Source organism: Homo sapiens, chromosome 5, assembly GCF_000001405.40.
Source record: "Homo sapiens chromosome 5, GRCh38.p14 Primary Assembly".
NCBI classification, from domain to species: domain Eukaryota; kingdom Metazoa; phylum Chordata; class Mammalia; order Primates; family Hominidae; genus Homo; species Homo sapiens.
In genome coordinates this window covers 128,628,537-129,136,478 of record NC_000005.10, presented here as the reverse complement: position 1 = coordinate 129,136,478, position 507,942 = coordinate 128,628,537, and the positions used below count along the sequence as shown (strand labels likewise).

At 37.2% G+C, this 507,942-nt stretch overlaps 2 protein-coding genes, 4 long non-coding RNA genes and 1 other non-coding gene across 10 annotated transcripts, besides 5 other annotated features; 2 read left to right on the top strand and 5 right to left on the bottom strand.

The window, feature by feature from the left end:
- Positions 1–22,450: 22,450 nt before the first annotated feature.
- ISOC1 (isochorismatase domain containing 1) lies at positions 22,451–41,730 on the bottom strand. The gene is made up of 5 exons (NM_016048.2): positions 41,404–41,730; positions 31,404–31,523; positions 31,091–31,294; positions 29,417–29,533; positions 22,451–23,624 (listed from the first exon to the last, which is right to left on the bottom strand). The coding sequence occupies exons 1-5, from the start codon at positions 41,710–41,712 to the stop codon at positions 23,478–23,480; spliced, it is 897 nt and encodes a 298-aa protein (NP_057132.2). The 5' UTR covers positions 41,713–41,730; the 3' UTR covers positions 22,451–23,477.
- Positions 38,713–38,791, bottom strand: MIR4633 (microRNA 4633). Its single transcript, NR_039776.1, has one exon. It is a non-coding gene; the product is annotated as a microRNA 4633 (primary transcript).
- On the top strand, positions 39,700–43,553 carry LOC124901060 (uncharacterized). The gene is made up of 2 exons (XR_007058926.1): positions 39,700–39,930; positions 41,080–43,553. It is a non-coding gene; the product is annotated as an uncharacterized LOC124901060 (long non-coding RNA).
- Positions 41,333–42,112: a silencer, noted in NCBI's record as "silent region_16298". NCBI's record gives its function as "represses an Ori minimal core promoter by ATAC-STARR-seq in GM12878 lymphoblastoid cells {active_cell/tissue: GM12878}" and the evidence as "EXISTENCE:reporter gene assay evidence [ECO:0000049][PMID:35858748]".
- A 4,887-nt stretch (positions 43,554–48,440) lies between the features above and the next one.
- LOC102723638 (uncharacterized) lies at positions 48,441–53,029 on the bottom strand. Its single transcript, XR_002956247.2, has 2 exons — positions 52,122–53,029; positions 48,441–49,215 (listed from the first exon to the last, which is right to left on the bottom strand). It is a non-coding gene; the product is annotated as an uncharacterized LOC102723638 (long non-coding RNA).
- Positions 53,030–102,843: 49,814 nt separating this feature from the next.
- On the bottom strand, positions 102,844–170,991 carry SLC27A6 (solute carrier family 27 member 6). Of its 3 annotated transcripts, none has more exons than NM_014031.5 (11): positions 170,727–170,991; positions 169,861–170,501; positions 151,143–151,346; positions 147,721–147,879; positions 146,015–146,139; positions 120,400–120,594; positions 112,769–112,859; positions 109,148–109,346; positions 108,037–108,134; positions 106,772–106,902; positions 102,844–103,373 (listed from the first exon to the last, which is right to left on the bottom strand). In NM_014031.5, exons 2-11 carry the CDS (start codon positions 170,339–170,341, stop codon positions 103,197–103,199), a joined length of 1,860 nt encoding a protein of 619 aa, NP_054750.1. In that variant the 5' UTR covers positions 170,342–170,501; positions 170,727–170,991; the 3' UTR covers positions 102,844–103,196. The 3 variants fall into 3 exon arrangements, with proteins under 3 accessions (NP_054750.1, NP_001304913.1, NP_001017372.1); NM_001317984.2 differs by having other exon boundaries at positions 169,861–170,605; positions 170,782–170,991; NM_001017372.3 differs by having other exon boundaries at positions 169,861–170,991.
- Positions 170,992–200,713: 29,722 nt separating this feature from the next.
- LOC105379168 (uncharacterized) lies at positions 200,714–474,622 on the bottom strand. The gene is made up of 7 exons (XR_001742460.1): positions 473,751–474,622; positions 472,433–472,502; positions 422,865–422,980; positions 407,904–408,025; positions 290,779–290,899; positions 282,420–282,505; positions 200,714–201,693 (listed from the first exon to the last, which is right to left on the bottom strand). It is a non-coding gene; the product is annotated as an uncharacterized LOC105379168 (long non-coding RNA).
- Positions 210,266–210,466: a silencer, noted in NCBI's record as "peak5459 fragment used in MPRA reporter construct". NCBI's record gives its function as "represses an SCP1 promoter by STARR-seq MPRAs in K562 erythroleukemia cells {active_cell/tissue: K562}" and the evidence as "EXISTENCE:reporter gene assay evidence [ECO:0000049][PMID:32103011]".
- Positions 266,007–266,561: an enhancer, noted in NCBI's record as "OCT4-NANOG hESC enhancer chr5:128205611-128206165 (GRCh37/hg19 assembly coordinates)". NCBI's record gives its function as "activates a minimal SCP1, AML or CMV promoter by ChIP-STARR-seq in naive H9 embryonic stem cells {active_cell/tissue: H9 hESC(naive)}" and the evidence as "EXISTENCE:reporter gene assay evidence [ECO:0000049][PMID:30033119]".
- Positions 361,686–361,765: a silencer, noted in NCBI's record as "silent region_16297". NCBI's record gives its function as "represses an Ori minimal core promoter by ATAC-STARR-seq in GM12878 lymphoblastoid cells {active_cell/tissue: GM12878}" and the evidence as "EXISTENCE:reporter gene assay evidence [ECO:0000049][PMID:35858748]".
- Positions 465,014–465,538: an enhancer, noted in NCBI's record as "NANOG hESC enhancer chr5:128006634-128007158 (GRCh37/hg19 assembly coordinates)". NCBI's record gives its function as "activates a minimal SCP1, AML or CMV promoter by ChIP-STARR-seq in naive H9 embryonic stem cells {active_cell/tissue: H9 hESC(naive)}" and the evidence as "EXISTENCE:reporter gene assay evidence [ECO:0000049][PMID:30033119]".
- Positions 474,623–477,302: 2,680 nt separating the features above from the next.
- LOC105379167 (uncharacterized) lies at positions 477,303–496,117 on the top strand. Of its 2 annotated transcripts, none has more exons than XR_948768.3 (3): positions 477,303–477,380; positions 489,433–489,556; positions 496,068–496,117. It is a non-coding gene; the product is annotated as an uncharacterized LOC105379167 (long non-coding RNA). The 2 variants fall into 2 exon arrangements; XR_948769.2 differs by lacking the exon at positions 477,303–477,380 and adding an exon at positions 480,123–480,369.
- The last annotated feature ends 11,825 nt before the right edge of the window (positions 496,118–507,942 follow it).

Here is a 507,942-nt window from a genome sequence, read left to right as displayed (position 1 = left end):
TAACCAGTTCTCTCAGCACCATTTATTGAATAGGGAATCCTTTCCCCATTGCTTGGTTTTGACAGGTTTGTCAAAGATCAGATGATTGTAAATGTGCGTTCTTATTTCTGAGTTCCATATTCTGTTCTATTGGTCTTTGTGTCTGTTTTTGTACCAGTATCATGCTGTTTTGGTTACTGTAGCCTTGTAGTATAGTTTGAAGTTGGGTAGCATGATGCATCCAGCTTTGTTCTTTTTGCTTAGGATTGTCTTGGCTATATGGGCTCTTTTCTGATTCCATATGAATTTTAAAATAGCTTTTTCTAATTCTGTAAAGAACTGTCTCTAAGTTTCAGAATGAGATGAAGTACATGTTATTTTCCAAAAGATTAAAAGGGAAACATCTTAAAGTACTTTCTGTTACTATAACTGAATACTTGGGTTGGGTAATATATGACGAAAAGAGGTTTATGTTGCTCATGATTCTGAAGGACAGAAAGGCCAAGAGCATGGCACTAGCATCTGCTTGGCTTCTGGTAAGGGTCATGTGCTGTGTCAAGACATGGAGAAGTAGAAAGGTGAGTAGGTGTGTATACAGGGCCAAACACAAGAAGCAACCTCACTTTATAAGTCATTGTGGTTGTGAAAACTAATTCACCCCTGTGAGAGGAAGAACTCACTCATTCCCACCAGATGGCACCAATCCATTTGTGAGGGATCTGTCCCCATGACCCAAACACCTCCCACTAGGTGTCACCTCCTAAACCTGCCACACAGGCAATTAAACATCAACATGAGTTTTGGTGAGGACAAGCCATATTTGCAGGAAATCTAAATATTTCCAAATATGGCAACCTTCACAATAGTTCAACTGACAGACTTAAAAGCATTGCTCACACAACAAGAGGGAATACCATAAAGAAGAAAGAGGAATGTGCTTATAATCCTACAAAGCATAGGTCCTTGAATGAGTCTAACTTCCTCAGTTTTCACATTGGTCAAATGGGGATGTTATTAAATTCCATCCACACATAGTTGAGGGCATACAACATGAGCTCAGAAGTATTAGAATTGTGTTGCACATTATAGAAATATAAAGGCAATAGTGAAAGCATACAATTAAGAGACGGGATGAGGATTTGTGGCAAAGTTTTACTTCTAATTACAGCAAGTTACCTGGCCCCTCTGGGCCTCAGATCCCTCATCTGTAAAAAGGGGGGCTATAATAGATAATATGTGATTTCTCTATCAACTATGAAATTTTGTGACTCAATAATTGCAAGCTGGACAATTGAATGATTGGGAGAATCTGGGTGAAATTACTGTCCTGCTCTCACATAGGGGCAGGACTTAATCCAGACTTAATCCAGTTCACTTTCCACTTGACCCTCTTCTATAGCTCGAAGATGCCTAATACTTCCTAAGCCAATCAACAGATATCTATTGAGGATACCTATATGCCAGGCAATAGGTTAAGCTTGGAATTTAAAACATTTATATCTAAAACGTATTAAGAGTGGCTTATCTCTTCTATTGCTCTTTCATAAAAAAAGTTCAAAATAAAACAAAAGCAAGCTATTTGAGGAATAAAATCACAAAGTACATTTAAGTGCACCAATGTCTGAGTTTCCAAACCAAATCTCTGGTGTTTCATTACTTAGTGCAGCCGTTTTCTCACTTTTTCATCCTAGTACAGTTTTTCAACATGACACATGCCTCTATTGTCTTATGTCTCCATGATATAACAAGCATAATTCTTATGCAACTATTTAAATTATGCTAATTAAATTATGCAATAATTTAAATAGTTCACGCAAAAATTACTTGAAAGTAATCTCAATTTTACAGCAATTTACAGAAAATATGGGAATATGTACACACTTTAACTTTCCATATAAATTCATATTTGTATGTTTAAGAAACTATAAGGGGAAAATAAAAATAAATGTATTTAGAGACAGATTTTCATGTCTATTATGGGCATTTTTTATGAATGCCATATCATCAAAATATTAAGGAATATTAAAAGTCAGGATTGGTTTCACAGGAAAAAGAATAGCCTCAGGGAGGTTGAGTTCAGAGGAAACCCCTAAAACCCCCACAAATGTTTTCTGAACTCATGCTAATATCTGACATTCCTTTTGAATAGAACAAAACCTTCCATCCACAAAATGTGCAACTCCCAGGAAAAAGTAAAGCATCTATTTCTAAGTTGCTGTTAGCAGCTAAGAAAGGCAGATTTGAAAGCAGTTAGCAAGCAGAAAGAACATCCATAGGACCTGGTGCCAAACAAAGAAAGATGGAAGGGGACACTTTATTAGATAGAGTAGAATCGGGAAGCAAGGTGTGAGTTAACATTTTCATAATTGTATCCAAGGTTAGGTCATGAACATTGAAGTAGATTTAAAATGGACCTTAACCTGACATCTCAGGATCCACAGGGATTTGTATACATTAATTTAGGGGTCCCTAAATGCTGAGAGTTTTTAATTTTCATCTTTTCATTTCAATGCTGAATACAAGGAAATTTGTTTTGCTAATTGAAAAGCCAAAAATTGTTTTTGTTTTGTTTTATTTTGCATTCTCTGAATTTATTTATTTTGCATTCTCTGAGAATGTCTTCCAATTGGAAATATCAGTTGCTCAGGTTAGTATTTGTCAAACGGGAGTGTTTGGAAATCAAATAGCCTGAAAGATTTTTTCCCTTGAGCACAGATTGCTCAAGTTTGAGAAAAGAGTAAATAGGAAAACCCTCAAAGAAAACAACTGCTAGAGGTGACCTAGTCATTTCCATTCAGTCTAAATCTATTAGACTCAGAAAAGGAGAGCCCAGAAAGGTGAAGCTCCCCAAGTGGACCTTCAAGAAAGGCTCAGCATATAATTGTGCAGAGGACTTAGAAACCCACTGCAGAAATGTGATATGTATCTGAAAGCTAGACTAAAGGGATTCGTTTCTTTAGAGATTAATTTCAAAACGATAATTTAATATCTTGAAGCTTACTGGGATATATGCTTCAAGACCCAAAGGTATTTATTCTCAGTGTTTTCTAATGTGTCCAATGTCATCAGAATCACCTTGATAAAAGTACATAGGCTTGGCCCAGCCACAGACCTCCTAAATCACAATTTCTTATGCAGGGTCATGAAAATCTTTTTAAAGTTAAGCTTTCTAGGTGATTCTGATACACACGAAATTAAGAACTTCCACTCAGGTTTTAACAGGTAATTATGCAACAATGTGCCATGTATCCCTGAATTACCCCATTTCTTCCTCCCCACCACCCCTACTTTCAGATGTAGCGTGTATTGAAGATGGTATAAATCTCAGGTAAAACTCAGGATTTTTTTATGATCCAGTGGCATCAGTGATGAGGAAAATAAATTTCTCCAGAAACTTTTTATGTGTTTTCTCATTCTCAAAATGCTTGTCAGAAAGAAATTGAAAAGGTTATTTCCTTTTAGAAAATCTATCTGCTAGATGAGATAATGCTGGTAATTAGAAAAATATTCAGTCATATTTTTGTATACAACTAGAGCCTTTGTGGCCCAATTCAATAAAATGTCAAAACACTAAAGGACCACAGCAGAGAATGGTTTATTTCAAATATTTCAGTATGACATCATAGACATTTAGATAGATCAAATGTTTATCTTTTTATTAGAATTAAGTAACCTGCATTTCTGGTAACGCAAGAAAGTTTATTCACTGGAAAAATTTGGAAAATAGCAAAAAGCATATGGAATGAAATAGACTACATTTCAGCTCCAACTGGAATGTAAGCTCTGTAAGGCAGGAATCATCTTGAGCACTGCTGCATCCACAGTATTTGACTAGTTCCCGGCCCACAGTTTGGCCAGTCAATAAATATTTGTTTAATGTGATTGAAAAATCTATAACCAATATTGATATTTTGGCAAATTTCCTTTAAAGCATTTATATTCAACCAGTCCTCCATCATAAAAAAAATCCATTTATATGAGTATTTCTTGATATTTCATTCCCTAAAAATTCATTGAACTAGAATTCAAAGAACATGAATTTTGTTTTTTCTTTAATCACCAACTGCTTTCTAGAACGCTTGTACCAATTTATATGCTACAATACTGTATCGAACTGCCTTTAGGTTTGCTTGTTTTTGCAAGTATTGTGAACAATGGCAGTTTTCTATTATATTTACATTTTTTGATGAATAACAACATTTTTTGATGCTATTATCATTTGCATTATTTTTGGTAAATGCCTAGTAATTTTCTGTGTCCTCATATTTTTGATGGAAAAAAATGCCATTTTTAAAATTGGTTACAAGTCTTTCAGTAAAAAAGAATATGTCCTTTTAAAGTAAATGTTGAAGAATAATTACAATCCTATATTGTACAAAAAGTCTGTAATTTTAAAATTACAGACTTTTTGTACAATATAGGATTGTAATTATTTTGTGTCCACATTTCTTAGTATTTTCTTATGTGACTTTTTTTTAAACCTCTGAGATAAGCCTACCTATTTACACATCATATATGGAAGATAATTATTTTAAATTAGAGCTCACTTTGAAGGTATCTTTATTCTGGAAAATGTGAGCTGAACTTGCAAAATTAAATCATGAATGAATACAGTTATTTTATAACTTCAAAATTATGAGAAATTTATCATTAATATATTTAGTGGGTTAATACATTTAATGAAAGAAATATGAGTAATAAATGAACATTTTGAATAATCTTTTAGTGTGGCCTTTAAATATCTAATATCTTATTATCATTCTTCCCGTCCTTAAGATTGGATAAGATAAGCTTAGAAATTAATCATTCATTATTTGGTCTCAGTGGCCATCTTTCCAAATCTGCCTTGTTGATGGATACTCTATTTCTGTCCTTCTGTCACTGTGAGTGAACTTTAAATCTAAGCCTAGTTGACTTTGTTAATTAAACTCTGAATGTGGTACCTTGAAAAATATAAATACTATATTTAGAGGCTCTAGACATGTTTGTATTTAATATTTCCCAGGTGTGGTGGCTCAGGCCTGTAATCCCAGCACTTCAGGAGGCTGAGACAAGCGGATCACTTGAGGTCAGGAGTTTGAGACCAGCCTACCCAACATGGCTAAACTCCATCCCAATAAAAAATACAGAAGTTAGCCAGGCATGGTAGTGCACACCTGTAATTCCAGCTACTCAGGAGGGTGAGGTGGGAGGATCACTTGAGCCTGCGAGGCGGAGGTTGCAGTTAGCCAAGGTCATACCACTGCACTCCAGCCTGGGTGACTGAGTAAGACCCTTTCTTAAAAGAAAAATTCAGCTATCTTGAGAATGCTGAGTTTTATAATTTGTTTTTGAAGAAAAAAAGAAATTGGCCCCTCCACACTTTGAAAATGACCTAGAAAGCAGGTCCAATACAAGATAAAGAAGAAAGGACAATCTGTTCAACAAATGATGCTGGGAAAACTGGATATATCCACATGCAGAAAAATGAAATTGTACCCATTATCTCATATCATATACAAAAATCCACTCAAAATAGATGAAAGACTTAAACATAAGGCCTGAAACTGTAAACAACTAGGATAAAACAGAGATACATTTCTATGACATTGGTCTGGGCAATGATTTTTGGAATATGACCCCAAAAACAAGGCCAAGAAAGGCAAAATAGACAAATGGTATTGCATCAAACTAAAAAGCATCTGCATTGCAAAGGAAACAATTGAGTGAAGAGACAACCTACAGAATGGGAGACTGTATTTGTAAAGCATATGTCTAATAATGAGTTAATATCCAAAATACATAAAGAACTCAATAGCAAGAAAATGCAAGTAAAAAAAACGGGCAAAGGACCTGAAGAGCTGTTTCTTGAAACAAGATATACTAATAGTCAACAGATATACGAAAAAAATGCTCAGCATCACTAATCAGGGGAATACAAATTAAAGCCACAATGAGATGTTACCTCATAGCTGCTAAAATGGCTGTTATTAAAAAGACAAAAGTGTTGAAGATGTAGAGAAAAGGGAATCCTTGCACACTATACTTTAGAATGCAAATTAGTAAGGCTTTATGGGAAATAGAATAGAGGTTCCTCAAAAAATTAAAAATAGATCTACTTTATGATCCAGCAATTCTACTACTGGGTATATATTCAAAGGAAATGAAACAGTGTGGGGAAAAGATATCTGCACTCTCATGTTCATTTCAACATCACTTGCAAAGAGCAAAGATATGAACTCAACCTAAGTGTCCATCAATGGATATGTGGATAAAGAAACTGTGATACAGATACACAATGGAATGCTATTCAGCCTCAAAAGAAGGAAAAAATGCTGTCATTGGGGAAAACATGGGTGAACCTGGAAGACAATTATGTTAAGTGAAATAAGCCAGGCATAGAAAAATGCCACGTTCTCCCAAATAAACAATATGGCCTCAAAGCTATGGGGAATCTGAAAGGCTTTGATGGAAACTGTTTAGTAAGACACTAAAGCCAAATGAACAGATCACTGGCTGAGAACTTAATTCTATATCTCAGCATCTCATCTGTAAACGAAATTGGATAACTTCTAAGCTTGCATTTGCTGTAAAACCCTTAGATTTCTAATTAAATATTCACAATATCTCAATATATCTCACCATCTAAGGTTTACTAAAAGAAACAAAAGATATATGCCTTCCTACAAACAAGAGAATTTAAAAACCAGGAGAAAAATTCCTAAGAGTCTATTATTAAAACAGATTTCAAACAGACTACTGAAAATATCTCAGAGTGGAGCTCCAATATTTTCATTTTCTTCAAATGGTTTCTAGGTTATCTGATCCACTTTTATAAAAGAAGAGTTGACGTATCACCAGAATGTAAGTTCCACAAAGGTAGGGAGTCTATTTTTCTACAAATGAAGATTTAGGTACAAGATAAATAATAAAACAGAAATGTTAAGCTGTTGTGGATAAAGCAGTATTTAGAGTTATTACCATGGCAGGCCCAGAGGGGACACCATAGAGTTTCTAGCATAGGTGTTCTGTGCATAGAAGTGCCTCTGGATATAGGTGTACTTGTATCCAGATATGGATCTTTTTGGGCAGCCAGAGTAACGAAGCATGTTGTCCATGCTAAATAAGCTTTAACTGTTTATTCCAAAGTACCCTTTGGAGATGTTAGCTTTTCTTTATTTCCACACACAAATAAGTGAGCCGGTTAAACTTGAGTAACAGGCATGACTTGCTGGCTACTTTGACCAAAGAACCTTACTATGAACTTCAAGGTCAGGCTCATCCACATAATTAGGTTTCCAGCATGCCCCATATAGCTGAATAAATTGAATTGCTTAGTTTACTGGGGGGGAAAGCACCTTAGTTTTCATCACAACTAGGATCATTTGACTTATTAGAGATTACTTCTGATTCTTGCATGTAAGCCATGCCATCTTCACAGGAAAAGGTAGTCACTTTTCTGTTTTATGATTGAAGGGCATGCAACATTAAATAAATTAACAAAACTGCTACATGTAGAAGTTGAAGACAGAAGAGCCAAGATCCTTGATTTATACTACTTAAAATGAATGTCTTCTGTCAGGAAAAAAACCTGCCCTGTTAAGTTAGGCTTTAAGTATTGAGGAGTTGACACTGTGCTAAGCACTTTATAAACACTGTATGAATTCTTCTTATAAAGAATAACACAAGAGGTGTTATCTCTTTTTATTTTTATTTTTTAACAGATGAAGAAATTGGAGTTCATGGGAGTAATTTGATATTTAATTTATTCCTGGTGGTCTCTAAGTTCCCTCAAGTAAGAGACCTGGTTGATTTAGCCATTCCTATAGCTCATTATGGGCCTACGTCATAAGGGACTGGAGCAGTGATTTTGCCCTTCACCCCATCACAATGATCTCTTGGGCTCTGTGAAAGTACTGTATATGTGGATACATCCTGTCATCCTTATTTTCTGAAAGAGTCCCTAGATGATTTTGTTGTGCAGAAGCCTTAAAAACCACAGAGAGGAAGACTACCTATTTTAAAACTAGGGCAGAAAAACCCCTTAACTCCAGCTTCAAGAGTGCTACCTGAAGACTTAATTAGAATAAATAATCAGAAAACATTCACGGCCAGATATAAGAGCTACCATAGCTTTGGTAGCAGGTACAACTCTCCCAGTGACTTTTTCTAATATGAATTATCAGATGACTATATAGTAAAAAGATTTATTGGGTGATGACAAGTTCATGTTACTGCAAAATGGGAAAAAATTGAACTAAGGCAATTAGTTGTTTTCAACCCTGGTGGCAGATTAGACTCATGTTGGTACGATTTTTAAAAACATTAATATCCAGGACTTACCATAGATCAATTAAATCAGAATCTCCTTGGCTAGACCCAGTAATGGTACATTTAAACTCTCTGGTGATTTTAATATGTAGCTATGGTTAATAATCACTGTCCAAAGGCTTAAAAGCGAGGTTCCATGAGTCACTTGATAATTATTAGGCAATGCTTCCTAAACATTTACCTTCATAGGAACCACCTGGGAATTTTGTTTAACTACAGGTCCCATCTCAGGAGTACTGAAATTGGGCTTAAGATTCTGCATTTGCCACAGGCATGATGATGCTGGTGTCATTTTGAGGTGCACACTGAGTAGCAAGGTCTGAGAGCGCTGTTTTTCAAACTTGACTTCACACTGGAATCACCTGGGGAGTTTTAAAAATAGATCAACAATATCTAGGTCCTACCTATAGAGATTCTGATTTCATTGGCAGGGAACATGACCTGGGTTTTGGATTTTTAAAAGCTCTTCAGCTGATTCTAATAGGTAGCAAATCTTGAGACCACTGCCTGAGAGTGCTTACATAGATTGAAATAGTGGTCAGACGTGGTCCCTCATGCCTGTAATCCCAGCACTTTGGGAGGCTGAAGCGGGTGGATCACCTGAGGTCAGGAGTTTGAGACCAGCCTGGCCAACATGGTGAAATCCCATTTCTACTAAAAATAAAAAAATCAGCCGGCCATGTTGGCAGACGCCTGTAATCCCAGCTACTTGGGAAGCTGAGGCACGAGAATTGCTTGAACCCGAGAAGGAGGAGCCAAGATTGCACCACTGTACTCCAGCCTGGGCAATGGAGCAAGACTCTGTCTCAAAAAAAAAAAAAAAAAAAAAAAAAGTCCAGGTGCGTTGGCTCACGCCTGTAATCCCAGCACTTTGGGAGGCTGAGGCAGGCGGATCACGACTTCAGGAGATCAAGACCATCCTGGCTAACATGGTGAAACCCTGTCTCTACTAAAAATACAAAAAATTTGCCGGGCGTAGTGGCGGGCGCCTGTAGTCCCAGCCGCTCCGGAGGCCGAGGCAGGAAAGTGGTGTGAACCCAGGAGGCGGAGCTTGCAGTGAGCTGAGATCGCGCCACTGTACTCCAGCCTGGGCAGCACAGGGAGACAAGGAAGGAAGGAAGGGAGGAAGGGAAGGAAGGAAGGAAGTAGGAAGGAAGGAGCAAAGATTCCTAAACTATGAATGAGGAAGAATGAGAAGAGTACCACTTGCAGTTGATGAGCTGCACCTCAGACTGGTCTCATGGCCTACAGACCAACATCTAAAAGTCAGGATTGTCATTTTCTTTAGAAGATTTGGAGTCTCTGTAACCACTGGGTCTGCATTTTCCTTTGGCAGCAACCAGGTGGCGCTGAGTAGAACTTGCCTGTTTAATATGTACATGCTTACTTTCCAGTGTGCCAGGCCCCACCTGTCTCATTTCATTTGTTTGGATTATCTGCCTTGCACCGTGGCCAATTGAGTTTGAGAGCTCTGGGTTAAGCAATGCCTACTGCACATTGACTCCAGGTCACTTGGCCTGACTAGAAACTCCCCAGCATAGTTATCTTTAATCAAGAGTGACTGTACATAAATCATTACCCTTCAACAGAAATTTTAGACATTGCCCTGGGACATGTATTAACAAGCCATCCTTCTTCATGGCTGATACTCAGTCGTTCTTAAGGCCACACAGCTAGTAGCAGAGCCCATAAAACAGTTCACATATGGCAACTCCTAGCCGGGTACTCTAGATACTTAACTTCTGTGTTCTGAACTATCTGAAAAAGTTCTGAGAATTAAATTAGATAACATAAGTCAAGCACTAGTCAAAGTGCCTGGCTCATAGTAAAGTGTTTGATCAATGCCAAGCTGCTTTTATTACCCATCTTGTATGCTCTTCACCTGTGCATAGGAGCTGCATAAACCGTGTATGTAGAACAGTTGTTTTTAGATAATTAGACTGTAAGCTCCTTCAAGAGATGATCAACTTGAAGGAAGATTTCCTATCCTGTTAAAGAAAAGGCCAGGAAATACTTTACACATTCAACTGATGAACCAAAACCAAAACCGAAAGAAAAAAAAAAAAAAGCTAAAGTGAAAAGGCTCTGGTCTGAAAAGCCCTAATCTATCTGAGAAGAATTTGTCATCTGACTTTCCGTAATTGTGTCCAGTTCCTCATCTTTGCACTAACCACCCTAGGTGGCCTTTATTTTATCTCTCTCATTAGACTTAGTTCCTTCAGAAACAGTAGCTCTCTCTTATCCAGACTGTCTCCAGCAGAGGGCTTCCCTTATGTAGGTAATCAATAATGCAGTACTGAAAGGATAAACAAATGAATCCATATACTCATTCTAGAGAACTCTTGGTAGCTAAAGTTTGCCTGCATTATGTTTTTTTGTGTACTAAAGTCCTTTAAAACTTCTGCCTCTACAGGCTATCGGTGACACAGCATCTTGTGCTGTTGGACAATTTTAATATAAATAAATCCCTATGCACCTGGAATTAAATATTTCTACATTCCAGTTAGCCAAAATAAGGCTTATTGGTGTGGAATCCAAATTTTATCAATAATGATAGCAGGCTTGATTTTTCCAGAACCATGCTTTGCGGTTTTGCAACTTAGTGTGCACTGAAATCATTTAACGTCCTCCCTTCCCAAGTATCTTTTTAAAATATCTTTATTGGATCTTTCAAGAGAGTAAATGTTTTCAACAGGTAAAGAGGAGATCTTGAACCTATTTTGAGAAGTGTTGACCAATCAAACTGATCTAAACATAGTACTATTTAGCAAATCCATATTTTCACAGAAATTATTTCAATATCAAAATAAAAATCTATAAAATATGCTTCAGAGAATAAGCTTTTCATTCATGAAAAATAAATTATTTCTAACATTTAAAAAATAAACATTCTAAAATAATTTTTAAAATGCTCACAACATTCTCATATCTTGTCCAGTCACTTGATTTGTTTTTTATTGAAAAGAAAATGAGGTAACATTTCTTAGTCATGCACTTACAATTGTGTTCACATTTTCTATATTAGTTCTTAAAATTATAAATGGTATCCTTCACTGAACAATTACAGTGATGAATTTTCTCTTCCAAAAATCCATTTAACACTTGTAGGCGATATTGTATTTATATTACTTGGTTATGTGAAAATTCTCTGTGGCTCAAGTTTTAGCCCCAAGCAAGCTGCAGGTTTTATTTTAAAGGAAGGTTTACAGAAGAGTATGACATTAATACTTATTCTTGAGATGAAAGGGTAGACATTTTTTGTCATTTCATGCAACTCTATTTTCTCTGTGAGAATGCTTAGAGATATCTCAGACAGACCTCTGGAAGGCTGCTAGCAAGAGCTACAAGAACCAGAACCCTGTCACAGACTCTGCCCTTTCCGCCACAGTACACTGCATCTGTCTGTTGGGAGACACTTCCCCTTGGGCTTCTTGTGGTCTTACCTATCTGGCTGGTGTGCCAAGGCTTCAAGGCCCTGAACACTTTTATCCAGGGCATTTTTATTTATGTTTATGTAGCTGATAACCTGGAGAGATGAAGTAACAGCTCCTTTTGGACAAAGAGCAGGCTTGCTTACTGCTTGCTACGAAAGCTCAGTATAAATCCACTGCATGAATGGCATCTGTCTGGCACGTACTCCCTCACCCCCATGGGACTTGGGGGGCAAGGGGAATCGATGCAAATATGCTAATGTTGATGCTGCTTGCTGTGCCATGGGTAACACAGTCCTGTTTCTGATCCTGAAATCTCATGTCTAGTGCCAGCATCCATGAAACAGTAATAGGCTAATTGATCAGCTTGTAAGAAGAGTAAAATCAAATCCAAGGCCTGAAACTGTCTGATTTTGGCTTGAAAATTCATGTTTAGAGCTCATTATCATAGCAGCTGATTTGATTATAAATACTCAAGACATAACAGATTGGTCAGTATGAAAACAGGGGCCCATATATATGTTCCCAATTCTCTGAATTCTAATAAACTCATACTAATTTACATCACAATCATTTATGTCACTGACGAATTTATATTTTACTAACCTTAATGCTAATTAACATACTCAGATACTTAGAAGAGTTAAAGATTTTTACTTTTAGATAAGTATGGAGGTATTTTCTCAGCAAAAATAAAATATGCAGAAAGTAATTTCTCAAAGTCAATGAGTATTCCCTGTAGATAAAATAAGCTATTTATCTCTGAAAGATTTGAATACATGGGTTGAGTGAGTCGACGAAAATATTTCTAAGAACATTGCATTTTTGAATGCAAATCTAAAGCAAATTAATGAAAGCTTAAAGGAAATTTTAAAAGAGCAAGATAGTTGGCATTCAGTGGAACTTCTATATTTCTTAATGAGCTCTCTAAAGAAAGAATTTAATGTAAAATCGAAGTCTTGAAAAAAACAAGTTATGTATAGCATATCTGAGATTATAGATGGTTGTCTACATATATCAAAAAGAAACTTAGAAATAAAAAGCTCCCAATATGCCACCTATGCTTCCTGCATCATCATGACTTTCTCAGAGGTTTCCCTAGTGCCTGGCAAGGTGTCTGGCTCACAGGATGGGAAAGAGTATAATACAACTGTTACAGGCACAGTTACTAAATTCTAGACTAAAATCTCAAGTTAAAATTTAAGCCTCTCCACTTCCAACCAAATGGATGATCTTGGGCTACTTATTTACTCTGTTCTTTAGCTAGATCGTAGGTTTATAAGGATTATTGAGTTAACAGATATAAAGCATTTAGGTACATGGCACATAGTAAATATCTAGTGAATAGTTCCTAATATGATGGGCACTCAAATGTTGAAATGAATTTTATTAAGTCAAAAAATCTGAAGCATAGAATTTAGAACTGCAATGAATCTTAGATATGATGAGTCTAATCTCTTTATCTTATAGATAAGAAATTTGCCCCAACTGTCAATGTTATTAAGAATGAGAGCGGGTCTGCCATTTCAATGCTTTCCATCATACAGGGCATCACATAACCACTGGCTCTTTCTCCAGCATAAAGAGGGAAATCTCCCATTTTTCTTATGTACTTTGCCAACTCCCTTCAGCAACCCCAACCATTTTTAAATTTGAAAAGGTATGTGTATATGTGTATATATATATATACAGCCATGCACTGCGTAATGACATTTCAGCCAACAAATATACCACATATATGACGATGGTCCCATAAGATCATAATGGGGCTCCTCTATACAGGTGTACCTTATCTTTTACCATATTTTTACTGTGCCTTTTCCATGTTTACATATGTTTAGATATATAAATATTTGCCATTGTGTTATATTTGCCTACAGTATTCAGTACAATAATATGCTGTACAGGTTTGTTGCCTAGAAGCCACAACACAGGCTAGGTGTGCAGTAGGGTACACTATCTTGTTTTGTGTTAAGTACACACTATAATGTTAGCACAATGACCAAGAATGAGATCATTTAATCATTCATTTCTCAGAATGTATCCCTGTCATTAGGTGTCATGACTGTATACATGTGTGTATGCAATGTTTGATGTAAACCATGCTGTCTACCTACAGAAATAAATTGCTGAATCCAATATTGACATCATGAGACACAGGTAAGTAAAACACATGTAAGTTTTGCTTGGCTGTGTGTGTCTTACTTACCTGTGTCTTATGATAAAGCACTTACTTATTGGCATACCAACAATAAAACCAAAGACATGCTAAAATTCGGGTGGTGACTAACAATTTATTCTTGAATTATTCATTCATGCTTCATTTATTCTTTCTAGAGTGTTCATTTCTTGCAAAAATACGAACATTTCAACATTATAATTTATAAAGCATTCCATATTTTTAGTTGGGGCTGCCAAACAGGCTATTTTAAAAGCACAATATGAATTTTCCAGAAGCCCAATTTAAAGCTACGTGTAATCAACATACATTAACAATGAGTGCCTATGTATTAACTATAGGTTCTGTGACAAATCACCTCTCATTTCTTGCATCTACTGTCTGAAGTGGAGGAATGATTTAACAAGGAAGCAGCTGCAAGAACAATGAACAAATCTGAATTCAAGTGACTTTTAGAGTTAAGCAGTAAAATATACTGTGCAACTAACAATTATATGAAGAAATTAAACTTCAGATATGACAGGTGTGTTCTAAGTTGACTATTTTCTGCAGTAATACAAAAAGCTAACCTTAAAAATGAAAAATGCCACATTATTTAACACAATGGACTACAGGATATACATTTTTCCTCTCTGCGTGATTTTTCTGGAAACAAATTCAGAACTAACCGGAATGTAAAAGACAGGCTCATTTTAGTCTCCTAATGGCATTCAGCTTCTTGTTTCCCTCCTCCTTTTCCTCATTATTAGAGATTGACCATAATGAAAGCCTCAGAACAACATTATTACATTCATAAGTCAATCTGCTTGGCTCTTCTGTGTCAACGATTCCATGAGTAACATGGTAGCCAGTCTTGCAATAATTGCATATGTTTGGCTATCAGACAACAAACTAAGAATGCATGGGTTTATTTAATAAATCTGAGTGGCATAAAAACCTAATACCACTATGGGGGAAATGCAGATCAAAGTATTGCTGGTGAAGAGTCATAAATATCACCTATTACTGAGTATGAGACATTTAGCACAAAAATATCTCTCCTCGTCTTCCCTATGACCTAATGGGTATTTAGGGAAAAAACCATAATTAGGTGAACTTCATTATTCAAAAACAAATTGAGTATTTTTAAATTTGTGAGATAAAACTTATAAGCCAAGAAGCAAGCAAGGTGTAAGAAGCTTCTTGAATCTTCCCATCCATTCAAAAATATTTACTGAGTGCAACTTCTGTGATAAATGCAAGTTCTAGGAGCTGAGGATATGGATAAACAGTGAAAAAACATACAAAAATCCTCATGCACATGAAACTTACTTGGGCTAGGCATGGAGGCTCATGCCTGTAATCCCAGCACTTTGGGAGGCCAAGGTGGGTGGATCACCTGAGGTCAGGAGTTCGAGACCAGCCTGACCACTGTGGTGAAAACTTGTATCTACTAAAGATACAAAAATTAGCCGGGTATGGTGGTGGGTGCCTGTTGTCCCAGCTACTCGGGAGGCTAAGGCAGGAGAATCGTTTAGAACCCGGGAGATGGAGGTTCCAGTGAGTCGAGATGACGCCACTGCACTCCAGCCTGGGCCACAGGGCAAGACTACATCATCTTAAAAAAAAAAAAAAAAAGAAAAAGAAAAAGAAAGAAACTTACTTGGAAAGAATCAAAATTTTTAAAACAAAATATACGTTAGATATCACCAAATGGGATGGAAAAAACAAAACAGAAAAGTGGGTAGGAACTACACATGTAGTGGTGGGAAGAAGGACCCTAATTTTAAATAGGGTAGTCTGCAAAGGTCCACTGAAATGATATTTGAGTAAAGATATGACAGTCGTAAGCATGGGGATATCTGGGAGAAGATAGGGTCAGGCAGGGAGTACAGCAAAAGCCAAGGTCCTAAGGCAGAGTGTACCCAAGATGTTCAAGAACAGTAAGAGGCTGGAGTGTGCCTTGGATAAGGTAAACAGGGAGCAAAGGATTAGAGATAAGGTCAATAAGGAGAATTACAGATGGCTGCAGATTTGCATCAAAGACTGGGGACTCCGGCTTTTCCCTTGGGTCTGGCTAGCTATGACTGCTGTGATCATTGGAGCGTGGGGACAATGACACCAATCCAGCTCCACACCTCCTCTTTAAGAGAACTGGCATCTTCTGCTGTGGTCTCCTGGAGCCCTCAGATACCATGTAAGAAAGTACAACTCCCCTGAAGGAGAGACAACGTGGGGAAGCCCTAAGACCACATGGAGAGAGATGGGGAAACCCAACTGAGCCCAGCCTTCCAGCCATCCCTGCCAAGGTATCAGGTGTGTAAGTAAAGCCAGCTCTGACCCTCCAGACCTGCCCAGCTATCAGCTGAACAGCTCAAGTTACTCAAATCAATACCATGTTGGAGGGTAGAAGAGTCAAAAAGCTCTAACCCAGTTCCTGACTCACAAAATCATGTTCTGTAAGTTCTTGCTTTAAGCTACTAGGTTTCACGATAATCTATTCCACAGCAATAGATAACAGAATCGGTCAAGCAGGTAGGGGAGGATGGACAGATGGCCTAAGGTCTATCACAATCAGAAGGCAACAAATACTATAAACAAGAAAGGTTATTATTTTGGAAACAAAAACTATGCAGGGGGATGTTACCAACTGGGAAGATGCTAGACATGGTCTCTCCTGCAGGGGAGTTGGAACTTCTTACATGATAGCTCAGGGCTCTAGGAGTTCACCCAGAGGCTGTCAGTCCTCTTAAAGACAAGGCCCGGAGCTTACATGGTGTCATTGCCCCCATACTCCAGTGGTCACAGCAGTCACAGCTAGCCAAGATTCACACAGTAGAAAATGACTTGTTAGACACAGGAATAGAAGCTAAGTTTTTCTGTCAAAATGCTTGCTGTGGTCTGAATATTTGTGCCTCCTTTCCCCCACCCAAATTCCTGTTGAATTCATATACCAATGTGATGGTATTAGGACATGGGTGGTCTTTAGGGGGTGATTAGATCATAAGGGCAGAATCCTCATGAATGGGATTAGCACCCTTATGATAGAGACTCCAAAGAGCTGTCTTGCCCTCTTCCACCCGTGAGAGGCAAGAACGCCCTGTGAACCAGAACTGGAGCCCTCACCAGACACAATCTGCTAGCATACGGGTCTTAGATCTCCCAGCCTTCAGAGTTGCAAGAAATAAATTTGTTGTTTATAAGCTGCCCAGTTTATGGTATTTTGTTATAGCAGTCTGAATGGACTGAGACAATGTCTTACTCTAAGTTCTCAGGCAGAGATTGCTATTGAATAATAATTCATTCAAGGGTCAGCTTTATGTGTCAACTTGGCAGGGCGCTAAGTTCTCAGCTATCCAAACACTAGTCTGGGTGTTATTGTGAGGTTATTTTGTGGATGTGACTGAAGTTCATGATCTTTAAGGAATAGCGATTATCCTTGATAATCTTAGTAGGCCTGATTTAGTCAGTTGGAAGCTCTTAAGAGCAGAACTGGGGTTTCCTAGAAGTTCCAACCTACAGACTGCAGTGTCAGCTTCTACCACAGAGTTCTATCCTGCCCTTCCTGATGACCTGCCATACTAATTCAGGCTTGTCTAGACAGCCCTCAAATTGGGTAAGCAAATTCCTTGCAATAAATTACTTTATATCTCCTACTGGTCTGTTTCTCTTATTCAACCCTGACTGATATGGTTTCTAATGAACAATTGGGGAAAGAGAGCAAGAGGAAACACCTGATAATGTAAAAAAGCTTAAGAGCCGATCCATACTTCAATTTTCATTAAAGCCCCTTGGAAGGGATGACCTGGCACAGAGCCCAGAGCATCCTTCCTTACACTTCTCCCCTCTCAGCTCCAGGCTGGTTCAGGAGATAATCCCAAATCTTCCCAAACTCCAAAGTTTGAATAAGGCTGAGAAAAGGCCAGAGGCCCTAGAGAAAATCTGTGGTTAACAAAAGGCAGAGTGAGCTGTAAAAATATGAAACTGGGGAGGCAAGGGGAATACACAATTCAAGCAGTATGACAGGGTCTGTAACCAGAAACCTGTGAAGACTGGACATTTGGAGAAAAGCCAAAGACCAAGGGCCAGTCAGCAAATAAGCCTCTGAAGAACAAAGCTATTTACCCCAAAAGAAACTCAATGAGATCTTGGAGTGATTATATTTAGCTATGTTTTCCACATCAGTAGAAACACAGGGCTAGAGAGTTCAGTTCAGTAAATACAGACGTTTGATTTTACACACCTCAGATAAGAATTATCCTTCTCTTTAGGGGAGGAGGTTTCTGCCCTTTCCTGTTCTGCAGTTATCACCTGTGCTGTGACATTTCTCTCACTCTCTGAATCCAGGACTTAAAGAATGCTGGAGAGGGGAGCGCATACCAGGAAACCAGTGATAAGGAGCCCGACTTGGGACCTGAACCTTCAGGGAGATTTCAGTTATTGTCTGTGGTAGGCAGATGGACAGTCCACAAAGATGTCCATGTCCAGGACAAGAAAGACAGGTCGATTCTACCAAATAACATAGATAGTACAACTGAAAATATAACTAAACTGCATGAATGATGATACATGCAGGAGGAGCAATGTGGAGATAAGATAATGTAAGTAAGCCAAAATCCTGATCTTCCAGGGGAAACAATTAGTAGACATTACCTAAAAGTTTAAATAACACCTTTCATAAGCATATTATTCAGTTATGAAGGCAGCTGGCAGAGGAAGACAAAAAGGCTGTTAGAGTGGTTTCTTCCAGGGAATAAGAATAAGGGTAGGGTAGCAAAGGGAAGGAATAGGAAACTCTTGCTTTTCACAATACAGTTCCACACTCTTGTTTTCTTAAAACACCCTTGCCTGTTATGCTATTAAAATTTTAAAAATCAATGAGTAAACCCAGTATTCTGGCAAGGACTAATTTCAAAAACAATGCTTTTATTTAATTGGGGAAAAAAGTTCATTTTATTACAAACACTAAGTGAGCCTGATAATATCCACCTGAAGTCCTGCGTGTTTAGTAAGACAGCTCTCTCCAAATAAAAATGATTGCCATTTTTTTAAAAAGCCAAATACAAAAGTATTCATTTTTTATTGCTGCATAGCAAATTACCACAAATTTATTAGCTTAAAACACAAATTGATTACCTCATGGTTCTGTAGGTCGGAAGTACAGGCACAGCATGGCGATTCTCTGCTCAGAGTCTTACAGGCGGAAATCAAGATGTCAGCCAGACCTCACTTCTATCTGGTGGCTCTGGGGAAGAATCTCTTTTTCAAGCTCCTTCACATTGTTTGCTGAATTAAGTGATGGTGGTTGTACGACTTAGGTCCCTGCTTCCTTGCTGGCAAAGGCCTGCTTCCAAATGATAGGATCCTCACATCTTTACCATGTGGTCTCTTACATCTTCAAAGTCAGCAAGGGAGAATCTCTCTCCTGCCGGAGACCTCTCACTCTTAGAATCTCTTTCGCCAGCTAGAGCCCAGTCCCTTTTAAAGGCTCAGCTGATTAGCTTAGGACTACCAAGCTAGTCTCCCTATTTTAAGGTAAACTGCTTTGAGACCTTAATTACCTCAGCAAAAACTCTCCACACCTGTTACCTAGGTACCTAGATTAGCATTTGATTGCATAATCGGGAGGAGGTGTGTGTATACCAGAGAAGTGGGACTCTTGGGGTCCATTTCAGAATTGTTTCCTATAGCAAGCAAATCAAGATTATAATCTCTCCAATAGGAATTAATAGGTTTACATACTGCAGGTCAAAAATCTTTAAGTATATAAATGCAATGCTGAATTTTTTTCCAGCATTACTGAGAAATAATTGACAAACACTGCAAATATTTAGGGTGTGTGCTGTTTTGATATATGATATATACTGTAAAATAATTGCCACAGCAAAGCTAATTAACATATCCATCATCTCACAGGTGTGTGTGTGTGTGTGTGTGTGTGTGTGTGTGTGTGCATGAACATTTAAGAACTACTCTCTTACCGTATATCAAGGAGCCTGTCTTCCAGAAATAAGGTTTCTTGATAAGATGGTCTACTGTTAAGGTACAGTAAGTAAAACTTAGGAACAACTTAAAGGAAAGCAATATGACATAAAAATTCTGAAAGCCAACTCCACATATTTAAAAAACTCAGTTCAATCATATCTAGGTAATTGATAAATCTCATTATGGTAGCTTAATGATTTTTAAAATATTTTAAATCAAAGTTTACATGGTGAAAGAATGCTCTATAGAGGACTAAGGAAGCACTAATCAATTTAATGATGTGGGAAAATTAATTCAAAATTAATAATGAAAATGACTAATTTTCATATATTTTAGCCATTTCCCCAAATTAGTTAGGAAATGTGCTTTAGAGAAAATCATCAAGGAAGAAATAAGACTAGATTTAAGGTTACAGCCAGGGAAAGTTATTAATTAGTAGCAAGAGTATATCCCATTAGCTTTGCCAATCAAAATTATTGTTACAGAAATTATAAAATGCATACTCTTTTGTATATATTTATTGTTCCTCTCTCTTTGATAATCCTTAGCATTATCACTTAATGTAAGAAAGAACAGGACAGGGAATTAAGTAACCTCAGTTCTCATCCTGCTGTGCAACTTTGGAAAAGTCATTTATTTCTGGGCCTCACTAACTGTGTCTGTAAAATAAAACCATTTTAGAATTTGGGAGCTGAAATGGACCTTTGAGATCATGATCTTTATAGTTCCACCCAGTTCTAAAGTCATATTTACACAAACATCAACTTTTAGAGAGGGAATATATTCCACGTTGAGAAATGTATTACTTTAACGGATGTAACAGGATATTTTGTTTCCTGATTGGAATAAGTTATCACTTTTAATTTTAGAATAAGTTTCTACAGATGTTTTAGCATTTCAATAAGTGAATCCTCTTGCTCCTGCTCCCATACCCTTGCAATTCAACACAATGACTACTCTTTTGCTTATGTAGTCAAGTTCTCTATTTACATCAGTTGAAAGAATTTCATTATCCTACAAAGTTACAGATGCTTCCAATTTTAAGGCATAATGTATTATAATCAATTTGGTTTTCTTGTAATAATAAAGCCTTGTCAGTGACCTGCTTGGCATGATGTACAAAAAAAGAGAGAAGGCAGAATTCACAGTTATTCTGAACTTTAGTATTATATTGACATTCCTGGACCTCTGATATAATTTAATTCAATTCACATTTACTGAGAATTGTATCTGATTTTGTGCCATAGCATAAGTTTCCTAGGGGCATCTTTTTATCCTAAGCACAAAGCACAATGTTTAGAACTTAGTGGGTTTTCAAAATGTTTCCAGAATGACTATATATAATTCACGGTCTCTGCTTCCAGAGAGCTTATAATATAGCAGGAAAGATGGAAATATGACAAATGACAAAATGAAATAAAATACTAAATCACATGGCGGTGTCTGTGTTATACAGAGTGGCCACCAGAGATGTTAATGTTGTAAACCCTGGAACCTGTGAATATGTTGTTACACAGCAAAAGAAAACTTAGGTTGCAGATGGAATAAGGTTCTGATCAGATGACCTTAAAGCACATGAGCTCTTAAGTCAGAATGAGAAAGACAGAAGAGTGAGTCAGACAGATGTGACATAAGAAAAAACAGATACACCTTCATTGGCTTAGAAGAGGTAGAAATGGGGTCAAAAAAGCCAAAAAAAAAACCAAAAAAAAAAAAAACAAAAAAAAAACATGGGTGAATGCTAGAAGCACAGAGCAGCAAGGAAACAGTTTCTTCCGTACAGCCTCCGGAAAAGAACACGGCCCTGCTGATACCTTGATCTTAGCCCACTAAGACTCATTTCAGAATTCTAACCTACAGAACTGCGAGAATACACTTGTGCCGTTGTTTTACGACACTGTTTGTGGTATAATAGTTTGTTATGGAAGGCAGGGGAAACGAAGCTGACGTCACAGAATTAGTTTCACCTGTGAAAAGGCTTCACTGTACTGGTATTTCACTGAGCCCTGAAAGGTTTGGGTGCAGTGGAGGAAAACAGTTGTCTGGAGTTAAATTCTCGCTATTTCAAATATGGTCCTTTCTGAACAGCACTGGTGGAAAATGCCCAATTTTTGGAAATGCGAAATGTCACCTTGGAAATGCAAAATGTCACCTCAGGCTGCACAACAGACCTACTGAGTCAGCATCAGCATTTTAACAAGATCCTCAAATAATTTGCATTCATATTAAAGTTTGAGAAGCACTAGGTTAAATTTAATAAAAACTTTTTAAAGGTGCAGAAATCTTTGATTCTTCTTTTTTGACACACAAATGGTTGGAAAAAAGTATTTAAACACACCAGGTTGCTATTTGTTACCACTGCCAATAGGAAAAATAAAAAAAATCTGCTCTTAATGAAGAAGGCCTTTCACCCTTTAGTAAAATCCATCTGCCCCTACGTACAAAGGATTTTCCTTCTTTGAAAACTCCCATGAGTTGAAAGATTATAAATGTCAAGATTTTATTACCTTAAATAAATATTAGAATCCCTGGAAGAATACTCATAGAGCCATCTTGTGGAGGACAAAATAATTTCAATCACAATACATTTTCTTTAATTACTTTAATATAAAAGACAGCAGTTTCACATTTCACATATTTGAAAAACATTTCAAAACCCTCTAACAAGTATTTAATGAAAATAAATTTATCGAAGAGAAACAATGACCACAAAATTAATACTACCAAATCATTACTGAGACTTTTTGCATTACAATATTTGGAGAGTAGGTGAAGAAAATATAGAACAGAACATGAACATTTTAAAATGATATTCCACCCAAGCTTTATCTTTTTGCTAAATCTTGTGGACACTAGAATATATATTCAAGATGTTGGTAAAGATATTCAGCAAGCCATACTTCAAAGATGTTAAAACAGCCCTCCACCAATAATATGGCATTGCAAACCCTTCTATCCCATCCCTTTTCAGTTAAAAGAGAGAATATTAACAGAGATTTAGTAATAGTGACCAAAATAAGAAATCAGTATAGTCAAGAAAGATATGTAATTATTCAACATCATTTGGTACGGATAGATCAATGCAACTCACTAAGTGGACAACATTGTGAGGGGAGTGGGTAACATGATTCAGAGTCCTGTGGGTAAATTCATATGCAATAATCTTATTCCAATCAATCTGTAAAGTAAAAGCACTACATCCACATTAACATTATAACATCTTACAGTAATATAAAAGCCAAATCATTGTTGGTACGTCATTTTCTTTAAAGTGAACAATTTAAGAAAACTTCACAAGAGTCTGCACTTTGGAAAGATACGATCAGAGTACACAGTAGAGACAAAACAGGCATCTTCATTGTAATTTTTTTTAATAAATAAAAGCACATTAACAAAAAAGGAAGGTAAGCAGCACCGGAAGCCTTTGACGTTTGTAACTAAATGCTGGTACTCAAATGGTCTAGCTGGTTAAGTTTCACTAGGAGGCGCAAAAAAGGAGCCGTTTTTGACTTAACATTTTAATTCTAGTAGAGATAAGAAGAGCTTGTGTGGGCTTACAGTCCTTCACCTGACTGTCCTTCACCAGTGAGTAGCATACCAGTTCTTCAAATGTCCTATACTTTGGAAAGCAGACCCGACTCTGGAGCACTCGCCTTAATTAGATTCTGAATTTCCTTGAATTTTGGATGGTCCTTATCAGCTACCAGCTGAAGCAGAACAGCCTCACTCGTGGTCACTATGATCCCGGTTCGAGCGAGACGCTTGAACAAAAAGATAAAGGCAAATCAAGAAATAAGCATGAGAATGAACACTATTTCAGAAGAGTAACACTATGCTGGGATGCAATAATTAGTGTCCTCTACTGAAACCGTGGTTCCCAGCCATACCATCAAGTTCAGTGATGGGGATGGATTTCAAGACCAGGCATACCACAAAGTCAATATGATTATTCTTAATATTAGTAAAATGGAGTAGAACGAGTAAAAGGGAACAGGTAGCCAAAGTTATGACATATATGTGCCCAGAACAGGAAAGTCATCAAGGCAAATGACTGTAAAACATGAGATGAGAGAGAGAAAAGGAATGGTTGTTACTACGTGCCCATCACTGAACATCTGGACATTTAGTTGCTGCTATTTCCTGAACACTCCTGGCAGGTTTGTGCTTCATGTCTTACTCATTCATTGACTCAAATGAGGGCTGCTTGTGACTTCTAAATTTATTAAACTTTTATTTCTATTTCTACTACTGAGATTTTTTAAAAGGTGCCTCTGTCCACTTTTCCCCCTCTGTAGTTTAACTGATAATACATGAGATCGTGATGCATATTAATACTTATGCCTGGCACCCCTGGCATTTTGTAGCTCTTCATGTTTTAAAAATCGAGGGGAGCGTAATATTTTAAAGCTCCATTAGCTGTACTACAGATATAATTGTAGCTGCTAGAACATTACATTAGTAATTTACTATCAAATTTCATATAAATTGTTTAATTGGATTAAAACTACTATAAGAATTAAAATGATGGTTCTTAATTTCTTTTTACTGCACCCAAACATCTGACCTATAGCATATGAGTCCTTCCTATAATTAACAGTTCCCTTGTCTAGAAATGACTGGTGCTAAAAGAGCTCTCTCTGTGTCAGGAGACTCCCTGGATGATAAGAGAACCACCACTACTGCTGCCATCATGAACATTTTAATACCACTAAACAAGAGTGTAAAATTCAAGGTTGTGTAAAGTTTCACTGACAGGTCAAAGAATATCCTTGCCAAACTGCCCCAGTGGAATCATAATACTAAGGACAGAAAGCTCAAGGAGGAAAAGAGAGACAGAAAGGAGAAGGCAAAGGGGAAAGAAGGGAAGGAAGAGAGCAAAGAACAGAAAGTCGGGGGTAAAGGGTAGAGAGAGGAAAGGAGGAAAATAGAAGAATTCTATAGCACAGATTCATTCTCTGGATTTATGTGTTATCAGAAATCCCAGGGAAAAAAAAGACACAAACTGTTATCACAAAAAGCATATATGTAAAAAGCATGAAAGAGGAAGTGGTTGGAAACAATTCCTAGGTAAGTCAGAGGCAAAAACCCAGGAAGCCCTTGCATAGCCAAAATATCCTTGCAGAGTGTAAGTCAGTCTTCCTTCAATGGCTGTACATCAGCAGACTGAACCTTTCCACTGGCAGACTCTTTATTTTTATCCGTAATGAAGTATAAGGGAGTATAAGCCATAACCTACTTGTCAGAAAGCAAGCTTGGACCTTAATGACCAGTACAGAAAAGGGTGCAGAGCAGCTAACCAGAACTTTGCAGCAATTTTTTAAAAAAAACAAAATAAAACAAAACAAAAACAGCAGCTATTTATGGGGGGGTTGGGGGCCTGGAGTAAGGCCATAAGCTCAGACACACACCAGGGGTGAGTTATCTCTGAGTATTTTTTTAAGACTTCTGGAAGCCCTAATTTCCTCCTCCTTGCTTTATAGTCAGCTGATTAATCATATCAAAACCATTCAAAAATATGAAAAGATCGTGTGCTTGCTTCAGACAGAAAGGCAGATAATAAATATGATAAGCTGCAGTCCAGTTGTGTGAAAACAGCACTGAATGTCAAGTCATTCATGTCCAGCTCTCCCCATCACCAGCTGCCTGCCCTGCTCAGCCCTGCCTTCCTTACTGCTCACTGTTGAATCAATGGACTTGCAATGATTCAGTCTGAATCAAGGACTAAATCACAGGCTTTCAATGTCTGTGAGAGTGCTTTACACTGTATACTCCAATGTGCCAATAAAGGTTAGTTCTCGATAATCTCCCCAGTTCCTTAGTGAGACAGGAAAGATAAATCTGTTCCCAGGTCTAAGGAAGGAATCTGGTGACGCTACAAGAAGCCTGTCTACAATGCCCAGCACTCCCTAGTGCTCTACTGACCTGAGCCTAACAAGCCTCAGTGATGCTGAGACTCAGGTGGCCATAGCAGGGGCAGAGTGGGAAGTGTACATCACAGAAATACATTTTAGGAAAGTGACACCCATACACTATCACTTTGCTTCAAGATTGAAATGTGGCCAACACTGACTGGGTTTTAAAATCATCTAGCCAGGAACCTGTGTTAGGGAAAGGTGTAGCTTAGCAAATGCAATGGTTTTCAATCTGGCTCTTAGCCATTCCCACAATGCCTGCCCTTTCCCAACCAAAGAACGTGCCTGAGCAGAGAAAGAACAGCAGGAGCTTTCCAGACATACCTAGCAAGTCCCTGCCCACCATCCTGACAATGCTGGTCCCAAGTCCACTTTCTCTCCTGGCTTAAAAAGGGGCAGTTAAAACTCCAGCCATTTAATGCACACAGGTACATGTGCATTAGACTTCTGAAGTTCTCCCCTTACACTTGCAAAACTAATCCAACTAGGCCAAAGGAAAAGAAGGATTGCTCTGACCCACAAACCTAAAAAATGCATGTGCACTAAGTCATGAAAGCCTCAGAGAGGGGGGAAAAAGACTAAACCCATTAGATTTCCAAGCAACACTAAAACTCCCCGGAAGTACAAGGACATCAAGGTCAAGAGAGGATTTTATTCTCTTATTCTTCATGCACTCTACAATTGTTAATTGAAAGGAGTAATGTCTTTCAGATGACAAATACCCAGAAAACATTTCTTGAATAAAGCACATGCCACAGACCCTGGTACAGTGAAGTTTCAATAATGCAAACTATGAATCTTAAAATAATCTTAACAGGCAATATAGCTAGTCTTGGGAATTATCTTCAGTAGTTATGTTCTACAGGAATAGAGAGGAAGGGGAGAGGACCACAATGGTATTTTAACTTTCACACTTATGGAAACAAACCAGAACACTTAACATTGCCCCCTTCCTCAAATTTAGGAACAAGGTATATCGCCTCCGTATCAAATCAAGACTAAAAGGAAAAAAATCTGCAATATGGCAGGTGTTCCCTATCAATCACCACCTGACTTATCTATGATCGGTTTTCCCTTTCAACCTCAACACTTTAACCCCAGGCAATGTTGGTGCTCCAGGCCCTTCCAAATCCACCCCAGACAACAGATTCTTTCCCTCCCTTCTCAGAACTTCCAAGAACTAGTCCCTTCTGGGTCTTAGAGGTTATATACTTACACATTTCTGGTGACTAACCACGTGAAGACAACAATCAGTAACAACAAAAAAAGCAGCAGCTAACATCTGAGTATTTACTATGTCATGCACTGTCCTAACTGCTATCAATATATTATCTCATTCCATTCTCACAAAAATCCTATGATCTTGTTGCTATTATCATTTCCATTTCACCAATGAGAAATCTGAGGCATAGAGATTACACAACTTGCTCAAAGTCACAAATTTACAAAACACCAGAACCTGCCTTCAAACCCACATTATCCCCACATTGTGTGGATTCCTAATCCGAGAGATTACAGATTGCCTCTAAAAAGAATGGTTCAGATGGGAATTGTTTTTAATCTTGAGTCTTGTGCAAAGACAGAATTGCCAATCAAAATTTTGTCATTAAGTTGCCATAACAAAGACATATCTAAGAAAATATGAATGTAGGAGAAAAGTCCTTGAAAAAAGTCCTTTTTTACAAGCAAGGAAGTTTGTTTTGTGTTTTTCATTTTTTATTTCCAAAGTTCTGGACCTCAGCATTACAATAAAGGTTTATCCACAGTGGCTGAAAGAGCTGCTGGCTGAGGTGGTGAGGACCTGACAATGAAGTATTTAAACTCAGGTTACCAGGAAAACCTGAAAAGTAGGAATTGATTAACTCATGACTATAAGAATAGATTAAAGGTCTGACCGGGCACAGTGGTTCACACCTGTAATCCCAGCACCTTGGGAGGCCGAGGCAAGTAAATCACCTGAGGTCAGGAGTTCGAGACCAGCCTGGCCAACATGGCAAAACCCCATCTCTACTAAAAATACAAAAATTAGCCGGGTGCAGTGGCAGGCACCTACAATCCCAGCTACTCGGGAGGCTGAGACAGGGAGAACTGCTTGAACCCAGGAAGTGGAGGTTGCAGATGAGCCAAGATTGTGCCACTGCACTTCCAGCCTGGGCGACAAAGCAAGACTCCATCTCTCAAAAAAAAAAAAAAGAAATGGATTAAAGGTCTTTGTTGAGATTGGAAGAAGCAGCAATACTTAGTACCTAACTACCAGATAATCTAATAGCCTAATGGACTTGAAAATAGCTAAACAAAATAAATAATTTCTATTTGTAATCTCAGTATAGGATTCTGCTTCAGCAATAACAGAGAAGGGAGAGCCAATAAGGACCCTAAAACACCTGCTGTGGCCAGCTACCTGCCTGCTTCCCACCACCCTGTGGCCCTGTACTCATCCCTTCTTTCCTCTGATAAGGCCCTCCCCTTTCTCATTTGCTCTACCTTACCACCCTGGGGAACACAGTAGGCTAAAGGGATGAGTTAGCATTCCTACTACAGACAAGGCAGTTCACAGGCCAGACTGTGCATAGAACACTGGAGGGTCTCAACAAAACAAACCCATGTATTTCCCATTCTCAATAAACAGTTAAAGAACTCAGCAATTAAATTCACATGCACATTGCTCTAAAATTATTACAAAATTAGAACTAAATATGAGAGAGAGAGAGATCAAACGACAATATGGAGTGAATATTTCCCAAGATTATGTGGTAGTTTGCTTTTTAACAGTCTTGAAAAAGAAAATGCTTGACATCCTACTGTTGGGCAATGTTGACAGAGAATTACAGACTCCCTGATTCCATGGGACATGGTGACATTCTAATGCCAAGACTACCATGAAACACTGGATGTGAGTGGTGTCCACAGTCAATGACACACCACTTAGTCCCAGAAATTCAAGTCTGAGGAAATCTAATAGTCATCTCTGGTTCCTGGATGCCACCCCACCCCATACCAAAATCCATGGATGCTCAAGTCCCTGATATAAAACAGCATAGTATTTGTATATAATCTATGCATATCCTATATACATTAAATCATCTCTATATTACTTATAATACCCAATACAATGTAAATGCTATGTAAATAGATGTTATTCTGCCCTATCATTCTATTTTTATTTTTATTGTTGTGATGTTATTTTTTATTGCTTTTTATTTCTGATATTTTCTATCTGTGGATACAGAAGGTCCACTATATATTAAACTGGGTTAGGCCTGCTCTGCTCTAGCTTTTGGCTAAATGAGTTAAACCCAACTGAGCTATTTTTAATTTGCAAACCTCTAAACAGTTTAGGTTAGGCTTCTTGGAATATCTCCTAGTTCACGTATAAAACTAGGGCAAACGTATGACGAAAGATGTAAAGGAGTTTGTGGCAACGCTAGAAACCTTGATCTAAGGAGGAAACGAGACATAAAATAGGATATGGTGGTGAAGCCTTAAGGGTCAGTCAGTGCACAGTTGAAATCAATTAGTCTGATATTGCCAGACCAACTCAAATTTAGGAGGTAAACCTTTCATTACTGTTAAATATCCAGTATTCTTCTCATTTATTTGGAAAACTTGACAAATGATCTATTCCCAAGCAGGACAATTACCTCGAGGGCAAACATCCTGTCCATCATGCTTCTTGATGAGGTGGCATCAGCAACAATGTGAACCTCGACTCCTCGGCCAACTAGCTCCAGGGCAGTTTGTTGGATGCACACATGAGTCTAGTAGGAAAGTACAAGAATCATATGTAATAACATAATAAACTAAAAGTAGTTTACAAATGTACAACAACATGATAAAGCAGACAGAGCACTACAGATCATCTAAGGACCTTGTTCTACATCTAGTTTTGCTTCTAATTAGCTAGATAATCTGGAGCATAAAACAGTATCTCTGGCTTTGGTTTATTCATTTGTAAAATCAGGAACTGAATTAGGCCAATGTTTCTGATACTAAGAACCTTAAACATATTCTTAGAGTTTTACAAGAATTTGTTAAAGATTTTGCTCCATGTGATCTGGATGACCTTCACATAGCTGATTTACTAGCACTCAGTTTTGGTGCGACTTTGAGTTTTTTTCTTCATTCACCCTAAGTGTCCAACATGAAGAATGAGTCTTCAGTCTTGCAGACTGAGAACTTAGTGGGAAAACTGAGTCATTATGAGGCACTCTGTAGTAAAGGTAGGCCAAGTGAAAAATAACTTATGACACGGGAAAAAAATACCCAGTTCATATCATCCGCAAATGTATTATACAGATTCCATCTTTGTAAGTACTAACTTGTGTCAATTCATTAACAGATACTATAGAGTGAAAACAGGCTGCAACAATGACTGAATCATGTATTACAACCAATGAAAGTACATTTCAATGATGCCACGTCAACTTTATCTTCACATGACAAGAGCGTTTTGGAGAATTATCAAATGACACCTCATTAAAATTAGCATTGAAGGACCACTCAAAGATAATTGTGATTGAGCATAAGGTCTAATGATGATGAACAAGCAAAAAAGGTGCAAAGCCAGCAACAGCACTTGGTACGACATATTTATACAAAACAGGCTTCTTCTTTACTGTGCCAAAATACAGAAATATTGAATATACATCTAAGCCTGAGGAAATATCTTTCTACTGTTAAAACCTACTACTATAAAAGTTACCTTCAAATTGTCATAATCACATTAAATTAATATTTTGATTTCATTGTTTTAGTGGTTTTTTCTTAATTTTTAAAATTTTAGTTTAATAGTTGTTTAAAAGCTAGGAATAAATCAATTGAAATCAGCAATAGGAATCCATTAGTATTTTTCCCCTGTAAAAAGATACATACATGATTTGAAGGACAATGAACTACATGACCTCCAAGGTTCTTCTAGCACAAAAATATGACCTAACTGAAATCCTACAACACATACATTAAAATAATGCCTTTGGTGAAAATGTATTCCAAAAGTAGTAGTTAAAAATACAGGACCAAGAATCAATCAGCTTACATACATTCAAGTCAGTTACACAACATCTCGGTATTTTAGTATCCTCTTTAATATGGGGAGACTACTGAGTATTTAGCTCTTACTTGGCTTAAGGGACTTAATAAATAAACAGCTATAAAATGTTCAGATCAGTGCCATGCAAATAGTGAACATAATACATGGTGGCTACCTTTCCTCATTATTACTGCCTACCTGGCATACCATATATGAAATTACATTCCACAAATATTGAGTTTTCTATAAATAATATTGTGCCTAAATGATAGTAACAGGTACTTACTTCTACTCCAAATAATACAACACTCCTGACTCCGGGAATCTCTGCTAATGCCGCTTCTACTTCTGGTAATACCATTGAAAACTTGGTCTTTGGAAGTACCAGTTTTACACCTGTTAAATCAATTTCTTGAACCGTGCTCCCAAGACCTTTAGGGTATTGTTCTGTTACAATAACAGGAATTCCTAAAATCCGGGCCCCTTGCAACTGAAAAAAAATAACCAAACACAAAAACAATTAGCTATATACATATATGTGTATATATGAGTGTATATGATGATTCAGCAAATATGACCAAATAAGTAAACAAGCATACCAATCTCTGTCCCACGCTAATAATATCCCCAAAATACTTGATGGCTGGTCTGAACCTTTCCTGCATATCACAGCAGAAAAACACAGTGCTTGAAGGTGTAAGATTTCCCAGGGTAGTGAGCTGAGGAAAAAAGAAAAAGAATGATTTAGCACTTGTTGTACAATGACATTTATTTTCAGTGGAGGTCAATAAAGGAAGAAAAATGGTCCTATTGTTTGAGCCAGTAAGTCAATTTCTACCGCTATTATCCAAAAAAAGTATCTGAATTACAGGAAAAAAAAAAACTCAAAAAGATGTTCTCTGAATTGCTTTTAATAGCGGAAATTAGAAATGAACCAGCCAACAATACAGATATGATATAACACATTTTAACACATTCACATGACAAAACATTTTTTAGCCAATTAAAAAACATATGTATATGTCTTCAAAGAATTCATACCATCCATGGAAAAATACTCATAATGTTAATTTTTAAAAAGTGCAGTTCAATAGTATTTCAATAATGTAAAAATATGAATAAAAGTAGTAGTACATTACAATATTAACAAGTGGTTATATAATTGGGGTGTTGGTAATTTCTTTTTTTATACCATTCCTATATTTTCCAAGTGTTATTTAAACACATTTCCTGAATGTTATTTAAAGAAATTTCTTTATAATCAGAAAAAGTGTTACAATAGAAAAAAAATCTGATGTTGCTGCTTGTAAGTATAAAAAGTAAAACTTAAAATATCTGTAGCAGGAACATAAAAACTAAAAACAAAAAACAGACAGAAGCAAATCCAGAATTACTGCTATCATCAAGACAGAAATATGAAAATGCTATTCTCAAGAATAATTTTTAGAGTTCAAACAAAATGCAACGAAATGATACCAAGCACACCACTGCTGTTAAATGAACTGTCGTTTACTTCACAAGGAAGAGACCTATATTTGACATCTCCATTCTTAAACTATAGTTATCACGATAAGGAAAGTCAATGAATTAAGATGAAAAGTGGATATTAGATTACCAAACCTCATATTAGCTGCTGTAGTTGGTCTATAACAATTTGGGCCCAATATGGATCCACCAAAAAGCAAAAATCACCATTAAATATGAGAATTTACTCTCACTGGATTCTTAAAAGTCTGAGGTGCTTTTCTTTCTTTTGCAAATTGCAGGAAGTACTGTAAAGGATGTGTTCTGGTCCTGAATGAACCATTATCAATACCCTTACTAGCCGCTCCCTTAAATCATCCCTCTAATTATCCTACTTTGTTTCCCCTAAAACCACCTACAGATAACTATTATTAATAATATTCTAAAGGAGTCTGTGTCTGGATTACATGGTGTGGCTTCACCACCAACACAGCCTTAGACTCTCCTTAGTATCTCTGCAGGGGTTGACTCTCTGGAAACAATTACTACATGAATTAAATTAACCATTAAGAAATCTTTAATCCTTAATGATATAACTGTTCTAATTGGTTTGCACTTTGTTTTATCTATGTCCTGGTCTGAAGTACCCTGGCACTTTAATCTCCCTCTGGTACTGACTCTATAGATGTGTATTAACTAGCTATGCACAATCCAATACCAAATTCATGTTAGAATGTGAGAGCCATCTGTAATTCTTACTCTATGTATAGGGTTTTCCTACTTTTCCAATAAAGCATGATTAAAATAAATTCTCAAGCATATTATATGTTCTAGCTTTGGCTGTTTCTTTGCTTAATTTTAAATGCAAGTATTATGCCTCTGCTTTGGTCATTTTCAAAAGCAGTGACTAGGATCTTATATACAAATATAAATGCATTGCTGGGAAGGCTAATTTTTGTGCATTTAGGATACTATTTTAAAAACCAATCACTAAATTCTCTGTAAACATCAAATATTGACTCAAAAGGCTCAATATCTACATTTTTATAAATTTGAATCATGGACTCGTAGGCATCCACAATGTGTTTAGGGCACACTACATAAAGCAGTTTGCCTGCAGCAGGCCTACTGAAATAACCATAATGCAAGTAAGCCAGTCTCACCGTTTCACAACAGGTGAGAACCAGCAAAAACAAAAAAAAATTTGAAAAATAAAATTCCTGGGCAGTTGCGTAAATGTGGTGGAGGCCATTCACTAACATGCTTAGAGCTTACACTTGCTTAGAATTCCAGCTCTCAGATCCTATTTTATACTGTATTGACTACCTCTGTATACATTCCTAACAAGTTTCATTGTCTGGATTCTAAATTAACAGAAGGCTATAAACAGCAAATCAGAAAGGAAACTGCTGGAGGCAGGCAAACTGATAGCAGCAAGAAATGATGGCTGACAGAGAAAAGATTCAAAATACAATAAAAACAGATCAAAACTCAAATAATGCTACAGTCTAGACCTCCAGTGGAAGAGTAAAAAGCTGTTCTAACTTATAAATTAGGAAAACATCATTCCAGCACACTCATTAAGAAAACTGTTAAATTATATATTTCAGAAGGACTACATTATAAAATGGTCAAGATATTTTTAAGTTGAGGTGTTTAAAAGAATAAATCCTTACCTACCCAGGAATCCTAATATCCAGAGTTGTGGTCTCCAGTTCTTGCTAGCTGGTGTTTCCTGCCCTTCATTTTAGCTATGGGTTCTGGACAGGGGACTGCATCAGATGTGTCATATTAGACACACATTGAGGAGGTCAAAAATACAGCCCTAAAATCCTCACTGCCCTGGGAAATCTCTCTAGTATAGGAACTTACCATCCACAAACTCAGTAAACAAAGAAACCATAGAGAATACAGTGGCAAGGCATGTTTTTAAAGCAGAGTACAGGTTACAATTTACTGAATAAAAAATACCCTACCTTTCATAGACATTCTCCACATGCTGTTGAATATGATGTGGAGAGTATCTATGTAAGGTGTTTAACTCCCAACATCCTCTTGAATGTGGCTGCACTTAGTACTCTGCTTCTTATGAGGAGAGTATAGAGGGGGAAGAGTAACTTTACAATGGAGAGACCTGACGACTGTGTCTCAGCCAGGTGATCAAGATTAATGTCATTAATGACATCATGTTAATAACATGTACCTTTGATATGATGTAATGAGAATGACCCTTGTGACCTTCCTCTTGAAATTTCACAACCCCGATCCAACAATGAGAAAAACATCAAATGAATCAAAATTGAGGGACATTCTACCAAAATATCTGACCAGTGCTCCTCAAAACTGTCAAGGTCATTAAAAACAAAGTTGAGAAACTGCTATAGACTAGAGGAGCCAAAGGAGACAAGACAACAAAATGTAATTGGTATCCTAGTTTGGATTTTGGAACAGAAAAAGGACATTAGGGAAAAGCTAGTGAAATATGAATAAAGTGTGGTTTAGTTAATAGTAACGTACCAATGTTGGTTCTTTGGTTGTGACAAATGTACTGCAGGAATATCAAATGTTAATGTTAGGGAATCCAGCTGGGCATGGTGGCTCATGCTGGTAATCCCAGCACTTCGGAGGCCAAGGTGGGAGGATCACTTAAGCCCAGGATTGCAAGAGCAGCCTAGGCAACACAGTGAGACCTTGTCTCTACAAAACATATTTTTTTGAGACAGAGTCTCACTCTGTCGCCCAGGCTGGAGTGCAGTGGCGTGATCTCGACTCATTGCAACCTCCACCTTCTGGTTCAAGCGATTCTTGTGCCTCAGCCTCCCAAGTAGCCGGGATTACAGGCGTGCACCACTGCACCCGGCTAATTTTGGTACTGCTAATAGAGATGGGGTTTCACCATGTTGCCCAGGCTGGTCTTGAATTCCTGGGCTCAAGGGATCTGCCTGCCTTGGCCTCCCAAAGTGCTGGGATTACAGGTGTGAACCACTACACCCAACCCAACCATATATATATATATATTTTTTTTTTTTTTTTTTTTTTTTTTTTTTTTGATTAGCTGAGCTTGGTGGCCCAGCTCCTCAGGAGGCTGAGGTGGGAAGATCCTCTGAGAACGGGAGGTCGAGGCTACAGTCCAGCCTGGGCAACAGAGCAAGACCCTGTCTCACAAACAAACAAACAAACAAACAAACAAAAACAATAGGGAATCTGGGTACAGGAATATAGGAACTCTCTGTACTATCTTTACAACTTTATTGTAAATCTAAAGCTATTCTAAAATAAAAAGTTAGTTTTTTTTTTTTAATGGCCTCCCTATGCTATGATATTTGGGGGAATAACGTCTATACCTTACAAACAGAAAGGAACTTTTGTGGCTACCAAAAACATACTGAAAAACTTTAATCATGTCCAACCAATCCTCCCAAATCCTCACCCCAAATCCACATGAATTCCAACAGGCTGTTAAAATCATACAACTCTCTAAATTTCGGAAATTTCTTACTTTGACTCATGAAGTTCTCTTAAACCAAAATCTTTAAGGTAATTAAAAAATATCGCCAGTAGCCAAACATTTACATGTTGCAACTGTAAGACAGCCAGTCCTGCCTCAGCAAATTAAAAGTGGACTGGACCAAATGTCACCAGGAGTAAAAGCATAGCAATTACAGATCTATGCATATTTAAGGAATATAAACAAATCACATATAAATATATGTATCCACACACCTTCGTATATCTATATGCCTACACATAGTCCTACACACACATTTGCACATGATACATATACAAATATATATATATTTAAATATAAAAAGTTGATCATAGCCAATGGCTTCCTCAAGCAAGAGTTTAAGAGATCAGATTCAAGTATAAATATTTTGTCTACTTTCTTAAGAATTGTCATAGCTGGGATTTGACCTTAGATTTCATACTCAAAAGACTTTTCACATCACCCAGCCCATAGCAAATTACTATAGGGATTTGGAATAATTAAAATTTGAAACTGTAAATGCGATGTTTAAAAAATTTGGTAGTCAATTAGAGTCACAAAATAGGCATGATCTGTTTGGGAGAAAGTCTGGAAGGGGACCTGGGGCATCGTTATTTCACTCCCAAGTGTTTCTGAGGAAATCCGATGACCACAGCTATAGTAAGGCCTGGCTCCAATGTCAACTCACTTACAACAGAGGTCTGTGATGTGACTCCCCCAGGTTACAAAGATCCCCTTTATAGCACAAGCCTCAGTAGGCATTAGAATCTGAGTGCAAATCTCAATTTCACTAATTTCGATTACATGAACTTAGGTAAATATCTCCATATGCAATTTCCTTATCTGTAACACAGCAAGAAAAATAGTATCTACATCATAGGGGTATTTCAAGGATTAAATGGGCTTCATATAATCAATCAATAAATGTATTAGGCTATTCTGATGTCCCTCATATATTAAACACTACACTCTAAAACTTAGCATATGTTAAAAAACTTACCCTCTAATGAGGATAAATATTTACAATTAAGATCCCTTTAGAAACCTATAAATATATTTATAGGAATGCTAACATTGCATAACTTGTTATGTTAACATAATATGCAGAATAAGGAAAGTGAATCATAAAGTGATTTATAAAGTAGATTTCCAGATGTTACCAAGACCTTACCAAATCACTAAGACAAGATTGTTCCTGGAAAAACAGATCAGGGACTTTTTAATTTAGGCTGTGAAATAATACTTATTGGCTCTTATTTTTACAACATATTCACCTATTGTGAACATTGATGTCACTGGCATAAGGTTACAACCCTAGCTTATCAGTTAAGGTATGAGTTTTCTAAATCCCCAAGGGACGCCAGCTGTCTCCACCCACCCCAGGGGTGAGGACTGAAGGATTTCTTAAGACTGTGCCTCAGACTGGGGTGAAGGTGAAGCTAGACAAGCCCAGGACCACAATGACATTTGAATCTACATTGGGATTCCCTTGGTTAGCTAAATGCAAGAAAAAAAATTCAAAATTCAGATCATAGCTCCTACTCTCAAACACAGTTTATTTATAGGTAGCTCTAATGTATTCAGAAGGAGCAAAAAAGGATACAATGCTTTAGGTATTATTCTGGAATGTTAATTTTTTTTTAAGTGACACACATCAAACCAATGGGGTAGAGACAATACAACCACCTCAGGATCCAGCTGTCTCCTCTCTGAGCATTAGCTCATCTACCCCCTCTTCCTGCCACGCTCCTGAGGCAAAGGTTTTGTAATCAAAAACCACTACCTTCAAACTATCAAGCCAAAGGCGAACAAGGTTCCTTTCCTCCTGCCTTCCCTCCCTTCCCACCATGAACCTGTCAGTCTCTTCTAGCTATAAAATGTTCATGCCCCTGTTTAAAATAATAATAATAGTAATAAACTTCCAAGAAAATGAAAGCTGGAGCAAAATGCCCTGCCAGTTAACCATCTTGGGAAAAGGTCAAAATAACCTTCCCTGGAACGCCCTTATCTTCTGGCCACAGAAAGCTGCCAAAGCCTTCCCTGCTATGTACAGAAGTAAAATCCCCTCACTGGCATCCTTCTTACACTGTCCATTTCCTCCTCTCTTCTCTGCAGGCTCTGTCTTTCCTGGCCACAGGCTGGAAAATGCACTGGTGGTAGCATGATACAACATTTATGTAAATTTCCATAGTTAAATGTTTCCTTTACCTAAAACTTACAAAATACCTTTTGAAAAATTAAAACTTTTAAGTCATAAAAATGACGTAAATCCCCACTACATAATCCTCTCATTTATATTCTTTCCCGTGTCTCAAAATTCATCAGATCTCAAGCATTTGGCAAAGCTGCAGACATACAAACCAAGCATGAAACATGAGCTATGCCTTCATCTACCTGAGCTGTCGGCAGACATTGTTACTTTGACAGAATATTTAAGAAAAGAAGTCACCAAAAACTTACCACAGCCTAATACTGGCAATGGGGGGTCTTAAAGATCAGTTCTCATAGAACCACTAACAAGCACGGGTGCAGTGTGGCAAAGGCAGCCACTGTGTTTCACAAGGTCATCAGCCACAGCTGTCAGAATAAGCACGAAGGCAACTCATACCACGGCGCAAATGAAGAATACATTCTAGACTAACAGTACGTGAGCCAGGGCCACAGAGGCTCCAGGGCCCAAGTGTGGAGAAATAATAAATCACTATTTACGCAATGAACTACATGTGGCCAAACTTGTGCTCTTTGTCCCTGCCTTCAAGAAGGGGCCAACCATCCCCAGTAACATGGACTCACCGATAGGCCACCTTGAGTCTTCCTAAGTGACAAGCATTTATTCCAAAGAACAAGGAGCAGCACCAAGACAAATGAACAAACAAGAGCTCAAGTTTGTGACTTGTTTTCCAGACTGCTCAATTCTCATTAAACATGCAAGCAGTAGTGCTGTGTTCGGCTGTAAGTGACGCTCTGCATATGCCTGGCTAGCTCCTCCACACGCATTTGTGGAGGAGCTAGCCAGGCATATGCGGAGACTTGCCATGTAACCTGCAGCAAGTTACTCACCTCCACCTCCCTATGTTCTTCTGCACTTCCTCAAAGTGAAAGTTCATTTATTAGGTAAGGAACAAGAATTGAATCCAAGTTTGCATTCACTGTGCCAGGCATTTAAAGCTGCCACTCACATGTTGTGGAATGAACTGTATGGTCTCTTACAGCCATAAAACATCCAAGTCTCTAGGATTATGCTGTTAGGTTCCAAAGAATATAGTGTACAGTAGTCATGAGAAATATCATGACTTTCTGAGATTATACACACATATGCATATATATGTATGTGTGTATATATATCTCTCTCTTCTCATATAGACATAAATCGGTATCAGAAGGTATATACGATACACAGTGTGTGCATATTTATGTATCTATCCCCTTCCTTTATCTACCTCTAAGCTAGGAGAGGCATCAGGCTGAAGAAGTCAAAGTATAACTACTAAAATGAGATAATATAGAAGAGAAAATATTTTTAAAGAATTAAAAATATAAAGCTATATAAATGCAAAAATATAACTAATGCTTAAGAATTATTAGACTAGTTGGCGGAAAAATTTCTTCTGAAGAGGGAGTAGAGTAATGCTATTGTTATTTTAAACCTCACCAAAAAAAAGTGAACTATACATAATCTCCTATACCAAGCAAAACACTGCAAAAGCTACAGGTGACCAGAATTATATAACGCCTTTTGAGAATGTACAAGCGTTTTCAGGTACATACATTTCATTAATTTCTAGAATGTTTTTAAGAGTTGCCAGACCAAGGCCCTGAAATTTTCAAATATAAAAATCCTATCTTGGAAGGCGGGGACTCTTACAGAGCTGGGGCCTAGTTTAGAATAGCATTATCTTAGATAAGAGCCCAGCCTCCCTCCAAGCCGTAACAGGAAATGCTTCATAAAGAAGTCTGCATCCTTAGTCCCAGACCTCCGCAGTTAGTATTTGGATTCTAGCCTTTATAAATGGACTTCTCAAAGGTGCATCCAACATCTGAGTATTCTGGCAGCAGTAACGTAAAAGGACTGACAAGGAAGGCTGCAGAGAGGTGTCAGACACGAAAACGCTTGAAGACATAAAAATGAGGAGTCTTAAGCACCTAAGAACTGCAATTCCCTATCTGAGCAGCAGGTAAGATTCTGGGGTATCAGATCACTGTATCCAGTTCCAGGTTCTCCACTGGCAGAGAGTGCAGTCTCTGACTTTGTCCTCTGAATGCAGGAACTTTATCGAAGCTAAAGTACCTGCTTTGGACACTTCTGGCACAGGTGTTGGGGTGACAGGAAACATCATCAATTCAGCTGCCAACTACAGCGGAAAAAAACTAGGGAATAATCCTCAGAAAATGGCACTGTTAATGGGTACAAAAAACACAGATAATAGGAATAAGCTCTAGTGTTCAGTAGCACAATAGCGTGACTATAGTTAACAATAATTTATTGTATATTTCAAAATAACTACAAAAATGAATTTGGAACAAAGAAATAAATGATAAATGTTTCAGGTAATGGATATTCCAATTACCCTGATTTGATCACTACACTGTATGCTTGAATCAAAATATCACGTCTCCTATAAATATGTACAACTATTATGTGCCCATAAAAACTAAAAACAAAAAAGAAAGAAAATGACACTTAAATATTAAAATACCTTTTATCCCCGAATCCCACATTTCAGTTTGGTCTTCTGAAAAAATGACTTATCAGTTTCTCAGCTAAAGAAATGATATCGACAGTGTACTACCTAAATTATACCTTATATTCTTTCCTTTCCAAAATATAAATTCGCCAGTGAACAATCTGATCCTAAAGAGGGCGGAAGATTAACCCGCCTAGCATGAGAGCACAGCTTAAAATAAATGCTGTTAAGTAGTCCTCAGGTAGAACAACTTTCCCAGCCAGCAGGCCCAGGAACTCAAGGTCTAGCTTAAGTTGGGTATTTGTATTCAAGAAGGAATTACAATCATGGAGTCAAATGACTTTTTCAATGCAGACGACAAAACGTAATCAAGTCAGTAGACACTTTACTAAGAGGAGGCTAAGCAAATGGTTATTTGCTTAAGGTTAGGGAACTCTTAAGCCCAAGGACCTGAGAGCCTGGGAAGGCGGGGGGGAATGGGTTTGACTCCCAAAGTTTGCGTTTCCGCAAGTGGTTAACACAACTCTAGGAACAAACCCTAAGACCAATACTCCCCACAATCTCATTTCCCCCCATTCTGCATCACCCATCACCCCAAAATAAAAACAGCTACTACAGCACAGCCCTTTGGTTACGCAGGAGGCTGGGACCTGATCCTGGCATAAAAAGCGGATGCGGGCGACCGAGGACCACACACGTGGGGGCGTTCGCGGGCGCTGAAACCAGCTACGAGGCCCACGCCCCCGCCGGGGACAGCTGGTGACCATCACCTTTGGACAGGGGCATTCCCCAGCCGGCCCCGGAACTTGCGAAAGACGCGCAGCCCTTCGGACTCAGCCACTCGCGCAGGGCCCGGGTCCCGGGCGGCTCGGGGCACCTGAGGAGCGCGGCGAAGGCGGGGACAGGGACGGGGACGGGGACGACTCGGGAACAGGGAAGCGCGCGGCCTCCCGCAGGACCCACCTGGATCTGCAACGGCACGAGGCGCACCTTGCAGCGCTCGCTCACCGCGAAGCCCTTGGGCAAGTCCACGTACTGGCCCCACTCCTCGGCGAACAGCTGCACCACGAATTTGCGGTGCATGTCGATCTGGTCGCCGTACAGGCTGAGGAACTTCTGGATGAGCAGCTCGTAGCCCGCCCCGTGTGGCACCGACGAGGGTCGCGCGAAGACTGAGAAACAGAAGAGCACCGGGACTGTGCCCGACGGCGCCCCCGCGCCCCCGGCGCCGCTGTTGGGGAGCGCAAGGACCGCCGGCTCCGCAGCCGCCATGTTCCCCCGAGCGTCTGCGAGCTCCGAGGCCGCCCAGTCGCACCCAGCCGGCTGCCGCGGCCCCGCCTCCCGGCGATGCCAGCCCGCCCGCCAGCTCGCGGAGGCGAAGGGGCGTGTCCTGACGACCGCTGCTCGCGCGCTCTCTTACCCGCCCCGGAGGGCGGGCCGCGGCGTAAGGGTGGGTGGTGGGGCCGGGGTGCGCGCGTGAGCCAGGGAGCGCCTGCGCTCGCCGGCCGGGTCCGCCCCCTCCAGCTTCCCGGGCCGCTGCGTTCCCGCAGTTCCCCGCTCGCGCCCTTTCTGCCGCGGTTCTGACTGCCGGCAGAACGCCTAGTGGTCTCGCAGACCCAAGACCCGCCTGGGCTGCCCGTTGTTCTTGCCCCGGTGCTGCAGCTCACACAAGGGTTTGTACCACCCTTCCCCTAACGCTGGCCCTCTTCGCGGCTTCGCTCGCCTTCGAATGAGCAGTGTTCTTGGCAGTCTAGGGTTGTGGTTGGGTACACAGAGCCGCCAGGACGAGTTACCTGTTGGCTCTGTGCAGAAGCATGCAGTCCTCCTCGAGATGGCAGTGGTATCTTACAACCAAAGGGACAGTCCGATAGATACCCTAAGAAGAGCAGCAGAATTTAATCCTTAGAGGGCCAGTCAAGGTTCAAGTTTTGTCTTTTTTCGGTCCCACAGAACACAATATCTCTAGGAATGGATTTGATATCTGGCCTCCCTTCATCTCAACCTATTTCTGGGAGGACTTGGATTTGGGAATATAAATACTATTAAAAGCAAAAATCTGAACTTTATATTGAAACTAAGGATATCTGTTTTTAAGTAAGTAAAAGGGATCACTTTCAAATAAAACAATCCTCTGCCTTCTGCACACTGTAAGGCGCTATAATTAACTGGAATTAGAAAGCATGCATTATGAACAGAATTTCCTTGGAATTGAGTCCTGCGAAGATAGGCATGGGCCTAAACATAAAATTAGATTTTAGGTATTAAAGCTGTCCTCTTCTAAGAAAATAACCTTTAAAGCAGGGTTTCCCAACTGACACTGTTGACTTCTGGAATGGACATTTCTCTTTCTTGGGGATGGGGCATCTTGTGCATTTGCAGGATATTTAGCAGCATCACCGGCTTCTACTCCCGCTAGATGCCTAGTGACCGCTCCTCCCTCTAGTTATGGCAATCAAAAATGTTTCCAGACATTGCCAAATATTCCCCAGAGGGCAAATATACCCCCTACTTGAGAACCACACTGCTTTAAAGTTATGAAAAGACCATCCTTTGGTGTTTCTTGCTCAATTGTACCGAAGCTACTAGAAATAGCCATTTTTTTCTGGTTCTCATCACACTTTGAGAGATCCCATTTAAAAGTGTTGTCTGAACCCGTCAGACCCAAAATGATATTTTTTTCCGGATACCACTCCATTGCAAGGTCTTCTATATGCAGATATGCTGATTTGTGCTAATAAGTGTACCCCCTCAAGACCTGATTACCAAAAGGTACCTACCTATTTTGGGTGGACTAATAAAAGTGTTCCTTCCACCCTGTAAAGCCTCCTAACACAGAGTAGGTTGGAGATTAGAGATTGGCCTAGACTTCAGACATCCTCAGCGAGGACCTTGGCATCTACACAGTCTTCTGCCGTGGCCCTCATGGCCGTGAGTCAACATACTTCATTTCCCTTTCATGTTTTTAAATTAGGTTTCTGACCCTTCAGTAAGGAAATCAACTTCCATATATATTGTGCTGTCTGAGATTGGTCCTTGACAACCTAGTTTAATGGTGCAATCATTGTGGTAATAGCATGTTAAATAACATTAATAAAATAGATATTTGATGGGCACATTTACCATTTATTGAATATCAACTGTGTATCAACCTCTGCATCACTGGGCTGCAAAAGGGAGGTGAATGCACATTTCAGTGATAAATTATTATCCTCAGAAATACAATTATTAAGATAATTTTTATAAATGTTACCAGAAAAAGTGAGTAAGACCCCATAAATGAATATTCAAATGACAAGTAGAAAATAACTGTTCTAATTGACAAGATCATATTATGGACCAAATGCCCAAAATTTTCTCATATAGGACTCTCAGTAGCTTTATTAGTTAATGTTAAATGCTTACTTTTAGAATCTAAATTCCAAGAAAATCAAGAAGGTATATTACACAGTATTGATTAATACATTAATATGCTACAGAAACAAACCCCAAAATCTCAATAGACTGATAAAACAAAGGCTTATTTCTCACCTTTCCCAGTTAACAGCAACATTTGACAAACCAATTACTCCCTTTATTTTGAACCATATTCACTTTGTCTTTGGGATACCACTCTCTCTTATTTCTCCTTCCACCTCACTTCAAGCTCGTTTCCTATGTTCCTCTCATTCCCCAAACCTCTATAAATACAAGTATACCAGAGCTCAGTCCTCACATCTATTATCCTAAGACTGTGGCTTTAAATATCACCCATATACCTTTGACTTCCAAATTTTTAACATCCAGGCCCTCACTCTGCACTCCATACTCATACACAAGTGCCTATTCGACATCTCCACTTGGATATTCAATAGATACCTCACATTTAAATGTACTAACAGAACTCTTAGTTTTCTTCTGTCCTCGAATATTTTCTCTCCCCTGTTGATATCTAGGCAAATGGCAACCCCGTTTTAGTAACTGAGTACAATAACCAGGGGTTTATCCTTTAATTTACTCCTCTTTCTGTCCTTGTCCAGTCTATCAGCAAGACCTGGTGGTCAGAACCAAATTCCTCTCATTCACACCAGTGCCACCACCTAAGACAAAACCACTGTCGTCTTCCATCTAACTGTAACTCATCATAAGTTGTGCCCAATATTTGACTTTTGTATCCCTATTTATCCATTTACCTCATTTACATAGACTTTTATACTCCATTTACCACACGGCTATTAGAGTGGCACTTTTTCAAAAACATAAATTTAGAGCGTGTCACTGCTGTGTTCAGAATCCTCCAGTATATAAAAATAGACCTCAAGACAATCTAGATGTTAGGATTAAGAGAAAAAGAACTTTAAAGAAGTTGTTACAAGTATATTCAAGGTCTTAAAAGAAAGGGTAGCCATAAGACTGAGCAGATAGGGAATACCAGCAGGGAGATGGAGATGACTGAAAACATAGCCAAATGTCACTTTTCAAGCTAAAAGTGCAATGTCTGGAGTGAAATGCTCACTGGGTAATCTAAACTTCAGATTATAGGTTCCAGAAGAAATGATTAGTGAAATTGCATGCAGAGTACTAGAAATTATCCAATGTGAAGAACAGGAAGAGATTGAAAAAAGTATGATGACAGTTTTAGTAACCTGGAGGGCAATATCAAATGATCTAATATGTAGTTGGAGTCCAAGAGGGAGAGATGAGACAAGAATGGAACAGAAAGAATATTGGAAGAAATAATAGCCAAAATAGCACTGTCTATTAAGTCTTCAGTGTGCTGATTTTTATCTCAGAGTCTGCTTTCCAGGGAAATCAACCTGTGACATTTGTTGCTAGGAAAGATGAAAGGAGGCCAATGTGGATGGATTTTGGAGCTGGGTCACCCACTGTTGGGCAGATAATGAATACCTAACCACTAATATCTGTGGAGCACAGATAGCCCCTGGCAGTTTTTTTAAACTTCCAGCAAGATGAACTAGAATCATATACTACTGGAAAGGAATGCCTTCACTGTAATTAAGAATTTGAAAAATATGGAGGAAATACTAATTATAAGAATAAAGGAATTGAATGACAGTTTCAAAGTTTGATTGATGCTCTAGAAAAAGACCAAAAAAAAGATAGTTGGCAACTAAAAGCTAAGTGTGAAGGCTGGAAGAACTTTTTGGCAGCATTGAGTCTCTCAGTTCCTGCAATAAGAAGAGAGAGAAAGCTGAGGACCAAGACTAGGACTGAAGGTAGCAGAGCTCCAAAGAAGGTTAAACTCTTAAAAAATGCATATTTTCTATGCCAAGGTCAGGACTCTGGTTGAGAAATGGGACCGTGACACATGGGATAAAGTTGATGACACTGAAAATTATGAGTCCTTCGATTCTTTTAATTGATCTGGTCTTTAGAAATGACTTACTCTTTTCTTAATGACTAGCATTCCCTCATTTCTTGAAGGCAATGCAAAGCCTTTTCTCTAGCAAGACATTAGCTTTCCCAGGCTCTTCCCTCTCCTTCCCTCCTGATACCTATATCCATAAGTAGGCTTAATTAACAGTAAAATCTGGCCACAGATATGTTGGGCCTGAAAAAGAAGGAATATATCCAAGAGCAGCTACAGAATCTAATAACCAGCATATACCATCAGGAGCAGAGAGATTATGCACAGCACTGGATTTGGAGGGTGTGTGATCGAGGATGTGGAACAAAAAAGTTTCTCGGTTAGGAAACACCATATTAGGATAGAGGATTTAACACCCTAGTAAGGTTCTTGGGAGATGGTCTGAACACAGTGCTTCTAAGGCTGCTCTTAAATGGGCCATAAATTTACAACCTTACCCCAAGGCTATGTTAACTGTCCTGCCGTCTATTACAATATACTCTGAAGAGATATAAGTTAGCTGGACATCCTGCAGAATATCACCTTCATTCACTGTATCAATAACATCATGCAGATTGAACAAGATGAACAAAAAGTGACTATTCATTGAAGGCCTTGGTAAGACACAAGTGTTCCAGAGGGGAGTGATAACCTCTAAATAGTTTCAAGGAACCACCACATTAGCAATGTTTTAGGGCCCAGTGTCCTAAGGCATTCTAAGACATCCCCTCCAAAGTACAGGACAAATTATTGCTTTTTACACTTGCACTTTCTACCATGAATACGGAAACACAATGTTTAGGAGACCTCTTTCGACAATGGAGGCACCATTGTGCCACAACTGAGAATAATGCTATGCTACACCTCATTCTCTGTAAGATGAAATGCTGCAAGGTTTTAGTGGGGCTGAGAGTAGTAGAAAGGATTTTGCAGTAGATCCAGGTAGTGGTGCAAGCAGCCGTGCCTCCTGGGCTGCATAATATGAAAGATCTTTTACTATTGGAAATACCAGTAACACAAGAAGATGCCATTAGATTTATGGAAAGCCCAAATGTGGGAATCATAATGCAGACACCATCAGTTCTGGAACAAAGTTATGCCATCTTCAGCAGAAATTTACACTGTTTTGAAAGGCCGTCAAGTGACCATGCAGATGGCACTGCCCATCCTGAGCTGTATACTGTCAGACCCACCAAGGCATAAGGTTGAGCAGGCCCAGAAGTAATCCATAAGAAGATAGAATTGGTACATGTGAGATCAAGCACAGGCAAGACTGTGCAGGACATGCAGTCTACATGATCAGATAGCCTAGACACCAATGTCATCTACTACTATTCTATCAGTGCCTCTCTCTCACATCGTGTGGAAGACCTGTTATCACCAGTTGATGGGGGAGAAAAAAGTCAGAGCTTGGTTCACAAATGGATTGGCTCAGTATCCCTTGATACTTGAAAGACAGGAATGAGAGGAAATTTCCAAGTGAGCAAAGTTTTGGGCAGTGACCTGGTCATCTTCTTTGTATGGAAAGAGAAGTTACCTGAGCCAAGCTTAGAAAATACATAAATTCATGGACAATGGCAAATGACTGAGCCAGCTACTTAGGCACCTGGAAGAAGAAAGATTGGAAGATCAGGAACAACGAAGTCTGAGATAGATGCATGAAAAGATGAATGGGAATAAGCACCAAGCATAACAATCCTCATATCCCATGACAATGCTCACCAGAGAAACCACCATAAGAGAGACACTATACCACCATGAAAACAACCAGAACAGATGAAGGACTCTTACTAATCAATAATAATAACAAGACAACTCAATTAAAATAGAGGAAAAGTCTCAAACAGACACTTTACAAAAGCAGATAAATATTGCCCAACAGGCACATGAGAAAGTGTTTAATATCACTTTCTCAGAAAGTGTTTAATATCACTTTCTCAGAAAGTGTTTAATTTTTTTGCAAATTAAATCTGCAAAAAAATTACTATTTCACACTCACTAAAACAGATAAACTAAAAGACAGTAACATCAACCGAAACTAGAACTTTTATACATTGCAGGGGTGCATAAAATGGCACACCATTTTGGAAAAACTGATATGGCAACATTTTACATAGTAAAATATGCACCTGTTCTTTAATCACAAAATCTCTGAAAATAAACATTCTGAAGCTAGACACAAAAGAGTACATATTGGCTAGGTGCGGTGGCTCATACCTGTAATCCCAGCACTTTGAGTGGCCGAGGTGGGCAGATCACCAGGTCAAGAGATTGAGACCATCCTTGCCAACATGGTGAAACCCCATCTCTACTAAAAATACAAAAATTAGCTGTGCGTGGCAGCATGCACCTGTAGTCTAAGCTACTCGGGAGGCTGAGGCAGGAGAATCACTTGAACCCAGGAGGTGGAGGTTGCAGTGAGCCAAGTTTGCACCACTGCACTCCAGCCTGGTGACAAAGCGAGACTCCATCTCAAAAAAAAAAAAAGAGTACATGTTGTATGATTCCATTCATATGGAGTTCAAAATAGATAAAATGAATCTATGGTGATTAAAAAAAAAAACAGAACAGTGGTCACCTGTGGGGCAATTAGATTAATTGGAAGGGGTCACAGGAGAATTTTGTAGGGTGATGGAAATATTCTACATTTTACTTGTGTACTTTAAGATATGTGCATTTTATTAAATGTAAATTTTTACCTTAAAAAGTACAATCCAATGTCTTATCTCTCTGATCCTAATTTCTGCCACCACTCTCTCTACTCCAGCCCCACTGTCTCCTTAATGTTCCTCATCCTTTGTACTTCCCATTCTTTCTGCCTGAAAACTCTCTTCTCCTAGATAGCCACACAGCTTCTGCTTCCTCATTTGTCTGTGCACAAATAGGTATCTCAAATCAAAAAGGTCCACCTTTACTGCCTTATATAAAATATCACTATAATCTCACTCTATGCCTATTTCCTGCCTCCTTTTTCTTCTCTTTCTTAATGCTTATTACCGTTTGTATACATTATGAAAGCAGAGACTTGTTTATTTTGTTCTCAACTGTGTCACAACTCCTAGAACACTGCCTGACACTATAAATATTTGTTGAAGAGCTGTTACACCAAATATATCTTCAGGATACTACATTGAAAAATCAAAGGTATATTCAGTCAAACGTGATATTTTTAGGTGAGTTGTCTATATTGTAAAATACTCCTGATTGATATTATTCAGTCAGAGGTGATATTTTTAGGTGAGTTATTTGTCTATATTTTAAATTAATCCTGAGGTCGCTATTATTAGAGGATTACTGGATTTACTCAGCCGACTCCAAATGAGATTATTTGACTCCATTTGTAGTTTCTCAAATGTGATAAAGCAGGCAAGGAAAGTCAAGTATCAAAACAGCTTTTGCAGTCTTCTCCATGGGGGAACTCTGAAAATATTCTGCAAAGGAAAGGAAGAAAATCAAGATGGAGTTTTATACATAGATGGAACGTGGTATGATCGAGAGATTTTTAAGAGCTACCAGATATATTTTAGAACCAGAAAAGACCTTATATATAATCTAGTAAAGACCTAACAGAAAATTATTAATAGGAATTTATTGTTTTTATATCATTTTATTATAACCAAATAAACTATAAGATCACCAAAGGTCTTACAGTTGATTGTTGGCACATCCAGCTGTGACTATCACCAATATTATTATTAAAACTCATGTTAATATTAAAGTGAATTACTTGACTTTTTCATCTATTAAATCAATAACTGTATACACTAAGAATTCTGTGGTGAACAAGAAAGATAATGCCCATGTTATTATAGAGTTTACAGTCTACTGGAGGTAGGTAGACAATAAACATGTAAACAAATAAATGAGATATTTCTAGTTAGTGATAAGGCTAGGAAGAAAATATGGCACTCTGCTGGAGTGATATAGGTTGCCTGTGATCTACTTTCTTTAGGAGGAAACATTTAAGCTGAGATCTGAATGGTAAGGAGGAGCATTCCAGACACATGGAAAAACAAGTACAGAGGCTGTTAGAAAGTAACAAGCCTACTATGTTTGAGGAATGATGTGGTTGGAACATGTTGAATTCTATGAGATGAGATCAGAGATGTGAGGAAAGGCTATATCATGTAGAGCCTTGAAGGCCACATAAAGAATTTGATTTTATTCTGAGTGAAATATTTTAATCAGGGAAATTACATAAACGGATTCATGATTTTAAAGGAATCATCTTATTACTACTTAGAAAATTGCATGTAGGAGGCCACAAGTAGAAGGGAGACCTATGGTTAACTATTACAGTAATCCAGGCAAGAGGTAATGGATGGCAGATTGCTGTAGAGAAGTGGTTCTCAGCCGGGGTAGTTTTAACCTATAGCATATTTGGCATTGTCTGGAGACATTTTTGGTTGTCACAATTGGGAAAAGGGGCGCTACTGGCATCTAATAGGGAGAGGCCAGGGATGGTGCTGAACCCCCAACATTGCACAGGACAGCTCCATACAACAAAAATGATTTGACCCAAAATGTCAATTGTGTCAAGGTTGAGGAATCCTGCTCTAGGCTATTAGTACTATAAATGGAAATGAATGGAGGAATGTGCTATCAAGAAGAGGACTTTTTATAGATTAGATGTGGAGAAGTCAGGAAAAGGCAGAAATCCAGAATGACTCCTAGCTTTTGTGCTTGAGTATCCAGCAATGCCATAGTGCCATTACTAAGATGAAGAAGACTAGGAGAGAAGCACATGGAGGTGAAAAAAAAAGAATTCTCTTTTGACCACATTAAGTTTGAGATGCTTATTGGGCACCGAAAGTAGATGATGGTTAGGTCGGCTGCATATATGAGTATGAATCTCATATTCATGGAGAGTAGATTTGAAATATAAGTGACATCTGCACGAAGAAGATATTTAAACCATGGGAATAGATGACACCACCTGGAGGGAGATCATACCTAGAATAGAAAATGGAACCTATGACAGAGAGTTAACATTGAATAAATGGGGTAGGAATGAGATTCATGCATTCGATACTGAAGTAGCAAAAAACCTGGACACTAGAGTAACGAAATTTAAGAAAAAAATATTACTATTAGATTGAGCCAAATAAAATTGCCCAAATAATTCTAGACCTACAAAAACATAAATTTCCTATATTTCAACTTAATAGAAAAAGTGGCCAACTATATCAAATGCTACTGAGAGATCAAGTATGATTTGAATGAGTGTGGAGATTATGGTGACACAAAGGCTCTTAGTGACTTTGACAGGAGCAGTTCCAGAGGAATAGAGGGGTGAAAAGCCTGGTTTTTTAAGTCAAAGAGAAAACTGCTAGTTAGAAAAGAATCAATCAGTTCTTTAGATTAAGAAGGATATAGGTTTAGAAAAAAATCTTTTTTTAGAGATGAGGTCTTGCTCTGTCACCAAGGCCAGAGTGCAGTGACACAATCATAGCTCACTGCAGTCTCAAACTCCTGGGCTCAAGGGATCATCCCATCTCAGCCTCCCAAGTAGCTGAAACTATAGGCACATGCCACCACACCTGGCTAGAAGTGTTTCTTTAAAGACAGAAAATGCTAGAAACATTCGATTATTGTTCAATGCTAGTAAGAATTAGCCAGAAGAAAAGGAACATATTTTTTGGTACATTAGGAGAGATGGTAACTGAAAGACTAGCAATTGAATGATGAAAAGGATGAATCCAGAGCACAGAGGGAAGTCTGGGCTTCTTGTAGGATCAGGGGCACTTGTCCCATTGGAAATGAAAGGCAGAAAATGTGAGTAAAGATACAACTAAGTTACTAACAATTTTTTTTTTTTTTTGAGACGGAGTCTCGCTCTGTCACCCAGTCTGGAGTGCAGTGGCGCAATCTTGGCTCACTGCAAGCTCTGCCTCCTGGGTTCACACCATTCTCCTGCCTCAGCATCCCCCAGTAGCTGGGACTACAGGCGCCTGCCACCACACCCGGCTAATTTTTTGTATTTTTAGAGATGGGGTTTCACCATGTAAGCCAGGATGGTCTTGATCTCCTGACCTCGTGATCCACCCGCCTCGGCCTCCCAAAGTGCTGGGATTACAGGCGTGAGCCACCGTGCCTGGCCATAATTTTTGAATAGAAAAGTGAAGTAGTTAACTGTCTAATTATATTTTCTTTTTGTTATGTATAACTCTGAATATTTTTATATGTCTGTTATCCTTATCTCTTGGTACAGTTTATGCATATTTTACTTTATTCAAGGCAGTCATAGTTTTAGCCTGGTCTGGTATTCCTAGCTCAGTCTTCTCTTTAAAGAATATACTTTTAGAGACACATTTCTATTTTAGTACATTCACCTCACCATGACCATCTTTCGTGGATAGAAAGATGTTTACAATTCATTATGTTTTGTATTTCAGAATTTTCATGTATCTCATCAGGAAGTTTCTGTCCAGGGCTGTGTCTGGTTCATTTTTAAATAAATGGACTCCTGGAGTGAAAGAAAAAAAAAACAAAATTATAAACTATTTCCCAAACCCACAACTCCCATTGTCTCAAAAATTTATCTTCAGATCTTGAAATCATACATCCTAAGACAGTTTAGCAATATCTACAGTGATCACATGTTGCCTGGCTTTAACTTCCCTAAGTTAATCAATGGCTTGTTTGGAGTTCTTGGTCACATTGTTGCTGGCCTCACTGCTGTGCTGCAGGTAGGCATGTCACCCTTGGCAAAGACAGCTTTATGATTTGTCATTCTTTGAGCCTTATAGGTCAGCACAGCAGTGAGCAATGACATCTTTCCTCAAGATAAGTTGAAGGAAGTCTCCTTACTCCCACCAAAGGCCCCACCTAGATTCTGGATACCATCCCTTAGAGGCTTCTGTTCTGCACTTATCCCCACCCCTCTCCTACATACACAATATATCTCTCTCTCTACTGGATCTTTCTCATTGGGCATGATATTATTTTTAAGTGAGGAGATGATAATATAACTCGTTTTCTACAAATATCATCCCATTTTTCTTCTCTCCATAGAAAAACATTTTGAAAAAGTCTACTCAACTTCTATTTACTTATAAACTCACCTCAGTATGGCCTCTCCCTCCTCTGTGCACTAAAACTGTTCTTGTCAAGGTCACCAATAATCTCCACATTACCCAATACATGACCCATGTGTCTGGCTAAGGACCATGTCTATGCACTCAATTACTACACTTTTCAAATATATTCAACACATCTCTGATCACTCTCTACTTTATGAAATCCTGTTATTACATCATATTCCCCTTTTCTCCTCACTCTTGTCCTCCTCTAGGCTTTTTTCTTTCTTTCTTTCTTTCTTTTTTTTTTTTTTTTTTTTTTTTTTTTTTTTTTTTTTTTTTTTTTTTTTTTGCTTACTGCAGCCTCAAACTCTGAGGCTCAAGCATTCCTCCCACCTCAGTAGCCTCCTGAGTAGCTGGGACTACAAACATGTGCCACCATGCATGTCCAGTTAATTTTTTTTTTTTTAATTTCTGTGGAGAGAAAGTCTTGCTATGTTGCCGAAGCTGGTCTCAAAATCCTAGCCTCAAGTGATCCAACCGCCTTGGCCTTCCAAGTAGTTGGGATTACATGCATGAGCCACTGCACCCCGTCACTTTTTTTTCCCTTTTGGTTCTTCTATTATCTCCCTTTTAAATGTTCATAGGCTGAAGTCCTGATTACTTTTTTCTTCTTCGTCTGTTACTTCACCTAATGATATGATCTAGTCCCAGAATTTACATGTGCTGACCTGTCCCTGAACCTCAGACTCATATCTCAAACTGCCTACTTGACCTCTCCACTTGTATATTCCAGTAATTCTAAAAAATAACATGGTCAAAGCAGAACACTTGATTTGTATCCTGTAAACATTTTTTCTTCAAAGTCTCCTTCCAAGTTAGAAATTGACAATACCTTGGGCCCAGTGACCAAGCTAGAAACCTGTGAGTTATTCTTAACTTATTGCCCTCACACACCACAACATTCATTTTATCGGCAAAGTCCATTGCTTCTACCAAACTATTCTTAGGTCATTGAAGTTTCTGTAATCCACTGGGGCCACCCTAGTTGAAGATTTTCCTGCTTTAACTCTTCCCCCCCAGTCCACGCTGTACACAGCAGAGTGAACTGTTGGAAACATAAATGAGAACATCTCACTTCTCTGCTTAAAATTTCTTGTTGGCTTATTGGCTTCCTACTACATTTAAAATGAGGTGAAATTCATTTCCTTATCTTGGCCTTCCAGACCTTGCAATATCTGCCTTTCTTCTCTTCTCTTCTCTCATCTATGTATTCTTAACTCTTACTGCTCCAACCACGATGGATTGTGTAAGATCTTTGCTGCTTCAAAGTCTTGTACTTACTCTGCTTGTAAGATTGTTTGCCAGAATTTTCCCATGCTGGCTCCTTCTCATCCTCTAGGTTTATCTAGAGTAGATTCCCTCAGTGGAACCCCATACTCTTATCATATTATTGTGTTTGTTTTTCTCTTAGCACTTACCATTCAGTAGTCATCTTTTTAAAAAGTTTATTTATAAAGTGTACACACTAAATGAAGGCAGAGACTCTGTCCAACTCTTATCAGAGTATTCCCAGCAGTATAGTTCCTGGGAATAATAGAAACACAATAATATGTGAGCGAATCAATGAACATCTAAACTAAGTTGAGTTTTTCTCCCTCACACTTTTAAAATCCTCTGGTTGAGTGATTTCAAGTCATTTCCCACCTTATCCCCAAAGATATTATAATATGCAGTTGACCCTTGAACAAGGTAAGGGTTAAGGGAATCAAGTCCCTGCTCAGTCAAAACCCTGTGTTTAACTTTTTGACTTCTCCAAATTTTAACTACTAATTACCTACTGGTGACCAGAAGCCTTACTGATAGATAACATAAACAGGAAATTATATGTATTATATAATTATAATATGTATTATATACTGTATTATATGTATTATATACTGTATTCTTAAAATAAAGTAAGAGAAAAGAAAATGTTACTAAGAAATTCATAAGAAAGAGAAAATCCTTTTACATTACTATATTTATTGATAGCTTAAGTTTACATTGTCTGTTTCCAAGATGAATTATCTGTCTGGAATGGTGGGCAACCGCAGCTGCAACCTCAATCTACAATACATATCATGCAATTTGACTTTTTCTTGTGTAGGTCATGGCTTTTCTCTGCTTCTTGGGAGCCCTTTCAGCATCGCTAGTGGTACTCTGTGTGGGTCCCATGGTGTCATTCAAGGTTTATGATATTGCACTAAACAGGATGAAAAATACAGGAGATCCACTAGAGATTACTTTTTACTGTGATATGCAATTTACTGAAGCCATAAATGGCTCACAGGGAGGTGACTGGTTTCACATGGCACTTTTTGTTTTTGTTTTTTTTTAAGACAAGAGTCTCTGTCACCCAGGCTGGAGTGCAGTGGCGTGATCCCAGCTCACTGCAACTTCTGCCTCCTGGGTTCAAGCAATTCTCCTGCCTCAGCCTTCCCAGTAGCTGGAATTACAGGCACGTGCCACCACGCCTGGCTAATTTTTTGTATTTTTAGTAGAGACGAAGTTTCATCATGTTGGCCAGGCTGGTTATGAACTCCTGACCTCAAGTGATTTGCCCGCCTCGGTATCCCAAAGTGCTGAGATTACAGGCGTGAGCCACCACGCCCTGCCTCACATGGCATTTTAAGCAGATAGAATACTTGAGTTCACAGAAGTAGCAACAGGAGGTTGCTAAAAAATTATTACAGTAGTACAGTATGTACTATAGTTAATTTTATGCAGTTATTTAATATTTCATCTTTACATTTGTTTACATTTCTCTTTGGTGCACTGTTCAGTCTGTGTGCGCATAAGTCTTGATAAATTTTAACTTTTTATAATAGACTTGTACATATTTTGTGGTAGTAAATGACAGACTAGTATATCCATGTATTTTATATATTCATGACATACCCAACTTTTTAATTTTTGTAATATTTCTATCTGTACAGTTTGTGAGTTTTCTCAAATTGTCTCAAATCTCCAGAACATTTTCTAATCTATCTACTTTAAAAATCAGCATAGAAGGGGCACAGTTCAAACTTATTTTTTTTCTTTTTTTTTTTTTGAGACGGAGTCTCGGCTCACTGCAACCTCCACCTCCCAGGTTCAAGCAATTCTCCTGCCTCAGCCTCCTGAGTAGCTGGGATTACAGGCACCTGCCACCATGCCCGGCTAATTTTTGTACTTTTTTTTTTTTAGTAGAGATGGGGTTTCACCATGTTGGTCAGGCTGGTCTCGAACTCCTGACCTCAGGTGATCCACCTGCCTCGGCCTCCCAAAATGCTTACAAGGGATTACAAGTGTGAGCCACCACGCCTGGCCCAAACTTGTGTTTTTCAAGGGCCAACTGTAGTTACATCTTTGTATGCTCCAGGGATCTTAAACCTAAATAATGTTTTGACAATTGAATTTATTTGTATATATCATATTTACAAATTATTTTACTTGAAAGAAACAGAATGCCTAAAATAATAATAGTTTATATTTTGCATATAATTAGAAGTCCATGGGAGGGTGATGACCATAGTGATGTCAGCAGCTGAGCAATGTGATACTCTAAGATTGCCATCTCTCAAATTCTACAAATCCTTCCTCTCACAGTCCTATGGTAGCCACTGCCATTCTAAGCATCACACAATTATATTCAGAGGCTGGAAGCAACAGCAGCACAAAGGAGAAAAACTCTCTGCTTCACTTGTTATTATTAAAAAGAAAATATCTTTTCCAGAAGCCCCTCTATAAACTTCTCCTAGCATGTTATTGGCCAGAAGTGGGTCATATGCCCACCCTGATACAAAAAAAGCAGGTATTTTGGTACTAAGGATAGAAGGAATGGCTTCTGTGTGGAAAACAAAGAGTAAGGGCTATATTCTACACAAGTTTAGCCTTATTTGGCATTCCCTCTTTGGCTTTGCTTAGTGAAGGCAGCACATCACACTTGCCCCAGTTTCCACTCCATTACTCTACCCACAATCTTGGCAGGTCTTTCAAAACATGAACATTGTGATTGAAGCAGACAGAGAGGCCTAGTGCTTTCTCTATTTAGGTAATATATGTCTGGCTTTTCTACATGGCCTCTGTGGCCAGTTTATATTGTCAATTCTGCACCTATATTAAATTTTAAAATCTAGCTATGAAGAGTTTAAGTGATTTCACATAACCTCCTTTCTGAAGACTAAACTTGGCAAAAATAGGATTTCTAAAGGATTGGAAAAATTAATATTGCTTTGATGCCAACATCTATTATCACAGGCCAGATTTTTTTTTACCAATTTATTAAAAAATTGATTGGAATATCTTGATCTCCTATAATTTTTCAGTAACAAACACTCCACCCCTAATATGCTACCCCCAAACACTGGTGCTACTGGATTTTTAAACTTTAGAGAGTAAAGAAAATAATCTTTGGGGCTACAACAGAGAATAAACTTAACGGGACTTTTTATGCACAAACTGTGTACTTTTTGTTAGCCTTCTAAGTCAATTGTCTACTTTCTAGGTTTCTGAATGAATTTGTGCTTTGCCTTCACCTTGTTGGAATACCCTTTATTGAATATTTAGTGCTAATAAGGCCCTAAATAAGCACTTTACATTCATTATTTAATTTGATACATATAGTAATCCAATGTGGCAAAGGTGTCTTCCCCTTCTTCCACCCTGGCTCCAGCAGTTTATGAAGAAGAATGAGGCTCAGAGAGGTGTAATGGCCTATTTGGGGCCATGTAACTTGTAACTGCAGTGTAAGGACTCAGTAGGAAGTCCGTTTATCTGATTCCAGAAGCCCTTACATCACTATAGTAGACCACGTTCTCTTGCACGAATTTCTTATCATTCTTTGGGAAGCAAATTTTACCTCCATGTACTGGTTAGGGCCCCTGTCTTCAAGGCTTTGACAAATACCTTGCACACACTTCCATATGATTCTGTTGCCTGGAATACAAATAAGACATCTTAATTAAGCAGAAGAAGGCTTTGGAGGTTGGCTGCCGTCCCCTCTAAGGCTATGCAGGCCTCTCTACCCTATTTCATCTGATTGAAGTCTACTGGTAGAAGGTGAACTGCCAAATGAAATATTATCTTTGCTTTCCTCATCAGAATAACCTATCCAAAACCAAGTTCTGTAATCAGACACAAGTTTCTTGGAAATACACAGTGAATGGTCCTCAAGCTGTTCTAGTTTGTGGCACCTCATAGTGTGAAATTTGGCCATTGTCTTGGAATACTAATAGCAAACAGTTTTATAATGCTTAGCGTCTGAGTATTTGTATTAGTTTTTCCTGTGGCTGCTGTAACATATTACCACCAACTGGGTGACTTAAAACAACAGAAATTTATTCTTTCACAGTTCTGGAGGCCAGAAGTCCAAAATAAATACCACTGGGCCAAAATTAAGATGCAGAGCTCTGCTTTCTTTGCAGTTTCTCAAAGATAATTCATTCCTTGCCTCTTCTGGCTTCTGGTGGCTACTGGCATTCCTTCATTTATGATCACAGCACTTTTTTTCTGAGTCCATCTTCACACCACCTTTGTCTATATCTGCCTGTTGTCAGATCTCCCTCTGTTTCCTCTTGTATGAATACATGTGATTGCACTTAGGGTCCACCCAAATAACCCCCCCATCTCAAGATCCATAACTTAATCATATCTGTAAAGACTCTTTTTTAACATACAAAGTAACATTTATAGTTTCAGGATCCAGGAATTAGGACCAGATATCTTCAGGAGCTATAATTCAGCCTACTATGGTATTTTATGCATGTAACTCAATCACACAGCAATTGAGTTATATATTGTGATTATTGTCATTTACTGATAAGAAAACTGGGGCAGACAGAGATTATACAACTTACGGAAGATCCACTAATCACTAAGCGGACTTGTCTAGATTTGAATCCAGTAAATTTCTGACCTTAAAAATTTGCTGCCACCAGAAGTAAGTGAAAAAATAATTCATATTGGAGAATTCCCCAGACAGAGTGTGCCAAGATAGAAGTCAAATGACAAGAGGTTTCTCCTTTAAAGGCAGTCCTCCTAGGTTATGGAATTTCCCCACTTTCTCATCTTTGGCAGGACTCCTTGTTTCATCGTGTACTTTATCATCTTATACATACACAATCAGTTTAAGTGCAGGGCTTTTAGAGTAATATGAGAAAAGTATGCTGTACAAACTGTATGCAGTTGAGATATTTTCTGAACTAATGGATTCTTAATCAATCTATCAAAATAATGCCATGTTTGAGTTGGAAATAAGCAGTACCCAAACCTTTCTAAATATTCCCTTTTTTTTTTTTTTTTTTTTTTTTTTTTTTTTTTTTTACTTTTAAACACAGACACTTCTAAAACAGCTTGCTAGACTCCTGTACTCTCAATAACCCAGCTATGTATAGCTTCTTCTGCTACTCCTAGATCTCAGGAAAGGATTTTGTAAACTAAACATCTGTGGACTCAAACTTGTCAAATTCCTAGCAGGCAACTCCATAAATTTTGGACTAAGGAGACATAAAGTCCCTGCCCCTTAATATATTTGATCTGCTTTTTGCTCAAGTCAAAGATATACTCACTTTGAGCTTTAATCCAGAAGCAATATCCATCATTACCCCTGGCCCACTGATGAAAACTCATCATACACCTACCTACGTGTAAGAGAGACTGGGAATGTAGTCTAGGTATATGTCCTAAAACAAGAGAAACTGAGCTTTTGCTGATTAACTAACAACCTCTCCCATGTAGAACCTTCAAAAGAAATATGCCTGAATATTATACCACAAACATGGTAGAGAGGTAATGTAGATCCAGTACTGAGACCACACAAGCTTCACGGACACACAGGTAGACTCAGATTTGAATGCTGTGTCTGGCCCTTACAAACTGAGGCTCCTAGCCAAGTTACAAATTGTCTCATCTTACAGTTCAGATAATTAACTCTCAAGGGCACTTGGTGAAGATTAAATAAAATGGTGTGTTTAAAGTACTTATTGAAGTACTCATTCGCAGTAATCATTTAATAAATAATTACTATTATTATTTCTATTTTAAAGTTTTATATACAACTATATCTATTACAGTTCTTCCTGTTGAACCAGAGTAACATAGATATATGAGTAAGTTAATCATGGTATATGCATTCAGTAGAATAGACTACAGGCATTTAAAAGTTATTATTGCAAAGGATACATAATACTACTGAAAAATGCTTATAAAATGTTTTACATTTTAAAAGTAGAAGACATTTGGAAAAATGATACATTTAACTAGGTTAAAAAATTTTTAGTCACTATAATGTATGATTTTTTTACTTTTGACTTTTTTATATTTTTGAGTTTTTAGTGACTATTTTACTATTGGGCTTTTTTGTTCTTTTACCTAAAACTTTAATAAAATATTACAGATATCGTTGAAATTCCTTTCACAATCCTAAATGATACTACTCATTAATTTCAGATAAAACCATTTCTTGAGTTTGCATGTATCTTTCCTGACTAGATATTTTACTGTTTATGCAAATATGTTTACATAAAATATAATATTTAGATTTTTTAAAATTACATGAATGGTATCCACTCTTGATTTGTTTTGTCCATGAAATATTATGTGTCTAATATATATCTGCATTGATTCTCTAGATCTAGCTTCTTTATTTTAACAGTTCTGTAGTAATTCGTTGAATGCATATAATACAGTCCATTCATTCATCACCATAGTTGGATGTTAAGAGGTTTCCAAGTTTTTGCTATCCCAAAGAAACATTGCAAGTAACATTCTTTTAAATATCTTCTTATGAACATATGTGATAGATTCCCTAGCATATATTATCAGAAGCAAAATTTCTAGGTCATAGGATATGGTAATACTGAGGTTTATTAAATATAGGCAAATCACTCTCTTACTGAATTTATATTCCTCTAGGAATATATAAGGTCCAATTTTCCATATCTTTTTGCCAATTCTTGTAAGTGCCCCCCACCTTTTCCTTCTGCCAATTCTATGTTTAATGATCTCTTTCTATGGTTTTACTTTTCCTTTCACTGATAAATTATGAGGTTAAACATTTTTCATATGTTTATTGGACATTTAGATTTCATATTCTCTTCACTGTTTAATTCTTTCTTATTTGTATTTAACTTTTACTCCGATTTGCAGGGTTCTGTGTGTTCTCAAAACTAAACTCACTTTAAGATATAAGTATCTCAAATGTCATTGTCTATATTGTGGCCTTGATAAATTGTTTAACAAATAAAGTTAAAAATTAAACGAATATTTGTTTACCCTGGTGGGAAATTATAATTATTTCCAACTTGTTTTTATTGTGATTAATACATGTGGTTCACTAAAGGCATTGCTGAGGGTGAATGTATATTCCACGCAAATCAAAGAAAGACAAGTGACAGAACTGCTTGCAGTTCACTTTTCTTGCAGCTAAAGACAACAGACTCTAAACATGCTGCCAACTGTCGAGCATTTTCATGCTGCTCATCCAGGCTTAAATATTTGCTAATTTAGATGATGGCTGCAGTCCATCAGTTAATAGTATTTACAACAAAAACATATGTCCAGTACTTGGAAGGATAGTCATTAGCTAATGTGAGTCATTTCCAGATGACATAGAGATAATTCATATTGTCAGTATGAATTCGTATTGAGTAATATGACATCTACCAGGGTTGACCTTAAGAATAGATATTGATGGCTATTTCTGTATTGACTGTTAAGGTGCTCTCCAAAAGTCAACTCACCCATCACCCCGTTATGAGGTACAGACTGAAACAAACACTACAGCTTGAAGGAAATAGTAGAGACATGAGAAAAAGAAGATGGAAAGAGTCAGAAAGGACTAGGAGGACAGAGACTGGGCAAATTAAAGTCTAGAGGTACTAGGTCATATTGCAGTAACAAATAATCCCTAATAATAATGGCTTAAACCCAACAAAAATGTTTTGTTTCTTATGTCATATGGTCTCTGCCCAATGTAGTTACTCAGGAGCTAGACACTACATGAATACCAGAACTTCCTCCTCAAATTGGTATACAGTTGACTCTCGAACAATGCAGAGGTTAGGAGCACCAACTCTTATGCAGTCAAAAAATTCAAGTATAACTTTTGACTCTCCCAAAAGTAAACTAATAGACTACTGTTGACCAGAATCCTTACTGTAATATAGTCAATTAATGCATATTTTGTATGCTACATATGTACGATCTACTATATTCTTACAATCAAGCCAGACAAAAGAAAATATTAAGAAAATCACAGAAGAGAAAATATATTTACTATTCATTAAGCAGAAGTGGATTATTATAAAACTCTTCCTCCTCGATGTCTTCACATTGAGTAGGCTGTGGAGGAAGAGGGAGGGTTGATCTTGCTGTCTCAGGGGTGTTAGAAGTCAAAGAAAATACATGTATAAATTGACTGGCACAGTTCAAATTTGTGTTGTTCAGGGTCAACTGTATATCATTTCTGATCACATTTGGTTGTCTAAAGCAAATCTCATGGCCACCGGAAACTTCAGGGAGAACTGATGTGCCTTCCATGATATTCCTGGAAAGAGGTGAACTGGAAATATTTGATAAACAGCATAGTGACTACCAGCGGCCACTATTCTGATTACCAGATATTGGTTCAATTGGTTCACACTCTGTTCCATACACAGAATATATCTATTCCCACCCCAAGAAGGCAACCCCAAAATCACAGTCATAGCTCAGTATTGTGGACCACTGTGTTCAATTCATCAGTCTCTGCCTCAAGTTTGGATGTGGCTACTTTTGATATGCAGACTTATCAACAACAAAAAAAGACAAATTAACTTCCAATACACACACACACACACACACACACACACACACACACACACACATACACACACGTTAGTATAGCAGAAAAAGACAACCATGATAAGGTGGGAAGCAGCAGGAGACCAGTTCAGGAAGTTAAAAACTGCTGCAAACTGCCAGTTCAGAGTTTTTTCTGTAAGCCTTCCCAATGAGCAGGATCAGGAGGCTACCTGGTACTTCATTCATCCTAAACTAGGCATAGGATGATACCTGCAAAAGACAGACACAAGGAGCTCCCCCACTCAGTACTTTGTCAAATTAACGCAACAAATTAAAAACCCTACTTAGCATGAAAAGGTAGATAGGCCCTAGAATATGACACAATTTACTTTTTAGCCTAGACTTGTCTTTCAGTTTCTCGATCTGCAAATTAAATTCCCTTGTGGGCTGACTAATTTATACTCCAAGACTCCTTTAGCAAATGTAGTTCCCATCTATTTTCTCCTCATTTTCTTCCTGCCTGTGCAATTGGCAGCCCGTGAGCTCATTTGGACTGAAGTCTAATATCTGTGTTTCTGGCATCTAGTTTGTTTTGTCCCAACAGAGCCTTCCCTTCCCTATTTTCTATTTCCCTGTAGAAAATAGATCTATAAAAACAAAGCGACTTTTTTTTTTAAGATGGAAAATGTTGGTTAAAGGAAAATACCTAATATCACAACTGTTTTCAATAACTGTGACACAACAGCTGAAAAATAAATTCTAAATGAGAGAGCACGGGGTATCTTTCAATATGTAGATTATACTGTTCTTCAACAGGAACAACATCAAGAAATGATGGGGCCATCTAAAGAGAAATACAGAATGCCACACACCAAAGGGAGCAGCCCTTGAAAAGAAAAGCATGGAGAACTTTTAAATCGAACCAAGTAAAGGAAGCTCCCCCTTGCTATCGAAGTGTAGTCTGTTCACCAGGAATGTGGGCATCATCTGAGGGTTTGGGAGAAAGCTGACTTTTGGGTCCTGAAACTTACAGAACCAGAGTATGTGTGTTAACAATATCATTTGCTGATTTGTCTGTGTTAATATTTGTATTTATCTAAATTGCAATTATTGAAAGTTAAAAAATAGAAAAATATAATTTGTTCAGATATTCTTGCACTCTGAAAGCATCACAGTCCTGACAAGTAATTAGTTTCAGTAACCAGTAATTATTAAAATCAAATAGCCTCTTTTGTACTGAAAATAATGTGGAATATTATTGCCAAGAAAAAGTTTATGTGAATGGCAAAGCATTTAATATAAAATTTGAAAAAACTAATTTAGCCAGGAAAATGCCTTGTCATTTATATTTACATATATCTGTACATGTACACAGATATAGAAAATGCAATATAAATAAAACTTGTAACCTTTGTCATATAAGCATCTTTATACAATAAAGGATATTTAGACACAGAGAAGTTATCCAAGGTTACAAAATTTGTTAAGTGGCAGAATATAGAATGGAACTTAGTTCCCCCAGCCATAATCTTACATTATATTTGAGACAAATATTTTTATTAAGATTGATTCCAACATATTCCATGATGAATTTTAAGTAAGAATTGTGTTACAGCTTGAATGGTATGAGTTTTATTCTCATGTTCTACAATTTTAAAATTAACAACAAATTTTCATCTTGCAATTAAATATTTTTCATAATTTATAATATATTCTAAATATTTTATGTGTTTTATCATTATGGACTTACCCTTCCACTTTCCAAACAAAATAGGAGCAAAATTAATTTAAATGTTAAGGCTTTAACTCAGAAAAAGTTTTATTTCACTGAAGGTTGTCACAAAGTTTAAAATGTGAAAGCTTTTCTCATATTTGATTTGTTTTAATCTATTCAGTTTTTGTAATGGAAACCATAAAACATATAAAGTGTTTAAAACTATTTTATTAAATAAATTTCTCATGTGTCATTCACTTGTCCCATACTTTTTTGTATTCATAAATGTGAAGCTATCTTTAGATATCATTTTTTCTTTTTCTTTAAAAGATTAATATATATTGGCTTCAAATATTTCTATAGGTAAATAATGTCTAATTGTTTAGATCTGTGAAGACTTTAAAAATAGAGAAAGTAGGAAACAAAAATATATCTGTTAAAAAATTCAAAATTGCATGAATATCATGATTATAATATTAAAACATTCATGCACAAAGGGTGAAATGCAAAAATAAAAAGGCTATTTTACTAATATAAGGTTATAACTTTTTGTCATTCTAGATATTCACTTAGGATTATGTATGTTTTTCAATAAAAAGTGAGCTGTCTCTGTCTCTTTTTAAACATATAATTATATGTATATATTTATACACACAGGACAAGTGCCTTCTAATAACATTCTGTGGCATGAATTTTCATCTTAATGATAACTTTAAAGAAATATAAAATCTTAATTTTAACTGAATTAGAGATATTAATCTTTTCCTTCATATTAATAGCCAGTGTTTGGTTTCTGTTTAAAATTTTTCATATCCTTAGTTCATAAAGATATCATTTAAGAACCTTATTGACCTTTACATTTAGATTTGCAATCAATTTGTAACTAACTTTTGCTTATGGCTTATGGTATTAAAACATATTTTTATTATTTTTCCATATGAATATTCAATTTTCCCAGCATAACATTTTGCAATCAATATCATTTCCTGAAGAAGCATTCTTCAGTGCTTCTTCTTTTTTCACAAATCAAATATCTGTATGTGCCCAGATATATTTCTGCGTTTCCAACCCTCATCATTGTTCTATTTTGCTCTCTTTACATCACTATGACAATATCCTAATTATTTTAGCTGTATAGTCTTGAATTATAGATTGAATTTACTCAATAGAAGAATATTTATGTTTACAATTTCTTTTTGTACCCATTTATGTAAGTTGTATTTTTCTAGAAATTCTAGCATCCATTTAACTGAAGTCCCAGAAGGAAAAAAAGAAAATGAGACAGAAAAATATTTGAAAAGATAACAGCAAAAACTTTGGCAAAACTAATGAAAGACTTCTTCATTCAGTCCATAGATTTAAGCAACTGAAACTTATTTCAAGGTAAAATTCATGTTAGAGGAAGATAAATGGGTAGAAGGTAAAAGAAGTCACAAAATTAAGAAAAAGAACAACAAAGAGGCAGGATATATAGAAAGCGAATACCAAGATTACAGGCTTTAACACAAACACTACTGATTTAGTTATAAACTCATACTAGTTACATTAAATGTAAGTGTACTAAGTGCTAGAACTGGGATTTCTTTTAGAAGTTCTCAGCTGACTTAAAGCTATTCTATAGACTCTGCAAGAGCTGATTCATTTCCAGTTTACCCTTCTTCCTAGAATGTAATCTTTTGAGCCCTAATCTAAAGCATTGTGGATTTACAAGGGTCCCCACCATTGATGGGCTGTGGAGTCCAACTTTTGTCTCATACGTCAAAAATTCTTCCAACAGTGCTGCTGAGCTTCCCTGGCACCACTTCTGGGGTGATCAAAGGGGCCTGGGCCAAAGCAGCCCCAGATGCCATTCCTGAATTTCTGCTTTCTCGTTCAGTAATTCGTTACTACCTTGTTAAGATGCTGATCATGTCGAGTAAATTTTTAAAGCATTTTATGCAGGTTTTCTAGGTTTTCTTTCAATGGGAAGATTGTCCTAATTATCTAGTTTGCTGCTATCAGTTAAGGGAATTCCTCTCTCTCTCTCTCTTTTTAACCTGGCATAAAGGCTATCATTTTACCTCTTTCAAACCAAATTAAAATGGTTTCTCGAATTCTTAAACTTCTTAAAAATAATAGTGTAAAAATCTCATTAAAGTGAGAGAATCTCTGAATTCAATCATTAGTATTATATTTAATATTTGCAGATTTTGACATTTTTGAGCACTTATTTTATTGACATATTTTGAGCACTGATTTTTAATATTTACAAGTCAAGAGTTTAGTGGATTTATTCTGTACATTCCCCAGGACCCAATTTCATCAATATTAAAATGGGCACATGTCTTATACAAGGATGTTTAATATCAGCTTCTTTTAACTTAGCTAACCCTAAGCAAAAATATAATAATAATGTTAGATAAAATATTAGCAATTTGCAGCAAGTGGACTCCAACTACTTATAATCTGAAAGGAGCACCAAGAAGCTGAAAGGAAGTGCGGAAGTGAAGGTGAATATGTACAGAAGACAAATTCCACTTTTTCTCAGTTTTCCTAAGATCTATTGTTGCTCTTTGGATCTGTTCTCAAATAGCTGGCAGTTTAGCTAGTATGCAAATAATGTTGAATTGTAGGCTCATTTGACTATTCCTCCCCATCTCAGTTTCATAAGTTGTTATGCTTGGTTATTCTTGATAATGAAAACAGAGCCAGATGGTAACAGGCTCTGTGAGACATATACCAGAACTTAAATGTTCTTAAGGGAGTTAGTTTTACATAATTCAAAGAATTTTAGTTGCTTCTCTTAGTGTGAATAAAAGATGTGCAGTCACAGACGAGAGGTACTCAGTTACTTTAATACCACAAGCTTTGCTTAATGTAGTTCTGTTTGGAAACTACAGAGTAGGAAAGATTTTCAGGCAAAAATCAAAGTCCCTGATGACTATTGAATAATGACTGTGAATTAGCAAGGTAGTGAATGATGCTGAGAAACAATAATCAATGAAGGAAGATAATTAAGAGATATATTTTAAGGTCTTATGTGAAAAGCAAAGGAACAGTTTCTGACTTGAATGATTAGGTGGATGGATAATGATGACATTTGCTATTATCAGAAATACAGTAGGCTGAAATCCTGAGATCTTTCAATCTTTAAGAAATGAATTGAAAAAGAGGGGTAAAGGCCTTTGAGATAAAACAGAGAACTGGAAGAAAGTTATTGTCGAGAAGTCAATTAGAGTTTCAAGAAAAATAAGTGCTCAAAATGTCAAATAAAGCCTGCAAATCTAAACAGAAAATACTGAAAAGCCATTGGATTTAACAATGTGTTTATCATTAAGAACTTCTAGAGAGCAATTTTAACATCACTATGGCATCAAAATATAAGATTTCAGTGAGTTAAGATGCAAAGGAAGTAAGGAAATGGAAGTAACAAGGGCATAAAAGACTTTGGTAGCTATAAAAGGATGCAATGTCAAGGGAGGGCTATTTTTTTTTCCCCAGAAGGAGCTAAATTTGGAGATGAAGGTAGACCTAGGGGACTGTTAAGATAAACATAATGGAAAAAGCTTATAATTGATAGAAAAAATACCAAGTGAGAAAGAGGACTCTTGATAGAAAGCAATGAGAAGTGGTTGGCCATAAAACCGTAGGATATTTTAACAACAGAAGATAGGCAAAAGTTGTTTAATGCAGGTACACATAAATATGTACAGAAGGTTAGCTGTGTACATGAGGCACTATCACACCCTGAACTACGCAAATACATTGATTAAGCCACACTTGGAAATATCAGTTGAGGCTGATTTTTAATATAAATGTTATAAATAAGAGAAATAAAATAATTTTAATAGTCATCCACATAATGAATACTCAAGATAAATTGTGAACAAATTCAACAAGATTTTAAGGAAAGAATCTATGCATGATTGAGCTTGAATTATGTTATGGGAAGAAAGGGAGTTGCTGAAGTTCCAGAAAGGCTATATTCTCATCAGTAAGACTGCCCTTAGACTTCAAGGACATCCAGTCTATCAACCAAAGCAAATGTTAGTGGTAATTATAGGGTGAATATGTGAGATGGCAGAGGTAAAAAAGGAGGGCATTCCCAAAAGTGTGATACAAAATAACAGCTGAGAAAAGGGGTTTTGAGGTATTAACTACAATTCATTGCATCAGGTAATCTCTAGTATTTACACTGGTCTTTGGAATTTAGATTAAAATCACACATCATTGTTTGCTTGGTTTACACATTATCACAGCATCCTGTCCCATTTAGCACTTGTCATATGGGGATCCTAGATTTTGGCATACCTGGATGAACCTTAAAACTAAGAAAGACAGTGCTAAAGTTGAGTAAATATGTTGAGTTAGAATAGCTAAGAAATTTTTGAATTAAAGTAACTATGTCCTTTGGTGTTCACTTTAAATCACTCCCAGCCAATGCATTTTGCCTTAATCTAATTTGACTTTGATGAACATACTTGGTATTATAATCTTAGCTGTTCAGACCATAGTAAATTAGCTAAGGCTGAACTATTGACCCATGATGAAAATGTAATCACAGGTAAGAGGCCTAGGAGGCTCATAAACCCCTAGAAGCTTTCTCACAGCCTCCTGATAGTCTCTAGGTTAGAAGACTATGGCCTAGAAATATATTTTTTTCAGCCACAAATGATCAGGAAAGGATTATATTTATAGTTTTTAAAGGAGAAAAAAAAAAGAAAAATCAAGTTAATCTCTCCTTTTTCCGTTAACTTGCTTTACCTTCGTTCTTTCCCCTTTCCATCTCCCTCCCACTTTGGGAAAATTAACCACTAATTTAACTATTGTTTTCTGAACATAGAAATCAATGCAATATGCTCTATTGGCAGATAGAGAGGTCAGTGGTCCTCAAACTTTGGAATTAGAAACACCAGAAGGGCTTGTTAAAATTCAAATTACTGAGCCCTGTCCCCAGAGTTTCTAGTTCCATAGGTAGGTCTGGAGTGGAGCCTGAGAACTGCATTTTAACAAGTTCCTAGGGGATGCTGATGCTGCTGGTGCAGAATCGCACCCGAGAAGTGCTTCCTAGCTCTAGGTAGCTGCTCAAAATACTCTTTCCCTTGCATGGTACTTGAGAAACTGATTCCTTCCCCCCACCACCTCACTGCTTCCTAGATTCAAAGAAAATTCAGGCTTGTATTAAAATCCCAGAGCCCTCCCAAATAGTTATGTGCCTCAGGAAATTCTCTGACCTTCAGGGAATCTTGTGGAAATTAAATAAGAACCTGTTAAGTTAAATGGCTACCAAGGTGCCTCACTGCAAATCCAGAAGTCCACTGGTTACTAACACAGTGCCAATAGGAGTCAGACAAATAGTCTAAACAAGAGCATCTCCCGTTGCTATGGGAGTTAAGTGTGTATCACTTAGACACCTGAGCAAGCCCGAAAAAACCTCATCTGTAGTCTGGAATTTGAAGGTCTTCAGTTTTTTACCTCTGGTTGTGTTATCTCCTCTCTATTTACTTACATTTGTCATTGAAATATCATTTCCTCATATGGTTGCAATTTTCCTGATAATCTGCAATTTTACAGATTACTTATATTTACATGTATTATTTATTTTGTTGTTGAAATATTTCCTCCTATTATTGCAATTTTAATGATAAACTCCAATTTTACAAATTACTTAATAAAATTAGATAAATCTGAATCAGAAATTAAATCAGAATTAGAATCCTTGTTATAATTGTGCAGTTCTTAATGGTTTTTTAAGCCCTGGACTTATTTTGGGAAGTTGTGGGAAGCTACAGATACTTTCCCCAGGTAAATGCACACAATTTGTTAGGGAAGCAGAGATCTCCTGAGGGATCTATTTTCCAAATTAAGAACCTCATGCTGTAGGTTCTTCATATTGCTTGCTTCCTAATGAGTGAGCCGTCTCACAATCCTATGATATGAAGTGCCACTTCCAAGAGGATTTAAGAAACATGGGGTAGGCCCCTACTAATCTGTCACAGAATTTAGCATCTATATTAGTTTTAACTGTTGTGGTGAATTCCCACAAATTAAGTGGCTTAAAAGCAGCACAAACTTATTGTCTTAGAGCTCTGAATGTCAGAAGTCCTAAGATCAGAGTGTCTGCAGAACTGCATTCCTTCTGCAGGCTCTAGCAGGAGAAGCTGTTCCTTGCCTTTTCTAGCTTCTAAGGGCCACTTGCATTGTTTGACACAGGGCACCTGCCTCCATCTTCATGGCCAACAGCCTAGCATCTTCTAATCTCTCTGCTTTTATCTTCATATCTCTAACCACCCTGCCTCCTTCTTTCCCTTACTAGATCCCCGATGATTACACTGGGCCCATCTGCCTAATCCAGGCTAATCTTCCCATCTCAATATTTTTAATTTAATCATACTTGCAAAATTCCTTTTGCATTTAAGGTAACATATTCACAAGTTCTGGGAATTAAGACGTAGACATCTTTTGGATGCTGGGGACACGTTATTCTATCTACCACAGTAACCATATTATAATATCTCTAACACATACTGGTTTTTGGTTAATTATCATTACTTTCTATGTAAGTCAAATAAAATTAACAGTAACTGTAAATGTCAGTTAAGCATTTTTAACTTACCTCTCATGCTTGGTAGGACATAGTGGTTTGAATAGCCACTCCATGTACTATGAAAAACTTTGTAAATTAGATACTTATACCCATAAGATATTGATGTTCTTTATTGTCTCTTTTAACCCTCTAATGTAAAATCTGTACACTATGACAACCTGGTCAAATTATCCTATATTTTGAGACTAACTGACAAGAGATTAAAAAAAAGAAGAAGAAAAATTAGCGGGCATCTTGATTTAAAAGTACATGTAGCCAGGCATGATGATGCTACCTGTAGTCCCATCTAGTTGGGAGGCTGAGGCTAGAGGATCACGTGAGCCCAGGCACTTGAGACTTGAGTCCAGTCTGGGCAACACAGGGAGCCTCCTTCACTAAAAAAAAAAAAAAAAAGAAGAAGAAAAAAGTACATGATATAATTAATCAAAAGTTTTTGTACTTAAGTGTAAAAAAATTATGAAAATGCAATGAGAAAAACATGATTTCACAGAAATATTGTCAAAAGTAAAGTGTTGTGGGTTTTTTTGACCCCATTCTCCCTATGAGTTTTTAAGATAATGCAATTTTAAATTGCATTAACATTAGTAACATAATATTTAGAAAAGGAAATAACATCGATTATTTCAAAAACCATTGTTTTAAAAATATCTATGTGCCAGGCACTATGCTAGGTAATAGAAATACACTCCGTTTTGTACTGTTGCTGTGTCATTTTAAAAAGAATTTTAGGTTTATATAACCTGAGGGATTAATCACATTACAATTACAGGAAAAGAACTAACTTTTAAAGTCAACAAAATCAGTGTACAATAATTTCTCTGAATTATTATATCTGCTTATACAAATGCATTAGCAAAAAATACATTATGGTAGTTTGTTTATTATCATCTAGGTGATGCATATTTAAGGCTATGACCCATCTGCTTTTCAAATATTCAAACATCACCATCAGCACATTTGAAAATAGTTTATTTTTTCTTTCAATTTTTTATGTTCTTTCCAAACATCTCTTACTCTGAACTATAATCACTTATAGAATTTATATTCTGTTATTTTTAAACAAACTTTTAGTATACTGCAATTTTAAACTGTAATAAGAGTGTTGTATTATTTAGTAAGTGAGGTGTTTTAAAAATTAATTTTTAAACCAATCCATATGCACATGATACTCCAAATTGACTCAATCTTTTCCACAAATCAGGTTCAAATCCCCTTTTCATTATTATATTTCAGATATACACATATTCTTAAAATTCTGAATTGACAAATAAGTAGGCAGACACTATTTGAGTTAAAAGTTTTATAACAAAGAAGTAATTAATTCCTGTCCTGCAGCAAAGTAAACATGGGAGAAGATGAGAAAACCTAAGCAGTCACTGGTGAGTGTATCAGGTCACAAAGGTGCATAGGAGATGAAATCAGTCCTGTTTACCATGATCACTTCATGCTGGCATCTGCTGAAATATACATCATCATATTATCCCATATCATTAGCAGGTATTAGCCTATATCACTTGCAGCTGTGTCTTTCTCCTCCCCAACCTTAAAGCTTTTTGTTCCGATTGTTTCATTACTGCAATGCCTCTCTAGAGAGCTTGGAAAAATACTCCATGGCTGTACTCCCAAGCCATACTGGCACAAAAATAATTCTCCCAGGCTTTCTCAGACCCTTTTTGCTCAGACCTGCCACAGGCAACTCCTGCCCACACTGTATATACCATGTTGGATGCAGGGGCCCTTGGGATCTTGCTGTTGCCCAAGTATTTACTTGAACTTCTGTTCAAAATCTCCATCCTCTAACTAGGGTTTCTATTCTTCTTTTCCCTGGCATTTGGCCTGAGATTTCAGCCAGGGAACAGAACCCTCTCTCTCTGGGAATCATGCCAACATCTAACCCTATTGTATCCACCCTCATACAGTCTGGCAAACTTGAATATTATCTGCTGAGACAGAAAACATTGGCTCTGACTGACTTTGCAGCTTAAGCTCCTGAAGCTCATAAACTAAGTACTTACTTTTTTCTGTGTTCTGCCATAATTAATAAGCCTACCTGGAGGAAATGGATACTTCTTGCTCTAGCTGGTTAAGGAGTGGTGAGGAGGGAAGGGAAGGGGGTCATTCCTGGGATAACTGGGAGAGAAATACAAGTGTGAAATCTTATTCTCAAATTCATATAGACAAGGAAAGGGCAAGGATAAGAGTGAATATATGTAGGGGAAACTCTTTAAATGATGTGGAATTCTTGAAATTAGGTGAATTGTGAAGTGAAAATGTCTCTACTTAAGAAAGAAATGACATAAACAATTCACAAGTTTTAATTTGTGAGTGATTCTAAGTAGCATGATGAAATCTCATGCTGTCCCGCTCTGTCCTGCTCTGGAAGTGAATCCTCCCTTTGTTCAGCATCTCTATGCTGTAGAAACCACTCACCTGTTAATCACTTAGTAGCCCTGTGGGTTATCAGATCAACTGTGGTGGTATATCAGTGGTTGGCTTCAGGTATTAGAGAACAAAAACATTCAGGTTAGAATGAAAACTTATCTGCACAGGTGAGAGAGAAATGTGAAAATTAACCAGTTATTTTGTGTATGTGTAATTTTATTGAATTTTTTTCTTGATGTAAGTTAAATTTTAGATTTTTAAAATATTATGAGGAATGAAATGTGCTGAGGCAGAAAATAATTCACACATTTACAGCTTGCTCTTTTCTAGTCACAGTGGTTGAAAGTTTATACCTCAGAAAAAAATGCACAAAAATAATTAAAAATGGATAACTCATCATCACCCTCTCCTTATTGAAGGCTTCAATCCTAAACCTCAGATGTTGCCAAATATTATGAGTGGAACTTCTCATTCTCTCTTTCATTAAATTTATATTTTTGAATTGTTGTTGAAGTAATAACACTGTTTTTGCTAGACAACTGTATTTTTCAAAGCACAATGTAAATATTATTCTATATGGTAATAGGAAAAGAATTCAGGCACCTGCCCATGAAGGTGTTATATTCTCCTGGTGTAAGTAATTAATACTGTGGAGAATTAAACTCTATGAGGGGAGCTGTATATTAACAAGGCAGGAGGCATGCAGTAGTCCCCTTTAGCCCTGGTTTTGCTTTCTGAGATTTCAGTAACCTGCAGTCAACTGTAGTCTGAATATCTTAAATGAAAAATTCCAGAAACAAGCAATTCACAAGTTTTAACTTGTGCATGATTCTAAGTAGCATGATGAAATCTCAGGCCATCCCACTGTGTCCTGCTCTGGATGTGAATGCCCCCTCTGTTCAGCATCTCCACGCTGTAGAAACCACCCCACCTGTTAGTCACTTAGCAGTTCTGTGTGTTACCAGATCAATTGTGGTGGTATCTGAGTGGTTGGCTTCAGGTGATCCTTAATTTACTTAAAAAGGCTCAAAGCCCAAGAGTAGTGATACTGGCAATTCAGATACGTCAAAGAGAAGTCATAAAATATCTTTTAAAAGCTGAAAATTCTCAATAAGGAAAGAAAAATATCATATGCTGAGGTTGCTAAAATCTATGGTAAGAGGGAGTCTCATTCATAACATTGCAAAGAAAGGGAAAAAATCATGCTAGTTTTGCTGTCACACCTCAAGCTCCAAATGTTATGGCCACAGTGCATGATAAGTGTTTAAATAAGATGAAAAAGGCATTAAATTTGTAGGTGGAAGACATGAACAGAAACGTGATGTTTGACTACATGTGTTGCACTAGAAAGCATTGAGCCTATAAGACTTAAGCAACAGATTCCCTTGAAATGAGTGAAGCAGGGCATTTACTGTAAGTAAAGGATACTTGAATTTAGGAATAGGTTTGGACTGAAAAATATAAAATTTACTGGAAAGGTGATATCTGCCAATGAAGAAACTGGCACTACATTTCCAGCAGAGTTGAAGAAACTGTGTAAGGGGAAAGGAAGCCATCCAAAGCAAGTTTCCAACTGCACTGAAACCACACTCTTCTGGAAGATGCCCAATAGAACCTAAATTCATAAAAGTGCAAAGGAGGCACCAGAGAATCACATGAAAGGACAGATCAACTCTGGTACTATGTGGAAACACCGTAGGACATATGATAAAATCATGCACAGTGTAGAAAGTGTTCTCAAAAACAAAAATTAATGGCCCCTGTTATGGCTAAATAATAAGAAAACGTGGGTAACAGCCATCTAGTTTATGAGATGGTTCTACCTCAGCTTCATCCCAGGAGTGAACAAATACTTGGAAGAGGAAAGGCTGACATTTAAAATCTTATTAATAATAGACAATTCACCTGGCCATCCTGAATCTCTTTGTGTTGAAAATGAAAATGTTGAGATTGCCTTTATACCTCTAAATAAAACCTAATTGCTCCAGCCTCTTAACCAAGGCATCATTTGGTTTGTCAAGGTCATATTCACCCACTGGTATTTGATCTTAATAGACCAGCAATTGATGCAGACCATAATCTGGACATAATTTAAGGCTGGATATCATTCACTATTTATGATGAAAAAACATTCATCAAAGTTACAATGGATGAATTAAAACCAGAAGCTGTAAATGCCTGCTGGAATGTTATGGAATGTTATAGAGTAACATCATAGTCATGAATGATTTCAAAGGTTTTCTGGGAATTTATGGAGAAATTAAGAAAATCATTCATGCAGCAGTTGTTTGAGCTGTATGTATATTCTGATTATTAATCCCTTGTCAGATGGATAGTTTTCAAATATTTTATCCCATTCTGTGGGTTGTCTATTCACTCTGTTGTTTCCTTTGCTGTTCAGAAGCTTTTTAACTTGATGTGATGCTATTTGTTCATTTTTGCTTTGGTAGCCTGAGCTTATAAGGTATTACTCAAGAAATATTTGCCCCATTGAATATCCTGGAAAGTTTCCCCAAAGTCTTCTTTTAGTAGTTTCATGGTTTCAGATGTTACATTTAATAAGTCTTTAATCCATTTTGATTTGATTTTTGTATATGGTGAGAGACAGGGGTCTAGTTCCATTTTCCTGCATATGGATATCCAGTTTTCCCAGCACCCTTTACTGAAGAGACTGTCCTTTCCCAAATGTATGTTCTTGGCACCTTTGTTAAAAATGAGTTCACTGTTGGTATATGGATTTGTTTCTGTGTTCTCTATTTTTTTCCATTGGTCTTTTTTTTATGCCAGTAGCATGCTGTTTTGGTTACTATAGCTCTGTAATACAATTTGAAGTCAGGTAATGTGATTCCTGTAGTTTCGTTCTTTTTGCTAAGGACGGCTTTGTCTATTCTGAATATTTTATGGTTCTATATAAGTTTTAGGATTTTTTTTCTATTTCTGTGAAGCACGTTGTTCGTATTTTGTTAGGGATTGCACTGAGTCTGTAGATTGCTTTGGGTGGTATGGACATTATAACAAAATTAATTCTTCCTGTATAAGAACTTGGAATGTTGTTCCATGTTTGCGTGTGTCCACTTCAGTTTCCTGCATCAATGTTTTATTGTTTTCGTTGTAGAGATCTTTCACCTCTTTGTTAAGCTTATTCCTTGGTATTTTATTTTATTTTTAGCTATCATAAATGGGTTACTTTCTTGATTTCTTTTTCAGGTTGTTCATTGCTGACATAAAAATGCTGCTCATTTTTGTATGTTGATATTGTATCCTGCAATTTTACTTAATTTGTTTATCAGTTATAATAGTTTTTGATGGAGTATTTAGGTTTATCCAATAAGATTACATAATCTATAAACAAGGATAATTTAACTTCTTCCTTTCCAATTTAGATGCCCTTTATTTGCTTTTTTTGGTCTGATTGCTGTAGCTAAGACGTCCAGTACTATGTTGAATAACAGTGATGAAAGTGAGTATCCTTGTCATGTTCCAGATCTAAGAGGAAAGGCTTTCAGTTTTTCCTCATCCAGTATGACACTAGATATGGGTCTGCATATATGGCTTTTATTGTGTTCCTTCTATATCCATGTTTTGAGGGTTTTTGTCATGAAGGGATGTTGAATTTTATGAAATGCTTTTCAGCATCACTTGAAATGATCATACAGTTTCTGTCCTTCATTCTATCAATATGATATGTCAAAATGATTGATTTGTGTATCTGGAACCATTCTTGCATCTCTGGGATAAATCTGACTTGGTCCTGATGAACGATCTTTTTAATGTAATGTTGAATTTGGTTTGCTAATATTTTGTTGAGAATTTTTACATCAATATTCATCAGGCATACTGGCCTGTAGTTTTCTTGTTTTGATATACCTTTGCCTGATTTTGGTATCAGGCTAATATTGACCTTGTAGAATGAGTTTGGAAGTATTCCCCCCTCCTTTATTTTTTAGAATAGTTTTGAGTAGACTTGGTATTAGTTCTTACTTAAGTCTTCAGTAAAATTCTACAGTGAAGCCATCAGTTCCCAGAACTTTCTTTGCTGAGAGACATTTTGTTAGGGCTTCAATCTTATTACTTGTTATTGATCTGTTCAGGTTTTGGGCTTCTTCATGGTTCAATCTTGGTAGGTTATGTGTGTCTAGGAATTTATTCATTTATTCTAGGTTTTCCAATCTATTGAGATATAGTTGCTCATAGTACCCTCTAATGATCTTTAAAATTTCTGTGGTATGAGTTGTAATGTCTCCTTTTTCTTCTCTGATTTTTTTTTTTTTGAAACAGAGTCTTGCTCTGTTGCCCAGGCTGGAGTGCAGTGGTGTGATCTCAGTTCACTGCAAGCTCCGCCTCCCAGGTTCACACCATTCTGCTGCCTCAGCCTCCTGAGTAGCTGGGACTATGGGCACCCGTCACCATGCCCAGCTAATTTTTTGTATGTTTAGTAGAGATGGGGTTTCACCATGTTAGCCAAGATGGTCTCGATCACCTGACCTCATGATCTGTCCACTGTGGCCTCCCAAAGTGCTGGGATTACAGGCATGAGCCACCGCACCTGGCCTTTCTTCTCTGATTTTATTTATTTCAGGCTTCTCTCTTTTTTACTTAGTCTGGCTATAGGCTTGTCAATTTGGTTTATTGTTTTTAAGAAACAATTTTTTATTTTGTGGATTATTTTGTCTTATTTTCATTTCAATTTTAATTCTGCTCTGATCTTTGTGATTTCTTTTCTTCCATTAATTTCAGGTTTGGTTTTCTCTTGCTTTTCCTTTTCTTTAAGATGCACTTCTAAGTTATTTATGTAACTTTTTTTTTCTATAGGTGCTTATAGGTATAAACTTCCCTTTTAGTAGTGCTTTCACTATATACCAAAGATTTTGATATGTTATGTTTCCATTATCATTTGTTTCAAGAAAATTTTTAATTTTCTTCTTAACTTTTTCATTGACCCACTGGGCATTTAGGAGCATATTGCTCAATTTCCATGTGTTTGTATAGTTTCCAAAATTCCTCGTTATTGATTCTAGTTTTATTCCATTATGGTCAGAGAAGATACTTCATATATTCTCAATTTTTTTGAATTTCTTAAGACTTGTTTTGTGTGCTACCATATGATCAATCCTTGAGAATGATCCATGTGCTGAGGGGAAGAATGTATATTTTGAAGCTGTTGGATTAAATGTTCTGTAAATATCTATTAGGTACATTTGATCTACAGTGCATATTAAGTCCAGTGTTTGTTGCTTTTGTGTCTGGAAGATCTGTCCAATACTGAAAGTAGGATGTTAAAGTAGCCAGCTATTATCTTCTTCTGATCCATCTCTCTTTAGCTGTAATAATATTTGCTTTATATATATGGGTTCTTCAGTGTTGGGTGAAGATATATTTACAATCGTTATATCCTCTTGCTGAATTGACCCCTTTATTATTATATAATGGCATTCTTTGTCTCTTTATCCAGTTTTTGTCTTGAAATATATTTTATCTTATGTAAGTATAGCTACTTTTTCTCTTTTTTAATTTCCATTTTCATGGAATATCTTTTTCCATCTCTTCATTTTCAGTCTGTGTGTGTCTTTATAGGTGAAATATGTTTCTTATAGGAACAGATCATTGGGTCTTTCTTTTTAATCCATTCAGCCATTTTGTGTCTTTTGATTGGAGAGTTTAGTCCATTTACATTTAATGTTATTATTGAAGAGTAAAAACTTACTCCTGGCTGGGCGTGGCGGCTCACACCTGTAATCTCAGCACTTATGAGGCTGAGGTAGGTGGATCTCAAGGTCAGGAGATCAAGACCATCCTGGCTAACACGGTGAAAATCCATCTCTACTAAAAATACAAAAAACTTGACAGGCATCATGGCATGTGCCTGTAGTCCCAGCTACTCAGGAGGCTGAGGCAGGAGAATCGCTTGAACCCAGGAGGTGGAGGTTGCAGTGAGCCGAGATCGCGCCACTGCACTCCAGCCTGGGCGATAGAGTAAGACTCTGTCACAAAAAACAAACAAACAAACAAAAAACCTACTCCTGCCATTTTGTTATTTGTTTTCTGCTTGTTTTATGGTCGTCTCTTCTTCTTCTTCTTTTTTTTTTTTACTTCCTTTCTTTTAGTGAAGGGGATTTTCTTATGTTTTAATTTCATGTTTTTTTATTTTTTCTGTATCTGTTGTATGTTTTTTATTTGAGGTAACCATGAGGCTTGCAAATAATATCTTATAACCCATTATATTAAACTAATGACAACACTGATTCCGTAAGCAAAAAACACGAAGAAAACTAATAAAAATTCTACACTTTAACTTTGTCTCCACACTTTTAATGTTTTATTCTTTCGGTTTACATCTTATTTTACTGTCTAAGGCTTGAAAATTTGTAGTTGTTATTTTTGATTAGTTCATTGTTTATCCTTCCTACTCAAGGAATGAGTAGTTTACACACCATTACTATAGTGCTATAATATTGTATGTTTTTCTGTGTCCTTACCATTACCAGTAAGTTTTGCACCTTTAGATTATTTCTTACTGCTCATTATTGTATTTTTCTTTCAGATTGAAGAACTCCCTTTAGCAATTTCTGGTAGTACAGGTCTGGTGTTAATGGATTCCCTCAGTTTTTGTTTGTCTAGAAAATCTTTATTTCTCCTTCATGTTTGACATGAAAGCCACAAGACAGAATCCTTTCCACTCTTCACTCCCCTTTCTGCAAGCAAGGAAGTCTCTCCCTATGGCCAACACAACCTCAAGCCCACAATTAATACTGCCTGGCTACTGCTGATGTTCACTCAAGGCCCAAGTGCTCTTCAGTCAGCTCATAGTGAATGCTGCCAGGCTTGGGACTCTCTACTCAGGGCAGTGGGGCTCCCCTCTGTGCTAGGACATGTCCAGAAATGCCATCCAAGAGACAAGGCCTGGAACTGGGGACCCCAAGAGTCTACTTTGTGCTCTACCCCAATGTGGTCAAGCTGGTATCTAAGCTATAAGACAAAGTAGCCTTTATTTTTTCCACTCCTTTTCTCAAGCAGGAGTTTCTCATAGCCACCACAGCTGGGAATTTTCTGGGTCATACCTGAAGCCAGCCCATCTCTGAGTCTCACCAAGACCCACAGCAAGTAGTGCCTGGCTACCACTACTCATTATTCACAGCCCAAGGGCTCTTTAATCAGCAGATGATGAATCCTGCCAGGACTAGGCCCTTCCCTTCAAGGCAGCAAGTTTCCTTCTGGTCAAGGGTGTGTCTAGAAATGTTATCTGAGAGGTAGGGCTTTGAATGTGGGTCTCAGGACTCTGTCCATTGTCCAATCCTACTGTGGCTGAGCTGGTATCCAAGTTACAAGAAAAAGTCCTCTTTACTCTTGCCTCTCTTCTCCTCAAGCATAGGGAAGGAGTCTCTCCTGGAGTTGCAAAGTTGCAAGCTGTGCTGCCTGGGGTTGAGGGAACAGTGGTGCAAGCACTCTCTCGACTGCCCCAGCTGACATCTCATTAGGTCACATGCCCCCCATGTTCACTAGCTCCAAGCCCAGCACCCCACCTGGACCTGGCCAGGAATTGCAGTCCCTGTGGCCTAGATTGCCTTTCAAGTTTATTCAGGGTCCCAGAGCACTTTAGCCCATGGTAGTGAGGCTTGCCGGAACTCAGGTTCCGACTGCTGGGATGGGCGATTCTACTCTGCCTAGGGCTAGCGTAAATAACTTCCTCCACCGGTGCTGGCTGAATTCTGCCTGGTGTTGCTTTCTGCTGTGATGGCGGAACTGAGTTCCAATGCAAAGTCTCACAATCACTGTGCTCTCCCTTCCCTAAATGCACAGATTCTCTCTCTGCCCTATGTGGCCACTGCCACATGGCGGAGGGGTGGCATCAACAATTGAAGACTGTCTTTCCTACCCCATTCAGTGCCTCTGTCAGTGGATATAAGTTAAAATCAGGTACTGTGACCACTCACCTGATTTTTGCTTCTTATGAAGGTGCTTTATTATGTAGATAGTTTTTCAATTTGGTGTTCCTGCAGGGAGGATGATCAGTGAATGGTTCTATTTGACCATCTTGCTCCACCTCCTCTTCTCATTTTCACTCTTAATAAGTCACTATTGAAGAGAATACCAAGACCAACAAGTTTTACCCTTCAAGCGAAGGTCAATTACACAAACTTTACTGTTCCTTATGAATGGAAGAGGGTAAAATCATCATTATCATTATCACTGCTACCACTTAAGATAGGCTTAGGAAATTAAACAAATTGGGTCTTCATTACGTTTTTTGTTTTGTTTTGTTTTTTTGGAGTTAGAGATTCTTACCCTGTATCTTGCCACTTACACTCCAGTGAACTATTCCATCAGCATGGCGCTTCAAGGAGTATTTTTCTAAATTTCTTTCTTTTTTTTTGAGTTTGCTCTTGTTGCCCAGGCTGGAGTGCAATGGCATGATCTCGGCTCACCGCAACCTCCACCTCCTAGGTTCAAGTGATTCTCCTGTCTCAACCTCCCCCGAGTAGCTGGGATTACAGGCATGCACCACCACACCCAGCTGATTTTGTATTTTTAGTAGAGACAGGGTTTCTCCATGTTGGTCAGGCTGGTCTCAAACTCCTGACCTCAGGTGATCCACCCGCCTCAGCCTCCCAAAGTGCTGGGATTACAGGCATGAGCCACTGCGCCCGGCCTCTAAATTTCTTATGTCCAACTCATTTCTTCTCATGTCCCTCCTTCAACCCTTTCCCAACTGAGCACATTCCCTCTCCCTGGAGTCTAAGTAAAAGTAAATAAATGTTATATATGCTATTCATTTCTGTATTAACTTGCTGATTATTTGATATATAATTTAGATAGGTTTGTGATGAACAATACTGAGGAATATAATTTGTTTTGTTAATTATGCTCATTGCTATAATATATTGATTAATAACATTTGGGAACTCATCCCTTCAGGAACGTTATTCTCCACTAAAATCACATTTTTATGGGAAAGCAAATGTATCTTTCATTATTTCTACTGCTATAAAGTCAATTATTGTCCAAATAAGTCAATGGCTGTAAATTTAAGTATTATTCTTCTAAATTAATGTGTCCATTGATTCATTCAATTGAAATGACATTGTACAATATAACCCTGAAATTAGAAAAATGGGCATCTCTGTTTTTGTAAAATGAAGGCTAAAAACAATTTTTATGTTCTGTAGATAAATGAAACAAACTTTTTTTGTTGAGCGTATTCAGGGCCTTTATATTTTTTGTTAATTTCATCTTTACAACATTTTTTAAGGTAGGTTTATAATCTGTATTTTACAAATGAAAAAAACAAGGCTCAGAGAGGTGACTTGCTAAGGTCACCCAGCTAGTAAAAAGGCAAAGCTGTGATGACACAGAACAGAGAAATCTTGACTCCAGTTTCACTTCATTTATGAAGTCTATGACTTGAAACAACTTATGAGTTTAAATAGGAACTCATAATTGCTAGACATCAGATAAAGTCAAGGTGCCAGTGAATCTAATTTTCAGAAATTATTAATTAAAGCAAATATTTGCTACAGTGTTAAACTTATGCACCTGCAATGTGGGCCAGTAGACAGATGGCACTGTTTGACCAGAAACATTTTTAAAAAGTAAAAAAAAAAAATCACTGTCAATAATAATCAAGAACAATTGCTATTATTTATTTTATTTAGTTTATAGAATATCTTCAAATGATATCTGTCCTACATGAAGACAATACATTTTCCAAAATTGCCCAATATATAAGTAGATAAAATTAAAATTCCAATTATAGAGATAAGCTTACTCAGTAACATATATTTTTTAAAAAAAGATCTAACTTTAGCCAATTTAATTTGTTTAATTTAGCCTCCTAGCCTTCATTTGGAGCTGATAACTTTAAATCAAAATCATATACATTGAACAAATACTTGAATATTGATATGCAGAACATTTATGCAGAATCACTAAATACTTACTATACCCTTGAACCATGGGGTGAGGATGACCAAGTAAAAGAACATCCATGGATTGAGAGGCTGCAGATATACAAAGACAGAAGGCTGGAATGACCCACAGGGTAATGATTTAGAGTTGGAGTCCTAAATATGAACTGATGTTTAGCTTAATATAAATATATATGATTACACAAAGAAATATTCATAGATATGTGTATATACATAGGTTAATATACCAGGTATATTTCCTTGTTCTGTCAGCCAGCTGTCAGGGCCTAGAAGCAACAAAACACCAGTAACAACCCAGTCCTTACATTCTTCTATTCTCCAATAAAAGGAAACAGGAATGGCTGATGGCTGGACTGGGGCAAGTAGTAAGCAAGGTGAGCCTAGAGTATCTCGTAGTGCCAGAAAGTAAACCTGAAAACCTTAGAGAAGGGGATTGATTTATTGAACTGTCATATAAACATTTATTAACTGTTCACCCTCTGAAATCATGTTCATACTACAGTACATGAAACAGATTTATAAGATTTTTTTTGGAGGTGGGGAATTTTTTAAAAATAAACTTTTTATTTTAGGATACTTTTATATTTACAGGAAAATTGGGCCATATAGAGAGCAGCCATATATATGTCCAACACCCATTTTCCCCTATTATTATGTCTTAAATTAGTGTGATATATTTGTTAAAATTAATGAGAAATATTAATATATTATTATTAACCAAGGTTCTTACTTTTATTCAATTTTCCTTAGTTTTTACCTAATGTCCTTTTCTGTTCCAGAACCATGTTCAGGACATCATATTACATTTAGTTATCATTTTTCATTTTTACTGACCTTGGTAGTTTTCAGGAGTGCTGGTCAGGTATTTTGTAGAATGTTCTCAATTTGGATTTGTCTGATGTTTTATCACAATAAGAGTTGGCTTATCTATGGGTTACGCACAGTCTTTTTTTAGTCCAGTGTCGATAAGTAACATTTTCTATAAAGCATGTAAGAAACCTGATTTATTACTTTGTTCTTTTATATAATATATATAGAACTTCCCCCCATTTTCTGGAAAACAGTTGATTTCTTTTAATGCAAACTCCATTTGATCCGAATGTCTTTTTATGCTTTCATATAGCACACAATTAGATCATAATAGCTTAAAATAATGTTCTCATTTTTTATTTAAATAGGCTGTGAAGGTAAGGAAATAGAAAAATCAGATACTTTGATGTTGATAAAAGGCATTTGATCATTTATAGACTTTCTTTATAAGTATAATAGTTTGGCTTGCTTATTAATCATCAAAATATTTGACTGATGCAAATTTATGAAAATAGGTTTCATCATTATCTTTTATTTAAGCCAGTTAGATCACATTTCTCCCTTACTGGGTTTCTGTGGTAACATCAAAAAAGAAGTGCCTTTTTGTTTACTAAACTCAGTCTAACAGGAATTTGTTCATTACACTTTGGCATTTTTGGCATAAGCTTACATGTATCATCTTTAATATTTTTAGCTTGTTTGAACAAGAATATAATATATGGTCTGAATACTGCAACTCTTAATATATTGATAATTTAATTTTCCACAATTTTTAAAACCTGTGTCTATAGAAAATGGCGTATTTTTGGCTCAGACATCCACTCATAAGTAATAGTACATTCAATAAATAGCGCAAAGTAGAGTCATGGTGAAAAAGATAGCACATGAACTCCCTGATTATTTGCATTCCCAATCTCTGTTAGCATAACATTATTATACGACCTGCCCTTCACTGGTATGTGTCCCGTGTTCTCATCCATCATGCACACTGTGGCTGATGAAATCTCTTGGCTGCTCCTCCCATTCCAGCCCTAATTTACACAGAGAAAGAGGCAAAATATCTGTCAATTCTAAGAGATCCACCTTGTGCATCACACTAGAAGTCCCAAGAAGTACAACTGATTGATAGATGATCCTCTGAGTATCTATGTGTAAAGATTCCTCTGGCAATTTTTCCTGTATGTTAAGAATTAAGCTACTCTCTAGGGAATTTAAATTTTACTTCTAACCACAATTAATCTAATTTCCCTTTTAAAAACCAAGAGAACAATACTTAATTTCAGGCAATTTTGGCCTCCTTTCTCCTACAATTTCCATGGGCATTAGGTCTAAGTTCTTGAGAGTGTACTAAAGACATTTGATGAAAGATAGCCTTGGGTTACCAGCCATGCAACAGTCTCTGAAACGGTCATTGTTTTATTTGGTTCCCAAAGATCCATGCAGTTAGCCACTGAAATGCTCCTCATTCCCAGCCTCCAGACCTCTTGAAGTCCAACGGCTTTCTCACTAATTTCCTGCCAACATTGGAGTCGTAGTATTCATTTTGTTTCTGAAATATTTTTATCACTTCTCACGTCTCTCCTTTGCTAAGGCCAGAAAAATTCTTCTCTAGATGGAAGTCCCATTCTTCTTGAACTCCTCTTTTCTACATTCTCCTAAGGATATTACTTATTTTAAAAATTAAAATTGGAAAGTCACCTTTCCCCTCTGTTTTTTGGTCCTGACAACTTAGATTTTGGCAGGAATTCCATTTCTCATATTCTCCTCCTCTCCCTCATCTTCACACTGCTTAAAGGAGCATTTGGGGAAGCCAACCAGTATTTCTTACTTTTGCTGCCGCCTCCCTTAAGAACTGCACAATAACCCCTTTTTGACTGAAGAGCCTGGGTCCCCATGAAGAAGGATCCTGTAATACTTGGTCAATTAAATAGAGTAGTAAATTCCTATTCTCCTCAGAGACCTATGGCCATTTACTTAGGGGAAAAGCATACCCAAAGCTTTTTAGGACTGTTGAATCAAAGGCTGATTTTAATGTACTGAGAACTGCAGTAAATCGTGGCCCATGTGTTGGAATAGGAGTAAGTAAGATTCAGCAGTTAAAGTGATTATTGACTTCCCAGTGGCTCAGATGGGTTCACAGACATACCCTGTGGTCATTTCCCCAGTTCTAAAACATACAATAGGAATGAATACACCAAGCAAGTGGCACAAACCATATAGTGCTTTCTTCACCTAAAGAGTAAGATCAATAGTAGCAGGAAAATACAAGTAGAAGCCCTTGAATTCTGTGTCTTCAGCCTAAGATAGACAACAAAATTAAAAATGACTTTTACATCCCTGGAGGAATGACGGAGGTTTGTACCACCCCTACAGACTTAAAGGTTGCAGAGGTAGTAGTCTCCATCACATCCCCAAACAATTTATCAGTTTGGTGCCTGCATAAAGTAGAGGGATCATAGTGGATGACAGTAGCTTACTTGTAGTTTTGATGTATGTATCATCCTACAGAATAATCCAAAAAAGTGTCAACTATGTTGGAAGCCTTGCTTCCATTTGTTACATTAACTTTAGAAGGTAGAAGTTTCAATCTTTATAGAAATTCTACAAAGATTCAAGGGCCTGACATATCAGTGAAGTTTTTAGAGGTACAGAAGCCCAGTTGTAAGGAATGTCCTATTGAGATATTCTCTCCAAAGTAAAGGACAAGTATTATTTCTTGTACCTCTTACCACTAAGAAAATAGTAAAACATGTGGGAAGTCTCCTAGGGTTTTGGGAGCAATTGCACAATTTCACACTGGTGAATATTGCTTTGACCTATTTATCAAGTAGTACAAAAGACTTTTGGGTTTTGTATGGGTCCTAGAGGAAAAAAAGGGTTTTGCAGCAGATGTAGGCCAAAGTCTGAGCAGCCGTAAAGCTGGCATCATATCCACAATATCTTATGATTCAACATATATCTTTAATGCCTGAAGTTTTCCATTTAACAATATATTTGGGAGATCCTTCCAAATTAATATACAGAGAGCTGCTTAATTTTTATTGCAGTTTTGATGCATGTATCATAATTTATTTAAGCAGCCACTATTAATGCACTCTTGGATTGTTTCCAAGATTGTGCTATTACACATCATGCTCGAATTAATGACCTTGTAAATATTTCTTCTTTTATAAATACAGATGCATCTGTTGAATACATTCCCAGAAATGAGAATGCTGGGTCAAAGACACATGGTATTATAGTGTTGATAGATATTGCTGAACTGACTTCCATACAGTTATATAATTTTATGTTCCCATGAGCAATATATGAGACCATCTGATTCCCCATTTCCTTGATAAGTGTAATTTCAATAAGTATTTCTCTTACAATAAATAAAGTTGGACTTTTTTACACCCCTAGGGATTCTTTTGTCTATGTTCATGTCTTTTGCCCATTTTTCTACAGTGTTACTTATCTTTTACTAAACAAGACCGAAGAGATTTCCATTTAAGCAATTACCCCTTATCTGTGATGTTAATTGCAGATATTTCCCCTAGTTTTTCATTTGTCATTTGACTTTATTTCTGTCATAGTTCCCATTTGGTTGTGTTGCTCTAGCGAGGTTAATGAGTGATCCAAAAAGCTGCTAGTCTTAAGTGGGTCCCAGAGCAAGAGAAGGCTCTGCAACAAGTCTAGGCTTCTGTGCAAGCTGCTCTGCCAGCAGATCATTGTGCCTTATGATCCAGTATGTCCAGTGATACTTGATTTATCAGGGGCATGTAGGGATGCTATTTGGAGCCTTTGGCAGGTCCCTATGGTTGAATTACAGGCCTGCTGCTAAGTGTTAGAAAATGCACACTTGATCATTGGCCACCAAGTTACAATGTGACCTGAGCTGCCTATCATGAACAAGGTGTTATCTGGCCCATCAAGCCATATGGGCAACCACAGCAGCACTCCGTCATTAAATAGAAGTAATATATAGGTTATCAGGCCCTTAGCAAACTCTGAACACACAAGTAATTTGTATGAATAAATAGCCTGAATGTACATGGTCCCGACTCCTGCTACACTGCCTTCTCTCTCCCACTCTGCACTCTCAGCTTCATGTATAGTTACCTATGATTAGTTGACAGAGGAAGTGAAAACGTCAGCCTGGCTTACAGATGGTTCGGCAAGTAATACCCAAAATTGGATATCTGCAATTTAGGGGCTGTACTCAATGGTTTTGCTCGATGGTCAAGGACTAAGAAATATTATTGGAAAATTGATGACAAAGAAATTTAAAAAGAGGTGTACAGATGGATCATTCTGAATGGTCAAGAAGCCATTCTGAATGGTCAATAAACATTCTGAATGGTCAAGATGTTTGTGTTCTATGTAAATGCTTATCAGGGGTAACTTCAGCAGAGGAGTATTTTTAATAATCAAATGGATATAATGACCTGATCTCTGGCCTACCAGTCATCCTCCTTCCCAGCCACTCATTCTCATAAACAAAGTGGCCATGGTTGCAGGGATAACAATTATGTATGGGATAAGCAATATAAACTTCTGTTTACTGAGGCCCACCTGGCTACAGCCACCACTGAGTGCCCAATCTGCCAGAAGCAGAGACCAACACTGAGGCCCAACATGGCACTATTCCCCAGGCTGATTAGCCAGCTACCTGGTCACAAGCTGATTACATTAGTTCACTTCTTTCAAGGAAGGGGTAGCATTTTGTCCTTACTGGAATAGATACTCTCAATACAGATTGTCTTCCCTACATGCAATGCTTCTGCCAAAATTACCATCTGTTTACTTATAGAATGCCTTATCTATCATCATGGTATTCCACAAAGTATTGCTTTGACCAAGAAACTCACTTCACAGACAAACAAGCATGGCAAAAGCCCTAGGCTCATGGAATTCACTGTTCTTATCATGTTCCTCACCATCCTGAAGCAGCTGGATTGATAGGACAGTGGAATATCCATTTGAAGGAATAGTGATAGTGCCAGCTAGGTGACAATACTTTGCAGGACTGGGGCAGAGTTCTCCAGAAAGTTGTATATTATCTAAGTCAGTGTACAATATCTTTCTCTCATAGCTGGGATTCATGAATCAGGAACCAACGAATGGAAATGAGAGTGGCACCACTCATCATTACCACAGTGACCTACTAGCAATTTTTTTGCTTCCTGTTCCCACAATTTTACGTTCTGCTGGCCAAGAGGTCTTAGCTCCAGAAGGAGTGCTTCCATCAGGAGGTATCACAATAATTGCATTAAACTGGAAGTTAAGACTGCTACCTGGCCACTTGGGCTCCTCATGCCTTTGAGTCAACAGACCAAGAAGGGAGTTATGGTGTTGGCTGAATACATGTTTTTTATTTTTGTGTGTGTGTATGTGTGTGTGTAATATCTTTTGTTTTCTTTCCTCTATTTTTCTCATATAATATATAAGATGTATTGACTTTATAAATATATATGTTTATATATATTAACATACATATGTTAATTATACAGTAATTAAATTATGGGAGATAATAAAGAGTAAATATCACTCAAATACTTTATCTTCTCTCCTGGGAAAGGGGTCTGTGCTTTTTCTGTTGTATGCAGGATAGCTACATCATGTCAAGTGGTACGATGACCTTGTTATTTTATTTACTTGAAAATTAGGTATGGGTTAAGGAGTGGGTTTAGGTGCCAAGTTAATAAAAGGTAAACTTGTGTTGGTTAATTTTACGTGTCAACTTGACTGGGCTAACGAATATCTAGATAACTGGCAAAACATTATAACTGGGTGTGCTATGATAATGTTTCTAGAAGAAATTAGCATTTGAATTAGTAGACAGAGTAAAGAGTATCAGCCCTCACTAATGAGGGTGGGCATCCATCAATCCATTGTGAGTCCAAGTAGAAAAAAAAGATGAAGGAAGGGCAAATTTCTCTCTTTCTTCTTGAGGCAGGACATCTGTTTTCTCCTTTTGTATATTATAGCTTCTGGTTCTGAAACCTTAGGATTCCTGGACTTAGAACAGCACCTCCAAACTCCCACTCCTGGAGTACTTAGGCCTTCAGCCTTGGACTGGGAGTTACAACATTGGCTCCTCTGGGTCTCAGGCTTTCTGAGTCAGGCTGAATTGCATCATTGGCTTTCCTTGTTCTCCACCTGGCAGATGGCATGCTGTGGGACTTTTCAGCCTCCATAATCACATGACCCCATTTCTATACTAAGTTTCCTATTTATCTGTTTCTCTCTCTCTCTCTCTCTCCCTCTCTCCCTCTCTCCTATTGGTTCCATTTCTCTGGAGAACCCTGATCAATACAATGTGATTTCAATCTTCTTAAATTGGCTAACACTTGTTTTGGGACATAACATGTGATCTATCCTGGAGAGTGTTTCATATACACTTGAGAAGAATGTATATTTTCCTGTTGAGTGAAAGATCTATGTATGTCTGTCAGGCCCATTTGGTTTCTATGTATGTCTGTCAGGCCCATTTGTAGTGTTGTTCTGCTGCTTCTTTGTTAATTGTTTCTCCTGGATGTTCTGTCCTTTGTTGAAAATGGGGTAACTGAAATATTCTATTATTGTATTGCTATCAATTTCTCCTTTTAGATCTGTTAGTATTTCTTTATATAGTTGGGTGTTCTGATGTTGGGTGCATAGATATTTACAATCGCTGTATTTTCCTGTTGAATTTACGCTTTTATCGTTATATAATGACATTGTTTGTCTCTAGGGACAGTTTCAACTTCAAATCTACTTGTCTGATAAACATATAGCCACTCCTGCATTCTTTTGGTTATCATTTGCATGGAATATCTTTTATTTCTTTACTTTCGTTTTGTCTTTCAATTTAAAGTGAATTTCTTGTAGAGAACATATAATTTGAACTTGCTTTTCATCCATTCAGCCACTCTATATCTTTTGATTGGGAAGTTTAATCCAATTACATTTAAAGTAATAAATGACAGGGAAGGATTTACTACTGGCATTTTGTGAACTCTTTTTGGTTTGTCTTGCAATTATTCAATTTGTTTTTTCTCTTATTGTCTTTGTGTTTTATTGCTTTTTTGTATTTATAAGTTTTAATTCTTCCTTTTCCCTTGTGTAATGTCTACAGTTTTTTTATGGTTAACATGGAGGTTACATGTGATATCTTTTAGTTATAACAGTCTAAGCAGATAACAGCTTCACCTGCATGCAGGAAGTGTACACTTTTACTTCTTCTGACCCCCAAAAATGCTATTGATATCACAATTTACATCCATTTATATTGTGCACCCATTAACATAATTTAGTTATATTTTTAATACTTGTTTTTAAACTTTTATACTAGAATTAAAAGCAATTTACCCACCATCATTATAGTAATATTATCTATATATTTATCTTTGCCAATGAGTTTCACACTTTCCTATGCTCTTGTGTTGCTGTTTAGTGTCCTTTCATTTCAACTTGAAGAACTTTGTTTAGTATTTCTTGTAAGGTAAGTCTAGTGGTGATAAACTTCCTCATCTTTTGTTTGTCTGCAAAAGTCTTTATCTCCTCATTTTTGAAGGACAGGTTTTCCACATATAGTATTCTTGGTTGGCAGTTTTCTTCCTTCAGTACTTTGAATATATTCTTCCACTCTCTTTTGGTCTGCAAAGTTTCTACTGGGAATAAAAAACCACTCATTGTTTTATTGGGGTTTCCTTGTACATAATAAGTCACTTTTCTTCTTGCTGCTTTCAGAATTCTTTGTTTTTAACTTTGAAAATTTGATTATAATGTGTCTTGGTGTGACGCTCTTTGGTGTCATCTTATTTCGTGTTTTGTCTCGGGTCTTCCTGGATATGGATGTTTATTTCTGTACCCAGTTTTGGGAGGTTTTCAGCCACTATTCATTTGAATGCACTTTTTCTCCTTTTCTTCATCTTCTTCTAAGAGTCTCATAATAAATATATTGTTTGGCTTGATCGTGTCCCATAAGTTCCTGAAGCTATCCTCACTTTTTTATTCTTTTTCTTTTTGCACCTATAACAGGATGATTTCTATGACCTGTATGTATTTGAGTTCACTGATCCTTTCTTCTGCTTGATATAGTAAGCTATTGAATCCTTCTATTAAAACTTTCAGTGCGGTTATATTTTTTAGCTCTATGATTTCTGTTTGGTATTTCTAAATATTTTCTACTTCTATCACCTGGAAAAGTTGTGGTGCTGGATGTGTGGCCCAGTTTTTTCTCTCCTGAGAGAGGAGCTGAAAGTGGGAGTTTATTGCTGGCTGGCTCTGCACTGAGCTGAGAAAGGGAGCTGTGACAAATGCCTGCATGCTCATTCAGATTGCATGCACTTTCAAAACGTTGCTTTGCTCTCTGTCTCCCCACCAGCATAGCAAATGCTGGGCCCTATCAGCTCACAAAGACAGGCAGATTAGAGGCCAGTCCCTCAGATAGCAGCCAGAAAAGTTGGGTGGGTGGTATAGATGTATGGTCCAACTATTTCCAGGGAGAAGCTGGAGGCTTGTTTTTATTGCTGAATGAAGCTAGAAAAGAGAAGCCAAGGAAGTGAGCACATGCCCAGTCAAGTGCCCAGAGGACTAGTGATTCCCTGCCCTCTCAGCTCCCAGATGAAAGTTAGAAGCCAGATGCTCAGACAGCATCTGGAAAAGTTGGAACTTTAGAGGTAGAGTCTACCTTTCCAGACAGGAGCTGAAAGCTGGGCTTTATTGCCTGCTAAGTCTGCACTGAGCTGGAGAAAGAGGTGTGGGAAGTGCTTGCACACCTGTTTGAAACTGCCATTTTGTTCTCTGTGGTCCTGGGGAGGTAGTGAATACTTGAGTGTTATTCACTCATTCCCCGTCAGCTTCCTGGGTTAGTCAAGTCAGGGGCTAGTACCTCAGGACCCTTCACTCCTCGGGGCAAAGCTGGGAAATGGGAGTTCCTTCCAGATTTTATGGCACTGTGTTAGGGGTAGGGTTAATGGTGAGACTATTTCAGTTTTTCTTACCCAATTTGATGTATTTTCTAAGTTGTCTAGTGTGCAGAAGTCCCTCAAGTAGTTGCTGGATCTTTCTTGGAGGGTATTGATCCAAGTGTAACTGTTTATTTGGTATATCTGTGGGTAGGGAGAGAGTCCTGAGCCTCATATTCTGCCATCCTGCTGACATTTAGAAATGACTCTTAAGAGGGGGAGAGGGCCGGGCGCGGTGGCTCACGCCTGTAATCCCAGCACTTTGGGAGGCCGAGGCGGGCGGATCACGAGGTCAGGAGATCGAGACCATCCCGGCTAAAACGGTGAAACCCTGTCTCTACTAAAACTACAAAAAATAGCCGGGCGTAGTGGCGGGCGCCTGTAGTCCTAGCTACTTGGGAGGCTGAGGCAGGAGAATGGCGTGAACCCGGGAGGCGGAGCTTGCAGTGAGCCGAGATCCCGCCACTGCACTCCAGCCTGGGCGACAGAGCGAGACTCCGTCTCAAAAAAAAAAAAAAAAAAAAGAGGGGGAGAGAAGATGAGTACTGAAACATAAATTATGAGCATGCCTTTTGATAACAAAAAGACATTCATTTCATGGCAAAAAGAATAAAGATAATTGGCATATATATGTAAGTTGTTTAGGATATTATGAAAATCATGGTGTCCCCATCTGATGACTTGTATATTCTCAATTAAGAACAAAGAGAGCCATCAGCTGAACATAGTGGGGTAGGTGGGAAATGAGATTGGAAAAGCATGGGAAAGTATGTTATAGTCAAAGTGGAAAAAACCTGAGATGATTAGATGGAGATTGGTATGGGCTGATGACATGAATTAGGGTGAGAAGAAAGCTGTAGACCCTTTGATGAGCTTGTCAGAAAATGAGGTGTAAGGACCAAGAGGCGAGTACGTTGCAGCAGAATGGCAGAGCACTCATAGGTGCAGAAAGCATAACAGTCTAGAAGGGACCATGAGGTACAAGGAACACACCACCTCTTGACAGCAATATATGGTGTATGAGTGTTAGAGCCCCCACTTTAGTGGACCAAAAGTTAAATGGTATCCTCCAGGGACAGCAAGGCTTCTCTTTTTTTTCTTTTTTTTTTTTTTTTGTTTTTGAGACCGAGTTTCAGTCTTGTTGCCCAGGCTGGATTGCAATGGCGTGATCCTGACTCATTGCAACTTCCTTCTCCTGGGTTCCAGTGATTCTCCTGCCTCAGCCTCCCAAGTAGCTGGGATTACAGGCAGCTGCTACCATGCCCGGCTAATTTTTTTTTGTTGTTGTTGTAGTTTTAGTAGAGACAGGGCTTCACCATGTTGGCCAGGCTGATCTCAAACGCCTGACCTCCAGTGATCTGCCTGCCTCAGCTTCCCAAAGTGCTGGGATTACAAGTGTGAGCCACCGTGCCCGGCCAGAAAGTTTTCTAATAAGACAAATAGTTGGAAGGATGGCTTTGGGAATACACGAAAGATTTATAAGGAATCTGATGTGCTTAGTTACGTCTGGGGTTGCAAGAGGGCCCAGAGGAAAATCTGGGAGGCAGAGACAGTTAGAGAATGAGAATAAAGAAGTAAAATATTACACATGACAAGAATTCAAAATCCTTGTTAAAAATACAAGTTCCCGAGGCTTACGCTCAGAGTTTCTGATTTAGTACATCTGGGTGACAATCAGGAATATGCATTTTTAAAAATATCACAAAAGTTTGGTTTTGCACTCTAGCCTTGAGAAACATTTATGTATTGTTGGATGCTGGGGAGAAAGGTAATAAAGACTTCATGATTTTTACGGGGGAGGAAGAGCTATCACTGTTTACAAGGTTAGGTGTGGTGAACTGAGAAACAGTTATTCATTCACATTTTCAACGCTTTCACCTCATTGTTGAAATGTGACATAGTACACAGATAGTAATCATGTCGATATGATTCTATCTCTAAAAGGACTACAGTCAAATAGTTTACGTAGATTAAATGTCAAGCTACATTAAATCAAGAAACCAATATTCTGAATAAGGAAAAGCACTGCAAGAAGTTCATAAAATAAACTCCACTCACAGTTTTAGTGCTGCATTTTAACTTTGATTTTAATTTACTGAAGACATTACTCCAAGTTTCTTTGTATAAAAGCCACAGTTCCAGTAATAAATCCCTTCACTAGTAAAACAGCAACAGATATAACAGGACCTCAAAGAAAGATCATCTTGGATGTGGTTCAAACTTGGCTTTTGTTATACATGTTAAAATTTACATACAAATTTACTGCAATTTGGGGAGAATTAATAGCTAGAGTATTTTTCCTCATAAATTAACTCTTATGTATAAGATTTGTTAAAAATATCAGATGTTTTCTACTCTCCTTTTTAATGGTCTTAAAATAATTCATCTAAGTATGTCAAAAAGTGGTGAAATCTGTAGTAAAATGAAATATAGCAACAGAAATAATATCAACCTAATATTTATTTCTACTGAGAAATGGTTGAGTATCTTAAATTCGCTCCTATTAATACCACTTAATCAATTTCTTGCTTTCTGCCTTATATTTTTCTTAAAGAAAGCAATTAACTTTTCTAATTGTCTTAAAAGAACACATAAGCAGAATACAGCAATTTTTAAATTCAAATAATACAAGTAGAGACTAAAAAGTAACAAGTCACCTACTCTCCAACTCCACACTTCTTAATTAATTAAAATTGTTTAAATTGTCTTTACAAATACTTCTAATTCTCAATGTAGTTTTAACAAATAAATAATAAGTACTCTGTACTCTTTTTTTCCCCCCTTAGGGATACAGCATGGGTATTCCAGGTCAGTATATGCTGAGATGTCAGTCACTCTTTGGAATCATTGCAGAGCATAACAAAGCATTGATTTCATCAATTTTTATTTATCTTTTTTTAGGTCGTCTCCAAATACTATTATTAATAAATGCTATCCTTAATTGAACATATTTTGACATAAATCCTGGCTCACTATTGAAAGTGATTTTTTTTTTCTTTACTCCTACAAATAGAATTGCTGGCTGGGTGCTGTGGCTCATGCCTATAACCCCAGCACTTTGAGAGTTCAAGGCAGGCAAGTCGCTTAAGGGCAGGAGTTCGAGACCAGCCTGGCCAACATGGCAAAACTCCATCTCTACTAAAAATACAAACATTAGCTGCTGTGATGGTGCATGCCTGTAATCCCAGCTACTAGGGTGGTTGAGACACAAGAATCACCTGAATCCGGGAGGTGGAGGTTGCAGTGAGCTGAGATGGGCCACTGCAATGCAGCCTAATTTCTGTCTCAAATAAAACACACAAAAAAACAAAAACCCTTTCAAATAGAATTGATAAGTCAAAGTTATCTGTGTTTTATATTCTCATAGATACTGTTTTCCAGAACATTTACACTCATTTACATTGCACCCATTTACATTCCATCAACAATCTGAGTCCTATTTTTTATATATTGCCAGATATAGATAGATATATCATCTTTATTTTAAATTGAAGTTTCCTAATTAGTCATGAGTTTTAAGATTTGTTTCCTGATGCTGAATAAGTATCTGTTATTTTCCACTGGCTTTACCATTCTTTATGCTTATGGTTGCCATTTGTATTTCATCTATAGTAAGTTTAAACCAAGAAGATAATGTTATAAATTTTGCTTTAAATAGTTATGTACTTTTGTTAAATTGAGAGAAATAAAATAATATTTTATATTTACCCACATATTTACCATTTCTAATAACTCTTTATCTCTTCCTGAAGAGATAGGTTTCCATCTGGTATTTGTTTAGTCTAAACAACCTCCTTTAGCATTTCTTTAGACAGGACTCCTAGCTATGAATTCTTCTAGATATCTTTTATCTGAAACTGCCTTTATTTTACCTTTATTGTTGAAGGATATTTTCATTGCCCGTAGAATTCTGCTTTGACAGTTTTTTGTTTATCTAGGATCTTAAAGATATTGTTCTGTTTTCTTCTGTCCATCCTACCTTTGATGAGAAGTCAGACATACTTCAAATTGTTATTCCATTATGTACTTTTTTTCTGACCCCTTTCAAGAATTTGCTCTATTCTTTATTTGCCAGCAGTTTGATTTTAATGCCTTAGGTATGGTTTTCTTTGCACTTTTTCAATTTTAGGTCTGCTGAGTATCTTCGTAAGTTTGGGCTTCTGTAACAAAATACCATAGACTGGGTGGCTTAAACAACAAATATTTAGTTTTCACTATTTCACCAAGTTTAAATGAAAAAGAATTTAAACTCTTACATCATATACTTTAGAAGTATTTTTATATTAAAAGTATTTATATCACCTGAATAACTTAAAATTTATTTCCTTCATCTTCCTTCCATTTCTTTACAACTCTCCACATTTCTCAATGCCTAAATACAACTTTCTTCACTAGAGATAAACACTGTTATTAGTATAATATTTTTCAGATACTTTTCCATGTATTTATACATGCATATATATAAAATAGTTTTGTAGAATGTTTACATGAATTTATCTTATTGTATGAATTGTTCAGCAATATGAATTTTTAAATTTATAGTATGGCTTTATGAATCAGTATATGTTAGCCCACCTTATTATTTTATGATCACATAATATTCTACCATATGACTATATTGACATTTATTCTTTCTTTTGATGTATAAGTACAAATTTTTTTTATTAAAAGAGATAAAGATTCATTAAGACTCTTTGTGCACATGTCTATAATGTATTAAAGGTATTCCATGTCCTCTAGAAGTAGAATGCCATGTTGAATGCTATATACCTTTAACATTTTAATAAGTACTGCCATATTGCTTTCCAGAATGACTGTACTTATTTATAACCTCAGTAGAAGTACTGGTAAGCTAAAATTTCCCCACATTGCCTGTTCTCACATTTTTCTCATTAAAATTATTTTGCCTTTATATTTGTAAGTGTTCTTTATATACTATAAATGTGACAACTATTCTCCCTAGTTTCTAGCTCTTTAAAAACTTTAATCTTTATTGTCTTGTCTTAAATAAGTTTTTAAATTAACGACTTATTATTTTTATGTCATGAATTATTTTGTCTGATGCTGGAAGTTTTCTATAAGTAAGAAAAAGGCAAGAAAATTCACGGTCTCAATTTTCTACAATTAAGTATCCTGATAATTAATAATTGGGATACTCTGTAATTACACAGATGCCCCATCTTTGTTTTTATATGTGTTTACTGTGTGGTTGGAGTTCTTTTTCCTTTGAAGTAGTTTTTCACTGTGCATAAGTTTGATGTTTTGTTTCCCCACTCTTCCCTCATGGTTTCTTTGCTAATCTAATCTCACCTGTTTTATATTTTTTAGTAATTTTTTTAAGAGAGTCTCGCTCTGTCACCCAGGCTGGGGTTCAGTGGTACAAACATAGATCACCACGGCATTGACCTCCTGGGGACAGCCTCCTGAGTAGCTGGTCCTACAGGCACTTGCAACCATGCTCAGCTTTATTTATTTATTTAGTAAAAACAGGGGTCTCACTATGTTACCCAAGCTGGTCTTAAGCTCCTGGGCTCATGCGATTCCATTTGACCTCCCTAAGGCCTGGGTTTACAGATGAGCCACCGTACCTAGCCCTAACTCTCCATTTTCAAATGGATTGTTCTCTCTATAACATTTTGTCTTTCATTGCAATGGATTTGGCAGGAGGAGGAGTTTACCCATATATCCAAGGGGGTGATATATGTATGCCTACTTCGCTGTCATGATCAAATCTCCAAAGTTTTTAAAGAGTAGGAAATAAGAAATGTGTTCACTCAGATTCATAGTACTTAAAGAACACTTACAAATTAAAACTATGTAAAGGCAAAATCATTTTTAGTTGGAAAGGCAAAAAACCAGCCAAATCACAGATATAAAAAAGTCTATTGATTCATTTATGTTTTAATAAAGGAAATTAATCCATTCTCATTTATATATTGGGATATGAGTATGCTTACATGTATTTTTTCTATTTACTATTTTTTTGTTTCTCTTTCAAAATTCCTTTTTACAAAATTATATTTCTCATAAAATTTGACATTTTATTTCTATGCTATTTGTGGTTAACCTTTACGTTTTAAAAAATGTTTTAACTTTATAACATGATTTCTGAGCATTTACAAAATTAAACTCTCTACAACTTCAGTTCCAACCAAAGCAATCTCTTTAGCATGTGAGAGACTGCATGAAGCAAGGAAAACTTTCCATTTGGTTGTACATGGAACTGGGTTTATGGGCACAGGGGCTTCTTGCTGGGCAGTCTTCCCCCTCTCAGTCCAGCTCCGCAATGCCCTCCTATAGAAGATACCTCATCTTATTAAGAGTCATTTCTGTGGTTCTAGCTTGAAGGAAATACTGGAGCCTGGTGCTTCCAACTTGAGATAAGTACAATTGTGCTCATTAGATTATCCTTATAATAAATTTCCCCATTAACTACTCACAAAACTGTCCAAACCTGTAGCCCTTTTTGTTTTTAATCTTGATGAAAATCCTATGGTTCTATTCTAGTCTACTTTTTCCCAGTATGATGAGTGGTTTAGACATATCTGTTGGATTTTATCATCAGGTTATCCCTTTTATATATCTTCCAAAAATTCCTAAGTGCTCTGAGCTTACCAGTTTTCCTGATCTGCTGTTTCATATTTTTATATTTCTATCATCTTAATGTGAGTTTAAGATAAAGAAGATATCACTGCCTGCATTTAGTCAGTCGGCTTTCTTTGATTGGAAGTATACAATTAAAAACACCAAAACAAAAACTGAAAACACATTTTTTTATTATTATACTTTAAGTTATGGGGTACATGTGAACAACGTGCAGTTTTGTTACATGGGTATACACGTGCCATGGTGGTTTGCAACACTCATTAGCCCATCACCTACATTAGGTATTTCTCCTAATGCTATCCCTCCCCTAGTCCCCCACCACGCGACAGGCCCCAGTGTGTGATGTTCCCCTCCCTGTGTCCATGTATTCTCATTGTTCACCTCCCACTCATGAGTGAGAACATGAGGTGTTTAGTTTTCTGTTCTTGTGTTAGTTTGCTGAGAATGATGGTTTCCAGTTTCATCCATGTCCCTGAAAAGGACATGAACTCATCATTTTTTATGGCTGCATAGTATTCCATGGTGTATATGTGCCACATTTTCTTTATCCAGTCTATCACTGATGGACAATTGGGTTGGTTCCAAGTCTTGCTATTGTGAATAGTGCCACAATAAACATACGTGTGCTTGTGTCTTTATAGCAGAATTATTTATAATCCTTTGGGTATATACCCAGTAATGGGATGGCTGGGTCAAATGGTATTTCTAGTTCTAGTTCCCTGAGGAATCGCCCACTGACTTCCACAATGGTTGAACTAGTTTACAGTCCCACCAACAGTGCAAAAGTGTTCCTATTTCTCCACATCCTCTCCAGCACCTGTTGTTTCCTGACTTTTTAATGATCGCCATTCTAACTGGTGTGAGATGGTATCTCATTGTGGTTTTGATATGCATTTCTCTAATGACCAGTGATGATGAGCTTTTTTTCATATGTTTGTTGGCTGCATAAATCTCTTCTTTTGAGAAGTGTCTCTTCATATCCTTCACCCACTTTTTGATGGTGTTGTTTTTGTATTGTAAATTTGTTTAAGTTCTTTGTAGATTATTATTATTTAGTAGCCTTTTGTCAGACGGATAGACTGCAAAACTTTTCTCCCATTCTGTAGATTGCCTGTTCACTCCGATGATAGTTTCTTTCGCTGCACAGAAACGCTTTAGTTTAATTAGATCCCATGTGTCAATTTTTGGCTTTTGTTGCCATTTCTTTTGGTGTTTTAGATATGAATTCTTTGTCCATGCCTATGTCCTGAATGGTATTGCCTAGGTATTCCTCTAGGATTTTTATTGTTTTAGGTCTTATGTTTAAATCTTTAATCCATCTTGACTTAATTTTTGTATAAGGTGTAAGGACGGGGTCCAGTTTCAGTTTTATGCATATAGCTAGCCAGTTTTCACAACAACATTTATTAAATAGAGAATCTTTTCCCCATTGCTTGTTTGTGTCAGGTTTGCCAAAGGTCAGATGTTTGTAGATGTGTGGTGTTATTTCTGAGGCCTCTGCTCTCTTCCATTGGTCTATATATCTGTTTTGGTACCAGTACTATGCTGTTTTGGTTACTATAGCCTTGTAGTATAGTTTGAAGAGCAAATAAATTCAAAAGCTAGCAGAAGCAAGAAATAACTAAGTTCAAAGCAGAACTGAAGGAGATAGAGACACGAAAAACCCTTCAAAAAATCAATGAATACAGGAGCTGGCTTTTTGAAAAAATCAACAAAATAGACTGCAAGCCAGACTAATGAAGAATTAAAGGGAGAAGAATCAAATAGACACAATAAAAACTGATAAAGGGGATATCATCACTGATCCCACAGAAATACAAACTACCAACATACTATAAACACCTCTATGCAAATAAACTAGAAAATCTAGAAGAAATGGATAAATTCCTTGACACATACACCCTCCCAAGCCTAAACCAGGAAGAAGTCCAATCTCTGAATAGACCAATAACAGGTTCCGAAATTGAAGGAGTAATTAATAGCCTACCTACCAAAAAAAGTCCAGGACCAGATGGATTCACAGCCAAATTTTATCGGAGGTAAGAGAGGAGCTGGTACCATTCCTTCTGAAACTATTCCAAACAATAGAAAAAGACGGAGTCCTTCCTAACTCATTTTATGGGGCCAGCATCATCCTGATACCAAAACCTGGCAGAGACACAACAAAAAAATAAAATTTCAGGCCAATATCCCTGATGAACATCAATGGAAAAATCCTCAATAAAATGCTGGCAAACTGAATCCAGCAACACATCAAAAAGCTTATTCACCATGATCAAGTTGGCTTCATACCTGGGATGCAAGGCTGGTTCAACATACACAAATCAATAAACGTAATCCATCACATAAACAGAACCAATGACAAAACCCACATGATTATCTCAATAGATGCAGAAAAGGCCTTCAACAAAATTCAACAGCCTTCATGCTAAAAACTCTCAATAAACTAGGTATTGATGGAACATATCTCACAATAATAAGAGATATTTATGACAAACCCACAGTCAATATCATACTGAATGGGCAAAAACTGGAAGCATTCCCTTCGAAAACCGGCACAAGGCAAGGATGCCCTCTCTCACCACTCCTATTCAACATAGTATTGGAAGTTTTGGCCAGGGCAATCAGGCAACAGAAAGGAATAAAGGGTATTCAGATAGGAAAAGAGGAAGTCAAATTGTCTCTGTTTGCAGATGACATGATTGTATATTTAGAAAACCCCACTGTCTTAGCCCAAAATCTTCTTAAGCTGATAAGCAACTTCAGCAGTCTCAGGACAAAAAATCAATGTGCAAAAATCACAAGCATTCCTATACACCAATAACAAACAGAGAGCCAAATCAGCAGTGAACTTTCATTCACAATTGGTACAAATAGAATAAAATACCTAAGAATACAACTTACAAGGGATTTGAAGGACCTCTTCAAGGAGAACTACAAACCACTGCGCAAGGAAAAAAATAGGACACAAATAAATGGAAAAACATTCCATGCTCATGGATAGAAAGAATCAATATCATGAAAATGTCCATATTGCCCATAGTAATTTATAGATTCAATGCTATCCCCATCAAGCTACCAATGACTTTCTTCACAGAATTGGAAAAATCTACTTTAAACTTCATATGGAACCAAAAAAGAGCCCGCATAACCAAGACAATCCTAAGCAAAAAGAACAAAGCTGGAGGTTTCATGCTACCTGACTTCAAACTATACTGAAAACACATTTTTAATGAAAATTATGTTATTGGGTTATAAGACAGGATACATAAAAATAAAATATTTCAGTAAAATTTAATCTTTTATTCAAAATTAGAAATTTTACTTATTAGAAAGTACATTTTTAGTGATTGTCCAAACCGCTAGCCACTATTTATTATTTAAAATCTTTAGTATTAAGGAAAATACTTAGTTATGCACTGAATCTCCAAATAGATAAAAAGAATAATCAACTACTGTTTATATCAATTAAAAGAAATTAAAATTCTTATGCAATTAAAAAATTATCTCTCATATTAAGGAAATATAGTACATGCATAATTAATGTTAGCTCCCTTTCCCCATTTCATAAAGAATCATATACCCCCCTCTCACTCTTCCTAAGAAAGCATATGAAAGTTCTAGATATAAAAATCTTAAAGTTTTATTTCCCCTAACATTATTTGATCATAAAGTTCCCTGGTCAGTAGAACATAAGACTTTTTCAAGTTATCCATGAAGTAAAGTGGTTCAGAAATTTTCAGTGGATTAAATCCATCTTCCACCAACTGATGCTTCAATAGTTTGAATGTTCCTGTTGCTTCCATTTTTTCCTGTAAAGCAATTACCAGGATGAGTAGAATCATTTAATAACTATAATATATACATATATAGTTAATACTATAGACTGTAATATTAAATTATGACACTTTATATCTAGTGATCTCTGTATTTTCTAATAATTTAACACTAGAAATAAAAAATGTATTTTAGAATATTAAAATCTTTAGTTTGATTTACCTGTAAACTTTACTTAAATATAAACTCATTCAATATATAAGAATTATGAACATAATAAACTGATTATAATTATGTCTAAAATACATAGGTTATCTCTTCAATTCAATGCCAATATAACATTATGTATAGAGAATGCCATAAGATGCTAAGGAGATAAAAGCCACAAAAGACAGCAATTTCTACTACAGGTACACACAAATCTATCATAAAAAGCAGAATACTATAAGAGCCAGACGGGGTGCAGAATGTTCTAAAACATGGCTTAAATATACCCAGAGGGGTTACTTGAATGGTCTAAAACTTGAGGTACCTCAGTGAATTTCCAAGGTCCTCACAGGATATCTTGTTTTCAAGAGAAACTCAGTGACATCTGTTAGTCACCAGTCACAAACTACTAGCTCAAGGTTCACAGTTTCAATAGTAATTTGTAATACATTCAATGATGTCATTATCTTTGCAAAATTGGGTTTTTGGTAGTTGCTGGGATAAAAAGCAAGTACAGCCAAAAATCATCATGGAACATGAAATCAGGCTCTCCCTGTCCAGTCCAATCTAATTCCAAGGTCTGAAGAACTGTGGCCCAACTTACATCTCCTTAGTGACTGATTGTGGTTATTTGAAAATGAAATGAAAGCATTTACTTATTTATATGGATTATTTTTCAGGTGGCTACTCATTTGTTAGACCTAAATACTTACCAATCTGTTTTTCCTTAACTAGTGAATAAACAAATGTTTAGGTATTTGTTTTGACCCAAGAGTGCTATGAGACATTAAAGATGCCATGAGTCTAGAAAGTTTAAGAATCTCTGTTTCAAGGTGTTTAAAGGAGATAAGAGTGTATCCCTTTGTGGGAATTTCAGGCATGGATAAACAGTCTGTTTAAGTGAGATGACATGTAGAGACCCTACAACATTCTATGAGTAGCTTGGCCATTTTTATTTATCCTTTTGGACTATTTGAGTCAACTTCACTTTGAACCCCCTTCCCTGATCTCCCTTCCCTCCTCCATCTCCCCTGATCCAACACTGTCATCACAGCCAGATATGGCTGTGCAAGCAAACATATCCTTTTACTCTTTTCTTAAAAATTAGCAGCTCACTGTATTTATACAATTTAGTGTTCTGCCATTTTTAAGCTTAATATTATACAAAGTATATTTTCCTGGGTCCTGTAATTTTCTTCAAAATTGAACTTAGAAAATTGTTTTATAAGGTCTCATTTAATTATCATATTTTAATTAACTTTGCCCTTATTCATGAACTTTTAGAGAATATCAAAATTTTTAACACTAGAAATAAAAAATGTGTTTTAGAATATTAAAATCTTTATACATCTTTGATTACTTCCTAAGATGCATTTTGACTAAGTCAAAATATATGCAAACTGTTAAGAGTCTGATCATATATTACCAAATTGTTTTCTAGAGAGGTTATAACAATTTATGGTTCCATGAGCAGAATGAAAGGACCAAGTTCGTTTTATCCCAGCCACACTGAATATTATATTTTTGTGAATTATTGGCAAAAAGGCTTCTTCCATTTTTTAATTTGTGCTAAATAGATTTGTAATACAATACTTGTTTGACTCATTTTGTCAGAAGTAACTTTTACTTTTGCATTTCTTTTATGAGATCATTTATTACTAACATTCATTTATTAAACAAATATTTGACTGCTGTCAGGCTTTATTTCTAACTATAGTGAATACTCTAATAAACATAACAGTCATGGTCCATGTTCTTTTTAGGTGCTTAAGGATCCTAAAATACTTTCTAAATTTGTGCAAGGCTGATCTAATCTTCTAAAGTAGTCTTGAGCTAAAACATTTTTTCTATTTAATGAAAGTGAATTTTATGTTGCCTTGGAAAAAAACTCTTAAAATATTATTTGTCCTGTCAACTTTCTACTCCATCAAAATATATTACTTATGGGGTTGGGTGAGGATGAGGAGGGACAAGAGGGAGCTCGCTATGGTTGTAAAAGGACAACATGGGGGAAAGATTTTGAAATTATTCATATCTTTACTATGGTCATGAATGCATGAAGTTGCACAGGTGATAAAACTGTATAGAAAATATACGCACACATATAAGTGTAAGTAAAGCAGAATTTTTAATAAGATGGGTAGATTATGTTAACATCCTGGTTGTAACAGATCTGCAAAATGTTATCCTTGGGGGAAACAAGGTGAAGGATATACAAGTTCTCTCTTATTATTTCTTATAAGTGCGTGTCAATCTACAACTATCTCAATAAAATTTCAATAAAAATATATTACTTCTTTTTTCATATTTACTTACCTTTAGTGTTTCAGAGGGTTGTTGTTAAAATAATCTGAGACAATGTAAAAACTCAAAATCAAAAAGAGAGATGAAATAGGTATTATGATAGTTCAGAGGATGTGTCCCATTGAATAAGCAGTGACTTGGCTGCAATGATTGCTTGGCAAATACTGAAACCTGAATATGACACAGGTTATTGCTCCTCTAGGAGTCTATTAGTGAAATAACAAATGTATTCAGAAAAAAAAATCTGTGTGGTTGGATGTTAAGAGATGATGAGTAATAATTTTGGGAAATTATATTTGAGGCAAAATATTAAATACATGAATGGTTGAATAAATGAGTAAGTAAAGTTACCCAGTAGTTAAGGAAATTTGTTTTCTTTTTACTGTACTTATACCAGTAAGCTAACAAGAGAAAGTCCTCATCTCAAAATAAATAAACTCAGAATTTCTCACATGGGGAAGGTCCAGGTGAGGGGGAATTTGGACAGAACAGCAATAAAAATTAAAAAGCAGGATTGCCTAAAGCCAGATGCCTTTAGGTTCTGCACACATCTTGCCATCTCTTTGATGTCTCCTTAATGGAACCCAATTCTAGGCACATAGCACCAAATGTCTTCGCAAGATAAAAGTAAGATGTGGTTTTGGATTGCCACCGTCACTGGGACCATCATTTTGCTCTGAGGTCCTGACTGAAGAGGAAGAGAGCAATTCTATAATTAGGACAAAGACAGGTACGTCCTAGCATTTCACCATGCCCCCTTTATAATTAGGCTTCAAACATGGCATCGATCTGCATCAACTCTACACGCCACGCCTCTCACATAACTCACATGTTATCTAAAGGATACAATATTATTTTGCAATTAAACTACTTCCTTGTTTACTGTCTTATATTTGATAGTAAACTCCGCCACTAAAATTACCTGAATTCTTAAAAATCGTGGACAAGCATAAGCTGGTAGAAATGTTACAACTTGTTCATAAACTTTTTCCAAATCTAAAGATGTATTTGGTTTTAAAATAATAGAAGCCATTCCTGCTCTTCCTTCATAACCTGAAAAAAAGTTTGAAATAGAGTCATTTTTAAGTACCAAATAAACTTTAAAAGATAATTCTGTACATGCTAATTGGCACACATGGAGACATTAAATCTATTTCAGTAATAATAAGACAACAGGAGCATAAACTAGTCTGTATCCTTCCCTGAACATATGATTTACCCCCTAGAAATCATTTAAGGACAGGGAAGGCCAGAGTCTATCTCTAATTGCCTATACTACAGAAATGAAATACATGGAATGGGAAACACTATAAATTACAATGAATTTGCATCCTACCATCACTAAAACAAATATTAAGAAAGAAAACATTTATTTAAAGGCAACTATATTCCAGCAGAAATACATATCCTAAGCTTTAATGTAAAATATGAAGGGCTTATTTTTTAAGTTAAGAAACTAGAAACTCGTATTTCCATAATTGATTCCAAAAATCATTTAATGCTTATCATGCCACCTGTGGATCTTTACAGGGGTCAGAATGTCCTGGAATCTTTCTTCAACACTCAGTGGCTATTTATTAAGTAATCATTCCCTTCTTCTGCTCTCCTATCCACACACTCACATCCCTGATCTCTCCTGCACCTAAAAGCATTTGCAGAAAAAATGGAGAATGGCTGTCTTATGACTTCAAATTGGTCACTTTTCTGTGGCATTTTCAACATCATGAGACAATCCTCATATGCATAACTATAAGGATAATGAGTCCAAATTTAAAAATAATTTTTATAAAGAGCCATCTTAACTAAAAGTCAGTATTTTTAAACATTTAAAATAGAACATGTTCTTGTTTAGTGGTATGTACAAACACCAGTCATAAAAAGAAAAATAATAGACTAATAAAAAGCTGTAACTAATTCCAAGCAGTGAGACATTGATCAGAGTTTTCAAGCTTTGCTAAAAAAAAAAAAAAATACACGCAGGCATTAAAATTCAGTTGGTACCTTTCCCCTGATGTGATCATGAACTTTGTTAGCTTGGTCAAGGGGCATTACTTGCCAAGACAATAATAAAATCTTTATCTTAATACACAAAAATTAAAATGTTGAATTAGCAAGACTGTTGCAAAACTAGAGAATAGTGGCAATTCTATTCTAAGAATCTTTCCAAAATCTGAAATATATTTATACCTGATATAGCCACACCATAGACGTTTGCTTCCTGTATGAAATCCAACATTCCAATAACATCAGCAACCTCAGTGGTTGCGACATTTTCTCCTTTCCATCTAAATGAAAAAAATCAAATTCCAGTTAGTGCACCTGTATTTGAAAAACTAGGTACCCAGTTTTAGTTTTAATGTCTTGCATTTGGCACTGTGCAAGCACCTACTGACCAACATAATTGTAGTTTTCAAGATGAAAGGCATTTCTAAGAAAGCACTTTGTTGGTATTTCAACAAAATCAGCATTGGTCTTTTAGTCAAAATTACTTTATATCTCATTGTATAAATTACCTTCTATGTTTTATAATATACATAAAAATAAAATAACTACAAGGATTATCATTACAAAAATATTATTTTGTAAAATAACAATGAAGTGTGAAACATTCCTTTTCTCTGGTGTTAAGAATTGAAAGCAAAGCTCTAGTTGTCTTTTAGGACACTGACCCACTTCAGTTTCTAGGTGTTAACCCCTTTGACTCTGACCCACTTAAATTTCTAGGTGTTAACCCCCTTTGACTCCTTTAATGCTTTTGAATGAATATTTTGTTTTAATTGAAATAATTTTATATAAAGTGAGCTTATAACATGGTACAAGAAGGCAAGGATGTAGGAAGTTACTTATTCATTCAAGTCATTGGACTAGTAAAGCAAAATAATTTCATAGGCCTAAAATAATCTTAGGGAATTAAAAAAGGAAATGTGAGAAAGGGGATTTTTGCTGCTTCAAAATTTTTATCATTAGGCCAAGAATTAGACTACAGTTGACCAAACTGGCTTTCTGTTTTAACCCTACCATTTATATTTTACATCTGTCTGCCAGTTTTATTTCCTTAAAAAGGAGCTCACTGATTTGTTCTAAACTGATTCACTAAAATAATCATAAAACTTTACATCAAAATTTAACTTGTGGTTCAGTCTAGAAACAGATGGCCAATAAATGTTTTAATGAGGAGACATGGAGATAAAAGGGCTCTGTCTGCCCTGAAAGCTAAAGCATATGTGGTCTCTGATGTTTCTATAGAAGCATGGTTCACAATTACAGAACAAGCTATGGATCCCATAACATTTCATACCTGAAAGTGTCTCCAGTACGGTCCCAAAAATAAAGGAAATTGTCCTGATCCTGGACTATTAAGTCTCCAGTATTAAGGTAAACATCTCCCTTCTTAAAAACATCACAAAGCAATTTGTCTTTTGTGTGCTTATAAGGCCCAGCATAGCCAAAGAAGGGATTTTTTGCATTCACTCGAGAAATGAGAAGTCCAGGTTCTCCTGCAAGAAAGAACGACATTTTTGCAGCCATCTGATTAAAACTATTGTTACACACACCATGAATGTATCTATATTATATCTGGCCAGCACAACCAATGCTGCTTATCTCAGCTTCCTCTGAACCTATTTCTGTATTTGACATCATTTACCCTTGGTGCCTATATCCAGCACATCCTTTCATAGATTACCACAAATACAAATTACTTTGGAAAAACTAATAAAAAGGGAATTGAATGGAAAGAAAAGCCTCATTAGATTTCTTATACTTCCCAGGTGGATAGACCAACGGCTATTTTTGTTTTGGATTATGTAGATGTTACCACAGATAATATTGACATTTGTTATATAAATAACAAATGTAGTGATAGTGTTAATAAAATAATGATAGCATTTTTTATTGGGCATTTACCATGAGCCCTTTGCAAATGCCACTTTGCTTATTCTGCATAGAAATCCTTTGATATAATCCCTATTTCACCAGCAAGGAACTAGGACCGAGAGGGGTAAAATAGTTGCCACGCTCAGAGAAATAAATGGACCTATAACTCAAATTCAAGTTTTTATGACTTTGTGTGGCAAGGTTTCTGTATAATACTATCTCTGATCCAACACACATGTTATTATAATAAAACAGTTTATTCCTCTGGGATGCTATTCTGGAAATTTTTGATGGGAAAGAGATGAGACATTGAAAAGGTTTCCTATTCTATGATACTTATTAGTTTCAGTTATGTTTAGACACATTATCTGAAATAATTTTCCAATCAAACTTATTCAAATTAATTAAGGTTTTTCTCAGCAATCTGCAAGGTAAAAGCTACTTCTAAGAGAAGACGAGAGGACAAAGGACAGCAGCAATCACTGCTCTGGAAGTCTTCAAGGCTATTGTCCACTTGCTATGCCTGCTGTAAAGTGATGCAGTGTTCATGCGGCTAGATGAAGTTGGAGTCCAGCAAACTATGATACAGAGTGATTTCTGTCTTTTTAATGCTCTTAAAAAAAATAACTCTCACTCTGTGACCCAGGCTGGAGTGAAGTGGCATGATCATGGTCCACCACAGCCTTGACTTCCCAGACTCAACCGATCCTCCCACCTCAACTTCCCAAGTAGCTGGGCTGCAGATGCATGCCACTAGGCCCAGCTAATTTTGTAATTTTTTTGTAGACACGAGGTCTCACCAGGTTGCCCAGCTGATCTAGAACTCTTGGGCTTAAGCCATCCTCCCACCTCAGCCTCCAAAAGTGTTGGGATTACTGGCGTGAGCCACCGCACCCAGCCAACAGTCTTTACTCGACTCCCATTTCTCCCACTCCTGGGCATTCTGGCTTTCAAGGGCACATAGGTCACTGGCCAAAGCAAATCTTCTCTGCCCCAGCAGTCTGATAGCATCATCATCATCATCATCATCATATCATCACCATCATATCATCATATCACCAACACCATCATATCATCATCATCACCATCATTATCATCACAATTATACCTATTGAGCACTTTTTGCATAATAGTCATGATTCTGAGTGTTTTACATATGTAATCCATTTAATTCTCATCACAAACCTATAAGAAAGGCCCAGATAATATCTTCATTTTAAGGTGAAAAAACTGAGGCGTAAAAAAAGGAATTTGCCCAATGTCATACAGCTGTCAAATGCAGGAGTCGGAGTATATATATATATATATCCAGGTACATCTGACTCCAAAGCCTTACCTCTGTGATATATTCTGTCAGTCTACATTCCCTGTATTTCAGAATTTTTCAAGACTCTTATATCTCCCTTAAAACTTACGTTTTTTTTTCTTTTTTAGGACACAGGTGACAGTTTCTTTTCTGACAAACTAATTGTTGCAAATGTTTAAATAGGTCACAGTGTATTCATATCTTTCCTGTCTGGGCATAATTTACATTGTGAAGACACAATGCCTTAATGGAAAAAATATTGAGTAGCTCATAATGAGAATTCCAAAATAGAAAAACAGATATTTGGGGTCAACCAGCTTTTTAAGAAACCCTGAGGTTACATAAGCACAGTTCTGGGATTCAAGTTTTAACATCAGATATTACTATAATTGTAAGAAATAGAACAGTAGAAAAGTGCACTTAAGTTCTTTGCACTCTGCTCAGAAATTATTTTCCCATGGGCAGTGTCTACAGATTAGAATTGGAGAAACATATTTGATAAATGCCAGTAGGCTTGAAATTCAGAGATTTGGGAGATTTGTTTTTTAATAGACAAAGTTTGCATTTTTTATTTTAGTCTTTCAGCTACCAGAAAATAAAAACAGGTTTGTCACCTTATCTTCACATTTGAAGAAAAGATTTAGGAAGCCACTTCTGAAATGCAGTTTCAACATATTTTAAGGCAATACAAATTAATTTTGGCTTGATTTATCCATACTGGATCTCTAAACAATTCTAAGTGCACATCTCTATATTTTATTTTCTAATTTGATTATATGCAGCAGCAAGTTAATTGAAGTACTTGCTTTCATGAAAATTTCTAACCTAAAATTGTAAGAAAGTCTACCTTGGTAGAGAAGGGAGGGGAGTGAGAGGGAGAAGCTGAGGAGAGGAAAGTAACAAGCCACATACCAGGTCCCCCAGGAATATATATACATCCCATTTAATCGTCCACAATAACCTCACTTAATAAACATTGTCACTTCTACTTTACATATGAAGAAAATAAGACTTAGGTTGAGTAATCTGTCTAAAGTTGCACCATTTCTAAGTGTCAGAGACCACGTTTAAATCCAAGTTGGCCTGACTTTACATTATATCTAGAGTGATAAATTAATTCACTAATTTCTATATTATAGTTTGGCAATATAGGACATTAGAAATTTGCCACTGTTCATACTACAAGTGGTGGATTAAGAATAGTATGAGCCAAATAGTTACCACTTTTGTATTTTAATAATTTACCATCTGAGTGATCCCTCTAGGGCTCTTAACATTTAATAGTAAAATTGTTCCACCTGCATTAAAATTCCAAAGTTAAATTATACAGTGGACCTAGTCATCCTCTCCTTTTTAAATTCACTAATAATCACAGTGGGCCCTCCATATCCATGGTTTCACATCTGTGGATTCAACCAACCTTGGATAGAAAATATTTGGTAAAAAAGATAAAATAATAATAAAACAATAAAAAATATAAATAAAAAATACCATACGACCCTATTTATGTAGCATTTACATTGTATTATGTATTATAAGCAACCTGTTTAAAGTATACAGGAGGATGTGCACACCTCATAGGCAAATACTGTATCATTTTATATAAGGAGCAAACATCCATGAATTTTGGTGTCTACCCGGGGTCCTGGAACCAATCCCCCAAGGATACCAAGGGATGTCTGTATACAGGAGATCAGAAACTTTGCTTGAGGAGATGTCTTCAAATAGAAGTCTTACCTTTTTTCACATGAATACACCAACCCTGCTCATTTCTCATGGGTTCATCTTTCTGAAAGTCATACTTTATTAAGTCAAAAGTGGAAAGAAGCTGCAAAAAAAAAAATCAAACAAATAGAAACAAGCATTTAGTTACTTGTGCATTTAGTTACTTGTACAAGCAATTTAGTCTACTGTAGTAGACTATGCTAATTGAAATAAATAATTGGAATATGGAGTTATTAAAACAACTTTTACTGAAGACAAATTAAATAAATATTTAAAAATCAAAACTAAAGGTATTAGTAAACAGCAGTCATTTACTGGCATTTACTTTCATTTCTTTTGTGGTACACTTTACTTAGCAAAACACTACTAATTTTAATCAAGATACTGAAACAATCCAGGCATTCAATTATATACTCTGTTAACTGCAGGCAAAAGGACCATTTTCTGCAGCCATTTATTTAAAATAGCCCTTGAAATGAAAAGTTTTAATAGAACTAAAATGGAAGCATATTAATTCAAAAATTGTGTTATTTTTTCCTCACAGTATCTAAAAAAAAAAGTCAAAACACATCAAATGCCTAAAAAGTATGTTTACTTGACAGCCACTTTGTCCTTTTCCCCTAAGCCTTTCCCCTGAGCCTTTCACTGTAACGCTCCTAAACTAACATTCAGTGCTTCTCCACACTCTTTTGGTGTGAGATGATAAATTTATTAGAAAACTCCCATCGCATCAAGAACCAAAAATTGGATGTCTCCTCTCATCCCTTCAGCTACTCTGCTCCTATCATGTCCATATTATCACATCATGCAGGCTCATTTGTCCCCTAAATTCTCACCCTGGAAGAGAACTGCAGACTGGTTTAGTCCAACCTCCTCCTATTTTGTTTTGTTTGTTTTTGAGACAGTGTCTCACTCTGTCACCCAGGCTACAGTGCAGTGATGAGAACTTGTTTCACTGCAACCTCTGCCTCCCAGGCTCAAGCAATCCTACCACCTTATCCCTCCATGCAGCTGGGCTTACAGGTGTGAGCCACTTCGCCCAACCCTCCTCATTTTTATTCTGTAAGAAAATTGAGGTTCTACTCAGCAATCAAACAAGCTCAGTTAGAAAATGGTAAACTAACATGAATGTAATAAAATGAAGTGAGATAAAATAATAATAAGGAAAGATGAATGGGGGGAAAGCAGGAGAAGAGAAATGAACAAATATAGAACAAATAAGTGGGAAAAGATAAGATGATTGAGATAGATGCAATAGTATTATTTATCATCAAAGATTAAATACAAATACCTCTGGTTCTTAGCATTAGGAAAATAAGCATGTAACTTGAATCACAACTCATTATTTGAATTAAAATATAAATGAGAGCAATTAATATTGATTGGGCACCAACTATATGCTGGACACTGTGCTAAGTGTTTAAGAGTTCTATTTAATGTAATCATCAAAACATCCTATGATGTAGAAATTAATATTATCCTATTTTAGGATTAGAGCCAATGAAAGAGGCAGCAAAGCAAATATATTGTTATTCTAGATATAAAGACTGTTTATTAAAATACGAACTTGCATCTTGTTGGTCTTTGTCTGTAATTGGGATAACAGGATATTGGCCACTTGCCTAATGGCTAGTAGAAAGAAAGAGTCCAGAAGTTCCGGGACTGCCTTTATCATCTTGGCCAAACAAAAACAGAGCCCTGTTCATTACTTATTCTTTTCTCTCCTGTTTTAACATGCTTTGTTTTTTGGAAAATTTGCCCAGTGACTTGTGATGTCAGCTTTAGTGTTATTTCTTTTAGATTAATTGGGCAACTGTGTGTGGGTGAGATTCATTCCACAGCAAATTACTGTTTACTGTGTCTGTTATCAGAAAAAGGGGACTTGATAGTCAGAAATTGAATAATTTTATAATTCAAACGCAATTAAATATATCACAGCATTTTCTAGAAGTACTCTGGAGCAGAGGATTAATGCTCAACTGGAAATATTTCCATTCTCCTTCCTGCCTTCAAGAGGTCCTCATGATATTACAAAAATGGCTGCATTATAATACAAATTTAAAAAATAGATGCCACACATTAAAATCTCCCAAATGTACATGTTTATGTATGTGTATATGTGTACATGTCTGGAGCACAGCTGCAGGGGGTCCCATTCAAAACATGGGGTCCCATTCATAGCAGAACTGTGCAATGCACACACACCTATGTGGCTCTATGCATTGGCCCTGGGAGATTTTATCCACACCCACGTATCTTTGCAGATTCAGATTTGTAAATTTATGAGTTGGAAAAGGAACGCAAAGTTAATTTCCTTGATTAATACATGAGGAAACTCTGAACTGAGAGAAAAGTAACTTGTCAAAGTCACGAAGTGAAATAGTAGTAGAGTCGGGAACAGAGTTATCATCAGTCCCTGTGTAGTAAAGAATTTAACCTTGCCCCCAAAAGAGGTCCTGGCTTCTGGGAGGTGATCTCTAAGTCCTTGGAATGTCATTCTTAATAGAGTAGTACATTTTTTTGTCTAAAACCTTTGGGCAACTAGATGGTAACACTATGATTTAGAAATGGGGTCTCTGAGGCACATGAACAATGTGAGGTAGGCCGGGGGCTTTGGATCACCCAGCTTGACCTCCCAAGGGGCAGGAGATGGAAGTAAGCTATGTGAGCAGTCAACCCGAATTACACAACCAAGCCCCCAGAAAGACTGGACATCAAGCCTCCTATGAGCGTCCCCATTTGGCACCAGTTCGTGCGTATTATTATACAATTCCAGGAAAGTAATGCTGTTCTGACTCCACAACACAGCATAACTGGAAGCTTCACCCTTGGTACCCTCCTGGATTCTGCCTTACATATGACATCCCTGGGCTGATTATAATCTAGATCCTTTAGCTGTAATAAGCTGAGTTTTGTGAGTCCTTTTAGCAAATTATCAAACCTGAGAGTGGTCTTTGGGACTCCTGAAATTGTGTCAGAAATGGGAGTGGTCTTGTGGGGACTGTTCTCTTATTTTGAAGTTGTCTAACTTTCCTCATCCCTAAAAGACACCTACTTTTAAGGCAATAAAACAGCTTATGAAAATGGTTAAAGAAATGAGCCATTTTATTAATCTCATATATTATTTTAAAATTTAAGTTTAGATGGTAAATTTTAAATTCTGTTGTTATCTATGGATTTGCCAATATGACAGGTAGGAGAATAACCATTTCTTCCTTTCCTCCCCCCCACTCCCATTTTTGTTAGTGTTATAATTATTTTTACATTGTCAGGTTTTATTCCATGTATAAACAATTCAGAGTTGTTCAATCTTCTACGTGTGAATTGATCCAATGTTCACCATCAGGCATTTTAACTGAAGGTGATTCTTTCATTTCTAAGTTATGGTTTATCTTCAAGTTGGCCATGATTTTTCATTCAGTGAATTTTACAAAGAAATATTGCATTCCTATAAATATGCAGGTATTATAGTTTCTGATTTCTTAAAACTTTGAGAAAACCTCTTTGTTGACTTGATACTTGAGAAGCAACTTAGCCAGAACAAAAATTCTTAAGTGAAGCCAATTCTTTCCTTTTTTTCTAGCCTTGAGTGTTTTATTTTGAGAATGCCTGAGATGTTTCCCACCCTCATCTGTGTTACATTTTGCTCATCCTTTGCTTTTGCTACCTCAAAATCTCCTTTTGGTTCTTTTTGTTTCATAATTTTACCAGGATATATTTTTCTGATAATTATTCTACCCCATATAGTGTACTCTTCTGCTAAAGATTCAAGTTTTTACCTTAAGGAAATTTTCCTCTATTAGGGTAGAAATAATTATTTTTTTCTTTGATCTGTTCTTTACTGCAGGAACACCAATTAAGGACACATCAGATCATTGTCTATGTTTTCAAAATCCTTTTTCTTAATTTTTAAATTATCATTTGCTTGCTCTTTTTATTGTGTTTGTGGGACTCCTTAATTCCACTCATCTTTCTCCCTAACAACGTTTACATTCCTTTTATTTTATGTGATGCTCATTTGTGTAATATTTACATTTTTTCCTCTATTTTTTTCTTTGAGCTGAGCGTGCTTACTTTTTAGTTCATTTTGTTTATTTATGTTTCTCCTTGATCCTTTTTCTTTTCTGGGCTCTTATTTTTAAAGAGAATATTATTGCAAGTTTTCAAGCCTGTGAGTAATTGTTTTTCTAAACATTTCCTGGTCGTTTTGGGGAACTTACTATTTTGATGTGCATTCATTTTTTTTTCCAGCTGCCTTTCATTTAGATTCATTTTCTCTTTTTTTTTCCGAGCTTTATTTCACCTATGTATAAAATGTGCATTCATTTTTTTCAGCTGCCTTTTATTTAGATTCATTTTCTCCCTTTTTTCAAGCTTTATCTATGTATTTTATGTTTGTCTCTTCCTAGTTACTTTCCCCAGGTGAAAATACTACAGAAAAAGAGAAAGCACTTCATAATTCTACTTGAGTTTGTCTCTCAAATATGTTGTCACTAAATTTTTTATATAGTTTGCCCTGGGAGAATATGTGGGACAATATCTCTTCAGTTTTATGCATTAAAATAGTAAGTGTAGCACATAAAGACAATGGGTTATAGGAACTCTGTGTTGCTGCCTTATCTTTCTCCTTCACTTGTAACATTTTATCTCTGGAGGCTGCTTCCCTCCCAGATAATAAGCATGAGCCTCCATTAGGTTAGCATTTTTGACAGACATTTATCAAATCTCCTCTCTTAATTATGAGATAATCATTGAACCAAATTTTTCTAATTACCTGCTATCTAACAAAACAACATGTGAATAAAATGATAAAAGACAGACTAGAAGTCATAAAGTATTAGGCACAACTTTGTTTTTTCATTTCCAAACTGAAAAAGAAAACTAAAATGAGTTGAAAATCAGAGGTTTTCCAAATAAATTGAAGACAATCATGACTTTTTATATGATTGACGTTATTACAGTTGACAGAAAATTTAAAGCATTAGAAAATTATAATAAAGTCAGTAATATAAAATACAAATCATCATACCCTTGTTGGTTGCTTTAGAATGGCTCAGCTTCACAAAGGGGCTCAATATCAATACCAAATTTGTAATGGAACCAGTGCAATTAACTGAGAAAATTAACTGCAAGGAACGTAAAACTCAGTAAAATCAGCACTTACTTTCCCCAAAATGCTTTCGTTCAGAATAAAGTGCATTTCTTAGATGTCAACTATACCCTCAAAGTTCTAAAAGAATGCATTATAAAAATAGTTTGCACCTTCTTTTGGTTTAGAGCATTACTGTGATTTACACCAGCTTTGAATGGGCAACTAGACTGAAAAAGTGAGCTGCTGTGGCATGAAAAACACATGTCTGCCGATTACTTCCAGATACTGAAAAAAATCACCATGGATTAGAAAAGCAAATACTTTGTTGCTTCCAGGTGTTCTTTGAGGTATGGCAGTTTATTATACAGAAAATTTCACCTAAAAAACTAAAGCAGTTAGGGATGAAAGTGACAAAAAAGCACCAAAGTTCGCATTATGGGATTCTTAAAGATCTCTTCAAAAGCAGTTCTAAATATGGCTTGAGTAGGGTGCTCTGGAAATGTCAAAAGCAATGCTATAGGATAGTGCTACTTTCAGAGAACAGGTGAGGCCACTAAGGAAACACACCTGAGGAGAGAGATTATCAACCAAAAGCTTTCCTCATACATGTATGTCTGTAGGAAGTACTTTCGTTCTTGCACTATTACGTCAGGTTTGGAGTCAAAAAATGAGTTGGGAAGTTTTTTCTCCTTCTGCATTATCTGGAAGAGTTCGTAACAGAGGAATTATTTGCTCTTTGAATATTCATTATCCTGAGTGGGAAAGCTATCTGAAATTAAGGGAAGATGTTGGAGTATGAATTTATTTCATTTAGTGTGATAAAATAATTCTTGAGTCAATACTAGTAAGTTGTACATTTCTAGAAATTTATCCAATTCATCTAATAATTTCAAGTTTATTGATATGAACTTATTCAACATATCCTCTTTTACTGTCTTAATGTCTAAAGTATCAGCAGCAATGTTCCCTTTTCCATTCCTGATATTATTTGTGCCTTCTATCAATCAGAATCGATTTACTTTTTAAAAATTATATTTCTATTTATTTTTGTATTCATCACCAAACATTTTTTCTATGTCATTAATTTCTGCTCTTTATTATTTCCTTCCTTTTATTTCCTTTGAGTTTATTTTAGTTGTCCTTTTAAAAATTAACTTATAGAGATAGTTACTGAGCTCCATCCAATTTTCAGCTATTCTTGGCTAAGGCACAAGTTTTTTAATGTAACATTTTCTTTATGATTTAGCTCATAGTATCTTCTAATTTCTATTATGATTTTTTCTTTGATGAATGGATATTTAGAAATGTTTTATTTCCAAATATATAGGAGGTTATCTAGTTGTCTTTTAAAAAAATTATTTCTACCAACAATTAAACTGTTTTCAGAGAGCATAATTTATATATATTCAATCCTTTGAAATTTGTTGGAATTACCTAACTGGCCCAGTAACTTTTGTAAACGTTTCAAAAGTGCTTGAATAAAATAGATATACAGCAGTAGTTAGATGCAGGGTCTTTCATATGTCGATTAGTGGTTTCTTATTATAGAAGGTTACTGAAGATTTATTTTCTCTTGCAGCTATACCAGTTTTGCTTTACAAAGGTTGAGACTGCTATCTTTATTTTTGCCTGCATTCTTAAAAAATTATTGTTGAGTATAAGTTCCAGTTTGACAGTTATTTTTTCCAAGCCAGTGGAAGGTAAATGTCTACTGTCTTTTGTGTTTTGTGGTTGCTACTGAGAAATCAGCTGTCAATCTTCTCCTCCTAAAAAGTTGGTTTATTTGGCTACTTTTAAGATTTTAGTGCTATCTTAATATAGTTTAAAAATTATTAAAAGCCTGTATAGAATTGAGTGGTATAAACGATGAAAGATAAATAGAAATAGTGGAATAAAAACACTCAAGGAAAATGGAAAGAGTCAAATTAATATATACGGAAAGAGTCAATATATATCAGGGCCTATGCTTGCTATTTATAAATTATATCATTAAATTTGGAAACAGAACAAGAAAAGGCATCATTATGGTGATATGAGAGAGAAAATACAGAAGATAACTGAGGTTCACATAACCTATAGCACTGTCTCTCACACTGAGGCCACTACTCTATTTCTAGAAATTCTCAACTTAAAAAAAAAAAAAGGTGATAATATTTACCACAATTTACAAGCATAGTATCTAGAAGAGTGCTGGCAGACCACAAGGTGCTCCTTTTTTTTTTTTTTTTTTTTTTTGAGACAGAGTCTCGCTCTGTCGCCCAGGCTGGAGTACAGTGGCGCAATCTCTGCTCACTGCAAGCTCCACCTCCTGGGTTCATGCCATTCTCCTGCCTCAGCCTCCCAACTAGTTGGGACTACAGGTGTCCGCCACTACACCCGTCTAATTTTGTTTTTGTATTTTTAGTAGAGACAGGGTTTCACTGTGTTGGCCAGGATGGTCTCGATCTCCTGACCTCATGATCTGCCCACCTCGGCGTCCCAAAGTGTTGGGATTACAGGTATGAGCCACCGCACCGATGTATTTCTTTAATAAGGAAAATGCTGTACTTACTTTGTAAAACAAATTTGTTCTCCCAATTGCTCCAATTCTCCCAGTGTAGTTCATGAAAGATATGCTTGATTCGGTAGCTGCATAAAGTTCACACACCTTTATATTTCCAAATCTGTCTAAAAATTCTCTCCATACATCACTCCGTATGCCATTTCCAATTGCCAAACGCACCTTATGATCCTTTTCTCCTTCTCTCTGTTAGAAGAAAATGTTTTACTTGTAATTAGTTCCAGTTTCTAATTCTTTCTTTATTATTATTTAAATGAAAAATATCATAGACGTAAACTGCATATGTGCAATAACAGAAGGGAAGTTAAAATATGTGTATAAGTCTATTGCAGAACTGTGTCCAAATCCTAATGAAAGTAACACTGGTCAAGAATAATACAGTTTGTGTTTTTCCATATCTGGGAACAGCTCATTCTAAATTGCAGATCACTAAAGGCTTTTTTTTTGGGTAAATGTCAGGTAAGGAAGAAAGCATTTTTCAGGAAGAAAAAAATCATTACTTTGATAACATGAAACATACTTAAGTTTGGATGTCCAGGCTTAGCAGTAATTAGCTATACAATTCTGAACAAGATGTTGACTCCTACCTCTGATTCTCAGTTTATTCATCTATTTTAAAAAAGATAATAATACCCATCTTCCTTATATACTGTAGTGTATAGTTAATACGCAGTGCTTAACATAGAGTAAACGACAATTTGAGGCCATAGAATCAAAGTAATATTTGACTTGTAAATATTATGGCAACTATATGTAATTATTGTTTTAGAATGTGCAATATTCTCACAGTTTTACTTTTCATTCATATTTTAGAATTAAAGGAAGATACAGGATTCTATTTTGTTCTATATCTAGTAAGTAATGTTTTAACTAACATGAACTTTTACACTCACCTAAAATTAGAGTAAAAATATATTATCAGTGTAGTCACAATAAATCCATTATTTGCTCTGATTACCTCCATCATCACCAAAAAATGCAAAATAACAAGATGTAATAATAAATCAGCAACAACAATAAAATAGAGAAACTGGCTTCTTTGGTACCCATAATTTAAAATGATTAATGGATCACATTATTTATTTCAGTTTCTCTAAACACCATTTAAATGGTTTTAAAGTGAAGATTTTAATCTACGAATTCTCAAGAATAGAGAGAAGTGAGTTGAGAGGTAATTTTGGAAACTGAAAAGTGAAGAGATAAAAGGACATGTGATTGAGCAGAATGGATAAGGCTGAAATCCAAGCCTGCAGGTTAGCACTCGACAAGGGTTCCTGAAAGTGTCAAGCAAGCATCAAAAAGAATGAGGAAAGCAGAAAGCTTGGCAGGAAATTTGTTTCAGAAGCAGTTGTATAACTGAATATCTACATACAGACAAAGCATCTGGGAGTTTGCCCTTCCTACACATTGGCCAAAGACTGGAAAGTAATCTCTGGAGATGTCTAGCCAGACAGACACCAGTTTGGGTTGAGGAACTTACTGTGAAAATTAATTTTACAAAATAGAGTCCTTCACGTCATACCAAACTAAAATGGATTTGGAGGCCATGAAGAAAGGCACCCAGGTCATGCATACCTGTTCCAGAAAATGTTTTTGTAATTCAAACACAAAAGCACAAAGACCTAACCATAACTTTAAGTCTTACCTGGTAACTGTTGACACTCAGAACTCGCCAGCTCCCATAAGACACTGCCATCACCAATGAAACTTCCTTCAAAACAGCTTACATAACTTTGTTCATTTTCCCAATAAAACCCCAGCCTTTCCTTTTGTTCTTCAGACACACCTAGAGGCTACGCTGGTCTATGTGTCCCGAATTGCAATTTTTTGTTTCCAAATAAGCTCTTTGCTTAGAGATGCATCTCTATTATGTAATTTTTATTTCAAGTTAACACTACTGAAAACAGGAGGGTTAAATGAAAGTCTACATACTAAAAGATGAGATCACTAAACTCTTTTCCTGCTCTAGTATCAGAATTCCGATACCCCAAATCATATACCAGAGCAGGAAACTGTTCAGTTACTATCAAGGAAACTGGTCAGTCCAAGAGAAAAGATACTGACTTCTGGAAGTATCTCAATAAAATGTCTGGATCCTCACTTAGTCACCCTAGAATCTGAGCCTTTTGTTGACAAATCCCAGCCATGTGCCATCAGGCATTTAGTGCCTCATTCTGAAATATGATGATTAAAGAATTAATTTTTTAAAGAATAAAAATATGTAAAAGGAAGTAAAAGACATATGAGACGCAAAGAACATGCCAAAAATACCTACAAGTGGAGCCCTATAGAATAATAAAATGAATGGAGAAGAGGCAATTCTGAAGAGATTTTAACTGAGAATTTTCCAAAAGTGATAGAAAGACATGAAGCCATGAAAAAATAAATAAATAAAACCTAAAACCTCAGACAGGTTAAATAGCAGGGAAATACAGTTGGACATTTTCTGGCAAAATTGCTAAGAAGAAAAAATATATAAAAATTAAAAAGAGAGGGAGAATTTTAAAAGCAGCCAGAAAGAAATAGAAACATCATTTCCAAAGGGGCAACATGAATATTTATGGCTGACATTTCAACAATGACCGTAAGCCTGGAAGACAATATAATATTTTAAAGCTAGTACAAGAAAATAATTGTCAACCTAGCATTCTATACTCAGCTAAAGAATTATTCAAAACTAAAGGAAAAACATGTTTTCACACAAATAAAAATGGAAAATTTTGTTTTTAGTAGAACGGTACAGATGGAACACTAAAGGCAGTTCTTAGCACCAAAGAAAACAATATTATACAGGAGCAAAGAAACAAAAAGCAGGAAGGAATGAAGAGGACCAGAAAAGAGAAGTGTTACAAAGTTCTTGCATTATAAAGAAGTGGAAAATATGCTATTTGAAGATAGAATGTGGTAAGTTAAGAATTAATCTTGTATCCTTCCAGGTAATTACTCAAAGAAAAATACTTAAATAAATAAAACAAATATAAAAGGATGTATAACTAAAGGGCTAATCACTGAAAACTAATAATAAAAATATTATTTCAAAAGAAGATTAAGGGGGAAAGGGAACAAATAACAGATGAGACAACAAGAAAAAATAGCAAGATAGAAGCTATAAAAGCAAATATATCATAAGTACATAAAATGTAAATGGACTAAATATGTAATCATGGAAAAAAAAACTTTTAGAATGCATAAAAATATAAAACTCAACTATATCCTGTTTATGAAAAATACATCTTAAATATTACATAAGCCCAAAATTGAAAGTAGTTGGATGGAAAAAGGTAAGCCATACAATCATCACCCAAGAGGAAGCTAGTATAACTATACTAATATCAGACAAAGTAGACCTTAAGTAAAGCAACATTTCTGGAGATAAAGAGGGATAGTTAATAATAATAAAGGGGTCAATTCACTGTATGGATAGCAACCTTAAATTTCTATTTACCTAACAACATAGTCAAATATATAAAGCAAAAATGGACAGAGCTAAAATAGACTGAGATATTTTTAACTTCTCTCTCTGGTACTGATAGAATAAGCGGGAAAAAAATCATAAGAACATGGAAGTTTAAAGAAAACTAACCAACTTGACCTAATTTATGTATACAGAACAGTGTAACAAGGTACTGAAGAGTACACATTTTTTTTCAAGTGGCCATGAAACATTTATCAAAATAGATCGATCATTTGTTGAGTCTTACAGCAAGTCTAAGCCAAATTCAAAGCATTAAGCTTCATTCAAACTATGTTCTCTGACCACAATAAAATTAAACCACAGATCAATTACAAAAAAGAAAACTAGAAAATCTCCAAATGTTTGCATAATAATAATACACCTTTAAACAACCCATGGGTAAAAGAAAAAAAAATTACAATGAAAATTTAAAAAGTATTTTGAACTGTATAAGAAAAATAAGACAGAATAAAAATTATGCTATGCAGCAAAAGCAATACAGTAAAAATACGTATTTTTATATTATAAAAGTATATATGTATAAATAGTTTGATATATATTTATATAATACACGTATGTATGTGCATATACTTACACCAAACTATAATATATGTATATTTATGTAACCATATATAGATATATCTATATCTATATGTATCTTTTCAAGGGTATTTGTGTGGCAAACAGGCTTGGAAGCTAGAGATGGTTTTTGGGTCACAGAGAAAATTTATTTACCTTCCATGATAGTAAAGTCTCCCTCCTCTTCCGGGAGAAAATTTGTTTACATACAAGAAGATTTACTTGCATATCTTTATTAACTCTTTCTCAGATATAAAGAAAGGGCAGGTTTATCAGTAGCCCCTTAAATGACTGGGAAGCTCCTAAGGGCCGTGTTCTCAGCTGAGGCACAGACCTATGCTACAGATGTAGCATCCACCTAGGCCCACCTCTGCATTCCCCATAGGATGTGTGGGGAGAGGGAACTGTTGTGGACATGAGATGTGAACAGAAGGTTATGATGCTTTTTGTGCTGCATAAATCTATTTAAGTTCATTCTTTCCTTACTAACCAGTTTTATGGAAATATGGTGAGCCAGTCAAGCAGCTATGGTGTTGCTTATGGACTGCTTGAATGACTGACAAAGTGTTGAGCAGGTACTTCTCAAAGAATACCTCCAAGCATCCAGTAAGTATATGAGAATATGCTCAACATCATTCATCATCAGAGAACTACAAATCAAAACACCATGAAGTAGCAACAAACATTTACAAACATTATGATTTCTTCTTTAGCATAGCACTATAAATTTTCCAACAAGTGTTGGCAAGGACATGGAACAAATGGGACTGTCATAGACCATGGGCAGGAGTGCCTATTACTGCTGCCACTTTGATTAGCAATATCTACTAATGCTGAAATATGCATAAAATACAACCTACCCATTCCACTCCTAATTATCTACCAAGATAAATACATAAATCTGCCAAAAGACACATATAAGAATGTTCCTAGCATCATTAATCATATTAAGTCTCAATTGAAAGCAATCCAAATCCATCAATAGTAAAATAGATATATTTTAAATGTTGTGTTATAGTAACATAATGGAATAGTCTTCTATTAGTTTTCTATTGCTGCCATACAAATTTCCATAAACCTAGGCCCTTCAAACAATGTCAAGTTACTATCTCACAGTGTCCGTAGGTCAAAAGTCCACATCAACTTAACTGGTTTGTGTGATTCAGGACTCACAAAACTGAAATGAAAGTGTTGACTGGCTAGGGTCTTATTGGGAGACTCTTGGAAGTATCTCCTTCCAAGCTCATGCAGGTTCTTGACAGAATCAAGTTTCTGGAGGGTGTAGGACTGAGACTCTTGGAAGTATCTGCTTCCAAGCTCATGCAGGTTCTTGACAGAATCAAGTTTCTGGAGGGTGTAGGACTAAGACTCTCTTTTCTTTGCTGGCTATCAGCTGGGGGCTGCTCTTAGATCATAGAGGCCTCTCTCCAGTTCTTCCACATAGGCCTCTATATATGAGAACAACAAATGACACATTGAGTTCCTGTCATTTTCCAAATCTCCAACTTCCCCTATGCTGAGTCTTCCTTGCTTGCAGCCAGAGAAAATCATCTGCTTTAAAGTCTGATACGATTATATTGTATCCACCAGGATAATCTTCCTATTTTAAGCTCTGTAACTGTAATCACATCTGCAAAATCCCTTTTGCCAATGTTTCTACTGCACACATATTCACGCATTCCAGGAATTAGGGCATGGACATATTTGAAGGGGCCATTTTTTAATTTTTAATTTGTAATTTGTATTTTTTTTGCCTACCATAACTCTAAAGTGATGAGAGAGAATGAACTACTGCTATACCTCAAAACAAAGATGAATCTCATTGACATAGTGCTGACTGAGTCAAAGAAGCAAGGTCAAAAGAATGCATATATATAATTTCATTTAGATTCTGTTTTTGGGAAACAAGCAAAACTAATTTATACTGGGAGAAATCAGAATCTTGTTCACATTTGGGAGGACAGTGACTCACTGATTCAGCACGTTAGCAGGGACGCCTTTAAAAAATACGATTTATTAAAAACACGTAACATGTTATTAAATCTTATTAAGAAATGTTAGCGCCAGGTGCAGTGGCTCATGCCTGTAATCCCAGTACTTTGGGAGGCTGAGGCGGGTGGATTGCCTGAGATCAGGAATTAGAGACCAGCCTGGGCAACAAGGTGAAACCCCATCTCTACTAAAAAATACAAAAAATTAGCCAGGCATGGCAGCGTGCACCTGTAGTCCCAGCTACTCAGGAGGCTGAGGCAGGAGAATTGCTTGAACCCAGGGGGTGGAGGTTGCAGTGAGCCGAGATCGCGCCACTGCACTCCAGCCGGGGCAACAGAGTGACACAGGCACACACACACACACACACACACACAAAGAAATGTTAGCTATGATGGGGAGTTTGAGATGGATTTGTGATAGACATTAGAAAGCTAAATTTAAAATATAAAAATGGGACAATTATTATTTATAAGGAATGAAAAGAGAAAAGTTGTAATGAAATAAATACAGTATGTCTCAGCTATGAATAAAATTTATATATTGTCACTTCTTTACAATACTTTAAAAACTGGTTATAAACATATTTTTAAACTATCATAATTTTATTGGTGTCACAGAGAGAGAAGATATGTGTGTGGATAGTGAGTATGTGAGTAGGAAGCCAGGTAGACGACAGTTAAAACTGAAAAATCAAGAAATAGTAGAATACATATTTTACTGAGAAATATGGAGATAAGTAATAACTAAAAATGTCCTAGAAGAATTAAAGATGCTTACTTCTAGAGATCAAGTACTGATAATGCAGAGATATTTCTTATCCTAAGAGTACTATTTCATTTTTATAACTGTGTAAAAGTACTGTTTTGATTTTTAAAAATTCAATTGAGGCTGGGCATGGTGGCTCACACCTCAGCACTTTGGGAGGCCAAGGCAGGCGGATGACCTGAGGTCAGGAGTATGAGACCAGCCTGGCCAATATGGAGAAACCCTGCCTCCACTAAAAATACAAAAATTAGTTGGGCGTGGTAGTGGGTACCTGTAGTCCCAGCTACTCAGGAGGCTGAGTCAGGAGAATTGCTTGAACCCGGGAGGAGGAGGTTGCAACGAGCCAAGATTGCACCACTGCACTCCAGCCTGGGTAACAGAGGGACTCTATCTCAAAAAAAAAAAAAAAAAAAAATCAATTGAAAATAATAAGATAGCCAAGATGTGGAATTATGTGAAACGCTCTCACTTGTTGATTTCCTTAGACCTACATAAATGAGGTTTAAGGTAATTATTCTGCAAATGGAGAAAAGACTCCATCTGCAGCTCCTTTCAAGACAGAGGGTTCTTTTCTCACAGTAAATATAACCCACAGCAGTTCTGTTCTAGTTCCCGCCTCCTATGGGCATGGCAGATTTTGCCTGCCTGGCATGGAACTAGCTCTTGGATTTTCCACTGCCATTTTCCTGCGTCAAACAGCAGCATTGCAAATCTTAGGACTTATTTTGCTTGAATAGAGAACAATCTTTTATATGGTATAATGCTTGGAAGCTTTTCAGGTATGAGATGAGTTTTAGCAAGTATCATCATTTATAAGATGCCTTGGCATTCTCTGAAATCCAATATGAAGGTGGTTTATAAACCAAATTCCACAGGCTTTAACTTGTGTGGGCTATAGCTATACAAGCTTACTAAATAAAAACAATCATCCTAAGAAATTCAGTTGATACAGAGAATCACATTTTCTAAACTAGGATCAAGACTTTTGTCCCAAAATATCAAATTCATTTCTCTAATGTCCAAGATCTCTTTTTAAAAAATTTTTCTTTCCTTTAAAGAAAACCCAGAAGACCATGCTTTGAAAGGTATGAGGAAACATCAATTGATCTATTGTTTAGTGTTATGTGGGAAAAGAAAATGTGTATTTCTTTTGATGTTGAAATATACACATATCATATCATACAACATTTAGAGAATACAGAAAAATAAAAAATGAAATAATATATAATCTCACTATATAAATATTATGTAACATATCTATATATACATTAAAAGTTATAATCACCATAATATGGCCATATATTCTAATTTATTAATAAATTCTGGACATTATTCCAAATTGTTATCATTCAAATATATGATGTTCCATGCTTTTGATTATCATATAATTATACCACAATTTACCCCTTCATCACCTGTTTTTGAACTGCTACATTGTTCTTAAATGTTCATCATTATAGATAGTAGAGTGAATATCTTATCTATAAATTTTTGCATCTCATTAGGACAGATCCCTGGAAGAAGCCAATAGTTGTAAATATTTTTATGGATATGTTACCAAATTGTTGGCTAAAAATTTATATCTTATTGAGGAGAGGGAGATGGATACCTCTTCAATGAAGAATTCTTAGAAATATGACATTTCATTTAATTTAAAATGACAATTTGATAAGAAAATATATTGTGTTTAATTTCTTTTTATTTTTAACCAAGTTGAATGCTTGTCATTTAATAGTGTATTAAGAAGATTAACACTTTTTAAAATAGTTACGAGCATTTGTTTCTTTTAATTTGATTTTTATTTTTAACATTATATTTTTTTTTTTTTTTTTTTTTTTAAGACTGAGTCTCGCTCTGTCGCCCAGGCTGGAGTGCAGTGGCATGATCTCAGCTCACTGCAACCTCCGCCTCCCGGGTTTAAGCAATTATCTGCTCCAGCCTCCCAAGTAGCTGAGATTACAGGTACGTGCCACCACACCTGGCTAATTTTTGTATTTTTAGTAGAGATGGGGTTTCACCATCTTGGCCAGGCTGGTCCTGAACTCCTGACCTTGTGATCCACCCGCCTCGGCCTCCCAAAGTGCTGGGATTACAGGTGGATTGTGCCCAGCCACATTCAATGTTTTTAATAATTAAATGGATCATTCTCTGCTCTTATTAATATTTCAAATTAATATGTGATTTAAAATTTTCTTTCCCATCCTATAAGCAAAAAAATCTATATATTATTTTCTTCTTATCTCTTTACATTTACCTATTACATTTATCTAGAATTAACTTTATGACAAGGATATAATATTTTTTGCTGTACATAATGATGGTCAATTCAGATTTCATGAAAGTTTAATTTTAAATCTATTCAACTGCACTTTAGATAAGATTTACAAATAAAAGGTCTTCAATTAATAAAAGTCTAAAATTTTACAAACATCTTTAAGCTGATTCAGTAAGCACACATACACAAAATACTTTAAAACAATTCTCTAAAATCTTGTTTTAAATGGTAACTAAGAATCTAAACATGACACTTACAAAAGAGTTAAACATAAATGACATAATTTACATAAAATACGTGATATAAATTACTGTTGTTATTTTACAGATTATTGAGATATTTCTTGAAAGTTACCAGTAACATGTTTCAGGTTTTGGTTTTCTTGATTCAAATTATGAGCATGGAATTTTATGTAAATGAAAATAATATGATTCCTTTATTTATTATAATAATGACAAATTATATGAAACCCTGTAGAAAGCCCAAAAGTTATATTTTTGGCACTCACACACAGACACACAACACACACACACACACACACACACACACACACACACACTCATGCATATATACATATATGAAAGGTGAGAGAGAAAAAAAGCTTTAAAAAACGAGTGGCTGGGCGCGGTGGCTCATGCCTGTAATCCCAGCACTTTGGGAGACCGAGGCGGGCAGATCACGAGGTCAGGAGATCGAGACCATCCTGGCTAACACGGTGAAACCCCGTCTCTACTAAAAATACAAAAAATTAGGCGGGCACGGCAGCTGGCGCGGCGGCTGGCGCCTGTAGTGCCAGCTACTCGGGAGGCTGAGGCGGGAGAATGGCGTGAACGGAGGAGGTGGAGCTTGCAGTGAGCCAAGATCACACAACTGCACTCCAGTCTGGGCAACACAGCGAGACTCCGTCTCAAAAAAAAAAAAAAAAAAAAAAAAACAGTGTGCACAGGAATGAAAATTTTACCTATATGGAATACATAATAAGATATTATCATAAAGTCTAAATTAGGTATTGGCAAACTACAGCCTGCAGGGGCCCAATCTGAGCCATGTCCCGTTTTTGCAAATAATGTTTTATTAAAACAAAACCAGACCTAGGCCGGCCACGGTGGCTCACGCCTGTAATCCTAGCACTTTGGGGGGCCGAGGCAGGCGGATCACGAGGTCAGGAGATCGAGACCATCCTGGCTAACACCGTGAAACCCCGTCTCCACTAAAAATAGGAAAAATTAGCCAGGCATGGTGGCAGGCGCCTGTAGTCCCAGCTACTCGGGAGGCTGAGGCAGGAGAATGGCGTGAACCCAGGAGGCGGAGCTTGCAGTGAGCCGAGATCAGGCCACTGCACTCCAGCCTGAGCGACAGAGCGAGACTCTGTCTCGCAAAAAAAAAAAAAAAAAAAATACAACCAGACCTATTTATGGATCATCTATGGCTGCTTTTGAGAAACATGGGTGGAATTAAATAGTTGTCAGAAAGACAGTATAACCCACAAAGCTTAAAATATTTACTAACTTGGTTGGTGCTTTACAGAAAAATCTTGCTGAACCCTTTCCTAAATGATACAAAGTCAAAATAGCAAAAACTTCTTAGTATTAAAACAAGTTAAGCATCGTCTGGTTAACTGGACAATACATTGGTGCTACAAATATTGGTTTATAAAGTTTCCTTATCCAGATTCCCATGTGTTTTCCTTTTATGTTTCCTTCTCAGGAAAGGGCTTTATCCCATTAGAAATAACTGGGAGTTAATATTTGTAGTGGAGAAAATCGCCTAGTCAGAGCATTCAAAAGCATGGCTTCCTATACACATTGGGCATAGTGGTAGGTGGGCAAAATATTGGTCAGGTGAGCCTTTAAAAAAAAACAGCTGTTTATGTTGTGAAACTCTATTGGTGAACCCTGGAAGAAAACTGGAAGCCAGTGGAGGGCATCAAGGAGAGAAAGATGATGGAACAATAACCTGCCCCCACCTGGCATGATGGATGGAAAGTTAGCGGGGCCAGGGATAGCACCTGAAGTAGTTCAGGCAAAAGATGATGTGGGTGATGATGATGAGAACCTAGATTGTAGTCAAGGAAATAGAATAGCAGGCTCAACAGAATGACAACCATTGAAGAAGAAAAATCATCAAGATCAGCAAAGAGAGCTTTAAAAAGTGACCCTGGACTATCTAGACATAGAGATGAGGGCCTGATGGTTGTTAATTATATTTGGTTTTATACTGGACAGTTTTGAGATACTGTGAAATTAGTGGTACGTCACCTAAGATACAACCAAATCTTGGTAATATCCATCTGTAATTTTTAAAACTCCACTTCTCAATCCATAAATCCCCTTATGGCTTCTTTAGAATAAATCTCTATTCCTTTTTATTCTTCTTGAGATATGAGATTGCTACCTAAATATCACCGAATATCTAAGCTATATTGGGATAGGAATGAGAGGACATGCATAAACATAATGAGCACAATTAAATAAATGAATACACAAAAACCTACCTACACACTCACACAAGTGAAAGATATGAAGTGACAAAGAGACAGAGAGAGCGTGAAAGACTGACGAAAAGCAGGAAAGACAGAGAGTGAAAGTGAGAGACTCAGAGAGAAAGAAAGCAAGAGAGACTCACAGAACAAGAGAAAAAGGTGAGAGACAGAGCCAGACAGAGTCAGAGCTAGGGAGCAAGGGGAGAAAGGGCAGGCAAGAGCAAGAATATGAATGAACAAAACAGAAAAAAAGACAGAGTCAAACTGACATTATAGAAACCTAAACACAGTAAGACACACACAGAGACAGAGGGACTCACACTGTGAGAGGAACATAGAGAGACACTCACACACATTCATGTACCGATCCAAATATGAACCTGAATGAGACAATTCCTCAAGATAAATCCTGAGTGGCTAACTGGGCCTAAACATAAAATAGAGCCAATGAGCTGTTTTTTGACTAGAGGTCAGACACGTTCTCTGAGTTCTCAGAAAGCTCACACACATCTGCTTAACTTTGAGTTTGAGGTTCTTTTTTTTTTTTTTTTTTTTTGAGACAGGGTCTCACTGTGTCACCCAGGCTGGAGTACAGTGGGGCAATCTCAGCTCACTGCAGCCTCAACCTCTCATGCTCAAGCAATCCTCCCACCTCACCTTCCCAAGTAGCTGAGACTACAGGCATGCACCACCACACCTAGCTAATTTTTTACTTTTGTAGAGATGAGGTCTCACTATGTTGCATAGGCTGGTCTTGAACCCCTGGGCTCAAGCAATCCTCCTGCCTCAGCCTCCCAAGTAACTGGGACTACAGACATGTGTCACCACGCCTACCTAATTTTTTACTTTTGTAGAGACAGGGCCTCACTATATTGCCCAGGCTGGTCTTGAACTCCTGAGCTCAAGTGATCCTCCCACCTTAAACTCCCAAAGTGCTGGGATTATCGGCATGAGCTACTGCACTGGCCTACTGCTAAGGCTTTCATAGCTGACTCTTCTTGTTCATTTTTCCTGAACCAACCAATAAGCTGTGGCTTGAATTGATCAAGCAGAACTCAGCTACATCAACCAATCAAAACTCAGCAAGTTTGAGTCTTTCATTTGCATAAATGGACCTGATTGGAAACCTGAGCAGGAACTGTTGCTATAAACACTCAACCTTCCCTTTGTTCTCTGGAATGTACCTAAGTTTCACAGCAAAGGCTGTATCTTACAGTTTGCAAACAGTTCACGGGAATAAAGTTGCTTTCTTTCAAATTCCTTTTCACAGAACTTTGATTTTAAAACTTAGACAAATTCACAGAGACAGAGAGAAACCCACACTGTAAGAGAGAAAAATGCAGAGACAGAGATGTATGCACACAGATTCTCTCTTGCTCTCTCTCTCTCTCGTGCACAGGCACACGCACACACACAGATCAAAAAAGAAAGACACAAACTAGACATACAGAGGCATATAAAAAGAAAGACACAGTGAGAGAGACACACATGCCAAAGCACACAAATAAGAAGACTCGGGTGCACATAGAAATAAAGGCACTGAGACCCACAGATACACTCAAAAACCAAAGTAGAGAAACAGCAAGAAAGAGGACAAATACAGAGAATGCAGGACAGCAGCAAAACCCATGTGGGCTGCCAGGTCAGGCGAAACAAAGAGAGAACATGCTTGAGCCCCCATATCAAAGTATTGTATTGTCTCATGTTAATCACCACAATAACCCTATAAAAGAAGAAGAATTATTCTCATTTTGCATATGGAGAAATGAAGTTCAGATCCAAGTTCACATAAGATACAGAGATAATTTGAACTCATTAAAATGTAAGCTCTATAAAGGCAGGGATTGTTGTCTGCTCTGTCCTCTGCTGTACCTCATTACCTAGAGCATGGCCTGCAATAGGACCTGGTGCATAAGAAGTGTTCACAACACATTTATGGAAGGAAGGAACGAAGGAACGAAGGAAGAAAGGAAGGGAGGGAGTGAGGGAGGGTGGGAGAGAGGGAGGGAACCAGGGAACGAGAGAGGGAAGGAACGAGAGAGGGAAGGAACAAGAGAGGGAAGGAACAAGAGAGGGAACAATGGAGGGAGTGGGGAGGAAACCAGCTTTACAAAGCCTCAAAAGCCCATGCTCTATTTACCGATCCTGTTCCCATGGTTTCAGTAATAGGAAGTCATCAAAACATGAGTTTCTAATTCAGTGGTTTTGTTCTTTACTCAATGAAGCTGAAAAAGTACTGGAATATTTCAGTTTTATTTGTCAGATGCTTATATGTTTGCATACACACATTGAGTAAGCCACATTCAAACATGTAGAAAATGCTCATTTCATCGTTAACTACTTAAAATTCCTTTTAAAATTTAAGAGAACTTGCTTAGTGGCCCAGAGCTTTTAATACAGACATCCCAAGGTCTTGGATTTCAATAGATATTTCCCTCTAGCTTTCAGGACCATTCATCAAATTGATGTGATGATACCAATAAAGTAGTCACATCAACTTGAACCAAAACTCTGGTTTCTTCAAAAGGTTATTTGAGAGATGTTTTCCCAGCAGTGTCTGCTGAGCTGCTGCACAGTAAGTTGAACTGTAGGTACCTCCTACAAGGTCAAGAATTTATTTATTCATTTCCCGAAATACTCAGGCCTCTAACAATGCCTTTCTAAAAACAAAGCCTCTTTCTTCCAAAACATGTGGTTATTCCTACTTAGAGAATCTCTAACATACTCAGGCTGAATAACCTCTTTATATGCCTAAGAAAAGTGAACCTCTCAAGCTCTGTTTAAATACAGGTAATTTTATATCAACCTTAATTTTTCATGAAACAAAAGAATGTTTGTTGATAGGTGGAGAGACACAAAAGAAACAAATTCATCATGAAAACAAAGAAGCAAATCATTTCTGCCTTCAGCTTTAGATAACTAACCATTTAATGCATAAAAGCATGATCTAACTCCTAAAAGATCACCTAAAATATAAACATATGTTAGGGATTATAAGACTTCTTTTTCCTAAAACCTGCTCACAATTATATATATACATGTGTCACACCAACACACCTTATGTAATAATAAGAAAGATAAAACATTCCAACAGTTTGCTTTCTTCACAGACACTCCAATATTATACACTGAAACAATATAGACACCAAGTCAAATGGCTATTGCAGAGCCAGTAAGAAGTAACACTAAATGCGAACAGGATGTCGGAGAACTGGGGCAGAAAAATAGGCATAAACTGGGGCAGAAGAACAGATTTTCTTTTACTGAAGCAGGAAAGGAGTGGTGTGGGGAGAGAGTATGCACTTCTTTTAAGAAAGGATTTGGTAGTATTTAAAATGAGTGGCCTACAAGGTCAAGACAGCACAGGTTCCAGCTGCCCCTGAAAATCTTTTCAATGTTGCCTTTAACTCAAGCCTGAGTTTGGGTGGGCCGTGGTTTCAGAGATGACAGCCATCAGTTTAACAAAGATTTTAAGGCACAAAAGATAGTTTGAAAAGACTTCTGTGATTTCAAGTGTTACAGCACAAAGTCGGCTTACTTCAAACTCATTTTCCAGACATAATAGTACAGGGATAGGAACTGCTACTTACAGACTACTTACTCTGAATAGCTGCTTTCTATCCTGCAGCACGTGGGAGAACAGTGGAGGGAAAGCAAATGCCTCAGACCCAGAACATTCAAAGGCACCTTGTAGAGAAAGACTAGCTCCAACGGTCTGCAAGACTTGGCTCTAACTTGAATAACTGTGTTAAATCACCTAAGAAAAGGATGCGTAGATGTGAAGGGAGGTTGATTTTTCCTAGAAACTCAGAAAAACTGTCACCTGAGCTACAACTACTAGCGCTCATTAATGAAACGTTCCAAAAAGTGCAGGGTCCCATTAGCAAGGTCATTTCTGCAGTGACCTGAATGCATCAGAGTCCCAACTCCCTGCCTGCAACGATAGAAACTTTGATTTATCCAAATTCCCTTGTTGGACTTTGTCCCCTCCAGAAACACCAACGTTCTGTAGAATTTAGCTTTCCTTGCAGGTCTGAGACTAGGGAAAGATTATGTTGGTCATGAGCACACAAGTATCCCAGCAACTGGACTTGTTCTATTTGCTACTCTCTTTTGTTTAAATATTAACAAATTTTGTTGAGGATCTACTATGTGTCAGGCACCATTCTAGGCACTAAGGATATAATAATACATAATGGAACTTATGCAATAGTGGAGGGAAGAAGATTAAGAGAGATAAAGAAAGAGGTTATATATAAAATATGTAATGGAATTATAAGCTCTAGGAAGAAACATAAAGCAGTGAAAGAAGACACTTTCATGAAGAAGACAGACCTCATAATCCAGTGTCCATCTCCATTCTTCATGCGTGACTGCTCACAGCTTTCACACCGCACCACTATCCTTTCCTCTTCAGCAAGCTGATGAGAATGCCCAGTGCTCTTTCTTTGGGCACCAGCTGTATGTTCAGATCAACATATACAGGCCTAAATGCCCAGGAACTTTCACCCTAGTGATGCTCCTTTATCAAATAAAAGTTGAACCAGTCTTTTCCCCTGCTCTCCAGCCATTTTTGGACATGCTTGGAACTCTTTGCTTCTCTCCTCAGAAGGGTCTGTCAGTAGTTAACCTTTTTGTATTCTCTTGATGCATGTATAACATCAGTCTACCCAAACTTTGGGTAGGGAGCCCATCAAGTTGGTAGTGTGAACACAACAGACATTAGTGGAGCTTGAGGTCAGAGAAGCCCACTCTGAGGAGGTATTTGATGGGTTAGGGAGTGAGCTATACAATATCCAGGGGGGGAACAGTCCAAGGGAGGAAAGTCCTGGTGTACTGAAGGAAAGGCAAGGAGGCAGATAGGCTGGAGTAAACAAGGAATAAACTAGCGGGGTGTAAAAAGTTGGACTTTGGCTATTTTTGAGGTAAGATGTCAGATTTCTAAGTGGACATGTCAGGTAGGAATCTAGATATAAAAAACTAGAAATCAAGGGAGAAGACAGGATTGGAGACACCAATTTGAGAGTTAAGTTGTAGACGGTATTTGCAACCAGGAGCCTATCCATGGAGTGACAATATAGCGTAAAGAGTAAAGGTTTGAGAGTGAGTCAGGGGCATGCCAACATTTAGTCAAGAAGATCAGGGAAGGTCCAGCAATGAAGAGACTTTGAAGCCATAAACTGGCATTCTTGAGCCTGGTTTATATGAGTCCAACCTAAAGACATGTACTGATAAATTGAGTTCTGGTCCTGGAAGGCTGAAGACTACATCTTCAGTTTTGGCATATTCAATATGATAATAAAAAAATCTTGTGAAGCTTCTTCCAGAGAGCACCCCGTGTTCTAGTCAACCTGTTTCTACTTGAGTTAACTCATTAATCATCCTATCACCTCTGGATATAATTGTTATTACATTCATTATATAGATGAAAGAACAAGAACTAGCCCAAGATCACAAAGCTCATAAGACATGGTTGTTGGTTAGGCTTAAATTTCAGGCTCCCCAACTCCAAGGGGCAAATAAATTAATTCAATGAATTGCCCTATGTCACATGGTAAATTAATAGAAAAGTTGTCATTAAATCCTTGATCTTAATTCATTGTGTTTTACCCCCGCTGGGAATAAAAATGATGTGATCATGGAGAATTCTAATAGTTTATCATTTGTTGAATATTCTTGTATTTCCTGATAAGCCCTCACTGCAGAACAAAGATTAACCATTTCTGACCTTCACTTTATGTGTTCATAGCAAGGAAGTTCAGGAATAGAAAATTTAAGGAATAGTCAATGTGAAAAATAGCAAATGAATACTCAAAGAAATAATCCTGGACATAAGTTTTTAAATGTTAAATTAATATCAAATGTGGGAAAATCTTACTAACACACCACATCTACAATAAGAATACATAATCTAAGAGGAGATATGCATAATATTTTTAGGGTTTCTGGTTTTTTATTTTTAGTCTTTTTGTGACAAGCCACTATAAAATTGTTAATATTTTATTATTAAAGTTTTATTTTAAAATGATCATGATCTATTTATATGGAATTTTACAATCAGTATTATGTAATTTTTATTAGTCAAAGACCAATTAGTTTTCAATACCTACAAAATTACTCTAATTTTATAAATACATTCTACAAAATTACTCTAATTTTATAAATACATTCTACAAAATTACTCTAATTTTATAAATACATTCATGTAAAATATTACTTTTTTTATTTTGAAACAAGGTCTTGCTCTGTCACCCAAGCTGTTGGAGGGCAGTGGTGAAATCATAGCTCACTGCAGCTTCAAACTCCTGGGTGCAAATGATCCTGCCACCTCAGCCTCCCCCATAGCATGGACTACTAATGGCATACATCACCACCCCTGGCTAATTTTTTTTTTTTTTTTTTTTTTGTAGAGATGGGACTGTCACTATGTTGCCTAAATTGATCTCAAATTTCTGGCCTCAAGCAATCCTCGTGCCTTGGTTTCCCAAAGTGCTGGGATTACAGGCATGAGTCACTGCATTCAACCTACATTTTGTTTAAAATCCTTCCATTTGTATTCGGCTTCCTTGTTTACAGTTTTTCACATATATCTCATAACTGGATTATGAGAATCAAGGGCCAATTAGAAGAAGTAGGTATTGTTACTTATTTTATATAAAGAGAAGAATTATGGCTTAAAGAAGTGAGCAACTGAAAGTCAAACAACAGGAGCTTGAAATTAAGCCTATGTCATTAGATTCCGTAGCCAATGCACTATCAGATGGTTTCCTACATAAAGCTAAATTTCTTGGGAAATTTTACAAAGACGGGATATATGTATCCTCAATGGAATTAGCATAAATGGCATAAAGGACAGATAGAAAAAGATGTGTATATTTTACATGCACTGCTACCTATGAAATGTGAATCATTAACTATTAAAATTAGCACTTATAAAAAGCCTTTAATATATACACATAGTTCTAAAACACTCCAAAATATTCACAAATTCCTGTGTAATTCCACTAGCATTCAGGCTGCTAACAGCTATTTATGTTAGCCCCTTGTATTTCTACATTTACAGTTTCTAAGCTGAAAAGAGTTTCTGGCAGCTTACCAACTTCTCTAAATGCTTTTATATCTATTATAACAATGTAAACATATCTTTGACTTATTTAAGGAAAACTGGGTTTTGAAAGAGAGATTACTTTCTCAACCATATAATATGCTTCAAATATTTGAGGAATACAAATAATAAAAAATATATAAATGTCTTTAACTAGATCTTACAGGCAAAATCAATTGTTTTGAAAGCTACAGAGAATTGTAATGAAACTATATCAGAATATCTTGATAACAATTAAAGTTTACATTAATTTTAAAATGCTATTTTTAAAAAGTTACTAAAATGTGGTGGGAAAAGTTTTCCAAAACTATGTACTTTGATTGATTACATCTTTTAAAGGACATGAAAAGGAGAAAACATGATAAAACACTTGAAGTTATGTAGAAACTAAGAACATGAAAATGTGATGAGAGAATATTTTTAATATGCCCATTTTCAATAAAGAAAAAAGAATAAATAGAATGCACTTAACCAGGTACAAAGTAAAGCCAAGATTTTAGCTTATGACCGTCTTTGGTCCCATTCAAAAAGTAACTGGCGAAACAAATGAACAAACAAACAAGTTCAAGATACGAAGATCAAGATAGCATCATTCGATCTCTCCTTATTGGAATTTTATTCTCTGGCACTACTGAATCTTCTTCATTTCCATATCATATCTAGATATGACAAAGAAAACTCTTGAAAGGAATGATACATTCTTTTGGAGAAAAGAAAGCAGGTTTCCTTTCTAATTGAACTCTTAAACACTCTCACACTGCCATAAATCACTTCTTGTGTTCCAAAATTTTCATCTTGTCAGCCTCAGAAAAACAAAACAAAATAATAAAAAAAAACCTGTAAACTCTTAGGGGCTCACTGCAGGATTGTCTAAGCATTACTAATGAAAAATTTAACACAATTTGTAAAGTTTAAAAATGAATAAAAATACTTAATGAATACACTGATACTTTAAAACACCTCTCTTTTTATAATGGGAGTCAAGTGTAAGACATTTTGTCAAATTTCAATATTCTTTACCAAAAGTATTCAGAATCATAAGGATGTTTTCTGGCTCCCAGGGAATTTCTTAGCTTTTAAGAAAACAAAATAAGGAAAGGGGATATAATTTTTAGAAAATGCATTCCTAATAAGTATAGACTATGCCTTGAGAATGTCAAAATGTGGGTGTTCTACATTGACATATATAGACAAATTATATAGCCTAAATGTCAAACTACAAATAGTAGCTTGAAAAATAAGCATCATACATGTATCACACTATAGGTCCTTGCTTTGTTAATTAGGTCCTGTCTTTTGTACTATTCGAGCTTCAGATTCCTACATCCAATTGCCTATTTAGCTTATTCATCTGGATGCCTAATATATCAAACTTAACAGATCAAAAAAATTAATTTTAATTCCTCGAATCTCAGTTTTCTTCATCTCAGCAAATAGTTCATAATTTGCCTACATGTTTGAACCAAAAACCTGGGACTTATCCTTGATTCTACCCATTCCTTCACTTCCTATCCTTGATCTAACAAGTCTTGTTAGCTTTCCTTCAAGATAGATCCCAAAGTGGTCTAATTTTTTCCAGTTTTTCCTTCATCTTTTTTCAACTACTCTGATGGGAATAAAATCCAAGTTTCTCCTCCAAGATTACAAAGATTCAAGCCCTACAAGATCTAGTCAATGGATGGCCCAGCATACCCTCCTTCTCTTCAAACATTCAGGTGGTGTTTTCTGTGGGGCTCTTCCTTTTGAGTTTCTTCTGTCATGACGGCAACCTCCCAGCTTTTCTGTGCCTGGATCCCACTTGTCATATCAGGTCCTCGGCTCATAGATTACTATTTCTGTGAAGCCATCCCTGACCACCAAATCTAATTAGCAATGTCCTACTCCCACAGTCCATCATTCTCCATCACCGCACCCTGTTTTGTTTCTTCATAACCTTTGTCATTGTCTGTAATTACTTTTCATCTGTGTTTGCTGGGTTTATTTTCTCTCCCCCTCATCAAAGAGAGTATAAATTCTAAGAGAGAAGCAGTCTGATTTGTCCTGTGTGTCCTGTATATCTAATCCTACAATATTACTTGAATGAATGAATGAATGAGGAAATGAATATGTTACATATATGGTCTATCCCTAGATATATCCCTAGATATGGCTAACTGTTGACTGTGTTAGGTGGAATTGCTTATATAAGACAAACTCTGCAGCAAGACTCCCCTAGAGGATCACTGATGTCTAGAGTTCCAACATATTCCTCACCAATCAATATTAAAGACAACATTAGTATTAAGAAAATATAGAACTAGACCCAATCAGATTGTATGATGGTGCTTTAGTGACATAGAAAACTTGGAAGATTAAAAGTGAGGGAGAGCTGCTTTCCTAGTCTCAGGGGAAGAGAAGAACAACTTCATCTCACCATGACTAACAGGAGTCAGTCTCTTTTTCTGAAAACAATGCTGCTGCCAGCAGTTTTAAAGAAGTACATCTAACGTTTATGCCAAAAGAACTTTTGTAACTGGAGTTTTGAAAAAGAGAAGCAGTGGGGAATAGGGTGCATGTTTGAGAGATGGGAAAGGATAAATGCTTCTGGCCATAGAAAGCCAACCCTAGGGAGTCTTTGTGCAACTACACATAAACATTCAACTCACATTCTGACTTCTGCCTGCAGGTAAATTTCCTTTGGAATATGCTACTTACCCTGAGATTGTCAACAAATCTGAATCTATTTTAAAACCACATGGTTTTGCTTTCTTTTAAATAACTGTCTGTGGGGCTTCAAACCATGGCTTATGAGACATTCAATTTTAATTCTTTGAAGGTAAGGACCTGGACCATGTCACGTGTTCATTCTCTGGCTCTACCTGAATCCACTGATGTACTGGCTGGGCAGCAGAAACTGCCCCTTCATTTCAAGGGAATGTCATTGAAAGGAATATTGGACAGCAAAAATGTAAGATCTCCTTGAAGGGAAAAGATGTCATAACAGAATGACTTTCTCCTTTTCCTAATTTGTAATGCCAAGAACAGCTTGTACTCATTTTGTGTGAGTTCAACAAAGGGTATTAGGTAGTACAATGCTTCTCTGCTTAAAAAAAAATTATTAAGTTTCCCTTTGGGTAAAGCTGTATTTATTTCCTTCTTTCCTCCTCAGTTTGCATTCAGGTAAGCATTTGCAGATTATTTGATAAACATCATTTTTTCTTTGAAGAGATTTAGTTAAAAATTAAAATTAAAAATTAAATTAATTTTTTTTTTGAGACAGAGTCTTGCTCTGTCACCCAGGCTGGAGTGCAGTGGCACAATCTCGGCTCACACAACCTCCACCTCACGGGGTTAAGCAATTCTCCTGCCTCAGCCTCCCGAGTAGCTGGGATTACAGGTGCTCGCCACCACGCCCGGCTAATTTTTGTATTTTTAGTACAGATCGTTTCCCCATGTTGTATTTTTGTATTTTACAAAAACATAATTTTGTATTTTTAGTAGAGATGGTTTCCCCATATTGATCAGGCTGACCTCAAACTCCTGACCTCAAGTGATCTGCCCACCTTGGCCTCCCAAAGTGCTGGGATTACAGGCGTGAACCACCATGCCCACCCCTAAAAATTAAATTAATTAAAAAGCAATCAGGCATTCTGTTTTCAATTCTCAGTTCTCTCAAATTCTCCGAAGCTATAATATTTCCTCCAAATCAGTGCAATACAGATTCAGAGAGTTAAAAAGAATATTTCATTTCTTTAAAAAATTTAAAGAAAAACACTGAGAAAAGATTTGTAATCAATATGAAAAACTATTAATACCTTTATTATATGAAGTGGGAGTTCAACTGGATAAGGTAAAACATTATGTACCAGACAAATAAATGAGTACAAGACACAAAAGAGACATTTTTAAAGGGAAATACAGCTGGAAAACTGTCCCACCTTGCCAGTAATCTTAACAGAGCACATTAATATATGTTTGTTTCTAGTCTATAAAATTATAAACAAAAGTAAATAATCGAATTTACTTTTTCTAATTAAAAACCACTGAGGCATCCTTTGTTCAAACAAAGCATTATTGAGGAGCTCAGGAAATTGGGTTTAATTCATGATATTTGAAAGGGTGGGCCTTGGAAATTGGCCTGCTTTTACTCTTACTCACCATGTTTCAAGGACTTTTGAGGGAGCTTAAAAGAGCTTCTAATTTTCCAAGAAGCACAACTGGAAAACCACTATTTTTAATAACACCCAGTACTGACAGACACTGTGCAACAGGCATACTCCTACAATGTGCATGAGCTTCTAAATCACTTCAACCATGTTGAACAGCAATTTAGAAATATTTTCTATAAATCGCAAAAGTATCCACATACTTTGGCTATTTACATTCACTTCTGAAAACCTACATTAGCTCAATTGCATGAAGATACTAAATGCAGCATTAAGTTGGTAAATTTTAGAAATAAGTAAATTCATGTATTCAACCATTCAATAAATATTTACTGAGCAATGACATTACACAAACTGATGTCACTATTAAAGGATGAGAGGAAACAGGAATGGTGGAGCACATGGTTTAGAAAGCAGATGAGCTTCACTAGGTAGCACCTACTGTGTTCTGTACTAAAGTCATGAAATCTCAACTGAAGGTGACCTTAATCTTACTGGAGGGCATTAATTCCCTAAATTAACCTAGTCCAGATATCACATTACCAAAAAGTACAATGAAAACTAGAAGATAAAATATGTGAGGTTGTGGCATTCTAAGTGTATTATTGGGGTTCTTTAGATTAAGACTACCTCCCTTACCTGAGGCAAGGTCTCCTTGAAGAGAAAAATATTTAAAAAATGTAAAACATTTATCTGGAACTCTTTGTCTTGGCTATGAATCTGTGGAATCTATAGTTATTTGAAGCACTCCAGGCAAAAAATGAGTAAGGATGGCTTCTGCCACAGGGAGGTGGGTCAGAAGCTCGACTGGAGGTTTCTCCTTGGTGAACTCCAAGCTCAAAATGAAAAAGTCTTATTTAAATGCCTCCAGCCTAGTGTCAGCTGTGCTCTGGGTAATTAATTGAAAAATTACATGGCCAGATTTTAGCCAAAGAGAAGAGAAGATATCCCAGCACACCATTCATGCCTTAAGCAGATGTGATGATGGCAGAGGTGATAAGTGAGAGATCCTCTAGTCAAGGAAAGGTGGGTCTCAAAGGCCAAGGTTCTGTTGCCCCACCCCACGTAGGGCAATATCCTACTCTATTGAGAGATCCTCTAGTCAAGGAAAGGTGGGTCTCAAAGGCCAAGGTTCTGTTGCCCCACCCCACGTAGGGCAATATCCTACTCTATTGTCATTCTTGAAGGGGCTGATGTGGATCTGATGTTTAAAATAATCAGATAATAAAAGATAAATAATTTATAATAATAAAATAATATAAAGAATTAAATAAATTTGATTAAAGAAAGTAACTTCTTTATAGTCTCAAGAATGTTTAGAAAATCATAAAGTTAAAGAAGAAGCATTTGGAGAGATAAACGAAAGCAGGAAAAAGAAAATAACTTCTGAGGGCAAAAAAACAAATGAACCAATAAAGATAAACTTCAGGCTATTGCAACTGTCTCTGCTTATCTGTTTTTCAGATGGTGGCAGTTGATCAAACGAATGTGGAAATGACTTCTTCAGTTAAGGAGACAAGTGCAAATCAAAGCAATGTGGGTTTTTTTTTTTAATTTAAAGTAAAACAAAAAGATATCCTAATATAATCACTTATTCAAAAGAAAAAATAGAAAATAAATTATAATCAGTGTCAGTGGTCAGTAGTTATTTTTTTAAAGAACAGCATTTTAAAAGATTATTTTAACCTTAGAATAATTGCTTTCTGTAAACATAGCATGAATCTAATTTCATAATCTGATGCGTGTTATGTTTATAGAAATTTTAATTTTAGTCTAAACACAGTCTTTGGGTCAGTCCTATCCTGCTACAGTACAAAGCACATTAGTACATTCTTGGATAGCTCTCTGTTTATTTTCTTTCACTTGTCTTATTTTATCTTGGGGTATTGCACGCATCTTTGTAAGTCAGCTAAATTATGTTCTGAAAGAAGGTGAGAGACAGGACTAGCTGGATTTCCTAGGCCGACTAAGAATTCCTAAGCCTAGCTGGGGAAGGTGACTGCACCTACCTTTAAACATGGGGCTTGTAACTCAGCTCACACCCGGCCAATCAGGTCATAAAGAGAGCTCACTAAAATACCAATTAGGCTAAAAGCAGGAGGTAAAGAAATAGTCAATCATCTATCACCTGAGAGCACAGGGGGAGGGACAAAGATCCAGATATAAACCCAGGCATTTGAGCCGGCAGTGGCAACCTGCTTTGGGTCGCCTCCCGTTGTATGAGAGTTCTGTTTTCACTCTATTAAATCTTGCAACTGCATACTCTTCTGGTCTGTGTTTATTCTGGCTCAAGCTGAGCTTTTGCTCACCGTCCACCACTGCTGATCTCCGCCATCGCAGACCCGCTGCTGACTTCCACCCCTCCAGATCCAGCAGGGTGTCTGCTCTGCTTCTGATCCAGCAAGGTGCCCATTGCCGCTCCCAATCGGGCTAGAGGCTCGCCATTGTTCCTGAATGGCTAAGTGCCCAGGTTCGTCCTAATCCAGCTGAACACTAGTCGCTGGGTTCCACGGTTCTCTTCCATGACCCATGGCTTCTAATAGAGCTATAACACTCACCGCATGGCCCAAGGTTCCATTCCTTGGAATCCGTGAGGCCAAGAACCCCAGATCAGAGAACACAAGGCTTGCCACCATCTTGGGAGCTGCCCGCCACCATCTAGGTAGCACCTGCCACTATCTTGGAAGCTCTAAGAACAAAGACCCGCCAGTAACAAAGGTAGAGTATAAACAAAGAAATAAAAATAACCTTTTCTATCTCAATACTTATTCTTTCTGACATATTTTTTTCTGATAATGATTACGCCTACCTTAGATTGTTTGCAAAGGTAGCGACAAAGTTCTCCAATATACTGAAACACAGTCACATCATACTTCTTGCAGTCACTCCAAAACTGGCTTGCTGAAAATTTCTTCTTTAACACACAAGTGGCACCTATAAGAAAAGACAAAAACAGGCACTAGGGAAAAAAATTCAAAGGCAGAATGAACATAAAACATGAATGATGTTTCTCTGTCTAGAACATGTTTGCTCATTTTAAAACTTTAATAACTCATCATCAATAATTTATATCAAACTCATTTGGAAACACTAATTTTTACCGTCCAAAAACTCTGTTAAAATATTGTAATTCTAAATTTTGACTGAAAATATGCTTTTTGCAATACACAGGAGAAAAGCAACAGTCAAAATAAGTAAAAGAGTTAAAGTATTAGAGCATGGCTATTGATAAGAGTCATCCTTCTTCATAGAAGCCAAGAATATTCACTTACTTGTGAACTGGAATATATACATATTATTCATTTTTAAACCTTAAAGCAGCCTCAACATATCTTTTTTTTTTTTTTTTTGAGACGGAGTCTCACCCTGTCATCCAGGCTGGAGTGCAGTGGCACGAACTCGGCTCACTGCAAGCTCTGCCTCCCAGGTTCATACTATTCTCCTGCCTCAGCCTCCCGAGTAGCTGGGACTACAGGTGCCTGCCACCACACCTGGCTAATTTTTTGTATTTTTAGTAGAGACAGGGTTTCACCGTGTTAGCCAGGATGGTCTCAATCTCCTGACCTCGTGATCCACCTGCCTCAGCCTCCCAAAGTGCTGGGATTACAGGCATGAGCCACTGCGCCCGGCCACCTCAACATATCTTGAGGTCAACTGTTAGTAAGGTTGAATTAGCAAGATAGTACTAACAAAAAAGTTCTTAAATGACTGCAGAACCTAATTTTGACAACAATGTATGTCCACTGAAGATTTTAATGTCTTTTAATATCTCATCTTCATTTATGGTGGATATTGATCATATTCTAAATATTCTATTCTAAAAATTACAGCATTTTAGACAAATACAAGTAGCAAATGATCTCCACTGTTTGTATATTATGTGAGGTCTAGAAACTGACACATAATCTTGCATGTTTATGAATGGAATCTACTGAGTCACAAGCTCTACCAACTAATTTATTGAGTGTCTATGGCAGACTGTTCGCAAAGATGGCCTCAGCAATTTCTTCAGGGCTCTTACTTTTGCAGTGTAAATTTGCTCCTTCTCCCTTCAAGAGGTGGCTTCTGTTTCTCCAGCCCTGGAATCTTGAATCTAGGCTGGCCCATGACTTACTTTGATCAATGGAATGAAGGTAAAATAACCTATGTGTCTTTCAAGACTAGGCCTTAAGATTTATGCAGCTTCCATACTCACTCCCTTGGAACATTTCTACTACATTTGAGGAATCTGGGGTAGTTTGTTTGAGGGTGAGTGACTACAAGGAGAGAGAAGCCCAGCCAATAGCCAGCTCCGACCACATGGCCAAATCCTCAGAAAACTGTTCTTTTCACCTCAGGAAAACACTGAATATGCCATAAAATTGTGTAGTTTTTTTAAAATAAATATTGTGTTATAATAAAATAATATGCATATAATCACTCTAAATTCTACCGATACAGCTTCAAATGTTAATAAATACTTGTTCTAATTATTAGACATTTTGAAAACTTATCAAAAAGAAAATAAAGCCTTACCCAACTCAACACATCCAGAAATTCCCAGGATAGCTGCTGAACTATGATACAGAGGAAGGGTTATATAAACAATGTCATGAGCAGTACAACCAAAAGCCCACAGGACAGCAGAACCCCTTAAAACCTGCAGCTGACTAATCACAGCTGCTTTTGGTAGACCTGGAAGAAAAGAAAAGAACAGGAAATATATATACACACATACATACATATACATATGCATACATATTCATATAACTAGAAAGGAAGTAACAGAAAGAAGATGATACTGATAACAACTACACTAGCAATTGACAGAAAATATATCAAAGTAGTCTATCTGCTTTGTAAAAGAGGCCATTCTGACTTTAGCAACGCTCCTTTGACAGGCTGCTAAGTAGGCCTGTATCTCAAACGCTATGTAATTTTATCGTTGGCCTTTCTGGATAGATCTAAGATTCTAGAAATTAATTACAGTGGTAGCACACATTTGGTTTCAGTAGCTATCTGATAAAGAGCATTTGGGAGGTAAGTTTTTGTCAGTCCTTATGTGCCTGAAAATGTCTTTTTTTGCCACCTATACACTTGAATGGCTGCTTGTAAAGAATTCTAGGTAAGTAGTCATTTTTACGCAGGACTTTGAAGGCATTGCTCTATAATCTTCTGACTTCCAGTATATATATTGAGCAATTATCAGTCTTTCTGATTTCTTATCCTTTGGATGCAACATGGTATTTCTATTTTTTTTCATTTTTGGAATCTTCTATTTGTTTTCAGTAGTCTGTAATATCATGATGACTTTTACTGGGACCAGTCTCATCTATCCATTTCGCTGGGAAATTTTTAGGCTTTTTCAGTCTAACAACTCAGGTCTTATAGTTCTAGATATTTTTGAATTTGAAAACAAAATAATTTTCACACCCCATTCTTCTCTTTCCTTCCTTATTTCTGTTCTTTTTGCCCATTGCTTTTTTCTGTTACATTTATTTGTGTGTTCATCCTTTCATTTTTAGAACTCTTGATTTTCTGAAGATCAGCCCTCCTGGACAGAATCACTGGTTTCCTAATGTTGCCTATCCTGTTTTCCTTCTCTTACCTTTTGCTTTACTTTTTGAGAGATTTTCCAACAATTATGTTCTCTGAATATTCCTCTTTTTGTAGTATGTTATTTTTATATTATTGACACTTTTTTGTCCCCATCTTTCAGAATATTAACAATAATAATTTTTTGAAAATTTCTCCTCTCTATCTTGTCAGTTTTCTCCAACATCCTTTTTATCTTTCGTTTGTATTGGTCTCAATCTAATCTAGAATATATTCAGGAGGATTTTTTTCAAATATCTGGAGACTACTGACTATCAGTTTATATTTAAAAGTGCAGACACAAAAACACAAAATAAACAAACAAAATATTAACTAGAATCTCTGTGTCTGAAGAATACTTATTTACTAGTTGGTTTCACTGTCCAGGACATTCTGTTGGGGGAATCCATCATGATCAGTGTCTTTCAATTTTTACATGTGGGCTATTCAGATTCCTCAGACAAGAATCTCAAAGATTAAAACAGTCAAGTATTAAAAGAAGTTATATATATTAAAGAGAACATATACATATATGTATATCTATCTATATACATATATACATATTTATAGGGAGGGAGACTTTCTTTTATATCCCCTACTTTTTAAACCTCTGTTCTTCCTGGTATTTTCAGAAGTTCATCTTTTCCAGAATTACGTCTCAGGACTTCTATCAGGGTGGAAGAAGCAATCCAGGACTATAGTTCCTTCTTAAACAAACTTCCCATAAAGTTTCCTGCTTATAGTTTCACATTTATTTTCTACTCTTTGAGGTACCTGGTACCCAATTTCTGAGCCTTTCTGGGGTTTGGTGGGGGCAAATGAATTTTCTTCAAGGCTTCACCATAAGCTTCAGCTTCTTGGGTCTGCGGTGTCTGCCACCACACTCAGTCATCACCTCCTTTTCTAAAATTTTGTAGCTGTCATCTCTAGTTCCATTCCTTTTGTCCTAAGGGACTGTGTATCTGTTCAATCTGCCAACTTCTAGACCTGTTATTATTCAATAGACCTGATTAGGTAGCCTGAACAATCTGAGAAAGAAGCTCCCTCAGTCTGGACAGAGTAGCCACACACATATTAGCACTTTTCAGTTCATTTATCAAAACTGTTCTAATCATGTAAAAAAAAATTATATTCTCCAGTCTAAAAGGGATTACAATTAGGAACTGAATAGATTTTTAAAATGTAAGAAAAATTTTACTATGCAATAGTTGCTCACAACCTATGCACAAGAAATGAGTAACAATACTCTTAATATGTCTAAGTCAAATCAACAATCATTTTCAAACTAATAATGAAAGCCTATTTAGGCTACCATTAATACCATTCAGTTTTTCCTAGAAATCAATTAAGTTTAACATTTCTTTTGAATTCTCTTTCTTTTCTTTCTTAAGACTGAGTCTCACTCTGTTGCCCAGGCTGGAGTGCAGAGGTGCAATCAGCTCACTATAACCCCGAACTTCTGGGATAGAATGATTCAACTGCCTCAGCCTCCTGAGTAGCTGGTACTACAGGTGCATGCCACCACATCTGGCTATTTTTTTTAATTTTTTTGTACATATGAGGTCTCACTGTGTTGCCTAGGCTGGTCTCAAACACTTGGCCTCAAGTAATCCTCCTGCCTTGGCCTCCAAAGTGTGTGATTACAGGTGTGAGTAGTCACTGTGCCAGGCCCTTCTTTTGAATTCTCAGGCAGTTTTATTATTGTTATTGCTGTTGTTTACTTAAAATAAAGCTTATTTACTTGATTTTATTTTGTATCTTAGTCCAAACCTGCAGTGCCTTCAAGAGTTCCTGTTTGTCACATGATTCAATTACCCTGACCAAAATCAGGAGAGCCAGCAACAGGTGCTTAAATTGCCGGTATACCTGGATTATGTTTAGGATTTAATAATTTACACAGGAATATAGAGAACTGTTTTCAAGTACATTAAAACACTTTTTAAATCCAAAAGAATCAGTAGAAACTATTTAAACTAATTTCTTCATTTTAGATATCAGAAATTTGAGGATCAGAGAAGCTAACAAAGATCTTGCCCAAAAAATCAAGTATCAAGTATCATACACTGAGCAATGAGACTGGATCAAGGTGTTTGGATACTCCCATGCCCTTTGTACTACCAAACTTTAAGAAAATCTTGTCAAATGAGACAAATGCCAAATGAACACAATGACTTTTCAAGTAAAAGTTAAGATAATTAACTTTCCATCCAAGTTGGAAAGTTCTAGCCTCTGAGATCCTTACATCTTCTTGCAAGCATGCATTCTCAGATGGTTGGTCACTACACATGGTAGAAATTTGCCCAACACTGTTGCTTTGCAAATTTCTCGCATTCATTTTAGCCTTCAAAAGAATTGGATCATACCTGTTGTTCCAGAGGTAAAAATGTAAAGACAAGTAGACTTGAGGAGTGAGACAACATGGTGGCTGCGTGGCACGGGCTCATCAGGTGAGGTGCTCAGTTTTTCTTTGAGTGAAATTACACCTTGTGGAACAGAATCTTTCATCCCCCAAACACTGATATTTTCTGAGAGGCTTGGAAGGATTTCTTCTACCGTTCCAAGCAAATCTAAAAGCCAAAGGGTTGGGAAGAGTTAAGCAAACCTTAAATCTCAAACAATTCACTTTGGAGTTGCTTTTGTGTATTGAAACAGGGATAAAATGTAAATAAAATGCTGATTTCCTTCTTATGTTGGATAAGTAATATCACAGTCATTTTATGGTTCCGTTTCAACAGGACCAACTGAAAGGGAAATTTAGTTATCACCTGACAGACCAATGCAAGCAGTCCAATTCAGACTGAATTTAAGAGACTCCATTATTCAAATTATGGGTTTCCCTCCACCAATTTTTAAATAAAACTATTTAAAACTCTGTCTGAATCTAAATTCAGGATACTGCACTAAACATTTTCCTTGAAGTACAACTCAGTAGCTAGTTATTCCAAAAGCTGTCTGCAGGTTACTCTTCAGTTCCACTGTAATGCAAAACATTTGGGAGAATCCCCGACTGCTCTGAAATCACAAGATCATTGTGGTTTAGAAATCATTCCAAAGCCAGAAGTTAAGTGAGTGGGGACTCCAAAATGGGGGAGGGTGGGAGAGAGAGGTGAAGACTGAGAAATTACCTATTGGGTACAATGTTTACAATTCACAGTTTGGGTGATTGGCAATTTAAGGTTCAGAAAGAAAAAGGGACAAGTTTCTTAGGAAGGATCTGCTACAAGGATAACAAAGGAGCAACTGGTGAGGTGAGACTATGTTGAGTTAATCTGTGAAACTTAACCAGACCTTCCTGATTTGCCCAGTAACCCAGGAAAAAAATATCATCTGTTCAAGAGAGGAGTAGTGGTGAAAACAAGAGAGACAGAAGGTGGGACTGGGTCCTTGATGAGGAAATAATTAAGCACTGAGGTAACCAACACTCTGTGGGATACAAAAGAAACAATGTCATCATTCCTATACAGTCTTTTGTGTAAGCAAGTGAAGCATCATTTTTTTCTCCAGAGTAGACAGGCATACAATTATTTATATTATTTAAATTCTTTTTAAATTCACCACTCCCTTACTTTAGCATGGATCTCTGACATGAAGTTCAACTTTTATATTCTACATGGCAACTCTGATTTTACTTCCTTATTTCTATAATATGCTATACATTTAGAAGGTTCAAGGGATTTCTGAGTGCTATATAGGTTATCTTAAAATCTATATTAACGTCCTTGGGGATATTAAACAATAGTACCCCACTGGCCTTTTGGAGTTAATGCAAGGGAAGTCCAACATTACTGGCAACTACCAGAAGCTAAGAGACAAGAAAAAATTCTTGGATCCTTCTGAGGGAGCATGGCTCTGCTGACAGCTTTATTTTGGATGTCTAGCCCCCAGAACTGTGAGAAAATAAATTTCGCTTGTTTTAAGCCACCAAGTTTGTGGTACTTCATTATAGCAGCCTTAGGAAACTCATACATCAAGCTCACAAGTTGGTGGATGGTAGAATTAGTAATCTAACCATAGACTAACTCTAAAACTATAAAATTACCTCATAAAAGAAATAAATGGCAAAAAAGAAAAAATAATGGTGCTAAATGTAAAATAGATACAGATTGGCCAGGCCCGGTGGCTCATGCCTGTAATTCCAGCACTTTGGGAGGCCGAAGCAGGTGGATCACCTGAGGTCAGGAGTTCGAGACCAGCCTGGCCAACATGGTGAAACCCCATCTCTACTAAGAATACAAAAAAAATAGCCAGGTATGGTGATGGGTGCCTGTAATCCCATCTACTCAGGAGGCTGAGGCAGGAGAATCGCTTGAACCCAGGAGGCGGAGGTGGCAGTGAGCCGAGATCACGCCATTGTACTCCAGCCTGGGCAAGAAGAGCAAAACTCTGTCTCAAAAAAAAAAAAAAAAAAAACCCGGATCAGAATGCTCAAGTTCTGTACATGAAAATGTGGACCTTTACACCTAAAGCAATTATATTTTTTCTAATTTTTTCAGGAAAAATTTTAAAATAATCACAAGATATATTCTGCTTTGAGTTTGAATTCAGAGTTCTGCATTAAACATTTCCCTGGAAACATAAATCAGTATCTGGTTCCCTCAAAAGGCCAACTATCAGTCATTGGGTTAGTTCTACTACAATGAAATACATTGGGGGAAAACTCTTGATTTACTTTCATGAAATCTATAACCCAGATTGATCACAAAGCAGCAGCAAGATAAATATGTCAAGTGGGACTAAGCAGTTTATAAATAAAACCTGTATGAAAATAGAAGGCAACACAGAAATTATAATGAAGTTGATATGCGGTGGAAAGTGGGGTTCATAGCCTTAAGATGTCTTATTAATTTTTATTTCTATAACAAATCTAAGTAAAATATAAGAATCCAGGGAAAATGCCTAGCTCTACTTAACACACACACATCATGCTGCTGTATATAGATTGCTTTGGCAAAATGTGAAAAATCACCAAGGATGATAGGAGGAGTGACAAGTTAGAAACATGAAAAACTGGATAAGCAAAGGATCTAGACTTTCTTTTTAATGTTTGTTCCAGATTTTGTTGTAATGACTCTTTCTCAGGTTTTGAACTTGTAAGTGCAAATCTCTGAACTGACTCATTACTTTAATTTCAAAATCTCTCATCTAGAATAAGAAATTCCCAGCACAAACTTTTATATGTTCTTAATGATATGTATGTCTAAATTGGGGAAATAAGTGCCAAGAAAGTTAAAATATGAATAAGTGTGGCTCCAAATCTTTGTTGGAATTCTAGAGCCCAAAGAAACTGAGTATTTACCAAGAGTGATAATTTTTACAGCAAGAAAAAAGAAAGTGAGAAGGTTCCTAGGAATCAGAGGAGATACAATGTCACTTCTTTCATAAGTTAAAATTAATTTTATTTAGGTGAGATGCTTAGAATTCTCAAATAGAATTTAGTGTAACAAAATTATTTCTTCAATAGTGGTAGGAAATGTGGGTGAGGATAGAGAAAGTTAAAATAAAAGAGTCATGTAGGGGATAAAGAAGAGTCATGCAGGGGATAAAGAATCATTATCACTGCCAGTCTTTCTTAATAAAATGAATCTTGGCCAGGCGTGGTGGCTCATGCCTGTAATCCCAGCACCTTAGGAGGCTGAAGCAAGTGGATCACCTGAGGTCAGGAGTTAAAGAAGAGCCTGGCCAACATGGTGAAACCCTGTCTCTACTAAAAATACAAAAATTAGCTGGGTGTGGTGGCAGGCACCTGTAATCCCAGCTACTCAGGAGACTGAGGCAGGTGAATCGCTTGAGCCTGGGAGGCGGAGGTTGCAGTGAGCCAAGATCACGCCACTGCACTCCAGCTTAGGGGACAGAGTGAGACTCCATCTTAACAAAAAAAAAAAGAAAAGAAAAGAAAGAAAAAAACTCTTTTCATGTCCTTTAACAGTAAATTCTGAATATTGTCTTGACACAAAATAGCATTTGTTTAAATACTTTAAGGAAATGACTTTATCTCATGAGGATTTATGCTTCACTGCATTACCATTGATACCTGTAGAATTATAAGCATCTCAAAAGAATGATGTGTGTTCTCCTCCATCCTTCTGCTCACTCTACCTGGCCGCATGCCATTAGGTGCTAGATAGATAACTGGTTACAGAAACTGAAATTTGTACCATTTTGATCGTAAACTACTGCAGGAAAATGAGACAACTGGATTTTTTTTTCTTTTTTTTTTTTGAGATGGAGTCTCACTCTGTCCTCCAAGCTAGAGTGCAGTGGCCCAAACTCGGCTCACTACAACCTCCGCCACCCAGGTTCAAGTGATTCTCCTACCTCAGCCTCCCAAGTAGCTGGGATTACAGATGCCCACCACCACACCTAACTAATTTTTGTATTTTTAGTAGAGACGGGGTTTTTACCATGTTGGCCAGGCTGGTCTCGAGCTCCTGACCTCAGGTGATCCACCCACCTTGGCCTCCCAAAGTGCTGGGATTATAGACATGAGCCACCACGCCCAGCCAGACAGCTGGATTTTCTATGACCTTTAACAAAGTCTACATTGTAGGCTTAATTTCTGTTTTCAAAGAAGCATGTTCATTCAAAAATTACATATTTTTTTCCTCCCACATGCAATGTACTTCATTAGGTGGGGTTGCAAGTACAAAAATGTTAATTATAATCCCTGCCTAAAATCCTTTAGCATTTATTTTACAAATTGATTTCTTGTTTCTTCATCAACATTAGATCTTATTCACATTTTTGAGACTGCAAAATATATGGGTAAAAATTTTATGTATCCCTCTAATATGCCATTAGTATGAGTTATATTATTTATGCTGCACTAAAAACTACATTATTCTACATAAAACAAGCTAATACTTTCAAAGATATGGCATGGGAATTGATTGATTATGGTTGTTAATACATTGGTAAGCATTTCAACTTTTAAATTTTATGCACTAATAAACCTAATATGGTATTCAGCTACAAATGGTTAACTTTAGCTTCCCATACTGCAAAGCAACATTAGAATTCAAAGTGAAATTAGAGATCTTGCCACATCCTTATAGTTACCATCCTACTATGTAGAGCAGTTCAACAGGCTTTTCACATAATGCACGGGTAGCTCTGGTTTCTAAGAAAATTGATGATTAAGTAGGCAAAATTATTGCCCAAGAATGGGTTCCAACATACACTGTGGACCCCACTGGCTTAAAAACAAAAAAATATGGTTTCAGCAAAACACTGGAATTCTGGATTGATTCCCTAGAGTATAGGATTTTCAGCCAGAGAATCTGGATTCAAACACTGCTTCTGACACTTGCTAGTTGTGTGACCTTGGACAAGTCACTTCATTTCTCTGAGTCTCCCTCTCCTCTTTTGAAAAGTGACTCCATACAACTTATACAGTTGTTGAGATAATTAAATGGTCTATATAAACCATTCATTGTGGTGCCTGACCCAGAATCAGTCCTCCTTAAATGGTGTCTGCTGTGGTGGTGGTTGTTATTACTACTACTGTTGGTTGTGATGATGATGATGATGATGAGGACATACAATGAGCTCAAGCTCATTAAATAGAAAGTTGAAGACTGAAAAGAGGAGATGATAGACCCTGGAAGGGAGAGCAACAGATTGGGAATCCAGGTCCTTACATGGGAGAAGTGCTTCTAGTGATTCTGGCCTGTTTTGTTTCCAAGTCAGACCATGCCCTTCCTCTTCCCACCCAAAAGGGCATAACCAGGCAGGGTGAGTTGAAGCTTCATTCCTCACTTAACATAGCAAAGTTCTCGAGGAGTGAAATACAAAACTCATGAATAACAGAAGCACAAGTCTTTCTATTGCAATAACATATTTTTTCCTGACATGATTTAACTGCCCTGAATATATGCACACAAGTTTCTAAGTGGGTTTATGTGTTTTCACTCTCAGTTGTTCCCACATTTTTGAGGTGAGCAGATTGAATATTATTATAATATAATAACACAATTTATACATTATATTATTATAACCAAAATTATACAAAAAAGAAAAAGTCGAACACTTCATTTGATGTTATTTCTAACACATCTCCTGTTGCCAATGAATAATTATTACTGAAATGGCACAAGAAGGCATGTTGCATCTGGCTTGCTATTTTTCAGTAAGAAAGTGGTGAAATTAGAAGAGTAAATGCAGACCAAAGCAATCTACAGACAGACTCATTAGTAAGTAAATGATATATATATTTTTAAAACGCAGTGAATACTAAGGTAGTATTTCTGCAAGACTCAGACCCCATCAGGGTTATCTCCCTCATGACCTCTTTGTTATTAACAGTAGAAGAACCTTCTTCTTTTTGGCCAGAGAAGAGCTAACGACCTCACTCCAAACTTGTGTCTGAGAGCATTCCAACCTTGGCCACTGAGGGTTGGGAAGTAGTTATGGATGTACTGCTACTGGAGAGGACAAGAAAGCTGTTTAAAGCCAACTCACTAAGGTTGTGTAACACACTACGTGGGTTTCCCTCCATACAACAAATCTCAAATGAAGAGACCTGAGCAAAAGTGACTTCTTACTATGGGTGGCTGTCTCTGCCATTATGCAGTTAAAAATAATGATTGCATCCATTTGTTGAATATACTTTATGATCCTGGTATTCTGTTGAGTTCTTTACATTTAATTCACACAAGACTGAATGATAATCATTGATCAAACCTAAGTGATATAGCCCACTACACACCTAGGCTGTATGATATATAGCCTATCGCTCCTAGGCTACAAACCTGTACACCATGTTACTGTACTGAAAACACTGCAGGCAATTCTAACACAGTAATATGTGTTTGTGTATTTAAATATATTTAAACTTAGAAAAGGTACAATAGAGTATTACAATCTTATGGGACCATCATCATGTATGCATTCTATTATTGGCTTTATAATGATTTTGCCTTCTATTTTTAAGTTATACCTCCTAGAACTATGTATTCAGGCATTTCCATGTAGCTTCAAATAATAGTGTGGTTTCTTTGAAATAGAACCTTAAACACATTGTTTTGGTACATTTTAGAAAAACTCTATTTTTCATAAGTTATACAGAAGCAATTCCAAACAGGTTTCATAGGCCACGCCAGATAATGTGCACTGTGATAGGTGAAGTTTCTATCATGGCTGGTATCTGATAACTGTCTTTAGGAATAAGCCAAAGGAAAAGATTTCAGCTAAACCACCAGGCAAATGTTACTCTTGTTATTGTCACTAACAAAAATAATGGTTGCCATGTACTCAAGGCTAACTAAAAGGCACTCTCAGCGGTTTTGGGAGACAGGTAAAGTGCTATATTTTAGAAACTGAAATGGTAAACTATTAAGTAACTTTTTTAAGGTAACACAGCTTAGTAGGTTGCAGAGCAGACTCAAAACATGGTCTCTATACTATATAGTCCAATGTTTCTGAGACTGTCAATTCCACTTTGATGTAACTGAAAAAATACACATTCAGGCTATACAAAATATGAAAATAAAAGTTACCAATATTAAGACACCAAGTTTTTTATACACAGATAAGAAAAATGTTAAAATTTTTATAATACTATTATTTCCTTCCCACACAGTCTGAAGACTCAAAAATACTTGCAGAAGTCTTATATCTGTGTATTTTTGGATTAGAACATATATCAAATGGCATCCCAAATTTCTCTGGGAAACTTATTGAAAATTAAAGTGTTTGAGATTAAACCTCAACCTTTCCCCCAATTTTTCATCTCTGATATTGCTAATATTATCTGCTGCCAAGATTACCATCTACTGATCTATGCTCTTCTCTTTACTTAAAACAAACAGAACAATGTTGGGGTGCTTTTATATCATTTAAAATTTGTATGCTATTATCTCTATATCCTTTGGCATGTTTAGTCATAATTATAATGCTGCTGATGATAAATAAGAATACTTGCCATTTTAAAGTACTTCATAGATTACAAAATGTTTTTATACATTATTTTTGGTGATCAACACTTACAGCCATGATAGGTAAATATTAACCTTATTTTAAGGACGAGGGAAGCCTGGTTATAGTGGGCAAATACTCTACTCAAGCTCATACATCTAGGCAAGGTGGCATGGGAACTAGAGTTCAGATTTTCTGATGCTAAATCATAAAAGCCTGAAGGGCTTACCTTTGTCTTTTTCCTCCTTTCTCCTCCTGCTCATTCCCTCATCTCCATCTTCTCCCTTTCCCTCTCCTTTTCTCCCTTGTTCCCCCACCCCTTTCCTTTTCTCTCTCACCTTTTCTCTATCCATCTACTTTGAGTACCTTTTCCACTGACCTCACCTGCCTCAGGTGCTCTATGTGTCTTTACAGTGACTCCCTCCAATCATAAAGCTCTCTTTGCCAATTCACAAATAGATGTTGATGCAGCCTCAAGGAATAGTTCAAGAACTAGGTTGTAAACTCTTGAACTGAGGAAATTTGTTTTGTTCACTGCTAAATTTTCAGGACTTAGCACAAAGGAGATATTCAACAAGTATTTATTATCTGGATGAATGAGTGAATGAATGGCATAATAAAAACTATGATACACATGAACACTTGCTAACTTTTAATTTACTTCGCATATTTTTGCAAAAAGTTGTCCACTCTCCACTGTTCATTTGGTAACTGGTTTTGAGGGTGGTGATATGGTTGGGATTTCCTGGTTGTGTTGATGTCAATGTTACTAATCATCACTCCCAAAAGGTACAAAGCACTTTAGACATAGTAGGCACCCACAAGGCTTCAGATTTACTTGCATATGGTATATATTTTATTCTCCATCCTTTCTTAATACACCACATATTAAATCATTATACTTATAAATAGAGACCTTTAAAAAACTATTCAATTACCCGGAACTCTTTCAATTTAGATTTGATAGTATTTTGCTGTTCAACATATTTTGAAGCATTTCAGATTTCTCTTCGTAAGAAGTAAAAATCCTGTGTCTTCTCTATAAACACAAAATAATGCATGCAGCCTTGCACTGTTAGTAAACTGTTACACTGAAATGGTGCATAGTTTGTAGTTATTGTTAACAAATGTTCTTGTTAACAATCAAGCCATTGTAATTCTCCAAATGACTTTCAACCATAAAGGCAATTGTTTTTTAAAGACTAAGAAAAAGAGTCAGAGGAAAAATAAATGCCCTTTTGGATTTTTTGTTTTGTTTTGTTTTGTTTTGTTTGAGACGGAGTTTCATTCTTGTTGCCTAGGCTGGAGTGCAATGGCACGATCTCAGCTCACTGCAAACTCCGCCTCCCAGGTTCAAGCGATTCTCCTGCCTCAGCCTCCTGAGTAGCTGGGATTATAGGCACGCACCACCAAACCTGGCTGATTTTGATTTTGTATTTTTAGTAGAGATGGGCTTTCACCATGTTGGTCAGACTGGTCTCGAACTCCTGACCTCAGGTGATCCACCTGCCTTGGCCTCTGAAAGTTCTGGGATTACAGGCATGAGCCACCGCGCTGGCCCCCTTTAAGTTTTATAGAAAGTGTTATGTATGCCGATAGATAAAATACATAGCTCATGTGAACTTTTATTATCTTACCTACATACTATGATATCCATACATGGTATCTGTTTTACTTTTCAGGACATTTCTAAATTTCTACTTGTATTTAGTAGAATAGACTGTTTGGCTTTTTGTTTTTTTTTTCTTTTTCATTCCTAGACTCAGCTAGATCAACAATTACTTCTGTTACAAAAGAAAATAATTGATTTTAATAGGAAGTTTAAATGGCTTCATGGTTCAGTAGCTAGAAAAGGCAGTGTTCTAAGCACTGATAATGCGTGGTTTCTTCTTTACTGGCCATGGAGGCACTGACTCTGGGGTTTTTATTTATAATATCTGTTGAACATGTATTTACTGAAAGGGAATGATGCTTGAATACTGTCAGGAGCAAAAATAATGTAAAGAAAGGATATGCCTCCTTACAGAAGGGGCAAGTCTGAATGTGAGAAATACACATCATGATATCAGGTAAACATGGGCTCAAATCCTAACTCTGTCATTAACTTACTGCTAACACATAGTAATGATAATGATATTTTGGTCAATGAGGGACTGCATATACAACAGTAGTCCCATAAGATCATACCACTATGTTTTTACTGTACCATTTCTGTTTTCACTTAAAAATACTTACCACCATTGTGTTCCAATTGCCTACGATATTCAGTACAGTAATATCCTGGTACAAGTTTGTAGCCTAGGAGCAATAACCCATACCACAGCGCCTAGGTGTGTAGTAAACTATGTCATCTAGGTTCGTGTAGGTACACTCTATGATGTTCACACAACAACAAAATCACCTAACACATTTCTTTTGTTTGTTTGTTTGCTTTTGTTTTTTGGAGTCTCACTCTATTCCCCAGACCGGAGTGTAGTTGCACGATCTCAGCTCACTGTAATCTCTGCCTCCTGTGTTCAAATGATTCTCCTGCCTCAGCTTCCCAAGTAGCTGGGATTACCAGTGTCTGCCACCACACTCGGCTAATTTTTGTATTTTTAGTAGAGACGGGGTTTTGCCATGTTGGCCAGGCTGGTCTCAAACTCCTGACCTCAGGTGATCTGCCTGCCTCAGCCTCCCAAAGTGCTGGGATTACAGGCGTGAGCCACCACGCCTGGCCCGTCTAACACATTTCTAAGAAAAGTATCCTTGTCATTAAGTGATTCATGACTGTATATACTAGCTAACATCAAATAAGGTTGTAGCTGCAAAATCCAAATGAGATCCCTTATTAAAAGCCCCAGGATTACTCTATAATCATAATAGCAATCATTTAAATACAATAAGATCTACTTAGTACATACCAGGCACTCAGCTAGCCACTTTACAAAAGATGTGTCATTTAATCCTCAGAATTATACTGTGAATCAGATGGTATCATCACCATTTTACAACTAAGTTCAGTGAGATCCAGGGTAACTGATGATATTATCTTTAACCATACAGCCAGGAAGTGGCAGACCATACATGGAATTTGGGTCTGTCTGGCTTACCTCCGTCTGAACCACATGATTCATCTTTCTACCTCAATATACTCTCCCTGGGGGTATAATGATTTAATAGTACACCATCAGAAACATCCAATGAGAATCCAAGAAATCTGAAATTTAATGTGCTAAAAAGAGTATGTTTATATTGTTCACAAATGAGACTCCAGATGCCAACAACACAGTATTTTAAGTATAAAAGTGACTATGATCTAAGCTACATCTTATTACAAAATCTGTTAATCAAAATAGAATTTTTCCATCTTTGGAAAACATATATCTCATTTATATTTGAAGGTATGCCAGAAAGAATGGGTGACTTCTCCAGTGACCTACTTACCGAGCCAATCAACTAAATAGTCTTGGCTTAAAACTTCAGTATCCCAAAGTGGCTTTTTTAAATACAAAAAACTGACTGTTGGTGTTAAAAACAAAAATAAGAAAACAATGCAATTAGTTATTGGCAAGCAAAGTAAAAGCTGGCACAAGTAAAACTGCAAAATTAATTGGTCCTAGTTAAACAACAATTCGGTCAACAGAAAAGCCTGAATGCTCTATCTTGAGAAGTAGCCAGTCCTATGTACTTTAAGACGAATCTCTCAGGAAACCGGCTTTGGAATGTCTCCATTTTTTCAGGGACACTGTGGCCCTCTTGGTTGGCCCTTGTAAACAGAACTTACGGCCTTATCAATTATTAGCAAAACTTGGAGTTTACATTTGCTCCTAGACCCTTTCCTCCCGTAATGAAAACAAGATTAAAATGAGTGCTCAGAAGTAAACCTTTGTGTTTTTATTGTTCCAAGATAGCTGAATAGGAACAGCACCAGTCTATAGCTCCTAGCGTGAGCGACGCAGAAGACAGGTGATTTCTGCATTTCCAACTGAGGTACCGGATTCATCTCATTTGGACTTGCTGGACAGTGGGTGCAACCCACAGAGTGTGAGCAAAGTAGGACAGGGCATCGCCTCACCTGGGAAACACAAGGGGTCAGGGAATTCCCTTTCCCAGCCAAGGGAAGCTGTGACAGACGGTACCTGGAAACTCGGGATACTCTCACTCTAATACTGCACTTTTCCAATGGTCTTAGCAAACAGCACACCAGGAAACTATATCCCGTGCCTGGCTTGGTGGGTCCCACACCCACGAAGCCTTGCTCACTGCTAGCACAGCAGTCCGAGATTGAACTGCGAGGTGGCAGCAAGGCTAGGGGAGGGGAGTCCACCACTGCTGAGGCTTCACTAGGTAAACAAAGCAGTGCGGAAGATCGAACTGGGTGGAGCCCACCACAGCTCAAACCGGGCTGTGTGCCTCTGTAGACTCTACCTCTGGGGGCAGGGCATAGCTGAATAAAAGGCAGCAGACACTTCTGCAGACTTAAACGTCCCCATCTGACAGCTCTGAAGAGAGCAGTGGTTCTCCCAGCAGGGAGTTTGAAATCTGAGAACCGACAGACTGCCTCCTCAAGTGGGTCCCTGACCCACGAGTAGCCTAACTGGGAGACATCTCCCAGTAGGGGCCAACTGACACTGCATACAAGCAGGTGCCCCTCTGAGACCAAGCTTCCAGAGGAAGGATCAGGCAGCAACATTTGCTGTTCTGCAGCCTCCGCTGGTGATACCCAGGCAAACGGGGTCTGGAGTGGACCTCCAGCAAACTACAACAGACCTGCAGCTGAGGGTCCTGACTGTTAGAAGGAAAACTAATAAACAGAAAGGAATAGCATCAACACCAACAAAAAGGACATCCACATGAAAACGCCATCTGTAGGTCACCATCATCAAAGACCAAGGGTAAATAAAACCACAAAGATAGGAAACCAGAGCAGAAAAGCTGAAAATTCTAAAAATCAGAGTGCCTCTTCTCCTTCAAAGGATCACAGCTACTTGCCAGCAATGGAACAAAACTGGATGGAGAATGAATTTGATGAGGTGACAGAAGCAGGCTTCAGAAGACCGGTAATAACAAACTTCTCCGAGCTAAAGGGGGATGTTCGAAACCATCACAAAGAAGCTAAAAACCTTGAAAAAAGATTAGATGAATGGCTAATTAGAATAAACAGCATAGAGAGGACTTTAAATGACATGATGGAGCTGAAAACCATGGCACGAGAACTGCATGATGCATGCATAAGCTTCAGTAGCCAATTTGATTAAGTGGAAGAAAGGGTATCAGTGATTGAAGATCAAATGAATGAAATGAAATGAAACGAGAAGAGAAGCTTAGAGAAAAAAGAGTAAAAAGAAAAAACAAAGCCTCGAAGAAATATGGGACTATGTGAAAAGACCAAATCTACGTTTGATTGGTGTACATGAAAGTGATGGGGAGAATGGAACCAAGTTGGAAAACACTTTTCAGGATATTATCCAGGAGAACTTACCCTACCTAGCAAGGCAGACCAACATTCAAATTCAGGAAATACAGACAACGCCACAAAGATACTCCACAAGAAGAGCAACCCCAAGACACATAATTGTCAGATTCACCAAAGTTGAAATGAAGGAAAAATGTTAAGGGCAGCCAGAGAGAAAGGTCGGGTTACCCACAAAGGGAAGCCCATCAGACTAACAGCTGATCTCTTGGCAGAAACTCTACAAGCCAGAAGAGAATGGGGGCCAATATTCAACATTCTTAAAGAAAACAATTTTCAACCCAGAATTTCATATCCAGCCAAACTAAGCTTCATAAGTGAAGGAGAAATAATATCCTTTACAAACAAGCAAATGCTGAGAGATTTTGTCACCACCAGGCCTGCCTTACAAGCGCTCCTAAAGGAAGCACTAAATGTGGAAAGGAACAACCAGTACCAGCCACTGCTAAAACATGCCAAATTGTAAAGACCATCGACGCTAGAAAGAAACTGCATCAACTAAAGAGCAAAATAACCAGCTAAAATCATAATGATAGGATCAGACTCACACATAACAATATTAGCATTAAATGTAAATGGACTAAATGTCCCAAAGAAAAGACACAGACTGGCAAATTGGATAAAGAGTCAAGACCCATCAGTGTGCTGTATTCAGGAGACCCATCTCACGTGCAGAGACACACTATAGGCTCAAAATAAAGGGATGCAGGAAGACCGACCAACCAAATGGAAAACAAAAAAACAAAAAGCAGGGGTTGCAATCCTAGTCTCTGATAAAAAAGACTTTAAACCAACAAAGATCAAGAGACAAAGAAGGCCCTTACATAATGGTAAAGGGATCAATTCAACAAGAAGAGCTAACTATCCTGAATATATATGCACCCAATACAGGAACACCCAGATTCATAAAGCAAGTCCTTAGAGAACTACAAAGAGACTTAGACCCCCAAACAATAATAATAGGAGACTTTAACACCCCACTGTCAATATTAGACAGATCAATGAGACCAAAAGTTAACAAGGATATAAAGGAATTGAACTCAGCTCTGCACCAAGCAGACCTAACAGACATCTACAGAACTCTCCACCCCAAATCAACAGAATATACATTCTTCTCAGCACCACATCACACTTATTCCAAAATTGACCACATAGTTGGAAGTAAAGCACTCCTCAGCAAATGTAAAAGAAAAGAAATTGTAGCAAACTGTCTCTCAGCCCATAGTGCAACCAAATTAGAAGTCAGGGTTAAGAAACTCACTCAAAACCGCACAACTACATGGAAACTGAACAACCTGCTCCTGAATGACTACTGGGTAAATAACGAAATGAAGGCAGAAATAAAGCTGTTCTTTGAAACCAATGAGAAAAAAGACACAACATATCAGAATCTCTGGAAAACATTTAAAGCAGTGTGTAGAGGGAAATTTATAGCACTAAATGCCCACAAGAGAAAGCAGGAAAGATCTAAAATTGACACCCTAACATCACAATTAAAAGAACTAGAGAAGCAAGAGAAAAACATTCAAAAGCTAGCAGAAGGCAAGAAATAACTAAGATCAGAGCAGAACTGAAGGAGATAGAGACATAAAAAACCCTTCAAAAAATCAAAGAATCCAGGAGCTGGTTTTCTGAAACGATCAACAAAATTGGTAGACTGCTAGCAAGACTAATAAAGAAGAAAAGAGAGAAGAGTCAAATAGACACAATAAAAAATGATAAAGGGGATACAACCACTGATCCCACGGAAATGCAAACGACCATCAGAGAATACTATAAACACCTCTACGCAAATAAACTAGAAAATCTAGAAAAAATGGATAAATTCCTGGACACATACACCGTCACAAGACTAAACCAGGAAGAAGTTGAATCTCTGAATAGACCAATAACAGGCTCTGAAATTGAGGCAATAATTAATAGCCTACCAACCAAAAAAAGTGCAGGACAAGATGGGTTCACAACGAATTCTACCAGAGGTACAAACAGGAATTGGTACCATTCCTTCTGAAACTATTCCAATCAATAGAAAAAGAGGGAATCCTCCCTAATTCATGAGGCCAACATCATCCTGATACCAAAGTCTGGCAGAGACACAACAAAAAAAGAGAATTTTAGACCAATATCCTTGATGAACACTGATGCAAAAATCCTCAATAAAATACTGGCAAACCAAATCCAGCAGAACATCAAAAAGCTTATCCACCATGATCAAGTGGGCTTCATCCCTGGGATGCAAGGCTTGTTCAGCACATGCAAATCAATAAACGTAATCCAGCATATAAACAGAACCAAAGACAAAAACCACATGATTATCTCAATAGATGCAGAAAAGGCCTCTGACAAAATTCAACAGCCCTTCATGCTAAAAACTCTCAATAAACTAGGTATTGATGGGATGTATCTCAAAATAATAAGAGCTATTTATGACAAATCCATAGCCAATATCATACTGAATGGGCAAAGACTGGAAGCATTCCCTTTGAAAACTGGCACAAGACAGGGATGCCCTCTCTCACCACTCCTATTCAACATAGTGTTGGAAATTCTGGCCAGGGCAATCAGGCAGGAGAAAGAAATAAAAGGTATTCAATTAGGAAAAGAGGAAGTCAAATTGTCCCTGTTTGCAGATGACATGATTGTATATTTAGAGAACCCCAGCATCTCAGCCCAAAATCTCCTTAAGCTGATAAGCAACTTCAGCAGTCTCAGGACAGAAAATCAATGTGCAAAAATCACAAGCATTCCTTTACACCAAAAACAGACAAACAGAGAGCCAAATCATGAGTGATCTCCCATTCACAATTGCTACAAAGAGAATAAAATACCTAGGAATCCAACTTACAAGGGATGTGAAGGACCTCTTCAAGGAGAACTACAAACCACTGCTCAACGAAATAAAAAGAGGACACAAACAAATGGAAGAACATTCCATGCCCATGGATAGGAAGAATCAATATCATGAAAATGGCCATACTGCCCAAGGTAACTTATAGATTCAATGCCATCCCCATCAAGCTACCAATGACTTTCTTCACAGAATTGGAAAAAACTACTTTAAAGTTCATACGGAACCAAAAAAGAGCCTGCATTGCCAAGACAATCCTAAGCAAAAAGAGCAAAGCTGGAGGCATCACGATACCTGACTTCAAACTATACTACAGGGCTACAGCAACCAAAACAGCATGGTACTAGTACCAAAACAGAGATATAGACCAACGGAGCAGAACAGAGCCCTCAGAAATAATACCACACATCTACAGCCATCTGATCTTTGACAAACCTGACAAAAACAAGAAATGGGGAAACGATTCCCTATTTAATAAATGGTGCTGGGAAAACTGGCTAGCCATATGTAGAAAGCTGAAACTGGATACCTTCCTTACACCTTATACAAAATTTAATTCAAGATGGATTAAAGACTTAAATGTTAGACCTAAAACCATTAGAACCATAGAAGAAAATCTAGGCAATACCATTCAGGACATAGGCATGGGCAAGGACTTCATGTCTAAAACACCAAAAGCAATGGCAACAAAAGCCAAAATTGACAAATGGGATCTAATTAAACTAAAGAGCTTCTGTACAGCAAAAGAAACTGCCATCAGAGTGAACAGGCAACCTATAGAATGGGAGAAAATTTTTACAATCTACCCATCTGACAAATGGCTAATATCTAGAATCTACAAAGAACTTAAAGAAATTTACAAGAAAAAAATCAAACAACCCCATCAAAAAGTGGGCAAAGGATATGAACAGACACTTCTCCAAAGAAGACATTTATGTAGCCAACAGACACATGAAAAAATGCTCATCATCACTGGCCATCAGAGAAATGCAAATCAAAACCACAATGAGATACCATCTCACACCAGTTAGAATGGCGATCATTAAAAAGTCAGGAAACAATAGGTGCGGGAGAGGATGTGGAGAAATAGGAACACTTTGACACTGTTGGTGGGAGTGTAAATTAGTTCAACCATTGTGGAAGACGGTGTGGTGATTCCTCAAGGATCTAGAACTAGAAATACCATTTGACCCAGCCATCCCATTACCGGGTATATACCCAAAGGATTCTAAATCATGCCTCTATAAAGACACACACACATGTATGTTTATTGCGGCACTTTTCTCAATAGCAAAGACTTGGAGCCAACCCAAATGTCCATCAATGATAGACTTGATTAAGAAAATGAGGCACATATGCACCATGGAATACCATGCAGCCATAAAAAAGGATGAGTTCATGTCCTTTGTAGGGACATGGATGAAGCTGGAAACCATCATTCTGAGCAAACTATCACAAGGACAGAAAACCAAACACCACATGTTCTCACTCATAGGTGGGAACTGAAAAATGAGAATACTTGGACACAGGGTGGGGAACATCACACACCAGGGCCTGTCGTGGGGTGGGGGGAGTGGGGAGGGATAGCATTAGGAGGAATACCTAATGTAAATGATGAGTTAATGGGTGCAGCACACTAACATGGCACATGTATACATACATAACAAACCTGCACTTTGTGCACATGTACTCTAGAACTTAAAGTATAATAATAAAAAATAATAATAAATAAGAAAAAGTATACATTTGCCACTTTATCAGACCACAAGTTGAACTGAAAAGAACTAGGAACAGTGATAGCCTTGAAGGGCTAGCCCATTTTCCATATACTGCCTAACTCACTTTGGTTTGATATACAAATATTATATCATAAAGGTTATTTGAAAAGTTCTATACCTTAGAGATCACCAGGGTATAAATATATTTTTCCATATTGTTCTGTGAGTTTAAAAACTTTATACAAGGTATTGGTATGTATCTATTAATCTAAAATACTTAAATATTTTCATTATGGTCCTTGCAATGGATCTTCCTCTTTCCGCACCTTCCTTCCCCATTGAAGAAGACTCTGCATAAACCATTTAGATTACACCAAATAAGTATCATTTTTCATATTTCACTTCTATTTCATTAAGCAACCCATCTTCCTAGCTTCTTTACTAATTAGCCACTAAACCCCAGGCTTTTCTTTACAGTTCAGTGAAAATACGTGTAGCCTAAGATGTCCTAACTCCAAGGCAGGGGGAGGAGGAAGGGTAGAACTTAGTCAAAAAAAGAAAAGGATGCATGGAAGGATAAGAAGAAGAAACAGAAAGGCTCCTAGAGTCTGCCAAGAGCCCACGTTCTGGCTCACAGGTGGGAGCGCAACCTTGCTAGGCAAGTCCTAGCTTGCAGACAGTATAAAATAAGAGCAGACATGAAGAAAGGAATTCAGGTACCTTCCTTTAAACATATCTCTTCTGCAAATGTAGTCATCCCTGATAAAGTACAATTAGAGGTAGGTAGACGTGTCACAATGAAGTCAGATAACTTTCCTATTCACCATTTTGTCAGAGCTGATAAAATTTAGAAGTGACCAAGTTCTCTGTGTGTTCTTGCACTCACTGAAGGAACCAATAGCAGTAAAACTGTCCCTGTCTCAAAATGGTAGGAAGCAGAGATTTCATAAAAGTTTTCTGAAACTACGTGCCTGAAGGGAGGAGACAGTTGTTAAACCAGCATAGAATCATAAAACTATTTTGTACTCTTAACATGCACACTTCACTCACCCAAAATATTAGTTACGAATTATCCTAAAGAAAAAAAAAAGGGTATGAAAGCAGGTGGGCTGCCATTCTGTATAGGCAGACCACACCCCATACTCTACCTGCGCCCACCACTAGGGCTCTGGGCCCACAGGCGCGGATGCAATTCAGGAGGGAGTTGGAGCGAATGTTGGTGTTGAGAAAGGCCACCACGCAGCCCAGCTTGGCGAGGCCGAACCACACGTGAACGAAGTCCGGCTCATTGCTCATCAGCAGAGCCACCGTGTCCCCCTTTTTCAGAGAGGAATGGTTCAGGAAGACATGGGCCACTCTGCTGCTCCTTTTGTCTACATCCTGATAGGTGTAGATGTCTCCCTCATAGATGATGAAAGGTTTCCGAGGTTGTCTTTTGGCATGACTCAAGAATTTATCCAGCACAGTCACCAGCTCCCCTCTCTTTTCATACTTCTTCAGCCGAATTATAATGAGCACCACCTTCAACACGAACCAGAAGTCATCCCAAAAGTAAGGGAACAGGAGTTTCTGCAAGAAGTGCAGGACGACCATTCCAGCCCCTAGAACTGTTAGCCATGACAGAAGCATGGGGGCAACTGGGCCAGAAGACAGCTCTGATCTCAGCCCCCACCAGCGTCCTTCTCTTCCAGGCACAGCTCTCCACGGAGACCGCAGATCCTCACTACTCAGGGCTTACACCTGAAGTTCTTGTCAGCTTTTCCGGGGCGAAGCGGGATGGGGAGGAATCCTGAGAAACAGAATCGTAGGTTTGCACCGAAAAGGTCGCCCCAAGTGGTGCTGAAGATTAAGCTTGGGTCACTGGGCGGCTGGAAAGCAGGGAGCCTCCGACTCCTGCGAGAAACCAACACAGCCACCCTCAGGGGTCTTGGAATCTACAACCCCAGCGCTGCGCCCTCGCCTCCCAACCGCGACAGCGGCCCGTGCCCTGCGAGTTCCCCAGGACTTTCCAGACCTCTTCTCTGTGAGGGCTGAGTCAGTCCTCCCTGCTTCTGCGACCCTAAACAAACCTCACCACCCTCAGAAGAAGGTCCAGGGACAGAAGCTTTTCTCCTCTCAGGTAGTCTTTCCCGCGAGCTTGAGTTGGAGGCTGAATTCGAGCCGGGAAAAGCTGGGATGATGATGACTGAGAAGCGCAGCGATTTACAGTCTCTACGCACCAGAAACCGCGCAGGGGCTCAGCACCACGTCTCGGTCCGTGGCCTCAGGGCCAGCGGGTTCCAGGGTTCCTGAGCGCCGCCCCCGTCCTGCCCCGCCCAGCCCCGCCCAGTCCCTCTGACGCAACGGGTCCCGGAGAACTGCTCCTTGGTGACCCACGCGCCCGCTGGAAAGGGGTGCCCCTACCCCAGCCGCAGCTCGCACTCCGAGTGTCGTTAGGCTAGCCTAGTGTATTCTCCTCCGAAACATGGTGGGAGTGTTGCCTGCCCACCTTCGGCCTCCAGGCTCAGGGCTAACCACATCCCCTGGCGTGCCGCAGCCGGAACAGCCTGGGCCCCGCCGCCAGCTCCTCCCTGGGCGCGCGTCCGGCCACCTAGAGAAGTGTGGCGCGCCGACCTGCTCACACCCCAGGGAGGAGGCCCCGCGACTGGCGTCTCCGGCGGGGAAGAATGTGACAGTCCCGTGGGGGGAAACCCAGGGATCTGGAAGGCTTGGGGTCACAGGAGAACCAGAGTTGCTGGGATTGGGCGGCGCGGGGGCCCTGGCGAGGCTGATAAGGTATAACAGTGTCGCACAAAGGTCATCCATTGAACCAATTAATAACTAGAAAATGGAAAGAAAAGAACAAACATCAAAAAAACTGCAGGGAGAGAGAGGCAGGGAGGGAGGAAGAGAGGGCAGGAATATTTATGAACTGGACAGATCCAATAATATTTTGTAAGAAAGAAAGGAATATTTGGACACCACAAAATTGTACTGTTCTTTACAAAAAGTATTTTTGAAAACATGTTGATAGGTTGGTTTTTACATTTATATTAGAACTCTATCGTTAGAGAGCTAAGACAGTGCGTTTTACAAAATTTGGCAACAATATTGATTGATTTGAGAGCTTCAGTCGATATTCGTATTTAAAAATAAAAACAAAGTTTATAATGCTATTTGCAGTCCTTAAAAGTAACAAGATCCCCCCTCCCTGAGACAGATCATTTAAAGAATTATGTCTTCAAACTAAGGATTCTAAAGGGAGTGGGGAGGTGGAGTGGAGAAGTAACAAGTTAGTGGAATGGTTAATAAAATTTTATACGAAGATGAAATTTTACTAAAGATCAAAAAACTAAAGAACATTTCATTACACTTTTTTTTTTTAGCAGACACCATCATCCCAGCTGTCTGCTTTTAAGTGAGTATAAATGGTTAATTGCTTGTGTTAAAATAGTTAAGGAAGGCCTCACCTTGTTAGGTGTTTCTCCCTTCTGCCTCATGTTCTGCAGATGGATTCTGGCTAACCTCAGATTCTGTAATAAAAGAAAAACTGATAATTCCAAAGACGAGCTCCAGTTTATTAATCTGAAAATGATTACTTTGAAGTCACAGTGAAGAGCTCTTAAAGCCAAAGGAACATAGGCTCTTAAAGCCCTTTTCTGTAAATGACAAAAAAATGCTTTCTAAATTTACTCAGAAGCTTTGATCTTTTCGATTCAGAAATATCTTTTTAATTAAGAAAATAGTATCAAGTAGTTTATAACTTAAAACATTAGTTTACAACTTGAAAAGCATCTTTGACATTCTATTGTTTTCTCTTCTAGCTTTAGTCTAATTAAGTCACCTCCAAATAACAACATTTAACGAACACAAAAGAATATGGAGCAGTTGGTCTCAGACTTTTGTAGTTTTAATGAGTAAAATCTGTCCTTCTCCAGTGGAAAAAATAATACAGAAAGATAGGCGTGGCATTTCTTTTATTTTGCTGCACTTATTTTTCTTATCATGGACATTCTAATACCATCCTAAGGCATGGAACTAAATTTTTAGCAACTACAGATACAATGAATCTAGAATATATTCAGCACCATAAATGTGAGCTTGTTTGACTTATTAGGAAGAACTACAAGTAAGCATATGTTGGGCCAGACTTTGTACTAACCCAAACCAATTTTATGCCTGAAATCTCACCATGGAAGACATAATCAATGAAAAATCTTGGGACAGTTAACAGTATTGTGTATATTCCTATATTAGCCCATGTACCTGTTTCTATTTTGTCCAGAAATTTTGCATTCACTTTCAAATGCTACCAAAGGCAGCTAAGTAAAATAGATACAATTTTTAGCTACAATAGTTTAAGAATTTTGAAATGGGAGAAATATAGCAAGAGTTAGTTGCAAGTGAGTAAATCTATCATTTAACTAAAATAAAGAGAAATAAACACATAGAAATAGTCTAGACATTCCTGCTAACATTACTTTTGACTAGGAATAGTGTAATATTTCTCTGCTTCTCCTTTAAAAAACATAAAGACTGTTTGTTTTTCTTTAATGTTATTTGAAAATAAAAATATTGTGACTAAATGAAAATCAATGCCCCAAAAAAGTTTATTTTTAATCTACATGTGGTCTCTTCAACCTCTTCTTCATTTCTGATTTGACTTTCCTCTTTAACCCACTACCAACCACCTTTGCACCCTCAGTTCTATAGAGGATGAATTGTTTAGTGAGTAGATCAAAGTAAGACTGAACAAATAGCAATATATGACAGACATGGAGCCTACAGGATTTTGCCACTGTAACCTAAGAATTCTGACTCTTTGCTGTCAAATCACTTGTCTTCATAAGTCTTCTGATGGAATTCTATAGCAGTCATCATTTGGATTATGGGAGGTTTGAGTGAAAACCAAGAAATTTAGAAAGATGCCAAACAATGCTGGGTTGGTGGCTAAACATCATGATGAGTGCTTGCAATGGGCCAAGAAGCTCTGACTATCTAGACGGCAGCCGGGGCTTGGGAAAGGGAATGGCAGTGAAGTGACTGAGGGAGTTGGATGGCTCTAAAAATGAATGGGAGAATGCTGGATGCAGGAGTCATCCACTTTACAATTCTACCTGGGAACAGGGTTTTTAATTATTGCTTTTAGGATCTGATAATAACTTCGGTTATCATGGGAAGCTTACTCTTCCTATAATCTAATGTTTATTTGTATTAATGAATAATCATTGCCCAGAATAGTATTCGACACAAGGACTCATGAAGCAAACCGAACATTAAAAATAAGAGGCGTGCACGGAGCCTCGCTTACTGATAACACAGCAGTCTGAGATCCAACTGCAAGGCAGCAGCGAGGCTGGGGGAGGGGCATCCTCCATTGCTGAGGCTTGAATAGGTAAACAAAGTGGCCAGGAAGCTCAAACTAGATGGAGCCCACCTCAGTTCAACCAGGCCTGCCTGCCTCTGTAGACTCCACCCCTGGGGGCAGGGCATAGCTGAACAAAAGGCAGCAGACACTTCTGCAGACTTAAATGTCCCCTTCTGACAGCTTTGAAGAGAGTAGTGGTTCTACCAGCACAGAGTTTGAGATCTGAGAATGGACAGACTGCCTCCTCAAATGGGTCCCTGACCCCGAGTAGCCTAACTGGGAGGCAACTCCCAGTAGGGGCCGACTGACACCTCATCCAGCCGGGTGCACCTCTGAGATGAAGTTTCCAGGGAAGGATCAGGCAGCAACAATGGCCATTCTGCAATATTTTCTGTTCAGCAGCCTCTGCTGGTGATACTCAGGCAAACAGGGTCTGGAGTGGACCTCCAGCAAACTCCAACAGACCTGCAGCTGAGGGTCCTGACTGTTAGAAGGAATACTAACAAACGGAAAGGACATCCACACCAAAACCCCATCTGTACATCACCATCATCAAAGACCGAAGGTAGATAAAACCACAAAGATGGGGGGAACCAGAGCAGAAAAGCTGAAAATTCTAAAAATCAGAGCGCCTCTTCTCCTCCAAAGGAACGCAGCTACTCACCAGCAATGGAACAAAGCTGGACGGGGAATGACTTTGACGAGTTGAGAGAAGAAGGCTTCAGATGATTGGTAATAAAAAACTTGTCTGAGCTAAAGGAAGATGTTCAAACCCATCACAAAGAAGCTAAAAACAGTGAAAAAAGATTAGACAAAAGGCTAACTAGAATAAACAGCATAGAGAAGACCTAAAATGACCTGATGGAGCTGAAAACCATGGCACAAGAACTACGTGACGTATGCTCAAGCTACAGTAGCTGATTCTATCAAGTGGAAGAAAGGGTATCAGTGATTGAAGATCAAGTTAATGAAATGAAGTGACAAGAGAAGTTTAGAGGAAAAAGAGTAAAAAGAAACGAACAAAGCCTCCAAGAAACATGGGACTATGTGAAAAGACCAAATCTACATTTGATTGGTGTACATGAAAGTGAAGGGGGAAAAAGGAACCAAGTTGGAAAACGCTCTGCAGGATATTATGCAGGAGAACTTCCCCAACCTAGCAAGGCATACCAACATTCAAATTTGGGAAATACAGAGAATGCTACAAAGATACTCCTCGAGAAGAGCAGCTCCAAGACACTTAATTGTCAGACTCACCAAGGTTGAAATGAAGGAAAAAATGTTTTGGGCAGCCAGAGAGAAAGGTCGGGTTACCCGCAAAGGGAAGCCCATCAGACTAACAGTGGATCTCTCGCCAGAAACTCTACAAGCCAGAAGAGATGAGGGCCAATATTCAACATTCTTAAAGAAAAGAATTTTCAACCCAGAATTTCATATCCAGCCAAACTAAGCTTCATAAGTGAAGGAGAAAGAAAATCCTTTACAAACAAGCAAACGCTGAGAGATTTTGTCACCACCAGGACTGCCTTATAAGAGCTCCTGAAGGAAGCACTAAACATGGAAAGGAACAACTGATACCAGCCACTGCAAAAACATACCAAATTGTAAAGACTATCAATGCTAGAAAGAAACTGCAACAACTAACGATCAAAATAACCAGGTAAAATCATAATGACAAGAACAAATTCACACATAACAATATTAACATCAAATGTAAATGGGCTAAATTCTCCAATTAAAAGACACAGATTAGCAAATTGGATAAAGAGTCAAGACCCGTCAGTGTGCTGTATTCAGGATACCCATCCCACATGCAGAGACACACATAGGCTCAAAATAAAGGGATGGAGGAAGATCTACCAACCAAATGGAAAACAAAAAAAAGGAGGGGTTGCAATCCTAGTCTCGGATAAAGTAGACTTTAAACCAACAAAGATCAAAAGAGAAAAGAAGGCTACTACATAATGGTGAAGGCATCAATTCAACAAGAAGAGCTCAGTATCCTAAATATATATCACCCAATACAGGAGCACCCAGATTCATAAAGCAAGTCCTTAGAGACCTACAAAGAGACTTAGACTCCCACACAATAATAATGGCAGACTTTAACACCCCACTGTCAACATTAGGCAGATCAATGAGACAGAAAGTTAACAAGGATATCCAGGAATTGAACTCTGCTCTGCACCAAGTGGACCTAATAGACATCTACAGAACTCTCCACCCCAAATCAACAGAATATACATTCTTCTCAGCACCACATCACACTTATTCCAATATTGACCACATAGTTGGAAGTAAAGCACTCCTCAACAAATGTAAAAGAACAGAAATTGTAGCAAACTGTCTCTCAGACCACAGTGCAATCAAACCAGAACTCAGGATTAAGAAACTCACTCAAAACTGCTCAACTACATGGAAACTGAACAACCTGCTCCTGAATGACTACTGGGTATATCATGAAATGAAGGAAGAAATAAGGATGTTCTTTCAAACCAATGAGAACAAAGACACGACATGCCAGAATCTCTAGGAAACATTTAAAGCAGTGTATAGAGGAAAATTTATATCAATAAATGCCCACAAGAGAAAACAGGAAAGATCTAAAATTGACACCCTAACATCACAATTAAAAGAACTAGAGAAGCAAGAGAAAAACACATTCAAAAGCTAGCCGAAGGCAAGAAATAACTAAGATCAGAGCAGAACTGAAGGAGATAGAGACACAAAACACCCTTCAAAAAATCAATGAATCCAGGAGCTGGTTTTTTGAAAACATCAACAAAATTGATAGACTGCTAGAAAGACTAATAAAGAAGGAAAGAGAGAAGAATCAGATAGATGCAATAAAAAATGATAAAGGGGATATCACCACCGATCCCACAAAGATACAAACCACCATCAGAGAATACTATAAACACCTCTACAAAAATAAACTATTAAATCTAGAAGAAATGGATAAATTCCTGGACACATACACCCTCCCAAGACTAAACCAGGAAGAAATTGAATCCCTGAATAGACCAATAACAGGCTATGAAATTGAGGCAATAATTAATAGCCTACCAACCAAAAAAAGTCCAGGATCAGATGGATTCACAGCTGAATTCTACCAGAGGTACAAACAGGAGTTGGTAACATTCCTTCTGAAACTATTCCAATCAACAGAAAAAGAGGGAATCCTCCCTAATTCATTTCATGAGGCCAGCATCATCCTGATACCAAAGCCTGGCAGAGACACAACAAAAAAAGAGAATTTTAGACCAATATCCCTGATGAACATCGATGCAAAAATCCTCAATAAAATACTGGCAAACCAAATCCAGCAGCACATCAAAAAGCTTATCCACCACGATCAACTTGGCTTCATCCCTGGGATGCAAGGCTTGTTCAGCACATGCAAATCAATAAACGTAATCCATCATATAAACAAAACCAAAGACAAAAACCACATGATTATCTCAATAGATGCAGAAATGGCCTCTGACAAAATTCAACAGCCCTTCATGCTAAAAACTCTCAATAAACTAGGTATTGACGGGATGTATCTCAAAATAATAAGAGCTATTTATGACAAACCCACAGCCAATATCATACTGAATGGGTAAAAACTGCAAGCATTCCCTTTGAAAACTGGCACAAGACAGGGATGCCCTCTCTCACCACTCCTATTCTACATAGTGTTGGAAGTTCTGGCCAGGGCAATCAGGCAGGAGAAAGAAATAAAGGGTATGCAATTAGGAAAAGAGGAATTCAAATTATCCCTGTTTGCAGATGACATGATTGTATATTTAGAAAACCCCATCATCTCAGCCCAAAATCTCCTTAAACTGATAAGCAACTTCAGTAAAGTCTCAGGATACAAAATCAATGTGCAAAAAATCACAAGCATTCCTATACACCAATAACAGACAAACAGAGAGCCAAATTATGAGTGATCTCCCATTCACAATTGCTGAATAAAGAGAATAAAATACCTAGGAATCCAACTTACAAGGGATGTGAAGGACATAGGAGAACTACAAACCACTGCTCAACGAAATAAATGAGGACACAAACAAATGGAAGAACATTCCATGCTCTAGGATAGGAAGAATCAATATCATGAAAATGACCATACTGCCCAAGGTAATATATAGATTCAATGCCATCCCCATCAAGCCACCAATGACTTTCTTCACAGAATTGGAAAGAACTACTTTAAAGTTCACATGGAACCAAAAAAGAGCCCACATTACCTGACAATCCTAAGCAAAAAGAACAAAGCTGGAGGCATCACCCTACCTGACTTCAAACTATACTACAGGGCTACAGTAACCAAAACAGCATGGTGCCATACCAAAACAGACATATAGACCAATGAAACATAACAGAGCCCTCAGAAATAATACCACACATCTACAACCATCTGATCTTTGACAAACCTGATGAAAACAAGAAATGGGGAAAGGATCCCCTATTTAATTAATGGTGCTAGGAAAACTGGCTAGCCCTAAGTAGAAAGCTGAAACCAGATGTCTTCCTTACACCTTATACAAAAATTAATTCAAGATGGATTAAAGACTTAAATGTTAGACCTAAAACCATAAAAACCCTAGAAGAAAACCTAGGCAATACCATTCAGGACAGAGGCATGGGCAAGGACTTCATGTCTAAAACACCAAAAGCAATGGCAACAAAAGCCAAAATTGACAAATGGGATCTAATTAAACTAAAGAGCTTCTGCACAGCAAAAGAAACTTCCATAAGAGTGAACAGGCAACCTACAGAATTGGAGAAAATTTTTACAATCTACCCATCTGACAAACGGCTAATATCTAGAATCTACAAAGAACTTAAAGAAATTTACAAGAAAAAAATCAAACAACCCCATCGACAAGTGGGCAAAGGATATGAACAGACACTTCTCCAAAGAAGACATTTATGCAGCCAAAAAACATATTAAAAAATGCTCATCATCACTGGCCATCAGAGAAATGCAAATCAAAACCACAATGAGATACCATCTCACACCAGTTAGAATGGCGATCATTAAAAAGTCAGGAAACAACTGGTGCTGGAGAGGATGTGGAGAAATAGGAATACTTTGACACTGTTGGTGGGACTGTAAACTAGTTCAACCATTGTGGAAGTCAGTGTGGCGATTCCTCAGGGATCTAGAACTAGAAATACCATTTGACCCAGCCATCCCATTACTGGGTATATACCCAAAGGATTATATATCATGCTGCTATAAAGACACATGCACGCGTATGTTTATTGTGGCACTATTCACAATAGCAAAGACTTGGAACCAACCCAAATGTCCAACAATGATAGACTGGATTAAGAAAATGTGGCACATATACACCATGGAATACTATGCAGCCATAAAAGAAGATGAGTTCATTTCCTTTGTAGGGACATGGATGATTGGAAACCATCATTCTTAGCAAACTATCGCAAGGACAGAAAACCAAACACCGCATGTTCTCACTCATAGGTGGGAGCTGAACAATGAGAACACTTGGACACAGGGTGGGGAACATCACACACTGGGGCCTGTAGTGGGGTGTGGGTGGGGGGAGGGATAGCATTAGGAAATATACCTAATGTAAGTGACGAGTTAATGGGTGCAGCACACCAACATGGCACATGTATACAGATGTAACAAACCTGCACATTGTGCACATGTACCCTAGAACTTAAAGTATAATTAAAAAAAAATAAGAGGTGTGCTGTTTGAGAATTGGGTGCTGTTTACTACATGTCAGACACATCAAACGCTTCTTAAAATATAAAAATTTTATAGCACCAAATAAATGGTCCTATAATGATAGAATTAAGAACAGTTTCCAAACAAATGAAATATTTAACTATCATTTCTACCACTTATTACAAACTATGCCTAGAAATTTATGGCACTCAGGACCCTGCCAAGAAGATATTTCACACGTTTTTTATTCGTGTTGTTTTTTTAAAAAAAACAGCTGTCTTATATCCACATACTTCTGGTTATTACAATTCTCCTTTCTCAGTGTTGACAAAATTTACTGTTTGGAAAAGATATTTATGTAAATAAATAATTGAGGACACTGAGTCCTCAAGCCAGCTTCCTTTCTATTTTATAAGCCACCTACATGGAGGAACTTCATTTCATCATTAGTGAGGTAAATCAAAGAAACTCTCTGGCAACTGTTGTTAGGAATTAACAATGCTCCAGTGTTGCAGTGAGTCTTTCCATGTGCTCCCACTCTTGCATGTCTCAGAAGGCCTAAGATTTAGTCTCGAAGGTGTATGAGGGGAGAGTGGGACTTCTGAGATGTACAGTGGAAATCCCATCTCAATATATTCTGAAATGTTACAACACAATTTTTTAAAAATGTTTTTTCAATGACTTGATTATAATAATTATCTTTCCCTGGGTAGGCAGGTGATTTGGTGATTTAGCGCTGGTGGCCCAGGGCTGGCACCGCTCTGCCAACTGGAGGTTTCTGCTTATAAATTCAAGGCAGCTGCTTCAGCTCTCGCTCTCTCCTGGCCATCAGGAAGGGAAAATGGGCCCAGGAAAGTCATAGCCAATTGCTGTTTCTTTGTTTCAATTTTAATTTTTAGTTTTTCGTTAAATAAAAAATTAGAAACATACATAATGGTAGAAAGAATAAAATTTTGACCCACCCCCTCAATATGCTCATCACACAGGTTTAATGATTGTTAGTATCATATTCAAATTCTTATCCGTTTATTTTTAGATATTTTAAATAAATTGTAGACGACATGGCATTTCTCCCCTGAATATCTCAGGGTGCATCTCTGACAAAAAGACATTTTCCTACCTAATCACAATACCATGATCAATCCTGATAAAATTAATAATTCTTTAATACCATCTAATATTTAGTCCACATTTAATTTTTTCATAATGTATTATAGAGTTTGTTTGTCTAAACTAGAATTGATTTCCTATCACAACCTCTTTATCTTTGTCAGAAATTTACTTGTTAGAACAGGCCACAGATCTTGTAGAGTGTCCCACCTTCTGCATTGGTCTGACTGCTTCTCCCTGCTCTCGTTTAATGTGTTCTTATGTCCCCTAATTGCCCCTAAAATATGCTGTCTAATTACCATGTTTAATTTCATGTAAACTGATAATTAGACTTAAAATCTTCATGAAACTCAGGTTAAACATTTTGGCAAGAATACTTCATAGGTGATGCTGTGTACTTTATGTCATGCTGTGTACTTTATGTCATATTACATCAGGATAAACCTAATACCTGCTTGTTGTGAATTGGACAACACATTGCTATTGATGATGAAACCTGACTACAGGTTTCAAGTGATCACGTTTGGTTGTTTTTCCTCTTTTGGTGTGCTACTGCACAAGTACCAGGAAGGGGTACTTGGACCCTGTGTGAATGTTCAGTTTTCTATCAATCTTTCACTCAATTATTTTAGTATCCATTAGTGATTGCCCATTGATTGCCTGTCAATTATTTCATAGAGTTGAAAAATGATCCTACTAGCTGACATTTTTCTCCAAAAAGAGCTTTATTTTATTAACAAGAACCATATGATTATTCTTATATACAGTTTATACAATAAACTGAGTTGAAGAGTCAATTCTTTCCTCAACAATCAACTTGCAAAGTGAAGACTTCCTGCAACATTTGTTTCTGTAATTGACAAGTGCTTTTTAATGTTGTTTTAAACTATGTATTATATTCTAAATATGTAAAACATTAAGTTATATATATATATATACTCAAAAAATTTGGCTTTCATCTTAACCCTTTCACCCTTATTGCCAGTGCATTTATAGTAGTAATTTTTGCTTTCAGTTCACTCTTCCAATATTTCTTTCTGCAAATACAAGAAATACATACATATTTACATTTTTCTCTTTTTTATTTTACAAAACATAGCTTGCTATATACAGTGATCTGCACCTTGCCTTTTTCACTTAATGGATCCTGATGATCACAACCTATCATTATGCAGACATCCTCTTCATTTTACATATGGTTGCATATACTTCACTGTGGGATAATATAATAACTTATTCAACTCCCTCCCTACTGATAGACATTTAGACTTGCTTCCATTTTTTTGCCATTACAAATAGTGTTACAATTAATGAGTTGGGACATGTTACATACTTTTCTAGCTGTAACTTTAAGATAGCTTCTTAGAAATGGGATTGCTGTTTCAAACGGTAAACGTATCTGTGAATTTTCTGGATTTGACAATTTCCCCTTTGTATTGGTTGTACTATTGGCATGTACTGCATCAGTGTATGAGGATATTGGGCAACTGAAAAAGAAGTCTCTAATAAGATTACTTTTCAATAAGGGAAAGTAGGAAATACTAGGAAATATATAAGATGTTCTCACAAATATGTACAAGTTAACTAAAGTTACCTATTGTAAAGGTTTTTGTTCTATATCCTAATGCCATTAAGTGTTTCATGCCTATAGAATGTAAATTTTGTTTTATTTGACATGAAATTATGTAATTCAAAATCCATATCAGTTTTATGCTCCTTGCAGTACTAAATTTCCTGTTTATATTAAATAGCAAATTAGGAAAACACATTTAAAACAAAAGCTAAACTAAACAAATAGAGTTTCTCAGAGATGAGAGATACGGTAGCAATGTGGCCTCAAAATCCAGGCCACATGCTTCAAAGATATGTTGTTCTCCAAACTGTTATAAAAATGTATGTCCTGACTTGCTTTACGAGGCACATACATTTTGGCTCATTAAATCAATAAGGTCCATAAGCTGCCTTATGTAATATCAAATGAAAACCTAATGGTTACACACAAGGAATGTCTGATGTTTTTCAACAAGAAAAACCTGTCAACTCTTTACAATTAACTTCTGAACTCACAGAAAGATTACAAAAGGCCTAATCTGGATTATTGTCTCTTTTTTAATTTTATTATTATGATACTTTAAGTTTTAGGGTACATGTGCACAATGTGCAGGTTTGTTACATATGTATACATGTGCCATGTTGGTGTGCTGCACCCATTAACTCGTCATTTAGCATTAGGTTTATCTCCTAATGCTATCCCTCCCCCCTCCCCCCTCCCCCACCCCACAACAGTCCCGGTGGGTGATGTTCCCCTTCCTGTGTCCATGTGTTCTCATTGTTCAATTCCCACCTATGAGTGAGAATATGCGGTGTTTGGTTTTTTGTCCTTGCGATATTTTGCTGAGAATGATGGTTTCCAGCTTCATCCATGTCCCTACAAAGGACATGAACTCATCATTTTTTATGGCTGCATAGTATTCCATGGTGTGTATGTGCCATTTTCTTAACCCAGTCTATCATTGTTTGACATTTGGGTTGGTTCCAAGTCTTTGCTATTGTGAATAGTGCCGCAATAAACATACGTGTGCATGTGTCTATATAGAGCAGGAGGGACAGCGCAGAGACAAGGGTAGATGGTGGAGCAGAAGATGTAGAAGGTAGGGAACTCATTTAGCAAAATAGAAACTTTCCAAATATCCCATTTTTCATCAGAGGCATGATGCTTCGCATATTTTCTCATGTTGAATTAGGAGAAGGGTGGGATAAGCTTACAGATTATGTAGACTCATTGTGGAGGTAGGATAAGAAAGGGATTGACAAGTCTTCACAAGGATTTTTTTTCCTCAAAACTTCTTAATTATTTAATAATGCATTTGAGGATTATTAGATGAGCTCAATAGGTTTTAGAAGATAGAACAAAGGGGTTGAAATGGACAAATTACTTCTTTACTATGATTTCTGATTTATTTAAAGCAACAGGCTTGAAGGTAATCCACCCACTTACTGTCTCACCTGCTTCAGTAGTTTATTTTCTGCTTTTAGCAAAGCTGGAAGATTGTTTTCTGATGTGCCCTCATCATTCAGTCACCCAGGCTGGAGTGCAGTGCCAAGATCTCAGCTCACTAGTACCTCTGCTTCCCTGGGCTCAGGTGATCCTCCTACCTCAGCCTCCTGAATAGCTGGGACTACAGGCGTGGGCCACCACACCTGGCTAGTTTTTGTATTTTTTGTATTTTTGTAGAGACAGGGTTTTACCATGCTGCCCAGGCTGGTCTTAAACTCCTGGACTTAAGAGATCCACCCACCTCGGCCTCACAAAGTGCTAGGATTACAAGCATGAGCCACTGCACCCAGCCCTGTGTGGCTTCTTTGCAGACCTGGATTACAGAAGATTTTGCAGAAAAATTTACACTTTTTTACTAGATCGAAAATAGAGATTCATCAACATACAGATACAGGAGTATCTACCACAGAAGCATTCACAGTAGTATACAGATTACTTTTATTTGTTTGTTTTAAATGTATGACAAGGTAAATAAATCAGAATTAGCATATATAGGCATGTATTTATATTTTAATATTTAATATCTAATAAGAAATATTATTACTAATAACATGTGTTCTTTATATTACTAAATTTCTTATAAATGTTCTGTTTTTTTAACAACTTTATTGAGATGTTTTACATATATTATAATAATATAAAAACTACACATATTGAAAGTGTATAGTTTAGTTTTGATATATGTACATGCATATGAACCAATCACCACAATCAAGATAATGGATGTATCCATCACCTCCTGAAGTTTCCTCACTTTAAAATCCCTCTCTGACACATCTGTTCCACCTTGTTACTAAGCAAATCCTGACAGTGCTTTCTGTCACTATAGATTAGTTTGCATGTTCTAGATTTCCATATAAATGAATCATATAATATGTACTCCTCCTTTTACTTGGTCTGGCTTCTTTGGCTCAGCATATTTATTTTTAGATTCATCTATGTTGTAACTGTAGAATGAGTTTATTTCTTTACATTGCTAAGTCATATTCCATTGAATGGATACACCATAATTTATCTATCGGTTCACGTTTCAATGGCATTTGAGTCATTTCCCAGTTTGCCTATTACACATAAAGTTGCTATGGACAGACGCGGTGCCTCATGCCTGTAATTCCAGCACTTTGGGAGGCCAAGGCGGGCAGATCACTTGAGGTCAGGAGTTTGAGACCAGCCTGACCAACATGGTAAAACACTGTCTCAATTAAAAATACAAAAATTAGTCGGGCATGGTGGTGGGTGCCTGTAATCCCAGCAACTTGGGAGGCTGAGGCATGAGGATTGCTTGAACGCGGGAGGCGGAAGTTGCAGTGAGCTGAGATTGAGCCACTGCACTCCAGCCTGGGTGACAAGAGTGAGACTCCATCTCAAAAATCAACAACAACCACAAAAAACAAATCAAGTTGCTATGAATATTACAGTACACATCTTTGCCTAGGCATGTGCGTTTGATTCTCTTGGATAAAAACTCTAGGGTAGAATGGCTGGGTTATAGGGTAAGGTTATATTTAACTTTTGAAGAAACTTCCAAAATGTTTTCCAAAGTATTCAGTTTTTCAGTCCCACCAGCAGTTCTAGTTGCTCTACTTCACCAACACTTGGAATGTTAATTCTTTTTCACTTGAGACATTCTAATATCTGGGTTGTAATATCTAATTGAGCTATCAATTTTTGTTTTCCTAATAAGTAATAATCTTGAGCTACTTTTAAAGTGCATATTTACTATCATATATCTTCCTTGGTGAATGTCTGCTTAAATCATTGATCTATTTTTGTATTGGGTTTTTATTGTTTTCTTATTGAGTTTTGAGAGTTTTTGAAAATATATTGGATAATAGTTGTTGGGGCTCAGAAAACAATACCCCAAAATGAAGCCCTCAAAAGCAGCCTCAGAAGGAAAGATTTTTCTTTGACCTTTCCCTTCCTTCCTGTCTCTCAGCTCCATTTCCCCCTAAGGCTAGCCATCGAAACTAGAATCCCTCTTCGTGAAGGCAGTTTATAGAAACCAGGACTCCTTTTCCTTACAGCCAGCCATAAAACCTAAAATTATTACTCTAATTTTCCCTTTATGTTTCTGTGTAAGATCTGGCCATAAAGAAATTACCTGACCTGTCTTGTTTGACTGTAGAGCCTAAGACCCCATTCCAGAGAAGGTCCTGCCCCATACCTGGAAGGAAGGAATGCTGCACAGAGAGGCCAAGAAAAATCTAGACAGACAGGATTGGCTGGGTTTCCTCACTCGGTCCATTAGCATTACATCATACCTGTTTTGTCTAATCATATTTCTACATGGTTGTTCATACTTTGTTCAATCTAAGAATAAAAATCAATGATTCTCCTGTATCTTTGGGCCTGCATTCTGAAGGCTCCTGTATACACACATTAAATAAATTTGTATGCCTTTTGTTTTTTTTTCCTTAAGAGATGGAGCCTCGCTCTTTTGCCCAGGCTGAAGTACAGTGGCACTATTATAACTCACTGCAGCCTCAATTTCCTGGGCTCAAGCCATGCTCTCGCCTCACCCTCCCCAGTAGCTGAGACTGCAGATGTGAATGACCATATCTGGTTCATATGCACCTGTTCTCCAGTTAGTCTGCCTTTTGCAAGTAGATTTTTCAGTGAATCTTCAGAGGGCCCTCCTTGGCCCCTAGAAAGTCAACATGTGATTTGCAAATATTTTCTCCAAGTCTGTGGCTTTTAAAAAAATATTCTCTTACGATTGTCTTTCAAAGGGCATAAGTTCTTCATTTTAATTGTTTTATTTATTAAGTATTTTTTCTTTTATGGCTCATGCTTTTTATATCCTATTTAAAAGGACTTTGTCTAATTGAAAGTCACAGGTTTTCTCTTATGCTTTTTTCTAGACGACTAATAGTTTTAGGTCTTAAATTTTTATCTAGGCTCCATTTTGAGTTAATTTTTATATGGTACAAGGTATGGATGTAAATTTTTTTACATATGGATATCTAATTATTTCAGCACCATTTTTTGCAAAGCTCTACATTCTACAAAGAATTTCTTTTGCAATTTTGTAAAAAATCAGTTGTTCTACATTTTTGGCTCTATCTTTGTGCTATTTTGTTCCATTGATCTGTCTGCCTGTACATCATTTTTTCAGTGTCCTCATTTCTCAAGCTTTCTAATAAGTTTTGAAGTTAGGTATCATTAGTCCTCCAATGTTAAATTTATTTTTTAAAGTTGTTTTTGTGTGTGTGTGTCCTTTGCATTTGCATTTTCTTTTTAGAATCATTTCGTCAATTTCTACCAAAAGAAAAAGAACCTAGGAAAATTTTTATTCAGAACTCATTTGATCTATAAATCAGTTAAGGAATAATTTACATCTTACCAATGTTAATCTTTCAATCCAGGAACACAATATATCTCTCCTTTATTCAGTTCTCTTTAATTTCTATCAATAATTTTTCTAGTTTTTAGTGTACCTCTGTTTTGTCCAGGTTTTGTCAAGGTGATATATAAGCATTTCATATTCCTGATACTAATATAAGTAATGTTTTAAAAAATTCAATATCTGATTTTTCTTTGCTAGTATAAAAAATAATTGATTTCTCTAAGTTGTTCTTGTATCCTAGAACAGTTGCTAACCTCACTTATTAACTATATTAACTTTTTGCACACTCCACAGGACTTTTTATGTATATGATCATGCCACTAATGAATAAGATTTACTTCTTCATTTCAAATTTGAATGCCTTTATTATTTCTGGTTTTTTTCTTAATGTGTTAGCAAAAACTTACAGTACAATGTTGAATAAAACTGGTGAGAGTGGGCCGGGCGCGGTGGCTCACGCCTGTAATCCCAGCACTTTGGGAGGCCGAGGCGGGTGGATCATGAGGTCAGGAGATCGAGACCATCCTGGCTAACAAGGTGAAACCCCGTCTCTACTAAAAATACAAAAAATTAGCCGGGCGCGGTGGCGGGCGCCTGTAGTCCCAGCTACTCGGGAGGCTGAGGCAGGAGAATGACGTGAACCCGGGAAGCGGAGCTTGCAGTGAGCCGAGATTGCGCCACTGCAGTCCGCAGTCCGGCCTGGGTGACAAAGCGAGACTCCGTCTCAAAAAAAAAAAAAAAAAAAAAAAAAACTGGTGAGAGTGGACACCCTTCCCTTATTCCTGATATTAGGGAGATAGCATTCATTCTTTCACCATTAAGTGTAATGTTAAATGTAGATATTTTAATAGGTACTTTGAATCACGTTGAGGAAGTTCTCATCAGTGTTTGATGAGAGTTTTTATTTGGAATGGAAGTTCTCATCTAGTTTGATGAGAGTTTTTATTTGGAATGGATGTTCGGTTTTACCAAGAGATTTTTTTTTCTGCATCTGGTAAGATGATCACATGACATTTCTTTTTCAATCTAAAAATACTGTGGATCGGCTGTGGTGGATCATGCCTGTTAATGCCAACACTTTGCGAGGCTGAGGCAGGCAGATTGCTTGAGCCCAGAAGTTCAAGACCAGCCCTCGCAACATAGTGAGAACTTCATCTCTACAAAAAATACCAAAAAAAAAAAAAAATGTTGGGTAATGGCGCACATCTGTAGTTGCAATAGAGGCTGAGGTGGGAAGATCACTTGGGCTAGAGAGGCGGAGGTTGCAGTGAGCCAAGATTGTACCACTGCACTCCAGCCTGGGTGACAGAGTGAGATCCTGTCTCAACAACAAACAAAAAAAAGTGAATTATATTCATTAATTTTTAAGGGTAAAAACAAACCTTGCACTCATAGGATAAATATCACTTTGTCAGGATATATTACCCTTTTTATATATTGTTTGATTTTATTTGGTAACATTCTGTTAGGCCTTTTTTTTTTTCTTTTTTAACCTTTGTCCATGAGCAATACTGGTCACTTCTTTCTTTCCTTGAAGTGTTTTCATCTGGTTTTGGTATTAGGGTAATACTTCCCTCATAGAAAGAGGTAGAAAGCATGATTTACTCTACAATTTTCTGGAAGAATTTTTGTAGACTAGGTATTATTTTCTTCCTTAAATAGTAAAATTAATCAGGGAAATGATCTTGGCCTGGACTTTTATTTGTCAGAAGTTTTATAACTACATGTCCAATGTCTTTAATATATATAAGGTTATTTAGATGATCTATTTCTTCTTCAGTGTGCTTTAGCTGTTTTTTGAATGAATTTATCCATTTTATTTAAATTGTCTGAGTTTTTGGCATAAATTTGTTGATAGTATTATCTACTGTGACAGGCAGAATAACGGCCCAACAATTCGCCCACTTTTGGGGCATTCAGAAACTCAGAGCCTATGAATATGTTATTTAAATGGAAAAAAAGCACTTGCGGATATGTTTTAAGGATCTGGGGATAGGGAGATTATTCTGGATTATCCAGGTGGACCCAATGTAATCAATCTCACTGTTTCTTTTACATGAAAGAGGGATACAAGAAAGCCATAGTCAGCGAGAGATTTAAAGATGCTACACTGTTCGTGACCAGCCTGACCAACATGGAGAAACCCATCTCTACTAAAAATACAAAAAATTAGCCAGATTTGGTGGCACATGCCTGTAATTTATTTTGGCAGTTAGTTGATGCAGTTTCTTCCCAGCATCGATGATCTTTACAATTTGGCATGTTTCTGCAGTGGCTGATACTGGTTGTTCCTTTCCGTGTTTAGTGCTTCCTTCAGGAGCTCTTGTAAGGCAGGCCTGGTGGTGACAAAATCTCTCCGCATTTCCTTGTCTGTAAAGAATTTAATTTCCCTTCAGTAATGAAGCTTAGTTTGGCTGGATATGAAATTCTGGGTTGAAAATTCTTTTCTTTAAGAATGTTGAATATTGGCCCTCACTCTCTTCTGGCTTGTAGAGTTTCTGGCGAGAGATCCACTGTTAGTCTGATGGGCTTCCCTTTGTGGGTAACCCGACCTTTCTCTCTGGCTGCCCGAAACATTTTTTCCTTCATTTCAACCTTGGTGAATCTGACTATTACGTGTCTTGGAGTTGCTCTTCTCAAGGAGTATCTTTGTGGTGTTCTATGTATTTCCTGAATTTGAATGTTGGCCTGCCTGGCTAGGTAGGAGAAGTCCTCCTGGATAATATCCTGAAGAGTGTTTTCCAACTTGGTTCCATTCTCCCTGTCACTTTCATGTACACCAATCAAACGTAGATTTGGTCTTTTTACATAGTCCCATATTTCTTGGAGGCTTTGTTGGTTTCTTTTTACTCTTTTTTCTCTAAACTTCTCCTCTCACTTTATTTCATTCATTTGACCTTCAATCACTGATACCCTTTCTTCCACTTGATCGAATCAGCTACTGAAGCTTGTGCATGCGTCACGTAGTACTCATGCCATGCACTAAATGTCCAAAAGAGAAAGCACGAAAGATCTAAAATCGCAACCCTAAGATCACAATTAAAAGAACTAGAGAAGCAAGAGTAAACACATTCAAAAGCTAGCGGAAGGCAAGAAATAACTAAGACCAGAGCAGAACTGAAGGAAATAGAGACACAAAAAACACTTCAAAAAAATCTATGAATCCAGGAGCTGGTTTTTTGAAAAGATCAACAAAATTGACAGACAGATCACCAGCAAGAGTAATAAAGTAGAAAAGAGAGAAGAATCAAATAGATGCAATAAAAAATGATAAAGGGGATACCATCACCAATCCCAGAGAAATACAAATGACCATCAGAGAATACTTAAATACCTTTACACAAATAAACTAGAAAATCTAGAAGAAATGGATAAATTCCTGGACATATACACCCTCCCAAGACTAAACCAGGAAGAAGTTGAATCTCTGAATAGACCAGTAACAGGCTCTGAAATTGAGGCAATAATTAATAGCCTACCAACCAAAAAAAGTGCAGGACCAGATGGGTTCACAATCGAATTCTACCAGAGGTACAAAGAGGAGCTGGTACCATTCCTTCTGAAACTATTCCAATCAATAGAAAAAGAAGGAATCCTCCCTAACTCATTTTATGAGGCCAGCATCATCCTGATACCAAAGCCTGGCAGAGACACAACAAAAAAAGAGAATTTTAGACCAATATCCCTGAAAAACATCGATGCAAAAATCCTCAATAAAATACTGGCAAACTGAATCGAGCAGCACATCAAAAAGGTATCCACCATGATAAAGTCGGCTTCATCCCTGGGATGTGAGGCTGGTTCAACATACACAAATCAATAAATGTAATCCATCACATAAACAGAACCAATGACAGAAACCACATAAATATCCAAACAGATGCAGAAAAGGCCTTTGACAAAATTCAACAGCCCTTTATGCTAAAAACTCTCGATAAACTAGGTATTGATAGAACGTGTCTCAAAATAATAAGAGCTATTTATGACAAACACATAGATAATATCATACTGAATGAGCAAAAACTGGAAACATTCCCTTTGAAAACTGGCACAAGACAGGGATGCCCTCTTTCACCACTCCTATTCAACATAGTTTTGGAAGTTCTGGCCAGGGCAATCAGGCAAGAGAAAGAAATAAAGAGTATTCAATTAGGAAAAGAGGAAGTCAAATTGTCCCTGTTTGCAGATGACATGACTGTATATTTAGAAAACCCCATCGTCTCAGCCCAAAATCTCCTTAAGCTGATAGGCAACTTTAGCAAAGTCTCAGGATACAAAATCAATGTGCAAAAATCACAAGCATTCCTATACACCAATAACAGACAAACAGAGAGCCAAATCATGAGTGATCTCCCATTCACAATTGCTTCAAAGACAATAAAATACCTCAGAATCCAACCTACAAGGGATGTGAAGGACCTCTTCAAGGAGAACTACAAACCACTACTCAATGAAATAAAAGAGGACACAAATGGAAGAACATTCCATGCCCATGGGTAGGAAGAATCAATATCATGAAAATGGCCATACTGCCCAAGGTAATTTATAGATTCAATGCCATCCCCACCAAGCTGCCAATGACTTTCTTCACAGAATTTGAAAAAAACTATTTTAAAGTTCATAGGGAACTAAAAAAGAGCCCACATTGTCATGACAATCCTAAGCAAAAAGAACAAAGCTGGAGGCACCACACTACCTGACTTCAAACTATACTACAGGGCAACAGCAACCAAAACAGCATTGTACTTGTACCAAAACAGAGATATAGACCAATGGAACATAACAGAGCCCTCAGATATAATACCACACATCGACAGCCATCAGATCTTTGACAAACCAGTCAAAAACAAGAACTGGGGAATGATTCCCTATTTAATAAATGGTGCTGGGAAAACTGGCTAGCCATAAGTAGAAAGCTGAAACTGGATCCTTCCTTACACCTCATACAAAAATTAATTCAAGATGGATTAAAGACTTAAATGTTAGACCTAAAACCATAAAAACCCTAGAAGAAAACCTAGGCAATATCATTCAGGACATAGACATGGGCAAGGACTTCAGGACAAAAACACCAAAAGCAATGGCAACAAAAGCCAAAATTGACAAATGGTATCTAATTAAACTAAAGAGCTTCTGCACACCAAAAGAAACTACCATCAGAGTGAACAGGCAACCTACAGAATGGGAGAAAATTTTTACAATCTACCCATCTGACAAAGGGCTAATATCCAGAATCTACAAAGAACTTAAACAAATTTTCAAGAAAAAATCAAACAACCCCATCAAAAAGTGGGCAAAGGATATGAAAAGACAATTCTCAAAAGAAGACATTTATGCAGCCAACAGACACATGAAAAAGTGCTCATCATCACTGGTCATCAGAGAAATCCAAATCAGAACCACAATGAGATACCATCGCCAGTTAGAATGGCAATCATTAAAAAGTCAGGAAACTGGGGGTGGAGCCAAGATGGCCGAATAGGAACAGCTCCCATCTACAGTTCCCAGTGTGAGCGATGCAGAAGATGAGTGATTTCTGCTTTCCAACTTAGGTACCGGGTTCATCTCACTGGGGAGTGCCGGACAGTGGGTGCAGGACAGTGGGTGCAGCCCACCATGCATGAGCCGAAGCAGGGTGAGGCATCATCTCACCTGGAAAGTGCAAGGGGTCAGGGAATTCCCTTTCCTAGTCAAAGAAAGGGGTGACAGACGGCACCTGGAAAATCGGGTCACTCCCACCCTAATACTGTGCTTTTCCAACCGGCTTAACAAATGGCACACCAGGAGATTATATCCCGCACATGGCTCAGAGGGTCCTACGCCCACAGAGCCTGGCTCATTGCTAGCACAGCAGTCTGAGATCAAACTGCAAGGCAGCAGCAAGGCTGGGGGAGGGGCGCCCGCCATTGCGGAGGCTTGAGTAGGTAAACAAAGCATCCGGGAAGTTCGAACTGGGTGGAGCCCACCACAGCTGAAGACAGCCTGCCTGCCTCTGTAGGCTCCACCTCTGGGTGCAGGGCCCAGACAAACAAAAGACAGCAATAACCTCTGCAGAATTAAATGTCCCTGTCTGACAGCTTTGAAGAAAGTAGTGGTTCTCCCAGCACACAGCTTGAGATCTGAGAATGGGCAGACTGCCTCCTCAAGTGGGTCCCTGACCCCCAAGTAGCCTAACTGGGAGGCATCCCACAATAGGGGCAGACTGACACCTCACACGACCGGGTACTCCCCTGAGACAAAACTTCCAGAGGAACCATCAGGCAGCAGCATTTGCAGTTCACCAATATCTGCTGTTCTGCAGCCACTGCTGCTGATAGCCAGGCAAACAGGGTCTGGAGTGAACCTCCAGCAAACTCCAACAGATCTGCAGCTGAGGGTCCTGACTGTTAGAAGGAAAACTAACAAACAGAAAGGACATCCACATCAATAACCCATCTTTACGTCACCATCATCATCAAAGACCAAAGGTAGATAAAACCACAAAGATGGGGGGAAAAGCAGAGCAGAAAAACCAGAAACTCTAAAAATCAGAGTGCCTCTCCTCCTCCAAAGGAACACAGCTCCTCACCAGCAATGGAACAAAGCTGGACGGAGAATGACCGTGACGAGTTGAGAGAAGAAGGCTTCAGAAGATCAAACTACTCCGAACTAAAGGAGGAAGTTCGAACAAATGGCAAACAAGATAAAAACCTTGAAAAAAAATTAGACGAATGGATAACTAGAATGACCAATGCAGAGAAGTCCTTAGAGGACCTGATGGAGCTGAAAACCATGGCATGACAAATACGTGACAAATGCACAAGCCTCAGTAGCCGATGCGATCAACTGGAAGAAAGGGTATCAGCGATGGAAGATGAAATGAATGAAATGAAGTGAGAAGAGAAGTTTAGAGAAAAAAGAATGAAAAGAAATGAACAAAGCCTCCAAGAAATATGGGACTATGTGAAAAGACCAAATCTACGTCTGATTGGTGTACCTGAAAGTGATGGGGAGAATGGAACCAAGTTGGAAAACACTCTTCAGGATATTATCCAGGAGAACTTCCCCAATCTAGCAAGGCAGGTCAACATTCAAATTCAGGGAATACAGAGAATGCCACAAAGATACTCCTGGAGAAGAGCAACTCCAAGACACATAATTGTCAGATTCACCAAAGTTGAAATGAAGGAAAAAATGTTAAGGGCAGCCAGAGAGAAAGGTCAGGTTACCCACAAAGGGAAGCCCATCAGACTAACAGCTGATCTCTCCGCAGAAACTCTACAAGCCAGAAGAGAGTGGGGGACAATATTCAACATTCTTAAAGAAAAGAATTTTCAACCCAGAATTTCACATCCAGCCAAACTAAGCTTCATAAGTGAAGGACAAATAAAATCCTTTACAGACAAGCAAATGCTGAGAAATTTTGTCATCACCAGGCCGGCCCTAAAAGAGCTCCTGAAGGAAGCACTAAACATGGAAAGGAGCAACCGGTACCAGCCACTGCAAAAACATGCCAAGTTGTAAAGACCATCAAGGCTAGGAAGAAACTGCATCAACTAACGAGCAAAATAACCAACTAACATCATAATGACAGGATCAAATTCACACAAAACAATATTAACCTTAAATGTAAATGGGCCAAATGCTCCAATTAAAAGACACACACTGGCAAATTGGATAAAGAGTCAAGACCCATCAGTGTGCTGTATTCAGAAAACCCATCTCATGTGCAGAGACACACATAGGCTCAAAATAAAGGGATGCAGGAAGATCTACCAACCAAATGGAAAACAAAAAAAGGCAGGGGTTGCAATCCTAGTCTCGGATAAAACAGACTTTAAAACAGCAAAGATCAAAAGAGACAAAGAAGGCCATTACATAATGGCAAAGGGATCAATTCAACAAGAAGAACTGACTATCCTAAATATATATGCACCCAATACAGGAGCACCCAGATTCATAAAGCAAGTCCTTAGTGACCTACAAAGAGACTTAGACTCCCACACAATCATAATGGGAGACTTTAACACCCCAATGTCAACATTAGACAGATCAACGAGACAGAAAGTTAACAAGGATATCCAGGAATTGAACTCAGCTCTGCACCAAGCGGACCTAATAGACATCTACAGAACTCTCCACCCCAAATCAACAGAATATACATTCTTTTCAGCACCACACCACACCTATTCCAAAATTGACCACATAGTTGGAAGTAAAGAACTCCTCAGCAAATGTAAAAGAACAGAAATTATAACAAACTGTCTCTCAGACCACAGTGCAATCAAACTAGAATTCAGGATTAAGAAACTCACTCGAAACTGCTCAACTACATGGAAACTGAACAACCTGCTCCTGAATGACTACGGGGTACATAACAAAATGAAGGCAGAAATAAAGATGTTCTTTGAAACCAATGAGAACAAAGACACAACATACCAGAATCTCTGGGACACATTCAAAGCAGTGTGTAGAGGGAAATTTATAGCACTAAATGCCCACAAGAGAAAGCAGGAAAGATCTAAAATTTACACCCTAACATTACAATTGAAAGAACTAGAGAAGCAAGAGCAAACACATTCAAAAGCTAGCAGAATGCAAGAAAACACAAAGATCAGAGCAGAACTGAAGGAGATAGAGACACAAAAAACCCTTCAAAAAATCAATGAATCTAGGAGCTGGTTTTTTGAAAAGATCAACAAAATTGATAGACTGCTAGCAAGACTAATAAAGAAAAAAAGAGAGAACAATCAAATAGACACAATAAAAAATGACAAAGGGGATATCACCACCGATCCCACAGAAATACAAACTACCATCAAAGAATACTATAAACACCTCTATGCAAATAAACTGGAAAATCTAGAAGAAATGGATAAACTCCTCGACACATACACCCTTCTAAGACTAAACTAGGAAGAAGTTGAATCTCTGAATAGACCAATAACAGGCTATGAAATTGAGGCAATAATTAATAGCTTACCAACAAAAAAAGTCCAGGACCAGATGGATTCACAGCTGAATTCTACCAGAGGTACAAGGAGGAGCTGGTACCATTCCTTCTGAAACTATTCCAATCAGTACAAAAACAGGGAATCCTCCCTAACTCATTTTATGAGGCCAGCATCATCCTGACACCAAAGCCTGGCAGAGACACAACAAAAAAGAGAATTTTAGACCAATATCCTTGATGAACATTGATGCAAAAATCCTCAGTAAAATACTAGCAAAGTGAATCCAGCAACACATCAAAAAGCTTATCCACCATTATCAAGTGGGCTTCATCCCTGGTATGCAAGGCTGGTTCAACATACGAAAATCAATAAACGTAATCCAGCATATAAACAGAACCAAAGAGAAAAACCACATGATTATCTCAATAGATGCAGAAAAGGCCTTTGACAAAATTCAACAACGCTTCATGCTAAAAAATCTCAATAGATTAGGTATTGATGGGAAGTATCTCGAAATAATAAGAGCTATCTATGACAAACCCAGAGCCAGTATCATACTGAATGGACAAAAACTGGAAGCATTCCCTTTGAAAGCTGGCACAAGACAGGGATGCCTTCTCTCACCACTCCTATTCAACATACCATTGGAAGTTCTGGCCAGGGCAATCAGGCAGGAGAAGGAAATAAAGGGCATTCAATTAGGAAAAGAGGAAGTCAAATTGTCCCTGTTTGCAGACGACATGATTGTATATCTAGAAGACCCCATCGTCTCAGCCCAAAATCTCCTTAAGCTGATAAGCAACTTCAGCAAAGTCTCAGGATACAAAATCAATGTGCAAAAATCACAAGCATTCTTATACACCAAAAACAGACAAACAGAGAGCCAAATCATGAGTGAACTCCCATTCACAATTGCTTCAAAGAGAATAAAATACCTAGGAATCCACCTTACAAGGGATGTGAAGGACCTCTTCAAGGAGAACTACAAACCACTGCTCAATGAAATAAAAGAGGATACAAACAAATGGAAGAACATTCCTAGCTCATGGGTAGGAAGAATTAATATCATGAAAATGGCCATACTGCCCAAGGTAATTTATAGATTCAATGCCATCCCCATCAAGCTACCAATGACTTTCTTCACAGAATTGGAAAAAACTACTTTCAAGTTCATATGGTACGAAAAAAGAGCCCGCATTGCCAAGTCAATCCTAAGCCAAAAGAACAAAGCTGGTGGCATCACGCTACCTGACTTCAAACTATACTACAAGGGTACAGTAACCAAAACAGCATGGTACTGGTACCAAAACAGCATGGTACTGGTACCAAAACAGAGATATAGACCAATGGAACAGAACTGAGCCCTCAGAAATAAAGCTGCATATCTACAACTATCTGATCTTTGACAAACCTAACAAAAACAAGCGACGGGGAAAGGATTCCCTATTTAATAAATGGTGCTGGGAAAACTGGCTAGCCATATGTAGAAAGCTGAAACTGGATCCCTTCCTTACACCTTATACAAAAATTAATTCAAGATGGATTAAAGACTTACATGTTAGACCTAAAACCATAAAAACCCTAGAAGAAAACCTAGGCAATACCATTCAGGACATAGGCATGGGCAAGGACTTCATGTCTAAAACACCAAAAGCAATGGCAACAAAAGCCAAAATTGACAAATGGGATCTAATTAAACTAAAGAGCTTCTGCACATCAAAAGAAACTACCATCAGAGTGAACAGGCAACCTACAGAATTGGAGAAAATTTTTGCAATCTACCCATCTGACAAAGGGCTAATATCAAGAATCTACAACGAACTCAAACAAATTTACAAGAAAAAAACAAACAACCCCATCAAAAAGTGGGCAAAGGATATGAACAGACACTTCTCAAAAGAAAACATTTATGCAGCCAAAAAACATATGAAAAAATGCTCATCATCACTGGCCATCAGAGAAATGCAAATCAAAACCACAATGAGATATCATCTCACACCAGTTAGAATGGCGATCATTAAAAAGTCAGGAAACAACAGGTGCGGGAGAGGATGTGGAGAAATAGGAACACTTTTACACTGTTGGTGGGACTGTAAACTAGTTCAACCATTGTGGAAGACAGTGTGGTGATTCCTCAAGGATCTAGAACTAGAAATACCATTTGACCCAGCCATCCCATTACTGGGTATATACCCAAAGGATTCTAAATCATGCTACTATAAAGACACATGCACTTGTATGTTTATTGTGGCACTATTCACAATAGCAAAAACTTGGAACCAACTCAAATGTCCATCAATGATAGACTGGATTAAGAAAATGTGGGACATATACACTATGGAATACTATGCAGCCATAAAAAACAGTGAGTTCATGTCCTTTGCAGGGACATGGATGAAGCTGGAAACCATCATTCTGAGCAAAGTATCACAAGGACAGAAAACCAAACACTGCATGTTCTCTCACATAGGTGGGAATTGAACAATGAGAACACTTGGACATAGGGTGGGGAACATCACACACGAGATCCTGTCTTGGGGTGGATAGCATTAGGAGAAATACCTAATGTAAATGATGAATTAATGGGTGCAGCAAACCAACATGGCACATGTACACCTATATAACAAAACTGCATGTTGTTAGTGCAAACCTGCACGTTGATAGTGTCCAACAAATTTTCTATAGCATTGTGCACATGTACCCTAGAACTTAAAGTATTTAAAAAAATTTAGCCAAGGGAAACCTATTCCTGACCTCTGGCCCCCAGAACTATAAGATAATAAATTTGTGTTGTGTTCGACCACCAAGTGAGTGATAATGTAGTAATCTGTTACGATGGCAATAGGAAAATAATACACCTATTAGCCTTTTGAACATCTGCAGAATCTGTATTCATATAACTTCTCTTTGATATTAGTAATTTATTTCTTCTATTTCTTTTCCCAATGAATCTGTCTAGAAAATTATCCATCGCATTGATCTCCTCAAAAAAAAAAAAAAAACTTTTAAGCCAGATGAGTGGCTCACACCTATAATCCCAGCACTTTGGGAAGCCAAGGTGGAAGTATTTTTTGACCTGGAGCCTGGGCAACATAGCACGACCTTGTCTCTGCAAAAAGTTTTTAAAAATTAGCCAGGCATGGTGGTGCATACCTGTAGTACCAGCTATTTGGGAGGCTGAAGCAGGGAGATTGCTTGAGCCCAGGAGCTGGAAGTTACAGTGAGCCATGATAGTTGCCATTGCAACAGTCTGGGCAACAGAGTGAAAAAAAAAAAAAAAAGAAAGAAACAAAAACGTTTAGTTTCATCGACTCTGTCTTTCTGTTTTACTGAATTTCCCTCTGATGTTTATTTCCTTTATTTTGCTTATTTTGAATTTAATTTGGTCTTTTTTTCTATTTTCCCAAAGTGGAACTCCAATGCTTTGATTTTCTGCTGAGCGCTGCTTTAGGTGCATCTCACAAATTTTGAAATGTTTTGCCTTTAATTTTATTTTGTTCAAAATACTTTATGATTTCCTTTTTGTGTCTTCTTTGATTAATGAGTTATTTATAAAGGTGGTAATTAGTTTCTAAATATTTGCGGATTTCCCAGATATATTTTGCTTATTGATGTACAGTTTAATTATATTGCAGTCAGAGAACATACTGCTTTTGATTTGAATCATTTGAAATGTATTGAAACTTGTTTTATGACTCAGAATATGGTCTGTAAATGTTCCAAAGGTGCTTAAATTCTTCTCTTGGTAGGTGGACTGTTCTATAAATGTCAATTAGGTCAATTGGGTTGATAGTGTCAAACAAATTTTCTATAGCATTACTGATATTCTGACTAATTGCTCTATAAAATGTATTATTATATGATAATATGTTCTATATAATTTATTGAAAGAGGGTTATTGACATTTATATTTTACTACATTCGTATACTTATTTCTCCTAAAAATTCTATCCATTTTTGCTTCATGTATTCTAAGTCTCTGTTATTAGATTCATAAACATTGAGAATTATGTACCCTTGAATAATTTATACTTTTATCATTATTAAATGACCTGATAATATTCTTTCTTCTTAAATCCATTATGTCTGATATTAACAGAAACATTAATAACATTCATCTTCCATGTTTTTACTTAACATGCTCAATCTGTCTTGTAGTTTCTTGAACCTATGAAATCAATTACATTCATTGTTTAGCCATTCTTTACTAATTCTATCACAAATATAATTCCTATGTCAATTTCTTTCTCTTTTTTTGAGGCAGAATCTCACCCTGTCACCCAGGCTGGAGTGCAGTGGCATGATCATAGAGCATTGCAGCCTCTATCTCCCAGGCTCAAGCAATCCTCCTGCCCCAGCCCCCAGAGTAGCTGGGACTACAGGCACACACCACCACACCACTCTATTTTATTTTTATTTTTATTTTTACCAGAGACAAGATCACACTACGTAGCCCAGGCTGGTCTTGAATTCCTGAACTCAAGCAATCCTCCCGCCTTGGTGTCCCAAAGTGTTGGGATTACAGGTGTTAGCCACCATGCCCTGTCCCATGTCAATTTCAATGGATTGATTTATCTCCTCAAAATGGGTCCTATTTTCCTTTTTCTTTACATACCTGGTAATTTTTGATTGGATGCTAGATATTGTCAATTTAACTTTGTGTTAGCTATATTTGTATTCCTTTAAATAAATATTGACCTATTTTTGTGATGCAATTAAGAAACATGGATACAGTTTGATACCTTTGAGATCTATGTTTAAGCTTCACTGGGAAGAAAAAGAGTGATGATTAGTGTAGGGCTAATTTAGCCCTAATACTGAGGTAAAATCTTTCTGACTTTTCTACCCAGTGTTCTGTGAATGATGGGGTCTTCCACTCTGCATGGTTAGAATAAAAAACATTTCTCACCCTGTGTGTTCCATCTTATCCTTTTGGTTGGCTCTTCCTCCACCTTTGGCTACTTACGCTCACATGAATGCACTGATCTGAACTCAGCTGAAGATTCAAATAGCACTCTCTACAGATGTAGAGATTTCTCTGGATGGCTCTCTCTTCTGATACTATGCCTTGCAACCTCTAGTTTTGTTGATCTCTCTGGATTCTAAGATCTGTCTCCTCATCTCATACAAAACTGCCAGATCCTACCCAGTTCTCTCTCCCTGTACTGTTTCCTGAAACTCTCTCCAGTCAGTAAACTGGGGCTGCTGGAGGGTCACCTCATTTTTTTCCTATCTTTCTGGGATTACTGTTCTTTATTGCTATATTTCCAATGCCTAAAACCCATTTTTTTCTTAAAATTTTTTCCAGTTTTTAAGTTACTTCAGGCATGAGATTTAATTGAACTCTGTTAGTCCAACTTTACCAGCAGCAGTAGACTTCATGCCCAGGATTTCCTTATCACTATAAATTAGACTATTCTTATCTTTCTGTCAAAATTGTTTTTACTGCTTTCAAGAAGTATCCAACATCCTTTGTGTTCTCCAGCAAAGTCCTGAAACACAAAAATGATTAGCGAATTAATTCTTGGTCTACAGAAAGATTAGCACTTGCATTATACATTATAGTAAAATTACAAAAGATATTCAGTATTCTTTTCTTCCAGAATAAAGAGAATACTGCAATTAGAAATTCAGCTTTGTGTGAATAGGAAATCTAACAAAAAGCTATGCTAGGAAATTATGCAGTGAAAATCTTATTATTGAGTGTAATATAGCAAGATTATTTTCATAACTACCTATAGTTCTGCTCCATTTTGCAATATAATTATTTAGCATATATGGTAAAATTTATTTTTCTTACTGTCACTTTTTTGAAATATCATTTCATGAAAATTCTTCTACATATATGTAAATATATTTTTATCTTAATGATGCTGTATCATCTATGCTGCCTCCATTATTTAATGGAGAGACAGTTATATACAAAGTAGAAACCTAACCTCACTGAACCTCTATGCTCTTTTCTGGCAAATAAAATATAAAACTCCCACAGGAGGAAGTTGTGAAGATTTAAGGAGTTAATGTATAAGAATAGACTTTGTAAAATGTAAAGTGCTTGTGAAAAATCAGAAATGTATTAATGAAGATAAAAGCCCATTAGCTTTTTCATAGTGTTTAAATCTATTTATTATATATGAGTCTATTTATTATATATGGAATCCATAGGTTTGTCATTATATTACCCTTTTTTTCCTTTCTCCTTCCTAGATAGTTATAAATATATTAAGTAACATGAAATACTATGTCATTAAGTAATTTGTTTTTGTTTACTATATATTGTTTAACTTCCTATCTAAATATGAATGTTCTTATTTGCAAATATGTCATCATGATAAAGTAATTTAATTGAACATATTTTATCAACTCTAATGGTAATTCTGTGACCAAGAGCAACCTTAGCTGGAGTAGCAATATTGTTTGTTTCACTCAGATGCATTTCATCCTATATTGGGAAAAGATCTACGCGTTTTTTTTTTGTTTTGTTTTGTTTTTTTTGAGACAGAGTCTCACTCTGTTGTCCAAGCTGGAGTTCACTGGCATGATTTTGGCTCACTGCAAACTCCACCTCTTGGGTGCAAGCGATTTTCATGCCTCAGCCTCCCAAGTAGCTGGAATTACAGGCATGTGCCACCATGCCCAGCTAATTTTTGTATTTTTAGTAGAGACGGGATTTTACCATGTTGCCCAGGCTAGTCTCAAACTCCTGACCTCAGGTGATCCACCCACCTCTGCCTCCCAAAGTGCTGGGATAACAGGCGTGAGCCACTGCGCCCAGTGACTCTTCTTGAAGAGGATAGAGAGGAAGAGAGGATAACTTCTTGCAGAAATGCAGTGGGATAATTTAGGAATCAGAGAGACCGAGGGTTTGAGGAGGATATATATTATTATTTAGGGGCACCAACCCGGTTGAATTAACATCCAAAGGACTGAGCCCCAAACAAAGGGTCAGATTACCTTTTAAGCATTTTGTGGGGTGGGGGGAGATCTGTGCAGGGGGAAGCATGTTACAGAAGCGAGAAACAAAGACAGTTATTCAATTGAGACATGTATTACATTATTTCTTAATTTTCAAGGAAAAACATGTTTTACGACTTGAGTTTATCTGCCTAGTGACCTTGCAGCTGCACAGCTAGAGAAACGGGGTCTTCACAATGCCTGGGAAAGGGAGAGATAAGGCTCACTAGCCACACACGGAAAAACAGGCAGTTAATTTTTAAAGGACTCCATTTCTTTTTCTTTCTCAGGGGGAATTGGGTTTTTTTTTACATATAACTGAGTTTTTGCTTACATATTCTTAAATTTCTTTTAATTCCTGTTTCATTCTAGGAGCATTAGTAAGAGAAATTTGATATTGGTAGACCATTTTGCTAAGCAAGTGAAGATATTTCCAAATAAGTCTTTTTTTCTTTTTTCTTTTATTATTTTTTCAAGACAGGGTCTCACTATGTTGCCAAAGCTGGTCAAACTTCTAAGCTCAAGTGATCCTCCCACCTTGGCCTCCCAAAGTGTTGGGATTATAGGCATGAGCCACCATGCCCAGCTCCAGTCCTTATCCTCTATGAGGAAGAAGTCCACATCTATCAGGATGTGTGTTGGGAACAGGCCCCCAAATCTGGCCATAAACCGGCCCCAAAACTGGCCATAAACAAAATCTCTGCAGCACTGTGACATGCTCGTGATGACCTTGATGCCCACGCTGGAAAGTTGTCAGTTTACCGGAATGAGGGCAAGGAACACCTGGCCCACCCAGGGCAGAAAACCACTTAAGCCATTCTTAAAACACAAACAATAGCATCAGTGATCTGTGCCTTAAGGACACATTCATGCTGCAGATAACTAGTCAGAGCCCATCCCTTTATTTCAGCCCATCTCTTTATTTCCCATAAGGAATACTTTTAGTAAATGTTATGACTGGCTTGCTGTCAACAAATATGTGGGTAAATCTCTGTTCGAGGCTCTCAGCTCTGAAGGCTGTGAGACCCCTGATTTCCCACTCCATGCTCTATATTTCTGTGTGTGTGTCTTTAATTCCTCTAGCACCACTGGGATAGGGTCTCCATGACCGAGCTGGTCTTGGCAGATGTGGACACAGGCACAATCAGGTTGGCCATGTCTTGCTGTATTAGGCAACTCTTAAGGAGAGGGACACAACTTCTCTGCCACTGAGCAATATATCAAATTTCATACATGTATGGTTTGGACTGGCCAAGTTCAACCATGTTAGACTCCTCATACCAAAGCTCAATCCAATTTCTGCTTACAATGTCCTCACAAAAGCAGTGCCAACATGTTGGTATTGGATGATTGGTAAGTCTTATTTAATATATACTGATGGTATGCTTACTGGCTTTTATTTCTGTAGAAATGTGTTAAATATTTCATTCATTTATTTAACGAATATATTCAGTACCTATTGTATACCAGATACTAATGGATTCTAGGGATACAGCGTGAAATATCACAGTCCCCTCTTTCAGAAAGGGAGGTGGACATGGCGCTATCCGTATGATAGTTTATATAATGAAGGAATGAACAAAGTGTATTGAGCAGCTAAAGAAAAGAATTCTTGAGTTTCTTGGAAAAGTCAGATAAATTTTTCTAAAGGAAGTGACATTTGAAATGAACTTTTTAAATCAAAGAGTAAAGGTGAGCCAGGCTTAGGAGTTTCATGTGGGTTTCACCTGGGCTTGGTGTGGTACAGCAATGTAACTTGGTCTATTTGCATTTTATTTTAACCATCTACCACCAAAGATTATGGTGGAAATTAAATGAAATGATAAAGAACACTGCATGCACATCATAAGCTTCTAGTAAATATGATATATTCTTGCTTTCTGTGCTGTTTTAATACAAGATATTTACTCATTCTAGGCATTAGGGTGACATAATCTAGCTCAGGACTCACAGATGAAGAAAAGCAGAGCCAGTAAGGCTGGTCAGCCACAGCCACCCAGGTAATTAATCACCTGAAATCATTCCCAAGGTTAACTTCTGACTCTTCCAAAAATTAATTCACTTCACTTTTCATTTTTTTTTTACTCTAAACATGTGAATATTTCAAGGTTACCATGCCTAAATAAGGTAGCACTTAGAAATTTATAAAAAAATGAGTAACATATTAAAAATCTTCACATTGTTTTGACTATGATAACCCTTCAAATTATTATTATTATTAGAGATAGGGTGTCTCTGTTACCTAGGCTGGAGTGCAGTGGTGTGATCACAGCTTACTGTAATGTTGAACTCCTGGGCTCAAGCGATCCTCCCACTTTAGCCTCCCAAGTAGCTAGGACTATGGCTGTGTGCCACCATGCCCAGCTAATTCAATAATTTTTAAATCAATTAGATAAAAGATTAAAACTGTCTCTTCTTATTTTAAAAATTATAAGTATTTTCCCCTTTCTTCTTGATAATGTAAATATTTGTGAGAATAAGTTTATCTGTCCCTTCTGGAAGCTAACTTTAGTAGCCATATTCTTAGGATGTTCACACAGGGATGAAATCACCCAACAACCCATTTCTCAGAATGACCCCCCATTGCTAAGTGACACATGACTCTGTTTGGCCCATGAACAAGAAATATTTTTTTCCAACACATTAATACTTCATTGGATAAACTAGATGATGCCCCAAAGATCCTGTCCCTTCATATCTCAGAATTCAGCAGATGTAGGCAGCCCAGCCTTAATCATGTTCAAATCCGAAATCACAGGCAATACCTGTTAATCATGTACTCATATTGTTTAAAATCTCTACTGCTTAAGAATTTATATGAATAACATCTGGGCCTTACATCTATTTCTCAATATCACACTGCAAGCAAAGAGAAGAAAAATTTCTAAAATTGTATTTTTAAATGAAAATTCATGAGCTTAATGCTGGCAAATATCACGTTTTCAAATTTTTCTAAGCATCAAAACTGCTATTTATATTCATATTCTATTTTTACTAATTGTATCTACATGCTCACTGGGTAAGGTAAATTAATCAGTCTAAATGAAATTATTTAGACTGATTTTTACTAGTCAGTAGTAAAAACATTTTTTTTTGCATTTTTGTTAACTGACTAGTATTTCATGCTTGTTTCATTCGATATTTCACAAGTGCTTATTTGCTACAAGAACACAGTTGTGCTCACTTAACTTCGAAGCAGTTATAAGGAATCATCACATTTACATGTGGGTGTTAATCCAGTACAGATTTGGGAAACTGGTGGCATTTTAAGTATGAGTTAAAGTTTTCAACATATCCTTATTGGATTTATATACCAAACATTTAGTCTGAAAACTCTTGTGCAATGAGGACAGTTGAAATGTCAAAACATAATATCCTAAAGAGGAAAACAATGGAATTTAATGGGCACTTTCCCCAACAAACCTACTTCTTTGCATTTGAGGACCCCTTGCTATGGCCTATTGATGAGAAGTTGTGCAGAAATTAAGGCACCAACTGGATGAATCAACTACGAAAATTTACACTGGCCATCTAGCTTGTTACTGGAAAGAATTAAACTAGATCTCACAGTCTATTAACAAATACTAAATAATCTTGATAATAATAATGATACTTATGCAGAAAAATACATGCTTCTTTACACTGGTCTTTAGATGACTGCAGATGGCATTAGACACATTTTTGCTTCATACACATTTCTTTTCTTGTACATACCCAGGACGGGCCCCCAGCATGTGAAACGGAGTGGCCATAATGAATTAGTTTTATTCCCCAATGATACAACTAGGGCTCCCTTCTCTTTCATTGCTTATGACTGCCTTCCCTTTTCTCCCTCACTGAATATTGGTCTTTTGTTGCCCGACCCTGACCCCAACCAGGATTTTTGACAGTAGAAGGGATATAATGAGGATCCTGTTGAAGAAAGGAAGGTGAAAAAATCCCAAGATAGATTCTTTCTCTACTTACTCTCTCACCAGCAAGCTGAATTATCAATTCTCCTATCAAACTTTCACCTCTCAATGTTCCCATCCTTTCCTTCACAGGCCTCTAATGAATATTTTTGCAAAGAATCTCTGAGATAGTGTTCTTTTGCATAAAGCAGAGGAAAAATCCCTAATGTTGAGTTAAACCTCAGGGAAATAGATTGCAAGTCATTGCAAACCAGAGAAACCAACTTACACAGTGGCAGATTTAAAAAGAAAGGGAACTACTAGAAAGGCTGGAGAATCAGACATGGGCAAGGTAAGGATAAAAGGAGGCTGGACACAATGATTACAGCTAAAACCACACCACCAAACACCATGTGGATGCAGATACTGTTATCCTTCTTGCTGGCTACGGGGTGCAACATGTGGCACCCAGGCCCATTCCACAATGAACAGTGTACTCTGTTGTACCACTACCCATGCAGCCAATGTTAATTTATGCTGCCAGAATGAATTCTTGCTCCAAACCAAGAAACTGAAAGGGTCACATGCTCATCCCTTATTTCTAGGGGCCAGAGAAATAGTGTGTCTGGACAGTGGCAATTTTGCAGTAGGAAACATACCCTTATCTCTCCAGTTTTCATGAGGTAGAGAAGTTTCCATAGTGAGGAGTTTCAAAGCCCTAAACGTCAAAATAAACTAAATGTCCAGTATAGTGTGACATTTTCGAGATGATTTGAAATTGTTTATGTTAGTTTTTAGACTTTTTTTTAAAGTTTTTTTTAATGTTTAAAGCACAGTTCTTCAAACTGTGAGGTATAATCTATAAAACAGTCATAAAATTGACTTAGTAAGCCATGATAACAAACATTTTTTAATAGAATGGAATAGAGTGTGCATATCACATAGTAGGATGAGTTTTGCCCTGTAAAACTTTTCTTTCACTTATGTCTATGTAGAGGTACATATTTATTTAATTATGGTGTCAAATGCTTTTATTGCTGCAGATCATGTAAAAAAAAATAGTTGAAAACCACTGCTCCAAAGGACTGTATACTTGATTCAGGAACTGGAGACTAGAGAAGAACTGTAGTTTCACAGGGCAGTGGCCTGGGAGAGGAGACAACCCATAGCCAGAAGAACAGGCCAGGATAGTAGAACTAGAAATATGTGGACCAATCTCCTGGCCCTGTAAGAAATGCAATTAGAAGCTGATGCAGAACCAAGAGCCCCTGGGGACTCCTTTTTTCTCTTCCTATTGTCCTTTACCCAAACCCCAGATGGATGGAACTCTTTGTCCATATCCCAGTAATTATTCCCAGTGACTGAAGAGAGTGTGTTGGAAGAGATTACAGCCGTGAGACGTAATTTGTCATCTCAAGTAAGAATCTGCTATGAATTTTCCTCTGAGAGAGCTTAGAGTACAATGTTGGAGTCAGTGTTATTATTGCCATATTTAGGCACACTGTGAGTTAGGTAGGCTACCTGTATAATAATGTTCAATTTCTAAACAACTGACTCATAATAATTTGGCAACTTCCTCTAATAGTTCTAAGTGGAAGTGGGGGTTGGTAAAAGCCATGTGGACAATAGAGGAAGTATCTTTTAGTATAAACATATGAACAGGCAGTAGAAGCCATGTGGAAATTGCTTTGTCATCTTTCTCATAGCGCAAAAATTCTTTTCAGATAGCTTATAACATTTAATTTGGCATTTGCACAAATTATAGTAATATAAGATATTTTTGATGTTGCCGTACTTTGTCATTACTCATTTTCAGGTCTCCCTAAACTGAGTTATAATTAATTTGAAGTTTTTGAAAGGAAGTCTCTCAAATATTTTTTGTGGGGGTAGATCTCATGATATTATCATTTTGATCTTCCTGTGTACCATGCCAGGGCATTTCTTCTTGCCAGGGGAGAATGCATTGAATTGTATAATTTATCCAATGATTAAACATTGTTGGCTGGGTGTGGTGGCTCACACCTGTAATCTCAGCACTTTGAGAGGCCAGGGCGGGTGGATTGCTTGACCTCAGGAGTTTGAGACCAGTCTGGGCAACATGGTAAAACCCTGTCTCTTCTAAAAATACAAAAATTAGCCGGGTGTGGTGGCGGGTGCCTATAATCCCAGCTTCTTGGGAGGCTGAGGCATGAGAATTGCTTGAACCCAGGAGGTTGAGACTGCAGTGAGCCAAGATTGCACCACTGCACTTCAGCCTAGGTGACAGAGCAAAACTCTGTCTCAAAAACAAAACAAAACAAAACAAAAACACTGTTTTATAATTCAGACTGGCTTGGTGTGGTTAACAGGACATGGAGCTAGAAGAAAATCATCCCCCAAAATATAGATATATATTTTTCTCACAGAGAACTATACTGTGAACTGCTAAGGAATGTGATTTATTTACTCCCTTGTACCCAAGCTGAATATAAAGCTTAACACATAACTGACATTCAACAAGCCATTCTTGAATTGATAGTCACATTTCTCTCTAACATTTACTGAGCACTTACTGTGAGCCTGTTACTGTTCTATGGTCTTACTGTACATCCTTTACTAATTTAATCTTCACAAAAACCCTGTGAGCTGGATCTTACTGCTGTATAAATTTTGCAGTTGAGGAAATGAGAAAGGTTAAATCATTGCTCAAAGTACACAGCTCATGAGAGGCCAAGCTGGGATCTTAACCTATAGAGTCTTGACTCGAGAGTCCACATCTTTGATTACTGAGTAAGACTGCCTGTTGTGACGGTTAAGTGTTAGTGGAAGGAAAGAGGACCACAAGGAATATTGCCAGAGGTTTTATAGGAATGACCAAAATGAGAATAAAGGTAAAATTATAAAATTTCCTAACAGTGTGCCATTTACTTTGCTCCGCCTGCCTTTAGTGAAAGCCTCCAGGGCTGTAGATTAGAATCTGTTTTAGTGGGATGGACCAGAATATCTCTGAATAATAGGGGCTTACATAAGTTAGAAGTTTATTTCATTATTGTGTAAAATAAGTCTGGAGGTAGAAAGTTCATTCCATGTTTTCATAAGAACACAATTTCTGTCTTTCTGCTCTATCAGACTAGGGCAAGTTTTCCGTCTTCGAGTCACCTCATGACCCAGGATAGTCTGTGAAACTCCAGCCATTATATCTGAGGGTGTGGGCCAAAAGACAGACAAAAGGCAGAATAGTGATGAAAAAAAAAAAAAAAAGATTTATCTCCTTTCTCTCTGCAAGTCAGCTACTTCTAAGTGACATTGACAGAAATCACACATAACACTTCCGTTGACATTTCTTTGGCCAGTGCTTAGTCACATGATTGCACTCAGCTTTAAGGGAGCCTGTGAAATGCAGTCTTTCTATTCACGCATCAATGAGCTCAGCTAAAAATCAGAATTCTGTTCCTAAAAAGGAAAGGGTAAATGGATATTCAGGTGGGCAACTAGAAGTTTCTGCCACACTGCCTGAATGATATGTCAACTATTCCATGAAATCTTTCTTTTAACTTCTAATGTGATATGATCTCTCCTTTCTTTGAATTCTACAGAATATTTTGTGTGCTTCTAATTGCAGTTTTTATTACCTACAATTACCTGTAAATACTCTTGCCTTATCCTTACAGTTGATGCTAAGATCTATGAAGCCAGTTACTATCACAGTTCTTGCATTCCATGCATTAAAAAGAATAGTCTTACACTGAGTAGATGCTCAATAAAAGTGAAATGGAATCTTTTTTTAGGTACCATTTAGGGAAAGAAAGGAATGATCATAAATGAAGTTCCTATGAAGACATAACATGTAGATTATTTCCAACATATCAGTTAGACTGTAGAGTTTTCAGCAAATTAGAATTATTTGAGCTCCTACTTTGTCATAAGTACAGTACTAAGTAATAGAGATAATTTTAGTACATCATACAGGCATGTTTGAATAACATAGAAAATGGGAATGATTAGCTATAATAATTATCATTATTATTTCCTTCAGAAAGTTTCTATGCAGAGTTTAACAAGTATATAGATACAGATGAACTACATGAGCAAATCCCCAGTATTATCTGAAATAGAAAAACCAAAATGTAAACAAGAGAGCATACCACAAGAATAATGGAGAAGCTTTTCTCAGAAACTGATTTTAAAAAAACCTAGAAATATTGGATTCCTTGATAATTATGAAGAAGACACCATATCTTATTTAGTAGCACATCTGATTATTGGGAGATGCATTCAGAAAGATCTTTAACCAATGGTGTTTCAAAGGAGCCAGGAAAGACAGAATGTTGATAGAAGGCAATATGGCTGAAGCTAGGAGCTCCAGGCAAAAGTGGTATTAAGAGACCTGGCACAGAAACAGAAAAGTATGGGCATGGTTGGTGAATATCAGGGCTTTTGCTGTAATCTAGAAGGGATCTAAAGTGGACATGTGGTGGGAGAGATGAAACCGAGATAAAGGATGTGTCCCCAAATTCCTAGGTTGAAGCTTAGTCTCCAGTGTGATGATATTTGGAGGTGAGGTCTTTGGCAAATAATTAAGTAATTGGGGTGGAGCCCTCACAAATGGGACTAGTGCCTTTATAAGAAGAAACATCAACATTGGTCCAGTCATTTCTGCAAAATGGAGCAAATTAATCATAATATTCACCTCATTCTCAAAACCTCTTCTCAAATGTAGCTCATCTTAGACTCCTGCCAAATTGAACCACTCATTGCTTTCTATAAGCTCTGTGCTATCCTCCTCCCACACTTTGGATGGTATGCCATCCCACCACCTGAACAAAAGTCTCCCTCTTATTCAAAACCTAGTTAAAAATATCCCTCTGTCTCGAAGCATCCCCTGACACTCCTAAATCCCAATAGTACTTGCTTCAGCACTGGCTATAGTACAGTGTAATCATTAAAGCATGGCATCTAACTGGAATCTTGCCCTGGTACAGACTGTGTGATCTGAAGTGAACTATTAATTTCTCTAAAAATGGAAAGAATACTACTGACCTCCCAGGGCTGAGCTAAGGATTACACAAGATAGGGCACTCAAAGTACCAGTACCTATAATACAATACGATGACTACAGTTAATACAATGTATTGTATATTTGAAAATCACTAAGAGAAGAGATTTTATGTGTTCTCATCACAAAGAAATAAGTATGTGTGGTAACGCATATGTTTGCTTGACTTAGTCATTCCACAATGTATACATATTTCAAAACATCATCTTATATGCCATAAATAAGTTCAATTTTTACTTATCAATTTTAATAAATACATTAATAAAAAGTACCAGTACCAAGAAATGGTCACTGTGTTAAATATTTATATCTTTGAATCTCCCATAGTTTTATGATAAATGTCTTATTAGTGACGAATACCTATTAGGTGGCCAACTCTGCCTGGCACCACTGTTGGTCCTAAAGATACAGCTGTGAATAACAAGGGCAATTCTTTGCTTGTATACATTACTTTTCAGTGTTAAGACAATAAAGTACATAAATACTTTTTAAAAAAATAAAATTTGGATTGGTTTTATGTAGAATATTAAAATTAAGTCATGTTAAAGAGGGATTGGGTAGCTACTTTCTATGGGTGGTTATGGAAGTTTCTCCTAAGATGGGACATTCTAGCTCTGACCACAATCTTTTCACCACTACCCAACAAAACAGGACATAATAGTATAACTTTTCTTACAAAAGAAATTATTATAATATATGGTTCTTTATGTCTGTTTTCTCTCACTAAGCATGTTTTCAAGGTTCATAATGTTGCAACATGTAGAAGTATTTCATTTCTTTTTATTGTGGAGTAATATGCCATTATATCGATATTACCACATTTTATTAGTTGATGGACATTTAAGTTGTTTCCACTTTTGGGTTATTATAGATGCTGCTGCTATGAACAATCACTTAGAAATGTTTGTGTGGACATGTTTTTATTTTTCTTGGGTATATACCTAGGAGTAGAATTGCTAGATCATGTGGTAACTCTATGTTTAACGTTTTGAAGAAGCTCTAGGCTTTTCCTAACTGTTTTTCAAATTTTATATTCCCACCATCAGTGTATGAGGGCTCCACTTTCTCCAAATCCTCCCTAAAAATTTTTATTTTTGGTTTCTTTGACTATAGTCATTCTAGGAGGTGTGAAGTGGTATCTCATGGATTTCAATTTGCATTTCCCTGATAAATACCAGCATTAAACAAAAGGATGTTTGTATATATTCTTTGAAGAAATGTCTATTTGGAACATTTGCCCTTGTTTAAACTGGATTATTTGTCTTCTTAATTATGGAGTTGTAATTGTTCTTTATATAGTCTAGATACAAATCCCTTTTCAGATACATGCTTTGAACATTTTTTCTGTCATTCTATGGGTGTTCTTTCCACTTTCCTGATGGTGTAATTTGAGTATGAAATAGTTTGATTTTGATGATACCTATTTTTTCTTCATTTCTTGTATCTTTGGTGTCATCTCTAAGAAACCATTCCCACATCCATAGGTATAACAAAGATTTATACCTAAGTTTTTAAGAGTTTGATATACATGTTTTCTAAGAGTTTTATAGTTTAAGCTCTTATATTTAGGTCTCTGATCAATTTTGTGTTAATTTGTGTGTGTGTGTTGTAAGCTAAGTATCCAACTCAATTTTTTAATGTGAATATCCAGTTGACCTAGCACCATTTGTTGAAAACACTATTCTCTACCCATTGGATGGTCATGACACCCTTTTAAAAATTAATTTATTGTAAATGTGAGGGTTTATTTCTGGACTATTTCATTGATCTATATGTCTATTTTTAGACTAATACCATACTGTTTTGATTACTATAGATTTGAAGTAAATTTTAAAATCAGGAAGTGTGAGTCTTTCAGCTCCATTCTCTTTCAAGGTTGTTTGGGCCATTCTAGATCATCTGCATTTCCAAATTAAATTTAGGATCACATTGTCAATTTTGGCAAAGAAGTCATCCAGGACATTGGTAGGAACTGAATTAAATCTGTATCTCAATTTGGAGAATACTGTCATCTTAACAATGTTATCTTCCAATCCATTAACATAAAAAGTCTTATCATTTATTTAGGTATATTGTAATTTCTTTCCACAATATTCTGTAGTTTTTAGAGTATAAACTATATATTGCTTTTAAAAATTTATTTGTAAGAATTTTGTTCTTTTTGGTGCTATTATAAATGGAATTGTTTTCCTAATTTTATTTTTGTTCTGCTCATTTCTTGCAAAATATCTTATCCAGCTGTAGAAAACAAATAACATTTTATGAATGCATTTTTAACTAGGCTTTTACTGACTTAATTTTATGTTTCTGGGGTTGTATTTTTTCTTTCTACTTTTTCTATGAACATTTGAATAATCTTACTATATTTTATATAGACTTATTTAAATTATTTGGAGTCAAAGCTCAGTATAAATAATAAAATAATTAATCCAGGTACTGTATTGAACTGGTTTACAAATATACATAGAACTGAGAATATTTTGACCTTCTTCATGATCACATCACAAATTTTCCTCCACCTCCCACTTTTAAGTCATTTTTCCATTTTTATAAAGACAAAATAATTATAAATATAATCTGCTCCAGTATATATATCTGACACTAAATTACTAAGTAGCACATTTAAAAGCTTGTTTTCATTTTATAATTTACAGAAACAGGCTTGATAGTGTTTATTCCTTAAAACTGTTAATAGTTTGTTTATAGTAATTTTTAAGGTTTTTCCTCAAAAACAAACATAGTAAAATGAAAATAATCATTTGTAAGTAAAAGCGAGTATATTAACAATTTTTTCAATCATTCCAAACAATGTGTATTAGGATCACTTAAGAAATGGATTATTAATGTACACGGAAGAGTTTTGCTACCCTGAAATACACATTTGACTTTTTTTGCTTTTCCTTGAATTTTAAAAATTGAATGTCTTGAGGCATTCTGAATTAAACAAGAGTAATTGCTATGTACGAATTATTTGCCTAAAATGGTTACTTACTTCTTTGCAAATTCACATGGAATTTACTGAGCACAAATTAATTAAGTAATACATCTCATTTCATGTCTCGTGTTCCTGATATTTTATTCCCATTTAGAAAGAACTTAGGTGATAAAGAAATTTTCCTCTGGTAAAATCTAGAATGAGTACCCAAAATACACAATGACCATATCCCTATACATTGGGGGAGTTCTGCCATTAACTGTGTAACTAGCCAAAGGTGAAATTGAAGGACAGAGACACAAGGCTGGGCCTGAGCTACTGGACAATGGACCTCACTCTTCAGGCAGACCAGTGGTTCTCAATTAGGGAGATTTTGCCCTGACGCATATTTGGCAATCCCTGCACACATTCTTGATTGTCACAATTAAGGTGCCAAGTGGTAGAGTGGCAGGGCTTGGGAAGAGTAATTGAGAGGGAGGTACACTACTAGCATCTAGTGGGTAGAGACCAGGCATGTTGCTAAGCATGCTACAATACACAGGACAGTGCCCCACAACAAAGAATTATTCTGCCCCAAATATCAATAGTGCCCAAGTTGAGATTCTGATGCAGACAGAAAATAAACTGCTCTATCCAAATTCTCTGTTTTCTGCTTCTAATGAAAATCATTATCTATTGAATTCCAGGCAGCATGCCAGGGCTTTGACACTGAGTCATTTTCTCTTTTAACTTTATTTACATAATATCAGCTCACCTTTATGTTATTTATTCTAGTTAGGTGTTTTTCAGAATAATTACAATAATTTGCCCAAGTTTACACAACTAGAAAGTTACCAAGCCTGGATATGGACCCATATCCAGACTGACTCCTAAGTCTGTGCTTGTTTCATTGTATTCCACTGTCTCTTTCCTGGTTTATGACCACATTGTATGACTAATGGATTCACATGTTTGTGGATAGCACAGCTAAGAACATTGGAAATAAACATGGATTTAATGGTAATCGAATTAGTCATGGGAAATGGCTGTTACTCTCAAACAATTGCCCTTGAAAGTTTGTCATTTTAAGTTAGAAATCTAAGAGAATACATAAAAATATGAAGAATTAATACTTATTTCTTCAATTTTCTCTGCTAAATGGATTTGAATGACTCATGAATTTGTTTCTAAGAGTCATAAAACTGTGCTAAATTGACATATGCTTTTAGAACTTTTAGACATTTAAATAAAACATTTGTAAGACAGTTGACACTTGAACAACATGGGTTTGAACTGTGCTGGTCCACTTTATACCTGGATTTTTTTCAACCATGCGCTCAGATGAAAATGCATTCTTTGCAGGATGCAAAACCTGCCTTATATAGAGGGTGTGATTTTTTTCCATAGATGGATTTCACGGGGCTGGCTGCAGGACTTGAGTATGTGTGAATTTTGGTATGTGTGGGGGTCCTAGAACCAATCCCCTGCTTATACTGAGAGACAGCTCTATATGATGATTCCATACCTAGGATATCTTTATTTCATCTCTGACTACCAAATTATAGATTTAGGCAAGATGATGCTCTACACAGATTGGACAGAATGATGCTCTACACAGAACTGATCTCAAAAAAAATTTTTTTTCCCATAAGTCTGACTATTCCTACATATCCAAAGTAATTTCTAAATTATACATGATAGCACATACACAAAAATTATTTAATTTGGTGTCATCTATTGCGTCATCTGCCACAATACTTCTTGTATATGAAAATATAAAAGCTGACATTTTTGTTCAGAAAAACTCACTTTTATTTATACCATGAACCCAAATCTGACTAGTTATAGGAAAATAAATACGCCTCACAAGCAGGGAAAAAGGTAAAAGCAGAAGGATGAGCCAGATATGAGAATATTTCTAGTTGTTTGTTAAAAGGGAGCTCAAATTAGAAAAACCAACCTTGAGAAGGAAATACAAGTGAAGTGGAAGTGGAAAGAGAAAAGCTCTTTCCAGCTGATGCTAAGCATATTTGAAACTGGGGGATACTACAGTTCCATTGCTATGCAACTGGCATTTTGTTAAAATAGAGGGCCATAAAAATAGAATTATGCTGTATTTCCATTTTGGCCAGTCAAATAGATGTTTGAACAATTGTTCTAAGCAAAGGCTTTTTACAACACACATGCAATATCTAATTCTATTATAATAGCTGCAAACATGCCTCCTTGCTAATTGTGAAAGAGTAGATTTTGGTCAGTTTTCCTGCATTGGCTACAGAGATAGTGTTGAAGAATGACACATCCTGTCTTAAGGCCATTTGACCTCATCTCTAAGATCCTCATTTCAAAGTTTAAGAGCAACTTTGAAACATACAAAAATTATGATATTCTGAGACAATCCTTAAATTGTCCTCCATTATCACCAAGGGACAGAATTCTCCACAGGAAAGTAAGTACAAGAAACAAAGTATTACGTTTACCATAGCCGGCTACACACGGGCTAAGTAAAAATTTATCCTGAGAAAGATTCATATTTTTTGTTCAATAGAATCATTGTAAATCTAATTTTAAGACCCCAAAAACATGTTTAAAAAGGCAGTACAATATTTGAGGCTCTATTTTATAAACAACCTAATGAAGTATATTTTAAATATAAGTTGAATATACTTAAAATAGAAGTATATCTTACTGTTTTTATCAAGCCCTCAACACAAACTGAGCTTCTAGTATTTTGGACTCACTAGTGTCATGTCATATGTAACATTTTCAGAAGGAAAGAGTGATCACCAAGTCAGCCTAGCACTGGAAAAGCTTAAGACTTGGAAGAAATGTCTCAACTAGTTTGGTTAAATTAAATTATTTGAGGTTAGTAGATCCACAGAGGAAAATATATTTGTCTTTATCTACACAAATGCCACTGGAGCTGGGAGACATCACTGTGTCCTCTGAGGTCAATGCTAATGTGCTTTCATGTAGACAGGCGGCCGGAGCCCTACCTGAGAAGATCCGTAAGCTTAATTCAGACTTCCTTCAGTGTTTTCCAAATAATCATAATTTTACCAAATCATATTTATGTCTTCAATTAGTTGGGTAGTCCATTCAACTTCTTGATATTCAATGTCAAGAAGAATGTACCATTTCTAGATGATTATGAATGGCATATCAAGGCCAAATTCTGTCTAAAATGCCTTTCTTTCCAGTACACCATTGTTTGGTGAAATAAACATTACTATATTATTACTGTGGCAATAATGACATAAACACAAAGCTAAAAAATACAGTTAAAACACTAATAATGCCAGATAGGTGAAAACAAAGCAAAAATAAAAGTGAAATATCTTCCTTTGTGGTAGGCTGCATGGTGACCACCAAAACAATATGCCCATTCCCCAATCCTGTTACTATATTTGGAAAAGCAAGTCTTTGCAACATAATTAAATTAAGGATTTTGAGATGAGGAGATCATCCTGGATTATCTAGGAGGAATCTAAATCCATTGACAAGTGTCTTTATTAGAGACACAGAGAGGAGAAGACAGATGCACAGAAGAAGCAAGGTGAGATGCAATAAATTAGAGTGATGTGCCCACTAGTCAAGTCATGAAAAGGACTCTTCCCTAGAGTCTCTGTGGGGAGTGAGGTCCTTCTAGCATCTTGATTTTGGACTCTGGCCATCAGGACTGTAAGATAATAAATTTCTATGGTTTTAAACCACCAAGTTTGTGAAAATGTTACAGTAGCCCTAATGCACTTTCCAAACCATAAACACACACACACACACACACACACACACACACACACACACACTTATTCATAATCAATATATTCATTTAGGGCTTCAGCTAAATAAATCTTGACCCCTTGAAATGTTCTGCAATGTTTGGCAAATATTCCTGAGTGCTCCAAGTTCCAGTCATCATTTTCCCCCAGAGGATAGTCTCATGAATAAGAGAATCATAGCGTAAAAGGACATTGAGAATTTCTATAACCCTTTATTTTGTTTACAGAATGCTTTCTACCTCCATGCCAGATGCCCTGTTAAAGCTGCATGCTTAGAGATGGCTCACTTTCTAAAGAAGATGCTTCCACTATGGTAAGTCTATCCCTAATGGATTATGTGAAGTTGCACTGAAGATTTGCAATATGTGAAACAACTGGTTTTCTGTCTATAACTACCTTATTAAATAACCTGGGATTGATTGTAATCCTACATTTTAGCACAATTTAAACGAGGAATATTGTCTATCAGTAAACACTGATGATGATTCCTTTAAGAATAATGAAAAAAATAAATCTCCGAAGTGTCAGTATGTATGTAAGTGTCTAGGTCATGGAATAAATAATGAGGACAATTATCATGTTTCTTCCCTTTGTATCCCTCAGGGGTAAAATTTTTTGCCTTTTTACATCCCAAGTGATTACAAGCAACCTATTTCTAAACTATTACAAGCAATCTATTCTTGGAAATGAAAAGGCTGCTAAAAGCAAACTCCTAAACAATGCTTTTGTGAAAGGAGATCGGTGTTAGAATTCTGGATCCCTGTTCTTGAAGGCCCAAGATAAGTTTCTGTACTTCCGAGACCAAGTGGGGGATACATTCAGCTAATGTATTTTTTGCAGAAGTATGTAGATGAGTCTCAATCACTGGAGAAATGTTCAGAAATAACTTACAGAAATAACAGTGTCATTCTGTCTTTGAAAATTTCGTTAACAAATTGTGCTTAAGCCTAAGATTAAACCATTATGTTTCCATATACCAGAGATCTGAGATCCCAGCCAAATGGTTGTTTTTTGATACAATCAAATTGTGTAATTAAATTCTTTTGCATTTCAGTTATCTTTCTCTTTGTGATCAGCTGCAATCAAGCATTCTTAGTATTTGTAACTGTCCCATAATAAGTATCATTCTTATAGTGAACTGGTACAAACTCTTTTAATAGTTTGAATAAGATGTACTTAAGAAGGAAGCACTGAGAATAGCCAGCTTGTCCATGTGTGTATGTTTTTGTTGTTGTTTGTTTGTTTTGTTTTGTTTTTAGATACGAAGTCTCCCTCTTGTACCCCAGGCTGGAGTGCGATGGCGCGATCTCGGCTTACTGCAACCTCCGCCTCCCAGGTTCAAGCGATTCTCCTGCTCAACCTCCCGAGTAGCTGGGATTACAGGCGCCTGCAATCACGCCCGACTAATTTTTGTATTTTTAGTAGAGGCAGGGTTTCACCATTTTGGTCAGGCTAGTCTCAAACTCCTGACCTCAGGTGATCTGCCTGCCTCGGCCTCCCAAAGTGCTGAGATTACAGGTGTGAGCCACCGCACCTGGCCCCATGTGTTTTAAGATGTAGTTTTCAAACTGTAATTCCAGTTTTTTAAGGACTCACAGGGTTCTTTTCAATGGAACCTATCCTATTTATTTTCTCCCTTTTTGTCTTTAGGCAATTTTCCTCATTACCTGATAAGACTTGTCTCTTAATCTTTGTTTTTCCCTATGTAGAAGTCCCTGGCTCTTTTCCTGACTTTTGCTGGTATTGGTAAGCTTAGATATCCGCATTACAGCTTTATTGGGATATATGTGTGTGTGTTTTTCAAAATAACTTAAAAGCACTCTTATTTCACCCCTTTATTTGAGTAACACTGGGCTAAAACAAAATTTGGTTGAGATTATGTTTGTTTTTACTTGCTGGAAATTAATAAATTTTTACATTTTAATATGTAGCACATAGGTATATACAAACAAGATTAACTTGTTTAAAAGAAAAGCTGGCAACTTTTAGACAAAAAGAAACTTACTTTCTGTGCACTGCACATTTAATTAGATGAAAAGGAGAATATATTTCAACCATGGAAGTTTCCGAGGCCTTTGGCACACTAGATTTTTCATAGAGGCCAACGTATATGAAGTGAGTCTTAAAGACAGGATGCAACTTCAGTTCGGGAATTTGGTTAATTTTTTTTAATCACATAAATTTACCAGAGGGATGCAAACTTAAAAACTCCCAAAAGGAAAAAGTAGCAATCTAGAGAGGAGTTAGAATTCCTCTAGATGAAAATTTTAACTTGTTTCTTCTCAATGTTTGTAATTCATAGAAGATAATCCAATGTCAGGTTTCTGTATCTACTAGTCTGATCATAAATTTTGCAAAGACATGAGCATGTTCTTGAAACTTTAGTGTATTGGCTCAATGACAATGTTCTTACTTGGCTAATTCTATAAGAGATGTAACACAACACCAGAAATACAGATGTACTTGAAACTATTTGTCTTAATTACATTTTTTAGTTTACCTGGTCCTAGAAGTGATAAATAATGAAATTCCTATGCACAAAACTTTAAAAAATATTTCATTCAGTTGACAATTTTAAAATGAGTATTAACCCATAGTAAATGTCAAACAACAATTATAATTATCCTCTGTTTATCTCAGGTGCCAAAGGGCAAGTAGAAACAGTAACATTGTTCTTACCATCTCAACAGGTGGGTGGAATAAGACTTTACAAGCACCATGTGAGCCTCCTCCTAATTTGAGTCATGGTAAGGAAAGAGACCCCACTTCCAAAGAACTGTGCTTCACTTTTAATAAGTGGGTCCTGACTCCCTTCCTCTCAATGGTGCCTGGAGAAACTACAGAATCAAGAGTTTGCCCGGGCATACCAGGAAAGATTGTCACAAATTGGTTTGAGGGGTGAGCTAGGCAGTGGTGTCATGGCAGCAGCAGTGGCTGGGGCCCAAAGAGAAAGGACAGTTTGGAGAAAAGTTAGTTAAGTTGTGATCTGTCTTTTTTCCTCATTGCCTAGGGAAAATTATTACTTGCCCCATCACTGAAGAAATTCACAGCAATTGCCAGACTGTTGAGGTTAGTGGGGCATACAAGGGCAACTGCTCCAAAAATTTCTCTGAGAGGTTTACACAGAGACATGCACAGCATTATGTGGGCACAAAGTTATTACCTGGAGTGCAGTGGAGGCACCCTAGGGTATATTATACAGCAGTCAGGGTTTGCTTTTTACCAAAATATAATACCTCATGTTAAAAAAAAAAAAAGTAAATTTAGACCAGCAAGTGGTTGAAAAGGGAACTGTAGACATGTTTGTCTACAGTGTTTGAAGTGAGTTGTAACAACAAAAAGGACTTAATCCAAATATCATCTCTGGATCACTCTATTAATTTGGATGAATCTGAGAAATCCAACTTTCCTTTAACAAAGGAGACCTAGAAAAAAATCATTTCTGACCAGGTCCAGTTACAATTGTTATCATCATATTTTTTAAAGAAAATGAGAATATTCTGAGAATCTGATTTTAAAGGTTGTCTGACAATTTTTCTAATCAGTATTGCTGTATCCTATGTTGCATTTTTATCTTACCAAAAAATTAATTATATCATAAATCTATAATTATACAAGTAATTATCAATTTGTTTAATCAATACTTTGACACTAAGAAGGCAATGGTAAGTTCAAGGACTTTAGAAAATATTCTTATTAAAATGACTATATTTATTTCATTGGATGTATATCACTATGAGCATTTTTTGGTAAGTTAATGAATAAAGTTAGTTGTTTGTCTTTACAAGGAAAATAGTAGTAGTAAATAGAGTAAGCTGTCAACACAGATTCCCTACTCTGACCTAGTCTCTGATGCTGCCTGAACTACCACACATTTTTAAAAACTGCTTGTGCTGGAGACATTCATGTAGGTCTGGGAATTACCTATGTTACCTTCAACTAAGGATGAAACTAAGCCTAACCATGCATAGTCATACTTGTAGAGGCTACAAGGGCTGGTTGAATCAGACAGGACATTTGATTTTAGCAATAACCTCTTATTTGGAATTCTGTTAGTATAGTTTCTCTCTGCTCCAATATATTACTCATTCGGTAGTCATATTAATATTTTAAAACACCAATTATAGATTATTCCATTCTTCTAAATGCTCAGCCATATTCTGTATATTGCATACAGTGCCTCCCATGCTGGCTACATGGTGATCTCGCATCTGTTAATACCCCACCATCCCAACTATTCAGTCATTCCTCCTATGAATTCCAAATACTGCTCTTTGCCCCAAACTGTCCATTTCAAACTTAAAGCTTTACCTCATGCGTTTCCTGCTACTTTTCCCTTCCCAGGCTATCAACTATTTAGTTGAAATCCAATTTCTTTTAAAAATGTGTCAATATTACTTAAGCAGCCATGTATCTGATTCTTGTAGCACTTATTTTCTTGCCTGTTTTTTTAGCATCTAAATATTTACTTCTGTATCTTGTTAATTATTATTTCAAAGTTTAATCAGGTTTCTAAAATTAGGTATTTAGATGATAATTGCTGCTGTATATAAGTAAGACCTTACTCATTCCCAGCTAGCAGAGTGTTTTGCTCATATCTGGCCCTTTTTATCTGTTAAATGAAGAGTGTTGAGAGAGCAAGTTCAAGTGCAGTGATCTCAGGAAAATCAAAAGTAATGTTGGATCTCTTGGTTACATAAGTCCAAGAAATATACAATATACAACACCTACTGGTTTCTTATCTATGATGACATCAGGCAATATATACTAGCAGGAAACGACTTGGATTTGTGGTCAAGACACGTCTTCGGTATTTTGACAAGACCATATTTTCCATTGTGTATTGTTTTTAGTATATCTAATAGTGGCTATCTCACTTTGCCTTTTTGGAAAAAATAAGTTTCAAAATGTGCCTAAAATCTACCACTATGTTTTAAAATCTAGATTTTATACTTCCAAATAAGGTGTAGGTTTTTATTTTTATTTTTTGCCTCATGATTTATTTGAAAGACTATGATTACCCAGCTATCATTATGGAAATGTCTTTGAAATTTATAACCAAAGCCAGTTTACAAATTACACAAGAGAAAATGAATCTTATGTTATTATCACAATTCATTTTGGGATCCAAATAATATCCACTTTATTCACTAAACTTACCTCCAAATTGAATTTTCACCAAAATAAATCTACATTCAAAGGATGATCTAACATTGATAATATTTTTTTAAATCGCTTAGACATTGAAGGCTATTACAAAGATGGAATTCCAAAAAGAAAAAGAGATGAAAAAGACAAATCATGAGAGTATTTCTGACTTCCAAAGGAGATAATTTTGAAGATTATAAAAGAACATCTCCTTGAAAGGACTCCCTATTTACTAAATCGTGCTGGGAGAACTGGCTAGCCATATGTAGAAAATTGAAACTGAATCCCTTCCTTACACGCTATACAAAAATTAAATCAAGATATATTAAAGACTTAAATGTAAAGCCCCAAACTATGAAAATCCAGAAGAAAATCTAGGTAATACCATTCAGGACATAGGCATGGGCAAAGATTTTATGATAAAATCACCAAAAGCAATTGCAATAAAAGCAAAAATTGACAAATGGGATCTAATTAAACTAAAGAGCTTCTGCACAGCAAATGAAACTATCATCAGAGTGAACAGACAACCTACAGAATGGGAGAAAAATTTTGCAATCTATCCATCTGACAAAGGCCTAATATCCAGAATCTACAAGGAACATAAGCAAATTCACAAGAAAAAAACAACCCCATTAAAAAGTGGGCAAAGGATATAAACAGATCCTTCTCCAAAAAAGACATACATGCAGCCAACAAACATGAAACACATGAGAAAAAGCTCATCATCAGTGATCATTACAGAAATGCAAATCAAAACCACAATGAGATAACATCTCATGCCAGTCAGAATGGCAATTATTAAAAAGTCAAGAAACAACAGATGCTGGCAATTTTGTGGAGAAATAGCAATGTACACTGTTGGTGGGAGTGTAAATTAGTTAAACCATTGTAGAACATAGTGTGGCAATTCCTCAAAAATTTAAAACCAGAAATACCATTTGACCCAGCAATCCCATTACTGGGTATATACTCAAAGGAATAAAATTATTGTATTATAAAGATACATGCATGCATATGTTCATTGTAGCACTATTCACAATAGCAAATACATGGAATTGACCCAAATGCCCATCAATGATAGACTGGCTAAAGAAAATGTGGTACGTATACACCATGGAATACTATGCAGCCATAAAAAGGAATGAGATCATGTCCTTTGCAGGGACATGGATGAAGCTGGAAGCCATTATCCTCAGTAAAGTAATGCAGGAACAGAAAATCAAATACCGCATGTTCTCATGTAAGTGGGAGCTGAACAATGAGAACACGTGGACACAGGAAGGGGAACAACACTCACTGGGGCCTGCTGGGGGAGGGCAGGGGGAGAGAACATTAGGGAAAAGAGCTAATGCATGATGGGCTTAATACCTAGGAGATGAGTTGTTAGGTGCAGGAACCCACCATGGCACCCATTTAACTATGTAACAAACCTGCATATCCTGCACATGTATCCTGGAACTTTAAAAAAAAAAGACTACCTCAAAAGTTTATAATTTCTTCACTTCCACTACCTATTATTAAAATAAGTTGACAATTAATGAACAAAATGAAAATCTCTGCACTCTTTAATATGCATATCTTAGGTTACTACTAACTCTAAAGATTTCAGTGTTTTTACCGAATGTATGTATTTTCAAATGGATTACTCTTTGCTCATTTTCTGTTGACTTTTAATCATTCCTTATATATGAAGGACATTAATACATTCACCATTGTATGTGTTTAAAATATGTTTTCATTATATGAAGTTTGATTTTGTTTGCGATATTTTTGATGAACACATTTTTATTTGATTAAAGCATATATAAAAATTTAGTATATGTGCCTTCTTCATTACATATTACAAAATACATTTTGTGAAGTTAAAAAAAGAACATCTCCTTAAATGTATAAGTCCTGGTATGTTTGTTAATATCATTGTTACATTCTACCATGTACACTGTGAATATATGTGTTTTTATATGTTTCCTTTTAGTTAAACATTTACTAAATATCACCCTGAGGGACAATGATGGGGATATAAATAGAAATGAAATAAAATAAGACACCTCACATAGCTCACATCAAGTCAGGAAGAGATATAAGCATATGATTGCTTATAATAAAACATCATGAGTGCTATTGTACATGGGGAGTTCTAATGTTTGGTTTGTGATTATCTTTAGCAGATGAGGGAAGTAGAGGAGTGTCAACCTTTTTCACTATCAGAAGTGCTCTATTAAGAGAGCAAAAGCATCCCCCTAATAATTTTTAATATCTCTAGAAGTTAATAGAAAAGCAAAATTCATTGAAGTGGTTTAAGTAGAGAAGTAAAATGATTACATTAATTTACTCTAGAAGATATGTGGAGAATTAATTCCAAATTTAGAGACTAGAAGAAAAGATGTAGGTTAGGAGGCTGGTGCAATAATTCAGACAATGTTATTTGGCCCTTTTGCACTTATTTATAGCATATTCTTTGTATTTTACCATGCTGCATATTTTTCATGCTACAATTTAATTTGTTAAAGCCACTTAAAATATTTTTTGCAAGTATATATATGTATGTATCTATGTACATATAAATATACATATATGCATATAAGCATTAATATTAAGCACCAACACACAATATATAATATATTTAAATATCTTTACTCCTAGTGATATTCTTTTTATTCTAATTATTAAAGACTTAAAATATATTACCTGCAAAAAAGCCAATCCCTGTGTAGCCTCACTGAAATGATATAATGATGAATGAATATGATATATAAGTAATTTTTATTCCTCTCAATAAAATTTCCATGATTTCTTTTAAAAATGCAAAAGTAACAATTTGCTTTTATGGAGCTTATGGTCTAGTAGAGGAAAGAAAACAATAAGCAAAATTAATAAGCAAAGAGGTACCATGTTAGATAGTGATAAGATAATTTATAGAAAAATGAACCAGGGAATGGGGATAGTCATGTTGGAGATTACTAACATTTTAAATAGGGTGGCCAGAGAAAGCCTTTGTGAAAAGCTAAAAATTGAGCATAAGCTTAAAAAATGTGAGAGTCTAGACAAAGCAGTTATCTAGAGAAAGAGTATTCCAGGCAGGTGCAATGACCCTGATGGAGAGGCCTTACTGATATGTTTAAGGAACAACCAGAAGCTCAATACATGAAAGAGAAGAGGAACTAGTGTTTGAGAGAAAAGGGGGGAAAGTGTTCAGGTTGCAGGGAGGCAGTGTTGGGGGTGGCAAATAGAAGGGAGAGAGGATTAATATAAAATGAGACCAATGAACTAAGGAGCATATGCCTATGTTGTAGGGCATTGAGGTCATTTTTGGGGCTTCTACCTTATTTTGAGTGAGAGGGAAAGCCACTGGTGTTTAAGAGCAGAAGAATGATACAATCATACTTGAGTTTTAATGAGGTCACCCAGGATGTTGTATTGAACAGACTAATGGGACAAGGGCAAAATTGGGACACCAGTTAGGAAGCTATTGCACTAATACACTCAAGGAGTGAGCGTATCTTGGACCCAGCTGACAGTAGTGAAGATGGAGAAAAGCAGTAGGAGTTTGGATGTTTTAAGACAATGGAACTGACAGTGTATGCTGATAAATTAGAAGTTCAGGCAAGGCATGGTGGCTCACACCTGTAATCCCAACACTTTGGGAGGCCAAAGTGAGTGGATCTCTTGAGTCTAGGAATTGGAGACTAGCCTGGGCAACATGGCAAAAAATACTAAAAATACAAAAATTTGCTGGATGTGGTGGTGTGTGCCTGTAGTCCCAGCAACCTGGGAGGCTGAGGTAGGAGGAATGCTTGAGCCCAGGGAGGTTGAGTTTGCAGCAAGCTGTGATCACACCCTTGTACTCCAGCCTTGGTGACAGAGTGAGACCTTGTCTTTAAAGAAAAAAAAAGAAAGAAAGAAAAGAAGACAGAGAACTTAAGATGTTAGAGAAAGAAGCAGCCATAGGCAACCCCAAGTCTTTGACCTGAATCATCAGAAAGACAGAATTTCCAGGAGTTCAGTTTTAGCAATGTTAAATTTGAGAAGCCTATGAGACCTTCAAATAGCAATATTGAGGGGGCATTGAGGTCTAGAGTGGAGGGAGAAAGTCTTGACTGGAGATATGAATTTGGAAATCATCACATGGTTTAAAGCCATTAGACTAATTAGATAACCAAGGGAGGGAATATAACTGGAAAGAAAGTCCAATGACTAAGCCCTGTGGTTCTCCAATATTGAACAGTCAGAGAAAAGAAGAGTAACCAGCAAAGGAGGTCTATCTACAGGGAACCAGAAAGAATGGCCAGGACTGTGAGAATGAATTGGGAGTCACTAATACATATATTATGGGTGAAGACCACAAGATTATCCTGGGTTTGGGGTGGGGAGGGTGTATGGAACAAAAGAAGTGGGTTAAGACTGGAAGCTAGAACCCTGGGAGACACCAACTTTTAAGAGAAACAAGTGCAAAAAGAGAAGCAAGCAAAAGAATGGGAGAAAATGTGCTCAGAGAGGCCTATTGACAGCTAGGACAAAGACATGTCATAGACCCAAGCAGAGATCTGCAAGGTAAAATTAAAATTCAATTTCATTTGCAACAAAAGGTCAAGTAAGATGAGGACTGAGAACAGTTCCTCAGATTTGGCAGTTGTGATATTGCTGGTGAGATTTTACAAAGGAATTATGGAAAATTAGGGATGAAGAAAGGGAGACAATGAAGGTAGTAGGTATAGACTATTCTTCTGAATAAATTCATGATGAGAAGGGGAAATAGTTTGGAGGCATCTGAGTAATGTGGAGATTGCTTTGGATAGGAGGCATCTAGAGCATGTTATTAAGAATAAAGAAGCAGATATAGAATGACAAAAGAAGAGAGAGAATGCTGGAGATCGATCTAGTATATGAGCATATTTTCTTACACAGATATATACACATTTTGCCTAAGAATAAATCGATTTAATTTCCACGTTAGAAAATTGAGACTATGATAAATGAGTTGTCCAAGATGACATGGATATTAATATATTTAACCTCTGAATCACTTTGATCTAGTTGATTCTAAGTCAGTCAAGACATTTAATAGCAAAAAGATGATCTGTGAGTGCTTTCAAGTGCAAAAAAGCTAGAATGAGACAAAAGGGTGATATAATTAAATGTGACATATTCTATTTGAGATTTGGCTGGCAGAATTTCCACTCCAAATCAAAAGGTAGCTTGTAAGGCATGATGCACTTCACTTTCCTCTACCTTTGGACAATTCTCCCTCTTCTGTTTCAGGTCAGAATTATTTTGTCTAGTCTATGAACAGAAATATAAACCTGTTTTTTCTAATCATGTCATATCTCCACTATTTTTTTATTTAATAGACAATGATCTTCCTTGATCTTAAAAGCTGAAAAAAGTGGCATGATTTTCTCCTACTGTAAACTATTCCTCAAGCAGATGACACTCTTTCTTTGAGCTGCCAAGTTTGAGATCAGTAAGCAGTTATATCATAAGGTAGGAGACAGTATATGCATTAATTTCTTAAAATATTTTCCCACTTCATTTATGTAAGTTCTTCACCAGGAGAAATGTCAGTCACGAGTTTGTGCCTGTGAAATTTTTTTGTGTTGTACATTTGCTCTGTATTTGCCAGTATGTCTAATAAAAACCAATAAGATTCAAGGAGATAACTTACAGAACCTCAAGCAAGAATTATGATATTTGATTGAGAGAGAAAAGAGAGGCCTTGTGTACCTTGGGAAGTTTTCTTTATTAGAGGTTAGGAATGTTTGGAAAATCATGGCCGCTATTGAAGGGAAAGAACTAGCTTCATTCTCTGTGATCTCAAATCATTAAAAATTAAAGAAATAATTTTATTATTCATATTTGCTTAATTTACATAACCAGAGCTTCACATCTATGTCAGGATATGAGTAAAAGTGATATTATTATCCATATTGACTAAATAGAACCCAAATACCACGAAGTTTGAATGGCAGCATGAGGGTCCTTAGTAGTCGCGTAGAACAGGAATGAGAACTTCTACCTCTCCATCCTTAGGTTAGAGCTCTTTTATTTATGACACTTGTTCTGTTTAAATACACCTACCATCTTGCTACAATTATTTCAATTGTTCCAACCTTTATGGCAATACATACTTTCAACACATGTTTAGTGAATACCCACCAAGTGCAGGCACTATTCTGGAAGTTGGGGATACAACCATGAACAAGCCTGACAAAATCCTTTCTCTTGCAAAGCTTACATATTACTAGGGGAGAACAATAAACAAATAAATAAGTAAAGGTATGGTAGATTGGTTGACAATAATAAATTAGAATCAGGGAGGGAGAGGAATACTAGAGGTACAAATGGTGTTATGATGTCTTTTTTTTTTTTTTTACAGGGCAATCATGGAGGTCTTCATAGAAATGAATTGAGCAGATACCTATGAAACTTGAAAAAGCAATGTGAAATCTAGGGGAAGAACTTTATAGAGGGAACAGCAATTTGAGATTATTTCTCTTGTGAGTCTAAATCGAAAGAGAGGTCAAATAACATTTGTGAGGAAGGATATATCCTCTCATGGGCCTAAAAGTAAATAGGTTTTTTCCCCCCCCGACCAGGTAGCTTAATTTGTAAAAGAACAAATTTTGATCTGATATTATAGAGGGAAAAATACGTGTTGCTCTTGAACTTAAGAAGATGAACAACAACAAAATAAGCAATAATAATAAGCAACAACAAAAAAGCAATAATATAAACTACTTATATTCTAGAAGGTAGAAGGCTACCCTTTAAATCATCCAAAACCCAGAGACATTAAAACTATACACAAATGATTACTGTAAATAGGCACCCTTGCATGTGCTGCCATCTTGTGGTACAGGAGAAAAGTGTTATTATTTGACTGTATTAATGACTACTACCCACGTTCTTAGTTGACCACATCTGTGTCCTGGGAGAGAAAAGTATGCTTTATAACTGATCTTTAAGATTAAATACCTTTGAATTAAATTAACATTGTATAAAGCAACTTAAAAGTGTAAATTATGAAAATAAAGACTTTATCAGCTTGACTGTTTAAAAATTACTTCACAATACATAAATTTTTTTCACAATGCACAATACATAATTTTAAGCTTAATCTCAATATCGTGTAATACCCAACTCAACCTCTTTCTCTACTTAGGCAGATCTTGTCTTTCATTCTTGTTTAATTGCTTTCTATATGTTATACAAGATACACAATGATAGTTTTCACTCTTCCCCAGTCCACTTTTGTACTATTTAGCCCTACATGACTTGAATGGACTGGTTGCCTGGGTAATTATGAGCAGTGTACTTGGAAGAATAGGATTCCTGAGGGGAAGCTTCCCAAGAAAGCGAATTAATCTATCTTGGAAAGTAACTCCCTTGTCTCCTGGAGTGTTAAAGAACATCTCCTATGGTATGTCATTATGACACATTTGTCTTAAGAGAAAAAATGTTTGAGAGATTGCTTTATGGTAACACCTAGTCACAGATTTAACCTTTGCCTCCATCTGAAAGAAAAGTTGGCCAGCAAACCAAAAGTCTGGGAGAAGCCATCAAGAGGTCAAAATTGTGCAAGACTCCTTGTTTACTTGAACCATCTTACAGAGTCATTCCTTCAGATTCACATAATTTTCCCTTAGTTCAACATACAAAGCAAGACATTTAAGTTAAGTCTACTCATCTATATAGCGCTCTGTGTTCCTGCTCACACCTGACCCCAGATCCACCACTTTAAAATATTGTGTGTGTCACTGGGGCCTGTCGGGCAGTGGGGGGCTAGGGGAGGGATAGCATTAGGAGAAATACCTAATGTAGATGATGGGTTGATGGGCGCAGCAGACCACCATGGCACATGTATACCTATGTAACAAACCTGCACATTCTGCACATGTATCCCAGAACTTAAAGTATAACAAAAAAAATTTAAAAAAAAATATATGTGTGTATGTGGTGATGAGGTCTCTCTATGTTGTCCAGGAGATGAGGTCTCTCTGTGTTGACCAGGCTGGTCTTGAACTTCTGGCCTCAAGTGATCCTCCCACCTTGGTCTCCCAAAGTGCTGGGATTACAGGCATAAGCTACCACACACGGCCTCATCATTTTTATTTTGCAATGGATTGCTACATGGTGCATCTTACAGACCAATCTTATGTCATCTACTAGACAGTATTTTTATATTGTCAAAAGGTATTACATTTACGTTTGGTTCTATAATGGTAACTACCCGTTGTTTAACCTTGGTTTCAATTTAAACAGATTTCAGTGTTTATGGCAGAGATGGCCAGCGGGCCTCCTATATCTACTCTTCACTCCTTGTCTGTTAGAAGTAACAGAAATCCCAACATTCACTTGCACACTCAGTGCCCAGAATGAAGAGTGCATTTCCCAGCCTTCTAGACATGGCTATATGACTAAGTTCTAGCCCATGAAAAGGAAGCATAAGTGTTGAGTGATTCCTTCTGGGGGCCTTTATTAAAAGACAGCTTGCACCCTATATGTTTCTTTTTTAAAATATTCGATCTCAAAAAGTAGCATATGAATGGGAGGACTCTATTAGGTAGGAAATAAATCTTACAAAATTTTGAGGATGCAATACATCTAAGTTAAGATTTTAGAAGCCTAATAGATGGGGCACGTCAAGACATTCCCTCCAAAATAAAAAACAAATTCCTTCTTTTTGAAGCCTGGTCCCCTGATGGACTATTCAGCTCCAACCTCCCCGCTGGATCGACTGTGATCTCTGTTGCAAACACCTCTCAGTTCTGCTTCCCTGTCTACCCAATCCTGCTTCCCCAACTCTGTATAGGTGAAAGGAGAGGAGCAGCAGCCCCACCTACCTCCAGTTAAACTCCTTCACACATACTTCTACTTCTGCATTGTTTTTCTTGCAACTCAATCGAAGACACCTCTCAGTGTCTGGCCATCTCCACTCAGATCTACTTGATGTACAAGTTCTTTTGAACCCCACATGGCCTAATGTTAAGCGTGTTTGATGTTGAACTCTAACCCTCCCCTATTTATTTCAGTGTAGTTACATACAGTTATATACACTACACATATGATCCTATACATGCATATGTAGATTTTCAAAAGACTAGAAAACAGAAAAAATATATACAGAATTATCTCTAGATGGTGAATTACTTTTATCATTTTTTACCCATCTTTTTTCTAAAAATAAAATTGATTGTTTTTATAACAATGAAGATAATTTTAAAATAAAACAAAAAACTACACATCTAAATAATAATTACAACAATAACTACCAACCAGGAATACCAAATATGCAAAATAAGTTAGATGAATTTGTAATACCAACTCCATTTTTGGTTACTGATAAGCCCATAATTTATCCCATGTCTATCTCTTTCCTCATGCCAAGCAGAGTAGTGGGAACAATTTTGCGGCACTAGCTAGAAATATTTCAACCCTCAGAAAGAAAGAGAAAGAAAAAAATGGGCTATTTTTGCAATCTCTGTCAAGTGATATTTCTGCTGTAATCTGCTTTGAGTCAAGTAAAAGATAAATACACTGAAAATGTGAAGTGAGAACCACATTGTAACACCTTCACTTAGTATTCTTCCAAGTTAATCGGCATAGATGACCCTTGACAATTTTTTTAGGAGGGGCCTAAGATGGTTTTATTATTATTGGAAACTCTAGAATGAATTGCCGGGTTACCTTTTGCCATTTGAGATTCTGGCTTTCAACCTTAACTTTCCTGAGATAGAATCCATTTAGTAGTGTCTCTCTTCTTTTACCTTCTGGTCCTATTCTACACTGTTTTCCAATTTTTGATGCATTTCTTGGAGGGACAAAAATCTCATAATTCCTTAAAGATTTAAAGCTAATGCTTTTTTAGAGATTTCTTTCTGTAGGGCTACTATCTAGCTGCATAGAGTCAGACCAGTTCTTTCTTAGAGCAGATAACGTTGGCTTTTTCCATTTTTTCTTTTTGAGGCCGGCCTTTTTTTTTTTTTGCATATAGGGATAATCATAAGCCAAAGTCACAATGAGAACACCTACAATGTTCTGTGTGTGTATGTGCATTTGCATGCTTGTGTGTGTGTGCCTGACTTGTGTGAGAAGTCTCTATAGGATTTCATGTGTCTGGCAGACAAGTGGCTTTATCTCTTAACACAATACATTTGTTCTTTCAGCTCTGTAAGTCCAACTTTATTAATGCCACATTTTACAAATTATATCTTTATCCCTCTAAAGTTATAGAAGACTTTAATTTTAAGAATAAATAGAAGGTTCTTAAATAAAAACATTAACTAGTCCTAAAATTATGTGGTCGATTATTAAATAATATTACCACAGCTGAATGCTTTGGAAGATTAACAATGAAGGATATAAAATGTCATATGGCCGTGATATTTATGTATTCATCTTAAGTTGTTTTAATTTTCAGTGTTCCTACGATCATAAGCATGCCTGCACATACTCTTGAATGAGGACTGGATGGTAACCATCCCTGTGAATACCATTCCTTTGTTTTTGTGCTTGTTTGAGCATGATTATCTTCTCACTAAATTCTTGGCTCTGGAGCTAGGAGCTTTGGTTCATATTTTTACTCTATAGCAATTAGTACAGTGCCAGTGTTTTGCACATAGATGATGCTAATCACTATTTGTAGCTATATTAATAGCTAACAGCTATTGATTAATAGGTAAAATATTTATATTGCGATGAAACTCACCATTTATAATTAGTGTTGCCATCTTTGAGTAAGGATAAACAATTGATACTATTTGGTTTAACAGTAAGTGAACGGCTGTGCACCCATATTCTGATGTTAACCTGAGCCTCTTGTGACAATATGTGGTTTTTTAAAAGATGGCTGCAAATTCTTTGACACTTCTCCCATTGAAGCTGAGCACAATGTCCCTTCCCCTTGAATCTGGGCCAGTCTTTGACTGCTGTGATCAAGGAATATTACAGACGCGACACTGAGCTAGTTCTAGGTCTAGCCTAAAAAGGATTGACACATTTCACTTTAGTCTCTGGGAGCCCTGGGCCAGGGCAGTAAGAAATCTGACTAACCTGAGGAAGAGAATGTGTGGAGAAGCCCAGAGGCTACGTTGGAGGGGGAGGAAGAAAGGTAGCCCCAGGAAACAGGAATAAGAGTGAATCCATGTGGACCCTCCAAACCAGAGTGGCTGCCAACTGAATACTACCACGTGACCACAGTGGATGCCACATGCAGTGGAAAAACCTCTCAGCTGAGCACTGCCTGAATTCCCAACGCACAAAACCATGAGATATAATGAGTGAGTTGTTGTAAACCACTACTTTTTGGTATAGTTTCATACCTAGCAATCAATAACCAGAACACTCTACATCTCGGTTTGCCCAGAACTGTACCAGTTTCTGCCAGTTACCTAAGACACCCTGTCATGATTTACATTTGTTCCAGATTCTTCATTTTTTACAAAATATTATTAAATACTTGTGTTAAAATAAGCTAAGGTGGGTTTGGTAGTTTCTGTTAGTCTTATTTAGAAAAGTGTGAGAATTATGGGGAATGAATACTTTCAACCTGAAACCTAATTTAAATTTAAAGACAGGTAACATAACCCCTTCTCTTTCCCTGGCACCCTCAGCCATATAAAATCTAACATTTCCCTTTCCAGGTCGGCATGCAGGGTGTTATGTTTCTGGTACATAAGTGGTGAGAGGAAGCCATCTCCTCTTGGTCTGGGTGGTGGTGGAGGGCGGAGCATTATACACTGTCTTGGTCCTATGTTGGTTTATAAAATACACAAATCTGCCAATCACCAGTCCCACATAAAACTATGCTCATAATAGATGGTGGTGAGGGGCATCTGGGGTAAAACACAGGAATGTATAGGTTAAGTATATGACAAATGTGTAGGAAATAGAACCAGAGCTGTTGTTTTATAAAATGAAGAGAGGAAGTAGCTTGTACTCTTAATATAGTGCTATTGTCATTATTACATCATATAACTCTACAATATTGATTTATTTATTGTTTCTCAATTTGTGAAATTTCACAACAAATTTTCAGCAGCAATGAGCTAAAGATGAAAGTGAATATTTCATGATAATTAAATATTGAATTTTTATTTTCCAAGAAACTAGATGACAAAAAGTAATTTGCACAAAATGTTTGTCATTTCCTATCCACCATGAGATCTCTACTGTATCACTAATATATGAAAACCAGAAGACACAGATCATCTAAAGAAGCATCAGCCATCTACCTCAAAAATTTATTATTTTGAGACTGTGCCAGAAAAAAAAATTTGTGTGTGCAGTCATAGAAAATGTGTCTACATATCAACCTGTGAAGCATAACTTTCATGTACATCAAAAGACAATTTTTTAAATTAAATACATTCAGTTTCAATTCCCAGGTTTCTTGTGAACATAAGAAAATGAAGCAATAGGTTTTAATGCATCCACTGTTAGCAAAAGAAAAACACTGTAAGCAGTTAATTAATGCTGTTTCTTTATCAGTATCATTAAGTGCTTCAAATAGAAATCAGTTAAACTCATATCAATAATCATTCAAATATTTTTCATCTAATTATTGGAATCAAAGAGAAGTTTTTAGTTCACTTCGCAAAAGTAAAACAGCTGACAATGTAGATGCTATTGTAAAATTCGTTGAAAAATTTAAAAATAAAAATATGATTTGGTAATAAAAATATGAAGAGAAATTTAGAATAAACACAGCTTCATGATAAAATAATAATCTTAAAAATAAAAGGACAATTCAGCTGGAATTGGTCATGATGAACACATAATTCAAAACCAAGTTCAAACAAGTTTCACAATTCTACTGACTGAAATGGAATATGTTAATTGTCCAAATTTACAAATTACAAATATTATTACACATATAATTGGATAAACTAATCTAAAAATCTTTGCAAGTAATCTAATGCTTAATATTTTACAAATCATTTCAGCCTTGCTGCAGATACTTTATTAATTGAATATTAATTGTAGATTAGATATATTTGAGCCTTGGAAGAACTACCTTGTAAATCAACCTTAAATTTCTATGATGTCATTGAATATTTCTGTAAGTTAATTCTTTAAAGTTTAGAAGAAATTTTCTTTAAAATAAATTGGAAACATTTAAAGTGTTCCACAAATTGAGCACCAAAAATGTTTGAAGAATTGACGTAATGCATCACCTGAAAACATTGAAACAATAAAAATCATCTTCACAGAAGCTAAAGAGGAACTGAACAAAATAGATAATGTGAGCTTAAAGAATGTACAAGATTGGCCAGGCACAGTGGCTCATGCCTGTAATCCCAGCACTTTGGGAGGCTGAGGCGGGCAGATCACAAGGTCAAGTGATCCAGACCATCCTGGCCAGCATGGTGAAACCCCATCTCTACTAAATATACAAAAATTAGCCTGGAGTGGTAGCACATGCCTGTAGTCCCAGGTACTTGGGAGGCTGAGGCAGGACAATCGCTTGAACCCGGGAGGCTGAGGTTGCAGTGAGCCAAGATCATGCCACTGCACTCCAGCCTGGTGACAGAGCAAGACTCCATCTCAAAAAAAAAAAAAAAAAAAAAAGAATGTACAAGATTACAAGATTTAAGTTTGTCATTCTACAACTGAAAATTACAACATCTCAATCTGCAGGAAGAATCTTTAATGTAGCTCCTATTTTTAATAAATTTAAATTCTATACTGGATTAAAATAAAATTAAAAAGGGCCATAGTTTGCCAAATCTGGCAAAATATTGAAAAGAAGCATACATAGGATTTTTAAATGAATTTTTGGAGCAATATTTGTCAAAGATGGTTTTCTGAATTGAGTCAAAATAACTCCTAAAATATTAAGCTGAAAAATTTCACAGTTTAAATAAAAACTAATTTAAATGGAGAAAGTCTTCCATTTAGTAGAATTTGCTCTGAACTTATTAAGCATGTCAGCTTTCATAGGCAGAATGCTTCATCAAGTAAAACTATCATAATCTACAAACAGATCAGGCAAATTCAGCATCATAAAATATAATTTTCAAGAAGATTGCAGATAATTTTATGAAAAATCAATAAGAACATTGCATTGAAAAATTATTCTCTATAAATTAACAATGACAAGGTATTAAAAGCAGAAATAGCTATAAACTGATTAAAGTATATAAAATATATGTATCACAGAATCAATTATTTTGCTTATGTTATTCTAAATTTTCAGCTAATCAATAGTTTTGTTTTAATGTAAATAAACATAGTCTATCTATGAAAATAAATTTTAAGTAGGATAATTTTTATAGTTATATCAAAAATATAAAACCAATTTACTATCCTATAAGTATTTTCAAAATGTATAACATTTTGATGATTTTAGTGCCCAAATTTGTTCTCAAAAGTATCCCAATTCGGGGTATAAATTATTTGGTTACTTTACTTATTTCTATTCTGATTTATTGTTTTTAGACACTTTACTTTGCTCATCACATAACCTCCTGCCATCATTGGCGGATTATTTTTCTTTCTTCACGCCACAGAAAAAGTCCATTTTCTTATATTCTTTTCCAGTCTAACATTCCTCTTCATTTTTCTATGTACCCAACTTTCTCGTCCCTGAACACATTTTTTCCCTTTCTGATGTCTAAGACATTGCTAATCCACTTACCTGACCTTTTGAATGTTTCTTTACTAAAACAGCCTGCAGCAATCTTCTTCATCCTTCAACATCTAGCTCAAATATTTTCTCCTCCCAGATTCCCTAAGCCACAATTAATCTCATCTCTTTTATTCTTTCCTAAGAGCTTTACTTAAACATTTGTTGGAGCATATATTTGCTTTCCATAGCAGTTAACTACATGCCCAGCTTTCTTCCTCTAAATCATTGTGTTTTTAAAACACCATATTTTCTGGTTTATTTCTGCATTTCTTCCCTTCCAGACCCTCCCTACTGTGGTACAGTGGATTAAGCAGAGTGGTGCTCTATAGTTTTTTCAACTAATTACAATCTTCTATAAATATTACTGACTTATCTAACTCTCTGTACACATGCAATCCTTACTAGTTTTATGTATTTAATGCATTAAATCTTATACCCTTTTCACAATGTGCCTTAATTGAGCGTTCTAATCCAAGCTCTTAACTATTCGCTTTCAAAAATGGCCTTCTAAGTTTTTTCTCTCAAATGGATACATTTTCCCGTTTCCTTTACCATCTCTTAGTTTTGCCCCAAAGTCTATGTAGCCTTTCACATTATAATTCTAATGCTTCTGACAAAAGATGACAATTTCTTCTCAATTTTTAACCCTCAATATTTCTCTGCACAAATGATAACACATGGAAAGGGGCAGAGCAAGGTGACAAAATAGAAAGCTGCACCGGGTGTACCCCAACAGGAACACCAAATGTAACAACTATCTACACACAAAAAGCACCTTCATAAGAATCAAAAATCAGGTGGTACTCACGGTCCCTGGTTTTAACTTCATATTACTGAAAGAGTCACTGAAAAGGGCAGGAAAGACAGCCTTGAATCAGCAATACTACCTCTCCCACCATCCTCCAGCAGCGGCAGCATGGCACAGAGAATCTGAGTACTTGGAGAGGGAGAGCACAGCAATTGTGAGACTGTTTACATTGAACTCAGTGCTGCTCTGTCATAGGGGAAACAGAACTGGGCTGTACATAGCTGATACATGCCCACAGAGGGAGCATTTAGACTGGCCATTGTCAGAGGGGAATTACCATCCCAGCGGTCAGAACATGAGTTCCAGAAAGCCTCACCACTGCAGGCTAGAGTGCTGTATATAAACTTGAAAGGCAGTCTAGGCCACAAGGACTAAAACTCCTAGGCAAGTTCTAGTACTGAGCTGGTCTCAGAGCCAGTGGACTAGAGGGCACATGACCTACTGAGACAACCGCTGGGGTGGCTAAGAGCGTGCTTGTGCCATCCCTTCCCCAACACCAGGTTGCACAGGTCACAGCTCCAAAAGAGACCCCCTCCTTCTGTTTTAGAAGAGGAGAGAGAAGGGCAAAGAGGACTTTGTCTTACATCTCGGATACCAGCTCAGCCATAGTATGATAGGGCACCAGGCAAAGTTGAGAGGCACCCATTCCAGGCCTTAGCTCCTGGACAACATTTCTAAATACACCTTGGGCCAGAATGGAACCTGCTGCCTTGAAGGGAAGGGTCCAGTCATGGCAAGACACATCACTTGCTGAATAAAGAGCCCTTTGGCCTTGAATAACCGGCAGTGATGCACAGGAGGTACACTGTGGGCCTTGGGTGAGACTCTGAGATGTGCTGGCTTCAGGTATCAGCTCAGCCACAGGGAATTAGGGCACCAAGAGGCCTCTTGAGGTCACTGATTCCAGGCCTTGGTTCTTATGGCACTCCTGAACCTTCCTTCAGCCAAAAGGGACATCACCATCCTGAAGGGTAAGTTCTAGGACTGGCAACATTCACCACAAGCTGACTGAAGAGCTCTTGGGCCTTCAATGAAATCAGTGGTAGCCTGGCAGTATCCTCATGGATCTGCTTGTTGTGGCCATGGGCTAGAGCTCCTTTGCCTGTAGAAAGAGGAGGGAAGAGTGGGAAAGACTGTCTTGTGAATTGAGTGTCAGCTCAGCAGCAGTACAATAGAACACCAGGTAGACTTCTAAGGTTTTAGACCCCAGTACCTGCTTCCTGGACAGCATCTCTGGACTCACCTGCAGCATGAGGGAGTTTGCTGCCCTGAGGGAAGGACACAAGCCTGTCTGGCTTCACCACCTGATGATTGTACAGCCCTAGGTCCTTGAGTAAACAGAGGCAGTAGCCAGGTAGTGGTTACAGTGGACCTTGGGCAACACCCAGTGCTGTGTTTGCTTCAAGTCTGATCCAGTGCTGATCCCAGTGGTGGTGGCCACAGGGGTGCTTGTGTCATCCCACTCCCAGCTCCAGATGGCTCAGTACAGAGACAGACAGACTGTATATGTTTGGGAGAAAGTAAGAGAAGACAACACAAGTCTTTGCCTGGTAATCCAGAGAATTCTTCCAAACTTTATTAAAGACTGCCAGGTGCCATCTCTATGAGTCTGTAAGAACCACAGTGCTACACAGTGCCCCCTAATGCAGATATGGCTTAGATCACACCACCTAAGTTCTGTTGAATACTTGGAAAGCATTTCCAAGAAGGATGGGTATAAATAAGCCCAGACTGCAAAGTCTACAATAAATACCTAACTCTTAAATGTCTAGACACTGATGAATATCTACAAGCATCAACACCATCCAGGAAAACATGATCTCACTAAACAAACTACATAAGGCATCAGGGACCAATCCTGGAGAAACATAGATATGTGACCTTTCAGACAGAGAATTCAAAATAGCTGTGTTGAGGAAACTCAAAGAAATTCAAGATAACATAGAGAAAGAATTCAGAACTCAGTAAAATAAATTTAACAAAGAGGTTGAAATAATTACAAAGAATAAAGCAGAAATTCTGAAGTTGAAAAAATACAATGGACATACTGAAGAACACACTGGAGTCTTTTAATAGCAGAATTGGTCAAGCAGAAGGTAGAATTAGTGAGCTTGAAGATAGGCTCTTTGAAAATATGCAATCAGAGGAGACAAGAGAAAAATGAATAAAAAAACAATGAATCATTCCTGCAGGATCTAGAAAATAGCCTCAAAAAGGGCAAATCTAAGAGTTATTGCCCTCAGGGAGGAAATGGAAAAAGAGATATGGGTAGAAAGTTTATTCAAAGGGTTAAAAACAGAGAACTTCCCAAACCTACAGATACTAATATCCAAGTATAAGACAGTTATAGAATACCGAGTAGATTTAATTTAAAGAAGACTACCTCAAGGCATTTAGGATTCAATCTCTCAATGGTCAAGGATAAAGAAAGTATTCTAAAAGTAGCAAGAGAAAAAAACAAATAATAAATAATGGAGCTCCAATGTGTCTGGCAGCAGACTGTTCAGTAGAAATCTTACAGGCAGGGAAGGAGTGACATGACATACTTCAAGGGCTGAAGGAAAAAACTTTTACCTAGAATAGTATATCCAGCAAAAGATATCCTTCAAACATGAAGGAGAAATAAAAACTTCTTAGACAAACAAAAGCTGAAGGACTTCATCAACACCAGGCCTGTCCTATAAGAAATGTTAAAGGGAGTACTTAAGTCAGAAAGAAAATGACATTAATGAGCAATAAAAATCATGTGAAGGTACAAAACTCATGATAGTAAGTACACAGAAAAAAGCCAGAATATTATAACACTGTAATTCTGTTGTGTTAACAACTCTTATTTTATGTAGAAAGAACACAAGATGAATCAATAAAAAATAATAACTCCAACAACTTTTCAGGACATAAGTTGTACAATAAGATATAAATAAAAACAACACAACAGTAAAAAGTAGGGAGACAAAGTTAAAGTGTAGAGTTTCTGTTAGCTTTCTTTTTGTTTGTTTTTTTGTTTATTTATGCAAAGTGTTAAGTTGTTACCATATTAAAATAATGGGCTATGAGATAGTATTTGCAAGTCTCATGGTAACCTCAAACCAAAAAACATACAATGGATACACAAAAAATAAAAAGAAAGAAGTTAAATCATACCACCAGAGAAAATCACCTTCATTAAAAGGAAGACAGGAAGGAAAAAAAGGGAAGAAAGAGAAGACCACAAAACAACCAAAAAACAAGTAACTTATCAATAATAGCATTTAATGTAAATGGACTAAACTCTCGTCAGAAGACATAGAATGGCTGGATTGATAGAAAAACAAGACCCATTGATTCCGTTGCCTACAAGAAATACGTTTTACCTGTAAAGACACATACAGGCTGAAAATAAAGGGATGGAAACAGATATTCCATACCAATGGAAACCAAAAAACAGCAGAAGTAGCTATACTTATATGAGAAAAAAAATAGATTTCAAAATAAAAACTGTAAGAAGAGACAAAGAAGGTCACTATATAATGATAAAAGAGTCAATTCAACAAGAGGATATAACAATTATAAATACATATTCACCCAACACTGTAGCACCCAGATATATAAAGCAATTATTATTAGAGTTAAAGAGACAGACCCCAATACAATAAGAGCTGGACACCTTAACACTCCACTTTCAGAATTGGACCGTTCTTCCAGACAGAAAATCAACAAAGCAATTTCAGACTTAATATGCACTATAGGCCAAATGGACCTGATAAATATTTACAGAAAATTTCATCCAATGGCTGCAGAATATACATTCTTTTTCTCAGCACATGAATCATTTTCAAGGATAGATCATATGTTAAGTCACAAAACAAGTCTTAAAACTTTCAAAAAATTGAAATAATATCAAACATCTTCTTTGACCACAATGGCATAAAACTAGTAATCAATAACTAGAGGAATTTTGGAAACTATACAAATACTTGGAAATTTAACAATATGCTCCTGAATGACCAGTGAGTCAATGAAGACATTAAAAAGGAAATTTAAAAATTTTTTTAAACAAATGATAATGAAAACATAACATACCAAAACCTATGGGATACAGTGAAAGCAATAATAAGAGGGAAGTATATAGTTTAAGACCTAGCTAGAGCAATCAGACAAGAGAATAAGTGCCTACATCAAAAAAGAGGAAAAACTTCAAATAAACAACCTAGCGATGCATCTTAAAGAACCAGAAGGCCAGGCGTGGTGGCTCACGCGTGTAATCCCAGCACTTTGGGAAGCCGAGGCAGGTGGATCACTGGAGCCCATGAGTTCAAGAGCAGCCGGGGCAACATGACAAAACCCTAACCCTACTAAAGACACAACAAGTATCTGGGTGTGGTGGCGTGCACCTGTAATCCCAGCTGCTCGGTGGGCTGAGGCAGGAGAATTGCTTGTACCCAGGAGCTGGAAGTTGCAGTGAGCCAAGATTGTGCCACTGCACTCTGGCCTGGGAGACAGAGCAAGACTTCAGAAAAAAAACGAACTAGAAAAACAAGGGCAAACCAAACCCCAAATTAGAAGAAAAGAAATAATGAAGATCAGAGCAGAAATAAATGAAATTTACATGAAGAAAACAACACAAAAGATCAATGAAACAAAAAGTTGGTTTTTTGAAAAGTTAAATAAAATGAACAAACCGTTAGCCAGAATATTAATAAGAAAAATGGAGAGAGGCCCTAAACAAATAAATCAGAGATGAGAAAGAAGACATTACAACTCATAACACATAAATTCAAAGGATCATTAGTGGCTACTATGAGCAACTATATCCCAATAAATTGGAAAATCCAGAGGAAATGGATGAATTCCTAGATACATACAACCTACCAAGACTGAACCATAAATAAATCCAAAACCTGAACAGACCAATAACAAGTTATGAGATTGAAGCTGTAAGTAAGTCTTCCAGCAAAGAAAAAACCCAAGACCCAATGGCTTCACTGCTGAATTCTACCAAACATTTAAAGGAGATCTAAAATCAATACTGCTCAAACGATTCTGAAAAATAGAGGAGGAGAGAATACTTCTGAATTCATTCTGCAAGACTGAAATTACACCAATACAAAACCAAACAAATAAATACAAAAAAGAAAACTACATGTCAATATCAGTGATATGAGAAAATCCTCATTAAAATACTAGCAAACTGAATTCAACCCCACGTTGAAAATATCATTCATCATGACCAAGTGGGATTTATCCCAGGGATGCAAGGATGGTTCAACATATGCAAATCAATCTATGAAATTTATGCAATATATCATATTTTATGTCAACATTATATATCAATAACCTATGAAGGATAAAAACCATATGATCATTTCAATTGATGCTGAGAAAGCATTTGATAAAATTCAACATCTTTTTATGATAAAAACCCACAAAAAGCTGGGTATAGAAGGACCATACTTCAACAAAATAGAAGCCATATGTGACACACTCACAGCTAGTATCATACTGAATTGGGGAAAAACTGAAAGCCTTTCCTTTAAGATCTGGAACATGACAAGGATGCCCACTGTTACCACTGTTATTCAACATAGTATTGGAAGACCTAGCTAGAGCAATCAGACAAGAGAAAGATATAATAGGCATCTATATTGGAAAGGAGGAAATCAAATTATCCTTCTTTGCAGATGATATGATCTTTTATTTGGAAAAATGTAAAGACTCCACCAAAAAATTATTAAAACTGATAAACCAATTCAGTTAAATTGCAGGATACAAAATCAACATACAAAAATCCGTAGCATTTCTATATGAAAACAGTGAACAATCTGAAAAAGAAATCAAGAAAGTAATCCCATTTATGATAGCTACAAATAAAATTAAATACCTAGAAATTAACCAAAAAAGTGACAGATCTCTCTAATGAAAACTTTAAAACATTGATGAAGGAAACTGAAGACGACACACAAAAAAATAGAAAGATATTCCAAGTTCAGGGATTGGAAGAATCAATATTGTTAAAACGTCCATACTACCCAAAGCAGTCTACAGATTTAATGTAATCTCTATCAAAATACCAATGTCATTCTTAAGAGAAATAAAGAAAATAATCCTAAAATTTATATTGAATCACAAAAGACCCAAAACAGCTAAAGCTATTCTTAGCAAAAAGAACAAAACTGGAGGAATCACATAACCTGACTTCAAATTACACTGCAGAGCTATAGTAACCAAACAGCATAGTACTGGCATAAAAACAGACACATAGACTAATGGAACATAATAAAGAACCCAGAAACAAATCCACACACCTACAGTGAACTCATTTTCAACAAAGTTTCCAAGAACACTCACTGGGAGAAAGGACAATATCTTCAATAAATGGAAAAAGATATCCATGTGCAGAAGAATGAAACTTGATCTGTATTGCTTGCTTTATACAAAAATCAATTCAAAATGGATTAAAGACTTAAATATAAGACCTCAAACTATGAAACAACAACAAAAACACATTGGGGAAACTCTCCAGGACATTGGAGTGGACAATGACTTCTTCAATAATACCCCACAGGTGCACTCAACCAAAGCAAAAATGGACAAATGGATCACATCAAGTTAATAAGCTTCTGCATAGCAAAGTAGACAATCAACAAAATGAAGAAACAACCCACAGAAGTGGAGAAAATATTTGCACCACCCATCTGACAAAGGATTAATAACTAGAATATCTAAGGATCTCAAACAATTCAATAGAAAAGAAATTTCATAATCTGATTAAAAATGAACAAAAGATCTGAGTAGACATTTCTCAAAAAAAGACATAGAAATGGCAAGCAGGTATATGCATAGGTCTCAATATCACTGATATCAGAGAAAGGCAAATCAAAATTATGGGTTATCTCACCCTAGTAAAATAGCTTTTATCCAAAAGACAAGCAATAACAAAAGCTGGTGAGGATGTGGAGAAAAGGGAATCCTACATTGTTGATGGGAATGTAAATTAGTACAACTGCTACAGAGAACAGTTTGGAGGTTCTTCAAAAAACTAAAAGTTGTGCTAACATATGATTAAGCAATACCACTCCTAGGTACATACACCCCAAAAAGGAAATCAGCATATTGAAGAGATATCTGCAGTCCTGTGTTTATTGCAGCACTATTCACAATAGACAAGACTTGAAGCAACCTAATTGTCTATCAACAAATGAACAAATAAAGAAAATGTGGTACATATACACAACAGAATACTATTCAGCCATAAACAAGAATGAGATCCTGTCATTTGCAATTACATGGATGGAACTGGAGGTCATTATGTTAAGTGAAGTAAGCCAGGCATGGAAAGACAAACATCATACATTTTCACTTACCTGTGGGACCTAAAAATTAGAACAATTGAACTCATGGAAATAAAGAATAGAAGGACAGTTACCAGAGGCTGAGAAGGGTAGTGGGGATGGTGGGCAGGAAGTAGAGATGATTGATGGGCACAAAAAATTGTTCAGAAAAATAAATAAGACCTGGTGTTTGCTAGAACAACAGAGTGACTATAGTAAAAATACTTTAATTGTACATTTAAAAATCACTAGAAAAGTATAATTGGATTGTTTGAAATTCAGAGGATGGGTGCTTGAGGTGATGGTTATGCCATTTTACCTCATGTGGTTATTATGCGTTGCATGCATGTATCAAAGCATCCTATAAATATGTACACCTACTATATATCCACAACAACTAAAAATTTTAGAATAACAACACATGATTTCTTTATAAATTGAATACCAAGAGAAACAAACACATATACTATTTGGCACAAATAGATGAGAATGGTAAAGCTATGGATATTTTAGTATAATGATGTTATATAGATGGCAGCATTCAGAAGACACAAATATAATCATATTTAATCAAATGCAACTCACCAAAAAAGATGTGAGAATTTGTTTAGTTAACACAAACAATAAAAAATTGCTTGACATTAATTTGTTATAATAGCTTTGTTGTATATTTAAAAATTGACATCATAAAATTCAAAAAGCAAATAAGAAAATTATATGCTATAAAACTCTATGTAGTAAGAAGTATTAAAATAGAGATCAGATTTTGAGTATGAATGAGGAAAATATTACTGGCTTTATTTGTAGCTTCATGTTCATTATAACTTGATGTACAATATAATTTTTTAAGTCATACTTAGTACTTTTTCAGTTTTATATGTCTACTGCTTTGGAAGTTATACATTCTAGTTCTATTTTTTATTGACTTAAAAGTTATGTGTGCATGCATTACCTAAAATCTAATAACATTTAATATCTCTGTTATTCCTAAATGACTAAGGGCTTCTTGGGCATATTAAATTACAATCACCAACCCCTTTCAGCCTTTCATACCATTATTTTAGTATTTTTTTGTTGTTTCTTTAAGCACAGTATTAGGCATTGCTATCATTTTTTAAAAACAATTAATGTTAATTTAAGTTTACCTACAAGTTCAACCATTTATTTGCACATTATTTCATCCTACATCTCAGACATCCATTTTTCTTTCAAAATTTCTTTAGTTAAGGTCTACTGGTAATTAAATATAAATTTTTGGTTGCCTGAAAATGGATGCATTTCAACTTCATTGTTGAATAAAAATGTACCTGGGAATACAGTTCATGTCAACGGTTATATTTCTTTTACATCCCTCAAGTTGAAATTCACTACTTTCTAGTGTCCCCAAATATTGTTTAAATTCTCAGTCTTATTTACAATCTGTCTTTATATCCTGTCTGAAGATCTTTACTTTGCAGTTTTCCTATGATTTGCTCCTGAATCTTCATTTTCCACCAGTTCTGTAAGATTCTCTATCCCTTTAAATATTATCTCTTCTTCTCAATTACTTTCTTTGGGACTCCAGTTAAACATATATTAGACATGTTCATTCTATCCACTACTTAGCTACTCTTATATTCTTCATCTCTTTTTCTCACAACTTTGCATTCTGAGTAATTTCTCCATATCTTCTGCTTTATTAATTATCTTATCACTAGTCAATCTTTCATATTACTCTAAATTTCCATCTGATATTATATTCTTTCTCCCAAAGAATATGCTTTGCTATTTTAAAAATACTACTTTGATCATGATTTCTTTAGTTGAAAATGTCTTATTTTCCTTCTTTCTTGGAATAAGGTTTGCATGAGACCATAATTTGATTTTGACCATTTTTTTTTTAGCTGTTTGAATATAACCTTCCCTTGTTTTCTGGCTTTTCTTATTTCTTAAGAAGTTTGTCAACAGTTAGTCAAACAGGTGCTCCTTCAATAGTAATCTGATATTGTTTCCTATCCATTTTTGAAATTTTTTCTTTGTATCTTTAGTTTTTAAATATTTTTATTATATGTCTGGGTGGGGTTTTGTTATCCCACTTGGAGTTCATAAACCTGTAGCTTGAATCTTTTTCAGTTATGGAAAATGCTTAGGCATAATCTCTTCAACTATGGCTTCCACTCTTTTCTCTCTTTATAGGACTCCAACTATATTTGTGTTAGACCTTTTGCCCTATTCTTTATGCTTTTATCCTATATTCCTCTTTTGCCTCATTTTTCTCTCAGTTTTTTGTGGTGGATTTTTTTGTTCTAAATTATCTCCCAGTTTGCAAATTCTCTGTTTAGCTATCTCAACTGTGCTGTTTTCACCATCCATTAGTTTTCATTTTTATTACTGTTATTTCCAATTCTAGAACTTCTATTTGGTTCATTATCCAATCTGCTATGTCAGTTGTTTACTTGAACTATGGTAATTATTTATTTTGAGACATAATTTGCATACTATATGATTCATCATTTTGATGTGGTTTTATTCACTGGGTTATGCAACCATCAACACTATCTCATTCCAGAACATTTTCATTACCCCCAAAAGAAATTCTATATCAGAAGCAGGCACTCCCCATTATTCCTATATCCACCTTCTGCCAACCCCTAATCTATACTCTTTCCATAGGTTTGCCTATTGTGGATATTTCATATAATTCAGGCATACACCATGCAGGCATTTGTGTCTGGCTTCTTTCAGTTAGAATAATGCTGTCAAGGTTCATCAATGTAGCACGTAAGAGTACTTCATTAATTTTATGGATGAATAATATTCTATTGCATGGATAAGTCACATTTTGTTTATTTCTTCATCCATTGATAGAAATTTGGGTTGTTTCCATGTTTTGACTATTTGACTAATGTTATCTTTTGTAAACAACATAAAACAACATAGAGCTGAATCATTTCTTATATCTATTATTTCAATCTCTGCCCTTTAATTGAAGTATTTCATGCAATATTAAGGTGGGATTTGTATCTGCCATTTCGTTATTTGTTTTCTATATGTCTGGAATTTTTTTCCTCAGGTATCCGTATAGTTCACTCTCTCATAGTTCTTTTGTTTTTTTCCCAAATATCAGCTCCTCAGTGAGATCTTTCCTGGTCACTCTTTTCAAAATGTAAGCATTTTCAACATGCATACATTTCCCAACTTCTTCTCCTTCTCAATGCTTTCTTTTCAATATTTATCACTATCTAGCAATTATATAGTAAATTTATTTATTTAATGTATATATTATACTGTACGCAAACAAATTTAGCTTACTAAATTGTAAGCTCTGTGTGGGTAGATGTTATTTTTTCTGTTTTGTTTACTGCTGTATCTCTAGCACCTGGAAGAGAGTCCTGCCCATACTAGATGTCCAATAAATATTTTGTGGAATGAATGATCAAAATAACTGGGCATTTTTTCTATAAATTTGTCAATGAAGGCCAGTTGTTGGTTTCTTTTTTCAGTCAACACTAAAAAATTGTAAAATTGAATTTTAAATGCCACATTTATAATAAATTAAAAGAGAAGCCACTTGTAATGTTTATTATATGTGCTACACAATAAAGTTTAGGCTTTTAGAAGGTAAGGAATGCAAAATAAAATTCAATAGATGCATTAAAGTCTCTGTGTGTACATGATCAGAAGGTAAACTTGATCTGGCTCAAGGGAGTTCCTAATCTCAGCATGCTATTTTCTTCTTACAGATGGAGCAAAAGGTGTTAAGTGGCTCTAGACATTCCAGACATATTCACTGAGCTCAAAATACAGATATCTTACTGCCACTTAACATTCTCTCTTTGGTATCTCAAGGGCTCACAATCTCAACATATCTAAAACCAAAATATATTTCTCTTTACACTGGGATCTCTTCCCAAGAATGCCATCTCAACCATCTTATTACATATCACCCTTACTCAGTTTCCTGCAATAGATTCTTAACCAGTCATCTGTATTCCTCTCCAATCCATTCTACACACTACAGCCAGCACAAATTTTGCTAAAACATATCTGCTTAAAATATTTTATTGGCTTCCCATTTCTTCCTCTTTAATTAATGAAGAAATCCTGAACTGGGCCTAATGCTCTGAAATTGGTTTGCTCCCTGCCTGCTCCTTCATTTTAAACCACTCTGCCCCTCTCCTCTTTATATAGCTGGCACACTCACCATTTCTTATTTCTTAGAATACACCTTGTTTGCTCCTGTCATTTTGTTCCTGCTTCCTGGCTCTCACTGTCTCTTATTCTATCTCCACATACATATCTTCTTCTCTCCCTCCTCATCTAGAGAGAGCTATTACTACACACCCACCAGATCTTAGCTCAATCCTTTCATTTTCAAGGAAGCATCCCTTGTCCATCTCCCCCTTCCATATCTCCATGTATATATATCAGATATCTTGGTTAAAATCTCCTATAAATCAAGTTCCTTTTTCTTCATGGCATTTGTTGGGGTTGTAATTAAATACTACTCTCCTATAGGATTATTTGATTAATATTAATATTTTAAGCTCTACAATGTCAAGGCCATTCTAGTTCTGTTCTGTATGTTTTGCCCAAATACAATGCCCAGAACAGTAAGTATTTATGAATGTATGATATAGCTCCATATGAAGTAGACTAATACCTGATGTTATGGCATCCATACAATTTCCTTTTTGCATCACCTTCACTAACATTGACCTCTCTTGCCCCCAGAGACTGCTCCACATAGCAGATATAGCTATCTCAAGCTGTTGGGACCAACGAAAACAGGACTGCTCAATCATGTGCTCAAAGACCAGTAATAAAAATATAACTTTATCAGGCAAACACATGGGGCACCACATACAAAAAAGATAGTTACATCATGAGTTACTGATATCCACACCCTCTTTTATATCTGATATGTATAAAGATTATCCTATTTCCTGTAAGTAAATAAATATATGTATATGTATGTATTAGAAGTATGTTTATGTGTCTATCCAGAAAATCAGTAATAATCAGACATGTAGTCAAGTCACTCAACTCTCTTCTTTTACTAACTGTTGACCACAGACCCAGCTATCTGAAAACTATGAGGTTGGCAAACTTGTTTATATTGTGTTATATGGTGTTTTTCCACCATACTTTTTAACTATCATTGCGCTTACTCTCATTCTTTTCTCATGACCGCTCAAGATCTCCTGAGATCCTTTAGATACCTCACTGCCTCCTTTATGTCTTCCATCTTTGCTTCCTTTACATTTCTCCCCTGGTATTGCATGTAAAAAATATAGGGCATCCAAATTGGTAGAAAGGAAGTCAAACTGTCACTGTTTGCAGATGATATGATAGTATCATCATATCATGACAATAACCTAGAAAACCCTAAAGACTCATTCTAAAAGCTCCTAGAACTGGTAAATGAATTCAGCAAAGTTTCAGGATACAAAAATTAACGTGCACAAATCGGTAGCTCTGCTATATACCAACAGCAACCAAGCTGAGAATCAAATCAAGAACTCAACCCCTTTTACAATAGCTGTAAAAATAAAATAAAGCACTTAGGAATATACCTAACCAAAGAGGTGAAAGTCCACTACAAGGAAAACTACAAAACACTGCTGAAAGAAATCATAAACAACAAAAACAAATGGAAACACATCCCATGCTCACGGATGGGTAGAAACAATATTGCGAAAATGACCATAATGCCAAAAGCAATCTACAAATTCAGTGCAATCCCATTTAAAATAGCACCAACATTCTTCACAGAACTAGAAAAAAAACTATCCTAAAATTCATATGGAACCAAAAAGAGCCTGCATAGCCAAAGCAAGATTAAGCAGAAAGAACAAATCTGGAGGCATCACATTACTTGAATTCAGACTATACTATAAGGCCATAGTCACCAAAACAGCATGGTACTGGTATAAAAACAGGCACGCAGACCAATGGAACAGAATAGAGAATCCAGAAATAAAGCCAAATACTTAAGCCAACTGATCTTCGACAAAGCAAACACAAACATAAAGTGGGGAAAGGACACCCTATTCAACAAATGGTGCTAGGATAATTGCCAAGCCAGATGTAGAAGAATGAAACTAGATCCCCACATCTCACATTATGCAAAAATCAACTCAAGATGGATTAAATACTTAAATCTAAGATCCAAAACCATAAAAATTCTAGAAGATAACGTCAGAAAAACCCTTCTAGACATTGGCTGAGGCAAAAATCAAGAACCCAAAAGCAAAAACAACAAAAACAAAGATAAATAGACAGGATTTAATAAAACTAAAAAGCTTCTGCACAGCAAAAGAAATAATCAGCAGAGTTAACAGACAACACACAGTGGGAGAAAATCTTCACAATCTGTACCTCTGACAAAGGACTAGTATCCAGAATCTACAAAGAACTCCAACAAATCAGCAAGAAAAAAACAAAAAATCCCATGACAAAGTGGGCTAAAGACATGAATAGACAATTCTCAAAAGAAGATACACAAATGACCAACAAGCATATGAAAAAATGCTCAACATCACTAATGATCAGGGAAATGCAAATTAAAACCACAATGTGATACCACCTCACTCCCACAAGAATGGTCATAATCAAAAAATTTAAAAAAATAGATGTTAGCGTAGATGTGGTGAAAAGAAACATTTTACACTATTGGTGGGAATGTAAACTAGTACAACCACTATGGAATACAGTGTGGAGATTCCTTAAAGAAATAAAAGTAGATCTACCATTTGATCCAGCAATCCCACTACTAGGTATCTACCTAGAAGAAAAGAAGCTATTATACAAAAAAGATACTTGGACACACATGTTTATAGCAGCACAATTTGCAATTGCAAAAATATGGAACCAGCCCAAATACCCATCAATCAATGGGTGGATAAAGAAAGTGTGATATTGGGAGGCCGAGGCGGGTGGATTACCTGAGGTCAGGAGTTCAGGACTAGCCTGACCAACATGGTGAAACCCCGTCTCTACTAAAAAATACAAAAATTAGCCAGGTGTGGTGATGGGCACCTGTAACCCCAGCTACTCGAGAGGCTCAGACAGGAGAATTGCTTGAACCCATGAGGCAGAAGTTGCAGTGAGCCAAGATCACACCATTGCACACCAGCCTGGGTGAAAAAAGCGAAACTCCATCTCAAAAAGAAGATTATATATATATATGTATACACACACACCATGGAATACTACTCAACCATAAAAAGGAACAAATAATGGCATTTGCAGCAACCTAGATAGTATTGGAGACCATAATTCTAAGTGAAGTATCTCTGGAATGAAAAACAAACATTGTATGTGCTCACTCATTAGTGAGAGCTAAGCTATGAGGATGCAAAGGCATAAGAATGATACAGTAGACTTTGGGGACTCCAGGGAAAGGATGGGAGGGGGTGAGGGGTAAAAGACTACATACGCATTGGGTATAGTGTACACTGCTTTGGTGATGGGTGCACCAAAATCTCAGAAATCACCACTAAAGAACTTATTCATGTAACCAAACACCACCTGTTCCCCCAAAAATCTATTGAAATAAAAAATAAAGTAAAATAAAATAAAGGCAACATTAAAAAATTATCAAATGATTTGTAAATATCCTCAGAAAAATAATTTCTAGTGGTGAAATTTCATTATACAAAATAGACTGTCAGATGGTAATTTTTGGAGCAAGAAATATACGCTTCTCTTATTCAACAGTATAGGTATCCTCTAACAACTAAAGACAGCACAGCTCTTTTCCCAATGGTTCTATTCTTAGCTAGTGTAGAAAAAAAAATCAGCTAGTACAATATATAAGGAAATGTATCTTTTTACAGCTCCTAAAAGTGTTTTAAAAGAAAGAACCCCACCCCTAAAACTAAACATTGCGGTGCTTGCTATAGATTTTCTCTCTGTCTTTGGAAACTGCCCAACTATTTTCATATGGTGCTTAGTAGTAGTTCTCCACCCCCATGATTGATGTGGTTTGAATGTTAATGTTAAAGTTTCCTTGTCATCCAAAGTGATTTCCGAGGATGATCTGTTTCCTTTCAAACTTCAGACATTTTAACTCACACTCTGAAAATAGCCAAGGCAGTTCTTAAGAGAATCAAGTTAACTTACCATCAAGAGTATCCGAAAAAAAAGCTTTTTTCTGGATCCTAGTCAGTGTTATTGGATATTCTTGGACGTGACTGAAGATCTAAAACATGTTCTAACTATAGTCACTAAAGAAAACCAATTCTTTTTATTTAAAGTTAAATGAGATTGATTTTAAACATTCATTGTTTGCTATAAAATCATGTAAGCTTTGCTTTGATTAGTTAATCAAACAAAGAAAGGCTTTAGGGTCATTGCTGGGATAATATAAAAATGTTTCTCAATATTTAATTTTTGATTATCTGGATAGTTCAGGTAACAAGCTTTGTTTTCGTCTAAATTTCTCAGGCTATTTCGCAGCTATGGACATACTCTGATCAACTGGAGTGGGTACCTCTCAAATAGCAACTATGGGAGTGTTTCTAATTTTCTCTTATCCAAATTTTATTTAGAGAAAAGTGTTCAGTTTTGTACAAAGGAGACTAGAAAGAAAAAAGGATTCCCAAATTAATGTCATGTAAAGATGAACTGAAATGTGTAGAATTGTTAGTAATGGTGAGGTAGGAGGTGGGACGTGATTCCAGAGGTGGGGCTCAGACATCAGACCAGATTGAGGACTAGATAAAAGGGAGAAATGGTAGAAACACCTCTCCATAAGACATGCCCAGCAGTGTGCCATGTCAGTTTACCATTGCCATGGCAAGACCTGTAAGTTACTGCCTCTTTCCATGGGAATGACCCAACAACTTGGAATGTACTACTCTTTTACTAGAAATTGCTGTATAATCTGCTCCCTAATTTGCATGTAATTAAAAGTCGGTGTAAATATGACTGCAGAACTGCCTTTGAGCTGCTGCTGTCAACACAGTGTCTACGAGGAAGCCCTGCTCTACAGGAGCAGTCATGAAGCTCTAACACTGCCATGTCAGTAAAGCTGCTTTCTTCTACCACCAGTTTGCTCTTGAATTCTTTCCTGAGCAAAGCCAAGAACTCTCCTGAGCTAAGCCCCAATTTGAGGCTTGCCTACCTTGCATCAACAGTAGCCTCTGCCTCCACCCATCATCTGTCTTGACCACATTTGCCAAACATACTTCTGCATTTGTAGCACCATTTCAGAGACTGGTAATACCAGCTCCTTATTGCTTAAATTGGATACTGAGACAAATGCTTGACTTCGGTCTTTTCTTCTATATCTATAAAAGGCACTGCATTTCCTCACCTTTACCTCATGTTAATATTTCTAGGATTCCTTAATTTCTCATCATTCCCACTGACTCTATTTTAGTTGAGACAATTATCTCCTCTTGCTAGAATATAGAAGAATCTTTGACTGACTTCTCCAGCCACATCTCTTAATAGTTGGAATTTTCAACCCCTTCTTCCTCTTATTCCATATTCTTCAATGATGTTGACTGTCTTCACTGCTACCTTCTATCATACAAGGTTATATATTATCATCACTCTGATCCCTGGACTTTGTGAATTTTGCTTTTTTGTTGTTGTTTGGACAACTGTCTCCACCCCACCATTACTCCTTCTTGTCTTCTATTTGTGCTGCAATGTGGGGCTCAGCAATCAGCCTTTTTGACTCTTCTCGCAACCAGAGGTTTGATAAGTGTCCCTCCTCTGTCCATTTTCAGTTAAAAGAAAATTTCTTTTTTTAAATCAAGCATGTTTTAATGAACACAGTATAGTTTTATTCTGTTAAAATATATTTTCCAACAGACTTTATGAATTAATGAAAAATAATATTCATCCCTTTTTTTGTTTAGCTTTTGTGCTCCAGAAGTCAGGGATGCTGAGATTAAGTTAAAGGAGTGAAGTTGCTGTTACCACAGCACTTTCCTAAGGCAATGTAGTAGATGGAGTCTCATGGCTTGCCTCACAACAGATCATTCTTGGGACTTGATTACAGACTTGTAATAAAGTCTGCAATTTTGCATCCTATCCTGCTACTATCCACAAGAGAATGTGGATCATTTAACTCATTAGAATATAAGCACTTAAGGCCAAGCGTGGTGGCTTACGCCTGTAATCCCAGAATTTTGGGAAGTCAAGGCAGGTGGATTGCTTGAGCACAGGAGTTCAGGACCAGCCTGGGCAACATGGTGAAACTCTGTCTCTACAAAAATTACAAAAATTAGCCGGGGATGGTGGCACACACCTGTACCCAGCTGTTCAGGAGGTTGAGAGAGGAGAATTGATTGAACCCAGGAGGTTGAGGCTGTAGTGAGCCTTGATTGCACCAGTGCATTCCAGCCCGGGTGAAAGAGTAAGACCTTGTCTCAAAAGAAAAAGATAAAAAAGAAAAAAGAAAGAAATTTAAGCCCTTAGTGCTTACACTTGTTTTCTCTCAACCAAAAGGTCTCAGGGCTAATATTTGTTCTATAATTCTGGCATATGGCTCACTACAGAACATCATTTTTTTCCTTATAGGGGTTTCTGTCATTACCTCAAACTGTAGTTATTCAAAAATACTTGTGGATTAAAGAAGAGGCAAGTGAGTTTAGCAAATTTGAATTATTTCACCTAAAAGGAAAAGTAATCAATTTTCCAAAGCCCCTGCAAAAGCAGGACATAGATAAAGTCTAAAAGTTGTCAAGGTTGAATCTCATACCTGTGAGCACTTCCCAAGCTGTGCCCTATTCGAAGCTTCCTGACTCTTAGGTATCTTGGGTTCCTGCATCTCTCTGCTTACCTTAAGGAAAGTATAACATTAGCACGTTCAAGTTAATGTAAAGAATTAATTTAGCTTTAAATAGAATCCTTCTTCCACTTGCATTTGGAGGTTGGAAAACCTTGACTAGAAGAAATAAGTCTTGGGAGAAGCACACTTGGGGTAGGAGGACATTCAAAACCTCTCAAACCTTAATTGTCTACAGGTAAGTCACACTCTTCATCTGAGGGATGAAGGATTAGTTTAGAAACTGCTAGTACACTATGTGCTCTATTATATGGCATGTGTTAATAATTCATATTAATCAAAGATTTAAGTCAACAAAACTGATATATTAATAAATTATAATATTTATAGTAGGTGGAACTAAAACAAAATAAAACATACTTTACTAAATCATCACTAATTATTTTTAATCTTGTTTTATTTTGAAGGTACTTTAGGGTCTTGTAAAACTTCAGGATTCTCATTAATGAAAAATTTTTGCTGTTGTGATCTAATAAATTTGTATTAGCTAGTACAAAAATTGAGTTCATTTCTTAGTAATTCTACCAGAGATATGGATTGTTGTTTGCCTTTTCCAAACTTCCTTATAACAGCTGATGGAGAGCACCTTGTTTGTGCCTGTAAGATATACTCTCTTAGATGAGAAAATTAGAGTACATTGAGCTTCTTGGATGTGTAGATTCACGTTTTTTGTCAAATTTGAGGCGTTTTAAGTCATTATTTCTTCTGCTCAATTCTGTCTTCTGGTACTTTCATTTTGCATATGTTTGTGCACCTAAAAGTGTCCCACGTTTCTCTGGGGTTGTTTTTTGTTTTGTTTTGTTTTGTTTTTATCTTTTTTCCTCTCTGTTCTTCAGGTTGCATATTTTCTAGTGATCTAATTCAAGTTCACTCATTCTTTATTCTTTATTCACTCATTCAATTCTACTGTTGAATCTCTTCAGTGCATTTTTTATTTTACTAGACTCTGGAATTATTTTATTTCTTAACTCCATTTGGTTCTTTTTCATAATTTCTATAACTGGTATTCTCTATTATGAGACCTTGTCAACGTATCTTCCTTTACATCTTTAAGCATGGTTGCCTTTGGTTTTTTGAACATATTTATCCAACATCTGGTTGCTCTCACAGACAGTCTTGTTGTCTGCTATTTTTTTCCCCATGTATAGGTCAGACTTTTCTCTCTTTTTTTGAGGTGGGGTTATGTCTTGGGAATTTTTGCTGGAAAAAAGACATCTCAGTAATACATTATAGCAAATGCACCGCCCCACCACTGTATCTGGGCCTTGCTATTGTTGTTTGCCTATTTGTTTAGTGATTGGCTGGATTCCTTTAGCGAAGTCTATCCCCTGCATCGCCACAGTGAAACCTCTACTGTTGCTCCTAAAGGGAGCAGCCTTGGGAAGGCATGGTCACTCTGGGATGACAGTGGTTTGGCAGGGCTTTCTTTGACTGTGTCTTTCTCTAGCCACAACCAGCTATTAAGACCCATTAATTACAATTGATTGCTCTATTGTTTTCAACAATGCCCTGTGGCATAAATTGTTCAGCGGATGGTCTAATTAAATTCAAATTTCTTTGTAGGGATAGTTTTTGAGGTAAGTGTTTCAGATTTGGTCCAACCTCAAGTCAGCTCTTAACTGTCTTAACTCTTCTTAACTTTCACTAATTTTCTCTGGTAAACTAGCTGGTCTGTGGTTTAACTTATATTCCTAATATATTGGTCAGTCTCCTCTTAATCGCTTTTTACCACAACAACCATTACTTTGTAGAGTACCCTTCAGGCTTGAACTTTCTCACATTCTATTGCAAATGAAGTCAGTGGCTTTAGGGAGAGCGTTTTATGACCTGTCTTTCTCCCTGGGCAAAATCTCTTATCCTCTCTGAAGCTCAGGGCAGAGAAAGTGACAACTTGTTTTGAGTGACGCCCCTGCTTTAGGATCTGGCATTTAGCAGGGAGGTAGGGATTGAGTACAGTAGGCTCAGGTCTCAGCTTGCCCCTCCTGGCTTAGAACCTCTACATTAGGAGCCAGGACAGGGATGAGAGGGCTCCAGTGTTTGCAACTGTCCCAGGTAAACCTTATGTCTCATCAGTGGAGGTTAGTTGGAAAAAAAAGAGCCCCCAACTGTTGGCTATACTTGCTTAAAACTTAGCCTCTGTAACTTGTATCTGGGAGCAGTATGAGAAATGCTGATATTCTTCCCCTCCTTGGAAGATAGCATAGACTTCTGTTTGGGAGGTAGGGGAAGAGAAAGCCCTGTGTTCTTGGCAGTGGCCATCTGGAGTGCAGTTCCATCATGTCAAGCTGGGATGGTGGGAAGGAAGAAGCAGGTTGTCATTCAAATGAAACACTCTCACTGTTTTCTTTCACCAGGGTGTAGTAGGCTTTCTTGAATAACTGTGTCTTCATTTGCTAAATGCCCTTGGAATCATTTCTAAAAGCTTAATTAAAATGGTTGAGGTTTAAAAAAGTTTTTTTCCACCAGTTTCACTGGGAAGTGGGAACACTGAGTTTTCACATTGATGCCAGGGAAGTGAAATATTCTTATGCGTTTATTTTTAGTTAATGAACATATCTAGCCCAGATGATTAGACTCAAAATCATCAGCACATCAAATTCCTTTCAGAAGTTTGAAATTGGGAAGCCAAGGTCCTGCAGCAATTATTAGGAAGGGCAGATGCCAAAATATTACATAATGAATTTTCATCAGGCAAATAGGACCTGGTCAATTAAAATGGTTTACAACAAACTGAAGTGAATGAAAAAGTAAAGATAATGGGATAATTGTTAGAATAAAAAATCACATGCGAAGAAGAGAGACAGGGTGAGGGAACATGGGGCTGCCTTAATGCCAGTTCCATTTCTTATGCAGTCAGGCTCTACTCTGCTTCCCATGTTGGAGCCTTGAAATCCCTGTAATCCTGTTATATTTGTACAATACAACTACTCTACCAATAAAAAGACTAAATGAAAGCAAGAATTCTCTATGTAGTAACAAAGCCTCCCGTTTCATTTTCTCTGTTCTCTTACTTACTTATCTAAGCAACACATTGGAGTAGAATAAAAGCTTAAAAGTCCTAAAGGTAAAATAATTAAAGAAATGCCTCTTTTGAAAAAAAAAATGAAGTTCAAATAACCTGGAAAACGTTCTGATATTATAAAACCTAATTATGCTGGGTAAAACGTAATAAAAATATTTGTTTTTTTAAATTGTAGTAACATGTACACAACATAAAATTAACCATTCTTAAGTGTGCAGTTCAGTGCTATTAAATACATTCATATTAGCATGAAACCATGACCACTGTTCAGCTCCAGAACTTTTCCAGCTTCCAAAGCAGAAACTTCACACCCAATAAACAAAAACTTCCACCTCTTTCCTCTCCCTAGCCCCTGACAACACCATTCAACTTTCTGTCTCTATGAATTGAATTACTCTAATACTTCACATAATTGAAACCATTTGTTCTTTTGTGACTGGCTTGTTTCACTTAGCATGTTTTGAAGGTTTATCTATGTTATAGCATGTGTCATAATTTCTTTCCTTTTAAAGACTGAATAATATTCCAACGTATGTACATGTCACCTTTAGTCTATCCATTCATCCACTGATGGACACTTGGATTGCTTTCACCTTTTGGCTATTGTGAATAATGCTTCTATAAACATTTGTGAACAAATATCTACTCAAATCCCTGTTTTCAATTCTTTTGGGTATATACTGTGATAATGTGTTCTTTCATTGCTATAAAGAAAGAACCTGAGGCTGGATAATTTGTAAAGAAAGAAGTTAATTTTGGCTCATGGTTCTTCAGGCTGTACAAGAAGCATAGTGGCTGCATCTGCTCCTGGTGAGGCCTCAGGAAGTTTCCAGTCATAGCAGAAGGCAAAGAGGGAAGCCGGTGTATCACACAGCAAGAGTGAGAACAAGAGAGTGAGGGAGGAGGTGTCAGGCTCTTTTAAACAACCAGATCTCACATGAACTCACAAAGCAAGAATTCATTCATTACCACCATGAAGTCATTCATGAGGGATCTGCCCCCATGACCAAAATGGCTCCCACCAGGCCCCACCCCCAACATGGAAGATTACATTTCAACATGAGATTTGGAGGAGACAAACATCGAAACTATATCATATACCCAGAAGTGAAATTTCTGGATCATATAGTAAATGTATGTTTAATTTTTTAGGAACTTCCATACTGTTTTCTGTAGTGGCTACAGCATTTTACATTCCGACCAGCAATGCCCAAGGATTCCAATTTCCTCACATCTTTACCAACATTTATTATTTGTGATTTTTGGTAATGGTCATCCTAATGAAAATATGTAACAAACATACATTTAAATCCATATCTGCTCACTCAGGAAAATAAGGGAACCTCCCTAAGAAGAAATACAAAGGAGGCAAAAGCCAAGGTGGCAAACTATGGAAGGGTCTTAGGTTTTTAACTGTCATCAGGGCATAAGAGACAAATGTTGAGATTATGCAAGATGAGGAACTGACTAAAATGCCTGGATAAAGCCACAACCATCAAAGAGCTACACCCTTTGTGAAGAAGTCTAAGGACAAAAATCATCTACTAGTTTATGGAGATGAGCAGAGAAAGCTTGTCCTTTTTGGCCTAGGCTCCAAGTGAAAAGATCTCCTCTAAGAATTTGTAACCAGAGGTGTGCTCTTAAGCATATTTCGCATCAAATGCATGCTCCTGTATGGTCTGGGAATACAGAAGCATAATAGCATGAAAGCAGTCAGGCCATCCAGTCTAGGAATGCTCTTGGCAGAAGAAAGCATAAAATAACTCCAGGGACTCACACCCTTAATTCATGCCACATGAAGTTTCCTTAAATAAAGTTCTCCCTTCTTTCTAACATAAGCATAATAGCCCCAAATGATAAGACATGGGGTATGTAAAGTGTCATGGTCAAGCCATTAAATATAAGAAATAGCACACTTACACTTCAAAGTAGACTGCAGAATCATCAATAAGTAGTAACATTAAAGTGTTAATGCTGTTTAAATAAATGAAAATAAATGAAAAAAATATGATACCTTCAAAATGTATCAGGCTGATTTGAAAAAACTTTAATAGAATTTCTACAAAATAAAAAAGAAAGTATGTCACTAAAATTAAGTAATCAAAGGAGTTGTTAATATACAATATTAGACACAACAGAGAACAGATATAATAGACTCAATTATAATTCTAAAGTAACTGCCCATAATGCAGAATATATAAAATAAAATGTGGAAAACATAAAAAAGTAATTAAAAGACATGGGGGGAAAATGAGAAAGGCCAATATACCTTTTGTTTGAGTCTTAAGAAGAAGCACAGGTGATAAATGAAAAGCAATATTGACAAATAATGGCTAAGGATTTTCTGGAGTAATGTAAGACATGGATCATCACGCTCACAAAATACACTAAATCACAAGCGAGGTAAATATGAACAAATCCATGCCTAAACACATGATAATTAAACCAGAATATGCTACAGATATAAAATCTTAATAACAGCCATAAAGAAAAAGACAGTCTAAAATTTAAAAAAAAGGTTGGAAGTAGAAGAGGAATAATAACCCAAAGTGCTAAAGAAAAATAATTGTCAAGCTAGATTTTATACCAAAATTTTTAAAACTACCTTTCAAGAAGCAGGATACAATTAAGAACATATTTTTAAAAAACAATATTGAGAATGTTTTTCACCAAAAGATCTTCACCTGCAAATTTCTAAATTCTCCCTGAAAGGAAAAGCTAAGGAAGAAGTAATGATAAGCAAAGGAATTGATAAATTTGTGGTTTTATGTATACAAGTAATTATTATAAAAACTATAAGACTAACAGATAAATTGGTTCAGGAACTAACTTAATGTGGACAAACTTCAAAGCTAAAATACTGTTCTAAGATACTGTTCAGAAAGTATAAAGTTATTGATTTGCTTTTGACTTTCTCAATTATACATAAGTGAAAATTTAAAAACAAATATAAAAAAGAAAACTAAAATATTTAGCTTCTAAATCAATAAAACATAGTAAAGAATAAGAAAATATTGATCAATTCTAACAAGATTTTAAATGGAGAAAATGTTAAGTATAAAAATAGCAAGATAAGTGGAAAGCACAAAATGTGATAGTAGAAAAAAACAAATACGTGTGATTAAGCTAAATTGAAGAACTATCTATTCTAGAAATAGACTTAAAACACATCACTGAAGGTTAAAAGTTTTTTAAAAAGCCACACACATAAGTAAACAAAAGTCTCCATAGCCTTATTAATTGACAGTAAGGCAAGAGGCTGTATCTGTCATGTTTTTTGACAGGTGGTATGTACATATTACCTTTTTAACTTCTTGCATGGCTAACATACTTCCCAATAACAAACGATGATAAGGAAAATGGCCTAGGGTTCAGAGTTAGGAAACAGTCTAAGGGCACCTAGAGGAGCCTCAGTAGCTAATAATATAATAAGAATTTTGCTTATGGAACTTAAAATGTTACTGGTGGATTTATATAATGATGTGTGTAACATGCTAAGAAAACTGTCCACTGTGAGCTGTGAATCAGTAATGAAAAAAGCACAAGAGTGTCATTTTGGCAAAGACCCAAGGGACTTTTTGCTTTTATCTCTCCAGGCTCTCCAGATTTTATTTCACTTGAACAAAGATCAAGTTTTCGATGTTATGGTAACTGTGAGGATGCCCAGGTAATCACTATGGACTTTTCTGTCACCTGGTACAAATTTTGAATAAAGAAGGCAGGGCTTTGCTTTGGCAAGCATTTGTAATTTGATGTCACCACAGAAATGACAGAACACACATACATGCACATACACACACGTGTTATTTCCTGCAAATGCTGCGAGACTGCAGGGAACAGTAGGGGCAGGGAGGACAAGGTGTAGGGAAATGAAGATGAGTAGGATGCCAAGGAAAAAACAATCCGGCTTTTTATTAGATAATGAAAGGCAGGAAGGGTTGGAGATTGAGAAAGGAAGGGACAGATGGACAGACAGGGAGGGAAAGAGAAAGGAAAAGGAAGAGGACGAAGGAAAATGAAGAAGAGAGAATGGAAGAGAAGTGGAGATGAGAGGAGGAGAGGGCAGGGGAGGGAGGAGCAAGAGCTAAGTGTCAGTCTCTCTTAGCAGTCCATATAGGGTTGCTGCTTTATACCCAAGAATAAGACAGGACTTCTAAACTTTGTGAAGATGGACAGTATCCTAAAGTCTGCCAAACCAAGACAAATCCACATAAACAAACAAGTCTAGTGCTGGTATTCCATGATGCATGTCTTCTCTAGGTAACATTACATGCACTACCTATACACTGATTTTCTTTATAATATAGTAATATTATTAGCTAAGTGTTTTCTGTATACATATCTATACCTCCCAATAGGGTAAGTATTGCTTTTATCTCCATTTTACAGATGGGGTCACAAAGGCAGAGTGAGCTGAAATAACTTGACTGAGGCCATGAAAGTAATGAGAGGTGGAGCTAGTATCTGAACCTAAGCAATCTGATCCGGTTCCTATCTCTTATTCTGGATGATAAACTCCCTCTCAACCTCAGAAAGGCAAGTGTGAGAGCTCACTGCAAACATGAAAGCAGGACAAAGGACTGGGACCTTTGCAGAGATCCCAGAAATCTCTTTTGCAAAGTGATCATTCTCCATTCTCTGGGCAGTGTCAGTGTGGTTTTTATGGGTCCTATAGAAGGGGGGAAGAGGTGGGTGCACACCCTTTCTGCCCTGTAGTTTCTCCACTTGCAACAAAGTTAAGGTGATAGGAATAAAACACTGAACTCAAAGACAGAACTATGTTTTAAGTCTGGCCCAGCCCACTACTGTGTGATCCCGAGTGAGCAAGAAGAAAAATACAGGGCACTGCAATGTATGAAGCTCTTTCCAGGCACGTCTCATTTACTACTCCTCAAAACCACAGGCCAGGGCTATCTCTCCTTTTAATAGCGCAGTAAAATTAATTGCAGAGGAGTTTAGCAAATAAGTGCAATGCCATTCTCTGATGGAACTCTCCTTTGTTCCCAATTTTGTGTGATTCCAAGTTCCATTTAGATTCCATCACATCTTGCAAAAGTTCCTGTCTCTCTATGGGTCTAAAATTCCTCAATTAAATCATACCGGTTGGCATAGAGGACGTGTGAAGTGTCAGTTCTCAGACTTTAAGACACTCATCTCAGAACAAGCCCAGCAACTCAACTCAGGACCCCTGGGCTGAAGACTGAGCTCTCCTGTGTCATTGAAGAAGTGGAGTTCGGTGCTGATCACGCACGAGGGCAGTTAATGAAAATTAAAAATTTATATTTGACTTGAGATGCTCTCTGGGTAATTTTGCAGGAGTTTTTGTCTCCTGGTCGTTTTTCTTAGATTAAAATTTTTGCCAGCATTCCAAGGGCATACACTCACTCATGTGCAGGGGCCCAGTAATGAGAGGGAGCGCCACTTTGGAGTCAAACTCTGCCAAGGCTAATACTAAAAGTAGGTGAATGAGATTTGACTGCCTCCTAAATTGAATGTCTGTGGAATTTCTTGGACCTAAAACAGAGCCCAGAACAAGGTCTGTATAGTAACATTCACTAAGAGTCAGTGTTTGACAAACTGTCTTGCCAGCATCATTAGTGGAATGTTCATTTTGGCACAAATTGTCTATGGAAAATGCAATTAGGAAAAAGTTGTGCAAGTAGCAATTAGAAAGTGAATAACTTGCCTTATTTCTTTTATTCAGATTACCCTTGGCTACTTAGCTGAAATAAAGCTCAGTTGGAAATCGCTTGCAGACCATCACAGTAGCCTCTGGAATGCATTGTCTGCATAAACAGTGGGAAGAGAAGGCAAGGGTTTTCTTTGGTGCTTGCCTGCTTCCTCTTTCTGACAATCTGTTACCTTTTCCTGGACCCTGCCTAGTGGCTGTATTGGCCATTAAGCCCATACCTCCCTCCTTGGCCACAGGCTAATACCAGTGCAGGGAGAGGAAAACCCCTTCCAAAGAGTGGCATTTTAACATGTATTCAGCCTCAACAAACATTGAGCTGCTCTATAATGGAGAGGTACAATGTACCAGTCAGTGTTCCAGGTGCAATAGAAACAATAGTAAACTAAATAGACAAAAATCCCTAACTTTCTGGTGAGGGGAGACAGAAAATTAACAGAAAAGTAAAATACATAGTGTGCTAGGTAGTCATAAATGTTATGAAAGATAATAAAGAAGAGAAGGAGAGAGTGAATTCCTGGTGTGAAAAGTAGTTGCAAATTAATTATGGTGGAAGACATCCCTGAGTAGGTGGCACATAAACAAAAATCTGAAAGAGGGGAGGAAGTAGTACCCATCTCAAGAAAGGGCATCCAGGCAGAGGAACTGGCAAGAGCAAAATTCTGGAGGGATGAATGCCCTTAGTAGGGTCAAGAAAGAAGCAAAGTCAGCGTAAGCTGGAGACTAGGAGGAAATGAGATCCGAGAAGTAAAGGGCAGTGGATGGGCACACAGTGTAGTAGGCCTTTGGGCCATTGTAAGGATAGGCATTTACTGTAGGAAACTTTGGAGCATTTTGAGCATGAGAGTGAGTATGACCTGCCTTAGGCATAAAATATGACTTTGTGGAGGGCATTCTCCAGGGGTATGAAGGGAGAAACAAAGAGACCAATTAGGACTCTATTATAATAATTCAGGTAGGTGGTGAGATTGAAGTGCTAAGAAATGAAAAGATTCAGGATATATTTTTAAGGTGTAATGTAGGAGTACTTGCTGGTAGATTGCTTCTGGGATTTGGGAAAAGAGGAGAGTCAAGGATATTTCAAAAGATTTTGACTTAAGCAACTGGCATTGACATTTCCTGAGATGGAAAGGACTTAGGGGTAGAAGAGAATAGTGTGGTGGGGGAAAGAGAACAGTTTAGTTCTGACTTGTCAATTTTCATATGCCTCTTAGATATCCAAAAGAATATATTGAGTAGGCAATTTGATATACAATTGTAGAGCTCAGGGAAATGGCCTGGGTTGGGAATATGAATTTGGGAATTATAAGTGTATAGGTGAAATTTAAAACCCTGAGATGGAACAAAATCACCAACGAAGGGAATGTAGACAAAGAAGAGATGAGGTGCAAGGACTGAGTCCTGGAACACTTTACCATTTAGAAGCTGGGCAAAGGAACCAGCAAAAGAAGCTGAAAACAAATAATCAGGGGAGCAGGGGCAAGACGTGGAATATGTGGTGTCCTGGAAACCCAGGGAAAAGAGTGCTCAGAGAGGAGGGAGTGATCAAAAACCAGGAAACGAGCAATGGGGGTGGAGGGAGTGAGTCAAAAGAGTATTTCTAGACCCTAAGTTGGTTATCTTCTAGTGTAGTCCTTTCATTATGTTTAGAGTCAGCCTATGTTAGCTATGTGAGACACTGTTAACCTTTGCTTAATGTTGCTTCTTTCCTGACTGGTCAGCTTTAGGAACTTTCACCCTTCATCCTTCACCTTAGCCATTCTTACATGGCTGCATGTAAGAATTATTACATGGCTACATGCCCAGTGTGCACACACACATACAGAGAGTTATTTCTGGGAATCAGGGGTTGGGCTCACCTGTGCTTCTAAGCAAGCCCTTGGTCACCATAACGTGCCCTCTTCTGTCTTCCATAGGGATGTCTGTCACTGTTTCACCTAGACCCACAGATGAGCCTTTAATGTGTTAAAAGTCCTCAAGGTATTAAAGACAAAACTTAACACACAAGGAGGGAGATGTAATATTATCATGGTTAAGCATTTGATTTCATTTGATTATCTTTTAAAATTTATTTTTATTGTTTTTAGGTATAATTTTACTTTTTAATGAAAAATAATAATTGTACATATTCATGAGGCATATAGTGATGTTTTAATATATATAATGTATAGTGATGAGATCAGGGTAATTAACATATCTATCATCTCAAATTTTTATTATTTCTTTGTATTGGGAACATTCACTATCCTCCTTCCAGCTACTTGAAACTATGTTTTGTTGTTGACTGCTGTCATCCTACAGTGGCATAGAACACTAAACATTGTTACTTCTCCAAAACCATGCTAAGACTAAGCCAAATGTTTTGTTTTACTTCTTCCTCTTTTTTATCTTTTTGTAATACGACCAAATTTTGAGTAAATATCTTGAAAAGATTATGCTAAAGATATAAGTAATTTAATTCAGTTAAAGATAAATATGCCACAGGAGCCAATTTGGAAGAGTTCTTAACGGTCAAAAATAGAACAATTTGAACAAGAAATAAATAACAAAAGTAATAGATTGTAACCCGTAGGGTAAAATAAATATCTGTAAGTCCATACTAATAGAAATCAACAGTTGAATAAATAAAGCAATGCTGTTTTTTGTTATATAAGTAGCCTGAGAAACAAATATGTTTTTACCTTTTTCATGTAACATTTGTTTAGAAGATCTAACTATATTGATATATAGATTTGGCTCACCATTTCTAATGGATGCACAGTATTTTACCAGTTCAATTATTTCTTACCTTCGAGATAAGCACCTAGGTTTTCTTCAACTTCCCACTAGTATAAATCCTACTGTAAAAAAATCCTTGAACATGACTGTTATTATGGAACTATATGAGAATATTTCTCTGGAATATGTATACAAGAGGAGAAAATCTAGAACATAGAACAAATGCATATTTAATTTCACTAAGCACTACTGCATTAGTCTGTTTTCACACTGTTGCTAAAGACATACCTGAGACTGGGAAGAAAAAGAGGGTTAATGGACTTAAAGTTTCACATGGCTGGCAAGGCTTCAGAATCATGGGGGAAGGCAAGGAGGAGCAAGTCACAGCTTACATGGATGGTGGCAGGCAAAGAGAGAGAGAGCTTGTGCAGGGAAACTCCTGGGTTTTGTTTTGTTTTGTTTTTTTAAGGTGGAGTCTCACTTTGTCACCCAGGCTGGAGTGCATTGGCACAATCTTGGCTCACTGCAACCTCCATCTCTTGGGTTCAAGCGATATTCGTGCCTCTGAGTAGCTGAGATTACAGGCACCCACCACCACGCCTGGCTAATTTTTATGTTTTTAGTAGAGACAGAGTTTCACCACGTTGGCTAGGCTGGTCTCGAACTCCTGACTTCAGGTGATCCACCCGCCTCGGCCTCCCAAAGTGCAGTGATTACAGGCATAAGCCACTGCGCCCAGCTGGAAACTCCTGTTTTTAAAACCATTAGAACTCACGAGACTTATTTGCTATCACAAGAACAGCATGGGAAAGACCTGGCCCCATAATTCAGTTAGCTCCCACTGGGTCCCTCTCACAACACATGGGAATTCAAGATGAGATTTGGGTGGGGACACAGCAAAACCATTTCAACTTCCAAATTGCTTTTTAGAATAGGTATACCAGGTTATACTTTCACATGCAGCACACGAGCTTCCCACCTCTTCGCATTTTTTGCCAATACTAAATGCCATCTCCCCATCCAGTTTTTGCAATTACGAGGTGGGTATTGTATTATTTTCCATTGCTGCTATAACAAATTACCAGATAATTAGTGAGTTAAAATAAGTCAGATTTATTATCTTACTATTCTGGATGTCAGAAGTCCAAATCAGTCTGAATGGGCTAAGATGGAGGCGTCCACAGGGCTCCATTACTCCATGGAGGCTCTAGGGGTATATCTGTGTCTGTGCCTCTTCCAGTTTCTGCAGGCTGCCTGTATTCCTGGGGTCATGGGCCCTCCGTCCATTTTTAAAGCCAGCAACATATCACTTACAAATCTTCCTTTCACTCTAATCTTCCAGCTTCCCCTTATAAAGACCTTTGTAATTACACTGGGCTCGCTCAGATGATTTAGCATAACAGGATAATTGCTCCACCTGAAGATTCTTAATCACATTTGCAGAGTCCCTTTGCCAAGTAAGGTAGCATATTCACAGATTCCAAGGATTAACATGTATACATCTGAGGGGCTGTTATTCTGCCTACCATTATTCAGACAGGGGGGGATTATTCTGCCTACCACAGGTGTTACTTTTGAGAGAATCATAAAAAATATAAGGGTTATATTACATGTCAAATCTCAATGAGTTTTTTCCTTCACTCATACACTGCCTTGTCACAAGACACTCATTTGCAATATAACATTGCAAGAGCATGGAGAGAAAAGATTTATATAAAGATACCAATTCTTCAAACAATCGACAGACAGATAATGAAGCAGAAATGAACATACCTTCACAAAGCTTTGAAGATACAAATTTAACTGAGAAAACCCTTATTTGTTGAGTATTCATATTCAGTGTCATGAAACAGACTTATAAAATGTGCAAGTATTACACAAATAAAATTGTAAATTGGCTATGTTTCCTCTTTGAAAATGAAATTATTCCCCTGAATTTGTATGCAGAACTTTATATTATTCCCTATGTTAAGGGTGCAGGTCAGAATCGGAGAAAGAAAATAGCCTAGAACATCAGTTTTCCGTTTTTTTTCTTGTGAGCAGTGGAAGCCTTCTTCAAACAAACTCAAAAATTAGTCATCGAAGTGTAACAAGCTTAAAAACCAAGCTCTCTGGTTGAAATAAAAGGTAGAGACCCAAACAACCTCATTTCTCTTTGCAGATGCCCTGGTGACACCTCTGGAGCATCTTAGGCTTTGAGCATTACTCATTGACTAGTTATGCTGAGCTGGTATATAGGGCAAACTCCCAAAACCATGTGAAATATAGAAACTTTTATGTACGTCATGAAATTATTTGGGAAGAAGAAAGCTTATCAGGATTTGTCAGTGAGAGAGGAGCATCCTATTTACAACAGAGAATCTGGAAGAGATGCCATATAAAATATTAACCAAAATACAAAGGTCAATTTTCAAGTAAGGGGACATGTGCAACTAGCAACACCTTGATTACTGGCTTATTTGGGTATAGCAGGTGCATTTGGAGGGGAAGCTCCATGTTGCTGTTTTAGATAATATGTTGTCAGATGGAGCAATTAGAAATATTAAATACAAAGTTCTAATGAATGTGTATGTATGGTATAGCCAATTAGATTACCAGCAAATGGAGATACACGCTATCTCTGACATTTGAATCACTTTCCAGCCTCTTGTTGATAATGCTCTAAGCTGTCATCCCCTACTCTCTAAATCTTCCCTTCCATCTCATTGTTCCTATGGTTTACTCATCACCATTCAGTCCCAACAAACTCATGCCGAAATGCATGCTGTGCCATACACCACATCTCTATAACCTGTCCAGTGTCCCCCATCCAATATGAGTTCAAAATTATGTTTTATGGTCATTTCTCTCAAGGCTGTTTTTAATATCCACGAAGCCTCAACATTTGTATGGTCTTCTTAATTTAATCTCCTGGTTCTCAGTTGGTGAAAATGACAAGGATTTGGCAACATTTTCAATCCTTCCATTGAGTTGAAGAATTATTTTCTATTTTAAGCACTCAATTTAGAAACATTTCTTAGACAATTTAGCTTTAAAAAAAAAAACATTATTAACCCACACTCTCTTCTGTATTTGGTCATTGCCTCGTTTCTATCTGTAAAGGGGGTTCTGTGTCCAAAAAAAAAAAAAGGAAAAAAAACACACAGTTTTTCAAATGTTGAAATTTAATCAATAAGCCTTGATTGTGAGTCGATTTGGTTTCACTTACCTTTAATGCTATAAAGTGACTCAAATCTTTTGGCTATAGTGGAACAATCCACATAATTGGCTGCTGATATGGAAATTAGAAGGTGAATTAGCCAGGTATAGCCATACAAACTGGATTAGAGAATAAAATGATTGAAAGATTGGCTTGAGAACACAGCAATACAGCCAAAGTTATCATTCATATGCAACAGATTGGATCTGTAATCTGGAACTACAAGTTGGTGGTTTGGCTGCTAGAAGAAGCTCACAAGATGTAAGAATGCTCATTTAACCCTTCCTTTCACAACTCAGGAAGCTAGTATTTACAGTCTAGGCAAAAAAAATAAGAATATGATGAACAGATAGCCTGAACTCTGATTCCATGTGAACAACCCCAGCTGAACTGGAAGCTCTGCAGCCATATCTACCGAAAAGTTAAAAGCCATCCTCTTGAATGACATTAGGTAGACCTTTTAATATTTTATTTTATCCTAGAAATTAATAAAAATAAAATTCATATGTATTAGGGTCCCCAGAGAAACAGAACCAATTGTGTTTCTGTTTCACATGCATGTGCATGTGTATCCATCCATGCACATGCACAGATGGATGGATGGATAGATGATAGATAGATAGATAGATAGATAGATAGATAGATAGATAGATACATAGTTAATTTTAAGAAATTGACTCACTAGATAGATAGATACATAGTTAATTTTATGAAATTGACTCACTAGATAGATAGATAGATAGATAGATAGATAGATAGATAGATAGATAGATAGATGATAGATAGATTATTTTAAGAAATTGACTCACATAATTATGGGAGCTGGCAAGCTCAAATTTGCAGAGCATACTAGCAGGCTGGAGACCCACAGAAGAGTTGTTGTTGCAAACTGGGTCCAAAAGCAGTCTGAAGGCAGAATTCCTTCTTTCTAGGGGGCACTTCAGCCTTTTCTCTTAAGGCCTTCATTAGACTGGATGAGGCCCACCCACATTATAGCAGGTAAACAGCTTTACTCTGTCTACTAATCTAAATGTTAATTTCATCTTAAAAAATGTCTTCACAGCAACATCTAGACTGATGTTTAACTACACATCTGGGCACTGTAACCTAGACAAGTTGACACATAAAATTAACCAACACAGCATAGTAACCTTTATTCTAGTTTCTTTGTTTATTCATTCAAAAATATTTGCTGAGCCCCTACCCTGTGCTAGCTACTCCCTTAAACGTTCATGATGCAGACAGGAACAAGAGCGACTGGGTCCTTACTCTCATAGGGCTCACAGCCTAGCCAGGAATTTGAACAAGGAAAAACACAACAGGACATCGAATGAGGTTTTGCCTACTGTTTAGGAATTTTGGTTGATGCCAGAGAAAAATAGGAGATAATTATCCTGAGAGTCTAAAGAAAATTGCTTGGGTTTTACACATGTAAGTAAGCACATAATATATGGTATACGAAATCCTGTACTTCAAAGTCAACTAATAGACTCAAATGTCTCAGAATGGCCTAAATTTTTCAGAATGTTTATACAGCTTGGCTTTCAAGGAATAAAATTTTTATCAAGATATTTCTATCTAAATAAGTCAAATATTCAAACTAGCTATACATGTCTAGGTACAGCATTATCGGTTTAGCTAAGTTTCTGCCAACATTCCGGGAAGCCGAATAATGTTTTACAGGACATTGCTTGTCCTAAATAGACAATGGCCAAAATACAATCATTCCATTTGGATCTAATGTGTTTTTCTGTGGAGACATAGTGGGGCCCAAGAGCCTAAGTGGGATAATGATCTCATAAAAAAATGTCTAGGCAGCCATTCTGCGGGTATTCTCATTGAGTCCACTCTGTCTTCTATGTGGAATATGCCTCAGTGATGTACCAATCAGCTCTCCAAAAGGGAGGCAGATTTCTCAGGAATGAAAATTAATCCAAGTTATTAAGATACTTGAGGTTAAGGAAACCAGCTCTGAATTCAAACTGCTTAGGTATAAAATAAGACTTATGAGCTATGTGACCTCAGGCACGTGGTTTCACTCCTCTGTAATTCAGTTTGCTGATTCATAAATTAGAGACAGTATGGTGCCTATCTCATTGGTTTATTATGAGTATGCAAAATAATGTATGCTAAAATGCAGATGTATTATTGTCATCTGTTGTCCTTTAAAACATATTTAGTGGAGCAATAATTCCCTGGCTTATAACTCTTTTTCTGAAAGGACTCCATTTTTTAAAAATGGTTTGATCACTTTAAGTCCCAAACAGGTTTCAATTATGATATTAGGATATATAGTCCCAAATAAAGTTATCAAAACTGTGCTTGACCTGTGATCAAATCCTCTCCTCTGCCCCAAATAGGAGTGGCACCTCTCTCTTTCTTCCATCTAGGATTTCTCATCCCTCAACATGCTTGCTCTGCTTTCTGACCTTTTTGGGGTCCATCCTCAGAGGAGAGAGAGGTAGAAAAAATGGGAAGTCTTACATTGTGAGTGAAGTTGTCATCTACATCATTGGAGCTCACTGCCACTGGATACCAGATGTATAATTGCTGTCACTATCACCAGATCAGGTGTTTCTAGGTTGAAGGCCAAAGTAGACTTCTTGAAATGATGCAAACTATTTTTCTCCTATATGAATATATGTGTTTTTAGAGAGACCTGCATTCATAATTTTCACTCATTCCCAGAAAACAAAACAAAACAAAATACTGCTCTACATAGAAACAATGCCATTCTAGGAAAGCCAGTCTCACTGTCCCTCCTTGTCCCTGTGGTAAAGGGCAATTCAAGAGAAGGGGAGGATTTCAAGGGAGATACCGGTCTTCTTAATAATAAGGCACATAAGAAAAGTAAGGAGAGGCCGGGCGCGGTGGCTCACGCCTGTAGTCCCAGCACTTTGGGAGGCCGAGGCGGGCAGATGACGAGGTCAGGAGATCGAGACTATCCTGGCTAACACGGTGAAACCCCGCCTCTACTAAAAATACAAAAAATTGGCCGGGCGTGGTGGCGGGCACCTGTAGTCCCAGCCACTGGGAGGCTGAGGTAGGAGAATGGCGTGAACCCAGGAGGCGGAGCTTGCGGTGAGCTGAGATAGCGCCCTGCACTCCGGCCTGGGCAAAAGAGCGAGATTCCGTCTCAAAAAAAAAAAAAAAAAAAAGAAAAGAAAAGAAAAGTAAGGCGATGTGAATGCTTCCATAGCCTTAATTTGTGGAACGGATTATAGAGTTTACAAATATCTAACTCACAGAGTGCTAATAGAAGCAGAAATAATACAACTAATAAAATAGTTATGCATTGAGCACCTCCTTTGTAGCTGGTACTAAATGTTTCATGTGTGTGCTAAAGAAATCTAGCAAATAGTAGGTACTTCATAAGTAGTAATTCCTGGCTCTCCTTTTCTCTTTCATTCTCCCCTGCTTCTTCCTGCCATTCTAGGATCATTCATTTATCTGACTGACTGTACTCAGTTTCCTAAGGTCTTCCTTCCAGTTTTCTCCCAAAGATTTCTATAAGGTTGTTAAGCAAGAATTCATCAATGAGAAAACTCGTTACTTGCCCAAACATATTTGAAATCTCAAGCAAGAGTTGGATGTTAACGAGTAAAAGTAATTCATTTTAGATACCTCTACTTCTCAGGATTCCTTTTCTTTTTATTTACTTTTTTCCTGTAAGAAACAAACAAACAAACAAACTATTTTCACTAGCATTCCTATACACCAAGAAAAGTCAAGCTGAGAGCCAAATCAGGAATGTAATCCCATTTACAATTGCCACCCAAAGAATAAAATACCTAGGAATACAACTAACCAGGGAGGTGACAAATCTCTACAAGAAGAACTACAAAACATTGCTCAAAGAAATCAGAGATGATACAAAGAAACGGGAAAACATTCCATGCTCATGGATAGGAAGAATCAATATTGTCAAAATGGCCATACTGCCCAAAGCAATTTATAGATTCAATGCTATTCCTATTAAACTACCAAAGACATTCTTCAGAGAACTAGAAAAAACTATTGTAAAATTCATATGGAATTAAAAAAAGAGCAATCCTAAGAAAAAAGAATAAAGCTGAAGGCAACATGCTACCCAACACCAAACTATACCACAGGGCTACAGTAACCAAAACAGCATGGTACTTGATATGGTTTGGCTGTGTCCCCAGCCAAATCTCATCTTGAATAACTCCCACAATTCTCACATGTCATGGGAGGAACCCAGTGGGAAGTGATTTAATTATGGGGATGGGTCTTTCTTGTGCTGTTCTCATGGTAGTGAATGAGTCTCACACAATCTGATGGTTTTAAAAACGGGAGTTTCCCTGAACAAGTTCTCTTCTCTTGTCTGCCGCCATGTGAGATATGCCTTTCACCTTCTGCCATGATTGTGAGAACTCCCCAGCCAAATGGAACTGTGAGTCCAATAGACCTCTTTCTTTTGTAAATTGCCCAGTGTCAGGTATGTCTTTATCAGCAGCATGAAAATGGACTAATACAGTTCTGGTACAAAAACAGACACAGAGACCAATAGAACACAATAAAGAGATTTGAAATAAGGCCACACACCAACAACAAATTGATCTTCCACAAAAATTAATCTTCCACAAAGTCAACAAAAACAAGCAATAGAGAAAGGACTCCCTACTCAATAAATGCTCCTGGGATAACTGGCTAGCCATATGCAGAAGATTGAAACTGTACCCCTTCCTTACACCATATACAAAAATTAACTCAAGATGGATTAAAGACTTAAATGTAAAACCCAAAACTATAAAAACCCTTGAAGATAACCTAAGAAATACCATTCTGGACACAGGAATGGGCAAAGATTTCATGACAAAAATGCCAAAAGCAATTTCAACAAAAGCAAAAATTGACAAATGGGACCTAACTAAACAAAAGATCTTTTATGCAGCAAAAGAAACTATCAACAGAGTAAACAGACAACCTACAGAATGGGAGAAAATATTTGCAAACTATGCATCTGTCAAAGGTTTAATACCCAGAATCCATAAGGAACTTACATTTACAAGAGAAAAAAAAACCTTATCAAAATGTGGGCAAAGGACATTAATAGACACTTGTCAAAAGACATACTTGCAGCCAAAAAGCATATGAAAAAAAGCTCAATATCATTGAGCCCCAGATAGGAGGGGCACCTCTCTCTTTCTTACACCTAGGATTTGCAATGCAAATTAAAGAAATGCAAATTAAAACCACAGTGAGTTACTCTCTCACACAAGCCAGAATGGCTATTATTAAAATGTCAAAAAATAAGAGATGCAGGCGAGATTGTGGAGAAAAAGAAATGCTTATACACTGTTGATGGGAGTGTAAATTAGTTCAGCTATTATGGAAAACAGTGTGGTGATTCCTCAAAGATCTAAAAATAAAACTACCATTCAACCTAGCAATCCCATACTGGGTATATACCCAAATGAATAAAATTGTTCTATCATAAAGACACATGCATCCATATGTTCATTGCAGCACTATTTACAATAACAAAGATATGGGATCAACCTAAATGCCTATCAATGCTGAACTGGATAAAGAAAATGTGGTACACATACACTATGGAATACTATGCAGCCATAAAAAAGAATGAGATCATGTCCTTTGCAGGGACATGGATAGAGCTAGAGGCCATTATCCTTAGCCAACTAATGAAGGAACAGAAAACCAAATACTGCATGTTCTCACTTTTAAGTGGGAGCTAAGTCATGAGAACACATGGACATATAGAAGGGAACAACACACACTGGGCCCTATTGGAGGGTGGAGGGTGGGAGGAGGGAGAGGATCAGGAAAGATAATTAATGAGTACTAGGCTTAATACCTGAGTGAACAAATAATCTGTATAACAAACCCCATGACACAAGTTTACCTGTATAACAAACCTGAACATGTACTCCTGAACTTAAAATAAAAGCTAAAAAAAAAAATGATTTTAATAACCTCTAACATGTTTCTCCTCTTTTATCATAAAGATCATACAACAGTATTAACAATACTTGGAAGTTATGCAAATGTTACTTGCAACTGGTCCTCCCAAACAAAACATGTGTATTCATCTCCAGTAGTCATCCATAGATGTTTGTCTCCTTGTATCACTGTAATTAGAGCACATGTGTTTATCAGAACCATTTTCCTGGTCGCTCCATAGTCTTCATAATTATCCTTATACTGGCTGCCTGGTATCTCATGAGGTACATCATCTTTCCTTCCCTTACTGCTAGCTACTTTGATTCTTTAATTTTTATCCTGTTATAAAAATAAAATAAGGTTTTATGCTTCTTTTTAAAAATTAACATCTGGGCCAGGCACGGTGGCTCATGCCTGTATCCCAGCACTTTGGGAGGCCGAGGTGGGTGGATCACCTGAGGTCAGGAGTTTGAGACCAGCCTGGCCAACATGGAGAAACCCCGTCTCTACTAAAAATACAAAATTAGCTGGGCACGGTGGCGCATGCCTGTAATCTCAGCTACTTGGGAGGCTGAGGCAGGAGAATCGCTTGAACCTGGAGGCTGAGGTTGCAATGAGCCGAGATCACGCTATTGCACACCAGCCTGGGCAACAAGAGCAAAACTTTGTCTCAAAAAAAAAAAAAAGAGTTAACGTCTGTTAGATTGGATTCCCAGAAATGGCTTTACTGGAAACTTATTATTTTCTCTATGGCATCATCAGAAGTCTTAAGTTGCCTAATATTATGGTCTACCTTCAGTAGATAGGTAAATCTGCTGAGTTTACCGAGCAAAATTTATCAAACCTGTACCACCAGGTCTCACTCTATTTTAAGACTGATGACCCCATGAAACAACCGAGAGCCATATTGGGACTGCTGAAGAGGCTGCAGAAAGTGGCCACTTCTAATTTGAGAGACTCTAAAAAATATTGATTAGCTTCTCTCTTAATCTTAGAGGTGAGGATGTGTGAAGGAAGCAAGGACGACAGGAGGCAGATAGAGGTGGACAGCAGTCTTATCTGTCTTTCCTCCCTGGCTCAGGCTTCATGGAAAGTTTTTTAAAGGAACTGAAAGTGTGTGTGTCTTAGGGAAAATATCCATCTCATGTTTATAAAAGATCACTCTGGTAAGCTCTTGGCAAGCCTGAAGGATCATAGCTGTCATCTTTGCCTATTCTTCATAGTCTGGAGAAAATGAATGATGATAATGTTACTCATCTACAAAAGTTCAGTTTTCTCCATAAACACAGCTGTGTTGTGAATTAAGCAAAGTCAATATGTGAAAACTTAGATTGACTGAAAAATAAACTGAAGATGATTATTTGTACCATAAAAGAATTCTGTACCATAAAAAAGAGTCATCATGGAATTATTTTGAATTGTGAGGTCCATTAATGATCCTGCAATGCAATTCTGTTTATTAAAGATGTGATTAGCAGGCAACTTTCTAAGGCCTCATCAGCTGCATAGAGAAAGGTATAATCACACTGACAGTTCTACCTTCTCTTTTGAGAAGGATTTTGTTTATTTTTCCAAAGACAAATCAGTTTTCTGTGATTATTTTATCATTGAGATATGAACTTATATATAAACTAATTTCCCCTTAAATTGACTTTAGAATAGGAAAACAAGTTCTATTATTTCAAGGCTAGTTAAAATACTTTTGCCTAAATGACCACTTTATTCTAGAAAAAAATAATGGAGACATTAGTAAGGATATGGTTTTTAATCACATCATCTGTTTCCAACATAGCCTTGAATCTAAAGGATTAATGTACACTCCACCTTGGAATGGAGAATAGTGGTATTAAAAGTGGACTCTAGGGTCAGAAAGACTTGAAGGATTTCGCCACTTTACAGTATATGTTATATTTCATCTCTCAGAAGTCAGCTTATATATATGTAATTATGCTCCAGACTAATAAGTGAATTTAAAGCTAGCAAAAGTCAGGAAATGGAAGCAGGTAATGAGCAGTGAAAGGGAATATAGGAACATTCACATCCCCACTGCACAATGTAGGAGGAGTTATCAACAGATATTGTTAAACATGGCTTGGACAAAAGGAATGATCATTTAAAGTTCCAAAGGGTTAAAGAAAAACAGAATAGCTAAAAATAATAGTGTACTTATCAAAAATTAGAAGTAAAAGAGAGAAATGGGGGTTTTAACATAAATGTACTAAGTCCTTATCTCCTATAGCAAAGGAGTCCTCAAGATAAAATGTCTACATTTGTAAAATCAAGAAGAAATAGCATCATGAAGTAGCATCACAAGTCAACTTGCTAATGAAACCACTCAAATAACTGAAACAGAGGTAGCTAAAAGGGATTCTTTTGAGAAGCAGAAATGGGGCAAGAAAGGATGGTGTGCACCACAGTGGTTTTCAACAACTTTCAGCTCTTTACTTCTGGACTTACAAAAAAATCATGTATGTGTTTTTATTTGATTTTAACAAAAACATTGCATGTATACACACACACACACACACACACACACACACAGTCACACCAGAACCTTCAACGACTCAGATCTTGACCAAAAAAATGCAAACTTCTTAGAATGATCACAGGGTTATCTATGGTCTAGAGATGGGTTACCTGCCTAATAATATCTTTCACCAGTTTCCATTGTCTGCCTGCGATCCAACCATATTGAGCAGCTCACACCTCCTCCAGACTTGTATTTTTCTCTTGTCCCTCAATATCCCTGCGTGGTCTTCTGCTTCTTATTTGTCCATTTGCTCTCCCATCCATTCCCCAACTTTTCCCAGCTCTCTTCAGTAGCACTGGGAGCTGACCCGTGCAAAACACATTCTTTAGACTCCTTTACTTGGGCACTGGGAGGCAGGGATGAAAAACTGGTATGCAGAAAGAAGACAGAAATCAGGGGATTTTCCCCTCATCTGTGCTACAGGTAGCTTCCCAGGCAATACTGCATGTTCTCTCTGGTTCCAGCTCCCATCTGGGCACACACTTTTATAGCTCTGTTCCCACATGGCAGCCCCAGATGCCCTTGCTCCTCACAGGTACAATCATCTCTTCTTTTTATCTCTCCAAGCTTAGGGAGCCTGAGTGGTTTCCTGGAGGTGCTAACCTCTGAATTTCTTCACCTTTTGCTGTGTGCCCTATCAACTCTTCCAGCACCTTTGCAGCTTTGTTATAAATCCCTCATCTTGAACTACACAGTGTGAGTTCCATTTCCCTGACTGGACCCAGACTGATAGAGCTGGTTAGCTTTATTTGCCCATGAAGACTAAGGTCTGGGGTCACCACCTGCAGGAAATCTCTTTGGTCTGGGTCAGTAGCCCTTCCTCTGCCACCTAGGGCCCTCTGTGATCAGCACTCTCAGTTTCACACTGCATTGTACTTGTTTCTGTGGTCTATCTCCCTAGAGGAATGTGGATTTCTCAAGAATAAAGACTGTTGTATTTGACTGTGTCTTTTGTATGGAACTCTACTGGGCTCAGTGAGCACCCGGTAAATATTTGTTGAATGATAATATTAGAAATATGGAAAATTTTCTTTTGAAATTGACAGGAGAGTTGCCAGTCCTTAGATGGAATCCTAAGGTATTTCTTATGAATGTCTTTTATAGTATTGTCTAAATAGAACTGCATCTTCCACCTACCAGTGCCTTTCACCTGTTTTCCACAACGACACCCAGTAAAATACACACTTTATACAGAGACTCAGTATTAATAGCAGTATTTTAAATTAAGCTTTTGGTTCGATAATATGTACATATACACACAAGATCTGGTGTTTTCTACCTTAGTCTTCTAAACTGAGTTCTGTCCTATTTTGTTTAAGAAATTACTAGTTGCAGCCCACTAAATCAATTTCATGACAATCTAATGGTTCACAAATTGTTAGTTGGAAAGTCTGCCTTAGGTAGTAAAGATGGATTTTACTAACACAGGTCTTCAATGATGCAGAAAAATTGTCTCTTCTATTTTTTTAAATTTGTGCCCTCAAATATATTACAGATGCCTGAAATCCCACTGCACAGTTTTAGTGCCATATGTTAAAGATTAAACACCTAACAATGATAATAATAATAACAATTACAATGCTCCTTGAAAGTTGTAACACTATAAGATGTTATCAGACACACTTGAATATATATATAAATGAGTTTTAGATATTTCTCTAAGGGTAAGATTTGATGAATAGACAAGAGAAGAGTGCTGAACACCTGAAGAGAAAGGAGAAAGGTTTCCTAATTTGGATATATATACACAAAAAACTTTAAACACTTAGACTTAATACAGCTTCTCCACTTATACCTCAAGCATTTGATTGAAGAGTTTATGTATGTTAAATTGAAATTTTAATCAACAGGAACTCATGTACCTATTGAGATACATACTTACAAGGCTGATTGTTAATCCATTGAATTCTGTCTTGCAAAAAGTCTGAAAATGTTCATAATCTTGACTTGGAAGTTGCACAAAACAGGCTGCAAAGAAATCGAAATATTATGGTTTCACTGATCAAATATTTTGGACCAGGCTCACTATCAGAATATCCTCAGTAGATTTACATTGCCCCGATCCATTAATCTTTCCTAGTGTACAGATAATTTCTTTTCTTATTAGATATTCATGCAAAGATGCAAAATATTTTTCCCTAGATAAGTAACAAAAGACCATCACTGAGCCATCTGTGAACAATTTCACATCTGAAGTGTATAATCAAGGTCGGGAACAAAAATACATAATGAATGGTTCAAGTCAAAGTATACATCCTGAACAAAGAGGTAGATGTGATCCAAAGCAAAAGAAATGTTGCATTCTTTCCTTCTGCTTCAGTTTTTAGAGACTGTCAACTTACGGTTTGATTGATTGGGGTGGGGAAAGCAGGTGAGAACTTTCACATACAATTATTTTATTTGTACATTTTTAAAAAATAGGTATATGTACTTCTATCAAGCTATTGTTTGGTATTATTAAAGGACCTTGTATGTGGTCTATAGCAGAGCAGGAAAAATAAATTTATTGGGCCAGACAAAACAATGCTAGAGAAACCTGAGTTTTGGTCTAGCCTGCATATGTAACATCCCTCATATTTGCTGGAGGGTAGTCTATTTAAAGAGAACAGAGTAGAGAGAAAGGAATAGTGACAAGAATGAAAGAGAAAGGGAGATCACCATGAACATCTATTTATAGGGTTAAGTGTCTTTCTTTGGGGAATTTAGATCTTACCAAAAATATGTAGCATTATATTATGAACCAGGTCCTATTTAGAGCCTAGGTTTCTTGCTGATTGGTAATTTGTTCTTAAAATGGATACTATTATGGGTTGAATTGTGTTCCCTAAAACCTCATATGTTGAAGTCATAACCCCCAGTACCTCTGAATGTTACCTCATTTGGAAATAGGGTAATCGTAGACATAATCAGTTAAGTTAAAGTGAGATTATACTGGAGTAGGGTGGGCTTCTAATCCAATATGATTGTTATCCTAATCAAAAGGGGAAATTTAGACACAGAAACAGACATGTACAGAGGAGAGATGATGTGAAGAGCACAGGAAGAAAATGGCCATCTACAAGTTAATAAGAGAGATCTGGAACAGATCCTTTTTACACAGTCTCCGTAAGGAACCAACACTACCGACAACTTGATTTCGAACTTCTAGCCTCCAGAACTGCAAGACAATGATTTTCTGTTGTTGAAGCTACCAGTTTTCTGTACTTTTAAAAAATTTTCTTTTTTAATTTTTACAATTTTTATGGGTACATAGTAGGTGTGTATATTTATGGGGCACATGAGATGTTTTGATACAAGCATGCAATGTGAAGTAAGCGCATAACGGAGAATGGGGTATCTATCCCCTCGAGCATTTATCCTTTGAGTTACAAACAATCCAATTACACTCTGTAAGTTATTTTAAAATATACGCTTTAGTTATTATTGACTATAGTCACCCAATTGTGCTATCAAGTAGTAGGTCTTATTCATTTTTTCTATTTTTTTGTACCAATTAACCATCCCAACCTCCCTCCCTCCAATCCCCCACTATCCTTCCCCACCTCTGGTAACCATACTTCTACTCTCTATGTCCATGACATCAGTTGTTTTGATTTTTAGATCCCACAAATAAGTGAGAACATGTACTATTTGTCTTTCTGTGTCTGACTTATTTCACTTAACATAATGATCTCTAGTTGCATCCATGTTGTTGCAAATGACTGGATCTCATTCTTTTTTATGCCTGAATAGTACTCCATGGTGTGTTAAGTACCACCTTTTTTTATCCGTTCATCTGTTGATGGACACTTAGGTTGCTTCCAAATCTTAACTATTGTGAACAGTGCTGCAACAAGCATAGGAGTTCAGCTATCTCTTAGATATACTGATTTCCTTTCTTTTGGGTATATACCCAGCTGTGGGATTGCTGGATCACATGATAGTTCAACTTTTAGTTTTTTGAGGAACCTCCAAACTGTTTTCCATAGTGGTTGTACTAATTTAGATTCCTACCAATTGTGTATAAGGGTTCCCTTTTCTCCACATCCTTGCCAGCATGAGTTATTGCCTGTCTTTTGGATATAAGCCATTTTAACTGGGGTGAGATGATATCTCATTGTACTTTTGATATGCATTTCTCTGATGATCATTGATGCTGAGAACTTTTTTACATGCCTGTTTGCCATATGTATGTCTTTTTTTTTTTTTTTTTTTGAGAAATGGCTATTCAAATCTTCTGACCATTTTTTGATTGGATTATTAGACTTTTTCCTATAGAGTTGTTTGAGTTCATTATATATTCTGGTTATTAATCCCTTGTCAGATGGGTAGTTTGTAAATATTTTCTCCCATTCTGTGGGTTATCTCTTCACTTTGTTCATTGTTTCCTTTGCTGTGCAGAAGATTTTTAACTTGGTGTAATCCCATTTGTCCATTTTTGCTTTGGTTGTCTGTGCTTGTGGGTTAATGCTCAAGAAAATCTTTCCTCAGACTAATGTCCTGGAGATTTTTCCCCAATGTTTTCTTTTAGTTGCTTTGTAGTTTGAGGTCTTAGATTTAAGTCTTTAACCCATTTTGATTTGATTTTTGTATATGGTGAAAGATAGGGGTCTAGTTTCATTCTTCCGCATATGGATATCCACTTTTCTCAGCACCATTTATTGAAGACACTGTGTTTTCCCCAGTGTATGTTCTTGGCACCTTTGTGAAAAATGAGTTTGCTGTAGGTGTGTGGATTTGTTTCTGGGTTCTCTATTCTGTTGCATTGGTCTATGTGTCTTTTTTTTATGCCAGTATCATGCTGTCTTGTTTACTATAGCTCTGTAGTATAATTTGAAGTCAGGCAATATGATTCCTCCAGTTTTGTTCTTTTTTCTGGGGATAGCTTTGGCTACTCTGAGTCTTTTGTGGTTCCATATAAACTTTTTTGCTATTTGTGTGAAGAATATCATTGGTATTTTGATAGGGATTGAATTGAATTTGTAGATTGCTTTGGGTAATATGGACATTTTAACAATATCAATTCTTCCAATCCATGAACATGGAATATTTTTCTATTTTTTGTGTGTCCTATTCAATTTCTTTCATCAGTGTTCTATCGTTTCCATTGTAGAGATCTTTCACTTCCTAGATTAATTTCATTCATAGATATTTTATTTTATGTATGACTATTTTTTATTTCTTTTTCACATTGTTCAGTGTTGGCTTATAAAAATGCTACTAAGTTTTGTATGTTGATTTTGTACCCTGCAAATTTACTGATTTGTTTATCAGTTCTAATAGTTTTCCTGTGGAGTCTTTAAGTTTTTCCAAATATGAGATCATATCATCTGCAAACAAGGATAATTTGACTTTGTTATCTCCAATTTGGATGCCCTTTATATCTTTCTCTTGTCTGATTGCTCTAGGTAGGATTTTCAGTACTGTGTTGAATAATAGTGGTGACAGTGGGCCATCCTTGTTCTGTTCCAGATCTTAGAGGAAAGGCTTTCAGTTTGTCCTCATTCAATATGATACTAGCTGTGGATGGGTCATATATGGCTTTTATTATATTGAGGTATGTTTCTTCTATATTCAGTTTTTTTGAGGATTTTTATCATGAAGGATGGTGAATTTTATCAAATGATTTTTCAGCACCAATTGAAGTGATAATATGGTTTTTATTTTTCATTTTGTTGACATAATGTATCACATTGATTGATGTGCATATGTTGAACCATCCTTGCATTCCAGGGATAAATTCCACTTGGGCATGATGAATGATCTTTCTAATGTATTGTTGAATTTGTTTTGCTAGTACTTTGTTGAGGATTTTTGCATCAATAATTATCAGTGATACTGGCCTGTAGTTTTCTATTTTTGATATGTCTTTGTCTGGTTTTGGAATTAGGGTAATACTGGCCTTGTAGAATGACTTTGGAAGTATTCCCTCCTCATTTGTTTTTTGGAATAGTTTCAGTAGAATTGGTATTAAGTCATCTTTAAATTTTTGGTAAAATTCAGCCATGAAGCCATCAGGTCCAGGGTTTTTTTTACTAAGGAGACTTTTCATTATGGCTTTGATCTTGTTACTTGTTATTGGTCTGTTCAGGTTTTGGATTTCTTCCTGATTCAATCTTGGTAGGTTGTATGGATCTAGGAATTTGTCCATTTATTCTGGATTTTCTGATTTATTGGCATATAGTTGCTCATAGTAGCCACTAATGATCCTTTGAATTTCCACAGTATCACTTGTAATGTCTCTTTTTTTATTTCTGATTTCATTTATTTGGAGCTTCTGTCATTTTTTCTTAGTTAGTCTGGCTAAAGGTTGGTCAATTTTGTTCGTCTTTTCAAAAAACCAACTTTTTGTTTCATTGATCTTTTTTTTTTTTATTTCAATTTCAGTTATTTCTGCTCTGATCTTTACTATTTCATTTATTATCCTAATTTGTTTGGTTTGTTCTTTCTTTTCTTGTTCTTTAAGATGCATCATTAGATTGTTCATTTGAAGTTTTTTCTCTTTTTTGATGTAGGCACTTATAGCTATAAACTTCCCTTAGTACTTCTTTGGCTGTATCCCATAGATTTGGTATGTTGTGTTTCCATTATCATTTGCTTAAAGAAACTTTCTATTTCCTTGTTAATTTCTTCATTGACCCACTGGTCATTCAGGAACATATTGTTTAATTTCCGTAACTTTGTAAAGTTTCCAAAATTTTGCTTGTTACTAATTTCTAATTTTATTCTATTGTGGTCAGAGATAATGTTGGATATTATTTCAACGTTTTGAATGTCTTAAGACTTGTTTTGTAAACTAACATATGGTCCGTCCTTGAGAATGATCCATGTGCTGAAGAAAATAATGTGTATTCTGCAGGTCTTCAATGAAATTTTCTGTAAATATCTACTAGATCCATTTGGTCTATAGCGCAGATTAAATCTGATGTTTCTTTGTTTATTTTCTGTCTGGAAGATCTGTCCAAGGTTCAAAATGGGGTGTTGAAGTCTCCAACATCTATCTTATGGAGATACTGGAATCTCTCTCTAATAATATTTCCTTTATATATCTGGATGTTCCCATGGTGAGTGCATATATATAAATATATTTGTTTAAACTTGTTACATCCTCTTGCTGAATTGACCCCTTTATCATTATATAGAGACCTTCTTTGTCCCTTCTCATGGTGGTTGTCTTGAAATACATTTTGTCTGATATAAGTATACTGACTCCTGCTCTTTTTTGGCTTCATTGGCATGGAATATCTTTTTATGTCCCTTTATTTTCAGTCTATTAGTGTCTTTATAGGTGAAGTCTGCTTCTAATAGGCAACAGATCAATGGGTCTTGGTTTTTCACCCATTCAACCAGTCTATGTCATTTGATTGGAGAGTTTAGTCCATTTATATTCAATGTTATAATTGATGAGTAAGAACTTATTCCTGCCATTTTGTTATTTGTTTTCTGGTTGTCTTATCGTCTTCTCTTCCTTGTTTCTTTCCTTCCTGTCTTACTCTAGTGAAGGTGACTTCCTCTGGTGATATACTTTCATTAATTGCTTTTTATTTTTTGTGTATTCATTGTATTTTTTTTGTTTGAGGTTACCATGAGGCTTGCAAATACTATCTTATAATCCATTATTTTAACCTGATAACAACTTAACACTGTTGGGATAAACAAACAAAAAAGCAAAAAGAAAACTAACAAGAACTCTATGACTTAACTTTGTCCCTGTGCTTTTTAACTTTTTGTTGTTTCTATTTATATCTTATTGTACTGGCTATGTCTCAAAAAATTGTTGTAGTTGCTATTTTTGATTGGTTCATCATTAGTCTTTCTACTTAGGATAAGAGTAGTTTACACACTAAAGTTACAGTGTTATAATATTCTGTTTTTCTGTGTATTTACTATTTACCAGTGAGTTTCGCACTTTCAGGTGATTATTTATTGCTCATTAATGTTCTTTTCTTTCTGATTGAAGTAATCTCCTTAACATTTCTTGTACGACAGGCCTGGCATTGATGAAATCTCTCAGCTTTTGTTTGTCTGGGAAAGTCTTAATCAAGGATAAGACTTCATATTTTAAGAATATTTTTACCAGTTATACCATTCTAGGGTAAAAGTTATTTTTTTTTCAGCATTAAATATGCCATATCACTCTCTTTCTGGCCTGTACGGTTTTCACTAAAAAGTCTCCTGCCAGATGCTTTGGCTCTCCATTATACATTACTTGTTTATTTTCTCTTCCTACTTTTAGGATTTTTTCTTTATCCTTGACCTTTGGGAGTTTGATTATTAAATGCCTTGCAGTAGTCTTTTTGGGTTACATCCACTTGGTCTTCTACAACTTTCTTGTATTTGGATATTGATATCTTTCTTTAGATTTTAGAAGCTCTCTATTATTATCCCTTTGAATAATTTTTCTACCCCTAACTCTTTCTCTGCCTCCTTTTTGAGGCCAGTAACTCTTAGATTTGCGCTTTTGAGGCTATTTTCCAGATCCCGTAGGTGTGCTTTGTTTTGATTTTTTATTCTTTTTTCTTCCATCTCCTCTGGCTGTGTATTTTCAAATAGCCTGTCTTCAAGTTCGCTAATTCTTTCTTCTACTTGATCAATTCTGCTGTAAAGAACTCTGATGCATTCTTCAGTAAGCCAATTGCATTTTTCAGCTCCAGAATTTTTAATTCTTTATAATTATTTTAATGTCTTTGTTAAACTTATCTGATAGAGTTCTGAATTCCTTCTCTAGGTTATCTTGAATTTCTTTGAGTTTCCTCAAAACAGCTGTTTTGAATTATGTGACTTAAATGTCACATAACTCTGTTTCTCCAGGATTGGTCCCTAATGCATTATTTAGTTCATTTGGTGAGGCCATGTTTTCCTGGATGGCTTTGATGCTAGCAGATGTTCTTCAGTGTCTGGGCATAGAAGAGTTAGGCATTTATTGTAGTCTTCACTGTCAGGGCTGATTTGTAGCTGTCCTTCTTAGGGAGACTTTCTAGATATTCAGAAGGACTCGAGTGTTATAATCTAAGCTTTATCTACTTTAGGGGGCACCCAAGCCCACTAACACTGTGGTTCTTGCAGACTCATAGAGGTACCACCTTGATGATCTGGATTATCAGGCACAAACTCTTGTTCTGTTTTTTTACTTTCTCCCAAACATACAGCGACTTTTTCTCTGTTCTGAGCCACCTAAAGCTGGGGGTGGAGTGACACAAGCACCCCTGTGACCACCATTACTATGACTGTGCTGGGTCAAACCTGAAGCCAGCACAGCACTGGGTGTCACCCAAGGCCTGCTGTAACCACTCCCTGACTACTGCCTATGTTTACTCAAGGCCCTGGGGCTCTACAATCAGCAGGTGGCAAAGCCAGCCAGGTTTGTGTCCTTCCCTTCAGGATGGAGAGGTCCCCCAGGCCCTGGATGGGTCCAGCAGTGCTGTCTGGGAGTCAGGGACTAGAGTCAAAACACTTAGAAGTCCACCTTGTGTTCTATTGTGCTGCTGCTAAGCTGGCATTCAAACCACAAGATGCAGTTAGCAGGCGATGAATACTCCCAGGACAGGGCCCTTCCCTTCTGGCCCAGAGTGTGTCTAGAAATGTCACCTGGGAGCTGGGCCTCGAACGTCGGCCTCACAACTCTGATTGATGCCCTATCCTGCTATGGCTGACCTGGTATCCTAGATGTAAGAAAAAGTCCTCCCAACTCTTCCCACTCCTCTCCTGAAGTGAAAGGAAGGGGTCTCTTTTGGAGCCACAAGCTATGCAGCCTGGGATTAAAGGAGGAATGATGCCAACACTCCCTTGACTGCCCCAGCTGGTGTCGCAGTATGTCGCATGCACCCCCAGTTCACTGTCTCTGGTCCTAGTTCAGCACTAGGACTTGCCCTAGAGTTGCAGTCCTTATGGCCTAGCCTTTCAAGTTTAGTTGGAGACACAATGTGCTATAGCTCTTGGTGGCAAGGTTTGCAGGCACTCAAGTTGAGACCACTGGGATCCACGATTCCCTTCTGGCTAGGGCTGCTGTTAATTATCCCTCTGTGGGTGGGCGTCACCTGAGTTAGCTCTGATTTTTCTTTCTGCTGTAACAGAACAACACTGAGTTCAGTGCCTCACAATTGCTGTGTTCTCACTCTCCCAGCATCCAGAGATGCTCTCTGCACCATACAGCTGCTGGCGGGGTGGGGGAGGGGTGGCATCACCAATTCAGGACTGTTTTTTCTATCTGCAGAGCATCTTTCAGTGATATGAAGTTAAAACCAGGTACTATGAGTGCTCACCTGATTTTTGGTTCTTGTGAAGGTGCTTTTTCTGTGTAGACATTTGTGCGGATGGCCATCAAAGGAGCTTGCTATTCTGCCATCTTGCTCCACTTCACCTCTGTACTTTACTAAGGCAGCCCTAGAAAACCAATAGAGATACTAAGGTGGATGTTCATTAACTCGCTAAATATTTAGATGGTCTATAACACTCTAAGCACTGCACTAAAACAGGCATAGAATGATGAGATGCCTCAGCCCCTGTTCTCAAGGAACTCATGGCCAGAGTTTAGTGGTCAAAAGCAAACAGAATATCTCTTTTTATCACAATATTTGAGGTCAAGTAGAGGACAAACATCATTGTCCCACTTGTAAAGATAAAGAATAAAGGAAGGGAGTTTAAGTGACTTTTGAAACAGAACATCACAAAGGTGGATTGAACTTTTCTCAATTTACCAAGGAAAAAATAGTTTCATTTATAAGTTAAGGGTAAGGGACAGTGAGAGTAGAAAGCCTCTTTTTAAGCTAGGGGTCATTTTACATATTACATAATGTGTGAAACATTGAAGTCTAAACATTTGTCTCACTCTGCCATTCTCATACTCCAACCTCATTTATATCTATTTGTTCCTCTCTTTACTGGTAGTGTGCTTGTAAGATATTATGATGGTGGGCTCAACAACAACGGGGATAAGAACAGAATTGCATTGCATAACTATGAAGAAGACCCTAGTATGATGATCATTAAAAAGTATTTTAGGTGCAGAGAACATATAGTATTGAATTATTTCTTTAAGTAATTGGATTATTTGCCACTTTTACTCTCAGCTGTGAGAAATAATCGGCAGTGTTTGAAATGACACCATCTCTGCAGGACTGTCAATAATTATATAGGCTGTCTGGTGATTTTGCCAAGTTTTATGATGATTCCCATGAAGACAAATACAAGATTCATATTAAAGGGATGTTTTATGCTGTGCAAAAATTGACCCTGAATGACCTTTAATATAAACAGTTAGGGTATGGTATGGACTCCAAAAAAATCTCTCTGCTTTATTGTAAATGTATGCTAACATAAACGACACTATAAGATACTAGCATTAGGATAGCAATTTGATTTGTGTGTCTTTCAAGCACCCTTTTTCTTTTTGTAGAACATATCAAATACTTATTTATCCATTAGAGGGCAGTCTTCCACAAATTTTAATTCTGACATCACTTGGAAAATTTAAATGGTCAATTTACTGACACAATAGTCTCTCAAAAGCCTTAGAATTTTTTCATTATTTCAAAAATTATTTATTCATAATTTTGAAGACACTACACATTAAGTCTTCATATAGAATGTAAATTCCAAGAGCACATTACATATGTTTGTTCATTTATGTGGTATTTGTGGTAAGTGATCACAAATGTACAAAATATTTGCACCATTAAGCTGATACTGATAAGGCTATGTAATAAAATGTTAAGGCTTCAATTATTTTTTGGGCTTTGGAAACTCTTTCTTGTCTTCAGATTTTTACTGGTCCATCTAAATATTTTATCTTTTTTTATTTTTCTGTATTCTAGGCACAGAGAGAGCAGCCTACAACTCTCTGTAGTACAGTATTATCAAACCAAAGAAAACTAATGCATAAGGAAGGTTCTAGAAGGAAACATTCACTGATGTAGTGATGACCTCCAGACAGAAGTATGTTTAAGGAAAGGTAAAGGAAAACTTGCACTATTAGCTTTCCATATTTTTGTAGTTTGAATTTGATATAACAAGAATATGTTTGTATAAAATGATGAACCGAGTGGCATCTTTCATTTCAAAAATGTTATTACTTCAGTTAAACCTTATAGCTCTCTTTTCATCCCAAAGAAATTGTTATAAAGGTATTTTTGAGGGAAACATTCTGTATACAATCACAGATATTGGATTTAGAAGCAGAAGACAAAGAATAAAATAAATGTTGGCATTTGGGAATTTTTACTATTGGTATTGTTAAGTAGTTTGGGGGATTTTACAATTTAAAGATAGTAAGTCTCCAGTGAACAAAGATTTTCACCATTCCTAGTTCTACAAAAAAGTGTTTTTTAACCTATAATAAATTTAATACTTGGAACAGAAAATATTACAGAAATAAGAAAAACTTTACAACATAAAATTAAAGGCAAAAACTTTGACTTTTTACTCCAAGTAGAAGTTCATATGCAGATAGTTATTCAGTACTTATTCTAGATACTCAATTAAAAAGGAATTCAATTAAATAGGAACAATGATTGATTTCTGCAAGCTCCTTAATTCCATGAGGTAAATTCAAAGCACATATCCTGTCTACTCCATTGTTATGCCCTTCACCACTTCCCAAATCTTTCCACATTTTATTCATGCCCACAACCATCTTAGTTTTTGATTAGGCTTTAGGAGATGCACTAATAGGCACATCTAACCATCTGATATTTTCGCTTTCCAGATTCTATTCATGAACTTGAAAGCTGGGGGATCTTTTTTAATGACTGGAAGTAAAGAGGAGCATATGCTTTCTGAGAAGTTTCCTTTTCTAACTGAATGATTTGGTCCTCCAGACTTCTGTCTGTAATAGGGCTGAAAGAGCAAGTTCCCAAAAGTTAAGCTATCTCTGGTCAAAGACCTCAGTTATTTGGAGCATTTACAAATGGTAGCCTGGATTACTTCTAAGAAATTAATAAATAGAATATAATTCTTTTTCATATTTGTAGAGTCATCCAACAATATTAACTTCACTCTCTACTCATGTCTCAAATCTATGAGTAATGTACACTTTGTTTGTTGGGACAGAACTGGTGAGTGAAAATGGCCAAAAGGGAAATCTGTGGCTTGGGAAATTCTGTGAGTTTGATGGCTTAATAGCAGTATGAGATAACAAGTCTAGACTATATAAATTGAAATGCTATTATATGCTTTAAAACAATGGGAAGATCTGGAAAATGCATTTACCTAATTCATTTCATGCCTGTGCAAATACCAGAAAACTTATCTGCAGGATAAATGCAAATCGTAACACTCATGCATTATTATCATTATTTCCGAACGTTTGATCCTCAAAATTAATTAATTCACCCCATTAGTTTGTCTTTTTAAGCCCACAAACAACAGTCTTTAGTTTCTTCTTAATTAGGTTGGCTGGTGTGAATTGAGCCAGTTGAGTGCTGGTGTTATCCACTCAGCTGACCTGAGTTTGATATCAAAACTGTGCCAGAGTTGGGTGAGTTTCTCAAGAAAAATAAATACCTTACTTTCTGCCAGGCCACAAGGTGGGGCATTAAGAATATGTTGACATATTACATCTTGAGAAATGTACAAAAACCTAAGAACTGAGCAAGAAGAGGAAACTGAGGCCTTTTGGGGTTGACAGGTCATTGGGCTCCCTCCAATGTTCCCACTCCCACAGAACTTTTTCAAACCATGACCACTCTCAAGTTCTCCTAGTCTTGCCAGCTCTCACTCAAAGAAAATGGCCTCTCCTGTTGCTTCCTTGGGAACAGTTTTGTTGGCATGAACTCCCTCAAGTTGTCTCCTTTCCCGCTACAAACTTAACCTTATGTTTTCTAAGTCTCATCTCCTTTTTCAAAAGGAGGCCTGCCTCCACCATTTCTCTAGTCTCTCAGTATGTGATCTTCATCCCATCCTCTTCTATCCAATTACTCCTTCAGAACCTTGTTTCATCAATTATTATCCTACTTTCCCTTAACACAAGATCATATTCAAATTTTTTGCTTCAAACAAATCCCCAAACTTTCCTTGGTCACCCATATTCTTTAAAAATTGTCATCAACACATAAACATCTTACCTCTTTAAAAATCTTCTTGAGTAAGTAGCCTACATTTCCATTCTGTTATCTTGACTTCAATCTACCACCACCAGCTATGATCTTATTACTCCTGAATTTTTAATGGAAAATTACCCTTGTAATGTTTCCAATGCATAGTTGAATCAGTCCGTTCAACACTTGAAATTTCTGCAGTATCTGACCCTGACCATACCTGAAATTATGTCTGTGAATGAGTCTGTGACATCACACTCCTGCCTATTTCTCAGACTTTTTCTTTAATGGTTCCTATTTTTCTCCCAATATAGTAAACTTTAGGGTACATCAGAAGCACCTGGAACATAGGTTGCTAGATTCCAACCAAAAGTTTCTGGTTCACTAAGTCTCGGGTAGGGCCTGATAATTTGCATTTTGATTCTGATGCTGCTAGTCTAAGAGGCCCACATGTTGAGAACCACTGCTTGAAACAGATATATTCAAATTTTTTAATCTGCTTTGCTTCTATTTTATACTTTTAATTAAGAGAAACTACCTATTTCCATGCTTCATCTGTTACTTGTATAAGAATGATGCCTCCCAACTCTATGTGAAAGGCCCAATCATATCCTCTCCTAAACTCCTCACCCAGGTTGCCTACTACCTCTGCTTAAATTATAGGGACCCTCAGAATCAACATGCCCAGTATGGTACACGTTGTGTCCTACATCCCAAATGGGCTTCTCCATTTGTGCACTTATTCCTACGTATCATAGGCATCAACCCACCTGCACAAGGCAAAAAACTTGGAGTCAGCTAGACTTCCCTGGCCCTCAATCCTTTTCACCTCACATGTAATGATTCACAAGTTTTTCTTGCAAAACATGTAATGGTTACAGATAGAATCCTGTCAATTCTACCTCCAATATATTCCTCAGCTTGGGTTTTCTCCAGTTTTTCTTGTTTACTATATCACAAATGCATTCTACTTTGATTCTCTGCTTTCATTATCTCCCATCCTGTTCTAAAATTCATCTTTGTAAAATTAATATCAGATCATGTCATTTACCCCTTATTCAAAAACAAAACTTTTAATGACTCTGTATTATCTACAGTATAGAGATACAGTGACTTAGTATGACATTCAATATTCTTGATAATCTAGCCCCCACCTAACTTCATCTTATGGTTTTCCCTCTTGCTTCCTGATTTATGGTTATGCCTGACCACTACCACATCCAGAATCAATCACATAGAGTTCATTCATGTCTATATGCATGCTGGATTCTTTCCTTCTGCATGTCATCCCAATTCACCAGCATTCACCTGTCTTCTGACTCTCAGCACAATTAACTGCTTTCTCTTAGACTCTCATGCCATTTTATCCATATATCTTTTAGAGTTCATTCCACCTGGTATTATGGGCCTTTGTACATACATCAGGCTACATTGCCAGGTTAAAACTCCTTGAAGGTCTGAACTGTACATCAGTTATGTTTGTATCCATAGTGTACAGCACAGTTCTTGGCAGACTGAAGGCTTGCAAGAAATATTTAGTTGAATTGAAGCTCTGTAGTCAAAAAAACTTCATAAATTGGATAGGCAAATACCCATGAGACCTGGATTTCTAGCCAATGTGGCTGGTACTTGGATTTCCATTTCTCTTTCCACAGCATTCCCAGAGCTGGAGTAAATGCTCAAGTGCCACGGGGGTGCCCTAACTTGGATTTCCTAGTGATTAGCTCCAAGAGCATGTTCTAAACTAGTTTTGTATATTGTATTTCCTGAAGCCCTAACTCTTCAACTTCGTTTTGTCTGTTGAGATAGAACACCTGCCTGTGCTATTATGGTAGAGCCATGACGGACCATCTCTTGTGTAGTTCATAATTCTACCATAAAGACAATGTTAGCCTACCATTTACATTTCTCAAGTGACTCCACCTATCTGTGCCTCAGTCTCCTCACTTCTAAAACTGGTGTAACAACAACCTCTACCTCATAGTCTCTGGCCTGGGCTTCTCACCTAGACTCCCTGGATTCATTCTCTCCCTCTACCATTTGTGAATATTTAAATGAGTTAATTTAGATATTAAATATTAAACGAGTAAATGTATATTAGGTACTCAATAAATAGTAGGTATTTATTGTAACTATGTAAATAGTAACTATGTTAGATCTATTTTGAAACTATTCGAAGAACCAATAGCACAGAACTCCAAATATTAAAGTTTCCAGGGTGTGGACACTTTATGTTACAGTGTCTATATTTTATCTATAATCCAAGCTTACCCAACCCATGACCCAGGCACCACATGCATCTCAGATGGCTTTGAATGTGGCCCAACACAAATTTGTAAACTTTCTTAAAACGTTAAAAGACTTTTTTTGCAATTTGTTTTTTAGCTCATCAGCCATCATTAGTGTTAGCATATTTTACGTGTGACCAAAGACAATTCTTCTTTCAATGTGGCCCAAGGAAGCCAAAAGATTGAACACCCCTAATTATCATTAGAGATACAAAATTATTTTTAACAATTGGACCTGGAATCTCTGAAAATGTCTTTCAGCTCTTTAAATACTAAAAATGTGCCTTATTTGTCTTATATAAACTGACTTTCTATCCTGTACTGTTTGCTGGTACATTTCTATATACCACATACAAGAGCAACATGCTTGTATCACTTTGCAATTCCCATAATGGATATGGGGATAGCAAATGTTAATATAAGGAAAACTATGTTGGATCTTTTTTTTTCTCCTTATTAATAAAAATTGTGTTTCTCTTTAACCCACAAACATATTAAATTATCCTCTAGGAAAGAAAAACTAAAAGTAATTTAACATCGAAATCTAAAATCACTCAAACTCCTTTATCCACCCCACACAGAGCTCTTAGCGAAAATATTTTCCTATTGAAAACTTAATTTTATTCTCCATTTAGAAAATATTCAGTCATTCTTGTAGCATTCCTGGGTCTTAAGAGAGATAATTCCAAAACCCTATCCTCACTTCACCCACTGAAATTTAAGACTTAAAAGGGAATCTGAGACATCAAGAGGTTAAATGGCTTTCTCAGGACCACACACTATGTTAGGGTCATAGCTGAGGTTACAAACTGCAAGTTTTTCCATTTCTTTCTTAAGTGTTTCACAGGGCAAGCCTTCCTCTCTATTTATTTAGGTGTAGTAACTGTATTGGTCACAAGTGAGGGTTCACAGTGTGACAATCAGATATTTGAAGGATGACCTTTTAAGAAAGCATTTTGTGCCCTTTGTTTAAAGTAACACAGATACTCTCAAAATAAATCTTACTGTCCATTTGTCTAGATCTGGAAGTTTGTGTATGTCAACATAGCAGGTAACGAGCTTTGGGACATATGGACTTCTTGTTTGGTCCTTTGGGAAAATCCCTTTCTCGTGGCCATCTTGTTTTACAGTTTTGTAAGAAACCTACATTATATCTCCAAATCACATCTTGGAAAATACCTATTTACTGTTACAGAATACAACATTTGTGATATAACGAACTAGCCAGTAGCTTCCTTAGACAGGAATGTACAATTAAGTAGGTCATGCAGTGATCAACTCCATGGTGTATCATTCCCATCATAGTCTATATGAATGGTGCCCTCTGGAGTTGCCCAATGCATGACATATGTGGCCACAAACCATGGTGTTGTTTTGTTTGTTTGTTTGTTTGTTTTTGTGAAGCTGAAGGTTATCTTTATGCAATTTCCAGCTATGTCTTTGTGCTTAGCCTATGAAAGATAAAAGTACTGATTGATATTAGCCAACAAAAATGTTTAAGAAAATGTTATATAATATATAGAAGCAATTCAAATTTGCTCCTGGGTTGTTGTTTTTTTTCTTATTCTGCCTCATCTTTTATTTATCTTTTTTTTTATAATCCATTTTCTCTCTTTTCTTTTCTACTAGCACCACATCTCCATTTTGTCACTGGAGTCCTCTGTTATTTTATTATTTGTTTTTTCTTTTACTTTTCTCCCACAATTTAAAGTGGGGGGTGATGTGCCTGTATCTTATCGTAGTTCTTAATAACGAATATAGGGGTAGCAAATAATAATACGCCGAGCACAATGTTGAATTTATTTTACTCCTTATTAATAAAAATCTTATTTCTCCTTAAGCCATGAGCATATTAAATTGTCACTTGGGTAACTTAATTTTTACTTGGATTTAACTATTATGGCTCTCCCCAGCAAGTTCCTTCCTCCTTCTCTAATCCCTTTAAATTTACTTTATTACTAGTTTATCCTTGGAGTCATATAAGAGTATGAAACATCAAACCAGGGTGACATGTTTCGAGTTCCAGTGGTTCTGGATAAGTGATTCTGTGACTATGTGTCTAGATGTCCTGCAGCTTCAACTTAAAATAATGAAAGAGGTAGGTCAAAAAATTCCCAGTGCCTCTCACAATTTTGCAGATTTGTACTCATTGAATTCTCTTCTTTTTTACAAACTGCTACACAGCAAACTATTTGTGATTTAAGGAAATGCTGTCTGATATGCACTGGCTTCTCAATTCTACTTTGACCAATAATCTAAGTTATAGTAAGCACTTCAGGTTAGCCCTATAAAATTATAAGAAATGACCATTCTCCAGAAAAGCTGTGTGGTAAGCTAAAATATGAGCTGACGCTAGTCAGTGACAAAGGAGTCCAATTCCATTATCATCATCATCATCATCATCATCATTATTCTCAGCATTTTTCCTTTTCTTACTAGCTATCACATATGACTTAAGCTAAGTTTATCTCCTAATCCGTAAAATGAAGATGATATATAATGCACAGGATTTGTAAAAGACTGAAATGAAACAACATACATGATTGCATTGACACTGGGTAAGCATTCAACATATTTTAGCATTCCTTCAGTGCTTTTGACAACTCAAAGTAAAAAACAAAACAAAACAAAAATACCTAACACACAGATCAAAGTATTTTGAGGGACTAAAGTTAAACAATATTAGCTTTACTAAGGGGTGTGACTTATCTCCGGAGTCAAAAGTCATAGCATGATTTAATTGATTCATTAGTTGGCAGTCAGTCCAAAGATCTTTGAGAAGCTGGGGATACACTTCGTTCTGAGTGACACCTGAAATCGCTACCATGCTGCACAATGTGAAGCCCTGTTCCATGTCTGCCCAGCATGTGACATAGTGTCTGCAGGGTGTCTAGGGTTCTCTGGCAGGACTTAAAAATTGGCATGGAAACAGTAGTAAGCGTGAATGTGCGTGCCTAAACAAGTCTTGTATCTATTTCTCAAAATATTCTGAGATAGTCTGTAAGAGCAGTTGAAGTTCTTCTCAAAATGAATGATAGTTCAAGACATATTTAAAAAGTAATTTGTTTCACTTGTTGAGCAAATGCAAAGGATCGCCTGACAAAAAAGTCACAGATTACAAACAAAAAATTTAGGAAAGCAATCTGCTTTACAGATTTCCAAGGAAATAAATAACTCATAGGTTAAGTGTAAATCTATTGAACAAACAATTTTGAAGGGTTTTAACTCCTCTTGTTGACCTTAGATAAAATAATCACTTAGATGTCCTGACATAGCAATGATAAAATAAGAATCATTTTTAAAAACTAGGTGTTAAAGTTTGAGAGAACATGCTTTAGGAACATTCCATTATTTAACTCACTGTGTGTGAGGCCGTGTCTAATAAAAAGTATATCCCTATATCAATTCCTCTTCTTTCTGTTGCAATTAGCACTCCAGCCATGTCCAAGTGTCTTTAAAAATAAAGGGAATTATCTTGGCCTATCTTAATGAAAAGTGTTCAGGCTTCAGGTTTGATCTGTTAGCTCAATGATATCACCAAAAATCTGGTTTCTCTCCCCCCATTTATAGGCTCATATTTCTTGGTGGTGGCTTCATTCTCAGGTTGGGTACCCCTTGTGGACTTCTAGAGAAGTATTGACTAAAAGCTCTGTGTGATTTAAAGAAATGCTGTCTAATAAAAAGCTCCTGATGTTAAATACTTCCTCATTCATTTCCAGTGTAAAATGAGAATGTCTACTTCCCAGATCCCTCAATCTCAAATCCCCACATTGAGTCTCCCAGCCCTCATTGGCCTGGTTTGTGTATGTGCCTACCCCTGAACCATTACAGTCAGGAATATGAATTATGAGGATTGGTCTAAGTCAGTCTGGACTAAATAGAGTTAGGAGTATGGCATATCCTTGGCAAACTACACAGTTAGGAAATTCAGAGCAAAGGCAAGAAAGAGGGAGTGGAAAAGGATGAGGTGAACGTAAACCACAAATATCTACCATAGTGATTCCCCCAAGCTTTTTAGAATCTAGTGAGGCCAATGAAAGAAAAGAAAGCTAATAATGCTAGACCTCTTTTATCTGAAAAATGAATAGTTCTTTAGACTATCCTGGTTAGAAGAGGCACTTTGAATCTCAATATTGTCATCATTCATGTAGGATTTAAAATAAAGACTTTCTGGATCTTTCTCACTTGCCCTATGTACCTTGAGTTTCTTAGGCCCTGGGAAGAGTATGTTCTGACTCTGAATTGAAAGATCAAGTTCCATTCAATCAGTCACCCTCCCTAAGAGACAGGGGAGTGGAAGTAATCAGTCAACAAATGATTTTGTAGGATATAAATACATTACCTGTAAACTCGTATTTTTTACCATATAGATGGATTTTCTATTATTTATATATAACAAATAACAATAATATAACCTGCCCTGCTCTTTTCCTCATAATTTAGAAATGATCTTGTTCCATCCTTAAATGTAATTAATTGCTTTTCAGAAAATGACTCATATGATTTACTCACTTTAAGCCTTCTTTCATTAATTCACTCAATGGATACTCTTTGAGTATATATGATAATCTAATACCACAATTATACCAGAGTTTATTGCTGCTACACCCTGCTACTCTCACACACCCAAAAGAAGAGAGTGAGGCACAGAAAGGTAATGTTGTGTTTGTTGTGTTATTTAAACCATTTATACTGTCCATATCCAGACTTGAATTCTAAAATACAAAAAAATGTAAAGAAAATTGAGGAGACAAAAAGGATGCTTTCAATTAGGTTGGATTTTTTTCTTTTGTATTTTGTTTATTTGTTTACCCTATGGCCCACATTTTTCCAGTTCTTTTCATAATTCATCACAAATGCATTACTTAAAAAAATTTAAAGTTTTTTATTATATTCTACCCAAAGTTCCACATTCATATTTTCTGTTCCCCTGCTCCCATAGCAATTTAGGATTTCAGGGAGGAAAAGAGATCATGTAGAAATAAATTGGAAGTGAACGACTTTGATAAATTTAGAAACCCACATTTTTTTGGTATCAGTTTTGATTTTTCTTTCTAAATAATTAGCAGGATTCAGCCTGGCTTTCATCGACAAAATTATCTCCAGGACAAGCCATATTCATTTCGGAAAATAGCTTCATTTTGCATTTACTTGATATTGTATCTCTCAGCCCATCAAACCTGATTCTTGGATGTTTCTGTGCTAAGCTGCTCACATTACTCATAACCATGTTAAGTGGGCAGGCAGCAATATTCAAAATCAAGTACTCTTCTAGCTGTATAAACTTGGTCAAGTCTGAACATTTCTAAACCTTGGTGCTGTGAAATGGTAGTGATGATAAATAGTCCACAAGAATTTTGTGATGAGAGAATAAAATAATGCACACAAGGAACTCAGCAGGGTTCTCTGCACAGAGGAAGAGGCTGCTGACATGTTAGCTATTGCTGAGAGGTCGTTTTTTTTTCCAGAAAGCATTCTTCTAGAGAAGCTCCCCTTTCTTTTTGGAGGTAACAAAGCCCCTGCATACTATAAATCTTTAAAACTTGCTAAGTTTTGTTTCCTAATAACATAGAGACTGTGATTATTTATGCTTTTAGCAAAATTTGTAGCAAATTATGATGTTTTATATTCATCCTAATGTCTCACTATCTAGTGAGGTCTAGACAGCTTTTTTTTTTTTTTTTTTTTTTTGGAGACGGAGTCTCGCTCTGTCGCCCAGGCTGGAGTGCAGTGGCGCAATCTCGGATCACTGCAAGCTCCGCCTCCCGGGTTCACGCCATTCTCCTGCCTCAGCCTCCCAAGTAGCTGGGACTACAGGCGCCCGCCACTACGCCCGGCTAATTTTTTGTATTTTTAGTAGAGACGGGGTTTCACCGTTTTAGCCGGGATGGTCTCGATCTCCTGACCTCGTGATCCGCCCGCCTCGGCCTCCCAAAGTGCTGGGACTACAGGCGTGAGCCACCGCGCCCGGCCTAGACAGCTTTTGAGTGAAGTGAACATTGGTTTGTGAAGCTTGATACAGTAATTCAAGACCATTGTCTCCACTGGTGCCAAGAACTGAAGAACTTCCACATTTCTGCTTAACTTTCTGCAGCAGAGACAAGAGATTTGATGTCTGGACATTCTAGAAAAGTGCTGTACCTAGCACTGGCAAAGCAAATAATTTTTAGTTAGATGATGATGGGATAAGGTGGGTCTTTAAATCTAAAATGAGGATAGGATTATTTTAGTGTGGGAAATTCTGACTAATATGAATGGACTTGTAGTACTCTTTGCTTGTAGAGCAACTAATCTTTTTCCAGTGAATAACATAATTTGCCTGTTCCAGAAGGTAGAGTTGTGTATTGCCAATGATAAGGATACGTTCTGGAAAATGCATCATTAGGTAATTTCATCATTGTGTGAATATCAGAGAGTATATTACACAAACCTACATGGTACAGCCTACTACACACCTAGGCTATATCATATATAGCCTACTGCTTCTAGGCTACAAACTTGTACAGGATCAGTCCCCAAGCTTTTTGGCACCAGGGACTGATTTTGCGGAAGACAATTTTTCCATGGACTGAGGGGGGTGGGGAGAAGTGATGGTTTGGGGATGAAACTGTTCCACCTCAGATCATCAGGCATTAGATTCTCATAGAGTGCACAACCTAGATCCCTCACATGCACAGTTCACAATAGGGTTTGCTCTTTTATGAGACTCTAATGCAACCACTGATCTGATAGGAGGTGGAGCTCAGGCAGTAATGCTCACTGGCCTGCCACTCACCTCTTGCTGTGTGGCCCGGTTCCTAAAAGGCCAGGACCAATACCAGTCTCCAGCCCAGGGTCTGAGGACTCCTGCTGTACAACAAGTTACTGTACCAAATGCTGTGTGCAACTGGTATACAATGGTAAGTATTTGTGTATCTAAACATAGAAAAGATATAGTAAAAATATTGTATAAAAGATAAAAAATGGTACACCTGTATAGGTGTACACCATGAATGGAGCTTGCAGGACTGGAAGTTACTCTGGGTGAGTCAGGGAATGACTTGTGAGTAAAGGTGATGTCCTAGGATATTACTGTGCATTGCTGTAGACTTTATAAACCCTGTATGCTTAAGCTACACTAAACTTATAAAAATATTTTTCTTCCTTCAGTAATAAATTAACCTTAGCTTATTGTAATTTTTTTACTTTGTCAACTTTTTAATTTTTTAATTTTTTGACTCTTTTGTAATAATGCTTAACTTAAAACACCAACATATCATACAGCTGTATAAAAATATTTTTTCTTTATATCCTTATTTTATAGCCTTTTTTCTATTTTAAAAATATTTTTAACTTTTTAAACTTTCTTGTTAAAAACTAAGACGTGCACACACAGATTAGCCTAGGCCTACACAGGGTGAGGATCATCGATGGATCATCAATATCACTGTCTTCCACCTCCATGTTTTGTGCCACTGGAAACTCTTCAGGGGCAAAAACACATATGGAACTGTCCTCTCCTGTGATAACAATGCCTCCTTCTGGAATACCTCCTAAAGTATCTGCCTGAAGCTGTTTTACAGACAACTTTTTTTTTTATAAGTAGAAGGAGTGCACTCAAAAATAACAATAAAATATATAATGTAGCATAATATAGTAAACACATATACCAGTAACTAATCATTCATTATTATTATCAAGTATTATGTATTGTGCATAATTGTATGTGCTATACTTTAATATGACTGGCAGCACAGTAGTTTCATTTACACCAACATCACCACAAATATATGAGTAATACGTTGCACTGTGGTTATGACGCCTCTAGGCAATAGGAATTTTTCAGCTTCATTTTAGTCTTAGAGGACCACCATCACATATGCAGTTCATCATGGACCAAAATGTTGTTATTTGGTACATGGCTCTACTTGAGATGCCTTGATATTTTATGTTCTCACACCCAGTCCTCTCAATCAACACAAGATGATGACATTCACAGGGGCAGAGAGACGATGAGTAGGAAGAATAGATTTATGTCAATTCACCCATTTGTGAAGGAGAGAGAACTAAAGAAAGCTTAGAGATGAATAGGTCCCAAACTATCAGTTTGTATTAATCTATAAAATGCTGTGAATTCCTTGGAAATATAGTTGTGGTCCTCCTTTTAAACTGAACGAAAGGAAAGAAGATATAATGCCAAGGAAATGGATATAACATTTACTCAAGTTGAACAACAAATGCTAAGTTCATAGAAATTTATAGTCTGACAAAGTAGGAGGAATTTTGTCATTTTAAAGAATTTTTGTCCTCCAATTAACCATCAATTATCTTCCTATATAGCATGTAAAATAAGAATATAATATTTTATAAATTATTATTAGATAACATGTTGGTTTGTTTCAGTTTCTAGATTTAAATACCTTCCCTTCTGGAGCCTTCTCATATTAAACAAATATTTTTAATGAAAATTTATTGGCAGCCATAGACTAATGTCACAATGATGTTAACTAAGCAAATATGAAAAAAGATGTTATGGCAGCTGTTTCCAAGATGTTGTCAAATCTTAAAAGATGGTGTCACTTTAAACTAAAAGTGCATCATTATTTTTTCCTAGAAAATTCTGCTATTTCTAAACACCCTTTGCAGCAATTAGTAGAATATCAAAGGATGCTGTCTTTAAACATTAGGACTTGCTTAAGACTTCCAGAGTTGTGATTTATAGATTTCATCGTTCTGTTACATTTCATTTCCAGTACCATCATTGTGCTCTATATTTTCTGCAACTCAGAATACTGTTGTTTAACTGATTAGAGATATTTTTAAACCTGAGATAATGTCTTTCTAGTTAAGAGCTATATTCCTGGGGTTTCTTTTTCGCAATAATTTCTCAATCCTGCAAGGACAAGGGAGTAAATCACTCACAGAGATGATTTACAGTTGAAGTGATGATTTAATAACCCATCTCTCTCTAATACAGTGCCTCGAGGGGCTCCTTGGCACCTGAAAGAATTTTAGCACCTCTAAAACTGACCATTTCCATCCAGCAGACACACAGAATCTGTGAAGATTTATGTTAGAATGTTTAGTGTCACCCACTATTCCGCAATATGAAGGCCTATGTTAGACTTTGACTACCATGTTAAATGTGGTCCCATCGACCATGATCTTTCCCAAAATAATGTTGCAGTATTTTTATAATAGCAATCAATAAAAATCACAGGATATCATAGATGTCTGTATTTATTATGATAATTTTCTAACATGTCAGTCAAAGGTCATTTTCTAACATCATACAATACCAAAAAACTACTGTATTTTTATGGTACTATGACAATGGCCAAATGATGGAATTCAAGTATTTAAGGTAGGTGAGCCCTTTGCCAATTTGCACTTTATGCTCATTAGAAGTAAGCTGCAAATTTGGTTCTGAATTTGTAGCCATACACGCTTGGGGCATTTCTGCTTCCATCCCCCTTGTCCGGTATAGCCCAATCCCACAAACCCCTTCAACCTGCCAAGATCAAGTCCACTTCTTGATGTTCACATTTACTGTTCACTCCCCTGGGATTGCTGGGGTTTCCCAGGTATTTGTCTGGCTCCTTCTTCTTGTTCATCTCAGCTCAATTGTCAATGCCTCAAACCTATCAAAAGCAGTCCATGTTTGTACCACTACTCTGCTTTGGTTTTCCTTAGTATTCTCATTATAACTCTCTAAAATTATTTTCTCGTTTATTTTTTAATTATCTGTTTCTCCCATCCTCACTAGGATTTAAACTCCATGAAAACAAAGAAATTGTCTATTTTTTGCTATAACCCCAGCACCAGGAATAATGCTTGGCACATAGCCAGTGGTTTATTTTGTTAAACAAACACATGAATGGATATTTATGGAGAATTTCTCTTAAGGATAAGCCGTCAGTAACTAAACTATAACCTCAGTTTCAGTGAGACCACCAATAATCTGTGTTCTCAGATGATATTTTAGGATTCTTTTCTGGAACTTTGCTCTGAAGGAACTTAATGGACCTACATTAAGGAACAGCATTGCAACCTCCCTGTGAAGGCCCTTGCTATATTCTTAACATGACTGAGATTGAAGATATTTTTCTCAAAATTAACATGTTCTCTCTATAAAGACACACCAAAAAATATTCTCATAGCTCTCTGTATCAGGAAAAGAGATAACTTCTCAACAGGTGCTTGTTTTCCTTCCTTTCTTCCTTCCTTCCCTCCTTCCTTCCTTCCTTCCTTCCCTCCCTCCCTCCCTCCTTCCTTCCTTCCTTTCTTCTTTCTTTCTTTTCTCTTTCTTTTTGGCAGAGTTTTGCTCTTGTTGCCCAGGCTGGAGTGCAACGGCAGGATCTCGGCTCACTGCCACCTCTGCCTTCTGGGTTCAAGCAATTCTCCTGCTTCAGCCTCCCGAGTAGCTGGGATTACAGGCGCCTGCCACCATGCCTGACTATTTTTTTTTTTTTTTTTTTTGTATTTTTAGTAGAGACGGGGTTTTGCTATGTTGGCCAGGCTGGTCTCCAACTCCTGACCTCAGGTGATCCGCCCGCCTCAGCCTCCCAAAGTGCTGGGATTACAGACATAGCCACCATGTTTTTCTTTCTTGATGTCAAAACTCATATGATTAATTCAGTGTTTCTTTTTTATTAGTTTGCTAGGAAATTCAGATCCAAATTTGCAGCTCACCTGTAATGAGCATACAGCATGCATTCTGTGTATTAAACTCAATTTTGTTTCCCTGTCCTTATTTTCTGTTCAATTTCCATTCAATTTCTACCTAATTTCCTCTCCAAGTTCTTATTTATTTGCTTTATCCTATTGTTTGATTCTTTGTAATCATATTGTTTGGAACAGGCAAGGTGGAAATGCATTTTAAAGTGAGATTGTATTCCAAAAAGCACTATGTTATTTTTGGATCTTATATATTGAGAATGTAGGTGGAGCCTTGAGTGACACAGAGCCCTTTAGGATATAAGCAGGTGTTCTGTAAGATAAATTGGAGAACTTCCCTTTCTAGTGACTTGTTTTTTGGCCCAAGTATTTAAGATGCTCCATATGCTGGACAAAAATCGTCTTCCAAAAGAAAAAAAAAAACCATAAAAGTTACTTTTTGGACATTCAAGGAGGTGAAAGAAAAATCCAGACTGCTTTGAAGGAGGCTTCCTGCACTGCCTGCAGTGCAGAAGGGTATAAACACAACCCCAGATGCCAGATGTTTTAGCATAGCAATGTGAAGAAATACTCTCCTTTCTTTATTTACACTTTACAGCAAATATTTTACAAAGAGAAAGCAAAGAATGTTGATGTTCCACCAGTAAAGCTTCAAGCATAACAAGGTCCCAAAGGCCAAAATATTAGCCTTCCCTAAAGTGTCCTTTAGTGTGTAGTGATAAACATCAGGCATTCTATTTTCTAGTATTCAGAAACGATGATTATTAGGAAGAAAGAAAAGCTTGCAACACTGATCAATTTCTCTTTTTTTCAATGTTGCCAGGATGTAATTACAGTTGTCATCATTGTTTTGTGTGTGTGTTTTATTTTAACCAGGGGAAAGAATTTGTAAGTTTACATACACACAAACACACACACACACACACACACACACGGGGGAAGGGAGAAGGTAACCACTTTTCCTGCTAGCCAATTGCTTAAACTTTCTTTGAATGGCATTTTTTGATTATAGAATCACTTTCCAATCTAGCCATATACTTGATGATGAGAAAATACTCTTAGTGGCGATCTCACTGTTCTGAAAACTAACACATTTAAAGGAATTTCCTTCTTTTTTTTTTTTTTTTTAAGATGGAGTTTCCCTCTTGCTGCCCAGGCTGGAGTGCAGCGGCTGATCTCAGCTCACTGCAACCTCTACCTCCTGGGTTCAAGCGATTCTCCTGCGTAGCTGGGATTACAGGTGCCCACCACCACGCCCAGCTATTTTTTTGTATTTTTAGGAGAGATGGGGTTTCGCCATGTTGGGCAGGCTGGTCTCAAACTGAACTCGGGTGATCTGCCTGCCTTGGCCTCCCAAAGTTCTGGGATTACAGACATAAGCCACCTCGCCCGGCCAGCAATTTCTTAAAAGTGGCCATTTGGATATTGTTACCAACCTAACGTTCTTATTTCTTACTTTAGTTAGTAAATCAAAAGAAGAGACAGTAAATCATACACTTAATAAAACATCAAAGACAGACCCTGCTGGGAGTGACTACCAGTACCAATTCTATCATATCTGTCAGGAAAGGCCTGATGCCTGGATAGGAAACTCAAATAGGCTGGGGAGAGACTGAGAGAAGGAGGGGACTTCATAAATCACACCACAGTGATTTATCCCAACATGCTCTCAGCAAGCAAGGGAAGTTGATACAAGTATATTCTACACACAGTTCACAGCAAAGATGGTTATATTATTTTGTCCTTTAGAATGGAAGATCGTATTAAATTAAATTTCAGAGACCCTGCAGCCCATTACACTTAAAGAATTGCCTTTTTTCTTCCTAAAGCAAAATTTAGGGAATTCGGTTCAATAAAAGACCAAGGAAAAAGTAAGGCGCTAGAATCTTGCCAACCACCTTATCAAACCAGGACCTTTGAATAAAAGATCAAAGAAATTGAGCATTCACAGGAATCTTCCCTAATCCAAACAGATGGAAAGATTAGAAGAGATCCTAAATTACACCAAAGTTTTGTCACTGCCCTCCAGGTGAGAAGATAATCTCGATCTTATCTAATGAATAATGAAGGGCATAGCAGGAGACTGGGGTCCTGACCTCCTGAAAGATTACAGAAATATGTAACAGGCCTAATAAGAAGTCTCATATGGAGAACTAAAGCTAATGAAAACAATTGGAACCAAGAGGAAGTTAGAATGCACTTTTGAGATTATTGGAATATTGACTTTACATTTTTTGGAGGGGTAAATATGACCATATAGCAAACTGAGATTAACCTTTTTCTATTTCTGACTTTTTCGGTATGTCTTTGAAATTTTGTGTGCTTCTAGATGAACACATCATGTTATACTGTCTTTTATGCATGAATCTGCTATTATTGAAGCAGCCTACCATCATTAGGAATGAACACCTTCCCCTGTCTTCTTAACTATCACTTACCCCCATAACTCACTACTGTTCCTTCCAAAATCATGCCTTTGCAAGCTGGCAAGCCAAGTATGACTTAGCTAAACATGCACTAAAGCGGTTAACAGACCCAAATGGGATCAAACCCAGCATCTTGGCTTTATTCCACCAGATGCTAAGAAACACATTAAGACACCATATGGTGGATGAATACATAACCACAGGATTGCATTTAGCATCTTTACATTTTTATTTAGTTTTTGATTTAGAGGTTAGACAGTCCTTGTTTCAACACCATTAAGTTTAGGGTGAGATTACAGTAATAACTAAATTTAATGAACCTTTAAATAGCATAGTAATCAATTTGCACCAAGTTCAAATATCAGGGGTTACTGACTTTGCCTATGACAATGTCTTTAGTATCACCTCCTAAATAACATCAAACAAGGGGGAAGAAAACATGAATTCTAAATCTGATTCCACAGTTATTTTACTTTGTACAATGGCTGGTTCCTTCTGGGTCTACTGCCAGCACTGTGTCATGGACTTTAAATGACTCATCTCCTTTAATTGTCATAACAGCAGTCCTATGAGGTAGATATTATTATTTTCATTTTACAAATGTGGAAATGAGGCAGAGATATGAAGTAACTCACCCGAAATCATGCAACTAGGAAGTAGCCCAAACTCTTACCCACTGTACTCATTGGCTTTGATTAATTCATCTATGCCATCCACACCTCTATTCTCCAAATATTTATTCCCCATGAATGTTCATAGTTTAATTAATGAGCAATTAGCTTAGCAATTGGCACAATAATTATGTTACCATTCATTAACATTTTATTCAACAAATTTTTTTTGAACAAAAACATTTGTTCAAAAAAAATTTTTTTTGCATAGTCATCTCATCTAATTGGGCCAAAGTGCATTCTAAATAGACAATTTGTGCCAATGCATTCCAAGACATTTATCCTCTGCTGAATTGCTATGTTTTTGAACTATTTGTTTGATATTTTTTGAAAGTCCTGTTATTTTGCTGGAAAAAATAGACAACATTCAACGTTTATTCTTCAATGCTTTCTACATTTAGGAAAAAATGATTTATAGTGCATAATATATTCCTGTAAGTTATCCCTGACCTTTCTTAACTCATTTACTCTTTATAATGTGAATACATGTCTCCCAGTGAGCTATTTTTTTCCCTCATGGTCAGGAATTTTGGGAATAGGAATAAGTCAACTCTCTATCTCCTGCATGGATAAGTATTTACCTTTCTTTGCTTTTCTTGCTGGCAAAAGCTTCTATCTGTATTGTTTTTATCTTGATCAAACTTTTAACATTTTCTGAACTCTATTTACTTTCCTGCTAATTATCACAACTGGAGTGAATTTCCTTTTTTTAATACTAAATTAAAATGTCTACAGTTGCTTGACATAAAGGAGCATAACGCTTATATGGTAGGTATGCATTTTAGAATTGCATTTTTGCAGTTTGTGTTTAAAATTTGCTGGACAATATTGATTATTTCATTTTAAATTGGCAAATAAAATTGTACTATTGATTATGTACAATATGATGTTTTGAAGTATACATATATTGTAGAATAAAATTGCTCATTTTTTAGTTATGTTTCTTTGTGGATAATCCCATGGATTTATTCTTCAGGTGATTAATTAACCAATTAATTTTAATAAGGATCTAATTTTTATTTAAATTTAAATTTAAAGTAAGTTTTGCATGATAGCAATTGTTTCTATCATATTTTGGAGTTATATAAAAAAGCAAACAGAAACGGGTCCATTATTCTAGACTATGAAAAATATACCAGTGGTAATGGGTAATAGTGAGGTATTGGGAATAACTTTTTTAACTCTTACTTCTTTATTCTAAATTTCCTTAGAAAACATAACTATTTTGTAACAGATTAACTTTATACTGGGAAATGTATCCTTTTTAAGAAGAGATTTGGACATTTTGTTTTTATCTAGTGCTTCCCATCATATTGGCCTTATGCGATGCAGAAACACATACTCAGAGGTCCTTTATGCAATCCCTCTCTGCCACTGAGACCTTTCTTACCAAGCGCTTGTGTTACCAGAAAGGGTTCCCGATCCAGACCCATGGATAGAGTTCTTAGATCTCGCACAAGAAAGAATTCAGGGCGAGTCTGCTGTGCAAAGTGAAAGCCAGTTTATTAAGAAAGTAAAAGAATAAAAGAATGGCCACTCCATAGACAGAGCAGCCCTGAGGGCTGCTGGTTGCCTATTTTTATGGTTATTTTTTGATGATATGCTAAACAAGGGGTGGATTATTCATGCCTCCCCTTTTTAGACAATATTGGGTAACTTCCTGACATTGTACCATGGCATTTGTAAACTGTCATGGAGCCAGTGGGAGTGTAGTAGTGAGGACAACCAGAGGTCACTCTCATCGCCATTTTGATTTTGGTGGGTTTTGGCTGGCTCCTTTACTGGAACCTGTTTTATCAGCAAGGTCTTTATGACCTGCATTTTGTGCTGACCTCCTATCTCATCCTGTGACTTAGAATGCCTTAACCGTCTAGGAACACAGCCCAGTAGGTTTCAGCCTCATTTTACCCAGCTCCTATTTAAGATGGAGTTGCTCTGGCTCACACACCTCTGACACTTGTTCAGCCTAAGAGGCCATTGTTTAGAGATGGCTGCAGCAGAGGTGAAGCTCACAGAGCCGGCAGTGTTGACATTCTTGGGCCCAGGCCAAAATGGAGGGAAATATTTTTCTCTTCATCCAAAGCATCTTTAAAATCTTGACTCTGATCTGGGAGCTGAGACTCCTTGGAACTCAGGGATCGATTTGGCATCTGGGGCTGTGAGGAATTTTCTACTTTTTATAGAATTATCTTAATGCTTTAATAGAGAAGAAGCACTTTGTTTGTATTGGTAGAGTTTCAAACGCTTTTGTTTCATAGCCTCTTTATTGTGTTTGGATAGCAGTAACCCACTCCTTGGGGTCACTTACAGGGAACTTCAGCCCACTCTATTCAGAAATTATTAATATTGCCTTCATTTGAGAAGGTAAAGCACTTCACCATACTTTAATTGTTTCTCTGATTAGAATTAAAGAATCACAAAGCTTGAGGGATAATACCACCTTATTTTACAGTTAAGGTACCAGGGATCCAAAGTGGTTAAAGTGAGTCATTCAAAATCAGAATGAGGACCAGAAGCAACTCTCTGGAATGTCATGCAAGTCAAGTTGACCTGAATTGCTATCCCATTTCACCTTTCCTTAACCATTTGGCTTGGCTTATCTTGTGCCACCTCCTGTGGAAAGTGTTGTGAGATTAAATGTCATGTACATTACACTCCCAACCCCCACCTATCTGTAAACTCAGGCCTTCCCATGTCCTCTCAAAAATTCATATTGGGTTGTTTGTTCTGCTCTGTAAAAGAAAGAGGTTTGAATCCAAAATGAAGGGAATATATACATACTTAATTCTGATCATATCAACTCATACTCCCTCACCACAGTAAAAATTCTTCAATGTCTCCTTTTTATAAAAGTTGGGTAAAATCCAAGCTCCTGCAGGAGGAACTCCAGGATCTAGCCTCCATCTCTCTCCTAGGGCTTTCCCACTTTTCCGCTTCCTCTACACGCCTCATCTCCAGTCATGCCTCTGCACAGTCTCTGGTGGAAATAACTTCCCACTACAAAATCCATCTTCCAACACTCATCTCATCTCCCTTTCTCTGTGAATCTCTGAGTGCCCATTCACAAAGACGTAATTTTTAAAATTACCTAAATTCCTCAAGGCAAGGATCCTATTTTATTCACTTTTGTGTCCCAGCAGTTAATACCTAGGTTCCAGAACCAAGGCGAACAATATTAAATCTGTCTTTAGAATTGAGAGATATTATAGTTTAAAAGTTAAGAGCACAGACTTTAGGCTTAGATTCCTAGAGTTAAATCTCAGCTCCCCAACTTTCCAGTTTTTGTGGCCACAGGCAAGTAAATTAAGCTTTTTGTTCTTAGTGCCCTCATATGTTAAAAAGGAGTTATCATAACATCCACCTTATAGGGCTCTGTTGACAGTTAATATGTTTAAAACAATATGATATATGATGAGTGGTATTATTACTAATCTATTATCGTTATCATCATCTCCTCAACATAATTTATTAAACTCTAAATAACTACTACAGAGGGAAACATTTTTATATAGCATCAGGAAGCATAAGCAAATCAAATTCTCTAAAAAGATTGCATTCAACAAATATCCTGGCTTCCTGCTAATACAGAAGACACGAGGTTACGCTCAGGAAAATATAACTAAGAATACATCAAGAGGCTAATCTTCAATCTCACAATGCAATGGGAAACACAGACACATACACATAAAATAGTAACACTTGTGGAATGGAAACCAACCAAATGAGAACACGCAATGGCAGAGCTTGCTACAGCAAGGGAGTAGCCACCATCACTTGCATTTGGCAGACACTCCAAGGCAGGCAGAGGAGTGGGAAGCTTTACAACAAAAAAAAGGGAAAGCTTCTGGCATGCCCTGGTTGGAGGCTGTTGGCATGGGCAAGCTGTAGGCAGCTAACTAGAAACAGGGTATCCTATGTGATTGGCTAGGGGTGCATATTTGGCTTTCTGTGTTTCTTCTTAAGTTGGAAGTGGGAATAAAAATTAAGGAAGCTGTCAGTGTTTAAACAAGTTTTGGGTCTTTTAGGTTGAACTAGGGGTAGCAGTACGACTTCCTATAGTCTATCTTATAGATAGAGACCTGGCTACCTGTAGCTGAAGAATGGGTTGATTTCCTGCGCTGGTCACTGCAGGTTGTGGGCCTGTAGAAAATAAATGCTTCTAAACAAAAGACTGATTAAACAGGCAGCACAGTCACAGAGATTTAAAAGTACAGAAATAGATCTAAGTAATTATGCAAATTTTGTGTACTCTATATATTCAAATTAGTGGATAAAAGATAAATAATTCAGTAAATCATAGAGGGATAACAGTCCGACAATGCTGAAATAATAATACCAGATTATTATTTCAACCTGAATTTCAAATAAATTCCAAATAGATCAAAGTCTTAATGATAAAGGATAAAATTTCCAAAATAATAGAATATTGGAGTAATTTTGTTTTTATCTTAAAGTCTTTCAAGCAAGATCTAAATTTTAAAAATCATAAAGATTGATAATCAATTACACACATTAAGATTTTCTACAAGGCCAAAAATTGCCATAAACAAAATAAAATACAAGTGAACAGCTGGTGTATAACATAACACACATCAGGCAATATATTATTTTACTTATAAGTCAAAGTACTACTTTACTTAGTAAATAAAAGTACTATTTTAGTTACGAATCAATAAGGAAAAGCCAACACCTGTTCAAGATGGATTAAAGACTTAAACGTTAGACCTAAAACCATAAAAACCCTAGAAGAAAACCTAGGCAATACCATTCAGGACATAGGCATGGGCAAGGACTTCATGTCTAAAACACCAAAAGCAATGGCAACAAAAGCCAAAATTGACAAATGGGATCTAATTAAACTAAAGAGCTTCTGTACAGCAAAAGAAACTACCATCAGAGTGAACAGGCAACCTACAGAATGGGAGAAAATTTTTGCAACCTACTCATCTGACAAACGGCTAATATCCAGAATCTACAATGAACTCAAACAAATTTACAAGAAAAAAACAAACAACCCCATCAAAAAGTGGGCAAAGGACATGAACAGACACTTCTCAAAAGAAGACATTTATGCAGCCAAAAAACACATGAAAAAATGCTCATCATCACTGGCCATCAGAGAAATGCAAATCAAAACCACAATGAGATACCATCTCACACCAGTTAGAATGGCAATCATTAAAAAGTCAGGAAACAACAGGTGCTGGAGAGGATGTGGAGAAATAGGAACACTTTTACACTGTTGGTGGGACTGTAAACTAGTTCAACCATTGTGGAAGTCAGTGTGGCGATTCCTCAGGGATCTAGAACTAGAAATACCATTTGACCCAGCCGTCCCATTACTGGGTATATACCCAAAGGACTATAAATCATGCTGCTATAAAGACACAGGCACACGTATGTTTATTGCGGCACTATTCACAATAGCAAAGACTTGGAACCAACCCAAATGTCCAACAATCATAGACTGGATTAAGAAAATGTGGCACGTATACACCATGGAATACTATGCAGCCATAAAAAATGATGAGTTCATGTCCTTTGTAGGGACATGGATGAAATTGGAAATCATCATTCTCAGTAAACTATTGCAAGAACAAAAAACCAAACACCGCATATTCTCACTCATAGGTGGGAACTGAACAATGAGATCACATGGACACAGCAAGGGGAACATCACACTCTGGGGACTGTTGTGGGGTCGGGGGAGGGGGGAGGGATAGCATTGGGAGATATACCTAATGCTAGATGACGAGTTAGTGGGTGCAGCGCACCAGTGTGGCACATGTATACATATGTAACTAACCTGCACAATGTGCACATGTACCCTAAAACTTAAAGTATAATAATAAAAGAAAAAAAAAAAAAGAAAAACAAATTGAGTACTCAATAAATAGTTAATTATAATGGCTTATAATCATATTAAAAGATGCTCACTTTCACATAGTCAAATATATAACAAATGAAATCCAAATGATATGTATTTTTTTCACTTTGATTGCAAACATTTCACACTCTTGTTGATATATAATTTACATATCATTCAATTCACCCACATAAAGTATACAATTCATTGTTTTAATATATTCAGAGTTCTGAAACAATTTGAAAACATTTTCATCACCCCACAAAAGTGATAATGCTACCGATTAGCATCATGTGCCATTTCCCCCATTCCCAAACATTAATCTTCTTTCTGCCTCAGTGAATTTTCCTATTCTCGATATTTCATATAAATGAAATCACATTCATTTAATGTTCACAAAATGGTTTTTCATGACCAGCTTCTTTCACTTAGCCTAATCTTTTCAAGGCTCATCCATTTTGTAGTACATATCAGTATTTTATTGTTTTTTATTGCCAAATAATGTTCCACTTTATTGATCCATTCATCAGTTTATGAATATTTAGGTTGTTTCCATTTTTGGGTATTATGAACGTGATGCTATGAACATTCATGCCCATATTTATATGTTAGGTATTTACCTTGGAGTGGAATCACTGGCATATTTAACATTTGAAGAACTGCCAAACTGTTTTCCAAAACATCTGTAACAGTTTTCATTCCCACCAGCAATATATAAGGGTTTCAGTTTTTCCATATACCAACCAACACTACTTACTGTCTAAGTAAGTCAAGAGTACAGACTCTAGGCCTAGATTCTCTTTTTTATTGTAATTATTCTGCAAAATATCTGTTCAAATCTATTGCCATTTTTTAAATTGGGTTGCTTGTCTTGTTGTTGTTAAGTGCAAACAGCTCTTTATATATTCTTGAAACAAGTCCCTTGTTAGATAATAATTTTCAAACATTCTCTTCTTTTCTGTGAGTTGTCTTTCCATTTTCTTGATGATGTCCATTGAAGCACACAAGTTTTTAATTTTGATCAAGTCCAATTTATTTATTTTTGTTTCATTACTTGTACTTCTGTGTCTAAGAAGGCTTTCCTAACCCAAACTTATGAAGATTTACTCCTATATTTTCTTTTGAGAGTTTTATAGTTTTAGCTATAATCTATTTTGATTTAATTCTTCAAAGATTGAAGGAAGAAGTCCACTTCCTTCTTTTGCATGTGAATACCACTTGCTCCAGTACCATTTGCTAAAAAGACAATTTTTATCATTTGAATTGCCTTGGTTCTTTTCTAGACATAGACAATTCTAGATATAGGGTACCAATTGGGCATACTTCTAGACTCTAAATTAAATTATATTGGTATATATATATATATATATATATATATACACACATATATATATATACACATATATATATATACACATATATATATATACACACACACACACATATATATATATATATATACACACACATATATATAGTCAGTACCATGCTGCCTTTATTACTATAGTTTATAGTTAGTTTTAAATTCAGGGAATGTGAGTTATCCAAGTTTGTTCTTCTTTTTAAGGATTTATTGGGCTACTCTTGGCCCTTGTATTTACATATAAATTTTAGGACCAGATTGTGAATTTCTACAAAGAATCCAGCTGAAATTTTGAGAGGAATTGTTCTGAATCTGTAGATAATTTTTGGAGTCTTTTTATCTAACAATATTGAGTTATCTGATCAATTAACATTTGATGTCTTTCTGTTTATTTAGGTCTCCTTTAATTTTTTAAACAATGTTCTGTAGTGTTCAGTTTATAAATCACACACTTCCTTGATTAAATATATTCCTAAATAGTTTATTCCTTTTGATGCCATTGTAAATTGAATTATTTTCTTAATTTCATTTTTTTGTATTTTTATTGCTAATATAGAGAAATGCAACTGATTTTTGTGTATTAATCTTGTATCCTAAAATTTCGTTGAATTCATTTTTTAGGTTTAATAGTTTTTAATGAGTTTTTTTAGTATTTTCTATATATAAGACCATGTAATGCATAAATACAGACAGTTTTACTTCTTCCTTTCCAACCTTTCCAATCTAGATGCTCTTTATTTCTTTTTCTTGCCTTATTTCCTTGGCTAGAATCTCCAGTACAGTGTTGGATAGAAGTGATGAGAATGGACATTCTTATTTTGTTTTTGATCTCAGAGAAAAGATTTTCTCAGTCTCTCACCATTAAAAATGATGTTAGTACTGGGATTTTTACAGATGCATTTTATTAGGTTGAGAAAGTTTTCTTGTATTTTAAGTCTGTTGAGTATATTTATTATAAAGGGTGTTGGTTTTTTTAAAATGTTTTTCCTGTGGCTATTAAGATTACCCTGTGTCTTCTGTTTTTCATCTTATTGATATACTATATTACATTAATTGATTTTAAGATTTAAACCAACCTTGTATTTCTCAGCTACATCCCACTTGTTAATTGTATATAATGCTTTTTAAATGGTGCCTGGTGGGTTTGATAGGTTTTCCTATTCTGGATATTTCATATAAATAGAATCACATTCGTATAAGTGGTCACAAAATTTCTTTTGTGTTTTCAAGGTTCATTCATTTTATATTTGGTTTGCTAGCATTTTGTTGAGGATTTTTGCAATTATAATTACAAGAAACATTTGTCTTTTGTTTTCTTTTTTTGTGATGTCTGTCCAATTTTGATATTAGGGTAATACTGTTTTCATAGATTGAATTGGGAGGTTTTCTCTCATCTTTTGTATTGTAGGAATAATTTATTCACAATTGTTAATTATTCTGTAAATGTTTGTTAAAATTCACCAGTGAAGTCATCTGGGTCTGGGATTTTCTTTGGGGGAAGCTTTTAAGTTATTAATTTAATTTATTTACTTGTTGTTGGTTATTTCCAATTTTCTATTTCTTTTTGAGTCAGTTTTGATAATTTGTGTCTTTCTGGCAATTTGTCCATTTCATCTAAGTTATCTAAGTTTTCAGCGTACAAAGTGTTCATAGAATTCTCTTATAATTTTTTGAAAATTTTCTGTAAGGTTGGTAGTAATGTTCCCTCTAAAGATTAAAACATTTTTAGTATACAATGTTGACATGAATGTAGAGAAAGTCTTGCACACACTTTGGTAGGGACTGTGAATTGTAAATTGATGAAACCTTTTCCAAGGAAGAGATTTAGCAGTTAGATTCAACAGAACATGGTGGCAAATTAGATGGGGGTGGTAAGATGCAATTAATGACAGCCTGGAGTATTTTAGCCTCAGTGATAAGAAGACGGCTGTTTCACACACAAATAAAATGAAAATAGGGGGAAAATCAGTTTTAAAAAGAAACTAATACATTTAATTATCAATTTTTATGTTGGATTGTTAGATGAGTTGTAGAGGTAGAAATGCAATCAGCCAATCAGAAATTCAGAATTACTATTTAGAAGAGAATAATTTGGAGATCTGTGTTGAAACAACAGCTTTTTGAACCTCCATGGTCAGATGAAGGTATTTTTATTTTTATTTTCAGAACTAAGTATAAGAGACAGAAAAACAAAATACGGCAGAACTTAGAAGCATACCTACAATTATGGAGCAGAAAAAGAGAAAGAAATTATCACAAGCTGAGCTGGAACATTTATAGGGGTAGAGGGAGAACTAAGAATAACATTGCACAAACCAAATAGAAACTGTAAAGGAGAAAAGGAATAAGAATATCAATTATTCTATGAGATCAAGTATGGTAATGACTGGGAAGATGTTACAGGGCCCAACAAATAGGACGTTAAGTTTGGCTTTTGAAGAAGTAGTTGATCTACCAAAAACTCATAAGAATTTTTTCCCAAAAGTTACTTATTTCAGATTGTATTAGTTACTAAAATTGATTTAGCAGAAATATGTTCAAGTGCTCAACTGTACAATTCTTTTGAGTCCTAACATATAATCATCCTTACATATCATAAATATAATTGCCATTAACCATATTTCTGTGCTGAAACAGAAATTCAATATTTTTGCACTAGATCAAGGAAATTGTTTATATACTTTGCCAAATATTTATATCTCATTTTATATGTTAGCTCACTGCTACCAAATATTGAAAAACCAAATGGATCCCTAAAACCAAGATGAAATGTTTCCGACTGAAAGATAATATTGGGGGCTGAAATTTATCTTGGCATAAGTTTTATCCTGTGAGTAGAGAGTACTAAAATCCGACCTTATTCTCTTGTGAAAAATTTTAAAAGGCTACATTATCCCCTAAATAGTAACTGTCTGGATGTCTGACCAGAATATATTCCATCTGGTCCTTGGTTTAGGCAAGTAGAGACATAATGTTAGAGACGTAATGCAAGTTGTAGCAAATTAGGAAAATTAAGCCACATAAAAATGTCATTATGAAACTGTTAGGACATTCTCAGAAAACTGTGACTCAGTGAAATATGATGTGGAAGCACTCTGCCCTAGGTGGTAAGGGAGCTATAGCTTCCTGTTCGGTAGGCTTACACACCAACGGGAGTCCTGCTGCCTAGACTCTTTCTGTCTCATGGAAGCCATCTGCCTCTCAGCGGACCTGAACACCTGAGTCTGCAAAGGCAAGGCCAGCTCCCTATGCAGCCCTTAGCCTGAGCAGGGCTTCCCTGCATTCCTGAAATTCGATCCTACTGATTGCTCTAAAGGGCTACAGATTTGGCTAATGGCACTAGTATTTGGAACGGAATGGGCCCTTGAAAGGTCTCAACTGTAAAACAAGTCCTGTGAATAAGGAGTTTAACTTTCACATTCCACTAAAGCTTCAAATATGTAACAGAAAAATAATTGTTTTCTTTTGCTCAAAATAAATGGCCATTTTCTTATTTTATATCTTTGTTGGAATTAGCAATATTTTCTATTTTTTCCTAAGATTAATCTGCACGTAAGTGATGATAACTAACCATGACTCTGATTCCAGCCTGACTTGGTGAAATTTTAGAAATGAATGTTGTAAGGGCAAAGGGCTGAAAAAGTTGTTATTTTTGTTTGTCTGTTTGTTTACCTACCCAGGCAATGCTTCTTGTAATGAAATACTTTTCTAAAAAAATTATGAACACACCAAAAACCTCAGGATAACCTCTCCTTCCACCTGCTCCCAGACCCAGAGAATCAGGATCTATCATAAGATAAAAACTGGATTAGTTAGCAAACCACAACACTGCAGTCGTACAAACTCTTTCACCTTTTAGCACAATCCACTTCTCCTACTTTTCACTAACCACCTTTCTTTATTCACTCAGAGAAAGCAATTCATGAGAGGAAGTTAGGCAAGGATCTGCGCAGAGCGACAACCGAGGGCACTGGCAGGGACTCACAACATCTTGTGAGTTTTGTGACATACTGCAGGACAGGGAAGAGGTCATTGTCCTCGGAAGTAGTGTGCTTTGGTGTGTTTTCATATGTTCCATGAGTTTACAGCATCAGATATCAGAAGACAAGGATAGGTGAAGATGCTATCTCTGCACAGATGAGGTACACCATGTGTATATCTACTAGAAAATGCCTCCTAATTGTGCAACCAAGAAAGAAATTCATCAATATCCCAAGACAATAAAGATTCCACATACTCTGACTTTTGAGGAAGTATGGCTCAATCATATACCTTATGGGAATAAATGGAGAAAATTAAAATGAGGACTGTGGAAAGAAAATTACCAATTAAGAGGAATGAAAAATTGCCCTTTTTCGCTAGATGCAGCAATGTCTACAGTTTTGAAGAGAACAATTTAGTATTCAACAATTTTATTCACAAATGGTCCTTCTTGTGTGAAGGTAGCATAAATACATCCTTGGGTATATTAGACCTTAGAAAATATGCCAAACGTGTGCTCTTCTTTTAAAAATCACTCATTAATAAAAGAGGAAGGAAGCAAAATTAAAAGATAAAAATGGGGAAAATCATGAAATAAATGGTCTGGCAACAAGCATTGAAATCAGCTCAATGTGGAGTTTATGCTAAACCATTATATATTTTGTTACAAGATAGCAAATAAATGCCAAAAATAATTCTTCAAAGACACTTAATAGAAAAAGAGCAACTTAACGCCAATAATTTGAATAAAATTCTGAAGCCTGACTTCAAAAACAAATTGACCAATAGAGAGCCAGTGTTGAAAATTAAGTTTACAATTGCAAAATATTTGAACATTAAGCCTTAACTTAATAATGTTGTCCTGCAATCAGAAACACCATAGTGGGGGAATGCATTATGGGGTGTGCAGTACCAAAGTGTTTGATAATGTGACCTCTTGTACTAGGCCTTGAGAAAGAGCTGATATAATCATATATGAAGGTGCTTTTTCCAATCTTTTAAAATAAAACACAAAAACAACATGTAAATTCTTTCTTTTTTTCCCAAACAACAGTAAGAATAATGTAGTTTCTGGTTAATATCTGAAGCATGATAATGAGAATACTGGTTACACACGGGGGCATCAGGAAGGAAATGAGGCACCATGGACTCACCATGTCGTATTGGAAATCACAGAGCAGAGGGGCACAGGCCCATTTTTCCACTCGAACTCTGAGAGGAATAGGCTACAATGTTTGCTTTCCTTGATCCTGGGGCAGCCATAGTATAACATAAATGTAATTTTGGCCTATGTTTAGGCAGAGAGAAGGCCTGAGAGACTGGTTCCAAGTTACACAGAAATTTGAAAGACTCCATACTGGAAGTAACTTTGCTTACTTTCTTTGGCTGGATTTTGATTGAATTGCTCTTAAAAATGGCAATTATAAAGTTTTCTTTTTGACACTTTGCTGATAGGTTTTTTTAGATATGTGGAAATGCTTTAGACATGTGGAAAAATTATAGCACAGGATTTTTTAGATATGTGGAAATGCTTGGCTCCCTAAAAGAAAAAAATGTACAGAAGTGTGTCAGTGGTCATAGTCAGATTCTTAACTTTCTATTTAATCTTATTATTGGGTAGTATATAAATAAGAACTACTAGTACCACTTATACAAAAGGAAATAAGTCTTTCCTTTTTTCTTTCTCAAAGTATGTTGGAATAAATAAATGGACATTTGGTTTGTGCATATCCATCCAAAGAAGGAATTTTGTGTCCCTTCTGTCTTTCTCTTGGGCTCCACTTCTACCCTAAGGCCAGGAAGCTTACGAGACTCTTTTCATTATTTCTGAAAAAAATTGTTCAAGGGACAATACTGCAACAGGAAATTTAATTGAGAATTTCCTTAATTCTGAGACTTTGAATTTGAGACTTAACTCTAGAAAAAGTGATAAAAGCATTTCTACTATTATAAAATGCTTCTTGTAAATTTATATTGTTTTCATTTAGTGATCCTAGATAAATTCTAATTCTCATAGCATACCTGGTAAAAGAAGAAAGTATCAATTATAATTAATATCCTATTTTATAAAATGCAAGGTTAATTCTTTTAGCATTTACATGAACCTTCAGTCCCTCATCTTAGAGCAAGAAAAATTCAGTGACTTTATATCTCCCAACTGCTAAAGCATAGCAATAACCTGAAAATGTTAACTATTTCACTATATGTCAGGTTTACAAGCTTTTCACGGTACAGATTGTGAGGAGAAAGAGAGCTAGGTATTGTGACCCTGGAAACATAAAATACTGCATATTACACAAATATGTTTATTTATGTTTTTTTCCTAAAAAACACCAGCAACTGAAAAAAATGAAATTAAAGAAGGAAAGGACATTCTTCCTTCTCTGGCATTAATATGATGATTAATCACATTTTTCTATAGGATGAAGAGTACCTATAGGACATGTTCTCCTCTTAGAAGATTTCATAGTATCATGTTCCTCTACTACAAAGCATTTAACACAGTCCTTATTTTACATTAATTTGTAAAATTCTTTATTTAATATCTATTTATTTGCTAGATGTAAGAACCATGAAGACAGAAACTATGTTTGTTTTGCTCTTACTATAACCTTAACACCTCATTTAGTGCCTGGCACATACAATTCACTTATTAAACATTTAATGGAGAAAGAGAGAGAGAGAGAAATGAAGGAGGGAAGGAAGGAAGAAATTAAGAAAGGAATGAGGAAAGGAGGGAGGGAGGGAAGGAAGGAAGGAAAGAAGGAAGGGAGGGAGGGAGGGGAGGGAGGAAGGAAGGAAGGAAGGAAGGAAGAAAGGAAGGAAGGAAGGAAGGAAGGAAGGAAGGGTTTGCTATAGAGGCCAGAGAGGATGAGTAGAGGTGAGTTTGAGTAAATTGTCTCTTAGTTAACGATGTACAGTTGAGAGAACAGGAAAGAGCAGTAACACAAGATAATAACAAAGTAAAGACACTTGCTATTTTTGCAATTGTATGAGTTCTTGACATGTTTGATCTGCTCCAGGCTACACTCTACAACCAAGTCCACCTACTGACATAGAATTACTAATGAAATTTCCCATTTAGCTGAGAAGAATGTGGGGTAAACAGGCTTATACAATTCCACAGAAAAATCACAGCAACCACTCATACTAATCCTTTGAAAAGAAAGATATTGTAAGAGGTAAATAACTACATGATAATTTGAAAAGGAAAATGGTTAACACACAGGAATAACACTGAGGCCACACATCTGTAATGCCTCACATCTGTAATCTCAGCATTTTGGGAGGCTGAGGCAGGAGGATTGCTTGAGACTAGGAGTTTGAGACCTGCCTGTGTAACATAGTGAGACCTCATGTCTACTAAAAATAAACAAAATTAGCCAGGTATGGTAGCAGGTGCCTGTAGTCCTAGCTACTCAGGAGGCTGAGGTGGGAGGATCACTTGAATCTGGGAGGTTGAGGCTGCTTAAGCTGAGATTGTGCCACGGCACTCACACACTTACAGGATGAGTGACAGAGCAAGACCTTGTCCAAAAAAAGAAGGAAAAAAAAAAAAGACCAAAGGAGAATACTGAGATACCAGAATTCTCCTCAGTAACACTTGAAATTAGATAATTAGATAATGTAAAAGATAATAACACTCCTAGACCTGGAAAAGTAGGGTAGGGAGCCCCTTGCCTCAAGAGCCTTACGTTTTGCAATGCCGTTCTCAAAAAAAATTTATATCCCCCATTTGATATTTCTAACTAGAGAGAACCAGCGATTCCTTTTAAATACAGTACCCTAAGCAGAGACTGGCATCTGCATTGGCCCTGGTCCCCATTTCTCTTGTCCAACCTCAATGTATGCTCAACCAGATTCCCTGAGAGGCTCTAGAACTAATATCTATAGGGTCCTGAATATCTCTGGGAACTTTATTCTTAGATACTTGATTTTTAAAATTCTACTCTAAGTGACACTGTTTTTCTGTTTTAATTTTCAATATACCATTACTAGGAGATATATGCATACATACTCCTTGTGTCAAGAGGAATTATTGTCTTTTATTTGTTTCTGGTTAATTTCATTAAAAATTCTGTCCCTGTTCATGAGAAATATTGGGCTTTAGTTTTTTTCCTTTAATATTTATGGTAGATTTTGGAATACAAAATTACACATTCTTCTCTGACTTTCTATATCCTAACCTGAAGTTGAAGTCACCTTCTACTGTAGTTTGTAGGTTACAATTCCACATTTCTGAAAGACTTTGGTTGTTCTGCTCCTAAAATGTTTCATAGAAATCCCCAGTGAATCCATATAGAACTAAAATTTTCTTTGTAGAAATATTCATTATTATAAATATAGTTTATTTAATAGAGAAAGGCTATTTCATTTTGTGTCAAAGTATTTTATAATATATTCTTACTAACCCTAAAATTTTAGTACAATTTGAAGTGAGTTCCCCTTTTCATTTCTGAATGAACAGTTTTGTTTGTAGTTGATTCAGTGGGTTAATCTTTCAAAAAACAAACTTTTGACTTTGTTGTTTTTCCCAATCATCCTTTTTTATTGCTTCCTACTCTGATTTCTATTATTTCCCTTTTTCACCTTACTTTGTTCTTCTTTTCCTGACTTCTCTAGATGGGAGCTTAGATAATTGATTTTAAACTTTATTCATTTCTAATATAGGCATTGAAAGATTAAAAAATTTCCCTCTAGGAACTTCTGGTTTCCTATCTGGCATGCAAGAAGCTTAGAAGTCATCACCCTGACCTAATAGCAAATAAAAAGAACAAACTGTAAAATCCACAACTCCTGTTAGATCCATCAGAAAAGTGAGGTCACAAGGCAGACTGCTGTCCTCAAAATTGGAGTGACAGACAAGTGGATACAGAGAATCACAACTTACCAGACCAGGAACCCATGAGCAGAAACCTTTATGGAAACCTGTGCCTGGGCTAGAAAACCTGAACTGCCATTGATGAATTACAGGAGACTCAGTGCGGACATATCTGAGACTCAAAAACTCCTGGGAAACTCATTCAAAGGAAGGTCCTCAAACTTTTAGGAGCTTCACTTCCAAGAGTTCTACCAGGTCCCCACAATTAATGTCAAAGAAAAGTCCTTTTATCCTTCCAGCAGAAGGAGGGAAAAATGAAACACTTTGAAATATGCCAGAGCATTCTATTCTTCTTAATAAGTTCTGCCCTCAAGAGAAACTATTTTACCAGAGGCTAACCTGCTAGGGATTTATCAGAGCCTACCCCACATGGGAGAAGGGGAATATTTAAAGCCATCTAGCTCTAGCCTTCCATGTGAAAGCAGGGAAATACATAACTCTAGCCTCCTCCAGCCATCCTGTCCCACGTAATCTAAAAAGCATTAGTGAAGTTCACAGGCCGGGGTCACAGGCCCACCAAGAGACTGAAACTTAATAGTAGAACTATAGCACCCTTTCTTCGCCACCACAGGTACACTTTACTGCTACATTTCTACAGACCAACTTACTATAGTGTCCTTGTGTAGTACATCATGTCTACCTGTCAATAAAAAATTACAAGGCACAGTAAAAGGCAAAAATGACAATTTGAAGAGACTGGACAAGCATCAGAACTAGAGTCAGATATGATATAAATGTTATAGTTAGCAGATAACATTTATTTTTTAAAAAAAGCTATGATCAAAATGCTAAGAGATTTAATGAAAAAAGTAGATGTATGCAAAAAAAGATAAATAATTTAAGTGAAAGATGAAAATTCTAAGAAAGAAAAAAAAAGAAATGCCAGACATCAAAAGCGCTGTAACATAGTGAAGAATGCCTCTGATGAGCGCCTTAGGGGACTGGACATGGCTGAGAAAAGAATCTCTGATCTTGAAGATAGGACAGTAGAAACTTCCAAAACTGAAAAACAAAGAGAAAAAAAATGAGAAAAACAGAACAGAATATTCAAGAATTTGGGGACAACTACAGAAGGTATAACATACATGTAATGGGACTACTAGAAAAGAAAGAGAGAAAAGAACAGAAGAATATGTCCAAACTCATAGAATTATACATTAAAAGGGAGAAGCTTACCATAAGTAAAAAACAAAAACAACAACAAAATAACCCGGAAGAATAGCTGACAATTTTCCCTAACTAACATCACACTCCAACTACAAATCCAGAGAATACCAGGCAGAATAAATGCCGAAGGAACTACACCTAGGCATATGATATTCAAATTTCAGAAAATTAAAGACAAAAATCCTGAAAGAAGTCAGAGGAAAAAAATCTCACCTGTAGAAGAGGAAAAATAAGAATTACATTTGACTGCTTCATACAAACCATGCAAATAAGAAGAAAATGAAGTGAAATATTTAAAGTGTTGAGAGGAAAAATAAAAAACTCTGCCAACCTAGAATTCTATACCCTGTGAAATTATGTGTCAATTATTTTAGGAGAAATAAAAACCCTCTCAGACAAACAAAAATTGAGAGAATTTATTGCCAGTAGAACTGCCTTGCAAGAAATGTTCCAACAAGTTATTCAGAGCAAAGGAAAATGAAATAGATTAGAAATGGAGAACTATATAAAGAAAGGAAGAACACCAGAGAATAAGTGAAGGTAAAATAAAAATTTTACTTTGCACATTCTTTTTTTTTTTTTTTTTTGGAGATGGAGTCTCACTCTGTCACCCAGGCTGGAGTGCAGTGCCACAATCTCAGCTCACTACAACCTCTGCCTCAAGGGTTCAAGCAATTCTTCTGCCTCAGCCTCCTGAGTAGCTGGGACTACAGACGCATGCCACCATGCCAAGCTAATTTTTTGTATTTTTAGTAGAGACGGGGTTTCACCGTGTTGCCCAGGTTGGCCTCGAACTCCTGGAGCTCAGGCAATCTGCCCACTTCGGCTTCCCAAAGTGCTAGGATTAAAGGCATGAGCCACCACTACTGGCCTGCACATTCTCAATTAATCTAATAGATAATAGTTTGCTCAAAATAATAAGAGCAATAAGGTATTTGATAATTTGTTTGTGTATGCTTGTATGTAAGTAAAATGAATGACAGCAATGATATAACCAATGGGAGAAAGAATTAGGGATATTTTGTTGTGAGTTACTTGCACTTTTGGTGAAGCACTGTAGTGTTATTTGAAAGAGGACCTGGATTAGTTGTAAATGTATATGCAAACTCTGGGGCTATCACTAAAAAAAAAAAGTAAAAAAATTAAAGAGGTATCATTGATATGCTAAGAAAGGAGAGAAAATATAATTATATAACACTATAATACACTCAGTTAAAACCACAAAAGACAGAAAAAGTGTGTAAAACAAACATAGGAACCAAAAAAACAAGGATAATAAATCGAAAACAGTAATGAATATGGTAGCTATCAATCCAAATATATCAATAATCATCTTAAAGGCCAATGGTCTAAATACACCAATTGACAGAACAAAATCCAACTACATGCTATCTACAATAAACTTACTTTAAACATAAAAGCATATATAGATTAAAAATAAAGGGACAGGCTGGGTGCAGTCCTCATGCTTGTAATCCCAGCAATTTGAGAGGCCAAGGCAGGAGGATCACTTGAGCCCAGGAATTTGAGACCAGCCTGGGCAACATAGTAAGACCTCATGTCTACAATGAATTTTTAAAAATTAGTGGCACATGTTTGTAGTCTCACCTACTTGGGAGGCTGAGGTGGGAGAATCGCTTGAGCCAGGGAGGTTGAGGCTGCAGTGAGCCATGATCGTGTCACTGCACTTTAGCCTGGGTGACAAGAGTGAGACCTTGCCCCAAAAGATAATAAATAAAATAAAGGGATGAAGAATGTATTATCCCATGTTAACATATCCCTTGTTAATACTAATCAAAAGAAAGTGGGAGTAGCTATGTTAATATTAGAGCAGACTTTAGAGACTTTAGAGCAGGAAAGCTATTGGGAATAAAAGTGAAATCACATAATAAAAAGGGGTCAATACGAAGACATAACAATCTTTCACATATATGTGACTAACAACAAAGCATCAACACTTTGGGAGGCCAAGGTAGGTGGATTGCTTGAGCCCAGGAGTTTGAGACCAGCCTCAGCAACATGGCAAATCCTCAGTTCTACAGAAATTACAAAAATTAGCCAGTCATCATGGTAGGAACTTGTAGTACCAGATAGGAGGGAGGCTGAGGTAGGAAGATCACCTGATCCTGGGAGATCGAGGTGGCAGTGAGTCGTCAACCATGATTGTACCACTGCACTCCAGCCTGGGTGACAGAGTGAGACCCTGTCTCAAAAAATAAATAAATAAAAATTTTAAAAAAACATGTGAGGCAAAAACTGATAGAATTGCAAGGAGAAATGGATAAATCTACTATTATAGTTGGAACTTGAACACTCCGCTATCAGAAATGGACAGATACAGTAGACAAATCACTAAGGCACAATGGAACTCAACATCACCACATCACCATCAATTAACTGGATTAATTGACATCAATAGACTACTTCATCAAACAACAGCAGAGTGCACATTATTTGCCAGCTAACATGGAAGCTTCAAGATAGACCACTTTCTGGGCCATACATAAGACACACCTTAAAAAATTTAAAACAATACAATTCACACAAGGTCTTCTATTAGATCACAATGGAATTAAACTAGAAAACAGTAACATAAAGATATCTGGAAAATTCCAAAATATTTGGTGATTAATATTCAGATCCACTTCTAAATAACATGGATCAAAGAAGAAATCTCAAGAAAATTTAAAAAATATTTTGGAATGAGCAAAAATGAAAATACAACTTATCAAAATGTCTGTGATGCAGCAAAAGCAGTGCTTAGAAATTTATAGCATTGAATGTATTTCTTAGAAAAGAAAAAGATATAAAATAAAGTATTAGAAAACTAGAAAAAGAATATAAAATTAAATTCAATGTAAGCAGAAGAAAAGAAATAATTAAAAAATAGAGCAGAAATCAGTAAAAGTGAAAGAAAATTTATGGAAAAAAATCAGCAAAACCAAAAGCTGGCTCTGTGAAAAAAGATCAATAAAATTGATATACCTCTAGTCAGGGTAGCTAACAAAGAACTAAAGCAGGCTCTAATTATTAACATCAGAAATAAAAAAAGAAGCATCAATACAGATCCAATGGATATTAAAAAGATGATAAAAGTATTATGAACAACTTTATGCCCACAAATTTGATAACCTAGATAAAATGGACCAAATTCCTAAAAGACACAGTCTACCAAAATTCACATACAAGAAATATACAATACATCTATTAAAGAAATAAATCAATAATTGATAACCTTCCAAACAGAAAGTGCCAGGCCCAGATGGGTTCAATGGTGACTTCTACCAAACATTTAAAGATGAATTTCCTTAGTCAATATTACCCTCATACCAAAACAAGACAAGGAAATGATAAGAAAATTACAGACTGATATCTCTCATGAACATAGATGCAACAATCCTCAACAAAACATTATCAAATCAAATCCAACAATGTATAAAACTAATTATACACCACAACCAAGTGGGATTTATCCCAGGTATGCAAGGATTGTTCAACATTCAAAACCCAATTAATACCATGCATCACATGAACAGGATAAAGAAGAAAAATCACATCATCTTATGTCTGCATGCAGAAAAAGCTTTTGACAAAATCTAACACCCATTCATGATAAAAATTTTCAGCAAAATAGAAATAGAGGGGAATTTCCTCAACTTGATAAAGAACACTTACAAAACCCCACAGCTAACATCATTAACAGTGATGAAAAACTCAGTTTTCCTACTCAGATCAGGAACAAGGCAAGGATATGCCCTCACACCATTGCTTTTCAACATTGTCCTAGAAGTCCTAACTAATGGAATAAGAAAATTTTAAAAATATAAAATATATAGATTGGACAGGAAAAGATAAAACTGTCTTTGTTCACAGATGAGATGATTGTTTATGTAAAAAGCCTAAAAGAACCATCAACAACCACAAAAACTTGGAAACAATAAGCCATTATATAAGGTCATGGGATGCAGGGTTAACATACAAAAGTCCATTTCTTTTCTATATACTAGTAATAAAAAATGGAATTTGGAATTAAAAACACACTACCACTTATATTAGCCCCCAAAAAGTGAAATACTTAGGTATAAATCTAACAAGTTATATAAAAAATATGAAGAAAACTATAAAACTCAGATGAAAGCTTCGAAAGAATAACTAAATAAATGGAGAAATTTTCCATATTCACGGATAGGAAAACTCAATATTGTCAAGATGTCAATAGTTTCTTGAACCATAGTTTGATCTATAGTTTCAATGCAATCCCAGTCAAAATCACAGTATGCACTTTTGTGGATACAGACAAACTGATTCTAAAGTTTATATGAAGAGGCAAAAGACCAAGAATAACTCTTTTAAAGGAGAAAAATGAAGTTAGAAAATTGATATACCTGACTTCAAGACTTACTATAAAGCAGCAGTAATCAAGACAGTGTGGTATTGGTAAAAGAACAGGAAATTGATCAATGGAACAGAATAGAGAACCCAGAAACAGGCCCACATAAATATATTCAACTGATCTTTGATAAATGAGCAAAAGCAAAGCAATGGAGCAAAGACTGTCTTTTCAATGAGTGCTGCTGTAACAATTGGACATACATACACACACACAAAATGAATTTAGACACAGACCTTATATCTCTGACAAAAAAAGTTGTAATCAATCCGAACAATCTAACTTTTTATTTGAATATTTAGTCCATTTACATTCAATGAAATTATGTTACAGTTGGGTTTAGGCATAATATCTTGGTATTTGTTTTCTCTTTTCCCATCTAATTTTGTTTTCATTTAGAGGTAGGAAGTCAGAAGAGACCTTTACTTCTTCATGTGTTATGTGATTTTTAAAAATATATATGTGTAAAGGAACAATAGAGACTGAAATAATATTTACACCCCACCAAAAGGCATTATCCCTTTTACTGTTGTGTCACCATTGTGGTGAAGTAAGTTAATCGAATATGTAGTTGAGTGACTACATATGTGGGCTTCGTTACAGCTTTAATATGTGGGCTTCATTACAGCTTTAATTAGATTCACTTCACCACTAACTTCAAATATTTTGAGGGGCAGTATCAGCAATTTCTCTTTATCAGAGTTTGAGATTGAAGCACTGGCAAGACTTCAGATTTACATTTTCTTCACTTCAACATTCTTCTGTAACCTTCTGCATCCTAACCATAAGTGGAATTTTCCTTTTACTGTGGTTTCTAAGTTACAATTCAGAGTTTAATAGTCAAGATCTTTTCACATACTTATTGGTCAATCAGATTCCTATGTATTCTAACAATTGTTTATTCATATCTCTTGCCCATTTTTCAAATATGTTGTTTTTAATTTTATATTTTTATCAGCAAGTTTAATTGTTTTTATCATATGGTCTTGAGTATCCAGTCCATCATACTGCAAAAAAACAGAGGCTATCGAGTTATTATTTTTGGAATCCATATATGTATGCATCTCTGTGTTACAGTTTATTCTCATCATAGGATCTCTTCCTAGCTGTTTTGCTTACCTTGAATGCTTGCAATTCCTTCTGATATTTCCATGAGTAATTTCTTGTATCTCAAATCTCAGCATATATACCCCTCTCAGAGATACTTTCCTAGCCTCATAACGTAAAGAAATCATCTTAGTCATTTCTCTTTCTTACTTTCCTTACTATTTCTTTTTACTTTCCTTTTTCCTTTTAATTTAATGTGCCCAAAATTAAGATGACCATGCATGTTTTCATCACTAGCCTGTGAAAGGCCTAAACATTGTTTCTGACAAAACAGTTTTGTTTTGTCATTGTTTGCCCTCTTTGTTCACCATCTCCAATTCCCCTTCTTTTTCCTAATAGATACTCATCCTCATTTATGTCACTTATGTCCTTTTCATCTACCTTACCTTATTTATTTGCACATACTTATATTAATTAAAAAATGCAATATGTTATATGTTGGCTTTTAATTTATATAAATGGTATTACAAAATAAACTTTATTGTACTTCCTTTTTAAATTCATTGATGTGTTTGGATATTAACCTATATTGCTATATGCAAATCTAGTATGATTTCTGAATGCTTCTCATCATAGGCATATAATTATATGTTATCTATACACTGTCTAGCTAAGGGCATCTATTCAGCCTCCATCCTTTTGCTAGCACTAACAATAATTCAATTAATAGTCAATTGTGCATGCTTCCTGTTTGTCTGTGTAGTGTCATTCACATCAACTTGCTTTGTTTGCATAGCACTTATCAATATGTAACATTTTTCTTGTTATATTTATTGTTTGCATATTTTTTGCATGCTCACCCTAGAATGTAAGGGCCATGAGAGTATAAACCTGATTTGTCTTACTAAGACACTGCTATGTCGCTGTCATCCAGAAAAATACCTGGCATATAGTAGACATTCATTATCATTTGTTGAATGAATCAAAGTTTTAACATAAGTTTGAGTATGCACTTAAAATAGTCTAGAAATATAGACTGTTTTGTCTATATTTTGGCTATTTATTGGAATATTGTTAGTCCTAGCAACGGGATGGAGACTGAATAGGTGCCCTTAGTTAGGCAATGTATGAATAATACATAATTATATGCATATGATGAGAAGTATTTAGAAATCATACTAGATCAGAGTAATGAATGAAGTCAGGAGAAGAGAAATTTTTGTCATTTTTATGTATACTTCTATATTTGTGTTGCTTGCAAAGAACATGTTTACTTCTGCATTTTTAAAAAGACTGGTAAGTATAAAATGAAAGTCATGGGAGAGAATGTCTCTTAATTATTTACACTATTGTTTATCCCATTAGTATAAACAATGATAATGATGATACCTCTTACATTTTTAGAATACATTATATTTTATAAAGTGTTTTAGAGTCATTTCTGGTTTGATGTCTCCATTGACCCTTTGAGGTAGGCAAAGAAGATATTTTATTCCCATTTTACCCAAGAAAATACAAGGTTTGGAGAAGCTCTGAGGCCATACGGCTAAGTATGGCAGTCTGTATACTCAAATCCACTGCCTCCCACCCATCACCAACATACTCACTATTCTTCCCCCATTACTCATGGAGGAGCAAGAGGAAACTTCTGCAGCCCTCATGCAATAATTACAACTGAAATTTGGGAGTATCCATACTAAAAAAAATTGGGAAAATTTGGGAGTATCCATAGTAAAAAACAAAAAAGTAATTGAATAAATCACTGAAATGTATTAACAAAATTTAGGTTAAATTAAGGGTAAAATATACTCTAAGACTCTGGATTGTCCTTGAATCCACTGATATTTACAATTACAATTATCGTATATTATTAGATATTTTCTAACATCTAATTGACATTGGTGTTGGGATTATGGATAACCATCTTTTTTAATCCTGGTATTTTATCCTGATGCTTCCAAATTTTCTGTATTATATTTATAATACTGTTTCTTAGGGCCTTTCTGCCACTCAAGCATATAAACCCAATTGATTTGAATTTCTCATTTCCGATTCTTCAATCCCATCCCCAATTCCTATGAGTCAATTCCACAATCACAATCCACCACATGTTCCAGCTTCCTATGATTTCATAGGAGTTTATGTTTTTATAGTATTCTGGGCACCTCCATTTTTACTGACAATGATGCAGACATGAACAGAAAGACCTTAAGGCTGCTGGCAGACAATTTTGTGATCACTACCATCATTCAGAACAACATTTCTAAAAATAACCATAGATTAGAAAGATCAGTTTCCACCACAAAGAACAGAATTTTTGAAGCCGTGGTTAGATAATTTCATTCCTAAAGATCTGTAAGTATACATGAAATTCCATTGCCAAAATAAACAATGTAACTTTGCAAGGTCTAACTGATACTATATACCTTAGGAGCCATGAACTAGCAAAACAAAGCTAAATTCAGTGCCTATTATCCTTTGTGATTTGATTATTGTATTCAATGTTGTGTTTTTAATATTCTTTTATGTTGATGATGTTGCTTGTGATAGCAGTGGCTGCTCCAGACAGTTTGCCACTGCCATCACCCAGGCTGATTCAGAGAGGTGTGGCTAGGGCTGCACACTCCACAGAGTGGCCAGGAGCCCTGTCCTCCTGGGTGGGGCTGCAGCCGCCCAAGTTGTGGCTGAAGATCCAAGCCTCCCTGTGCTCTTGGGGGTCTGGGAGCAGGCAGCAGCCCTGCCCTCCCAGGCACAGCTGCAGCCACCCAAACCAGGGCTGCAGACCTGCAGGAGCCCCACTGCCCCCCTGCAGCTATAGCTGCCCAACCCTTGGCTACAGACTCAGGCATCCCTGCACTCTTGTGGGCCCAGGAAGGCCCCCCATGTCTTCACAGGCTCAGAAGTGCCTGCTCCCGCTGCCTGACTTCTCCCTGCTATCTGTACCCTCTTCGAACTTGGAACAAAGTCTGGTGGAGCCCAGTGGCCATGAACAGCAGCAGGAGGCAAATTCCTGGCTGGAAGGGGGTGGGTCCCTGTTGAGGCTCCACCTTCAGGCCAGAGAGGGCCTGAAGGCTGGGGGCTGGGCTGCCAGTCCCACAGATGGGAGTGGGAACTGGTACCTTTTCAAGGCTGCCCATGGACCAATCGGTGTGCACTACCTCCCCTCTGAGACCCATAAAAGCCCCAGGCTCAGCCAGAGCTGAGCAGACCAGACCAGACAACCAGCCGCAGAGAGGAGCTACCCTTTCTGCTGAGGGCTTCAAAGACCTGCAGTGACACTGGGACTACCAGAGTGGAGCAACCCACTCCAGGGTCTCCTATCTGCTAGGAGCTGGGCAGAAGACAGGACAACCAGCTGCACAGAGGAGCTGCCCCCCTCCAGGGCTTCCTCTCTGCTGAGAGCTGAACAGTCCATGGTATGACCTGCCTACAGAGAGGAGCTACCTACTGTGGGTCTCCTCTGAGCTGTTCTAACACTTCATAAAGCTCTCTTCATCTTGTTCACCCTCCACTTTTCTGCATGCCTCATTCTTCCTGGATGCAGGACAAGAACTCAGGCAAAGATGCCACTGGCAACAGAGGTTTCTGGCCAGAAAATTTACACCCCAAAGATCCCATAACACTTATATTTTATTGTCATAAAATATTGCTTTTTAAGAATATACCAAATGTATTTATCCATTCTACTCTTGATAGATGTCTAGTCTATTTGTGTTGCTATGCCAAAATGCCTAAGACAGGGTAATTCATGAACACAGACATTTATTTCCTGCAGTTGTGAAGGCTGAAGTCTACAATGAAGGTGGTAGCATTTCGTGTCTGATGAGTCTTCTTGCTGCATCCTCACATGGCAGAAGAGTGGAAGAGAAGGAATTCAGTCCTTCAACCTCTCCTATAAGGGCCCTAATGCCATACATAAGTGCTACACCTTCTGGCTTAATAATTTCCTAAAGGCCCCACTTCTTAATAAAATCACATTGGCAATTAAGTTTCCATACATGAATTTTGGGGGACATTCAAACAGCAGCAATGTTTTTTTTTTCTTACAGAACAATACTGTTTTGAATATCCTTGTCTATGTAAATGGTGCACATGTGCATGAGCTTTGTTTAAGGATATTTACCCACTAAAATTGCTAAGTTACAAATTACACAGTTTCATATTCATAGACAATGCCAAACTATTTTCCAAAGTGATCATGCCAATTTATACTCCCTCTAGTAATGTATGAATGCTCCCATTTTTCTATATTCTTGCTAACATTTGATATTATCAGGCTTTTACTTTTTACCCCAGTCTGGTAGAAATATAATGGCTTATTATTTAAGTTTTAAGTTTTTTCCTTTATCAATTCTGGAAAATTCTTATCCATTTGTTCTCAAATATTACCTCTGTTCTATGCTCTCTTTTCCTTCTTAGAGTCCAAGTAGACAAATGTTAGACTTACCAGTTCCTCAATGCCTCTTAATCTATCCTTCATACTTTTTATCTCTTTGCCTATTTGTGTTGTATTCTGGATAAATTTTTCAGATCTTTCATTCAATTCACTAAATCTTTCTTCTATTAGATGCATTTTAGGTTAAAAATGTCTTTTGAATTTTTTATTCCAATTATATATTTTATTTCTAATTTTTTTTCTTCCTTGAAGTTGTTTGGTCATTTAGTATCATTCCTTATTTCCTACACATATTTTTAAACTTGGCTTTTATTTCCTATAAGGAAATATATTTTATAATTATGTATTATATTTCACTGTCCTTCAAATTTCTGAGAGTCTGTTTCTACTGTTTATTGTTTCTGCTGGTCCTTCCTCATGGTGTCTTGTTTAGTTATTTTTTATTGTGGGCTGCTCAATTGCTTTAAAATTTATTATGAAAAATCACTGAGTTGGGGCATGATGATGGGTTCCTGCAGAGATTTCCATTTGCTTCTGCCAGGTGGTCTTTGGGACACCAACACTTTGCGATCAGTCTAAATTAAATTCTCAGCTTGAGGTTTGTAGACCACCCATGTGCTGTGTATTTAGGCTTCAAATGAATTTGAGAATTGGTTTGTGGTTAGAAGTTCTCAAAAATTTTGTTTTCCCTTCCATTCAGCACCTGTGTGTGAGAGAGTTGAGTTTCATTTAAGCCCAAGATTGGAGGAGGTAGTTTTCTGAGTTTACTTTTACATTGAAGGTATGGCTATTTGGATCTCACCTTTATGGGAAAGGTGAGGATCTCTATTAGGCTCCTCAACACGAGTGGAACTTTAAGCTGTCTCACCTTTTTTGAGGCATTCAAGCCCACAAAAACCAAAGCTCATGTTAATTTTGCTCAAAAAAACTTCAAAGTAAAATCCAGCTGCAGTGCTCCACCTACTTCTCAGTCCCTAGACCTAATTCCTTACTCTTAACTCATTGATCCTTCTAAAAGAATTATGTTTCTATCTTAAGCAAGCAGTTTTGTTGTTTTCAGCATGAGACACAAAGTTGCGCTGGTTTTCTTTTAAGTCATTTTATTTTCCTGGTGGGCTTATTCCATACCATATCTAAAGAATTCTATCATCTTACCCAATTTCATGTGACAACAGAGACAGAGATTGAAGTGCTGCAGCTGTAAACGAAGGGATGTGCACATTGCAGGCACTCCACAAGAGGCTAGGAGAGGCAAGGAAGGATTCACTTCCACAGATTTCAGAGTGAGCACAGCCCTGTTGGTGCCTTGATTTCAGACTTCCATCATCCAGAACTGTGAAACAAATTTCTGTTGTTTTAAGTCACCTAGTTTGTAATACTTTGTTACCATAGCCCTAAGAAACTAATACAGCCTCTATTCAAAATAATCCATTTGTAGTGATAGGATCATCAGGATAGAGGATCCCTTATGGGCATGAAGCTCTGTGCCCTGGGAAAGAGAAAAAAGAAGAAGAAAGGCTTTTCCCAGTGTTCTTCCTGGTATTGAATCTGTCAGACAGTTAAGAATGGCCAGGGTGGTTGTGCTATGCTTTATTCCTTGTAAACACCCACTGATGTTTCACAAACTGGCATCTGAAATACTTTCTAAGAGAGATTTAGTAAGTTTGTTACATAGTTGTACAAAGTAACATTACCTTTTTGTAATATTTAAGTACAGCCGCAGAGAATTTTGTTACAATTAGAAAGCAAGCTGACATCATATTTCTTTCCCAATATGAGTTGAAATAAAAATGAATGCTAGTCCTACTTTTCCAGCTGGGAGCCAAAAACAGCAAGCCAGTGAACCCAGGAAGGCTGTCACAAGGAGAGCAGAGGATACTGTATGATTTCTGCATCCCAGATTTCATAAAATGTCCAGGAAAAAATTAACTTGAAGCAACTTATATGGTTAAGATATAGCATTGGCAGTATTTACCGGAGACATAAATTATATTAGGAGTTAACTAGGCACAGGTGGAGAAGGGTTTAGGGCAATAAGAACATTCCAGATGAGAGAAGAGCGTGTGAAAGGCTCAGTGGAGGGGTAGAGTGCAGTGCTCTGGAGAAACTGAAGTAAGGCCAGGGTTTCTGGAGTGCAGAAAACCAAAGGAATGTGGTGCAAGATGAGGCTACAAGAGGTAGGCAGCAGACGATTGCATGAAGCTTTGCAGATGTCATTAAGGGAAGACTTTAAAGTGTTTCAAATTCACGTACAGGAAGGCTGCATGTCAGAGGAAACCTCATATAGAGATGTAAGTCTGAGACCAATCTGAGTATTAGTAGACACTGAAATCAAGGTCTTACCTACACAAAGTACACAGACTGAGAAGACAAGAGGGTTTGAGACCATGCTTGCTAACCTTCAATTATCTTTTATTTCAATGGGAAACTGAGGCTCAGACACTTTCAGTAACTTGATCAACTCTATTATTACACCTCTTATCACAACCTCCTGGAGTCTCCTCTATGAAAGGAAGGCTTGCTTTAAAAATGCTTCTGCTGGTTGTAGATGTGTGGTATTATTTCTGAGGGCTCTGTTCTGTTCCATTGGTCTATATTTCTGTTTTGGTAGCAGTACAATGCTGTTTTGGTTACTGTAGCCTTGTAGTATAGTTTGAAGTCAGGTAGTGTGATGCCTCCAGCTTTGTTCTTTTAGCTTAGGATTGTCTTGGCAATGTGGGCTCTTTTTTGGTTCCATATGAACTTTAAAGTAGTTTTTTCCAATTCTGTGAAGAAAGTCATTGGTAGCTTGATGGGGATGGCATTGAATCTATAAATTACCTTGGGCAGTGTGGCCATTTTCACAATATTGATTCTTCCTATCCATGAGCATGGACAAGAAATGGGGAAAGGATTCCCTATTTAATAAATGGTGCTGGGAAAACTGGCTAGTCATATGTAGAAAGCTGAAACTGGATCCCTTCCTTACACCTTATACAAAAATTAATTCAAGATGGATTAAAGACTTAAATGTTAGACCTAAAACCTTAAAAACCCTAGAAGAAAATCTAGGCAATACCATTCAGGACATAGGCATGGGCAAGGACTTCATGTCTAAAACACCAAAAGCAATGGCAACAAAAGCCAAAATTGACAAATGGGATCTAATTAACTAAAGAGCTTCTGCACAGCAAAAGAAACTGCCATCAGAGTGAACAGGCAACCTACAGAATGGGAGAAAATTTTTGCAATCTACTCATCTGACAAAGGCCTAATATCCAGAATCTACAATGAACTCAAACAAATTTACAAGAAAAAAAAACAAACAATCCCATCAAAAAGTGGGCGAAGGATATGAACAGACACATCTCAAAAGAAGATATTTATGCAGCCAACAGGCACATGAAAAAATGTTCATCATCACTGGCCATCAGAGAAATGCAAATCAAAACCACAGTGAGATACCATATCACACCAGTTAGAATAGCAATCATTAAAAAGTCAGGAAACAACAGGTGCTGGAAAGGATGTGGAGAAATAGGAACACTTTTACACTGTTGGTGGGACTGTAAACTAGTTCAACCATTGTGGAAGACAGTGTGGCAATTCCTCAAGGATCTAGAACTAGAAATACCATTTGACCCAGCCATCCCATTACTGGGTATATACCCAAAGGATTATAAATCATGCTGCTATAAAGGCACATACACGCATATGTTTATTGTGGCACTATTCACAATAGCGAAGACTTGGAATCAACCCATATGTCCATCAATGATAGACTAGATTAAGAAAATGAGGCATATATACACCATGGAATACTATGCAGCCATAAAAAAGGATAAGTTCATGTCCTTTGTAGGGACATGGATGAAGCTGGAAACCATAATTCTCAGCAAACTGTCACAAGAACAAAAAACGAAACACCGCATGTTCTCACTCATAGGTGGGAATTGAACAATGAGAACACTTGGACACAGGAAGGGGAACATCACACACCAGGGCCTGCCATGGGGTTGGGGGTGGAGGGAGGGGGGAGGGAAAGCATTAGGAGATATACCTAATGTAAATGATGAGTTAATGGGTGCAGCACACCAACATGACACATGTATACATATGTAACAAACCTGCACATTGTGCACAGGTACCCTAGAACTTAAAGTATAATAAAAAAATTAAAAAATAAAAAAAAATGCTTCTGCTATGTTGACTTTAGGCCCTAAAGTTTTCCACAGGAGAAAATTTTGGCTCTTTTAATAAGCAGTTTCTTCCAGTTCAAATAAAATGTTATAAAATCTCAGTAAAGGTTCTTCCTCAGAAAGAAAGAAAGAAATCATGACAATCTGGGTATGCATATTCCTAAGAAAATGAGTAGCCTCTTCTGTTGCTGATCTTGAATAATTAAGGTCAAATGTTGAAAGAGCTAAAGAAAGCAGCTTGAGACAGATTATTACAGGAGTAAGTGGCTCACACACTTAAGAACTGCACTCAGTCACATTCAAGATAAGGGTTTATCAACTAAGGAACTGCCCTTTCAACACCTGAAAGCACTTTGTATCAGAAAATTGTGGATTATATCCTGAGTGAAAAGTCAGGATAATTAAATATTGATTAATAGTAGTTGAGTTTAATGAGAAACACATCAGAAGTTGAGATATCAAAATTCACTTTCTGTTTTGCATGAGCTTGCCTCACAGCAAACTTTATGAATTTAGGTACAATCATTATAATCAATATTGTATTTTTTTATGAAAACTTCACATTACATAAATCTTATGCTATGTCTCATCTCTTAAAGCTCTTCATACCTGGAAGTCACTTTGTTTTCACAGTTTTTGCTAGGTACTGCCATTCTCTGGGAAGCATTTGTTTAGCCAGTCTTCCAGAAAAACATCTGTATACACCACACTGTATTCCAGCCCCCGTAGCTTCATTTCTGCTTTACTACATGGCAAAATGAGTCGACTGCAACCTCTGCTATAATACCCATTTCCCTGCTCATTCCTGATCATGCTGCACTCAGGCTTTTGCCCTCATTGTTCTATTTAAATGGCATTTTTTAAAAGAACACCAATGACCCAATGACCTCTTTGTTGCTAAAGCCAGTAGTCACTTCTCAGTGCTCATCTCATTTGACCGATGAGTGGCATTTGTCACAGAAAATGGATATCACACACTCATGTGTTTCCTTCTCCTTCTGTCACTGTTCTTTTCCCTATCATTTCTTACTCATTGATCTGAACTCTAAAAAGTTTAAATGCCTTGGTCTTTGTCCTTGGACTTTTTTTCTCCTTATCTTCTACTCACTCTCTTGGTGATCTTATTTAGTCTCGTGGCTTTAAATTCCACCTAAGTGGACAATTCCCAAATGTATATTCCCAGACCAGAAGTTGTTCCAGAATTTTTGACTCATGTAACCAACCACCTAACTGACATAAAGTGATGAGGGTATTTTAAAAGTGAAACAGAGCGTTAAAAAATAAAGGGGAAGATACTGCTCAGAAAGATGAAATAAATGTCAAAGTGATAGAAAGTATGAGAAAAGGAATAAAAAATTTTAGAATCTATTCAAGAAATTCCATAGTTTACTATTAGAAAATTTAGAAAGGGAGACTAAAGGAAAGGTAATAACAAAAAGGGAATGAATACAAATATTAATTTTCCATAATAAAACACCCTAGATCACTGTATAAAAAGGCCCACTGATGCATAGCAGAATAATTTTTTAAATCTATACTCATGCAAATCATTCTGAAATATCAAATATCTTGAGATGAAGAGGAGATGCTAAGTTCCCAGACAGAAAAACAGGGTAATATAAAAGAGCAGTCATTAAAATGGCATATGGAATTGCACTTTTCAAAACAGCAACACTGTAAGCTAGAAAATAATTCATTCAACAATGATTTACTGAGTGCTTGCTCTGAACCAGGTACTATTTAAGGTGCTGACAAGAAAGATGCCTTTGAAATTATGAGAGAAAATTATTTCTAACCTAAACCAAGATACTCAGGAAGACTAAAGTATATAAAAAAATAACTGTACCTCATATGAACTCTTGCTGAGCTACTGGAGCATGTGGACTGCTAAAATAAAGTTTGTAAACCAAGAAAGAAGATTCAGCCTTCAGGGGATATGGATTAAAGAACAGACTTCCAGGGTGATTGGAAGGGATGTCCCAGGACAAGAATGGTTGGGCTCCAGGAGAGATGTCATGGTGGTGGCGGGGAATGAAACTCACTGATAACCTACTGTGTTTCACTATTTTGAGAAAAGTTTCAGAATTCTATTAACTCTGAAAATTCAAATTAAAAGTGTTGGAAGTAGCAGCCTGAGAAGTGAGACTTGAGATGGGGTACTTTTATTGTTATAAGTTGTATATTAACATTTAACTCTTTCAAATATGGTCATTTATTACTCAATAAAATAGTTAAGTACATGTCTTTAAAAGAACAGAATTAGAATAAAAATATGTCAGTTAAGGCAAAAACACGATAGTATTTCTTCTTTTGTTTAATTAAAGCTAACTTAATTCCAACAAGATTGCCACAATCCCCTTTAAGGTAGTTTGAATAGATGAACATCAGTTTCCATACACAGTTAGGAAAGCAGATTGTGTAAGGTAAGGACTGAAACAAAGTTTATTGCCTCCATAAACAATTGCATCAGGCTATGCAGCCTATATTTTCTTAAGAATGAAGATAACATATTCTTTATCAAAGCAAACCAAAACAGACTATAAATTATATATGTTTCTTGGTTCACAGAGAACTACAATTCATCTGGAACCAAGCAGGAATGGAGCTCTATAAAGACTCACTAAGTCACTGTAAATTATAGACAGAGGAATTTTTCCACCGTGGTGCAGCCTTCTTTCTGGTCAGTTCCTTTCCTAGATTTTGAAATGCAAGGCATCCAACTGACTATCGTATACCCAAAACACTTTTTTATGTATTCCCAATAAATAAAAGTCAGTGGAAATAATTAGAACCACGGTGAAAACAGGGAAATTGTTCAATTTAGTTAAAGTTAGAATGGTATTGTCGGGGTACAAATTTCCCAGGTACATGTAGTGGGAGTCCAATGTCTGTAGCATTGACATGTTGATAAGAACATAAAACACTGACATTCAGAATATGAATACCTTTTCACCCAAAGAAACCTGAATTCAAAGATGGTTAACCACAGAAGTGAAAATATCTTGGGTGGTCTAACTCTAGATATTTGTTCTTAGCGTATTTGGTCAAAGCACAAAACCACTAAAGAGTCTGGTATGATGTATGGTCTCTTCCTAGAAGATGCTTGGGGTTAAACAGGTTGTTGTTAGTCAGACATGGGTGAAGTAATTGTGGCAAGAAGCTTGTGGAGAGGTTTATCAGGGGCCAGGTCATAACCAGCCCTTTCTCCCAGAGGAAGGATCATTAATAGGGGCCAGCTTCCTTCAAAAAGCCCTACTTTTTCCTGATCTCACCTACTAAGTAAACTAAAATTCCTGGACATTATATTACAAACCACATTAAGAAGACTCTGAAACATGGAGAGAGGAAGACAGGCCAGGACTCAAAGAATGACACAGTGGCCTCGTATATCCAAGACTAGGAGCTGAACAAGATGTTAACCTGGAAACACCAATGAGTGCAGACAATAAAAAGCCCCAAGGAAAGCTTGCTTCTCTATCCAAAGGGCCAGGAAATAGGTAGCCGAGCAAGATGGATAAAAATCCACAACAAATAAAATAAAAAATAAAGCCACAATTTCATTCCTACCAACATCAAGAAAGGCTGTTTAGAAAGTTTAGACTTCCACCCTCTTCAAGATATAACAAGGTGTCCCATCCCCATTTTCCCCTCCCCTTTCTATTCAGAGAAGGCTGAATGGAAAGTTGGAATTTTCATCACCACCAGGCTGCACCCCAACCCTGTGGTGTCAGTGGCAGCCAAGTGAGTAGTAGCAGGAATGACCCCTAAGGATGCCCCTTCTCCTCTCAGCTTAGGAGGTATTGGTGGATGCCTATGGGGAGTTGCAACGCCCATGTCTGCACAGTGGAAATGAGGAATCTCCCACCTTAGGTGTTAACTGAGACCAATAGGAACCTGGAATTCTACTCCCATCTGGCAGTGATGACGTGGGATATCCCATTTCACATCCCCTGCTGGAGCCATATCATAAACACCCAGCTAAACCAGAAGGTTTAAATAGGAGCCATATCAGAAATAGCCAGCTAAACCAGGAGGTTTAAATAAGATCCAGAGTTTCACAGCATCATACCCAAAATATCCAGGTTTCTTTCCTTTTTTTTTTTTTTTCTGACATGGAGTCTTGCTCTGTCCCCCAGGCTGGAGTGCAGTGGCGCGATCTAGGCTCACTGCAACCTCCGCCTCCCAGGTTCAAGCAATTCTCCTGCCTCAGCCTCCTGAGTAGCTAGGATTATAGGCATGTGCTACCACAACCAGCTAATTTTTGTATTTTTAGTAGAGACGGGGTTTCACCATGTTGGCCAAGATGGTTTCTATCTCTTGACCTCGTGATCTGCCCGCCTCGGCCTCCCAAAGTGCTGGGATTACAGGCGTGAGCCACTGCACCCGGCCTCCAGGTTTCTTTTTTTTTTTTTGAGATGGAGTCTCACTCCGTCACCCAGGCTGAAGTGCAGTGATGCCATCTTGGCTCACTGCAACCTCTGCCTCCTGGGTTCAAGTGACTCTCAAACCTTAACCTCCCAAGTAGCTGGGACTACAGGCACGTGCCACCGTATTTTTAGTAGACATGGGGTTTCACCACGTTGGCCATGCTGGTCTCAAACTCCCGACCTCAAGTGACCCAGTTGCCTTGGCCTCCCAGAGTGCTGGGATTATAGGTATGAGCCACCATACTCGTCCAGCTTTCAATAAAAAAATCATTCATCATACCAAGAACCAGAGAGATACCAAACTGAATAAACAATCAACAGAAGTGTGTGCACTAAACAACAGAACTGCAAGTTATACAAAACAAAATATGATAGAACTGAAAGGAGACATAAGTAAATCCATAATTAGAATTGGAGAGTTTAACACTATTCTGTCAACAGATAGAATAACTAGACAGAAAATTGGCAAGAATATGTAAGAACTCAATAACACCATTATCCAACAGGATCTAATCAACACTTAGAGACCACTCCACTCAACAGCAGAATGCTCATTCCTTTCAAGAGCCCACAGTACATATTCCAAGAAAACTATATCCTCGGCCACAAAACAAACCTCAGTACATTTAAAGGCATCGGAATCATACATATATTATTCAACCACAATATAATCAAATTAGAAATGAGTTAACAAAAAGATAACAGGAAGATCTCCAAACACTTGGAAACTAAAAAGACACTTCTAAATAATCTATGAGTGAAAGAGGGAGTATCAGAAGAATGAAATATAGATTGAATTGAATGAAAATGAAAATACAATACATCAAAAATTGTGGGACACAGCAAAAGCAGTGCTGAATGGAAATTTGTAGCACTAAGTGCATACATTTGAAAACATAAAAAAACTCAAATAAACAATAATGACATGATTAACTATATAGAAAGTCTCAAGATATCTCCCAACCATAGGTGTTAATCTAACAAAACATGTACCATACTTGTATGATGAAAACACAAAATGTTCATAAATCAAAGAATATCTACATAAATGGAAAAACATATTGTGTTCACGGATTGGAAGTTAAACATATTAAAGATGTCAATTCTTACTAAATTAATATGCAGCTTTAATTCATTTCCTATCCAAATCCCAACAATAATTTTGTATACACAGTTGCCTCTTGAACAGAAGTTTGAACAAGACAGGTCCACTTATCCACAGATTATCTTCCACTTCTGCCACCCTAACACAGCAAAACTAACTCCTCCTCTTCCTTTTTCTCCTCCTCAGTCAACTCAACATGAAGAGGATGAGGATGAAGACCTCGATGATGTTCCACCTCCACTTAATAAATAGTAAATATACTTTCTCTTCATTATGATTTTCTTAATAACATTTTATTTTCTCTAGATGATTTTATTGTAAGAATACAGTATAGGCTGAGTGTGGCTCACATCTGTAATCCCAGCACTTTGGGAGGCCAAGGTGGGTGGATCACATGAGGTCAGGAGTTCAAGACCAGCCTGGCCAACATGGTGAACCCATCTCTGCAAAAAATACAAAATTAGTCAGGCACGATGGTGGGCGCCTGTAATCCCAGCTACTCAGGAGGCTGAGGCAGGAGAATCACTTGAACCCGGAGGTGGAGGTTGCAGTGAGCCAAGATCACACCATTGCACTCCAGCCTGGGTGACAGAGTGAGATTCTGTCTCAGAAAAAAAAATACAGTATATAATTCATATAACGTACAAAATATATTGTAATAGACTGTTTATGTTATCAGGAAGGCTTCTGGTCAATAGTAGCCTACTCAGTGGTTAAGTTTTTGGGGAGTCATGAATTTTCGACTGCATGAGGGCTCAGTCCCCCAACCTCCACATTGTTCAGGGTACAACTGTATAGATAAGTTTATTCTAAAATTTATATAGAAAGGCAAAATAACTAGAAGAGTTAGTTATGAAATAAAAAGGACAGTCATAGAAATCAATCTACCTGACTTCAAGGCTCATTAAGTAGCTATAGTAATTAAGACTGGTATTTGGCAGAGGAATAAACGTAAAATCAGTGGAATATAATAGAGAACCTAGAAATAGATCCACACAAACATGCCCAACTGATTTTTGGCAATGATGCAAAATTCAGTTCCATGAAGGAAAGACATTTTTTTCAACAAATGAAGCTGGAGAAAATGGGCATCCATGGTCAATGGGGAAAAAAAAAAAGAAAAAAACCACCCACAACGTTGACCTAAGTCATATACCTTATACAAAAATTAACTAGCACTGGATCATACACTTGGATTGAAATGTAAAGTGTAAAACTATTAAGCCTCTAGGGAAAAACAAAGGAAGACATACTACATAACATACAATGCTCCTCTGCAATAAAAAGGAACAAACTATTGGTACGCACAATAACCTGGATGAATATCAGAATTAGGCAAAGTGAAAAAAGCCATTTCCAAAAGGTCACACATACTGAATGGTTTCACTTATATAACATCCTTAAAATAAAAAAATTACAGAAATAAAGAAGAAATTAGTGATTTTAAAGAGTTAAGGAGAGCTGGATGCAGGAAGAAGGGGGTGTGGCTGTAAAAAGGCAAAATGAGGGATCCTTGTGGCAATGGAGATGTTCTGTGTCTTGATTGTATCGATATCAATATTCTGGTTGCAATATTATACTGTAGTTTCACGAAATGTTAATATTGGTGGAAACTAAGTCATGGTTAAATGGGATCTGATATGGTTTGGCTGTGTCCCCACCAAAATCTGATCTTGAATTGTAGCTCCCATAATCCTCACATGTCATGAGAGGGAACTGGTGGGAGGTAATTGAATCATGGGGATGAGTTTTTCCTGTGCAGTTCTCATGATAGTGAATAAATCTCAAGAGATCTGATGGTTTTATAAAGGGCAGTTCCCCTGCACACACTCTCTTGACTGCTGCCATGTAAGACATGCCTTTGCTCTTCCTTCACCTTCTGAGGCCTCCCCCGCCACGTGGAACTATAAGTCCATTAAATCTCTTTTTCTTTATAAATTACCCAGTCTCAGGTGTGTCTTTATTAGCAGCATGAGAACAGACTAATACAGGATCCCTCTATATTATTTCTTATAACTTCATGTGAATCTATAATTATCTCAAAATTTTAAATGTAAAAAAAGAAAACTAAAAATGAACTTCCTTCCCACATACCCAAATGAAGAATTTGACAAACCAAAATAATATTCCTAAGTAACAGTGTACTCAGTTTTTTCCCCCTTTCTTTGTTCCCCATACCTCCCACAGTCCTTACCTTGCCTCATTTTTTAGGAATGATTTTTTAGGTAATGGTTAGTATATATGTTCAATGATGTATGCATTAAACAGCTTCCCTTACATCATCTTTCTCTCCAGCTATTTCTGCCACACCATCCCAGACATTGTTCATTTCATCAAATTATAACTTATTAGTACTTCCCTCACCTCCCACCATACATGACAGCCTTCAAACTGGCACCTTCATCTTTGTCTAGCAAACCAACTTTTCCACCCTCTTAGTTTGATTTTTATTTTCTAACCACAGGGTTGCTTATCTTCCACTCCTGATTAAAATATCATTCTCATACTCCAAATCTTCATGCTCCTTTCTTAGATTTCTTAGATTTTTCTCTTTATTTTGAATATTTGTTTTCTTTTTCTTTTTCTTTCTTTTTTTTGAGACAGAGTCTCACTCTATTGCCCAGGCTAGAGTGTAGTGGTGTGATCTCAGCTCACTGCAACCTCTGCCTCCTGGGTTCAAGTGATTCTCCTGCCTCAGCCTCCCAAGTAGCTGGGATTACAGGTGCCCACCACCACACCTGGCTAATTTTGTATTTTTAGTAGAGATGGGGTTTCACCATGTTGGCCAGGATGGTCTTGAACTCCCGGCCTCAGGTGATCCACCCACCTCAGGCTCCCAAAGGGCTGGGATTACAGGCGTGAGCCACCAGGCCCAGCTGGAACATTTGTTAAATTACACAAGTAATACATAGATAGCACCTGTTCGTGACTCATAGAATATAGAAGTACTCAGAGAAAATTGTAACATTGATACCTGGAGTAATTGTTTCTTTTCAGAATTTTTTGATTATTTTATGCATTTTTTCATATAAACTTAAAAATGAGCTTGTCATTGTACATGAAAAATCCTGTTAAAATTTTGATTGAGTTACATTGACTTTGGTGATTGCTTTCTCAAGAATTAACACCTTCATGATTTGAATCTTCTATAGATCATGATATGCTAATCTTTTTTTAGATACTTATAGTCTAATATAATCAGACTAACACTGATTTTCATGTGTCAGTCTTCTATTCAGTCACCGTTCTGAATTGTCTTATTAGTTCTAGTAGTTTTTCCATTATTTTTCTTGCATTTTCTCAGTATAAAACTATATTGCTTACAAATGATATCATTTTTTCTTCCATTCAGATATATGTGTGTATATCTGTATGTGTATATGTGTGTGCACACATACACCTATACCTGAATATACATATGTGTGTATGTGTATATATATATATGTATGTGTGTGTGTGTGTGTGTATATATATATATATATATATGTGATGGTTAATACTCTCAACTTGATTGGATGCAAAGTATTGATCCTGGGTGTGTCTGTGAGGGTGCTGCCAAAAGAGATTAACATTTGAGTCAGTGGGCTCAGGAAGGCAGATCCACCCTTAATCTGGTGGACACAATCTAATCAGTTGCTAGCAAATATAAAGCAGGCAGAAAAATGTGAAAAAGAGTGATGGGCCTAGCCTCCCAGTCTACATCTTTCTCCATGCTGGATGCCTCCTGCCCTCGAACATCGGACTCCAAGTTCTTCAGTTTTGGGACTCAGACTGGCTCTCCTTCCTCCTCAGCTTGCAGACAGCCTATTGTGGAACCTTCTGATAGTGTAAGTTAATACTTAGGAAACTCCCCTTTATATATACATATATATATATATATATATATATATATATATATATTTATATATAAAATATCCACATTTCTGATACACACACACTTTTTTATGGTATGTAACTTGCATTTTTCTTGTATTTTTCTTAACTCACTGTATCACTGAGGTCCTTCAGTGGCATATTAGATGTGATGTTGACAGTGGGCATTCTTATTTTTTCCAGAGTTTTACTTCACTGGACTTAATAGAAAAACAAATTGGGTTTTTATTCACTATTTTTCACATATTATCTATTGGATTAATTTCCTTCACTATTTTTCAAATATTATCTATTGGATTAATTTCCACATTTATTTTTATTATTTTATTCCTTTTATTTTTATTTTATTTTTTATTCACTTTTCAGCTTTTTACATTTATACTTAGGTCATTCACTTTATCATATTTATACGCATATAAAGATCTATGTATTATTTAGACATCTTCTTAAGAACTGCATGTTAAAACATGTTAATTAATGCTTGGGTTATATTCTAGTCTGAATCATCTTGGGCATAGGGGTGGCACTGTCACTTGGTCTAGCCTGGGTCCTGTCCCCACCCTTTGTTTGGATGGGAGGAGTTCATGGAGTACATGCTAATGTGACTCCGCCATGCTGGTTTAATATCTGCCAACAGAAAGACCTATTTTAGTTGTGCTACATGCACTCACTGCTTTGATTTTAGACAGGCCAGTGTGGACCAAAGATTGTCTCTTTCTTACAGAGCCACGAGGCCTGTCTAAGAGTTGTTGGTCCCAATAATTAAAGTTAGCATGACAAAGGTATGAAGTCAGGAACTAGAGAGGAAGATAGAGTAAGGAAGATTCGGAAAAGAAGGACAACAATGTTCCCATTTTCTCCCAAACCCTTCCTGCTTGGCATCCCTTGCTTGTTTAATGGGGTTATGAATTACACCAAGTTTTCAAGATAAGAGAAGATAAGCCTGGATAAACTCTGTGATGCAGGGAACCAAAGAAATACCCATTACTTTTCATTTTCATCACAAATCTAAGTTGTGATGAGCTTCACAGAACCTGAGAGTTCCCATAGAGTAAATGAACAGGACTCAGGTTAAGAATCATTGTCCTTGGCTGAGAAAAAAACAAAACAAAATAAACTTCTTATTTCCATTTAGGTACAGTTGTCTTACACCCAAACTGGCACTTTTCTAGGTGTAGCCTCTGACCTTTGTGACAGCTTAGAGGTCAGGAAATTCTTTAGGGATCCTCAAAAAAGATAGAATTATTTTTTATTGAAAAACACACACAAAATCAAAACAGAAGACCAAAGATGAAGATCAACATGGTGTCAAACCAGATTTCTATCAACTCCTTATTTAGAAAAAATGTAAGCCTAGGAATATTTTGTTTTTGAAATAGAGCCATCCCCTTAGCAGTGAAGAAACATTGAAAAAATTGGCCTCTGCTATCAAGGATGGAATTTGGATTGTAGGTCTGCTCTGATGTCATCATTTTAGAGGATGAGTAAAAGGAATCATAAGGATATATCTTTCAACCTATTATAAGACGTGATTAGGAGGTTTAAGGTAAGATTCTGGAACCTCTTGGGGAATTATTGATTTGGAATTTCCCATATACAGTAAACAAATATGCAGTGTTTCCCTCTTGTCTCTATTCATCATTATCTTCAGCTGGGTTTTACTGACGATCTAACAAAATGGGGATTATCTAGATCAATTTCAGGTGAAAGTAGTGGATTTTATAACTAAGTCTTTCAAAACCTTAAACAATAGCATCTAAATGCCTATGTGGGAAAGAAAAAAAAGTCACAAGAATTCTAGAATCCTAAATGACTCTACTAGACTCCTAAATTCTATCACAAGGCATCCTATGTACTTAAAAGTGAATCCTGAATGTGAACTGCCATAGTCCCTGTTACACCTAAAAGACTTTGGGCAGCTTCACCCCAGGTCTGTTGCTAAGATAGGTGGGGAAATTTGAAACCTGAAAGATTAGACAGGAAGTAGCTAGTACACGTGCCCAAGGGAAGTTTTCTCCCCAATGTCTATCTGAGGAACTGAGCTGGACAAGAGACCTCTCTATGGCAGTAATGATTAAAGACAATGAACTAAAAGTGGATCAGAACAAGATTTTGTTTTCCCACCTGTACCTGACAACTGTTAAATGACCTCAAAAGCCCAAAAAGGAGACTTGAGTAAAGCAGCTTCCACCATGAAACTTTTCTTCAGACACCCAGGCCTGTGAGTCCCCAGCATTCTCCCGCTATGGCATGGTAACTTCAGGACACACAGCAGAGTTTATAAATACCTTTCCCTGTCCCTGTGTCTGTTTGTAAGCAAAAATATAATGACAAACAGAGGGATACATGGACTGTTTCTCAGCATAACATAACCATAAAATAATGAGACTTTCTCCTAATTGCATTATGAGTGGGTCTTCTCTGCCAGCTGACTTACATACAATTAAGCTTCTTGCTGAAAAATGCCAATAAATATGCAATTCATGAATAGCCTAGCTAAAAAGTCTGGTGAGAGCCATGACTTCTTACTGGCGAAGGCCAGGAAACTGCAAAGACAATAAACTTTGGCGTCTGCTCCAGGCTAACTGGCTATGGCCAAGGCGCAGTGTTCACATGTCACCTGGGTCTCTGCCAGGCTATTAGTCATTACACATTCTGCCCCAGTGGTGCATTAGAAATGGTGTGGACTCTGAATATGCTTAGAGGGAAGAAAAAAGAAACACTAGTTTATGTTCGGTTAGGTTAAAATTTTTGGCTTTTTCCCTTCCTGGGAAAGTTAGACTTCACACAAAAACTGAAATCTTTGTTCGCCAGTCTTCGAAGGCTTTTTTCCTGTAAAAGTACACAATGGTTGTTAACTGCTCTAGAAAAAAGATTTCAGTTAAAGAAAACAGGAAAGTTAGCACAATGAAAATGGTAGATGTCATTAACAGAACAATTTTCACCCACTCAAACAATCAACTTACCTATTTGTTTTTCGTATCCATCTCTGTACCTTCAAGAGTTTTTCCTATTAGCCCCGCTGCCAGTTACAACCATAATATGCCTCTCTGGGTACTATCTGCTGTGTCGTTGGCCAAAGGATCTTGGGATTGCATTTTTAAGGACAATATCTTTCTCTAAGTAGTAAACCACAGAGATTAATAGCATCTCAACCCCAGACACAATAATAAAAAGCAGCTGACCATTTCTTTAAAACATGCCATTGGGTTTGATCTCCAAACAATAGCTTCACTTGCCTAACAATCAGAGCAGTTAAGTTTAGATATCTACAAAATCAACCATATTTATACTGATCATTACAATTACCACTTAATTAGTAAGTAGAATCATCAAGCAAATATAAATTTGCAAACAAAATTTGATGTGATTTTTGTTACATGTGGTAAACAGAAATTTGTCAACTACCAGTGACAGACACACATTTTGAACTATGTTTTCACAGAAATAGGACATTATTTTTTCCTAATGTGACTAAAATTTAGTATACTAACTTCGAGCACAGCAGATCCAAGGACTAAAATAATGTCTCAACCCAGTTTCTGTTTACAGGTTATTTCTTCTGACAGAAACAGAGCTTTTTATTAATTGAAAAGACAACATACATTTCCTGCTTATGTCTTTTGTGATTCTTAAAATTTTCAATGCCACAGAAAAAGAGGCATCCGTGGGTCCCCAGCATCCATGTAACAAATTTTGAGGAGGATTCTTAATGTCTGCCTTCAGCCGTATTCTCTTCTGAAAATGAATCAATTTGCGCATAGGGATGGCACTGTCACTTGGTCTAGTCGGGGTGCTGTGCCCACCCTTTATTTGGATGGGAGGAGTTTATGGAATACATGCTAATGTGACTCCATCATCCTGGTTTAATATCTGCCAACAGTAAGACCTATTTCAGTAGTGCTATATGCTCTCATGCTCTCACTGCTTTGATTTTAGATAGGCCAGTTTGGACCAAAGATTGTCTCTTTCTTACAGAACCAACAAGGCCTGTCTAAAAGTAATTGATCTCAATAATTAAAGTTAGTGTGACAAAGGTATTGAGTCAGGAACTAGAGAGGGAGATAGATTCAGGAAGATTTGGAAAAGAAGGACAACCCCTATCCCATCTTCTCCCAAACTCTTCCTGCTTGACATCTCTTGCTTGTCAATGGCAATAATGATTTCCACCTTAGGAAGCTCTCAACTAGCTTACAGACTGGGACAAAGAGTAGATATGTAGGGAGGGGAGTATAATAAGCAGCTCTGCCATGTCTACATGGCATTAGGATAAGGGAGAGGAATGTTGGACATGCCAAACAAGGCACATTGTTAATAAAAATCAGTATGATCACCAAACAACGGCAAGTACTGTACGCCTTTTACCTACACCTGAATGTGATCTTCTCCTAAGTATTAATTTAGCTCAGCCTAGAAACTAAAGCATTTAGTTCAATTATACATTATCTACCTTTCATGTGAAGTGATATATGAGGACCTCAAAATCTGATTAAAGACATTGTAGAGATGCTCATTTTATTCTACATGATATCATTTTATATAATGAATGTTAGTACCAGTAAGTGACCTCAAAACAGATATAATAAATGAAGAGAAAATAGCCATCTAATTGTATGTTATACACTTTATGGACAAATACTTAGCCTCAAAGAGAGAGTCTAAACCTATATATAAATGATAAAATGCTCACTCATTGTTTTCATAATTTTACAGTTGAAACCAGATTGTTTAGATATCTTTATATTAAAATTAGTAAGAATTAACCTGTATGGAAGTTTAAAAAAATCCACCAACAATCTAATAACATCAGAATCTAAATCAAATACTTTCACAATATGAAGCAGATGTTTAATCCATGAAGCCATTCCATATGGGGTTTTACATGTTATTTGAGCCACCAGACTCTCCCTAGGTTTTTCTACTGAAAGCAACTTAAATATTGAGAATTGATATTTTAAAATGCAATATGTAATGAAGTTAAAAGAAAGGCATAGGGCCAATTTTTAAATAATTCTGCAAATTTTATGCTCTCTCATCAGAAAAAAGATTCATTTTCAATTTTCTATAAATAAACATGTACTCTTTCTCTTTTATCAAAGGAACATTATGATTTTCAGGTGGATAAACCAAAAAATAATAAGAAGAAAAAGTCTTAATTTAGTGTTCTCAAAAAAATAGCACCAATTTTCATGGAATTTAACCTTATATAAACTGCCCCCTCACTTAATACCACTATCCCCATTCAGCTCAGTTGTCTGCCTCACATTACCCTGTAAAAACCCCTGAGTTTCAAGAAAACAAATAACTATATGAATTATTTCATGCACCAACAAAAACCTAAGTAAATATATTTTGCAATTCTATTTCCTGACTTCAGAAATTTATCTTGTCATATTCTTGTTTTTTTATACCAGCGTTATTTGTTTTCAGCATCATCTGCAAAGTCCAAGCATTTGTTTTAGAGACGCCCAAGTTTGGGTAAGAAGTTTGGGTAAGTCTGGGTAAGAAGAGTAACAAGTAAACAAACAGTGTATACATAGGAATTATACATAGTCAACTTCATCTCCATTATGTAAGTGGATGTCATACCAGCGTATCTCAAGCTACCGATGCTGATATTTGTGGTAGCAATTAGAAAACATGTTGGAAAATATGGCCCAGCATAAGCTATAAAGAATGAAGAAAAAGTAGTACAAGGAGAGAATTAATGTGGTTTTAATGACAGTTATGTGCAAGGAACTACAGAAACAAGTTTTTATAGTGAAAAGAAATATACCAAATAAATACTCTTTTTTCAGTCTTCATAGAATCTTTATCCGTTTCTACCACTTCTTTTAGGTCAGGCTTAATTTATTTCAAATCTTGAATTTATGAGATAGAACCAATTTACTGACTTATATTTATATCCTGAACTTATAATCCCATCTATTCATTTCTCATTTTGTATGTCTATCTATTTAGAGAATTTATACTTGGAAACAAGGAATTGAATTCTCAGTTTCCTAGGATGTAAAATTAATTTTCAAACACACATGTAAATGGTTTGACTCAAAAACAGATACAAAGTCATACAGCTAATCAATAAGATTCTAAATATTATAAATTTAGGTACCCCAAAGTGTCTTAAATGCATTCAGTTTTATTTATGGCTACATAAATAAGAATAAGAGTAAATCTACAGTTTAATGATTACACACACAGGTTATGACATACAGGAGGCCATAATCCCCTAATAAACCCTAATGGGGTTCTCCATTTTTTTAAAGAAAATGTTTCATATTGTATTTTGGGGAAGGGAAACCCAGTGAATTAAAATCAGCTCTCAGAGATCTTTTGCTAACTCTGAACCATTTGTTGCTCCTGCCCTCTGTTAGCCTCTAGAAGAGCTTTAGCGGCTCCAAGGGAAGTTTATTCAACTGCTTCTCATCACATCCACCCACACAGATTTACATGCAAAGAGCTCAGGATGTTCAAAAATGTGGACATTGAAAACAGAAAGAAAGAAAGAGGAGGGGAAAAGAGCGAGAAAAACATTTTTGAAATGTGTCCCTTCCAACCCATTTGTAATAACTGCAGCCCTTTAACCAGGTCATTTTATTGAAATCATTAGCTGTTACTAAGAAGTTTTGTCGTCATCATCGGAATATGCTGAGCTCACCAGGACACCTCATGCTTTTCAAAGCAAAGAAAGAGGCAGGAAATAACTGCTATTCCTTTTTTTTTTCCTGAAATACGATGATAAATTAAGGTGACTGTAGGAACAAAAGGGGTCTCCAGTGAGGTCAGTCTCTTAGAACTCATTGTAGTGGTACTTCTTTGTTGCTGTTGCCCACCTTAGAGGGATTCTAGGCACCATTTGTTTGCATCTCCATTTATATCTGAGCCTAATCTTAAATCTACTACTCTCCTATTTCAGCATTTTGGCATGATGGGTTTTTTCAGGGTTGGCCTGGGTCTGCTTGTTCGTTCATTCCTGGGAGAAGAAAAAAAACTTAAAACGTATAAAATTTAACAGAAAACCCATACAATTAGAAGATGCTGGATCAGGATCTTCTATCTTTGTGGTGCTTGTCTTGCCCATAGATTTCTTTTGAGAGGGACTGCCACCTCCACTGTCCCTGCCAAAGGAAGCATATCATAAAATATCTTAGATAAAAGTGGTTGTGCTCTAATTATGTTTGTAGGCCCTCTGGTAAGAGACACTGGCTAGGGAGAGTTTATAATGGAGCAATAATCTATCTAAAGGCAGACAAGCAGCTTGTGAGGCAGCCTAGCATTGGAGTGTCACTCAACAGCTACTACAGGAATCTCTCAGGAATTAGAATTGAGAACTCTGAGAAAGAGTCAGTGAGTAGGGAAATTCAGGAGTCAACTAGGAAACTGAAAGAGGAAGAATAAACATAAAGTAGAGATGAAAAGAATGGCTGATTCTCATTGGCTAATAAGAGAGCCAAAATAATAACAACTTATTGAAAAAGCAGCACTGGATTCCTGAATGGCCTTCCATTTCTTAAAGTGTTTTCTGGACATCAGTCCTCCTCTTCCTCTAAAAGGCACCCAGGCTGGTGTCCAACATTAGCCAAATTTAAGTACCTAAAAGCAGGTTTACCCAGATTTCTGTGAGGCCCAAACACCATGACTGAGAAACCTATTTTTCTCATTTTCCCGTAAATCTGTATAATAAAACTCCCCTTACTTGAAGTACTTTGAGTAGTTTCTGTTATTTGCAACCGAAGAATGTAACATCAGGGGTCAGTAACAATATTATCATTTAAATCTGGGGGATTTTATAAACTCATGTAAAGTGAAATTGATAACTAAGGACCTTGTCCACATAACTATGGGACAACTAAAATTTTAACAATGTATTTATGTATCTAATGTGTCAGTTTCCCTTTCACTTTTGATGATTCATCCAGTTGCTCTTACTAGAAAGTAAGGTGTTGTCTTTGATCTCTCATTTCCTCTCACTTCAGAGAGCCACCAAAACCTGATGATTCTGCCTTCCAATTACATCTGAAATCTATTCACCACCCCTCAAACCCTACAGCTTCTTTGCGCTGTCCCATTTCAAGGCATCTGTGTTCCTGATTTCAGTCTGTGGAAAATACCTTCTGACCACCAGGATGTTTCTTACTGAAATTCTTGCTACTTTCCAATACATTCATTTAAGCCAGTTCTATGTTCAAAACTCTTCAATGTCATCTCATTTCTCTTAGGATAAGGGCAAAATCTCTTAAAGACTAAAATCTGGCCCCTGTGTATCACTCCAGCCTTTGACTACAAACTGCCTTATTTCTGTTCCCCAATTATATACTGTTCTCTTTCTCGCTCAAAGTATTTTTCCCATCCTATCACCTCAGCTGAAACAGTTTCTCCCACCCCACTGCCTCCACTCACACTCCGTTCACCTGGCTTAATTCTTAGTTGTAATGGCAATGTAAGATTCCCTGTTTAAAATTCACTTCTTCAGATAAACTTGCCCTGACACTGCCTTATAGATCAGGCTCTCTTGTGTAATTTCAATCATCCCATATCATACATCCGTAACACTTACATTTGTGATGACTCCAAATGATTTAGTCTTTTAGGGTTACCCTTTTTTCACATGTATTACATAACTAGAATTTAGTTCCTAACTTTCAAAATTGTGTAAAAATTTTGAGATATAATCCTCTAAAAATCTCAAATATGTTTGGCATGTTTGAATGTAAAATATAGGCTAAGTAACACTCCCAAAATTGACTTTGTGGATCTTGAGGGCCTCAATAATCTTTCCTTTAATAATGAATAATATGATTTTATAGGTTTTTAAATTCTATATATTTATAAGAGTTGCAAAATTTACATTCTTTGAATTTTGTCATAACACCATGCATGTGAGACTTAGTCAAGGAGTTGGGGAGAATTTCAAATATTCAGAAATTTTAAGTGTCTGAGATTAATTTTCCATTTCTGGTAGACATGTAGTAAATATATATATATATAGAAAATGCCACCCCAATGATGGGCAAATCTCATGTCCTCATTAGTAAGACTTTCCCTAAGAATTTTGAGACAAAATAAAAGATTATTGGAGGGGCAACAACTATTTGAAGGGAAGTCAAGAAAGGCTCTTTCTGAGGCAAAAAAAAGAGCAATATCTAATTAAAAGCACAGAGGGGTATACACTTCTCAAGGGCACTGAGATTGGTGTCCAACATGAGCAATGTTTTAAGTACCTAAAGAGGAGGTACCATCCTTCGGTTTAACTGAGTCCAAAAGAAAGCTGGGTCCATAAAAGTGCCAACTCAGATGGGTCTTTTCAAAGGCAGTTGAAGTCTAACACAATGATAATGGACTGCCAAGTGGGAGACAAATGTCATGTGCATTAAGGCAGAAAAAAGTTCCAAGTAGATGCCTGAAGGCTGTTACTATAATTGGACGCTGAGTGGGAAAAGTAAGATTCACATTTCAATGGTAAGATCCTTTTCCTTTACTCTGTATGATGTGTTCTGGAATTTCTGACTGGCTAATTTTCCTCGTGAGTATTTCCCAGCATCTTGCCGTGTTGTTAGATGTCTCATGCTGTCTCCTTTTCTCTCTTGGGTCCCTAAACTGCTCTTTCCCCATCTGCCCCACAAAATTTGAAATTGTTCTAACTTTAATATGTCAGGGAAGTTATTTCTAATTTTGGATCTACCTAGTTCATCTTAGCTATGTCATATGAATCCCCTGTTTGATCCCCAGAAAAAACATCAGGACAATTTCCTAAATAACAACAGTTATCTTCCAAAGAGTAACAAGCTTTCTATCAACACTTCTTTGTCCTTGTTGCTATAGTTATATTATTCTTTGTTTCTTTAATGTCTCTTTTCTCAGCTAGACTATATAAACTCTGTGTGGGCAAAGGCCATGTCTGTTTTCTTCTTTTCTGAATCATTTAAAGTGATGAGAAGAAAATAAAAGCCCAATATATATTTCTTTGAATAAATTAATATGCATTGATACATCTTAGCACAGATTGAAAGGTAATGCTGATACTTTCCTGCACACCCTACCACCCCCAAAATGATCTGTCTTTTAGGATTTAAGTACTAATCACAATGACAATCCTCCTTTTGCTTGTAGAGTATGTTGGGATGATGCTTAGGACTAGACTGAAAATGGGAAAATGGCTAGTCAGCAGACCTGGATCTGGCTCCGTGAAATTCCCTATGGCCTCACTCACTGCCTGCACCCTGGAGCAGAGTTAAAGGAATCACAATGGTAGTAGAGAAGCTAGATAAACTGAGAAGAATCTCATAATTAAGCAGAAGATGCTCGCAGGGATGTAATGAACACTAATGTACTTACGAATGCAATGCATAATATCAGCTGTCCTATAGTCAGGACTAGCGGTCAGGATTGCCAAACCTCACAGCACTCCGTCATCGGTCAGCTTATCAACCAAAACCACAAACCACTACAAATGTGAATTCTCAGTAGCACTGTACATACGAGGAAACAAAGCTCAGCTATTATAAAACTTATCAAAGATCTAGCTGATAACCAGGAGACCCAGAATCTGAGCCCAGGTAGGTCTGATCCTTTTCCTTCTTTCTCATGCTCTCAATGACGTTTCCACTATGGTCAGAAAATATGGAAACTTTTTTTTTTTAACAACATCCTTTTGACCAAGGGAAATACCACCAAGTATTTCCTTCAAATTAGTCTCTGCAGTTTATTGTAAAGAGCTTTCTGATCCAAAAGTTTGTTCACAATCAAATGAGTGGACAAAATTGTTTGCTAAACTAACATGTGTCCTTGTTGCTTATTATCATGTTTTGCAAACACACTGCAGCTCCCTTGAGAAGGTTTCTTTTTAATATTATTATTTTTAAATGGTACATTGTAATTATATATATTTATGGAATATAATTTTGTGTTCTCACCACAAAGAATTGATAAATGCATGAGGTGATGGACAATGTACACACCCTGATTTGACCATTACACAACATATACATGTATTGAAACATCAGATTTTACCCTGAGAAGCCTTCTCATCAAGTGTCTTCTCAACATTGAGGATACCATGAGTTTAGATGAATAAGCATTTTTTTAATCAGAGAAACAAAAATGATGAAATGATTTATTTAAGTTTGATGTAAACACTTGAAATGGAGGGTTGAAACCATTCTATAAATAACTTTAAAATAGATAAAACCTTATTTTCCTCAATTATCTAAATATTTAGGTTAAAGTGGGGTTTTAAAAAATTTATTTACTATATCTAGAGATTTTCCCATCTGCCCATTTTATTCATCGGAACTGAGGATGCTTCTTAAAAGTAAACATTCCTAATGAACATGCTTTTAAAGAACAAGTGACTAAAGTATAAAAAGTTTTGTGGCTAGTGTGTTATTTTATCTGCTTGCTTCCAGACTATCACACATATTTCTTCCACATTAAAATTTATCTCTCAGGTATATTAATTCTGCCCAGGTTCTCTAAGCATATCATCTATCCTGTTTCAAGTGTCACGGATATAATGACAGAAAATGTCCAGTATTGGCAATTACAGCTTAGGTACAAATATGAATAACACGTTACTTCCAACCAGCCAGATCCTTGTATTTCATTTCACGTAGGCAGTATTTCCTCTCTTCTGTTTTCACTGGACACTTGCCTGCTTTCACAGTACCATGCACCACACATCCTGTTTATTAGTTTAAAAGAGTTTAACAAGGGGACTTATTTTATGTTTTTCTCTGTCCACCAAAGTGCAATTTACTACTCTTATAAAAAGTGGCTTCCCCAGTGTATTTGCACTGTGCTTCATTGCGACTCCTTCTGTAATATTCTATGTGATGTTCAAAGTCACTCTACTTACCATCATTCATACTTACTTTCCTTTCATAAATATTGCCCAGTGGCAATTTAATTACCAATTTGATTTAAAGCTTAAAAACTTGTTCCGTTCGCTTTTTCAAAATGATTTTAGATTTTATGTTTTATTGATTATGTTCTTTAAAAGAACACACTTGTATCAAATTCTATAGCAATGTACAAATTTGTCTCCACTGTAAGGACTCTTACTTTGCACTTCTGATGCTTAGCGAAGTAGAGGGAACCCATCTTGCTTTAATGTAATTTCAACATAGTCCCTAGCCTGGCTGCTTGAATGAACTACATACTATTACACTGATGTTCTGTTTACAGAAAAGGTCTTATTATTTAGCATTTATGTGAACTGCTCCCCTAGTTCCCTTAGAGACTCATCAATCCAAACTACAAATATGTCCTATTATATTTCCTGATGTTACCTTTACCGAGTCTCTTTCTCATGGTCCTGGCATACCTTGGTGTAAAGTAAAAATCACAGAACTAGAAGTGCCAGCCCATGTGATATGGCATCTGGCTAATGCACTTCCCTAGGGCTTAAGAGACTATATTTTTAAAGTTATATTTTTTTCCCTCCTGGAGCCAATTACACTCTCTAAATAGAAGTACGCAGGGACACATTGAGAGCACTGTTGAATTCTTCATCCAAGTGTCTTCATCCTTTCAAATGTTTTACAACAGTGATTCCTGGCCCAAGGCCATGTCCCCCAAAAGCAAATCATCCCTCTTAATCAAAATAAAAAAGTCCTGTCTTCAGACTCATCAACTTCCCCACTTCATACTAGAAGAATAGCTTCATTTGGCTCACCACATGGAATGTTTTTTCCTGGCTACAAATATCATGAACACTAAATTCAACTACATAATGAACCATATGATGTGAACACTGCTACAGCTCCATGTAGGTCAGTGGGACGAAGCACAAATGGAATAATCAAAACCACAATCAGTATGCAGTTCTCGTTTGGGCTTGCTAAGGAGGCAGTGGTGGAGGCTGTGAATACTGTTAAGAGTGAAGCATGCTTATTCCTTGCTATAAATGAGCAAGGAAGAATGATATACTCAGTTTACCTCAGGTGCAAAGGATACAAAGCAAAGTAAAGAAGCAACCAGTTATTAGCAGAGAACTCCCATGACAAATGTCCTGTTGGACCACTGGTTTCTGTCTCAGGCCCTCGTTTTTGGTGGAATCAGCTTTTACCAGGAAGGCACAGTTGAAATTAACACATCATGGTGACTATGGCTATGAGCTGCCTGTGACTGCTTTTGTCAGAAGGGAGCATTGCAACAGAGAGCGGCATGGTGTAGTAGCTGAACAAATGTAATTAGTCTGCTTGGGTTCAAATCTTACCTTTACTTCTTAGTACCTGTGTGGTTTGGGGGAAAATACCTAACTGTTGAAAAATCCATCTTCCTTTCTGTATAGAAACAGAAGTAAAATACTACTACTCCCCTCAAGGTGTTCTTGTGAAGGTATCCATATAAGACAATTAAGTAGTTGGTTTTCAGTAAGCAGACAGGTTTCAATTATTGTTATTTCAATGATTGTTGTTGTTCACGAAGAGCCTATTCCTATGCAGGTATAGAAACCACCTCAGTTAGTGTGACCAGTCATCTTGGTTTGCCACAAAGGTTTCCTGGGCATGGGATTTATGGTGTTAAATCCAGGGAAGCCCTTGGCAAATAAGAATGAGTTGGTCAACTTAATTATTACTCAAACTATTATGAAAGTTACAGGCCTTTTTGCTTCTTTATAATTCAAGTACAATCTCTATGACTTGTATTCTTTGTACTATTGAGCAAAAAGGAGTTGGGAAGGTAATTACTAACAAATACTACAATCTGGGAGGTAGAAACGATTCACAGAAGAGAATAAAAACTCCATGAAGGTAGAGAGTCCTTTCTCAATAGAGAGGACTCTTTAAGAAAGAGATAGTGACTGATATTTTTCCCCTGCTTATTAGTTAGTGGTTTATTTTGTTTTGTTTTTTGTTTTTTTACAAATGTCCTTTTGTTTCATTGTTAACAAAGTGGTTGCTAAAACAGTCTCTTCTGGATGAAAGCAGAAATTAGATGCTGATGGGACTGCTATTACTCTCTGCTACTCAGCCATCTGCAGGGAAAACTATTTCCTGAATATCTTTCTCCTATGGGTGGTCATAGGAATAAAAGAACAAACAATATTAGCTGCTCTGGAATGGAAGGTGGGAGTGAGAAGAGGAAGTGCTGTGAAAAACATTTGTCTAAGGCCGATCTTTAGGGGAAAGTATGGGACTTCCTTTTTTTTCTTTTGTTTTGTTTTTGTTTCCTATTACTATGTTTCATACATTATTAAAGCACTTGTGTTTAGGCTTACAATATAAAGATTGTTCATTTTCTATGTTCATCAGAATGAAAGATATACTGGTTTCTGTCTCTCAGGTCAGCCGTCAGCAGCTGGAGAGGCCCTTGAGTCCCCTACCTTCATCCCTGATGTCACCTGTGATATAAACCACAAGTTACCTCTTAATGGCTTGTGAACAGAACTCACTTACAAAGCTGGAAGGTAATTTAGTTCTTTCTTGCAGATGGCGAAATGCCGTTTTACATACCTAAGCAACTCTACTTCCCATATCATTATTTGAGATGTCAACATGTTAAAACTGAAAAGAACTCTGACAACGAATCATCTTTCTTGATGAGCATGTGATTTTTTTTATTTTAAAAATATTTAGCAATAAGCCAATCATAGTGATGCACCTGTAGTTCCAGCTACTTGGGAGACTGAGGCCGGAGAATAACTTGAGCCCAGGAGTCTGAGTCCAGCCTGGGCAACGTAGCGAGACCCTGTCTCTTTTTTAAAAATCAGCAAGTAATTTATAGTAATAATTATACACTGATAAGATAGCAGACACCAGGCTAATTGGTTTACATTTATTATCTAATTTATTCTTCACAGCTATGCAGAAGGTATTATAAGCTCTTCCAGACAGATTAAAAACTGAGGACTCATAAAGGTAAGGTAACTTGTCCAGGTCTCACTGGTAAAAATTAGCAGAATCTGGCTTTGAACCCAAATTTGACTGACTGTAACACCCATAATCTTACCCACATATTACATCTTCCTGATACTTTAAAACATCCATACTAGACACAATAAGGGACACAACAGGAATAAAACACAGTGTCTGTCCTCTACAAGGGTAAAATACCCTCTCCCTTTCCTGGGCAAAGGCTCCCACTCTAAGAGCCTCTCCCAGCCTGGGGTGGAGCATACAGCTCCCCTCCTCTCTGGTTTCTACCTTAATCTTTCTCTGCCTCCACCCCAACCCCATGTACTGTCTATTCTCCTCTCTTTTTTCCTTTCTCTTGTTTGTAATTGCCCTAAATGGCTCAACAGAAAGAGCCTCAATAATTTCTTAAAACATGGGCTCAAATTGTGAATATCAGAAAGTTAGTTCCCTTTTCTTCATATCCCTTTTCCTCTCACACATGCCAAGGCCCTTCCCTTTTCATCTCACCCCACCCCATTTAACATTATCAGGTATAAACCAAATGTCACCTTTCTGAAAATGTCCCAAGTCTACCAAAGCAGAAAAAAACTCTTCTTCTACTGGGAGTTAATATCTTTTTGAGAAGAATTTCATCACAGCATGTATCACTTTTTATTGTAATTATTGGCTGATGTGCCTCTGTCTTTAAGGGAATGTGAGTTTCTTAAGGAAGGAACCATGCCTCAGTTAACTCTGTCGGCACCGCCTGCCAAGGAAAAGCTAGGGGCTCTGCTTCTTTATTGCTGTTTCCTGGTTCCTTATGATTGGGCTCAGAGAAAGAGCAGAAATGCAAACAGGAAAGTCAAGAGCCTCAAGAGTAAAAATCAGCGTAGGAGAATAAGTAGGTAAATAAATTATGATATATTAATTCTATGAAATCTTAGACTATGCAGCTATTAAACACAATGAGGTCAATATGGAAGAACTGATGTAAACATTTATCTTACATATTATTAAGTGGAAAAAGCAATCATGGACTAATTCTTTGAGCATAACAAATTATATAATTTTTTTTTTTTTTTTTTTTTTTTTTGTTTGAGATGGAGTCTCGCTCTGTCGCCCAGGCTGGAGTGCAGTGGTGCAATCTCGGCTCACTGCAGGCTCCGCCTCCCAGGTTCACGCCATTCTCCTGCCTCAGCCTCCCAAGTAGCTGGGACTACAGGCGCCCGCCACCACGCCCGGCTAATTTTTTAATATTTTTAGTAGAGATGGGGTATCACCGTGTTAGTCCAGGATGGTCTTGATCTCCTGACCTCGTGATCCGCCCGCCTCGGCCTCCCAAAGTGCTGGGATTACAGGCTTGAGCCACCGCGCCCGGCCAATTTTTTAAAAAATACAGATTTGTGTATGTGAATGCACAGAAAGAGGAGAGTTTTATGAAAATATACAGCAAAATGTTGCTATGGATTACCTCTGGGAGGGGTGCAAAGGAATTAGGGAAAGTGTAAGGTGGAGGTGAAGAGAGATCTGAATAACACTCTATGATTGTAAGTTAGTTGCAGTATAAAAAAAGAACTTGAAAACTTAGGATCTACTTTTCTCAATCTGTCCCCAATGTGTTCTCATATTCTTAAATACCTGTGCAGTAAATACAAGCCGTTGGTGTTAGTTTTTCACTTAGTATATAAAAGGACTGTGTAAATGAGTTGGGCAAATTACATTCTCAGCAGCTATCTCTGTAGGCTGATAATTACATGTATATCGACCAGCAATTCAAATTTGAAACCATGAATTTTGTGATCACATCAGGTATGGCCCCAGGAATTTCATGCAGTCATCCACGTATTCATCAAACAGTTTTAAATACCTAGTATATGCTCAACAAATACTGGAATAGCAATTAACAAAACATAGCACCGTTTACATAGACCACTTTTCAATGGGGTAAGAGAGGTAATAAATTTATTAAAATAAACAAATATATACTATTATGCGGTAAATGCTATTGAGAAAAAAACATAGCAGGTAAGGAAATACAGCATGGCCAAAATGATACTTGAGACAAAACAGCCAAGGTAGACTTCTCTGGTATTTAGAGAGGCATATAAACAAATTGGGACGAGCGTGGGGAGGGAGGTCATGTGACTAAGAACATTCTAGGCGGGAGAAATAGCAGTGAAAGCACCAGAAACGGGAACATGCTTGCTATGTTTTAGGGGCATCCAGGAGTTCCTTGCAGCTGGTGTTGAGGGAGAACAGTGGGAGATGATCAGAAAGGCAGTAAGAAGCTGGTTCTTGTGATCAAAGGACCATTGTAAAGATTAGGTTAAGGTATGTGATCACGAATTTCAAAGAGGCAGTCAGCAAGGTTGTCTGTTTTTCTCCCACCATATTCTCCACCTCAGGTCCATGAGTTTTTCCACAGTTAGGATGGCCCTGGGAGCAGATTGTTGAGGTTAAATGCAAGGAGTGGAGTCTGCAACTGGGTAAGGAGGAAAATGAGGACATAGATAGATGGTAAACACTGAAAAATTGTTAAGGTCAGTGGATAGGAAATCCTGGTAGGGCTGAAGAATTGTTGGGCTGTTAAGGAGTACACATTAATTATGTAAATGTAAGAGATGATTGTTGACAAGCAGGATGCTAAACACTAAATTTTGAAGGAGGTATTATTATTTGTAATAGCAACTTCTGGAATATGATTGAGGAAACCCTGGATTTAAAAGTAGGGTTGGCAGTTTGATTTAAGGGTCCTGACAGTTCTTTCAGACTACTATAGCAAAATATCATAAGTTGGGCACTTTCTAAACAACAGAAATTTATGTCTCACAGTTATGGAGGCTGAGAAGGAGGATGCCTTATTGCTGTGTCCTCACATAGTGGAAGGGTCAATCTGACTCTCTGTGTCCTCTTTTATAAGGACACTATTCCCTTTCTTCATGTTACAAAGAAGTGCTGTTGTTTGGTACTACACACATGGTTGTTAAGGCTTTCAGTTGGAGGTATGTTTTTCCTATAACCCCTTTTAACTCCTAAACTTCTCAGACAGTCGTGGCACTCAAATAGTGACTAATTAGACTATAGTAATAGTTTACACATGTCATTCATCAACCACTAGGATAAAAGCTTATTATCTATTACCTTGTTTTATATTTACAGTAACCACAAAGAGGTAGAGAGTAGTGTCACTTCCCAGGGGAGAGATGGGGAAACTGAGGTACAGAGATATTAAGTAATTTGCCTGTTCATAAAACTATTCAGAGGCAGAATTTGAACATGAAATACAACATGTTTGACTCCAAAACTGTACGTTTATTTAACCTCTGTTCTTTACTGCTAAACTCTTCATAAAATAAAATAAAAGTAACCAAGAATGCAAAAGACCATGAAGCAAGAATTCAAGTGCGTAAGCAACGATTTGCACTTCCTTTACGCTTAATCAGAGTAAAGACAATGTATCAAGTAGATAAAATAGTCCCTTGGAAATTACTAGGCAATATGATCTACAATAACTCTCCAAAATACAGCACTCACTATGTTAAAAAATCAAAATGAACATTCTAATAGGATTATCTTACGAGGGAATTTTGCTTGGCATCATAGGCATTGCTCTCATTTCTCTTCAGATATTGGGGACATGCATTCCATCCTCAATAGCTACACAGGATATATGGCAAAAAGATTTGGATGATTCATTAAATGCAAAGCTTTGGCAGCACATATGGGGAAGTGTTTATAAAGAGTTTGAGAAACAAGCCTGCAACAAATTCAGGTTAATATTCTTCCCAGAACCTGCTGGTCTCCATCCAGATAGGGTTATAGACAGATGGTTCATTTTGGAAATGCTGAAAATGCAGAGCTGTTACTCTTTGTCACATCACTTTGGATCTGACCTTTACTTAAAGGAGTAAGTCTAATTTGTTCTTATCGTAATTGTAGGACATAGAACATTATCAACAAAACAATAATATGTACTTCATTTTGAACTCCACAACCACTATTTTGACCAAAGATGAACAGTGCCTATGCTCAAGCCATTAAGAAAACTGCCAGGACAGGACTGAAGCAGTACTAGGTGGAGTTTAAATTGTTTTTATAAGGCAGAATTTTGACTCCTCAATAGATTTGCCAAAGAATCAAGTTTACTTCATGTTTTGCCTCCAAATTTTACCTTCTTTATATTGAAGATTGTTATTATTTAGATTATACAAGCTACCTTGAGATTACCAGGGGCTCTTTGTCACCATCTTTATAGAAGAACTAGTTGAATGAGGGTCAAATTTTAATGAAAGAAAAAAGAGAAAAGCATTGCTGTCTCTTTAGGTCACTAGGGTAAAGAGAATTTGGGGACAATGAGGAATTGCTGGACCTAAAAGCAGCAGACACACCAGTTCTGCTGAGTTTTGAGCCTTATTAACTCCTCTTGGTTTGTCCTCTGACCCAGGCTGGCCTGAGTAAACTCCAGCAAAATCTGAGGAACTCAGGTGCTGTGTCCATCAGTCAGCAACCAGCAGGAGTCTGGGTGGCTGGCCACGCCAGTCTGCTTTGGCACCAGTGAAGAGTCTGGTCATGGGACTAAACATCACTCACAAAGTTCTTGGAAAGGAGAGATGTTTCTTCTGGCTGCCCAAGGTGGCTGCCATGGAGGTAGAGGGCATTTCTGGGGAAATGCTTGCCCCACTGCCTTTCCAGAGTCAGAGGCTGTACTGGCTTTGGTCTCATAGGGTTTGTGGTAAGAAACCACCATCACTGCTGTCAAGGAAGCTATGCATGAGTGTAAGGCTACACATCTCTGTCAACATGCTGTAATCACCGTTAACTCCCCGGGTGGGAATCTAGCCCTTGTTGTCACAGTCATACAGCATGAAGATGAAATGGATCAGAAGGTGAAGGAGGCATCAAGGGCATGGGATCTTGGAAAAGGAACTTAAAACAACCACCACAGCAACCCAGTTATTGAGTTCTTAGCACGGGCCAGTCTTTGTGCTAAGTGCTTTGTATCAATTATTTAACTGAAGCCTCTCAATAACCCTGTGAGGCAGGTATTATTAGCCCCATTGGTCACGTGTTGAAGTTAACAAGACTTTAAAAAACAGCTTGACTGAAATCTGGCTGATGAGATTGCTCCTCCATTAACCAAAATTCTATTCACTGGAGTCCCGGACAGACATTTCAGGATTTCCAGGAGCACAGTCCCCATATGTGCCAGCTGGCCCCCGAGGCAGCCAACATTCTCTGGGCTGCACACCCATGATTGGAAGCTGGAGTCCAGCCCTCTGCACAGCTGGCTTATGAGCAAGCCTCTATTTTCCCCCCGAACTCCTTCTGTCTGCAGGTTTATGATGCTCAGGATTTTTGTTACATCTGGCTGGAATGCAAGTGAGAATCATACTTGCACTTCTACCAGGCCTGTTATCTGAAAGCCTTAGAGGACTTTACAAATTTTATCAACCATCATCTGCTCCTCGTTTAGGTATTGCAACCATTTCAGAAGTGAGTAATCAGCACATGTAGTCATTTGTTTGAAGACTTCAATAATCACTTTATCAATTGACAGATAAAGCATTGTTGACCTTTAATGAGGCAGTGGGTGGCAGAGCCATTCATTTCTAGACATTAGGCAAGTTTTAATACAAACTGTGACAGAGCAATATTTCCTTTGTTTATCAGATCAAAATCTTTGGCTCTAATGTGATACTATCCAAGCCATCTCCCCTTTCCATGCCAATTAAGTAACTTCCCCTGGGAGCAGGGAAGATAGCTATAGTTGTGGCCCAATGTCTGCAACCTAGAAAGTTCCATCTCATTACTTGCTTTGCATTAAAATGAATCTATCAGTCTCAATTTATATTCACATGGGTAAAGAATTTCTACATAAAAACTTCATCATTGCATCGATCACCCTCAGCCCCACCCCAGAGTATTAGGAAACAGACTCCGAAGCTAAATTGACTGACTTTAAATATCAACTCTACCATTTGCCATCTTTATGTCTTGGGCAAGTTACTCAAACTCTCTGTTTCAGTTTCACCATCCATAAGATGGGGGTAATAAAACAGTTTCTATCTCATATGTTTGCTGGTGAGGATCAAATGAGTTAATGTGTTAAACTTGCTTAGAACAGAACCTGGCATATAGCAAGCTCTATATAGTGTTGGTACTATTATAATAATGAATACTAATGTCATAAACCTGTACATGCAGTGAAACATACTGTAGCTTCAGTACTATTTCTTCCCTTTCCACATGAATCCAAGAAAACATTTTTTTTTCAAACTTCAATTAATATATCTGGCCTCATAGCCCAACTTCCTTCCTCTTTCCTTGTTAATACTATCTGGCTCCTTTCCACCAGATTTCAGCCCTACTTTGTTTCTCCATCAAGAGCTTTCTTCCTTGAAAACTTTGACATAAATCCCTAAAACTTTAATTTATATTAGTGAGCATTCCACATATCCCCAAATCATCCCCTGAACAAAACAAACAAACTAACCACATTCATCTTGGCTTCTTTTTGAATGTGTAACACCCAGAGACCATCTCAGGGAAAATCAGTATTTTAAGGAGAATTCAACCAATAGCATGGCTCCTCTACCATCCTAAATACAGCACTGGGAATACTCCCATTTGGGCCATATAAATCCCAATATTTAATGAGGAGTTTCCTTATTCATTTCAAATAGACACAGACAAGTACAGTAAATTCCTCAGAATGAAATGTGACTGACAGAAAAATAGTACCCTGGAGGATGAACAAAAAACCCAATGGTCTCCACATATTCCAGCCAACCCATACAGAGTTTTCTGAACAGTTCTAGAGCCATCGATGGGTCAGCACAGTTAGCAGAGCAGGCTGCCAGAGAGCCAGATGTTGCTGTTGGAAATATGTCAGCAACACCTCCTGCACACAGCCATGGATCTAAAGAGGAGAGACTAGACGGCAAATAAACTTTGATCCTTTTATTACAGTCATTCAAATGACAATTGCTAGAAAATATTGTGTTGGGCATTTTTTCTTCTGGGAGAACCTGCATTAAACAATAGGGATTAGAAATAAACAGATGTTAAATACTTGATAAAATGAGAAGGAAAGAAACTGAGGCAGAGAGAGAACAGCTTTCACTATGCAAGGAACATGCTTTTTGTTCCCACCTAGAATGAAATACACCATGTTCCACATTTGAGTTCAGTAAAGATGTGGAGCCAATGCAGCCCCAGTCTCCATTGGGAACATTTTCCTTGGCATCACTCTGCACATTTTGGATTAAACACTGTTCTTTCTGAACTGACAAAGAACTTAGGTAATGTCTTTTTTGTAAGAATTTTAAAAATATATTGGCAATGAAGCTAATCGCACTTCGAAAGCTCCCTTTTCCTAGTAATCTAGTCACAAAACAATCAGCATTACGTTCAACCAGAAAGAATATTTTCGTGCCAAGTAAGGGTCTGCTCTATCTACCGGTAAGGTATATCCATCTGTTGTTACCATTTATTGGTACTTGGAACTGCAAACCAGCATTGTAGAACGTTTACGGAAGAAAGAGGATGTGTCTGACTCATAGCACAAAGACATTCGTTGCAAAGTGGGACTGTGTTGTGAAATGAGGTCCTGGGACAGGGTAAACAAAAGTGAATTTCCCTTAGGGATGGCAGGGGTCTCTTTCTGTCTTTTGTCATTTGACGATAAATATCTATAGACAATTGGAAATGTCGCTGGAAAAGAAACAGTCCCCTAAGCAGCCTCCCTACTACCCTCACAATGATACCATCATTGTCACTGCTGGCAGCTCTCTCACTACAACTGTGTTCACTGTCCTTATTTCCAGTCTACAGCCCCCCTCCCAACCACCACTACAACACCACCACCACTATAAACACCGCCACCATCACACCCTCATCACCACCCTCCCCACCACTACCATTATCACCGCCATCACCACAGCTGCCATTACTATCATCATCGGCCACCCTTCCTGCTACCATCACCACCTAAACTACCACCCTTCTGTCTACCACCATCACCGCCAAACATTCTATAGGACTTTTTCTCCTTTTGATTTTATTCCATAGGCATGTAATATGCTTCTAATGCTCAGCTCTAATTCCATTTTCTATAACAATTCAGCCCAGCCAGAAATGACTGTGACTATCTACGTTACTCTTAGCTGCTTTGTGTTAATGTTACTATATTGCAAGCTTTTGGATATTTTTTCCTCACTTTTTTCTCTCATGATCTTGTCAGCACATAACAGCTTCCTTGGACATAAGTAAGCACTCTCCAGGAAAGTGATAAAGATTACATAAATAAAATTTAAAAAGTTGGCTGGGTGCAGTGGCTCATGCCTGTAATCTCAGCACTTTGGGAGGCCAAGGCAGGCGGATCACCTGAGGTCAGGAGTTCAAGACCAGCCTGGGTAACATGGTGAAACCCCGTCTCTACTAAAAATACAAAAATTAGCCAGGAGTGGTGGTGCACGCCTGTAATCTCAGTTACTCAGGAGGCTGAGGCAGGAGAATCGCTTGAACCCGGGAGGTGGAGAATGCAGTGAGTTGAGATCGCGCCATTGCACTCTAGCCTGGACAACAAGAGTGAATCTCCATCTCACCAAAAAAAAAAAAAAAAAAAATTTTAAAGTCACCCTATGTTTCTCTTTCATTCTTCACTCCTATTACAATACCTAAAACTAACCAAGTAGTGAGACATTGAGCAACAGGACAAACACTAGGGACAATTATACAAATAAAAGGACATAAGCCATCAAATAACTAAGACTTCATTGTATTTATGTGTATAACGTGGCTCTTTATCCCATTATTAAATTCTGTGGATGTCTAACATAAATACTAGTTAGAGATATATTAGTTACAGATATATATATGTTCTGAAACATGACATTCACCCATGAATTTTTTTTCAATATGTTCAGAGACTTATCTAGCATCGCAATAGAGTTAACACTGCAAAATCAGCTACGATAAAGAAGTCATTGCTCTTCAACATTGTATGCAGGTGGTCTAACATTAATGGTTAAGTTGTAAGCTCTGCTGGGGCAGAGAACACTCTTTTCCTTTTTTTTTTTTAACTTTGATTTAGGTTTAGGGATACATGTGCAGGATTATTATATAGGTAAATTGTGTGTCTCGGGGGTTTGGTGTGCAGATTATTTGTGACCTAGGTAATAAGCATAGTATATGATAGGTAGGTTTTCAATCCTTATCCTCCTCCCACCCCTCCCATCCTCAAGTAGGCCCTAGTATCTGTTGTCCTCTTCTTTGTGTCCATGTGTACTCAATGTTTAGCTCCCACTTATAAGTGAGAACAGGTGGTATTTGATGTTCTCTTCCTGTGTTAGTTTGCTTGGCCTCCGGTTCTATCCATGTTGCTGGAAAGGACACAATCTCATTCTTTTTTATGGCTGCTTAATATTCCATGATATGTATGTCCCACATATACTTTTTTTTTTTTTTGAGACGGAGTCTCGCTCTGTCACGCAGGCTGGAGTGCAGTTGCGCCATCTCAGCTCACTGCAAGCTCCACCTCCTGGGTTCACATCATTCTCCTGCCTCAGCCTCCCAAGTAGCTGGGACTACAGGCGCCCACCACCACGCCTGGCTAATTTTTTTTTTTTTTGTATTTTTAATAGAGACGGGGTTTCACCGTGTTAGCCAGGATGGTCTTGATCTCCTGACCTTATGATCCACCTGCCTTGGCCTCCCAAAGTGCTGGGATTATAGGCGTGAGCCACTGCACCCGGCCTTATTCTTTTTTTTTTTTTGTTAATTTTACTTCAGGTTTGGAGTACATGTGAAGGTTTGTTATATAGGTAAACCCCTGTTGTGGGGGTTTGTTGAACAGATTATTTCATCACTCAGGTATTAAGCCTAGTACCCAATAGTTATTTTGTCTGCTCCTCTCCCTCTTCCCACATTCCACCCTCGAGTAGACCTCAGTGTCTGCTGCTGTTCTCTTCTTTATGTTCATGAATTGTCATCATTCAGCTCCTGCTGTGAGAACATGCAGTATTTGTTTTTCTGTTCCTGCATTAGTTTACTAAATATAATGGCCTCCAGCTGCATCTATGTTCCCACAAAAGATATGACCTCATTTTTTTCTGGCTGCATAGTATTCCATAGTGTATATGTACCATATTTTCTTTATCCAGTCTGTCATTGATGGGCATTCAGGTTGATTCCATGACTTTGCTATTGTGACTAGTGCTGCAGCAAACATTCATGTGCATGTGTCTTTATGGCAGAATGATTTATATTCCTTTAAGTATATACCCAGCAATGGGATTGCGGGGTCAAACGGTAGTTTTGCTTAGCTCTTTGAGGAATTGCTGTACTGCTTTCCGCAATGGTTGAACTCCCACCAACAGTGTATAAGCATTCCCTTTTTTCCACAATCTGTTACTTTTTTTACTGTTTAATAATAGCCCTTCTGACTGAAGTGAGATAGTATCTAATTGTAGTTTTGATTTGCACCTCTCTAATGATCAGTGATATTGGGCTTTTTTTTCATATGATTGTTGGCCACATGTATGCTTCTTTTGAAAACTGTCTGTTCACGTCCTTTGCTCACTTTTTAATGGGGTTGTTTTCTCTGATAAATTTGTTTAAGTTTCTTATAGATTTTGGATATTAAACCTTTGTTAGATGCATAGTTTGCAAATATTTCACCCTTTTCTGTAGGTTGTCTGTTTATTCTGTTGATATCTTGTTTTGCTGTGCAGAAACTCTAGTTTAATTAGGTCCCATTTGTCAATTTTTGTTTTTGTTGCAAATGCTTTTGGCATCTTTTCGTGAAGTCTTTGCCAACTCCTGTGTCCAAAATGGCATTTTCTAGGTTATCTTCCAGGGTTTTTATAGTTTTGGGTTTTACATTTAAGCCTTTAAACCATCTTGAGTTAATTTTTGTAAATGGTGTAAGGAAGAGGTCCAGTTTCAATCTCCTGCATATGGCTAGCTAGTTATCCCAGCACCACTTATTGAGTAGGGAGTCCTTTCCCAATGCTTATTTTTGTCAATTTTGTTGAGGATCAGATGGCCGAAGGTGTATGACCTTACTTCTGGGCTCTCTATTCTGCTTCTATTGGTCTATGTGTCTGTTTTTGTACCAGTAACATGCTGTTTTGGTTACTGTAGCCTAGTAGTTTAGTTTGAAATTGGGTAACATGATGCCTCCAGCTTTGTTCTTTTTATGTAGGATTGCCTTGTCTATTCAGGCTCTTTTTTGTTCCATATGAAATTTAAAATCGTTTTTTTTTTAGTTCTGTGATGAACTATCATGTAATTGGTAGTTTGATAGTAATAGCATTGAATCTGTACATTGCTTTGGGCAGTACGGCCATTTTAACAATATTTATTCTTCCTATCCATGAGCATGCAATGTTTTTCCATTTGTTTGTATCATCTCTGATTTCTCTGAGCAGTGTTTTGTCATTCTCATTGTAGATGTCTTTTGCCTCCTTGGTTAGCTATATTCCTAGGTATTTTATTCTTTTTGTGGCTACTGCAATGGTATTGCATTTTTTATTTGGCTCTCAGCTTGGGTGTTGTTGGTCTATAGGAATGCTAGTGATTGTTATACATTGATTTTGTATTCTGAAACTTTGCTGAAATCATGTTCAGATCGAGGAGCTTTCAGGCAGAGACTATGGGGTTTTCTAGGTTTAGAATCTTATCGTCTGCAAACAACGACAGTTTGACTTCCTCTCTTCTTATTTGTATGCCTTTTTATTTCTTTCTCTTGCCTGATTCCTCTGGCTAGGGCTTCCAGAACTATGTTGAATAGGAATGGTGAGAGAAGACACGCTTATTTTGTTCCAGTTTTCAAGGGGAATTCTTCCAACTTTTGCCCATTCAGTATGATGTTGGCTGTGGGTTTTTTATAGATGGCTCTTATTATTTTGAAGTATGCTCCTTCAGTGCCTAGTTTGTTAAGAGTTTTGACATGAAAAATGTTACATTTTATCAAAAGCTATTTCTGCATCTATTGAGATGATCACGTAGTTTTTGGTTTTCGTTCTGTTCATATTCACCCACCAATTAAAATAAAAAACACAGTGCTAACAGATGGGAGCGTAGGAGTATCGATAGCAACAAATTATTGCTCAGGCTTTTGTCACTGTTTGTTGTAGCAGAGACTTCCTTGTGAGAAGGGCCAGAAGAGAATTACAATAGCTCACAATTACTCATATAGCATGCACCAGAATGCTCTGGAATAGGCTAAGAGATTCATTAGGAAAGTTAGAGAGTTGCTTTTCCCCAGGAAACCTTTGGCATTATTAATTAATTAATTATCTATCATTTTCATTTTCATAAAACCTCTTCTTCACATGCACTATACATGGAAGGGGAAATCATTTGATGACTTCTGAAGTCCTTTGCTACCCTGTTGCAATTCTAGGATTTTCTATCATTTATGGACAGAATCTGTTTTTACAAACCCCCTGAAACATGAGGCATGATTCTAGCTGCAGAAAAGAAACATTCCTGAAAGTACTTTATCTCAGCCATGGCCTCAAGGCTGTCCTTGCAAAGTTTGTAAAATCTAATGGGATTATGGTGGCAAGATGGAAAGAGGCTGTCAGCATGTCTCACATGAGATAATAGCAATAATTCTAAAATTGTCTTTTTCTTGTTGCAACAACTGTCATCAGAGAGGCTCACATTTTCCTTGCAGCAGCAGCATCTCTACAGACATGAATCACTCTAGAAAGCAGGAGAAAAAGGCAGAAGGGAAGGTTTATATGTTGCAGCCCGAAGAGCTTAATCACTGAAGATGTATAGCTTGATGGTCGCCTGGTTTTAGGGATTAAGGAGGAGGTTATTTGTTCCACTGCCAAGTCTTTTCTAATAAACTTCTCCAAGTTGGGTTTATCTAATCATTATCTGTTCAAACTGTTAAGATTAATTTCTTAGCCTATGCAATCAGAAAAGAAGTCTTGCGATGTGATTCTTGGTTAATGTTGTGCCAGAAACATCAGGATCTAATGAATGGAGTCCTGGTCTAAAAGCCAAGTTGACCTACTTCTTGTGCCAAGTCCATCCCTGACTGACTCCATCACTATCCTTGATGAAGTAGGCTCAGCAGCAAGTTCCTTAGATCTTCCAATAAGTAATTAAACTTCTCTGACCTGAAATTCCTTATCTCTAAAATGAAAGGATTTCTTATGTAGTTATGAAGCTATAATCTCCCCATAGACAAATGCCCCCCACCACCCCAGCAGGGAAGAAAGAAGTCAAGTAGTCTGTGAGTTAAACTGTCTTTGCCATGCCACACTATGGTGAAGGCATAATTCACATTTTGCCTTGACAACCTTTTATTTGTCAAGACATATTTACTGAATTTCTACAAGGTGCCCAGTATTAGGTTAAGTACCAGATATAAAATGGTGATTGCTATGGTTTAAATGTCCCCACCAAAACTCATGTTGAAATTTGATTGCCATTGTGACAATATTAAGCAGTGGGACCACTAAGAGGTGATTAGACCATGGATTGATAGATTAATGCCATTTTCATGGGAGGGGGGTTCATTACCACAAGAGCAGGTGGTTGTTGTAAAAGTGAATGGGATGCACTCTTGCTTGCTCTCTCTTAACCCTCTCTTGCCTTCCAATTTCTGCCATTGGCTGTCACAGCACAAAGGCCTTTGCCAAATGACAGTGTGGTGATCATGGACTTCCCAGACTCCAGAACCATGAGCAAAATAAACTTCTTTTTTTTTAAAATTACCTAATCTGTGGTATTTGTTATAGTAGCACAAAATGACTGAGACACTGATCAAGCAAACATATTTACTTGCCTTGTGGAACCTATCATCTAGTAAAGGAGGCACATATTAAAAAAGGTAATCACATAAAAAATGTATAGTTACAACTTTGGTAAGTACAAGGAAAAAGAAAAGCATGATGTCAAGTGAGATTCTAGTCCCCTACCTCCTCACATATACTCAGGCCAAATGTGATAATGAGGCTAGTTGAGGTAGAAGGGAATGGGAGGAAGGAAAAAAAAGACTTTGCCATGGTTTGTGGAGGGTCTATGGCAGCCAAGCCACAGCCTATGCTGTGGCATCTTTGATGGATATGCAGAGGTACAGAATCTAAACTGTAGCATCACATGAACTACTGAATCAATGCTCATGAGTAGTGTGGTGTGAAGTGCAGTCTAGTTAGCAGAACTCTCCAGAAAAGGTGGCCACTGAGTTATTGGGCCCCAGAGAGTCTCACATGACCATTAAAAGTTGTCTCTCTGTGTATCTAACATGCCACTAGATAAGACTAAATCCTTGAGAACTTAGAACCAATGCCAATCTGAGTTTTCCTACTGTTGCTCTTTGTCCTATTTTCTGTGTGATTTGTGGTTTTTCTTAGTAGTCACATACTATCTGAAGATAGTAAAACAGATGATTTTTGTACAAAAATATGGTTTTCTGCTTTATCAATAACCCATGATATAGTGAACAAATAACCATTAAAATGAAATGCAGAAACCAGTCTATTCACCTATTAATCTGTTTCCCGTCTGTTGACTGGCAGATGTAGACATGCTTGTGGACATTACCATTGCCTCCAGATGATGCACATCACTGAAAATTGGTTTTCCCAAGTTTTGCAAAAGTTGTATTTGGTTCAAAATCACATACATGCTATTTTGTCTGGACTCTACACACTTGATTCCCTACTGTCTCTTCAACCTGTCCCCTAAATGACCAATGACTTGTCTGTCCATCAACCGATAGATGGAGAAGTGTAAAAAGAAAACACTAAGTGTTTTCTCTGCCCTCACTTCTGAGCACCTGGAGTAATGCTGCATCAGGAGCAAAAAGTTCTGTCTACCCCTCTGACTTTCACTGCATTGCCTCGCACCTTAAATCTGTTCTTTTGCCATTCAATGGAACAATTTTCCCATCATTTACTCAATGCCAGGACTCTCAATGTATAGCAATTTAATTTTCTTCACACTTTTTAGAGGTAAAAAATAACCTCTTGGAGTCCTGCTATTTTGCCACCTCATTTTTTCTGCCTTTTAAAAGTTATATTGTTAATGAAACAAAGATATTATTAAAACATTGAAATAACTGAAAAAAATACAAAACAGAAATGTAAAAATAACTCAAACTCATACTACACAGGAAAAAGCAAGTTTTCACATATTGGTGACCTTTCTTCGTACTTCTCTCTCTCTCTCTAGATAAATGCTCATGATTTATAATTTTTACTTGTAAGGGAGCATGCAGAACAGGATGACTGGTAATCCACATGCTTCACTGTCTGTATGCCAGTAAATCAAGATCTACGACCATGTGACAATGGCTGCATAGATGTCCTTTCTCTCTCTCTCTCTTTTTCCGTGTGTGTGTGTGTATTTAATCATGGAGAGACATTTGGATTGTTTGGGACACTTCAGTGTAGTGATCCAGGAAATTATGAAGGGTAGGGCTGCAGGTTGGTGAATTGTTTGGGGTTCCCTTTTCCTCAGTAACCCTTTATAGTCTGCCGTGGAACACTTGCCGGATGATGGCCTAACAAAGATGTTCACACCTTAATTCCAAGACCTCTCAATGTGTTATCTTACATGGCAAAAGTGACTTTGCAGATATGAAGTAAGGTAACAAATTTGTGTTGTCTTAAGTCTAATTTTCTGGTAATTTAATTCAGCAGCAGTAGAAAACTAATACATAGTCTTTCCTCAATTCCTCCCTGTTACTCTGCTAAGAGATTCAGTGAAATCATCATTACCCCTTTTGGGAACTCTTGTCCAGATGTAAAGATTTTGATCATGACGCTTAAATTCTGCCTTACAAATAACCTCTTGGAGTTCTACAGATTAGTAACCTAAGAGTAATCTTAACCATGGGAAAATTTTCTTTCTGGGAAGTAAGTGAGGAAAACAGAGTGTACCAGCCTCACCATCATATCAGTTGAAATTACCAGGTCAGCCTATTATGGATGTAACAACCCAGCCAATCTCACATGTAGCTGGTGGCAATGGGGCCTTGGGTCAGCCTCACTCTTGCCTTTCCCATGGACAGTAGGAAAAGTGAATCTAAACAGTGACTACATCCCAACATCATAGTACTCTTTAAAATCTTGGTATAAATAAAAAAACTTTTCATAATAAAACTTTTATGCAAACTTTTCTTCACATAAACACAGATATCTTTTTTGACAGGGTGATGTTAAGAGTCAAAGGTTAAGACATTCTAAAGAGTAAAAGGAATTATTAATACTGGAGAGAGCACTAGAGTGTATCAACTACAACTTTTTGGCTATATAATCTGCTCCCTAAATTTAAGATGAGGCAAAACTCTCACTAACTTTCTGAGGAGAACTGCTGTTCACTGCACAGATGAAGGTTACAACGAACCATTGTATTATATCAACTTCAGGGTTTTTGGTTGCAAGCAACTGATACAGATGCTGATTAACTTAAGAAAACAAAGATTTTATTGCAAGGGTATATAATAGCTCTTGAAAGCCATAGGGGGCTGAAGAGCGAGCCTTGGAAAGGTCAGAAACCAGGGCACCTTGGAGACCTAAGTAGCAGAAACTAAGAGAGAATTATTAGGGCACTGCCCATGGGATAAAAAAGCTCCAAGATTTAAAGTCCTGGGAAAGTCGTGTGCAGCTCTTAAAAAGTTGGGAAGGGGAGATTGATTGTCCCCAGAATAATTGCTCCCCAAAAAAGGAATTAATAATAATCATAAAGAAAAATAGTTACGTAGCATTTCACTATGGTCTGGCACCATCTTGAGCACTTTACAGGCAGTAGGCATTAGCTCATTCAATGCTCATAACAATCCTAGGAAGCTGGTTCTGTCAATGGCACCATGTTATGTATGAGAAAACTGAGATACTGAGAAGCTGGGCACTTTGAGCAAGGTCCAGAGATGGTAAATAGCCATGCCAAGATTTTAGCACAGGCAATTTCAGATAATAATACTTAACCATGAGGCTTTTCTGTGAATTTCCCAAGAGAAACCTGGGGTACTGTTATCAGAAGAATGTGAATGGCTGTGGGCAGCAAAAACTACACTGGAAGCCAAACAACCATTAGTATTTATTGGACGTTAATTTATTAGGTGTCACAAGGCAAAACATTAGAAACTAAAGATGGAGAGATAGAGCCTCTACCATCACACAGATAGCACTATTATAATATGAAGCAATGTACTGATACATAAGCTCCATGAGGGCAAGGAATGTATAGGATTCTTCTTCAATCCTATACTCTGAGCTCCCAGAACATGATCTAGGGTCTGGCACATAATAGGTGCTCCGTAGATATTTGTCGAATACATAAATACAAAAAATATACCCAAAAGTAGACTTAAATAATTTTTAAAAACAGATTCAAATATGATAATTACAGGGTGTGTCTTTCGGAGAGGTGCTGTGTGTCAAGAGTTGAGGAGACAGTAAATTATGGGAAGCTTCCTGGAGGAGGAGGCATTGGCCTCTGGATGTTAGTTATAATAACTTCAAATAGGCAGGTCATAAAAGAGAAAAACAGAGTTGTTTACTCTTAGTTTATTTGGAGTACTTTTCTAGTAAAAGAGTTCTAATTAAGAGATTCATATTTTCATAATATTCTAAAATGAATCAGAAAGGATTTGAAAATAAATGTTATCGATTGTGTTTTGATTATAATTATGGAGTCTAAAGACCTTCCTAAAATGGACTCTTCTGATGGGGTAAGAAAATTATAAAAGGAAATAAGAGGCCAGGAGTGGTGGCTCACTCCTGTAATCCCTACATTTTGGGAGGCTAAGGCAAGAGGATTGCTTGAGTTCAGGAGTTCAAGGCCAGCCCAGGCAACATAGTGAGAACTAATGTCTACAAAAAAAAAAATACAAATAAAAATTTAAAAATTATTCAAGTCTGGTGGTGCACACCTGTATTTCTAGCTACTCAGGAGGTTCAGGTGGGAGGATAGTTTGAGGCTGGGAGATTGAGGCTTCAGTGAGCTGTGATTGTACCACTGCACTCCAGCCCGGGCAACAGAGTGAGACCCTATTTAAGAAGAAGAAGAAGAAGACAGAGAGTATAAAAGGCACATTGTAAGATTTTTTGGGGGGTTGGGGGGCAGTGAAGTAAGTTAGGGAATGGAGAAGTGGACCATAATTTTTTCTCTTTATAAAACTGGAACTTCTTTTGATTTTTCAATGGGTATAAAATTTAAGACTCTTCAAAAAAACTACTATAGAAATCATGTCACTTCATTTCTCTTGTGGTGCAGGGCTGACATTTAGCCACCATACATGTAAGAGGTATTTGGGCCATAGCAGTCATCCAACACCAGTGTGTCTCTCAAGAGGTGGGTTCCCAGCACCAATCATTCCATATTTTTTAAGAAAGCTCCCAGGTAGGTGTTCAACATAGAGAAAGAGACAAGATTGAAACCATGATAGAGATGATTTTCATGAAGAGGATGTTAATTTATGGACAGGAAGCAAGGGGCTGAAGTAAACAGATGCTTGTTTGGATGACAATTGTTCTCAAGAATGAATACTAAAATTCATTTCTTGTATTATTTGCATAGATTATTGAATAAAGGAATTCTCTAGCATAATCTCTAAAATTATGAACTCCACCTAAATTCTGTAAGTAGCAAGTAGACAGGTGAATGAGCTAAGACTAGAGGGAGGTCTTAGGAACCTTTGTGAGCAGAGTCAAGCAAGATATATTCTCTATCAATTGCAACCCAGTAAAGGAACCTGAAATGACAGTAAAAATACTCTGAGAACACAAGCTTGACATGCACACTGAAAAGTCAATCATGTCCTCTACATCATCAAAAGTAGGAGAGGTGGGCAGCCACTGTATGAAGACTAAAACATATGGGATGGGTAAATCCTCAAAAAAGCAGAAGCTGAGCAAGAATATCATCAAATTCTATAAAGTTACCTATGGAACTGATGAAATGGGATGTTTGCTCCAAAATTACTAAAAGAGGGATGCATTTTTTGGCATGAGTAAGATAAATATTTAAAACAAATTTTTAAAAGATTTTCTATCTACACCTTTAAAAAGCGTATGAAATTGATACTATTAAATGGTCTCTTGAGGGCAAGCATTGGTCTTATTCATTGCTGTATTTTCATTTACTACTCTGGAATCTAGAAGTATTAGATGCTTTTTAAATGTTTCTTAGATGAATAGATTAAATAAATAGATAAGAAATATGAGTTTTCATAACTTAAAGTTCCAAAGTTCCTTAAAACTATCTCTGTGTATGCTTGTGTGTGTGTGTGTGAGAGAGAGAGAGAGAAAGAGAGAGAGAGAGAGAGAGAGGATGGGTATAGATTTCACAGATAGGAGAACAAGTCACTTGAAGATGGTAACTAAGTAAAATACAGTATGTTCTCATCTCATTGTGACCGTCTTGCTTCCCCAGTAAAATCTACCTATTTTATCCTCAGCTGTCTAGCCTACTCTAACCTCTAATTTATAAAATAACTGTTAGGGAATGTGATCCACCAAACCAGATATCATGGTCATTACAGCGTCCACAGATAGAGACTGGACTTTTCTTACCTCCCCAGTATTTCCATGACAGAGACCATCTATCCCACAAAGCCTAAGATATATTGACTATCTGACTCTTTCTAGTAAAAGTCTGCCAACCCCTTTTGCAATTACTCAAGTCTCCCATTGTAGCATGAAAGCAGCCACAGACAACACATAAGCAGACAGGCATGGTGGCATTTGACATATGTGAGAGCTCTGATATAGAGGAAAGGGATCTAACTCTAACTAGGGAGTTCAAAGAAGGCTGCATGGAGCAGTGATCTAGGCACGGAATCAGGAATGGTGAGTAGCAGCCAGCAAAGCAGAGGACCACAGGGTAGGGGATTGGGGCAGAAGCAACAGCACAGAAACAGAGGTGAAGGGACACTGGATGTTATTAAGTAACTTCAAGTCCTATGGTGTGGCTAGAGCATTTGCTGCCTATGGAGAGTAGCACCAGATGAGGCTGGAAAGACCTTTATTCAGTCAGGGATGTGTCCACTCTGTTCACACCCTATCCCTCGTGCCTGGCTCAAAGCCTCTCAAGTGACAGAGGCTCCATAAATGTTAGTTCACTCTGAATGAATGAATGGTCTGCAGGGTCCAGATCAAGAAGTTGCTGTAAGTTATTTTGAGACACAAAAAAGAGAAAGCTGAGTGATAAGTTGGGCAAACATTAGGACACTGCCACTTATGACCTGTTACCACGGGCAATTTCCTTGATGTCTCTGGGTCTCTAAACCTCCATTATAGTGAATGTAAAACTGAAATAGTCGCGCTTACCTCATAGTATTGTTGCAAGGATTAAACACAGTGTGGTTTACATAAACTTCAGGGTACAAGGCCTGGCACCTAGAGGCATTCAATAAACGGCAGCAATTATTGTGAGTCTGTTTCACTGCTGAGTTTGGCAGCATCTCAATGTTTGATATTATATCTATTTTGGCAAGGAAAACTGAAACAGAGCTGAAGACCATGATGGTGAAAGCAGTGCGCTAAGATTCTGTTCTGGTTTCGGCTGGGATTGTTTGTTCAGCCCCAACAGCTAGTGCCGAGTCCCCCTTTGGGACACTGAGAACTCACCAGCCACACAGTAACCAAAAGGAAGGCAGAAACCTGAGCAGCCAGGCGGGAGGCAGAGGCGGCCTTTGTGGAGAAAACATTTGTTCCCCTTAAAGAAATAGGATGTTTGAAAAGAAAACATGCAACTTTGGAGACACAGACTCCAGCACATACATTTCAGTGACCACTCCCTCCAGATGGGCTTGAGGAACAAGCCAGCTACACGATATATCCTTTGCCAAGAACAAAACTCACTATAGAGAATGCTGTGTTCTCACATAAAATAATTTTTGTGTTATATTAAACTAGAGTCCAATTGCCATTTTCCAGAAAGCAGGCAACCACTTTAATTCCCTAAGTTTATGATGCAAGTAAAACTCACAATATCCACCATCAGTTTGTGGTTCTGAGTGTTGTTTATTATGCTTAGAAAGAATGCCCTGGAGTTTTCTCAAGCTTTGGAAAGGCAGAAGAAAATGAGTTAAATTAAACTGGTCTAGACCCGAATTGGGCAAACTCTTGGCAAAGAAACGATCTACATCCAGACTTAACTTGAGAAGCCTTACTCCGTAGGGAGCCTGGAATAACAGTCCCAAAGAGGAGACAAACGACAATGTGAGAAAAGCCAAATCTAAAAAGCACAGTTAATGAGACCACGAAAGACTTCCTGGGTCATCTTGTCAACCCTCCTGCAAAGCTTCCCCTCTGTGAAGTAACTTTTCTCCAACAACCACTCAAGGTGTTCTGATGACCATCTTTTTGTCCCCCATGGCTTGCCTCATTGATATTAGTGACATTTAATCAAACGAATCAGCTTCCTATGTAAAATATAATTTATTATTTGAAGCTGGTATTAATGGCTTGTCTTAAAAGTATTGGGAGATAATACTTTGTTTTTTTGTGTGTGTTAACCTTACTCATATATATTTTGTCTTTTGTTCAAACTCTCAAGAAGATTCTTTACCTTGCATTATTATTTAAACTTTTCATCAATAATACAAAATTTTAGAGATCTAAGAATTTAGGAAATATTTAATGCTCTTAAAATATAAATCTATACAGTAGTCCCTCCTTATTCACAGAGGATACCTTCCAAGACCCCTGGTGGATGCCTGAAACGCAAATGGTACCAAACTCGATTGCTGTCAATCAGATCATATTCCTGTTCATATCTTCCACCCACGAATTCAATGCTTTTTCCATCTTAACTAGACACTGAACACATGCTGAGCTGTAATTTTTGCAGTCTGAGATGTGATGGCAAAACTCACATTAATTTCTTTTTTTCTTCACAATTTCACAAATAGAAGATTATTTCTTACCGCGTATCTTAGCAGCCTCAACATACAATTCTTTTCTTCCTTATTAAGTTGAGAACTTTCACTTTTTCACTTAAAGAAGACACTTTAAGGCTTTTCTTTGGCATATCCAAATTGCCAGTATCACTATTTTCATGTTTTCAGGCCATTATTTAGTCAAATAAGGGTTCCTTGAACACAAGCATAAGACACCGCCACAGTCCACCTCATAACCAAGATGGCTACAAAGCTGCTGCCCAGAGGGGAGCGTGTACAGCACAGAGATGCCGCACACAGCAAGGATTCACATCTCAGGGGCGGAACCAGGTGGCTCAAGATTTCATCACACCACTCAGAACGGCATGCAATTGAATTATTTATTTATGAATTATTTATTTCTGGAATTTTCAATTTAATACTTCAGGCCGCAGTTGACTGCAGGTAACTGAAACTGCAGATAAAGGGGGACAACTATCTGTGCATATACGTGTACATGTTGTTAATTTTTTGTATTTTTTGAAGGTCACAAGATATATAACTTTTCCTTTGGTTATTTTCATACTTACAGGAGATTAAGAGTTTTATAGACCTCTGGTGTTCAAATCAGTTTTGCCCTTTTTTGTGGGTATTTCCTTTAGCTATACTGTGGACAGCTATGTCCCACTACATACCTGAAAGAAATTCCACAGCACTGATTCCCAATGCAATATCCTAGAATAGAGCAACAAGAAGACCCATAAAAATGATTTGCTTATACTATTTATAAATTAAATCTGCTTGGTAATAAATTGGCTAGGTGCAAGTCAGACATCTGCACATGTTCCTTTCAGAGAGCAGTTATGATCGTAAAGCATGAACAGCTCTCGAGCTGTCTGCCTTCTCCAAAACCTCTTACTTTTCTTCATGAGCTATTCTTGCCCAGTTTGTTCTCATTATAAAGGTAGTTCCCATTTGAGAGACAGTATTGCATCACGGTTAAACACGTAGACTCTAGAGCTGTTCTGAGTTCAAATTCCTGGTCTGCACCTTACTAGCTGTGTGTCCCTGAAACCGCCTTTGCAAAGATTATAACTGAGGAAATTATGACAGTGAAAGATATCAGAACTAACCGACTCCATCTTGCTTCTAACTTTTAAGCTGTCCTTGTTCCTTCCTGGGTGCAGGCTGAACTAACCTGGGGAAGGAATGTAGTTTATGGTTTGACTCTGAAACAAAACTGATAATAGCCCTTTCCCAAAAAGACCCCCTTCTTGCCTTGGGACCAGTCTGCCTTCACAGGACTAACAAATTAGCTACAAGAATAGAAATTATGGTTTACGGGTCATGTAGCCTCTGGCTGCAAAAGTCTGAACCTTCCCAAATTGCTCCTGGGGGTAACATCACTATTGTAAAACCCGAGATCAGTGCTTGAGATATTTTGCAGACCCCGCACTCAATGCACCAGCTGACACCACCCAGACCAGTAATCTGACTCAACCAGTTCTGCCATCCCACCAGGAACAGAAGACACCAAGAAAACCTCACTGCGACCCCCTATAATTCCATCTCCAACCTCACCAATCAGCACTCCCTACTTTCCAAGCCCCTATCCGCCAAAAAATTGAAGAGAATTTTTTAAATCTTAATATTATTTCTCTATTCTTTTTCCAATTTGTATTATAATTTTATATGTGTCATTTCTTTCCATCTTGAATGGATTAACTATTATCTATCATATGTTCATATGTATTCTATTTTATTTCTGTTAATTTCTAATATTAAGTATTTTGGATTTTTGTCAAACTTCTGAAGTGTAATGTTTAGTAATATGTTTGCAAGACTTTTCTTCACCATTAATGTAATTGTTTCACTCTATGGATTTTTCTTTTCTTTAAATTCTCTTTAAAAACTCTGATCCCAGAATGCTCAGGGAGACTGATTTAAGTAATAATAAAACTCCAGTCTCCCAAACAGCCAGCTCTGCGTGAATTACTCTCTCTCCATTACAATTCCCGTGTCTTGATAAATTGGTTCTGTCTAGGCAACGGGCAAGGTGAAACTGTTGGGAGGTTACATCCCTAGGCAAGTCTTTAGCCTTTCTATGGCACAATTACCTCATTTGTAAGGAGAGGGCAGTAGTTGTAACTACCTCATATTTATGAAATCCCTCAAAAATTTTGTGTTCCATAGTTAGTGTTCACTGACTATTAGGTAGGATTTATTCTCCCTTCATCGTCTGTTACCAACCTTTCCATGAAATCCTTATTCTACAAGTTTCTAAGAATGGACCTATCAATAATCTATATTAATATTAATCAATATTATGATCCAGAAATACTATCTTCCTATAGACCAACACTTAAAGACCCACTGCCCCAGTGTTCAGTGATGATTTGGAAACCAGCACTATCACTACCAGGTGACGGTGCCATCATTGCCCTAGTATAATAACCATAGAGAGATCATCACAGAACAATATCTGTCTTTGTAAAACCTCAGTGTTTATTTGGTGAGGTCACTGAGGTAAGTCTAGGTAAAAACATGACATCAAAATTTCCTGTGTAATCTACATTTTTATAATGCTCAATTTACACACACACACACACACACACATTACTCCGAGACTATAAATATTTCAACAACTGTTTCACAAAAGTTCACATTCGCATAGGGTTTTATATAGGAACAACAGCTTTAATTTTTTTAGCATAGTCTTTTTGGTTCTTGGTGATTTCCCAAAGTTTGAAATCGTATAAAAACCAGTCTCTGTGTATGTGTTGTTCATTCTGTATTACCTGATTTTTTCAGTCACTTTCTTTATCATTACTTGGTCATCTTGGTCACATTTACCTTCTTTCCTAAACAATCATAGCATAGAACCACAGTTTTACATTCTTTTTGCAGGTTTAATTAAAATGTATTTCTTAAAGGAATGCTTTATTCCTTCGAAAGTGTTGATTTAGTTCATTTATTTTTTAAAACTAAAATTGAATTTTTATTTTTAGGACATCAATACTTTATTCCTCAGACTCAGTGGGTATAAGAGTTCCTGAGGGGCCGGGCGCGGTGGCTCACGCCTGTAATCCCAGCACTTTGGGAGGCCGAGGCGGGCGGATCACGAGGTCAGGAAATCGAGACCATCCTGGCTAACACGGTGAAACCCCGTCTCTACTAAAAATACAAAAAATTAGCCGGGCGTGGTAGCGGGCGCCTGTAGTCCCAGCTACTCGGGAGGCTGAGGCAGGAGAATGGCGTGAACCCGGGAGGCGGAGCTTGCAGTGAGCCGAGATCGCGCCACTGCACTTCAGCCTGGGCGACAGAGCGAGACTCCATCTCAAAAAAAAAAAAAAAAAAAAAAGAGTTCCTGAGGATATTTTATTTTAGCATTCTTTAACATTTATGTTTAATTAAATGAATAATACATGAAAATATGTTTTGAAAGTCTTTACCTTATACTTCTAAATGACTTTTTTATTATTCCAAAGTATGAATAAATCATGTGTTTAATTATTTCCTCATTGATGAACATTTTGTTCTTTCAATTTTTAAAATCTGTGAGCAACAAGGCTTCAACAACCATTTGTATACATATCTTTTTTCAAATATGAAAGTTTCTTTGTAAGATAGATCTAAGAAGTAATGTTTCTGGCTTAAGGGGTATATGCATTTTCAAACTGTAGTGAGAAATGTCTAAGATGGACCTGATTACATAAATAGTAAAATTTTCTAACTGGAAAAATACCATAAGGTATTATAAAGAAAGTAAGCTTCTTTTCCAATTTAATAAGAGTTTTATCAGAAATGGGTGTTGGATTTTATTAGTTTTTTCACTCACCACCTGAGAAAATGATCATTTCTTCTTCTTTACCATGATTATGATGTTATATTAACAATATCTTATTTGTTGGTGATAGATTATTATTGGATGTTATTTTTCAATTTTTTATTTAGGATGTTTTCACAAATATTCATAAAAGATCTGATCTTTGATTTTCTGTATTTGTATCCTTTTGTTCAGGTTTTAGTATCATGGCTATGCCAACTTCCATTGTGAAAAGAATTCAGAGCTCTCTGTTTTAGAAAAGTTTAAACAAGGTTGGAGTGTACATTCATAGCGCCTCCATCCATTAAACAATTTTATTCTGATGCCTTCAGGGAAGGGATTGTACTCCACACACATTCTGCTTTTCTTCCTAGGTAATTTTCATTATTAAATATTTCTGCCTTTTATGGGAGTTGGTCTTGGTGACTTCAGTTTCTTGGAAAATCAATCATTTCCTCCAGGTTTTCAAATATATTTGCATAGTGCTAAAGAATTTTTTAAAACTTAATATTATTTCTCTATTCTTTTTCCAATTTGTATTATAATTTTATATGTCATTTCTTTCCATCTTGAATGGATTCACTATTATCTATCATATGTTCATGTGTATTCTATTTTATTTCTGTTAATTTCTAATATTAAGTATTTTGGATTTTTGTCAAACTTCTGAAGTGTAATGTTTAGTAATGTGTTTGCAAGACTTTTCTTCACCATTAATGTAATTGTTTAACTCTATGGATTTTTCTTTTCTTTTCTTTTCTTTTTTTGTTTTGAGACAGAGTTTCGCTCTTGTCGCCCAGGCTGGAGTGCAATGGCACGATCTCGGCTCACCACAACCTCCACCTCCCGGATTCAAGTGATTCTCCTGCCTCAGCAGCCTCCCAAGAAGCTGGGATTACAGGCGCCTGCCACCACACCCAGCTAATTTTTGTATTTTTAGTAGAGGCAGGGTATCGCCATGTTGGCCAGGCTGGTCTTGAACTCCTGACCTCGGGTGATCCACCCACCTCGGCCTCCTAAAGTGCTGGGATTACAAGTGTGAGCCACTGCGTCCAGCCCAACTCTATGGATTTTTCTTTGAGCACTATATTATGCAGAGTCTTCATTTTTGCTATTTTAAATATATTTTGAAATTTTGTTCTTGATTTAATAAAACTCAAACGGTGTAAAGCAGAATTTTTACATTGACAGGTGGTGAGACTTTTGGAACTATACTACTTATTTCTGTTTTTTTTTTTTTTATTGAGAGAAGGGAATATATTTGAATGTATTCTATACAACTTTTGCTATTTTAGAATGTATTGATTATCTTTTGAAGTCTAATATGTGGTAAGTAACATTTATAAATGTTTCATGTATATTTCCATAGAAAATGTGTGCTTGTGTGTGTGTATGCGTGTGTGTGAAAAAGAGAAAGAGATCTCTTATAGTAATTATTTAGTTCCTGAGCTATCCTTAATTCCTTTTTCCTTCCAATCTACTAAGAGATTTGCATTAAAGCCTCCAGATTTCAGTTGACAATACTGTATGTTATTAATTTCTCCTCGACAGGAATCCTTCATTTCATTTTGCACTTGTCCCTGAAAATAATGTAGCTGATCCTCCTACCTTACAATATATATAAACACACACACACACACACAATATACCTCAGACTGGAATTGCCAGCTCATAAGGTTAAGTATATACTCAGCTCTGATAAGTACTACCAAACCGTTTTCAATGAAGTTTTACTAATTTATAATCCTTCCTGGAATATACGAGAATTCCAGTTGACACTCTGAATTTTCTGTCTTTTAATTTTATTCATTCTGATTAATTAATTTGCATTTCGCTGATGACTAAGAGAGTTGAGCATCTTTTCATATGTTTATTAGCAATTTGGATGTCCTTTTTCATGAAGTGCCCACTTTATGATTTGGCCCACTTTCTATTGTGTTGCCTGTCTTCTGTTTCTTTCATATTATTTGTAGAAGTTCACAATATAGGGCCGGGCGCGGTGAGTCACGCCTATAATCCCAGCACTTTGGGAGGCCGAGGCGGGCGGATCACGAGGCCAGGAGATCGAGACCATCCTGACTAACATGGTGAAACCCCGCCTCTACTAAAAATATAAAAAATTAGCCCGGCGTGGTGGCGGGTGCCTGTAGTCCCAGCTGCTCGGGAGGCTGAGGCAGGAGAATGGCGTGAACCCGCGAGGCGGAGCTTGCAGTGAGATCATGCCGCTGCACTCCAGCCTGGGCGACAGAGCGAGACTCCATCTAAAAAAAAAAAAAAAAAAAAAGTTCATAATACAGTCGGATACAATTTTTAGTCAGCTTTGTGTGTTTGTGTGTCTGTGTGTGTGTGTGTGTGTGTGTAGTATTTGCCTTTTAAAACTATGTCCGTAGATAATTTTGATAACAAAATGACCTAAAAATAAAAGGTACAAAGAGAGAAAAATAATTCAGGAATGGGCAAGCCTTGGTATGAGCACTGAATACTTTCAAAGAAAAGTTATGGGTATGGATACAGAGCAGAAAACTATATGTGATACCCCCACATAGTTTAAAGAGAAGTACTTGGAATTTCAGTTCTTTTTCTTTTAATAAAGTTACAATTTCGTTGGGTTGCATCTATTATCTTAATAATTTTTTTCTCATTTCACCCACCTGTTTTGTGTTTCTTTAGTCTCCTATCTCGTATTCCTTGGATTAATTAAACTTTTCTTTCCATTTATTTCATATGTTAACTTGTTAAGTATATATGATTTTACTATTATATTATGTTAGATATTACAACAGACATCCTTGACTTACTATAGTCTGATTTTTTTTAATTTTGCCATTTTCCTGGTATTACTAGAAATTTAGAACACCTTGACCCTGTATACCCCTTAGCATTATCGTGACAGTATTTTATTATACATATTTTAAACTCCACAATACATTAATATTACTATTATTGTTTTCTATGGTTAATAGGTATTTAATATTTATTTCTCTTATATGCCTATTTATTTTTTCAATTGTTCTTCCTTTTTGCATTTTTAAAATGTCCCTCTATGATTATTATCTTTCTGTCTGAAGAGTTCCCTATAATTTAGGTCTTCTATAAACAAGTTCTCAATTTTTTCTGAGAATATCTTTGTTTCATCTTTATAAAGTTATTTTTGCTGAGAATGTAAATAACCTCTGGAAGTTATTTTCTTCCAGTACTTTAAGAATGTCATTTTGTTGTGTTCTAGCTCACATTATTTCTGTTGCAAAGTCAGTGGTAAGTCTTACTGTTGCTCCTTCTTATTCCTTACTCCTAGACGTCATCTCCAAAAACGCCAGTTTCTCCGCAACTGATCATAGCCTCATGAACCTCCTTGCTTTGTCACTTCTTGAACCCCACTCCTAGCAAACATTTTCTGGAAAAGGTAAATCTCTGTCAAAAAGCATTGCCATGTCAGCTACTTAAGAAGGCATAATTGTTCCCATAGCATTGTACACGTTTCATCTCCTTTGAATTAATCTTTATTGTACTCTTCCTTTGCACAATTAAGGGACTCTCTTTTTCTTGAATTTGAACAGTACTTTGGAGTTGATTAATGTTTATTTTATTTAAGACAAGGTAAGTGCTTTCCTTCTAAGTATCACTGATTTTTAAATATCTAAGAACATTTTAACTACATTATTGAGTATTGATTCTATTTTTATTCTTTAATTTAAAAACTTTTTCTTTAATATATGACCTCTAATGTCTTCTCATCTGTCCTTGCTTTTTCCACATTCTGTGTTTTTCTAATGCTTAATTTCAAATTTTCATTGGCAGAATTTAATCTCTTCTGTCCATTTTTATAGCTATATTTTATATTCCTCCTTGAAATGGTCAACAATTATTATCACAAAACTTAATATATATGGTGTATTTTAGAGTATAGTTATATTATTTCCACATAATTTCTTTATACTTTACAACTTTCCTAATAGAATTATATAATTAATGTCTGTACACTTTCCCTTACTTTTCATGTTTCCTGGTAATTTACTAACCATTAGAGACCTAGCCTCATGAGAGCCAATTTTTAAAATCAGGTTATAAATTTATATAATAAAATTCACAGTTTTGACAAATGTAGACACTCATGTAACCAGCAACCCAATTGAGATATAAAATACTTATTGCTGCGAGCCTAGAAGGTTTCCTTCTGCTACTTTCCAATCAATCCTTTCCTTACCAGAAGCAACTACTATTCTGAATTATATCTCCATAGATTCATTTTTGCATGTTCTTGAACTTGATATAAATAAAATCATATTATATTTATACATTTTATTTGGCTTTTTTCACTCAAAATGCTTCTGTAATTGATATTGTATTAATAATTCATCCCTTTTTCCTGCTGAGTAGTACTCTATTGTATGAATCTATCACAGTGTATCTTTCCAGTTTCCTACTGATAGATATTTGTGTCGTTTTTGAAGTTCAAATTAGATTTTACTGCTCTTTTCTAATATTTTTTCCTTCAATGGGAAGAGAGGCAAGATATGCCAAAATGTGTACTAAACTTTGGAGTATTTTTGAATCTTGCCATTTGCTTAAGAAAGCTTTATATGTTTTTTTGTTTTCCTCTTTTGACAATTTCAGGGACGTTTATAATTTAAAAGTGATTGAGAATCTCCAGTAATTTCCCTTACTCTGTGATCTTATCTGAACAATTAGGGTCAAGTGAATTAAATACATCTTAAAGAAGCACTAAGAACTTCAGAACGTGCAATTTTTAAATGTAGAAAAAATGTTAACTAAGAATAATTGAAACAAAATTGCAGAATTAACTACATACAAGTATTATTTGGCCTGTTTCGTGGTAAAATTTGGACACAATAAAACTCACCAATTTAAATGCACAGTTTGGTGAATTTGGGTAGTAGTATACAGGCCATGTAACCACCAGCAAAATAAGATGTAAAATAGAATACCTCACACAAAAAACATTGCTTGTGCCCCTTTGCAGTCGAGCCAGTTCCCCAAACTCCAGCCCCAGGCATCTACTGATGGGCCTTCTGTCACTACAGTTCAGTTTTTTCTAGAATTTTATATAAATGGAATCATGCAGGATGCAGTACTATTATGCTTGCTATCTATCAGTTAGCATGTTTTTTGTAACTTTATTGTGGCATATTTTATATATCATAAAATTCACCCATTTTAAGTGTATTCAATGATTTTAATAAATATACTGAGTTGTGCAACCACTACCATAAATAAGTTGTTGAATACTTTCATCACCCCAGTAAGATCCTCTAGGCTCATTTACTATGCATCCCATTCATCCCACTCTCTGCCCCAAGCACCCACGAATCTTTCTATTTCTACATATTTCTGTTTTGTGGAGATATTATGTAAATCAAATCATACAATATGCGGTATCTCATATTTGGCTCCTTTTCCTTAACATAATGCTTCTAAGATTCATCCATGCTGTTAAGTATATTAATATTTTGCTCCTTGTTATCACTCACTTTTCATGCATTGTATCAAAGTGGATGGTGTTATTTAACTTGCTTATCCATTTATGTTTTGATAGACATTTGGGTTATTTCTAGTTTGAGGCTATTTCTCAATAATGTTCCTATGAACACTTTCATACAAGCCTGTGTATGAAACATGTTTTTATTTTGGGGGATTGAATACCTTGGAGTGAGACTGCTGGGCCACATGGTAAGTGCTTGTATAACTTCATAATATACTGTCCTGATGGTTTCAAAAGTAGTTGTGCAATTTTGCATTCTTCCAGCAATATGTAAAAGTTCCAATAGCCTAACATTGTTATCAACACTTAGTATTGTCAGGTTTTAACCTTTAGCCATTCCAGTGGGTGTGCAGTGGGTTCTAGCTATAGATAGAGATCTATATCAATGTAATTTCAAGCAACATCCTAGACAACTTTTTAAAAGAAATTGACGAGCTGATTATAAAATTTATATTGAAAGACAAAGGCACTGGAAAAGCCAAAACAATCTTGAAAAAGAAGGATAAAGTTGAAAGACTTACATGAAAGTCATGATTTCATGACTTACTATACAACTATTATATACAGGACAGTGTGGTGTTGGCTTAAGGATAGATCAGTGAAGCAAAATAGAGAGCCAGAAAATAGATCCATATATATGGTTGTTGATTTTCCACATTAATTTTAATATTCATTCATTCAACAAATACTTATTGGGCACCTACTATATGCCAAGCACTGTGATAGGCACTGGGGATTTGGCCATTAACAAAGCACTCAAAAGTTTCTATCCTCATGTAACTTTTATTCCAGTTGGGGGATAAAAGTAAATAAATAAAAAATATGAGAGCCGGGCACAGTGTGGTTCACCCTTGTAGTCCCAGGTATTTGGGAGGCTGAGGTGGGAGGATCACTTGAGTCTGGGAGCTCAAGCTGCAGTGCCCCATTATTGCACCATTGCACTACAGCCTGGGTGGCAGAGCAAGATCCTGACTCTAAAAAATAATAATAAATAAGAAAAAATATTAGATAATTATAAATCTTTTGGAGCAAATAAAGAAGAAAATGTGGATAGGGAGTGATAGGCATCTGTTTTAAATTTTGTGCTCAAGCCTTCTCAATAACCACAGGGAAAATCCTTCTAGGGAGAGGAAGCAGAGCTGCAGAAGCCCTCAGGTAGGCCTTGAAGGGGTGAGTGCAGTGATGGTGAGCCAGAGGCAGAGGCCTCAGCTCAGGGACATAGCCTGGGCCAGATCACACAGGATCTTACTGGGATTGTAAGGAATTTGGCTTTGACTCTGCCTGAGATAGGAAGCCACTGAAGGGTTTTGAGTGGAGAGGTGACATTATATGATTAAATCTTTCAAATAATTACTGTGGCTGATTGATGAGAATGGTGGTCCAAGATAGAAGAAGGGAAGGCCAGGGTGGACATGGGATGTGTGGCCTAATCAAAGATTAATCTGGCAGTCATGAGAGACCCCGCAGAGAGATGATAGAGTGAATATTAGAAAAAAGAAAAAAAAGATGATAACAAAAGGAACAGATAAGCAGCATCTAAAGAGAGATGAGATAAACTGTGATCACAGTATCTAAAAAACTAGAAGAGGATAAGAGAGGATTGATCATCAGAACACAGATGTGAGATGCATAGTATCAATTGCTTCAGAGAGGACAAGAGGTCTCAGGCTGAGAAAAGATCTGTGAAGTTTATGCATAAGGAGTTATTTGGTGAATTTTCATAGCACATAGCACTGGGACTGTAGTGACTTCAGAACACATGGAGGCACAGCACAGACCACCTGTTTAAGAAATTTTCCAGTGGAAAGAAGGACAATAGTATAAGTTAGAGGACAATGGGAGGAAATGAAGGTTGGTTTCAGGATAAGCTTGACCACAAATATCTATGGGCTGCAAAGAAAGACCTGATGGGCTGGGAGTAACTGAGGACGGCAAAGAGAAGGCAAAAGTTTGAGAAAATGGTGGGATCAGGAGGAGTGTAGAGGAGTTGCTAGAGATCAATTCCTAGAGTCTCCAATTCTGGAAGTTGCCTTGAAGGTGCTGTTTCTTTTTATATATTTGCAACGTTTGTTTTGCCCTCCTGAAATACTGCATTCACAAAAGCACCAATTCTGTCCAAACTTCCCCCAGGTCACATTAAGTCACTTCAATTAGGTTTCCCCATCTTCCTTACTCTTAACTTCAAGCTCTTGTTCTCTTTGGGAATCTAAATATGACCCCCCAATTTCAGGAAGATATGAGTCAGCCTTGTAGAAAGCATCTATTAGATGTTGCCTGGCTGAGATTCTCTCTGTGCCTCTGTGCCAGGCACTGTAACTTGGTGCAGTGAGCAGTCTGAGCCTGGCTTTGTTGGAATGACTTGGCGGTGATCCACTGGAGGTGCTGTTTTGCTCCCTGACACACAACATCTGGGCCTTGCCATACAGAACAGCCTGGTTTCTAAGTAGGAGGTAGGCAGGATCAACTCAGCAAGACTTGGGAATTTCACCCCCTACATACACATCCTTCTTTAATTTTTCCTTAAAAGGCTCACACCCAGTTTCATTTTCACACACAAAGAGGTCCTTTGTATTTCATTATGACCAAGTCACAAAAGTAAATGTTTTCCTTTAAAAAGAAAGTGGGTGTGGATGATGGTTGCTTGTGTGGAATGTGAATAAAGACTATCCCCTCAGCAAGCTGAACTCCAAAGAAAAATAGAATTATATTGAGCTTCCAGTCTGGCAACAATGCTTTTATTTTAATTATTTGTTTGCTATTTTCTTTTTTTCTACTCTTTAAGGAATTTTGAAAAAGAATTAAATTTAACCATATTGAGTTAAAAGAACTCTTAAGTCTCTGAACTGAGTTACAATGCTGAATAGAAGCAAATTGTCCTCCATTCTCCTTTATTTCAAAAGTGGACACTCAACTGAAATTTTAAAATATGGTTTAATGTCAGTATAATATGTGGAGTATATTCTTATTTTCTACATGGGAACTAGAAGCAAGTGACCTAATTAGGTACAGCTCAGTGGGATTAAGCAGATTGGCTCATACAGCTAAAATATACTCTGGTTTTCTTTCCATCACTGCTCCTTTCTGGCTGACCACATGAAGCGTTAGGACTCTACCTTTGCAAATTTTGAAGTAGACAAATATGTGGTGTGAACTAACTCAGCATGTACTTTTTACATTCTTCAACATAGCCAAGGATGTTTTCACGTGCGACCATGTGAAGAGACCACCAAACAGGCTTTGTGTGAGCAATAAAGCTTTTTAATCACCTGGGTGCAGGCGGGCTGAGTCCAAAAAGTGAGTCAACAAAGGGAGATGGGGTGGGGCCATTTTATAGGATTTGGGTGGGTGGTGGAAAATTACAGTCAAACAGGGTTTTTCTCTTAGTGGCAGGGGCGGGGGTCACAAGATGCTCAATGGGGGAGGTTCTGAGCCAGGAGAAGGAATTTCACAAGGTAATGGCTCAGTTAAGGTGGGGCAGGAACAAATCACAATGGTGGATTGTCATCAGTTAAGGCAGGAACCAGCCATTTTCACTTCTTTTGTGATTCTTCACTTGCTTCAGGCCATCTGGATGTGTACGTGCAGGTCACAGGGGATATGATGGCTTAGCTTGGACTCAGAGGCCTGACATTCCTGTCTTCTTATATTAATAAGAAAAATAACATAAAATACCATTGAAGTGTTGGGGCAGTGAAAATTTTGGGGGGTGGTATGGAGAGATAATGGGCGATGTTTCTCAGGGCTGCTTCGAGTGGGATTAGGGGCAGCATGGGAACCTAGAGTGGGAGAGATTAAACTAAAGAAAGATTTTGGGGTAAGGGGTGATATTGTGGGGTTATTAGAAGGATCATTTGTTGTACAGAATGATTGGTGATGGCCTGGATGTGGTTTTTTATGAATTGAGAAACTAAACGGAAGACACAAGGTCCAAATAAGAGAAGGAGAAAAACAGGTATTGAAGGACTAAGAATTGGGAGGATCTAGGACATCCAATTAGAGAGTGCCCAAGGGGGTTCAGCATAATTATTTGCTTGGTTGGTGAGTTTTTGGGCTCTATCCTTGAGTTCTTTTATGTTGTCATATAGCAGAAAAACAACACTCTTCATTTAAAAATATACAGTGTTTTTTTGTTTTTTTGTTTTGTTTTGTTTTGTTTTGTTTTGTTTGCAGTGAGTAAGTTGAGGCCTCGGCGATTTTGGAGAAAAGAGAAATGCAAAGCCAAATTGTTTATTAAAGAAGTATTAGAAATGGCTAGGAGAGAGTGAGAGAGATTGATAGTGTGGTGGAGATAGCTGGGGAGAGGTAGAGGATGGCATAAGAACAGGAACAAGAATAAGAGTGAGTATAAAAGTTAAGAATAGGACTTCACCAGCGTGAAAGTATTGGAGTGTACCCTGTCAGCAAAGATTATCTGTCCACTTTAAGAGAGACTTAAGGGTGGCGGTTTTAGGTAAAACCAGGAGATATCAGTTATGATGGTTTGAAGGAAAGTGTAAACCAGCAGTGTAAACAAGGGCAGGGTATTTATGAGTAGTTTTGAATGGTGAATAGGAGTATGACTGGACAGAAGATAGTAGGGATGACAAGTTTTTGGGGTGCAGTTCAAGTTGGGCTGGTGTCTGGAATGAGAGTGGGGCCTAATAAAAAGGAGTGTCCATACATGAGCTCAAATGGGCTGTACCCTGTAGCAATCCGAGGACAGGCCCGAATTCTGAGAAGGGCAAGTGGTAAAAGTACTGTCCAGTCCTTTTTAAGTTGGAGGCTGAGCTTGGTGAGGTGTACCTTTAAAAGACCATTAGTCTGTTTTACTTTTCCTGAAGATTGAGGACGGTAAGGGGTATGAAGGTTCCACTGAATACCAAGAGCCTGAGAAATTGCTTGTGTGATTTGACTAGTAAAGGCCAGTCTATTATTGGACTGTATAGAGGTGGGAAGGCCAAACCAAGGAATTATGTCTGACAGAACGGAAGAAATGATCGTGGTGGCCTTCTCAGACCCTGTGGGAAAGGCCTCTAACCATCCAGTGAAAGTGTCTACCCAGACCAAGAGATATTTTAGTTTCCGGACTTGGGGCATGTGAGTAAAGTCAATTTGTCAGTCCTTGGCAGAGGCAAATCCCTGAGCTTGATGTGTAGGGAAGCGAGAGGGCCTGAACAATCCCTGGAGAAGTAGTAGAATAGCAGATGGAACACCGAGAAGTGATTTCCTTAAGAATAGATTTCCATGATGGAAAGGAAATGAGAGGTGCTAAGAGACGGGCTAGCGGCTTGTAACCTACATGGAAGAGGTTACGAAATATCGACAGAACAGAATGGGCCTGTGAGGCTGGAAGGAGATATTTTCATTGGTCCAAGAACCATTTGCCTTGTGTGGGAAGAGATTGATAGGTGGAAGTTTCAGTGGGAAAGTAGGTGGGAGTGACCAATGAGAAGGAGAAAAACTGGCTGTGAGGGACAGAAGTTGGAACGCTAGCTGCTTTTTAGCTACCTTACCAGCATAAGCATTGCCCTGAGTGATGGGATCTGATGCCTTTTGATGGCCTTTACAGTGAATGACTCCAGCTTCCTTTGGAAGTGGCCTTGAGAAGAGTTTTCATTAAAGAGGCTTTAATGATGGAGGACACTTGTGTAATGAGGAAACCTCTTTTTGCCCATATTAACAGCATACTGGTGCAGGATATAGAAGGCATATTTAGAGTCAGTATAAATATTGACATGTAGTCTCTTTGCAAGAGTGAAGGCCCGAGTTAAGGCAATGAGTTCAGCTTGCTGAGAGGTAGTGGAGGAGGGGGCAGAGCAGTAGCCTCAGTGATACATGTGGAAGGTACTATAGCATAGCCTGTCTTTGCTGGTGAGTGGCAATTAGGCCTGGTGGAACTGCCATCAATAAACCAAGTGTGATTAGGGTGAGGAACAGGAAAGAAGGAAATATGGGGAAATGGAGTGAATGTCAGGTGGATCAGAGACATATAGTCATGGGGGTCAGGTATGGTATCCGGAATAATGTGGGAGACCAGATTGAAGTCCGGGCCAGGAACAATGGTAATTGTGGTAGACTCAACAAAGAGTGAGTATAGCTGAAGGAGCCGGGGAGCAGAAAGTATATGCGTCAGGTGTGAGGAAGAAAATAGATTTTGGAAGTTATGAGAACTGTACAGAGTGAGTTGAGCATAGTTTGTGATTTTGAGGGCCTCTAAAAGTATTAAAGCACCGGCAGCTGCCACACACAGACATGAGGGCTAGGCTAAAAGTGTAAGGTCAAGTTGTTTGGACAGAAAGGCCACAGGGCTGGTAAGAATTCCGACCAGACAGCCCTGCACTTTGGCTGTGTGTAATGAAAAAGGTTGGGATGAGTTAGGGAGAGCTAGTGTGGGAGCAGCTTTTAGGACTGTTTTTTAAGGAATGGAAAGGGGAATGGCGAAAGGATTTACGGGGTCAGCTAGGTTTATCTAGAACAGAATAATGGGCTGTGGAGGGAGGTATTGAGGATAGGACAGTATATGGGTTTGGCACCATGGGGTGGATAGGCAAAACAATTTGGTTGATAAGGCGCAGATCCTGAACTAACCTGTAAGGCTTGTCTGGTTTTAGGACAGGTGAAATGGGGGAATTGTAAGGAGGGTTTATAGGCTTTAAAAGGCCATGCTGTAACAGGCGAGTGATAACAGGCTTTAATTCTTTTAAAGCGTGCTATAGGGTGGGATATTGGCGATGTCGAGCGTGGTAAGGGTGATTAGGTTTTAATGGGATGGTAAGGGGTGCACGATTGGTTGCCAAGGAGGGAGTAGAGGTGTCCTATACTTGTGGATTAAGGTGGGGAGATACAAGGGGAGGATGTGAAGGAGGCTTTGAACTGGGGAAAAGGGCAGCAATGAGGTGTGGCTGTAGCCTAGGAATAGTCAGGGAAGCAGATAATTTAGTTAAAATGTCTCAGCCTAATAAGGGAACTGGGCAGGTGGGGATAACTAAAAAGGAGTGCATAAAAGAATACTGTCCAAGTTGGCACCAGAGTTGGGGAGTTTTAAGAGGTTTAGAAGCCTGGCCATCAATACACACAACAGTTATGGAGGCAAGGGAAACAGCCCCTGGAAAAGAAGGTAATTTGGAGTGGGTAGGTTCCATATTGATTAAGAAGGGGATGGACTTATCCTCCACTGTTAAGAGTTACCCAAAGCGTCTGTGATGGTCCAGGAGGATTCCGAAGCAATCAGGCAGAGTCAGTCTTCAGCCGCTAAGCCGAGAAGATCTGGGAAGGAGTCAGAGCCTTGGGCCAGTTGGACAGTCCAATTTCCAGTGGGATCCCACACAGATGGGACATGGCTTAGGAGGAATCCTGGGCTGCAGGCATCCCTTGGCCCAGTGGCCAGATTTCTGGCACTTGAAGCAAGATCCTGGGGGAGGAAGTCCTGAAGGAACACCTGACCGCTGTGGTTTAGGCATTTTGAAGTTCTTTTGTGCTGGAGATGTGGCTGGGGTTTCTCTCACAGCAGAGACAAGTAATTGCAACTCTTCTCTATTATTGCACATCTTGAAGTCGAGGTTAATTAAGTCCTGTTGTGGGGTTTGAGGGCCAGAATTTAATTTTTGGACCTTTATTTAATGTTGAGAGCAGATTGGGTAATAAAATGCATATTGAGAATAAGACGGCCTTCTGACCCTTCAGGGTCTAGGGCTGTAAAGTGTCTAAGGGTTGTTGCCAAACGGGCCATGAACTGGGCTGGATTTTCATATTTGATGAAAAAGAGCCTAAACGCTAACTGATTTGGGAGAGTTCGGATAAAGAAAAAGGAGTATTAACCTTGACTATGCCTTTAGCTCCAGCCACTTCTTTAAGAGGAAATTGTTGGGCAGGTGTCCTCACTCAAGTTCAAGTACATTAGAAACATTCTTATCCTGAGGCACAGGTTTTTAAAAATAGTTGCATAAAATTGTTGATATCGAAAAGTGTCTGTTTATATCCTTTGCCCACTTTTTGATGGTGTTGTTTGTTTTTTTTCTGGTAAATTTGCTTAAGTACCTTGTAAATTCTGGATAATAGACCTTTGTCAGATGGGTAGATTGCAAAAATTTTCTCCCATTCTGTAGGTTGCCTTTTCATTCTGATGATAGTTTCTTTTGCTGTGCAGAAGCTCTTTAATTAGATCCAATTTGTCAATTTTAGCTTTTGTTGCAATTGCTTTTGGCAATTTCTTCATAAAATCTTTGCCCATGCCTGTATCCTGAATGGTATTGCCTAGGTTTTTTTCTACGGTTTTTATGATTTGGGGTTTTATATTTAAGTCTTTAAGTCCATCTTGAGTTAATTTTTGTATGAGGTGTAAAGAAGGCATCCAGTTTAAGTTTTCTGCCTATGTCCAATTTTCCCAGCACCATTTATTAAAAATAGGGAGTCCTTTCCATATTGCTTGTTTTTGTCAGGTTTGTCAAAGATCAGATGGTTGCAGATGTGTGGCATTATTTCTGAGGCCTCTGTTCTGTTCCATTGGTCTATATATCTGTTTTGGTACCAGTACCATGCTGTTTTGGTTACTGTAGCCTTATAGTATAGTTTGAAGTCAGGTAGCATGATGCCTCCAGCTTTGTTCTTTTTGCTTAGAATTGTCTTGGCTATACAGCCTCTTTTTTGGTTCCATATGAATTTCAAAGTAGTTTTTTCTAATTCTGTGAAGAATGTCAATGGTAGTTTGATGGGAATAGCATTGAATCTATAAATTAATTTGGGCAGTATGGCCATTTCCATGATATTGATTCTTCCTATCCATGAGCATGGAATGTTTTTCATTTCTTTGTGTCCTCTCTTATTTCTTTGAGCAGTGGTTTATAGTTCTTTTTGAAGAGGTCCTTCACACCCCTTGTTAGCTGTATTCCTAGGTATTTTATTCTCTTTGTAACAATTGTGAATGGGAGGTCACTCATGATTTGGCTCTCTGCTTGCCTATTGTTGGTGTATAGGAATGCTTGTGATTTTTGGACGTTGATTTTGCCGAAGTTGCATGATGTCATCTGCAAACAGACAATTTGACTTCCTCTCTTCCTATTTGAGTACTCTTTATTTCTGTCTCTTGCCTGATTGCCCTGGCCAGCACTTCCAATACTATATTGAATAGAAGGGGTAAGAGAGGGCATCCTTGTCTTATGCTGCTTTTCAAAGGGAATGCTTCCAGCTTTTGCCCATTTTGTATGATATTGGCTGTGGTTTTGTCATAAATAGCTCTTATTATTTTAATATTGTGGGTTTGTCATAAATAGCTCTTATTATTTTGATTATTTCAATACCTAGTTTATTGAGAGTTCTTAACATGAAGAAATGTTGAATTTTACTGGAGGCCTTTTCTGTATCTATTGAGATGATTGTGTGGTTTTTGTCATTGGTCCTGTTTATGTGATGGATTATGTTTATTGATTTGTGTATGTTGAACCAGCCTTGCATCCCAGGGATGAACCCGAATTGATTGTGATGGATGTGCTTTTTAATGTGCTGCTAGATTTGGTTTGCCAGGATTTTATTGAGGATTTTCACATTGATGTTCATCAGGAATATTGTCCTGAAGTTTTCTTTTTTTGTTGTGTGTCTGCCAGGTTTTGGTATCAGGATGATACTGGCCTCATAAAATGAATTAGGGAGGAATCCCCCCTTTTCAGTTGTTTGGAATAGTTTCAGAAGAAATGGTACCAGCTCCCCTTTGTACCTCTGGTAGAAGTCGGCTGTGACTCCGTCTGGTCATGGGCTTTTTTTTGGTTCGTAGGCTATTTATTACTGCCTCAATTTCAGAACTCGTTATTGTTCTACTCAGAGATTTGAATGGCAATTATTAAAAACTCAAAAAACAACAGATACTGGCAAGACTGTGGAGAAATAGAAACACTTTTACACTGTTGGTGGGAATGTGAATTGGTTCAACCATTGTGGAAGACAGTGTGGCAATTCTGCAAGGATCTAGAACCAGAAATGCCATTTAATCCAGCAATCCCATTACTGGGCATATACCCAAAGGAATATAAATAATTCTATTATAAATATACATGCACACATATGTTTATTGCAGCACTATTTACAATAGAAAAGACATGGAACCAACCCAAATGCCCACCAATGATAGACTGCATAAAGAAAATGTGATACATATACACCATGGACTACTATGAAGCCATAAAAAGGAATGAGATCGTTTCCTTTGCAGGGACATGGATGAAGCTGGAAGCCATTATCCTCAGCCAAGTTACACAGGAACAGAAAACCAAACACCTGATGTTCTCACTCATAAGTGTGAGTTGAACAATGGGAACACATGGACACAGGGAGGGGAACAACACACACTGGGGCCTATTGGGAGGGGAGCAAGAGGAGGGAGAGCATCAGGGCAAATAGCTAACGCATGTGGGGCTTGAAACCTAGGTGATGGGTTGATAGGTGCAGCAAACCATCATGGCACACGTATAACTATGTAACAAACCTGCACATTCTGCACATGTATCCTGGAACTTAAAGTAAAATAATAATAAAAAAAGAAAAAATGTTCATATTGAATCTTTCCAATGTGGCACACAGTGTGCTACTCACAAATTTCCACTCCCCAACTTGTGTGTGGAAAGCTGTGTCCAAGAAAACAGGTGAAGACTTACATTTGCCAGTTCTCTTGGTATTCCCATTTTATGGCTTTTGTGGGAATGCAGTTCATGCTTGTCTGCTATTTTATTTAATTTGCCTCCTTGTAAATTCCAGCTGTTGACCATGTAATTAATCCCTGTATGGAAAAAATATTGGCGTTTATTTCTGCAATACATACGCTTCATCCCAATAGGAGAATATATTCATCATAGTCCTTTTCATTATTCTACAGTTGTTCCTCGAAACCATTTTACATACCACACAATTAATATACACTGGGACTCTGCTCCCAACTTCTGCATTAGAACTATGGCTTTCATTTGTTCTTCTTCATTTTTAATTTCTGAACTCTAGGGTTTTAAGTAAAGAGAATCTTTTGTATTACTCCTAGAAAAGACTACTACTTAACTTATCAACTTATTGTAGAATGTGGTAACTAGAATGAGTACGGTGGATAGATCTTAGTAACATAACTGTAGCTGATACCAGAGACAGTCTTTGACATTTATCTTTGGCCACAATTTTCTCTTACTAGGTCCTTTTTTTTCTTTTTTTTTTTTTTTTTTTTTGCTTTCTATGCTACCTTTTGCCTCTTTTCAGTTGTTCAGTCTTTGTAGTCTCTTCTTTCTACAGATGTCTTAAAACTTGTTTTTCTCTATTACACAAAAGTAAAAATGGCTGATAATTTTAAGTACCATCCTCACTGGGCTATTTGCCTTTTGATTGGGACCAAGGCTTTATGATAACAAGAAAGTTCATCTGCTTTTGTTCAGAAGGTGACTGGACAAAGCTCTAGAAAGCCAACCTGTTCCTGGCATGTCATCTTATACTTAGTTCTTATACTATACATATACAAGGCCATCTTGGTTCACTATGACATGATTTCTGGGATAAAGATAACACCTACATTGTTGGTTTTGACTTGATGACAAAGTAAACCCTTAGACATTCTCAAAAGTTTAAGTTTGGTTAAAGAAATTGATGAAAGATCATCAGCTTGTAACAATGTCTGAAAATCATTTTTATTTAAGCCCAGAGAAGAAAAAGCTAATTTTAAAAAAATTATTACTATCTGGAAATTTACCCTGATCGGAAAATATATGTACTAATGAAGAACAGCTGTGTTGTGGGCAAAATTATGAAAGCAAATTGCATGGTTGACTGGTTATTTCTTTTTAAGACAGAAATCAAGAAGACATATTGCTGACCCAAATGTGGATGGACTTTAATATGTATTTGTTATATATAAAGTTAAAGCCTGCTTTATAAAAGGTTACAGTTATTTATCAACTTACATCTATTGTCAAATAGAAAAGAATTTGGAGTGAATATAAATGCTTAATTTGAAGAAAAAGTAGAAAATTGTAGGAAGAAATCCTCCTGAGTGCAAAATTTTAAGGAGAAAGATGTTGTTGAAAATGTCTAAAGGATTTTCTAATTTGTCATTTTCTCTAAGATATTTTAAGGTCCACAGACTGTTAGCCATACCACAAACACATAAAAGGGAGCCAGAATCAGGGTAAAAATAAATGAATTTCTTCAACTAATATTATTTGATAATTTACCCTAATTTAAGTTGTAGGTGGTGTAAAAGTAAACTAATGTGGAATGTGTTCTAAAGGATTCTGCTTGGGTAGGGAAGAAAATATGAATATAAATGATTTAATAAAAGATAATGAATCTATTAATTATATTCACTTTAGTGTATATCTTATGGATAAAATAGTTTTATTATCATCATCAAAAGATCGAACCCTTTATTAGTGTGGTTTTAGAGAACTAGTCAGAAATATACACATAAATCTCAATATGTGTTAAAGACTATTCTTCTGACACTGTTACAGCATCTTTGTTTTTGTGTTATGAACTGTTTTACTTTTTCAGATTGAAATAGAACTAAAATTTTTAAAAACCTTTTCTTTCAAAAATATGACTGTAAAATTTAAATTATAATAATACATTTTATATTCTGAAAACAAGTTAGTGCAGATTTAGAAATTGGACATCTAGAAGGCAGCTTTATTACAAAATCTATCCCAAAGTTCATGTCATCTTTACAGAAACCTATCAATATCCTCACTGCAGTGAATGCGTGACCATGGGACAGAAGGCAGGCTTAAGCAAGGCATTTGGTGTACGGGGTTTTGCAAGGTTTATTCAACTAAGATGTGTTTGCATGTTTTTGTGATATGGTTTGGCTGTGTCCCCACCCAAATCTTATCTTGAATTGTTGCTCTCATAATTCTCACATGTGTGGAAAGGACCCGGGGGGAGATAATTGAATCACGGGGGTGATTTCTCCTGTACTATTCTTGTGGTAGTACGTCTCAAGACATCTGATGGCTTTATAAGGAGAAATCCCTTTTGCATAGCTCTCGTTCTCTCTGTTCCCTGCTTTTTGCCTTCCACCATGATTGTGAGGCATGTAAGACATGCCTTTTGCCTTCCACCATGATTGTGAGGCCACTCCAGCCATGTGGAACTGTGAGTTTATTAAATCTCTTTTTCTTTATAAATTACTCAGTTTCATGTATGTCTATATCAGCAGCATGAAAACAGACTAATACAGTAAATTGGTACCAGTAGAGTGGGGATGCTGCTGTAAAGATACCCAATAATGTTGAAGCAGCTTTGGAACTGGATAACAGGCAGAGGTTGGAACACTTTGGAGGGCTCAGAAGAATACAGAAACATGTGGGAAAGTTTGGAGACTTGTTGAATGGCTTTGACCAAAATGCTGATAATGATATGGACAATGAAATCCAGGCTGAGGTGGTCTCAGATGGAGATGAGGACCTTGTTGGGAACTGGAATAAAGGTGAGTCTTGCTGTGTTTTAGCAAAGAGACTGATGGCATTTTGCCCCTGCTCTAGAGATTTGTGGAACTTTGAACTTGAGAGAGATGATTTAGTGTATCTGGTAGAAGATTCTGTTCTCATGGTAGTGGATAACTCTCACAAGATCTGATGGTTTCGTAAGAGGGTTCCCCTTTCACTTGGCTCTCATTCTTTCTGTTCCCTGCCACCATGTAAATATGCCTTTTGCCTTCTGCCATGATTATGAGGCCTCCCCAGCCACGTGGAATTGTGAATTCATGAAACCTCTTTTTCTTTATAAATTACCTAGTCTCATGTATGTCTTTATCAGCAGCACGAAAACAGACTAATACAGTATGCAAACTATTTAAGTATGTCTCCTGCACACTGCTGCCTATTGAATTTGAACGTAAATTCAATATTGAATTTATATATTCAATAAATATAAGAAGATATATTTATTATTTATATTTATGTCTCTCTTCTCAAATCTCAGAGAGAATTACAGCCCCATAGCCCCATAATCATGGTTTCTACAAACAAACAGTAGAAATGGAATCCATTCTCCAGGCTTACTCTTACTCCCACACACACAATATTTCTTATTTTACAGCATCTGGGTTAAGAGTTACTTAAATAGGAGTTTATTTACTTTTTTGTTTGTTTATTTGCTTTAGAGACAGGTTCTTGCTTTGTTGTCCATGCTGAAGTGCAGTGGTGCAATCACGGTTCACTGTAACCTCAAACTGCTGGGCTCAGTGATCCTCCTGCCTCAGCCTCCTGAGACTAAAGATGTGTACCACCAGGCCAGGATAATATTTTTTTAATTCTTTAGAAGAGACAGGGTCTTACCATGTTGCCCAGGCTGGTCTTGAACTCCTGGTCTCAACTGATCCTCCCACCTTAGCCACCCAAAGTGCTGTGATTACAGGTAGGGTTTTTTTTACTTTTATGTAAATCTGAAAAAAGCAACCTTCCCTTTTTAAAAAGAAAAAAAGTATTTTCTTTACTGCAAATTAATAATTCTGGTCATGGGAAGTGTCTACCTTACTCTGGACCTTCACTTTTATAGTGATTTAGTTGAATCTTCTGTTGACCCACAAGCACTAGCTCCAGGACTAATGCTCCTGAGAATTGGGCAGAAGGAAGACATGAGCACCCAGATGACCTCTAGAGCAACATCATTTGCTCACTTTCCCTACAGCAGCCATTGCTTCCTTTGCCTGTAAGCAGTCTGCCAAGAAGGGGTGCATATATTTCTCTTCTTCCAAATTAGATTGTCTTGCCATGAAAAGAATGTTTCACTGAGTCATTGGGTGAAGCTAAAATCCTTTAAAAATGAAACCCAGTGGAACTATAATTATATATATTAAATTGTAACATGGTTTGCGGTAAAATACTTTTTGAATAACAAACAATGAATTCATAATGGAATTTTTGGAAAGTAATTCAAAATAAGACCCATAGAAATGCTTTTTCTTAATCAACAAAGAGCTTGTGTTAGGCTGCTTATGACCCGATGTTAGCCAAGTGAGATGACAGCTGCAGAGTGTCTTACAGTCTGCTCTTCTTCAATGCCACAGCTGTAACCAACACACCTTTCTGCTGAGGCACTATATTAGTCCGTTCTTATGCTGCTATGAAGAAATACCCAAGACTGGGTAATTTATAAAGAAAAGAGGTTTAATTGCTTCACAGTTCCACATGGCTGGGGAGGCCTCAGGAAATTCATAATCATGGCAGAAGGCACCTCTTCACAGGGCAGCAGGAGAGACAACAAACGCAAGCAGGGGAAATGCCAGACGCTTATAAAACCATCAGATCTCATGAGACTCACTCATTCTCACGAGAACAGCATGGGGGAAACAGCCCCCATGCTCCAATCACTTCCCACCAGACCCCTCACAGGACATGTGGGGATTATGGGAACTACAATTCAAGATGAGATTTGGGTGGGGACACAGCCCAACCATATCAGGTACACAATGGCTTCCTCTGCCTCTCCAATGCAACATGCACATCACCCTGCTGGGGAGGGAGAAAGGGATGCAAGCAATGCATTTAATCACCTTACATTTTTCCCTCTATTTCAATCTGCTCCCTTAAGACAAATTGCCGTTGTTAAAATGCATAGTCTCCTAATTTTATATTGATTAGAAGAGGCGGAGCTTGCAGTGAGCCGAGATCACGCCACTGCACTCCAGCCTGGGAGACAGAGAGAGACTCCATCTCAAAAAGAAAAAGAAAAGAAAGAAAGAAAGAAGTGGTCTAAGTTGTTGTTGCACTGATGAAATCACCCACATATATATATTGTCCATCTACAATTTTCTGCTGTCAAGAAATTGCAAAATAATACTAAATTTTTCATTTTCCTAAAAGTAAGGCAGGTAAGCACTTCTGCTTTCTACGTGGTAGAATTTTGATCTGATGAAACCATTAAAGTCAAAAACTGCTGGGGAGAATAATGACCCAATTTAGGTTATTTTATTGATTCTATGTCCACCTCCAGAAATCCCTGCTCAAATTCTGTGACTTACATTTACCTTGCTAAAATTATTTGTAGCTGAACTTACTTCATTCCAATCTCATAGCTGTTCTACTATCTGATAACCTTTTCCCAATAAACTTTAAAAATTTTCTCCATGGATGATTTACTTCTTAGTACCCATCCCCAATTAGTAAACAAATAATCTTCCAAAATGAAAAAGACCTAATGAAATTATTTAAATAGAATTAATTGGAAGAAAATGTTCACAAATGGGAAGACATATAATAATGTGAGACACGGGATATGAACCCAGGGTTTTGGCAAGTGAATTTTTAAAAGATGGGTGTTCAGGAGGTGTAGGTGCAGTTTGGGTATGGGAGTGGAAGGAGGTGGTAACAGTAGAATATTTTCTCACTTGAGAGTGCTGAGAAAATACAGGAAAAGCAATAGAAATTCTGGAATTTTAAAGGAATTCACCAGTTGCACAGTTGAAAGACAAAGATGGGGGGTGGATAGAAAGGGAACTGAGAAGTAGGAGTCCTCAGGGACTTGGGCTTTCCAATCTTACTGTGTTTTCATCTGGAATACATTATTCCAAGATCCTTCCTTACTAAATCCAGAATCCCCTTTCTGAGCTTTAAACTATATCTGCTTTACGCTAAGAAAACTACTGTAAAGTTTTCAATTAATTTTAAAGAACTATAGTTTTATGTTACTTGGAGAAATCATTTTTTATTGAAGACAGACAAGTAGAAAGTCTAGAAAATATCTAAGATACACACATGCAGAAATAATGTAGAAACATTGAGAGGAAAGTGAACAAATTGATGGAATGGAGTGCCAAGATCTTGGAAGGCATTTTGTATTTCTATTAGTGTTTTCCCATGAATTTTAGGCAATAAATTAGAGTTTTTTAAATGAACCCTCTAAAATATTATTTCCATGCCACTCCTGGTTGCTTTAACTTTAAAAATACCTTCTTAACCTATCTACGTTTCTCCATCTTCACTGCCTACCCCTGACATAGCCATCACCTTGCTTTCCTGAAGAGCTGCATGGTCTCGTCATTGGGCTCCCCACAATCTACTCTAATTCCTTCCAATCCTTGTCCACACTAGAAACAGAATGCACTTTTCAAAGCAACAATAATAAATGGAACCCTGTGGGCACTTTGCTTTAAATACTCAGTGACATCCTACTGATCTTTCATAAAGCACAAAAAAAAAATTTTTTTTTTTTTTTGAGATGGAGTCTCGCTCTGTCACCCAGGCTAGAGTGCAGTGGCACCATCTCGGCTCCCTTCAACCTTCACCTCCCAGGTTCAAGCGATTCTCCTGCCTCAGCCTCCCAAGTAGCTGGGACTACAGGTGTGCATGACCACGCCTGGCTAATTGTTGAATTTTTAGTAGAGACGGGGTTTTGCCATGTTGGCCAAGCTGATCTCAAACTGCTGACCTCAAGTGATCCACCAACCTTGGCTTCCCAAAATGCTGGGATTATAGACATGAGCCATCACATCCGGCTGAAAATTCTTGAGATCGCTTTGCATCACCCTGTTCTGGCCTCACTCCCTCTCCCAAGTGCACTGCTCCACTTCTCTGATATACTAACTTGCTCTTTCTTCCTCTTTGCTCAGGCCTTTCCAACAGGCTGTGGAACACTTTTCTCATCATATTAACTTTTGCTCATCTGTCAGATCACAATTGAAATGTCACTTTCCCTCAGGGAAGCACTTCCTCACCACCTCCCAAATTTGATCAGTAACCCTTGCAGTACCTTATACCTCTTGGTCCTTTTCCTTCAAACTAATCCCAAATTATCCTTTTATCTCCATTTATGTGATGATTTGTGTACTCTCTCTCTCTTTTTGATGTAGGTTCTATAAAAACAGCAACTCTGTCTTATTTACAAGTATATCCTAGAGATAATACAGTGTCTGCCATTTAATAAAAAATGTTGAATAAATGAATGGAATAGAAGAGACCTGTGACGGGAAAGTGATTATCACTAATACATGCATTTTTAAATACTTATTTTTCATTAAATGTTATTTCAGTTGACTATTCATGGGCTACTATTGGTGTACCATTCAGAAATTTCATGAAGGGTATTTGTCAACTTTATTGATTTTAAACCACATCCCCTCTTAAAGTGACTTAAAAATATCTCTCATGAAGTTTTTTTTTTTTAATTTTTTGTAGATAAGTGCAAACTTAATTTACAGTTCACTTAGATCATTCAGTCTGCGGAGGTTAACTCTTCAATTTAAGTTCTTAATGTAAATAACATTTTCTCAAGAGTTTCTGGGTCCCTAAGATAAGTGCCCTTCTTCTGATATTCCTTGTGAGCAGGTGGCTCTCCACACAATAATCCGGAAATAGTCTCCTTCCATCTTGGGGATCTGCCATCTCCTGGAACCTCATGGTCATTTATATGCAACCAGACAATAGACAAAGGGAGCCTGGAGAAGGCACGTCTACTTCTTCAAGGACACACATTTCTTCCTTCATTTCCATCAGTGAGGACCTATGAGATGACTACACGCCACTAGAAGAAAGACTGAAAATATAGCCTAGCTGTGTACCAGGTAGAAGAAAACACAGGATTGGAGAACACCAAGAAGTATCTGCTAATCTGGGTCTCAGGCGCCTAACTTTTATTAAATGACCACTAAGATGTATATATACTCTGTGCCATGGAATTATGTTGGTATTCCTCTTTAAAACTTTTAGTCATGGTAACATCAAGCCAATTCCAGTGGGAGTTAAGTTTAAAATTGATGCACCAAGATTTCAGCAAATCTTCATCAAGCCCTGTTGCTTTAGGCTCCAAATCAGTTGAGAGTTGCTGCGTTATCTACCTCCTAGACCCAGGCATAGTAGCTGCTGCACAGCATGACTAGATCGAAGGTTTGCATGAGTGACTGACCCACCGTGCCACAACACTGCCCACCCAAGCTGCTGGACAGAGGAGAAGGCCTCTGTATGCACACCAACTGCAGGGAAAGAGGTGGGATTTCTAGCACTCTTGAGGCTGCTTGGTGCAGGAGTGAGGGTGTGCAAAATAATGACTCTGGATCAGGAAAAGTGAAACAAGGAGAAAGTGTGTACTTCCACTGCCCTTTATGCTACAGAGACAGAGGAGTCTACCTTAAAGTCCTGTTGCAACTGCCTTATTCTTACCTTGAATCTAGATACTCTTTAAGGAGTTTTTTTTTGTTTTCGTTTTTGTTTATAGGCGGAGTTTCACTCTGTCGCCCAGGCCGGGGTGCAGTTGTGCAATCTTGGCTCACTGTAACCTCCACCTCCAGGGTTCAAGCGATTCTCCTGCCTCAGCCTCCCAAGTAGCTGGGATTACAGCCTCCCGCCATCAGGCCTGGCTAATTTTTGTATTTTTAGTAGAGACGGGGTTTCACCATGTTGGCCAGGATGGTCTCAAACTCCTGACCTCAAGTGATCCACCTGCCTCGGCCTCCCAGATTGCTGGGATTACAGGTGTGAGCCACCATGACCAGCCTCTTTAAGGATTTTTTAAGTTTGGTTAAAAGAAATAAAAGTATTCGAAATTATATGATTCTTTTCCTATAAACAAAGAAAATATCCAATGAAAAGGCAAAATGCCTGCAAACTTATAAATCATAAATTAGAAAAACTCAATTGTAATTTATACAAGCAAACTTATCTTCTTTTCCTTACCTATTTCACCTTCTGTAGCTACAATCTCCATCAATCACTTCATCTTACAAAGTATCTAAGCACAAAACAAAGAACTATCTTATTTATTTTAAACCCAACCATATCCAGTCCATCAACATGTGATGCTTGCCCTGTAGTCTACGTGTTTCTTTATCGAATGTCTTCTCTCTACCGTACTGCCTAGCACAGATCCCATAGGATTTATCATTAGGACTCTAGCAAAGTCTTCTTTCCAAAAAGACTAGTCTGACCACCACACACCATTTATTTCCCAAGTATCTTCTGTGCGCCTCTAATGCTTTGAACTCACCTCCATATTATAGCTAACTTTTCCAATTCCATCAAGGTCCTCATCTGTAAAATTGAGGTTACAATAGTAGTTAAGGTATTGGGTTGTTATAAATAAATGAAAGTACTTGAAGAGTTTTCTTCATATTGTCTTACAAGTATTTCTTATATTCCCAGGACTCCTCAAAATTCTGCTTCTCAGTTTGTCAATAGTGGGAATTTTATTATCTTTATCTTTGTATCCCTGGGGCCTGCCTCATTGCCTGATATGGAGAAGGACCTCAACAAAGGTGCTGAATAAATGATTTAATAATAATGGCCTGAAGTCAGATCATACACAAAAATAAGTATTGAGACTTCCATAAATCTTTTACATATAAACATAATTAGACATTGGCCACTCTTTTTAAGTTTCTGCATTTTTTTCTTTCATTTAAGAAAATACCATAAGGAAAATAACATTCACTATAACTGCGTAAAATACCACAGACGTCAGGAAATGTATGAGTTAGAATTGTTATAATAAACTCAAGTTCACCCACATTGCACATAATGTCTATTAAGGTACCCTATTTAATAGTGCAGCTAGTAATCACAAAAATTATATATGTGCAGTGTGAGTGAAGTATAGTTATTACGAGAGCTTTACCTCCTGTATCGCTGGACTTTTTTCTGTTCTTTTTTTGGATAGCACTGTGTTGGTACATTAGTATTTTGTTTATTTTCAAGTAATTTCTCTAAAAATATGCAACTTAAATTTTAGGGTGGAATCTTTTTAGAGAGACAAATGTATTTTCCACAAGTACTCACAGGTCCAGATCTCTCAGGAATATTCAAAGCATTCCTTTGGTGACTAGGAGTCACCAAAGACTCCTAGGCTGAGGAGCTCAAAGTCTGTTCAATGTGCAAAACCTCAGGACTATTGTTAAAATTCCAGGCAAACTAGAAATTACTTGAGCCAGAAATTATACAATTGTATACAGACCTCCAAACCAGTGGTTCTTCCCTAGAGCACTTTTAATCATTTTAGGAGAAAATAGCTTTACTTTAAAAAGCATAAAACTTGGAATTGTATAGAGTGTTGGGAAAAAAAGGCAGTCAAAGTGACCTTGCAAAGTGAACTCCTTGCCTGGAAGTGACCACCACTGGCAAAGCTTCCAGAAAGATTTTACATCTATAAATTGAAAAACCTGGAGTCATAGGTACCAGAAATATACAGTGCCTTGAGTAAAGATCCGTTTTATATGATTATTATTTTTGGATTTAAATCAGAGAAGTCTCTGTTTTTAAGCAGTTCTAAAGTACAAGAACTGAGACGTGAATACTCAGCCTAACCATCTTAGTTCAAATATGTTATAATAAAAAGTGGCTCAGGATCCAATAAAAATACTAAAAGAATTTTTCCTGAAACCTGGAAGTTTTATTCTAAAGCTTACATTAAAAATACACAAATAATAGTAACCAGAAAAAGTCTGAAAAAGAACAATGTAGAGGACTAGCCTCTCCAGATACTAAGACATACTATAACATATCAATAATTAAAACAGTACTGAATTGAGTGTGAATTACCAAGTAGACCAATGAAACAGAATAGAAATTTTAGAAATAGATTCAAATACCTATGGGAAATAAGAATATGATAAATCAAGCTTTTCATATCAATAGGCTACAGATGCACATTTTAATAACTGGTACTGAGACAACTGAATAGCCATCTGGAGAGAGACAAAGTTGTTCCGATACCTCTCTGCACACTCTAGGAAAAGCTCCAAAAAGAATAAAGGAATACATTTTTTAAAGAAAACCATATAAATATTATATGAAAACATGAGTGAACTTTCTTATTACTTTCAACCAGAGAAGAGTTTTCTGAGCATGACGTGAAATCCGAAGACCATAAAAGACTGAAAAATGAGAATACATAAAATAAAAAATGAGAGCCAGAGAAGAAAGAATCATAAGAAATTGCAAGACAACTAACAAACTTCAGAAAAACTTGCAACACCTATCACAGATGAATGTAAATTTTCCCAATATGTAAAGAGCTACCTACTAGAAATCAAGAAAAGACAAAAAAACCCTGATAGAATTACAAGGAAAAGATATGAACAGAGAGATCATCCACACAAAATATACCCCTTAAACAGGTTAAATTATGTTCAATCTCACTCATGTTAATGAAAATGTATAGTCAGCCCTCCATATCTGTGGTTTCTACATCCACAGATTTAACCAACCGTAGATGGAAAATATTTGGGAAAAAAAATAAAAAATAAGAATATAGTGCAACAATAAAAATATTGCACATTTAAAACACAATACTTTCTAATAATTATTTATTATATGCAATGTATACAATTATATACAATGTAAATGCTCCATTTACATTGTAGTGGGTACTATAAGTAATCGAGAGATAATTTAAAGTGTGCAAAGTGTATGAAAGTGTAAGAGGATGGGAGGAAGTGTGTTGGTTCTATGCAAATACTACATCAGTTTACACCATGGAATTGAGCATCCAAGTATTTTAATATCCACAGGCATCATGGAACCCATCCCCCAAAAGTACCAGGAGACAACTGTAAAACTATACAAAATTACCATTTTTTACTTATCAACTTGGCAAAAATCTGAAAGTTTATATTAGTGGAGGAAAGAAAATGACACCACCCCAATGCAAAAATATTTGGCAGTCTCTAAAAAAATTTCAGATATATCTTTGACCCAGAAATCCCATTTCCAAGAATCTATCCCAGTGATACAATATGAATGTAAAATCACATATGTACAGATGCCTTCACTGCAACATAATTATAAGAGAAAAAGATCGAAACTAACCCAAGTAGCCCACAAGAAATAATTAGTTGAAGAAATTATGATGCAGCCACTCAGTGCAATAATATACAGTTTTTTAAAAGGAAGATCTTCATGCATTGATATACAGAGATTGACTGCCTATGTTCTTAAGAAAATATACTTAGGTGCAGAAAAGTGCCACATTCTGAGGAAGAAAGAAGAGAATGTGTACATATATGTGTTTGTGAAATGAAGCAATGGAAGGATAAACAAGAAACTAATAAAATTATTTACCTGTAGGGGCAGGGTTACAGAGTAAGGTAAAAAAGGATAAGTATGGTATAAAGAAACTCATCAATATAGTTACCTATAGAGGGCAGGGAAATAGAATAGAGGGGGGCAGGAATAGGAGCAAAACCCTGTGTATATGTTTCTACACACTTTTAACTTTTGAATCATGAAAATTCATTACTATTCAAAAAATTAATAACTAATTTTAAAACAATCTCTTATACTGAAATTAATTGTCTTCTGCTAGTCTCAAAGTTATGTCAGCCCAGTAGCAATGAGTACCCGTAACACCAAGATTTTGATCTATATCTTCATTCTCTAGGAGACCAGGCAATTTAGAGAAATAACTAATTTTACAACTGTGAGCCTGGGACACATTTTTGTACCAGAAATAAAGCTTTCCAAAATCAATGGAGTCATATCAAAAGTTCATGGAAGCCAATTCAAAGGTGTCACACTGGCCCGAATGGAGAAAAAATAAGCAATAAAAGAATGATTGAATGGTTTGAAAATAGAGTCACTATGGAAGTCCTCACAAAATAGTTAACCCTGAGTAAAGACTTGCAGGAGAGGACCAGCAAGTAAATACTGGGAGGAGGGAATGTTCCTCCCGGAGAGATAACAGCAAAGACAAAAGCTCCAAAACAGGAGAGTGCCTGGAGTACTGAAAAGCACAGGTGGTCAGTGTGACTGGAGTTCAGTGAGTTAGGAGAGCAGTAGTGGGGTCCAGATCACAGTAGAAACATGTGGCATCGGCTTCATGGTCATGTGACAGTGATGAATGCTGGATGCCAGAAAGATGGAAGCCTTTGCTATGCAGTGACAAAACATTTTAAAAACTGACATTTTCGGGCCGGGCGCGATGGTTTACACCTGTAATCCCAGCACTTCGGGAGGCCGAAGCGGGCGGATCACCTGAGGTTGGGAGTTAGAGACCAGTTTGACCAACATGGAGAAACCCCGTCTCTACTAAAAATACAAAATTAGCCGGGCGTGGTGGCACATGCCTGTAATCCCAGATATTCAGGAGGCTAAGGCAGGAGAATCGCTTGAATCCGTGAGGCGGAGGTTGCGGTGAGCCAAGATCGCGCCATTGCACTCCAGCCTGAGCAAAAAGAGTGAAACTCTGTCTCAAAAACAAAACAAAACAAAAAAACCTGACATTTTCTATTGCTTCAAAAGCAGATCAACTGCGTTTGAACCTTTGGCTCTAGGGGAGAAGGTCAGAAAAATGTTAGAGGTTTGTGTTGATTTTTACTGGATGCATTTAGCAATATTTCAAAAGAAACAATTAGGCTTAGGCAAGAATTGGCAGTTTCAAAGCAATTATTAAAGGGAAGAGAGAGTAGAAAGAGATCTGAGGCCTCAAATGCTAGGAAAGTCCATTGCTACAAACTCCAAACAATGAAAAGCCTTTGAACAACAAAGCCTCATTAAGACTCAGCTCTGTTGGCTGGGTGTTAATGGCTCACACCTGTAATCCCAGCACTTTGGTAGGCCAAGGCAGGAGGATTCCTTGAGCCCAGGAGTTGAAGACAAGCCTGGGCAACATACGGAGATGCCATCTCTACAAAAAAAAGAAAGAAATGAAATGAAATAAAAAAAAAAAAAGACTCAGCTCTGGGGCAATGATCAGATTAAGGGTATGGCCTTCTGTGTAAAGTAATGGCTTCATGATAGGCCATTCTGTTGCAGGACAGGCTTGGGGGCAAGGAAGCAAAGATACCAGGCTTGTGTATTATGTCTGGGAAAGGATGAGCATATGTTCACTGACACATAAAACTAATGAAATCAAATTAATTCATAGTCTACTAAATTTTCCTGGGAGTTGTATTGCCAAAGAAATGACAAACGTCAACTAAAAAAGGCTTTGAATGTTTGAACAACAAAACAAGACTAGGGATCCCAAATTTATGCCAGAATGGAGTAGGCTGCAAAAGCTTTACAGCCCCGATGCCACATGCCCCCAAAATGACTTCAGTAATGGCCATGGAAGACAATAGGCAAGGACAAACCTCCCAGAAGGTAGAACTAGAGGTCACAGAGAACTATGAACAAAAGAGTTTCTGCCAGAGAACAGAATCAGGTCTAATCAAGGAACTTCATTCAACAGGACTAGAAGGTTTTGACAGGGATTACCCTGTGGGCTTTTGTCCTTGTTATGCATTTTCATTTTCAAAGTAGAAATTTGAATTTTTATTATCTTGTCCCTGCTCCACTATTATGTATTGTGTGTGTGTGCATGAGTGTTGGAGAGCAGGCTGAAAGGGCATGAACCATAAACCTCTCTCTAGCTTACAGATTTCAAGATCCATGTTTACATGAGTAGCAATGTGCCATGTAGTAGCTGGAGATCCTGACCTTTGAAGTGGGTGCACTGAATGAGGGGAGCTTCAGGTTATCTTTTTCTAGGAGGTATCAGTGGATGGGGGAAAGAACAAAACTGATAGCCGGTGCCTAAAGAACCGCTATTCACTAACTCACTCCTTTACTCCTGGCACTCTCATCAGACTACCTTTCCCACCCTCCCTGCCTGCCTCAGAAAAACGTTTGTCTTGATCCTATACTCTCTCCTTTCACATATTCCAGTAAGACACTGACCTCCAGAATAATGTTAGAAGCCATGGTGTGAATTTAACAGAGCCTCCATCAGCCTGAATACCTGAATGACCACGTGGAGTACAGCCTCTGTCCTCCCCATCACCTTCGAATTAACTCTGAGAAAAAAAAAAAAATGATTATATTAATCAACTGAAATTTGGGCTTGATGTTTATAGGAACCTGTAGACAGCAAGCCAGGAGCTAAAATCTTCAAGGAATAAAGGGATATATCCCTGGGCAAGGAACTATATATAACTGCACTTGATTCAGTAGTAAAATTTAATCTGATGACCTAAAATTCAAAGATAGAGGAGTTTGTGGATGAGAAAGAAAAAATGATCCAGAAGTAATGGTGATGATCTAAGAAAACAGCTACCCAATCTCCAAGCCTGGTGGTATAAGGGGTGTGGCAAAGAAAATGCCCACCATTGGAGAAGGACAAAGAGGAAGCAAGATCACCAAGAAACAGCCAGATTTCAAAGCAAGAGTGTAAGAGGATGCTCTTAGATGAGGTGGAAGGCTTCAGAAGATGGATAGCTTCTTGGCTCACTGCAACCTCCACCTCCTGGGTTCAAGCAATTCTCCTGCCTCAGCCTCCTGAGTAGCTGGGACTACAGGCACCTGCCACCACGCCCAGCTAATTTTTGTATTTTTAGTAGAGACGGGGTTTCACCATATTGGCCAGGGTGGTCTCGACCTTCTGACCTTGTGATCTTCCCACCTTGGCCTCCCAAAGTGCTGGGATTACAGGCATGAGCCACCGCACCCGACCTCTGCTGCACGATTCTAAGTGGCTAGTTATCTTCTTTCACACTTTGTTTTTTGGGATTTTGTTTTGTTTTGTTTTGTTTTGTTTTGAGACAGAGTCTCACTCTGTTGCCCTGGCTAGAGTGCAGTGGCATACTCTAGGCTCAATACCACCTTCACCTCCTGGGTTCAAGTGATTCTCCTGCCTTAGCCTCCCAAGCAGCTGGGATTACAAGTAAGTGTCACCATTCTTGGCTAATTTTGTGTGTGTGTGTGTATTTTTAGTAGTGATGGGGTTTTGCCATGTTGGCCAACCTGGTCTTGAACCCCTGACCTCAGTTGATCTGCCCATCTCGGCCTCCCAAGGTGCTGGGATTACAGGCGTGAGACACTGTGTCTGGCCTCACAACTTTGAATGTATGATTCTATTATTTCTACCACTGTTAAGAAGTCAGCTAATTGTTTTTATATTGTATTTCAAATTTTTATTTATTACTTAAACAATACTTGTCTAGCATTTGCCATGTGCTAGACTCTGCTCTAAGAAATTAACAAATATTAACTTATTTGATTGTCATAATAATCCTATGAGTATAAGATAGGTACTGTTATTGTCATTCCTATTTTCAATTTGATTGACCTTAAATGACTGGTCCATATCACCGATGTAAAGGCCTGTTCATTAAGTAAATATCTACAAATAAGTACTTAAGAAGCTATTTAGAACAATATACTGGCAATTAATCCAGCAAATATCAGTGAGACTAGAATGGTTGACCAGACACTCTCTTGGAAATCCTGATACAGGCTGGGTATAGCAGCTCATGCCTGTAATGCCAACACTTTGGGAGGCCAAGGGGGGAGGATCGCTTGAGCCCAGGAGTTTGAGACCAGCCTGAGTGATTACATTGGGAATTCTCATCTCTACAAAAAATAAAAAGGAATTAGCCAAATATGGTGATATATGCCTGTGACCTCAGGTACTCACAAGGCTGAGGTGGGAGGCTGGCTTGAGGTCAGGAAGTTGAAGCTGCAGTGAACTGTGATTGCACCACTGCACTGCAGCCTGGACAATAGATCAAGACCCTGTCTCAAAAAAGAAAAAAGAAAAGAAAAAATCCTCATACATAACTTAAAAAAAAAGAAAAAGAAAAAATTCTGCATTTAAGGTGAAGTGAGAGCCTTGAATAGACAAAGGAGGCAGTTTTTTCTTTCTTGGAGCTATTTGAGCTGTTCCAGTCTGCCAAATGTAAAATGGTAGGAAAGGCACTACTGCAAAGGGCACCAGAAACTAAGAAGAAAAGCAGTGGCCTCAAGTCAGATGACACTAATTATCAATGTAAAATATATGTCACCTGTTTAGTACCAGCAAAGGAAAAAGCAAGACCGCAAATAGCTGGTAATGAAATCCTGTGGAATTGCAGTTGAAACTCCCCTGAAAACTGCTTCAAGCCAAATGCTTGAGTCACCAGATGTCCACTTCCTAAAGAGAGAAGTCTCTATGAGCCAGGTCCTACTAAGTTCAGTTAGTTTATTGCCAAAAGAATGTCTAAAGGGCTTTTTACCCCTATTTTGATTCCACATTGTGGCGATTTTGCTGCTTTTCAGATTATTTTTGGAGGCTTAGAGGTAGAAGAAAATATGCAGAATATTCAAAGAAACTGAAAAAATAATTCTGTATGGCTGAGCATAGATTTGAATGGAGAGCAGATACTGTTACCAAAATACTACAATTTCAGTCTAGGTCCCGCTGCTCACCACAAAGAAAGCCAATCACTGAGACTATAGTATTGCCAGGAAAGGAGGCTTTAACCAGGTGCTGCTGCCAAGGAGTTGGGAGATGTATCTCAAATCCATCTCCCTTACTGACTAAAATTGGGAGTTTATACAGCAGGGAAGGAATGTAACTACACCAAGGTAAATAGGAATTAGGGAGGGCTAAGGAAATCATGAAGGATGAAGGTTTTGGCTTCTCATTGTCTGGATGTGGTGATCTGGTGAGTTTCAGTTTCTTGATACTGTCTAGTTTCTTGAGGAAGAAACTGGGGTAAGACCAATGTAAGTTTCAAGCTTTAAGGCTGGGTCAATTTCTATGTTTATTTTAAAAGACTGTAAACATCAGTTCTATGGGACAATTGGGCCGATTTCAATATGATGTGACCCAAGAGGCACTCATATTTTAAAATTATTACAAAACAAACAGTCCCTGAATTCTGAATCCATTCTAAGTACAATGTATACTTTCTGATATACAGAAATCTGTATGATTTCTGGTTTCCAATAAGATTAAAAGGAAAAAAAAAAGCAAATCTGTAAAGGTAAGTAAAACAAGAGTTGCTTAGGGCAAGTTTAGGTAACCCTCTAACTACAATGAGATCAAACTTGAAAAAAAATCATTTACATTGAGTGCATAATACTAAAAGACAGCATCACCTAGAATAAAGACAATATACCTAAGATATATGTGTGTGTGTGTGTGTGTGTGTGTATATATATATATATATATATATATATATATATATATATATTCACCCAAACACGGAGTGGCTAGAATTGTGGAGGGGGGCGGGTAGGAAATGGAGATGTTTTATTTGGTCACCTTATAGAAAATGCAAAATTGTCTTCTTGGTCAAGAGTTTTGTGTTGACATCGAAACATGAACTACAACAGGTAATGGACCAGGGAACTTAAGCTTTGTGAAAAGAAACTCAGACAATGATTTCAAACACATGTTTAATCATCCATCAATCCAAATGCAAGTATTTGAGGCCAAGGGATTGAATTCCAACTAGATATGTAGTTAGGTATAATGAAATAGAAAAATTGTCTCAGAAAGAAAGGGAAAAAAATGAGGACATGCTTACAAACTTCAAAGATGTGGGCTTTTCTTGCCAGAACATGCTTTCCAACATTAGGACAAGGCTGGTGATGCTTGCTGTCATGGCAATCACTTGAAATTAACTTATCAGCTCAGCCAACAAGAGGAATTAGATCAAACAAATTTTGATTTAGCATTCATCAGACAGCTGAATTACATCCAGAGTGACACTGTTAGCTTTTTTTGCCAAGCTATCACTCAAGAAATTACGGTAAGATTAAGAGCATACATTTTATAATCATTTTCTTAATGAAAGAAATAACAAAACTATAAATATCATATTTGTGGCCCATGGTATGAACTTAAATTGTGTGTCCCATCAAAAACCAAGACAATTTTTTTCAATTTATCTCACTGAATCTCTTCTTTATGAAGCCACCTGAAAGGACAACATGGGTGATAAGTGTTCTAATTTTCCTCTTTTCCCTTTATCTATGCCATGTGGATCTCCTTGTTAGAAAAGATGAGATCTCTATTAGTTTAAAAATCAATAATTTTAAAAAAGCATTACTCATGCTAGAAAATAAAAAGAGGACTTGATTTGTAATTGACTGATTTATATAAATCTCCTGAGTTTTAAAGAATAATTGCAAAGAAACAAGTTTGAAAGAGTCATGGTGGAGCTCATCAGTTGCCTCTTCAATGATTTACCAAACGTATTTTTTCATCATGACCTAAAGTCAACAAATACCTGTTTTATTATATTAAGGGAAAAATGTATTTATTTGAGGATTATGCATTATTATTTTTAATAATAGGGAATAAGCCCCATCACAAAGGAAAGAAACAGAAAAATCATAACCTTATGTTGGGCATTGTACTCCTTCATCTTTCTCTACAATTGTGCCAAGATCTAAAATTATCCTGTGATCCTCCTTTTGCCTTCCACTAGCCATTCCTATAAGTCATAATGTACCTAGACCGGTTATGTTGGTGCTGGGAGCTACTTGTTATATGACTCATGACATCAAAGGCTCATAACACTAAGAAAGAATGGCAGCCCAAAGAGTGATCTGAAGTTCAATGAGTGCACAACTGGCTTTTAAAAATGGAGCAATGATGGTAGCTCTTCTCAGCAGAGGTACTGACATGCTCTTGTGTCACAGCTGTTGTTAAATTAAATCTTATCAAGACAGTAAATACACCCACGTAAGCTAAAGGCCACCCAACCTTTGTCCCACATAAATCTGACAGAGGGTAGTCTCAGCCTCTCTCCTAGAAAGGGTTTGAGTGACAGTGCAACTGATGCACATCTGTTTGCTTCTTAAATCTCTGCTACAATCTCAAGCCTACTTGAAAATTCCTCAGTCATCCTACCTAGTAGCCAAGTTTCCCTCCATTTTTGCATTTGTCTAAAGTTTGCAAATTGGTGACCCTGACTGAGATAACATTCTCAGGGGGTTTTATGCTGTGTTTCTTTAAAATGCTGCCAATATTTGAAATCAGATGATTTTGCATAGCCCTTTGGTATTTCCCTTGAGACTATTTATTAATTACAAAGGGAAAAAATAAAATAATAACTTTGTTGTGGAGAAATCTAGAAAACACTGCCTTAACCAAGGAATTAGAGTTAACATCACCAGTTTAAAAAAAACAAATCAACATAATGTATCCACTAATGTGATTTGTTGAGGAGAGCACAGAGAGCACATTACCCTTGCAGTGTACCTTCCCAAAATGGATAACCTCAATCTCATCATGAGAATACAGCAGAAAACTCAAATTATGTGACACTGTTCAAAATAAATAGCCAGTACTCTTCAAAAGTTACAAAGAAACTCAATAAAATGTCATGGATTAGGGAAGACTAAGGAGACCTAACAATTAAAAAGTGATGTGGCATTCTGGTTTGGACCCTAGAACAGAACATTGAACATGATGGTAGTCCTGGATACCTCTGATACATTCACTAATGTCCCTTTTTTCTGTTCTTAGGGTCACTTAGGCATGTAGTGCCCTTCTGACTCATGGTAGCTATTGAGTCTCCAGCACCTTACAGTGGTCAGATAGAGTGTGGCCCAAATCCTCAGACACATAAAAAGAGGCATTCACCATGAATCACATGGGTAGCATAAACTATCTGGTCAAACTGATACAGTGTGGCTCAAGACCTCATCTCAAGCAAACAAAAATATTTTTATCAGGCAGAATATTCCAGGGGCTCCGAGGTTACCTTCTCAGAACCAGGAAAGGGCCAGTTCTAATGACAGGCTTGTCTTTGGAATGTACAGAATGGAATAACTAGTTTTATCCAAATAAATCTACAGTTTGTAATACTATACTAATGCTAGCTTTGTAGTAGATAATTCTTTATAGTATTGTAATATGTTAAAATTATGGAAATCTGGGTTTAATGAGTTGAATAGTGGACCTCTGATATGGTTTGGTTCTCTGTCCCCACCCAAATCTCATATGGAATTGTAATCCCCATGTGTCAGGGAAGGGATCTGGAGGAAGGTGATTGGATCTTGGGGGCAGAAATCCCCAGTGCTGTTCTTCTAATAGTGAATGAGTTCTCATGAGATCTGATGGTTTAAAAGTGTGGAACTTCCCCACTTGGCCTCTCCCTCTCTGCTGCCACCATGTAAGACGTGCCACCATGTAAGTTTCCTGAGGCCTCTCCAACCATGAGGAACTGTGAGTCAATTAAACTTATTTTCTTTGTAAATTACCCAGTCTCAGGTAGTTATTTATAGCAGTGTGAAAATGGACTAATACACTCCCCAAAAAGACATATCCAAGCCCTAACTCTCAGTATCTATATATGTGGCCTTATTCAGAAATAGTGTCTTTGCAGATGTATGTAAGTTAAGGATCTGGAAATGAAATAATTCTAGATTTTGGGTGATTACTAAATCCAATAACTGGTGTCTTTATAAAAGAAAGGAGTTCCAGAGGGGAAGGCTATGTGAAGAGAAAGGCAGAGATCAGAGTGATGTGTCTACAAAGCAAGGAATGCCAAGGGTTGCTGAAGACCACCTGAAGCTAGGAGAGAGGCATGGAACAGATTCCTTCTCAAAGCTTGTAATGGAAAGAACCCTTGCCTTCAGACCACTGGCCTCCAAAACTGCCAGAGAAGAAATGTCTATTGTTTTAAGCAACCAAGTTTGTAGTTGCTTGTTATAGCAGCTCTAGGAAACATATACACTCGGTAAAAATATACAGAAACCCTCTGTACTACTTTTGCAACTCTTCTATGAATCTAAAATAATCGCAAATATTTTAAACAAATTTTTAAAGTAAAACAGATGGTTTCACATGAAATTTGGATCTTTTAGCTTTCCTGGAAATAACTGGAGATTCTGGCACTACTTGGCCTGCTTTCAAAACAAATGGCAATGGTGAGTTATAACTGAGGAGCAGTGGTTCCCATTAGACAGGGCCTTTTCCACAGGTCTCACCACTACTCATTGTATTGCACATGGCCTGCTTTCATTGTTTATGCAACTACCTGAACCCTATATGCATGTGAGTACATGTTCCAAGCTTTTTCCAGTCATCACTACAGGAATGGAGCAAAGCCTCATATCCCCATCAGGTGACTGATAATCCACTGTTCTAAAACAGAGGCAGATGTGCTTACTTACTGCTTTGTCCACCTGATTGAGACACCAGAGTTAGCTGTTCATCTGAGTCACCATGGAGTTGGCCACACACTTCTCTAATAGCACAAAGTTCCAAAAAAATGTCTTAGCAATACCCTCACTTCCCGAGAGTCTATCCCTCCCAGTGGGAAGCTCCGTTACCAGGTCCCACTCCTGCCTATTCCTGTGCTGCCTCATGCTTCTGAGAATTGACTGACAAGCCTCAAACATGAGTCTTAAAGTATGTCAGTTGCACATGTCCACATTAAATATGTCTCATCTGTGGAAGATAATGAGAGTGAAACGAAGCAGCATTTTGATTTATGCACCAGAGGTTAGGTTTCTGTACAATTCGCTAAGAGAAAAAGAAAAAGAAAAAAGACAGCAGATATTTAATGTGGAATAAAATATGCATTGATCATTTGGCATAATTAAAGAAATTAATATGAGTGTATTCTGAGAATAAGACATTTTTAAGTTAGCAAGCAAATTTGAGAGTCTAATGCTAATAATATATTTCTCCATATATTTTTTCTCATACTTTAACTTTTAAAAAAGTGTATATTTTGATTCTGCTCTTCAGAAAAATGTAATCACTGTATATTCTTCTATCTGCTATTCTTTTAAGAAGTTAAACATGGAGTTTTATATTAACCATGAATGCATGATATGTGAGTATTAACGTACTAATAATCTGCATGTATTAGTATAATGTTGCAAAATGTTCTAAGAGTGAGAAATATAAGAGTAGAACTAATAGCCTCAGCCACAGTAGGATGTAAATATCTCCCCTCAATGTATGATGTTCAAAAAGGTCTTACTGGAGATTATTTTTGATTTTGCAGGCTGAGAATTTTCAGTAGGAATTAACAAAACTTAAACCATTGCTACATGCAAAATAAAAAAAGGAAATGGATCACTTTTCAAGGGAAATCCATGAATATATGTTAGAGAACTTTACCAAACAAGAAATGAGAGCCAGATTAATATGTAAAAATTAAACATACAGATTGTCATATTTTATAAATATGTATATATCTGAATGACTTTGCTTGTTTTGCTCACTGTCACCAAACCATCACAATGAAAAGAGCATTTTTCTTTCTTCCAGATGGTCTCTTTCATCATCTGCCTTTGGCCACAGGTGCTATTGAGATGTTGTTTTTGCAGAGTGGCTGTGCTTGACACAAGTTGAATATTTGCTTGAAGATCCTATTTATGGGCATAACTCTCATGACATTCGCATCAACAGTCATTCATTTGTCTATTAAACAGTAAATATTGTTTAATATTCCAGGCACTATTCTAAAAATTAAAACTACAAACAAGTAGTTATAAGAATTAATTCTACAATTGTTTGCTAATTAGGGAGAAATACAGGAAGGAAGGAAGGAAGCAAGGAAGGAAGAAAGAAAGGAAGGAAAGAAGGAAGGTCTCAAAATAGAGAACAGGGAAGGGGTTATTTTTTACCTTATGTAATCATGGAAGTCTCACTGAAGAGAAGACATTTAAGCAAAATCCTGAAAGATGAGGAGAACTCAGCCATTTAAAAGTTTAAAAAAAAAACAGAAAGCAAAAAAGAAATAAAGAATTTATCAATTAACAGATAATATTAATAATGAAAGTAACTAACAAAAGCAACTAATATTTAGCAAATACCAAGCACTCTGCCATGAACATTACATACATTATCTCATTTAATCCTCCAATAATTATCTAGGAGACTTATTATCCCAATTTTTAGTAAAGGTATTCCAGTTAAGTAAATAATCCAAAACCTCAAGTAGTGAAGCTGAGATTTGAATCCAAAGTCTATTTCCAAACATTGTCCAGAATCTACCTGACTCCAATATCTGATGAAATCTCTAGCACTGAGCCTTTGAAAACATTGTATACCTTTCCACTTCCTAGAACGACCTCCTTTTTCTCCACATTTACTTAATCCTAAAACCAGCTCAAAAGCAACCTTCTCCTCTGCCCTTCAGTAGTAATAATAAATTAACTACCATTGCTAGACCCCATTATTATACATCCTGAACATTTAGTCTTCAAAACAACACATAGCAATGATCCTGAGACTTAGGTTCAGTAGGGGTTCTCAAAACTTCCACAAATATCAGGAATACCTGAAGAGCATGTTAATATAAAAGTTGTTTTTCCAATACTGGAGTTTCTGACTCAGTACGTGTAGAGTAGGGTCTTAGAACTTGGATTTCTAATAAGTTCTAAGCAAGGCTGTTGCTGCTGATCTATGAACCAGTCTTTAGAGAAGCACCAAGTTAAGTAACTTAACCCAAATTTACTCAGCCAACAGATGGAAGGCAGAGTCAGCTGGGATTTGTACTCAGGTGCATGAATGTCCAAAGCCTACATTCTTAACAAGTACATTGTTACTAATATGATATTCCCCAATTGGGATTTGGGTGAGTACCAAGTATTTTGTATTTAGGGTACTTCATATTATTATTATTTTTTCTGTTCCATTTCTCCAGACAGAGCACGTATGTAAGCTCTTCTTGTCACTCTCAGTGCATAGCATAGAGTCTGCAGAACCATGATGCTTAGTAAAGGTTGCTTTGTTGACAGTTGTTTTAGTCTGTTTTGTGCTGCTATAACAAAATACCAAAGATTGGTGGGACAGGCATCAGATAGACATTCTCATTTCTTTAGGGAGAAATAGGTAAGAAGTAACAGGCCCCAGGTAAGTCAAAACCCATCAAGGAAAACAACCTTAAGTATTAAAGCTGGATAATAATTTCCTTTAACCCCATATCCTGCATCCTAAGCACACTGGGGTAGGGGGCTGGGCTCCCAAGGCCTCAGGCAGCCCCACCTCTATGGCTTTGCTGGGTTCAGTCAACCCAGAAATTCTCACAGGCTGGGGGCTTGCGCCTTTGGCTTTCAAGCTAGTGACCCTACAGCTCTGTGATCTTGGGGGCTGCCCCACTCCCATTACTCCACTAGGCTTTGCCCTAATGGGGACTATCTGTGGTGCCTCCATACCTGCAGCAGGTTTCTGCCTGGGCCCCCAGGCTGTCTGCAACATCTTTTGAAATATAAGTGGAGGCCACCATGGCCCCACAGCTCATGCACTCTGCACATCTATGGAGTTGGCATCACATAGATGCTACCAAGGCTTCCTGCTTGTGCTGTCTGGAGCTGTAGCATGAGCCCCATCTGGATCTACCTGAGTCAGGGACTGGGGCAGGCAAGGGGCTCTGCACTGGAATTCAGGAAGCAGAATCCCGAGGTGCCCTGAGCAGCAAATGCTGAGGTCCCACAGGAGCCTCTCTGGAAACCTCACCCTCAGAGTCCTAGCTTGCCTTGAAGATCTCTGAAATACAATTGAGGTCTTTCTCCTATTGTCTTAATGAATAGAACCTGACTTCTTTCTATTAATGTTAATTCTCTTCAGCAAAATAGTCACTTGGCCACACCTTAGTATTCTCTCCCAACACATTTTAAAATTCTTTACATGGCCAGCCCAAGAGTTTTCCAAATCTTTTCATTCTGCTTTCCTTTTAATTATAAATTCCATCTTTAAATAATTTTTCTCTTTTTATTTTACTGTAAATATCCAAAAGCAGCCATGCAGCACCTAGAACCCTTTGCTGCTTAGTTATTTCTTCTGCCAGACACCCCCATTCATCATTCTTAAGTTCTTTCTTCCACAAAGTTCTAGGACACAAACACAACTCTGTCAAGTTCTTTGCAACTCTATAACAAGCATAAACTTTACTCCACTTTCCAATACCTTCTTTCTCATTTCAATCTAAGTCCTTATCAGAATGACCTTTACCATCCATATTGCTACCAACATTCTGATCACTTAAGTAATACCTGAGAAGACTTAGGCTCTCTCTATAGCTCTTGTCTTCCTCTCAGCCCTCACTAAAATTACCCTTAATACTCCATTCACATCAATCCAGACTTTCTCTGGCCTGTTTCTCTAAATTCTTCCCGTCCTTATCCATTACCCAGTTCCAAAGACACTTCAACATTTCCAGAGATTTGTTAGAGCAACAGCCTGACTTCTCAGTACCAATTTTCTGCCTTAGCCTGTTTTGTAATTTGTAAAGAACAGAGATTTGTTTCTTATAGTTCTGGATGCTAGTGCATCTAAGGTCAGAGGGCTAGCATCTAGCAAGGGCCTTCTTGCTGTGTCATCACATGGTGGAAGGAGAGAGAGCAAGAGAGGGCAAGAGGTGGGATGGAAGGGAAGGAAATGTAACTCATCATTTTATGAGGCAGAGCCCTCATGACCAAATCACCTCTTAAAGTCTCACCTTTCAACACTGTTGCACTGGAGACTACATTTTCCACACATGAACTTTAGGGTACATATTTAAATTATAGCAACAGTGATCTCACCCTCTTTTGATTGAGGCTATTTTGACTTCAAGAATTCAGGATTCCCTGAGGCTATGTAAACCAAAAATAAAATTCTAAGCCCCCCAGCTGACTGAATGGACCCCTGCTTTCAGCCAAGAGGACTCCAAAGAAACCTGAAAAGCTAGTTCAGTCAATGATGGGAAGTAGGGGTCAGACATGCCTCATTATACTTTCCTCCCGCTGGAATTCAGGTGCAGCTGACCAGCATTAACATTAAAACAGAGATCTTAAGACTAACAGACTGTTTTTAGCAATAAGATACCAAATTCCAACCTGACTCTAGTATAGCATCACATGACAGATAGCAGGCCCTGTAAGAAATCAAAATATTTTACTCAAAATGTATTTATTTCACATATTTTGAAATGATCCTGCAAAGCTGTCTCTTGTGGGGGAAGTTTACCTACTGTAGACAATCTCTTTCCTATTCTAGATATTTTTCTGATCCTGAGGAGATTAGTTAAGAGTCTAGTACCTTTTAAAAGCCTGAATAGGAAACATTTATGAGACTTCATCTACATAATAAGAACCTTGATTTCCATAATCCCTTATCTTAACCCAGGCACTCATTTCTATTGATTCCAGGTTTTTATTTAATAACTTAACTCTTTCAACCAACTGCCAATCAGAAAATCTTTGAATCCACCTATGACCTATAAGCCCCCAGCTTCAAGTTGTCCCACCTTCCTAGACCAAACCAGTGCATACTGCACATGTATTGATTGATGTCTTATGTCTCCCTAAAATGTATAAAATGAAGCTGTAACCCAATAATCTTGGCATATGTTCTCAGGACATCCTGAGGCCATGTCATGGGTCACAGTCCTCACATTTGGCTCAGAATAAATCTCTTCAAATATTTTACAGAGTTTGGTTTTTCTTGTCAACAGCTACCTCTTGTAATGGAAGTTTATTGCAAGAATATGTGTGACAATAAGAGAGAGGGAATTTTGGCAGGGATCTCAGCCCAGTGTGATTGATACTGGATCTGAAAAGTCCTCTAGTCTGCAGGCAGCTCTGGTTACCTCAGTAGCATTATCATTCTGCGGCTATTCTAAGTATGTGTACTTCCCTTTGTATCAATTTACTTTCATTCTTGTTGCTGTCTACTTGATTCTTTTCATATTCCCAGGTCAAATTCCTCAGAGAAGGAGCATCTGATAGATCTAGATAATTACTAGCATTCCAATTTGGAAAGGGTTTTTTACACTTGACAAAGTAATGTGCTCTGCCCCATCTATGGATTGGCAGCACTTGGGTGAGGTGCCCATCCCTGGTCTAATCAGTTGTGGTCATCTGGGAAGGGTTTCATGATCCAAAATAAATCTGGTCATGGCTGCACTCTCAGCAAAGGCTGTGGGCAAGATAATCCCTGTGATTGACATGTCTGGTACAAAAATTATTTTCTACCAAGTCTCCTCTTTGTATTTTTCTAATCATATAAAGCATTTAAGTAAATGACATGAGGCATTTTAAATATATTCTGTGGTTCACAGAGTTTTCTTTTCTTACATCTTTTTGTTCATTAACTCTTTGATGAGATTTCTCCTGTAGTTTTACATGTAATATTATATTCTCAATGGAGCACTGTAATAGAGCTATAAAAAATAAGAAATAACAGTGGAGAACGATTAATCCCTTATTCCTGAATGTGAGAATAGCATCTTAATCCCGTATCTCAGAGGGTGAGAATAGATATGGGAGGAAAGTTCTGTTTTAGGTAAAACAACACTGACAGTCTCATAAATTTAACTGTCATCTTGTGTTTGCTCTTTTGGCAGCGCCAGAATGTAATAATTGAAAGCTTTTATTCTTCAAACATAACCTATATTTTCAGAAAAACTTGGACAGAGATTTTGTTTTACCTTGGATCGTTTATACATTCTTTTAATTTTTTTCTTCCTTTCTCCTGCAAATAGAATACTATATATTAAATTTCTATAGTCAGTTAGGCAAATATACAAAATGTCAACCAACTTTACATTTCTAAATGATTTTATCTTAAGAACTGTTACTATTATTAACCCACTAAGAAAATCCAGGCTTTTTTAAAGCAAGGGTCCCAGCTGTGCTTTTATTTGCTAGTTGTTGCCCTAAAACTCGTGAAGCCCTATCTCAAATTTCAGAGTTTCATTCATCCATAAAATAGGGTTCAGAATGATTTGTTTCCTGAAATCAGTTACTAAACTATTATTCTTTATTGACTTTCCTGTTTCAACTGCTCTTCTAATATGAGAGTGTCCTGCTTAGGAGATTATCTCTGTATCTCACCCTAGGACTCCTTGGAGCCTATTCTTTCTTCTTTTTTGTCTATTGGCCTTGCATTTCTACAGGTTGGAATTTGGGTGCTTTCCCTTGGAAGCCTGTGATAAGAATTTTATTTTTAAAAACTTTCTGTGTTTCGGAGTTTTTAAAATAACTTTCATATATGGGGTAACATCCATTTGTTCAGTCAGTTATTTCCCAGGTGGGAGGGATCATATAAAGAAATAGTTCATGGTTCAGGAGAATTAATAAATATATACTGGTTTTATGAAGGTTCTTTTCCTTGCCACAAGCATATTTCATAAACAAATTATAAAAATACATGTTTTAAAGTTAAAAAATACTAGAAGAAAGTGGCCTATTTCAACTAGGAGACCTAAGTATCTAAAATTAGCCAATAAAAACATAATTTTCGCAGAGTTAAATTAAATTCAATCAAAATGAAATCTTATCCTATCATCTATTGTCTTAAGTTGGTGACTATCCTGGTGTCTACTTTCCTCTAAGAGGGCAGCAGAACAGAGCATGTGTCCATGTGACCAGCCAGAGGCACAAACGTATAGACCTGAATGGAAACGAATGATCTTAGATATAAATCTTTCTTAAATGGTGTATTGACAACACATACCTATGAGAATGTGCAGAATGTATTCACTAGAGGTAACAAGTCAGCTCTGAAAGATATCATTTCATCTGTTATTTGAAACAAAAGGTGGAAACTTAATTTAATAATACCTGTAAAACTGCAGGAGAAAATTCTTTTTTAGGAGGTGTATTATGACCAGGAACAAATTCCACGAAACCCTTTATAGGAGGTGGGGGGCAGGGTGAACATCTGGATTCCCTCTGTATCATCAAAAGGCTCTGGGATTGGCCCCTTAGGAATTTATTTATTCATTTTCCCAGTCAACCATGAGATTAGAAGAAGGGGGAATGAAAAAAGGGTGAGAAAAATAACTTTGGTATGATTACAATTTCTTTTCGGTAAAAATAAATATATTATGGTCAAGTTAAAAAAAAAGAGAACAAGGAAGCAATATTGGAATGTCATGGAATGACAGTTAACAAGCTTTATTTGTTCTGTCATACAATGTAGTGGCCTCTTAGCCTTTATTTCTTTGGGCACATACATGAATCAGAACAGAATACAGAGAATCATTTTATCTACAAAGAATCAAGATTCTCAACCCCCTCACACCCCATACCCCCGTCTATTTCTATCTACTCCTCATTGGATCTGAGACCAGAGAAACTTGAAGGAAAGAGGAACTTTTCATATTGTAGAGAATCAATTACATGCCATTACCTTATTTATGACCCAGCTGAACTTTATTCAATTCTGCAATTCTCAAAGTTGGCATGTAGAATAATACATTATAGAGAGCCAGTGGGAAACATTTCCTAGGAATCTCCTGTCTAAATGTGCACTGTGTAATTTAGCTTCAATTAACTTCAGGGGGCTAACAGAATAGAAGAAGCAAGCTCTATAATTTCCCATGCAGTTTCAAAATAAAGATCACATACAGAAAACCTTTTTGTCTAATAGTTTTGCTTCCTCCTAAAGATGTCAAATTGGGTCATTTTTTGTTGTTTTCTCCATTGCAATATGAAGAATGTCTGAGGCCTGATGAGGAGTCAACTTTGCTTTGCCTGATGTTGATTCCACAGAGACTGCTATTCCTCTAAATGGGAATAACTTCAGTGAAGGTAATTCATAATGATGGGCAAGTTCAGAGTGGAAACGGTTGAAAGCATTTTATTGGTTTAACTCTATTCTACAGAGGAGAATACATTAAGCTTCTTACATTTTAGGTTCACAGAAACACATTTTACCTTTTTTATCAAAGTATCTTTAGGACCTCTAATTCAGACCCAAACACAAGAAAAATACAATGCCAACTTTACTAGTTATCACTTATTGAGTTTCTTCTCTGTGTTATGGGAATTCTATTAGGCACTTTATAGGACTCCAACTCTGCAAGCTATGCATTATTGCCTACTTACAGATGAGGAAATTGAGTCTGAGGAATTAAGAAACTTTCCCATGATCACCAGGCTTATAACAGAGCTGAGACCCATGGCTGCTTTGCTGCAAAGCTGAACTGGTTGTCTGTTTTTGCTTCAAAAAGCATTAGCATATGACATCAATAACCAAATAAGAGTAATTTACATTGGTGGTTAAGCCAATCTTGATGGAGCTGGGGGTAGAATTTCCATTCACTTTCAAACCATGAGGAATAATACTACCTTTATATTCCTAATATAGTCCTTGCAGGAGATTAGATTATATCCTTATTACTAGAGGTTAAACCTGCTTTTACGAAACATGCAATTCACTCTTGAAAAACTCTAAACCATAGCAGGGAAACTTAAGCTTTGCTTGCAGAGAACAATTAAACCATGCATATACAATCTAGGTTTCAACATTTGACATCCTTCTCTTTCCAACCTATCCCCCAAACTCTCCCCTACCCCAATCTCTCACCCTAACTCACCATATTTTAGAAATGGCTTATACTTTTAGGCAAAATTAAATTCCCTGTAGCCTATGCAAAGCTTTTATTATTTTACTTAGACCATTCTCTGTTTATAATATGAATAAAACGGCAGGATTTTAATTCCCATTCAGTTTGGCTTAGATCCAGGTTGGTGATGTTGTTCTCTCCTCCTTTGCATTCTCGTTGAATGCAATAGGCTCTTCCAGAGCCAGACTGGTGGAGCAGCACCACTTCCAGTCTGAAACAGCTGCAGAAACGTTAGAAGAATTCTATTTCTAATGATTAATAGCAAATTTCTGAAAGGACAGAAGATTAACCAACAAATCCCTGGGATTTCTTTGAATCCCCCAAATTCAACAATATCAGCATTCTATATTTTCTCCTAATAGTCTTCTAGGCATGTGCCTTATAAACAAAACATAACAATAAATTATGTTCTTTTTAAACTATATTAAATCTTTCCATGATTTACTTATAACTTATAAAGCTATAGATGATAGGACTTTGATTTTTATTAGAAAAAATACATCCAAATTTGGTAAGTCAAACTCTCAATGGCTAGAACACTAAAAATCTATCAACCTTGAAATGAGAAGGATTCTAGTAATACTAAGTCCTCAAGAAAAAGGAAAATATACTTTATTTATTTCTATTTTGATTAACCAAATTTACAAAGAACCATTTCTGGTGACATACCTATACCTTAATTACTAATCCATGAGATATTAATAAAACAACATTTAGTGATATTGTAATATTGTCTGAGAAGTAATCACAATATACCGAGCCCTTTTAAACTGTATTCAGTAAAGGAATTTTATTGAGCAGAGATTGTAGAAAAAGTCTGTGTCTCTAAACTAACACATAAGGAATTTGAGACTTAGAAAGCTTAAGTAACTCACCACAGAGGTACTAAGTAATGAACTCTGGACTTGAACCTTGTTTTGTCTGACTCCAAATCCATGAGTCAAGGCATGTACATAACTCATTATAACAGGAGACAAAAACTTTCATAAGAGAAGCATACAAATCAGAGAAGGTTATATTAAATTGGAAAGTATAATGGACACAGTCAGTGATGAGCAGGACCATGAAGGATGGTGAGGATTTTGCAGTTATATGAGGAGTCTATCTCTGGGGCAATCCAAAGAAATGGCATTTAAAAAATGCATTCAGGGTGGGATTGATTAGGAGCCCCAAGTTCTTGCTCTCTGGTATTTTCTGCCAGTAGGGGTGCTAGAGGGAGACTGTGAGGCTGGAAGGAAAAGAAGGAATTGTTTCTTTCCTGTTTGTTTTCTGTTGGCCTTTTACATTACAATAACCTCAACAATGTTTCTTAAGCCTGGTGGCAACAGTTTGTTCCTGGAGGGGCAGTAAAATAATTTCAGTTTTTGTTTTGTCCCATTACCAGAATCAATCTCATTACACTTTCAGAAATACTAGCATCAGCTGGCCAGAATCTACTCTGCAGGTGTCTGGGCCCCAGCTCCATGGAGACCCTCTTCTGTACTTCTAAGTTTTAATAATTCTGATATTTTCTCCCTGTTTTCCAGGCCCAGGGGTGATAGCTTCTTCCTGCAGTTATTTTCCGTATGATATTTTAACATTCTATTTTTCCCATTTTCAATTCTCCAGTATCTGGTTAGTGAGTATATTGTATCTCTCTGTTAAAACAACCGATATGGTTTCTGTCTCCTGAATATACCTGGACTGCTACAAATCATTCATGGGCTAACGCACAAACCAGTCACTGGTGAGAAAAAATGGAGTTACCACAATGGACTTATTATGAACAAACATTCAACTCTTATACATATAGAAAGGCTTACGACATGTATGTGTGGCCAGTATCTGAATAAAATTGTGGGGAATAGCTCTATTAGTGAAAAGGAAGAGGAAAAGGCTTTTAGGGAGAAAAAAGTGACAGCCACAGAGAAGATGAATAGGAGGTGGCTAGGTGAAGAAAGAGCGAAGAGCATTGTAAGAAAGAAAAGGAATTGGATGTGGAAGGAGCCAGAGTTCGGAGAGACTGAGATTTACTCAAGAAACTGAGGGAAGCACAATGTTGCTGGGGTGGTGATAATGGAGAAAAAGAAATGAGGCTAAAGAATCTAAAGATTCAGGAGGGAAAGAGTTTAGATGGCCTGGGGATTCCAACTCAGAGTATAGAAAACTTGTTGTGAAATGTATAGAAATATGGATATTAGAAAAAGAACAGAATAGTAAGATTCATGTTATGTTGAATATAATGGTTTTGGGCTACTTTCCAGGATGTGATTTTTAACTTGGTATGAGAGATCTTGACCTGGGTCATCAACTTCAAGTCAATGAGGAAGCCACTAGAATAGAAATAGTATAAACAGAAGAGAAAAACTAAGGGAAACTTTGGAGAATACCTGTATTTTAAGGGTGTGAGGATGGAGATTGTTGTCAGAGAGTCAAATTGAAGATGAGATGAAATACTTTCCAAGAATGACTAGGTCAAAGACAAATGTTACCAGTGGACGGCTAAAGAGAAATGGAGATAAATTAAATAGGATTAAGGAGGTTGGACAATCATGAGACCACAGAGACAGAAGGGTCAAGAATCAGGATAACAAACTCACTGATGATAATGACAATGGAAGGAGCAGAAATTAAGTCAGTGAGAAAGTGGGGAGAGTTACCCTGAGGACTGCAGTTGACCAAAATGAAAACAATGCAGACAGTATGAGGTCTAAAAGGTATCTGTAGAATACTGGCCAACCAGAGAGCATCAAATGATACACAGTTTATCTCTCAACCCCAAACACCTATGTAGTTTAAAAGGTCGCAGAGTTCACTGTGACACCTAAGTCTAAATAATAGAAATAATTTTGGAATAGAAAGAATGGAAATTTAGGTGAGTACTGCTGCTGGGGATTTTGCTGGAGGTTTCATACTTAGTTTGGTGGCACTTCCTTTAGTGTTTCTTCTTTTAATAATAGTGTTCTGGTTATTTATTGTGTGTGACAAAGTACTTCCCACTGACCCACCCCCAAAAAAACTTCATGGCTATAACAACAACCATTTTATTTTCTTTATTTCATAATTTGGGGTGACAGAAATTCAAGCACGGCTCTGCTGCTGATTCTTTTGCTGTATGAGACATCAACTAACAGCAGAGCAGATCTACAGAGTCTAAGATGACATTCTGGTGTGGGAGGCTAGAAGGCTGGACTCAGTGGGCACCTCTCCCTCTCCATTGAATCTCAAGCTTTCTCCACATGGTCTTTCCAGAGTAGTCTGACTTCTTATGTGGTGACTCAGGGCTCTAAGAATGCATGTTCCAAAAGTCAAGCAGAAGCTGAAAGCCTTCCTATGACCTTGCATTAGAATGGGGCTTCCACTTCATTCTATTGGGTAAGCATGTCACTAAGGCCCGGCCAGAAACAAAGGTAGTAGAATACACTTGATATGGTTTGGCTCTGTATCCCCACCCAAATCTCGTGTTGAATAGTAATCCCCAGTGTTGGAGGTGGGGCTTGCTGGGAGATGATTGGATCATGGGTGTGGTTTCTAATGGTTTAGCACCATCCCCTTAGTGCTGTCTTCTAATAGAGTTCTCACAAGATCTGGTTATTTAAAAGTGAGTGGCACCTTCTCTTTCCCCTTCACTCTCCCTGTCTTGCCAGCCATGTGAAGATGTGCCTGCTTCCCCTTTGCCTTCTGTCATGATGGTAAGTTTCCTGAGGCCTCCCAAGAAGCAGAAGCCTGTACAGTCTGCAAAACCATGGGCTGATTAAACCTCTTTTCTTCATAAATTACCCAGTCCCAGATAGTTCCTTATAGCAATACAAGAACAGACAAATACAACATTCTACCCACTAATGGAAGGAATAGCAAAAAATCTGTGACCAACTATAATTTGCCACACATAGGATAAGTTTTTAATGCCCTACTCCTTTTAACCATGTAGTAAATCTTCACTATGCAAGCAGATATTCTTAGAGTTATTTAATTTATTCATGAATAAAGCATCATGAGGTAAAACTACTATCAACAGGCCAAAGTTATATTGTTGGCTGTTACGAGCTGCATGACTCTGAGCAAATCATTTAATATTTCTATGCCTCTTCCCTCAGTTTCAAGAATGTTTAATGTATCTACTTCCCAGGATACTTACAAGGATCATATGGTCAGCTACATAAGATTCTTTGAAGATAATGCACTCACATAAATACAAAATATAATCATTATTTGCTGGTGTCATTGAGATTATAAGGAGTCCGGATGGTTTAGTCTTACAAAGCACCAGTTTCCTAAATCTGAATTAGGATGAGTTCTGGGGAAATCGAGGGCCTGTCATCAAGAGTCCTCCATCTCCTAATATTTTGCAAACACTTAAAGAGAGTCTCTTGAAGTCTGCTGACAAATGCATATATGAAACCTTCGCTTATCTAAAATTGCCACCCAATATGAACGAATTACATGATGGAGAGTACCTACATTTCAGCTTTTTTCAATAGAACCCTTATGTGTCTGTCCATGTGGACAACCCTTTCTGAGATTAACAGAGTGAAAACTTAAGCCTGAGTTCCATGTCAATAAGAATTTTATCAGTATAAGTATTCAATCAGTAGCTCCCATTTAACAGAAAAACTGGTTTAAAATTAAACCACTTTAACAGTAATGATATTTGTGGTGATTTCTCTTAAATATATGAAGTATCTAAAATAGTCAAATCATAGAAGCAAAGAATAGAATAGTGATTGTCAGGGGCTGGAAGGAGGGGCAAATGGGAGCTGATAATCAATGTACATAAAATTTCAATTTTGCAAGATGTATTAGTTTTAGCAATCTGATATACAACATTGTATGTAGAGGTGACAATACTGCATTTTACATGTAAAAATTGGTTGAGCAGGTATGTCTCATGTTAAGCATTCTTATTTAAATAAATAAGACAAAAATAAATAAATAAAATAATGACATACTATACAAGACTACTCTTGAGGCTGATTTTTGTTAATGGGTTAGATCTTGTTCTAGGCAATTTAATTTCTGACAACTCAGAGAGCCTTATTTTATAAACATTTTGCCTATAAGGTAGTTTTTTAGTATAGCATAAATTCTGGAGTATCACCTAGGCAGCCTGTTAAAGAGTCGTAGGTATAGGTTATAATCTTTGAGAGTTAGAATCAGTGCGTCTAGGTAGAATTCAAGATATTGGAATTTTTTTTTTCCGGACCGCAAGATGATACTGATGCAGGGGCTCCACAGTTAAAAAAAAATATTGCCTAAATATGGGGTGAATGGAATGGCCCAGCCTTGGGTAAAAAGAAGATGCTAAAAGTGTGAAGTGATAATATCACAATGAGCTCTTAAATTTCTGAAAATATTAACTCAAAGCAAAGAGGTGTGACTGCCCTCTCTCACACTCAATAAGTATGACTCTGCACTCAATTATATGGTGTTTTATGGGTTACTGGTAGGGGCCTCTTAGTTTATACAGTGCAAAACCTTAATTTTACAGAGGAAAACATGCTCCTCAATTCATGTCCTTCATTGTGTTTCCAATGTCTCCTACTTTCCACTGTCTCAGAACATTTAGCTCTATGTAGTAATTCACCATTTAGGACTATCTCTCCCACTTAACAATAATAACCTCAATCCGTTGGACAATTTCTCCTTCGTTGTTGTTTTTCTAAGGTCCATCATAGTTCTAGGCATTTAAAAGGTGTTTAACAGAAGATAAGTGGATGGATGGATAGGTGGGTAGATGGATGTATGGATGTATGGATGGATGGATGGATAGGTGGGTAGATGGATGTATGGATGGATGGATGGATGGATGGAATTAAGACAAGAGAACTTAAATAGCATCAACAAGGATGCCAAGAGGCCTTTATGCTACTTCTAGGCCAAATTGTAAAAGAAGCGTGAAAGAAAGAAATCTCCACTGACAGTAAGTGCCAGGTGTCAGCAACAACATGACGGTAAAGGAAATGCTCAGAAAAGAGATCTCAATGTGCAAAGAATTTCATTGATAACTAACTCTTATTTTTCAGAGGGCCCAGATGAAAAACTCCAGGGACTAGGGGTAGAAGGAAAATAAAGTCAGAAAAGGGGATGTGTGGAGCCAATAGAGATGTGGTCAGAGAATGTGCATTTCAGAGTTTCATGTAGTTTGACTTTTATATTTTTGACAATTATAACCTCCATGAGAAAAAAAAGTAACAATTTTTCTAATTTATCTTCTTAATTTTTTTCCAATTCAATAATTTGAAGGGTCAAAGTGATTATTTATTCATAAACTGAATGTATTGCCAAGTATTACGTTGCACTATGTTTGAAAAAAACATAATACAGATTGAAAATAAGAAACATATTTCTTGATAACACATAGAACAGTAAAAAATTATACAGTATAAAATATTTTAACTAATTAATAAAGAAAACAGTATATCAATTAAGAGAATTTGAAATTAATGTGCTAAGCATATAGTTCATACATACAAAGTTAACAAGCTAAACCCCCAAAAATTAAAAGAAAGAAAGTAATAAAGAGAAAGACAAACTTAGTGAAAAGGAAGACAAACGTGAGAAAAATAAAGTCAAAAGTTTGGTTTCTAAAAAGAACAACTGACAAAGTATTGTGAGATTATAAGGACCAATGAAACAGAGAATGAATAAACACCCAGTAACAATATTTTTAAAAGATACCTTACTGGAAGTGTTCCAGATATGAAAAGATATTAAAGAATGAAAAAAAAAAAAAACCTTAGCAATAAAGGAAAATACAGGTGAGGTTGGTAAATTCCTGGAAAATATAATTCGAAAGAACTGACTCAAAGAGAAATAGAAGTCTAAACAGTCTTGTAACCATTAAGTATAATGAACCAATACTTCAAGATTTTCTCACAAAAATGACTGTAAACTCAGTTGTCTTTCTCAAGGGGTTTTACCAAAAATCTAAAGAACAAATTCAAACCTATACAAACCCTTTCAGAGATTAGAAGAAGGGAACTTTAAGAAGGTAACATAGAAAAATACATTCATGATTATTGGATAGGGAAAGCATATTAAAAGAGAAAAGAAACACTATTTTTAAAGAAGAAAATGGCTAAATGTGACATTAAAATTAAGAATTTTCTTCATCAAAGGATACCGTAAGATGAAAAAGAAAAGCCACTGATGATTTGTTGTTATTGCTGTTGTTTTTACTTTTTGGCATCTGTTTGTTTTCAGCACTTAAAATTGACAAAAGGCTAGTATCACAAATATATAAAGAACTCTTACAAATAAAAATGAAAAAGGTGAAAAATGCTCCCCACAACACACACATAGATGAAACACTTGAATGGACACATCTAAAAGAGGAGATTCAAATAGCTAATAAATACATGAAAAGTGTCCAAACTTACTGTAGGGAAATGCAAATTAAGACCACAGTAAGACCATGATATCCTCAATAAGAGAATATTAAAATGTCTGGCAAAACCAAATGCTAGCAAGCATGAGTATCAATGGGAACTCTCAGAAACTGTTATGGTATGTCCATTGGTATAAGCACTTGGGCTAAAACCTGTCGTCATCTAATAGAGTTGAAAATATGCATATCCTATTACTCAGCAATTTCATTCTAGGTCTGTTCCCTAAAGAAACTTATACACATGTGATCAAAGGTACACAAACAAGAATATTCATAGCTAAATTGATCGTGGTAGCTGAAAAGTTAGAAAAAAACCAAATATCCAATGATAATGAAATACACATTCATTGTGGTATACACAATGGTATATTATGCAAAAATAATAATCCTTACTACAGGTACTTCCCAAAATATAAAAGATTCTCACAAACATAACATTGAGCAAATGAAGCTAGAAACAAATGCATGCACTATAATTCTGTTGTATAAACATAAAAAAGACCTAAAACTAAATTATAGTGTTTAAAAATGCACACAGAGAGGGCAAACCTATAAAGGAAAGCAACAGAATGCCTATAACTAAAATTGAGAAGAGTTCGTCATCAGGTGGAAGGTACAGAGGACTTCTGGGGTACTAGCCATGATTTCATGACCTGAGAGGAATTCCGTAGGAATTGACTTCATGAATATTTCTTATATTGTGCAATTATATTTCATACAGTTTCCTGTTTATATACTTCAAGATTTTCTAAATGTTAGAAATTGAGATTTATTGGAAATTATTGCATATTCATAAGACAATTTGTTCTCAAGATCCAAGATACCTGTTGATAAATAATTCTGCTACATATTTATCTTTGTAATACTATTCATTTGAGAATTATTATATGAATTTGCCAAGCACTGACTATATTTTTTAATTGAAGCATACTTCTCATCTGTCTTCCACTAAATTTATTTACCTCTCAAATGCTTTACCAAGTTTATCGTAGTTTCTAAAAAACTGCAATGTCCTAAAACATCCGGGAATTTTTTTTAATTAATGGTAACATTTTCATCATTTCAGAGTATTGCCTCTGGCTAATTTTTTTTTTTTTTTTTTTTTTTTTTTTTTTTTTTTTTTTTTTTTTTTTTTTTTTTTGGTAGAGATGGGTCTCACTATGTTGCCCAGGCTTGCCTCCAACTCCTGGCCTCAAGCAATCCTCCCGCCTTGTCCTCCCAAAGCACTTATGATTATAGGCATCAGCCAGGGAGCTCAACTAATCCTTTCTTTTTTGACAATCCAGGAATACGTTCAGTATCTATCAGAAGAATTTTATATCTAGATCTATCATTCCATTTCTAACCGTGATGACACTTAAATATAAAAAGAAAATGAACACATAAGCTTCATCTGTACACTTTTAATTGATTCCTACTCAACCTGTAGCTTTATCTTATCAACCAATCAGTTGAATGCTTTGAGTTGTGGCTCAAACAAACAAATATGACTGCTCTGAAGGATCAAATCATTTAGAGTACTTTGTTCCTACAAACTAATTTTGTTCCTACAAAATAATTTACTTCAACCTCTGGAAAAACAGTGATTTACTCCAGAAGGTTCTTTTGAGTTTTAATGCATAACTTTCTTAAATGATGTGCTTGTGTTTTAAGCTTTATTTATTGTAAGTGCTTAGTAACCCAAGCCACAAAATTGCGAAGACCTTATTCTTTTATTTTCCCAGTTCCTTTTTCTTCTTTCAGTGGTGCCAGCAACAAAAGGACATGTAACTTTATATTTTCTGGTTGCTAATATTTTACCTTGCAGACTCTCGAATGACAAGTTCTCTAATTGCTGCTATTTATCACCATTCTGTTCCTTTTTGTGCTATCAAGTGGCTAGTATGTGTTTCCAAATTATATTTTTAAATGAAGTTCCCTTAAGTTGACAGAGGTTAAAAAAATACCCAAGCCAAAATGTTTTGGCTTTTCATTTTTTTAAACAGGATTTGGTTTTGCAGTTCCAGAAATGGGCCACATCAAACTTTCCAGGTTTTTTCCTGTGGTCTTTGTATGAAATATAAACTCTTAAATCCTTTGAAAAACATTTACATCATCATTACTCATTAGAAATAAAAATAATTCAATTAAAAATTTTACTTAAGATATTCTGAGTGTATTCACAGAACCTTCAGATTAACAATGGAATTACACAGAAAAAATTAACTGGAAATTCCCATGGCAGAAATCACTGAATAATATAATTTAATAAGAGTTGTTAATAATTCAACATGAAACTTAAAATTTGGATTTCTCCACTGCTTTTAGATATACAGTCGATCCATGCATTCTCTCTGTTCTGTTTTTGTTCTTAGAGAAGCAAAGAATGTTTTCTCTAACTCGTCAGAGCTGTGTTCTCCAACTTCTCCTAGTCCACAATGAATAGGAAGAATGCTACTGTTCTACAAGGAATGAAAACTTCCCTGAATTCAGAAAAGTTCCAGAAAATCTGCATGGTAGTTCAACAAATGACAACTCCTACATATCAGAGAGTTCCAAAGGTAAGAATATCCAAATTTTAGATTATTTACATGATATAAACCACAAGGCTTTTTCACTACTTCAGTCCCTCTCCTTGGACACATAGTTTGCCTGTCTGTGTATCTATTAAAATGTGGTGTCCTGTCTTGAACACACCACGTAGCATGTTAGACCAGCACAGGTTAGAACAAGCCTGTCCCTGTGCTTATTGTGCCTCTGGTACTTCTGCCCATAAGCCTTTCTCACACATGTTGCTCTTAAGCCATATTTAATTCACCTTAAATTGTGCAGTGAGATTTGGGGTTCTAAATTACTTCTATTAACTATAAGCTTGACATTATAGAATGCCAGCCACTCAAATTTGAGTATTCACTCCATCATGTGATATATAACCCTCCTGTTTCATATCATCTACAACTTTATCAAGGTCATAACTGAAAATACAGAATAGAGCAGGGCTAAAGATAACATAAGTTAATTTTAATCAATGATCTTTGCACATAGTTCTCTAACTTGTTATAAATTCATTTAAACACTGTCCTATTTTTCAGCTCAAATTTTTCCACCAATATCCAGAGAGTTGATCAAATGCATTACTGAACTTAGCACAACGTCCATACCATGCCCCTGATCCACAATCCCAAAAGGGAATGAATCCAAAATTGGTTGTGCTTTTTTTCATAAACCCAGTAGTTCCCCACTTGTTTTCTGAGCTCTTATAACCAATCTTTTAATAATCTGTTCTGGAATCTTTCCCAAGACAAGTAACAAGTTTGTGGAATTTACTTTCTTACAAATTTCAAAAAAGAATCTAGTCTTCAGGTATCTGTAAGTTTCTTCATAACGCTTTATAGATTATTAAGCAGAGGCTCAACAATGCCACACTTATATTCTCAGTGTTGTACTGTGTAATTTTTTTCTAACCTAGGAAACTAAGATACACTTAGAGCATCCAATAATTCAGAGCAAATTATGTTCTCACCTCTCTTTTTGAGAAGTATTACATTTACCAAAAATAAATAAATAAATAAATAAATAAAGGGACTGACGCTTGAATGTAGCTAAAATGAATTTGCTTTTAGGTGGGCAAATGGAAATAGTCTTCGCTATAAAACTCGGCTAACACATACTTCCTTCTATGAAGTTATTTATTTTGTTCTCCCCCTACCTGAACAACAAACCTGCTTTTGAGTCAAGGATCTGATATAACCAGATATTTTAGTGTGACTTTAAGTCAATGTGCTCTTTCTCAAAGGGAGTATTTGTGTTTTGATCCCCATTTCTATCTTCAAGTGTGGAATTTAAATCTAGGTCCTTTATTAAGGGAATTTCAAGTACCAGAGAGCAGGTGGGGGAAATTCAGGTAAACTGGGAGGGGGAGAAGGGCTCCTATATACACCTTAGATCACACCACTTGACTGCTCTTTCTTACACTTGTACCTGAAAACCACCTGGACCAGGAAAGAAGGAACAGTTCAAGAAAGATAGTAGACGTGCACTATGTTTTGACCCCTTTGTGTCTGAAATATGAGTTTGAAGATATATGCCTATATTTATCTTCAAAAACATAAATCTTACGTTTCTCTCAGTAATTCAGTGCCTGCTGCTAAAAGATTGCAAGAGAGGCTGTGGAGCTGAAAGTTGAACGTCACTGCAAGTTCGGCTCAGAATATTTCAGAGGCTGGGCTTCAATTCTTGTACTATCTCTTCCTTATGATGGTTACTATGAACGGTGCCAGTTTGGAAGCTTAACAAAAATTTTCAGGCACGATTCTAACATAAATCATATATAATAATAAATATAATCATCATATAATAATATTCCCAATTAAATTGGATTTTTAACCTTTCAAATAATTGACCATATAGTATATCTCCTGGAACTTCTGTTATCTAATAGCCTGAAATAACCATTCTTAAGTCAATCCTTATACATAATTTTAGATGAAAATATTTCACTCTAATGTCATTTCACTAGTAAAATGTGCCATATAATATATTTTATTAACTGCGAATTCAATGCCATTTGTATTTTAGGTAAACTACTGATGAAAAAACAAAACAAAACAAAACTACCCAGGGAAGCTATTCAATGCCCTGTGCAATGAGACATTCTCAGAGAGAATCATGATAAAGAAAAGATGTGGCTGAATAGCATTAGGCATGGATCCAAAATTCATTCACATAGTTTGGTGATTTCATTTGCAATTCCAGGAAGTTAGTTTGTGGTAAATCTTTGTTCTTATATTCCATCAGATATTTTTAAAATTGGAAAAGCCTCTGAGAAATGACATAGAGAATTAATGATACCTCAATACACTCTTGGCAAGTAAGGAAACAGATCTGAATAATTATCACCCATTCCAGTTGTGAATTTATTGTGAAAATTCTGATGCAATTATTTTTATGTTAAAATAATAAAGTTGAAATAATCTACTGGAATGTTGCCTTTGGAACTTATAGTAGGAAAGATGTCGGCACAGCCACAAACTTCTAAATCTGCCCCTGTAGTTTTTCTTTGAAGATGAAATAACTAAATAGATAATAACTGTATCAAATAGATTTGTAACATGGTATGAATGGGAATTCAGTTTTTGTTTGTTTTTGCTATGATGGCTTCAAAGTAAGATAATTACTTCTTAATTTCAATACTATGAAGTAAGTAAAAAATCCCAGATCAATTTTGAATACAAGAGTAACATTTAAAAGAATTTCCTAGTTGAGCTCAGTTTAAAATTGATAATATAGCATCTTAGTAAAATATAACATATCCAGTCCAATTCTTTTCTTTAATACTATCCAACATATCTTCCATTTAAGAAAATATTTGAGCAAAAATTGGAGTGAGAGTAGGGTGGAAAAGAACCATTGTGGAATGGGGTGGGAGGGAAATATTTCAGCAAATACTTTGCGTCAGAGCCTTGCCCGCATTAATTTTTCAAAATAAAATAATCCTGGGAGATACAAATCATTATTCTCATTTTTACAGATAAGAAAAGTAAATCTCAGAGACGTTAAATAGCCTGCTGAATATTACCTGACCAGTATTCAAATCAACTAACTCTGTTAACTCTAAAATCCATGCACTTTCTGCCACCACACAGATGTTGAATGACAAGGGGTAAAATTAAGATAAATGGCAAATTATCAACTCCTAGGAGTATTACATAGCACTAAAATTATACTTTTGAAATCTAACATTTTAAGAAATATGATAATTATTGCATGAACGAGGAGAATTCCAAATGTAGCCATCCTATGATTATTATTATGTAAAAAAAAATTTAAGTTGATTTCGTAAGATAGTAGTAGGATTATAAAGAATTCTAAATATATCTTTTATCATTGTTCTAGAGATATCTGTGAAAAAATATATACATGTAGAAAGGGGGAGAATATCTGTTTCTTGAATATGGTCAAAATGAATGTTTTGGGATACAATTTAAAATTGAGAATGCATTTTTACATAATGGATTCAAATATGTTATCTCATTTAATCCTCACAAATATATGAAATAAGATAATTATTATCCACATTTTACAGCTGAAGAAACTGAAGAAGTAATAGATTAAGTAACTTGCCCTCAGTTATCCAGTTGTCCAGCTAACTACTGATGGAGGCAAGTATTGAGCCCACAGCTCATATTTTAACCATAGAACCTATGCTGCTAATATTTAGGAAAGACAAAATGCATCAACAGTGCTTGTTTTATGGAAATAAAAAGTGGATGATGATAGATTACATAACAATGATAAAATGACAGGCTAATATAAAATACCAAAGCAGTAAAAAAGACAGAGCTAACAAGCCAAAAATAATCAAACATTAGAAATAATTCCAAAAGAGTCACTAACACTAATATGGTATCACAAAGGCTAACCACATAAAAGGATGTGTAGAGAAAAACATAAACACATCTTACTGAAGTTAGCAAAAATAAATAAGTTATAAATATATTATATATTAAGATTGACACTTAAGAAACAATTGAACAGTTACAGATGCCAAAGAGAAAATGTGAGAATGGAATGAGAATTCTGTACATAAGAATAAAAAGGAGATGAAATGGGTAAATATGATGAATAAATGGAGGAGAAAATTTTGTACCTGATATTTACATGTATTTTATAGCTAATTCTGCAATAATCCACAATTGGATTGCATTGACTTGAGTTTTGTCTCAACAAGAATTTCCATATGTTTTGGTAACATACCGTGGTAGAGGTCAGGAACTCATCTTCCAGTCTTCCCTTACCCTCATCTATGTTACCTCAGGCACTGACTTAGCCTCCCCTGTCCTCAGTTTCCTCATCTGCAGAGAAGGAAGTAGAGATGGGAGGCTGTCTAAGCTCATCCTGTGGGTGCAAGTAATTTCTGAACTGTATTTCACTAGTCCTGTTTTTTGAGCACAGTGACAGAAAAAAACACGAAAAAGAGAGATGAGCTGTAGTAACACTTATGGCAGTAGTCTAAACAAAATGACTGCCTATTGCTCAATACAGCTATTCGAATCTATATTCCCCCTATGTATTTATCAATTCCTTTTTCTATATGGTGAATTGTTTTAATACACCCAACTTTAACTGCACATCATGAATCTCAAGGATCATACAGAGAAAGAGGCTTCAGAGGCAGGTAGACTGTGTTAGAATGTTCTGCCCTGATGCTTGCTGAGAATTTTGCTTAATTTCCCTGAGCCTTAGTTTCCTCATCTACGAACAAATATTATCCACTTTAAGAATTAAAATGAGGATTAATGAAATAAATGATGTGAATTAGCTAGCCCAAAGACTGCCACTTAGTAAGGAATTTAATAAGTGGCCGCTATTACCAGGGCACTACACCACAGGGGGGTTAGTGAGTAATGTGAACCGGCCGTACCAGTTGAGCAGCAATCAGATTTAAAGACTGAGAGAAATAAAACAGGCAAGTGTCCATTTTCCCGGGTTTATGGAGACAGACTACAAAGTGGAAGTATGCCAAAAAAAAAAATTTAGAGAGAAGTAGATTACAAAAACACAAAGAAATCAACACAGGAGAATGCAGATAAATGTGGGAGAAAAAGGCTAAGCTAAGAGGAAAACTATTTTGATTCTGATTCAAGTATGTGACTGATAAAGCCGTGACCCTTCCCAGGCTGGGTGAGTGGTGGTCCCTGAGTTTAAATGTGATCCCAAGAACATACTGACCCAGATCTGGTTTTAGTGACTCTATACACAGAGTCGATGGCAATTTTAAAATATGAAAAGACTTTAGTTACAAGACAAAAACTGTTGCAAATTTTTTGCTTTAAATAAGAAGTGTGAACACATGCACTGCTTCCCACTAAGTAAATGCAGACACCAAAGAGAAGGAAAGCCCCTGGCTTCCCCAAAGTCTTTAAACATACCCCAGAGTGACTGCTCTATAAGGTCATCAAGGGTACCTCAAGCTATAGAGGAATCACTTTGTTCTTTAGCGACTAAAGTGAGTACTTAGAAACCAATGACAAACTACACAGGAAATGCTTAATGTTGAAAAATGTATGCATGTAAATGTCCACAGATCAATTAATATAAGCTGTACTTTCTCATCTTCCTGCTTTTGTTCTTATTCTTTTCTGCCTGAAGAGCTCTGCTTTTCACAGTTTATACAGTTTCCAAGTTTCAGCTCCAATGGTATCATCTTTGGGAAGTTTATTTCTCCAGAACCATAATCTATGTGATTATTTTCCACCACTGGAACTTCCCATATCATCACTTACATATTTATCTGATATACATTTTGCTTTATATTATATCATTTTTTGCTTCTTTTTTTTCTCATCAGGTTGTAAGCTTTTCTAGGGTAGATAATTGATTTGATTGTCACCACTGCTAAGTACACATTTTCCCATGTCGTAGGTACTCACTAAATATTTGTTGAGCGAATGTTGTATCACAAAATTTATCAACAGCGCTCTACCATTTTAAATGCTAAAGAATGTGACAAAAATGTAGTAGCAGGACTCCTTCTACTGTATCTCTCTGGAATGATTGTTGGTCATTCAACAATCATTCCAAAACCACAACAGCTCCTAGGCCAGAAACTCTGGGTCTTCAACGTGAAGTTAGTTTCACAAGCTTTTTTCAGATCACGTGAAACTTCCTCTTTCTTCTGGGACATTTATCATCTTTTTTGCCTGATCAGTTTAAACAAGCTTGTTATATTCAGGGTCACAAAAGTCAACATATTTAAGGCTTTGTGTGTAAGTCCATTAATTAATTTATTTAGTAAATATACTGAGCATTCCTATAAGCCACATAGCAAGGATTAAAGATTAATAAACAGAAAACTCTCCCATCAAGGAATTCCTGATATAGCAGAAGAGACAATGTTGGTTGGGCACAGTGGCTCATACCTGCAATCCCAGCATTTTGGGAGGCTGAGGCACCAGCCTGCGTAACATAGTGAGACCCTCATCTCTACAAAAAAAAATAATAATAATAAAGAAAATTAGCCAGGCTCCCACTTGAGCCCAGGAGTTAGAGCCTGCAGTGAGCCATAATTGTGTCACTGCACTCCACCCTGGGCAACAGAGCAAGATTCTGTCTCTTCAAAACAATAAACAAACAAGGAGAGGAGAAAACATTCCATGAGGTCAGCGACCATGTCCACCTCACACATCCTCATTGCTTGACACAGATCCTGGCACATCTGGGGCACTCAGTCAGTATATGTTGAGTTAAAGAATTAACTAAAAGTGACATGTCATGCAGAGGTATGGGTAACATTGGTTGGTAGCACATGGAAGGCAGGAATTTGTTCTGTAAGACGGAGGAGTGACAGGGGAAGGAATGACTTTAGAGAAGAAAGGGTGCCATTACCAGGTCTCGAATGATGAAGAGAAATGTATTAAATTAAGAAAGAATAAGCACTGACCAGGCTGAGTGAACAACAGGGGAGACGTGAAGGTGTATGATAGGCCATCTAGTGTGACCCATCGGTTTTAACCTTCTTTGGATTGGAGATCATTTTTAAGAATGTGTTGACACCTTTGACCAAATTGCTTCAGAAAAATAAATAAATAACCATATGTAAAAGGGAGTTTTCCTGCATAGTTTTGGCAGAGGTTCAAAGGCCCAAAGGTAGGTACCACATACCTCCATGTTCGGAACTAAGGTACTACACTACCTATGCAGGATTTGCAAAAACTAACCCTAACTCTTTATGCTTCATGTAGCTGCAGGTAATACAAGAGGTTCAGGGGAAAAGAACATTAACATAAGGTGAGAGAATGCTGCGAGGAGTTCGGGCTGAGGTGTTTTCTTCATTGCTTCAGGTGGGGAAGGGAAGAAGTGGAGCCAAGTGGTAGGGCTACAGGGGATCCACTCAGAGTACTTGCTTGGGAGACACAGGGAAATAGGCTCTATGTCATGACAGAAATACAAAGACCCTGAGTGGCTGGGAGCAGCAATGCAGAGAAAGGGCAGAATTGGGAACAAGATGCTTCTCTGCCAAGATAGGTGAGCAGTCCTTTGAGCCAAAGGGCACCACAGGAGGAAACTGGCCTAGGCTCCCTTTAAAAGGGCTCTGCCCAGTAGTACTATCTGTGAGGAAAGATGTCAGTGAGCAAAATGACCCCCCAAAAAGGTGGACTTCCAAGGCCTGGGGGCCGAGGTGGCTGGCTGTATGAGGGAAGGTGACATTGGATATTTCCAGAAGTGGAACGTTCCTGGAAACCCACAAAAAATGTACCAAGAAGAAAAAGCCCTGGTGAGCCACCAGTACCAAATTTCAACAATACCTGCCAAAGTCTCTTTCACAAATCGCCTTTCCCCCAGCCAGGTGTGAAAGAATCAGAATCTTAGCCAGTAAATTGTGAAGTGCTGGCAAAGCAAGGAGAAAAAAAGACAATGGGCTTTCCAGACTTAAAGCCATTCAAAGCTAGGGCAGAGGGAAGTTCTAAATTACCAAAGAGTTTGCAGTTTTTATTGTTACTCTGGTCTGGACTGTCAAATACAAAACGTATCTGGACTTTGTAAGGAGAGACTTTCTTTCAAAGGATTATTGCAAGGTAAGGAAAGGGACTATTGCAATAGAGGCATGGGATGATTACAGTAGGGAGAACACTCTGACAGTAAGACATGAAAGCACCTCAAGGGTTAGGCAAAGAGTGTATCTGCTATCGGGAGGAGTGGACAGGGCTACAAAGAACTGGTGTTGACAAGTGGATGAAAGAATGGTATGATCAGAGATTGTTTTGCCTTGAAGCCAGCCTACTCTCAGGAGACCTTGTATGTAGCTCAGGCTGGGGAGAGGGGAGCTCAGGGCCCTGGAGGAAAGAGGGAAACTCAACAAAAGTTTGGTTAATAAGTATTTTGTTCTGATTGACCAGTAGGGACAAGTAGTTCAATGAATTATTTCTAAGTCAAAGAATGAGAATTTGCAGTCTGTGTCGTAGGTAAACAAAGAGTCATCGAGTCTTCTCTAAGTCACAGGGGGCAGGGTGGTAATGTCCAAAGAGCTACTTCAGAACACAAAACAGTGGGAGAATTTCTTAACCATCACTGTTTACCAATAGCACAAGACTCAGGTAAAATTCAACATTGTGAGGACTTTGCAGTTTCTGAAATAAGATTGTAGCTATGATTGAAAAGAATCAGAAAGTTTATTAAAATTGCGAAAATTATATCCAAGGGCAAGAAAAACTAGCCCACTGGACATGCTTGAAAGGATGGCAGCTGATTAAATCCCTTTGAGTCCAGCTCATCTGACAGCTACACATGTGAACACCCAGTTGCATGCAAAACTTCAGGGCTTTCTCAGGTCCCAGGCTAAATGAGAATCACTCAGCTAGGAGTTTTAGGGGATCCAGCAAGGGCAAACTGAAGCAGAAGAAGCACCATGCCTACTCAAGCAGCCTTGTTGGTTCTCTGAATCAGATAAATAAGATACGAAGTTTGCCTTTTAGGAGCTTTTACCCCAAGGAGAAATTTAAAAAAAGAAATATAAATAAGTTATTATAATATAATAGAAATGTACAAACACCACAAGAGATGAAGGGATTTAGAGGAAAAAGAAAATTCCCATAACCCAAGAGCTCTGAAAATTCTGAGGAAAGGAGCATGATTTTTTTTTCCCTGGGAGCATCAGGAGAGGTTTTATGAAAGGATAGCCCAAATCTGATGTTGGTCCAGTACAAGATTAGAGAAGACGAAGAAAGAAGATGCCCAGGCATTCCAGGTGAGGTTAACAATATGCACAGGTGGGAGGCAGGGCCTGAAAGGGCCTGTTTGTGGACTTGCAAGTAGTTATGGACACAGGAAAAGAAGATGGGGAGATGGCATTCCCAAGGAGGTGGTAATCCATGAATGCCACACACTAATGCAGTTTCATGCAACTTTCTTTCAGCATGAAAGAATATGCCCCAGAAAATATTTGACAGACAAATGGCATGATCAGATTTGTGCCTCAAGAAAAATAAGTGACATTAATATTTGAAAAGAATTGAAGAGAGAGGCCTGGAGTTAAGATGGGTTGGTGCTATATTTGACACATAAAGTGCATCACTTTTTAACACCTACCTCCTCTTTATAACAAACTTATTTTCAGTAATAAACATAAAATGAGATAAATAAGGACAATGGCTAGAAAAGAAATGGAACCATTAAGATTTTCTTTTCTAAAACTTTACAATGTAATTATACCACTAAAAAAATTAAAAACAAAATCAGTAAAAGAGAGCAATATATAGTATGTATTATGGTATACACTTGTAAATGTCTAAAATATTTTTGGAAAAAGAGAAAAATCTTATACATGCATGTTTATTTGACACAATAATGAATATTAACATTACAGTTTCTGTTAAAAGCCTTGATTTCTGCAACTTTATCAAAATCAATAGTTTTTCATATTCCTGTTCCATAGCAAATATAGCTATATTTATCAATCTCTCTTCATTCAAAGTTGACTAAAGAACATGTTTTGTTAATTTTAAGTTTCAAAATTTTATTTTATCTGAAGCAACCAATATACTACAGGTTGTTTCAAACAGTCTCAGACATAAGTTTGGCAGAGAGTCATAAAAATCCTATTTCACAATAATTTCAGAAAATTTAAATGCAAATAACTCTTAATGGTCATGAAATGGAATTAATTCAAATTCTGCTTTTTTATCTTCACAGACCTTGAGTTATAATTGTTCATTTCAGATCAACTGTTTAAATGCAGGAATAGGTAGTACTACAAGATCGGAATACTTGAATCACGCCTGGAACATGCTTGCATACTTCCAACCTGCTATGTATGTTCTCTGTGGGCAAAGACTGAATCTGTATGTCAGGGGTAAGCTGTATAACTGAAAGTTCTCTGGATTAATGCCTATGTACAATACAGTGTTTATTGAAAGTGTATTCATCAGTTTTCATGTTGCTAATAAAGACATACCTGAGACTGGGTAATTTATACAGGAAATAGTTTTAATGGACTCACAGTTCCACATGGCTGGGGAGGCCTCACGTTCATGGCAGAAGGTAAGGAGGAGCAAGTCATCTCTTACATGAATGGCATCAGGCAAAGTGAGAACTTGTGCAGGGAAACTCCCCATTATAAAGCCATCAGATCTCATGAGACTTATTCACCATCACGAGAACAGTATGAGAAGGACCCACCCCCATGATTCAATTACCTCTCACTAGGTACCTCCCTCAACACATGGGAATTGTGGGAGCTACAATTCAAGATGAGATTTGGGTGGGGACACAGCCAAACCTTATCAAAAGGTAGGTAACATAAATGTGCTGATTTTAAGCTACTATAAATTGATGTTACTGTTGAAACTCAACAACAATAGCAGCTATTCTTTAGAACATATACCAAAAAAGGATTTTTTAGAAGAGAAGCATTTTATCACTGACATTATTTAGGGTTATAAGTGCAGGATATAATAACAAACAAATGTTCTTTCAGTTATTTACACAGTTAACTTTAAATTCTCTGTAATTTAAAATGCACTATTTTATTACCTGTAACCAACGAGATGGTTTCTTCTAGCCTGCCCTTGAATCTTCCACAGAGAAGGGAAAGGAAAATGGTAACTGGCATTTTAAAGTATCAACACTGTGCCAAACAGGGTGTTAGATTCTTTGAAGAGATTATTATTTCTCCTTTTTAAGATGCATATTAAGATCAATTGCCAAAGATCACACAGCAAAGTAAGTGGTGAAACTGGAATTCAAACTGAGGTTTCTCTGACTCCAAAACATATAATATCTTCAATCTACCACATTGTTTCTTTACAGAGGATGGGAGGGAGATAAGTTTAAGGCTGTGGCAAAATTTGGATGAGATGTAATTGAGCTTGGGTTTTGGCAGTGTCAGGGGAATGCAGAGAAAAGCATGGTGGGAGGTCATATTGCAAGACCAGATGGACCAAATCTGGCAACATATTGGATGTGGGAACATGACAGATGATAAAATCCAAGTTTTGAAGCCTGGGGAAAGCACAGACAGGCAACTAAGACACTAACAACTAGCAGTTGCCAAAATCTGACTGAAATTACAGTGAGATATGGAAGTATCTACCGACCAGGACCCTTATTAGAGACCTATATGTGCAGAGTTAACACTTTGATAAGCTGCTTGGTATTGATAGGTAATGTTGTCTATAAACAGTAAATGATCACAAATTGCTTTCTAAGAATGGGGAATTGACTTACTCATAGAACTTTCACTTTGCTGAGTAGGAAATGCAAGTTTGGAGGCAGAGCTGAATTGCTCAGGAGGGCAGAGATGTGGCTAAGGTAGCTATGATCCTCAGTGCCATGCATCATGACTTGCCTTTGTAAGCTCAGTCTCTTTTCTAAATAAAGAATAAAAAATGTTTTTCAAATATAATGGCTTGAAGTGTCACCAAATTACTAGCTTTCAAAGTGCCCCTACATACTATAAGGGTAGTATTGCTTGAAAAATAATTTAGATGATAGATAGACAAACAGACAGTGAGAATAAAGTAGCAGGTTTTCAAGAGCCAATCTGCAGTAATTCATGTAGGCTCACAGCAATTTAGGGCCACTCTGTTCATGCCATTTGGATTAATGGCATTTTTCTCAGGCAACATTAATTCACAGGATACTTCTTTCTGATACTTACATTTCTTTTCTTATGTGGGTGGGATCTTGTTTCTTTTCTTCTTATCTATTATTGCCACTGGCCTTTACTGATAAGAATACAGTAGGTTGTATTTACCTTCCTAGCAATCTACTGGTTGAATTTCCATGGAGCCCCACTAACGACCTGCAGGGAGGAAACTGTACTGACAACAACTGCCACTATGGGGCAGCAGGGAGCTATATCCCTGCATATCTCAGAGTATCATTGATTTCACAGTCCTAGGAGGAAACACACATTCGATAACTAGTTATAGTTTTTTCCCCCCCAATACTTTTATATGGTCGATTCTTATATGATAGGTATGTTTGGCTGCCTCTAAGTCTTTATAAAAAAATATCTATTCCTACTCTACATAAAAAGAAACTTAAATACCTCGAATCTTGGTCTTTAATGACATTTACCAATGTGACTAGATGGTCTGTATCAATCATTCACAGGATCCTGAGAATCATTTAAATTTTGAAAAGTTTACTCTTTCCCACACCTGAAACATCACATTCTACTTTTGGTCAGTAATAGCTAACATTTCTGGAGCTCATATGTGCCACACACAGTTCTAGGCACTTTACATGCATTGGCTTATTTACTCTTCACAACTCTCTGAGGTAGCTTTGGTTTTGAACCTTTTTACATATGAAAAAACTAATTACAGAAGACAAAACAGTCCAAAAAGCATACTATAGCTAACAAGGAAAGCATGGATTTGAACCCAGGTAGTGTTGTTTGGCCCTAGATCCCATGCTCTGAACCAACATTCATTTCACTCATAAAATCTGAGGCAGACTTTCATAATAAAAATATGACTTAAAAATTAAAATGTAATGAACTTCATTGTACCATGAAAGCCTAGAGGGTGTGACAGGTCTACAAAAATCACAAATTCTGAGATGATTCAGCAAGACCCATCTCTAAAATATGGAGCGAACTAAGAAAGACAGGAAGGAAAAAAACTACTTTGAAAGGGTTAAGGATTCCAGAAGGCTGTAATAGCAGGTTTGCAATCAAGGGCCACCATAAAGAAACAGCAGGAGGCGGGGAGGTAATCTTGGTCATGCTGTGAGTGCACAAGTCTTTAGTTTAGAATTGTGTCAAACCACCCAGAAAGCTGTGTTTAAACTTTGTTCCATTTCAGAATGGACATGGTATTTTTTTCTGAAGCCAGAAACTGAAGATCAACTTAAAGCACTTGATTCAATAGAACCTCGCTGAAAAGTTGGAAAGGGTTTTTGCTAAGAGGTTTCAGTCAGGATAAGTCTATTTTTCATCATAAAATAAAATACAAATTATCCATACCATTTAGCAGCAAAAAGCTTTTGAACCCACCTCCCAAGTAAAACCACAACATTCTTCAATTCTGCTTTCTGGTAGGTCAATCAATGTGGCAAAAAAAAAAAAAAAAAAAAAGTACATGTTTAATACCTCAATGTGCCACTGCCTGAGTCCCTTTACCCATTTGGAAGAGAGATTCATTTCGGCTATCCATGCTCTTTTGTTCATGTCTGTGGGCATAACTGGATTTTTTTTCAGGTGCAGGAAAGTGTCTCTGGGGAGCATAGTTTGTGCAATTATGTGTTTCCAAGCAAGAAAGCCAAATTGAGGTTTGGAAGAGCTACACAAAAATGATGTTGGTAATAATTTCCATGGCAAGTTGATCCAATCTGAAAATGGGATTTTATTTTTGTGTATCCTATGTCTTTTAACCAACCTTTCTGAATCCTGATTGATTCATGCAAATCTATGAAAGATCAGGTTTTTTCAGGATGTAGAGTCAGAATAATACTCATTATTTAACCCGCTACAAAGAACACTAATATTTGGCAATTCTGCTCTTACGGAGTATCATTTCTGTTAAATAAGAAAAATCTGAGAAAGGGGAAAATGTAGAGGTTTCCCTATTTCTCCAGGAAATAGACTTCACCCTGAAAGCTGAAATCCTATGCTCATTGTTTTCTACTGAGGACTAGCTGAACAGCAATAGTAGACTTATCTCAGTCACGTGCTGCTATGAGAGTAGCAGCCAAACACCTCTCAGGGGAATCAATATATAAATTTTTGTTTTTAAAAAGTTTTTTTATGACAGCAGACAGCTGCCTTCTGTCTATTTAATAAAGTTGTTTCTATTTAAAGCAAAGATAGAAGTTAGGTAACTATTGAAGAAATTAACTTTCAAAGCACGTTTTCTAATTAACTTTTCTGCTAATGATGACCTGGAGCCTTTTTGTAGATTTGGTTTCATAAGCTTTACTTTATATCTGTCTACCTATGGAAGCATCAATTCTCTTACTCTCTCTGAATGCTAACTGGATCCAATAGTTCCCTAGCTTGTCTCAAACAAACCTGGTTCCCCACAATCCACAATGTCAAGACTGCTAGTTTCTCCCCAGTTTTTCCCCTTGAGCACATCTGACTGGTTTTACAAAGGGAATCACAACACGCTGTCCTTTCTGTCCCAGCTTGCCCAGAGCCCTAAATTTGGGTGAAAGACATTTATTTTACAACTGGAACTGTAAAGAATCCAAACCCTTATTCTTTCTGACTAAACATATTCTTCTCAGATGCATTAAATATTTTCAAATCTCAGTGTGATTATGTTAAAAGAAAAATCATGGAATTTCTCAAAATTGTAAATGTTATTAAGGTGAGATTCTCAGATATGCTCTCATCTGAGATGAAAACAAAACTGAAAGCCCAGGTCCCTTGAAAGAAAAGAATAGCTCCTTTGTATGTGTTCACTGTAAACACACAATAAAGTTCAAAAATGCATCCACAGTCAATGTTTCAACTACGGAGAAACAAAGACTGGAAAGAAAAAACAAGAATTTAATGATGCCTGTAAAAACATCCTATGTGAAAATAATGCCACCCACCATCACTTTTTTCTTTTTTTTTTCTTTTGCTAACTACAGCATAGTTTTTCAAAGAATCTTTGGCATCTCTAGATGATAAATTATGTGAATTATTGTTGGATCAAAATTCCTTTGAAATAACTGCAGGTGTTCAAGATCCTGTCAGAGCAAATGTATTTTAAGTACCCTGAGGACGCTGACATCCAGCCATTTCTCAGCCTTCTTTGAGGTAGAGCTCCTGTTGGGAGTGGCCTGGTTTAAATTGGAGACATATGGAGAGCTACTCAACGAAGACTGGGGAAGTCTATCCAATTGGCATGGAATTAGAATCTGACTCCTTCTGATTTAACTCCATATCTGTGGTTCTTTTTTCTGCTATGTATTCTCCCCTTTATTTCTTAATTCATAGTAAAATGCTTCAGAGATTATCTCATTGCTAGGTTGCGAACTACAGCTTCTTAGGAACATAATTTAGTGGACAGAATTATATTAATTATGATGTGATCTGCATTGGACAACTCATTTATATACATATTTTATTTTCTTTGGGGGTCTTTACAAAAAACAGGTTTAAAGATTTTGGTGTTTTAATTAGTATAAGCAGTAAAACCTAGCAGGTGCTTCTACTTATTAAGAGAATGAATGAATGAATGTTATCTTGTATTTTAAGAGAAAGGTAAGGGAATTAAATATATATAGCAAATTATGAGTCACATGAGCATATTACATGAAGAAATTATGTGTCTCATTAAATTCTTACATAATAATTAGAAGAAAAATATTATTGTTCACACATCGATTAAGAAAATTGAGGGTCAGGAAACAAATTGTACAATATCACACAAATAGTAAGTAACAAGAAAATATTTTTTCCAGCTTCACTTTACTCCGACCAACGACCATTCTCTTTTCATTTTATTTCAAATTTTCCTGCTGAGTAGCTGGGACTACAGATGCACACCACCACACCACTCTATTTTTTTTTTTTTTTTTTTTTGTAGTAGAGACAGGATCTCACTGTCAGGCCTCTGAGCCCAAGCTAAACCATCATATCCCCTGTGACCTGTACACATCCAGATGGCCGGTTCCTGCCTTAACTGATGACATTCCACCACAAAAGAAGCGAAAATGGCCAGTCCTTGCCTTAAGTGATGACATTACCTTGTGAAAGTCCTTTTCCTAGCTCATCCTGGCTCAAACACCTCCCCCACTGAGCACCTTGCGACCCCCACTCCTGCTCGCCAGAGAACAAACCCCCTTTGACTGTAATTTTCCTTTATCTACCCAAATCCTACAAAACGGCCCCAACCTTATCTCCCTTCGCTGACTCTCTTTTTGGACTCAGCCTGCCTGCACCAGGTGAAATAAACAGCCGTGTTGCTCACACAAAGCCTGTTTGGTGGTCTCTTCACAAGGACGCGAGTGAAATTTGGTGCTGTGACTCGGATTCGAACCAACAGGACTTAATTAACCTCACCTTCTAGGTGTACAATAATAGAGTAGAGGCAGCCAAGTAGCAACATATTTCTGAGTTGCAATTCCTTGCCTCCACTGTGAGAGAAACCCCAGCCACATCTCCAGCACACAAGAACTTCCAAACGCCCAAACTGCCGTGGCCAGGCATTCCTCCAGGCCCGCCTCCCCCAGGAGCCTGCCTCCCCCAGGAGCCTGCTACAAGGGCCAGAAATCTGGCCACCAGGCCAAGGAATGCCCACAGCCCGGGATTCCTCCTAAGCCATGTCCCATCTGTGCGGGACCCCACTGAAAATTGGACTGTTCAACTCACCTGGCTCATCTTGGCTCAAAAAGCTCCCCCACCAAGCACCTTGCAACCCCCACTCCTGCCCGCCAGAGAACAAATCCCCTTTGACTGTAATTTTCCTTTATCTACCCAAATCCAATAAAACGGCCCCACCTTTATCTCCCTTCACTGACTCTCTTTTCGGACTCAGCCCGCCTGCACCCAGGTGAAATAAACAGCCTTGTTGCTCACACAAAGCCTGTTTGGTGGTCTCTTCACAGGGACACAAGTGAAACTCACTATGTTGCCCAGGCTGGTCTCCAATTCCTGAGCTCAAGTGATCCTCCCAGCTTGGCCTCTCAAAGTGCTGGGATTACAGACATAAGCCATTGCACCAGGTCTTATTCTTCTTTACCATGTTTTTAATTTTGAATTATGTACTCACATTTGAATGTCTATGTTTTCCCTATGGAAATCCTATCAGTTCTGAGTTAAGGATTTTATTTGCTTCTTTCAAGTGCCTTTAGGCACCTGTATCTCATGTGAATGCTCACCAAAGAGTAACCACAGCAGAGGAAGACTTTACTAATCAAGTGGATAGGATGACTCATACTGTTGATTTAGAACTGGTGGTGGCTTTCCCCAGCCAATCCTGCCATTGCCCAATAAGCTCATGAACAATGTGGCCATGGTGGCAGGAATGGAGTGGATGCACGAGCTGAGCAACATAAACTTTCACTCAGCAAGGTCAACCTGGTTATGCCATCGATGATTTTCCAAACTGCCAGCATCAGAGACCAACATGGAGCCCCCAAGATGGCACCAGTCCCCAGGCTAATCAGCCAGATACCTGACAGGCTGGTTTTATTCAACCTCTTCCATCATAAAAGGGGCAGTATTTTTGTTCTTACTGGAATAGACATTACTCTGGATATAGATCTGCCTTCCCTTTGCATTTCCTGCATACAATACTTCTGCCAAAACTACCATCCATGGACTTACAGAATGCCTCACCTACCATCATAAGCAAATAAGGTATCACTTGAAAATGATACCTTACCACTCTGGCATCATTGAATAAGTATCTTGGTTTAGGATTTCCTTGACTATAAATAAAGAGAAATTATTTCAAACCCAATAACTACACGAGGGCATGCCTTTCCTTTTTAAAAAAAATTCAGGGAAATTTCATTGTTTCCCACACAGAACCCAGGCTGAGATAGAAGATTTTGCTTACTATTGTTCTTTGCTACCATATATTTTCTTCATAGTCCTCCATTTCACAGAGAATGTGGATTTCTAATGATGTTGATATACACGAGACTATCAATTCAAACTCTTTACTTTTCGTGGACTCAAGGCCATATCTCCTGTCTTCCGTGTGACTAATAGGATCTAAGACTGTCAGAAGAATCAGCTACATAATTTGTGGGGCTTGCTTGGGCCTGATCATGTATATGTCACTTCCGTTTGATGATGAAATGCTTTTGTGCACACCCAGCTTTATGAAGTGTTTGGTCAGGTAGCACCCAGTTCATGACCACATGGTCATCTCAGGTCACGTAGTAACTTAGTGGCCCATGGTCAAATGTTCAGTTTCTACTAAAGCCCAGTAACAGGCCAAGAGCTGTTTCCCGAAAGAAGAATAATTATCTGTGGGTGATGGCAGGGCCTTGCTCCAAATCCTAAAGGCCAGTGCTGTGATTCACCTACAGAGGGCTGCCAAAGGCTCCAAACAGCATCTTCCACTAACACATCAAATATCATTGGGTCTGCTGGACCATATGGCCCAAGTGAAGGCATAAGTAAGTTACTTGAAGAAGTGGCCCAAGAGCCCATGGTTCCTACTCTTGACACACTGCCCTCGCTCTCCAAACCTGCACCTATGGCCTCATAGGGAGTATCCTATGATCAGCTGATAGAGGGAGAGAAGACTAGGACCTGGTTTACAGACAGTTCTGCAAGATAGGCAGGCACCACCTGAAAGAGGATAACTGAAGCATTACAGCTCCTTACTGAGACATGTCTGAAGGACAATGGTGAAGAAAAATCTTCTCAGTGGGTGGAAGTTCAGGTAGTACACCTGGTAGTACACTTTCCTTGGAAGGAGAAATGGCCAGATGTGCAATTATATACCAATTTATAAGCTGTAGCCAATGGTTTGGCTGGATAGAGTTTGGGACTGAGAAGGAACCAAACTGACAATTGGGAAGTACATGACAAAGAAAATTTGGGGCTGGGTGCAGTGGCTCATGCCTATAATCCCAGCACTTTGGGAGGCTTAGGCAAGAGAATTGCTTAATCCCAGGAGTTCAAAACCATCATGGGCAACATGATGAGACCCGATCTCTGCAAAAACCAAAAAGTTAGTCAAGCATGGTGGTGTGTGCTTGTAGTCCCTGCTGCTCAAGAGGCTGAGGTAGGAAGATCACTTGGGCCTGGCAGGTTGAGGCTGCAACGAGCCATGATCATGCCACTGCATGCACTCCAGCCTGGGCTGCAAAGTGAGATTCTGTCTCATAGAAACAAAGAAGAAAAAAATTTGGAAAAGGGATATGTAGACAGACCTCTCTGAGTTGGCAAAGGACATAAAGGTATTTGTGTCTCATGTGAATGCTCACCAAATCATAGCAGAGGAGGACTTTACTAATCAAGTGGATAGGATGACTCATACTGTTGATTTAGAACTGGTGGTGGCTTTCCCCAGCCAACCCTGCCATTGCCCAAAAAGCTCATGAACAATGTGGCCATGGTAGCAGGAATGGAGTGGATGCATGAGCTGAGCAACATAAACTTTCACTCAGCAATGTCAACCTGGTTATGCCATCGATGATTGCCCAAACTACCAGCATCAGAGACCAACATGGAGCCCCCAAGATGGCACAATTCCCCAGGCTAATCAGCCAGTTACCTGACAGGTTGATTATATTCAACCTCTTCCATCATAAAAGGGCAGCGTTTTTGTTGTTACTGGAATAGACATTACTCTGGATATAGATCTGCCTTCCCTTTGCATTTCCGGCATACAAAGCTTCTGCCGAAACTACCATCCACGGACTTACAGAATGCCTTACCTACCATCACGATATTATACACAGCATTGCTTCTGACCACAAAACTCACCCCAAGACCAAAGAAATGTGCCAATGGGCTCAAGCACCAGAATTCAGTAGTCTTACCATGTTCCTCATCATCCTGAAGCAGCCAGCTTGATAGAAAGGTGAATGGCCTTTTGAAGACTAAGTTACAGTGCCATCTAGCTGACAATACTTTGCAGAACTGGAGCAAGGTTCTCCAGAAGGTTGCATATGCTCTGAATCAACATCCAATATATGGTTCTGTTTCTCCCATGGCCAAGATTCATGGGTCCAGAGATCAAAGAGTAGAAATGAAAGTGACACCACCTCACCATTACTCCTAGTGACCCACTAGCAAAATTATTGCTTCTGTTCCTGTGGTGACTTTATGTTCTGCTCCCTAGAGTTCCAGAAGGAGGAATGCTTCCACTAAGAAACACAAAAATGCATCCATTGAACTGGAAGTTCAGACTGCCACTTAGCCATTCTGGACTCTTCACGCCCCTGAGTCAACAGACTAAGAAGAGAATTACTGTGTTGGCAGTGGTGATTGATCCAGATTATCAACAAAAAATTAGACTATTACTCAACAACGGCAATAAGGATGAATATGTCAGATTACATAAGATCTCTTAGGGCATCTGTTAGAATTACTATACCCTGTGATAAAGGTGAGTGGGAAATTATAACAACCCAGACCAGGCAGGACTACAAATGGCCCAGACCCTTACAGAATGAAGGTTTGTGTTATCTTTCCAGGTAAAGAACCATAACCAACTGAGGTGCTTACTGAAGGCAAAGGGAATACAGAATGGGTACTAGAAGAAGGTACTTATAAATACCAGCTATGATCATGTGACCAGTTACAGAAACGAGGATTGTAATTGTCGTATTTCCTCCTTATTTTGTTAAAGATAGGTTTATGTGTATATATACATATAGTAAGCAAATATCTTGGTTTTTGCTCCTCTCATTCATTTATCATGTAACATAAGATTCATCAACTTTATATTAGCATTTAAATATTGTTAATTTTATATCATTAGTTTATGAGTAATCAGCAAACTGTAAACATCACTCAAGGACTTTACCTTCTCTTCTGAGGAAGACATTAGTGGATTTTCGCTTGAATGCAGGATAGCTGCATCATGTTAGATTGATAGGTGGAACCTTGTTATTGTCTTTATTTGAAGGTTTAGTATGGTTTAAGGAGATGAGTATGGGTGTCAAATTGACCTGGGGTGGATTTATAACGATTAATTTTAGGTGTCAACTTATATTAAGGGATACCTAGAGAGCTGGTAAAGCATTATTTCTTTACCAGATCTCATCTGCAAGCGTGTATCCACAGGAAATTGGTGTGTGAATCACTGGGATGAGTGAAAAGATCTGCCCCAATGTGGGCGGGCACCAACCAGTCAGCTGGGACCAGGATAGAACAAAAAGGCAGAGGAAAGATGAATTCTTTGTCTTTCTTTTCTGGGGCTGGGATGCCCTTCTTCTCCTGCCCATGGACATCAGAACTCCAGATTCTGTGGCCTTTGAACTTTGGGACTTGTACCAGTGGTCTCTTGGACTTTGAGGCCTTTGGCCTCAGACTGAGTGTTATGCCATCTCTTTCCCTGGTTGTGAGGCCTTCAGACTTGGACCGAGCTGTGCTACTGGCCTTTCTGGGTCTCTAGCTTCGAGATAGTCTATGGGACATCTCAGCCTCCATAATCTCTGAGTCAAATTTGCTAATAAATCCCCTCATATCTATCTATCTATTATCTATCTATGCTATTGATTCTGTCTCTCTAGAGAACCCTGACTAACATTGTTACAAGCCTGGAGAAGGCTTTCGAAATAGACAGTGGAAGTTGTTACTGGAGCCCAGAGAAATGTGTGAAGAGAGATGCCTTGCAGGAGCTTTGGGCTTCAGTAGAGGAATACAGCCAATATATGAGGGTAGAGGGGTGAGAAGGGGAATAAAAGCCTTGACCTCATTTTCTTGTCCTCAGTCTAATTTCCTGTTTGTGCCTCCCATTGGCCAAACTGTAGGGATCTCATAGATAGAGTACCCAAAGGTCAACATTTTGAGGCCGAGGACATGATACAGAAGGATGAACAGTGCCTTTGGAGGAAGAGATGCCAATTCAGAACTCATGAACTTTCTCATAATATGTATGAATGCACATGTGTGGAGGGGAGGGAATTTTCTTGGAAAAATAATAAACACAGCAGTTGCTGATCAACTTCATTGGTCATTACCATGAAGGACTGTGGGCACAATTTTGCCCTTTAGATAAGGCTTAAACTCTCCTGTTTGCCACAGTCTTCACTTTGTTGGTTATTTATGTTATTTATGTTAGCAGCCTGGCCTTGTAGACTTTTGTGTCTATGAGTTGTAAACTTCCAAGTTGTTGTAAATATTATAATGAAGGTATGCACAAGATAAATTGCTTATTCCTGCTTGGGGAAATAGAGAAAGGATTTCTAGAAGGCTTGATGTTTGAACTGAGTCTTAAAATATAGATTTCACAAGGTGGATATTATGGGGAAGGCACGCCAGGCAATGGAAACAATATTAATGAAGACTTAAAATTGCTTTAACATACAGTTGAAGAAACTAAAAGGTATTTAAACATGGTTGCAGCACCAGGTTGTTGGGGTTATTGGTAGAGATGAGAAAGGAAAGGCAGCCAGGGGCCACATAATGAAAGGCTGACAGCATGATGCCAAGGAATTTACTCTTCATTCTGTAGATCACTGTTTCCCACTTCTAGGAAAGAGGGTGATCCTCAAACCACATAGGAAACTATCAATTATTGTCACCTAAGAAGCTGTGAAAATGCAAAATTTCTAGACTCCAATCCAGACTTCATAAATCTATACTTTTTATTAATTCCTCCTGTGATTCTGATGGCTATCCAAGTTTAGGGATCCTAGATGTAGGTTTTCAAGGTCTACTGCATGATATGTAATATGGTGGGTGCCTTAGCAGAGTTGCCTTTAAGAAAGATCATTCTAGATGCAGTAAAATATCAGCCAGAAATTGAGAGAATCATAGATTGGGAATTTATTCAGGAAATTATTATAATTCAGAAGAAAACAGGGGAACTTGATAAAGAGATGAATGAGTTCAAGACTAATTTCAGAGGTGAAATTAATAAGATGGTGACCAATTAAATTTGGCAGGTGAGTGAAAGGGAAGAGTTAATATAAATTTTAGATTTATGGAATTATATATCAGTGTATGTTGTGAGTCTAGAATACCAAAACAAGAATGGATTTTGAAAAAGATATTTCATATCCATGGAATGTGGGGTTCATGTGTGGAATCAACCTAGAAACATTATATATCATTTTTAAAATCTGACATTCTCTCTTTGAAGGTTCTGGTTTTGTAAAGATTTGTTCCACAAATTATTCCTCTTAAAAGACCTCTTAACCCAGCATAGCTGCTGCTTTTCTCCAAAATTTCTAGAACCAGGTAAAATTTTCAACTTTACCTTTATTCTCACTTTCATGGAAACAGTCGTTTGTAGTTTTCATCTTGATAGAAGAGATTCATTTCTATGCCTAGAAAGGTAAATATTGTTACATATAATAACAATGAACAGCACAAAATGCCTAACTGCATATTAATGAAAAGTAAACTTAAGCAGTCCTTACTAATAGTATATAATAAAAACATAATTCAAAATGCCATTAGGCTAGCCTGTCAGCAGTCAAAATGCACATATGATATTGTAGAATTTAGACATAAGAAAAACTCTTTATGTACACACAGCCATTTCTTCTCAGTAACGAATAAAAATGCAAGGTAAACACTAAGTGAAGCATAAAACGTTTGGAATTAATTTGACTTTTTTTACCCAGCTTTTTTAAGAGGTTCTCACAATTCTCTGAAGAAATTCTGATCCATGAACTATGTAAATTGCTCCTTTACATGACATTTACAGTAGAAAGATATACTCAAGAGATTGGGTTGTCATAAGGGAGAGAAACCTTAATCCAGACCATTTATTGTAAAAGCGTATACAAATTGTATTAATATGTAGATGTTCTCTGGAAAAAATAAAATACTTCTCTCATTCATCCTTGCTGATTCCCTATAGATGATAAAGAGACTGCCTTTATCTACATTTTAGAAAGCTGAATTTAAAAGAGTTGATTCGACTTCTACATTTTTTAGTAATATCTTCTGGCAAAAATTTTATTTACATATATCCAGGAATATCCTTATAAATATGTGAAATTGTACATATGATGTAAATTAAAATTTCATTGAAGTCTCTCTACATAAAAATTTATTAAGTTTAATACCTAGAAAATATGTTAAAATTATGCTGAGTCAGTGACATTAAAAAAGAAATTGTGACTATCTTTGTTGATTAAAAGGAAGGTACTCCAAGAAAGGTAACACATTTTAAATTTTGTTATCATTTACATTTATTCAAAAATATATCGTATCACCTCCCTCCTTAACATCTTGCTGAGATCAGACCACTAAGGAAGGAAGTGTGAGGGAAGATGAAAGGGTGATAATTTTATATAATTTTAAGTTTCTAGATAGAAGTGTTTGAAGATGTGCCTCTGAGAGCAGCCTAAACTCCCTGACACCCAGAGAAGTTTGGGGAAAATAAGTATGCAAAGCAAATAAACCATGCAAAATAAATAAACTATGCATAGTAAGCCAAAGGGAAGTTTCACAATCTTGACAATGATAATCCCTGGATACAGCATGTATCGTTATTATACCTTTGCTTTCTCTACTCTGCCTGTACCACTACCACTATCCGATGGCTTATGGAATGCTGGACCCACCATCATGAAATACCACACAGCATAGGATCAGACCAGGAGAGCATCTGTCCACTGCACAGTAAGGGAGGTACCAAAGTAAGCCCATGACTATGGGATCCTCTGGGTGTGTCCTTTAAGAAAGGAAAAGAATAGTAAATCTAATTAAAATTCTTGACCAACAAAGGGTATTAAGAACAGAATTTAGAATGCATCATCCTATATATCTAAGGACCAAGTTGTACAAATATTTGTATGGTCATGTGATTTCATTTCCTTTGGTGAAATACCTAAGAATGGAATTGCTGAGTCCTTTGGTAAGTGTTTAACTATATAAAAACTAGATTACAAAAACTACCAAACTGTTTTCCAAAGGTGTTGCACAGTTTTGCACTCCCACTAAAAATATACGAGTTCCAGGCACTCCATGTACTAGCAAAATTTTTGTGTTGTCAGTTTATATAATTTTAACCATTCTAGTGGATGTATAGTGTCATCTCACTAAGGTTTAAATATGCATTTTTCTAATGACCAATTAATGACATTGGGTATCTTTTCATATGCTTATTGGGCTTTATATATCTTCTTTTAAAAATACCTATACAAATCTTTTGCCAAGATTTAAATATGGTATTTGTCTTCATATTATTGAGAGAGGGGAATTCATTACATGTTCTGCATACTAATACTTGAGTCAAATATATGTATGGTAAAGTTTGCCTTTTCATTCTTTATACTGTCTTTAGAATGACAGAACTATTATTAATTGTGTTGATAACTAATTTACCAATATTTTTCTTTTGTGGTTTGTGCTTTTAATATCCCTTAAAGAAATCTTTGTCTAATCCTATGTATTGATCCCCTTTCATAATGCTGTAAAGAACTGCCCAAGACTGGGTAATTTATAAAAGAAAGAGGTTTAATTGACTCACAGTTCTGCATGTCTGTGGAAGCCTCAGGAAATTTACAGTCATGGCAGAAGGGGAAGCAAACACCTTCTTCACAAGGTGGCAGGAAGGAGAAGTACTGAGCAAAGGTGGAAGAGCCCCTTATAAAACCATCAGATCTCCTGAGAACTCACTCACTATCATGATAACAGCATGGGGAAACCAGCCCTATTATTCAATTACCTTTATTTGGTGTTCCCCTTGACACATGGGGATTATGGAGATTATGGGCATTACAATTCAAGATGAGATTTGGGTGGGGAAACAAACCCTAACCATATCACCTTCACTATGATTCACTTACCTTCACCTCATCTCTCCCTTGACACATGGGGATTATGGGGATTATAAGGATTACAATTCAAGATGTGATTTTGTTGGGGACACAGCCAAACCATATCATTCTGTTCTTGGTCCCTACAAAATCTCATGTTGCTTTCACTCTTCGAAGCAAGTCATGCCTTCCCAATAGTCCCCCAAAGTCTTAATTTATTCCAGCTTTAACCCAAAAGTCCAAGTCCAAAGTCTAATCTGAGACAAGGCAGGTCCCTTCTGCCTGGGAGCCTGTAAAATCAAAAGCGAGTTAATTACTTTCTAGATACAATGGGCGTACAGGTATTGGGCAAATACACCATTCCAAATGGGATAAATTGGCCAAAATGAAGGGGCTAAAGGCCCCATGCAACTCTGAAATCCAGAGGGGCAGTCAAATCTTAAAGCTCGGAAATGATCTCCTTTAATTCTATGTCTCACATCCAGGTCACACTGATTCAAGAGCTGGGTTCCCATGGTCTTGGGCAGCTCTGTCCTGTGGCTTTGCAGGGTATAGCCTCCCTCCCGGCTGCTTTCGCATATTGGTGTTGAGTGTCGGCAGCTTTTCCAGGCACATGGTGCAAGCTGTTGGTGGATCTACAATTCTGGGGTCTGGAGGATGGTATCCCTCTTCTCAAAGCTCCTCTAGGCAGTGCCCCAGTGGGGACTCTGTGTGGGGGCTTCGACCCCACATTTCACTTCCTTACTGCCCTAGCAGAGGTTCTCCATGAGGACCTCACCCCTGCAGCAAACTCCTGCCTGGACATCCAGGCATTTCCATACATCCTCTGAAATCTAGGTAGAGGTTCCCAAACCTCAGTTCTTGACTTCTGTGCACCCACAGGCCCAACACCACGTGGAAACCAACAAGGACTAGGGCTTTCACCCTTTGAAGCAATGGCCTGAGCTGTATGTTGGCCCCTTTTAGCCATGGCTGGGATACAGGGCACCAAGTCCCAAGATTGCATAAAGCAGCAAGGCCCTGGGCCCAGCCCAGGAAACCATTTTTTCTTCCTAGCCCTCTGGGCCTATGATGGGATGGGCTGCCATGCAGACCTCTGATAGGCCCTGGAGACATTTTTCCTATTGTCTTGGTGACTAACATTTGGTTCCTTTTTACTCATGCAAATTTCTGCAGCCAGCTTGGGTTTCTTCTCAGAAAATGGGTTTTTCTTTTCTATCCCATCATCAGGCTGCAAATTTTCTGAACTTCTATGTTCTGCTTCCCTACTAAACATAAGTTCCAATTCCAAACCACCTCTTCGTGAATGCATAAAACTGAATGCTTTAAATAGCACCCAAGTCACATCTTGCATGCTTTGGGGCTTAGAAATTTCTTCTGCCAGATACCCTAAATTATCTTTCTTTAGTTCAAAGTTCCACAGATCTCTAGGGCAAGGGCAAAATGCTGCCAGTCTATTTGCTAAAGTATAGCAAGAGTCAACTTTATTCCAGTTCCCAAAAAGTTCCTCATCTCCATCTGAGACCACCTCATCCTGGACTTCATTGTCCGTTTCACTATCAGCATTTTGGTCAAAGCCAGTCAACAAGTCTGTAGGAAGATCCAAATTTTCCCACATCTTTCTATGTTCTTCTGAGCCCTGGAAACTATTCCAACCTCTTCCTGTTACCCAGTTCCAAAGTTGCTTCCACATTTTCAGGTATCTTTATAGCAGCACCCCTCTCTCTGAGGTACCAATTTACTGTATTAGTCCATTTTCATACTGCTATAAAGAACTGCCTGAGACTGGGTAACTTATAAAAGAAAGAGGTTTAACTGATTCACAGTTTAGCATGGCTGGGGAAGACTCAGGAAATGTACAGCCATAGTGGAAGGTGAACAGGAAGCAAGGCACCTTCTTCGTAAGGCAGCAGGAAGGAGAAGTGCTGAACAAAGGAGGAAGAGCCCCTTATAAAACCATCAGATCTCGTGAGAACTCACTCATTGTCATGATAACAGCATAGGGGAAACCAACCCTACTATTCCAATACCCCCACTTGGTGTTCCCCTTGACATGTGGGGATTATGGAGATTATGGGCATTACAATTCAGGATGAGATTTGGGTGGGGAAACACACCCTAACCATATCATCTTAACTATGAATTTTTTTTATACTTCTCTTAAAAGTTTGGCAGTTTAGCTTTTATATTGCTCTAATTATCTATTGCTGCATAACAAAATGTACCACAATTTAGAAGCTTAAAACAACAACCATGTTTATTTGGCTCATAAATCTGCATTTAAGCTGAGTTTGGTAAGCACTGCTTGTCTTTGTTCTACTCAATGGCAGTTAGGGCACCTGGAATGGCAGTTAGGGCAACTGGAAGGCTGGGAGCTGAAATCACCTGAAGTCTCATTCACTCACATGTCTGATGGTTGATATTGTCTATCAGGTGGGATCATAGCTGGTGTTGTCAGGCAGAACACTTACCTGTGGCCTCACCATGTGGCCTGGTCTTTTTTATAATACGATACCATGGCTGAGTTCAAACTTCTTGAGGGAAAGAGCCAGAAACAAAATGTCATACATCATATGACCTAGCCTCAAATGTCATGGTATCACCTATAGTCTCTTGGAGTGAGTTGCTAAGGCTGGTCATATTCAAGACTGGCCCATATTCAAAAAGGCTCTGCATTTTGAAATGTGGTTAAATCTGAGCAGATGTGTTTAAAACCACTACATACTTTTAAATATATGATCCATTTTGAGTAATTTTTTAGTATGGTGTTAGGTAAGAATTACAAGTAATTATTTTTCCAAAAGGAATATTCCATTTCAGCACCATTAGTTGAAATAAATACTGTTTTCCTCTTTGAATTACATTAGAATCTTGTTCTACAAAAATTAAATAACCACATATGGGTGGGTCTCTTTTTGACATTATTCTTTCATTCTATTGATTTATATGACTATCCTAACACCAATACTATTTTTTTTGATAACTACAGTTTTATAATAAGTCTTGAAATCATGTAGTGTAAGTCCTCCAACTCTGTCCTTATTTTCAAAATTGTTTTGGCTATTCCAGTTATGTTTATATATAAAGTTTAGACTCATATTGTCAATTTCTATTTTTTAATTCTATTCTAGTTATATTTACATATAAATTTTAGAATCATATTGTCAATTTCTATTTTTTAAAAATTCTACTGGGATTTTGATCAGATTTGGATAAAATCTATTGATCAATTTGAAGATAACTGACATTTTAACAATATTGAGATTTCCAATTCATGAACACAGTGTGTTGCTACATATATTTAAGTATTTCCCTAGGGATTTTTGCATATATTTTCCAATGTACAGGTCTTACACATATGCTGTTATATTTATCCCTAAGTATGTTGTATTTTCAGACACTTTTAACATGGTAATTAAGAAACTTCATCTTTCAGTTGTTCATTGCTGTTATATAAAAATATACCATTTTGATTTGGAGGATTTTGACCTTTCATTCTGCTTAATTCACTTAATAATTTTAGTAGCTGTTTTGTAGATTCCTTTGGGTTAGCTATGTAATCATCCTTTCTAACCTGTATGTCTTTCACTTCTTTGGCCTGGTTTATATCAGGCCATGGTACATTGTTTAATAGAGGCTTCATAGCAAACCTACTTGCTATTTCTGATCTCAGGGGAAAATATTCAACCTTTTACTAATAAGTACGATGTTAGCTTTACATTTTTGATAGACACCTTTTTTCAGGCTGAGAAATCTCCTTTCTATTCATAGTTTGCTGAGAACTTTTAACACAAATGAGAGTTGAAATCTGTCAAATATGTTTTGGAGTAGTATTTACTAATATGATGACATGAGTTTCTCCTTAATGCTCTTAATGTAGTGAATTATATTTGATTGATTTTCAAAGGCAAAACGATCCTTAGATTCTTAGAATAAATGCCACACAATCATGATGTATTATCCTCCTTTTATGTTACTAGGTACAATTTGCTTTCATTAATAATATTTACATCTAAGTTCAGAAGGAATATTGTCCAAAGTTTTCTGTTCTTTTAGTGTTTGGTTTTGGACACAGAGTAACGCTGAACTCATAAAATGATCTGGGAGGTATTCCTGACACATCTATTTCCCAAAACAGTGTATATAGGATCGATACAATGTCTTCCTAAATATATAATAGAATTGGATAGCGAAGCCATCTGCCCTTGAGCTTGTGTATGTGTGTGTGTTGAAAACTTTTGAATTATGAATTCAATTTTAGATAGATACAGATTTATAAATGTCAATGTCAAAGTCCAGTTGGTTGATGTCTTCTATATACTAATATTCTGTCAATAAATCACTGAGAAAGAAGTGTTCAATCAGCAACTGAAATTGTACATTTGTCTGTTTCTTCTTGCAGTTCTATAAATGTTTGTGTTATGTTTTAAGGTGCATAAATATTTAAGATTTTTTACATTCGCTTGATGAATTTACCTCTTTATTATTATGAAATGATCCTCTTTATAAAAAATTTTTTGTGATTAAGGTGGTAGTTGAAACCAAGGTTTAGAATGATATGTGAGGATAGGATAGGGGGATATAGAATGAGAAAAAGACAAAGATTAACCACAGAACTCTAGGGAACACCAATGTTTAAGGAGCAGGCCAAAGTATAGGAGCCCATTCCAGAAATTAAGATGGAGCCAAGGACAAACTTGAAGAAGTACCATGGAAGAGTAGTGCTACAGAAACAAGTGAAAAGGGAATTTAATAAGAGCATGGATATTGTTTGGTTTTGTGTGCCTGCCCAAATCTCATGTTGAATTGTAATCCCCAATGTTGGAGAGGGGTCTGGTGGGAGGGGATTGGATTGTGGAGGTGGATTTCCCCCTTGCTGTTCTTCTGATACAGAGTTCTCATGAGATCTGGCTATTTAAAAGTGTGGAGCACCTCCCCCCTTGCTCTTCCTCCTGCTCCAGCCATGTAAGATGTGACTGCTTTCCCTTCCACCATGATTGAAAGTTTCCTGAGGCCTCCCCAGTCATGTTTTCTCTGTGGCCTGCTGAGCAGTGAGCCAATTCAACCTCTTTTCTTTAGAAATTACCCAGTCTCGATTCCTGGGCAAGATGGCCGAATAGGAACAGCTCCAGTCTGCAGCTCCTAGCAAGATCAATGCAGAAGGCAGGTGATTTCTGCATTTCCAACTGAGGTACCCTGCTCATCTCATTGGGACTGGTTAGACAATGGGTGCAGCCCACAGAGGGGGAGCAGAAGCAGGATGGGGCGTCACCTCATCCAGGAAGTGCAAGGGGTTGGGGAACTCCCTCCCCTAACCAAGAGAAGCCATGAAGGACTGTGCCTTGATGAACAGTGCATTCTGGCCCAGATGCTATGCTTTTCTTACAGTCTTGGCAACCCACACACCAGGAAATTCCTTCGGGTGAGTACACCACCAGAGCCCTGGGTTTCAGCACAAAACTGGATGACCATTTGGGCAGACACCGAGCTAGCTGCAGGAGTTTTTTTTTCATACCCCAGTGGTGCCCAGAACACCAGTGAGACAGAACCATTCACTCCCCTGGAAAGGGGGCTGAAGCCAGGGAACCAAGTGGTCTAGCTCAGCAGATCCTACCCCCATGGAGCCCTTCAAGCTAAGATCGACTGGCTTGAAATTTTCACTGCCAGCACAGCAGTCCGATGTTGACCTGGGATGCTCAAGCTTGGTAGGGGGAGGGGTGTCCACTATTACTGAGGCTTGAGTAGGCTGTTTCCCCCTTACAGTGTAAACAAAGCCGCTGGGAAGTTCTAACTGGGCAGAGCCCACTGCAGCTTGGCAAAGCCGCTCTAGCCAGACTGCCTCTCTAGATTCCTCCTCTCTGGGCAGGGCATCTCTCAAAGAAAGGCAGCAGCCCCAGCCAACCGCTTACCGATAAAACTCCCGTCTCCCTGGGACAGAGCATATAGGGGAAGGGGTGGCTGTGAGCACAGCTTCAGTAGACTGAAATGTTCCTGCCTGCTGGCTCTAAAGAAAGCAGTGGATCTCCCAGCACAATGCTCAAGCTCTGCTAAGGGACAGACTGCCTCCTCAAGTGGGTCCCTGACCGCTGTGCCTCCTGACTGGGAGATACCTCCCAGCAGGGGTCAACAGACACCTCATACAGGAGAGCTCTGGCTGGCAACTGGTGGGTGCCCCTCTGGGACAAAGCTTCCAGAGGAAGGAACAGGCAGCAATATTTGCTGTTCTGCAGCCTCTGCTGGTGATATCCAGGCAAACAGGACCTGGAGTGGACCTCCAGCAAACTCCAGCAGACCTGAAGCAGAGGGGCCTGTTAGAAGGAAAACTAACAAACAGAAAGGAATCACATCAACATCAGTAAAAAGGACATCCACACATAAACCACATCTGAAGGTCACCAACATCAAAGACCAAAGGTAGATAAATCCACAAAGATAAGGAAAAACCAATGCAAAAAGACTGAAAATCCCAAAAACCAGAAAGGTTCTGTGATCCTCCAAAGGATCACAGCTCCTCCCCAGCAAGGGAACAAAACTGGATGGAGAATGAGTTTGATGAATTGACAGAAGCAGGCTTCAGAAGGTGGGTAATAATGAACAGCTCTCAGCTAAAGGAGCATGTTCTAAAACAATGCAAGGAAGCTAAGAACCTTGAAAAAATATTAGAGGAATTTCTAACTAGAATATCCAGTATGGAGAAGAACATAAATGCCCCAATGGAGCTGAAAAACATAGCATGAGAACTTCATGAAGCACACGCAAGTATCAATAGCTGAATCGATCAAGCAGAAGAAAGGATATCAGAAATTGAAGATCAACTTAATGAAATAAAACATGAAGACACGATTAGAGAAGAAAGAATGAAAAGGAATGAACAAAGCCTCCAAGAAATATGGAACTATGTGAAAAGACCAAACCTATTTTTGATTGGTGTACCTGAAACTGATGGGGAGAATGGAAGCAAGTTGGAAAACATTCTTCAGGATATTATCCAGGAGAACTTCCCCAACCTAGCAAGACAAGCCAACATTCAAATTCAGGAAATACAGAGAACACCACAAAGATACTGCTCGAGAAGAGCAATCCAAAGACACATAATCATCAGATTCACCAAAGTTGAAATACCAGAAAAAAATGTTAAGGGCAGCCAGAGATAAAGGTCATTACCCACAAAGGGAAGCCCATCAGACTAACAGTGGATCTCTCTGCAGAAAACCTACAAGCTGGAAGAGAGTATAGGGGTCAATATTCAACATTCTTAAAGAAAAGAATTTTCAACCCAGAATTTCATATCCAGCCAAACTAAGCTTCAAAAGCAAAAGAGAAATAAGATCCTTCACAGAAAAACAAAGGCTGATTTTGTCACCACCAGGCCTGCCTTACAAGAGCTCCTGAAGGAAGCAGTAAATATGGAAAGGAAAAACTAGTACCAGCCACTGCAAAAACATACCAAATTGTAAAGACCATCTACATTATGAAGAAACTGCATCAACTAACGGGCAAAATATCCAGCTAGCATCATAATAACAGGATCAAATTCACACATAACAATATTAACCTTAAATGTAAATGGGCTAAATACCCTAATTAAAAGACACAGACTGGCAAATTGGATAAAGAGTCAAGACCCATCATTGTGCTGTATTCAGGAGACCCATCTCAGGTGCAAAGACACACATAGGCTCAAAATAAAGGGATGGAGGAATATTTACCAAGCAAATGTAAAGAAAAAAAAAAAAACAACAGGGGTTGCAATCCTAGTCTCTGATAAACTGACTTTAAACCTACAAAGATAAAAAAAAGACAAAGAAGGCCATTATATAATGATAAAGGGATCAATGCAACAAGAAGAGCTAACTATCCTAAATATATATGCACCCAATACAGGAGTACCCAGATTCATAAAACAAGTTCTTAGAGACCTACAAAGAGACTTAGACTCCCACACAATAATAGTGGGAGACTTTAACACCCCACTGTCCATATTAGGCAGATCGACAAGTCAGAAAATTAGCAAGGATATTCAGGACTTGAACTCAGCTCTGGACCAAACAGACCTAATAAACATCTACAGAACTCGCCACCCCAAATCAACAGAATACAATCTCCTCAGCACCACATCACATTTATTCTAAAATTGACCACATAATTGGAAGTAAAACACTCCTCAACAAAGGGAAAAGAACAGAAATCATGACAAGCAGTCTCTCAGACCACAGTACAATCAAATTAGAACTCAGGATTAAGAAACTCACCCAAAACCACACAACTACATGGAAACTGAACAACCTACTCCTGAATGATTACTGGGTAAATGACGAAATTAAGGGAGAAATAAATAAGTTCTATGAAACCAATGAGAACAAAGACACAATGTACCAGAATCTCTGGGACACATTTAAGGCAATATTTATAGGGAAATTTATAGCACTTAATGCCCACAGGAGAAAGCGAGGAAGATCTAAAATCGACACCCTAACATCACAGTTAAAGGAACTAGAGAAGCAAGAGCAAACAAATCCAAAAGCTAGCAGAAGACAAAAAATAACGAAGATCAGAGCAGAACTGAGGGAGATAGAAAAACAAAAAACCCCTCCCAAAAATCAGTGAATCCAGGAGCTGGTTTTTTGAAAAGATTCACAAAATAGATAGACCACTAGCCAGACTAGTAAAGAAGAAAAAAAGAGATCAATTAGACACAGCAAAAAATGATAAAGAGGATATCACCACTGATCACACAGAAATGCAAACTACCATCAGAGAATGCTATAAACACCTCTATGCAAATAAACTAGAAAATCTAGAAGAAATGGATAAATTCCTGGACACATACATCCTCCCAAGACTAAACCAGGAAGAAGTCCAATCCCTGAATAGACCAATAACAAGTTCTGAAATTGCAGAAGTAATTAATAGCCTACGAACCAAAAAAAGCCCAGGACCAGACAGATTCACAGCCATATTCTACCAGAGGTACAAAGAGGAGCTGGTACCATTCCTTCTGAAACTATTCCAAACAATAGAAAAAGAGAGAGACTCCTCCCTAACTCATTTTATGAGGCCAGCATCATCCTGATGCCAAAACCTGGCAGAGACACAACAAGAAAAGAAAATATCAGGCCAATATCCCTGAGGAACATTGATGCGAAAATCCTCAGTAAAATACTTGCAAACCGAATCCAGCAGCACATCAAAAAGCTTATCCACCATGATCAAGTTGGATTCATCCCTGGGATGCAAGGCTGTTTCAACATATGCAAATCAATAAACATGATCCATCACATAAACAGAACCAATGACAAAAACAACATGTTAATTGATGCAGAAAAGTCCTTCAATAAAATTAAAAACCCCTTCATGCTAAAACCTCTCAATACACTAGGTATTGATGGAACATATATCAAAATGATAAGAGCTATTTATGACAAACCCACAGCCAATATCACACTGAATGGGCAAAAGCTGGAAGCATTCCCTTTGAAAACCAGCACAAGACAAGGATGCCCTCTTTCACAACTCCTATTCAACATAGTATTGGAAGTTCTGGCCAGAGCAAACAGGCAAGAGAAAGAAATAAAGGTATTCAAATAGGAAGAGGGGAAGTCAAATTGTCTCTCTTTGCAGATGACATGATTATATATTTAGAAAACCCCATCATCTCAGCCCAAATTCTCCTTAAGCTGAGAAGCAACTTCAGCAAAGTCTCAGGATACAAAATCAATGTGCAAAAATCACAAGCACTCCTATACACTAATAACAGAGGGTCAAATCATGAGTGAACTCCCATTCATAATTGCTACAAAGAAAATACAATACCTAGGAATACAACTTACAGGGGATGTGAAGGACCTCTTCAAGGAGAACTACAAACCACTGCTCAAGGAAATAAGAGAGGACACAAACAAATGGAAAAACATTCCATGCTCGTGGATAGAATCAATATTGTGAATATGGCCATACGGACCAAAGTAATTTATAGATTCAATGCTATCCCCATCAAGCTACCATTGACTTTCTTCATAGTATTAGAAAAAACTACCTTAAATTTCATATGGAGTCAGAAAAGAGCCCATATAGCCAAGATAATCCTAAGCAAAAAGAACAAAGCTGGAGGCATCACACTTCTTAACTTCAAACTATACTACAAGGATACAGTAACCAAAACAGCATAGTACTGGTACCAAAACAGATATATAGACCAATGGTACAGAACAGAAGCCTCAGAAATAATGCCACACATCTACAACCATCTGATCTTGGACAAACCTGACAAAAACAAGAAATGGGGAAAGGATTCCCTATTTAATAAATGGTGCTGGGAAAACTGGCTAGCCATATGCAGAAAACTGAAACTGGAACCCTTCCTTAAACCTTACACAAAAATTAACTCAAGATGGATTAAAGACTTAAATGTAATACCTAAACCATAAAAAGCCAGAAGAAAACCTAGAGAATACCATTCAGGACAGAGGCATGGGCAAAGACTTCATGACTAAAACACCAAAAGCAATGGCAACAAAAGCCAAAATTGACAAATGGGATCTAATCAAACTAAAGAGCTTCTGCACAGCAAAAGAAACTATCATCAGAGTGAAAAGGCAACCTACAGAATGGGAGAAAATGTTTGCAATCTATCCATCTGACAAAGGGCTAATATCCAGAATCTACAATGAAGTTAAACAAATTTACAAGAAAAAAACAAACAACCATCAAAAAGTGGGCAAAGGATATGAACACACACTTCTCAAAAGAAAACATTTATGCTCCAACAAACATATGAAAAAAAGCTCATCATCACTGGTCATCAGAGAAATGCAAATCAAAACCACAATGAGATACCATCTCACGCCAGTTAGAATGGCAATCATTAAAAAGTTAGGAAACAACAGATGCTGGTGAGGATGTGGAGAAATATGAACGCTTTTACACTGTTGGGAGTGTAAATTACTTCAACCATTGTGGAAGACAGTGTGGTGATTCCTCAAGAATCTAGAACCAGAAATACCATTTGACCCAGCAATCCCATTACCAGGGATATACCTAAAGGATTATAAGTCATTCTACTATGAAGACACACGCACATGTATGTTTATTTCAGCACTATTCACAATAGCAAAGACTTGGCACCAACCCAAATGGCCATCAATGATTGACTGGATAAAGAAAATGTGGCACACATACACCATGGAATACTATGCAGCAATAAAAAAGGATGAGTTCATGTCCTTTGCAGAGACATGGATGAAGCTGGAAACCATCATTCTCAGCAAACTAATACAGGAACAGAAAACCAAATACCACATGTTCTCATTCATAAGTAGTAGTTGAACTATGAGAACACACGGACACAGGGAAGCGAACATCACACACCCGGGCTTGTGGGGGCTAGGGGAAGGATAGCATTAGAAGAAATACCTAATGTAGATGGTGGGTTGATGGGTGCAGCAAACCACCATGCCACATTTACACCTATGTAACAAACCTGCACGTTCTGCACATGTATCCTAGAACTTATAGTATAATAATAATAATAAAAGAAATTACCCTGTCTTAGGTATTTCTTTATGGCAGCACAAGAACGGACTAATATAAGCATGTTTAAAAGTGTCAAATGTTGCAGAGTCACTTTTAAGATGTCTAAATATTGATAATAGAAGGTGATTTTGAGAAGTTTATCAATAAACCTTAGCAAGAGCATTGCAATAATGAGTTGGACTTAGATTGGATATGAAAGGAAGGAAAGAGAGGTCAGTATGTTGAAAATATATTGAGAGAAGGGCTATGAGATGGGAAAGATTTGATCATGTTTATGTACTGACATGAAAGGAGAATTTTGAAGATACAGAAGAGAGGGGTGATTATGATCTTAGTGAGAAGGAAATAAATCTCGTAGTTATAAGCTGATTGGAACAAGAACCATAGTATACTGCCAATTATTAATTGCCATAATTCATAAAAACAACATTTTATTACTCTCTATAAACTTCAGCTATGATCATTTCTACATATTTTAGGGCACTATTTAACTTTATTTCCCTCCTAATTTTCTTTGCAGGAGAAATACTAACTACTTTTGACACATCTGGCTTATCACAGAAGAACTCATGATTTACCAATTGTTTTCCTTTGGTTTCATCAGTTTCCTCTTTGTGCAGTGTTATGCCTCATCATACAAGAATGTCATGTTTCCCCATTATGTTAGTGTATACAAGATGAAGAAAATATGTTTTCCAAGTAACATTCTGAACATAAAGTACATATTTTCCATCACTTCTAATTTAGAGCACAACAGTTTCTTTCTGGTTTCTAACAGGACACAAACTAAATATAAAATTTGAAGAACACCATAATTGCAATGATATATAAAATGCTATTTGTGTAAATACTAATAACCATACATTTTTCTTATTCACATGTCAATGTGTGGTTTTCATATACGTTACATATTTTTAAAAGGTCTTAATGATGTGATGTATCTGATTACTTAGAGTGGCAGAGGCACTCTTCACTGGTTACTAATTACTGCTCTATCAGGGTTTCTAATCATTTTTGAATCACAGATAAGCTTGAGAACCTGATGAAAATCATGCCCCATGTTTCTAGAAGAAATACATAAACCTGGACGTATATGCACATATAAATTTGCATACCTTTTTGGAGATTAAAAAGCCTGATTTAAAGGAATATAATTTTGGGATATTGGGGTTAATGTCAAAGGAAAAATAAAGAGCATAACATTGAAGGCATAGCAACATGGTTTGTTTGTTTGTTTGTTTGTTTGTTTAGTTAGTTAGCTAATTATTTTGAGACAAGGTTTCACTCTGTCACCCAGGCTGGAGTGCAGTGGCTCAATCATGGCTCACTGCAGCCTCGACCTCCCAGGTTCAAGTAATCCTTCCACCTCAGCCTCCCAAGTAGCTGGGACTATAGGCATATGCCACTATGCCCAGCTAATTTTTTTGTATTTTTTTTTTTGTAGAGACAGGGTTTCATCATGTTGCCCAGAATGGTCTTGGACTCCTGGGCTTATGCAATTCTCTCGCCTTGGCCTCCCAAAGTGCTGGGATTACAGGCCTGAGCCACCAGGCCCAGCAGCAACATGGTTTAAAAGCAAGAGTTTTGGAGTCAGATTTGGATTCAAGTCTTGACCCAGCACTTAGCAGTTGGGTATTCTCAGCCATGTTACTTAACAACTCTTAGCTTAAGTATATACCTATGTAAAGTGAGGTTGGAGAAAGGATTCAATTAGATAAAAAGCAAAGTACGTGACAAATGCATATAATATGCAGATAGTCGATGTTTGTTTTAAATTCCAGGGAAACAGCTTCAATTGAATGGTTCTCAAAGGCATGGGAATTTTTCATTTAGATTTTGTTGTTTATGTTTAAATCTATCAGATTTGGATTAAGAATCTCACAGAAAGTTAATCTCAAAATCCAGCTTTCTGATTGCTGAGTCTGATAGAAGTATTGCTGTGCTGTATACACACCGCTCAGGTAGTGCGCATCTTTGGTTGGGGTGACCTTCTAGGGGTCATTCGGTCACCAAGTGACAGGATGCCATGGATCAGTGGGCACAACTAATTCTCTTTAGTATTTGAAATATCCCATAGAGTGACATGTTTTACAAGGTTGTTCTCAATATTAGTCAGTTAAATAACAGAATGAAAAGGTGCTTAACTTTGGCAGAAAAGAAAATACACATATTCCACAAACAAGAAAGATAATTGTGATAATTTTATCAAATGCCCTAAGTCACCCTCATATGTTTCAATTATCAAAAGTAATATTCTTGTTATATAATAATATATAATAAAATTCCAGATTTTAAAATGTGTTATAAGATTTCAAGGATCATACTAGTTGTGATGGCAGTTCATTTGGCTAAGATTGACATTTTTGGCTTCTTAAAACAGTGCTCTCAGTCCTGTAGCTTCAGACACAGCTTCACTAACGAGGGTAGGACCTTAATTTCAATTTCCTCATCTGTTCTCTTATTTCAGCCAACGAACAGTATCCTAAGGCTGTGTGCTGACCTCGGAACATGAGTCTAGACAGAACACTAGAAAATGCCTTTAAAAGGTGCCATGAACAATATCCAAAATATCATCTCTTGATTGGGCCGGACAATTTATTGTGCCAAAATCCTTCTATGTGTGGTTGCACCCAAAGCAGGTGCTTCTATGGAAAATATATCCAAGACAATTTCTGTCTCATTTTACTTTGAGCAAAGCCAATTTTTAATTTAAAAAGTACATGCTTAGATGCCTCTGAGATGTTTTCCTGACATAGTAATCCAAGTAACTTCTGACTGAGACGAAGGGAAGGTATCTCTCTCTGAAGAGCCTTATCATAGAGTGAGAGTTTTAAAGAGTTTTGGGAAAGCTCTGCCCTTCTGAAATTGAATTTTGTTCAGGATATTGAGATTTTAAGGGCATTTTGCCTCCTTGCCAATTTTATTATACCATTATTTTTTATTTAAATTACAGATTCTTTTTTGTCTCCTTCTCTGCAAGAGGCTGGCACCAGATCACCTCCTGAGTAGAGCAGACATTCCAAAGGATGTCCTGCCAACAATAATGGAAAGCTGGATACAACTGAATATGTAAAATGGTACCTGAGATGCTTAGAAAACTGTAAAGTTTAATGCTGCATATCCAGTGCAAATGTCAAACACTACAGCTGCTGCTTCTACATGCTGCATGAAAAGCGTGTTTGTGTGTGTGTGTGTGTGTATGTGTGTGTTTAAATTCATGGCTTCTTTTTTCTTTGCTTATGAATCTCTGCACATCTGTCTTTTAAAATGTCTTATTTATAGGGTCAACATTTCTTGTCTAATGAGATGGGCCAAAAAGATCTTTAATCACTCACATACTCACAAGGAAAATGACATGTCCCAAATAAAAGATTGAGCAGGATTTATTTCTAAAATATCTTAAATGTTCTCCAATAACACTTGACAAATATAATTTTCAATACTGACTGAACTTTTCTTCCCCTTAGGAGTTCTACACTCATTTAAAATAAATAGTATATCGTTGATGGTTTTTGAAGTCTCAGAATGTTAAGCTGCCTTTTAGAAATTCTGAGTTACATAGAAAACATTAAGAATCTATCTTCTTAATTTAAACAAATGGCATGGTACATTCCCCAAACACTCAACCACCATAAATAACACTGGGAATACTAAGAATGCATGATTCAGGAGATGCAGAAAAATTGTACTTTCCCAGAAAATCTGCGTTTTATAAAGAAAGGCACATAACCTTTCTGGAAGCCTCAGGTATTGCACCTTCAAAGATGATTCTTTTATTCAACCTTAACCTAAAAATCACAGGATTATGACAAAGCATAAGTTTAAAAATAAAAAATTGCTTAAAATATTGAAAATGTAAATTCCTGAAGATTTGAAGACACATGTAATTTCATAAGAAGGGGGGCTTCATATGGATATACAGTACAAAAAATGTCTTCATAAAGAAACAATGACTTGAATTGATTCTACACTTTAGGGAAGCTATTCTTTTTAAATGAGACTTTGAATTGGGGACAAAGACCTTGACACTGGAGTACCCACTATAGTGTAGCTGATTTAAAGCACCAGGGGTTTAAATGGTCACAATATATTATTTTCGGTAAGTACACTTCTGGAATGTTTCAGTTTGGATTAAGCATCCTGAAACATGGATTTAATTAAAGGAGCCCTTCAGATAATTATGGGACTGATTTTCAAAGGCATGCTAGATGATTCAGATTCCTAGCAACATTCTGAGCTGCATCATTTAAAGACTGGTCTGGAAGGGCTATCCTCTGAGAATTTATCATTTTCCAAGAACTGAAGAAATTTCCTGGCTGAACATCTAGAAGTCAAAAACTGAGACCTGGAGCATCTTTATCTTAAATAACTATCAACTTTGAGTGACATTTAGGAGCCTCTTAGAAAGGCCTCAAAAGAGCAGGCTCAGATTTACCAGAATAAGAAAACATATTGTCTAAAACTGAGCTAGGAACTCTGGGATCATCCCCAAATTCTGACCAGTGAAGAGACTCCTATGTGCACTCACCACACTACCACAGCTCTGCTGAAGGATGGATAAAAACAATGATCTCCAAAATGGAAGTTTAGGAACCCACAGGAATTGGAAAAACAAGCCATTTTGGTCTGGAAAGACAATATTATAAATTCTATCTATATCCACTTTTTAATTATGTCCTTAAAAACTTTTTATGTATACATTTAAAATGTACCTAATAAATGTAATATGTTATGTAATGTATAAATAGGTATACTTCTGTGCAGACATGTGATCAGCAGTAGATACCACAAATTCTAAAACAGTTTCACTTTCTGGGACTTCTCATCCTTCTCAGAATGGGGTGTAGGGTCAATGGGTCTGCTGCCTGGCAGTACCTGATAGCAAGCTGTGGGGATCAGCTGTTCCATATTATTCACGATAAAGCTGGTGTGCTGTGGATTCATCCACTCATTCAACAAATATTTCCCAAGCTATGAGGATGAAACAGTGAACCACGGAGACACAGTTAGATCTATGTTCACGGAGCTTACATTCTCACAGGAGAAAAGATAAACAAGCAAGAAAATGAGTAAAATGTAAAGCTAGGCAACATCACATATCCCTAACGTAAGACATTACTCATGTGATATTCCTGCCAAAAATGATTAACTGTAATCTAATCATGAGGGATTAACTAAAACAATGAAATTTAAAAAGACATTCTCCAAAGTTGTTAATAAGATGAAAGACAAAAAAAAAAAAAAAGCTGAGAACTATTCCAGATTAAAGGTGACTAAAGATATATAATACAATGCAATATGTGATCTTTGTTAGAATACTGAATTGGAAAAAAACAGCTATAAATAACATTATTGGAACAATTAAATAATTTAAATATTGACTGAATATTAAACAGTATAATTGAATCCATACAATTTTTCCTGATGCGATCATTGTATTGTGATTATTTAAAAGAATGACCTTGTTCTTGGGAAATACTCATGGAAGTAGATAAATCCAGGTGAATGGAATAAGGTGTTCATTAAATATTCTTGCTGCTTCTCTCTAAGCTTGAACATGTTGCAAGTAAAAAGTTGTAGAATAATAAACAAAAGCTGTGTGTGTGTGTGTGTGTGTGTGTGTGTGTGTAGCAATATAAGAGAAAAAAAGCAATGAGGGTGGAGATGGAGATAATTATTTTATGTTGGTGATGAGAGAGATCCTTTTTAAAAATATATTTGCATTTGAACAAAGATGTAGTTGCAGAAAGAAGTGAGGGAACAGACTATGCAGCTATCTGGGAGACAAGACTTTCAAGCAGCATATCTGCCATATTTGAAGACAGAAAAGATACCAATGAGACAAAAGCAGAGTGAACAAGAGGGAAGACAGAAGGAGATGAGGTCAGATAAGTAGCTCAGAGTAAGGTCATTGTTGAACCTCATAAGGAATGATGGCATCATTGGAATTTTCCTCTGAGTAGGAGAAAAATCACTGGAGGTTTTTGAACCAAAATATCATATGATCTATTTTGATGCTACTATAAATGGGATTATTTTCTTAATTTTATTTTACACTTGTTCACTGCTAGTACATAGAAAAACAATTGATTTTGTGTACTGATGTTGTATCCTACAAACTTATTAAGTTTTAGCACTGCAAAACATTTCATTGTATGAATGTATCACAGTTTGTGCATTCACCTACTGAAGGGCATCTCGGTTACTTTCAATTTTTGGCAATCATGAATAAAACTGCTATAAACATCCATGTGCAGGTTTTTGGTATGGACATAGTTTTCAACCCATTTGGGTAAATACCAAAGAGCATGATTTCAGGATCATATGTTAAGAGTCTATTTAATTTTGTAAGAAACTGAGCAAGACTGTTTTCTAAAGTGGCTGTACCATTTTGCATTTCACCAGCAATGAATGAGAGTTCCTGTTGCTCCACACTCTCATCAGCATTTGGTATTGTCACTGTTTTTAATTTTAGCCATTGTAAGAGATATGTAGTAGAAATTACTTTTTTACCCTCTATAACGAACCCCTCCCCCAGCCCCACGCACACACACACGAATTTAAAGTCAAAGCTGAAGTATCAAATCATCACTTTTTGGACTGAACATGAAATTTTTTCAGTAGACGAATTTGTGCTAAGCTTGAATCACACCACACTACACAAGGTGAGAGCATTGTAAGATGCTCTGTTTTCATGCCTGCAAGTGATAGATTATGCCAGAGTTGCAGGTTTGACCAACATTCATATCTGATATGAGCAATAAGATGCAAATATACATGGTCTGAATAAAGTGCCATTGTGCACATATTCTTTAAATAGATTCCTTCTAGTCTAAGGGTTCTAACAGAACATCTTGTAAATGCGTGGCATCTTCAATAAAAATCTTATAAGCTTTTCTTAAAAGATTTCAAAAAGCATCTTTTTCTTGAATTTTAAATGCAGAAAGACCTTAAAGTTTATTTAGACCAAGTCTGTCTTTTTTTACCAGCGGCAGAGGAGGCCCAGAAAGGTAAAGTAATTTACCCAGCTTATGTGTTGGATTATTTGTGGTAGATCAGTCACAGGAACTCTACTCCACACCCTTTCCATTGTATAATACAATGGTGCCCCTTGAAATTGGCTGTGAATTATGTCTTTCCAGCTGCAAATTCTGCTTTCCTGTCTACCTAAGCAACTACAACTCACCTATCGTCGCATCTTCTGCTTCATAAAAGCTCTATCTCCTTTTGAAATGATAAATCTTCCACTTATAACGTTAAAATTGATGACAGTGATAATTCCAAAATTGACTACTCACAAGTTTAAATTTTCCTTAAATAAATTTCAAAGCCAATAATCTGTTTATCTGAATTGTTTAAAATTTTCCCATCCCTCTTTTTCTGTCATCTTCTTCTCTTAAAACCCTCCCCACATAGAGTGAGCCATGATTTCCTTTCTATGCTTTCCCTGCACTTTGGCATCTCTTCCTTCCCTAGTGGAATCTATTTTAGGTTCATGAAATCTCCTATTTTAATGATCTCTTGGGCAACTATCTTTTACGTTCTTTTTATTTTGGGGATTTGTATACTTCACCTTCTCTGTTCAAATCCTATGATTCCAATCTATTAAGAGATATGATGTACTGTAGATTAGTTCCCTAGTAACAGAAATGTTCTTCCATGTCAGTTATAAAATAATAGGAAATTATATAAGCAAAAACAGCAGCAGTAATTTGTTCCCTGATTTCATAAATTAAGAAAAATATCATCTGAACAAACATCAAAATCATGTTATGATTAAAAACTCTATTAATCAAAGATATAATTAGTGTGCTCAAATATGAGATTGCTGAAGTATTGGGACTTATGACTAGAAGAATATAGAGAAGCTTCCATGAATATTCTCTGGAAAAATTAAAAATGATAAATAAATAAGAAGCCAGGAAGTAACTGTGAGTGAGGAGATGCAGATGTTTCAGAGAAAGAAAACATCGCCTTAATGTTGCTATGGCTGTATTTAAATATAATAAGTGTACACAATGACAGATTATCCCAAGACAAGAGGTAATCATTATGAGATACTTATAATAGCTGGGTTCTACTTCAATGTCTAATTGAAATATCAGACATCACACATGTTCAGCAGATATAATTACACCATAATCATCCTAAAGATAGAATGCAAACTTAAGTATGATGCTAATGGAGATGAAGAGGATGGGTTTTTGAAGATATGGAAGAAAGTTGGATTAGAAATAGAAAATAAACCAGTTCTCTCAGACATCAGTGGTTGATACATTTCATTCACATTGTTCTTTTATTTTATTAATTTATTAATTTAGTCTATTTAGACTAGTCACACTATTATTATTATTATTATTTTTGAGACAGAGTCTCACTCTGTCACTCAGGCTGGAGTGCAGTGGTGCTACCTCAGATCTCGGCTCACTGCAAGCTCCGCCTCCCAGGTTCACACCATTCTCCCAGCTGCAGCCTCCCAAGTAGCTGAGACTACAGGTGCCCACCACCACACCCAGCTAATATTTTGTATTTTTAGTAGAGACGGGGGTTTCACTGTGTTACCCAGGATGGTCTTGATCTCCTGACCTCGTGATCTGCCCGCCTCAGCCTCCCAAAGTGCTGGGATTACAGGCATGTTATTTTTTTCTATAACATGTAGTATGTTCAATATTCAAACTTTTGAGAAAGTACCATGACAGTTAAATATTGAAACTATAGATACTGTAAGCCTGTTCCTAGGAAAGACTTCAGAATATATATCTCTTTGCTAAACATTTCAGTGTATTTGATTATTCAATACTACCATTTAATGTTATAGTGTACAGAATAGTACTGGACAAACACAACTCATTCTTGGGATGCAATCTTAAAACAACATTTTTTCCCCCACTGCCTGTTAATTTTATTAGGAGAGGCTAGACTTTCCTTATCCTTGGAAATAACAGTTTCAATATGGATAGTAAAATGTCTAGAACTATGTAATAGTTAAAACTCTGAGTTTATTTAAAATTAGGGTATCTCTCACAGTATAGAGCATGTACTCCTTCCTCAGCTCATAGAAACATGATAATGCCCTCACTTCCCTTGGTCAAGGTCCCTTCATCCTTCAGTCTAGGCTACCCTCTTAGACAGGACCTTCCCCATGTTAACGTTCATCTCCAGAACCTAATTCACAGGTTACTTGTATACATTCCCTAATACCAATAAAACCTCAAAGTGCAGGACGCCCAGTGAGGCCACTCTCCTCTTGCTAATTGCAAACATGCAGTTTGCTATTTCTCATCCTAGAGATTTCACACATGACAGCAAGATCCCACTCTTGGAGTGGTCTCATTAAAGCCTCCTTTCTACATGTCAGACTAACAGGTAATGCAACCTTATCCCTTTGAGGGGAGACATGGCTATTTACAGCACTCAGTGCTCTCTCTTAAGAAATTTTCCTTGCATTGTCTCATTAAAGACCCTTTTCCCAGGAAAAGGGTCTTTAAGCAAGGAGATTTTTGCATCAGACCTCTAACAGGTCTTTCTAAAGAAATTGTCCCCAGATCCTCTCTGAACCTGACACATACTGATCCTTTTATTTTGCAGATGTTAATGAAGAATTGAAGAGCACTGTATCTAGTTTTCTGCTCTCCCCTGTAAGTATTAACATTTATACTGCCACTTCACTTTGGAATGTCATATTAATTGTTCTCAGCACCTCAGTTTAAACTACCAACTCTTTTTTGGTAGTACCAGCTACCAGTAATTCCACACACCAGGATTAAATGGCAAAAACCTAAGTAATGATGGTGAAAATACTTCAAGAAATGTATATAGTTTTTAAAAATCGAATTATCTGTCACCTGAGTCATTTAATGTTTATAAATAGAAAGCCTTGATTTTCATGTGGCTCTGGATAATTGCAGAGCCATTCTGGCGTCAAAACTAGGTCCAACAGAACTTTAGGGAAACATGCCCCAGTGCTTAATAAATACTTGCAAGTAGAAGATGCAAAACGGTCCACTGAACAATCTCCATCTAGGCCCTTTGCATCTGGCCAAGATGAAGTGAGCGGGGGTGCCTCAGTTTTATATCTAAATGCCCAGCATGTTCAGGTCATCAGTCTGTCCATGACAATCTGGGATTACGGTACAAATTAGCAAGACCAGCAACTCAAACTAGGTCCATTGTTGGTCAAGCCATTATGGCATCTATGCTGGTTCATGTGTCTGGCCCAGGCAGCATGAGTGTGATAGACAGTGTGCCTAAACTATTAATAGTAAGTATATCCAGATCATCAGTCTCTTCACAATGGGCACTGTTGAAGAGTTGGTCCAGATGTTGGCCATATGTTTCATCTTTCATATATATCCTTAATTATGGTCTATGCTCTAGCTGGGAATGCCTAAAGGTGGCTGTGGTTGAGTAGGAGGAGTGGGATGGGGTTTTCACCAGCATTTACCAAGATTTGGGTCCTTTCTGCCTTCTGGCCTGGCCACTAGGCCTCTTAGATGAGTTAACTCCAACCCCACTGGATGGAGACTCTGTCACCTACCATCCTCCACTTCTACCTCATTGGTTCTACCACTGTCTCCTCCCAAGCCCCCTAAGAAAAATACTTCAGCAATAGTGCACAGGACTAGCCATAGGAGATACTTGGTCTCCTCGACACTGTCTATGTGGCCTTAGAAAGGTCACTTTAGTTCTCTGGGCTTCACTTTCCTCCTCTTTAAAATTAGAACAATAATAATATTTGCCTTGTAGGGCTCTTGTGAGGATTTAACGAGCTCATTCATGCAGCAACTCTAAGTCACTAATCAATACATTTGGTGGATACTAGAGATTTTACTGATTAGAGAGATCACATGAAAACTTCTTGCAACCAAACACAGCACACCTAAGATATACCATATATGCACATAATGTGGTATATACATATAGATATAAGTTCTACACACTGACAGGTATTTGATTTCCTTCACTACATGCTTTGAAATGTTTTGCTACAATTATAGAATTAAGTTTCAAAAATACATGTAATGGTGAAAATATTTTACTCATAATTCTAAGGTAATTATCCCTGAAATATTTATTTTTATATATTAAAATTTGATATCAAGTATTCACTTCTATTAAGAAACAGAGATGGATAAGTTTAAGTGTCAGACCCAGGAGCAAATCTTTGCCAAGACCTGTTAAGTAAGTCTCCAACTCACAAAAATGCCTATTCCACATTTATCAGATGAAGGCAAGTGGAGAAGAAGGGATTTCTTTATATCTTTTGTAGGCCTCCAAGGATTAGGTCAGTGAAATGAGGTCCTAGTCCTAATCTGACACTGGCTGTGTCCAGCAATTGAAAGATTTACTATTTGTGGACCTCGATTTTCACATGTGTCAGTGAAGAGGTTAGTGCTTGATTGCTTTGTGCTGCAATGAGCAGAAAGCCCCGTCTCAACTATTTTAAACAATCATGAGACATCATATCTCAAGAGTAAGACTTCCATAAGTTGAACGGGCTCCATGCACAGTAGTTCAGGATCACTGCACTGCTCCTCTGTGATGCTCTTGGCCCCATGCTTGTCCATGTGCAGGCTTCAGACCAGCTGGCTTCACTCATGATCACAAGATAGGGGTTACTGAGCCACATATCACTTACACCATGATAAGATATAATTGAAGAAGGGGTGATTTCTATGAACAAGAAAACCTTTCCCTGGTTCACTCCAGCAGTCTTTCTTCAGGACTCATTGGCTAGGATGAAATCACATGTCCCTTTCCAAAAGCAGTCATAAAGTTTCCACAACTGGGTAAAATAAGATTTACTGGAGTCATGTTGGGAAGTTTGTTAACTGCTTTAAGAACTAGGCTTTTATTGAAAAGGCTTTGGAGCAGGCAACGAATGGTGCTTGCTATCCTCACTTAGGTATCTTTTAGTTGTAAAAGAATGAGTCTGAGGTATTTCTGTCATTGCCTGATTAATAATGCCATGCTAAGTCATCATTTAATGCAACATTGAAATAGCTGGCTTCAAGAAGACAAATAAAGATTGTATATAAGTCATGGGGGAAGCAAACAAGATTTATGTTCAAAAGAGGTTCAAATATTCTGAAAATTACATACGTAGTTTTGGAATGGCCCAATGATAGGGCAAAAGGGGTGGTGATCAATTATACTTCCTTTATTTACATTTCCATGAAATAATAAAATATGCCAGGCTTTCCTAAGATACCAAAGGAAGGCTGGGAAAAGCAAATTGCATCCTGGCTACCAAGTCAGAAGTCAGCCTAAACCAAGAAGTAGATCAGCGATGCTTAAATAATCAGAAATGCAACTGTAATAATCAGAAAAACAATCTTGTGAAAGCTCAGTTCTTAAAATAAATTCCCATTGTTTCCATCTACAGTTATTCTCTATCTTTTGGATAGTAGAGCATAGTCAGGATTTCCATTAGAAAAAAATTTTTTTTGTTGTTCATGTGCTTTCCTTCTTCCTTGGGCTTTTTTACCTATCTTTCTTTCTTTCTTTTTCTTCCTTTCTTTCTTCCCCACTAATATTCCCCTCCCTCTTTCTCTTTCTGTCTTATTCTCTTAAGACCAGTAACATTGTTTCTCCATTTGGGAGAAAATACTCAGTGGCGTTCTGAAGATGGCTCATACTGGCTCACTACAGCTAACTGTGCACATCCTTCCGAACTCTGAGGTCAGTAAAAGTTTTTAATAGCTTGAAATTGTCCACAATGGGATAATTTACACAACAGAATTTGGCAAGCACTACAAATCACAGCTTACTCTTTTTGGTTTCTTGTTGTTTTTCCAGAAAGCTAGATCACCAGCATACCACTAGAGACAGCATATCAGAATGACTAACAGCAAGGATTCTGGTCTGATACTATTTTAGTTCGAGCACAGTCATCCTTTGGTATCCTTGGGGAATTGGTTCCAGAACCCCCCTGGATACCAAAATCCATGGATGCTCAAGCCGCCTATATAAAATTTATATAACCTATGCAATTCCCCCACATACTTTAAATCATCTCTAGATAACTTATAATACCTACTAGATTATAAATGCTATGTAAATAGTCATTAAACTGTATTGTTTAAGGAATAATGACAAGAAAAAAAGTCTATACATGTTCAGTACAGATATAACCATTCATTTTCAATCGGTGATTGGTTAAAATCACGGATGCAAACTCCATGGACACAAGGGCCAGCTGTACTGTCTTTCCCATTTAATTTTTCTGACCATCAGTAAAATAGTAATAATAATACATATCCCATAGGCTAAGAATAGAATGGGACAATGCTTTTTACAAGTGTTATTATTTGTGGTAAAGATCATCACAAATTCTTTGTTTAAAAGGCACAATTTGTATCCCCTTCCCTAGAATGAGTGTGGCTTTGTGACTGCTTGTACAATACACTCTGATGTCAGGAATGATGTTCCAGTTTCCAGGCCCAGGCCTCCAAGAAACTGGCAGCTTTCACTTCCTGTCTCCTGAAATGTTCTTTCTGGTGTATATTAGGGATCTTCAGGGAAGTATAACCCATAGGATAGATAGGTGTATATATAAGGCTTTTTTTTTTTTTAAAGTAATTGGCTCACACGCTTGTGGGGACTGGCAAGTGTAAAATCTTCAGAGCAGGCTGGTAGGTTGGAGACCCAGAGAAGGGCTGATGCTGCGGTTTCAAGTCAAAGGCAACTTGGAGGCAGAATTCCTTCTTCCCTGGGCCTCAGACTTTTCCTCTTCAGGCATTCAACTTATTGGATGAAGCCCACTCACATTATGGAGGATACTCTGTTTTACCCAAAGTCTACTGATTTAAATATTAATCACATCTAAAACACACCTTCTCAGCAACATCTAGACAGTCATTTGACCAAACATCTGGGCACTGTAGCCAAGATGACACATATAATTAATCATCACATAGGGTAGCCAACTCCAGGTAGGAAGTCCAATTATATGGTGCAGAGATCAAATACAGAGGCCCCGAGACTATGTGGAGATGGACAGGGGACAGGCTGAGACCAGCCTTCCAAATTTCCCTATCAAAGCACAAAACATGTGAGTGAAGCCATACTGGGGTCCTCCAGTTCATCCCAGTTGTAATGGTTAATGTTAGGTGTCAACTCGATTAGATCGAAAGATACGTAAATGGCTGGTAAAGTATTGTTTCTGGGTGTGTCTATGGGGGTGTGGCCAGAGGAGATTGACATTTGAGTTGTTAGACTGGGAGAGGAAGATCCACCCTCAGTATGGGTGGGTACCATTCAATCAGCTGCCAGTGCGGCTAGAAGAAAGCAGGCGGAAGATGGTGGGATAACCTTGCTTCCTTGGTCTTCTGGCTTTCTTCTTTCTCCTGTGCTGGATGCTTCCTCTCGCTCCTCCTGCCCTTGGGCATCAGACTCCAGGTTCTTTGGCCTTTGGACTCTTGGACTTGTACCAGCGGTTTACTGGGAGCTCTCAGACCTTCGGCCACAGACTGAAGGCTGCACTGTCAGCTTCCCTGGTTTTGAGGCTTTCAGACTCAGACTGAGCCACTACTGGCTTTTCTCTTACCTAGCTTGCAGATGGCTTATTGTGGGACTTCAACTTGTGATCGTGTAAGCCAGTTCTCCCTAATAAACTTTCTTTCATATATACATATATCCTATTAGTCCTGTCCCTCTGGAGAGTTCTGATTAATACAGATTTTGGTACTGGGGTGGTTCTAGAGGAATGAATTTTAAGGATGGATTTCTCTAGTCGGTTTTGGGGTTCCTGGCTCTTTAATCTGGTTAGACCTAACCAGATTAACTACTTAACGACTCTATTTCTAATAGTGTGGAGAGCACTGATAGTCCTTGGCGTGAATTGTTTAGAGAGTTGTGCAAAATAAACGCATTTGATATTCCTGATTCACCACTCTTGAAAGGCAAGGAGTTTAGTGACTCTATACATGATACCTTTGAACATTTGTAGAGAACCAAGGAATATAATGAAGTTGTTTGGTTGCTCCTAAGTTTGCTGGAGAAAGTGATGAAAGAAAAGAATGAGCTCAGGGATTCCATCTCCCATCTCCTGGCTCCAGAAGCACATACTTAGCCTCAAATCTTCTAAGATTGCCCTGGGTGAGAGTCTTATGTCTTGTAGACAAAGGGCTGAAATTGCTAAAAATCAGACACGAGTTCTTCATGTGAATAGCTGACCTGCAACAAAAGATACAGGCTCAGTCTCACCAGATGTCGACTGTTAAAATGAGGGCATTCATTGGGAAAGAATGGGACCCTGTAACTTGGGATGGGGATGTGTTGGAGGACCTTGATGAAGCTGGAGACACTGAGCTCCTAAATTCTGATGAGCCTTTTGTGTCAGAGGAAATGGCCTCCCCACCCCTAGTGGTGGTAACATCCCCTCCCCACCCAGGCTGCCATCAGCCTTTCCACCTTTGTCTGAGATTGCACTGCCTGAGGCAACAGTGATGGTCTCCCCTGATGCAGTTGCCAGGCAAGGAAATGCTGATTCTCCTCAGGACCAACCCCCACCACCCCTCTTTGCTTCTACCCTGTAACTAGACTCAAGTCCCAGTAGGCCCCTAAAGGTGAGGTTCAGAGTGTGACCCATAAGGAGGTGCGCCATACTCCAAGAGAACTACTTGAGCTTTCTAAATTATATAAGTGGAGATCCAGAGAACAGGTATGGGAATGGATATTAAGGGTGTGGGATAACGGTAGAAGGAACATAAAGTTGTATCAGGCAGAATTTATTCATATGGGCCCACTAAGCAGAGATTTTGCATTTAAGGTTGCAGCAGGGGGAATTTAAAAAGGTTCTAATAGTTTATTTCCTTGGTTAGCTGAATCATGGATCAAAAGATGGTCCACTATGAGCGAGCTGGAAATGCCTGATCTCCCTTGGTTTAATGTAGGGGAAGGGATTCAAAGGCTTAGGGAGATTGGAATGCTAGAGTGGATTAGTCATTTTAGACTTTCTCATCCCAACTGAGAAGGTCCAGAAGACACATCCTTCACCAATACCTTGTAAAATAGATTTGTGAGGGGAGCACCTGCGTCCTTGAAGAGCTCTGTGATTGCTCTTCTCGGTATGCCAGATCTTACAATGGAAATTAATTTTCCCTCAATGGGAAAACTTAAATGCAATAGGAATAATTGGATCCCAAGGTGGCATGGGACAAGTGGCAGCACTCAACCATCAAAGGCAAGTTGGGCATAGTTACTGTAATGGACAACAGAGGCAAAGCAGCAAGCAGAATAGTCTGACACGTGTAGAGCTCTGGCATTGGCTAATTAATCACAGTGTTCCTGGAAGTAAAATTGACAGGAAACTTACTGCATTCTTACTTAATTTGTATAAGCAGAAAACTTCCAGGTCAAGTAAACAAAAGACTAATTTGAATTATGAAAACAGAGCATGATGGCTTTTCAATCAATTTTCAGATTTGAGCCAGTTTACAGACCTAGAACCCCTTAAATGGAGGGGAGGCCTCTTCCCTTAAGGAAGGACCCCCCACTACACTACCAACAATTTTTACTGTTAATCTTTCTCCCATCCTTCCCCAAGGAGACTTCTGGCCTTTTACCAAGGTAACTGTGCATTAGGGAAAGGGAAATGATGAGATCTTCTGGGGACTACTGGACACTGGCTCTGAGCTGACATTGATTCCAAAAATGTCAAAACATCGTGATCCTCCAGTTAGTGTAGGGACTTATGGAGGTCAGGTAATTAATAGGGTGTTAGTTTGGTCCAACTTACAGTGAGTCCAGTGGGTCCCCGGACTCATCCTGTAGTCACTTCCCAATGTCAGAATGCATAATTAGCATAGACATATGCAGCAGCTGGCAGAATCCCCACATTGGTTCTCTGACCTGTGGGGTGAGGGCTATTATGGTGGAAAAGGCCAAATGGAGGCGATTAGAGCTGCCTCTACCTAGAAAAAACAATATTGCATCCCTGGAAGGATTTCAGAGATTACTGCCACCATCAAGAACTTGAAAGACGCAGGGGTGGTGATTCCCACCACATCTCTGTTGAACTCTCCTATTTGTTCTGTGCAAAAGACAGATGGATTTTGGAAAATGACAGTGGATTAGCACAAACTTAACCAAGTGGTGACTCCAACTGCAGCTGCTGTACCAGATGTGGTCTCATTGCTTGAGCAAATTAAGAAACCTCCTGGTACCTGGTATGCAGCTATTAATTTGACAAATGCCTTTTTCTCCATTCCCGTCCATAATGTCCTACCTTATGGGTATATCAACTCTCCCGCTCTGTGTCATAATCTTGTTCACAGAGATCTTGATTACTTTTCCCTTTCACAAGATATCACACTGGACCATTACATTGATGAAATTACACTGACTGGACCCAGTGAGTGAGAAGTAGCAACCACACTGAGAATTTGCATGCCAGGGTATGGGCAATAAATCCGACTAAAATTCAGCAACTGTCTACCTCAGTGAAATTTCTAGGAGTCCGGGCTGCGGGGCCTGTCAATCAAAAGGTGGAAGTGGAAGTGGTATCACTCACCATCACCCCTAGTGACTCACCAACAAAACGTTTGCTTCCTGTTCCCATGGCATTACGTTCTGCTGGCCTAAGAGGTCTTAGTTCCTGAGGGAGGAAAGCTGCTACCAGGACACACAACGATTCCATTAAACTGGAATTTAAGATTGCCACTTGGCCACTTTGGGCTCCTCCTTCCTCTAAGTCAAGAGGCTAAGAAGGGAGTTACAGTGTTGGTGGAGGTGATTGACCAGACAATCAGGATGAAATCAGACTACTCTACAATGGAAGTAAGGAAGAGTATGTCAGGAATACAGGAGATCCCTTAGGGTGTCTCTCATTATTACAATGCCCATGATTAAGGTCAATGGGAAACTAGTTACCCAATCCAGACAGGATGAAAAATGGCCCAGACCCTTCAGGAATGAAGGTTTGGGTTCCTTCACCAGGCGAAAACCAACAACAGGCCAGGGTACTTGCTTAAGGCAAAAAGAATACAGAAGGGGTAGAAGAAGCTAGTCATCAATACCAGCTATGACCATGTGACCAGTTGCAGAAACAAGGACTGTAATTATCATGAGTATTTCCTCCTTACTTTGTTAAGAACATGTTTGTGCATGTATAACCTGTACTAGGAAAGTATCTTCATTTTATTTCCTTTTTCCTTTATCATGTAACATAAGTTTTATTGATTTCCTATCAGCATTTAAGTGTTGTTAGGTTAAGGATTAGTGCACTTCCAGTTGTATGAAGCATAGTTGTATTATGTTAGGTCCAATTATGACCTTATTATTGTCTTTATTTAGGGATTAAGTATGATTTCAGGTGACGTATATGGGTGCCAAGTTGACAAGGGGTGGACTTGTGATAGTTAAGGTTAGGTGTCAACTTGATTGATTGGATTAAAATATACCTAGGCTGGGCGAGGTGGCTCACACCTGTAATCCCAGCAGTTTGGGAGGCCGAGGCAGATGGATCACGAGGTCAGGAGTTCAACACCAGCCTGGCCAAGATGGTGAACCCCCATCTGTACTAAAACTACAAAAATTAGCTGGGTGTGGTGGCAGGTGCTTGTAATCCCAGCTACTTGGGAGGCTGAGGCAGGAGAACCATTTGAACCCAGGTGGCAGAGGTTGCAGTGAGTTGAGATCACGCCACTGCACTTTAGCCAAGGCAACAGAGTGAGACTCCGTCTCAAAAAAAAAAAAAAAGATACCTAGATGGCTGGTTAAGTATTTGTCTGTGAGGGTGTTGCCAGAGGAGATTTACATTTTAAGTTGCTGGACTGGGAGAGGAAGACCCAACCTCAATGTGTGTGGACACCATCCAATCAGCTGCCAGTCCAGCTAGAACAAAAGCAGGTGGAAGAAGGTAAGATAACTTTTCTTGTTGATTCTTCTGGCTTCCTGCTTTTTCCTGGGCTGGATGCTTCCTCCTGCTCCTCCTGCCCTTGGACATCAGACTTCAGGTTCTTCAGCTTTTGGACTCTTGGACTTGCACTAGTGGTTTGCCAGGAGTTCTTGGGCCTTCAACCATAGACTGAAGGCTACACTGTTGGATTCTCTGGTTTTGAGGCTTTCAGACCCAGATTGAGCCACTACCAGCTTCTCTTCCCCAGCCTGCCTATCGTAGGACTTCGCTTTGTGATCAAGGAGTCAATTCTCCCTAATAAACTTCCCTTCGTATATACATATATCCTATCAGTTCTGTCCCTCTAGAGAACCCTGAGTAATATACACCAGTCATCAGCTGAATACCACCAACTTCTACCCAGTCAATAACTATGTGGAGCAAAAGGATCACCCAGCTGAGTCCTGCTTGTATTTCTGACATACAAAATCATAATATATTTAAAATATTTATGCAGTAAGTCACTAAGTTTTGGGGTAGTTCTTTACACAAGAAGAGATAACTGAACACTATCTATCTTTATTTAAACCAGGCTTTGTTTAGGATATAGTTATGCTATAATTAAACTTATTTTTAGGTTATTTTAGGTTTCCAAGCCTCATGATGAGATTAAGGTGTGTTCCTTGTGTGTTCCTTTCTGACAGCAGACAGGTCTGAATTTGTCCAAGTGCATTTGCATGAAAAACTGAGGCGATTCCTGGAAAGTGAAAGATTCTGAAGAAAAACTAGTTTTGCAGATAATCCTGACCCACTTTACTCATGAGGATGCATAGGCTTTTGTAAAACTGCTTGCTCTCTGCCTTTCTACTCAGCCTCACATGAATTAGTGCCTTATGTAGAAATGAGATCACCATGTGCTGGGAGTGAGCTGTGGGGAGGAAGAACACTATAATTAAAGCCTGAAGGAGTTATCTCAGTCAAATTTTCATAAGCTATCAATCACAAGCATCTTGTAAGTACCCCTTTTTGACAAAACATAGCTTTGGTTCCCCCAAACCTCAGCACATTAGAGGAATAGTGCCCAACAGGTCATGGCAATCTTTAAAGAGCGAGTATGACATGGTTTGGCTCTGTGTCCCCACCCAAATCTCATCTCGAACTGTAATCCCCACTTATCAAGGGAGGGACCTGGTGGAAGTTGATTGGATCATGGGGACAGTTTCCACCGTGCTGTTCTTGTGATAGTCAGTGAGTTCTCACAAGATCTAATGGTTTTAAAAGTGTTTGGTAGTTCCCTCCTTGTGCTCTGTTTCTCACCTTTTGCCATGTAAGACTTGCCTTGCTTCCCCTTCCCCTTCTGCCATGATTGTAAGTTTTCTACATGTAAGCCATGTGAAACTGTGACTCAATTAAATCTCTTTCATTTATAAATTACCCAGTCTTAGGTAGTATCATTATAGCAGTGTGAGAATGAACTAATACAGAGGGGTTATACCAGTCAGGAGTGGCAGAACTTAACAGAAGCCATGTCAATGCCCATTGACTCCACTGTGCCTGGCTTGCTAGAATCAGGGAGAAAGGGTCAGGAAAAGAGAAATCAAACAGGAGATCCATGTGTTCATCACAGGAGAGCATGAGTAACAATCTCCCAGGCACACTTGACTATTAGAAAAGTTTCAGGAAGCTGAGATTCTGCAGGTGGAGTGAGAACCGTCAAAATGTGCGTCTGCACTCTCTTAACCCAGCACCGTTTATCCAGCTCTCTAGATTCACTAACTTCCAACTTTCCCCCTGTAAAACAATTTGAATAATGCCTGTGGCATGACAAACATGCATCAGTAGGAAGCCAATCTCTGCCATGGCCACACAATTTGGCTGTGACCACATGAGTGATTATCAAGAATCAGTCATTCTCCTACAAAATATATCATATCTATTACTGCAAAAACAAATTTGTGTTAAATATGTAAACCAATAAAAATGTATGTGAAAATTGTTTCTCTGAAAAATACCTCAGTAAGCTTTCAATAAAGACTTTAAAGTCACTATAAAAGATACTGTCAATTTGGGCAAATGTGATAAAATTGTCAAAGATTAAAACAAAAATGTAGAAAAATTCTGCATTCAGATTCCTTCACAACTCTAAGTTCTTGTCACTTCTTAAAGAAATCAAATCTGGAACTTATATTCTAAGGGGAAAAAGTCTTGATATCTTTAGGGGATACTAAAGATAACCTTTGTCTTTCTTGCTTTGCTCTGATAGCCTTTGAGAATCAAATGGCATTCTATAAAGTGCTGTTCCATCTCCTTCTATAAACCTCATGTAGAGGGTAGATTTAGGCTAATATTCATTTGCACACACCCTCCTATAAAATAGGATAACTTTTTTTTTGACTGCTGTTGATTTAACTTATTTTTCTGAGTTTCTCCTTTTCTTGAATAATTCTTGATATTTAGATTTAGTATATGCTTTCTATATTTTTAAATTTTCATTGACTATTAACAAATAATTTTTGTGCTTGTCTAAGTTTGTCAGCTTACACAATCTCATTTGGAAAGTGAAAGACCGAATTGTCCATCCTTGTATAAAAACCTGGTTTCTTATGTTTGATGTGAATTTAC

Excerpts from the sequence above, each read along its gene's own strand:
- ISOC1 (NM_016048.2), bottom strand. The coding sequence starts at position 41,712 with ATGGCGGCTGCGGAGCCGGCGGTCCTTGCGCTCCCCAACAGCGGCGCC. Across the intron at positions 31,524-41,403 it reads TCGTGCCGTTGCAGATCCAG|CTCACTACCCTGGGAAATCT; the intron begins GTGGGTCCTGCG and ends TTTTTTCCTCAG. Across the intron at positions 31,295-31,403 it reads TTAGCGTGGGACAGAGATTG|TTGCAAGGGGCCCGGATTTT; the intron begins GTATGCTTGTTT and ends ATTTTTTTTCAG.
- SLC27A6 (NM_001017372.3), bottom strand. The coding sequence starts at position 170,341 with ATGCTTCTGTCATGGCTAACAGTTCTAGGGGCTGGAATGGTCGTCCTG. Across the intron at positions 151,347-169,860 it reads AGCCCTAGTGGTGGGCGCAG|ATTTGCTTGGAACGGTAGAA; the intron begins GTAGAGTATGGG and ends TTTGGCTTTTAG. Across the intron at positions 120,595-146,014 it reads ACCTTTGCAAACAATCTAAG|AGAGAAGGAGAAAAGGATCA; the intron begins GTAGGCGTAATC and ends TTCTTCTAACAG.